The following is a 576,716-nucleotide window of genomic DNA, read 5'->3' as shown; positions in this document are numbered from 1 at the left end:
GAATATTTCTAACAACTGATTCTGTGGAAACTGGAGAGACTGATTATCAAATGGAGATACCAACTTGGTGACTCAGGTGCTGGGCCTGAGCCAAAGATCTGCTGAGTACTCACCACTCCTTGCCAATGCAGTTGGTGCTTGTAGGATTAGGCCCATTTGTGGAGTGATGCATTGTAATGCTTGCAATTAAATGAGAAAGAAGGGTTTGGCAAATGCTTGTCTATATGAGATGTTGGGATTCAATCCACCCAGTATGAGGCTGCAGCCGTCTCTGGATAAAACATGGCATCCGAATAAGAAAGGGCAGAAAATTACACAACAGTTTGAAGACAGTGTGGGACTTGTTGCCCAAAGTCAGGTACCCAGTGCCAGCCGTGATGCTTGAGAGGATCCCTCTTGGTCTCCCAGAGGTCCCATGTTATATCTGCTGGCTCTGTGCAGCTGCTTCAACTGCTCTGAACGTGTATGTATAGTCAGCATACACTGAGCAAAGCTAGATGCCAGTGGTCATTTTTTGGTCAAATATCTTCCCATTGCACCCACAGTCCTGCTGGTTTGCATGCAGTCACTCCTTTGGCCTTGCGTGTCAGGCTCCTTCAGCTCTCAGGTGCTCACTGCAGGTCTGAACGGTGGCTGACATTGCTCCATCATTATCACTCTGGTAGCTCGGAGAGCCCCAGGAGAAACCTGTGTGCTCAAGCTCTGTACAGGAGTAAGAGACTGCTCCACCTTAACTGGCAGCAGTGCAGATGGCAGGAACGTATCTCAACTCTCAGAGCTGCCTTTGCCTGCCTTTCATCTACAGCCACATCACGCACCCTTTGCAGCTGCCACTGTGACCCATGGTTTGTGGCTGCTTTTCTAAACACAAGGTCCCTTTTCCTTCAAGGCTGGATTTGTCATGGGAATGCCTCCCCGAGGTTGGTTTTCTTCTGTGTTTTTGTCCCTCTTCTTCAGCTGGAGTGAGCTGGCCGCAACGGGAGCAGCGCTCCCTCCTTCACCCGGTGCCAGTCCCCACCATGACACAAAGCCCCAGGTCTGCCCATCTCCAGCCCACCAGCTCCATCTCCCCAGGCAAGGAGGCAGGAGGGCTGAAATGCTAGCCCGTGATGAAAAGTGAAGGACAGCCTGATAACATGGAGGTCACCGATTGAGACATTTGGGCAGCACAAATGATAACTGGCAGCACCGGCTGATAGCTTCTACCTGAGGAGGAGGAGGAAAAAAGCTCATGTTATTGCATTTAAACACGAGCCAAATGCTCATCCACGGTCATTTTCAGGCAGAAAATTTAGATGTGGTCTTCAGTCTTTTCTATTTGTACCACAGATGGTGAATACATCACCGAGCTTGTCCCATTTTTTAGCTATGTTTTCTACACGTATTCCTCCCTTTGCAGAGGCTTCCAGTGCAGGTGTTATTCTCCCCAAAACCTGAGCTGATCGGGAGTTACACACACTTAGTGGTGGAAAAAGTGAGGCATGTTAGAAAGTGGGAAGGTCACAGTTTCAAAAACAACTCCCTGTCCCTCCTGCTTCTTATAAGCCCTCTTTTTAAAATCTTCTTTCTCTCCAGGGGCTGATTATACTTTGTTATTTGTACAGCATCTGGTATTATCAAATACAGGTGTGGAACCCTTGGCATTACCATTGTATAAATGCTTTTAAAAATGTTCTTGATTTAGGAGAAATTAGATTATTTCTCTCTGTTTATACCCTAAGATCATCTCTCTGACATTTTGGATAGTCAAGACATATATAGCAGAAACAATGATTAATTAGAAAAAAAATTACATTTTTATACATTTCTGTATAAAACATGAAAAAATGCGCAAAGAGCAAAGATGTTTCACAGTTCCAGAAATACTTAAAATTACATATTCTTTCTTAATCTTCAAGTCAATCTGGAGCACTAATATGCTCAGTCAGAAAGTTCTGTTGATCAAAGCAAACCTTAGCTCCCAGCTTAACAGTAAAACCTAAAAACCAGTATGTTGATTTAAAATAAGCAGGCACACCCTAGAGGTAAATATGAAACGCCACAGTTTCATACAGGACTGAATTTAATATGATAATAACATGAAATACAATGCAGAAAAACATTAATAATAAAAAAAAATCAAAATCCTTTTCTAAAAAGTGCTGCCTGTTCCATGTTTATACATATTTTAGAGAGGGATTTATTGTTCACAAAAGAAAAGCTGTGAAAATATATTCAGGCTTTTATCTGTTAAAAGCCCCGTGGAGAATTCAAGGGAGACAAATACATGCTTTTTTTGTTGGCGGGGGGGGGGGGTGGGGTGGCTTTTCTAATGTATGATTTGGGAGCCTCGGAGAACTGTTTATTTTAGGACAAGTCATGGACTGCGTTACGGAGAGTCACTTTTTATTTTATTTTACTTCACTTCTCTCTGGACAGATGCCAGGACCTGCAGGACTCCCGTTTTCTGGCTGGTGCTGCTGACTGCTTGTTTCCCCTCGTTGCATAACCCACAGTATAAGGTATCACCCGCCGTAGCAGTCGGTGGAGAACAGCCTGTTTCATTGGACCGCCTAAATAATTCATGGTGCTTAAATGCCACAAGTCCTCGTTTCCAGACACCAGCCATTTCAAGCGAGTCCTCTGGGCATCTTGCGGCGGCAGTGTTGACGCGGGCTGCGGCCCTGCACGTGTCCCTCTGCCCTCCCTGCAAAGTGAGGAGGTGAGGAGCCGGCGCTCACTGCAACGCTCTCCATCTCTCCTCATCCCTCCCTCCTGCAACCACCCTTCTGCCCTTTGCAAAACCTCTGACACCCCACGTGCACCCATCTCTGCTGTCTTGCAGCTACTGCTAAGCACCCGTGCTGGCCTGGGGAGGGGTAGCAGCTTCTCACCTGCAGCGCTGTGGGCAGCATAAGAAACTCCTCTTGCGTCCAGATCCGTACAGCCTTTCCTGGTGAAATCAAACAATGCCCTTTGACCTCAAGTTTCCTACAGACCCAGGGCTTCTGGCTCAGGTGGGCCTTGCATTTTTGGTGCGCATGGTCCCAAACTGGGCTTTGGACTCTGGGAACAGCTCGGAGAGAATTGTCTGTATTTGGATTTCCACTTCTCTGGTGGAGATGCAGCATTTAAGCATTTATTTGTTCTGCATGAATTTGCACAGGAGGCAAACACAGAGGTCAGACTCTGCCACATTGAATCAGGAGGGCCTCTTAGTTCTGCCTGCCTGCCTGCCTGCCTGCTGATCAAGGTTAATAAGAGCTGGCAACCTCCAGAGGCCCAGTTACACCGATTGCTTTAAAATCTTTCAAAGGCTACATTGACTATCATGAGTAGAATCAACTGTGCTGGTCTCACTGGAGTTATGTTTGCTTGCCCCAGTTGTCAGTTTATCTATTAAATAGATAAACCTGCTGCTGAAATAAACCACCTTTCTTAGGTCAATATTGATTTAAGCTGAAACTGCATTGAAATGGGCATTGAAAACATTTAAATAAATGGACCGATAGAACGTCTACTTACATTGCAGCTTCTATATCGCACCTTCAACATCTGCAGTGCAAAGAAAGTTTTAGAATTGAATGAAATCTCATTCTTCTGTGGCTGACACCAGACATTCCCATGACACGAGGACTGAAGAGATTAGTCTTCCTTTCACACTAGGGATGTTGCAAAAAAATCTATCATTAAACGGAATTCTTGCTCCATCAAATAAGTCTACGGAGCACCTTCAGTTTGGCTCAGAGAGGCAACCCCATGCTTCACACCCAGACTGAACTTCTTGAGTCTGCATTGCTGAGCTACAGCTCGAGGCCCATATTCTCGCAAGAATGAAGGCAGCATTCAAGTTCAAGAGCACAGCCCCACAACCACTGCCTATGCCCTACACACTCAAAAGTCACAAGCCCCTAAGCTCTTGCTACTAAAGTTCTCGGTATTCTGCTACTGCCCATGCCTGAAATAGCTTCCTTATTGCATGGCTGGATGGCTCCACGCTTATCTCACATCTTCACTTTGATTAGAAATCAGAATCTCTTCAGCTTAATCCTCCACGCACTATGCAAGCATAGTTTGGCACAGATAGCACAGATAACTGCTGCCCTGAGTTCAGGATAAAATTTAAATGTGATTTCATTTCAAACCAGTAACAGTGTTGCTGAGGGAAGAATGGGGAGAGATCATCCACTTTTTCTAGAGACTGTAAAGATGAATGTAGTGTTGTCTGTGCTTTAAAAGTGCAAGTCCGCTGCCTGTTCTGAAAAATATGGCTCAGATGTTTAAGTCCAAAGTGGGTACTGAGCTTCGAATACCGGGCTTACATAGGCACCAATCTCAGGTTACAGAGAAATGCCTGCATTCAGGGGTGAAAACAGGATTTCTGACACCTCTTCTCAACATTTCTGCCTTAGAGGACTCCTTCCTTAGCCTGCTGTCTGGCAGGAATCCTGTTTGGAGGTAGTTCACAGCCCCAGCTCACCTCAGCAGAGCCCATCTACGTAAAGCCAGTCAGGTCCTGCATTCAGAGGATGGAGAAGATGGCAGCAAAAATACCATGTGGGAATTCCCAACAGAGTGCCTAAGGGCCAGCCACCCTCATCCTGACACCAAGGCACGGCAGGAGGATAATCCTCTGTGCTACATGAGGCTACGAGGTGTATTTTCACCTGCTGGGCAGAAGTAGCAGCACCAAGTGACTGCAGAGCGGCGATGCTCTGGAGGAGAGGATTCATGCAGCTGGATTAGCTGCTCAGCATTAACCTGTCCTCTCAGCCTGGACACTGGGCTGCCTTTTGGCTATCAAACACTGATGTAAAAGAAGACATATGTAACCCAAACTATTTCATGGCCAAGCATTCGCAGATGCTGCCATCACAGCAAAAGCTTTGTGGCAATGTTACGTTAACAAGAGTCTGTGTGGGAGGGAACAGGGTACCGCTTTGCACTCGGTGCTAATGCTTTTGGTTAAGCATAATCCGGCTGAAGGTCTTTTCAGTACAGCAGAGTTCAGTGGAGGACTAGCTGAGTGTGCTGGTTCAGAGGGCACTAATGCAATTGTGTGATTAATTTCATCTGTGCTTTTGTTTGCTTTGAAGGCTGCATTCGGTGGCGATGGACAGCGTAATACAGTCAGTCACTCCTACAGTGCTCGCTGTCCTCTGACAGAGATGACTGCTGGCCTCCGAGAGCCGTCTCCTTCAGAGCAAGGATGAGTCACTGCCCCTGGGTAAACAGTGAATGCTATGATGACACTCACGACTGAAAGACAGTGAGGTGGAACAAACAAGGTAATTTCTTAATAAATATTTATTTCAAGGAAACATATTGGGCTTAATCCTTCTTCCACTGATGTTAATGAAAGTTTTGTATTGACAAAAGACACTGCAGCATTTGTAATGCATTTTGACATCTGTGGATGAAAGGTTCTAAATAATAGCTAAGGATTATGTATTCCTCAGTGGGAACATGATCTAGCCCGCTGGATAAATTAATAAACACATTGTTATGTTAAGTATGGTAAAATGCTTCTGATGCTTCATGCTTAAACTTGACGTGTTGACAAAAGGAAGCTGAGGATTTGGTTTATTTTATTTTATTAAAATTTCATACTGGTAAGGCTTGCTTGAAAAATCTCCAAGTACTTTCAGTTTTAAGACATTAAATCTCCAAACAGAGACAAATATTTTAGTTCTGTTTCACAGGTAGAGAAATCGAGGTATGCAAAAAGATCACTGAGACGTTAATGTCATGGGATCTGTGAACTAAAGGCTGCACCTCTGGTCATTACAAAGATACAGGAAGAGATATTTAATCATTCTCATCACGCAAAAACCTCAAAACGGTCTCATGAAAAGAAAGGCACCTTCCTGGTGTAAAAATGTCAGAAAGCAGATGTTCTTTGGGTTTAGATATTTAATAATGGCCAAGAAAATTTACCATGCACTCATTGTGGTATATCTTATATTCTACCCTAAGTCCCACCATGAATGCTACAAGCATGGAAGACCCCAGATGGCTTTCTCTGCTGTGTGGGATACACATTCCTGTCTCTGGGGGTTTCACCATTAATTTCTCAAAGCTTCTTAAAAAGGTCTTCTCATCTCTCCTCTCAGCTGAGTTTGCCATTGGAAACACTGTGCAGCATTGCCGGTGAGGGCTAAAGCCTGTTCTTCCACTCCAGCCCCAATGCTGCAGGTCTAAGTGCCACCGTAATTAAGCCAAAGACCTTTCTTTCTCTCTTCTTTCATCTAGATCCCTGGACTTATTTTAAGCATTTGTACAATGGTCCTCACTGTGGTACTAGAGAATCATTTAAATACCAAACTTGATCTCAAAACTGAAATATCTAGCACCTAAAAGTGATATCTAGTGATAACGCAAATTGAAATCTGTTTTCAAGCATTAGACTACGTGGTACATAAGTGATTGGTGTTTGCTACTAAATGCTAGACAGCCTAGTATGGAGTATTTAAAACAAGTTACAAAATATATCATGGAAGTGGTTCTGTTTTCCAGGTGCAGCCTACATCCTTCCTACAAAGGAAGCCCATAGAAATGACCAAGCATGCGATTAGTTATCACCAGCCAACTTCCAGTGCTTCTGGCTTAGTCTGGTATTGTATTTTCTGCACCTCCAGCAACTCCACAATTATTCTTCTGGACTTGGACAAAGTAAAGATTAAAAGATCACTTTCCAGTGGATGATAGTTTCCTTCAGAGCTGAAAAGGGTTCTGTTTTGTTGTTTGTTTTTTTTCATTTTTCCTTCAAATTTAGTGATTTGCACCTGGAAGAGTTTAGTACCCTGCCTTCTGTTTCTGGAGCCCTGATCTGCAAAGACTACTTTGATATCTATGCAATAAGGTGTCAGGCTTTTTAAAGGCTTTTTTCATAATGACATTATACAGATTGGATGTCCTGCCTTTCAGATGTTTGACTGGCAGCTTCTACTAAGAGAAAAACAAGCGATGCAACATCAAGTCACAGAAGGATGTAAGTAAGAAAACAAACAGGCAAGCAAAAGAAAAAAAAAATCAAGGAAACTTTGTGAGATTTCCTGATATCCTGTCTTCTGTTCTACCTGAAATTTGTTACTGTTTTCCTATGGGAATGAGGTTTGGCGTGATTGTGCTGTCTATCTGTATGTCTCTCGGTATGCCTTCCAATTTTAGTGACATCTGGCAGAGGGGTGATGGTCTGAAGGAGATGATGTTTTCACAACTCTCATAAACAGAGGTGGTTCTGTGCAGGAGGCCAACTCTAAGTGCATTGACTGGGAAGGAGCTGGGGTGGGAATCTCACGCAGTACTAGATAGCAGAGGATTCAAGTGACAAAGTCTTTTTATATATGCCAATCATAGATAAAATTCAAGAATTTATACCTTCTTCTATACAAAAACAGTCACCTCAGAATAAATATTCTTGGGAAATCAGGTATGCCTAGTCCTGGTGCTCAGAGAACTGCTTGTTCCCTGCCTTTTCGAAATGTTTTATCCACTTAGATGACTCACGGGGACAAGGACTGTCTCTTAATAGACGTCAGTACCTAGCACAGTGAGTACCAGTCTCAGCTGAGTCAAGGGCTCTTCCACAGCGAAGGCAATTATGCACTGATGGAGCCTGCTTGCTATGAAACAATAATACTCAGATCAATCAGGTCTATCACTAATCTTTCTTTTCTTCTCTTAGATACAGATAATGGAGATTCTGCCTTCCATTACTGCTCTGGTATTAGTAAGAAGAGTTATTTGTTACCACAGGAAATGAAAAAGCCAAAGATGAGACTGAAACTCATTCCGACGTAGTGGAGACTTTGATTCTTCTTTAAGTCTCTCATACTGGAGACTTAATGCACAAAGAAAGGGTGAAGTCAGCCTCATGGGCTGGCGGTTCTAGTTTCTACTGCATTTGCTTGCAGGTAAGGGAATATAAAAACCAAGGGTGGAAGAAAACCGGGCATTTCTCTGTTCTCTCTTTGCAGGAGAGGGGCTTGCATTCCCAAATGCATCTTGTCTTTATCCCACCATCGCAGTCATTGGTGTCAAAAGCTTTTGTTGTCAAGTTTTTATGTGCAAAGAGAGTGCCTGGCTGTTGGAGCAGCATCGGCAGCCGCCGTTGCAGGCAGCACAGCTGGGGATGCCTCCTGGAGGTCACAGCCTGTGGGTTGCTGCAGACAGCCTCGGCCCAGCTGCTGGGTTTTTTTCTTAGCTTTTAAACAGATACTCTGTTTGGTGTGGGGTGTTTCTCTCTGGACACAAATGCAGCAGAGAGCAGTGCTTCCCTCCACATGGCACAGCAGCTAGCGTGCAGCTTGCTTCCCTGCATCACAATCTCTTTCTTCCTTTCCAAAATAACTGCAGACAGAAAGCAATTACTTAAGCAATATTGTTGGTAGGATGATCTCTGTGCTACTGACCTTTCCCCAGTCCTGGGAGACCAAACAGGCCTTTTGTCTCATGCTCAGACCTGCCAAACGCAACATCTGCCTGTGTGAGACCAGTCTCTTGTCACCCCAGACTGTGGTGCTCCTCTGCCAGTATTACCTCCCTTTCTCTCCATTTCCCTCCTCCGCCCCCTCTGCCCCTCTCTCACTGTCTCCTTTCCCCACACAAGCCCCGGCTGGTCTCTCCGCACGCCATGCTCCAGCTCTCCCCTTCCCAGCACAGCTCCCGCTCAGCTCCTTTTCCACCCCGACTGGCGCTCAGCCTGCCAGCTGCAGTGAGCTTTCAAGCGCATGTAGTGCCGTGTGTGCTGCAAAAACATGCTCCCCTCTACATGTCGGCACAGCCACAGCCTCTCATAAACTTTTGACCCTTGCTTAGCCCTCTACCATACCCTGGCAGAAACCACGGCAGCGTTATACGCCTGGGTTTAGTTACCAGGGGCTGGAGACTGGCAGGGAACACAGTGTTGCAGCTCTGATTACACTTACATGGGAGAAAAATACTCTTAAGGCAGCAGCTGCCATTTTCTCCTTGTTTGCATTTGTTTTCTAGGCTGTTTTTCCTCTTCTTTGATGTGTGTTTTCTTTTTTTTTTAAATTATTTGTCTTTAGGTTGCTGCTCAGGAGCCAGCTGTGAAAAGCTACATCCCTTATAGTAATACAGCGTAGTACTCCCTGAGCTGCATAAGAAGTCCCTGTTGTGGGTGAAGGCAAGGAAGAGCATAGAAACAGAGAGGGGTGGCTGCAGTCCTTTTGGGAGAGTGGGGAGGAGGCAGAAGCAGCAAGTCCATGTGTCTAAACCGGAGACTTACTGAAAGAAATGACACCTTCCCTGTTTCCAGACAGCAGAAGAAAAATCCCTCCCCAATCGAAAGCTGCACAGGATACTGTCCATTGTTTTTTTCCTACTAGTAAATAAATAAAAGTGACTTTCCAATGAGCTCCAGTGCAACCTTCAGTGCTCTAATCAGTGCTTTGCTTTTCTTATTTTCAGCACATCATTCTCCTGCTGCAGTTGTGCTCTAAACAATTTATAAACTTCAAAGCCTTACTTAGAAAGCATTTTCAAAAGCGTTATCATTTCACATAATTTATTTGTAATACAATAGTTTTCTTTTCAGCTCCTGCCACCTTATTATATCAGCCTCAACTTCCCTTCTCAATTCCAGCTCTTAACTGTATGTTCAACCATTTCTTCCACCCTTTTACAAGGTCCATGTTATTTAAGAGAAAAATAGTTAAGGAATGGATGGTGTGCTCTAAAAGGTGTTGCATTAGGCGTAGTCATACTGCAGAAGGGTTGGTTAAATGGCAAAAAGGCAACAGCATCATCCTTCCAAGGGAAATTAGCTAGTGAAGGTATGTTTAGATGCATAAGATAATTGGTAATCTGCAGGACTTCTTTGAGACCATTCAGAAGCTGGGTTTCACTGGATGGTTCTTTAGAAGGAGATAAATCCGTCAGTCTGAGAGGTACCTTCTGTATAGAAATGTCATGTCTCACATCTTTGGCATAAGCTTTGCTCCTTTGGCCCCAGTCTGTGCTGTCCGTGTGGCTGGCCTCATGCATGCTGCAGTGAGGTCTCCATCACTGCGCGAGCTCGCGTGCCCGATTTGCCTCTTCCCCGGTCGGACCAGCTGTGCTGGTGGGCAACATCTTGGAGTGGGAGACAAGCTGCAGCATTGCCTGGCCGGCAGCCTGGCTTGGAGGGCCCTGGTCTCAGTATGAGCTAATGTTAGGATCTGGAAAAGATGGGAGATCTCTCTCTGTCACTGATGTTGTCCAAGTGATTAATCTGAGCAGGTGACAAATGAGCATTCGAAAAATAAGGGGGCAGTCTGCTCTCTAACAGAAGGTATTTTGCTGGTTACTTATACCACAGTGCCCAATTACATGGTCTCTGTTAACAAGAGCTCACCAATCCACTGGCTATGTGTCCTAGGAGTCGTGGGAACCTGGGAACGGCTCCTGAGACAGAGCTTGTGGTTTCTTCCTCTCCAACATATATCCTTCCTGCAAGCATCAGTTTGAATACATGTCTTCCAATAACAGAAACCTTTTTTAGTTGCTTCTTTCTTGGACTCTGGCACTGCTTCCCTTAAAACCCATTGCTTCTTAGCTGTTGTAGACGCTGCCAGGCAAAAGCCACAGAGAGACAAACAGGCCCCTTGCACATTGCCTCCCTCTCATTACCCTTGCAGTCACCCGGCACCCCTGGGGCTGCACCAGGCTGCAGAGCTGGGGTGAGTTTGCCACCCCCTTCAGGTGGTGCCGAGGGTTGATGCCTTGATACCCCTTTTTGCTATCTGTACCCACAGCATTGCTGAGGAAGAAGAGCTGGCCTCATTGCTCCGTCGAAATAGAAGTGAAAAGACTCATCGACTCTTGAGGTTGTCTAAGTTGCCTCTGTCTGAGTGGCCTGGATGGAGAAAGGGTAATAGCAACAAGCATGCTGCAACATTTGTTCCAGGAATTCCCTTAGTGAGTGCATCTTTGTGAGGAAGATTAAACCCAAGGAAGGACACACATGCTTCTCCTTACCCGGCTTTAAAGCTCGGGTGGCCATCAGCCTCTCTTATTCTTGTGCCAGGCACAACAAGCCTGAGTGCCCACAAGCCCAATGGTATCTTGGTTTTCCCCCAGGGCTGCCATTTGCCCTCAATGGGAGAACAAGCTCAGATTTCGTTTGAAACCAAATCCACAGGGTGTTTCTTGCTGTTACAGAAAAGACAGAAAGCTCCAGAATATCTAGAATAACATAGATCCAAACTGCTTTATATTTACAGTTGCTTGATTTTGGAGGTGAGGCTGACTCAGGACTTTCTGTGCTTGACTTGGCAAAGTCCACCAGCTTTTACCAGCTGGGCTGTGCCTCATGCCTCAGCCTATGAATATTTGTCTGCTTCACTCCAGACATGTATCCCTGCAATGCAGATTATAGGTAGGACACCTTGTTGTTTGTTTCTTTTCTGCCTGGAAAAATATTTTCTTTTTGTATAGTTCAATGTCATCTAAATAAACAGTTACTGTCTTTTTGTGTCATTTTGAAACACAAGTAGATTCTGCAGACAGTGCAGCACGCAGCATTCAATGTTTAAACTGTCTATTTAGCTCCATCCAGACACCATGGCCTTGAAATGAACGTGTTACACCACAGCATACACTCACTGCGGAGCAATAAGACTCATTCTAGTTACTGGATTTAACAGATTATGTTTACAAAGTAGCTGTTTGATTCTTTTCATGTCATATCCTATTCCATTTATACTTGATACCCTATTTTTTAACTGAACAGGTGCCACAATTTTAATCACTGAGACACAGTATCTCATTATCCTAAAAAAAAAAGAAGTTTGCAGCTTATTGTCAACTTTCATGAGAGAACTTGCAGACAGAGCAGGAAAGTGCAGTCAGGTTCAGGAACCTGATGAGGAATACAGGGAAATGTTAAATAAATTATTACTTATGCATTATTAAAAATAAGTCACACTTCTATAGCTCCTCTCAGATAATGAACTCAAAGCCATTTATAATTAATTTCACAACTCCATGTAGGTGAAGGAACTATGCCACATTGGTTTTATGAGCAAAGAGCTGAAACATTGAGAAGTGAAGTGTTTACAGTCATGTAGACCCCCCTTCAACAGCACCAGGGAGTTTTTCCCAAGGGCATTCCACCAGGTAAGTAAGGTGGGCAGGCATCCCGGCTGGTTTTCCAGGTTTTAAGCTCCTGGAGCTGGGACCGTCTGTCTGTCCTGGATTTGGCTGGAGTCTGGCCCAATGGGGTCTTCAGATTTGCCCACTGAGGCACTGACCCAGCATCCCTGACCCCGTGGGATACAGGCTGTTCAACTCATCATCCCGAAACCCAGAGTTGCCAAAAATACGTCTCACAGTGCAACGCTGTGACAGGGCGCCGAGGGCTCCCGTCACTGTTGTTGAAGCCTGAAAAATTGTAATGCTGCACAGAAAAGGAAAAAAAAGGCCACAACACACAAATGCTGATTTAACTCATGGATTGGGGGAGCTGCAACTGCCGAGACTGGAAGCTGTCGTGCCACATGCTGGCAGGAGGCAGCAGGGCAGTACTTGTCCGAGCTGCTGACATGCAGCAAGGAAAGCGTTCATCTGCTGCTGAACCCAATGAGAAAATTAAAATCCTACCCCAAATGATTTTCTAACATGGTATATTAAAAAAAAAAAGCAATGACATTTACTGGCATACTGACAATAACATGAATGTTACACATAAAAGAAGCCCTTAGGGAGTGCTAGCGACCAGAATCACCATGACCAGGGTGGGCAAACAGGGCGTGGCGCATCAGCAAGGGCGTGGCACGGCAGTTTGTGTGGCAGTTCACATGGAAGGGCATGCAGGAAGGGCACTGAAGCTCTGCCAGCTCAACCAGGGAGCAATGGTATCCACCCGGCAGAAAGCCATGGCCTGTCTAAGCTCTGCACCCACCACGACTGACGCAGCTTCCCAGACAGAGCTCCGGTGGGAACACGCTGCCAGCCAGGTGTCAGGCTGCAGGGTGTGCCCTGCTCTTACGCCAGTGTCGGGCAGCAGCAGTGAGCACACCTGTGGGAGGTGCGCCCGGGTAGAGGAACTCCTCCGCCTAGTGACAGAGCTCCGGGAGGAGGGGAGTAGGTTGAGGAGTATCAGGGAGTGCGAGAGAGAGAGAGAGACTACTGGAATCACACCCTACCTTCCCTGTGACAGGCCCGACAGGCAGACCGGACACATGATAGGGAGGATTCCCTACCCTCTCTGCGCCTGGCTGAACGCAGTGACGTAAGGGATAGGGGACAATGGCGACAAGTTCCTGCCCGGCGCAGCATGCGCGTCTCCTCTGTGACTACCCCACCTTCCCAGGTGCCCTTGCATAATAGGTATGAGACTCTGCAAGTGGAACCGAACAATGAAGTCCCCACTGCCTGGAAAAGGGGAAAGATAACCCCCATTTTTAAAAAGGGAAAAAAGGAAGACCCGGGGAACTACAGGCCAGTCAGTCTCACCTCTGTGCCTGGGAAGATCATGGAACAGATCCTCCTGGAAGCTATGCTAAGGCCCATGGAGGACAGGGAGGTGAGTCGAGACAGCCAGCGTGGCTTCACCAAGGGCAAGTCCTGCCTGACTAACCTAGTGGCCTTCTAGGATGGAGTGACTACATCAGTGGACATGGGAAGGGCTACAGATGTCGTCTATCTGGACCTCTGTAAGGCCTTTGACACGGTCCCCCACAACATCCTTCTCTCTAAACTGGAGAGGTATGGATTGGATGGGTGGACTGTCCGGTGGGTGAGGAATTGGTTAGATGGTCGCATCCAGAGGGTAGTGGTCAACGGCTCAATGTCCAGATGGAGACTGGTGATGAGTGGTGTCCCGCAAGGGGTCCATATTGGGACCGGTACTGTTTAATATCTTCATCAATGACATAGACAGTGGGATCGAGTGCACCCTCAGCAAGTTTGCAGGTGACACCAAGCTGAGTGGTGCAGTTGACACAGCAGAGGGATGGGATGCCATCCAGAGGGACCTGGACAAGCTGGAGAAGCGGGCCCCTGTGAACCTCATGAGGTTTAACAAGGCCAAGTGCAAGGTCCTGCACCTGGGTCGGGGCAACCCCTGGTATCAATACAGGCTGGGGGATGAAGGGATTGAGAGCAGCCCTGCCGAGAAGGACTTGGGGGTACTGGGGGATGAAAAGCTGGACATGAGCCACCAATGTGCGCTCGCAGCCCAGAAGGCCAATCGTATCCTGGGCTGCATCCAAAGAAGCGTGGCCAGCAGGTCGAGGGAGGTGATTCTGCCCCTCTGCTCTGCTCTGCTCTGGTGAGACCCCACCTGGAGTACTGCGTCCAGCTCTGGAGCCCTCAGCATAAGAAAGACACGGACCTCTTGGAGCGGGTCCAGAAGAGGGTCACAACAATGATCAGGGGGATGGAACACCTCTGCTATGAAGAAAGGCTGAGAGAGTTGGGGTTGTTCAGCCTGGAGAAGAGAAGGCTTTGGGGAGACCTTCTTGTAGCCTATCAGTCCTTAAAGGGGGCTTATAAAAAAGGTGGTGGCAAACTTTTTAGCAGGGCCTGTTGCGACAGGACAAGGGGGAATGGCTTTAAACTAAAGGGGGGAAGATATAGACTAGATATAAGGAAGAAATGTTTTACGCTGAGGGTGGTGAAGCACTGGCAGAGGTTGCCCAGAGAGGTGGTGGATGCCCCATCCCTGGAAACATTCAAGGTCAGGTTGGATGGGGCTCTGAGCAACCTGATCTAGTTGAAGATGTAGGGGGTAGGGGGGTTGGACTAGATGACCTTTAGAGCTCCTTCCAACCCAAACGATTCTATGATTCTATGATAATAACGAGGATGATGGTTCATGTAGCTTGGAGGTGTCACCGAGGTGAAGTCGGCCTACGCCCTTCGTCAAAACTGCTTCCATAAAGAAAAAAAGACGGGTCATTGTCACAGGAGAGTCCATTCTGAAGGGAACAGAAGGCCCAATATGCAGACCAGACCCATTCTTAGGAAAGTCTGCTGCCTCCCTGGGGCCCGGGCTAAAGATGTGAAGAGAAAGCTTCCTACCCTGGTATGGGCCTCAGATTACTATCCATTACTGATTTTTCAGGTAGGCAGCGATGAAGTTGCAACAAGAAGTCCGAGGGCAATCAAGAGAGACTTCAGGGCCTTAGGACGACTGGTTAAGGGATCAGGAGCACAAGTAGTGTTCTCTACCCTTCCAGTTGCAGGGAATGATGAGGGAAGAAACAGGAAGAGCCAGCAGACCAATACCTGGCTCCCAGCCTGGTGTCACCCACAGAATTTTGGTTTTTTTGATCATGGGTCAGTCTACACAACACCAGGCCTGCTGGCAACAGACGGGGTACACCTGCCTCGAAGGGGGAAAAGGATCTTTGCACAGGAGTTAGCAGGGCTCCTTGAAAGAGCTTTAAAGTAGACTTGAAGGCAGAAAGGGATAAAACCAGGCTCTCTAGAGATAAGCCTGGGGGCGGCATGCCAATGTTTGAGGGATAGTGTGCTAGCTTCCTTCAGTCTGCCATCTCAGTGGAGGTAGGGGATGGAGATCCATGAAGCAGCAAAGATGCAAGCATTATGGATGTGTTAGAAACCATGGAAGCACCTGAGAATGGTCACTTAGGAATTAGGGTTTCTCCCCACAAAAAGGTGGCGGGATCAACAGCCCAACTGAAGTGCACCTACACCAATGCACGCAACATGGGCAACAAACAGGAGGAGCGGGAAGCCATTGTGCAGCAGGAAAACTATGATGTAGTTGCCATCACAGAAACACGGTGGGATGACTCGCACAACTGGAGTGCTGCAATGGATGGCTGTAAACTCTTCAGAAAGGATAGGCAAGGAAGGAGAGGTGGTGGGGTAGCCCTGTATGTTAGGGGGTGTTTTGACTGTCTAGAGCTTGATGATGGTGACGATAGGGTTGAGTGTTAATGGGTAAGAATCAGGGAGAAGGCCAACAAGGCAAATATCATGGTGGGAGTCTGTTACAGACCACACAATCAGGATGAAGAAGCAGATGAAATATAGAATAAGCAGCTGCGAGAAGTCTCACAATCACTAGCCCTTGTTCTCGTGGGGGACTTCAACTTACCAGATGTCTGCTGGAAATACAATACAGCAGAGAAGAAACAGTTCCTGGAGTGTGTGGAAGACAACTTCCTGACACAGCTGGTGAGGGAGCCAGCTTGGGAAGGCACCCCACTGGACCTGTTGTTTGTGAACAGAGAAGGACTTGTGGGTGATGTGACAGTTGGAGGCCGTCTTGGGCACAGCAATCACAAAATGATAGGGTTTTCAATTCTTGGAGAAGTAAGGAGGGGGGTCAGCAGAACTGCTACCTTGGGCTTCCGGAGGGCAGACTTTGGCCTGTTTAGGAGACTGGTTGATGGAGTCCCTTGGGAGGCAGTCCTGAAGGGCAACGGAGTCCAGGAAGGCTGGACGTTCTTCAAGAAGGAAATCTTAAAGGCGCAGGAGCAGGCTGTCCCCATGTGCTGAAAGACGAGCCGTCGGGGAAGAAGACCAGCCTGGCTGAACAGAGAGCTTTGGCTGGAACTCAGGAAAAAAAGGAGTGTTTATGACCTTTGGAAGAAGGGGCAGGCAGCTTAGGAGGACTACAGGGATGTCGTGAGGTTATGCAGGGAGAAAATTAGAAGGGCCAAAGCCCGGCTAGAACTTAATCTGGCTACTGCCATAAAGGACAATAAAAAATGTTTCTATAAATACATTACCAACAAAAGGAGGCCTAAGGAGAATCTCCATCCTTTATTGGATGCAGGGGAAAACATAATGACAAAGGATGGGGAAAAGGCCGAGGTACTTATTGCCTTCTTTGCCTCAATCTTCAATAGTAAGACCAGTTGTTCTCTGGGTTCCCAGCCCCCTGAGCTGGAAGATGGGGACAGGGAGCAAAATGAAGCCCCCATAATCCAAGGGGAAATGGTTAGCGACCTGTACACCACTTAGACACACACAAGTCTATGGGTCCGGATGGGATCCAGCCAAAGGTACTGAGGGAGCTGGCAGAAGTGCTCACCAAGCCACTTTCAATCCTTTATCAGCAGTCCTGGCTAACCAGGGAGGTCCCAGTTGACTGGAGGTTGGTAAATGTGACGCCCATCTACAAGAAGGGCCGGAAGGAGGATCCAGGGAGCTACAGGCCTGTCAGTCTGACCTTGGTGCCAGGGAAGGTTATGGAGCAGATCATCCTGAGTGCCATCACGCGGCATGTACAGGACAACCAGGTGATCAGGCCCAGTCAGCATGGGTTTATGAAAGGCAGGTCCTATTTGACTAACCTGATTTCCTTCTATGACAAGGTGACACACTTAGTGGATGAGGGAAAGGCTGTGGATGTGGTCTACCTAGACGTTAGTAAAGCCTTTGACACCATTTCCCACATCATTCTCCTGGAGAAACTGGCTGCTCATGGCTTGGACGGGTGTACTCTTTGCTGGGTAAAAAACTGGCTGGACAGCCGGGCCCAGAGAGTTGTGGTGAATGGAGTTAAATCCAGTTGGCAGCCGGTCACAAGTGGTGTTCCCACTTGTGGGGGCCAGTTCTGTTCAATATCTTTATCAATGATCTGGATGAGGGGATCGAGTGCACCTTCAGTAAGTTTGCAGATGACACCAAGTTGGGCGGGAGTGTTGATCTGCTCGAGGGTAGGAAGGCTCTGCAGAGGGACCTGGACAGGCTGGATCGATGGGCCGAGGCCAATTGTATGAGGTTCAACAAGGCCAAGTGCCGGGTCCTGCCCTTTGGCCACAACAACCCCATGCAGCGCTACAGGCTTGGGGAAGAGTGGCTGGAAAGCTGCCTGGCGGAAAAGGACCTGGGGGTGTTGGTCGACAGCCGGCTGAACATGAGCTGTCAGTGTGCCCAGGTGGCCAAGAAGGCCAATGGCATCCTGGCCTGTATCAGAAATAGTGTGGCCAGCAGGAGTAGGGAAGTGATCATGCCCCTGTACTTGGCACTGGTGAGGCCGCACCTCAAATACTGTGTTCAGTTTTGGGCCCCTCACTACAAGAAGGACGTCGAGGTGCTGGAGCGTGTCCAGAGAAGGGCAACGAAGCTGGTGAAGGGTCTAGAGCACAAGTCTTCTGAGGAGCGGCTGAGGGAACTGGGGTTGTTTAGCCTGGAGGAAAGGAGGCTGAGGGGAGACCTTATCGTGCTCTACAACTACCTGAGAGGAGGTTGTAGTGAGGTGGGTGTCGGTCTCTTCTCCCAAGTAACAAGCGATAGGACGAGAGGAAATGGCCTCAAGTTGCGGCAGGGGAGGTTTAGATTGGATATTAGGCAAAATTTCTTCACCGAAAGGATTGTCAAGCATTGGAACAGGCTGCCCAGGGAAGTGGTGGAGTCCCCATCCCTGGAGGTATTTAAAAGACATGTAGATGTGGTGCTTAGGAACATGGTTTAGTGGTGGACTTGGCAGTGCTAGGTTAACGGTTGGACTTGATCATCTTAAAGGTCTTTTCCAACCTAAACAATTCTATAATTCTATGATTCTATAACACAACTGAGTATTTTATTAGAGCTGAAGTCAACTGTGCAGCCCAGATTACTTCCACTTTTGTAGACTGCATTGCAGAGAGTGCTGTGAGAAGCAGTATTTTGGCAAATGGCATGATTAGAGAATCTGAGCCCTGTGAACCCAGGAGAGCATGACTTGCCCTCGTTTCCCCTGTGCTGCTTGGGTTTGCAAATGGCAGATGTTTCTTTTTGCCAGCTTTCAGCTTTATTTTATTTCTCATTGGCGATTGAGTCAAATTGCACTGTACATGTGGTATCCTATGACTGTGTTCCTTCTCGGGCAATGGCAATCTTTCTGTAAAACAATACATCTAAATATTTCCTTACATTATCATCCTTGCCCAGATGAAGGTATGCTGCGGTCGGTACCTTCTGCACCTGCTCACTGCATTGTGCAGGGAGCAGCAGTGAGGTCCTGGAGGCAGAAAATGCTATTTTTGGCACTGTACTTTAAATGTGTATCTTTTTTCCCTCCTCCTAAAATTGTGTTTATGATCTAGTCATGTTTCAAAGAGGCAATGAATTTCTGCATTTAAAACACTTCCGAGAAAGTGGTGGGCTTTTTTGATAAAGAGGCAGGTAGGAAGAACCTGTTCCATTTCAAATCCCTGAAAATAAAGATCCTGGCAAATTATCCTTGCTTCCTTCTCGCTTTGCTTTTATTTAAGTTGTTCCACAGGCTTGTTGTGCCTGTATCGGGCAAGAGATGCATGGAATTTACCTCCAGCATTGGGCTGCAAAGGGCCCAGGGAATGTCAAGGAAGAGGAGGATCATGACGAACGCCCACCTTCTCCTGGGGCCAGTGGGCTTCCTCCAGGAGGTGAGTTCCAGACGGTGAAAACAAGTGATTTGCTATTCAGATAGCGGTAGAAAGGCTGTCAGGACTCCAGCTGCTGATGGATGAAGTCTGGTTCTCATGAGGGTTTGTGTATTTTGTGACCGTGAGTTTTAGCTGCACTAAATACACAGTTTCCTTCCTCAAAGCACCATCCTTTTCATAGGAAATATTTTGTTAGCTCTTGTCCTGCAGCCTTCTACTGACTTAGGGGTTAAACATGCTACAAAAACTGTCCATAAAATGGACTATGTGAAGATTTAATGAATATTGTGATATTCTTAATTACCTGGTGAATAGTTGACTCTTATCTCTGTGTGTATGTGGAAGAGCATGAAGAGAGGAAATCTGTGACGAGTAATGGCCATATGAATAATTTATTTGACACAAAACTATTTTGTATCTTGACAAAAATCTTGTATCCCTATGAAAGCAGAAGTTCCTGAGGCAGCGCAGTTTGCCTCTAGGGCAATAAGATTTTTTCTTATCTTCATTTCTCATTTTCTAGCAACAATCTTATTTACTCTATCAGAATTCATCATTAATAATCACTTGTCAGGAGTTTTCTGACTCTACCAGCAATTACTTTGCCATTCTGCATTACACATTTCCAGAGTGAACAATAGACTATATATTCCATATTTTGTAATAAAGATATGGCAAGAAAACATTTATGTTTTTGTGAATAAACAGAATGGATGTAAGATCTGAACAACAGAATGATGTACAGGTGGGATTTGATTGCATTTTTACCAAGTGAAAAATGATATTAGGATTAGAAGGGAAATATTTGCGGAAAATAAGAAAAGGTTACCTCAACTTTTTTGTAGTTACAAAATGGTATTCAAAAGAGGTATTTTTATACCCATCAGGGAGCCATCCAGGGTTTATGCAAATTTGACATTTTCTTCTTTCTTCTCTATTTGTATCTGGAGCCCAGGGTGAACAGCCTCCTTTTTGTTTGCTCTCTCTAAATATCTTTGTCTGGGCAGCTGTTGATTCAGACCCTGTGAATAAATAAAATGAAGAGGACCTCCTGCATGACTTAAAAAGAAATGCTATTTTCTGAATCCTGACTTGCCATTTGTGGTGTTAGCATTATCATACTTAGACAAACAAACGGCCTCTTCTCCCTTCTCATGAACATATTAGCTTTTCACTTACAAAAGCTGCAGCAAGTGAACTTTCCTGACATTAATGGGAGGTGACAGCGGGCGAGGGAAGGTGCTGCCTTTGTTCAAGAGGAGGAGAAGCACCGTGAGCCCAGCGCGCCCGCAGCGCTCCGGCTTCCTGCACAGCTTTTATTCTCCCAGTGCTTGTGAGTGTTACTGAGGGAAATCAAAGACAAAACCCTTTAAGAGTTCAGTCCTGTCACCCTCCCGCACACTGCCTCTCATCATTGCTTAAGGAGGACTATTCACGCAAAAACCCCGGTGCTCACCGGGTCCAAGCATTGGGAAAGGGGGTCAGCTGACAGAAAATGCATTAATTTATAATAATAATAGCAGCAACAATCCTGTTAGCCTTATTTTACACGTATGGAAATGGAGGCACGGAAAAGCACAAGGTGCTGAAGCTGGGAGCACCAGCTGGGTCCGGGATGCAGGTGCTCCCCTTTCCAGGTCTCTCTTCTAACGACTAAACCAAATTGCATGAACCCAACATGTGATTGCTACCCAATATTCTTTATTAAGCATGACTATAACCTGTCAGGAGATCCTCACACAGGTCTTTGAGGTCCTCACTGACCCTCAGTCATATTTGCGCTGCCTCTTGAGGAGCACCAGGCAGTTTGGATGAACGTTCCTCAACTGGCAGGTCAGTGGCTGTGTGGTATGATCTAGCTCACCTGAGCCCTGTTTTGCATCCCATTAACATGTTTGAAGGCTGCCATGCTAACAGCACCTTGTACCGATATTTTAGCTCCTGTTCCTTTTGGACAGTCCAAGCCTGGGGGGGGAGGGGGGCAGGAAAGGACAAAATCATAGGAACACTACGCTACGCTGCTGTGCGATGATAGGAAATGTTGGATACTAAAAGTTGCTAGTTATTTTAAGGTTGAAGGTGCTAAGAGTATCAGAAAAAGTGTTGAGCATCTTCAGCATCTGTTGCCCTCAGTGGGAGCAGAGACACTCAGCTTCTCTCAGACGGCGCTAAGCACTCACCAGGATCACCCTGATAAGGAGCTCAGACAAATCCACGCTCCTTGGCTGGCACAATGTAAGGAGACATGAAGAGAGCTGTCGAACACAAAGTGGAATGGACACTGTGGCTTCATCAGACATGGAAGAAGCCTGGGAAACCCTATGTTTTCATTTAAATCATACATAGGAATATGCTCTGTGAAAAACACTACCCATGGCTGTAAAAGCGGAACAACAAATAGAAGCTCCGATCTCCAGGGCTCATGCGGGTTGTGGGGGCTCCCAGGGCAGGTGCCTGCTCTGTCGGTCCTCCCTCCTGCACCAGTAGTGAGATGGCATGCGTGTGCAGTGAGACAGCAAACAGTTGAATTGGGAATCTTCACCATGACAATTTGTTTTCAATAATCTCTTCAGGGCTTCCCATTCCCCCTTGCTTTTTGCCAGCTAAGAAGGATGTGCAGGTGACGGGGAGGTGAGGCTGCTGATTTTTAGGTAGATGTGGAAGGACTCTTGTGTTTACTGTGTCCTCATTAATGCTCTTGAGGAGCACACTTCTGGCAGATCAAAGTACTTAAATAAGCATCACTTCAGTGTTATTTAGCACATATTCTTCAATATTTGAAATCAGAAAGAAACTTTCAGGTCCTCTCTCAGATCCAGGAGATATTTGGTGGAGTAATGTTGTTATCAGCTGACTTCTGTTCAGATCTGCCTGCTATTTTACCTTCCTCCAACATTATCTGGGAGTTTAGTCACCACAGTTTCTTCTCATCCGCCCTGTGCTGACCCTATGCTGAGAACATGGCCCATCTGTAACTGCTCACAGCATGCTCCATCCTTTTCATGATCCATCCTGATCCCTCCTGCCAGAGGGAACTCATTGCCATGTGGCCTCCAGCAAGTCTTATTGCTCCAGCAGGAGACCATCGTGGGGATGACACCTAACATGGCTATCAACACACTAGCTGTGAACTTAGCAGTCCCACCTCCTATTTTCAGTACAATCCTTTCCTTCCTTTATTCTCTCAGTCCCTTCTGATAGTTTGTGATCTTTGTCCCGCAGCACCTCTGCAGCATGGTGCCACGTAAAATCCCTTCTCCCCAGCATCGCTTCTTCCATGGTTCTTAGCCGCTTGTTGGTGTGATGCACTTCCTGGTTGCGAGCTGGCTTGTGTTCGACTGTCTGCTGTCACACAGGGCTACATAAGCAAAGTTCTTGCGACTAGTGCAGTCCTTTCCCCTCATCTGGGTCCCTTCATGCCGGGTCCAGCACAGCAGGGCCCACAATGGTGTGTTAGCTCATGCAATAGGAGCACAGGATACCCTTGGGCAACATTAGCTCCCCTGTAGGGTACAGATAGAATCATAGAATCATAGAATCATTGAGGTTGGAAAAGACCTCTAAGATCATCGAGTCCAACCGTCAACCCAACACCACCAGGCCCTCTAAACCATGTCCCTAAGCGCCTCATCTACACGTCTTTTAAAAACCTCCAGGGATGGGGACTCCACCACTTCCCTGGGCAGCCTGTTCCAATGTTTCACCACTCTTTCAGTAAAGAAATTTTTCCTTACATCCAATCTAAACCTCCCCTGCCGCAACTTGAGGCCATTTCCTCTCGTCCTATCGCTTGTTACTTCGGAGAAAAGACCAACACCCACCTCGCTACAACTTCCTTTCAGGGAGTTGTAGAGAGCGATGAGGTCTCCCCTCAGCCTCCTTTTCTCCAGGCTAAACAACCCCAGTTCCCTCAGCCGCTCCTCAGAAGACTTGTTCTCCAGACCCCTCACCAGCCTCGTTGCCCTTCTCTGGACACGCTCCAGCACCTCAACGTCCTGCTCGTCCAGGGACCTCCCGTGCCATCCAAAGCTGGCGGGGTGGCCGCCGGCAGGTCCAGCTTTCTGTTTGTGACATGTAGGGTCACAAAGTGGAAAGCTATGGTATAGTGCTGTAAATGCCCAGTGAACATGCACTGCAAAGGAGATGGGCCTGGAAGGTGTCCAAATAGTATGTCTCATGCTTAGCAGGCGCGATTTGACAGGGCTGCTGTGGACATCTCAGGGAAGATTATTCTAAGCAATCTAACCATACATTTTAGAAATTGCAGAGATTTAAAATGTTCTGGAATTTCAAGTGTGTTAGAGCAGGAGGCAGTGGAGATAGATAAAAGTAAATACTGCTCATGTCTACTGTTGCGGTCTTCTCCTAAACCTCCAGAACACAGGAAAGGGACATCAGATTAAATACAGGTTGTCAGGCTGGAAAAGGATGAAATTCCTGTTAGTCAGCATGATCAATTAAATGAAATTTAATTTGCTTTCCAAATGTGTGCACAGGACAAACCCAAAGCATTCAGCTGACAAGCCCAACCAAAATGGAGTGTTCTGTGTTTCTCATCAAGCAAATGGCAAATTTGAACCACTTCCAGAGTTATTGGTGGCTGTGTGGAAAAGCTGGCCTGACATGGTGACAGCTCGAGTGGATGGAGCTGAAGCTTATCTGAGGAATGCATTTCTTTGGGAAATGCCAGGCTTATGCAGTCAGCAGCTGGAGGAGGAAAGGAATGCTTTTGGGGTCATCTAGACCAAACTGCCTGGAAACAGAACATGAAGTCATGGAGAGTGCAAGTGCAGCATGGCAGGATGGTGACATCCTGAGAGAAAAGATGAAACTAGGTCATAAAAACTGAGAAAAGAGGAGAAACCACACTTATTATTTGTTAGTGATTCCTAGGTTGCTCAGATCAAGCGTCTAATCCAGAGATGGATTTCACAGTGATCAGAATGATTCCTGTTTTCAGCTCACTTTCAAGAAAAAAACCTTAAATTTTGCAAGTCTTTCTTATTCCAGAAACTAAAGGTATTTCTTACATCAGCTGTCATGTGCCAGCCCTCTCCAGCCACACAGCTGGGTTGTAACTCCCAGGAAAGGGTTACAGCTCCCTTTCCTTATCTCACTGGTAGCAGGGTGCCAGGCGAGGGAAGTGTCAAGCAGCCTCCTGAGCCTTTGGGAGCTATGCAAAGCCCTGGGGCACCCACGTCTTCTCTACAACTTTCTTTTAAAGGTAAGACAAGCCTTAAAACAACGTCCTGAGATGTCTGTTGAGATTTTTATCATGTATCTTTAGCTGCTTAACGCTTAATCAAAACCTGACTGGAGATGCTATATTCATACTGAAGCTTATCCACGTAAGAGAGCAGCCCTTCTGTGGTTGGGAGCACCACAGGGTGGTTGGTTTCTTCTTGCCCAGTGAGATGTACTCAGCCTGAGAGCACTCTCATTTCTCAGCAGCTATGAGGGGCTATCATATCTACTGTTTCTCTGCTGTAAGCAGTTTCATCACCTAAGTAGAGATGAAAACATTGGTACAAAACCCTGAAATCAGGATTGATGAAAAAAAGTTGTTCTACTACAAGTATAATCAACTGATGGGAAGCACACCACTGACTACCTGCTGTGGGTATGTGTGGAAAAAAGAATGTGAAAGAAGCACTCATCTTTCTTGTATCTAGCTCCCTTGCTATTGTTAAAACAAAATTGATATACTCAGCATGTCTGGTGATATTGCTCCCAGGAGTGTGGCAGCATGATGTTCCTCCATGCTCTGTGGACCCCTTAAAGACCAATAGATTTATGGTAAACCACAAACTATTCAAGGCCTGTTAAACTACCTGCTGTGCTGTTTTAAACCTGAGCTAAAGTGGGACTTTCAGAAGGGGAAGGAGAATTTATTTATAGCATGTACATCTTAAAGTCCCATGTAACAAGAGCATTTATTTTTCCTCAGGATGCTTGAATAGACTTGTATGGGTACAGTTTGTCTGTTTGCACGTGGTTATAAATGTTATTGTGCTGCCACAGAACTTAATCTTGGAGAAGTCAGCTATGTTGCTAGATGAAAATCTCCAAGAGACCCAGAGGTGCCTCTTACTATAACATGAGAATATTGTTTCCAATCCAAATAACACTTTGCAGGTTTTCTCTTACTCTTCCTCGTTCAAGAGATTTGTGCCTGAATTACCTTGTTTGCCCAGAAATGACAGGTATTTAGCCAGAAATAGAATTTGCTTACAATGTATGTTACTTTACATCATGTCATCGGCTTATGTTGCAGCACCGTAGGGTCCAGCAAGATAATATGATATGAAGTTACAGGTGATGATGTGACATGAGTCATGGGCTACCCCAAAAAACAACTCTCCCCTTCAAACTCAAACATTTATCATTACTCAGGCTTTGTTTCAAGTTTTTTTAAGTTTTGATCTAATAGGAAAGGCATCTGTTTCTGGTGGTGGTGTTTTTTTGTTTTTAAAGGCATTGGAGCATCTGAAGCTTCAGCTGAATTAGAATGACTTTCCGAGATTGCTGAGTATGTCTAACTTTTTCTTTAAAGATGATGTTGCATTCAGGTAGACAGTATGAGACTTGTCACATAATGCCAGGGCTTTGAAACGTTTCTGAGTTTTGCTTGTAATAGCTTAAAAATGAATCTGTTTGTTTGATAAATATATACACATCTGCTAATAAAGATAATAAAGACTATGATAGGTGTGGCTGCAAAGTATAAATGACCTCAGTCATTTATAAATAGCCACATTATGTTTATTTACCATTAATCTTCTATATTTTGCAAATACATGTATACCCCTGCAAAATAGGATTTCCCATTCCGCCCACCTTTCCCAGTGTTCAGTTAGACCCGGGTCTGAGGAAGTCTTGGAGAGTTATTTCCTTCACTCTCTATAGCTACTGCCTGATTTGCAGATATAGGCTATTTGTGGATGTCTTGCACATATGTAGTAATGATATCCCTGTATTATACTGCAGAGATTTTTGGTATGTGACCTTGGCATGGCTTGTGGTCCTCTGCTTATTAGCCTGCCTTCCTAGGATTTATGTCGAATTTCAAATCTTGCATTCATCCAAGTAGCTACCATTTAATACCACAATAAATAAATGCTTGGTAATGACACAGCATTTTAAGCCTATCCCTTAGACATTGCAGGATTGCAGGCAGAAGTCAGAAGCTTTTAAAGTTTTTCTGCTTTTCTGTGGGCCTCCTGCATCCCTGTCTCTGGAAGAACCAACAACTACATCCTTAAAAGCTAGGACAGATACATGCATCTGTTTTTGTTCTACCAATTAAAAAAAAAAATCAGTGACCATATATTTTAGAAGATTGTGGTTTTATCTGAACCCTGAACTGTTGGCTTATGGTAATCCACAGGAATAAAAATAGTCTAGGGTTATGTTCCTAAATTAGCTTTTGTGTGGTAACTCATATACAAATAGACCAGAGTCTCTTGATTGAAGGTTTTATGACCCTTGGTTAGGATGATCTAAATTTATTGTATGTAAGGATTAATTAGTTAACATGTGTAATAGCTTTAAAGGTGCTTGGCATTATTACAGGGTATAGACTTGGCAAAATACGGAACTGATAGTAGTATAAAATAATGCCAAAGCTAAAATGTAAAATCTTGGCAATTACTTTATGGCTACGTAAACAGAATAAGCTGAAAATGAGATTAAACTGCTGGGATGGTCTACTTGCTTGAACCAAGTGTCCTGGCTCTTAATGAGTTTGCCCTTTCCATAGTGCTGAGCAAGGTTTGCATCCTGCTGTTTCTTCTTGCGTCTCATTTCTAATGGCTTCAAGACTTTTTATCTCTGAAGCAATATAATCGGTTTCACTGGCAATACCTGTCAAAAAGCAAACAGGAAATGGGGAAAAAAACCCCACATTTGTGGTGGTGATATGTGCTGACATATTCACATACAAAATTAAACATAATGCATTATGTGTTGGGAAGAGAGCTTTTTTACTATAAACTCATTGATTTGATCTCTTTTTTTTTTTTTTACATACTCTATACAGATCTAGTATCTAACTAGGAAGTCTTTTTCAGCTAAACCTTTATGACCCTTTTGTAAACCAAACATACAGCCAGGGAGAAGGCTGTGCAGTAACCAATTGCTGTCACTAACCAACAGAAAGGAGAAGGTAAATACAGTACTTGTACAGATCATTCAGTTATTCAGGTAATTCAGGGTATGTTTACTTGATAGTTTTGCAATAAAAACTGCTTTCTCTGGTCATGTGTTGCCCAGATTTAATCTGCTTACAGATGCTTCTGAGCATTTGCAGCTCCTGAGACCTCCTAAACTCTGAAAATGTGAATGGGGAAATTAGTAACATGACTATCTTACCAGCACAGGAATTCAAATGTGATTGGAGAGTGACTGGAGATACAAGTCTGTCTATGACTTGAATAGCAGAGTGTCTTGGCTTTTGCTTCATTCACCTTCTAAGGCACAAAGAGAAACTTAGTTCTGTTTTTATTTATAGAGAAAGGGGCATTTTGCATTCTACATCCACCATCTGCTCACTTGTTCCCAGTGATAGCTGGGATATCTGTAAAATACTACTCTGTGGCCCGCAGAGCTTGGTGGTGCACAATTACGATGTGTGTACACACAGGCATCTGCCGGGAACTGGAAGTTTGCAGCAGCCCTAGACCTTAAATAAATTCCAACAAGCAGAGAAAATTGTGTGAGCTGCCTCTTGTCCTGGCCCTCTGATGAAAGCTCACCCTTTCTTTGAGCCTGATTCCGCAGTGGCTTTGTGCCCCACCTTTTATACTGCTGTGTACAATATAAAATGTTTCTCATCTGGAAACATGCTAAAATGGCAATTCTGAGATTTCCTCTGGAATAGGCAAGGAACAGGGTGGGATCTCACAAAGCCTTTTACTCAGCTTATTTAGTTTCCTGGTAGGCAGCTGCTTTCCCCCTGCACTTATCTTGAGCTGATTTTTGACCTGCATTTCAGACTGCCCAGTTCTGTCCTTGCTGAGGGGACATAGCTGATACCTGCCAGTAAGTTTTCACAGCAATTTTTTCTTGCTGCTTGGAGTAAAATGGCATGTCCTCGTTTAGTCAAGTGGGTTGGTGCAAAGGGTTCTTCTAGGCTCTCTATTTCATGCTCTCTATGGTAGGGAAACAGTGTATTTGGTCAAAAATAACCATCACAGATGCCAGTGACAGCTCTGGTGACAGAGGCAAAGTAGGTATTGCCTAAAGGAGGCAAAATGGCCATGGTCCTACGCAGCTGTGGCAGATCCTAATGATGGATGATACACCAGCTGCTGGTGCTGGGGTATAATGAGTGCCCACTGGTTGGGGGGCAGGTGAAGGGGGGGGACATGAATGAGCTTGAAATCATCCATCAGAAAGAAGACAAACATATGGTAGTGAGAGTGACTAAATACAAAATCTTTCATGGCAGATGCTGTAGGTTTTTTGTACCAAAACTTGCTGCTGCTCTGGCAGGTAATCAACAGTCAAGCACAAACTGGATTCATTAGAAAGAGCTCCTGGCTTAAAATGTTTGGCCTATGTCATATCAGAGATCAGACTGAATGACCCAAAAATCTCTCCCTCTAGACTACAGCAGTAGGAATAGATAGGAAGCAGTCAAGGAAAAAACCACCACCAGCAGCAACAACAAAAAAATGGGATCATTACCCAAAGTCTTACAGTGACTGAACTGGCGCCTAATGGCAAACTGTTCCTGTCCTGCCCAACGACCTCCGAGGATGCTTTTTGCAGCCAAAATGATCCACAACCCTTAACTGTGAATTCTGATTCGCTTCAGCCACAGTTTTGTGGCTGGTGCTGTGGCTATAACATCTTGCAAAACAATCAAAATCCATTAATAATCTAACCCTTCATTATCAACTTTTAAATGGATTCATCCATCAGAATGAATGACCAGCAAGAGGGCTGGTCAGAAGGCTGACTGGAATTGGTGGTACAGCCATAAACTGTACAGACCTTTCCTGTGGGGACATAGAAACTTCAAGACCTCCCAGCAATCTGCTTTGAGCTTCCTTCCAGGCAGCATTGCTGTGGACACCATCTCCCCTGAAGATTAAAAAAATGACTTTTCATTGTGTTTTATTTTCTACTCCCAAGAGGCTTTATAAATGCCGGCTGGACATAGCTGAAGCTGTGCTACAGGTTAGTGGAAAAATGATTTCCATGTTACAGAAATGCTGCTTGCGATATTAAGGTCACACTGTCCTAATATGATCCTACCACAGAGATGAATACAGATTTTGATGCATTGTGGTGTGCTATGTCGTCCTCAACTAACTGAAGGCGGTTTGCCCCAGGGCCTGCCGATTCATCTGTTCGTTGGAGCTCGCACCAAATTAACATACAACAAAATCGAAAGATTCTTCCATGACAAACAGCCTGCTCATTCATCTGTTGTTTCATTGTGATGCCGTTCTCATTACCACATTTGATTTAATTTGTATGTGAGCTAGTCGTGAAAAAAATACTGTCGTACCCTTGCTTTGGGGCATGAAAAGTCAACAAAGCAAATAGCTGCTGCCTTTTGGGGCAATCAAAATACACCACGTAAGATGACTTTGGAATGGCTTGCAGATGCTGCACATTGGGGAGCTAAAAAGGTTTTAATAATTATTTAGAACTTTGTGTGTGGGATGGGGTTTTTTTTATAATTAATTTGCACAAGCATCTTGTGTAAAGGATTCCTTACCATACATGAGCCTTTTCCCTTTCAATCTCCACACACCCCCCAGTATTAAAAGAATAATCATGACAGATCTGTGTTCTAAGGAGTACTGTTTGCTAAAAAGAAGAGTTATTCAGATCATTAACTTGAGCAGTGATCACAGTAAGTGGGATCTTATACATACCTATGAGGAACTATTGAGCTGCCGCACTGGATTCAAAACTGAAGTTGTATTACTAGTTTCTGTCCCAGTTCATGTAGAAATAATCCTATTTACTATGCAATTTTAAAAATACTTTGAGTTAATAATATGACATTCAAAAATTCTCAACAGTTGTGTTCAAACTGCTAAGACAAACATTTTCTTTTCTGGTAGCTTCCTAAGTTTAGCACCGTCAACTGGGAAGACATAAGTACAGTAGATCAAAGGATGGAACTTTCCTATGAATTCTTCCTTTTTAGCAGAAAGTAAAATCTTATTTAGCTAATGAAAATTGCTGGTAACTAAGGTTCTCTCTTAGTTAGTTTGTGACAAATTTCCGGCAATACAAAGATCAATGTGGAAAAAATAAAATTGCCATTAAAGATGCTGCATCTATTCAGCCAATAATGCTTTTGCATTTCGCAAGATGATGTGACACCGGTTAATGACAGTGTTTCTAACTGTCACCTACAGACTGCTCTTTGGGGAGCCTGTGGGTACACTTCTCTAAGCTCCCCAGCATCTGCCTTCACCCACTACAACAGCCATACGAAGATGAGGGTGGGGAAGTAACAAATAGTAAAAAGGAAGACATTATATTCATAAGCATGTTTAGGGTTGCTCCCTAAGCCAAGATAATCCTTTAATATATCAGAGAAACATGAAAAGATGTTAAAGGCCTGCTTCAGGATGTGCCATTCCAGAATGCCTTAACATCCCACATTTCTTAAAGGTCTTTTAAAAAGGTCAAGTTGGGAAATCATGCAAATTTATCCTTTCTAGTTAGAACGCAAAGACACGTGACAGAGAGAAAGTCTTCGCTTGTTGCTATTAGTAGTATTCTTGTAGTTAGGACAATCCAAATATTTATTTAGCAACAGTGTTTATGTGGTAGCACAGGCAACCACCCAATCAAAGCCTTCTGCAAGCTTCTAAATATCCCTCTTCCTCACTGAGATCAGGAATGAACTCTCTCCTGGGTAGAAAGGAACACACGTATTTATGCTATTTTGTACCAGTTCTGCAGAGTCTTCAAAATATGTTAAGGTCACTGACTCCAATTTTCATGGTAATAAGGATGTAATTTTAACTTACACAAACAAACGAGACAAACCATACAAACTGGAATTTATTTAATTCATACAGTACAACAAGGAATATAAGAACTTTTGCTTTACATATGTATTTTAAATTCTTTTTAGGTATTTTAGTTTTAAAACATAACATTCAGTAAGAAAGCATACTATCGAAAGCTAAGTTTGAAGACCAATTAGGAAGTACTCTTACTCTGTGTTACTTGACAGACTGTCACACAGAAATATTTAAAAACACCTTTTTCTGCAGAAAAGTCAGAAAAAAATCCTTTAAAATGTTCATTAATATTAAACAGAGACATACTTGCTCATATACCAGCCAACTATTTCAAAGTTGCCATACTGGCAGTATCCTGCTGTGGTGGGTTGACCCTGGCTGGACGCCAGGTGCCCACCAAGCCGCTCTATCACTCCCCTCCTCAGCTGGACAGGGGAGAGAATATACAACAAAAGGCTCGTGGGTCAAGATAAGGACAGGTAGATCACTCAGCAATTACTGTCATGGGCAAAACAGACTCGACTCGGGGAAATTAGTTTAATTTATTACCAATCAAATCAGAGTAGGATAATGAGAAAATAAAACGGAATTTTAAAACACCTTCCCCCCACCCCTCCCTTCTTCCCAGGCTCAACTTCACTCCCGATTTTCTCTACCTCCTCCCCCCAGTGGCACGGGGGGACGGGGAACGGGGTTGCGGTCAGTTCATCACACGTTGTCTCTGCCGTTCCTTCCTCCTTAGGGGGAGGACTCCTCACACTCTTCCCCTGCTCCAGCGTGGGGTCCCTCCCATGGGAAACAGTCCTCCATGAACTTCTCCAACATGGGTCCTTCCCACAGGCTGCAGTTCTTCATGAACTGCTCCAGCGTGGTCCTTTCCACAGAGTGCAGTCCTTCAGGAACAGACTGCTCCAGCATGGGTACCCCATGGGGTCACAAGTCCTGCCAGCAAACCTGCTCCAGTGTGGGCTCCTCTCCATAGGTCCCAGGTCCTGCCAGGAGCCTGCTCTAGCGTGGGCTTCCCCCAGGGTCACAGCCTCCTTCGGGCATCCACCTGCTCTGGTGTGGGGTCCTCCACGGGCTGCAGGTGGATATCTGCTCCACCATTAACCTCCATGGCCTGCAGGGGGACAGCCTGCCTCACCATGGTCTTCACCACGGGCTGCAGGGGAATCTCTGCTCCGGTGCCTGGAGCACCTCCTCCCCTCCTTCTCCACTGACCTTGGTGTCTGCAGAGTTGTTGCCTTCACACATTCTCGCTCCTCTCTCCAGCAGCAATTGCTGTTGCACAGTAAGTTTTCCCCCTTCTTAAATATGTTATCCCAGAGGCGCTACCACCGTCGCTGATGGGCTCGGCCTTGGCCAGCGGCGGGTCCATCTTGGAGCCGGCTGGCATTGGCTCTATTGGACATAGGGGAAGCTTCTAGCAGCTTCTCACAGAAGCCACCCCTGTAACCGCCCCCACTAACAAAACCCTGCCACACAAACCCAATACACCTGCCATTCCTGTAATCTCTCATGTATGTAGTTGCAACATGTGTTCTAGCTGCATTTTAATAAGTGATATGTTTTAAGATGACAGAAACTAATTAGGACTCTTAAACCATTCCTGCTACTCAAAATAACACAGGCTTTGCCACAGGAAGTAGTTTATCTACTTTGAGCTAGTATTTTCAAAAAGATATATGGGACATTCGCTCTGGCTAACTGTTTTTATATAATAAAAAATATGCTCATCAGAGCATAGCAAAGTGCTGTTTTAACTGTTTGATGAGCTGTTGTGTATCAACATGGCCTGGAAATGCTTCTTCTGACTTCTGAGCAGCTGTGTAACTCCTCTGAAGATCTCCAACCTGTAAGAAACACACAAACTAATTTCGTAAATCCAAGCACTGCAGTATTTGCATCATATATTCTGTGCAGTACATTTCTGATGCTCACAAGTGTTTAAACATAGCTGGTCCTGAGAGTGAACAAATAAAAGAATCGGTATGGAGGCTTTTGAACTCAGGGTTATGTCCCCCTTACATCAAGGGATGAGAAGAAAAAGACAGAAATGTGATTTTAATGGGAGGGATGCTTCAAGACAGTAACTTTATATCCCATTCCACCTGACTTCTTGGAGAATGAACAACAAAGTACACCATGCCCAGTGCTTGAAGTGAGGAGGAATAAGAAATGGAAGATTTGTTCTTAAACTCCATAGAAGTTCTGTTGTATACGCAGGCAAAACACAACCGATCAGGCCTCTGTAAAAGCTGCAACTCCATGTGATCTCCTGCTTCCTCACAGAGAGGCACAACAGTGCTGGAGAGCTGATGTTGCTCCTCTGCTGCTTTTATAAGTGTGGTTTCACATTGTTCCCCACTTAGGGAACTTTATTTTTTCCTAAATAGCCATCATTTTTTGGAAGGAGGAAGTGTACATAAGGAGAGCATCTCAGAAAGCAGGTTCAGCAAAAAAAACTCCAAATGTTTGGGAACACATCTAGTAAAAGTGACAGCTCCTGGGTGGAAAGGGAGAAGCTATGGAAAGTGTCAGTAGGAGGCCTCTGTTGCCTGTGCATCAGTCAACACGGAGCTTCAGTGCAGCAAGAATTCTCTGAAGGGAAAGAAACCAGGGTCCTGGCCAGAGAAGTTATGTTTTGTGAACCATGGCCTTACACTGAATCTAAAGATTGCATTACCACACTGCATCAACAGCTAGCTGAGCTGGCCATCCATCTTCTCCCACAACCTATGCAGGTTCTTTGTGCAAAAGCTACGTAACAAGACATTTGCAGACTAGGATTTACTCCTTAATCAGTAAGTACAGAATGCAATTATTCAAAATCATCTTATGTTTCACAATGGAGAGGATACGCTTACAAATTAATGGGTTGTTCTCTCCTTGACGCATATACTTTAGTATCTGTAGGAGTTGGGCTGCCCACACAACACAGACTCCTAACAGAATCTTGAAGGTGTAGGCACAAGCAAAGGAGCAATTTTTTCTTGTGAAAAATATAAGGACTTGTACAAGTTTTTCCTTATTAACAGGAATGTTGGACACACTATTAATTCAGTGTCTGAGACACTCTGTATGAAACAAATTATTAACACACAAAATTCAAAGGTTGTAAAGCTGAAGAACAGACTTTCCTTTTGAGATCAGTAAGATCATGGGATAAATAAATGATATTCTTTTCTATAATTACTGATAAATCACATGATACTATTTCACTTCACGTTCTGAAAAAGCCAACGACTGTAAAGACTGTACATGGAATTGTTAACAGATTGTTCATCTTCTGGGCATTTGGAAAATTACAAAGTTACTTTATAGCTAGTTGGCCTCACTTATTCTCAAAAGCAAACATTTGAATGACTAATTTTACACACAAAGCTTCTGGGTATTAAAATGAAAAAGTAACTTTAGTTTTCCTTGAGTTTATGCACTCTCTATTCTTTTGTCTTACCTATTTGGAATTCTCAGTAATAACAATAAAAACCCAACTTCCCCACCAAGGCTCAATTTTTAGATTACAAGAATAGGATAGCGCATTACCTTCTCTGAGAGTATTGCAAAATTGAAGTGGGGCTCATACATATGAGGTGCTAAAGATGAAGCAGTCTGCAGCAAAGCTCTTGCCTATGTAGAGAAAGAAAGAAAAAATACAGTGAAATCTGTGAGGGAGGGAGGGTAACAAGAATCTAATGCAATTTTCATCATTCTTAAAAGAAATCATCCTGTGTTTTCTTTACTAGGCCTTTACTAAGAAAGCCATCTTCAACTATGTATGAGTTACACCAATAGTACATTTAGGCATAATGCAGTTTAATAGCATTGAAATGAATAAGACTCTTGGTTGAGTCAGAAAAAACATGTTGGGACTTATTCAATTAAGCAATTCAGTTCTAAACACTGAACAGACTATATTAATTGAAAAAAAAAGTATTTAAAGTCCCACCCCGCTGTATTTATCTGTTGTCTCTGACAGCGCTGTCTTAAGCATCCCTGGAAAGCCTAAATTTTATCATAAAAATGACAGTCTTCACACTCAAAAATTTCAATAAAATTAACTCTTTTTTTCTGACTAGCAAAATAGTAGCATTAAAAACTAATGAAAAATTAAGTATCAGAATGTGCATTTTCATGCTGTAAATCCAATACAAAATTAAGGTCAACTTGTGAATGCTTTTACTAAAAAATTGAGAACTTCAGGGGAAAAAAACCCTGATCTTTTAAAAGCAAAAGTATCTGTAAACTGTTCGGGAAGGCAGAGTTAAGAACTTATTAAAACTCCCTAAATCTGACAACTCTGAGTACATACAACAGTACTTATGGAAGAATATTGTGAAATAAAATAAAATCCAAGATAAGCAAAATATCTTCACATTTTTTATTCTTCTGTGCATAATTTTATTGCCATGATGATCCTGATTTTTCATTATCCATGTGATACAATAAGAAAATAGAAAATTTTAAGCTAAAACCTAAAATAGACAGGAAACGATTATAATGGAAAGGCTCTGCAGTGCTAATTATTAGTAATCACAACCTCCACAACTGGACATAAGTTCCACCTAGGAATTAAATGTCTGTAAATTTACTGATTATGAAACTGAAACTAAACCCAAAGTTTATTTGTCACTGGAAACATTCAGTGCTGGGTTCATTTCAGTGTTTCCATGGCAATTGCTAGGTTATCTGAATACAGTGAACTTTGAGAACTTGCTCTTAAAAAAGGTATTTACAAGTCTTTATATTGTATTGTAGCTCTCTGATGTATATATGAATCCATCAAAATAGGCTTGCTCCCGTAAGGAATAAAACAAACCCACAGTAATTCGAACTGTCCAACAAACGCGTATTAATTTTCCCTGTGTGTGTATAAAAAATGAATGCCTTTAATCCACTGTGCATGTCAATTATACATCTAAGCGCAATACAACTTAGTATACTCACATTAGGTAAGACGAACCACCAAGCTTACTGACGCAAAAGTATTTATCAAGAACCTGCTGCTTTGGGACAAAACTCTAAAGCAATCTCCTTGTTGAAAAAAATCTTCTAAGAGCTGATCTGATTGCTGTCTTCTGCCACCCAACAAAAGTGTATTACCTACATTTATAAGCTGAATATATAATCAAAGTTGTAATTTAAGTGATGATTACAGAGTGATAGGATTTGTTTTGGGTATCAACTTAGAAAAAAGATCTCAAAAACTGCAAAGCCACTGTAAACCTTGTTTGTCTTTGATGAACCATTCGGATATGCCTAAGAATGAGCAGTTTAATGGGAGATGGCATGGCAACGTGGAGGTTACACTGAAACACACATAAAAGTTATCCGTATCTTCTGCCTGTAATAGTAAGTTAGACATTCATATGATGCCTCCACCTCAGGAAAGTGACACATTTCTTAAGTACAAAAGGGCCAAAGCAAGCATTCTGCTTAGGCTGAGATTCAACACCAACCTGTTCAATGTGACCTTTTTGCATTTCCAGCACAGCCAAGTTGTTGTAAGCTTCCGCATAATCGTTATTGTTGACTAATGTTAGCTTGAAACACTGGTAAGCCAGATTCAGGTCTCCTATCCCCTAAAAGTAAGATTGTATTTTAATTTGTGAAAAGACTGGAAACAACATGCATCTGTTTTGTTGTCTGGAGTATCTTTTCACCCACAGGTACTACCATGGAATACAAATTACAATAAAAACACGCTGATCAGAACCACACGTGCTTTCTTCCCAGACCCTCTCATTTGCTTCTTATTCTTCCTCCAGACAGAGTTGTTTCTCCCCAGCACAGAATTCCATGCTCCAAGTGATACTCACTTCATCTAATTTAACTTTTAGATGACTAAAGTGTCATCTAAAGACTACACTATCTGCTACTGTCTATAGTAGGGTAAGAAAAACAGAGATGTCTCCAGAGGGGAAGTCATCTTGCCTCTCTGTCTCTACACAGATTAAAAAAAATCACATATAAGCCTAGTTTTTAGAAGATAAAAATTAAGGGAGATTAATTTCTTTGTATGGAGCAGCTGACTACTCTTTAATGCTCTAGTGTTATGACCAACGCTGATACAGCATCGGGTTAAACGTTAAAAGTGACAAATGCTGAAAAATATAGGCACAACAAATTTCAGTGTTTTAGGCAGTGTAAATTAACGTGTTTATCCTAGTTGCAGTGCAATCAAGATGAACAGTTGAGTTTCTCTCTGACTTAAGTTAAAGCATAATCAGCATTTGAAGGCAACTCATACTAGAATGCTGCCAAAAACTTTATTCAGTAACCTTATTCTAGGCACGCAGCTACACAGAATCTAACACAACTTCTGGAAGAGCATCTGCAAAAATGGGCAATGAATGCAAATTAGTGTAGAAATTTAACAAACTTTATCACACAATTACACAATATTTCTACAGCTGCCTGTAAGACAGAGGAACATGCCTTCTCAACTATAACATACATAGTGCTTTAGTGTCTGCTACGTGCTGCTGAATATGTATTTTTGTGACAACAGAATTGGTCTAATGCTTCATGTAACACAAATAACAGCTCAGAGAAAAATATCTTGAACTCAATTTTTTTGCCAGATTAGCTTGTATTGCAGCAAAGGCCTTCAAGGGCTGCACGTGTTGAAATTTTTTTAGACAGAAGGGACGGTGGGGAGGGGGCATCTTTCAGCAGGAGTAAGCCACATTCTGTGAAGAGGTACAGGACTTTTTTCTTTCGCCTCTTCTCCTCTACTTAAGTGCAAATAAACCTTTGACCTGTACCACACTTTATCCTGTACACTATTGGGTTTCATATTTCAAAGTAGGGCAATGACTCCTTCCTAGTTATTCTTTTTCCAGTTTTTGTAAAATTATATTTATTCAGAAAGGTTGTTAATGTTCTTCATACCACAGCCACGTGTCCCAAGTTGTACCACACATCTGCTGTCTCCTCCTCATTTTCAGCCAAAAACAGTGCACGTTCAAATGAAGATAGTGTCATATCATATTGCTGGGCATAGAAGCAACAGAGGCCCAGATTGTTAAAAAGTTGGCAGTTATAAACACCCATCTGCAGGAGCCGTCTAGATTGAAAGAACACATTTAATTTATTTTTTTAGATTAATTTCAAGTAAGAGTTCTATTCGAAATGACAAAGTTCTCTCCTCCTTTCTCCCTATTCTGAGAGGGTGTAATAATCAAGTGTCATAGTCTTACACTTGGTAAAAGTTTCATGAATGGCAGCGCGGGGCATTTCTGATTAGTAGAATCAAAGCTGTGCAAAAGTCTTCGTGTAAATTAGATAACATGTCTTTTTGACTGTGCCACATGATCTGACTTTACTGTAAGACAGGGCTGTACACAGACTTTCTCCATTTCCTCTTTCCAATTCCTCAACCTCAATCAAGCTGTAATTTGTTGCAGTTACTTTTTATAACTCTTCAGACTGCATTTTTTTGCTTGATTCCTGTCCTTCAGCACTGATCTAACCAGTACTAGTACATCTACTATGTGAATCTACATTAATCTTAACATTTGAAACATAACTCAGATTTTGATTCAAATTTATGTTGTTTAATGTGTTTTTTAGAATGGAGATGTTTTATAAAAATTCTGTTTATTAATATTCATAGGAAAAACAGATATGCTAAGAGGGCCAGGGAAAACGAGGGCTGCTGTCTGTAGCATGACTGAGAGTTTCTGAATCTAAAGCATAAAAGAGCTCAGGTCCAACAGAAATGAGATGGTAGGGCTTATATTGATTTAATCTGCTCTTAGACTTAAGAACACAAGTCAGGCTCCTTTGCACTCTGACTGTATTGAAATAAAAAGCAAGCAGCATCGTTTAACACTATCTTTTTATTGCTTTCAGCAAAACATGGGGGAACCCCAGCCCACATTCAAGTAAGGGATTTTCTGATCACAACTGCTCGTGACTTCAGGTGGAGTTTTTCAAAGACTACTCTTTTTCAAAGTGCTAAATAGGAAGTCCACGTGCCTTCTGAATGCAACTGAAGTTGAGACTAAGGTCCAGTGTTCTCAAACTGCCTCATGCTGTGAAAGATCATTTCTTGTTTATTAATCAAATAATAACTGTTTTGATAATATTTGTTGATACTTCTACATATGCCACATGTAATGATGATGAGTTTTTAAGAGAGAGATGTAATTATCACTGGCCGAGAAGATATGGTATGCTGATTTTATGGTGATATTTGTCCAAATGCTCAATCATCCTCGCATGACAATCTCCTAATATTCTTTTCTTTCGCTATCAACATTACAAAAATCAACCCTTTATATTACCCTCCCACGTGTTCAGTTCCCTCTCCCTCCCCACAAGTGTAGATACCTATAAAAGCGCAGAGCTATCTCGGGCTGGTCTGAATAAAAATGGTTGCTGCCAATGCATGCAATGGCTTCCACGTGAGTATTGTCTTGTTTTAAGACGTCTTTATAGTACTCTGCAGCCAAGGAGATATTGTTCATTTCCTATACAATTAGAAAAAATTCAGATTACTTCTACATTTTATCACCGATTTTTATCATAAAACTTATTAAAATGTCAATCTACTGAGTGCTTTATCTATGCCCTGTACAGTACTTAACTGAGGTTAATTATGTATGCTCTTGCAGTTCTCTGATCATACAATGCAACACCACCAACTGGCATCTTCACAAGTGACACACACATCCACAAGAACGCATATTAATTTATCAGTGGTAGCTGTACCTGTCATTAACTCTATGCCATAGCTACAAAAAGAGATTTATTTCATAGAATCATAGAATAGTTTGGGTTGGAAGGGAGCTCTAAAGGCCATCTAGTCCAACCCCCCTGCCATGGGCAGGGACAGCTTCAACTAGATCAGGTTGCTCACAGCCCCGTCCAACCTGACCTTGAATGTTTCCAGGGATGGGGCATCCACCACCTCTCTGGGCAACCTCTGCCAGTGCTTCACCACCCTCAGCGTAAAAAATTTCTTCCTTATATCTAGTCTATATCTAATCCCCTTTCGTTTAAAGCCATTCCCCCTTGTCCTGTCGCAACAGGCCCTGCTAAAAAGTTTGCCACCACCTTTTTTATAAGCCCCCTTTAAGTACTGATAGGCTGCAAGAAGGTCTCCCCAAAGCCTTCTCTTCTCCAGGCTGAACAACCCCAACTCTCTCAGCCTTTCTTCATAGCAGAGGTGTTCCATCCCCCTGATCATTTTCGTGACCCTCTTCTGGACCCGCTCCAACAGGTCCGTGTCTTTCTTATGCTGAGGGCTCCAGAGCTGGACGCAGTACTCCAGGTGGGGTCTCACCAGAGCAGAGCAGAGCAGAGGGGCAGAATCACCTCCCTCGACCTGCTGGCCACGCTTCTTTGGATGCAGCCCAGGATACGATTGGCCTTCTGGGCTGCGAGCGCACATTGGTGGCTCATGTCCAGCTTTTCATCCCCCAGTACCCCCAAGTCCTTCTCGGCAGGGCTGCTCTCAAACCCCCAGCCTGTATTGATACCAGGGGTTGCCCCGACCCAGGTGCAGGACCTTGCACTTGGCCTTGTTAAACCTCATGAGGTTCACAGGGGCCCACTTCTCCAGCTTGTCCAGGTCCCTCTGGATGGCATCCCATCCCTTGGGCACGTCAACTGCACCACTCAGCTTGGTGTCACCTGCAAACTTGCTGAGGGTGCACTCGATCCCACTGTCTATGTCATTGATGAAGATATTAAACAGTACCGGTCCCAATACAGACCCCTTGTGGGACGCCACTCATCACCAGTCTCCATCTGGACATTGAGCTGTTGACCACTACCCTCTGGATGCGACCATCTAACCAATTCCTCACCCACCGGACAGTCCACCCATCCAATCCATACCTCTCCAGTTTAGAGAGAAGGATGTTGTGGGGGACCGTGTCAAAGGCCTTACAGAGGTCCAGATAGACGACATCTGTAGCCCTTCCCGTGTCCACTGATGTAGTCACTCCATCCTAGAAGGCCACTAGGTTAGTCAGGCAGGACTTGCCCTTGGTGAAGCCACGCTGGCTGTCTCGACTCACCTCCCTGTCCTCCATGGGCCTTAGCATAGCTTCCAGGAGGATCTGTTCCATGATCTTCCCAGGCACAGAGGTGAGGCTGACTGGCCTGTAGTTCCCCGGGTCTTCCTTTTTTCCCTTTTTAAAAATAGGCGTTATGTTTCCCCTTTTCCAGGCAGTGGGAACTTCGCCGGACTGCCACGACTTCTCAAATACGATAGATTGTGGCTTAGCAACTTCATCCGCCAGTTCCTTCAGGACCTGCGGATGGATGTCATCGGGTCCCATGGACTTGTGCACCTTCAGGTGCCTTAGATGGTCTCGAACCTGATGTTCTGCCACAGTGGGCGGCTCTTCATTCTCTCAGTCCCTGCCTTTGCCTTCTGCGGCTTGGGCGGTGAGGCTTGAGCACTTGCCGGTGAAGACCGAGGCAAAAAAGTCATTGAGTACCTCTGCCTTCTCTGTGTCCCGCGTAACCAGGTCTCCCATTTTGTTCCAGAGAGGGCCCACATTTTCCCTCATCTTCCTTTTATCCCCAACGTACCTACAGAATCTTTTCTTGTTGCCCTTGATGTCCCTGGCCAGATTTAATTCTATCAGGGCTTTAGCTTTCCCAACCTGATCCCTGGCTGCTCGGACAATTTCTCTGTATTCCTCCCAGGCTACCTGTCCTTGCTTCCACCCTCTATAGGCTTCCTTTTTGTGTCTGAGTTTGTCCAGGAGCTCCTTGTTCACCCACGCAGGCCTCCTGGCGTTTTTGCCTGACTTCCTCTTTGTTGGGATGCATCGCTCCTGAGCTTGGAGGAGGTGATCCTTGAATATTAGCCAGCTTTCTTGGGCCCCTCTTCCCTCCAGGGCTTTGTCCCATGGCACTCTACCAAGCAGATCCCTGAAGAGGCCAAAGTCTGCTCTCCTGAAGCCCAGGGTAGTGAGCTTGCTGTGCGCCCTCCTCGGTGCCCTAACGATCTTGAACTCCACCATTTCGTGGTCACTGCAGCCCAGGCTGCCCTTGAGCTTCACATTCCCCACCAGCCCCTCCTTGTTGGTGAGAACAAGGTCCAGCATAGCACCTCTCCTCATTGGCTCCTCTACCACTTGGAGAAGGAAGTTATCATTGACGCATTCCAGGAATCTCCCGGATTGCTTATGCCCTGCCGTGTTGTCCCTCCAACAGATATCGGGGTGGTTGAAGTCCCCCATGAGGACCAGAGCTTGTGAGCGTGAGGCTGTTCCTATCTGTCTATAGAGGGCCTCATCCGCTCAGTCTTCCTGGTCAGGTGGCCTGTAGCAGACCCCCACCGTAATGTCACCTGTCCCTGCCTTCCCTTTAATCCTGACCCACAAGCTCTCGGTTGGCTCCTCATCCATCCCAGGCAGAGCTCCCTGCACTCCAGCTGGTCATTGACATAGAGGGCGACACCCCCTCCTCATCTCCCCTGCCTGTCCTTCCTAAAGAGCCTGTATCCCTCCATCCCAACACTCCAGTCATAGGAGCCATCCCACCACATCTCCGTGATGCCAATAAGGTCGTAGCCCTGCAGGCGTGCGCACGTCTCTAACTCCTCTTGTTTATTCCCCATGCTACATGCGTTTGCATAGAGGCATTTAAGTTGGGCCCCCGATGAAGCTGTCTTCCTGGCTGGAGTTCCTTTGTGCTGCTCTTCAGGCGCTCTCCTGCTGACCTGTGTTCCTTCTCCGGGCTCTGGGCACCTACTGCTGGCCCTGGCATCAAACTGGTAGGAGTGGGATGGACTGAGGTTCCCCTCCCCCGGCACGTCTAGTTTAAAGCCCTCTTCTCCAGCTTGGCAAGCCTATGACTGAAGATGCTCTTCCCCTTCTCTGACAGATCGACCCCGTCAGCCCCCAGTAGACCAGGTTTCTCAAAGCAAGTCCCATGGTCCAAGTAGCCGAACCCCTGGCTGTGGCACCAGTCCTGTAACCATTTGTTGACTCGCCAGATTCGACTGGCCCTTTCAAACCCCTTCCCTTTGACCGGCAGGATTGATGAAAAAACTACCTGCACTCCTGAGTCCCTTACCGCCGCTCCCAGGGCTCTGTAGTCCTTCTTGATAGTCCTCAGACTGCTCCTGGCTGTGTCACTGGTGCCCACGTGAAGCAGCAGCAGCGGATAATAGTCAGTGGACTGTACGAGGCTTGGTAGCCTCTTGGTGACATCCCTGATGCGAGCCCCTGGTAAGCAGCACACCTCTCTAGAGAGTGCGTCCGGTTGGCAAATGGGTGCCTCCGTACCTCTCAGAAGAGAGTCGCCTACTACTATCACCCGTCGCCTTTTCTTAGTTGTGCTGGTTGTTATACGGGGGGCAGATCAGGCTGCATCACTCAGCTCCAGTGCTTCTCCTGGTGTGACAGTACTTTCCTCTTCAGCCTGCAGAGTGGTGAAGCGGTTCTGCAAGGGCACCTCAGGCTTCGGGGGGAGTCTCTTCCTCCTGCTGGTCCTTGCCTTTGCAACCGTCCATTCTTCTGCATTATTGGCCCACTTGCTCCCTTCTGCATGTGCCGGTGGGGGAGTGTTTGGCCGTGGGCTGGAGGTCCGCTGCAGACTGCGCTTGGAACCAGCTATCTAGCTCCTTCTCTGCCTCCCTGATGTTACGCAGCCTTCTCACTGCCTCCTGCAGCTCAGCCACCTGCTGCAGGAGGCCCTCGACCTGGTCACACCTTTTGCAGGCAGGTCTGCCGCCTGTCCCTACCCCAGGAGAGAGGTCTGGGCACTTCCTGCAGCCGGAGGTCTGCACTGCAGCCTCTCCCTTCAGCAGTTCCATCTGCGTGGAGGCATCGGCCGCCACTGGGGTAGGTGGTGCAGACCCCCCAGCTGGAGCCGCGGCCTTTACCCTCAGACGAGTGCCCACCATTCTGCCTTGAGGGTCAGGTAGGATGAGTGCCCTTGACCTGTGCCCAGTTGCTGGGTTATGTGCACGCTAAGTCCCCCACTCGGCCCGTGGAATGCCTCTCCTTCGAAGAGGCGCCCTCCCTGCGCGCCCTCCCTCGCTAACTGCCACGCAAACTGCTGCGCCACGCCCTGTTTGTCCATCCTGGTCACAGCGCTCCTGGTGGCTGCCTTGAGTGGGAGTGGGGGGTGGCAGCCATTACTCCTGGCCCCGCCCATGCCTCATCAGCCACCCCCGTGAGAGCTGCCGGCTCCCGGCGGGTCCCTGCACTCCCCTGTGGGTTCCCCGGCTCAGGACACCCCCCTGTACGCTGCGATCCACCGCTCCGCGGCAGGACGCACCTGCACTCGGCTCTGCGAGTTGCTTTTTACTTTTTAGAAAAAGAGGTTGGTCAGAAGCGTAGCATGTGCAATAGGCATTTGCTACCTTTTGCACAATGCCTTGTGATACACAGCGCTGTGCAGTCGTTTTCCCAGTATGGTAACGTACAGTATACTTATTTCCCCAGCCAATGTCTCAATTATTTTCAATGCTTGTAAGTCAACTCATGAATTGCTCTGAGCACAAATGAGAATATAATTGCATATGAAGAATTATTACGTGCCTCTGAAAACAGGAATCATGGATTTATTACCAAAATTTGTACTAGCTAGGATATGCCAGTTAAGAGAACTATATGGTATAAAAATATATGCTTGGATGTATGCTACTTGGAAGATGAATTAGGGTGACCTCATTGCTGTAAACAATGTCACACTGTTTCTGAGGAGCGCAAGTCAGCAGAGGACTCTGTCCCACATCAGAAGAAATAAATTAAAAGACCAAAACACACTTCTGTGTTTAGAGAGGATTAATTTCTACCTGTGTGCTGTAAATACACTGTACTTTCAACATGACTAAAGAATGCTTTTATTTAACCTCAGCAGCATATTTAGCTATGAAAAAATGTATTTCCTTTGATTAAAAGAAATAGTACTAAGGCAGTCCCTTTAAAAATAATGGGTTTTTTAAAACCAAACCAAAAAAGGTCTACAACTCTTCCTACTGTCAAAAGGTAGTGACAGAGAAGAAAATCTCTGAGTAAGATGCCTGATGCATATATTCCACTTGTGAGTCTATGTAATGAGAACAGGCCTGTGCTGCAGTACAAATCTTTGCTAATGAAGCTATAATCCTGCACTCAGGTACCAGTGCAAAACTAGATCCTGTCAACTATATGCTGCCCTTTAATAATTCCTTACAGGGTTATGCAATGTTATGTATGGTTCTGCAAAATAACATCCATATTAAAAACTGTTCAACAATTCAGAAAGAAAAGCCTCCAAAAATTATGCAGCTGTTTTCTTCCTTGCTGAAGGACAAAAAGGATTTAATATGAAAATGGATTAATGCTTAGGGGTTAGATGAGAATGATGAGAACAGGAAAGAATGCCAAGTATGAATGTAGACAAAAAAAAAAAAATTGTGACTTTGTTTAAAATGTTTGTTCTGGAATAGCATCATTACCAACTTTCAGTGAAAAACAATATTAAGTCCACTGTTTGACATGAAATACACACTTTTAAAATACAAAATACATGGTTACCAAGCTAAAATGAAACTACTTTAAAACTAATCCTACTTAAAATAACATCTATTTCCTAAACTAGGAAACATTCACACTCCAACTGTTCTCACTGGCTTAAGAAACTAACAATAACACATAGCGCTAGTAAAGACAACATTGACGAGAAGGCTATTTTGCTATTGAATCCTGCTAGCAGGCTGTTGGTGACTTGAGCAGTTTTAGTACCATAAAACATAGATAAACTAGACCTAGCTACATGGACAACATCTGGACCACTTGACTTAACATGGACTTGCTTCTGTGTGTCAAGGGTAAATAGGGTCTCACTAGTGTGATTAACCATTTAAACAAATAAGTCTGCAAGGCTCCCCTGACATTACTTTGGTATCTTTGTGTGTAATGTTACCTGTTTTGCATTAGTGATACCGAAAATCAACGTAGTTAATTTTTGATGACCTTACAGTTATATTCAACTATTGGCTCTTTTTTCTTGCTCAGGCAGCTAACCTTGGCCATAATAAGGATTGTATAGTGGGTGCATACCTCGTAGATTCTGGCAATTCCACAAGTAAGAGTCACTTCTCCAGGAAATCGATCTAACCCTTGCTTGAAAAGGTTCAAAGCTGTTACAGGCTGATCCAAGCGCACATACACCTAAGCAAATAAAAAGTGTATATAAATGTCAAATGTCTGACTTTTATACTTCTACTGCTGTTTGACAAGGGAGATAAATAAAAGGGATGACACCTCCCTTTATGCAGTAAACCGTTAGCTGAGACAGTGAATAATACTGGGAAAATAATGGAGTGAATACGGAATAAATCTCTGTAATGAAGATAAAATAGGCTAATTAAGATAATTAAATTTGCATGCATATCATCTAGACATTATTAATTCATCTGGGCATTACTAATAAACCAAAAAAGTATCTTGTCATTTATTATCATATCAAAATAATATACTTTGACACTGAGGTGAAGGTACCACCTTGAATATTTTCCTTTTTAATATATTTTTAAAAACTCATGATTAGGCTTGAAAGAACCGGATTTTCAGGTTGATAGTGCTGGAATACCAAAATATTTTACTTAGTCAAATAAGACTGCACTGCACAGAGCAGTGACACTTTCAAATTTCCTTACTGCTCTGCCATCCTCCCCTGTCACAAACAATAAAATCCCATAACAGAAAGAGGGCAGTTTGGTCTCTGTGATTTTGGCTTCTGTGTTGATTATGAACAATGTGTGATGTGGATAACGTTGTGTGAGAATTGGATAGGGGACATCAATGTGTTGATAGAGACCACCTCTGCAGCTGTCTGAGAGTACAGCTCTAAAGTCCTCCTGTTGTGGGGTATGGTAAACAGAGCTACAGCAAAGGAAAAAACCCCACACACCTACTTTGGGAAACTAGGTGGCTAGAGCGATTAATCTGTCTCCCACTGAGTGGAAAAGTGTTTTGAGTGCTCCTGTAGGATAAATATTACATTAAATAGTGTTAATACTTGATATGACTAAAAAAGGGAAAGCATCTGTGACTGGTATCCTGACACAAACATTTTGTGATGCAATGTAAGAAAAATATCAACATTAATGGAACACCTGAGAAACCTCCAAACACATTTTCTGCTTCTGCCCTTGAGCTTCATGGACTTTTGAGTGCCAACAATCAAAATACTAGTTAAAGTTCTTTATTTGCATCCCTATAGATATATACTGCTGTAGACATTTGCAAAGAATTCTTTCCTATGACCACTCAAGTGACATTCTTAATTGTCAAAGAGCTGTCGGCTGTGAGTGCCTCCTTAGTAAAGGGACTGCCATTTCAAGTGGATCACTGACAAAAAGAAAAAAACTACAGGCAATTTTTCCCAGTCATTTTGCCAATGTCACTTGCATTTCCTGTATTAAGCTAGAAAACTAATTCCTTCTTGTGAAAAGCAATAACAGAGCAAGGGGTTTGGCTTTTTTGGGGGGCATGGTACTTGGTAGACTAGGACTGCACTAATGACACCACCAATTAATATGCTTTAAATCAATTTACTCCTAATGCACTCTATCTGGGCATGTTGCTGTATCTAAAAGAGACTTCAAGTCATTTGCTACAGTTTTTCATTTATAAACCATGCAGCCATTTCTGATGAATTTTATGTCTGCATTAAATTTTAAACTTTAAGTAATTGTCTCTGTTGTGACTGTCATGCTCCTTATTTTCTTCTAGCAACAGTTTTCTACAACTAAATTACTCTGTAAAGAGTTTCAGTGGAAAGTACACAGATGAAAGAATACATGACAGCTGGGTATGACTTCTTAATTAAGAAGAACTTTGGCTGGTTGTTTCACTCCTAAGTACCACCTATGTGACTGACTTGTACAATTTATCCTAAATATGTGTAGTAAGCCAGTGCACACTGCCATACCTACAAATAATTTCGTATTTTCTTTGTTTGAACTGAGAGAAAATTTTAATTAGCTGTTTTTTTGTTTTGTTTGCTTGCTTGTTTTTTGACCTGATCTAGCTATGAAGCACAGCTATCTTCATGATCTTAGGAAAAAAATGTAAAAAATGGAGGACAGGAAACTCCACCAGATCGGCTCCTTTTTTATCTTTTTATGTTTGTTAATGAAGTATGTTTTCTGAGCATTATGACTCAAGTCTGCTCAGTTGCTTCATCTGGAGGTTCACTCCAAAGATGCACTCATTACAGATCCTCTGTGCAAATATTACGCTAAGGCAACACAGCCACAGTACTCTACTACGTAATTCCCATATCCAGTGGCATATCACACTGTCCATCTCTGCAGACTGTAGAGCTGCTGTCCAGATGACTGGCAAAAGAAATTAAAAGATAGGTGGGACAACTTCCACCTACTTGCAGCTGCTTTGGGGAGACCTGCTCTTTAAGAGTACTGTAGCTATAGTCATTAAGTTTTAGATGTTAAACGCAGAATGGCTCCATTTTCTTTTTGTATCTCTCTTATCTCTGCTAAAAATATCCCATTACCAGCTCTTCTGGATCATGAAATACTTTGTAACTTCTCAGCAGCCCCAACTTCTTTAAAGAAGTTTTCTTTTGGTCTTTTATCTTTTCATAAATTGCATTTCAAGGAAGAATTAGCTTTCAGGAAAAGATTTTTAAAAACCCAGATAGCTGTTGTAATAATGAATATAAACAGAAAACTAATTGGTACTGTAGTATCCGTCTGTTTGCACAGAACTTGATGCAATCCTATTATTTTTTTAATGGCTGCTTAACTCCAGTCTTATCTTTTCAGTACTGTCAGATTGAGCTATATCTCAGTGCCCTACTCTATTGCTTGTCCACCCACAGTCACTAAATCATGTTGTGAGATGCTTTATACTTGAGCAAGCTGGTCTATGCAGTGGGAGTTCAAATGCAGCTCCTACCCGAGCTAGTAATGATGTGGGGGGATGCATATCTCCCATAACTAACCACTGTTTGTTAATCCAATTACTCTGCCAATTTAATCACTCTGTAGCTCCGGTGTTTTGCAGAACGACTGGTAGTGACAGAAATCCAAAATTACTAAGCTCAGTTGAGTAAACTAACTCCAACTGCTGTACTGAAGACAAGTCTCCAGGTAGCAATGATGATCATTTAAATGCAAAACGTAAATTGCTCAAGAAATGTAAAGGTAAAGCAAGTATCATAGTATGACTATCTGAATTATCCACTAGTAGTGATGACTTTTGGATAGGCCTGTGACAGCTGGCTTAAAGGGAGCTGATAAAGAGCAACTGATTTCATCTCTTTCTAGGACAAGAGGAAGAAAAATGCAGTTTTAGTTTCTCACAGGCCACCTTTTCTTGAATGTCTTGGAAAATGTTTAGAGTCTGATGTGTACCCTGGTAAACAAGTAATTGTGAGGCTTAGCTGTGCCACTTTTTCTTTTAAAGCTTTTAATGCCTTTATTTTGACAGAACATTCTCTGTTTCAAGGTCTCTGCTTCCTTTAAGCTCACTTTGTTTTGATTTTGCTTGTGAAACTAGGATTTTGAGCTTCACTCTTCACTTACTGATTTATTGCATTAGTTTCCTAGGAGACCATATATAGCTACGTTGTTCTTCATACTGGAACTCCAATAATTCTTTAGCTATATAATCCTCATTGGAGTTTAGAGCAAAGAATACAGTAACGTAGGAGTTGTTTGGGTTTGTTTTTTTTTTAAAATGAAATCTGGAAGCTCCAAAATCTTTTTGTAAACTATAGTCTCAATTTCAACTGTTAGCATGTATTGTCTCAGGTCTATATGGAGATCACAGACTATTAAATTTAATGGCGTATCAAGCTCAATACTCAGCTATTCTGATGTATGGACTTCTCAGGGATAGTCTGGAATTTCACTTCATTCTTAAACAAGCAAATCTATGACTTACTTTTGCCAAATACAAGATTGTATCAACCATGTCCTGTTGCTTGAGAGCTGACTTAAATTGTTTTTCGGCTTCACGATATAATCCTAACCTAAAGAGACAACAGATAGATATAGAAGGTATTTGTTTGGTTGGGTTTTTTTAAAGAAAAACTTACTAAATAACGAAGCAGTGCACAATAAATCAAACATGAACTGCCCAAAAGCATACTTTAAGGTCATATATTTGTGCGCATGTTAACAAAACCCATGCTGTTAAATATATTAAAGTTACAAAGACAACCATTCAAAACTATGAAAAAGGCAAATTAATGAAATTTGGCCCCCTTTTGTACGTGCAGCCTTCTGGTACTAATTGAATAACGATGTACTCATTTTCATAGGACTCCTTCCTGTTCTTTGTACAGAATGGACAGTAGAAAATGAGCAATTAAAGTCACACCTCAACCTCTACCCACATGGTTTTGGAGCAGAATTTCCTCTCTCGTGACAAAGATCATGTAGATACTCTCCACTGTAAAGTTTAGGGAACGGTTAATCATCTCTAAACCACTTTCACCTAGCCTCGTATGGGAAATGGTGAAACTTCTGCTGCTGATATTAAAAATCTTTCACTGTGTGTTGGAAACATGCTGTATTGTAAATGGCACCACAGCTTAAGACCTTCCAAGCAGATCACTTGGGAGGGGGCAGTATATAGCACATGAACCTCACAGAAGTCTGCTTCATCTCAAAAGCATTTGTTTTGCGGTATTACTGTAGAACATTTTGCAGTAATCTATAAATGCTATATAGACCACAAAATTAAGAGGATTGTACCATTTCAACAACAGCAAAAAGGTACACTTTCTCATACGCAAATTGCCTTTTCTTTCCTTCAGCCAAAGATCACATATACTTGGTGAAGAAACACAAAACACAGCCAGAACAAGTCAGCCAAAACAAAGAAACACGGTCAATGGGGTCATAAGGTCATTTTGGATCCTGGAAGTACATGTGCCTGCTTGGATGCTTTAGTCTCTAAAACGCTATTCATAAAAATCCTGAAAGTGATGAATGACCTCTAAGCTAAAAAAAAAAAAAAAGAAAAAAAATCAGTCTAATCTTCTAAAGAATGGCAAATAAAAGTTAAGGATAGTGAAGAATTTCATTAGTTTGGGCATCTAAAAAGAAGCAATAGTTTCAAGCCAAGATACAACATGGAATTTTAAAGGGTTAACTGCTTTGTATTATCAGCCTGTTCATACAAGAACTGCTTATAGAATTGTAAAGACTGCAGATGATGCTTCAGTTTTTTAACAACCAATATGGTTCCATATGTTTTACATTCATGGGACAAACACATTGTAAAGAATGAAAGGGGGAGCTGCCTCAGTACTTGTTTGAATTATGGGAAGCAGGTTGTATCAGGAGGAGTTTCACCTGATTTGGTAGAACTGGCTGCTACAAGCTTAGCTAGATCCTCAGCAACCACTCTAAACTGCTTGCAACAAGCTCTTCTCCCCACTGTTGCCACTCTTTCCTTGGAAAGGCATATCGCTGCACAGTGTCGGGGTACTCCCAAGTCACTTGTATCAGCTGCTCGGGTATGGGGTGCCAGCCCTGAGGCCTTGGCATCTTTGGAACTGGTACTTCTTGCAAAATGTACCTCTGGCAGACAGTGTCTAATGTGAATATTTCATTTTTTTATTATTTCATCAATCTGAAGCCCTCATTGACAGTTAATTTCTCAAGATAATATTGTAATATTCATTTTGTGTGGTCTGTTTTAACAATAGTTCTTTGCATTTATTTACTGACTTTTGAAATAATGACTTTGAAACATATTAACAAAGGTGAAGATGCAACTAATTCAGTTACTTAAAGGTACTCTATGTTGATGCCTTTACCTCAAGCAGTTAAACATAATCTCCTTGTGGAGATTTAAAAGGAGATTTAACTGTAAGCACAGCGCTCTCCAACTAAATACCTACTCAACTATTTCTCGGTGTTCAGCATTGCGCAATACACCCAGCAGTTCAAGTCCTGCACTCATACTCACTGATCACAGAAGAAATGAACAACGGCTTACCTATAGTAGCACTTCCCAATTTGGACTTTCCACCACCAGTCCTTGAATTGTGCATGCTCAGTGGCAATGGCTGCCAAATCTAGAGCCTTCCAAAACAAACCCATCATCTTAACATTAATACCTTCAGTGTTTACACAAAGAAAAAGAACACGCAGTGAACAATGTAAAGATTTTTGTAAAGAGAAAATTTTGAACAAAAAGTCCTGGTAAACCTGAGGTGGGGGCACTGCTTTATGTTTACTATTTTTATAGCTTAGTGCATAAAGTAGCTGAAAGGATAATTTGTCCCTGTAAGAACATGTAATCCAAATAGCTTCTAGTAATTCAAAGAGAAAATATAAAATTAATTTGATCAGACTCCTGAAGTGCTGCCTCAGAATATATAGAATATTTGTGTAAGCCTTTTTTTTTTCACCAAGCTTCCCATCCTTGTTCACTAAAAGTTGCCAAAACCAAGTAAAAATATACTAAAATAAAGAAATCAGTTCAGCCAGTTTGAAATACTGTAGAAATTGTCATGTCATTGCTAATATCAGGCTGCCTCCACTTCTAGGAACTCTCAAATGTGTAGAGTAAGAAATACTTCTTCCTCTAAAAAGTCTATGATGTAAATAACTATTTTATGACAGGTAGGAAAAATAGATAAATATTCTAAGAAATAGATAGCTATTGAAGAGGGTGGAGGTCTAAAATCTCTTTTATGTGGTGTATTGGAAAAGTAGGTATGCTAATCAATGTGCTACCATCAGCCACGACAGACAGAATCTATGGCTTTTCATGGTTTAGCTGTAATTTCAACAATTCTGTTAAAACAAATAGATGTGTGTTCTGTACCAAAACCTACCAAAGAAGCAATTGTTAGTGTTCCTTTTTGTTAAATTCCTTTTTGTCTCAGAATGTATCAAAGCCATGCTATGTTTGTTACTTATATTTTAGGGATATCATCAGAAATAGTCTAAAAAGCTTTAACGCAGTATTTTTATAACAAAGAACTGACCCTTTTTTTGTTTTCATAAACGTTTTCCAGACCACAGAAATCAGAAACTAGCTATCTATTAGGAACAATATGGAAAAGTTCTGTGCACTGGCCACTCAGTAGCAGAGGAACCAGTAATTTCCAGGAAAAAAAATAATCTGAATAACTGAAATACTAGAAAGAGCCTAATTTAGTGACATCTACCTCTGGGTTTGATTCCTGTTCTTCCTGCTAGCAAAATGAGGCTGCAAGTAATCAACAGGTGTAGATTTGACACAGCGCAGCAAAGTCAGTGGAGCTATGACAACTCAGACAAGTTGCTCTCTTTTAGCTCTGTGAGAAAGAATAATTTGTTTTCTGTAGCAATTCAGGCTAAGGAGTTGCATTGATGCTGTCCTCAAAGAGAAAGAGACAGGTGTCATTCCCTGCCTCTGTGACAGGAGAGAGAACGCTGAGGAAAGCTTACAACTCTGAAGTCACTATTTCTTCCAGTTAGGTGGAATCCTTGAAGACCTCAGATGGCAGCTCTTATCTTGGTTGCCCTTTTTTTCTTAATGGCTTTGCAAATTGCACAACAGGGCCTCTGGACACTACAACTATAATGGGGAAGAAGTTTGCTTCAAGACAGAAATTACCGGTTTCCCTTCCAGACAAATACTTTCTTTCATCTGAAGGTATATAAGCAATTTTGTCCCAGTACTGGCAAAATTTGGGAAGGTAGTTGATGTTAACACATCAGTTACTTCTGTTGTGTTTACAAATGTAGAAGCAATGCGTGTGTCTGTCAAATATCACACCTGCTTCTAATGCAGCATGAGCAGCCACTTAAAATGAGTAAGGATCATACTGCAAATAATGTTCTTCAAAGAGCTTTCCTTAGAGTGCTCTGATGACAAGCATTCAAGGAGAAGGACTGAATTTCAAAAAACGATCCCTCCTGTAGCTACACATTCAGCTTTCTTTCTGGTACCCTAATTATTTCTGATAACTATTTTATGCAAGGCTAACAATTCTGGCTGCTATCGGAAAGTGGGAGCTAAGACTGCTTCAGGCTTAGCAGACACTAACATCAGCAGTTTATCTGTCGGTGCAGATCCTGAACTCTTACTGGGATCTTATTACTAACATCAAGAAACAAAGCATGACTTCATTTTGAAGTTAGTTTCTGAAATTAAGTCCTGTTTTTATACTTTCCCATTAAGGAAGTAGGAAAGGAGTAGGAAAATCCTGTTTCTGACACTTTACAAGTGATCACAAAAACTTTAATCCAAAAATATTACAAATGTCACCAACATTTCTAAAAAGTGTTTGCCTGAAAAGGCTTTGCGCATATCAATGTCAGCTTTTTGCATGCTAGTAGTTAGACTTTCTGCTGGTACTACAACAAAATCTTTTGACAATGTGGCCTTTGAAATGTTAGTAAATTGATTAAAATAGACTTTTAAAAGTCAAAACCTTCACCTTGCCATGTCAATACCAACTGCTAGCATATTTCAATTTCAGCTTGCTGCAAACTTTTTTTTTAATTGCACAGTTTAGGTAAAAATCAATGTTCAATCTGCACACCATGTTAATTTAAAACCAATCTACAATAGCAGTAGTAACTGTTATGCCTATCCTGCACTCCTGTGCATTGCTGAATGTTGGTGCAGTCGTATTAATAACTAGAAGGGAAAAACAGCATGGACTGTGGATTGGCAGATACTGGTATGTCCTTTTAAGGATTTTTGCTTCTAATGTACTTATCAGAAAAAAACCCACACTGATTGTCCCAAAAGTTTTAATAAGCATTAGGATATAACTCATCATCTGGAAATGCTGGTCAGCTGAAATTTTTACTTTATAGAGCACTTCACATAGTTACTCATGTATGCAGAAGTCCATTTCAATAACAGCCTTAGCCCTGGGAAGCCTTTCAGAACAAATTTATTTTACTCTCCGTTCTTATATTTGTGCAAATAAAAATAATAAAACCCCCCTAACACTTAGTGGGTTTTCTGTTTAAAAAAAAAAGTTTTTCTTAAAGAACGAATCAGAGCCATTACTTTCCTTAGCTGAACTTATAACTAAGACTTCCAAATTGTCTACCAGCTGTAACTCAGTATAAAACAGCTTGCAGGGTTGTGGTAATTTACTGTTGTATTGCAAAATTAAATTGATAAATGTACATTTGTTTGAAACTTAGTAATTTCATACATAGTACTGTATGCACCAAGAAATTAGATAGATGGAAACGATAGCAAGTGTCTGCAAAGTTCTTGACTAAAGTCTTATTTGTAGACAAATCAACACAGGATATATAAGATAGCTGACTAAATGACATTAGCCATAGTCAATTTAACACAATTTCTTTTGGTGAGCGTCTTCCAGATTTCTAGTTTGTAAATCTAACATAATTCCATTATAAATAGATTTCTATCAGAGAGTATAAACTTCAGAGTATTAGGAAGAACTAAGGACATATCAGAGGTCATGACTTATAGCTCCAAGTATATATTGTACACTTATTGTTCTTCCTCAGGACAAAGTGTCTTGTCATCATTACCCACCTGTGAATAATGGCAGAATATGATGTCACAGTCTACTGCTGAAAAAAGTAGCAGCTGAACTATTTCTGGACAGGTCTTTTAAACTGCCCTGCTCTTACAGCATTTAGCCCATAAAACGGCTTTTAGAAATAGCTCAAGGGGTACAGAAAGTCAGTTATTAAGTATATGTGTTCAAAAGGAAACAAGTCAAGAACAATAATGGATAGGGTAATGGTCATTTCTTCAGAGATGTGTTTAATTTTTCATTAAATAAGATGAAAGACTTCTGAATACATTTTCAAGTGCTGAAAAAGCTCAGCGCTTCTCTCTTCTTCTTGCATCCCCACATTTCTGATAATTGATAGATTACAGATGTATTTACTTTTAATTTGAACCGAGTTACTAGCATTATTTGTCCAGTTGAATGCACACTGATTAATGATATTTTTCAACTGAAATTGCCGAGGCTTTTTTTTTTCTTTCTATATACTGGCTGAATATGAAACAGAAGATAAATAATAAACCTGCCTTTGCTTCTTAAATAATAATGCAGTTGAGAACAGTACAGACTGTTCCAGATCAGCACAGTGACAAAGGAAGGATATCGTCACTACTACTTTTGTGTTTCATTTGCAGAACTGCAGGAGCTGGTCCTCCAATTCTACCCATGCAGAAAGTCCACTAGTAGAGGCTTTTCAGTCTATACAGTCACAAGCTTAAGCCAATTTCTCAAGCTTCCAAGCCTTCCAAACTCTTTCATCTCATCTCGTGCAGAAAAGTGGTTTGGTTTTTTTTTTCAAGAATGTGCAACATCACACAGTAGCAGGTAATACAAAGATGCAAGAGATGTCAGTGAACGTTCTAATGGGTGATCAAGCAAGATCCAGATCAACTTTTAAATAGTTAACATATGTGCTGTTTCTCTGCTGAATCCTAAGCGACTAAACTCTTTTCAGGGAGAAGCAAGAAAATGAATTAGTGAAATGCTATTGGTAGGAGAGGTGAATAAACAGTGATGCAGCCAAGTATAAGCAGAAGTATTTATTTTTTTGTTTAAGAAAAATTAATGCAGATGAGGTTCAAAAAGAAGGGGGGACAGTTTGGAGAATAGAATTATATTGAAAATGGTGTAGAAAGCGCAGAAAAAAGTGGAATGAAAGCAAACGAGAGAAAGCAAACGGAACAGTTAAAAAAAAATCTCTTCAGAGATACCCATTACATTATAAAGGCATCTCGTACTGTGAAGTGTGACGCAATTTCTTTTCATACAAGATGCTATCATTAACCTAACATGTTGATCTCCCTCTCCTTACACAATAAACAGTGGTGACTAAGCTGACACTTCTTTGCTTACAGATATTTATTCAAATGGCCTAGGCTGCATAAAAATCCATAGGCAAAACTTTTCCAGCAAGACAGTGGTTCAGGATTCTCAGCAAGGATTTCAAAAATATATGCAGTACAGTGTAAAAACATCTTACAATTTTTTTCTGGAGTGCTTGGAAAATTCCTTGCTTTATATGAAATTATCTGTCTAGCCTAGAGATCCTGCATGTCCTTAAAGTGTAGGTCACAGGCACATGTGGCATCTTATCAAGTGACCCTTTTATTCTTAGTTAACTGAGTTCTCAGTAACATACAACATAAATTTTAATTATTAGTGGCATAAAACCCAGGCACTTTCTTCATATTCAGTATCAGAACATGTAAATGTTACTTGCTATTTCTCTCTGACATTTCTGACACTTGCACTTATTGTTTCAACCATATTTTGGATTAATAGTGCATTGCAATTCAATCCTCTTAAAAGAATGCTATGCAATAAATTGACAGTGTACAACTGTAATCATTTGATACTAGATTAAAAAGCTTCACATAGCAGTACATTTGGAAATGGTTCTGATCTATGTCAACAACAACAAAATATTTTCTTGTGTGTTATTGATTAACTGGAGAGTTTAACTTCAGATCTAATCACACACCAGTTAGTAGTATTGCAGAAAATCCAGTAACTGTTTAGTCAGCTATGCATTATTGACACAAACAGTTCTTTCAAACAAACTTCAAGCAGAAATTTTGATTCCATTTCAAATGGGTGCATATATCTAACACAGTAATGAAATATTTTGACACTTTATTCATTGAATAAATTAATTATTTCCCTGCGTGAACTGCCAAAAAAGTTCTGCAACCTTTAGCTATTTCTGAAAGTTTAAACAATACGTACCCAAACTTGATCTTACCCATTCAGCGCAGTAACATATGAAGAACCACAGAAGAAAAATTTTGGATAGGGTAAGAGGGAAACTGTATAATTAGGAAAACTTTTGGAGAATAAACGTTATAGACAATCGTATGGACAATATAATCTTTCTGTTGAGGCCACAAAACACCTCAGCACTACGGAATTAAATTTCTAGAAAAAGTGTCCAAAGTCCTATTGATATTTTATTTTTCCACAGTTTCACCAAATATCTTTCTTTTCTATTCACCCAAATGCCTAAACAATCATCTCAGTAGTTTAAAATGTCAAATGATGTTCAGCTCAATCACTGACTATTTTGTCACATATTTCACCTTCTTCTGTTAAGGGACAGTCTTCCATAACTTACTGCTTACTCTCAAGCCTCAGGAACTCTGAACTTTCTAGGCAGTTCAGCTACCTGACATGTAGTTTCACAGCTACTGCTCAGGCTCCAGTAAATTCTGTTAACATGAAATCATTAGATACAGGGATCTTATACTGATAGATGAGGGACCTAGTTTTAAGCATTAGAATGTTTTGCTTCTCAAAAAAGAGAGCAATCTGTATCTTGGTATTTGCAAATTATCATCCCTGATTATCATCCCTGTAAGAAAGGATTTCTCTCTCTTAAACAACTTTTAATGCTTCACTTCTGTACTCAGATGTGACGTACTACCTGGATCCTTAGTTTAGCAGAATACTGACAGAAATAACTGAATGATACTTAATAAAAACTGAAAATGGAACATATGAATTACTCACATTTTTTACGTCATTTTCATGGTGAAAAATATATTCGAACAATGCCTGTCAGAAGAATATTTAAAACATTATCATATTTGAAGATAAAAATTGATATTTAGAGGAATACAGAATCTTGATTATGTTAGGCAGAAATTAATTCTTTGTGAAAGCAATCACATTCACACATCACAATTGCTGACATTTACATTTAAAACTTGAATAGACAAAAACTGTAGATGTGCTACATTGTTATTACAGGAAAGCATTTTAATTCTTAATTTGTTGCAAGAGATTAGTGGAATTGTCTCTTGTCTTTGTTCCTTAAAGTCACTTTAAAAAAAAAAAAAAAAGAGGCAGCTATAATTTGAAAGTGAATATAGATTTGAAAACCCGGTACCATTTTCATTACTTTTCAACTGTAAAATCAACAAGTGATCTAAAAAAGACTTTTTGCAATGTATAGTTAGGTGTTTATATAGTGCAAAATCTACTTGAATTAAACATAGGTTTATTAAGGATGTAAGCTGAACAAATTTTGCATTAGGGAAAAAAAAAATTCTAAACCCTACAGAACTTTGGGATCTGTAAAGGAAAAAATTATTTTTTATTTGTAAATGATAAATGCTAACAATATCGTGCTTCTGAAACTCAAGCACACCATAACAATACCAAAGCTTAAAGAAGTTACATGCATCGGCTGTGCTGTAGTAACTGCTCATAAGCCCACAACAATTGCATGGCAATATAACTGCATCTTTACTGCTGTATAAAGCTAAGCAAGTCACGCTACCTTGTAGCCGTTCTGCACTAAAATATAGAAGAGTATATAACAAGTAATGGGGGTGGCATTTTAAGTGAATAAAATGATGCTGAAAGATACTAGATAACTAAATGGAGACTGGAAGCCTCTATTCCCAGAAATGTAGTATGGGTGCTAGTAACGCAAGGTTCAACTGAGTTGAACCTTGATCTTTTTCTGCATCCAAATCCTAGGTCTTAATTGTTCCAAAAGAACAGAATGTTTTTCTAAATTCTTATTATTCATTATAAAAAGCTATAAGAAAATATTGCCCCATGAGGAAGGAAATAAAGAACGAGACAGCAGTCTTCTAAGGGCTTCCATGACTCTTCTGCCAGCTTTTCTTAGACAAAATTCTTAAAAGATTTACCTTAAGGGAACTAGAGAATTACTAATGAATTGTCATGTCTGGTGAGGAAAGTAAACCACAACCTACTTTTCTTCTGCTTTTGGTCAGAAAAGACTCTGAACAGATGATTAAAAGACATTAAAGAATTATAAATAAAAACACATTTATAGGGAGATTAGAATAGGTGGATAACAAAAGAATAGAAAATAAAGAAGTAGCAGAACATTTCCTGCTCTAGTTTAGTAACAGTGAAGCATTCAGTAAAAGTGAGTAAATCTAAAGTGGTAAAAGAAATGTGTTCTTGCATGGCTGGCACGAGGAATTTACTGCTGTTATCTATAGGCCCTGACCTTCAGAAGGATTTAAATGACTGAACATTCACTTGGATAAAAATATCTAGAGTTATCTTAACAACTCTATTAAAAATCCACAAGCTAAAAAAGATAAAACTTCCTGTTTCATGCCATAAACCAGTTGCTAACTGAGATTCACCAGAGGCTCTCTCTGGCGACAGGTGATACCTCATATATCTACTATGGGGTTTCCTGTGATAGTCCTTAACACGGCTGATGCTAGTCAGAGAGAAGCCACATTCCTGTATACTTCAAAATGTCAGAAGACCTAGTCATGCAATGAAAAGATAGATAATCTAACTTAAAAAAAAAGATGCGATGAGTATACTTTGCAAACACATAAGGAATAAGTATGTAGGAGGAGTATATACCAACATGAATACACAGGCTAATTATATGAATTTAATAGTTGCAAGATTTATCATCTTTTTGCACCTGGGAGAGGTGACAGCTCGAAGAGTTTTAAAACCTTCATCAATGATTCTTCACACAGAGTGCAGTCTGCAGTCTCCCCTCCTGCTTTGGCTTTAGCCTTAATGCTGTCTTGTTTAAAAAAAGTCATAAATCCACATAGCTCCAAATTTAAACTTAGATCTTACATTCTGTGTGAAATGTTAATGTCATAATGTATTAGCTCCATAATACTGACAAGTACACTCGCTGCCTATGGATGTTTCTATGACTGTTGCTTTACATTTTTTGGCTTAAGCCTCTTTTCATACAAAACGGAAGGAAGACAGAGCTACCCCATTGTCCCAGAAAATGCTAATAAAAAAAAAATTGTTAAACACATATATGTTTCTCATTCCTGAGAGCTGTGGCTGAGAATAAGTATTTCATCTGAACGCTAACCTACCTACTTAAATAGTATATAGAGTTACCAAACACAATTAAAAGCTAGCTGTCTTCAAGCAGAAGAACTAAGCTTAGTTTCTTATGGCTGTGTCTTGTGTTTCTTAATCTTTCCCAGGTTTCTTACATTCTCCCTATTTTACAGACTGATGGATTTAGAATAACGTGTGTGCTGGCTGATTGCTGGCAAGGACATAATTGGACAAAAGGCCTGCAGTTTTTTCAGAACTGATAAAGAACTGACTCGAAACTGCCCTCAGATGATAGTTTGGAAATCTTTCATTAACTCGCCAGACTAGAACTTACTATATTTGGTATCTATTCTTCTGCCTAGTTTGGTTAAGAGGCCAAGGGACAGAGATGTAAGGAGCGGGTGAAGAACACAGTGCAATCACACAAAATTTATTTCCTTTGAAAACCACGTTGAAAAGCAATGTCCTACAACAGTCTAGATCAGGTTTTAAAAAGCAAAGGAATTTGCTAATCGTTTACGAAAAATTAACTAAAGTTTTGGACTGGAGGAGCTAATGTCCACCAGCAGATTATTAGGTACTGCTAGTCTTCTAACAGTGTTCACCACTACATTTCTCAAAATAGACTGAATACATACAGGTTCTTTCAACTCCAGGTTGCTAGCCAAATATAGCTCCTGAGAGTGTGTGTGATACCTTGTGCAAAATGAGTTGTTGGTCTCAGCCCAACAGTTGTTTTTTGTGAACAAAGTATGCACAGAAAACATCTTCATCTATACAACTAATTGATTGTGTTGGGGAAAGATTCAACTGAAAGGCCACAGAGTGATAAATCACTACACAACCTTCAGGTCCCTTCCACTCAGAGCTGAAACCCGTAAGTTGGGCAGGTAACCTGGATAAATCTGTTCTACTGGCGGATAGTCTCAGTTTCAATGGCTGTCAATCATAAGATCTTAACTGAAAATGTAGAAGAATTCTGAACAAAAAGATGAAGTCTTTTTACATAGAAAGTGTTAACTCATGCCATAAAATGAAAAGGAAAAATCCAAACCATTTGAATATTTTTAGGCCAGGATTGCCATCTATTTGTACACAGAACTGCATTTCCAGACACTAATGCTGTTTTTTTTCCTCCTGACTTTTTTTTTTAGTTCATCACTCCTGTCTGCATAGTTCAAAGTTATTTACCAGTGGAATATTTTATTGTGCACAAATGTTCTTCCTAGGTTATACTTTCAACATAACCTCTTCAGACGTATTTTCAATTTCAAGTCTGGTAACCACTGTCAAAAGATAAGTAACACACTATTTTTCTGAACTTTACATCTACAACACAGTTCATCATTGTTTGTATCCCCCATCCCGTGTACAGTTACATGAGCATGATGCCAGAAAATAAGAAAAAGGTATCAAAACATTAATCAAAATAGTTACATACCTTTGCCAGTTTGGGTTTTTGAGCATATTTTGCTAAATTCAGTCGAGACAGATTTATGAAAGGGCCATCTGGATTTGTTAGCATTGAAGCCTGAAGGGGAGAAAGAAGTTTTTAAGTGGGAAGATCCCCTACACTTTTCCTGAAAATTTTCAAAATATTAGCAGTATACAAAAAAACAAAAAACCCAAACAAAGCATTTGTAGATGCATTGCTCTACTGTGCAGTACAGACTCTTCTTACTGAATTTCATCTTTTCTGAAAGCCAGGAATTTGTCCTACTCCCATACAGTCCCTGAAAGAGGCTGCATGAATTACCTTCCGGAACTACCTTTTTCTTCCCTCTCTCCACTATTTCCATAATGTGCCTAAGCATGTAGCTTGGACTAACTGCTAGGTGGACTGAAGGTAGTTGGGATACATAACAAAAAAATCTTCAAGAAAGATTTAGGAAGATCAGTTCAAACCTGAGATAGTGAGAAGATACCACATTTTGCCATTATTGTGATGTCAATCTCTATTACATATTTGTGCTAGTTGCAGTTTATTCATTTTGCCAATAGAACAGGATAAAACTAGTATAGTTTATTTTCCTTCTGAAGTGACAGACACTGAGAGATTAGTAATTGTTTTGTAGTAAACAGCAAAACTTGGAGAAAGTTTCAACATACTTATGGTGAAATCATGTCATAGTCTTTTCATGGCCTTCAGTGAATGAGACTCACAGAACTTGTGAATTTGGAATTTATGTGAATTTTTATGAACTTGTCAATTTATGTATATTTTTTATATAAACAGATTAGCAAACTAACAAGAAGTAACATTTTCAAACTCTACTTTGAAAACAATTTCAGCAAAAAATTAAAAATGCTCACCTCCTCCAAACTTGAGTTTAGATGCAGCTTTTAAGTCAACTACAATGTCATTGTACCAGATACTATGACCAAGAAAGCCATCATTCCGAAAACAAACAACTCACCGTTCCTAGCCTGACATATCTCCCAGAAGCACTAGTAATTGGACGAGCCGTGAGAGCTGTTCGAGGTGTTTTTATAGCCTGTTCCATAGTACTTGGCCGTCCACTTTGCGTGCTGGGTCTCACAAATCCTGTAATAGGTCTTCCTGATTGGGTTACTGGCCTGAAGATGTTAAGCACGTTATCCTTATGTTGATGGTATTTATCGATAGAGAATTTAAACACTTATATCTGAAGCATTTCATTTTCAGAAGTTAAATTTAGGATTTGCTCATTTGTAACTAGTCACATTTTTAAAAAATAAACAATCACATACCTAACGGCTGGGCTGGGGCCTCCACCTTGGCTAGTTCCAGGGAGTTTCAAAGATGTTCCTGGTCCTAAAAAGTAAGAGCATTTCTCACTTCACATTGAGATACTACATGCTTGTCTAGGGGACTTTAAAAAAATGATTGTGTCTTACAATAAACTGGAAATTTCTTTGTTCAAACTAAGGGGACATAGCACTAGACAAAGAAGACAAAAAACAAATATTGCACTGTGCTACCGATAAATTGTCAGACTATTGCAAGAAACCTGCCGCTATGAACATGGTTTTCTCACTTTGATCATTCCCATTCTCTCCCCCATCCCACTTGGGGGGATCGAGTGAGCAGCTGTGTGGGGCTTAGCTGCCTACCAGGGTTAACCCACAACAATTCCCAAGAACATCTTAGGAGCAACAGATAGCACTGAAGTATGAAAGGTTACTGGAACAACGAGATCATGCTTATTTGAAACGTTATATTTTCTATCTGGGACTAAAATAGCACCCAGACTTGAGTAAGTAAACCAAAACCTTCAGCTACAGGGCAGACGGAGAATGGTATCTCATGTCATTAGACCCACCAACAATTTAGGACACAGTAAAGTTCAAACTCGTCCATATCCAAAGGTCATCAATGAAAATAGTGAATTGGCTTGAGCCCAGGTGAACAGATGAAGGGTCCCCCTTTTCACATATTTCTGTTTTGGCAGTGGATCATTAAGAATTACTAGTTTCTGCATGTAGATTTTCCATCACCTTCACTGATATTTGATTATAGTCAGTTTTTCTAACCTCCTAAGTGAACGTCTAAGAGAAGGTTTTAAAAACTTGGTTAAAAGCAAGATATGACATCTATACCTTCTGGTCTGTTCACTACTTGTTACCATGTACAGAAAGAAGTGAGATTTAAGTTGACACAGCCAGTCCTTGACAAATCACTGTTACTCATCTACTTACTTCCTAGATACTTGTGAACTGCTTTTATTCCAAATGTCTCCAAGAACTGAAGTTAAAAAAATAGGTAGTTTCCTTCCTTCTTTTTTTCCCCAAGATAAACCCCAAGTTTGCCCTTTTTCAGTCTTCTCTCTCTCCCGCCCTCAAGTTGTAATTACCTCTGAGATACTACCAGTCCATTGTTTAAGCAAGTTTAGTAGACATGTCCAAATTGATAACTTCTAACTCAATCTAAATACCTTCTAACTTTTTTAATCCATGCTGATACCAAGCACCCCTGACTCCAATATTATAGTAGCCACTTGGCTACAGCTGTATTTAAAGTTAAATAATACAAAAAAGATATTAACCATGATCTCCTTGGTAAAACCAACTAACGATGTAAGTGATGTTAAAATATGGATCAAAACTCAGGATTCTCTCTCTTGTGGCTGGCCGCACTTAGCATCTCTGTTGCCTACTTGCTCTTTATAGTCCTGCGAATCTTGAATTTTTTACTCCACAACAGAAAGGGTGGACAGTCCACCCGGCAGAGTTTCTAACATGATAGCTAGGGCACTCTTCTGAGAAATGGAGAAAGTGGCTTTCAACTTTTCAGGCTAGCAGACAATGAACTAGTCTTCCACTTGCTGAGCCTTTTTTTTTAACTATCGCAATAATATAAAAAATGTAGGGCATTAAAATCCCTTTTCCAGACATGTTTTTTAATAACTACGATTGTTTTCTGCTTTTGGTAGGCAACAGACTGGGAGAATGCTTACAGGATTTAGTTCCCTTCATCTCACCTAGGCAACTCAGTCCTTACTTTGAGAATCCCAACTGAACTAGCTATGAATAGGCATCAAGACGCCACAGCAGTGCATGTGGCCACTAACAGCGACAGAATTTAAGAGCGTAACTTCAGCAGTTAGTGATGACTGCAGATGACTCCTTTAACTCCCTAGTTAATAAAATAGCTGTGATTATCCACAATGCCAATTAGTATGAGTTTCTGAAAACTATGTTGTCAAGGTAACACTTTTAAACAAGATTACAACCTTAGCTGATACAATTGATGGTGTTAAGAGTCCAAAGGTAACATACTGGGAATTTTCTGTAAAATGATGCTATAGGACATCTTTATTAATAAACAAGACAGATGGAAAATTAACACAGCAAAATTATAAAAATTTAAAAACTGGTGGAAGACAGATTTCATTATATATGTGTGAAGAGGAACCATAGAAAAGTAGTTGTTTCCAGTGGACCCTATACAATTTAGTAATTTTTAATAACGCAAGACTGAGAGCAAAATCATTATTAGGATAGTTTAATCTGGAAAATAAGATAAGGACAGATGCAAAATTGAAATGGACATGTAACTGATGCAAAAGGATTTGAACTGCTTAGTAAGTGAAGTACAGACAAAAGCAGTTGTAATATGGGAGGTATGACTACGCATTTTTAAGTTTGTAAGCTATAATTATAGTGGGGGAGGATATCCTGGAAGATTTGCCGCAGTAGAAGACCCTGAGTCAAGACCAACTATGGCTAACACACTTTAACAGCAAAAGAAAAAGCCCACAGTCAGCAAGCACCCATTTTTATTAAATCATGTGTAAAAGTGGAAGTGATCACAAAATCACAGAATGGTTGAGGTTGGAAAGGACCTCTGGAGGTCATCTGGTCCAACCAGGCTCAAGCAGGGCCACCTAAAGCCAGCTGTCCAGGACCCTGTCTAGACGGTTTCTGAATATCTCTAAGGAGGGAGACTCTACAACCTCCCTGGGCAACCCATGCCAGTGCTCAGTCACCCTCATAGTAAAAAAAGTGTTTCCTGATGTTCAGACAGAACCTTCTGTGTTTCAGTTTGTGCCCATTGCCTCTGGTCCTGTCAATGGGCACCATTGCAAAGACTGGCTCTGTCCTCTTTGCACCCTCCCTAGTGATATCTGTGCTTACCTTTTTTATAAAAGTGTAACAGAAAAACACTTCAGATGTATAAATAAAGTAAAATCAAGCTGTAGAAGAGAAATGTATTTTCTATGTGTCAGTGGACTGTTGTCTGGTTTGGTGATTACAACTGAAAAAGCATGCAGATTAATTGGAAAGAGTGAAGAAGAGAGTTTTAAGACTCAACTCAAAAATTAAAAGATATACGTCAGAATGAGAAGATTGTTTAGCTTATCAAAGAAAAGATCACTGGATGACTTAATGATTGTTTTAACTATTTACTTTAGAAATATACCTGTGAAAATAAAGACTTCTTATCAGGCTTAAAATGTACACAAAGAAGCAACAGCTGGAGCTATAGTTGATAATTCCCACTAAAGATATGGCATACACTGATAAAAGCTAGCAAATTTAATAATTTACTAAAGACTGCAGGGGGTTCTTGCTCTGTGGAAAGTTCTTATACTTTCTGAAAAACTACATACTAGCTCAGGCACATCTAGTGGATTTGAAGCACAAATAGCAAAGTCTTATCTCAATGATTCAGGAGTGCAGGCTACAGTACCATAGTGATTTTCTTTGGCTTTGACATCTGTGACACACTATCCAGAAAGTCACCTTTTTTCAGTTTAAATATAGTATGAATGTATTTTTCCAGAACGCCTTATTTCTCAATAATACTCATCAAATGATTTTTCTTGGCAGATGGTCTCTACCACAAGGGGCATAAAATCAAAGTCTAAATTATATTATTATGCTGTTTTAAGAGAGATACATGTAATTAGATTATCATAATGTATAAACACAACTTGAGTACTGCTTGACTGTTTATATGTGACCAAGCATGTAATGACAATTTTAAAAATGTAATCAGATAGATATGCAATTGCCTACTTCTATCCAAATGAGAAAAGCTTTTAATGCTTCAAATGTTAGTTCTGGCCTACATCCAGTTCTTCCCTTGAATTCCTTGACATGGTAGGTGGTTGAGAGCCACATCTAATAAGATGCATAAAAATTCCCATGTGGACTGTACTAAAGAAACAGAGAAAAATACAAATAATGCCAAAAAGTAGTGGAAGACTACTAATTACTGCCCACTTAAAAGGGAACTGACGAAGGTGAAAAGAGCTGCATACAAGAAACAACGACAGGGCTGAAGAACTGCCCTGGGAAAGAAGAGACGAAAAAGTAGAGAAAAGCCGAAGAGAGAAAATCAGTTCAGAAAATGTTTGCGGGAAATATTACAAAAAGGTGATGTCAGATTTGGCCAGACTGTTGCCTACAGTACAGGCATATGGACAAGATTCACAGTCCATCAAGGGCATATATTTTTCTCTAGTTTCCCACAGTGCCTAAAGAAGCCAGAAAGGAGTAAAAGAAATCATTGCACTGATGGAAAAGAGCTAGTGAGTACAGAGATGTAGAGGGAAAGCTGACAAAACACTACTTGTCTGAACCCCCGTCTGACAGGGGGGGTACTACATCAAGATCATGCGGGGTATCTCAACGTTGCCAGGCAACCATAAAACAATCTAAAACTCTTCTTGTAGCAATAGCTAAAAGACATATCAGGTCACCTCAGTATGTACTATTTTACGCTAGATGACAATCCTGACCAAAAGAGCTCTTGTTGCTTCAATGTATTTAAGTGAAAATCGTTCTTACGTGCAACTTGAGCAATGGCGTTTTCATCTAGCATCATCTCTGCGATTCCTTCTTGATCCATATCAATTTCATCCACGTATACCATTTCTGTCAAAGCTCGTGTTTTCAAGCTCCAGGCAGCCTGAATAAGGACAAAGTAAAAAGTAAAATATCTTCAAGACACCAAGTAAATAATCTAATCAGCAATTTTGCCATTTTTTTATTATTCTTCCCTTCACAGTTTTAATAGGCTTGAATAAGGTATTGACTTAAACAGCTGGGTATATCCATCAGTTGCCTGATGGAGGTGGAAAGGGGACCAAGACTTTAGACAACTCTTTTGGAGTGGAATAGTTATGGTCACTGAGTTTGGAGGACAGAATTTCATGCCTCATGAAAAGTTATGACTAATTTAGGTCACAGGCAACTCTCTGAGACCTTGTGCTTTTGAAGAAATCCCCAGCCACCAGAGCCATTCAAAACCCACCACTGACAGACACCTTATTTAAATTGGGATAGGAGAGGAAGGTAAGTAAACTGCTGTAATGCAAAGTAATGCCCTTCCCAGGCATCTGTAGAGAAACAAGGAAAACCTTTTAACCAGCAGTTAAAGGTACAGTACATTACTATCCACAAGGGACAGTCTTTAGAAAGATAATCTAAAATCCCTTTGTTCAAAGCATCAGCTGTAGAAAATGTGTAAATGTATAGATTAAGCATCTCAGATTGAGAGATTATTGGAGTACATGTTAGTGAAATGAACTGACAAATTACTACATTAAATGTCTTGGAGGATTGTATGAGCAGTGTGGAAACGCAAGCATAATTCTAGCCTATGTGACAAGCTTTGTGTAGACCACAGAGACACCAAATCAATGGGGAAAAGAAAAACCAGTGACAGCCATACAGAAGTACCAACAAAGTAAGTGCAGATCCAACCACTCTGGTAACTTAATATGCCTGTAATGTACTCATAGATCTGGCATGATAAAGGGAGCCACAAGACCAATCCCGACCTTCCTTCAGATATTGAACAGATCATCATAAATTTTCCAGAGTAAAAATCACTGCCAGAACAATTAGATTTGTTTCTCTCCTGACACAGGGTACAGCAATTTGGTGGAAAAGCATGTTTAATATTTGCTAAGGAGACATTTCAAAATAGAAACAGACTGATGCTACCTTAATAGAACTAAAGGTCAAACAAATGGAAACATTTGTTCTTTAAATAAGAGGTAGGAGAAGATCTGGACCTCAGGCTTATTTAATAATTTAAGTAATCATTTAATGGGACACTTCTCATTCATCATGTCTCAGACCATCCCTTCCCTCTACGCTTCCCTCATATTTCTATGCAACTTTATAGCTGTCTATCAAAAAGAAAGTATATCTAAAAACGTTGAGATATTTAATTCTCCTTTTTAAAAGTGCTTTCTTCCAAGCAGAAGTAAAGGAGGGATTTAGCCAGCCAGTTCAACCACAATTAGAAACCTTTGTTCAAGTATGAAAAGAAAGGAACAGGGCAGGATGATTTGAATCTAGGCCAGACAGACATAATCCAGATCTGCTTTATTATCTTTTAGTTTCTTCTTATGTAGTAGGGTGACAACCTTTAATTAGCATTGAGATTTGCAGTTAGATGTTCAACACCCTTAACTGTTTTTCATTATTCTATAGAAGTATTTAGCTTGTTGAATTTTTAACACCTTGACGGTACTCTGCTTTTTTCAAAGACATATGTCTGAAGACAAACATGTCTATATTGGGAATATGCTGAAATTAGAGCTCTCAGTATAGCCAAACACAGGCTAATTTCCTAGTAAAGAGAAGAGAAGAGAAGCTGCCCACAGTAACGATCTTTTCCTGGGAATTGAAAGTAGCAACTTCTCTACACTAATTGCTAAAACTGGGGCCAGTTCTTAACATAGACGTAAGTATATCATTGTGATTTTTCCAATAACAAACATGAAATAATGTGTTTTTAAAAGCAACATGTCTCTTTGTCATTACTGGACAAATATCTGTCATAAAAAATAGATCCCTTAGACTGTTGTTCCAGCCTTAAGCTCCTAGTCTGAGGCTTCACAGCCAACAAAAAATTCAAATATTGCATATTATTCCTTAATTAAACATCAGTCTGTAGACTAGAGTATTGCCTGCAGCAATGTTTGTTACAGGACTCCTGATCAAAACAGCAAGAGAGAGAAAAATGTCGAATTCATTACTTAAACTATAGAAAGATGACCTTTACCTTGGGAGACAAGACGACAATCAAAATTCCTAACTACTAGTTACAAGACCCATATGAAACAGAAGTATCATTTCTATGCATGCACACAGTTATTCTGAATATCTGAAAAATGAAGGTGTGGGAAAAGGAATTAGAAATGTATTCTGACACACAAATACAAAGGGAGATGTAGGAAAAAGATCTTTTTTTCCAAAGAATTAAATGAAAGTTCTGACACCCTTTTCATTCATTAAAAATTTGCTACTTATTCATTAGAACTACGGCATATGGCTATTGACTTACTTTTTAAAAGAAAACCTGAGAGATGTACACTTCTCTGTTTACACAGACCCTCCCCAACAAATTTTCATTTTTTTTTCGTTCATAAAGTAAAGGTGTCTTTTATCACATGAGACTTAAAACTCATGCAAGGTTCAAGGATTTTCTTAACAGCTCAGTAATTTCAACTTTTGCTGACTTTCTATAAAGAATTTGTACCAGTAGTCCTGGTATTACCTATAGCTACTTTATCCTTGTATGAAGCCTACTTTCTGTGTTGCAGTTTTTAGTTATCAAGAAAAATTTTAACAATTCTGTTCATAAGGAAGTACACAGTTTTAGTAATTTACTATAGTACAATGCACAGATTTTTCACTCAGTGAAAACCTGTAAGGTTTTAATCTGAAACTAATGCAGAAGAACTTCAGCTGAAAAACTTCAATTAAAATGAGTAACAGCAGCACAAAACTGGAAGAACCACACTGCCAACAGTGAGAGGAAGGCTCATTTATAATCACAAAAAGCCATAAAAATAAATGCACACATTTCTGAGTAACCACATGACTATTATTTACACCTCAACTTAGCACAAGTTTGTCCACTCAAACTGTTGCCTCAGATTCCATTTATATTATCTGCTCTCTCTTTGCTGGATTGATAATTTTGTTTTGTGACAAGCAACATGTCTGGCATTTATGAAGACAACTTGCATTTTTATGAAATGGGCACTTAAAGAGTAGGAACAAGAAAGGGACAGCTCATTTCAGACAACCCACATATTCACAACATAATAACAGATTTAGCTTGCTTAACTCAATCGAACAGAACTTTACAATAACAAATAGTAATTAAAGAGGGAAGCAATATCTTAAGTACCCTAGAGTACAGAAATGTGATATAGTATTTACTAAGTCTAGACTCCAGAAAGAAAAGTGACAGTGTTTTTCACTTAGTTCCTGAGAACTGGTTTGTCATCAAATCAAGTATCTTCCTTTTGTTCCTGAAAAGTCCAAGAACCAAATTAAAAAAAAAAGATAAGCTTAAAATCTAAAGCTAAATGTATTTTCTGAATCTGGTAACGCACATTTCTAAGAGGTTTCATTCTCCAGTAATCCTTTCCATTATCATAAATTTTATTCCATACACAATGAAAACCCCAGAATGCAACAACTACCTTGTGAAGTATAATCTTTAAAGTCAAGAAGGTATCTGGCAGTATTTCACTGAAACCATTTTGTATGCAAACAACTTGCATGACTTCATTGGAATGTAATCGGAGACTTGTAAAATATGTTATTGAGCTGTATTTAAAGATGCAATTTCACATTACATTTAATCTCTTCTGACTGTGGGCTGGAGCAAAAAGATGCCACCACCTGCACATTACTATTCTTCCCATTGCAGTAATCTAGTGCTAATGTGGACAGAGTGAAAACTAATCAATTACTCTCAGTCTTCCATCACTTATGCAAAGCATCATCATGCAGCTTCAAGACTACCAGACTCTACACAAGGTAAGCAGTGAGAATGAGCTGTAGGAGCAGGAAGGGCATGGGTAGCAGCCCACCATTACGCTGCATTAAATGAAACATGAAAGTGAGCCGTAAGAGCGTAAACATTGTCCTGTCTATGAAATACACATTGACTTTTTCCTAATCTTGTCAGCAGATGAAGGTCATTCAGTTCAAGACAGATTCAATTTAACTTTTAGAAGGCACTAAGCTACTGAACTGCTGAATAAACCTATAGGAAATATATGAGAGAAATAAACTTCTATCAAATATAAAACCTGCCTATTTAAAATACCCCTTATCAAATGTACTGCCTTACCAATGATGAAAAACAAATTTAAGCCATTAAGGATTTAACAACAAAACAAGTATTATTCAGTGTATCAGAAATTCTTCCTAATGACTGTATCTAATAATTGTATTTATGAAAAGAATTTTACCTGAAACACGGTGTATTCAGAATCAGGCTCCTGAAAAGAGAGGAAATAGAATTTGAGGAATGTAAATGCCACACAATAAAAAGAACAACAAAAAATGGAATTATACTCTGTGACCACCTCATTTTGCACAAACATTTTCTCTGTGACACATATATCCAAATTTCCATTTTATTATATTATCTCAACTTACACACATTATGGAGCAAATCAATGTTTTACACAATGAAAGCAGATTTGCAGTAACTACATTTTAGTTAAGTACTTAATAATTACAGTCTCTTGAACCAATAACTGATTTCAGTTGAAGATGCTTTTTCAAATCAAGTTCCATGTACATAAACATATCCGTGATAACTTTATTATGACCTTACAAAAACCAGTACACAAGTAATAGTAGCTGAAAGTTCACTGTGGGAGAAGAAAGGACGAATGAACAAAAGCAAATCCTCATAGTAAACCATTAATCAAGTTAAAGGCAGGACATCCACTGTATGTCTATTAATTACATTAGGCATTTTTTTTTTTATTGTTGAACTACAGCAGACCTCATACATTGGTGCTGGTTATTGCCTTGAATCTGACATATGGAACACAAAGAGTAATCAGATTAGGTAACTAATCAGGATGATCAACAGAGACAGCCCTGGATTGTATTTCCTCTAGGTCACGCTATTACTACAAACATAGAAGACAATGCCTGTTTGCTTACAATAGGAAATAATTATACTGAACATCAGTGCTTTATGTGTTTGTATGCCCAAATGCTAGTCATAGAAAATATAGCTTTTATCTATCCTGAGATAAGATTGTCAGCATAGAAGTAAATTCCATAAATAAATTTTATTTCCCTAATTCTTAAATGAAGAAATGCACAGGACGCTTTCTAGAAAAAAATATTTCAGGCTTCCATAAAATCTAACTCAGTAGCAGCTAATTATTCTTCTATCAAAATGTTCAGGACATTTTATTCATTAAGAACTCTTCAGGAAAATGTAATTGATTTTAAAATGTTTTGATTTCATTGATGTGTTCTTTAAGAATTCAAGTTTATAATGGCATAGCATTTGATACTGCTACATAAAAAAATTCCTGATCCATGCCCAGTTGGCTAAAAGGTCAACACCATACCTTAAAAACCTCCTAGCGCTTACTGCATCTGGCGACAATGTTCAAAGAGAGTTCTACACCAATTAAGATAACTTCTAAATGCATGTACATGTAACTATTGATTGGATCATCAGTAAACTTATTTTTGAGACCTTCAAATCATCTTTTACCATGTTCTTAAAGGAGAACTTCTTAAACATCATTATACTTGTGATGAAAACATATTCTGAATATTAAGCTATATGTACAGGGAGCGGTAAATTAAGAGATATGTCAAGATGTACTGGTCAAGAAAATTTCTTATTACATTTATAAGTGTGACTGGCAAAAATGCCTACTTCTAAGGCTATTGTAGAAAGCTGATTTCAGCTGCCCATAGTTTTGTGACAGTGTTACGGATACAGTGGAGCAGGAGTGGTGCTACCATATAGCAGTCCAGCTGACAGCTGGGAAAAACGGACAAGCTTTCAGACAAGCAAGGTCATCTCTTTCAGGCATAAAAACACTCTCAGAGTATGCACTGTTGGTCTCTTCCTTTACTTACTTATTGTTACATTACATGTCTTAGAAGGGAGAAGGCTAAGTGTCTGAGCATGAAAAAGTTTTGACCTGTAACAGTCACAGTTTAACTCAACCATTCTTGAGCACCCCTTTAAAGGATACCATCTCCTGTGGCTTGGTTTGTATCATATCCTAATGCATGCTGTTCAAAGAAGTGACTCCCTGAACAGTGACCGAGGCTCCTGTTCTTGTAAGATCATTCTTTCCCTGGTTGCAGAGGTTGGGAAGCATACGCTTAGCAGAATATGGGACAAGAGAATGAGAACAGATGGCACGGTGATTACAGCAGTTGAGTATTCCCTTGTGCTGCACAGCAGCTCCCTTAATCCAAACTTTCCCTAAGTGTTGTCATTTGTCTGTCTGCCTTCCTAGTGTCCAACATGACATATCTTGGGCCTGATTTGCAGAAGTGCTCCCATTAAGGGTTTGACCATTAAATGTTTTAGAATTGCGATGTGTTTTTTAAGCATAATAAACCACACATATTGGGTTAGGCACCAAAAATGATACATACTTAATTTTAGATATTCCTCCAGGTTATACTAAAATACTACTAATGTAATTCACACAGATGGAAGACAGCATCATTTTCTGGTAGGTGGCTGAAGACGACAGAAATGAAGTTCGATCAAAATATTTAGGAGCTACTGATTTCATTAACATGCCACCTTCAAAAGTAACACGGACTTCAGGAATCAACAGCCAATCTGCCTGAGAATGGTTTTGGATTCTTAATTAACTTAAAAAAAAAAGTCATCTTAGATCACTTTTCTAGTATTCACAACTACAGCAACTTAACTGATATGCTACCATCAGAATAAATACAGAATAATGTAAAATAGTATTAGACTAGGCAAGCCAGGAGAATTAAGTAACATATGTCACTTATTTGAGTTCTAATTACCTCAGTGTTCACCTTTGGAGTTTAGTACCTTTCAAAGGTTTTATAAAAATAACTGTTCTCTTAAATGCAAAGTATACATGCTGCAATACATAAACATTATCTGCTTTTTCATTCTGTTGTATTAAGTAGGTTCAAAATAGTTTGTAAGGTTTCAACTACATATAAAACACATTCTTGAGGCACGTTACTATTCCTTTACTCTATGCCTGAAGTCTAGGAGGGCAAACATGCTGGATTGGTACCTGAAAGCAGCAAGTGTTAGAAAGTAATGAGCTGAAAGTGCAACAACATAGCTAAGGAAAAGACCTGCAAGGCTTTACAAATGAGAAGCAGAATAATAAAATACAGGCTTACTTGGACAGATAACCAGTAAATACTAAGATTTTGTGTTGATTACAATAAAAAGTGTAAAATCTAAAACATCATGAGCACAGTTGACTGAAGAAGAGAAATGCCATTCCATGTAAAGTCTGCCATGAATGTTAAAGCTGTATTTTAACTAGATAATTAGAAAATGTTCTACTTGAAGAGATTTCAAGTGTAAGATTTTGTATGTTGAGGTGGTTTAAGTTTCGTTCAAGTTGCACTCTTGAAAGTTATTTAACCGATATTCTGGTTTCTCCAACCTGCTGTACCGAAATAAACAGGTAGTATAAATAATGCTACATCTTCTCCTGTTGGGAGCTGTGCTCTTTGGACTTACAGAGAGGAATGATGGAAGGAAGCTGTGTAGCCATCACATCATACACCATGAAGTACTGTATACTCCATGATCCTTCTTGAAGAAACATGCTGAATTGCCACTTAATAACCACCTCTCCATTTATTTTATTTTTTAAAAAGTCTCTGGACTGTTACTCTACTTACATGAAGTACTTATACAGAGTAAAATCCACTTGCTGGTGTCTGCAAACTTGCGATGTGCTTTACTCGAACATTGCTCTATGAAATCTCTTTTCAGAGAAAGACTGAAACATCATTCCATGCACTTTTAAAATGTTAAAGAGGAAGACTGATGTCTTCCAAGCTAAAGTAGATATATTTTTGAATATTTTTAGAAGTCATTCATTCCTGCTTAAAAAGAGCTCTTAATAATGATTCCTCAAGAAGATTATATGGGGCAAGAGCCAAACTAACCGTATTTCAAGTTTGCCTCTACAGAAAGCAAAGACATTTCTCTTCCATCTAAACTTTCAGGTAGGTTTGAAATATGCTGCTGCTGAAGGTACCTTTTTCACATAAAACTGTGAACAGGAATATAGTTCTGAAACGAACATACTGAAGTTATAAAGTTCAGTCCTTTGCAGGCAACCATGACCCGGAAGTCTTTTCAAAACACTGATGAAACTTGATCTTAAAATTCAGAGACTTCGTATAGGACCTCTTCTAAGAGCTTGCGATTTGATGTAGTATAGACACCATTCGTATCCCTATCCTCCACTGTTTCTCAAAGCATAATTATCTTAAATGTTTTCACTCTTCCATTCTTACAGAAGATGAAGCTTACAGGCTGGTGTAATCATTTCAAAGATTAAATTAAGTGATTAACTGTTTGTCCCAACTTTATATAGTATTTGGAAAAACTCTCATATTGCTGGTATGTAAGGTCCTGGTTCTCTAAGGAGAATGTGTAGCTTTGTCTAAGAAAACAATTTAATTTATATACTTAAATGTTTGCAGCATGTGTAATCAATATTTGGAAGAAAGAAGGAAAACCAAATGGGATATACATCCTCTCATTGCTGTTTTGTTACTTTCCTTCTAAACATTTTTCCCAGCCTTGTACACCTTCTATTCCTTACCCCACTTCTGTCAGTTGCAGATGTGTTCAACAAGTTCCCCACTGCTACTGGAAACAGCCCAGCAAAAGTCTGGAGTTGCCAGGTGTAACAAAACAATTTTATACTTGAGCTTCAGCACACAGTAGAAATGCAGTTGTCTTTATATTTCTATGTTGAGATCATAGATTGGAAAATGTTTTACTAATTTAAAAATTTATAAATGAATAGCAACAGAAGCACTACGATCTTTATGACTCTTATTTACTGTTATTATCTGTACTGCCTCAAGAGTTTCTATCACGAATCAAGTGCTGTACTTCCATATACAAAGAATATATGTATCAAGACCTAATAATGTAAATACACATAAATGATATGGGACTTGCACAGAACTAATACTCAATCCCATTGAGTGTTCAGGACCAATTTTCTTGGAATGTCTTCGCTAAAAATTTTTCTGCTGATGGCTCCCTGTTGGTGCCTTACAGTATTTAACATAAATAAAAGCATCTTTTAAATATCTATCCTAAACCAGTTTAAACAATTACTGTGCTTTACATTTACACAATTGTGTGACTGTGCAGCTTTCCTTAAAGACATTTCCTTTGTGATAAAAAGAACTGTCTTCAAGATTCTTAAAATATGTAGCTATAGGATGCTTTAAGAGGCTTATTAATTTACTGTAAAGTATTTATGATGAAGTCCATTCAATTACTGTTTTCCAAATATGGCAGTAAAAATGTTTACATGCATACAAATATTAATCCAGAAACAACATTCTGAGATCCTTCCTTCTTACAGAAGGGTGACAAAATATGTAGGTATTGAACAACACATGCCCAACATTTCCAGAGACTTTGCAGATGGAGAAAGAGCAAAGAGAGGAATGGAAACGCCTTCTGTCCCATGATAATGCTCGTACGTAAGCTGAGCTAAAATGGGTGTCTCTTAACCTTATGAGGTTTAGTCCATACAGCAACTATGATATCTGAACATCTGTGTAAAATCAACAGTAACGTCCTTTAGCAGACCTGATTTTCAGTCTTGGCTTTTCTTCCTTTAACTCCGGCAAAATCTTGAGTAAAAATTCTTGTTGTGGGGAGTCCTGGGACCGCACTACTGTCACGGTTTCATTCCCAGCGGTACACGGTACCTGTTGCACTACTCCCCTCTCCTTACTTGGCTGGGGCTGGGGCGGGAGGGCTACTACCAGGGCGTGTCTGAGGAGGAGCCGGCAGCCCCGCACTCACCGCCTCCAGTTTCAGGGGAAATTTAGGGAGCTTAGTGAGAAGGCGCTGCCCGGCCCTCCTCCTCGCGGAGCACGGCGCGGCCCAGCCCTCCCCGGCCCGCTAACGGGGGGGTCACACCGGGCCTCTCCGGCGGCTGTAACAGGTAGAGAGAGAGTCCTGTGGTGCTCGCCCTGTCGGGCGGCCAAGCCGCTGAGGAAGCGGGGATGCGGCCCGCTGTCGACCGACACCACCGCCTCCCGCCCCGGCCAGCCGGCGCGCCCGGCCTCCCGGCCCAGCCCCTGCTACCTGCTCGCCAGGCGGTCTCTCCAGCAGCTGCGAGCAGAGATCTGAGCACTGCCGGAACTTCCTCCGCCTGAAGTAGCTCCAGGCCTGGAACAGCGGCTCCAGCCCCATCCCTCCGGCGAGACCGCCGCAGCGACTTCGGCTGGACCCCGGCGCCTCCCGGCCCGCTGCCTGCCGAGCGGGGCTCGGGGCGGAGCGCGGGCGGCCGAGCTGCTGCCGTGGAAGCGGCAGGCCCCGCCTCGGCCTGACTGGGCCTGCGCGCCGCACTGCGAGGCCTCGGGGAGGCGGGCGGGCGGCCGGGAGCTCTGGGCGCGCTCTGCGGGGTCCTGCGCCGGTCCCGGCGAGCTTCTGCGCGCCTCTCGGCAGGGAGCTGCGGCCTCGCTCTTGGGCCGAGCCCCTCCCTGCAAGAGCCTCTCGTAGACTGATACGTTGATGACTGAAAGCAGAGTTTGATCTGTAATATTGAGAACAGTAGATTCCAAATAGCTCTGCTATTTTTAACTGTGTCCTATTATTTGCTGTCCTATTATCAAGAGCCATTTTGAATTGGAATATACACCTAAACAAGAAGAATACAGTCCTTTAATCCTTATTGGAATAAAATGTCCTTTAAAGCCATGGGAGTCCTGGTTGAGAAAAGTACAGATTGCTGCGAACAGCACTGTTTCAGTCTTGCAGACTCCGTTAGTTTCTTTAGTTCATTAGTTCTTGCAGAGAAATGATAAGACTGAGATATTTAGAGATGAAAAAAGCTGGAATACAACTACTCTTACTTTGTATGTATTGTAAGATGCTGATTGCAACCATCAGCCCAAGTAAAAGGAAGAAGAATCTCTAGGGATGCTTGGAGAAATAAGTGAGTTGGTGATGTGAAAATCTCTGGTGAATGCTAACATGATAGCTAAAATCATGTCCTTGGCGTTTTAACAGATCATTCTGGTTTTATTGTTTCTGTCTCACCTAAACTATCGGTTTGTCCAAAATCCATGAAATGGATATCCAAGCTAGCAAGATCAACATCAGGTGGAAAGATGGAGAAACAGAAGTGCCAGTCCCAGGACTATGGCTTATTCTAATATGGGAGTAAGTGGCTTGAACTGAAGTAGCAGCTATAGACAGCTGGGTTTTAGTTGTCCCATGGAGAGTGCACAGGTGTATTGGGTTTGTATGGCAAGGTTTTGGTAGCAGGGGAGCTACAGGGGTGGCTTCTGTGAGAAGCTGCTAGAAGCTTCCCCTGTGTCCGATAGAGCCAATGCCAGCCGGCTCCAGGAAGGACCTGCCGCTGGCCAAGGCCGAGCCCATCAGCGACGGTGGTAGCACCTCTGGGATAACATATTTAAGAAGGGGAAAAAACCTGCTGCGGAACAGCAGCCAGAGAGAGGATTGAGAATATGTGAGAGCAACAACTCTGCAGACACCAAGGTCAGTGGAGAAGGAGGGGGAGGAGGTGCTCCAGGCACCGGAGCAGAGATTCCCCTGCAGCCGATAGTGAGGCAGGCTGTCCCCTTGCAGCCCATGGAAGTTAATGGTGGAGCAGATATCCACCTGCAGCCCGGGGAGGACCCCACGCTGATGCAGGCTCCTGGCAGGACCTGTGGACCCGTGAAGAGAGGAGCCCAGCTGGAGCAGGTTTGCCGGCAGGACTTGTGATCCTGTGGGGGACGCATGCTGGAGCAGTCTGTTCCTGAAGGACTGCACTCCGTGGAAAGGACCCATGCTGGAGCAGTTTGTGAAGAACTGCAGCCCGTGGGAAAGACTCATGTTGGAGAAGTTTGTGGAGGACTGTCTCCCGTGGGAGGGACCCCACTCTGGAGCAGGGGAAGAGTGTGAGGAGTCCTTCCCCTGAGGAGGAAGGAGCAGCAGAGACAATGTGTGATGAACTGACCGCAACCGCCGTTCCCCATCCCCCTGTGCCGCTGGGGGGAGGAGGTAGGGAAAATCAGGAGTGAAGTTGCTAAGCCACTATCCATTGTATTTGAGAAGTCGTGGCAGTCCGGTGAAGTTCCCACTGCCTGGAAAAGGGGAAAGATAACCCCCATTTTTAAAAAGGGAAAAAAGGAAGACCCGGGGAACTACAGGCCAGTCAGTCTCACCTCTGTGCCTGGGAAGATCATGGAACAGATCCTCCTGGAAGCTATGCTAAGGCCCATGGAGGACAGGGAGGTGAGTCGAGACAGCCAGCGTGGCTTCACCAAGGGCAAGTCCTGCCTGACTAACCTAGTGGCCTTCTAGGATGGAGTGACTACATCAGTGGACACGGGAAGGGCTACAGATGTCGTCTATCTGGACCTCTGTAAGGCCTTTGACACGGTCCCCCACAACATCCTTCTCTCTAAACTGGAGAGGTATGGATTGGATGGGTGGACTGTCCGGTGGGTGAGGAATTGGTTAGATGGTCGCATCCAGAGGGTAGTGGTCAACAGCTCAATGTCCAGATGGAGACTGGTGATGAGTGGTGTCCCGCAAGGGGTCCATATTGGGACCGGTACTGTTTAATATCTTCATCAATGACATAGACAGTGGGATCGAGTGCACCCTCAGCAAGTTTGCAGACGACACCAAGCTGAGTGGTGCGGTTGACACAGCAGAGGGACGGGATGCCATCCAGAGGGACCTGGACAAGCTGGAGAAGTGGGCCCCTGTGAACCTCATGAGGTTTAACAAGGCCAAGTGCAAGGTCCTGCACCTGGGTCAGGGCAACCCCCTGTATCAATACAGGCTGGGGGATGAAGGGATTGAGAGCAGCCCTGCTGAGAAGGACTTGGGAGTACTGGGGGATGAAAAGCTGGACAGGAGCCACCAATGTGCGCTCGCAGCCCAGAAGGCCAGTCGTATCCTGGGCTGCATCCAAAGAAGCGTGGCCAGCAGGTCGAGGGAGGTGATTCTGCCCCTCTACTCTGCTCTGCTCTGGTGAGACCCCACCTGGAGTACTGCGTCCAGCTCTGGAGCCCTCAGCATAAGAAAGACACGGACCTGTTGGAGCAGGTCCAGAAGAGGGTCACGAAAATGATCAGGGGGATGGAACACCTCTGCTATGAAGAAAGGCTGAGAGAGTTGGGGTTGTTCAGCCTAGAGAAGAGAAGGCTTTGGGGAGACCTTCTTGCAGCCTGTCAGTCCTTAAAGGGGGCTTATAAAAAAGATGGTGGCAAACTTTTTAGCAGGGCCTGTTGCGACAGAACAAGGGGGAATGGCTTTAAACTAAAGAGGCATTCATTTAGACGAGGTATAAGAAAGAAATTTTTTATGCTGAGGGTGGTGAAGCACTTGGAAGAGGTTGCCCAGCGAGGTGATGGGCATTGTGCCCACCGATGCCCCATCCCTGGCAACATTCAAGGTCAGGTTGGACAGGGCTCTGAGCGACCTGATCTAGTTGAAGATGTCCCTGCCCATGGCAGGGGGGTTGGACTAGATGGCCTTTAGAGCTCCCTTCCAACCCAAACTATTCTATGATTGTATAAGTTGAGCCCAGGAAGAAGGGAGGGGTGGGGGGAAGGTGTATTAAGATTTGTTTTTTATTTCTCATTGTCCTACTCTGATTTTCATTGGTAAGAAATTAAACTAATTTCCCCAGGTTGAGTGTGTTTTGCCCATGATGGTAATTGGTGAATGATCTCTCCTTGTCTTTATCTCGACTCACGAGCTTTTCATTAGATTTTTCTCTCCCCTGTCCAGCTGAGGAGGGGAGTGATAGAGCGGCTTTGATGGGCACCTGGCATCCAGCCAGGGTAAACCCACCACAACAGGGAAACAGTGATCCGAGTGAAGTCTTTTCTGGGACCCATGCCTTCCCCAGTTAAGGGTGGAAAGGAAATAGTTTCTGCCCCTTCTCTGTTTTTAAGTCGTTGTGGGAGTCCATATGTGCTGCATTCCCACAAAACATGTAGGAGACTTGCACAAGGAGACTCACTGTACACCTCAGGTTGGTCGGAAGAGTGAACAGTATTTCTTGTTGCTCTGTCAGACCATTTGCTGTGATACTGCTATGCAGTTGTACTACTGTGGCTGAGTATTGAGCTGTACGATATCGCATGCTGAGAATGTTTGATTATAACAGTCTTTAATGATTTCCATTTTCAGATAGTGAATCAAAATGAAACACAATGAAGTGGTGATTGCGGGCAGACACTACGGATTAAGGTTTCTAAGGACTCTGTCAACCTGGGAGCTGTGCATTCAGGTGAGCAAGTAGTGGATTAGTCATAGATATCAACTACTCCGTGCTCTGGCTCACCTGATGGTGTTTGGCTTGATGAGGAAACAGTGTTTTCTGTTTCCTAGAGAAAAGAATGGATCTTCAAGGTGACTTGGCTTTCCAGCAAAAAGCAGTGGAGACCCAGAAAGAGGCATGAAGCTGTATGCTTTATATGGGGGATGAACTTGGAGTTCCTGTGATGAAAGCTGATAACTTTTCAGAAGAAAAAAATGAGATTAGGCTGTGTGACTAGAAACCAATGGGAATAAATTGTGAGTCATGTGAGCTGCCAGTATTCGGTCCCTGATCATGGGAGGATGCTCCTGAAAGCAAGAAAAACAGTAAACATTTCAAATAGCTCTCTTGGGAGGAGAGGTGGAAAATGAATGCTTTTCACATAAAAGAATTGCTGTATATTTAATCAGTAATACACATATTACTGGACTCCAGCCATAGTTTTATAGCACCAAGATTCTATCTATAACAAGAAAGGTCACGGTCTTCCAAAGTTAGCCTGTTAGATACTGCCATATGGCTTCTAAGCAGAAGAAAGGGGAAGATGGTTCTGGAGAAATTTTTATTTATTGGGAAAGGTATTCATTGCACTTAGTGATCAAGATGAAGTAATGTTGTCCTATAGTAGCAATTAGATCAAGATGGATCTTCAGCTTTTTTACAATGAGGAGATTTTACAGTGTTGAGAATGACAGGAAAATTCTTTTTCCTTCTTTTCAAGGATGCATGTAATCTTTGAAGTCTTTTCCACTGATAATGCTGGCTTTTACTTCCTGCATCGGGGAGTGCTCTGAGCTTTTCAGTCTGGGGACTCTCATTTATCTTGATTGTCAAAATCTCCAAATTTGAACCTTTTAACCAGTCTAGTACTTCCTCCAAATAATAATCTCTGTGGGTAGCCACATGCCACTTCTCTAACTTACTAAAATCCTGGAATAAGACACAAAAAGTCCTTGTGTCTTTCTTTGTGTGCTTTGTGGAGCCCTGTGTGGCAGTCCCCCTCCAGTGTAACTGCATGGAAGGTAAACAGCCAGGAATTAGATTCAGGGCCTATGACCAGACTACCTTCAGGGAAAGAAAAGACATAATCCATTGCAGCTGAAGTTAGGTGACATACAAAATTGGGAAAAATTTCATACCTGTTCAATTGAGCAACTCACCCTATCCATCTGCCTATGATATTTATTTCCAAATAAATCTGCATCTGAATACTTATTTCTGGCATGTGTAGAGGCACTCTTGCACACTTGTGTAATTCTCAAACACAGCATCGAAGCCAGATGGGTAGTCCAGTGAGTATTTCTAATACTTGCTACCCACTTTCTGGGACACTGATAACAACATTTTGGAAGCCAGTACATGGCAACTGGTGCATTAAGGAATATGTCAAATAAGACTACATAGGAAAACTTTACTTGCAGGAATACAGAAGTCCTTGAAGGCATGTGTAAACTCCCTGGCTGACTTGGGATATAAACAAATCCTGATCATGGTTTAGGACTAACTGTAGGGCTGGTTGGTAGTGCTGATTAATTATCCTATGGCATATGAGAAAAAGAGGAGGAATTGGATTGACAGAGGAAGTAAAACAGGAGCTGATGGACAGAGCCACTATAGTTCTGGCTGTCTTTTCCTGGACTAGGTTGCAGTCCTCCCAGACTAATACCGAGAGGAGTAATGGGAAGAGACTATGGAGGAATTTTCATATCCTTTTTTCTATGTTTCTCCTAGTTAAGAGCAACATTAACTTACAATAGGCCATCAGCATGGGCAGCCACGCACTTTAGTTAGCCTGAGGTCATTTTGCACAGTTGGAGCACAGGCTTGTAAATAGTCTTTTCCATGTCACCTGCTGAGCAGCATAGATTAATTTAGAATATTTCATGTCCAGCTACATAATTAGGGTGTTTTAGAGCCCTGCTGTAAGGCCTATACAGTAGAGGAAAACAAAATGTAGGTTATTTTTTTGCTCGGTTTCCTTGAGGGTCTGTTGCTGGCCTCCTGGCCTTTAAAGACCCCTGCTCTTTTTAGCTTCCTTGAAGTCAGCTGAGCAGTATTCCTTTTGCACATGTATGCCTGGTTCAGAGCGGCTGTGTTTGCTCTGGTGATGTGGCCTTTGTAGATGCTAATGAGTCCAACCTGTCTGCTGAGGTATCTGGTACCAGCCTCTATTGCAAATGCTGACGCTTATCCCAAAAAAGTGTACTGTATGCATTTGGCTAATGCCAACAGTAAAAGGAAAAAGCCCAGCAATTGCCTTTCTGCAGAGTTGAGGTGTATATAAAAGAGCAAGTACAGAAGGCTGGTAACAAAGGTGATCAGATGCTGGCTTAGAACGTAATCTCCTGCTCCTGCCACCACCTCTGGGCAGTTGCCACTACTGATCCATGTGAACATGGAAAAGGAACTTGCTCTTCTCATTTCCCAGAAAGACAAATTCCTGTCTAATGCATAGTTGTGCAGTGTACCACATACCCCATTTTTCTAAAGCCATTCTCTGTCTCGAAGTTGGACTGGGTGAGTCTGAGCCAAAGGTCAGTGGAAACTTGACTCTGTGAAAGTTTTCTGCATCAAAGCTTTTTGCTCTCAGGGCTTCATGTGGTTGCAACTCTGTACGCTAGTCCGTTGTACATATGCCTTTCTATGCATGAAGTGAGCCACTGGTGACTTGCGAGTTAGTCATAGTCATTTAAGCTGTATATGCTAGATCTAAAAAGAATTCAACCAACTGAGCAGCAAATGAGTGTCCTGTGTCCCCTGTACGTAGCCACACAACACAACTAGCCCGTAAATAACTCTGCCATCGAATTGTATTTGTCATTATGCTGACAGAAGCCTGGAACGCCTGTTTGGTTTCTCAGGAGTTTTCTCACACAGGCTGCAGTGCATGAAATAACTCTGTTGCACTCAAATGGATGACATTTGTTTTTGTTGGGGATGCACAGTCACAGCTTGGGAGACTGAACATGCTGGCCCTCTCCACAACAGCAAGAACATGGTATCTTTCAGGCTCTGGCATTAATATCTGCAAGGTATTAAGGAGTGGTTTTCAGCTCTGGAGCATTTCCTTTGTGATGTCATTTAGTCCAATATATATCTGACACCCAATTTGAGAGCTGGAAGTATTATCTATCACAAAATAGCTATTTAGTGCAATATAGGCTTGTCTGTGTTCTTTTTTCAAAAGTTTTGTACTCTAGTGGTTAGTCCCTTCCATTACTTTAAGTAGAAGTGCTTAATTTGGTCATAATACTCAAATGTCCTCCAACTATAATGAATCCCTCCATGTTCATTGTGTCAATGCTATCTTGGGACAATGATAAGTATGTGATATAACTAGAAATCACCGGGGTTTATTAAAGAAAAGTCATGTGCTTGTCTTGTATAACTATGCACGTTTGTTGTATTGGAAGTGACCTGACCTTAGCTAGCATGTTTTGAGAGACTATTCTCATCTTCTGAGAAAGGACAGGAAATTCAGTGGTGCTGCTTTATTTACAGCTGGAGTATTGCAATTATATCACTGTCTCATGGGTAATTTGAACCTTGCCTTCATTTATTCGAACCAAGAACAGAAAATTCAGGAATCAGAAGTAAGGGACAGCTTAATTCCTCTTCTGCCTATGGTTTATTCTTCATTTGAAAACTAGATGTCCCTGAGACAGGCTACAATAAGAACACTTATTATAATTATTTCTTAATGAAAATATCAGGGAGCTCTACTGAATATCAGGAATCCATTATTATTTATCTTTATTCATAAAACACATGGGTTTGTATAATTGCTTTTTATAAAACATAAGTTTTATTGACATCTACATCTGTGTACAGATGTACTGATTTCAATTTTGTTTCAATTAATTGTTCAATTACTTGTCAAGATTAAATGTTGCTTAGAGATTTAAATCTGCTTTGCATTTTCACCTTTTATTTTAATACAGTTTTTTTCTTCCTACTGACAAGCGTGCTTTAAATTGATACTGAATAGTGGCTCTGAAAGGATAGATGTATTTAATGTTTTTCTCCTTTACATACTCCTCCAGAATATACTATTGGTGTGCCTAAAATGCTTTGCATTTTCCAAATGTTCTTATGACTCTTCTGCGTCAGTCTCTTAACATCTAAACTATGAGATAATGAATTAGCTTCTTACAAGGTGTGTATGGAAGAGGAGAGTAGGACAGGACCCACCAGTATCTAAGATGCCTTTCATTTTAAAAACATAGACGCTATAGGCTGACTTTGCCTTTCTCTGTAAGTCTCCCATGGGGGTCTTATGTACACCAAGCAATCATACTTATTTCTTGAACTAGGAATGCTAGTTCTCAGGCCTTATCTCTCATCATGAACTCACATTATTATGATAAAACCAGGAATAGAACCTAAAAATAGTTCCTAAAATTTTGTTGGTATCTTAAAATTTCTTATGCAACTCTGTGGAGAAACATCCTGTATCCTTCAGTAGCTAAGCCATTCAGATGCAGGCTACTGCTTCTGTCAGTTACTCATCTCTCTCAAGATGTAAGAATACGGAAGAAAGATGTAATTTGCTGCTCAATACAATGAACAAGGGCTTGAAAATGAACACTGATGTTACCACACGTCTACCTGCAGATTGCCTCAGCTAGAGACGTCTGGTTTGCCTTTGAACAAGAGTTGGCATCATGAAAGATGACATGCAAAAAGGGTTCATTCTAATGATTCAGATACATTTGATGTTGGGAGAATTGAGAGCAACAGAGCGTAGAGCGAGTTTTGTTTTGTGTGCTTTGAATGAACCCGAACAGGACTACAGATCAGGTCATGCCAAGTGCCTGCTTTTTGGGAAGGCACGTAGTTGTGGCAGAAGAGCACAAAGAGGAAGTTCCCTCTTTACATGCTATTTTCAGCAAGGACCCTGCCATCTGAAGTTGAGTTCACATAATATTTGCTTGTAGAACCCACTTCTTACTGACTGTAGAAAATTAGGAGAGGTCATGCAAATGAAATTGCATTAAGAGCAGAGTTTTGTGCTGAGGCTTAGATGCAGCGTGAGGGAAAGGAATTTGTAGTTACAGCTGCAGGTTTCATTCTGTGACCAGCCAAGACAACAATATGCATCAATAGCAACTATTGCTATCATAAATGAGAATACTGCTGCTTCTTGCTGATCATACATGATATCCTAACCATGGTTACCGTGGCCTAGCTGAAAAGGGATCATCCAGCAGTTGATAACAGAACTTAGGTGGCAATACTGTTCAGGTCCCAAGCCATTAACCTTCATATGACTTTAGGTCTGCCCTGTTCTATTTACGCATGGACTGAATACAATCTTTGTGATCAGATCCACACCTCCTTCAGTGTACAGGATGAACAGGATGTTTTTCAAGTGAGATTGTTACCTTCCTTTTTATCTTTAGTGTTTCATATGAGGCACTATTTCTTGTTTGATGCAGATGCTCTGTATGCTGCACTGAATATAGATGGTGTTCATCACACTAGCAGGAATCAATGCAGCTATAAAAAAGTGGCCTATGAAAAAGGCTGGTATGTTATTTCCATTTCAAGATGGGTTGCAAAAAATTGCAAAGGATCCACTGATGACTGGATGCTCAGCTTAAAAAAACTGGGCTTGACTCTTTTTCTTTCTTTTCAAGTTTAGAGCAGCTAGAGTAGCACACTTATTTGCAGTGGATCCTAAATATTGAAGTAGAAACTCTGGTAATAATACTAAGTTAACAGTCATAGCTGAAAAGCTTGATGTAAATGGGTTTGCTCATATATATACATATATACACAAACACACATATATATGAAAACGATGGAGAGAGAATATGGACCTCCTAGTACTTAGTCTATTGTATTAATTACAAAGCCATTCCAGCATCATCATTTGTTATATACCTGTTAGTTTCCACAAAAAATGATGTAGGTGCCCTACAAATCTACTCTCTTCCTTTTAGGAGTATTAATCTGTTTTGTTACTAATTTATCATTTTTAGAGCAAAAATGCGGGAAAAAGATCTATTTTCCTGCTGTGAGGAGTGGCTATTTTATAGAGGATTGTGCACAGTAAGTTACACTAAAAAGTTATATCATGCAGCAGTCTCTTGCCCATATTTTCTTTGACAATTGGAATCACTTGAGATGAAGTATTTGCTGTCCTTAAAGTAGGCTTACTTTACTTCAGTCGGTAGACTGACTTAAGCACAGTGTGACTGTAGGGAACCAGTGTACAAAACTGAGTATCTAAATCAGAGAGCGATTTAAGTCTGAAGGGATCTTTGGAGGCTGTCTAATTCAACCTCCCACTCAAAACAGAGTTAACTTCAAAGTTGGATGAGGTTGCTCAGGGCCTTGTCCAGCTAAGGTTAGAGAATCTCTGAGGATGGGGAATCCACAGCCTCTTCGGGCCACCTGTTCCAGTCCTTAACCAATCTGTTCCAGTGCTTAGTCAAGTCTGATAGTATGGAGTCATACAATGAAATGAATTAATTCAAGGTTTGCTTTCCACTGCTGGATTAATAGTGCTATGCTATTTTTTAAGTTTCTCAGCATTATGAGTTAATACTGTTACTTTTTTTAATGTTTCAATATTTTATTTCCTTCAGTTCTTCTGAATATTTATATTATCACTGGTAAATGATGTCATATTTGATAAACCTGCATTATTGTATGTTGATTCTATGTAGTGACTTATGGCTAAGCTCTTTCATGATTCCTTTTGATAGCTAAGCTTTTTAAGAGCTTTTGCGAAGTCAGTACTGTGCATTATATTTTGAAAAGCTTGTCAACCACTGTGTAAAGATGTCATCTTGACCTCTCAATTTTTAATCTAATAATTAGCATCAGCCAGCTGAAATATTAATTTATCCCCCCAAAAATATTAACAACATGCTTTAGGGTTGATCACCCTACACTATCCTAGTTGTAAAGAAAAAATTGAAAACAGGTAGAAAAATTACCACTGCATGCAAACAAGGTGTTGCTTCACGTTGTTTTTGATCATATCATAAGATGGAGCCAGAGATAGCTGTCACATAAGTAGAATTTAAAATAAATTGCATTCTATATTTAGTTTAGTCAACAGTTGAAATCAATTGATTTTGAGAGTGCAGAATCAGATTTTCATCATGCCTATTGGTAGAAAATGTATTGGGATTTAATCAGCCTCTCTTTATGCACCTCATTTAAGCCTGTTTAGGTTGTCATATGTTATATCAAGTGCTGGTGCTTGATACAAGTTCTTCAAATCACCTAGATGAATTACTTCGGTACACGTATAATTGTGCATAAAATGCATAAAATGCAAGCTGAAAAAAAGCTGTTTCGATCCAAGTGTGTGGTGGTGACTAGAGCCATGTTATGTAAACACAATGGCATTGCTGAAAGAAACTGAGTGCTCCACTGACTGGCTTCAGAATGCATTCTGGTGTCAGATTGTTGGCAGTCTGAAACACAGTAGTTTTTTCACTGTTTATAGACTAAAAATATTTTTTTTTTTTTTTTTTTTAGTGAACTGTTCCCATGTGCTAACACAGATTTTAGGGCCAATTTTTAAAGTTTGTGATAGACATTTTAAGAAAGAATACAAGTGTTAGTGCCTAACTTCTGAGACTAATACTAAACATCATTTTACTACAGCAACTTCAAATCTGAAACTAAATGTAGAAGTTCTTTTGCATTTATTTGGAAAAAAATACATGCTGTGATGGAAATTCTTAGACTGAGATTTTTGCCATTGAAGTCATGGTAGAAACCCTTCTCTTAGTTTCAAAAGCGAGAGGATTTGAACTTTGGATTACAGGAGAGATCTTTTGGTAAAAATGTCACAGCTAAGGAAGCCAGTATATGGTTTGCAGTAATTGTGTTCCCTCTGCAGTTTCAGCTGGTGGTGTTTACTGATGTACTTACATCGCTTCCTGTCCTAAACAGATTTATTTCTGCTTTAGAATGTCTAGAAGAAGTTGTTGCTTTCTATACTAATGATGGATGAATTTAATTTCAATAATGTTTGTATCTTGTCCATCCCTTTACCAGCCCTATGTTAGGAAACCATTATGTGAAGACATTTCTAAATCAAATTTCCATGAATAAATGTATTGCAGCCCCAGTTGCTGTCTGCATTGTGAAAATTACATGTTCATTGTCTTTTCAATAGGGTGCCTATTTCTTCCAGTGCCCAGAATGAATGTTTACCAGATGAATACAATTCCTATGGTTATCAAGGTGTAATTTATCTTGCAGAAGCAGGACAAATTAATGTCTGTAATATTTAATTTCATACACATATAATTGTTTTATTTTCATTTCAACCATTGTATCTAGTTTATCAGTCAGTACCAAAACAAGATATATGGATTTGTACTTACCAAGTTTATAATAGAACTTGCTTTTAAAATGGTTACAGTATTGGATGATGCTTCAACATAGGACGTGATTTTAAAGAGCAATTGCATTTTTCTCTTCAGAGCATGTCAACTACAATATTTTGAAATTGTCAGAATTTTTGGAGGTACAGTATAATGTACTTGTGGCTTGTTGCTTTTTAGCTCATAATTTTCCAGCATCTTGTTATAAAGATATCTCCTTCTGTGACCATACCCTGTACGTGCTCCCATCCTGTATTTCCCAGACTGTTCTGTGTTGAGGAGAGATGTGAAGAAATCAGTAACTATTTTTCTGTGCTATTTTCTTAACCTTAATTTTTTCCTTTGCTTCTTGATGCAGTAGACCTACTGATTATTTTCAAGGCTTCCTACTTCTAATGTTACTTGAAAAAAAAAATCTCTATTGTTAATTTAATAATGTATCTCAGTCCTTTAAAATTGCTTAATAACTTGCATCTTATGTGTTGGCTGATATGGTATAAAATCTCATTAAATTTTCCATTTTCTGAAGGAGAATTAACTGAAATAGTGTTTGAGTTGGTGATGCTGTCTTTTTTCCTTGACTTCTTACTTTTATCGAGTAGTAAACAGGCCTTTGTGATCCTTAGTGTTTGCCTCAGTGCTATTAAATGGTAGCAGGTAATTCTCATTAGTTTCTCTCTTAAATAGGTTTCTTAGTTTTGCAAAATATTATTTTCAGACATTGTGTTCCCATAATAGACCGAGACCTTTTTATCCCCAAGGATGTTGAAATTAATGTTGTTACTGTTGCTCATCTGTTTCATATTATATAATTACTACTTGAACCAGCTACTCTGTATTACTTAGGACTTAACAGAGAATAATCCCTCATCTTGTGTGCTCTGGAATTAGCTGTTCCAAGAGCATTTGTTTAAGAAATCACTTCTTTAAGCCTTGTTCCATTTAGCAGAACATGAGGTACATTGTAAATATATTTACAATATGCTAGGAAGTACATCTTCTTATAAGTACGTATTGTGAGACACTAAAATGCCGCTTATTTGATTTTATTTAGAGAAGTGATGTACTTGTGTCACTGTATACTAGCGAAACATAATTTGCAGTGATGCATCTGACATCATAGGAAAGATATAAACCCCATCATGGGCAGCTGAGGCAAAACAGCTAAACACCATGTTTCACTTGTAAGATACCTTACCGGAAGCACATAAAATGCTTTTTTTTTTTTTTGGCTAAAAGCTCGTTTATTTCCCACTATAACCATAGGTCTAATAGAACATCGCTTTCCTCTCCCTGCGAACACCGCCTGGCCTCACGGATCCTGCCTACCGAGATCAGCACCGCGGACAGCGCCGGCCCCGCCAGCAGGCGGGACTGCTCGGCCGCGCCGCGCCCGTCCCGCCCTGCTCGGCCTCGCCGTCCTCGGCCCGCGCGGGCTGCCGAGGTGGCGGCAGGGCTAGGAGGGGAGTCACGGGCTTTGAGAAGGGCTTGGAAAGGACAGGCCACGCTCGGTTGGTATATCTACCAAGAAAAAGAACGGAGAGGGACTGGTGTCAGAGTCCCAGTGAACGTGTGCAACGTACACAAGAACGTAACGCTGACAGGGGGATGTCATGGGTCCCGGTGGTTCCTGAAGCGATGACCGCCCGGTACCAGCGGTGCTGCGTGGAGACGTCCAGGCTGGTAGAGGCCAAAGGAATTATGTGTGTCAGAGCTGAGGGGGAACGCTAGACAGAGTAAGGGTAGAGGAAGAGGTATTGATACTACACTGCTTCCTATTCCTGGCAAAAATAGATGCCAAGTGTGTAAAATTTCACGTGCACCCCTTATGCGTAGGCACAAGGTTAGCAAACTACGACAATGAATAGTTTTGCTCTTGGAATTTTCTCTCAGACATTTCCTCATCTTACAGATGGCAGTCAACTCCGGAACAATCAAAAGGAAATACAGGCTGTTTGTGTGGTGTGTGACATGCAGCTGTTCCCATCCTCCTTGCATTGCCTATACATAGTTTTTCTGACTAGTTTTGGGTTCTCCTGTTCATTACAGGAAATATGATCTGCAACTTCCAGTTAGAGCCAATGTCATTACATATTAAAGTTTCTTCCTGATTGCTGTTTTCTCTTTTCAGTTTTAGTAACAGTGGTTTTGGAATGTGTGGCTGAAAACAGCCTATTCACTTTCACTAAACAAATACTCTCTTGTTCTAATTTCTGAGTTGCGAATAAGACCACAAGATTAAAATTTTAGCTCCACTGAAGTTAATACCATACATTAGTATTGATCTCAAGAGGTCCAGAATTTCACTTTAAGTAATAACCCAACAAAAGTATATATTTATATAGAGTAGAAGAAAGTAGAGACACCATAATTATGTATTTTTGTACATTCGTGTTTATGCAATAAATGTGCAGTAAAGAGAAAATTAATATATTCTTAATTTATACCACAAAAATACTCCCACTTTCAAATGAGCTTTTACAACAGCAGAAGTCAAATATGTGTCAAATGCCTATGCCTGCTGATAATCAATCCAATTAACATTTAAAAGCTTGAAGCAAGTTATTTCAGTCATCATGTACATTCGGTATTTTTCAAACCTACTTTCTCATAAGCTTCGGCTTATGAAGGGAACAGTCTTGCAGTTGTAATCTTATTTTTAGCCTCAATATATTTGTAACTTTATGGAACTGCACAAAATCTTACTAGCAGTTTGATTAAATGTATATTGACATTCAAAACATTCTGTGGAATTCAAGGGGAAGCAGTGCAGAAATGCAAATTTTTTGGGGTTTTGTTTTTCAAAAGGAAGCCAGTGTTCAGTTCTTTTCCATATTATTTCAAGAATGAGACTAAGCATCATTGTTATAGACCTTTTCTGTAACCACCTTTCCCATGAAAAGAGCTGGGATAGCAACATGGAACAGCCATGCGGAGTTAACATCAGATTAGAAGGAACAATACCTTTTGTACTTCCAAGACGAGCTAGTTGGGAATTTTCCAGTCTGTTTCCCTGGCTACTTTCCCGTCTTGGGGACCCCTGAGAAACTGCGGCTACCCAAGTTCCAAGGTGCTCTGGCTGTTTAGGAAGCAAATAGAAGGGAAAAAGACTGCTTATGATTTTTGTGGAAGTAACATTTGCTTTATCTGTTGGTGAATATATATGACTTTTTGTCCTGATTAGGGATAAAAGCCCTTTTCTTCCTTTCTTTCAAAAAATTTAAATTTTTCGTGGAAGGGGAAGTTTCCTTGGCTGTATATTTGAGGCAAGTTTCAGGCTGCATGAATCTCTCTGGAGACTTCCGTTATGTGCCTTGTGTTGTTTTCAATAAATGTGTGGGACTGAAAGTTGCATCTGATCCTGGTGTCGTGAAAATCCTTATTGTCAGAGCTTGAGAAAAATACCGTCTCTCAGTGTTCTAGACTGTGAAAATACGTTAATGTAAAGCTAATTGACTAGAATGCTTAAATGCATGTTTTTACAAAAGAATTCTTATTCTAAAACAATGAAAGGAATAATATAATATTAAGCTTACTCAAGATTTAAGAGGAAAAACTCCCACTAATTAAAACGTAAATAGAGTAGCACTGAAAAATGTCTCCAACATGAAGTAACTAGTTAGAAGTAGATGTTTTGTGGAAGAAATGTCAATATGACTAATGAAATAGTAGAAGAGAAATAGAAGGTAAAGAAATGGAGATATAAAAATAAATCCTGACAAAATACATACACTTGGAAAGCCAAATGTATGCTTAAAGTAATAGGAAAATGATTGGGTTTATTTTCAATTGTCAAACCAGGCTAGTTATCCAGGAGCTTTTAGAACAAGTATTCAAGTTTATAGTGCAAAACTGTTTGCATGATCGTGTAATGTACATTTATTTAGCCAGCTAGATACTCTATAGTGTGACAAAACTGGGAAGGAGCATGTTCTCCTGACCAACGTTTTGGATGTGGCGGGGGGGTCCCCTGCACTGCTGCCTCATGCAGCACAGAGAAGCTGCTTCCCCACCTGTGAGATCAGAAAACGGTGACTTTCCCATATAAAATGCTTTGAGAACTAAGGGTGAAAAGTTGTGTCATGGCGACATTAAAGCATGGATGGGGAAGTGACTTCTGTGCGGTGTGTGAGGCAGGCGGAGGGGTTAAAGGGTTAAATATTAGTCATTAAAAATTACAGTTGACATTTTCTTCTTGGATGAAATGGAGCTGGCATGCCGCTGGGTCCTCAGTGCGAGCGGGGTGGGGGGTAGTTTCCACACACGGCTGAGGAGGGACTCATCCAGCCCCAGCGACTACCGAGAGCCGGGCGGCAGTGGGTCGACGGAAAGGCAAGGAACCAGTATATTGCCCGAAGGGGCAGTAAAAATATAAACTAAACTTGGGGAAGGGGGAGAAGACATAGCCTCGCTTAAAAAGAAAAAAAAACCGGAAAAAACCCCTGTAAATAAAAAAGCCCCCCAAAACCCAAGAAGGCGCGATGGTGAAGCCCGTTATCTCCTGCTCCCTACTCGCGGCTACTCGGCGTCGGTCCGCCCCTCCCCGCGCCACCATCTCCTCACCGCGGCGTCTCAGCCCGCGCGCCGCTCAGCGGCAGCCGCCGCGCGCGCCCTTCCCGCCGCCGGCCGCGCAGGCTCGCCTCGCCGCCTGACGGCGCTGCCCTCGGCGCAGGCGCAGGCCGGGGCGCGGGGGGGGCCGGAGCGGCGCTGCGCCGCGCCCTCGCTCCGCGTCCCGGGCGGTGTCTCAGTGCAGCCATGTCTGGCGGCGCGAGTCGGCGAGGCGGGCTCGGTCGGCGGCGCCCTCTGTGAGGCGGCGGCGGCGGACGAGCGGCAGCGGCGGGCATTCATGTCGGCGGCCAGGGATTAGCGCGGCGGACACCGAGCCGAGCGGAGGGGGCGGCCGACTCGTCGCCCCCTTCCCTCGGGGTCGCCGGCGGGAGAGAGCCGTACCCGGCTAGCGGGGGCGGGGGGACATGGCTGACCGGAGCGCGCCGAGCTGCCACCTGCGGCTGGAGTGGGTCTACGGTTACCGGGGTCACCAGTGCCGCAACAACCTCTACTACACGGCGGCCAAGGAGATCGTCTACTTCGTGGCGGGGGTCGGCGTGGTCTACAGCCCCCGGGAGCACCGGCAGAAATTCTACCTGGGGCACCAGGACGACATCATCAGGTACCGCCGCGGGCCGCCGGGCCGCATCCCGCCGCCGGCCGCATCCCGCCGCGGGCCCCGGCCCCCTCCGGGCGCCCTGGCCCCACAGCCCGGTTCGTCCCCCGCCCGCTCCTTCCGCCCCTCTGGAGCGGGGCGCGAGTATCCCCCCGCCGCCGCCTGCCCCAGGTGCCGTACCGGGCTGCGCCGGCAGTCCGCCTCCCGCGTCCAGTCAGCTGTGTGGGGATCCGGGGAGCGTGTTGAAATACATCAAGGACAGTCAGCGCTTCCTCACCCCCTCCGCCCCCCCCCCCCCCCGCGCTTCGCCGTGGGTAGAAACAGCCTGGAAATGGCTTCTGGCTGCCGGGTTTAACGGGCCGTGTCGTGTTTCCCCCCTCCCGCGCCACCGGTGCGCTGTGCCGAAACTTGTACGGGCGCTTGTGCGCCGGGGGGCACGGCACGGCACGGCAGCCTGAGGGTCGCTGCTCGGTCCCCGGCCACCCCTGAATACTCCTTCTCCTCCCGCCGGCCCTTTGATAATCTCGTGTGTGCCCTGAAGTACTTGGGTTGCGGAGGAGGTTAATCTGTAGCAGGTAGACCTTTGGCTCACGTTTAAAAGGCGATGATTACGTGGGGATTTAGTGGCCTGCCTGTAACTCACGCAACTTTTAGGGTAATCTTAAAAGATCAGCCTTTCTGGAAAAATTGAGGCTTCTCCTGTAGCTCAGTAGTTCACTTGGCAGTGAATGTTATCAGGTGCTGAAGTTCATAAAAAAATTACAGACTGATGTTGCAGAAGAAATGTGCTGGTGTTATTTATTAAATGTATTTTCACTCTAAAGGATGCCTAGTGGTGGTGTGAGATCAATGAGAGAATTTGAGGGGTATGAAGGGCAGATGTGAGCCTGAGTCATCAATCCTTTCCCTTCCAGTAGGTGTCATTGCGGATGGATTTTAAATTCTGATTTCCTTTGCTCTTCCTGTTGGGGTAAGAGCTAGCAGTAGACAATTTTGTAGGTACAGCACAAAATTTGTTTTTATGATGCTTAGTGCTCCAAGGCATGCCTTCTGTATGCGTTAACTCATATGAGTAACAGGTATTGCCTGCGGAGAGCAGAATAGATGCTATGTCTTTCATTTAAGCTTTTAGACACACTAGAAAACTTGGTCATAATAGCCACTTTTTTTTCTTTGTTTGAATCTTCTTCTTGAAGAAATTTAAGTAGTTTTGAAGTATGGCTGTGAATGTCCCTTAGAAGGGTGTCACGTCTATAGTGTATTTCTCCTTGGTGCTAAAATGTGAAGAAAAAAATAGGCAGACAATGTACCATTATAGACCACTGTACTAGGGGTGTTGAATCAGAAGTTTGAATCACTGTTTTTTGCATCATTTAATGCTTTAACTTTCTCATTTTAATCCAGGAAAAAGTGTTTCTTAAGAACTGCTAGCCATCTCTGATGTCAGGTGTTGTGGGAAATCCAGATCCATAACTTCCCATTGCGCTAAGGAAGCGGTGGCTCATTGCTTGTTCTAATCTAAGGTCCAAGGTTGCTGTAGTGTAAGATTACACATTTAATGCCATGTATTCATGAGTGCTTCCAAATGACACTGTTCGTTTCAGTAGGAGTTCTTATAGTATAAGAATTATGTGGTTTGAGCTACAACTGGGGAAGTTGTTTATGTTTTCCTGTGGTAACAGTTTTTTGCTCACACTCTCTCAGTTTTGGTACAGTGTGCTTCATTTGGCCAAAATGTGACAGAACTCATTATTCAGAATAGTACTAGAACAAAAAAATCTGTCAAAAGTCAGCAAACCAGAGAGAAAGAATATGAGTTTATCTGATTTGTATGGGGATGTACTTTGATTTGTATGGTACCATGATCCGGCATACTGAGGTTTCTCCTGCTTTGAGTTGTACTGATGTTGAGAGAATATAATAATTCTAAATATGTTAAAGCATTACAGTTTTATGCAGTTAGAATTTTGCATGCTTCTTAAATGCAAAAGCTATGCAGAAAGGTTAGTATGCTTGAGGAAGAATGCTCAATTTAAAAGCAGCATGGCTATTTCTAATAGTAAGATTAGATTTGCAGTGATCAGTGTTTCACTTGCTGCTTTTTCTAAAAGCAACATGGTACCATTGAAATGTCATCATCCCATACTTTTCCTGACTAAACTTGGGAACCTAGACATGTTAGTTCTCAATATTTAAAGTAGTCATATTAGGAAGGTCAAGTATTAAAAAAATGGATTTTTAAAATACCAGAAAACAGGTGCAAAAATGGGGTTATATAATACAGTAATTGGTGTTGCTAAATTTTCTCTCTGAAGATAGCAAACTCAACTGTTGTATTGCAAAAAATTCGTATGTTTTGTGTTTTGATAGGCTCGCCAAGTACCATCCAAATGCTGAGACATTTGTGATGTTTTAGCGAAAGCAATGGGAGGATTGAGTGTCTTTTTACAAGTATGGGATCTCATTTGTGAAAGCAGGTCTGGTGTCTGAAAATCTTACATGTTTAAAGAATCAAACTTCGATAGCACAGCTCCATAGCTACAAAGACTAAGCAGTATATATTGCATGCTACATGGTGTTATTATTAGTACTCTTCATTATGAGAACTTTTCTATCATTAGCATGCTTTGGATGACATTCTAATTTTAAGCATCAGTCAGGAAGAGAGGAATTGCAGTTCTTAAGTCAGAGACCAGTTCTTTAATAATAGAAGATAGTATTAGATTAATGGACAACTAAAGGATATTTTCCTTTGGAAAATTTCTTTCTAGCATTAGCAGTTAGTTTGTCTTCTGCTGTGAAGTTTTACCTCCTTTTATTAAACAAAAACCTATAAACCTGCTGTAAGATTTTTGATATGATTAGATGTTTTAACATAATTTATTTCCAGTGTAAATGATCACAATTTTAATCACAGTGTCCAACCTCCACCCCCCAGCCTCAGTTAACTGTGTACTGAAAATATGAGAGCTTTCTTTCACTGTTTTGTCCCTCAGTTCTGTCAAACAGTCTTTTGGAATAGAAGAGGGTAATTAGGATCACTTGAGGCCTCTCTTATTAGTCTGGTTTTTGATTTGAACAATCTCAGTCATTCAGCTCCAATCTATCTCTAAAAAGGACTTCTCATGCTTTCTGGTGAGCTTTTGTTTTTTATCTTTTGTTTTTTATCTCTTCTGAGAATTACTTTCCCGAAATCAGTCCGCTATTCTGGAGGATACGGAGTATCATGTTTTTGATCTTATTTATCTCCCATTTCTTATGCATCTGCACATTTTTATTGTTGAGGTCCTGGGTGTGTGCAGACACTTGTGGAACTTATCACTTAGATGCAGAAATGCTTTGGAAATTTCTATCTTTTGGGAGTGCTGATAACTGAGTTTTTTCCTTGCGTTTTTAGGAGTAAATAAGCAGGAAAATCTTGTCACCTGAAATCTCAGGTGACTTGCTTTGATAGTGCTATCCATTGCCAGCAGCATAACTTGTTTGTCTGCTGTGTTTGCAGAAGATGAGATCCCCCATCCAGCCTGGGCAGTGTGTATGTAGGAGATAATAATTTTGAATGAACGTGTGAATTATTCCTGCAAAGTTACTGATTTAAACTGTGTTCTGTAGGATTTCATAAATCACCAAACTAGCTTGTGAGGTGTAGATTGGTTTGCTTTATGGTAGAGGAGGAAGAAACAATGTCTTGGTGCGTTCAGGTTAGTGATTTAGTGATTTAGAGGAGCATGGGTTATTTAATGTAGGCTGTCCTTCCCCTGTCTGAGACACCTTAGGGGGATCATATTTAATCCTGATCTGTATAAAGATTTCAGAAGATGCCCCCTCAGAGCATTAACTTGTTGTACTGGAAACGGATGCTCATGTTGCGGCTCCGTATTTGTCTGGGCTAGCTAAAGCATGTTGATGTACTTTACTTTCTCTGATGGAAGGTGAGAAAATTGGAAACCCTGAACTCATCCACCTTTTTAAATGGCTGTCTGCTGGCAAAAGCCTTTGATGTTACCAGGACTATTCTCTATGCTGACAAGCTCCAAGGAGACTTTTAGCATCATATTTCCTTTTGATGTATTTTTCCCCTTTTTCTTTCCCCTTAATGCGAGCCCTGCGACTGTCTTTTTTTGTGAGCTTCAGAGTATTGGAATTTTACTGGGAATTAACTTTTCACCTGGCGTTGATGATGCTATTGAAAAGCAAATGCAAAACCTAAGATCAACGCAGTGCATCTTTTTGAGATCTTCAGTAGACTTGGCAAAAATGCATATTTTGCTTTCCATGATGTCTGTTCTTTAGTTCAAACTTTAGCACTTGTTCATAAGTCTGTCCTTGTGCACCATTATCTCTATGCTGGCGCAAAACTGCACAACCATGCAGGTCAAAGAAAGAAGAGGAACTACGTTTCTCTGTTGAAGGGAGGCAAATTAGGAAGAGTTGCTATCCCTCTCCTACTTTTTTAATATCCATCATGTGAGTTAGCTGGCAAATAATAGTGCTGTTGTATATTCTTCCTAGAACTTTATCACCAGTAAATTGTGACTACTTGATTAAGATGTCTGTGATACATTTAGATTTTGCTGCTAAAGGTAGTAGCTGGCGCATCTTATGCTAGAAAAAACGCTTGAATTTCTGCTGATAATGCCATCTCTAGCTCTGCTGTAGAGCAACCATAGGCTGTGTCTAGTAAGTTTATTTCCCTGTTTGTCTAGAAATCTGTGTATTTTTCCTTGTCTTGGACTAAGTTGGGGGAAAGAAATCATGCATTGTCTGCCCTAGGACTCATGCGGAGTTCTGTTTTTAGGGGAGACATAACTTAAAAAATCACTCAGAAAACATTAAAATTCTTTACTATTAGGAGTTCTAGTACCAGGAACTAACAGATCCCCTGCTACAAAGACAGCGGAGAAAGAAATTGGTACTACCTCCAGTTTGGTTAAAAACCATCTGGTTCTTTCCGCCTTTGTGCCCCTCTGTATCCAAGACTGTAATGATGTAAATTGCGTGCTTACAGAAAGCAGAGTTATATGCAAGACGGGTAGAAGGAATGACAAAGCATTTCTCTATATTCTGACAGAGATAGGCTTTGGCTGTTTTCAGCAAAATAGTTTACTTGTCTAAATCAACACCTTTGGTTAAGACAGTTTTTCTTATTTGTTGCTGTGAACTCTGTAGGAATCATCTTGAACTTTTTTTCACAAGGAACAAAAAGCAGCAGCCAAAACTCTGGCCATTCTGAACTGTGGTCTTTCTGGGCACTTTATTTCAGACTGTCATCTTCTTATATTTCAGAATTTGGCTCAATCTACAAGAGATTGTCCTGCCTGAGATTCTGTGATCTTGTTCCTGTATTCCAAGGCAAAATAAACCATTTCATTCTAGTGTCAACATTTCTGAGGTTCTAGTGAAAAATCAAAATCACTAAAATCATGTCTGCTTCCTGGTGTTAGTGCTGTCCACTAACTCCGTTTGAAGGAGATTCTTCTACCTATTGCTGCACCCTCAATGTTAGTCTAACCGTCAGCATCCAAGAAATTGTTGGACTCTGTCAGCTGCTTTCTAAGACTGCTACTAGATATTGCTCTCCAGGAGGCAGGTCCAGGCTTCCTCTGTGTGACTGTCAGCTGTGGTTTGCAAACAGAAATTCAAGCATGCAGTGATTAGTCACATCCTAGTTTTGAACGATGACTCTGGTCTTTTCCTCATTCTCTCTTTTTGTTAACTGTGCATTGTTACGACTTTGGATGACTAGCTGTTGGACTTTTTCTGTAAAGATGCTGTGTATTTCTACCACCTCATTGTATCATTCTGCCTCTCTTTGTTCCCTTTTCATCAGATCCGTGTCATGAGAAAACCTTACGAACGAAGAGAATATATTCTGTCAGAAAAAGAGCCAAACAGAAAGTTTCACAAGAACGTAGAGGGAAATTATTTTATTTCCATCTTTTCTATTCCTCTAGTAGACTGACACCCTAAGATCCATCTGAGTTCTCAAAAACGTCAACATATAATTCAAGTAATTGAAAGTTAGGGTGTCTGCTGTCAGGTTTATTGTCTTGTTCTTGTCTGGAATAAATGGTGTATGTCTCTGACCTAACTCCAGATGACAGTCAAGCACAAATGTTAAGCAACAGATATTATGTACAGCTACAAAATTTCATCAGATGGAATTCTGTCAGTTGGTTTGGCAGCAGATCTATGAATTTTCACCAGGAATTTCATGATTAGTTATGTATTTCAGATTCCAGGGAATGTAACTGAATGAATACCACAGTTGCCACATGAGGAGAAACTTCTTCATTATCCATTACATGTACAACCTCTTCCATCTTTTGAATTACTGGTGTGATAGAGGAAAAACAAGCTTCAGCATGTTCTGGTGAGAAATTCTTTGTATGCCGTTGAATTCTATGCAGTCCAGATCCTTCTTTCTAGAAGAGAACTCTGTTCTTTATTTATTTGCAGAAATGTAATCTCCCAAATTATTTTAACAGTCATAGCCTTTGAAGAAGGCCAGTTGTCCCCCTTTGGATCCTCTAATAACTTTACTAGAGGAAAACAGGAGTAAAATCTATCTTACAGTTATGCCCCAAATGTGAAACGGGTCATGCATAGAAATACCTCAAAATGTTGCTTGTATAATACTTAGGAAACCTACAAGGTGCATACATTCTGCATTATTAGGGGTAGTCCTCGGAAACCAGTCTTTGTTCTTAAGTCCCAAAGAAAGTCTTTGGTAGGAATCCTTCCCCTCTACTCAGCACTGGTGAGGCCACACCTAGAGTACTGTGTCCAGTTCTGGGCTCCCCAGTACAAGAGAGATATGGTGCTACTAGAGAGAGTCCAATGAAGGGCCACGAAGATGATTCAGGAACCGGACCATCTCTCCTGAGGAAAGGCTGAGAGAGCTGGGACCATTTAGCCTAGAGAAGAGAAGGCTCAGAGGGGATCTTATCAATGTATATAAATACCTGGAGAGAAAGTGTAAACAAGATGGAGCCAGGCTCTTTTCAGTGGTGCCCAGTGACAGCTCAAGTGACTTTCCAAACAAAAATCAAAATTGAAGCCCCAAGCTGAACAGTGGGGGCTTCCAGAATTGGAAGTTCAGTTCCAAAGCATCAGGATTTTGACTACAAACATCCATTTATGGTCTTCTTCCCACATGCAAATTCAAATAAAAATCATTTCATGTAAGTCTATAGTTAAGGAAATTATTTTTTCTTGAAGAAAATTAGACATTGAGAATAGATTGTGGTTTTTTGATATGCAATGGAATGTTTACTGTGAAACCTAATAGTTTTAATAGTTTTTCTGCAAAGAGCAGCAGGCTTTGGAGTATGTGCTGGTGAGTCCCTGCTCAAACGTGGCAGCTGGGGTTCATTCTCCGTTTGCATTTGATGAGGAAACCACGTTCTTGCTTCAAAGGATGAAAACAATGTAGTGCTGAAATCATGTAATGTGTGACATTCCGAGAGGTTGTTTACAGCAACTCAAATCACTTGAGTAGATTAATTCACCAAGCTAATGTACTTTGTGAATAAGGCATTTACCTTTTCTGAATACAGTATTTTGAGGGACTGATTGTTTTTTTTCCCCAGAAAGTTCAGATTCGCAACTTAAAAATCAAGTCTTCTCCTTAGCTTATTCTTAGGCTTATATGGTGCCATGTTTGTTTTGTTTATACTAAAGATAAATACATCTACTCTCACTTTGTCATCTCCAGATGTTCTTTAAGGGCATAATCAGTTTATTTCCCTCCATTAAAGAACTCATGTCTAAATGGGACCTAAATTATGTCATAATTAAACTAATCAGTCCTCCTATGAGCCTCTAGCTTAAGTATCTTTTGACTGTCAGTCAAAATGGCATTTCTTACAGCAGAAGTAATTGCTAGGACAAGGAGTGAGATAATTACTCTGCTGACCACTTCATTTTATGCCATGGTTCACAAGGACAAAGTCCCAGTTAAGCTCTGTCCAGCTTCTCATGTTAAGTGATCTCAGATTGTCAAATGTGTAAAACTCTGGAGGGAAGATTTGTGTTCATATCTTAAACAGATCAGAGGGAGAGAGGAGAGAGAATTATCTGCTTTTTCCTTGAGGAAAACCAAGTTTTCTGGGTAGTTCTAGAGCTGTTCTGGCACACGTATTGTACCAGGCTGGAAGGTGTTCTTTGAGGGATGTATTGTTGAATCTTCATTACAAGTTTTTTTTACCGAGAGCTTTGTGTGTCATCTTTTTAAAATATCTTTTGCTTGGATTTGGTTTGATAAAATGAAAATATTTTAGGAATACAGAACAAAATATTTCCTGGATTCAGTTTTGAAATGGGACTAGAGTGTGCCTGTTGTTTAATATGCCTGCATACCATTGAAAACTTCATTTTTCCTAATTAAAACTACATGAATAGAAATACCAAAAATATCCAACCAGAATTGAAGATCTAAAACATACTAAAGTTGATTAAAGTAGATCGACACAGCAAGGAGCTACAGGCTTACGAGCTTGCCATCATGCATCGTGCTTTTCATCGCCAGCAGTCACATCACCTTCTGATCTGATTCTGTCAGCACTCACAGGCAGGGTCAGATCAGGTCAATACTTAAATAAGAAAACATCTTGGTGCTGTAGAAGATGCTTTTCTTGATTTGGTAGTTGGCTCTTTTTCTCAGAACTAATGTGACAACATGAGGCTCTAGGACAACGTTGGAGAAGAAAACAGGAAATATAACCAAAGGCTTAATAATGTTTGATCATTAAAAATTTTAAAGGATTTTCTGCAGAAATTTTGAGGTCTGCCCTAATCTTTCAGCTTTTCCAAATTGCAGTCAAAGCAATTATGTTTCTGCTTACCTGTGTTTTCAGTGTTTTAATTTGTTAGTCATCCTTTTGATATAGGTAGGAGAGTAGATTACGTTCCTGGCTGATTTTTTTAACAGCATTATGAAGGTAACGTATTACTGTGTTCACAACGTTATTATGATAGTGATAGGCAGTAGCTTAGCATATTTGAATAAAATAATTCTTTTGAAGGGTTTGTCTGAAGTCAAATATTTGGGTTTTTTTAATGCAAAATTTAAAGTTTCAGTTAAGACATAAAATAAACTTCAGGTTTAAAATATAATTATTTAAGTTGATTTATTTTTTGCCCCCCCTAAGTGTTTTAGATTGAAAAATATAGTATACTAGTTCTGTCTGACATATCAAAAAATGAGTTTAGATTTTACTGTAATTATTAACACAAGCACTGTTGGCTTTTTAAAAAACATACGTAGCTTGAAACAAAACCTAAAATAATTATAAAACCTCCCCCAAACAACAAAAATTATAAAAAGTTATTTCTAGTTTTATGTCATCTACAATTTTGGGTTTTTAAAGTTTAAGCTGACATTGACATAAAGCTAAAAAAGCTGGAGAATTTAGTTTTACATTTTATAATATCTCAAGGGGTGTTTTTACTTCAAAATGTAGTTTACCCAGTTTTTCAAAATATTATAGTATTACTTACAGAGTTACATTTGTGATTTAGGACAGCACTTTTGTCTAGCATCAAGGACTTTAAAAGAAAAATAATTTATTACTCATAAAAGTGGCAAAGCTGTCTAATCTGTACTGGTAAAGATCAGTCATATGCTCAATTTAAAATTTAGATTTCTTAAGATACACTTAGAATTGTAATGCTGTTATAGTATTATAAAGGAAATTGGTTTACTCACAGTATATTTATTTGACTTGGAGTAATCTGTTGCTTTTGGTACTTTCATATGATAGACAAAGTTACTGAGTACTTGAAAAAGAAAATAAACTTATAATATTCCCTGAACTTCTGTGGCAGAGTGTGAAAGTTCCCCTGGCCGTCTTAATTTGGTCAAATGTTTAACCTAGATGCTATTGAATATTCTCTTCAAAATACATATAGTCAAGATTGTCTACACGGTGAGATTCCGGTGTGAGTGCCATCTGGTGTAGTATGAATTTCCCCTGGTGCATCAGTGAAGCACCTCACAGAACGTTATAGATACGTATAAATTATTGCATTAGGGCGCAGTTGCTCTGATTACTCCAGTGGCTACAAAAGACTTTCATTTCTACAAGAAAGAACCAATATCATTGTTTGTATTGCTGTTGTAGCTATTACAATAGTAATAGACTTTCAAAATGCAGTGCTTGATTGGCACAAAAAAGGTCAGAATCAGCCAAGATTGCCTTAACTCTTGGTAGCAAAAGATATGATTGAATTTTTAAGCTGGGCTTATGACACCTATCAGTTATATATTGCAAAAGATAGCAACCACAAAGAATTCCAGTGTGTGCACCATCTGATAACAAATCCCTGGAACATTTTTGGTGTTGACCAGCTTTACTTTCATTTCAAGTTTTTGTCTTTCTGCTTCAATTTTGGTCATGAAAATGGCAAAAGTGATGTCAGCATTACTAAGAAAGAGGACAAACTTTGATATTCATTAGTAGCTGATACCCGAGTTGAGCGAAGTCACTCTTGGAGACATCTTCATCAGCCTCTGAATGTGAAGAAAATCTGTCCTTTGAAGGCCCCATCCTGACATACCTATTATTTTGGCGATAGGTGAGATATTCCACTTCTGTGCTGCATTTAAAGCAAGATATGTTTGTGTGACCATTTCTGTTAGAAAAGCAGTTTTTCCTGTTGTTTTACCTAGCTGCTAGAGGATACCCATATTATTAAATCTCTAGAGAAATATTATATCTCTTCTTCAGAATAATTTTCATCGGCCTAGTTGAAAAAGACTTTCCTTTAACTGGGAATCCTCATTACCGTTGAGAGGCTTGCTGGTAGACTCCTTTTGTTTTTAATAGGATCTGTAAGATGGTGCCTGATGCTTCTCCTTCTGTGAAAGCCCCGGGTATTCAGATATTACTTCAGAAGATACAGTGGACAATCCTTCCAGCTGTTTTTCACAGTTTTATAATTTCATGTCACTGCTTGATCTTCCAAGCTTTTTCAGGGGAGTTTTCTTTATAGTGCCTATTGCTTTGGCCTAGAGACAGGATGGATCAAGACCTGTATCTGTATGCCCAGATCAGTCTGACTGTTCTGCTTTAAAAACATGTGTTACTGCCTCTCATTTTAGCCAAAAAAAAATCCCTTATTTTAACTCCCATCTTAAGACTGATGTGCAACTTCTTATTACTTAAATATTCATGGGGTCATCCTTGACAAATATTTTTGGGGGCTCACTTTTTTGGAGGTATCTTGGTATTGTTTGTCTGTGGATTAGCGTTGTTTTGCATCAGAATGATGTTCCTATGCTGAAAAGCAGTGGGATTCATACAATGGCAGTAATAACTCCTCTTGAGCTGTGAATTAAAATGCCTCTTTTTCTGTGCTGAGGTATGCCAGTTTGTTCACAGGAATTCTTTTACTTCAGACCATCCAAATATAAAGAGAATTACTAGGTTTTAAGATACATATGTGGAAATAAAAGAATCTTAAACGTATGCTTTAGATTAGTTCCAAGAGATTTCTCTGCGTTTGATTCAGCTAACAAACTGCTGGGATGCACATCCAGTCTCAGAACCAGGACCCCATCTTCAGAAAATCCTCACCTACGCATCCTTTTAGAACGACCTGTGCCTAATCAGTGGATAGTGGGTAGGATTTGTGGCTGGCACACGAAGACACCTGAGCAGACCCTGGCATTCTGTTCAGATTTGAACTTTCCTCTTCACAAGGATTGCTGTGACTTGGAGTAGAGATGACTCTTGAATTCAAACCCCCAAGAAACAAGAGAAATGTGTCCAAAGAGTTCATGCCGTAACTTTGGAGAGAATAATGTCATTTTGAACAAAGTGATCAGCTTTATAGGTACCACAAGTGGTACTTCCACTGATGGTTTAGCCAGATCTGTGAAAGATGACATGCAGGGAAATTTTTCATTTGCCTTTTACATTGTGTTGACTATAGGATGTATTACAATTTAGACTTCCTTTGGCTTCATACAAGATACATTGATTAGACATTTGACATAAAATTATATGTAAATAAAATGCTTGATGCAGGTGAAGAATTCAACTGAACAGAAGAGAAGCGAAACTGAGGCAAAGGACCAGGCCTAATAATAAAGCAAATGTGTCCAAGCTGAAAATCATGTTTGCAAAGTGCTCATAGTAAAATCATTGTGTTCTCACCTCTAGCTCACACTTTTCACTCCTGATTACATGTTGTATTTTTTTCTTTACCAGAATTGGAGAATGAAATTTGTAGGTATGACACAGTTTTATAACAATGTTCTAAAAGACTAGATGGAAAAGAATTATTTTACTGCTTTGCTTCTTTCTATTTATGTGGCACATTTCTTGTGACTAAATCTAGTTGGATATAATGTTAAAAATAACAGTAACCCTTCAATTTTCTGAATTATAGGGTGACTTATTTTAATAATAAAGCTCCTGAAAATGTCAGACTGTGAGGTAGGTGCATGCAAACATTATCCATACATACAATTGGGAAAAAAAACCAAAACATACTTAAGGGTAGAAGTCACTTAAAAACATTTATGCATTTTAGTCATTTAAGGTGAGTAGTGGTGAGATGTCTCCATTTTATCAAGACAGCATGCATGCAGAATGAGTGGATTAATTCTATGTTTTAGTTAGCTGACAACTGTATAAACCTTCTCCTGGCTTTTAGAACTGTGTTAATCCTCGTTCCCTGCTTATAATCCCTCTACAAGAGCAAGCAAGGTGAACAATGCTTTATCTTAGATCAAGACAAGGCATCTGACAGTATTTGGAAATTGCCTGAAGATGTATTGTGGTGAGTGTGACATTTTAAGCTAAATAGTCTTCCAGAGTACTTGGGGAAATAACAGGAAAATTTGAAGAACTGGGAAATGTTTGGTTTGGTGTTTTTTAGATCGAGGTTACACTTCAGATGATATTTGCATTTTTAGTTACAGGTTCCTCTTTTACTTATTGCTTTATCAGTTGCTGTTTCTTCTACCATAGAAATTAATACCATAAAAATGAATAGCCTTTGGAACATTATTCAGTAATAAATTAATTTATAAATAATCATGATTTTATCTTTTGCAGGTTACAGTATACATGACATTACCTCATTGGGAATAGTCAACTGGATCAGTATTCTTGAGATAAACATAATTTTAGAGCAGAAGAGTTGTATTTTCTTGAAAGTGTTGCTCATGAATGCTCTTTATCCATCTTCTCCATTTTAGTGGCTTTTAGTAATTAAGTTTGTGAGCCCACATGTGCAACAGCTTTCATTGCCTACCAAATACACATTGACCTTGGAGCCCCTTCAGTATTCTTGCATTTTCCCATGCTTCTTTCCTGTTTTGTTTATGCTTCTGGTACATGTGGGGTTTTTGTTTGTTTTAGCAGACAGTCTTTCATGTAAATACTTCTGCTCTGCACTGTCCTGGTTTCGGCTGGGATAGAGTTAATTTTCTTCCTAGTAGCTGATACAGTGCTGTGTTTTGGATTTAGTATGAGAATAATGTTGATAACACAACGATGTTTTAGCTGTTGCTCAGTAGTGCTTACACTAGTCAAGGACTTCTCAGCTTCCCATGCTCTACTGACTGAGAAGGCTGGAGGTGCACAAGAAGCTGGGAGGGGGCACAGCCAGGACAGCTGACCCAAACTGGCCAAAGGGGCATTCCATACCATGTGACGTCATGCTCAGTACATAAACTGGGGGAAAGCTGGCCAGGGGGGCCGCTGCTTGGGGACTGGCTGGGCATCGGTTGGCGGGTGGTGAGCGGTTGTTTTTCATTTGCATCACTTGTCTTTCTTGGGTTTTATTTCTCTCTCTCTTTTCGTTATTTTCCTTTTCATTACAATTTATTGCTGTTGTTGTTATTATTATTATAATATTTTATTTCAGTTATTAAACTGTTCTTACCTCAACCCATGAGTTTTCTCACTTCCGATTCTCTCCCCCATCCCACAGTGGGGGTGGGGAGCGAGTGAGCAGCTGTGGGGTGCTCAGTTGCCGGCTGGTGTTAAACCGCAACATGTGGCCTCCATCACATTTTTATAGTTTTTCTAAATAATGGTTCAGATGTTGACCCAACTTCAAGTGGTATCTTGGCTCATTTCACCTTTCTGGGCATGAAGTTAGATGCTGGGATGGTGAATTTGAGACAAGTGTTATAGATGTCCTTGGCTTTCATTTTCTGTAGGAAAACACCTCTGACTAACACCTGCAGAACACCTGTAGGCCTGGTGTTCTCAAGAGCTCGGGAGGAAATCTATTGTATCTGCAGTCTCCAGGGTTGGCAAGATAAAGATCGTCTTAGTGCTCTCTTCTGCTCTAAACCTTCTTTGGTTGGTAATGAAATACAGTCCATTGAAGCACAGAATATTGTGCTTATCTCAGCTTATTTCCCTAGCAGCTCTGCCAGTGCCTTCTTCCCACCATTCCTTATTTTAAACCAACTGCTAATTTTATCAGGGTGACCTTTCTGTATAAAAGAAAAACTTTTCAAAAGTTGTTACTAATTATTTTGTGACACCACTCTTGAATCTTATTCAGATTATAAGTTCTCACATATTCAGATAAGTTTTTCATAATATATCCCATAGGAGAGAAGACTGAATTGCTGTTTAATCTACTTGTTCAGAAATATGAAAGAAAATTGTACAATCTGCGATTCCCCCCCCCCCCATGTAATACTAGAAGATCTAGTATAAATTTTAAAAATAATAGAAGGAAGATTAATCTAGCAGTTAAAAACTGTTGTAAATCTCTTATGGAGAAGAAGCAAACAGTAATGACTGGATGAAGGGTTGTTTGAAGGGTTTTACCATGATAGTGAAAGATTTAGAAACAATAAAAGTTTGTACCTCAAGGAAGTTTATTTAGTTAACTTGTGAGGTCAGAAGCATCCAAAATAACCTTTTTCTGGAAATAATTTTTTGAAATTTCCCTGGTTAAAAGATTTGAAGTAAACGCCTCTTTGACCTTAAATCATTTATTCTGTATATTTCTAATTCAGCAAACAGTGCAATGAGTTTTCGTGCACTGAAAAATGAGAGTGATTATAACTGTGATAAGAATTTTTGTCATTCAGTTTCCCTTTCTAGCCTGTATTTCATTGCAAACTTTATTTGAAATTAAATCTGTTCTGATTTTATAGCCATACTTGTCCCACATACTTGTCCACATAATTAAGTGGCTACAGCATGATAATCTCTACTTAAGCTAATTAAGTAGTTTCTTAGCTTGTAAACTGGTTAGAATGGGAAGTCAGTATTTCCACTTTAATTTTAGGCTGCCTCAGTTTTTTAATCTATGATCATTTTGTAGGCTTGTATACTTTTCACCACTTGTATTCAGGAGTGAAGAACTGGTTTCTAACTTTGTGACTGACAGATCTGAACCAAATCATTTAATAGTGCTTGCTGATTTGTTAAGGGATCTCTTTCGGGTCATCAAATGTAGTGACCTAAAGGAGCTGAATAGCTGGACTGCCTCCCTCTTAAGTTATTGACAGCTGATTGCAGTACCTCTTCTTTCTGGAGATCTTGCTCTTCTGTATTTTTTTTCCTTTTTTTCTCTTTTTTGTTGCTGGTACTGGGGGGGTTATGTTTGACAGTTTATATCTAATAATGGTTTAAAGAATGAGTCTTAAGTCCTTGCATTGTCTCAGGAGGAAAGAAAGAAGCTGGATATTTTTTTAGGTGGGATTCCATTCCTTGGTTACTTTCAGGCTTTAGTATGTCACATTATTGTACCATCAGTTATTATAATCAGAATTGCTTCTTCCATATGAATAGCTAGTAAAAGACAATAGGACATTGTCTTAGCAAATTTATTTGCAAATCATTTTGGAGTATATGATATTTCTGCCTTTTCTGCGAGAAGAGTTTTTTGCTAGGAAAATTAAAGTAATTTTGCTGCCTTCTTTTTCAAGGAACGTGTTAGAAAAGAAACTTTCCTCAGATAGTGAAAACCTGGTGATGAAAGTGTCAAGATCATGTAGAATTTGGAAAAAACCAGCACCCCGTACTCAGTCAAAATATGAGTTCTCCTATTGGCACTGGCACTGGCAAAATCATATTTGAAAAGAAGGGGAATATCTTTATTTTTAATCTCTTCTCTAGAGATGGTAACTCTTTTACTAGAAAGCTTAAGCCAATCCTTTCCTCAGCAGTGGAGGATGAGACTATGCAAGGCAAAAATGGGCATCTGTGTGAAGTGGCATATAGTTCCCAGAATCTTTTTCCTCAATTTTCATATTTGATGAGTTGGGAACTTTGCATCAGTGTTACTGTACTCACTCTCTAACTCTTCCCTTTTCTTTGAAGTTCATCTGGTCCTTCCCCCCCCCCCCCAGCTTCTGCTGAGTTTTGGAACAGATAGGAGCCCAAAGCGATTTTTAGGATTCTCCAGGTTGATTATAAATGTTTCTTGTTAATCTAAAAACATTCAGATCCGAGAGGGGGGAATATGGAATGGTAATGAGATAAACTGCAGCTGGGAATAATCAATGTACAGTTTTAGTCCACCCTCCCTGTCTCTAGTTCAGACTCTCTTACTTTGAAGTTGCATGCTTGTACAATTTAAGGAATCTTCAGAAAGCTATATTTGACATTATTGGTGCTATGACAATAACTATATGGAAGACCCAGTAGTGATGCTCCATGATGAGTACTGCTTTGTTTCGTCTACGGAAAGTAAGTGTGCTCTGACTTGATCTATTTACATTTTGAGGAGAGGTGTTTGCTGATTACAGCTCTTTCTGTTTTAACAACTTAAATAGTATGACAGAAATGGTTTGTAGCTTCTCCTGTCATTCTTTCTGGGGAAATATGGATAAATGGCAGCAAATAAGAAAATATCCACAACTATATGTAAAATGTCTGTAAACATACAATGACAATATTTTTCTGTATTTACTCATAGAAATAATTTCACACTTTAATAGATATCTGAGATGCTCTTATTTTACTGCAGTGTTCTTTTGTGCATTTTTACTGGTGCCCTAGTTTTATGAAGCTCAGGAGTAGTCACATGAATATATTCTTGGATTTTCATCCAATATTGTTGCTAAGGAAACATCATCTTTAATACTGTATCCTTGTCTGCAGCTTGTCTGTATTAATCAATGCCTGTTAATGCTCAGCACAAACCAAGTAAAGATGGAAAAATCTTAATTTCTTTTATAATAAAGTAGTTTATTACAGACTGTTCTCCTTCAGGATCCCCTGCCACTACAAACCTCACACAAATTGGAGGGTCATGTCCATGTCTCTGGTCTCGTCCCAAACAGACACAGTATGGACAGTTTTTATACTTTTTTTTATATGCTGCCATTAATATTTAATATCATTAATCTAACATAGGTATTGTACAGTGCATGGATCTGGTCAAAATGGTGGGAATGCTTACATACTGCTCCAAAAGGGAGAAAGAACCTTTTCTGTATGAAGTATAAAAGAGGAGCTTGAATGCACTAAATTGAGAAACATACCCCTTTTCAGTATACTGTTAAAATTGTAATACTGTATTTCAGCCTGCTTTGAATATCTATCTAGGGAAAGACCTGTCAGTCAGAGGTATCAGTGGAAATCTCAGTTCTCTACAGATCCAGCTATTTGGTTTGTTGCAATAGTGACAGGCAGATTTTTCAAATTTTCTACTTCTGAACTCTTCTGAGAAGTATCGAATTTTATAGCCAATTTCAAAATTAATTTGACTTAGCAGTTTGTTAGCCTAATTCCTGCTTTGTTTCATGGTCACATTTGCCTTTTGGACATTTTCCTTCATATCTGCCTCTTCAGAGATGCTATGTTAGATCTAACATCTGTTCTTGAAAAGCCCAGGTCTTCTGACCAGAGGCCAGAGGCAAGCAAGAAGGCCTGAAGAACTTGTCTCATTAGGAATATTTGTTTCCTTTTTTGGACAAGCAGCGATATCTCATTCATCAGCTTAGTCATCCTTCAAGGAAGAGGGAAGAAATCAGGCACAAGTTTACAGTCTAGCTGTGTGGGCTAGATGCAAGCACAGTTTCAGCAGTCTAACCTGGATAGGTCATCCCAGCTTTCATCACCACAGCAGTAAATGGAACATGAGTTCTCTCCTTCTGAGTGCAGAGCTTCTCATTCCACTAAGCAATCTCCTCCTTCTCCCTAGGAGAGAAAATGCAAGAAAATCTGTGTGAGAGGGTCAGTGTACTTAAGTCCACAGAGCCCACACGAACAGATTTGGAAGCTGTCTTAAGACCTGAGCCACACTCACGCTTTTCTGCCTATCCTCAGGGACTGACTGGATGGATAGTAAGCAACTACTTTAAATACCATCCCAATAGTTGTACGCTATTAACACCTCTGTAGAGGTGACTTGGAGATCTTACCTGGGGTATCCAGAGACAACTTGCACTCATTGTTTGAGCCTGTTTACTGCATCACACCCATGAGTCAACGTAGTCCCTCTATAGCAAATGTTTATGGTTATCCATTTCCGGGCACCCATTCTAGTTATATCTTTTTCTTTCTGCACCTAAGAAGCTATTTAAGGTGCATTGCTCAGGGCTGTTTTAATAATGAAAGTTCCTGAATATGTGAGTTGTATCAATGCTTTTACTCTAGAGGTTAGACCAAGATACTATATTTTTGTATTAATTGCTATGCCTGTAAGGATTGCTTAATCACTCATGATCCAATGAAAGAACTGAAAAGGGTCTCCATATTGCTTAAAACTGGAGTCTAATCCTCGAGTTTTGATCAGGACTCAAAATTTCAGACCTGGAATTCTGCATGGTGCCCTATGGGTGTAATAATAGCCAAGACTTGAATATTGAGGAAAAGCACCTTCTTACCATTCACGGTTCATATGAAAATCATGTAAATAAGTGTGGCAGGTTTTTTTGTTAGTGTTGGTAATAGAAATAGCAGTCCCTTGACTCTTTCCATGCTTCCCTTTTCTGTCTGTCCTGATAGCCAGTGAGATAAAATACTTGCAAGTAGTACTTCAACCTATCCTTTACTCCTTGGTCTGGAAGAAATGGTGAGGGAATGTGCTTTCTTCAGCCACTGCCAACAGCTCTGCTGTTCACTTTCCCTGAAATCCCTGCATATTGGCATTTTTTAAAAAAGCTTGCTGTTTTAAAAGATTTATTGTATATTTATTTTCTTCTGCTTTCAGTGACTGTCTAGAAAGGTTGTTAGCGATTTACTATAGAGACTGAAGTGATAGGGGAAGGACATTGATAATTCTGCAGTGTTTTCTGTTGTGATTAAAATACAGGCTTTGGATCTTAATTTGTGCTGCATTATTCCATATCAAGGCAGAATTTGGGCTCAGTTGTTTAAGCCAGTATTTTATACCATGATATAGAAAGAACTAATACTGTGATATTGCTATTAGTTAACATTTGCCATTTATTAATTAGAGAGGAAACATTCTCTATATTCACCTAGTATGCTTCAAGTGGAATTAGTTGGCACACTTGAGCTAGGATGACATTTTTCTGGCTCTTGGTAGTGCCTTTACTGTTGTCCCTTCCATCTCTGATGCGTTGCGTTTGTTGCTTCTGGTCTTTAGTTAGAAACATGCTAAGCTAATTTTTGGTTGCTGGAAAGTGTTTTGTAAGGTGTGGTGTGGGGGTGCTTTTGCATGTGTGCGTGTCCAGGGTGGTGCCTGAGCGTTTTTCAAAGTTGCAGTTGTGGGGTGGTTTTCACTTGCCTGAAACTGCACAATGCTCTAATAGCAGAGTTAAGTACACTATTGCAGTGGTCGTGAATCAGTCATAAGACTGCTGTGTTTTTACTTTTTCTCCTAGTTTCCGTCTCTTTTTTTTTTTCCTTACCTATTCTTTTCAATTCCTTTCTCTTCTTGAATTTCTTTATTGTCCATGTGGTCTTATCTCTCCCTCTCTGTGGTGTCATTGTAAAAATTAGATCATTTTGAATGCAGCATTTTCTCCCCCTCCAGATGTTTTTCCTTTTTTCCCCATGCATACACCATCTGCTTGTGTGTGCTCTGGGAGATGTGCAGGTGTTGGTCAGGATTAGGTGACAGAACTGAAGTGAAATGTGGTAAGTTTTGCCTGCCAGCTGCTTTCTGCATTGTTTTTTAATTATGAAGTTGCTCTGTCAAATAAAGAAGGAAGGGAAGAACCAGAGAAATAACTCTGGAATTGAAGAGAAGCAAAGTGGGGAAATGTTGGTTGCTTGATCCTGGTGCTGAGGATAATATGGAGTAGCATTATCTTTCCCATAGAAAAGTTGAAAGGTCCAGAGGCTTTTTACGTTTTGGAGAAATTTTGCAGTTAAAGGTTCCTCTCAGAGTTGTGGAATTTGTCAAGCAATATCAACCAACTGAAATGCTATATGAAAATAGAAAAAATATAAAAGCGTGTTGCATAGTGTAGTATGAATTCATGAAATATTAAGCAACTTCTAACATGGTTTTCTCTTGCTCTTTTTGTATTTAACAAATGTATACATCTTTTGAGTTAGATCTTTTTTCTGGTCATTTCCTGATTAGCTTTATCCTGGCTATTTCTTCTATGTTTATAGACTCCCCTTGTCTCCACCCTTTGAACTTCATTTATGAAAATCTGCGTTCAGGTATAAGATCATCTTACCATTGGAAAGTGATCAACCTTTCTCCTGTCCAAGTAATGTTGAGAAGATAAATACATTTAGTATATGTTGTTAGTGGTTCTGTCCAGCAGTCTCTCGAGATCATTACTCTATGATTAGTTAGGGGAGGAAATTTTTTAGCCAAATGAAAGAGCCAACTTTTGAAATTTTATCTTCCTGACTCACATGTGGTATTTCTCATGTAATTTTGGACAGCTGTACCTAGTCTGTGTAGAATGTCATCAAGTAGCTTGTTTGGGTTTCTATTAGAACATATTCTTACTTACTTTTCTGTATTATGAAATATGAATCTTCAGACCTCATGTCCTCCCTTGCAGCTTGCTTGCATAAACAAAACAAAAAGCTGTCTTGCTGACTAGCGTGCTTTCTAGCTTGGTCCCAGAGTTGACAAAACACTTGTGATGATCCTCTGTGGACTTTGAAAGACTCTGAAATACAAACTATAAGAACATTCTCTGCAATGTTAGAAATCTGAAAAGTTAATAATTATTCAAAATCAACTATTCCCAATTGTTCTGTATTAAAATTAAGACATTTAAGATAAAATTCATTTCACTTCAGTTTAGTCATCTGAAGTCTAGTCATAACATCTAGTCTAAGCTAGTCATGCTTTGGCTTGCTGTATGATCAGTGGAGTGATAGCTTCAGAAGGCTATTCAATCCTCTCATAAAAAGGATGTCAAGTAGTATGTGGAGTGAAGTACTTCTGGAGATGCATATCTCTCTCCATTGATGATAGATGTGTAGATAGCTAAACACTAACTTTTGTTGTCCATCCTTTGTGTTTTTAAATGTTTAAGAAATAGAAAGGGAAAATAGGTATTTCTATAGTGCATGAAAATCTGACGTAATTTAATAAACTCTGTGTTTTGGAACAGAGGATTAATGACTTATGCAATTAGTTTAATTGGAGAAGGCTTGAAGGTTCAAATTCAAGAAAGGTGGTGGCACGTACTGTATTAAGGGAATTTTACAGCTCTTGTGGAATCTGTGATACAAAATGATTTGTTAGTATCTACTATCAATGGGAAAATATTGTAAAATCATTTTAAAGGAAAAATATTAATGCAACCAACTTGGCAAATGTAAAAGTTTCATGCAAAAATATTTTATATCTTTTTCTTCGGCAGCCTTGCTTTGCATCCTGAACGTGTGTTGGTGGCAACAGGTCAAGTTGGAAAAGAACCATACATCTGCGTGTGGGACTCGTACACTGTGCAAACTGTATCTGTTCTGAAAGATGTTCACACACATGGTATAGCTTGCTTGGCTTTTGATTTAGATGGTCAGGTATGTAATTAATATTCTTTTTTCAAACACTTAAATTGTTTATCTGTCAGAAATCTTGTTATGTAGCTTTTTCTTTTTTTTAGGAAGTGTATTGACTCACAAATATGTGGCAAGAAAAGTATAACTTCAAAAGAGTTTTGAATGAGATGAGGTGGTAGGGAGATTCTTGTGGTCTGTGGGCCACAGTTCAGGGTTACACCAAATGGTTGGAGATAGTGGCCCTCCCCTGTGCAGGGGCATGTCTTGTGCACAATGTGATGGCAATCCTGTTGTGTTACTCATCTTGGACTCCAAATGTCTTCAGGCAGTATCCCCTTCACTGTCATGCATTTTGCATGCGTTGATGGCTCTCCACATTTTGATTGTTTGTTCAGACTCATGTATCCTGGATCTAAGAGTCAAGAAAAAGGTTTTACTGGATTCTCATTTTGTTACTTTAAAACATTCTCTGAGAGTAAATTGGTTCTCAGAGCTGCTACTTACAAGGGAGATCATTTTTACCAGACACTTGCTCCTATGAATAAAGAGGCTTTCTTGATTGACGTATTAGAAATGGAAAATACACATTAGATAGCAGCTGAAGAGGTATTAGCCGTGCGAGTCCTTTCTGCAGTTGTGCTCTCCTCGTCTTATGCAGCATTTCTTCCCCTCCCCCTTAGCCTTGCAATGTGATGTTCAGATTTAGCTATATTCTCAGTTCCATTTGCTTGCTAAAAAGGTCAATATCTGTTACTTACTACTGCTTTCTCAAGTGAGGATGTATTTGTAGAGACCAGTTGCTGTCCTTATTAAGACAATATCAAATGGAGCTCTATTGAACACAAATAGAGGAAAGCCTAGCCGTAACTTGTTTCTGTTAAAACGTGTTGTAATTGTTGTAGGGAGGTTTTGAGTTTGTTGGAATGATCTACAAATTTTATCATTTAGGTTTCTCATTGTTTAGAGAGTCAACTTCTAGAGTCAGCTTCTTTCTAGAACATCATTTCTACTTGACAGCGATATCTTTTCTCTACGTTGTTCTTGTCTGTGTAAACTCATGTCACTTCCTCACTTGAACAGCCTTAATAATTTAAAGTCAAAATGTATCTAATTAGGATTGAAGTCCCCTAACTCATTTTTAGAATGCAGTTACTCATCCTCTGTGTGTGTTGGAGAGATTTGAATGTAGATCTGTGATTTGTTCTAGGAGTACCCAGTACTGATTCTTATAAAGCCATAAATGGTCAGAATTTAGGCAGTCCACTTTTCTCAGCTTTTCCATATGATCACCTTTTTTGTGGCATTTGTTAGAATTTTGTAGTCTCAAAGGAAAGCTGGATACAGGTTTTTCAAGATCTGTGTCTCCAGAATACAGCAAAACACAAATCCAGTTCAGAAAGATCCACAAAATATGTTTGTGTACATCTTGCTTATCCTTTTAAATCCAAGTTTGTCAGAGTCCCTGACCAGGTTCTTTTAGAGGGTTGATATTAAACATACTTATTTGATATATTTGGCGTTATATGGGATTTTGATTTAGTAGAGTGATACAGCAGTATACTGAAATCACAACACCAGCAATTGCAATATACAGATGAATCACAAGAAAAAGTGGTTCCTATTCCTGGTCTCTGTATGATCACTGTCACAATGCTGGGCATCTCCAGTCACCAGGAAGGAATATGTGGATTGAAGTGAGGTCAAGCCCATTGCCCTCTTCAAAGTTTATTAGTTGTTCAGTTTTTATACTTCATGTTGGGCTGTGCCACATACACACTCTCCTCCCCACCCCCAACTGATCTGTCTAGCTCAGGAAGACATTATTTATTATTTATTTATTATCTTCTCTTAATTGTCTTGGGGAACCTGATGATTTACTGGTGCAGCTGCCTTACCCAAAACCAAGGTTACCCTCCAGTCTCCCTGGTGTTGAGAGAAGTTCAGCTTGCTTTATGGTGCATTCTTCCCTGAGCTCACTGGGTTTTTTTGTGCTTCTCTGAGCTCTACTCCACTGTGGGGGTGTGCTGGTTGGTAAGAAGATTTTCTAGTTCTTAGGAGAACCAAGAACATCATTTAATCTCCCTTTTTGCGAAGTCGTGTATTGGCTTATGGAAAGGCATCACCCAAATATTTTGTGATGGGTATGCAGTAATTGTAAAACTAGTCTGCATTTACACCTCTCATTCTGCAGTAGGACTGGAATTGAACTGGTTGGAAGTGTAGCTGGAATTGAAACTGATGTTCCTTCCGAGAATGTTTTCAAGGATGGAATAGGAAGGTTGGACTTTGCAGTATTGGAAAAATTGAAGTTGGCATTAATAAATAGGGAGCATGGATAGCAATTGTATTGTTTCTTTTTCTTCTCAGAATCTTGGAACTTTTCAGGCAGTAAAGAAATGATGTTATTGGGAATAGATTTCTGTCTTTGGGAAAAAATTTACTTAAGTTTGGGGTTTGGTTTGGCTTTTGCAAACTCACTTTGATAATCTACATAGGAATTGAACCTAAATTTTGCTTTAATGTGTGTAGGTATTAACTGCTGAACAGTGAAAAAAACTTTGTCCTAAAGATTTGCAAAGCTTTTGTTTATCAAAACTAAGATGTCACAATTCATGCATAAACTGATCAAAAAGACTTAATTTTCTTTCAAAACAAAACTCAAAATCACTCAGTTTCTTTTTATCTGATCTTTAATGCTGTTAGTCTTTCTGTTGAGAATTTCTTTAGGGAAAAATAACATTTTGACTGGTTAACATATAGTAAAAGTGGACTGTTCGTCAATGTGGTCAATGATTTGTGTCAAGAAATCTGTGCAAAATATCTTCACAGTTGAAGACAAGACAGGCTGGAGAGCATAGGAGGATCTCAAACTTTTGTTTTTCTGTATTTTCTTGGAACAATCTTTTTGTCCTTCCTCATTTTACAGTTTAACTGGCTTCAGACTCCTCCTGAGTATTAAAGACTTCATAAAATTTGTATATTTGGGGTCTTGTTGGATTCCGGTTTGAGAAAGGATTCAGAAAGGATTCAGAAAGGAATAGTTACTCATACATGTTTTGAAGAATCAGGCAAAAGACTCTTAAAGCTTTTACCTGTTTTTAATCTTTTTCTGATTCCAGGAAGATTGAAGAAAATACTTTTTCTTTGTATCTCCTGAACTTGTAAAATAAAAACTTAAATTCTTCAAGGTATATGTAATTAAAGGTAAACACATGTAGCTTCATTAACGTCAGTGAGATTATTCCTTTTTGCAAATGTCTCCTGGCTGCTGCTTGCCATGTGTGCTATATGTAATTATATATATTAAACATTATAAGTCAGAAATCTATTGTTATCCGAGAAGATCTTACTTCTTTACGATCACGGTGTCATAACTGAAGAAACGCATCTATGGAAACTTTGGCATAAGATGATGTATCTTTAGTTTTCTTATATATCGAAAGGTAGCTATTGCTTCTAACTCAAATATGTTATGAATTTGTTATCATTCAAAATTATGACTCTAGCTTTCATTAATATACTGAGTTATTTTTCTTATTTTATTTGGACATTTTTAGCGTTTGGTCTCAGTTGGTTTGGATTCGAAAAACACAGTTTGTGTATGGGACTGGAGAAAAGGAAAATTGTTATCAATGGCTCCTGGTCATACAGACAGAGTAAGTATAACTAAGGAATTTGACTGTCAATGTAATTTTAGTTTGTTAAACCATGTCTGTATATATATACTAGAGCTATGTCTGAACAAAAAACATTTTATGTTTTAGAAATTGAATTTGCATAAAGCTTGGATATGTATTAAGATATGTGAAGATATTTAAGATATGTACATTTATTTCTAAAATAAAATGTGTAACTCACTGTTTATTTGTGTATGGTTTATTGAGACTGTAAGCATGTAGGGGAAGTGCAAAATTAATGCACTTCCTAGACCCTAATCCCCATATGGGAAATTGAAATGCAAATAATTTCTTAAATTTTTCTAGTCCGTAAACAAACCTTTACGTTGTTTTATCATGTGTTGTAATTAACTCTAGGAAAAAAACCACAAACAGAACTAATATGAGCTATACATTGCAATCCAGTAGTTCCATTTAAAGCATTTCTAGCTGTCTGTTAATTTGCTACAAGTTTTTACTGTTTTAACTGTGCCATGCTAGAAAGGCCATCTCTGCTGACATCCTTGGGGTTTTTTTTTTGTGCAGATATTTGATATTTCTTGGGATTTGTACCAACCAAACAAGCTCGTCAGCTGTGGCGTAAAACACATCAAGGTAATGAAATAAATGTCAATTCATAAAATATTTAAGCTGCAGTAGTTCATACTCTCTAAAATATATAAAAATAGAATCTAAAAGGAATATATAATTATAATATGAAAGGTCCTCTGTAAGAATAATGTTACTTCTTAGGAACTGCAATCACGGATCACACCTGACTACATTAGGCATTTTACAAGATATATCTAGTGGAAAACAGACCATCTCTGCTCAAAGGAGTTCATGCCCCGACAGAAGGAGTGCAGAAGGAATGAAGCAGTTGTCAGTAGCATTGTATGTAATGTTCGTAATATAATTTAAAATTTAGGTTGTCTAAAACATGCTGTTTGAAATCCCAAGTAGCATAAGACAGGATGCACACATTTAAGGTGAGTCCAGGTACTCAAGTTTCTGATTCTTGAACAATTAATGAATTGTTACACTGCAGAGGTGAAATGAGTTGAAAAACGATTTCTTACATTTTGAGAGAGCATGGGGATACAGTGGAAAGAGAAAGGAAAATGCTTGATCTTTCTTTTAATTCTTTTCTTTTCCCTGCTGTTATTCCTACCTTTGTCATTTTGAACATTTGAACATTTTGAACATTTGAACATTTGAACTCTGTACCTGTTACAGGATTCATAATTTGGACAGTTCATGTCTTTTTCAAGCAGAGAGTTTCTATAAAACACTCTGCTTTGATCCATGTACCAACTGCCGAGCAGAAACAGCTTCTTTTTCAGGTTTAACTCTGTCAGCAGGATTATCGATGCTTGACTGCCATCAAATATGTTTCCTAAAGCCACAGCGTTCTCCCATGCACTGTCTTCTGTGTTACCACATAACAGCAGTAGATGGCAGCTTGAAAGTTCTGTATTGCTCGTATGTGTAGGTTCCTATGGTGGGAAAAATGTGTTGCTTTTTATCCAGTGAACTTTTAGATTAGTATTTATTAATGGTTTATTGGAAAAAGTGTTCAATGTGTTGGCTAGATTGCATACATCTCTAATTTAGCATAGTGTTTAGCGTGTCATTTACAGATTTCCATGAGCTTGATTAATAATGATCCTTTTTTCTACTTCAAGATCTAAAAGGACCGTTATGCCAGGAGTGAGCTAGTATTTGCCAGCAGTGATTTAGTATATTTAAGGTGGCTTTATGATGTCAAAACATAACTATTTAGATAAGCAAAAGTTTATTTGAGCAACTTTTAAGGCTCTACGAAGCCTTTTTAAATAACAATAGCATTTTAAAAATAATTGGTGTTTCCTTTGAGAAAACATTAACTAAAAATCTGAATCCTAGAGACTTATAGGCGTTTGGATCAGGCAAGAGATTTTTGTTGATGTGTATTTTTCTTAAATCATCCCTCCTTTTTGTTCTTTTAGATATCAATAATTACTTACATGTTTGTAATACTATCATTTTTTTTCCTCACATGATATTTTATGCAAATTGTAATACTACTTAATCAAGTTATGTAGATAATTCCAAGTGAACTGGTACTGAGGAATTACTTCTCTTAGGTATGTTACCTACTTCCATATTGGAGCTAGGTGTTTAATTTATGCAGTGATTGTGCAGTTATTTCTTGAGCAACAACATAATCTATAACCTGTGTACTTTGGTTAAAGAAATACTAGTTAAGATACAGGGATTTGTCTAATCAGTATACGGTTATTTCTTAATTACAGTATTGCCGGTACAAAAATCAGTTCATTGAAACTGCTTACATTATCCTGTATTAACTGGAGTCTCTGCTAAGAATTTTGAATAGATTATTGGTAACAGAGAGACTTGCTGTGAAATACAGTTTCGTAAACATGTATACAGGGAACACGCTGAGACAATATAAGAGTGACCTGTCAGCAGTGATGAAATAAATGCTTTCACATTTTGCACTGGATTACTCCAGCAGCTTGTTGACTTTACAGTGCACATTTACATGTTTGGACAGGAGGGTTTGAAGGGAATTTGCAAGTGCTGCTTGTCTGCAGAGATCTCAGAAACTAGAGTGTAGCTGGAGATTTGGTTGGCAAGTATTGTGCTCTGACAAGAGACTTTGCATGTGTCTTTAGGAGACATTAGTACGTGTTGGAGATCACCTAGGAGAAATTCACTCTCATGTGATTGCTGTAATCACATGCTAATGGTTTATTAGAAACTTGTCAAAAATGTCCGCCTTAGATGGCTGCTTTGCATGATCAGTGGTTCTGATGAGAAGTGGTAAGTCTATAATAAAACCAGCTGCTTTCAAACAGAGCAAATGGCAACCTTATCAGAAATGTACATGCTTAGATTGAATCTTTAAATGCCTAAAGTAACGTGAAGTACAAATACAGCATTTGCAAAGTGGAAGTCTTACATCAAAGAAAGATCAGATAATTCTATTATGAAATGCTTTTCAAAAATGACTGAAAATACAACTGACTCATAAAATACAATTTGAAAGAATATCAGTTTGATTTAATACTGATACCCTGAAACTCCTTCCCACCTAGTCTACAATGCTGATTTTATGGAAAGATAAAGTTGGCTAATAAGATAAAAAGTTGTTAACCAACTGGAGAATTAAAGCAGGGGAAAGGGTATGAAAAATGATGTCTTTTGGAGGTAAGTTACTTCTTTCACATGTACGTATTAAATTACAGGATATTAGCAAAATATCCATCTTTCTGAATCACTTTACTTTGCAGTTCTGGAGCTTGTGTGGCAATTCATTGACACCAAAACGTGGTGTTTTTGGCAAAACTGGTGATCTCCAAACTATATTGTGCCTAGCCTGTGCAAGGGATGAAGTGACATATTCTGGTGCACTGAATGGAGATATATATGTATGGAAAGGAATCAATCTTGTACGGACAATACAGGGAGCACATGCTGTAAGTATATCTCTTTAAATTAATACGAAATGTTAAATAGATTTCTGGAGAACTGGAAAGGGCAGTGTAAGGTCACCTGGTCAGTGTTCCTAAACAATTTCAATGATAGAATCATAGAATAGTTTGGGTTGGAAAGGACCTCTAAAGGTCATCTAGTCCAACCCCCCTGCCGTGGGCAGGGACATCTTCAACTAGATCAGGTTGCTCACAGCCCCGTCCAACCTGACCGTGAATGTTTCCAGGGATGAGGCATCCACCACCTCTCTGGGCAACCTGTGCCAGAGAGCTTCACCACCCTCAGCGTGAAAAATTTCTTCCTTATATCTAAAGGAAGTCTAAATCCACGCCCCTTTAGTTTAAAGCCATTCCCCCTTGTCCTGTCGCAACAGGCCCTGCTAAAAGGTTTGCCGCCCTCTTTTTTATAAGCCCCCTTTAAGTACTGATAGGCTGCAAGAAGGTCTCCCCAAAGCCTTCTCTTCTCCAGGCTGAACAACCCCAACTCTCTCAGCCTTTCTTCATAGCAGAGGTGTTCCATCCCCCTGATAATTTTTGTGACCCTCTTCTGGACCCGCTCCAAGAGGTCCGTGTCTTTCTTATGCTGAGGGCTCCAGAGCTGGATGCAGTACTCCAGATGGGGTCTCACCAGAGCAGAGCAGAGTAGAGGGGCAGAATCCCCTCCCTCAACCTGCTGGCCACGCTTCTTTGGATGCAGCCCAGGATACGACTGGCCTTCTGGGCTGCAAGCGCACATTGCTGGCTCCTGTCCAGCTTTTCATCCCCCAGTACCCCCAAGTCCTTCTCGGCAGGGCTGCTCTCAATCCCTTCATCCCCCAGCCTGTACTGATACAGGGGGTTGCCCCGACCCATGTGCAGGACCTTGCACTTGGCCTTGTTAAACCTCATGAGGTTCACAGGGGCCCACTTCTCCAGCTTGTCCAGGTCCCTCTGGATGGCAATCCTGTCCCTCTGGCATGTTGACCGCACCACTCAGCTTGGTGTCACCTGCAAACTTGCTGAGGGTGCACTCGATCCCACTGTCTATGTCATTGATGAAGATAAACAGTACCGGTCCCAATACAGACCCCTTGTGGGACGCCACTCATCACCAATCTCCATCTGGACATTGAGCCGTTGACCACTACCCTCTGGATGCGACCATCTAACCAATTCCTCACCCACCGGACAGTCCACCCATCCAATCCATACCTCTCCAGTTTAGAGAGAAGGATGTTGTGGGGGACCGTGTCAAAGGCCTTACAGAGGTCCAGATAGACGACATCTGTAGCCCTTCCCGTGTCCACTGATGTAGTCACTCCATCCTAGAAGGCCACTAGGTTAGTCAGGCAGGACTTGCCCTTGGTGAAGCCACGCTGGCTGTCTCGACTCACCTCCCTGTCCTCCATGGGCCTTAGCATAGCTTCCAGGAGGATCTGTTCCATGATCTTCCCAGGCACAGAGGTGAGACTGACTGGCCTGTAGTTCCCCGGGTCTTCCTTTTTTCCCTTTTTAAAAATGGGGGTTATGTTTCCCCTTTTCCAGGCAGTGGGAACTTTGCCGGACTGCCACGACTTCTCAAATACGATAGATTGTGGCTTAGCAACTTCATCCGCCAGTTCCTTCAGGACCCGCAGATGGATCTCATCGGGTCCCATGGACTTGTGCACCTTCAGGTGCCTTAGATGGTCTGAAACCTGATGTTTTCCCACAGTGGGCGGCTCTTCACTCTCCCAGTCCCTGCCTTTGCCTTCTGTGGCTTGGGCGGTGAGGCTTGAGCACTTGCCGGTGAAGACCGAGGCAAAAAAGTCATTGAGTACCTCTGCCTTCCCTGTGTCCCGGGTAACCAGGTCTCCCGTTTCGTTCTGGAGAGAGCCCACATTTTCCCTCATCTTCCCTTTATCCCCAATGTACCTATAGAATCTTTTCTTGTTGCCCTTGATGTCCCTGGCCAGATTTAATTCTATCAGGGCTTTAGCTTTCCTAACCTCAGGAAGATAGAGACTCAGTATGTCTAATTTGAATATTCCCCCCCCCCCCCCTCCTTTCTTTCTGTTGCTTAAGATCGCTATTGTGGTAGAAAGTGAATGCTAGATTGAGAAATACATTTAGGTGTTTATTTATGTACTGTCTCCCTTTATCATTGATGGACTTAGTAGAGCCTGGAATGCGTTTAAGTTTAGCCTTAAGTAGACATGTATTACTCTGTTCAATTGCCCACGTGTCGGTATATATAGTGACATTTTATATACCAGAGTTGAGTATATAGCTGCCTCCCCCAAAGAATATGGATCTACTTTATCTGACTTTCTTTTGTGGATGTCTGATTAATCCAAAAGCATCTCAGAAGGCCTGGACTCCTATATTTAGGCAATTGGTGTTGAAACAAAGATGCAGGCCCCCAGAGAGGCTGTGGAGTCTCCATCCGCATCTCTGTCCATTTGGAGATACTCACAACATGGCTGGACACAGCCCTGAGCAACCTGCTGTTATCTGACCCTGCTTTGAGCAGAGGTTTGGACTAGAAGCTCTCCAGAGTTCTTCCCCAACATCAGCTATTCTGTCATTCCGTGAATTGAGTCCTACTGTCTGGTTGTCTGATAGCTCTCTAGAGTCCATTGATTCTATGAACGGTAATATAAGCCCAAACACCTGGCTCATTTGTAGACACGTATGTTTAGTCATTTTAGCTTGACTCAATCACTCTTCCTTGTCCTATGTTGCTGCCTTTTACTGTATTCATTCAGCTTTTTAGAACAGTATACAGCTTTGAAAAGTGAAGATATATCAGTGAAAGTTTAATAAAATTTTTCAAAATGCTTGGTAAGATTTTCTTTTAATCAAAATGTTTTATGCAACTATGAAGTTATTGTATTTTTGCTACGTAAGTTTTCATTATATTTTTCCATATTCATTCAAAGCATATGGTTTTGTGATTAAAGTAGGCAGCAAAAAAACACTTAGTGGTTTGCAATCTAATTTGTGCATGCCAAACTGAGAGAGTCATTTCCTCTCATGGTAGTAAGTCATATACAGTAATATAATGCAAGATTCAACTTCTAACTTGTCCAAGTATCACTTCAAAAACAAAGCAAATCAATTTCTGGTTGTTTTAACCTACGAGGCATGAAACTGCTAAGGTAGCTTCATGAAGCTGTATTATTTGCTGGTTGAAGGTTGATTTTCGTTTCAGAAAGCATTGTACTTTCTAGATAATATTTGAAGTTCCCTTATTAATGATTTTAAATAGCGTGAAAATACAAGCATATGAGTTCCTAGATTGCAGCTTTGAAATTCTAGGTAAAAATCAATAACAGTTAATTATTCTTTCTTATAAGGATGCGTTTGTTTTAACTGGCAGTATTGGACTGGATGGGATGATGTATGTAACTGAAGTATTAAAATCACTGTTTATGATTTGATCAGGTAGAATGGAGGTGACAAAGTGATGAATGGTATGTATGTGTGAGAGGTTGCAGTCAGTCTGTAGTAAGGAGACTCTTGGTTTACTGATGATTTAGAAATGTACATTCAGGATGGTTGCAGCTTGTTGAATTAACTAATTGAAAAGCGATTGGACTGCTTATTCAGACAGCTGTATAATGACAGTGTGATTATGAATAAAAATGAAGTTATGAAGAACGTGTGAAAAACATTCTAGACTATATGTTGAGATGTCTTTATATGCATATAAGTGTATGTATATTTAAAAAAAATAAAATATATACACGCACGGATACCCTCCTGTGTGCATCTATAGAAATACTAAATGTATTCAAGAAGGCGCAAATTATAAACCAAGAAGTATGAGGGGATATTTTAGTTTTCGAATATTCCCTGGTTCTTACTCTGTATCTTCAGATCTGGTTTTAGTGTTCAACAGTGTTCTGTTCTATTCTATATTTTCCTACGGTGACATGGACATTTACTTTTTGATGTTGAAGTTAGTGAAATGAAATTTTTAAAATGCTTATATTGCATATGCAGAACTGGATTCCCAGAGAAAAGAGCGTGCTTTGTCTCCTATCCAAAACTGATCAGGAAAATACCCTCCCATGCTGTTCGATGCTGTAGGAGACACCTGTCCTGTATATTCACTTATTTGTTACTTGGAGTATTTAGAATTGCAACAGTTTATTTCTCAGAATAATGCAGTGCTTTTCAGCTGTTTCAGTGTGAAATGACCCAACTGATACAAACGTAGGATGATGAGAGCTTGCTGCTCCATTACTTTACGTGCTGTGTCAGTTCTTTGTTGACCACAAGATCAAATTTGAAGTGTTCTGCTCCTTATCTTCAGTAGTGTCGGTGGATGGAGCTCAGGTGACCTTGGAGCAGGTCTCATCTAGCCTTCTATTTTTGTCTCTGTCCTTTAGGCTCAATGGAATTGTACTTTGCAGTACTGAAAATTAAGTAGGGGCACTAGTCCATGGCTTTGGAATTCATTTTCACAAGAGATTAGAGTCACTACAAATCTCACCAATTTCAGGGGGAGAAAAAACCCCAATAAAATCTCTTCTGGAAGCTTACTTTCCAACAAAATGAAACCTTGTTTTTCAATAAAATATTACTTTAAAGGATAATATTGTCAGACTATTGTAAGCACAAAATAGAGCAGCTTGGAATAAGAGTGCCTCTTCAGCCATACTAAACCATTACCATAATATTTTACAGTTAGTTTGTACTTAATTTTATAAATCATGTCCTTCTTGTCCATTCTTTTAAAAGAAAACGCAAGTGTAAATGATAACTTTTGTGATGTGCATATGTTGTTAAAAGCACAGTGTGCGCATAGTAGGGAATTGATACAAATTTCCGTTCAGTATGCTAGTGTTGGAATTGTCATCCCTGCCTGCCTGTTTATCATCCCGCATCATTACTCCTCAACAGGCTTGAATTAAACTGAAAATTTATTCAAGGAAAACGTCTCATTGTTTGCATAAAGTACCATGTATCCCTTTCTTGCAGCATAAACAGCAGGTATCCGAGATGCAGGAAAACATTTTCTAAAGCGCGTTAGTGATGTGGGGATATAGTCCATCCAGCTGGCAGTGGTCTGCATTAATATAGAAAACAGGTCCTTTTCAAAGGTTGGCTACCTTTGTTACAGTTACCCTAGCTGAAAAGACATTTTTTATTTTAAGAGTAATTCAATGTGAAAAATAAACCATGCTGTCCCAGTATAAGCAACCAAGGAAACAGCAACTTTAGCAAGCAAAATAAGAATTCACAGCTAAGCCAGATTATCAGTCTTCTGTCACAGCAATACCAAGAACTGTAGACAGAGTTTACAGTGGTGAGCCACTACTGTGAAATATAATCTTCCTATCTAACAAATCACCTGTAAAAGAGTTAAAAACCGGGCATATTACTATGAAAAAAATTTAAAATAGTTGCCTATACGCCTCTCATTGGCTGAAATAAGTAGATGTGTGAAACATTCCTATCTGAGCTTGAGTAGAAACAAAAAGTTGAAAGCAAATCGGTTGGGATGACTGGAGAGTTGGTTGGAAGAGGACTGGAGAGTTGGTTGGAAGAGGACTGGAGAGTTGGTTGGAAGAGGACTGGAGAGTTCACTTAATGTAGAAGTAGGAATGAAAAATAGGAAAAGATGGAAACGAGCAGGGGTTAAGAGTAAAGGCACAGAATTCATGTGCAAGGAACACTGGATGGCAATGGGAAACTCAAATTCTAGTTCTGCTGATCTCTCCTAAATAATAACAACTAATAATGAAAGTTTTAAAAGGGAGAAAGAAAACAGCAACATGAAAGCATATGTAAGTTCATTGGCACTGGTAGTACTTCAGGAGGTTATTTGTAGGCAGTGCATCTGATTCTGGAAAGTTAATATATACCTTGACTAAAAAAAAATAAAATATTTTATTAGATGTCTCATTTTTGTACCAGTGCAAAGAACAGACTATAGATTCTTCTATTTTATCATCTGACGTGTTCTAAATTCAAGGTAGTCCATGAGTATTAAGATATATATACAAGATGTTACTCAGGTATTAAAACAAAATAGTATGCTTATTTAAAAACACTGTACATTTTAAAGAATCTTGTGTGCTATGCCTTTGCCTTGCATGGTAAACGTACATAAGATGCTTTCTCAGCAGCTGAATAATTTATTTTGAGATAGTCTTTCAGAGGTGCACATTAAAGTTGTGTGGATTGATGTCAGAAACAGGTTAAATAACAGGCTCGAGGTTAAATAACAGGCACTCTGTTAAAACCATTGCATGCCTATGTCAGTTGGCTGAATACTAATTAAATATAGATGGAAACAATATAATGAACTTAAATGGATGGTTTTAAGCTGGTATCATGTACTAACACATTAAGTTGTGCAGTATTTTTCTCCTACTGCATAGATTAGTCGTAGATTTGAAAGGTAACTGTCCACTTATTTCAGCCAATGAGAGGCGTATAGGCAACTATTTTAAATTTTTTTCATAGTAATATGCCCGTTTTTTAACTCCTTTACGGGTGATTTGTTAGATAGGAAGATTAAATTTCACAGTAGTGGCTCTCCACTGTAAACTTACTGACACCAGCCTTAAATGTTGGCATTCCATTTCCTTGCTATGCAGTATGTATTGGGAGAGAATATCTTAGAATAAGTGCCCAACATACATGTTGCTTTACATGTTAGCATCTATGTCCTGGATTGTTTCTAGAAGTAAAAAGGTGGCACTGGAGTTCTTATTGAACTGGTATAATGTCTCTGTTCTTCCTATTGCTCAGTAGTAGTCAGTTGCTTCTGAAGTTTCCATATGATCTTTCAAGCTTGGTCCTAATTATAGCTAACTGCAGTCATGCGTTTCAGGAATTGCATAGTCAGAGTTAGTGTAGTGGATTTTATATAAATGACTGCATTTAGATAAATTAACACTTGATTTTTGTCCATTGGAAGCAAGATAGGTCCAGCAGCAATAGAAAACCTGAGACTACCTCACTATTGGAAGCTTCTTGGATACAAGCAGTGGCAAAATGTTCATGCAGTAGAGACCATCTTTTTCAAATTCTTCTTGTACTTTTCCAGCTTTCAACTATCATTTCTGGTAGATCTGAGCATTTATTTTTGTTTGCTCTCATTCAACTGTTTTTTTTTTTTTAATTTGAGGGAACACAGATGTGATACCAGCTGGTTATATTGGAAAAATAGGAAATACTCTGCATTCTGAGAAAACCGCTGATCAATTTGAGATGTTATTTCCAGAATTCTTCCGTTCATTAGGAAGCGTAATGAAAAATTTGTAACAGAAGAATGCAGTCTGTATATCAAACTTCGTAACTTTTAAGATGGAAGACTTTGAGCCACACCTTTTTTTTGATTCAGGAGCACAATCAATCTTTGTTGCTCGCATTATTCAAGTGGATCAAACAAAGTCAATGCAATTGTTTGCTTCTCATTACTGCTAGAAGGCTATTGACCATCAAGAATCAAATTATGTTAATGACAATTTCAGGCTGAAGTATTAAGAGAAGCATGAAGACTCCAAAGTTGATTTGCATTAACAATCTTGACAGTTTCTGAAAGGAAAGATTTAGTGGAAGACTTATGACTGGCCAAGCTACCAGAGTAAAGAATCTGTCTTTTCCCCGTTAAGTGTGGGCCTAATAATTAAATGAAGAGTAGTGAAGCTCAGCTTCTTCCATTAGGTATTTACAGTCCCCATTAATAAGGGACCTTTTTTCTAGTTTTCATCTAACTCTTCTATTCCAGTGGCGCATAGAGTGAAATGAGAATGTCCTATTGCATTTCAAGAGATTGAGCAAGCACATCTGCCAAATCTCCTTGACAACCAGTATGTCCTTTTCAAGATAAGGATATTCTGTGAAATGGAAAACAGATTAATCCTGGATCCACTTGATCTTATCTTCAGAACATTCAGCCAGCTTCCCACTTCGCCAAATGTCTGATTCTTTTTTTAGAACTGACTAATTAAATAATGGATTTTGGAAGGAGTTAATTAGAGAAAAGAGAATAGTTCTATTATCAAGGTTGCATTCCAAAAAGAGCTTTAAAAGATGTAAATATGCCAGAACTCGGGCAGAATTCAGTATATGGTACAAAATGAGCCAAAATTCCTCTAGCGTTTTATTTGCTCAATGACGCTAAAAGGTTAATGCAGTAAAACAGACAGGCAGACACACACAGAGAAACAAATACAGTTTGGGTTGTATTTTCAAAAATCTCTAGGCTCCTAAAGAAACAGGATTTTCAGGACATTAGAGATAATGGGAGTTAGCCTTCTAATCTGCTTATGACTTAAAAATTCCACTACACTTCTGTTTAGGCATGTACTACTCCTGAAAATATGGCTTGTCTTAAAAGTCTGTATCCTGAGGATGGACATGACACATCAAAAAACTTGAGTTCTGTCACCTTAGTCTTTCAGTTTTGATTGTCATTTGACATTCTAGTAATAATACGCTTTTTTTGTGAAAGCTGAGAGATTTCTTTTTTCTCAACTTGAAAAATGATATCCTTGTTACCTGATGCTAGAGAAGCAAACACAGTCCATATTTCATTATGATCAGTCCATTATGGTATTTTCCTTAGCTAAAATTTAAGAAGAAAAAACAGTTTGGTAGGAGAGGATAGTCATGAGTAACATGGGAATTCTCACAAGCCACAACACTGGATGCTAATTTGTTCTGTAAGTGTACAGCTTTATTTTCCCCCAAAAGCCAATCTCTCCCTTGCAAACTTTTGGGATTAATGTGCTTCAATACTGTAAAATCCAGACCCCCAACCAAAGAAACTATTGGAACATTACATTTACTTCTTTACAAAACTGAAATTTCAGAACAATATTGTAGAAGATATATGTCTGTTATTGGCTGTTCTACCTTCTTTTGGACAGGAGTTACAGAGACAGGATTTTTCCTTCCATCGTTTTTAATGCTCTTCTGTTTTGGCATAGCTGAATATTAAATATTTTCAAAAAATATAGAACTTTTTTTTTTTAACTTCTCATAGGCTTATTAACTAAAGTTGCCCTTTCAGTAGCTTTGCTTACTGAAATGCGTGAGCTACTTCAGAAAATAAGACTAGTGAGCTGTGTAGGCACTTTAAAAAAAAAAAGTGTTTATGCTATTTAGATAATGTATCATGTTTACATCAAATATAGTGGCTATGTGGATACAGTATCTTTGTTTTAATAAAAGATATATCATCCTTGCCTCCTTGTTATCCTGAAGAAAATGTATCAAGTGAGTTAAAGAAAATGTGTTAGGTTTTGTTTCCTGATGTCCACCTTTAAAATAAGAGCTTATATTAAGTATTTTTAAATGGTGTAGTGATCACTGTTTTTTTTAATATTTTGCTTCTAAACTTAAATTCTAAATCAATCTTCCTGGGCTTAAAAAGTAAAAAAATCCCAGGTGTTTTTTGCCTGGTTGCATAGAAGCTGAGTAATAGCAACAAAGGCCCTGAACCAAGTGTAATGGAGATCCGTGGAAATCCTCCTGCTGACATTTGTGAGACTTGGACCAGGGCCTAAGGCAAGAGGATAGGAAACTAAACTCTTTCTGGGGATAAGAAGCAGCATCACTACGATCACCATCAGGATGAAAGCAGTATTGCAACAATTCTCTTATCTTACTGTTTGTCACTGAATGTGGATTCTGCTTGTTTTGAGTTTGTTGCCATTTCTGGCTCATTCATATTTAAAACTTGTATTAGTTGCATATGTTCATGCTATTTTCAACAGTGTAACAGGTAGGAAGACAATCAATACCGGCATGGGCAAGAGTTCCACTTTCCATACCTGTGTATATTGTTAAAAATAACTTTCTTCTCTCTTTAGGCAGGAATTTTCAGCATGAATGCATGCGAAGAGGGGTTTGCCACTGGTGGCAGGGATGGCTGCGTTCGCTTGTGGGACTTAAACTTTAAACCAATTACTGTGATTGATCTCAGGGAAACAGACCAGGGATATAAAGGTAAAAAGAAGTTTGTCACTTTTGATATACCAGTAAGGTAGGAAACTTACCGGTGTTTTGAACAAGAAGACTTTAAAAAAACAAAAAGGTTGTTTCATGTAGATTACTGTGAACCGTTTGCTAGAAAAGAAATTTGATCATGCCCACTAGTATGAAGGTCATGTAGTCCTTCAGAGTTACTGTAAAACATACTATGAAGTTGTAGACACAGAAATTCAATTTTTTTGTTCTTTTAAACCAATAAAACACACATCTTTTCTATAGCATAGCAGTTTTTAACAAGGAACAGTAGTGCTTTAAGAGAACTTGGAAGAGACAGTGAGATCCACAATGTAAAACAGTGGAGTACAGAAATTGCATTTGCTAGTTACCCAAATTTTCATAAAAACTATTTGGAAGTAATCTATAGTTTCATAGTACTTAGAACGCTGCTTACATGTACCTATTACTTCAATTACAGTTTATGTTGTGCTAAAATTTTATATCTAGCAGTCTATAGCATGATTTGTCAGTATTCTAGATATTGTTGCTGTAGTGATTCAGGAAAAGAATACAAACGTATACTGAAGCACTAATGTCACTTACAATATTGCTTTTGTTGGCATTTGGTTTTCTTTGCCACCAGCCACTTTGTTATTTTTCTAATATCTTGCCAAGAATTTGACAATGTGGTAGAATGTCTGTGATGGCAATCAGATATTCAGGGTCAATAAATAATTGATTGCAAGTTAAATCTTTGTATTCTGTAATTGATTTGGCATTCCCACCAAGATTGTGAAATATTGCAACAAGATAATACATTCGATTTTAAATGCCCTGCAGTACAGTGACTCTGTTTTAAATTTAAACGTACTCAGCTGCTGTTTCTCAGCTCTCTTGCATGTAGTTGAAAGCTGTGTTTCATTCCCCGTTTCATTCTTTCAAACTTGTTCTCCACTCCAGATTGTCTCCTTTACTTTTGATGGAACAGACTCTTGCCATTAACTGTTTTGGTTCTTCTTGATCACTTATGTGAACTCCATCCTCGTCTTTTTGACTTGTCAAATGCCCATGATAGAGCTAATAGATTTTTAAAAATCCTATCTTTAATAAGTTCAGTTTCTTGAATCTTTTCCCTTTGATCTTTTTTTTCTTATTGTATCCTTTTGAGGATTGCCTTTATGACCTGTCCTTCTACTCGTTTTCTTAATTGTATTTTTTGCTACTCCTATACCTCAACTCTTGGTAGTTTTATCCGTGAACAGGAACTCAAGTTCTGTATCCCTGTGAATGGCTCACAGAGCAATTAGTTGACTCTAGATATATCTCCAAGTAGTCAAATTATTTTTCAAAATATCTCCCTCCACCACAAGAAGTTCCAAATTACTAAACCAGTTGTCTTAATCATACTTCATCAAAGACTCTGGTTGTTTGTTTCTTTATTTTTTAATTACTGTAGACAGTATAGCCATATAATGTCTAGATTATAGGGCTGAATGGTAAGGTGGTTATATTCACCAGTGCAGCACAATAGGAACAAATCTGTAAAGCAAAACAGTTGGTGTGGAGGGTTAGAGTAGCACAATATACATGCATTTTGAGGGGCGTTAGCTCTAGTCTGGTTCAGTGGACTGAACATTGTATTGCAATTGGAGTGCACTGAGTGCACTCCTGGAGCACATCTTTCAGTTCTGTTTCATATGGAGGGAGTCTTATTTGTGCATTTGAAGGCTATCTTGTAATGCAAGGCATGGTAAGTAGGCACGATGAGAAGCTTTGCTTTGAAAGCCAGCTTTGTCAGAATTAAACATCAGTGCAGATGCACCAGACTGGCCTGCTAACCCACCCATTCACAGTTTCTGAGACTTGCAATTTTTTTCCAATGTAAATTTAATAACATAAGGATCTTCTTTTTCCTCTAAATAGTTAAAAATATTTTTCAGAAGCACATCAACTCATTCCATTACAATATGCCTTTCTCTCATCTGATAGATATAATTTTGTCTCGCATATTAATCCAGAGTAGTTTTTCAAAGATCACTCTTGAGCTACTCTCCACGAAAGTCAGTGTTTAGGCAAAGTCAATTAAGTTAGGCATTGCTACCATCTGGTTATCTACACCTGAAATTGGCAAAATTGAGTTGCGCTATCAGAATGTAATAAATACAGCCTGTTTTAAAAGGTGCATGTTCCTAAAATTGGGCACCTGAGACTGGGTTCTCAGTGTACAACTGTCCTAACTTCCATTTTATTATTCCCAACCTTATCTACAAACAAGTGCAGCCTGTGAGTGCTCACCTCCACTGTAAGCCTGGAAACTAATTCCGTTGTTAGAAATGCATGTTAAATTCCATCATAAACCCTTTTCATCTCTTTATATGTTGTTTCAGTTTGACCTATTTTTATTTTCTATTTAGTGGGAAAAATAATTCCAGACACTATTAAGATGTTACAAAGATTTGCTTTAGGGGAAGCATCTTGGAAACAAGCTGGGGAGAATTGGGCTCTTTGACTGTCTTGCATATAATGCATGTTCCACTGATGCTTCTGGCACCTATATAATTTAGGTTCATCTACCTAGTACTAAGGTCCATGGTTTGATCAGAAATTGTAATTTATATTGTCTGCTACCTTTGTTGAAATTTAAAGACATTAAATGTGTAATTTCCGATGCAAATGTCAGTATTACCTTTCTCTATCAGAGATTGGCTACATGTCCTTTATTAAAATAAGGCTCCCATTTTATTTTAGAATTTTTGTAATACTGAGCTTGAAAAGTTAATGTTCCAAGGGCAGTATGTGTTACATGGAATAGATAAAAGGAGTAAATGGCGGAGTAAGAGAAGGTATATGAATGCTTCTTGACATTTTCTTGCTTTTATGTTTTGTCATGTGCTATGTTACCTTTGTTTCACAAATTCTCAGGATGTATCTCTCAGTAACAATCTCTTCTACAGGTCTGTCTGTAAGAAGTGTTTGCTGGAGAGGAGACCATATACTCGTCGGGACACAAGATAGTGAAATTTTTGAAATTGTGGTGCATGAGCGTAATAAGCCTTTCCTGATAATGCAGGGGCACTGTGAAGGAGAGCTGTGGGCTTTGGCTGTCCATCCTACAAAACCGCTGGCAATGACTGGAAGTGATGATCGATCAGTCAGGTTAAATCTTGTTTGTTTGTTTAACTGAATATAGTTTTATACAAACAGCTCATTTTGTAGATAACCTAATTGAAATGTATACATTTTAAAGGTATTAAAGTGTGGCATTGAAGTGTTTCTGATCTAGTTCAGTTACGCGTGAAATTAGTGCTCTCCAGTAATAAAATATAGTGAAAATGTGTATTTCACAAAAATGAAATGTACAAAATTTGAACAAATTTCATTTAACCTAACATTAAGCACTCATACACAAGTATCCTGTAAGTGTTTCCTTTTCAGGAGTTATGTTAGGCATTCACAGGTTACAATGAAAAAAATTGTAATAAAAACTTACAATTTTTACTCTACCATAGTCATTTTTCACATGCTGCGAATTAACTTTTAGCTTGGGATTTTCATCAAATTTAACACATGCATAGGAAATAAAATCTATATTCTGAGAAAACCCAGTAAATTACTCCCTTTTACAAGTTCATCTTTTTTTGTCAAAAACACCTTTTCTTTTCTTTCTTAGAAATTAAATGTGTTGGCATTTTTGTTAACTATCTTAAGTGTAACGTGGTTAAGCAAAACAGTAGTTGAATTATGAATATTGAAATAATGCTCTAGAATTCCAGATATACCTTGTAAATGGTAGATGTTATAATGTATCTTGTAGTAAAAACTTCCATGTTATAATATTATCTAGTTATATGTAAGGACTTATGAATAATGACTTGTTAATAGGAAAGGATATGTTTACTGAGCAAAGTCTTTAATTGTTCTTTAATGTTCTTCTTGGCTAAAATGGTTAACAAAATAGTGGAATTTTCACAGAGTGGTCTAAAAGTATATATTGTCACATGTTGTCATTCTTTTTATATTCAGAAAGTCAAACAAAATTAATCTGCCCTTGCATTTTCTCATTAGATATTTTCTCGCTATGTTAAATATAAGAATATTCTTTGCTGTGTGCAAAATTCACACTTTTGTCTTAGATTTTCCTTGTGGAAAATTATTTTAAAATAGGACACTACCATGTGCAGCGTTCTGCAGAAATTGCAGGCTTCATGCTGTCTATGACACAGCTACAAACCACTCCTTACATTTGTACTTTATTTTAGAATTTGGAGTTTAATAGACCATGCTCTGATTGCCCGATGCAATATGGAGGAACCCATTCGCTGTGCTGCAGTTAGTACTGATGGAATCCATCTCGCTCTTGGAATGAAGGATGGCTCTTTCACTGTGCTTCGAGTCAGGTATGTTACAAAAATTAAAGATAGATACGTTATTATCTCTTTCAAGCATGTTCTCTAATTGCTTTTATAAACTGTATGTATATTGACACATATATAGTGACCATACATGAGGAGATCACTTACGTTTCTGTTTTAAATTACTCATCTTGAGGGTGCTCAGATTTTTTAAATGTGCGCTACATGTGTTCATGTTGTTCCATAACAACACATTTGAAAAAGTATGTTGGTCTATTTGCAAAGAGTGGCAGTGTTCTAAGAAGTGTTTACTTTAGGTTTTAGCTTTATTAATTATTCTTGAATTATTAAGAAATAAATTTTCATTACTTGCTAAATTGCTTCCATGTGTTGGAATGCTGCTGTCAGCACATCACGCATACAAAAACAGTGCTGCCTTGTTGCTGTGATCCCACAGTTTTAAAGGGAAAATGAGATCTATGTCTCATGTCAGTGAAGTTTTCTTCCCTGAGTGAATAAAGATCTGGTCATCTACCTGATTACTTTTTTTTTTGTGGACCCAGCTTGAACAGTTCCTTTTGTTCGCTCTCCCTCAGCCCAGTGCAGCACCTTCTTGTGTCACTGTTCCCTTCTCTTTTTTTGGCTGTGAAGCCCTACCCAACTCTAAAAATAGCAGTGTTGTGTTTGCACATATGCTAGTAAAGTTTACTTCATCATTTCACAATTTTGTCCATTTTTTTAAAACTGGGAACTTGACAGTATGATAAGGCTCTTCTATACTTATGACATGCTTTCTTTCATACTACAGAGATATGACTGAGGTTGTTCATATCAAAGACAGGAAAGAAGCTATTCATGAACTGAAATACTCACCAGATGGGAATTTCCTAGCTGTTGGTTCCAATGACAGCTCTGTGGATATATATGGTGTTGTTCAGCGATACAAGAAAGTTGGGGAATGTATTGGATCTTTAAGTTTCATTACCCATATGGATTGGTCTTTGGACAGTAAATACTTACAGACCAATGATGGCAACGGGAAGAGACTTTTTTACAGGATGCCAAGTAAGATTCTGAGTTGCCTTTATGATATTTGTTACTTATTACAGAAAGAATGTATAGTAGTTTTGTAAAAACAGACAAATATAGATCCTGGTTCAAAGCACTGGGTTATAGAGAATTTTTTTTCTAAGTTCATATAAATATTTGCTATATTTGAATAAGTACAGCATTTTCTGGCAAAGTTACTTAACTATTTTTATCCTTATATGTTTACTCTTCTTTATAATGCATCTTTTCATGGTAGAGATGCTGGCTTATAATTTATTTTATTTCTCAAAACTAAATCTTCACTCCCACTTTTTTAGAAAAAGAAAAATATTGCATTCAAATTCAGTTTTTGCAGTAGCTTAATAACTTTGTGCTTACTGAGCTTGGATGTTAAATGGATTATCATTTGCTTGCACTGTATGTTTTTTAAAATGTGTGGAAAAATCCATATGTTGCATCTCGGAAGAGTTATCTGGTTTTCTAGAACTATGTTTGCAGCAGAACTGAGGAATTTAACTTAAAAGAGCTTTTACAGTGAGAAATTTGTAATAGATAGAAACAATCGGAATGCAAATGAATTTGGAAGTATAGTGAGATTGGCTAACTGTAGAGAAAATAAGAGTAACTGATATAAGTATGCCAGAATATTAGGAATTACTCACTGGAAACAAAAGAAATATTGAAGCTGTGATACATACATGATTCAATCATGCTACCTTCAAAATGAACAAAAATATCAAAATGAAATTTAGCTGGGCAGTCTACTGATAATGCAAGTTCAAATGTGTCTTTTTTATGGCAGGGGACTATTAAAGAAAATTAGTACATTACATAGTATTAAAATATAGTTTTCAGATTCAAAGTTTGTGACAAAACCATTATTGTAAATATTTTCAAGACAACGCTGTCTTGAAAACTTGACTGAACTCTTGAACCATGCTCTTGAAAGAGTTTTCATCAAGACAATTCCCCCTGCAAGAGGACATATGCACATAGTACATATATCTTAAAGCTTCAAATTTAAGTAGTCCTGATTACAATATGTCAAGGGCAGTATTTGTCACAAGGTTTGACTTGTTTCTTCTGGGTGTATACACTCTTTACATAATATCATTCTATATTTTTCCCACTCATCATATTTGTAGTAAGTATTTATTATCATCACCACTTACTATATTGTCCCTTCATTTGTTATACAATATTTACGCTTTGCATTGTACATTATTTATAGTTCCATGGAGCTTTTTGTGACTCTTTGCTGAAGCATCTAATTCATTCTGTTCACAAGTTTGATTTTGTGCACTGAAGGAGACAGAAGTTATGTAAGAAAAGATAGTAAATGAGAACTTAATTGGACTGTAACAAATACATACACACAGGAGGAGCAATTTCAGGTTACATAGGCAGCTTTCAGCCTGGAGTTTCTTGATGTATTAGAATGTGGGATTGTGAAAGCTTGTTTATGAAAAAGTGTAGCACGGTCAGTGAAGTTAGAGGTATCTCCTAAATATTTTAAAGTAATGACCAGAATCATGTAACACTTGAAAGTCCACTATAAATGAGTAAGGAACTTACAGTTGCCTAATACAAGATCTGTAGGACTTAGCCACGGATATAACCAGTATTAGTAGTCATCGTTTACATGGATTAGTGATTGAAAGAGATTACAAGGTAAACCTTGTCAAAGGGTGCAGTTATTTCATCAGAGCTGAAGGATCTTCAAACAGGGCACTTGAGTTCCTTTCCAGTTTTTGGAGGGGTATATAGTAGTTAAACTTTTCCTTGAGTGTGGGGTGTGTGTTTGTTTGTCTGTTTGTTTTTTCCTTTGTGATTTATTTGCCATTTTGCTTTATCTTCTCTATGGCTGTTCTTTACTCTGTTTCGGTCCACTTGAGTTCTCCCTTGCCCTATCCCTCTGTTGAAAACTTACCTCCTTACAGTACCTGAGGCTGCTCTCCCCTCCCCTCCCCTCCCCTCCCCTCCCCTCCCCTCCCCTCCCCTCCCCTCCCCTCCCCTCCCCCTAGTCAGAATCCTATTAACAATAAGAAAACAGGAAAAAAACCAGCCCAGTTGCCTTCAGTTTTGTTACCACTGGAGACAGAGGTGAATTGTTGGCAGTGTCCTGCTCAGGTTGTGCAGTTGCGCACTCAGTCCGACTCACAACTTTTACATTTGCTTGCATTGTTCTTGTGTTGCTCCTGCAGTCTGCTTCTGGCCGTTCCTGAAGACAGTATTTATTAAATGGGCCTTTGGTCTGACTCAGTACTGAGCTCTTACATGAAACTTTGTGGGATTGGAACAATCTTATTACAGATAGAGCTGATATGAAATAACGTAACAAGGATCTAAGCATAAAACTGGTACTTTCAGTAATATACAGTGGCCAGATCTAAATGAGTTCTTCAGTTTTTGCTCTAAACAATCCAGGTTTCTAGAAGAGTTCAGCAACAGAATTTTTCCAAACTTTATCTTAGAATGGCTACATGTATTTTTTGATAAATATTTAAAAATAACACAGCCTCAAGCAGATATCAAGAAATAATAAAAACTTCAAAGTACCAAACCCATGATCTTCTGTTAAGTAGTCTTGAGAAGCCTTACTACTGATACTGTTGGTCATGATAGGGAATATTCGATCAGGACAGTTTTAGAAGTCAATTTTTAATTCTTCCTCAGTTGGATTTGATTTCTGGAGAATTTCAAAAATTTTACATTCTTTAAAATTGCATAAGTGAATATTGAAAAATAGCTCTTTATTTTTGTTCTTAGGTGGAAAAGAAGTAACAAACAAGGAGGAATTAAAAGGCGTTCAGTGGGCATCATGGACCTGTGTTTCTGGCCTTGAAGTTAATGGAATCTGGCCCAAATATTCAGATATAAATGATATAAATTCTGTGGATGCAAATTTTATTGGGCAAGTTATGGTTACAGCTGATGATTATGGAATAGTAAAGCTCTTCCGATACCCGTGTCTAAGAAAAGGTAGTACCTTTAAGTTCCATTATAAATGTGTATTTCTGAATTTTGGTTATTCAAGAAAAAGGTTTTAGAAACTGGGTTTTTGAAAATTATATAAATGGCCAATATTTATTCTTAGAAGTTTAGTTTGAGCTCAAAGGTGGAAAACAATAATAGGCTGGTGTTATTGACAGCTGTAATAGTAACAGTATTTTATTTGCATTTTGAATAGGATAGCCAAAAGTTTTACATGTATTTTATTTTGTAAAATAGGTTTGTTTGTTTGTTTTTTAATAAAATTTCACGAGGTGATAAAATATCTACCCTTTTATGAGATACATATCTTGAAGACGAAGATGAAATACTTAAAGTAGTTTTCTTCCTTCCTCTGGATCTGTGATGGAGATTTGGGCTAGGAAGTAGAAAAAATAACTTTACTAAATGATTAGAGGCAATAAATAAGTGAACAGCAAGTTGGTCCTGTAACTAGAGTATGCCACTGTATGTTATTTGAAGTTTAAAAACTTTTCCCTCACATTTTTCCTCAAAGTTTTACTAGCAGTAAGGACAAACCTCACGTGACATTTTTAAAACTGAAGCCTAAAGGAAGGTGTATAATTCAAGTTTACTGTTTAGGACTGAGTGAACAGGGGAGAGATGTATATCTTTTTAGACAAGAAAGGCTTCATTTTTTCAGAGCTGTTTGAAGAACTCCATTCTGGACACCATTCAAGTTGAACTGTAACAAATTATCAATAGCAGAGATCTCTGTCTTCAAGATGATAACATGATGATGATCAGAGAAAGCCTGTGAAATGTTCGCTAGCTTTTAAGAAGAGTCCTCTTTGCCTAAAAAGTTTGCCTGGGGACTCGATCAAATCTTTAAGTTTTGAAAGGGGAAACAAAAAGTTGCACTGTTGCATCATTGCAATTTGCAGCATTGCATGTTTAATGGTGGCTACAACTCCATGATCTTTGTGATGGGTCTTAACATATGTCTTCAAGCACTATGTGTGTAAAGAAATGATTTTTTTTTTTTTTTTAAATGACTGATATTCCCCTGTAGTTTTTTCAACTCGTTTTGTAAAAGGTGATATTAAAAAACATTTCATTTCAATCTTTCCCATTTTATTTTTAAAGTGACAAGGCTTTTATTGGTACCTGAGGTAATCCAAAAATATGTTCTTGAAAACAGTCTTCTGTCCATTTGAAGGAGACTGAATTTGTTCCCTTTTAATCCCCTATTTTGCAGTAGAATTATAAAATCAAAGGAACAAGAATCTGTATAACGGAGTGCTGTTAGGAACTTCTTTTTAGTAACTGATCCAATGATTGTGTTGTAATTATGTAGTAGTCAGTGAAAAAGTTAACTTGATGTAGTTATACTACTACTAAAGGTGTGAGGATATGAATTGCTAGAAGTGCTTAGCACTCAGATTGCACAAACAGTGGGAACTGGTGCTACGAGCACACATGGTGGTGTTTTCACAGAGCTAAATATACATCATTTAACATTTAAATAACTGCATCTTTTCAATGTAGAAATAATAATTGGCAAAATATTGGTTTGTAAAAAAATAAAATTAATACAATAACACTTTTAAAAAAATCTTCCTTTAGTACACCTCGTATAACGCTATCATATGTCTTCCCTCTTTGTGTTTGACTTGTTCAAGATATTATATCCTGAAATGCAAATTTAAAAATTTATCTTAAAGACAGATTAAAATTTGGGAATACTGCAAAAAGTTACTGCTATTAATTAAAATATCACTAGTAATTAGAATATCTTCATTAAATGATTACTTTTTGTAAGGGTTCCTTGATATATTTTCCTAAGGTGCTTCTGAAACATTTATTCTGCATATATTGAAGAGATTTTTATTCTTGTTCTAGGAGCAAAGTTTAAAAAATACCTCGGTCATTCTGCTCACGTGACAAATGTCAGATGGTCTCACGATCACCAGTGGGTTGTTTCCATTGGGGGAGCTGATCATTCTGTCTTTCAGTGGAAATTTGTCCCTGACCGGAAGTTGAAGGATTCTCTTCATATAGCACTCCAAGGTAAGTGACTTTTTAAAAAAAAAATGGGTGGGAGGAGGGGAGGCTAAAGGAGAAGTAAAATTCCTTGGTGCAAGTGTAGAAATAAATATTCAGTATTGTCGGTCTGCACAAAATTGTTGTTCTTTAAACTTTGCAGCTGCCTGAAGTACCTGATAGCGTTGCCTAATACGTGCCTGTACCCTGTATGCTCAGTCTAGGAAGATTGTGAAAAAAAATCACCACTGTGTTCCCTGTGCAAAGGGAAAATTTAAAAGTTCGGATCATAGATATGAATGTATGAATTCTGTACATATCATCCTCTACTAAATTTTCAACTGGATGCCCAGATGTCACTGGAAAAAAAAGATGTATATACTCATTTGATTAAAGTTTTGAGGTATTTAGATGATAATTTAAGCATTATAATTGGGGTTGGGGGGGGGGGTGTGTTTGTTTGTTTTAAAGCAGACTGTAGGTGTTTAATATTTGGAAAAAAAACACAGATCAAGTTTCCACTAGTGACTAATACAGCAATTAATCTCATGATTGAGTTTCCCAAAATCAAACAATTAACTGAGTGCCTCACTTGGAAATTCCTAAAGGAATTTAAAGAGTCCTTTGGGGAAATAAGTATATAGAGTTACAATGAAATAGGCTGTTTCACCCTTTAATTGCTAAGATCAGATGAAGATGTATCAGTGTGGACCCAGCTAATAGGTAAATGAATGCTGATTCAGTGCTGGCCTTGTCAGTGCCAAATGCAGAAAGAAGCAATAGTTCTCTTCATCTCCTTGATGAAGCCTCCAAAAAGCCTTTAACTGGTTTGATCCTTCATGATATGGATTCATTTTCAACTAATTATTTCCCATAACCCAAATTTCTCATTAGTTACTGCTTCCCAAGATAAAATTTCTATATATTAAGTGTTATTAGTTACTCATTAGTTACTGCTTCCCAAGATAAAATTTCTATATATTAAGCGTTGTTTAGATTCCTTGTTCCTGGATATTATAATCTTACTTCTGGCTATCTGACAGTATGTGCAACATACATCTGTTTTGTCATACTACTGATAATTGTCCTGTTAATGGCTTTTCTAACTCTGAAATCTGCTACCTTTATCAGTAGCAATATTGGTTTTCTCTAGATGACTGATAAAAATATTAAGTAGTATAGCTCCAAAGATTGCTCGTTATTGCATATTTCTAGAAACATTTCTTACTGAGTGGTGATTCTCTCTTTGCAATTACATTTTGAGATCTTTTAAAATCCATTTGTGTTCTAGACTGATTTTGTGTCTGGTTTCTTAACCAAAAAATGTGCAACATTCAATCAAAGGTTGCAGAAAGGTCCAAATATGTTATCATTTATCAGGCAGGACGTTCTTTCCAGTTTCTGTTGGAATGAAACTGTGCTACAACATTATCTGGCTTTCCCCAGATGTAGAACAGAAACATTAAATGACTACTCTCTTTCTCCACAGTCACCGAGAATTTTACCACTTCCTTCCCATGTATGATTCCACCGCCCCCACCCCCCACTCCCCCCAACCTACCTGAAGAATTAACACTTACATCAATGGCTCTCCTAACCATAAGTTTCTCCTTGGAGCCCTTTACTTCACTTGTTAGTTTTCTGCAAGTCTTAGTTTCTGCTTTCATTCCTTCATTTTCTCCTTTCTTCCTTTCCCTCTAACATTAATGTTGATGAAATAATTTTAATAAATGAAAATTAACTCGCTCTAAAAAACAAACAAAAATTATCATACTTACAAGTTGGTTTATTTCTACTGTATCAGCAGAATTGATCCTGTCAGCCTGTCAATTATTAGCAGTTTATGTTGTAGTTAATATAAGCATTGATTATCAAACCAGAAACATTAAGCAGTTACTTTAAACACTTTCTGGTTTGTAATTTAGGTTGCTTCATTTTCTGTTTTTGTTTTCTTGGTGGCAGAGAGTCTGGTTGATTCTAATAGTGATGAATCGGATTCAGATCAGTCTGATGTTCCAGAGCTGGACTCTGAAATTGAACAAGAGACACAGATCACGTATCGTCGACAGGTAAAGATTTTATATTTAATGGCGATTGGAATGCTTCCCAGGGTTTAAGTTGGTCTTTTATGAAGACCTGTTGAAATCTGAAAACTGGGGAGACTGAGAGCTGAGCAGGAATTGACCAAAACCTTTAGAATTGTTATTATCTCATGCATTCAAAATATTAAGATACAATAGAGAAAGAAGAAGTGATTACAGGTATTCCTAGCATGTTCTATTAGAGTTTTGGTTGTAATTTAAAAAGGAGTTACACTATACAATAACCAGCTACAGTTACTGGAGGTTTTTTTCAGTGAAGTCAGTATGACATTTTTGTGGGTGATAACTGTGTCTGAATTCTCAGAAACATGCTTTTCTTATGAATCTCTTAATTTATAAGTGTGCTCTTTCTTAAAGGTTTACAAAGAAGATCTACCTCAACTTAAAGAGCAATGCAAAGAAAAAAGAAAAAGTGCAGCTTCTAAGAGACGAGAGCGGGCTCCAGGGAACAGTATAAGATTACATTTTGTTCATGGGTATGAAAACTAGGATTCTTTAAAATATACAAGCAGACTGTGTTTTGCAGATTGGTGTTTATAATTTAATAATCTGGTGAAAGACTTTTAGGTCAGTTGCTTTGTGATTTACTGTTTTTATTTATTTCTGTAAAAATAAATTTACACTAAATTAATAGAAAGCTTTGATGCCAAGCTAGACTAATTCTGAAGTGAATTTGCACTGAAACTTAAGCTGAAACTTTCTATTTGAATAGAGGTGACTAAATACAATATTTGGCTATTACCCATATTTTTCAGTATCTGGAAAGGAATAGTTCTCTTTGGTGTATTATTTTGGAAGCTACGACAGAAACTTGGTGTAGTTGAAGGTGACTGGATTCTGTACTAAGTGGTGTTTCTATCAGTGTTTCATTAAAAAAAAAAAGTATAAACTATTTGTACCTAATCTGAAACAATTTACATGTTCCTCTGTTAGTTTAGGAATTAAATTTAATTCTTAATAGGTCCTGTTATGTGTGTTAAAATTCAGTTTCATTCTCTTTTTGGTGCTAATTTGAGTAACAAAATGACTTCCAGATACATCCTCGAAATCTTACGATTTTGTCTTTAGGATTGGTAGTCTCCCATAACTCTTCATAAGTGAAGACTTTTTCATCGGGACAAAGATGTGGTGTTTTAAAGCAAACTGGCAGTAGATGTTACTACATTAGAATAATGATCAGAAATACAAAATCCCTTGATACAAAGCAAAACCAAAGCCTTTATTAAATTAAGGCATTGGAAATCAGGTAATGCTGTGTTTTTCTTTCAAAAGATACTTCTTTGCAGGAATACAACTTCTTTTTGGAGATAACTAAATGCACAGATAAGTTACTGACACTGTCTGTCTTTATAATGACACAAACAATTTTAGAATTCCACGTGAAATGCTTAATAAATTAATTGGCTAAGAATGGTTAATCATTCAACTCATCAATTTTGTCTGTAGAAGACATGGAGTCTGAGGAATAGCTTTGGAAATAATGACAACTGGGAAGCTTGGTACAGAGTTGGTTTTCTTATTTCTATTTTTGACTCTCCAGAATTCTCAGTTGAAGATTTTTATATCTGTATAGAAAATGCATTAAGGTAGGTAGCTGTATGTAGTCTTTAAAATTTAGTCTAAGAATCAAACCAAATGATCCTGAGGAAGATGTAGCACAAGCAAGGGCCCTGGATCTTTGGGATTATTGTTATTTCCTTCACAACAGAAGTGAAGCTTGACCAGAATATCCAGGAATGACCAGAAGTAGAATGTCCAGTTGAGTTCTGTCTGATTACCCAATGGGCATCAAGGAAACTAATGAAGAATCCATGCTGATCAACAGATTTTTCTCAATGTCCAGGCTGTTAACTTTAAAGTGACCCACATCCAAGTGAGTAATAGGCATATTCTCTGATTCAGGAAGTCTGCTTTGCTTCATCTTTCTTTAGCTGCGATGGAAATGTCTTGGATGTTCCTTGAAAGTGTAAAAAGTGGTGCTTTTATGAACTAGGGGAATAGGAAGCTCTTTTTCCTTTCTTTGTTTTTGAGCACATTGGTTTTGTGTTTTGAATTTGTCAACTGCCTTGAAAGATGAACTTCTAAAAATCTCTTCATATCCTGTAAGAGATCTTTTAAACCTCTGGTTACTTCCTGTTTTGGAAGGGGATAGAAACAATAATGCTGAGTATGTGAGGCAGCCACTGACTAATATGGATGAGAAAGCAACTTCTATTAACAGGTTAATCTTTAAGTGCATCTTTCTCCAAGAGACCTGATGCAGTCATGATCAGAAACATGTTATTTAAGTGGTGTACTAGTTTGACCTCTTTTTGACTACTCCTGTATTTTATTTCTGCCGTGTCTTTGACAGTGGTGGTGGTTCAGAAACATAAAAAGGATACATCTTTCGAGATATTGAGAGGAACTCCTTTCTCAGACTCAATGCTTATAATACTTTCTTTTTGCTGGCAGGGAATAAGGATGCAAATATAATACTTCTGTCCTGTATTATCTCAAAGCTATGCTGCTGATCTCACAAGAACGATTTTTTTTTTTTTTTTGATATTCAAAGAATTTAAGCAAAATCTAGTTTGAGTTTCAAGATATTCATTGAACTGACCTTATCATAAGATGAAATTTGGTTACGGTTTGAAGATGACATGGGATTTATCATGCTCGAAAATGAGAGTCTTATGACACCTTGCATGGATTCCTACCAGAGGGCTACTAATACCTACAAATAGCATCTGAAGGGAGTAGGCTATGAGTGGGTCCTGTTGAGAAAACACTATTGCCATGCGAAAGTATATTTAAAAAAAAAAAAAACAAACAACAAACCTCTACCTTTGCGCTAAAGAGGCTGACCTCAACCATGTTTATTTTGACATTTGGTTCTTCTGGAGATTTTTGGGGGAGGGTTGCACTACGTTCGGAAATTTCCCATATATATTTTGAAGAGTAACGTACAAATTTTGAAACACTTACAGCATCAGACAAACTATGGACATTGACTCTTTTCCCTGAGAGGACACTGCTTGTGAAGTTGCCCCTTAGTTGGCTATAGATGTGTAACTTGCAACTGTGGGCAGGATCCAGCTTTAGGTTAAAGAATTTACAATTGTGGGCCTAAAAGTAGGTGGTTTTATGTGTGCATCTAAACTTCAGTCACAGTCAATGGAGATCCAGTCAGTAGTCAGTGGAGCATAAGGAGTGATTTGGCTCAAGTAAAATTAAATGCTGACTGGTTGGTCAGCTGAGTAGCCCTGCAGGTTCCATTGACTGTATTGACTAGAACGCTGTTGAATAAAATATGTATTAATATATCTAACACACATCTTAAACTGAATTCCGTCCCTGCTCTTCGTGACCGTGCTAATGGCAAAATTTTTCTTCTACATAGCATTGAGATAGCTATCTTTTCTTCTTAAAGTTACTGTCATATTAACTTGAATCAGTCCTGGATTGATGGTTTGATTAGCTCTTGCTGAAGACCACTTGAAAACATCAACTACTGCAGAATGCGGTGTTACGTTTATTGTGCCTTGTTACATGTTATCCGGTAACTATGATGCAGAGCTTGCTTTCCTTATTATTTAGTTTGTAGTTGCTAACCAAGATGCCTTGTAAATTACTTCTGTGGTTTGTTTTCTGCATGCAAAGAAATTGTTTCTCTTTGTGCTTTTTCTGAGATTAGCTAATAATCTCAGTTCTAAATTGGTTTAATAATATGGAGATGTAAGCATTTTGGAACTGTGTAGCATATTCTCAGGGAATGATCATCTACACTGAAAAATGCTTCTTTTCATCTCTGCTTGGACTGTTTAAGCCCATCACTTTATCCTTCTGGTGAAAAGTACCGATATAGTCAGGGAGTTAGTAAACTGACATGTGGGAAAGACCAGATGTGTTTAACTGGGTTACAAAATGTCTTTGTTTGCACTGCTTGATATTTTGGCAGAATAGGTTTTATTTTAATTGTAAACAACTGATTGTACACCTATTTTTTTTTTTTATAACTGGAGGAAGTGAACTTCTGATGATAAAAAGTTATAGGTATGAGTAATAAGAATTATTTTCCTGCATCCTAGATATATTTTGGATGTTTTGGGTAGTCCTGTGGTATATGGCATTAACATACTCAGTTTCACTATGCTTAACTTAGGGTATATAGGCAATTGTTATGACAAGATCTGGGAAAAATCTGAATTTCTGGGTTGCACATAGAAGGATCTGAGACACTTTTGCTGTCTTAATGCTTTTTGCTTTTATAGGTGACTGCTAAGCTTGTAAGAAGTTGCTCAATGTCCAGTATTTCTAGAGCTTTATTTCTTTCAGCATACATATTTTCATAGCTGCTTTTTAAAATATTCTCATTTAGGGTGCATATTCAGCATTTTTTTTTAATCATTCTGCACTTGCAAAGGAAATCCAGTGTTTTTAACAGAGCACAGTGCAGAGTGAAGCACAGGAAAACGACGTCTGAGCAATGATGGGTCCAGATATCTTCTTTGGCACTGTGCCTGCCTTTTTAATTCCTACCCCTCACTCAATGTTGTCATGTCCTTAAACTGTTAATGTTGCATACTGTGATAGGTTATTTTTGTTTTCTTTCTTCATAGTTACTGTAGGTTATTGTATATTATGTCCCTTTAAAAACTAGTGGCTGGACATCAAAGAAGGGTGTAGCCAGGCAGGGCAAGCAGGCAGCACTTTGGATCAGGCAGAAATCAGCTTCAAAGCATCTGCACATGTTGCTGCTGGGGGAAGTTGTTAGTGAACGATATGGGTGGAGGGGAGATCAAAGCATGACTGAAGAGTCTCCACCTGTATGGTGAGTCTAAATTGTTGGTCACTTTGAGAAGAGCAAGGAGCAGACATAGAGTTGAGCCTCAGACCTAATGGAAAGAGGGAGAGTTTTTTAGAGACCTTTAAGGGACAGTAACTCAGGAGACACTGAAAAGTTGCTGGATTGGGACCAAACCTGAAGTTAAGAACCTGCCTGTGAGTACCAATCTAAACAGTGGGTTGGTGGGAAACTATTTTAAAAGCTTTTACTTCTGTGCTATCACAGTTTTTGCTGGTTTAAGAAGTTCACTTTGCTTGTTCGTGACCTAATGAGACCCAGCTTTGGACTTCACAGTATCGCAGACAATACAAAACTTGGAGGAGTGGCTGGTACACCAGATGGATGTGCTGCCATCGAGAGGGACCTGGACAGACTAGAGAACTGGGCAGGGAGGAATCTCATGAACTTCAGAAAGGGGAAATGCAACATTCCGCATCTGGGGAGGAATGGACCTGGACCATCTACTGGTCTGTTTAAAAAGTTTGTGAGATGATTTTAGCAATTTTTCTCTAATCACATATGATCTGACATAAGTACCATTGCGTGCAGTTTACATGAGCCGACAGAAATACAGCATGTTCAAACTTGCTCCAGGTATGTGCTGTGGTGTTTTCCAGTAATGCATATGTCTAGTATTTGTGAACATGGATCCATGGCTGGAGTTTTCAGAATAGTATTCATTAAGCTAAAGTTGGTCAAGTGCCTTAAAGATTCATTACTTGACCAGTGCATATGGTTGCACCGTGTACACAAGGAAAGCTATATATAATTTTATGAAAGACTTTTCTACCTGGACTGCATAAGTTCTGTGTCATTTAAACCTTTTCAGTGTCTCATGTGCAGTAATTGTCTCAATGCTATCCCATTCATTTTGTGTATTACACTTACTGGTATGTGTACAGGTGCACCTTTGTCTTATGTGGTAATTTAAAGACTGCACTGTTGCAAAAAGATCTTGCATTTATTTTCTTCTTAAAAACAACGTAATTTGTTCTGATGATACATGCTTTTAATTAAGCAATTAATGTCATGAGAAGTATAACACAGACATTAGAGATTTCTGTTAGTTTGTAGTTGCTGATGGTGAAAGTTTAGTTACTTTGTTTGCTAAGAATGACTTGCTGATCATCTTCAGGGCTTTTTTTCAACTAGTTCAATTAGAAGTTGGGTGCAAAAATACTTACATAGAGCCTTATGATCCCTGAATAAAGATAATCCATAGCCAATTCAAACACAATCAAGTGTCATTCCCTTCCTGTAAATTTAACTATATATTTAGAAATGTAACCAGATTTTGCCTGTATCTTTGTAAAATAATTAAAAAGTTGGTTTAGTGAAGATCTGTAAGAACAGAAGAAGGAACAGAAGGAGGTTAGCTGGGGAGTTAATACCATAGAAACAGGATGTGTCAGGAGTATATGGAGTATTGTTTATATCAGAAGAAAGGAAGGAATGAATTTAAGTTACGCATTTTTAAATGTTATCTCCATTGACTGCCAAGGATAGCATTATTAAAAACACGAATTTAAGACTTGCTTATTTGTTTAATGTTTTTTAGGTTTCTGAGCCTCTTAAATTACTTCTGAAAGTAGGACCCTAGCCTTTTTGAAAATGCCACCTTTGGTTTTTCTGGGGTACTGAATCAATCACACCTATGAAGAAATGTGTATACTGTGATAGTGCATACAGACCTCAGTTGGGAATTGGCCTAGTCATGCCAGTTGCTGCATCAGTACAGAAAGGAAACAGGTTTTTCTTCAAAAAAGAAACTGATCTGGAAGAGAATTTATGCATTTGTTTTCTGTTAGCAAGTTTCCAGAAACTTTCAGTTTTATGATACCTGTGTTGTCCACATTCTTGTGGAAACTTTTGTTGCCTGCTTTTTGAGCAGTAAGAGATAGAAAATGTCCAAAGTATTAGTTTTGACTATTTCATTTAATTACATGTTGCATGCCTGAATTCTCCATGTGGTCTGGAAAAATTACTAGCTATTACTTCCTCTTCTAAAATAGTTGTGGAGAGTAACTATTAAATAGCAGCCACTTTCAAACTAATGCTAGTAGTACTGATGTCTGAATAGTAAATTAAATTGATAAATTGGTGTTCCTTTGGGAAAATGTTAATAATCTTAAAACACCAAAACAGTAATTGGTAAGTAATCTGAGTTTTCACATGTGCAAAATGCATCTTGCATAATTTTATCTCAAAGTTTCAGTATATATAGTTATGACCTTGATGAACAAACTTTTTTTCTTTAATTAGTTACAGAGGTTACGACTGTCGAAGCAATTTATTTTACACTCAGACGGGTGAAATTGTATACCATGTTGCAGCGGTGGGAGTGGTGTACAATCGACAGCAGAACACACAGCGCTTTTATCTAGGTCATGATGATGACATTCTTTGCCTTGCTATTCATCCCTTAAAGGACTATGTGGCAACAGGCCAGGTAGGGTTCGTGTTTATCTGCAATAAGAATCTGAAGTTGTTACTACTGAATTTAGAAAAGCCTATTTTGGAGGAAGGAAGTCCAGTCTACATTTATTCAGGTGAAGGATCATGTTAAAAAAACTGCAACATAAGTGTTTTTTCCAGTTTATTATATTAATTCTGATAAGAGTCTTTAGTTGATAGGGTTTTTCAACCTGTTTTTTATTTAAGAATAGATTCATATTTTTTATTCAGCATTATGTTGCTTCTTTATGATAACAAGTGGAGGAAAAGTGCAATTAAAATATATTTTTTTAGTATCTTAGTTGCGAAGTTAGCTATGTTGTTATTACATTCATGTATTACAACATGAAGTTAGCAGTTGTTATTACATTCTGGCATTTCGGTTTCATGCATTATGTTTTTGGTTATCACCTATAGCCAAACTATTTATTGTTTGTACATGCAACACAGGTATGTATGTTGCTAAAGTATTTATAATAGTTCATTTTATCTTTTGCCAGACGGTAATTTTAGGTAAGTTTTTTTCACTCATGTTTTCTGACAAACATCTCTTCCCATAAATGTTTATACAATGGGACTTGAAGGTTTGATTTGATGTTTCAGGGTTTTTTAATTATTATTATCATTATTATCGTTGTTGTTGTTGTTGTTGTTGTTATATAATAAATTGGAGAACATGTGAACTGAAATTTTTAATAGAAATAAACTTTTGCTTATTATCCCCTTAATTTGTGTAAAAATGTTTGAGATTAACACAAATTTGCAGGTCAGTTTAGAGATTAAAGCCCTAAATGTGAGAATTGATTCTGTTTAATTTAGGAGTAGTAAAGACTATGAATAAAAATGTGCCTGGATTTACTACATTTTAAAATCCCTTATGCTATCAATAGAAAGATACACTCCATTACATACTGTTTCATATATACATACTATATACTGTTGTATATTACCTGCAGAAATTAGGTAATGCAGTAATCAAATTCCCCGTACAACACTGGTTCAGATTTTCCTGATAGTGAACCTTACAAAAAGCTTAACATCACATGTTAAGTTTGTGGCAAAAACAGAAATAGATCCTAGTTTTCTTAAGTCCTGCCCCTGGTCTTAAACACAGGAGACTGTTCTGGTTTTGCAGCCCTTTTTTGTGTACTGAGGTGTAAAACCTTTGGAATAGCGAATAATCTTGTAGATACTGTCTAATAATGCTTGTACGTAGTTGAAAAGAATAAGATATGTTCCATTTCTTACCAAGTTCTAGTTACCTGCATTAGTACCATTCTAGCGGAGATTACTCCACAGGTATCAATGCATTAGAATCTGACTTGTAGGCACTTGTAATGACACCAGAAAGCAACAGAAATCACCTTGATTTCTCAAACATAGAGTAGCTTACATACTAGCAATAAAAATAACCTTTTGTTTTTAGACAGGGAATGATTGATAGAGAATTGATGGAATAAATATGCCACAGTGTGATCAATGAAGGGCTGCTTCCCCCCCCCTGCCTCCAAGAGGACTCAATTGTGATTAATGTGCCTAAATTCTTTGGAGGGAAGAAAGAGCCAGCTGGGGAGTGGTATTTGTACAGCAGGAAAAGGAATAATATACTGCTAGCCAGACAGAAGTAATACTAAGAAAATTTTATCACTGTAAATTTTTTCAAATACTTTTTAAAGTATTTGTCAATATTATACTTTTAAACAACTGTGTGAAGTAACTGAGAAATGAAAAAAAAATTGTTATAAATATGTATACTTTCAGGTTGGTCGAGATTCCTCAATACACATTTGGGATACAGAAACAATAAAACCACTCTCAGTATTAAAGGGCTATCACCAGTATGGTGTTTGTGCTGTTGATTTTTCAGGTAATAAGTATTTATTTATTTATTTACAATTTTCCTTTTCTGTATGAAAATACAAGCTAATCAGTTCTAATGAGCAATTGGGAATTCCTTTACGCTGAAGATTTTGTATTAAAAATATTCTCCAGTGATCAATATCAAATGAGAGAGTCTGTCTTAAAATGATCATTTATTATAAAGAGCTCCTGTGGAGTCTTGCACATCAGGAAATGCAAGAACAGGTTCTGTGCCATTTAATAGCTGAGCTGATCACTTCAGAATTTCTTTTGGTTGTATGAGGCAGGCACACAGATCTTGATGTTGTGTCTGCATTACGACTGTGTAAGCACATTTTTAAGCAAATTGATCAGGTGTGCACTTTTTTTAATTAAATCCTGCAAGCCAATTGGGTAGCACACTGATAAATTCAGAAAGTCCAGTTACGGAGTTCTTCTAGGCAGAAACCCAGCCTCTGTCTCCACCTTATACTAACATAAGAGACCGTCAGTTAAATCTTTTGAGATTTTTGCACCCCATACATTGAATTCCTGTACCAATGTTAAATTTCCCGTTCTCCCCTGGCTTCTATTCATTCTTTAATGGTTTGGATTTACTAGATAGGATCTCTAACCTCACAGTGAAGATGTGTGATCACAAAGATGAGTAGTTTGGGGTCTTTGATGCTTCTTACCTTTCTTTGGTTCTCCTTTTTCAAGACGTGAATCTCATTTCCCAAATTCTGGCATGGATGCATAGCAATTTCAAAGATGGATACATGTCAGAAAGTCGTTGATCATGAGTAAGCACAAATAACTGCTTTCTTGGAGGTTAATGTGGGATACGTGTCAGAGCTTCTCAAAGACTTCACACTATTACTAAGTTTAAGGATATTTCATGAACTTCATGGTATTGCTTCAATGCTTTCCTGTTTAGAAATGAACAGGGATTTTCAGAGTAAACAGAAAATTCTCACAGTACAACCTGCGATGAAGGTTTTTGTGCAGCTGTGTCAGCAACTAGCTGAACAAAGGATTTGATACAAACACAGAGGATCCAAGTGCAATTTTTAGACAGGGTAACTTAAAGTCCTAAACTCCATCCAACTGACCACTCAAGTTTAAAAGCAAACAGACCACAGACGTGCCTCTAAGCACACGTCGTAAGATTATTTACCTCTTTGTACATTCTTTGTATAATATTTGTGAAGTTACAGTATTCTTTAATATGTTTTCTTATTATTGCAACATAATGTTATCTATCTACTCTCTTAATCATAAATTTATTTTTCTAGCGGATGGCAAACGATTGGCTTCTGTTGGAATAGATGACAGTCACACTATTGTACTCTGGGATTGGAAGAAAGGAGAAAAGCTTTCAGCAGTAAGGTAGGAATTTAACGTTCTTGTAAAATTTGTACCTAGATTTACTTTCAAATGACAGTAAGCAAAATACATTCATTAAAGAATAATAGTTCTCTAATGAATTAGCAGTTTCTATCACTTAAGTGATACAGGCGATAACATTTAGCACAGCCTTAAAACTTTCTTTGGAAGAAAAAACTGAAGCTCTGATAGAGTCAACAAGAATTATTACAGTGACAGCTCAATTGGTGAAGAAAGAAGACATAGAAGACAAAGTTTATTTACGTTTATTTGATGTGTTCTCAAATAATTTCTTTAAAACTCAGTCCATGCACTTCTGTTGGCCCTCACAGAAATGGTGATGTATGCCCTACTTTTCAGATCTTTTTCATCAGAGGTCATGTCTGTCTTGGGATAGTAGTCTGCAGTTGTTTTGCTCAGTTCGTTCTTCAAGGTTCTTTCCTTTTCCTTTCTGAGTCCTGAGCAGCCTGATCTAACTTTGAAGTTAGCTCCGCTTTGAACAGGAAGTTGGACTATATAACCTCCAAAGGTTGAATATTTCGGAAGTTTCTTTGACTCTGCACAGATTATTTCATACACGTTTATTAAATAGAGTTTTAATCTACAAGATAGAATCTTATTTCTAATGCTGAGTAATGTTTTCGAAACCTTTGACTCTGTTGTTTCTAAGGATCTATTGTTTTAAGTAGAGCAGTAATGTGAGTGGGTTTTTCCCCACTCTGTCTGGATTCAGTATGTATACTCTAAATATTGTTCTAGGTAGGTTTGAAAGGGATTAATTATTCTCTTCAGATACAATTTAAAAAGTATCAAATTCCTTTTTATCCATTAAGTTCATTATTGCTCTTCAATGACATTTACTTTCATTTTCTTTTTAAAGGCACTTTGAGGTTTTTTTATCCATTGAGGAATGAAAATCCTGAATAGATGATGTAGATGAAGAGTACTCCCTTCCCAGTTATTTGTCAGAAGCCCAGTTAGCTTGGCTTCTCTGAAGATACTGGTTTGGGCCTTTCATTTGTCTGCCTTTAGCATTTTCTGTTACTTAAAATATAAATATTGCATCTCTTATCATATGTTTCATGCATTAAAGGCAAATGTTTTCTCTGTGTATCTCTCAAAGTTAGCTTTGCCCTTGTAGAAATAACGTTAACCCCCCACCCCCTCCAGCTTTTTTTTCTTTTTTTAAATTCCCCTACTCTCTGAACCCACCAATCTCATTTAATTCTTTTTTTAATCAAACTTTAACCAGTTTATACTGGATTTAGTTTCTGGAGTGTTTTTCCTACTACCTACTCAGAGGAATTGAATAGAATTTTTGGGAGCAGCATCTATACTTTGAAGATTACAGTGTGAGTTTTGGAAAGAAACTGGTTCACGCTTTTTGCTACTGGTTTGTTTAGTGGTCTGAAAACGACAGAGGGTAAAAGATTTCCACTCTGAAACGGGGAGCAAAAATTAGGGATTAGAGGCTTTTCTGCGTTTTGAAGAAAAACAACCTGCTAGTAAGCGTTTCTTTCCGTGTATAGATAGCAAACATAGATGAAAGCTGTTTTTCAAACTATAGGACTAAGGCAAGGCATTGGTTTTATAGAAGCATAGTAAGAAATCTAAAACACACAACAGGTTTTAATGTTTTTAGAAACAACTGAAAATTCCATTTAAAATTGATATAGCAGCATATGTTTTATTCTAACAAGAAAAATAGAAAAATCAATTAAAAGGTGGATGAGAATGGCAATTTATTTTCAAAGTGAGAGACTTTTTAATGAGATTTACAACTTTACACCTTTCAAGTTTCATTATGAGCTGTTAGAGGTCTAAATACCATATACCTAAAATAAATACATATTCTTTTGCAAAGAAAATGCCACCTAGTGGATTTCTGAGCTAACATAAGTACTCACCTGCTTTGGAAACTGAAGGGTAATGAAAATAGAACAGGACTCAGTATGTTAGTTCTTTGGCTTTCTTACTCCTCATGATAAATTATTGTTAATGATTTGGAAGTAAATGTTAGCAAAATAGAGAAGTTATACATTAGTAAACAAACCCCAAACCAAAACCTATTTAAAAATATTAATAGTTATATTTTTATTTAAAATATTTTGCTTTGCATTTCAGGGGAAGCAAAGATAAGATTTTTGTTGTTAAGATTAATCCTTATATGCCTGATAAATTGATTACAGTTGGAATTAAACACATGAAATTCTGGCGTAGAGCAGGTAAGGAAACTTTTCAGAATTACAGCATTTTCTGTTACTTAAAATATAAATATTGCATCTCTTATCATATGTTTCATGCATTAAAGGCAAATGTTTTCTCTGTATATCTCTCGAAGTTAGCTTTGCCCTTGTAGAAATAACGTTAATTGGCATTATGTCAGTAGTGGGAATTCTTTTTAAGATCAATTTGTCACGGAGCTAGAGCTACATAAATAAAAAGGACTCTGGATTTCCTACTGTCTTTTTTTATATCTAATAATAATATAGCACATCTGAAAATGTTACAGAGCTGCTGTACATCATAGAACAGCTTTTGGAAGAAGGACCTATAGAACATGTATGTTATGAAGAGGCACAAATATAAATAAATTTAAAGTTGAGACCTGTTTGTTTAGATACCTGTGTTGAACTTGACAATTAAAAACCAAGATAAAGCAGTTTGCTTTATCTGCTTGAAAAATTTTGAAGAGTGAAGAATCCATTCCCTGATATCAGTGTGAACTTCATTGTTTCAAACCTCAAAACGTTTATAAAGACATATGTGCTACAGAAGACGAGCTTATCTGCTAAGAATGTTCTAATTATTCATGCAGAATTTATGCACGTCAGCTCACTTGAGTCCCTGATAAAGATTAATTATGGAGAGAAAAGTCTGTGATGAAAAAAATGACACTAGTTTTCTCAGTTCTGGCTCCAACAGAAATTAATCAAGATTGCCTGAGAGCAAGCTGTTGAAGTCTATATAAATTATTAATTTTAAAAATTGCGCTTGCTATCTATAGAAAGAAAAAAGTGTGTCAGAATATTTACTGAATGAATTACTATAAATTCTTTAGAAAGAAATCTTTACTATGATAAAAGCCTGGAAATGGTGATTTTGAATAAAGAAATGAAATTGTTTAAAATGCCTCTTTTCTCTCTGGCATTGCTTAGTCAGCAGGAATCACATTTCTCTAATGCTGCAGCCCATCTGTGTGAAACTGCAGTGGCACACTGGCAAGGCAGTCACCGTGAAACACACTTAGTATTAATGTGAGGAGTAGAGTATCAGTACACCTTAACCAACGCCAAGTCTCTGAAATCTGCACTAGAGCAGGTGCACTTGATGTGAGAAGTGACACCAAAGTATATGCTTTGGACTAAATTTTCATCAGTGCCAAGTGATGACAGAGAGGTTCAAACGCCTTGCCTCTGTAAGTATGAGAACAGTATGAAGTGTCAGATCCTGAGGGGCTTCTGTGTTATACCATGTGAAGTTTCTCTGAGGATTGTGAAAGTATAAATCTGACTTTCTAGCCAGAAGTTACTATGTGTTATAACTGTCAAATGATTTTAGATACGGTATTTTAAAGAATTTTAAAATTTATATAGCTGTAACGTTTCTATTATCCAGAGGCCAATACAGCAAACCTCTAAAATAAAATTAGGAATCCTCTCACTGAAAACGTATCGTGAAAAGGATGGGATGTCAAGATTTAAACTTTTTCTTTTTTTTCCTTTCAGGTTGATTTAATTAGGAATATCTATGAACTGTGTGGTAGATCTTAAGTTTTTTGTTTAGATGCGAGTTTACAATTGCACTTTCTCTTTGCATGTCTGTGTGGGTATATGTACATGTTCAAATCGAGATTCGAGTAGTAAGTTAAAAGTAAGTTTGTTTTTTTTTCTTGAAAGATGCCAAATAGTACAAAAATTTTATTTTGTGAGAACTCTTCTCAGGCTCAATTTTTTGGGGAGCGTGGGTGAACCAGAAGAAAAGGACTTGTTGCTCTGGGTAGGGTTGTATAGTTTTTGGAAAATAATTGAAGAAAATAATTCTGATGACTTGTTTTTGGTTTGAACCAGGCGGAGGACTAATTGGGAGAAAGGGCTGCATAGGTGCATTGGGAAGAACCGATACAATGATGTGTGCAGTATACGGCTGGACTGAAGAGATGGCATTCTCTGGAACTTCCACGGGGGATGTGTGTATTTGGAGAGATGTGTTTCTCATAAAAACTGTCAAAGCACATGATGGTCCTGTGTTCAGCATGCACGCATTGGAAAAAGTAAATAAACTGCTCATTGTTTTTTGGTGTCTGGACAAAAAAGTCTATGAAGTTAGGCCTTTCTCAAACTCAGGAATCCATGGCTTTATTTCCATTACAGAAAAGCCTTGTGAGGTCCAGATTCAAAATAGTGTTTTATGCATGTCTCTAGTTCTTGTTATGTAGCATGCTGTTTCTCAAACCCTTGTGGTCCAGTGACATCTTATTCAGTAATTTTCATAACCTCTTACTAAAGAAATGAGTAACATGATAAGTAAAAGTACTTTTTGATTTAAGCATCCATAAGTTTAATGGAATAAGTGAGCTTGTGGGAGAGGAAGAAGGTCATACTATTTTGTGCTGTAATTACTGTCTACTAGTAGAAGCATTCAGTCTGTAGATCACTAAGTACTCTCTGCTGATTCTCAACTTCTTTTGACTCAGGAAAGCCTTTAAGCATGTGCTTAAATGTGAATGGGTGTTCCAGTTAGATTACTTGTATATTTGAAGTTATGTATAAGTTTGTGTTTTGCTAGGTTAGACCAAGTTACTCCACCCTCTAATATTTGAGTTTCAGTATAGTAGCTTTGGACAAAGCGTGTTTTATTCATATTGCAAGAACTAAATTCTCCAAAGGAAATTACTAATGATCTCAGTATTAAGTATAGTTGTTGCTTCATTAAACAGCTGTAAATAATTTTTGAAGACAGAAGGGCACAAATATGCATGTATTTGAACAATTTAAGCACTTTTTGTCAGTGGTACTAAGTTTGGCTTGGAGTAATGAGATGAAATGCCAAAGGGGTATTGAGGCTAAATATCAAGAAAAACATTTCAGTGTGTCAGTTAAATTATTTTTCTAGTGTAGTAGAAGCTTATTGGTTAGAACTCTTAAATCCAGCCTGTGTACATGGATTGTACAGAACTGTGCTGCCTTCCTCAGGAGAAGAATTCAGTCATTTTGTTGCTCCTGATCTTTTCGTCTCTACCATCTGTAGTTCAGTGCATTACAGTGTTGTATATAATCCATTTTCAGTATTGGCAGAAATCACTGAAAAATTAAGGAAAGATAAAAATCACAAGTTATAATCTTTTTTTTTTTACTATTATTATTTTTTGCACACCAGGGATTTGTCACTGGAGGAAAGGATGGGGTAGTAGCTCTCTGGGACGATACCTTTGAACGTTGTCTCAAAACCTATGCCATCAAAAGGGCTGCTTTGGCCCCTGGGTCTAAAGGTAACACAGACTTTATCCTATTTTTTTATTCTGTATAAAATACTTTCTGTAGAAAACTCTTTCTGTGGAATTGTGTTCCCCAGTAGGAGGAAATCCACATTTGACGTAATGAATACTAAAAATTATTTTTTTTTTTTTAAAGCTTTTTTGATTCTAAATAAGTAATATTTCTGTTGGGAGGGGAATGGTACATTGCAGTGTCTGTTTGCACATTTGGTGGATGCAGATCATAATATTTACCTTATTATCGGCCTGAATTAATTGATTTAACCTTGACTCTCTTACCACCCAGGTGATTTTTTTTTTTTTTAAAGTGGCAGCCAAAAAGCCTATTATATTTCTAATCATGAAGTATCTTGTCTGATCTTTTTTGTTTTGGAGGAGGAATGAAATTCAGAATTGTGGTTAGTTTTGTAAGTTACTAGTAAGTTTTATGACAATTTTCTGTAAATGCATGTGTCTCTTGAAATGGTTTAAGAACCTGTCATTCCTGTTATTCCTGTTTCTTTCATTTATTCTTGATCATAGTGGTGATTTACAGTTTTCCCTATTTGACATTCTGGATAGACTTTTTTCTCCGCACCCCCCTCCTCCCCCACCTTAAAATTACATTTGCTGTGTTCTAATGTATATGGTTTGATTTTCAAAAATCGTGAATGGAACACCCATTAACTGAAGCATTCTACTACAGAGTATCTCATTCTCATATCTGTTTAATAAAAAGCTAGATTTGAAGGTACCATAAATGCTAGCAATATAGTAGTATAGTTGATACTTCACATGCACATTTTTTCACTAAGATTGCCAATGAGTCAGGATGATTAAACTTAAGAGATACTCGGTTGACAAGAAAGATTAGTGTCAGCTGGGTAATTGCTAAATACTCCCAAATTAATCCAAAGATGTAAGTTCTTCCATGCAGGAATGTTTTTACTTGGTTACTACTGAGTATCCTTTTCTACAGTGAGAATGTAATGTGCATATGTGTGAAAAATCCTCTTTAAGGCATACTTGAGAATCTTCTGTCTTCTAACATTTTAACGTTCTAGGCCTCCTCTTAGAAGATAATCCTTCTATACGTGCCATATCTTTAGGACATGGTCATATTTTAGTGGGCACAAAGAATGGTGAAATACTGGAGGTGGATAAAAGTGGACCAATAACTCTGCTGGTTCAGGTACATGTTAAATATCAATCAAATATTCCATACCACAAACACTATTTTATTTTTCAAGTAAAGCCTGTTGTGAAATAACGAGCACTTTAATTACTAGTGAAGTTAGTGAGTTACTATCACTTCATAGATTTTTAATGCTAGGCTGGACCATTATGACTCTTTAATGAGCAAAACAGATCACAGAATTTCATGTACTAAATTGTTCAACAAATTCATCCTTTCAAACAGACCAAGATCATATTTATGTTTAAAAAAAAAAAAAAGAAAAAAGTGTGTGAAACAGTGCATCCTCTACCAAGTTCCTTATTAACTTTTTCTGAGTACTGATTACTCTTATTGTTTTTAAAAGTTGTCTCCTTGAGGTTTATTTTTAGATTTTCTTTGTAATTATATAAAACACATTTCAGTTTTCTTTGCCATACCAAACAGACTGCATTTCTTAAGCTTGACTGCAAAACAGATTTTTTACATCATATCATCATATGATTTTCTTTCATACTTAAATAAAAATCTGTGGATCTTTAATTCACACTGCTGAATGGCCAATGCAATATGTAAAGAACTGGATTTTTTAAAGAATATACTAGAACCTAGGGTAAAGAAAAAAATCTAGATCATAGAATCATAGAATAGTTTGGGTTGGAAGGGACCTCTAAAGGTCATCTAGTCCAACCCCCCTACCGTGGGCAGGGACATCTTCAGCTAGATCAGGTTGCTCACAGCCCCGTCCAGCCTGACCTTGAATGTTTCCAGGGATGGGGCATCCACCACCTCTCTGGGCAACCTGTTCCAGTGCTTCACCACCCTCAGCATAAAAAATTTCTGCCTTATATCTAGTCTATATCTACCCCCCTTTAGTTTAAAGCCATTCCCCCTTGTCCTGTCGCAACAGGCCCTGCTAAAAAGTTTGCCGCCATCTTTTTTATAAGCCCCCTTTAAGGACTGATAGGCTGAACAACCCCAACTCTCCTAACCTTTCTTCATAGCAGAGGTGTTCCATCCCCCTGATCATTGTTGTGACCCTCCTCTGGACCTGCTCCAAGAGGTCCGTGTCTTTCTTATGCTGAGGGCTCCAGAGCTGGACGCAGCACTCCAGGTGGGGTCTCACCAGAGCAGAGCAGAGCAGAGGGGCAGAATCCCCTCCCTCGACCTGCTGGCCACACTTCTTTGGATGCAGCCCAGGACACAACTGGCCTTCTGGGCTGCGAGCGCACATTGGTGGCTCATGTCCAGCTTTTCATCCCCCAGTACCCCCAAGTCCTTCTGGGCAGGGCTGCTCTCAATCCCTTCATCCCCCAGCCTGTATTGATACCAGGGGTTGCCCCGACCCAGGTGCGGGACCTTGCACTTGGCCTTGTTAAACCTCATGAGGTTCACAGGGGCCCACTTCTCCAGCTTGTCCAGGTCCCTCTGGACGGCATCCCGTCCCTCTGCTGTGTCAACCGCACCACTCAGCTTGGTGTCATCTGCAAACTTGCTGAGGGTGCAGTCAACCCCACTGTCTATGTCATTGACATAGATGTGTGTCAATGACACACATTATTTCTAAGGGAAAAGTTTTCCCTAGTACGAATTACTGTAATTTGTACTTTTACTGTAAGTAGCAGGGTGAGGGTTTTTTCAGGTGTTCTATGTTTCTATTCAGATACTTCGTTATGATACTCTGAAGATATGCATGTTCTTTCTCTGTTGGTTTTTTTTAAACTGCCTTAAATGTATTATTTCATATTTCAGTTTAAAATACAAAGTCATCTGATTCATTGTGTTTTTTCAGGGTCACATGGAGGGGGAAGTTTGGGGTCTAGCTACTCATCCTCATTTACCTATTTGTGCCACTGTAAGTGATGACAAAACCTTAAGAATATGGGATTTATCTCCTAGCCATTGTATGTTAGCTGTTCGCAAATTGAAGAAGGGTAAGATGCTTAGTATGAAAAAATATTCCACTGAATTCAGTTGACATTTACTAACATTATGAATCTTTCAAAAGCAAGACTGAATAAATTCCTTTCTTTGCTCAAATTATTTTATCAATGCTATGTTCACGAGTTATGTAGCCCTTAAGCTAATGAATCTGTACAAAAGATTTCTATGTAATACTGTTCCTAAGATTATTTGCAATTGTAACATATTTAAGTCAGTGAATTTACAATAAAAGTTGAGCCAATTACACAAACCTGCCATGTTGCTTGCCATTGCAAGCTTTTTTGAACAGTGGAGGACTTCAAATCTAGAAGTTTTTGGAAGAAATCTTAGAATTAATGTTGAATTTCTCTTCTTTGTGAACATTACAAGAATTGGGAATGTCAAGCAAAGAGAAAAGTTATAAAATTCTTACTCGTATACTATATAACTAAATTATATTTTGACAGATGGAAGATCTGTTGTAAGTGACATCATAAGGAGACTTTTTTTAGGATTAGACCAGACTGGCCTTAACAAGCTTTTAATGATATATATGCTTTGCTAGACAAAGGAATACAATAGGCTTTATCTGTTTGGCATTCAGTAAAGCATTTTGATCCAAACCTTATAGGAAGCTTAGCTGAAGATAATTTGGATTGATAAAGTAAACGTAAGAAGAGTCACGAGCTGGCACAAGCAGGGATTAAACAAGAAAGTTTCAAGTTGGTGAAATCTGCTCAAGTCTTAAAGCTGATATTTCTTAATATTTTTAAGAGTAGTTTTGGCAGAAAAATAAGGACTGAGATGACTTAATTTCCTGATGAGACACATTTTGAGATGCTTTGGCGATCTTAAAAAGCACCTGTGTACTGTAGAGAAAGAGCTGGATACTTCTGCAGACTGCAGTAATGGAAATGAGATAATATTTGGTAATTAAAACAAGCAAGACTCGATGACTGTAAGAAAAATGTCTGTGTAGCTGAGGAGTAACTGAGGAGCAGAAGGCTCAGGATGTTCTAGCTGATCGCAGGATGACAGTTACGTGTGATAGTGAGGTATTTTTCTCAGGACATGTTGAAGTATTAATATAATTTACAAGAGACTAATCAGAATATTTTTGGTGTACACTTCTCATCTGTGTTCAGCTGAATGAAATTAAATTGAAAGTTGAGTATGGAGAAAGAGGAGCTACAGGATAATGAATGAGAAGCTTTGTGGTGGAGTCAGCTAAATAAAGAATTACCATCTACAGGTTAATCAGAGGAACAAATAGTAGGGAAAAATACTTATGCTAATGGAAAATTCTGGCATGGAAACGAATCTATGTAAGCTAACCATAAATTTAGATTGGAAATTAAACTGTTTTTCAAATTAAACTTGACATGTTTATTAAAAGGATTATATGACACAGTGACCGTGATAGCAAACGACTGGATTCTGTGAGTCCAGGTCTTTTCCAGCTGTGTTCTCCTTACCAGAGCAAATGGTAACAAATAACTGGCACCAGATACTAAGAAGGAGAGCAAATTAAAAATATATAGACAATAGTGATTAAGCTATATTACTAATGTAGAACATATGTCAATTAATATGCAAATAAATGTAATCTAAGATTCTGGGCTTGTGTACTTGTCCATTTGCCGATAGCTTCTCTGTACTATCACAGATGTAGAGCTTGGAAATGATCTTGGCAACATCTAAAAAATTTCATTAGACTATATACTATAAGAATAGCTTTCCTTTACTACTGGAAAAATAAATCTAAAAGAGGGATTATGCACTGTAAATGTACCTGAATGCCACTTCTGTATTCCTCATAGGAGGTAGATGTTGCTGCTTTTCTCCTGATGGAAAAGCATTAGCTGTTGGTCTCAACGATGGAAGTTTTTTGATAGTTAATGCAGATACCCTGGAGGATCTAGTCTCTTTCCAGCACAGGAAAGATGTTATTTCAGAGATCCGATTTTCTCCTGGTAAGTGATTTAAAATGAAGTTTTTTATATCAAGGTTGTTCAAGCAAGCTTTATAACCTTTAAAAGATAGAAGTAGTAGAGATTTGTAGTACTCTTTTACATGTAACAAATAAGTCAGCAAGACTAATATTAACATTTTGAAAAATACTGGGTGCGAAATCCAATGTTGCTCATTTAAGGATGAGATTATTGGAATAGGTTTGCTGATAGTAACCACCTGAATGCAACAGTCAATTTTGAATCATGAACATCCAGCAGCCTCCCTAGGTCCCTAGGGTTGCACTTTATGAGCTGCATAAGTTTGGCTCTTCACCGAGGTTACTGTTAGCTAATGAGAATGCTTGAAACTTATGTGTCAGAAAGTTCTGGCGTCGTCTTTTTTCTTCTTTTTCCCCCTAGGGTGCTTAGCACTCCCAGTGAGGCTAGGTTTTTTTCAAACAGTACAGCTCTTATTTAGGAACTCAAATGTATGGCCTAAACTAATAATACTACTTCAGTGAAAATACTCTTCTGTAGGACAAATTTGATGCAAATTACTGATACCAATTCTCATGCAACATTACCTTCTGGTTACCTAAGCTTTACCACCCTCTGAGTGCAATAAATGTTTAAAATGTCATCAAATGGTTTTTATTGTTTGAAGATGTAATGGTGTAATGGTTGTATATTTCATACTGATTTTGATTATGTGATACGAACATTAGTCTGTCGGGGACTATGTATGAATTAGCAAGCTCATTTCAAAGATATCCGAGTTGCATATAGCTAAATTCCAGAACGTACTTGTGTTTAAAATACAGAGCACTACAGTTTTTGAAAATGTCTTGTGTTTCTACTGATGTGTTTTAGGGGCTGGAAAGTACTTAGCTGTGGCATCCTGTGACAACTTTGTCGATATTTACAATGTAATGAGCAGTAAACGAGTAGGAATCTGCAAGGGAGCCTCCAGCTATATCACACACATGGACTGGGACGTAAGAGGTAAGTAGCATTCCTTCTAAAAATCTACTGGAAGATTGATTACATTATAGACTAAATACAGTACATCTACAGTATGAATTTATGGTATCACTGACAGATTTGTTTCTTCAGTTTATGAATATGCTCACAGCATCTGAATAAATATAAAAATATTATTTTTACTACTATTTATATATTTAGAAGTTGTGCAATTTGAAGTAAAATAGATTGTCTCTATAGATCGGTTTGTTTGGGTTTTTTTTTACATCTTCTGTGTTTATTGTTTGACTTCTACTTCTTGAACAATGTACTGCATAATGCAGTTGCATCTGTAGCTCAGGAATATGTATCCTTATTGTCAAAAATAGCAGAAAGACTGGATTTCCTGTCTTCCTGGGTCTTACTATGTGATTAATTTAAATACTAACTTCAGTCCTGTTTCATACAAAAACAAGGCAGTGCAATTGTGCAATCTGTTAGTTCCTGCTCTTATTCCTCTACCTAATCATTTTTGAAACAGTCCGGTTTAATTTGAAAGTGTGTTATAAGTTAGCTTCCTCTGAGAATTTTGAAAACAGGAAGAGAATAAAAACATTAATGAGAATTTCCCTCAGAAGTAGTATAAAGGCAAGCAGAAGTCAGCTGCTTGGAAGCAGCCATTGGCCAGGCAGAATATGTGTTTCTCAATCCCAAGAGCACATGTATGCTGGTCAGCCAGTTGTCACAAACAAGCTCTGAATTAGACCCAGTACATTTTGTCTACCGTCTGATGGGACAACCATGAACAGGAGAGAAAAGTCATGCATTATTACAGTTTTCAAAGAGAGGAAGAAGGACTGTGAATTTAAGGGGTAAAAGGACTCAGATCTTCAGAAGCCCATACTTCCAGATCCGCTGTTTATGTATGCAACGTTTTCCAATGGAAACAAATATTTTGTGTAATGCTGTTAGCAACAAAAATTTCAAAATAACTTTTTGGTAAAATGGAATCTTCTGTTTAATGTTAATATACAATATGTAATATGTTTTATAGGGAAGCTCTTGCAAGTCAACACTGGTGCTAAAGAGCAGTTGTTCTTTGAAGCTCCTCGTGGGAAAAAACAGACAATTCCTAGTTTGGAGGTGAGGAAATAGACTGCCTTCTTAACTTGTTTGCAAATTAGAGTTATGATACAACCATCTATACCACATAAGCAGGAATGATGTATAAAACTATAATTTTAACTGGCCTGTTGAAAAAGCTTCAGTTTAGGCATTTGCTGTCCTTTATCCTTTTCTGCAGCCTGTTCAATTAGATAACGTCAGAATGATAAAATACATAGGGGATATCACATTTGTCTCTTAAGAAAAAGACGTTTGGCTGACTTAAGTGCTCATGAAAATCTCACTGGACTTCTGTATGCCTCTTCTGGTACCTAAACACCTTTGAAAACCTATTGCAGATTACTAGCCCTAACCTTGCTGTGGAAGACCTCATGCCTATCTTTACATAACAATGCAATATAGTATACATAATGTACATAGGCAAATGTAATATATTGTAGCTATAGTATTGATTCGTTTTCCCAGGCATAGAGCATTGTCATAGCGCAGAGAGTGAAAATGGATAATTTTCAAATAATATTTTCTATGACATTGAAAGGCAGTGTTGAAAAATGTGATTTGTTTTCTCTAGCCTGGAAGGGCAGGTAAGGTCAAAATTTTTTAAATACTTCTAGAGGTTTTGGAACTGGAAGTTAACAGAGGTAAAATTAAGGGTCTCGAATGAAATCCTGAATAGTCAGAAAATAAGTGGTTAATATGTTAAAATACTATCTTTTAGATGTGACGTATCTTTCAGTGCAAGGACTTTCTTGAAATCAGATATGGAAGAAAACTGCCTGGGAAGAAGCATGCTCTGTCTCAAACAGGTTGTTTTTGTAGGTAGAAAAGATTGGCTGGGCATCATGGACAAGTGTTTTGGGCTCTTGCTGTGAAGGAATCTGGCCAATAATTGGTGAAGTCACAGATGTAACTGCTTCATGCCTCACTAGTGATAGTAAAATATTAGCCACAGGAGATGATTTTGGATTTGTGAAACTGTTTCGATACCCTGCTAAAGTAAGTAATTTTCAGATATTCGTGGAGAAGATTGATTAATAAAACTGCCTTTTCAAAACTGTAAAAATTCATCACTCAGAACGAAATAGTGCTTTTATACTTTTGTCCTTATGATCAAAGAAGGCATTCAATATTACACTGCAATTTGCAATGCATTAAACTTTCAGTTAGTAAGAATGACCATTCCAGGTCAGACTAAAGAGCCATCTCGTGTAGTGTCCTATCACTGACAGTGGCAAATGCATAGGAAAAACTGTAAGAATGGGAATGGGACAGGCACTGTCTAATAATATCTTAGGCATTAATATCCTCTGTGTGATTTTTCAGTGTCGTTTTTAGACCCTTAAGCTCTTGTTTTGGAAGACAGAGAACATTTCACTCACCTTCATTTTCACCTCACCTTCATTTCACTCGTGATTTTATACACCTTCATTCTGTCCAACCTCAGTCATTTTTCTCTAAGATGAAGCACTTTAATATTATTTAATCATGCATCATAGAAAAGCCATTCCAGAAGCACATTATATTTTTACTGCTCTTCTAAAGCCTTTCTAGTTTTCCTGTGTATTTGTCAGTAAACATGTCTTCAATTTTAAATATTTTGCCATGCTAAGAATGGTAACAATGCACAAGTATTGACTCAAAATATTCTATGTGCATTTCATTCTTAATCTGTCGATTATTTTCTCTCTTAGGAAGAACGATCCAGTGTTTATTGCTGGAATCTGTTTATAAACAAATTCTTGCATGCTTGGTATGGAAATATGGTTAACATTTCATGAAGTTGCTGTAGGAGAGGAACTTGGCAAATCATGTGATACATACAAATGCAAAACAGCTGAAGCATAAACTGTAAAGAAGTTAAGAACATGTTGTTGTGCGCTGGCAACTCATTTCAGTTTTATCTAGCAGACTCATTAAACTTGATCTGTGCCTTTTCTTCTCCCTTCTTAGGGAAAGTTTGGAAAATTTAAGAGGTATGTTGCTCACAGTACACATGTAACAAACGTCCGTTGGACCTATGACGACAGTTTGTTGGTCACTGTTGGAGGAGCAGACACCTCTTTAATGCTGTGGACTTACGAGATGGAAGGACATCGGGATAGCAGGCAGTGTGACAGTGAAGAGTCTGATCTAGATTCTGAAGAAGATGGAGGTCAGTAATAATTTATAAAACTAGCTGGGTTATGCTATCTCAAGAAGACTTCATTAATGGAAAACTGCTAATTTAGAAATAATTTTTATATATGATTTTTAATCTTAAATAGTGAAGACGTGTCAAAAATTTAAATAAAATTTCTTTTTGGGGAAAGGACTGATAAACTGTTGTGAAGAAAATGATAAGGAAGTGTTTGACTTACTGCTTTGAGTCAGAGTATATAAAAAGACTCTTGACATCTTTTAAATGAAAAAATATTAAGTGCCAACTATAGGTAACTTCCAAAAATCTATATAGAAAAATACATTAATCACAGTTTAGATTCTAATGGAATTATGTTGAAATCTGTATAATGTGAGATCATTGTTATCTTGATGTTACAGCATCTGTTTCCATAACGTGAAAGCATAGTAGACTGAGGTAGACTGATGTTTATATATGGAACAATCTATTGCAAGATCATAATATCAGTAGTTATAAAGTGTTAATTACCTTTTGTAGAATTAACTTCTGTTGGTTACACATACTTAATGTGTTCCTCTTCATGTTATAATTCCAAGGGTTCAGGAGCCTCCAAACTTGTTCTTTCTGCTCCCAAGTGCAATTTTTCCTCTTTGTCAATTCTTCAGTCTTCAAGCATTTTTAAACTATCACTGCTACTCTTTAAATAGTTCTGTGGAATAAATTAACTTCACTTTTCACTAAAAACTGTTGAATGACCAAAGAGACACTTTAAATATTAGAGGCATATTAAACATTCATTGGAGAAGAATTTTTATGCACTGTCTTTCTGCTTAAAAATATTGAAGATTACATCCGCAAATAATTCAATTGCCTACAGGAGCACTTGGTCAACTTTAGCTTTCTGAATAAAAAATTGCAATCTTCAGAGTTTTTGTTCAGCTTCTGCCTGTGACCTGTTAGCACATCTTTGCCCAATAACCTTCCCTAGGCTCTGGTGCTTTACACAGAACCCTTTTTAAGCTATGTGTTCAAAAATACTCTAAAAGAGAGGTCTGTTAAGCTTTACAAGAAAAGACATTGACATCTTTTTCCACAAAAGTTTCTCTTCATCAGGTGCTATTAATTTCAGTTAGAGTTAAGAGCTATTCATAAAATTGGCATTAGTAGTCTTGATCTTTGAAAAAAATGGAGACTAAGTAACAACACTGTCGCTATTTAGCCTTTTTGCCATGTTTACTATAGTAAACATCATCTTGATATGCCTGACAGTCCCTAAGCATTATGTAGGAACCCTGTGCAGACCTATAGATTCCATCCTAATGGATGGATCCTGAAACTGAGAACAACCTGGTGCTAAATCTTCCAGAACTTAACAGCAGGTGTCATGTAGCAAGGTCCTTTGTTAACAGTGACCCTGAGTTAAGGCCAACCAAGCAGAAATGAGGTAGCTTTGAATGTCCCTTGAATCTTTGTTAATCATTTTTTCCACAAAGATACTGTAGAGAATTTTTTTCTTAGAATGTCTTTTATTAACAAAGTTCATTATTCCCAGCTGCTTTCTTTCTGTTATGTATTTATGTTACTAATAATACATGGTATAATTGTTCTTGTAGTCCAGTACTTTGTTGAAAGCTGCACAAATTATGATTTAATTTTCTTTGTCTGGTCTCTTATTTTGGTTTTATACTGTTCACTCTGATTTTGTTAGGTTATGACAGTGATGTGACAAGGGAAAATGAAATTAATTACACCATCAAAGCCTTATCAACAAACATTAGACCAATGTTTGGAATTAAGCCTCATCTGCAACAAAAGGAGCCAACCTTAGATGAAAGGTAATTGCTAAATTACAGTTCTAGCCAAGAAAGCAATCTGAAAAGATGATTAATAGGCAAACATAATTATATTGGAAAATATATGCAACTTAAAAGGGTATGTATAAAAAGAGTGGAAATATTTCTTTGGAGGGAAAAAAAAAACCCTTAAGAAAATTCTTGCCTAACGACTAGGCTGTAACTTTTTCAGAGAGCACGAAAGACTGTAAATGATATATATATATATTATTATGTTTGGGGAGTTTCTTGAGCCACTTGACTTGTTTGGTGGTGTTTGATAATATGTTCTTTTTGAAACTTAAATACCGAGTGGTATCTATTGATGGCATTATAGGCATGAACCTGTACAATTGTTTTATTGAAAGACAGCTTTCAGTTGTTTGTTTTTGCCAACAAACTAATCTGACTAATTCAGCTGTAATTTCTGCTTGCATTGTTTCTGTCTCCAGATAACTTCTACCTTTCTTTGAAAAATTCTGTCCACAGTGGTTCTGCAGTTTCTATTAATGAATCTTGGAAAATGATTGCTTTGTGGTGTTAGTTGATTGCTTGGTTCACTATCGTATGCTTTAGAAGAGAAGGGGGTGGGGAGCAAAGTAGAATAAGACCAGCAAGTAAAGTAGATGTGAAATAAGAAAAAGAATTTATAACCACTAGAACGTAATCTGTTGTAGAATCTGCAGCTGAGTACAGGACCCTGAAAGTTGTTGTTTGTTGTCAGCAAAATCGGTGTGGACAGTGTATGTGAGGAAAAAGGAAAGAGGGATTCCTAACACGATACAGTGGCGATTGAGGAACGCTAATATTAGAGGGAAGTGAGGAAAACACAACACAGTATAATTAGGAGTGAGGATGTAGAGAAATAGCAGATTGGAAACTTCCTGCAGGAATGTGAAGAGTTCTGTTATGATACACATGCCTCTTTCTGCAGTGAAGCTGACAGATCTGTGATGCCCTTGTTGAGAAATGGAGCTGATGTTTGTGGGAGTTTTGGTGTCATCATTTGTTTTCAAGTTGTGTTGCTGAAGGAGAGAATGGATGCCTGCATATAAAGCTGGGGCTCCCCATCTTGCATTTAAAATGAAAAATGGTCTTTCTGTTTATTAATTAGATGTATTTGATGTGGAAATCAAAAAGAAATAATGTGCATGGTATTGACATTTTGGATTTATATTTACTCTTGTTAATGAAAGCTGTGATTAAAGATTTTTTTTTTAAATGAAATTGTAAACCTCTTGTATTTCTTTCAATAATTGCTTCTGGAAGCTGAGAGAGTTGTGTTTTCCGGTTTTAAATAAAATATTAAATAAAATTAATTCTGTAGTGAGGTAACTAGGTTCTGGTTCACAATGCATGAAAGTTCATGAAAGGATTCCATTGTGTCCATTGTTTAAAAGTTTGTGGCCCTAAAACTTCAAAGACAAGTTTTTGTGAAGAACAAAACCAGAATGTGGTTACTGTATGCATTTTAACTTCTGCTGAAGTTAATATTGTGTAAAATGGGTAAATGTTTTAGTAAGTCTACTTTCATAGATAGATACTAATTTTTATTTTATTTTTATTTCCCTTTTCCTTTTGCTTCCTATGAAGGCAGGGGGTAGTGAGGTAAGTTCATTCACACAAAGTCCAGGATCAAATGCATTTTAATAACTTAAGCTGCTTGGGAAGGTAGTTATACTTTGAAATAGAAGTGAAGGCTTTAACTCTGTTATTAAATAGTAGCTTGTCAATGGGTAGAAAAGGGATAAGGGACAAAGAATAAGCCCGGTTCTCAGTCTGAGTAGACATGAGTGGGTGCTAAATAGAGTATTTGGGAGGAGGTGATCAAATCTCATCCTCTTTTCCTCAATACTTTGGATTGGCTAAGGAACAGCTTGACTTAAGTAGCTATAGTCAGAGAGCTCGCCTAACTACTTGTGGACTTCTGTAAGACTGTATCACAGTGTTGGTGCAGAGGTCCAACATGGAATAAAAAGTGCAGGGAGCACGTTGCAGAGGTGTCTGAAGTGGCTATACAAGCAGTATCACCACGTCTGCACCACCGTGTTGGAGCTAATCATAGAATCATTAAGGTTGGAAAAGACCTCTAAGATCATCGAGTCCAACCGTCAACCCAACACCACCATGCCCACTAAACCATGTCCCTAAGTTGCTGCATCTACACGTCTTTTAAATACTTCCAGGGATGGTGACTCAACCACTTCCCTGGGCAGCCTGTTCCAATGTTTAACCACTCTTTCAGTAAAGAAATTTTTCCTCACGTCCAATCTAAACCTCCCCTGGCGCAACTTGAGGCCATTTCCTCTCGTCCTATCACTAGTTACTTGGGAGAAGAGACCGACACCCACCTCGCTACAACCTCCTTTCAGGTAGTTGTAGAGAGCGATGAGGTCTCCCCTCAGCCTCCTTTTCTCCAGGCTAAACAACCCTGGTTCCCTCAGCTGCTCCTCATAGGACTTGTTCTCCAGACCCCTCACCAGCCTCGTTGCCCTTCTCTGGACACGCTCCAGCACCTCAACGTCCTTCTTGTAGTGAGGGGCCCAAAACTGAACACAGTATTTGAGGTGCGGCCTCACCAGTGCCAAGTACAGGGGCATGATCACTTCCCTACTCCTACTGGCCACACTATTTCTGATACAGGCCAGGATGCCATTGGCCTTCTTGGCCACCTGGGCACACTGCCGGCTCATATTCAGCCGGCTGTCAACCAGCACCCCCAGGTCCTTTTCCTTTGGGCAGCTTTCCAGCCACTCTTCCCCAAGCCTGTAGCATTGCATGGGGTTGTTGTGGCCAAAGTGCAGGACCTGGAGCTTCAGGGACGAGGGAAGCTTTCTTGACTCGGCTGCAGCATTTTAACATTGCACCTATCCTATACTACTTAAGGATCTGAGCTGCTAGGTCCACATAGCATTAGTATGATACGCAGAGTCGCTAGCTTAGGTGTCTGCATTAGATAATGGATTTTTGCACATACTCTCTTTAGAATATACGCATACTCAAAAACACACGTTGTAGCACAATGAATCCTTAGGCTGTAGGCCCCCCTTCAGACTTGTAGACTGAGCTGCCAGGACACTTGGACCTACACTGGTTAAGAAAGGAGAACCCCTGTCGTACCTACCTGGACCCTGTTTCCACAATGAAATCACATCCCTGTGGTGACAGATGATAGAATTTTGTTAATCTCTGTGTATGCTTCTGCAGACAACTTGATGTAATCAAGAAAGCCACTGTCTTCATCTAAATTTTAGATCATACCACTAACAACCTTTATCAAATTAATTCTGGTTTTAGGCTTTTAAAAAAATGTGTATCTGTAAAGTCAGTGTTTCTGTATAAGTTATATAGAGCTTGTATAACTTACGCAGACTTTTCTTCTGTGTTTGTTCATTTACAGGGTATTTGGGTGTACTGCTCAGAGTGTGGGTAGTACATCTGTGGCATTCAATGTTATGCGTAGGCTTATTATATTGACTGCCAAACATTAGAAGAGATACATTTCTTGTAGTAACACTTTATTGGAATCCGTGTATTCTCAGGATCACAGGTACACACCAGTGTAATGTGCTTCTGAGAATGTCTTTCAAGTAATTTTGACTTTGTGTATAAAGGAGATTCCTTATCAGAAAGTATCTGCACCTCTTTTACTGTTGAGTGTAGGAAGAGTTTAATTCGCTGTGAGAGAAGATGGAGATAAACACTACCAGATAATTGAACTCTAATGTTATGTATAAAGACTTCAAAGACCATACCAAAAATGTAGTTACTACTTAAGATTGTTGTACCTGACAGCTGAAGTGGTGGAATTCATAAACCCTAGCTGAGTAGTGAAGTTACCTCTATATAGAAGGAATATGATTTTTAGTATCCAGAGTATTAAATGAGATAAACAATAGGAGAACACTAAAGGAAGAAGCATACCTGAAATCTCATCTCTTTCCTACTTCTCACAAAAGCACATCTGCGAGGCCAGGAGTTGTATTCCGAGACCGTGGCCTGAATATAGAGTCAGAAATTACTCAACTGGGTACCAAAAATTGATTCACTAGAATTATTCTGATTCTAATACTATTAGAAGGGTTAAGTTGATCTCACCTTTTATGTTGTAAGTAGTAGGATGATGTAGGAAATCACAGGTTTAGGCCATTTAGTCTGTCAAAAATTCAAATACACATGACCAGGTGGGTCGAAACAGTGTCCCTCCTTTTTGCTAAAGCTCTGCAGAAAGGAATGGAAGAATCCCTAGGGTCAGAAAGGGAGAATAAGCAAAAGAGGCTGCAAAACACTGCAGTCTGGTGGGTAGGTAGCTTCTCTGTGAAGTATGGAACGTGGGATTCTGCTTTTGGTATAGCATAATCGTTTTCTTCCGGTGACCCTTAATTGAAAATATAAATGCAATTCCCAGAACATGAATCTGAACAAAGAATTATTTTTGTTCTCCAACAGAGGTAGTGTCCTGTTCTCAATTTTCTGGTTTTGCTCATAAATTACTTTTTTTTTTTTTTTTAACTTGCAATAGCAGAATTTAAAAAAAAAATTGTTTTCCCCTTTGCAACAGCACAGTTTTACTAGGAGCAGTGGACATTTCTGTGTCTTAATCATTTTTATGGCTAACACATTAACTTGAGATGTGAGTTGCATCAACTCATATTTCTAGGCAGCACTGCCTTTATTTTTTTCCTTCAGGACAAACATGATTTTCTCCACTTTTTCTGGGACTTTTTTTTTTTAACAATCTTATCTAAGCAATTCAGTATTCAAAAGAAAATAATAAGGTAAATATTTTTGAAGCTTTAAATGGTCTGTTTTATCTACTGCTTGAGACAGTTGAAGAAGAAAACAATACATGTTTAAAAGAAGGATTTAGAGATGAATGGAAGAAATAGTTTGCTGCACACAAAGCCCCAACTTTCAGGCTTAACCATTTGCAGTTTTATTGTATAGTTCCCATAATTAAAAAGCAACTTGATTGGTGGGCTCTAGTACTAGACAGCACACATGACCAGAAGATGCAAGCTATAAAAGAATACAGCTGGCAGTAAGTCATTCTAATATGGCCCACTGATGCTGAGAATGAAGGGAAAAGGGTAGCATGGCAGTGGTACTGTTCAGTCTTTGTTTTGGGACAGTGAGGAAAAATGTAAATGGGAGACCTACAAGACTGCGTTAGCTTCAAAGCTATTTCAGCTTGCTTTTGATTGTGTATTTAAAAACAATTATTTTTATTGCTCTTGGAGGTTCCCATACAGGAATTCTCATTTTATTGGAAGTTTTGAAATTAAAAAAGATTGCTTTAGAGACTTTCTTTCCAAGTCTTAAATCAGCATTACTTCATTACATGATATAATGATTTGAAAAAAATCAGCAGACAGTTGGCTAGAGTTAATAAGTCTGACTGTTACTTTTAGCTTTCTTTTAGAAGTTAGTGGGACAGGTATTTTTTGAAAATAAGAGATGCTAGTGCTGTAAAAGTTGATATGCTGAATAGAATTATGTTGAAGCCTTAAATTTCAGGCACGTTTTTTGCAAAACTTATGGATGCTAGAACTCAAGATTTCATTCAGATTCAATCAGTTTAAGGTCTGCTTGCAGTGTAGTTTAAGGCCACCTCTACTAATACTATGCTATTCTCTAGTAGTAAAATTACCATAATGTATCATTGACATTGGAATGCTTATTTTAACTTCTGTTGAAAACACAAAGTGACATTGGCTGTGAGGCAGCACTTATGTCTACAGTTTGAATTATTTATGATTTCTGAATAATAATATTTAAAAAATATTTTTATGTGAAAAGATGTCTACTGTGTGTCTAATGTGATTGTGTAATAGCTTTATGGATATTCAGCAGCACAAAATAAATTGGAAAACTGTTTCTATCCTTTACTAAAAGTTCTTTCCTAGTATGTTTTTGTGGTAGGTAAATTGCTCGGAAGAAAAATCCATCATGGATGGATAATTTTGAAAACACTTCTGGCTCAGCTACTCCCTGAACTGCAAATAACTGGAGGTTGGGAGAAGAATCTGGAGAATATCACTGCATTCTTATTCTGTTCTTATACTCCCTGAAGTGTTCACTATTTGTCACTGTCAAAGGGAGGATGCTGTCATTAATGTACCTTAGATAAGAATGGCTGTACCAAGAGTTCTCAAAACTAAACAACCAGGAATTCTGGTTTGATTTTTCACCATAAATTTACCATACTAAAGATTTGCAAGCAACTAAAACCTCTGAAAGAGTGTCTCTCTTAGTCATCACTATCCTGTTTTCTTAGTACATATCATTACTCAGTCCACGTGCTCAGATCTCTTGTATGAGAAGATCACAGTGTTTTATATCTTTTGAAAATTCTTTAGATGCTCTGCATTCACTCCCAGATGCAATTAAAAAACAGGCAGTCGGGCAGAATTGCTTCCGTTTGTTTTTTGTTTGGTTTGGTTTGGTTTTTTTGTCTTGAGGATTTTTTTGTGTGTGGAAGGACATATGCAAAAATACATAACCTATTTTAGATCCTTGTGTATTCATAATGGGAAGGGAACTAACAAACTATTTACAAACTAGTCCTTTACTGATCCAGAAGTGAAGAATTTTTTTTTACCTGATACAGACAGTGAATAAACCTAAATTGTACTTCCAAGAGGGTGAGAGAGGGAGGAAGCTACTCAAATGTGTCTTCCTGTATCTGAACCTCACAATTATCACCTTGTAATTGCCACTGAAAGTCAGAGATTTTATACAAACATCTTCCATATGTTTCGGATAAATGGACGGAATGCAATTAGATTTTTCTGCTTGCCAGTCTGGTGACTTGTGATATGAACGTAAATAGCACAAATTCCAAAGTTCTTTTTGTAAAAAATCAGCTTTATCCTCTCGTTTCGCTCTGTCAGCTTGTGTGATTTGGGAGGGGGGAGAAACCAGGAATCAAAATGAAAAACTATAGCAAGGGACTTTCTATTAGCAGCTTCTTCCCTCTCTCTGTTCACCCTGTTTGCAGAATAAAGTAGATTACAGGAAAGTTTACATTTAAATTTAACTTCTTTTTTTTAGCAGTTTTAGAAAGAAAGCAGGGCTTTTTGAAGCTAACCTTTCTGTGAATCGGTTTCTGAACATTGGAATGTACATTAGTGCAGGGCATTAACCTTGAGATTGAAAACCCTGAGATTTCTGGAGATTTCATTCTTCAAAAGCAAGATTATCATTAGTTACTTGTATTACTGTGTCTCTGAGCACTAGTGATAGACTAGAACGACATTATGGAAAGGAATGGTCTCCCTTTACCAGTTTGAGGTAATGATTTTTTTCTCCCAAAGCTGAGTTAACTTACATCTTTGAGGAAATCAAAAAGCCAATTACCAAAGTATCAAGGTTTACCAAATCATCTCCAGTTTTGAATGCAAGGAAAAAAAACCTATTCATTTTGCAACTAAAATAATCAGATATGACCAGGAAAGACATGTCTAGAGGAATGATTGCATGGCCCAGTGATGAGGGTTGCAAGATTTGTAGTTGGGTTATGATCTGTGTAAACGGACTTTATCAACAGAACCTAAGTAGTTATGTGGACAAAATATGCATTTATCGAAGACCTCAAGAAAAGGGTAACTGAAACACAGGCATATTGCTAGATAGGTTGAATACAGCTGCAAATAAGTCTTGCATATTTCAGTGATGAAGACAGCACAAAAGCCTTTGATACAAGGCAGATTTCATAAATTAGGCATCCTATCATGTCTCCATATATGTAAATATTTACCAGCTAATAATTAGATCTGTCACATGTGGTCCATGTGGAAAATCTTGTTCCATACTTAAATCATGAGATTGAAAAAGTAGAATTGGAGATTAAAGAATTGAAACTGCCAAATGAAAGCTAAACATTTTCCTCTGACTATATGAACGTTTGGTTCAGTGTACTCTGGAAAATTGTAAGAGAAAACTGTGCTCCATTCTTGGAGAAACTCTCCTTTCCCCTGCGTGGTGCTTATTCTGAAAAATATCTGAAGATATTTGAATTCTGTAGTCCTTGAAGAATTGCATGTAATTGACTGTAAAACCTGTTTAAGATGCATTTGAATTTTATTGGGAGAAAAGGTTTAGCTGTTTCCTGTATGAAGAAATAGTGCATCAGTCCTGCATTGCAGAATAAAGTTGGAACTACTTAGAAGGGATTCAGTAAAACAGATTATTTTCATTGGGTGAAAAAAAAACCAAAACATTTGTAAGTTGGTAACACTGTTTTCTTAATTTTCTGGAAAGTTTTCCCTAACAGGTGAGAGAAAAATTATTTTTGCTTCACCTATAAGTGAAAAGGACTGATAACTAGTGTCTTTGCTGCAGTGGAATTGGTTGGTAGTTCTTAAAAGAAAAGCAAATCAAAACAAAGAAAGTCTACCTGCTAATCAGACTAATGAAAGGTGCTCATGCATAGTACCAATATTAGAAAATAATCTGTACATGCCCATATATTCTGATGGTTAATAATGATTTTTTGCTAGTCAAAGTATAGGAGTATGCATCATACGTGACGGGGAAAACCCTTTCAGTGCAACAAATTTGTGAAACAGATGCCCAAATATCTTCAGTCAACATAAACTGAATTAAATAATCATGAAAAAACAGTATATAGCAGCAGTGCTCAGTATCCCACACATTTTGACTAGCTGAGATGATTGTATTTTAGTATAACTGAAAGTATTTTTATGAGTGAACTTGAACATCTGTCTTTAATAGTGAGTTGACTGTTCTATCCATCAGCTCATTTTGGGAAGTTAAACCTGCAAAACCTTTCTTTGAGTAATTCCAGTGTTGTGTTTGCCAACTCTTTAAACACTTGATGTACTTCAGAGGTTTTTGGGTCTGCTTCTGCTTTCTTTCTCTGTTTACAGTAGGAATCATTCCAAAGAATTATATTCTCATGCCAACACATGTTCATAATTCCCATTTAAGTGAATGGGAGTTTTCTGTACAAATGATAGATTTACATAATCTATGAAGTTGTGAATAATTCCCTTGTTGTAAAAAGAAATAAACAAACCAGAAAGTCAATAATAATTATTTCTATGAATAATTCACTGACACCTAGCTTTCAGCAAAACTTGTATAAGTAATCCTTTTCTCTTTCCCACCTGCTGCTGAAAAGAGGTTCCAGGTAATGCTTTTATTTTGCTATCTAGTCCGTATTTTACTGTCGTCTCCCACTTTCCTTGAAAAGCCATCTGTCATGTTGGGTGCTATACCATGCACCCATCACTCTTCAGAATATTGCTATATTACAAATTTTAAATTTATATGTATTCATTGTAGTTCTGTTCCATACAATAAGCTAGATATTTATTTACCTACCAATATAAAATTAACAACATGGACCATTAAACTTGCCTACATTTTACAAATAGTATTTTTCAGTAATATTTATTAAAATACAGAGATTAGCACTCTCTCCAGTCCCTAGTGGACAGCTGTCCACCTCAAAGGTGGATTGTTTTACATTTGATGAGACAATCTCACCTGAGATGTCAAGCTGTACATGTTGCTAAATTATTAGTATTAGATTACGTATATCCACATTAGTGCGTACAAAATGGCACTTACTACTCATAGGACACATGAAAATAATTATGACTAATCATTGTCAAGAAGCAGTATTTAAAAACTACCAGGTTTCATTGTCTTCTAATGGAAATCGGACCTCTAAAGTTTCACAAGTGACTTTGAAAATCTTACCAAGAGTGAATGGAAAAAACTCCTCCTTACTTTTAAAATTAATTCTCTACTTCATGCTTGCCAATACCTTTTGAGCAGGGCAGTGGAAGTTGCTGCATGCTGAAGGCTAGTGCAAAGTCAACGGCTAAGTTCTCTGCAAGTCCCCCAAGGTACGAGGTGCAGCTATGGTGACCCTCCCAGGAAGGGATTTTTTCTTTTGTACCAACAGCTATAATTTGCTCTATGAAATCAGGACCAAAATAACACTTGGATTTTTAAAAGAGAAATAAATATTGTAATTGACACTGTCATAAGTTACCATGGAACTCAAAGATTTGATGGCAGTTTATATTGACCACAGACGACCATCCCTTGTTCTGTTAATAAGTTTACAAACTCAGTATCAATAATAAAAATAGGGAGTGAAATACAGCATCATACAAGACAACATGGGTAGCAGTATCAATAATATTGAAACTATGTCTAAAACTATGAAAAAGGGATTTCTTTGTCTCACAAACTACTTCAAAATGCTTGTATTCCATTTTTATGGTCTCATAACAAATATTAAAATATATATACCGATTCTATTTTCACGTTGAAAAAGTGCCAATATTGTTATTTATTTCCCCTATGATAGATGGCTGGAACTCTCCTTCCACATGTTCAAACTGACCCCATCCATATGTGCATTCACCCCAAAATGTTATTCATGCTCTCCTTCCCATCTTTGGCACACAGTTTTTGAGCATGCAGCTAGTTATACATGCAGGTATATGACCACTGTGTGTTGTATATGCCATTAGTTGCTTTCCTGCACATTAAATACCAAATGAAAAATATCTTCAGCTTTCGCACCTTTAAAAAAAGCACTTGGAAAATGTATTCTGGTGTCCTTCAACATTCCTACTTTTAAATGCACCAGTTTTCATCTTGAAACTTAATGGGGAAAAAATACATACGTGCTTGTAATTTGCATTCCAGTTCCACTGCTCTGAATCAATATAGAGTTAGTCTTTCATAGATAAGTACTTGTATAAATTGTTCAGGTGACCAGTGAGATAATACAGCTAACTGTAAATTGTCAAGTCCAGTTTTATTGACCAATATACAATCACTTTATTCTTTTGTGTGGTAATGTACGAATATAAATGTACTTTAATGAATGGCTAAGGATGGATATCAACCTATATTTGTATCTGTTTACCTGTACAGCCTTTAAGTATATAGATGGTCTTTTCAAGTGGTTGTATAACGTGAGATTGTTCTACCTCTTCTCCCATTCTATAACAAGGGATTAGCAGATGGCAAATGTTACAAAAATGCCACATTCTAGATCCAAGCAGCAGAGAAATCTTCACTTCCAGTCAGTTCAGTTCCAGTAACATACACCTGTGCTGGCACCATGTCCTTTCAGTTTTTACTGCTTTCATGAAACTTTAGATATGCTCTCCTGCTCTATTTAATTGTTCTGCCTTTTTTCTCTAACTCACTTTTTCCTCTCTCTTTCAGGTACATAAATGAAAGGGGGGGGCGGGGGGGGGAGGAGAAATGAGTTTGAGTGCTCTGTGTCAAATGCAAGGGTGATGAGTGGAAGAAGGGCTCTTTATGCTGTGTTTTATCAACTTCCAGAGCAACAGTAATAAGACTGTTGCTGGATTGTCCATGACAAATCAGAAATTAAAAATATAACGTATTTGGAAGCATGCAGGACTGGGCAAGAGGTGGATTGGGCAGTTTTGCTCCATCTTCCCCTACCCCATCTGTAAAGCAGGACTGACCACCAGTGATGGAGCCTACAGCACTTGGCATGCTGCCTGCCTGCTCAGCACCAGCATAGTCACTCACTTCTACTCCAGAGCTGTCTGGATGACCTATGGTCATCAAGTTTCCTACTGCTATTAAGCTTAGTTTTGGTGGTTTGGTGTTGTGTTTTGGTTTTTTTTTCAGGGAAAAACCTGTTGAACCCACTTTTCATTTTCTTTACCTCAAATATGTAATTACAGGGATTTCTTCTGCTGTTTTAGATGTATCCTTTTTATTTCCTTGAATCTCCCCTGGCCTATGCAGTCCTCCTTCAGTCTCTGATTTTGATGTATCTTTGCAACAGCAGTCAAACAGCACTAGCCTCTGACAACTGATAAACGTGCACTGTTCCTCCTAAATAATAGCCTTTCTGGGAATGCCTTTTTTCTTCTTAGAAACTCTAAATCGAGATGGGCATAAAAATACTTTTATGGATAGATTGTTAGGAATTGTCCTAAGAGAATTGGACTCAGTTCCCTACAGTTTGGACTTCTTGCTTCAGATCAGGTGGGTTTTTTTGACGGTAATGCATAGTAATCTCCTCTCTTTGATCTGAAATCTTCATTTGCTCTTGTGCTACTTTTCATAGATTTTTTTTTTTTTTTTTTAAGAGTGGCATTAGTTACTGATAGGCTTCTTAGTCTGCTGTTCAAAGTAGTAGAGAAATTTATGCAAGATTACTAGATCTAGAATCTGACATTCTTGTTCTGTGTGCTGGCTGCAGTGTAATCTAAAGGAAACTACATTTAAAGATTTCCTTTCTGTCTGAAAAGCATCAGAAATTATGCTTCTCTCTCAGCTAGGAAGGCTCTCTGGAACTGTAAGAGGAGAGTGTCTTTTTCTACTTTCCTTTCTTCAAGAAGGTTTGCGTTTTTTTCTACTGGTGTGTGTGTAGGCTGGCAATCATATCTTGGGTGTTGATGTTTCACAGCTGAGTAAGGTGGCATTGTGATTTTATTTTTTTTTTCCTTAATATAGAATCATAGAATCGTTTAGGTTGGAAAAGACCCTTAAGATCATTGAGTCCAACTCTTAACCTAGTACTGCCAAGTCCACCACTAAACCATGTCCCTAAGCACCACATCTACATGTCTTTTAAATACCTCCAGGGATGGTGACTCCACCATTTCCCTGGGCAGCCTGTTCCAATGCTTGACAATCCTTTTGGTGAAGAAATTTTTCCTCACGTCCAATCTAAACCTCCCCTGGCGCAACTTGAGGCCATTCCTCTTGTCCTATCGCTTGTTACTTGGGAGAAGAGACTAACACCTACCTCGCTACAACCTCCTTTCAGGTAGTTGTAGAGAGCTGTAAGGTCTCCCCTGAGCCTCCTTTCCTCCAGGCTAAACAACCCCAGATCCCTCAGCTGTTCCTCATAAGACTTGTGCTCTAGACCCTTCACCAGCTTTGTTGCCCTTTTGGACATGTCATTGACAGCTGGATTTCTTTTTCTTCAGAAGCCTTTTTGAGTTCTACAACATGCCAGTAGAAGCAGCATGCACAACAGACAGCATGCCAGTCTCACATTTCTGCAATACTCCCTACTGTACTTGCTGTTTGATTTTATAGCTGTGGCATGGGATGAGAGAAGAGGTAATACGACAGTGGAAAACTAGTGAACATTGATACTATTTATTATAGGTTTCTCTTTTTTCCCCCTCTCTGATTCTTGGGGAAACTAATGATTATGACCAACAGAATCACTGGTGTACAGTCTTTCAATTTTCAGCACTTCAGCATTGTTCCTGATTTCCATGTTTAAAAAGAGAAAGGTGCATGTTGTGTTTGCTTAATTTAAAAAAGGATTTAAAGTCAACATTATGTAAGTGGTTTTTAAGGAACCGCTTTTGTATAAGTTTTTTTTAAGGAACTTCTTGCATTTATAAATGTGTTCCTAGTTATCTAATAAATAAGTAGCAATTATGGAGGTATCAAAGGAATTAAGGAACTCTAATTATAATTTAAAGTAATAAACTGTAGGTAGGAAAAAAATTGGTTAGCAACTCTTAATATCATTAACTTGTTACACAAATCAGGTATTAGATATATTTCAATAACTATAATTCTTAGCCATAAAATAACAGGATATGTATAATCATGGGTATGTGCAATTCATTTAACTTGTTAACCCTGTTCTTTCTTCAAAGACTTTTGATTGCACAGGCAGAGAACTGGTTATTATTTTGCCATTTAACTTCAGAGATTGTAAGCACTAGAATTTGTTCAGTTTTAAGCAGTACTTATACGCAAAAACAAACAAAAAAACCCCACTCCAAAACCCAAACAGAGCTTTATTTGTTAATATTTTGGGAGGTCAGTGTGGCCATTTCAAAAAACATACTGGAAAAAAAAAGTTGTTCTTTACGGGAGAAGAGATTAATGTAAATTTACCTCGAATGTTTGATGAAGCTGTCTGATTTCCACCCCCCACCCCCAGCAACTTTTAGTTGCACCTGGGCTGTATTAGTTTCTCTCTGTCTCCTCATTTACTTGAATGAATAAAGGCAGGTTTTTATTCTCTGTATCACTGATGTGCTTTCAGAAAGCCTATTCCCAATACCAAATCTATGCCTTTCAATTTTTGTTCATGCATATCAGTAGTTTTACTTGATTGGATTGGATTTGATTCAATTTGAGTAGCATACAGTGATAAGAAGGCTTCTATGGCACTGGGAGATACCTGTTATCTCTTGATCAATGTATTTGTAACTGAAATTGCTCACCTACTGTGAAGGTGGAGAACAAATATGGTGAAAGATTTTTTCCTCTGCAAAACTTTAGATGACCTCTCCGTATATACTTAATATGATAAACATTGAGACCTACTGGGAGTGTTTTCTGTTGATAATTTAGAAACTTCTAAATAAAAGTGTAGTTTCTTTATTTTTTTAAATTAAAAAGTGAGAATTTTAATTGTACTTAACGATACTATTGTTGTAATGTGACAGGCTAGATGAGAGGATGCTAGGAGTCACTGGTGACAGGACAGAAGAGAAGAAAGGACCTAGAAAATAGCTGGGGAGGCTAGGAATTTTGCATCAAGTCTAAGACCTTGAGACTTAGAGGTTGAGAGACAGTAGTGATTCAAGAGTGGTCATGAAATTGGATGTTGGGATTGATGACAGAAATCAGATGTATTCCTTGCTTCCTGTACGGGCCAACATGCTTGTGTAGATAATAAGTGCAGCCCAGACCATGCTTGATTTGCTTTTCCTCCTCTTTTCCAAAAGTTAGGAGAATCCTTTTTCACCTTCACAGACTAAGGGACAGCATGCTGTGGCTGTGAGCTAGGTCTAGGCTGTAACTGAGAAAGAAATTCAAATGCCTTGCTTTTCTATCTCGAGGTGTATGTGAATTCCTTCTAACTGAAGATCTCAGAGAGGAAAAAAAGATCTGTAACTGAGAACCTTCAAGAATGAAGTCTGGGAGTACATTCCCACCAGATGCATTTCAAGCAGGACTGAAAGAGTGTATTTAAATGCTGCTATCTTTTAATATTTTGTCTCTGAGTGAGGAGACCTTTAGCGCATGTCCACATTGGACTCCTTTTCTGACCTGCATTGCTGTATATGGTAGATGTCCCCAGATTTTGCCTTTACTGCCAGTTTATTAGAAGTCTGTTTTCCAAGAGTAAGAATTTTGGAGTAGCAAAAAGCAAGTGTTAGACTGCCATTCTTTGTGAAATTATAAAAGTCTTTCTCCATACTTCAATTAGCGTTCTTTGTTTTAATTTGCACTTATTTATGAATGAATATGAAATATGAGCCTTAGTTATTTTCCTTGATGCCCTGAATTTTCTTTTTAACTTTAAATTATTATTTCATACTTAGCTCTGATAAGAATTTGTTTAATGCAGCCCATATTCCCTCCCTGTGAAAAGACTCATTATGTTAACTATCCAGTGTAAAGTAGCAATATTTCTTTTTAGATCTGGATTTGGATTTCCTATTGTGAAGACTTTACATTTCATAAAATCTAGATTTATGATGCTGAATTAAATATTTCAAGTACCTCCCTCTGGCCCTATCTAACACAATAGCCAGTTTTAATAAACTTGATCATGTTTGGGTGATCCAGGCATCTGACAGACTTCTTTACCAGACAGAAATTTTCCGTCATCTGTTTTTCTTTTGTAAATTTTTTTTCCATAGGTACTTTACAGGCTTCTAAGCGTAGAGGAAGTAACTGAAGTATCTCAGAACACAGTTTATAGTTGCAGTATAATTTGCATTATAATATGTACAAATCTTTTGATTGGTGATACGACATCAATCTGTAAATTGTACTAAAATTAGGCAGGGAAAATGGAGGAATAAAGCTCAGAAAATGGTATTTTATTTGAATAACTGAAAAAATACTTTCCGATTGTAGTTCAAAATATACAGTGTACAAACAAATCATAGTCTGTTGTTCTTAGAAAAGACAGTGATTATTTTGCATCAAAGTCATCATTCAAGAGCATGGATGGAATTAGAAATACTTCATACTAAAAAGGGAGTATGAAAGAAAGCTGACCTGTTGCGTTATGTGTGATATTAGTTTGTCACACCGCCTACTGGATCAAATCATCTGGATTTAATTGAATCTATACGTAGAATTTATTTTTAAATGAATTGTTCCTCTTAAGGGTCAAACTTACTGGTTTCTTTTCATGGCCACATATGCAGTAAATATAGAATCAGTAACCAATGCTCCTGCAAATTACTAGAAATAATTGCATAATTTTGGTAAATAAAATGTATTTGTTTGTATGTTTCTTTGTATATGAACAGTTGAACATAATCTGAAAGATAAGTTACAGATATTTATCAAACATATGTAGTTGAGATTCTTAATTAAATCTGGACTATTCAGAACAGTGGAACATATGTCATGGCTAATATTCACGCATTTGCATGGTGATGGTTTACTTCCAGCTAAGCATTGATTAATAATTTGTTTCGGTTGATGTAAGAGTGGATGGGCAGGTGTACCTGGGGTTCTTTACAAACTATTACAAAAATAAGAAAAGTTAGGGCCTCCTGAAGGCATGTGGGAACAGGAATTATCCTCTCAAGTATTGAGATTAATCAGGTAAGCCTTTAAAGTTTATCCAATAAAAATTGCTACAGAGAAGATGGAAGTACCTTAAAAATATAGCATGAAAAAGCTAAGAATATTGTATCAGTGGTCATTCATTGTAAAACAAGCTTTTGCATTAACCTCGTGGATTGTTGAAGAATTGTTGGAAAACCTAGCATGTTAAACAAAGGTGGGTTTTTTTTTTCCCTTTGACGGAGGTATTTCTTTTAAAGATGTATAGAAATACCAGTTAAGCAGGATAGGGCTGTAAGTTTTCCTTATGCAGTAGCAGGTTGGAAGGTACTGTGTTAGTATGGAATGGGTGACGGACAGCCTTCTCTTATTCACAGTTCTTTATTTCAGACCACCAGTTAGTAGGGCATTGCCACAGCCTGAGAAACTTCAGACAAATAATGTTGGGAAAAAAAAGAGACCTATAGAGGTAAGAAAAACACTGATCTCCTCTTCCTCTCCTTTTAGGATTTTTTTTTTTGCCAGAAATTGACACATTTGTGTACACACTAAATGATTGTTTCATTTTAAATGTATCAAAGATGGAAATATTTAATAGTGAGTAAATAGCAAAAAAAGTGGGAGAATCTTTTTTTTAAACTCCAAAAAGCCTAATACTACTTTTTCCTGCAAACAAAATGGAGCACAACTTAATTCTTAGTAATAATAAAACCTTTTAAGTGCAGTATGTAGAAAGCAGTATGTCCTGTTTAGATAACTGGATTGTTAATGTGTGTATTATCACTAATAAAACTAAGCATCTTTTACTGCAAAATATTTTAAAATTTATTTTAAAACTTTGTCTAAAATTCATCATTGTTAACAGTTTTAAAAAGATAATAATTTTTAAAAATCTATTAATGATGCCTTTAGCTCCGGCACCTGTTTTTTTTTCAGTACATGGCCAAAGCAAATAAATATACTCACTTTTGATTAATCTGAAGTGGAAATTTCATCTGACCTTGAAAAATGCAGTTCTTCATGTCAGCTGAAATATTTTTCTATGATATGAAACAAAATGTTTGGTGTAGCTTAATAAATGGCCTTTTGCCATCAGTGTTCTAGAAGTTTTAGGCTGTAATTCAGCTTGCTTAATTGCCAGCTGGAATTAAATTGTGGACCAATGTTTGTCATTCTTTGTTTCTTAGTATCTTCTGCATCAGAAGAGCTGTGTTCTTCTTGGCTCACTGTAATTTATTTATTTATATGCATGTGTATGAGTATCTTTCTGTGTATATGTATTTGTGTGTATACACATAAATATTCTACAGCATCCACCAAACAGAGATGATAGGATGACATGACTGTGTATGGCAAGAATAAGCAGCAATGTAAGCTGACAGGGAAGGCAGGATCTCAGTTTCTGTTGGTTTGAGACCGTTAAACTCCTTTTCTTTTACTGCATAAGGACATACTTGAAAAATAAAATCCTGGAAAAGATGGTAAAGTTCATAATTGCTTTAAGGTTTTGATTATCTAATAGATGTAAATATCTTTTTTTAGGACCTAATTTTGGAGCTGGTATTTGGGTACCGAGGCAGGGACTGCAGAAACAATGTGCACTATTTGAATGATGGTGCTGATGTAATATATCATACTGCATCTGTTGGGATCTTGTATAATGTGGCAACAGGTAGGAGAAAACCCACTTGAGGAAAAATGTTTCTTCACACACATGGAGTTACAGTTTATGAAGTGACTGGTATGCTTTAAATCTTACAGAAGTATGTGGGAAAATTATTATTTGTTGCTGAAAATTCAGTCTGTAGAGATGATTCATAATAGCTGCATAAGCAAACTAAATATATTGAAATGTTCCTGGTGACTGAATTTTGAAGGAAGTAAAGATTTGGTTATTTTGGTATTAGTTTTCTGAAATTTGCTTTTTAAAATGATCACAGACTAAAACAGCTGAACAATGGGGTCGTTATAGTTGTTTAATGTTTTTTCTAAGACTAAGTTAATTATTTTTTATTTGGCTTACTTTTCAGTCCTCCGTATCACATACATTCATTCCCAATAACCAATTTAGTTTAGATAACTTAGACCTTTTAAGGTTAACTTACTCCTTTTAAGGAGTAACATAATGCCATTTGTTTCTGTGATATTAAGCAACTTGATGTAGAAAACTTGAGGGGAAAGTTCAGAGTTATTGAGTGTTATATGTTAAAATCGAGATAAAAAACCAGGAGTTTCTGTTTCCTGGTTTTAAGCTCCAAACTGCAACATCACCATAATGCTGTTTTCTAACAAATATTATAAATGTTTGAAACATTAGCCATGTCTGTGTGTGTATAAATGTTTTAATTAAAGTTGGACTTTTTTTTTTTAGGCTCTCAGTCTTTTTACCAGGAACACAATGATGATATTTTGTGCCTCACTGTAAATCAGCACCCCAAGTTTACCAATATAGTGGCAACTGGCCAAGTAGGTATGTTTGTATTTTTGTAAAAAGAAATTAACATAAGAGCATGCAATTAGGGCCTTGTGAGTTCACGATAAATCACAAAAATAGTTGATTACGCTATCTTTGTTTGTATGAGTGTTACTCAGTTACCTGTCCTCTTTATATGTTTCTTTGAGTGTAATATAATAGAGTTGAACAAAAAACATTGAGGCATGAAAGAAGATTAACTTTATCTTTTGTTTGGAGTGTTATAAAAAATATTTTTTTAGAAATCTTAAGCCCCATGAAATCAATCTGGTTTTATTTAACTATCAGCTTGTGTTAGGCCTTCCAAAGAGTCATAGCCCTTCCAAAGAAGCTTAATTGAGCTGTCCTTCACTTCTATATGGACTAACCCCAGAATTCTTAAAATAGATGTCACTTTATGTAGGTTTTATCTCATCAGGCAGATTTATAATACCTACTTGGTGTTTTGATAATACATAGTTGTAATATTCTAGGCAGAACCAAAACCCTAATAGTGTTTCCCTACAGATGAATTCAGATTTAGGGGGGAAATATACATGTTTCATTGTAACATTAAAATTGATCTATGAACTAACCAGGTTTAAAAAAAAAAAAAAGAAAAAGGAAAAAACCCACTGTGCATCTGCATAGTTGAACTAATACTGCTGTTTCTAAATTTTGCAGAATAGTGTAACTTTTGTAGTCCTACAACCCAATTGCAGTTTTCATACCTTCAATTGTTTCTCAGCAGATTCAAAAACACATTGTTTTCCTTAGTGCATAGAATACAAAAAAACCCTTAGTTAATTTTAGCCAGAATGGCTTTTTTTTCTGTAGGTTTGTTTTAGATGTTTCATCTAAATATGGTCAGTTTGTCAGCTTATTACCTGCTTCCCTCTGTCTTTTGAATTTTTATGTGCATGTCTCATTAAAATTGACTCATTGATAGTAGTAACTGCTTAGCTAAAATAGCTTCATTTCTTTGTGAGTTTCTTGCCTCACATCAATTTAAAGAAATCATTAAAGGAAATTATTTAAATGGAAAAAATTACCAGCAGATTTTTGCCTATGGTTTGATTGCAAAAAACGTTTGCAGGAATTACAGGCCTTCTATTGTCTTCAGGAATTTGCTTTTTCAGCGTATTTCTTATTCTGGCCCTGTGTGCCTTTCCATATGATAGAATATATGGGAAGAATGTAGGCATAATGTGAAAATTTGTTCTTTGCATGGATTTTCTTAAGTGTTCGTCTTACCCAAGAAGAAACACAGGACCTTTAATGCTTTTTTGTTTCATAATCATTTCTACATCAACTAGCAGTAGAACAATTTTAACTGTTTTGTAGTGTGGATTAAGGCATACAAATCAGGAGCAGATGACACTTAAAAATTAAAGTACAAAAGAAACTTTTTAAGGAGAGAAATCGGAAAAATGAGCTGGAAGCAAAATATCTTTAAACAAAAGTTATTTTTAGATTCTGAACAGATGTTAATGAGTACATACTCCATAAAGAACATACTTAAATGCTGCTACTTTTCCTACTGATATGACTGACACAAACATAGCTTCACCATCATGATTTAAATCTTCAAAAGATTTACAGAAGCATTATTTTCAATATTTTTAAACTGTAATGCGGTTATGTAGTGTCTCGGTAATATTTCCCAGTACCTGAACCTTTATAATCCTGATTTCTTAATGCTTCTATAGAAGAACATTGGGGGTATTTGCCACTTGTCAAGATCAGACTCAAACATTACTTCTTAGCAGAATAGCAATCAGCATTTTTTTTCCACTTAATTTGTTAAAATATGAGTAACATGTAAAATACGTTTTTTATTTAGTTTGGCAGAGACCTAACATACACCAAAACTAGATTTTTGTGTTGTAACTCAAAATGAAAATCAAAATATATTCATTCTACTAATTTTTATTTCTGATGTGACCGCCTTTTATCAGTAATTGTTCATCTTTAACACTAAAAGCAGTATTGGTGCTGCTGCAATGCAAAGAGATGACATCAAGGTGTGTGTTAAGAAATTACACTAAATGTGGCATATATTTTCTTTAGCACTTATTTTATTTCTGGTCTAATTATTTTTCTGCTGCTTTTCCATTACAGGAGACTCAGCAGATATGTCAGGTAAGGGAAATAAAATTTTAACATCTTCAGGCGTAGTTAGCCTATCTAGTAGCCATCTACAGCTTTATAGAGCAATAAGTGACGTGAATTCATTTTTAGTTTATTAAAACCCTGTATCAGTCATATTACTGTCAGCACTGAATATAAACCACAACAGCTCAGCAAATTGTAAATATAGAAACAATTAAAATGTTAGAACACTCTTAAAAACTACTTTTGTTGTAACATACTCCCTTTTTGCTGCCCAGTGATTAGTGAGTTCCAATACATACTGCTACTGTAGCACTCCTATGTACGCTTGCAGGTTTCATAGACATGTTGGGGCTGACAATTAACATTTGTTTTAGACGCTCAATTGAGTATAATTTTAAATATGCATTTCTAAAGTAAATCCCATTGAGGAGGCCTAGGTGACTGAGTGAAAAAAACAATCACCTTTCACGTTTATGTATGATTGTCATGCAGTTATTACCACTGATCCAAAATGCTTGTTATGATGTCAGTTTAATTTTTTCTGTATCATTTTGGGTCTTTGACAGTTTGACAGTCTTGACTGAGCTATTTTTTATTAATATGTTGTTTTTTCAACTATAATCATAAAAATTCATCACCATCATGTGTGAGTGAGTTCATTGTGGAGCAGCCACAATTGTCTTGTGACACATCTTCAGAGATGCATAAATGTGTGTTCGTGTGTATCTAGAAAGTATAATAATCCTCATGTGGATCTAAAGCTTGTTCTGTGAAGGACAAATGTACAATGGCACTTTTAATGTGTGTTGACTTCTTTTAAATATGCCAAATTGTGCTTGCTCTAAGGATGGGAGGAAGAATATAGGTACCTTTTCCCACACTTTTAAACTGTATCAAAGAAGCAGTGATGATATGGTTGTTTCTATGAAAGAACATCTCTAGTCCTGCATATAATGCCTGGAGACTTTCCCTCTCTCACTTGCCTTCTTCCTACTGCAACTTTAGTTTGAGCTTGTGTATATTACTAAATTCTGTTGTCACTGCCTGAAACCAGCACTCTTATTTTTTTCTTCTTTGCGGCACCATTAGTCTGGAATCCAAGCTGCTGCCTGCCTTCATTAGAAAGTTGCGTAGTTTCACTTAAAATTTATCAATGGCTATTTGGCACCTTTCTTACTGATAACTTCTGCTTTTCTAGTTCCATTTTTCTGTTGTCTACAGTGATGCAGGGGTTCTTGAAGCAGTAATGTTTGTAATAGGCTGGAATGGCAAATTAAGTTTCATAATGGCTTGGTATAGATTTGCTTCATCTTACTGAAGATATTTTTTGTCCTGCCATCCCATGGTAGCTTTATGTAACTTCTCCCAGAAGGAGATGACACCTTACAAAATCTCTCTTGTGAGAGCAGATGTTGAGCAGCTGGAGTACTCCACAAGCAGGATGCAAGGTCAGGACAGAGTCTTTCAGAAGAACACTGTCAAGTAGGAGGACTCAAGAGTCCATGTTCTCTGTCCTGTAAATCTTGCTCTGAAAGATTTTGTCAGTTCTTATTCATGAAATCTAGGTGAAGGTTTCCGTTTGCCACCCAAAAGAAAAATTTTGGCCAAGGTTACAGGGGAGGTGCACAGGCCAAGGGCAATACAGAGTTTTCCAAGGGGAGTGCTGAAAAGGAAAAAACAGTTCAGAGCCATAATAAAGCTTTCCCTTCCCTCAGCTTTCTATAAGGACAGCAAGGAGTTTGCTGAAAATGTTGAGACATGCCAGTTGTTGCCAACCCCTGCCCTTTCTGTTTTAATGGCATGTCTATACTATGCTGTAGGTACCTCTCAAAAGGTGATGATAATGGCATGTTGGTGCCATGGGAGGAAAGTCCAAAGGGAAACAGAAGAAATTAGGAAGATTGTTCTAAAGACTGCTTTGGAACAGCTGTGGAATTGTGCTCAAAAACTTAGTGTCATGTGGCTAAAATTTTACCTAGGTCCCTGTGCCTACTGTTTCCCATCATATGTGTGCCTTTGAGGGACTAGATTTAGCTGATTAGAAACACAAAGCAAGGAGCTGAAATAGAATTTAGTTTATGTGAAGCTGGGTCTACGACAATAACTGGTAACCCCCACACTGCAGAGATCAGAGTAAAGAAGTTTGAGAGATAATCTTACTGTCCTGGAAATGCCCTAGATGCTATTCAGAGATTGCAAACTATACATGGATTGCAAAATCTTTGGAGAAGGCATTGCGTTCGGAAAAAAACTAGTTGTCATCATAATAGAAATAATCATGTACATTAGTAGCATGGAAAGATGGTTCTTACTGCAAAGAGCTTGCAGTCTAAACAATGCAAACTAAATTAAATACCCTAGTTCTTCTACATCAGTAAGCAAGCTGATTATTCAGCTGACGTTCTCCTAAGAGAGCATGCATTTCAGACAGATGGCCATTTTGTAGAAAAGGAGATTTTGGCCTTGCACTGTAAACTAATTTCTCTGTAGCTATCAGTTGTCCAAAAGCCCCACGTAGAAATTACATTCTTGATGATCTACTCAATATTTATGAAGATTTTTGAGTTAGCATGCTAAGCTAAGTTTTACTAGGAGAAAAACAGGAGAAGATGGCTTGGTTTCAGAGCTTCTGCTGTGCTTCAGAAGTCCAGTAACAGGTTAAGCAAAGTTTTCATCTCCAGTAGTGTAATGCGGCCAACTCCTTAGCCCTACTTAATGATCCTGTTTGCTGTAAATTGGTTTCCAAAGGGAGGCCAAAATCTCCTTTCTTTTCTTTATTTTCTTTTTTCCGTCTGACCAGAACAATTTTATTTGTCTTATTAAAAAATATTAACTGCTTCAATAAGCAAATCATTAGACATTTTCAAAACGTATACTAATTACATGTTTTATATTTGTGTAGCTACAGCTCCTTCTATTCATGTGTGGGATGCAATGAACAAGCAGACACTGTCGGTACTGCGGTGCTACCATTCAAAGGGCGTTTGCTCAGTCAGTTTCAGTGCCACTGGCAAACTGCTGCTCTCCGTGGGGCTGGATCCCGAACATACAATTACCATTTGGAAGTGGCAGGAAGGTAGGAAAGTGATTGTTTTTGTAGAATGTGTTTATATTGTTAGAGGTATGTTGGCTTGAGTCAAGAGCAATTATAACATAAAAATATCAGCAGATCAAAAATCGTTACAATAAATGCTATGCACTATGCACTGTAAAGAAGAGGTAAGATAAATGTACTTACCAATTCTAATAACTGCTAAATATATCTCCTTTGGAACTGTTGTGTAAAGATCAAGATAGTTCACTGATTTCCAGTTAGAATAATTAAAGAAAATGGTAGCCTTCATTCTCCCCCCCCCCCCCCCCCAGTCATTTCTTTGCTGCTTGGTAAAAACTCTTTATAAAAATCTTTTTTGCTCCCAGAAGAAATTTGCTGTTCTTTTCTGTTCTTATTCTTCTCTAAAGACTGATTACTGACTAGGTTGTTGTACTCCTAAAATTATCCCCCCAAAACTGCAAATTGCAGGAATGTGATGCCAGTACAGCTCCTCTATGCAGCTGTGTAATTGGTGTCTTAAGCTATACTACATGTTTTCAGATTGGCTTTGATCCGAGTTCAGGATTTAGGCTAAAGCAATTTGGTCAGCTCCTTTCCTCATCTCCTTTCTGTCTGGCAAAGCCATGCCCAGATTATGAAACTGATTCTCTAGTCTTAGGGGTTTATTTCCTCTCTCTTTGGAGATTTCCGTTGATCAGCTAGTATCTCTCAGAAGTTTAAAGATCAGCTATCAAGTTAATAAAAAGTGATCCTTCACAGTTTGTCTGCTAGATCCTGTGGAGCTGGACACAATGTCAAATTGCGTATTTATACAATCTTAGGTAGTATGAATGATGTGTGGTAAAAGCCCATGCAGCAGTTCACTGCCGTTTCAGTCAGAACGTGCCTGTGCTCATTCTTAAGAGTTGATACAGATTCAGCATGGCAGCTAAGGATCCAGATCAAGGAATCTTCATATGGGTCAAAATGTCTGATTTTTAACACCTCTGAAGAGACTGGAAAAGCATTACCAAAGTCAGTTTTTGCATTTTCTGCAGGAAGAAGAAAGTTTTCTAACTTTGGACAAAATTTGCAGAGAAGTCATTCATTAGTCTCTTGTAATTTGTCCAGAGTTTGGGATTTTCAGAGCAGTTGTAGGAATTTAAGAGGAGATGGAAATTTACTTGGATCCGAGCTCCTAATTCTTTTATAACATGAGGAAATTGAAAATTATAAGTAGATGGCACCTTCATTAGGTGCTACACTTTGCTACTGGGTCTTATTAAATGATTTTTTTTTTTTCCCTGCATCTTAATTTAGTTTTAATTTAGGAGCAGTTTGTGCTTTTCTTCACGACCTGTGTGGTCTTGGATGACTCATCGTTCTCCATAATTTTTTTTTTTTTTAACCATAAATGTATATTTTTCTCAGGGAATTCAAAATGTCCATTTTCTTCTTGCCAGGTGCCAAAATTGCCAGCCGTGCTGGTCATAACCAGCGTATATTTGTAGCAGAATTCAGACCAGATTCAGATACCCAGTTTGTTTCTGTGGGAGTAAAACACGTGAGGTTCTGGACATTGGCTGGAAGAGCTCTTCTCAGTAAAAAAGGGATGCTGAGCTCCATAGAAGATGCCCGAATGCAAACTATGCTATCTGTAGCTTTTGGAGCGGTACGTACCTTAACAAACTATTTCAAAATGCATACAAACAAAAAATTTTTTACTCTTCTGCCTTTATTCAGTTCAATGAGACTTTCATAACTTGCTAATGAGTATGTCAGTTGTTTTATTAAACTCAGTTTAGCGTTTCTAATACTTGCCTGCTAGTTAGAACTAATACCAGCTTTCTTTAGAACAGAAAAGAAAAAAGATTATGGATTTGTATGTTTTGAAAAGAAACAAACATAGGTTCTTTGGACTGGTAATACGCTGCTTGGTATTTAATTCAGGTAAAACAAAGCTGACTCTAGACTGCAGGAACCAAACAGTATAAATGAGGCTAATTTTATGCCCACCTAGGGGTGATTATATTATAATCTGTATGTGTTACTACTTATGGGTGATCTGAGAGCAGCATTGTCCTGGGGCGTTCGTTAACATCTATGACTCTTAGACGACTGCAGTAGGGTCTTGTTTTGCTTTGGGTTTTTTTTGGTTTTTTTTTTTGACAGATGTGGGCCTTGTTGCTAAGTTCCATGTCTTTGCCATTTCAGGAGTTGCTCTGTATGAGCAGCATTCATCTCTTCAGCTGGGCAGATAGCCACAGATTTCCTTTGTGAAGTGGTGCTTCTCTTTTATTGCGTTACTGTGTTACTGTCCTGCTTGCTGATCTGCCTGTTGGGTCCAGACTGAATTTATACTATTGATTTTGATTTTTTGAAATTGTAACTGGCCTGTGGTTTCATTTTACATGAGACTATCTCTCTTCCAGAGTGGTGTCTCTCTCTCTCAGGTACCTCTGATTTAAGAGAGGGTCCTACAAAGCAATAAGGTATCTTCCAAACGATAACTGTTAGAGATGCATAGCCCAGGCATTAGTCTGGGGTTTGAAAAAACCCTGTGAACTTTTTTATGGAGGGACAGATTCTTAGCATGAAAATCAGGCCGTATGCTGAATGTCCTGGAGTATGGTATGAGGTTGTTGGAGGATGCAAAGCTTGCAGGGGTTTTGTAAAAAGCTGAGCAAACTGAATAAAACCAAACCTGGTGTGTTCTCCATAATTCCTGTAGGGAGCAGTTCTGTGAGTGCTTTTCTTCCTTGATTTTGTGTCAGAAGGAGCTAGTTCAGGTGCTCCTAAAGAGGGGTTGGAAACAGCCCAACAGTTATGCTGTAAGGACGATCAGAGGGAGGATCTGCTCCCAAGTTCATTTCCAGTCCTCTTTAATTTACTCATTTATTAGGGCACCCACACACACACCCCTTTAAAAAAAGGATGTAGAACATCAACCCACCTCAGTCAAGGAAAGTGTTCCTGCCAAATCTATAAATGCGTCCTGGTACTCTAAAATATTACACATCATACTGAATTTGAGGATTGTTCACGTAAGTTACTAAAACAGTTTTGCTCAGTAACCAGTTCCTGTTGGTTTTAAGTGTATCCTAATAAATTGCCTTTAAATTTCAGAGGTAATTAAATTTATTTTATTACCTTTCAAAAACAGAAAGCAGAAGTAAAGAGGAGGCAGCTTTTAGTTCTGGGTTAAGTCAGACTTTTCTTCGTAAACTAATGGTTACTATAATCCAGTGAGTACCTTCACCCAACAACAAAAATGAATGCAAGCATAATGTACATAGCATGGGGGTGCAAATTGCCTGTTTGTGTGAAATGTCAAAACTGTTCTTGGTTTTCTACTTTTTTACCACAGTTTCCACACCTGATGGGCTGGAAACATAGATATCCCTATGGCTGAAGTTTAAGTCATTGCCTTTCTTCTTGCAGTGCAGAGCCTATTAGCTACAAGAAAGCATCTTTCAGACTTCAAGAAATAATATAGTAGCTCATTGTATTGTCCCTACAGGTTCTTATTACCCCTTCCACAATTTGCTCTTCTACAGCAGCAAATAAAAGCAATCTAGCCTAAAAGCAAAGGGTGATGATCTTTATTTCTGAATGTTCTTCTTCCTGCCTTACTCGGGATCAGATGATGAGTATATTTTTCCCCTTTTCAGAATAACTTGACATTTACAGGTACTATCAGTGGAGATGTTTGTGTTTGGAAAGATCACGTGTTGATACGAATTGTGGCCAAAGCTCACAATGGACCTGTTTTCACAATGTATACCACATTAAGAGATGGATTGATCGTTACAGGAGGCAAAGAAAGGCCGTGAGTCGTCTTCTTTCTTTTTTCTGCATGCACATGTGTTCTTTAAAAATGGTTTGGCTTCATCCCATCTAACACTAGGTAGTTGAGACATCAAAGCTAGAAGAGTAATCACTTTCGGATCCCTGAATAGTTGGTAGGAAAAAAAGTAGCCACCACCTCCAAAGTGCAGGTAAGCCCACATGAACTTCAAGTACCTATTTTTTTCCATTGATTGTAAGAGAAAGCCTAGAGTGGGTAGGATCCTGACCTGGGTGCCTTGCTTAAGTACCTAAAGTCAAGGGGGATGAATCAGAATCTAAATGCTATACAAGTAGTTCTTCATAATTTTAACGTCTAGATAACAGTCATCTTTCTATAGCACACGTGCAAGCTTCTTCAGGGATTTTATGACGACTTTACATTATTTTGGTTAAAAATAATAGGCAAGTGTAAAATAAATTATGTGAATGGATTATCAATTACACTGTATTATGAATTCTACTGCATTACATCAGTCAGGTACAAATACATGAATTATCAAAGAGATGATACAGTTCTCCCTCCTTAAGCTGAAAAGGGCTGAACTAGTATAATCAAAAGTAGCCTTGAAATCACCTTGTAATTTTACTAAATGGTTCAGTGGTATTTATCACAACAGTATTATTTTTGAGAGAAGGCAAAAACCTTTAGTTTGAAATATAGCTTTAAGCATTAAAAAGTTACCTAGTCCTTGGTGGGTTACTTCTTTTTTTGAAGTTGAACTGAGGTTGTTAACCCAAGTAATTTGCACAACTGTGATTAAATAAATGAATGATAAATATTATAACAGTGTAATGCACAGCTTCTTTTAAAGGAAGGATCTGTTTAGTTATGAAGGCAGAGGCAAACTGTCTTCTCTCAAATCTAAGGTACAGCAGCATCCTTTGTTTCTGGGGTTGTAAGCAAAATATCTCTTCAAGCATTTTAATTTTTTTCTTAGCACCTTGCTAATGATAGAAGGAAAAAAAAATGCTTCGGCTGTAATACAGTCCATCTGATGGCATGATAGTGCCCCATTTTGCAGGACACAGGTCACTTACTACCTTTTCCTTAAATAGTCCTTAAAGATCCTGCCTGATATTCAGACCCAGCTGAAAACTTATTTATTCCTGTGCTTGAAATATTTTCTTCTAGTTTTTATAAAACATCACCGTGATTTTATTTGGAGAATGTTCTCTCTCCCACCTTAGCTTCAAAGCCTCTTAATAATTAGTATTTGACCTGAAAGAAACAGTAATGAATAACAGTAAGAAACAATAATTCGTCTCCTGTGGGAAAATGGAGTATTGAAAGTATACAAAACAAATTCTACATTTAGGAAAATGGCATGTTTGTTTCTGCCTTGGCTTTCTTAATTGCAGTTCACCAGCCTCTTTTGATAAAAACTTTTTGCTGAGTATGACGACCAATCATATGTCAAAACAGTGCTATGGGGAAGCAAAGAATATTGCGTTGCAAGGGCTAACGATTTACAATTCATTTCACTTCTTTTAGTAATAATAATACAAAAGCAGTAATTGTGATTAAACTTTATGGAGTTCTTTGTCAGGGTTCGTTCAGTAATCAAAGTTGTAACACTGGCAGCTCAATATTGTGGAACATTGTATTTTCTGTTGGGGGAGATTCTTTTCTCTCTGAAGACATATCAACTGGAAATGCCAGATTTATAACTGTTTCATTAAACATTATCTCCCTTTTAGAAACTTTTTTTATTTTAATGTGTTCTTTACTGAAATACCAGTTCTCTTGAAAGTGGGTGGAAAATACTTAGTGCTTTCGTGATTAACACTTATTAGTTGGGTATCTTCTGCAATTAACATTGTGTGATTTTTCTCCTGTATCTTTGTCATTTATTTCACAGCAGTGAAAATAATGAAATTTTCACAAAAGTGAAAATCTTTTGTCATTTATTTCACAGTAGTAAAATACATCTCTTTCCTGTTTCCCTCAACTATATTTTGATAATCTCTGCCTGTCTTATTATTAAGATGGCAGTTTGTTCACACACTTAACTGTTCCTTTGACTAGACAAATTCCCCAAGAGCTGCTAATTCAGACTAAGCTTAGCAGTGACCATCTTTCAACTTTGTCTGTAAAGTAGTACGACAAGGACTTTGAATCAGTATTTCTTGCTTAGCTAGGAGGCTCAGCATACTAACATCACCTGTTCAGTAAAAACAAATGGAATCTTTAATGATTTAAAACATACTTAAATGCCTCGTTTACAATACATTACATTAAATAATATAGTTCTTTCACACATTGTCTTTTTTGTGCCAGCCATTATACTCATGGTTGTTCCTGATTTGATAGATCAAAGGAAGGAGGAGCGGTTAAGCTATGGGATCAAGAGCTGAAACGATGTCGTGCCTTCAGACTAGAGACAGGACAAATGACGGACTGCGTTCGCTCTGTTTGTAGAGGCAAGGTAAAGCAAGCATCATGTCTTTAAAATAAAGCTTATAATTTGTGGATTGATCTATAGCATTAAATATGTGATAAATTGTTTGCTTCCTCTTTCTCTTATCATTAGTATTTGAAATTAAAGGCTGAGCTAGAAGGTGTCTACAACTGATTTAACAGCAGAAAAAAAAATCTACTTTGGGAGATCTTAGCCTTACTTAAGATAATATTCTGTATGTATTTTTATTAAAGACTAACTAAAGATTTCTTTTCTATTCTTTTCACACTTCAAATATCTGACTTACAAGCAATAACTCAACTAGCTTCATGATTTATATACAGCTTTGTACCTCAATAAATCATAGATGAGTTTAAAAAATAAATTATCTTTGATTATTTGATTACTTGATTTCAGCAAACCTTCTTGACAGAACTATAGCTTTGGATTATATCTTTATTACTGTTCATCATGAGTAGTTAATGTATTATATGAGAGAGAATTCTTTCCCTGTTGTTCAAGGGGAAGATTCTCGTTGGGACAAGAAATGCCGAAATAATCGAAGTTGGAGAGAAAAATGCTGCATGTAACATTCTAATTAATGGTCACATGGATGGACCAATCTGGGGCCTAGCAACGCATCCGTCCAGAGATTTTTTCCTTTCTGCTGCAGAAGATGGCACAGTAAGACTCTGGGATATCGCTGAAAAGGTAGGTGTTGGAGAATAGTTGTTGTTTAGGAAAAAAAAAAATCCTAGACTTGTGGTGGTGTTGAGGACTTGAAACTTGTTTTTTAATGTATTCTGAGAATAATCCATCTGATAGTGGCAAACTGTTAGCATAAGGTATTTTTTAAATATGAACAAATAGAAACATTTACTCTTCTGGGTTTTTATTTCTTCACAGAAGATGCTGAACAAAGTCAGCTTAGGACACGCAGCTCGTACTGTTTGTTACAGCCCAGAAGGCGATATGGTAGCTATTGGCATGAAAAATGGAGAATTTATTATCTTGCTTGTGACTTCTCTAAAAATTTGGGGGAAAAAAAGGGACAGAAGATCAGCTATTCAAGATATCAGGTCAGAAAATAGAATGCCTTTGTCTATTGTAGTATTCTAGAAATCTGTATTATTTTTAAAAAATAAAATTTTATGTTCTGAGGAGCATTGCAGTGATATTTCAGAGATCTGGAATCGATGAGGGAATTGTGGAGTTTGTGTGATTACTCTGATACCAGGACTAAAAAGGAAGGAGGAGGTACATGAAGATAAGAGCTAGCAATCAGTCAAAAAACAGGCAGTACCATAGGGGGAGTGTCAGATGATATTGCCAAGGGTTAGTTAAAATGAAGGGTGAATCGGGAAGTAAGTGGACAATAGGAACAGACCATCCTAATTAGGGGGGCGGGGGGGGCAGATGAGAAGGTGTGAAAAGGAGCAGGGTGAGATGATGTGTAGGCGGTAAAATGAGATCAGAAGTTCACAGATGAAGACTGGATTGTGAGTGAGGATGGAAATGTCTGTCTGTCAGTTTGCTCTTTAATGTTTTTTGTTAGAAAGGAGTTAGCAGAAGTAAAATTTTGCTTCTGTTTCCTGAATGGAGGACAAGACTGTTCCTTCTGTGAGATAAATTGATTGTCATCAGCTCAGGGAAGCTTCTGGAGAGCAAAGCAGGGTGAGTGGGAGAAATACGAGCAAACAGGGATGTTGCTGCAAGAAGGCAGGAGAACCCCACTTGGAGTTAGGGGCTTGCTGGAATTAAAAAGCTGTCCCAACGTATGTCTCAGAGATAATAGAAATAAACAAACTTCCCTAGTAATACAAAAGGGGCTGTAAGGAATTTGTTCCGCTCAGGAAGCTACTGAGTTTCAAGACTAGAAAGGAAAAGTGGAGGAAATAAACCACTGTGCAAAGATACATTGGGCAGATGAAAGATTTTATTTCACACCTTTTTATTCAGTACATTTTATCTAGAAGGTCTGGCTTTTCTTCATTTACAGCATTTCATTTTTCTAGTTTGTAGCTTGTAAGTATAGCATTAGAGAGTCAAAGTCATCAGGGGCATGTCACAAAGTTGTGAGAGTAATGAGATCAAATAATGAACAGAGTTATTCCAGAGATGTTTCCAGTTCACTTATATGTGACAGCTGTACCAAAATTATTGCCACCTTCTACTGCATTTATGTTCCCTGAAAATTTTATTTGTTTCAAAAGTTATTTTCCTTAGCAGACAAAATACTCTACCTCCCTCTTCAGATCTGGATAGCAGATACTTGAAATGCAAATTTGCCTGTGCTTCTCCAATATTAGAATCTGTTGTTAGTGCCGATCTGTGTTCATAAAACCCTTCTATCTGTTCAGGTTTAGCCCAGATTCTCGTTACTTAGCAGTCGGTTCCAGTGAGAATGCAGTGGATTTTTATGATCTAACTTTGGGTCCCACACTGAATCGAGTCAGCTATTGCAAAGACATCCCAAGTTTTGTGATCCAGATGGACTTCTCTGCAGACAGCTCTTATCTCCAGGTATCAGTCATTAATTGTTCAAGATACTAAATGGAAGACATACTCAAGATAGATACTCTGCAAGTATTCTGCTTTGACAGCTGCTAAATTTTGTAATGAAATGTAGTAGGTTACTGTCACTAGACTATTACTTTGTTGTAGTGATAAGTGGATGATGAAAATAGTTATCCTGGATATTAAATGCAAGAAATAAGCATAGAAAAGAGAAACAGATTTCAAAATCACTGTAACGTGTCTCCCTGCCTTTTTATCTCTGTGATGCTGATGGGCTATCTTAAAAGAGAAAAGAGTACAGTCTATCATTCTGGAAGCCCCAGAGACCTGTGAATTCTTCATATCCCTGGCCAGAACGGTAGCATTACACATCATTTCAGTGCTGGCCTTTGTGCAGCAGCACCAAAATCATGGTGTTACAACTCCCAGCCACAGGGCTCAGGACATTTCTTAAAATCAAAATAAAGTAGGCATACTTTGCTTTCTACACTTTGTTCGCATCTGAGAGGAGGAATAAGCTTCTCTCACTTTCAGACCAACATCTGCAGGCTGAGAGGAATACCTTTGTGTCTGTTTTAAAGATACGAGTTTATTTTGCCTTACTTATACACACATACATACTAACACGCAATATATAGAGACGGTTAATATTATCTGCAGAATGCAAGATGTTTCAATTTTTTTTTCTTAATTAGGCATTTCAAAATTGATGATTTCTTATGCTTTTTCACTGTTGCTTTATGCTTGTATAAATTTTTGAGAATTTTCAATTAATTGAGCAAATTTTATTAATATAGATAAGTTACTTACAGAGTAAAAGATAACTATCAAGAAAATGCTTTTCAAAGCGCTTTAGAATTGTTTCTTCATCTTTTCAAACAAGTTCATGTATTCTAAATTCTCTGTGGTCATCTCAAAGGTCTCTACTGGGTCTTACAAAAGGCAAGTCTATGAAGTGCCTTCAGGAAAACAGCTTGTGGACCAGGCTGTGATTGACAGAATAACGTGGGCTACTTGGACAAGGTAAATGATTCACACATTTACACCTGTTAAAACACTTGTAACTTCCAGGAGAAGCACCTATTGTTTAAAAGCATATTTCATCCCTTCGTTTAGTCAGATATTTTCTTCTAATGCACCCATCTGCTCTTGGCAACAGGATCAGGTAAGTACAGTACAGCAGAAGAAAGTACATAGCAGATTCCCTCAGTAGAACATGAGGTGTTTGACCGGTGAGGATATCTGATAAAAACTGCTCTCTCTAATGTGTGCCTTTCTGTTCATTGTGTATCTGTAGCTTCCTTTTATGTATCTCCAGGAGCCTCAGTAGTTTTTCACTGCACTGTGCAGATTACCTGGAATACTGCACTATTTACTTCAAAATAGCGATTTGGGGATAAGAGTACAGGGAAAATTAAAACATATCAAAACATGAAAAGACAATACAAGACTGATAATTCAAGTTTTATTTACAGTATTACACTAATGGTATTTGTATATTAAAGTTGCTATTAACATTTGCATATTAAAAGGTATACAAAAGTACTTTTAAATGCCTTGAAGTTACTATATTTCATTCAAAACAGACTTAGAAATTACATGAAGAATGATAACATATTTTATTTTTATTTCACATTTAAATAATTTATTTCATGTTCTGTGCAAATCTGATTTCCTGTGCCTTATTTTGATATGAAAACAAGAAACCTGTGTTTACTGACCCAATTCAGTATGTCTGAAGTAATCATTCCTTTTTGAATGTAGTGTACTGTGCTCTGATTTGGGGGGAAAGAATCACAGAAAAATTCCCAAATCACTCACCTATTAACAAATGATAAAGTGCTTGTTTCTGTGCAGTCCTGTAAGTATGCATATATATTGTAAGCACAGATTAATAAAAAGCAACTTTTCACAAGGCTTTGCAAAGGAATTTTTCTATAAATGTCTGTTTTGGAGTCTTAAGATAATTACATTTTCTGTTTAGGACAATTTCTCTCTCTTCCCCCCCCGATTTTAATGAAGAATCTTCACTGGAATCAAGGAAACTTTTCATCTAATCGATATGAAAATGTTACAGAATCAACAAAACGTAGTTATAATGAGAATATACATTTTTTTTTTTTTTCCCAACAGCTGAAACTTAATTCATCTAATGCTTATGCAGTGACATTCTATTTTTAATTGCCCTTTCTTTATTCATTTTCTTGGCAAATGCCTCACTGGACAGTATTAATACTGTTGATTCACCTCTGCTTTTTAGTGTTGTCATGGGCCACATTATTTTGGGAATTATATCACTGAATATCAATATCAATTTCAGAAGCAATTATGGAATAATGTAAAAAGTAATTACAGAGTAAAACCTATATGAGATGTGTATGTTTAAGAATAAAATGTGAAAATTACATTTTTATAAAACCAGTTACAATATGGGAGCTGCTTACTATTTCCTTACTCTGTTGATTTTGCTATGGTTTTCAAAAGAATCTCTTGCTCTTCTGTTTCAGTGTTCTAGGGGATGAAGTAATTGGAATCTGGTCCAGGCATGCTGAAAAAGCTGATGTAAACTGTGCCTGTGTCTCTCACTCGGGAATCAATCTTGTAACAGGCGATGATTTTGGCATGGTCAAACTGTTTGACTTTCCATGTCCTGAAAAATTTGTAAGAACTTGTTTTTGCATCGTTACAACAAAAAGTACTGTTGCTATTATGGTCTTGTATTGTTTCTCTAGAAGACATATGATGGAAATATCTCCTACTCTAAATTTGTAGCTTTTTAACACATCTATGTAACTTTAGCTCTATAGTCTCATAAACATGCTTCACCTCAAAGTTTTCCTAACACTTTGTGCAGTAGCTCTTGCTATAAGCTCTTGTGGGTGTTATATTGTCTGCCAGTCTGTATTAGCGTAGTGCCTTCATACTGAAAATCTCAAAGCCCTTAGTTTTATTTATCCACATTTCCAATCGCCATTTGACAGATGAGGAAGACAGCTAGTAATTTTAGTCCCATCTGTGTATTTCCATGGATGAAGAGTTTACAGATTTTTTGCTAATACTAGCACTGTTAATTTTCAGGATTTGAGACTGCACAGTGTAAGCTGCTTGCACACTTATAATGAAAATATTTTTTTCAGGGTTAGGAATTCTACACAAAATTTAGAGGTTAATCATGTGACAAGATATATTTCATTTTATTCTGTTAGCTTGAGCATTGTTGTCAATTTTCAGGTGCTGCCTCATTTGGTGACAATTTAATCTGCGTTGAGCTCGATAGTAGTTCTCCTTCAGGAGATCTTTCACATTTGAAAACCTATATAACATTCTGGATGATATAAATATGTGATGCAATAAAAAGGTGGATAAAAACATGCATACCTCGTTTGATCTCGGAGGGGACAGAGTATTTAGACTCTCTCATTTTATTGGTTTTTTTTCAGGCAAAACACAAACGATTTTTAGGTCACTCTGCCCACTTGACTAATATTCGATTTACAAGTGGAGATAGATACGTGGTCAGTGCTGGAGGGGATGACTGCAGGTATGTATCCTTTCCATTATTGTCAAAAAGTACACAGCAGTGGACATGGACAGTCCATAACAGTATAAAGCTCAAGTTCAGAGTCTTCATCTTTTTATCTGTGTACTTTCTTTTCTGTTTGTATATAAAGAAATGGATATTTGCAACAAAATAAATAGCCCAGATGTTAATATGAACAGTTAAGATTTAATAAATTAAAATATGTTTACATCTGTATTCAGACCATCATATTTTTAACTGTAATTTTTCTTTTGACTGTTATTAGCCATTTCTTTTAACAATACTGTAGTCTTTTATACCTCATATTTAATATCTTTTTGAAAATGCAGCTTATTTGTTTGGAAATGTGTGCATATGCCTCATTGAGAGAGACATGGAGACTTGCAAAGAGGACGCTGCATGAAGTACCAGACATGAAATACCCAGGACTGCAATGTGACATTCTGCTGTGCCCTGCATGTGTTGGAAATGGTGCTGATCCGAGACACAGAGCAATCTGTCTCTGGAAGACAAGTATCTAGAGTCTGTCAGAAGGATGGACTGTAACAAATAACACTGAGGCTGTTAGATTTGCTTCAGTATCGGATAATCCGGGTTGGTATTTCACTCACTGCCAGATGTTGAAAATGAAATACGTGCATAAAAGGAAAAAGTGAATTGTTAATCAATGTACAGTTTCACAGTAAGATCCTGGGGTTTTAATCAAGAGGTGTTATTTCTGACCTAGTGCTGTACATTGATCTATTTTCAGCATGAATGTTTCTCCTTTAAGTTTTGGGGGCTGAATATCATTGAAAAACAGAGTATTCCATATTTTATTACTGAAAGAAACCATATATTAACTCTTAAATATATAGTATTTTAATAAATGTTTAATTATTCTAATGGAAATGATATTTCTATGACTAGTCAAAAGGAAACATCATCTGGTGAAGCAGAAAAAAAGAGAGCTGATTCCTTAGGACTTTTCTGTATTTAGAGGCCTGGGTCACAGTCATGTCTGGTCAAAGCTGTTGGATATGCATGATCTTCATGGCTAATTTAGTGTTTTTGTTGCACTTAAACATTAAATTAGTTCTGTGAGCAAAAATAGATTTGCTCACTTTGCGAGTGCCTTGCCCACAACCTAAAAGTCTAACTCCAATTTTTGCCTTGTGAATAAAAGTATTCTCAGTGGAAGAGAGATTATTGCTGTGTTACTTGACTGGGCTTTTAGCCTCTACTCTGGAAATGTGGACTAGGGTGAGGATTTTATAGTCTTCATAATCGATAAAGCTTGGGATGTCACCAGTTGCAAAAATAGAATTTCATAGCAATATGAATTGATTTTATTTTCTCAGCATCACAGGGGGGATTCAGAGAGAATATTAACTTTCCAAACATTGTATTTTGTACATTTGAACTTTTTAACAAAGTTAGGACTACCTGGGAGAGGTCTCTACTCAGATTTCTCTCCCAATTGTAAAAAACGTCCAATCATACACTTCTTTAAATGGACCTGCTGTCACTTCTAGCATAAGTGCATTTATTCTATCCTGCAACATAACTGAGACTCTAAGTTGAAAAAAACATTCCAGTGATAACAAAAACCTGAACAAAGCTATGTTTTGGGTACAAGCGAGGAAGATCTCATCAGCTGTTTGTCTAAATGATGTCATAGAGATGCATTACAGGCTGAACCTGGTTTTTAATCAGTGCAGTTAATTTTCCTGCAACACGAAGGGAACAGAAGTAACTAATTATCAGCGCTACTCTCATAATGACATTCTGCTGGAACGTAAAGCTCTTTTCCTCTGCGTAAGCCAGCATTGCTTTAACAATGGCATTTGTTTAGGTCAGTCAGTAGGCTTTGGTATTATTCACCTCTTGCATTCTCTTATGCCAGATAAAAGTAAAAAAGAAATAAACCTCATCTCTTCTTCTAAGCATCTTGTGTGCATGGTGGTTATAGAGGGAATGGGAGGGCTTGCATATAGAAGAAAAGGGGGAGAAAAGTTAATGAGCCAGACTTCCGTGCTCTCTTAGGTCCAAAAATGCTTGTTATGTGCTATACAAAGCTAGTTACCCAACGGTCTTAGATAATATATTTTATATATCAAGCTATAACAAATACTTATTTTAAAGAAGTTGATGAACTAAACTATTATCAGGTTTCTTGGCATGATGGTTCTTTGCAAAGTCTTGCCAGTCATGCAGCTGCTATTCTACAGGAGCAAAAACTCTGTGGATTTGGTCATGAGTGTACAGGGAGATCTTGCCAGTAACATTTTTTACTTTAGGGGAATTGCATATGAGAATTGAGATTTGACCTGATCTGTCTCATAACCTTGTTGCCTGCCTGCCTGTTTTATATGAAAATTAGTATCTGGCATTTAAATCTTATCTGTGCCAGAAAAATTAGTTGCAGTATGCTATAGCTGTGATTCTATCCCTTATTAAACACATCTGTGCAGGACCTCTTGACTTGAAGTAAGATTTGTCCTGTCTCTATTTTAAAGTTGCCTTTCATCGGTTCAAGTTGGATAGCTGTTAAGAGCTCCCTTGTAGCCTGTCCCACTCAGACTGCCAGATCAAAGTCCAAATTTTTCTGCCTCTGAGTCTTCCCCTCAAAATCCTAGGCTCAGTATCTCCCAGCCCCATGATCTTCTGTAGGCCTCCACCCAATGAGAGAGGTACGGGGACTATCAAGAGGTTTGTTCCTTGGATCCCTGTCACTCCTCTCCTCCCTCCCCCCACCCCCTTCGTTAATGCTGTGCCTCTCCACTGGTAATTTGCCTGTTAGTGCTTTTGCCCTGAGGAATCTCAAATGCCACGCCAGCGGTGGGGTACCAGTGAGAAGCTGACAGGCTAACTGCAGCAGGCCTGCCCTCAGCGGTGCAAGGCTGATAGCTGCAGTGCAGAAGTCTGAGCCTCCAGATCTCCCTGCTTCTTCACCCTCTTCCAAACCTCACCGCTACTGTAAAGGGCTGGGGTGGGAGCTGGAAGCTGAGGAGCTCTTTAAAAACAAAACTACCAGCCTTGCTCCTCCTATTGCAGCCAGTATTGGTAGCTAGTATTTTCCCTGGCAAACTGCTCAGGGGTTTGCTGGGTAAAATGGGGTCGGCCAGCTGGGAACGGTCATGAACGTTGAGGAGTGAGTAGAGCCTCAGTTGCAGCTTTCTTCCTGAGGACCATTTGGAGCGTATTTTGTAGGATAAGCTGTGATTCTCTGCTGAAGAGAACAGCTGGCTGTAAGCATGGTTAAAGATGGCAGCTTTGCAGTTTTTTTGGTCTTTTGTCTGTGATGGTGCTTGTTACTGTGCCTCATTTGCTGTTTACATGAAATGCTGCTGTGGAACTTGATAATTGTTGCCACTCGTGCTTGAAGCACGTGTATACGGGAACAGACTGCCTGTTTCTGTAGGCAGTGGGAGCTTGTGACTGGTTGCTCAGCAGGAAAGTCAGAGGATGAGATAACCCCGTAGGATAGGTCAGGGAAGAAGCTGGAATGTGGAGGGACTAGTGACAGCCTTCCCTTTGGAAGCATCAGAGAGAAGAAATGTGGGCAGGAGGGCTCTGTCTGAAGCTGGAGGAAGCCTTTTCTGTGATTATACAGCACCAAGAAGGGGAGGCAAAAGTTCTTTGTATAATTTGCTCACTCATAGTGGATGATTTCATTCTCTAGCTTAATTGTCTTTCTAACACCTTTTCTGGCTAGCAGCAAACATACATCTGTGGGATCTTTAAAGTCAGCAATATTTTTTGTAATAAAAGAAATAAACTAGAGAACTGATGCAATAAAAGCAAAATGACATTTCACTTAAAAAAATAAATGTGCCCTTGAAAGCTATTTAAGTGTGCTTGGAAAAAAGAGAGTAAGAGGAGGAAAATCAAGCTCCTAGGAGCAAACAAAAATTAAAAATAAACACATTTAGAACTGAAAATTGCCATAGCACAGGAACTGAGGAACACAGTTGAGATTAGGACAGAGAGAACAAATTAGCCAAATGTATTGAATCATTTAGACTTGAAATCTTAAATTTTTTATTCTTACGGAGACAGTTGTCATACATGACTTCCTGATTTTGATAGGGAAGGCAAGAGATGGTGTAAAACTAAAGATAAAGAAAGCATTTCAGAAAATTAAGGCTACTTTATCACTTGTCGTTGGCAGTTGAAGGAAAGCACTCATTCAGAGTAACTTCTGACTTTGCTTGATATCAGGGTTTCAATATTAGCAAGATTCATTTCAGAATAACTCTGAACTTCATACAAGTCAGGTTAATGCTGACCTGGAGTTGTGCCATCAGAAAACAGACACACTGCAGACAAGTTATCTCCTGGATCTGGAAATCAGATCAAAATAAAGAACTTCAATACCAAGAGCAGGACTTCGATAGCATTCAGGGGTGGCTTAGTTTAAAACCATGATCCTCTTCTCTCAGCTGCTGCCTAAACCCCGCTATTTGGCTTGCAAGTTTGCCAGGGCAAACAGTGCCCTTCTTTCAACAAGCCCTGAGCGTCTGCCTGTGCAGACCTCACCTGCGTTCTGGATTGCACCCAACAGTGCTGAAGTCTCCACGTGCACATGGATTTCACTCTAGGCCTGTGCATTGGAATCCCTTATTGGACTTGGTGCGCCTGGCGCGGTGGTGTGACAAGCTAAGGATCTTGGTTTCAAATACAGTCCTTACATGGGCAAGGTGACATGTTTCCCTATTTCATTATCAGTGTCACGGATGTGACACGCCTTAATCTTTAATTTTTTTTTTTAAATTCTATTAGCATAAGCTATAGACAAATGTTGTCTGGTCAGTGTTTTGGACAAAGTGAATCATCCTCTAGTCTCTACAGAAAGGGAAGTAAGATTGCAAGTCACAAAATAAATTGCCGCGACAGTGGTTGTGACATCACTAGCTGTATTGCATTTGCATACTCTTTTGTTCTCATGGTTTTCTTATGCTTCCTTATAGTCTGCTCTGTTTTCCTACAGTTTATAGCACCATTCGATTTTTGCTCATGTGGATGGATAGATAGGTGAGCTTGCCAAAGCCTACTGCGCATTCCATACACCAGTCACTGTGGTGTGGTTAGACCAAGCCTGTCTCTTTGGTTGTCTGCAGCTTCTGCGCTTCAGTTAACTTTGACTTCAGACTTAAACTCTGCATATCTCATTTCAGAAAAAGAGAATAGTTTTAGATGTATAATATGCATAAAAGCCACAATAGGTTTCCTTGCCAAAATCATTCATAAGTAACTAAAAATTGGTGGGTGGGTTTGGTGGGGGGTTTTCTTCAGTTTACTTGATGCTAGAACAGGTAACCACTCACCATTGCCTTCTCAGATTACCAACAGCATACCAGTCATAACCTTGATCTATTTTTTTGTTAACTGTTAAATCAGCAATCCAACCAATTCACTTTTTCTTGGGGGGGGGGGGGGGGGAGAAAAAGAGGCATGGAACATGTGTTCTCTTTTCCCCCCTAGTGTAAAACAAAACAACAAAAAAAAGTGTAAGGTCTGAGCACGATGACATTAGGCAATTCTCATAATTTCCACTTCTTTTTGAAGTTATGGAACATAGGGTGGAGGAAACAGTAACAGGAAACCAGTAAATATAAACACGGAGAAAAGGAGAGAGAAAGGAAAGCGGAGGAAGGAAGGCGCATGAATAGGCAAAGGCAGGACCAAAGAACCAACGTGGGGGGTGGTGGCCGGGGAGTCGTGCCACTCTCTGGCAAACACCTTATTTCAAATGGGAAGTGTTCAGCGGCTGGTGGTGGAGTTTAAGGACTGGAAAGGCGGCAGGCAACTTTGCTCTGTTTTTGGGAAGATGCAGCTGCGCCCATTCATTGCTCTTTCCACTCCCATACCTATGGGGCCACTGTTCAGTGCTGAGGTACAGCAGCTAACACACATTAACCGCTGTGGCAGTGTGCGCGTGTTGGCAACAAAGATACTGTAAATATAAAAATGCTACGTAGTACCGAGAGCTCAGGTAAAAGAGTTTAATGATGTATTTTAAAATGCTACTCATCTTTCCCACAAAAACCAAGCATGGGTTGTTTTAATAGGCCTCTTCTGATTTATCTGTATCTTAGCTTCCTGTGCAGCTGGGCTTAAATGCATTCTGTAAACAAAAAATACTAAACCAAAGAAACCCTGTACTTTAGACAACCCTTCATAACCAACCTGTATCAATTCCTGCCTCTTTCATTTCTCTCCTATTGAAAAGTTATTCACCAGTTCTTGGTTCTGTTCCCAGACGTGCACAACATTTAACATGACAGACGTTAAAGCTACGGCCTGTATTTGTCCCGTTTAACTCGAGGTGTGATGGAGACGGGTATCTGCAGACAGCAGTTCAAATCATCCATGAGCTGAATTTTCCTTTGGTGGTTCCTTGCCTTAGGCCTCCAAATGTAGGTATAGTAAGTCAGGGAAGGTGAATGTAATGTGGGCCTGTGAATACATATGAGTAGAAATAAATTAGTAAAGTTCTTGATTTTATCCCAGAATAAACAATTACAAAATAAGGACATCATTGACTGAAGGTAAACTTTATGTAAAAAAAATCCAAACTCATTACGGGTGCCGCTTAGACAACTGAACTGGACTTTCACCTGTAGCAACTCCTGGTAAGAAACAGAAAATCTGTGCGCAGATAGCTGAACTGATGCTTCCCCACCTGCGAGAGGACAGTTGAGTCTGGGACATGAGAGGCAGTACGTTCCTATCGCTCGGTGTGTTTGGATTTCTCTTCCAAAGCCAAAATACGAGTTTCCTGAGGTTCTGTTGCTTGTTGTGGGATGACTTCAAGACCCTACAAAGTGATTTTGCCCTTGCTAGCACGTACCTTGCTCAGTTTGGGCACAGATGTCGTGTGAGAGCTTTTTTTTCTTAAAGTTACCCCCAAGATTATTGGGGTCATGTTCATTCCAGTGATGTAAAGATGTGTCTGATTCACACCATTCTACATTCTTAAAAGAAAGCTAGTTGTACCCACTTAACTATTAAGTGGCCCCAACATAACAAGTGTTTTAAACTAGAGGATTAACGTCGTTCATGCTTCGCCACTTTTTCGTCAGATGGATTCTTCTTTCGCGGGGGACAGATGCTGCTGTCCCATCATTGTGTGTAACTGCAGCTTGCGTAAAGCTAGTGCCATCTTCGGCTGGTCTCAGTGGGGCTGAGTCAGGAGACAAGTGCTTAAGGAAAAACCATGTAGATCAGTGAAACAAGTACTGCATTGGTGGGTTCTGAAAAAGGGAGGTAGCAGGGGTATTTTAGTATCAGTCCTCTGTAGGACTTTGGGGGGGGAGTTTTCCATGTAGTATCTGTCCTCCGATTATTCATTCATTAGCTTTTGCCATTACTCTCCTTTTCTTTTTCTTTTTTTTCTCTTTCCACAGGAGCCCTTAACCCAACTCCCCCTCTCCCAACCCCCAAATAAATACCTTTACGTGGTGGCTGTGAGAGGTCAGCCAACCTTAACCACAGCTTTACTGTGACTATGGTGACCTACAATACAAAGCACTACGTTGCCGAAAGTGAATTTTCTATTTACTTAGTTGCAAATTCTTGAGACTGGGGAGGAGGGGGGGATCTTTCCATGCCCAGCAGGTAAAAACCAGGGTATTTATTCTTCCCAAGAAGCAAAGCAGTTAAATACTTTTTTCCAACACATTACTCAAAATCTGAATGTGTCATGTTCAGCTATGGAGCTGTAAATGTTCGGTAACTGCATGATTTTTCAAACAGCAGTCACACCTAGGGCGTGCTCTGTACTGTACTCTTTGGGAATTTAATAAATACACTTTCTAAAGAAACTCCAAGCATGAACACGGGCACAAATTGCATGGAAAAAAAAATGGTTTTCTGTACTTCTGTGAAATGTTGGTGCTGTTGGGTAGTACTTTCCACAGTTCTGCTCTATTCTTCCTTCACTTGCTACTACTTATCATTGTGCTGTGTTTTTAGGTGCGAAATAGCTCTTTTTTTTTTTAAAAAAAAAAGCGGTATCTGGTAATGATAAGCTTCATATATGCTTTTTAGTTCAGTTATGGGTATACAGCATATTATATTAAGTAATGGAAAAGCTGCATTACTAACTTGCGAAGAAAGTTAATGCATTTTTAATGTAAAATTTCACATAAGAATACACTCAAGACCACAATGATCACTTAACATAACAGTCTAAGTAAATGCATTAGAACCATTATTCCCTTTCGAAATGCACACACTTTTAGCGCTGTGGCTTGGTTTATTCACTTTTTCTTTCTAGCAGAGAAAAACGGGCAGCTTGCCTTACGCGAACCATTGTGCAGTAGGTTACACAACATCAAAGCTGTTGAAACTCAGCAACGGCGGCAGTACTAGTTTTCTGCTGCCCTTACAAATTGTTCTCTCCTCATCCCACACCGAAAAGGAAAATAGCTTCGTGGCGGCAGCTATTTCTGAAAGGGACAGCTAATGAAGGTATTGGAAAATTCTATAAAAGAATAATGCAATTTGCAGTTTTTCATCTGGAAATCCATTTCAGCATTGCTCCGTACAATGCAAGAGCCCATCCTCTCCTCCTCCACTCCCCGGTCAGGTCACCTTAGGAAAATATTTTACTCTAGTTCTTTAAGCTTAAAATCCAGTTGTCTGTTCAGATTTGTTGTGTTTCATTATGGAGTGTGTCAGATAATCCCTCTTGCTTTAACAACAATAAAAAAAAAAAAAAAGGTATTTAAAGGTATTTTAAACTAGTCCAAAGGTATGGTCATGTATTACTGTAATAAGGATCATGGTTTTAAGTGTACTCCATTTTGGTTTCCACCATGAACATCTAATCCCTGTAACAATGTTGTATGTTTATTTAAAGTGTGTATATATATATATATAAAAAAAATTAAATGTCAGATTTTTGCATTAATTAAGATTTTTTAAAATTTGAATATGAACTTTGAGTACTTTATTTCACAAAAAAAAAATTAAAAAATACCTTCCTGGAGTGTTAAGTTTCAGAATTCAAAACTATATTTGTCAAATTTAAGTTTAAAATATGTAGCTAACGTTGTTTTCTGATATTGAATGTAAATATTTGTAAAAAGAAATTCTTTTGTATATTTTTGTGAAAATGTAGTTCCCCAAAAGATACAAAAGATTTAATAAAAAAGTGCATTTATGTTACTGCTCAACACTTTTCATCATTGTAACACCGCTTGAACATAGTTACGGTCACCTCCTGGGATTATTTTTTGCAATGTAAGTCACGGGCACTGTCTCAGATGACATCATTACAGTGTATGCCCAGTAGTCAGGTGTAGTGGAAGAAAACCAGATTCTTCAGAAGGAGAGTCAGAGGGTACTTTCTGTCTTCCTGGTGTAAAGGGAGACATCTGAAACTATTTATTTTCAAGTGAAGTGGTATTTAATTTTGTAGGCTCTTTAAATGGAGCACAATACCATTAGTTGTTTAATTGTTCTTGCTTAACGAAGCATTTTTGTTCCCTTGTCTTTGTTTTTTCCCCGTTTGAGAAAGTATCGGGGGTACGATGACTATTACTTGGAAGAAATGCCCAAAAGACAAATCATTGACACTCCTTCCCTGTGAGCGGGTGAAGAGTTCAGTCACCATTTGCTAGGACATCAGTTCAGGGGTATGCACCGTACCAAACATCTGCGGAACAAAAAATACTTCCGGTATGATCCGAACACAGGAATAAGCTTTCTACGACCTTCTGACGATACACTTGGTTCTTCAACACACCTCATCTTAAGCAAGAAATGTTCCCAAATCGAACACAAAATGTGCTTTGAAAGTTTTTAATGGAATTTAAAGTAAAACTTTTCTTACGCAGACATTTTCTTCTTACAGTGTAAAAAAAATGTAAAATTGCTCAAACTTACTTACAAACTTGGAAAATTAGAGACATTTCAAGTATGCAATCAACCTCATTTTATGAAAACAATGTATATTAAAAGTTCAAAATGCATGAATTTTTCTAACATCCTGTGCCCCAGTGGTTACTCTTCCTTTCCGCTACCGTCCAAAGGAGGCAAAGTTCAGTCCCAAGTTGTACCATAATCATTCACTGAGGGGAAAGAGAAAAACAATTCACGTAAGTAACAATCCTACCAGCCTGTAAAGATGATTTGAGAACTGATTTGCATCCTACCCCTGTAACGATTAAGACCTTTGCAGATGAGATTAGTTGGAGTGAAAGGCTCAAGTGATCTAACTCCCTTTGAGACAGCTTTGGGAGGTCTGCACCCAGATTATGAAAGCGGGGATAGATGACAGATAGAGCTGTTCTGCCCGAAACGCTCTGAGAAACATCTGAACATTTTGTGGAAAAGACAGTTGGACACAAGATAAAACAACAGTAAAGAAGAGCGGATGTTGGATTTTCAGCTTTATTCAGGTAAAACGCAGAAAACACGACATGTCCAGGTCAGGGTTCCAGTGACTCTGCTATCTCCTAGCTTGCAGGGCACTTGTTTTTCAGTGTTGCATCACATCGTTAGTTAATGTTTACGCTACTACAAACAAACAGTACAGAGTTCTCTTTAAAAGAAAGATGCCTATAACAGGTATCTCTCTTCACACAATCTTCATTGTTCATCACACGCACATTACTCCTGCGAGTAAAATTACATTTGTGACGTAAGTCACAACATACATTTTTTTAAATTTTATTTTTCTTGGTTAGCTTTAGAGTGTGTCATCTCACCTGGTTTGAGTTCGAGTCCATTTCAAGGCATGGCGTGGAGGTACAGCAATAGCTGGATGGTAAAAAGTGCAGTCTGGTCTTGTACACTGGGTATTAAATCTACAATGCTAAAAATGAAAGCATTTCAGAAAAGGCTACTCAAAGCTGGCTGGCTGAACTCCTGAACAAGCTAACCTAGAATCTGTTGCATGCAAATTTCTATTACTGTGTCATATCTGATAGATAATTGAATCAACAGCTACACAGACTAGTGCAATCAGTTCAACCCAGTGGCAGAAGGAAATCCTTTCGAAAAAGCGTTAAGAGTTAGATGGTCCAAACGGCCACTGCACTGACAGGTGGAAGTTCCTTTGCTTGTAGGGGTTTACAGAGTTTAGTTTCAATTGATCTGTGCATACAAGTTAGGAGCATGACACAGCGTTATCTGAAAGGCAGAGGAAAAGCCCGAGTATCTGGCTAATAATATCTGGGAACGGAGTCCTGGGGACCCAATGCATTTCAGCACTGTTAGGGCTTGAAAAAGCTCTGAACTTACTGGCATAAGAATATGCAGGGACACAATTCTATAGAATAGAAGTATTCGAGTTACAAACTCTCGTACTATATAAATTACGTTAATAAACTCCAGGGTAACTGGGCAATCTTTAAAGTTCTTGTGTATTGCAGCACAGCTGAAGAAGAGTCAAGAGTCTGAAACATATTCCTTCTGTATAGGCTACAAGATGTCCTCCTCCTCTGCCCCCAGCATCCTGGCCGGGCAGATTTTTGACAGGTGCTATGGCTGTCTGCCTGTTTCAAACTCCCCAGAAGCATCCGGTGGAAAGATTATTTAAAAATAAGTTTTCCAAGTTCTTTAAGTCACTGCTTTTGCATATTCTGTTTCTGAGCTAAAGTTAAAATGCGAAAAGTAAAAGCAGAAAGTATGAAATGCTAGTGATGTTTCCTGACCCAAAGGAATGTATTTCAAGTATCTTTCTAGAAAGGAAGGGAAGAGATAGGAGAGAATTCTTACTTTCGGGTGGTAAAACGGACATTCCATTTTCTTACAAGCAGGAAAAAACTTGCACAACGGACTGCTGGTGGATATAGATGGTGTGGGTAGCGGTGCTAAGCGTAGAAAAAAAAGAAAAGGAAGTGAGCCTGGATCAGAATAAACTGCTTTTTTAATATAGTTCCACACAAACTTAAATATATCAATCATTCTGCAAGAAATTATGTTTTACAATACACCAAAGTTCCACAAGAAATAAGGGAAGCATATCACAATGCACTAAGCGGATATCATCCTGGGGTAGAACAAGACTATCAGGTAATCATTAGTCTCGGTTCTTCACCATGTCAGGACAGAAAGTACCATCGTCATGGCAATGCTTCCAACAAATTAAGCAGAGATTCTGGTAGGCAGAGACATTCAAACGTTAAATTTAGACAGCAGCAAGCCTGTCAGAGTTTAAGCTAACCGGACTGAAAAGCGCAGGCAGTGCACTTTCCAGGAATACACAGGAGCTGCTGGAAATGACAGAGGAGATGAGATAAGCACATTGTACTCTGCCTTCTGGCAAAGCAACAACACTGCACCGTACTATGACTAAGGGCTAAACCACTTCCTGAAGAGCATGACTCCAGCGGAGTAAAGGCCCTCCACCTTGGCACTGTTCAAAGGCTCAGGCATACCAGCCCGTAATCCAGACGCAGCTATTGCCTTCACTGGGTAACCTCATCCCTGCAAGTCATCTCATCGTTACATAAAGTTAACTCCTACAGTGTCATTAAAGAAAAAAAAGCGTTCATACAAAGACAGAAACCTCTGTTTTCAATTTGTGTCACAAGCTGTTGGTGCAACATGTATCCAATTTAAGAAACAAATTTGAGTTGCAGTCTTATCCCTCCAGAAGAAGGGACTGCTTGTGCAAGTCACCACTTTGGCCTTGCACAGATTTCGTATGGGCTCTTGCGTAAGAGCGTTCAGGGATTTTTCTGCTAACAGTTTGTGCAGTAACACTGGATTATTATTCTTCATCTAGCACTAAGAGTTGAAATAAAATTAAGTCAAATCAAGCAAAACTTTTTTCACCTCTGTCAGTTTCTGCTTCCAAATACACTGTTTTCCCTTCAGCACTTTCATTTAAAGCTCAGAAAAACAAGAGGTGCTCACCTGGTTTAGGAGGTGGATGGGGGGTTCGTCGACTGGCGTGAGTGTAAGGACAGTCTGGCTTAGTGCACTTCGCATCGTATTTACAGTTTGGATGGATGAACAAGCATTTATCAGCAAATTTGCAGTTAGGAAAAACTCTGAGGGAAAAGAAATTAAGTCATAAGCCCATGCTCGGAGCAAAATCCCCAAGCAGCTGTTGCGCATGAAAGCCAGAATATCACAGAAAGCCACAACCGCAACAGGGTTTGCACACGTGTGTCAGTTACTTCCAAAGCAGGGCATGCGGCTGTAGGGCACTAGCTGTACACGAGCAGATCCGTATTCATTTTCCCTGTGGACACTCTTTACATGCAGTAAGTAACTGCACTACCTCACACCCGGGGGAGTTTGTCAGCAAGCTACCTGTTGTAAGCTAAGATGCATTATTCTTAGTGTGCAGGGCAGAGCAGGAAAGGCACTGCGAATTCAGACCTTTGCACAGAGGGGCACAGAACTCACAAAGTAATATGGTTCATTTACTGAAGAGAAAGTGTTATTTTGCATTTGGTTATGTCAGATTTTAAAAGAACTCAAATGTCTGAGTAAATGAAGCAACCCAATCTGGTAACATTTATCTCGAAACAGAAATGATTTTTCTAGACTGTTGCTGCTCGTGGAAGAGAAGGCAAAGGTACAGCACACATGCAAGAGTTAGTCTTTGCTCTCAAATAAAAAATTACTGCATTACCACGTAATGGTACCCTAATGCGTTCAAAAGCATTTTGACAGCTAGCAGTACAGTGCCTCTTGTTTTAAGACACCAATTCCCACATCTCAAGGCAACACAAAACCACCAGCCTTATGCTAAACTAAGCTTTCTTCTGCATGAGCACAGCTGTGACTCTACTTACTGGAAACATCACTGTATTCTGACACATGGTAGATGGGAGGAAAACAGAAGAAATTACAGTGTGATAATCTAGCTGCGATCCCTACCCTACGAGACTTACACTGCCTTGGAATATTGACTAACACAGAAGGGAAATTTATAGCACCGAAATGAAAATAACAGGTCAAGTGGATGAGCTTTGCACTACTCACTTGCAAGGCAGTGTGGGGTGATGGTACACACACTCATCTCCATTTTTACAGGCAGGCCAGTACTTGCAGCGCTCAAGCACCTTCTCCTGTTTTTGCAGCACATTTAACTGTTCCATATCCACTAGGAAAAAAAAAAGGAAAAAACCCACCAAGCTGGGACCTTTATGATTCTATATGCAATTTGGCATACACAATATAGCATAATTGAAATTCACAGTATTTCCTATTCTCTCTCTCCTTTTAACCCAATTCTTGATAAGCCTCTACTAATCAAAAAAGTCATGACAGTAAAAATTTATGTACCACCATATTATCTGAAGAAAATTTCCAAAACTACAAAGTGAAAGAAGTCATAATATTGGACTGAGAGCTGCCTTTTGGTGATAAAAGATCAAACTCGCACTGTTTATAAGCAAAATAAATTAATTTTCTTCATAAATCTAAACTGAGGTGTGAAGTCAAACAGACCAGATCTCGATCAGACAAGACAAAGATTCTTCAAGTGAACCTTAGTTACGACTGTTCTGCTGAGCCACGTGTTAATAATAGCTATGCTTCCTTTCTCCAAGATATTTTTTGCTCTAGAAAATTATTTCAAGAGATAAAGTAAAAAATCAGTTTTTACACTAATCAGATACGATTTATTAGTACAGGGACACACACCAAAAAAGAACCACTTTCATGTAATTCGCTCGGACAGATAGCACATCCACTTCAGTTACCTGAACCCAGACTCCAATCCAAAAAGTATTTTAAGAAATTCCAAGCGGAAATATTCAATACCTTCACTACTCTTACGGGAACCCGGGACTTTGACTTTCTCCTATTTAACATTATTTCTAAAACCTCATTCTGCAAATTCAGGCAATTAAGCATATACCTTCACTGTTGCTTATTTTCCCAAATCCGCCTAAACCTTTGACTTTTCAAAGCTTTCCAGGACTGCTAGTTACCTCTCTAACCTTACCAGTGACACGCTTGCTCCAGCTTCGTTCTGTCCTCAGCCTCATTTATGCCTTCTCCTTGCAACGCACCGAAGCCAAATAATGCTATCCTATTGTAAAACCACATCGCTTGTACAAATCACTTCTACACTGACCTGATTCTGTGCAAACTTCAGTCACACCCGTGCTACTTCTGGCTAACGTAGCTAATCAAATAAGAATCCCTAACAGAGATGTGACTGTATCAGCAACACTCTCCTGCACCAAAGAGCTTTAGTAAGGAGTATGAAAGGGACTATACTAGTAAAAGCACAGATTTGCAAGGGTAGTACTCTAATACATCTTTCATTGTACTAGTAAAAATGTGCCAATGGATATATAACATTCCTTTCTTCTTCAAGACTGCCTGATATGAGTAGCGCTTCTGAAGCCAGTGGGACTGAAAGGACATGGACTTAAAAGATCTTTTGTTTTTCCCCCATGGTTCTCTCATAATTGCATTACGCATTTACAGCTGGATGCATGAAATTTAAGTTCTCTGTATAGCATCAAATACTGTTCTTTATTTAATTTAGAAAATTTGGATGCACTACTACTATGGAAAATAAAGGTCTTCTTGTAAGAAAACTAAAAAAATGAATCCAAGCACGACCTTAAGGCAAGTATTCAACAGGTCTATGACAAAACAACGTCCTTTATATTTTTCATCACCGTTTCAGCATTCTAAACAATTAAAACATAGGCTTCAGCAAGCAATTTCCCACGTTAGTCAAAAGGTATCCTGAATACATAATGTTCAAGTAAAAATCATACACTGTTTAAGTTCTACTTTCAGAGATTCTAGCAACTTGACTCTACCGACACCTTATACTTAACAGGCTCCTTTTGACATCACAAATCTCGACAGAAATATTAATACCAAATGATTTCTTTTTTAAAGTTCAAGGCACGGCAGAACATTCATCATAAAACCTCCTGTCCATCAGCATGGGGACAAATGATAATGGGTCAACAAGAAGTGCAGATTTCTGGCAATGAAGACAAACTACATTTTCAAAAGAAAAAAAAACAATTTCACCAACACTGAGATGTGTGGAGAATTACCTACGTGCCGTATGGCTCTAGTTTATCAAGATAAAGGCTTCTACAGATGTGGCCCCACTGAACTACCACGTTTCATTTGCCTAGAGAATGTTCTAATTTGAAGAATAAACACCATCGCTTTGATTTCTTAAGAATGATATATTCAAGAGTTCTGTCCACAATCGAACCAGCACATTAATGTTAGAACCTGTCGGTAAGCTTAATTACCATCACAGCTCTCTAGCTGCCTGGTTACAATTTGCATCTGCTGTGCTCGAAGGCCTTTTAATCCTTTGCCGGCACACATATTTTGGGTAACTGGCTTTAATCCTTCAGTTATACACATATCTTCCTCTTCTTGATCAGAAAGGTATCCCGGTGGACTGGGCACGCCATCCAGTGTCACGATGAACTTGGGACTAGCAGGTTTCTCTGGCTGTGCAAGCTGGTCTCTATCAAACAAAGAAATGTAGTAACAATAGATTTTCTGACACCAGACGTTTGAGTAAAAGCAAGCTGCACTAGTAGCAAAAGTAGTACAAGCTAATCTATGGAGAGTCACGCAGTAATAAACCTTCTTTTAATACTACTACTAATATACCCCAATTAACAGTTTGCCTTCTAGTCTCTCTGAAGCGCTAATAAGAAATACAGCTTTCAACGGCATACAACAGAGAATCTGGCGGGTACATTTCAGTTTGTTGCATTCTGCTCAACAGACAGATCCGAAAGCTCATTTACAGACACAGTTAAATAAAGGAAAGCGATTAATCTTTTGAGGAATCTAGTTTTGAGACAAAAAAAGTGAGGGTAAATACCATTCTTGAAATCATGAACCTTTAACACACAAAACAGGTGTCTCCTCAAAAATAGTGAGCAGCGCATTATGAAACAGTGGGTGTAAAAGTTTTAGGGCTAGGAAGAGATAATTGAAATACTGACACTAAAAACTTTGATGCTCAGCCTGATCGAAAGATCAGTCTAGCCTAGTATCCTGCATCTGATAGTAGCCAACACAGATAAAAGAGGGAGTATAAAAGCAGGGGATGCATACGTTTTCTCCACTCTTCCACCCATTTCACCCAAGGGATTTCCTGAGTGGCATGTGATTCTAAATATTTGGAAATGCACTATGGAGTTCTCACTTTGACAAACGGTGATAGTATAAACTTTGCTTCTCTGTGAAATTAGGCTAAAAGCAACTACGGTGTAGAATGCCTTTAAGAAGAGAGAAAAACAACACATTAAAAACATCACTAGCCAGAACTTTCAAGTTCAAGCAGCCAGAAATTGATCTATTCACATGCAAAAATTTACCACCCTCCTGTAGCACAGTCACAGTTTTCAACTGTGACATTGTGAAGTTATCCCTTTGGGTTTGTTTGTTCATTGTTTGTTTTGTTTTTAATTAACACAGGCTGTTTAAAGCCATTCATGAAAAGGAAACATTACAGTTTCTCAAACACAGCAGCCCACAGTGATGAAGTACATCACATTGTTCTGAGTGGTTTTTAACTCTAACAGGTAAGATACATAAAACTCTTTGGTAGCAGGAACTATCAAGGCCTTTAACAAGTGAAGAAAATGACTGTGCACTGGCCATCATTCCTCTGGGGAAATGCAAAAACATCCACAACACATCATTTGAAGCTGACATGAACTTTAAACTCTTCTTGGCCAAACTCACCACTAAGGAGCCTTAAATCACTTGTCCCACGTGCCACTTAACTGTTTGTTGGCATACGGGTACTGAGCTACCTGCATGCAGAACGTGCTGTTTTCGCTCCAGCACCGAGAGCTCAGGGTCCACCACACTCAATATTGCGTTAAATGACATTTCTTAAGAAACGTCACCTCAGGGTGAAACAGATGTAAAACTAAAGGCAATTTCAGCAAAATTATTACTTAACTAAGATTTCAGAAATCAGAACAGCTATGACAAAAGAGAGCAGTATTTTTCAGTTCCTTCTTCTTTCTTGCAAATCAAAGACATGCTCAAGCTACAGTTGACCCTGGGAATTATTTTCCATTTACAAGGATTTCTGGGAGTTTTTTTGCCCCTGCTTTTTTTCCTCTGCTATTTAATGTCAGTCCATCTTCCATGATGTCAGAGATCCTGACTGGACTGACAAAGCACAACTGTGACTGAACGATTCCATCTAAACCACAAAAAAGCATTCTAACTAATAACAGTCCTAAAAGTAATAACTTTTTACCGTGTCTGTATTAGACGTCCTGAGAGTACTCGTATTGCCTCTGTAGCCCTCTTTGCCAATTGCTGATTCTGCGGCACTATTTCCTCAGATAACTTGGGCTTCTTCAGGATAAATGACCTAGTATCTGTATGGACCATAGATTCTGCATCATAGTAATCTGAATTGGGAGAGAAATTACACAGAAAAGAGAAAAATAAGGTTGTAGTTGTACTCTTAACTTACAGCGTATTTTTAAATATCAATTTACATGGCCAATAAGCTAATTTTATTTTGTTTTATTTTCTTACTAGTAGCTTCCAGAAAACATTTTAATTCCTTGCTTATTCCACAGAAGTGGATCAACAGGAGCCATAGGCCACATCAGGCCAGACCAGGAAACTTTGTTACTGGAATGGCTGTGCTGAAACAGCACTGAAGGGCGTCTGCACCCCCCCAAAATCTCTTAGCCTTTGAACACCTACTGATGTAACGCTTTTATTCCTTAGAGATGTAGAAAGTAGAAAATACTAGAAATCAGTATAATTAATTGAAAAGGAAGTTGTATTTTAACATTCACTGACCAGTAGTGTTCAATCTGAAAACTAGCAATTTTTGTTTAGGAATAAAAGATCACAAGACTTAACCTTGAGTGACTTGCAAGGTATCTTCAATCACAGGATCAGTCTGGAGCCGAGAAGAGAGCTCCTTTTGTTCAGCTCCTAAAAAAACCCCGTAATTAGAAGCATATTTTACTGCATGTCAGAATGAAACTATAGATTAAAGACCTGAAGCATACTCTTCTAATTCTTTTGATAAAAAAACCCCAAACCCTCCACACTTCTAACAAAAAGAAGCCATTCTCATTGTTATGAACCCCTTTCTCTTTGTTTCAGAAACAGTAACAAGTTTTCTCCAGCCAGATGGCATGGCAAAATCTAAATACTGAAAGACTCTAGTCTCTCCCGTAATCATTGCTCAGGACAAACTAGGTCTGTGGGTATGGCAACTTAAAGACCGAGTTATTCCTCCTTATTTGTAGAGGTGTTGACTATTCAGAGAACACACACATGGAAAAGCAGGTAACTACAAGGGACTACTTTAAGGTCTTCTTAAAAGAGGTGAAACAAATCAGAGTAGCACTGTTCTACGTTTGACTTATGATTTGAAAAAGTTTATTTTCCTTTCTGTAGATTTCCTAAGCAAGCTGTCATTTCCATTTCAATGGCAAAAGAGCAAAAATATTTAGCATAAATATTTTCTGTACATTAATTCAAGGACTGATAAAGCTTCTTCTTACGTCCTTTACAGATACAATTTCATCTATTATATGTTGGCAGAAAGATTCCAAATACATCTATATGAGAAATAAGAGACTGAAAAAATACATTTTTTTTTTAATAACAAATGTTTACCATTCCTTAACAATGACTGTGAGCTGATGTAACAAAGATTTTACTCAAACGAAATTTTACTCAACAATCTAAGTATCTAAATACTTAGCAAGAGTAAACTAACTTCTTCTTACAGAAGTGTTTTTCCACTGTCTTATTTCTATGCTTCCTTGTAACTAACACAGACACACACACACACACACACTTCTTTCTTTGTAACAAAATCATGCTGAAAGATACTTTGATTGCCTTTAAATGTTATGCCATTTTCGTTCAGGAGTTTCATAACAGAAGTAAAAACGAAGCTTACTGTTCACACAGTTATCCTGGCATCAGCTGTCCTGTAACAGCAAATATAGTACTCCAATATTTATACAAAAAAATAAAACATTAGAACTATTTGTGTGGTAACAATATGTTGGAAAGAATCTTTAATACTTCATATGCTGCAGAATTATTCCAAATGTAGAGTATCTTAACTCTCTCACATAAGCTTCGTGACAGAATTACTCCTACAAGATAGTAAGGAAAAAAATGCAAAGGATGGGGAAAAGAGAAGTTATCCCAACATAAATGGATGCATTTGCTTATGCAAAATTATTCTTCAGTTATATGCCAGAATGCTATACCAGCCTTTGCTTACTGATTAATTCCTCTGAGGTTATCTATGTGTGTGTGTATATGTATCTACCTTACAGCCATGCTTTAGAAAGCTGCTTGGTTTTCAGGGCATTTCCACATGCAACTTTTGATACTGACTTAAAAATTAAAAGCGTTTCTTTTCTCTGCTCAGCCTGTTGTAAAATGACATTCCCTGGTATAAATTTTTAAAGAACATTATCAGATTACCTTGAATTCCTTCAACTGTCTGCTCCTTTGGCTCTTCTGCTTGAAGCTGAGAACTCAGAGTGGGCAGTCTGTTTTGCACATGGATTACTTCTAACTGAGATTCTTCTGGGCTAATTCGAGTTCTTGGTGCAACTGGAACAGTCTGTTTCTGTGGAACTTTAAATAAAGAGACAATGGTAAATCATTTACATACAACCCAATCACGCAACAGTATTATTTTTACATATGGTGCTAGAATAACTCTAATAAATTCCTACACACACAAAAAAAATCCCAAGCATCTATGTCTACAAAAATCATCTTTGGCTACCTGTAAAATTCTTAGTGTGAAAGCACATTCGTGCACATGCATAGAGCACTCTATGAGTGGCACCTCGGAACATCTACTTGTAATACAAAACAGCATGAGAAGGATTAGAGTGACATCAGTGAAGTATTCATCCACTTCTACACATAATTAATTTGGTACTTTCTTACAGTATTGAAATCACTTTCATTCCACCTTTCATATAAACAATCACGGATTATCAATGTGTACTTTTCATACAGTGTCAGCTACCCTATGCTAAGGTGCTTGCAAATAGAATATAAAACTCGATGACAGTAGAATCATAGAATCGTTTCGGTTGGAAAAGACCCTTAAGATCATCGAATCCAACTGTTAACCTAGCACTGCCAAGTCCACCACTAAACCATGTCCCTAAGCACCACATCTACACGTCTTTTAAATACCTCCAGGGATGGGGACTCCACCACTTCCCCAGGCAGCCTGTTCCAATGCTTGACAACCCTTTCCGTGAATAAATTTTGCCTAATATCCAATCTAAACCTCCCCTGGTGCAACCTGAGGCCATTTCCTCTTGTCCTATTGCTTGTTACTTGGGAGAAGAGACCGACACCCACCTCGCTACAACCTTCTTTCAGATAGCTGTAGGTCTCCTTTCAGGTATTTGTAGCATGGAATTTGGGGGTAGCAGGATGGCAGGTTGACTTCTTTACTTGGCTTCTGCTAAGACCGTCAGAACCGGTTGTGAAAGGCTAAGCATATTCTTCCCTTGGCTGAATATCACATCAGCACTCAACTTCTGACACATACAACTAAAAGGTACTGCTCAGTACTGGATTTATCATTTACGATCTTACCATTTTGTTTTACCTATGTATTTCAAATTAGCTTATTTCCATATTCCATTCAAAATACTTAAAAAAAACCCCATGAGATATTACCTCTGAAGTGGAAGAACCTGTACGATACTTCAGATAAAATTCACAAATCACCTCTGTATTAAACCACAAAGTGGTGCTTTTTGGTCTCTCCACTGAAATTTTCTCATGTTGATAAGCCAAACTACAAGAGCTTCCTGCATCACCCTAAAGTACTGTTCCCTGTGTGGCTGCTTTTTCCACCATAAACACTCCTTGCTGGGTAACTGGCATCAGAACATAGGAGTATCAGTGCTCCTACCTCTTTTCTTAACAAACTGCTCATTCTGCTTACCATCTAGAATGAAGACAAGCTCTTAATGCTTGGGAGGCACTTACATTATTTGCTATTAATGAGGAAGCACAATTTTCTTTGAGAAGTTCATTTACTGTATGAAATATATTTTGTAAGTAGTCAAGCAATTCAATAGTTTACTAGAACTATTCTTAGTTAGTTTTTCTTCAATTCTAAGTTTGGCAATGATCTTTATTAGTCATCCATACAATTTATTCTGTTTTAAAACCAGCTCACTCTATATCCCACTTCTAACATGCACAGACATCTCCTCCAATTCAAGAGCCTTTGAACACAGAAAACTCCATACACGTCTCATGCCTTTAGATCTACTTATCAGCACCTCTGCAGCCTTGAAAATACAAGTAACGAGAAGAAAACAGGGAAGAAGTTCACAATGACCATTTTGTTTAGTATGTTAATGTAGAAGGAAGATACGTGTTTCTTACAGTTAGTTTGCAGGTTTTGAGAGAAGGCAGGCAAGAGATTTTGGATAGCTTTCAGTCTTGCTCCAGATGGCATAAAAGTCATGGTTTAAGTAAACGATCCTTCCCTGGCAATGTGTAATGCTTCCTGCTGACAACACTAGATTTATTACTACCCAATGAAATGAAAGCACATGAGGTAACAGTTGGATTTGCCCTTCTTCAGCAGAAGTCTCTCCTAGCTAGGAGAACTGAATGCCTACACACAGGCAACTGCTCAGTTGCTGTATCAACTGCCACTCAATACCTAAAACCACTGAACTAAAATTGCAGCCTCACTGTCTGAAGACAATATACGCTGATGTATCAATCGGTATGTTGCTTGTTATTTTGCACTTCTATTACCTATATTCAGTGCATTTTGATTTTTTGCTGTTTGGCTTTTTTCTCCTCCTCTCTCAGAAGGAAGGAAGAGAGTGCAGAAAGGGAAAAAAGAGCAACCGATTAGATCAAACAACCTGCCTAATACTGAACACTTTCTCCTTGGCAACTATTAACTTCAGAAAACTTCTGGCACTTCCATTTTGTCTCTATACACTTTACAGACTTACTGTCTTGATTAATATATTTTAAACAACTCTTTTCTCTCTTGTTAATGTTTTCATAATTCATCACTGAAGATTAATGTAACGTTCACAGGACATGGAAAATCCCTTATGTGTGTCACTGACATGAGCTATTTAACATTCTGTTTTATCTCTAAGTGCTATCTTTAGCTTGGATTTATAAAACAGGGCTTGGAAACATTATAGCTTAGCACAAACAAAAATAATGCTAATTACCAGTGGAATAATTGGTTGTTTTTGTAACCGATTCCTGTGCTTCAGAGATGGCTTTCAGTATTAAATTCTTATTGGCCTGTTTTGAAGGTGGCAATGAAGGTCTAAGGGAGATAAAAAAAATAATTAATTGTACACAAATTGCAAGAGCAACTGTATCCATGTTAAACACAGATATTTCGACAGGTTAACAGTTATGCATAATACTGATAGAAAAAAATCATCATCTAAAATCACTTTATCTATATTAGTTTTCAGCTTGTTAATCTATTCTCTGAGTGGATGAGGATCCACAAAATGCTCTCAAAAATGGAAGTCCAGAGGCGTGATTTCACCTCTCAGCTTAAGTTGCTGTAAAACCATGCTGCATCTGAAAGGCACAAACTCTGCCATTCATTTCCTCCCACCTCTGCTCCTCATATGCCTGTTGCTATGTTTGTGTTGGCACTAGTTATTATGCAGCTGCCCTCGGCAGCAAGATCCAACTGAAAACTGACTCTATCAAAAACATATTAGTTGTAAAAAAAGCTTTGTTTGTCTTTGAACATCAACAACAAGGAAGCTTAAATCAGACAGATGTGCTGTGGCGCTGAAGATAAATTCAATAAAGTGTATTAGCTTAAAACAAATCTTATACAAGCTAGCACTGTAGATCAGTAGAACCATGTCTTCCATAGTTTAAATGTTCTTCCTCTTACTACTGAAAATCAGATACAAACCATTGATGTACTTTGACTGACACCTGACATTCAGACAGAATTAGGGAGCAGGAAAAAAAGGAAAAACCTCAAGTCTTTTGAAAAGTTAAAATCACCTTAAAGAACAAGTGACAATTGGTTTGAAAACTATTCCTGAAATAAAAACAAAGCAATTAAAACTCCTGGAAAATTATTTTACCACATTAAATACCTGGTGTGAAACATGCCAACATTAATTTCTTTTGCCAGTAAACTTTTCCCAAATAGTGTAAAATATCACATTCCGTTGCAGCTTATGCACAATAAAAACAGGTTACAAAATCAGAGGAAAAAAGGTGGTATAAACAAACATCTCGCCCACAAAGTTGTGAGATAGCACAAAAAATATAAAAATGGCTTACTGAATTTTGTCTGTCAATTTTCAAAACTGCAATCAGTTTTCCCCAACTTCCACTTTCAAAGTTTTTGTTCATTAAATTCATTCTGGAAACCACACAGAATCACTGAGATCTTAAGTACCTTCTTTCTGGCTTTGCAGGTACAGACACACTGCTGGAGATGCTTCCCGTGCGCAATCCATAGTCTTCCTCATCATCATCATCTTCCCCATCATTACAGAACTTTTTCACTTTGACTACTGAGCTTACAACAGGCAACCGTCTCTTCCTGGAGCTTTCTTCCTACAACAAACAGAGCAGCCAAAGCAATTAATTTAGCATAAAACATGTATTAATAAGCCAGCAAAGAAAATACTGCAATTCTATCTATAGCCAGAAGATGGAGAACTTCCATTCAAGTTGCATGAGTCTAGGACTACTGTACTGTCTGCAGAAACAAGTGACAGCACTAGAGAATATGAAAATCAGACATATTTACACTGAAACATCTAATTAAAAATGTAGCTGTAAATAACATTTAGAAAAGGAAAAGAAAAAAGTCTAAAGTACGGACAATTTATCCAACACCTAAAGAAAAAGCAGGTTTTCCAAAGAAATTCATACTACCCTTCAAAATGCACCTGTTGAAAGTCTGACAGAGAAAAGTGAAATCAGTATGAATGACTTTCTCCTCTGTATCAACTCTCATTTCAGATTAGTGTAAGGATTAATTTCTAGCAAGCTGACATATTCCAGAGGATGCTAATAGCTATGTAGAGCCAGAATGGTCCAGTGTAGGCAGTGCAAAGTCCCTGTTCTGACACAGCCACTCACCACCACCACAGCGCATGTGGTAGTGACAAATTTAAATGCTAGGCTGCGTGAAAGCATAGGAGAAAGCACACGTCAATAATTCCTGTAGGAACCATCACTCAGCACTGAACTACACAGGAGCACAATGAGGCATCTGGATGCCAGGTTTGTACACACTACCCTTTAAATGATCCTATATCCTATCCTCCAAGGAGAAAGAAATATGCTAAGGGATGGACCTGAACTACACCAAGACAGAAGATTCATACAGTAAAAAAGCCAATACCTACAGAAATGACCTTTTTAAAGGTAAAACTTCTCAAAGCACGAGAAGTTGTCTAAGAGAAGGCAGAATACAGCAAAGGTCCACAGTTCTAAGAAACACTCCTGAAATAGCCCTCTTCTGGACTTTATTAATGAAATAGTAATAGAAGAAAATTATCACAAGATCATTTTCTAACTTTTCCAAGGAGAGATGTGACTGTCATTCATCAATGACTTATGTACAGCCTTAAACAAATCACTATATTCTCACTATATTCTCATTCTCACTTCCCCATCTTAAAAAACAAACATCAGCCCCTATCTTTGTAAAGTATTCTAGATTTCCAGACAAAATTTGTTGTCCTTTACACAGAACTAAGTAAGTAGTAGCAGAGAACTATATAAGCAGTAACAAACACAGATGCACTTGGAATACAAGGTGTGTAAAATTCCTGCTTCATTACAACATTAGCAGCCATAACAATCTTCATTCCTCTCACAAAGAGCTCTTAACTGATTCATACGGATAGTCTTAAAGCTATCAGCTAGGACTATCACCCTGCCTGGCTTAGTCTGGCCTCCAAAGTATGTAGGGCAGCAATCACCTTTTAGTTTGTCCTTGTACAACACCCATCCCAAAGAGTTCTTAAAGGCCATGGTTCTAAATAGTATAATAATAATCCTAATAAGCAACATATCTGGGCTTTAGAGACTAATGTATATCTAGCATAGGTATGAATAAACAGCATCCAAAAAATACAGATTTACAGAACTGTGTAAAGCTGGAGATTTACATAGCACTTAGGGAACATCATGCTGTTCCAATGTTCTAGAGATCAAAATTATTATTTCTGACTCATCACATGCATCACAACAACGTGCTAACCCATTAGTCCAACTCAATATGGCATGAAGATGTACAAGCTAATTAACTCTGAGATGCAGCAACCTGTCAGGTGATGATGTTAAACTATGCAATCTCTTTTTATCAGTGGACCCAAAGAATGAAATCCCAAACCAACTGGTATCAGTGACAGAAGTCCTTCGATTTCTCCGAGGTCAAGATTTTACTGGAAGTGTACATAGCAATTTAGTTTCCTAGCAAGTGTAAAATATTGCAATAGTTTAGATCGTACTAACCTCACTGCCTACTTTATCGGCACTCAGTTTGGAGGTGGGTCTGTAACTCTCTGCTAAGCTGCCAAATGCTTCTGGATTGCACAGCTGGCCTGTTTCCAAAGACCTGCAGCTTTGCGTGTCTAACTGCCGGCTCCCCTGTAAGTTGCCCTGCTGTGACAATCTGTGCACATGTATATTGCCATCTGCACTCCTGCTAGCTGGTGGTCGGTAGATTTCAGCGGAAGGACGAGAAGAACCATAAGTTAGAGTTACAATGGGTTTCTTCCGTGACAAAGGATTCTCCTGCACGAAGTTTAGGTCTTCATCAATTAGATCATCTGGTTCAGGTTTAATGTCAATTACAGCTTCAGAAGGTGACAATTCCCTCAAAGGCTTGACTGTAGATGTTAAGCGGGATGCAGAACCATCTTCACAAGACTGCCTGATAAAATGAGAAATTGCCAACTATTAACTCAACGGCAAATAAAGTTCTGGAAAATGAGAACTGTCTTTTCAAGAAAGCCAGCAGGGAAGAATCATTAAGGTATTATTGTTTATACAGGTCTAACACACTGATTGCTATTTTTAGTTTGGTTAATTAATCTAAGCCCATCTGTTGCTTAAAGAAATGGAACTGAATTCCTGATTTAATGTTTTTTATGCAACAATTTGTAGCAATGTTTTACTCTTCAAAACTACTTTGATCTTTCCAAGTATCTGTGCTCTTCAGAATGACTACTACAGTCGCACAACTACTACTGTCTGAATATGTGTTAGTAAATAACCACAAGCTTTACCGTGAAGCAGTGTTCCTTTGTTCCTGCGAACTAGTTGAAACTCTTGAGTCATTTCTTTCAGTCCGAGTGCTGGAAACTGCAAGAGGTGGCAAGATATCCTCACGCCTCCTCTCATCACTCACACATGAACTGCTTTTGCTGGAAGGAAGGCTGCTCTCAAAGATATTAGGTTCTGAAGATTTTACACTAGTTGGTTCTGTGGGGACAGGTACCTTTCATTTTTACATCAAAGCACAGCAATACAGATTTTGCAGCAAATATAGCTAAGAAACTGCAAACAAGACATTGTGCAGATCTGAAAACACAACAGGCTGAAAGCTGTTTCAGCGGAAAACATCAGCAAGAAACACCGAGAAATAAATTCTGGACTCAGAAATAAATTCTTTATCTCAAAATATAAAGCAATTTTCTAAAGAATCAGGACCCAAAAGACCATATAAACAGAAAATTAACAAAACAGTCAGCTAAGATCTTTTTTGAAACTCATTAGACACGCAACACTACACAGAAAAGATAAACCTACTTTCACTCAAAATTAATTTTCTTACTTACCAGTAGTCACAGATCGCAGCTTATCCAAAACACCGTGGAGCCTGAAACAGACGGGGGACAGGGAAGGAAGCAAAAGAGAAAAAGGAGAAATAAAAGAAATTTAACTTACATTCAGAACAATAATCTTTCAGAAACCAACTGCCTTTCCCCTCCTATAACAAGCATCTCATTTATCTAAGACTTCACTTTCCATCAACTGATGGATGTTTAACCTCAAAAGGAAGGCTTGAAGTATCTTGCCTCCAGTGAGTCCTCATACATACAGGTAGAGTATTCATCACATCATCTACTTTTAGCATTTCATTGGTTTACATAATTAAAGCCAGTACTTTCCACTGTTTCACTACAATCAATGGTGTGAGTTAAGTGTCTTCAAAAGGAATGATTCGAAAAACCTAAGTTAGAAGCCTAAAGTATAGCTGAAAATTTTACTTCATATATGAAACTTTAATTACACAGCAAAGTTAATCATAATTGTAAATACAAATATAAACAATATACAACTCACAGCACTTAACATACTCAGGATTCTTCCAGCATGCTTTGTGTATATCAACAATATTCTCTGAGACATGCTGGTGAGCAAAAACATTTCAGCGAGGTACCAAATTTGCCGTTTGCCTGTGAAAAAGGCACCAAGCTGAAGCAATACAGAAAATCAAAAGGCTATAAAATAATGCTGTTTAAAAATAAACACACATTACAGTGAAAAGAAAGAAAAAAAAAGAAGCAAAAAAATCGCAACACATAAATGCATATCCTACTTAGAATTCAAACCTGACCATGGGCATCTCCATAATTTAGACTGAGTATTAGAAAGGACTTAAGGAACAAAAACATTGAAAACTGGGAAAACTGAGACTGCATGTGAGTATAAGGAAGGCTTCTCAAACCTCCTTGTGAGTTTTCACTAGAACACTCTTAAAAGTTTCGTCAACTGAACTCTGCTGATGCCTATCAGTTTTCACACTGACCTCCGGATAACTGTGACCTGACACTTGGTTCAGAGTAAGAAGTGTTGGCCAACCAGCAGGACTGCCAGGTCTGCCACAGAATTGCTGTGAAACTTTTGCTAGCTGACCCCGAATTACCAGCTACAGAGGAATCTACCAAGGAAGGCAGACCTTGTTGAGCACTGTATTTAGCCAGAGACCGAACGCTTAAGAATGTAAACATTCTGGGTCACCTTTAAAAGAAATAAAAGCATATAAAACTCCCAACTACAATGCTGTTTAACTTTTTTCCACCAGTCCTCTTACAGCTTATTGCATAGGTTTCATCTTGTCTTCTTTTCCATCATTCTTTTAACCAACACCTACCTCATCACCTGATAAAGCACTCTGAAATTGAATTTGTATTTATAAGCAAATGTGGATACTGAATTGAGAATAAAAGACTCATTACATTTGGAATTTAAGCAGGTGTCAAAACCAGCAGGAGGTATAATATCTACATAGAGTTGATAACCAGTTCTAAATATATATATATATATATATATATATAAAAAAATCTTGATTTCTCTTCCCTGCTGAAAGTTGCTTTCTCTACATCTTTATTATTTTTTTCAATAAAGTTTTAGTTTCATTTACAAAGCCATAAAAGTGTTTTCTGCTACGTGTTATTGTATTATTTCTTAGTGTATATCAGGATTCAATCAAAACCCTAGTACTGGAGTTACCCTCATTAACTTGTAAACCTCGCTAATTTGTCTAACTGATTCCCAAAACTACTATGAGAAAGACAACTGCATGACTTACTGATACAGTGAAACCCAAAAACTTTGCCTAGCCAAGCCACAAGAGGGAACAAAGAACATAAATGCCTGTGTACTTATAAAAAAAAGGGGTGCATGCCTAATTGCACTCCTTTCTTATATTTTTGACAAATGCCGGGAAAAATTGAAAAATTTGAAAGCAAACTCAAATTATATCCATACAAGTAACACTGTCACATGGAAACCCCTCAGTTTAAATAGTTAATACAGTGAATTGTAATAGCTGGAACTAATTTTCACTTTTTGCCAATGTTTATGGTTTCATAACATACCCAACTTCTAAAATGTTTCTCTCTGCTATTTAATAGCATAAAAACTCCTAACCAAATAAAGAGGAACTTGACTAATCATGTAGAAGAAATACTGGAAGCGAATGTAACCAGTCAATATGAAAATTTCAAAGGAAGCAAACTGAAAAAGCAGAAAAAATGTAGTATTTCTCTAATCTATACAAAACAAAATAATGTTCCTTAAAACTACATTAGGTTAGAGACTCAGAAATAAGATTAACTTGAAAAAAATACACAACTCCGAAAGCAAGAAAAATCTCTGGAGTGAAATATCTGTTTGGATACTCTGAAACATGGAGTTAATTAAAGGTTTATACTGTAAGCCAAATTTCGTATTAGAAAATGCATGAGAAATATTATAATGGCTAAGGCTGTCATAAATTAATATTAATTAATATTAAGCATAAATTAATCCACACTGTCAGGAGTTTAGAAAAGAGTTCATCTGTTGCTAATTTGTCCTGCTCACAATAATTCTCGGGTTCTACTTTTGTTTTGTAGAGCTCCGTGGTGGTAATAAATAAACAGCCTGAGAGGTGGGAATACCTAAGCATTTGGTGCTAAGCCTTGTCAAAGACGGTATACAGAATTAGATCCACTGCTCATCTGTCCTGATATAGTAATTCCCATGCACAACAGCAATCTGAAGCACTATTAGCATAAAAGCAAAGAAGTTTGTCTTTGAAGAACTATTTTACATCTAACTCCAGTGAATAATACTCTCATGCTCACAGTGGGTTTTGCAGGAATAATTTTTTGAAGTCAACATAGGGCTCTCACTTACCTGAGCATTTCACACTTCATTCAAAAATCTGACTGGACTTATGACCAAACAAAGAATATAAGCCCTCCAGTCCTTTGCCACTCAATTATCACTGCAATAGCCTAACTGTTGATGGACTAAAAATAATTTACTTATTAGAGCTGCAAAGTAAAAGTTTTGATTAGTGTAAATTACACAATGGGAAGATTACTGGCAAGAAGTGTGACAAGTAGCTTACAAACATACCAGACAGTAAACCTGACAGTATTGTTTCCAAGGAAAAGGGAAAGGTCTTCTGTCATCTGCTCCTGACTCTTCTTATTGGCCACCATAACCATAATATAATCAGGGAGCTCTTCATCTAATAGAAAGAGAAATATGTTGTTTTAAAGTATAATAAATCATAAAAGATATAGCAAACATCTTTAAACATGTCACCAGATTTTTTTTTCCAGTTTTACTATAAACACTCTGCAGGCAGAGGATTAGGTAAGCAAATTAACAAGACTTCCATTTCCTCTGAGGTTCAATACAAGTTTCAGCTATGAGTGAGGAATAAAAGATCATCAACTTCACAAGAGCATAAGCTGAAGACAACAGTATTTAAAAAGTGAGTAAATAAAACACAAAAAGGACAAGATAAAAGAAAGCCACTCTACTGCCTATATCCTTTTACTTGAACACTAACAAGCATCTACAATTTTCATCACTTCAAATATTGCCAAATATAGCGCCCTATCCTTGTCAAATTTCCTTTAGTTACAAAGACCAAACAGAGAAATATCCCTTTCTGATTTGTGCATTAAACAAATCAAAACTGTATTAACTTCCAGATTTTTCATCTACAAAAACAATGAATATCAGGCCTTTAAAAAAAAAAAAACAAACCAAAAAAACCCCCTGCAACCCCAAGAGTCTGATTATCTAACTCCCTAACGTATGTATGCAATTTCATACACAGTGAGAAATCCATTCCCCTGCTGGACTGTTCACACAGGGTACGCCTACTCATCAGAATGGATAGGGATGTGCTCAGAATCTGACATTAATACATTAAGGGTTTGGGGAGTTTGTTATTTGGCTTTTTACTTTGGCCTAGCTCTGATCTACTCTGAAGGACTGAATGGCGCATTTGTTGCTCAAGGGCATTAGGTATGCTTCTTGAGCCCATATTTCAATTTAGTTTAATCAAACACCTCATGCTCTCCAATACCACTCCATCACATGAACATAACAACAGTAAGTGAAGATAGTTGGGAAATCCACTTCAAATTGTGAATTTGAACCAAGGCACTAATATAGCTGTACTCATTTCATCAAGTTAAGTCTGTACACAACATTAAAAAGACCTAAAAAATGAAAAATCTTAAATAGAAATCAAAATACAAATCAAAGGAATTGCCTTTCTTCTGTGTCTCTCTATGTACCTTGTAAATAATTCATCTGTACCCTAGACTACAGAAATAACATACATACATTGCACCTGCACTCCACTACCACTATTCAAGTGTTCCAACATAACACATTCCTAGCCCCAACCCTAACTTTTTTTTGGCGTTTTTTTTAAAATGTAAACTACAAGTTGCACAAGATGGATGGATACCCAGATCTAGGAACTTAGAATTAATTTTATTTTTTGGCCAAACTACTTTTAAACCTGATCAGCTCCTCAGGTTGTTCAACATATGATAAAGTAAAGAAGAAGATACTTTAAGTATAGATCAAAACATAAGTTAGCACAATTACCTGTAACAGTATGATAGAGGAGAGGAGGGGAGAGGAGGAGAGGGGAGGGGAGGACTAGCAGTTACAGAAAGAAACAAAAGCATGGTTCTTGCTCACAGAGGCTACAATGAAGGAGAACCAATTTTTACCAGTTACCTAAAAAGAAGAAATAAGAGCGGTTTTGAAAAACATTACTTGGAAAGTTGTCCAAAATACTCTAGTCAAGAAAAGAAACCTGAAAAATGACAGAAATTTGGAAACAGTGGTTTAAAAACAAAAAAAGAGGCCAAGGGAAGTCAGACTTGGCAATAAAGAATACAAAGTTATTTAAACAAGTTCAGAAGCTGACTGAGAAGAAAGTGCAGATATTGTACACTGATCTTGGGAACTGCCTTCTGAATAAAAGAAACAGAAAGAAAAGAAAAACAGAGAAAGAATAATCAGCCATAGCTGGAATCAAAGATTACTAGTATTCTACCAGCATCTTGGTATTAGAGATAAGAAAGATTTTTTCAGAAATGCAGGAAAAAGCAGACTCAAGGACTCAGAAACTGAAACCTGGCATGGCAGTAAAAAAAACAAAAATGAGTTACCAAAAAAGACAACTTTTGAGGTGGTGAAAAAAGACGACCTTACAATGAAAAAATTCTAAACATGGTTCCTTGGCACCTGCTGAGTTCAGAATGTCACCTCATAGGTCATTCCCTTCTACGGAGTCAATACATTTTGATTCCATAAAAACAATGGCCCCCTTTAAATAGGAAATAAGATGAATTCAAGATCAAACTACAAACTTTGAACTTGGTCCTGCAACTCATGGGATCTCTGAACTATGCTCTCAATTCCTTTCCTTTACCTGAAATCCAAGAAGCATCACAGACAGCAACAAGGAAGTTGCAGGACTGAGGTATTCTGCTTCCAACAGAACACTGTGTTAAGTTACCAACTTTTACTGCTGTAAAAACAGCTGCTCTTAAATGCAATATCCATTTAATCCTGGATTCAGGGGAAAAAAACCCAAAAAACCACAGACATTCACACTGCTCATATCTCTCTTCTCACAATCCAAAATAAAATCTCACCCTGCCTCTAAGATTGTTACGTATGTTTCATCAACATAATAGCTTAACATAGCTCTTAGTTTTCCCCTTAACAGTCAAGCTCTTACATTTTGCAGATTTGTCCTACATAATGTTTCTGACATGGCCTTTCCACCTCCTAAAACAGTCAGCCTATCTCTGTCTTACAGTAATATCCTTTCTCCTAATTTTGACAAATGTCCTACCCTGAATTCAAAAGGCTGTTGAAAAGATGCCTAAGAAAGACTGACTGCATCGCAGAGTGGTCACAGGAAACTGCTGTTATATTTGCAAGGATCTTGCTTTATATAATGTTTCTCCTTGTGCTTCAAAGAAACTTCCTTAAATATTCACAGACACATCATTGTTTGTTTGTTTTTCTTTCAAATCCCTTGCCACCATTCCTCCTTGAAAGGGGAGACTGTTAGCCTTGTAGTTCTTCACACATGCATGTCCATGTACTGCCTCCTCTTACGCTTAGACTATACGTATTTTGTGAAGTAAGTCTTTTTCTTTCATACTAGTCCAGCACTTCAGATAATTCATCTCATGCTTAAGGCCTCTGTATGCAGTAACACGAGTAATAAGTAAATACGCTGTTCCATTAACTAGCTGGCTGTTTCCTATCTAACAACAATGAACCTAAAGAAGATTGCTGAACACATGATAAAACTTACCAACATAAGCCCCCAGCTCCTGCAACTTTCCTTTTATAGCACCCTAAAAAATAATGAAATAGCATTTAAGGGATGGAGCAACAAAGTATTTCTAACTGCAAAACGGTGGGAGGCTTAGCAAAGGTTTTCTCATTAACTGTTTGAACACTTTGGTTTAACATGTTACTTTTCCTATTCTCCACTGCTCGTGATATAAATGTTGTAACAGTGAAGGACTGACAGCAGAATAGCGAGAACTACCAGGAATCTCACACTCTACCATATTTCCTATATACCAGTTCCTGGTGCTACCAGACAGCCTCCAAGTCCCAGCTGTCCTTTTTTAAGCGGAGACCATCCGGGCTCATGAGGTGCAAAGAAAACGAACCCCGGATGGTTTGATAAAAGGCCATTCCCGGCTCAGCAAGAAAAAAAAAAACAACCTGCCAGGATTTTCAAACTGTAATTGCTGAGCGGGAGCCGCTGACAAGCCCTGACGGTAACGGGGGCTTACACCAAGGCCCGGCTACGGCTGCTCCCTCTCCCGGGCAGGTTCCGGGCCTGCGTCCCAGGAGGGCCGCTGCAGGGCGAAAACTCCAGCTCCGGGGGAGAGATGGCAGCTGCCCTCCGGGGTACGGTAGGACCCCGACTCCGCTTCCCAAAACAATGACTCTCCTGTTCGTACCCCTCTCCGGGGAGCCCCGAGGCCGAAGGCCGCACGCCGCGGGGAGCTCCCGGTAACCCCGGCCCGGCCGAGGGTTCACCCCGCCGCTTCCTTCCGCCGGGGGAAGGAGGCTCGGCGGTGCAGGGCCCGCTGCGCCCCCGCCACCCCCGCGTCTGAGGGGAGGCCGGAGAGAGCCCGGCGCCTCAGCCATCGGCCGGGCCTGCCCCCAACAAGCGGGGTCAAGCCCCTGCCGCGGATGCAGAAGGAGCGATCCGGCTTATTTTCTCTCACCCGGATCTTGCGGCTGATCTCGGTGCCGATCTCCATGGTCGCGCCGTGCCGTGCCCGCTCCCCTCCCACCGCGGCCTCCCGGCTCCGCTCCCGCCGCAGGCCGCGCCGGCTGTAGAGCGCCGCGCCGGAGAGTGCGCGGCCTCCGCCTGCGGCGCCCCCTGCCGGGCCGCGGCGGGGCCTCCGCGCCGCCCGCATCCCGGCCGCCTCGCCCCGCCTGCCCTGCGGCAGGGGTCCCCACAGCGGGGCGGCGAGAGCGAGCCGGGGGGCGCGGTGAGATACGCCCTGGCAGACGACCAGGCACTAACGTAGAGGTGAGAGGCGCCTCAGCTCACTCTGACGCCCCTCAGCAACTCCGTCTTCTCCCCGCGTCCTTCCTTGCCCTTTTTCCAGCGGCTGCCCCAGCCGGCTCCTTCGCGTTCAAGGCGCGCACCACACTCTGCCTCTTCAACGTAAAGCTCCGTATGCCCTGTGAGCACTCGGGCTCCGCAGCTTGCACAGGCCCGAGGGTGGCCTGGTGGGTCGGCGTACCCCTGAAGCGATGACCGCGGGGAGAAGGGGGACGCGTAGCCCCAGCTGGGAGGCCGGCAGGCAGGGATGCTCGGCTGCCCTGGGCCGTCCATCACCGCAAACCGCTTCCAAGCCCGTGGCTGTGGCCTGTCTTGCTCTGCAAGCACCAGGCAGCCACGACACGCTCTGGAGTCTGGCCCTAGAGTAAAGAAAATAAATGTATCTTTTAGCATATTTCTAAATAGTTGCGTGTCAGAGGGTCTACTCTGAATTACTCAAGTGTCACATTCAGCTTTTCTTAAGTTGCCTCTTTCTTCATTCATGGTTCTTATAAAAGTGGTTTATAAAGTCCTGCCACATGGCTTAGGATAAGTATGAATACCGTAAGATTAACTACAAGGTTATTTTAATATTAATGCTCTTTCTTAAAAAGTACAAAAATCGAAGATTTAAATATGTTTGTTAAAAAACAAATATATTGTGGTATGGTAGTACACAAAGTATCAAAGCAACTTTTAATCCCATACTACAGCTATACTAGAAAAGTATTTTACTATTGAATTTGAGTTTGTGACCCCGTGTTAGACTGATAAGCCTTAAAACAACACGCTTTTTTTTTTTTCTTTCTTAGAAAGAGGTTGCAGCATCTGCTAGTCTTATTGCTACAAGGGATCAGTTGCCGAGGGAGGAAGAACTATGTGGAAGTCATGTTTGAGCCATACCATTTATGTTTTGCACCAATGTCCCAGCTTCACTTCAGCTGATTTAGTGAGTGGTAACATTATAGAATGCCCAGCCTACAGATAAAGGGTCTTTTACAAGTAATGCCACTGGGTAAAATAAACTCCAGGCATTGTAGTTAACAGCTGTATTAATCTCTTTCTGCATCACTGCTCCTAATATAAACCAAACATGGTTCAACATTTTACAGTGCCTTATAAGTAAAAATGAACCTTGCAAACATGAAATTTCAGGCTTCAAGCATGTAATAGACATATTGTATGCTCATTTTTCTAGCACCTTCCATTCTCTCCACTACCATCAAGAAATATGTAATGATGCATAAAGACCCAGCTATCTCTTGCTTTTTCACAAATAAGAAATGGAATGATGGAGAAACAGGGAGGCTTCAGACACAGAGCCAAAATATGGAAGTGATGAATACAGTGAATTTGTTCAGAGAACAGCTTTAGGAGTCACATGTAGAATCAGAGGTATTCTGACTTTTCAGTTCATGAAATCACTATTTTGCATGGCTAGTGAGCAAATCAAGATATTTTTCCACATGACTTCTTCATTGTTTCAGCATCCTGGGAATGCCCCTTTAACTCATAGTTTCTGGATTATCCTGCCTGTGTTTTTTTATCACAGACGGTTAACTCTCCACTTGGCTGAGGAGTATATACATGCATACCGCTTTTCTGCCTGGAGGGTCACTGATTTTGCTCCCTATTTGGCTCACTTCCAACTTTCTGCCTTACATTAGTCAATGCAAAGACTTAATGCTGGACAGAGTTCCCAGAATCGGAACAAGGTGAATACTTGCATCAACCTTCACCCTGTTGGCTGATATACTCAACTGCAATCATGCATTTGGACAGGGATGGGAAAAAAACCAAAACTGTTCCAGAAGGGAAGATGTCAATAAGAACAAAGCAGGTTTATCCCTGTTCCACTATGGGCAGGCAGTATCCAACCCAAGGGGCAGAAACTTTTCTCTGTACTTACAGAACAAGGGCTGCAACATTCGGCTGTAGGGTATTAGTCTTTTCCTCCCATAATCTTCAACTAGAGAGTAAAGTACAGCAAAAGATGCAGGTATTTCTGCCCATGCGTGTCATGAGTGTTGACCAGGGGTTACAGGGGAGAAGCAGAAGCACTGCGTAGCGCCCTGAGGCAATCACTCTATGTCTTACTGATGTGTCTTCATCAGAGTTCCTCACGTGTTCATGGACGCCTTTGTCTCTTTGTCGTATTTATTAGAGTTGATAGTTGGAGCAAAGCAGGTAATGGAGAGCTGATGAGGCAAAAAATGATAGGGCAAAATGGAGAAAGCGCAGAAAAACACAAAGTTAGGATAGAAACTGGGATTATAGGAAGCAGAAGAAAAAATTTAATTCAGGAATAGGTTTGATGAGCTTCAAAAAAAGAAATGTAAGGTGCAGAGGAGCATATTGACAGTGTCCTGCTTGTCTCTTTTAAGATGATGTGTTGTCTTTAACGTAAATGCAAAGAAAGAAAATATGGTAAGGAGTAACTATGGAAAGTAAGAAAACTCTTAATAAATGCAACTTCTAGGCAGGGAATTAGGCAGGAAATGGGTGTGATCAAGATTTAGAATAGGAAATGTGACAGATAAGAGAATTGAGACCTTGTTTCCGGTATGAATTGTCTAGAAATAGGAAGGGTTGCCTCTTACCCTGAATTTTCATGGCTTGGATTTGTCATGCATTGTATTGGTCAGTTTTCTCCAGTGAGTAACCACAGTTCTGGCCTGTCGCAGATACCATTAGAAAAGGGTATCCGCTTAGTTTAGTTCAAAGTTAGTTTATTTTACTCAATATAAAATTTCCCTGAATGAGTTCTTTCCTTGGCTTATGGACTGCTCATCATAACTATGGCTGACGTATGGGGGGGGGAAGAGGTATTCCCCTGATTAGAGGAAAGCCGGTTGTGTCTAAGAGAAATAACTCAGAAGAATTCATCATAGTACAAAATTGCCTACGTATTTCAGCTGAGATTAGTGTCCCCCTGAGTAACATGCTATTTGCATAGCAGATCTGCAGGTCAGACCTGCTCAGACAGTAGCATGTTTGTACACTTTACATTACCAAAACACTTTCTAAGTTTTACAGTCATGAGTCAGTGTTCACATACTCACTTTATCTTTTTCCTCATCCCTGACCTCTTTCAAGTTTGTATATACTTCTGCCTGGCTCACACAATGTGAAGAGCCATAAAATTCCAAATTGCATACAATTGCTGATTTTACATGCGCACATGCACACACACAGAGGTCTCCATATATTTGTGGGACTGGAGTGCAGCCCCTTATATGATGTTTGCATTGGTTAAACATTATTAATATTACTTAATTGATACACATTTAATGCTTGTTAAGACAGTTGTTATTAAGGGCATAATTTCTACTGACACCTTTGGGAGTTTTAATCCAAGCAAGGGCTGAAAGATCAGTCTTTAATCTGCATTTTCTTGCTGTGTATATTACCAACAGCCGAAGCTTTTCAAGGACTTTTGCTTTTAGCTGCAGACACAAATGTATGTGCATAGATCATTTGGTATGGCACATATGGATTAAACCTTGAGAATATTTCCAAGCTGGGTGAAAATAAGACCAACAAATTTTTTGGTAAGAGATTTGCCTTAATTGGAAAGGCTTAAAATAAATGATCATATGATTAAAAAAAGCAAGGATTGCCTGCTATTTGTTGTAACCCCTATTTCTGTAACGCCCCTGTAGCCAGAGAAGCAGCTGTTCATTGCTGACATTCTCCCTGCCAGGCATTCCAACTCTCTGAGGTAATGGGCTACAAGCATACGGGCCTTCGCTTTAATTCTTTCAGCGTATCCTTCCGCATGGATAGAGCGAGGGGAACGCCTCCAGGAAAAGAAATTAAATGCACACACACAGAGGCACGCAGAGACAGGCGATTTGAAAATATTCCCGAGAATGCAATTTGCGCTCATGCAGCGCAGCGTCACATGAAAGAGGCTGCCTGAAGAGCTGGCTGGCACAGGTTTATTTTGTTGTAATATTTTCTTCCACCCCCAGCTCTTTACCCAGTGGAATGATATCCAGAGCAAGTTTTTTGAGACAGGAAGTGAGGAATGTTTTCACTATGAGTGATCTGCGAAGAAGGTGGGTTAGCCGGGATAGCAGCTGTTTCGGACAAGAGGAACACAGTAAGTCAGTTCCCGAGGAATACAGATGAGATGGCTCCGGGAGAAAAAGTCTTGGAGCGCTGTGGGGTTTTTCCGGCTACACGTATGTGAAAGGAGACTCGGTGTCTTTGGATCGCTGGACAAGGTAAGGGGAAAACAGCAGGCACAGTAAAAAAATAGCGGGTGATCTTCTCTGCTGTGTACCGTAAGACTGAGGAGTTTCAAGCATTTACTTTTTGAAAAGTAAAGGCTGTAGGACTGTGCTTCTGGAGGTGGGGGAGGTTTGAGATGTGCACTTACTGCTGCTCTTTCAGTCCAAGAGTCATGTCAAAGATTAACTGGTAAAACAAGGGGAGGGTGGAGTATTCTGATTTTTTTGGCTCCCCAAATATTTCTGAAATAAATGTATGTATTTTAAGCATTTGAAATAACAGGAACCCTTTTTCACCATCATATATTGCAGTTTTATTTCGCATGCTGTCATTCACACAGGCTGTTTAAAAAAAAACTTTGTAAAGTAAAATGCTAATTATTGAGGGGGAGTGGAAGGTGTAGGTAAAGGAGAAAGATACCACAGTGCTCAGTAATCGTGCGTCAGTCATGGCCATGTTGCTGAAATTCTAAGATAATATTTTTGAAACTACGTTTGTGTTGAAATATAAATGTACAAAGTTTGGCTACTAAAGGCGTTTGTAGCTGTTGCGTGAAAATTCCAGGCTTGCTAAATAAAGGCTTGTTATTGTAGAGGTTGTCAGTTAGATTTGTAACTCCTGGCAGTATGTAGTTCCTTTTTGCTAAAGTAGCTTTATAACAATGCAGATGTGTCCGAATTTAAAGTAATGCAGAAGGCATGAGGGCACCTAGCATTGCAGTATGCACAGCTGCTGAATAAAACCAGCACAGCTGTGTTTGCAAGAAGTACACATGGCTAGCAGTAGAAGTTACTGAATGATACCTCAGTGTTACTCATCGAACTTGCCTTTATTCTGCAATGTTTATTATATGTCAGAAATTTTCTTTTTTAGTTGGTCTTTTGTGACATGGACTGGAAGTTAGTTACTTAAGTTTTCCTTGTTATAAACGTGCTTCAGAAGTAATGAAGATTATGTCAGACATGTACCGAGTTAAAATGAAACCATTTAGGGCAAACGCTCCGTAGAGCAATAAATGCAAACAACAGATCATAACCTGAAGAGCGCTTCTGGCATGTTCTGAGAATTCTGCTCTAAACTTCCTTCCTATGCTTGCATTGCTACCTGCCTGCATAGCGAAATAACTGAAAGTCTGAGATTGCCTAATGTCAGCATTAGATGGTTTGGAAATTTCACCTGTCAGGTCAGCCTCTGGTTAGTGATTTTTTTAAATTTTTTTCCCCATGCCCTTAGAATACTTTTCTAAGGGCCTGATGGGGGCACAAAAGTTTGAAAGTCTTTCATATTCAGTGGTACTACATAAAAACTGAGATTAAAACAGCACTGCACTTCTGACTGCAGCTTTCAGAAAGATGAGTAAGTTGGTTTCTCTCACAGCTGTAGCATCGAAGAAAGTGCGTAACTGTGCAAAGAATGTATTGGAAAACGGGCCCCGGGGACGTGAGCTGAGGTCAGTCAGCCAAGTTACTCTGCCAGGAATAAACCCAGTGTGAGATTCTGCTGGCAGTGGGCAGGAAACTAAAAGCTTCTGTCTGTGGAGCATTCCCTGCATGCTGCTCCAGGGGGGCAGGATTTGGAGGATCAAAGTGCAGAGTGAGTAATAAAGCAAGGAGTCCCCGTGTATCCTAAATTTTTCAGGGCAACCTGTTGCTATCAGTTGTTACTTATGCTGCAGCTGCACCCAAAAATAAATTGGTGTTTGGGGCAGGGTTTTTTTGATTCAATTAAGATTTTAGGTGGTATCTGTTGAGGACGGGGATTGTGTAGCATGGTAGAACTGCTTCCAGATTATTAGAAACATGCTCATGAATTATGCTTATGGTCATTCTTTGGAGTACGGTTGCAAAGATGTCATTGAGGAAAAATGCCATGCTGCCTCCTCTTTCTCCCCATTTTAAGCCTTTAGCATCTTTCGGCCTGCCATTCTTCTTTGCCGTGCTGCTTACAAGGGAGTAGGGAGTCTGATACGCGGTTTCCAATCTAAAGAGTTTGTGGTTGTGTTGAATAACATTGAATTTCTAGGTATGTGTATAAATCTACAAGTAGTATGTGGCTATCTATTTGTTTACAGCTATACCTTTGAGTTTAAAAACAGGTGCGCTAGGAAGACTACTTCTTCCGATTCCCCCACTCCAAATAAAATGATGTCTTCGTGTTCTTCCTGTCTGGTAGTTCTAAGAGTCTTCAGAAATCCAATTGCGCCTTTTAAAATGTGCTACTAATACACACCAGCCTGAAAAAACCGTAGGTGGTGTCTTTTTCCGTTCAGGCGGTGCGGCGCTGCCGCTAGAGGTCCCCCGGCAGAGCTCCCCCGGCAGAGCTCCCCGCGCCAACAGCGGCGAACAATGAGAGGAAGAAGCGTAGCTTTCCCCCGGCCCGGCCCTCGGCCGCGGCGCGGCGCGGCCCGGCCCGGCCCGCGGGCTGTGGGCAGCGCGGGCTCGGCGCGGCGCGGGCAGGGCGGCGGCCGCCAGGCGCACGGCGCTTGCTCCGGCCCGGGGTGTTGCGTGGGGCCGGGAGGCACATCGCCCCCAGCCCTGCGGCGCGTCGCTGTGAGGGAGGCGGTGCAAACCGCCCCCCCCCCCCCCCAGGCGACGGTGGCTTTATGTCGCGTGTGTGAAGCGCTCCCACTTTAGTGGTAGCCCCAGCGCCCAGTTGCGCTGTAGCGGCTGCCCTCAACACACGTACTTCTGCAGAAAAAAACCCTGTATTTAGAGAATGCTTTTATTTTGCATGTCCTACTGAAACCCAGCACTAGCAAGAGTGATAAATTTCTCAGGCTAGGGTGCGTGCGGTGAGAAAACACTTGAAAGAGGAGAAAGGCGAAGCTTGCACGTTAGGGAGTTGACCAGAGGGGAGACGTGAAGGTGTTTGCAAAAGGTGGGGAAATGGGTGGCTACCTTTAGACTGAGAATACGTATGTTTTTCAAGGAAAAACTGGAAAATAAAGGGTTCTCAGAATTCATGTACTCTCTTGGTGAGGCAAAGCGTAAGCTGAAACATCGTACAGCAGTTTAGTATAAGAAATAATGGTACAACTAGCTGCAATTCAGGGAAAATTAGAGGAATTGGATTTTAATTATCTGGTAGGCAATGGCTAAGGTGTGAGCTTTAATGCCCCTCTTCCTGCCTTTCTTTTTTTTTTCCTTAATCGTTTATGGGGCTTGGTTTTGTGTTTAATCCAACAGATAGCAGCTGAGGCTGCATGCTGCTCTGAAAAACAAGCCAGATTGCTGGTTTTGCTCTTAAAGAAAATGCCTTTGTTCAGTATTAGAAATACCTTGGGCAACTCAGACTTCTTAGAGGTGTTTCATTTAAATACTGATTCAGTTTAGAAATACTTATTTTAACACATTGCAGCCGCATTTGATTAAGAATCATTATTCACTTGCGAGTTTAAAAAAAAAAAATCAACTTGCCAAAGACCGGTGTTGTCTGTGGAAAAACCAGAAACACTGGTGCTTATTTCATTATTTGAATGTGTAACAGCTCTGCATTTTGGAAAAGTAGACTGATTATTTAGATTTAGAAAAAATATACGTTATTTTTCCCATGTTACCATTCCCCCTTCAGTCAAAGTATTTCCGATTCTCGTATTTATTCTCTTTCTCTTTTGCTCCTTACTAGGATTCCAGTGGATGCCCCTTCTACTTGTCTCTTGGTGGAAAACTTGCTTGTCTTTAATGGATACTGCTGCTGCTGGTTGATCTCTGGAGATTTTACAACTCCTTACCTTTTGAGAGAAGAGAGCTGCTTGTCCCCTCCCAAGGTCCCAGTCGTACTAGCTTTTTACCAGTGGGGGGAAAAGAAGATGCCTCTACCTTTTGGGTTAAAATTGAAACGAACTCGACGTTACACAGTATCCAGCAAGAGTTGCTTGGTGGCTCGTATCCAGCTGCTCAATAATGAATTTGTGGAGTTCACGCTGTCGGTGGAAAGCACAGGCCAGGAAAGCCTGGAAGCAGTGGCTCAGAGGCTTGAATTGCGGGAGGTAAGCGAACTGTCCAGCGAAGGCATGATTTTTGTCTCTGGTGCTAGGTGACCTATGTGGTGAATCCTTACCATTTGGGGCAATCAGTTTATTTACTGGAGCAGCAATCCTGTGTTCCCCTTGTTTCTTCACGTTCTGATCTTGATGAGGACTTGGATTGCTCCAAAACAGTTGCAAAAGTTACATTACAGAGCTAGGGAATGCCCAAGGGGAGGACATGTGAGAAGTGGCAGTGAATAGAAGCTTAGAGCGATAAACAAAGCAACTGTTTTTTAAACCTGACAATGCTGAAAATGCTGTTTAAAAAACCCCACAAAGCAACAAAAAAAAATTTCTGCCTAAGCAACGTGGTTAAGAATTACTGCAAGACTTGAGACAACTTTTAGCTAAGGATATGAAAGAGGGTGTTATTTATATGCATGTATTTCTTTCTGATGGATTAGTGATGTGAAAAGAACCTAAAGCACAAAATGTGATAAGTGTACCACTGGCCAACTATTTGTATTGCTTGTTCAAATACCACAAACATGTTTGCAGACACTGTCTTGGAGCAAGCATATAGTCATTTAGACTGAGCGCTGGCCTCGTGGGGAAACACGGTTTGCACTAGTTGAATCTGTATATATATCTGTGTAATCTGCCTTTTTCCTCAAAAATTCTTTACTTGATACTTTGAAGGATCCTTTTGCAACTGAAACTTACTCCTCTCCCACACATTTGGTGGTTATTCATACATCTCCTGTATCGAGTGAATTACTTCTGAAATGCTGAGCTGCGAAATGTTGTTTATAGAAATCTACATAGTCTACCAAAATATGAACCAATGTCCTTGTTTTATAATTTTGTTGAACACAGGTAGATTTGATTGCAGTAGTTGAATGCTCTCAATCCTGTGTAAACTGATGTTTCCCACGAGAGTCTCAAAAGGTTTAGTTCATTTTGTAGTCATAAAACTGTGACAGCATGTGTGCTTTTGGGGGGAAGGAGAGAGAAAACTTGTCATAAAAGTTTAGTGTTACTAACATTTTTCTGAAAAAAGATGCTTTTGCTCTGTTACGTGGCCTGCCATATAATGGTGTTTTGAATATGGGATTCAAATACAGGATGAAAACCGTAGACATAGGTAACCAAGAGTAATCGTAAAAATAATTGTTGTCTAATAACTATGACTTTTTTGAAATGTTACCTTTTCTTTGTCAAGCAATCGCAACTGCTTATAACTTTGCTCAAATATTGAGCAAATAAATTCAGGACTCAATCCTGCAAACATTTGTAACTGTACACAGCATGCATTACTGTAGGATTTCTCAGTAGGAAATGCTATATACAGTCAGGGTTTTTTTCAGAAATATTTTTTTTTCTGTTTGGAGAATAATAAATAAATGAAATAGATGTGACTCCATTAATCTCTAAGTGTTTGTTTACTGTTGTTGTTTTCAATCCCAATATGCATTCCTGTAGATTCTCCAAATATTTTTTTTTAGTGTACAGTTATTTTGGAAAAATGCAATTCTGTGCAACAGTATGACTTCCTTTTTTTTTTTTTTATCTTGCTCCTTCTAGCAAAGGGAGACTACTCTCGTAGCCTTAGTGTTTACTTAGAACACATCAGATATCATATATTTAGAATTCAGTTATTGTTGTGTGAATGGAGTTTGTCAATTTTATCTCTCCACTTTCAGATGTCACTGCTAAGTCAACAGAAGGTGAAGAATTTTAACTGTATTTGGTTTGCAAAACGCAAAGGCTTTGTCTTCCTGAATGATGACTGCTAGCTTTTATTGAACTAGTCACAGAGTGTTGGAGATGCAGGGTTTTTTTAGCTATTCTTCATTACCTTTTTCTTCGGAGCTACTCCTAAAAAATCTGTTTTTTAAAAAAAAAAAAAGAGAAAGATGGCAATTCCCTCAATTAGGAGTCATATATCAGACTAAGGGAGTTGACAGTACACTATTGAACTCTGAGCGGATTCCTTCAGTCATGCATTCTTGCATGGATTATTTTGGCAGGAAAATGTGTTGCAATAAAAGGGAATGGAAAGTAGGGCTATAAATTACTTTCCAGAGCTTGCATTCAAAAAATGTTGTTCTGCCTTTAAATAGTCAGATTTGCCAAGCAGATACTGGATCATTCCTGACTGCTTGCTTAGTAGAAAGTTTCAGAAAGAAAAATTTGCTCAGCACTTCGCTTAAATCTGCAAAAACAACATTAATCCTTGATACTGTAAAATACTAAGTACTTTCTATAAGATGTTGCATATTGTTAATACACTAAGCCTCCTTAAAGCTTGAGTGTGAATTCGGAGTGTTAAACATGAAAGTATGACTGTTTATTTGAATACTGAGACTTAACGCAGTTATGAAAACCGAGGCATCAGTTTCAGATTACTGTATATGGGCTACGCAGTTATGACATGCCATTCCCATGCACCTTCAAAACAGTTTATTGCAGGAGGTATGAGGGGAATCTCTACCTTTTTACACATTGAATGGTAAAATTTGTAAATGTCTCTTTCTCTCTGGTGTAGTCTGCAATTACTGAATTTGGGCAGTAAATTGAACGGCTTATTTGTAATGTTGTGCCATCTTTTAAGATATTTGTTTTAACAGATCTTTATGTAAATGAGAAAACACTGGTTTTCTTTTGATTTTCCCGTTAGTACTTCTCAATTTCCAAGTTGTATACTAGTATGGGCACATAGTTAGGGTTTAGGAAGTCTTAAGAATGTTGACAATTTTATTTTTTTATTGAATGGTAGACTTTACAGAAAAGTGAAATGAATGCATTAAACTAAGAAGAATATCTTCTGGTATTCCCAGAATGTGACTCATCAGCAATGGGTATGTAATCCAGCTCTCTCAAACTGAGGAACTGGGGAAAGAAGCCAAAGGGAAAAGGGAACATAAGTTACTTACCCTTTGTAGCACAGCCTGTCTTTTATCCTGTGAGAGAACTATAACCAAACTTGATTTATGCAAAAAGCTGTATTTGTTGCCGAAAACTCTTCTGGAATTACAAGTTTTGAAAAACTGCTGAGAGCTCCGATTGTTAACTACCTTAAAAAGCATGTGCAGCGCTGCTCATCTTGCATCTAGGGCATGCGTATACAAATTAAATACTTGAAAATATATAAATTTTTTTTTAAATGTTAATACAGCTAGATATCTATAGGATGTTTGGCAGGAAATGTTACAACCGATTTACCTCTCTTGCTGGATCTTTTATTTCTGTTTTCTAGTAACACTTATAAACCAGAAGGAAGGGGCAAATTCTGTGTACAAGCAGAGTCTGACTTAACTGCAGTTATGTAGTAGAGGTTTGGGGACAAGTACAAGAACTAATTGTAGGGAACTTCTGTGGAAAGTATGTGTAGTGCATATGCAAGTTCCTGTGTTTGTTTTGGACATGAATAGGAAAGAAGGAATCAAGGTCATCCGCATCCTGAATAACTTCAAAGTTCTGAAACAGTGCTTCAGAAATGCTTGAACTATGCTGTAAAACTTTGCTCTAAATTCTAAAGTATCAGCTCTTGTTTGGAGAAAACACATAAAAATACCTTTAATTCAGTGTGGTGGTTTCTTAAGTGTGTGTTTTGCATACGTAAAGAGTGTTTTTAAAATAAGACCAAGTATAACTGTAAATATTCTTACAGGTGTTTGAATCAGTAAACATATTGACTGGCAAAATACAGTTGGGCCAAGTCATGACAGAACGGTTATTAACATAATTATGTTTATGCCTTGTATCAAAGTCTGACAAAATTTTAGCTAATGCTTGGAGAAATAAGAGGAGAAGCAGCACTCATAGTTGAACTGCTATGCTTGCCTCTCTGAATCAAATTTTTCTTAAAATTAGGAAAGGAGAAATTGTCATGGAGGAATGTATATAAAAATACAGACCTTCAGTGTGTAATCTAATTAATTTAAAAGATGCTACTTTATTGAAAAACAAACTTGACTCCATCTAAAACATATTAAGTGTGCTGTAATTGTAATTTAGGAGCCAGGATAAGTTGAAGGATAGAGCATTCAGCCAAAAATCAGTAATTGCCTCAGTGCAATTGTTGTAGGTCTTCCTTTTTTGGAAGGAAAAAAGCTATATATTCAGGTATAGGATTTGCACTCAGTCATATTACACCGAGCAGCACAAAATTAAGGTTTTTCCATGCAAGCAGTTGTGGCAATTAGGAAGCCTTGCCCCTGATTTCTTTAGCTTTTTTATAAAGTTAGGTCAGAATTTGAATATACCTCTTAATTGTATTTTTTCACTGTCACAATGTCTGCTAATTGCTGTATAGTTTTATACGAATTCTGACAGAAGAGGTTTTCTTTACTTCTGAAGCAAAGACATTAGTTTATTGTTTAGTATTTCTAGACTATGAAATTTTGCTTTTACCCACTGTAAAGCAATCAGAATGTAAGGCTCTGATGAATGGGAACATGATACTTCTTTTAATGTCAGTGCTGTGCAAGGTGTGAGTCAAAAGCAGGTATGCGAGTCCATCCTTCTCGGAGCCTCGGACAGTGGTGGGAAAAAGTAACATGATTTAAAAAAAAAAAGTATGTGTCAACATTTCTTGGTCATGTTGATTGATAACTGACCTGTTTCTGCAAGAAGTTAAAATATGTCGATGGGATATAATGTCTTCTATGCACTATGAAGGTATTGCTCTTTAGCTTGTAAATTAGCCAGCTTACCTTTGTCTGATGTACTGATGAGTAGAATCTGCCTTGCCTGTCAGAAGACTGTTTATTCAAGATATCTGAAGGGTGTAAAACACAGTGTATTGTGATTTGTGCAATGTTTTAATTTGAATAAATTAGAATATGTCAGATTACCTTGCTAAGTATTGATTTTTGTTTGTTTATTTCTTATCCCTGCTGTTTTGCTTTAAGTTATAGATGGCAATTGCTTTGTTTATTTAGCATTTGTGAAACCTGTATTGGAGTAGTTGGGGGGGGAGGGGGAGAGAGAGAGTGTGTTGGAAAAAAGGTTTCCTTTATGAAAGAACTAAGACTTAAGACTGACTTCTCTCTGTATTCGTATAGCTATCCTGCTAAATCCTCCCTCCTGCAGCTACAGTTGAAGATCTTCTCAGTACTAGAACAACAAAAATAGTATAAGCGAAAGTACCCTAAAGTGAGTTGTTTCAAGATGGGGAAAAGGGAGGGGGTTTTATGAGGCTAGCCAGTGGTCCTCCTTTTTCTGGAAGAAGAATTGGTCGTAGAGGAGTGCAAATTTCCACTCGATGGCTGGTACATGGCAAGACTCAGGTTTCTTTCTCCACCACTTCCAGGAAGTCTTGGATCTTGTACACTGTCCAGTCCAGGCTGCTCCAAATCCTTTCTCCCCTAGAGATTGGGAAGATTTGTGGAGGAGGTGGTCTGCTGTGATAAGAGTGGAGTTTCTGGAGAATTTTCAAAGCCTCTTGTCTCCTTCCGTAGTTCTTAACATTGGACGTAGGGTAAAACTTTCTTTCACATGGTATCTGGCAGTCGTGCACAGTACGAGATTATTGACCCAGTTCTCCTGCATGCAGTTTAAATAAACTGTGATACCCTGGTGGCAGGAGCTGTTTTGTATCCAAGCATATAATAAAGCTAGACGCAGTGGAGCCCTTGGGCTAACTGGGATTTTATAAGTCTGACTGCAGTGCTTATCCTTCAATAATGAGAAGGTGTTTTCAGCACTCTGTTCAGGAAAGTCTTATGGCTTGTTTTATTTGTATGTACCAGTGTAAAAGAGGAAAAGCCTGAAAATATATTTTGATTGCATTCTTCTGTAAATGCTGTTACTGTTTTTTTTTTTTTAATATCTTGCCTCACATCTTGGATGGTGATTCCTCAGGTCACTGTGGAATCCTTGGGGCAGGTAGCAGATTGCATTAATTAGAAGGCACTGTATTAACAATTAGAAAACAATTCTCTTTTCCAGTCTATTTGTAACCTGTGAGATATTCTGGAAGATTTGTAATATAGGATTATGGAAATTAGCTGGGAAATATATAATTAAATATATAAGTTTGAAGTAAACTTTGAACACTGCTATGCCTCAGGGGAATGTGTGGTAAAGTCTGTTTGTCCTCCCTGCTTCCATCCGCAAAAAACGGTTGTTTTTTTTTCCTTTAGTCTGAGGTTTTATAGAGAATGATATTTTTTTCTTTTTTTCTTTTTTTTTTTTAAAGATGGCAGTAATAGTGTTGTCTCAAAATCCTAGGGAACATAACTTTTTCTTTATATTTAATTGCCAAAAAATGGAAGGCACAGTTGAGTTTGGGGATCATAATAGGTGCTGTTAAGCTCAAGTGAGAAGATTACACACATTTTATATCTGGCATATACATTTGTAATTTTTATTTCTTTTCTAGATAGTGTAAACTGTGACCAAAATAGACCCTGAGATTCTATATTAAAACTTCTTTTTAATACTGCTAATCAGAATAACTGATATATACAAATGATGTTTAGATTAGAGCCAAAGTGGAACTATATTAGGGATGAGGCTGATCCATATTGAGGAAAATAGAACTAAACGCTGCATTTAATTTTAGCTAACTAATATCAGGCAGTTGGTTCAGGGAAGAAGGACTATCTCATTGATTCCATTTCAAATTATAAACCAGATGACGAACAGCAAAGTATGCTCAATAGATGTGGAAACTGATGAGAATTTTAAGATTTAAAGCTCAGTTTTTAATGGGTTTGTAATAGATAACATTTTTTTTTTTTTTAAAAAAAAAGGTGTTATTTAATTTACAACCAAGAATTTCTCAGTAAGCTGTTTCTCTTTGTCAGCACCAATTCTATAATGACATAAAATCACATAATAGTTTGAGTTGGAAGGGCCCGCTGAGGGTTGCATGATCCCACCCTCTGCTCAGGAAGGCCAGCTTGGATCAGGTGTCTCAGGGATTGCCTGGGTGAGTTTTGAGGGCCTCCAAGGACAGAGCTTTGACGCCTTTTGGGCTACCTGTTCCAGTGTTTGGCTAGTCTTGTTGTGAAATTTTTTTCCTGATCTAACTGCAATTTCCCACATTGCAGCTTGTGCCCAGTGCTTCTCAAACTTGCAGTGAGCACTTCCAAAAAGAGTCTGGCTCCGTCTTCTCTATACCCCGCTTTTAGGCAATTGAAGTCCACAGCACGATTTTACTTTAGTCTCTTCTTAAGATTGATCAGCCCCACTTCTCTGACTCTCATCATACATCATGCCAAAAGATATAATATAGTCACCTACAGTAATGTAGTTTTGTGGCACTCATACCTGACGAAGCTCCTCTGCTTAGCTTAGGAAGTCTGGCTGACTTCATAGATGAAGTCACTCCACTCCCACCAACTTGTGAGCTGTAATACTGTGTTGGGCTTTTGGTACCTTAGCGTTCTTGATAAGTCTTGAACTTTTATGCAAAAATGCTTACTATTCCTGTCCGTAGTGACAGAAAGCGGCTAGGTAGAAAGTAACTGTGCATAAGTTGTATGTTCTTTTTATTTCTATTTGATTTTCTTCAAAAGGGTTGGGTTGTGAATAAGTCACTAAAATAAATGAATCTCAAAGTAGTGTTAATCTTAACAGCTTAACATATTTTAAGAATTATGCCATGACATTCTTTTTAGAATTGGGTGTTGTCCTGAGCTGCTAATAATAAAATGTTTTAGCAATGAATAAAAATGGATTCTATTTTAATCAGTGCGAATATTCCAGGGTGCATTAAGCTCCTCTGAAAACTCACCGGATCAAATTCTGCCCTTGAAGTGAAAGGTTTGCATACAAGTCAGAAGACAGGCTTTGGTCCATAGTATTTTGCTTGGCTTTCATTTTATTTTTGATAGTCCAAGATTGGAGGAATTTGTAAGGGAAAATACCGTGGCAGAAAAATCTTGTTTAAAGATATGCTGGATTCCAGAGAATATTTTAAAACGCGGAAACATTTTTCTTAGTCTGTTGTGCCAGTAACTACTCGGTTCTGTGGATAGGCATGAAAAAGTGGACAGTGCTTTAAAGAAACAGACCCGTGCAAGTGATCATCATGCCTTAAAAAGAGGCTATACATTCAGTTTAAGACATCAGGCTGTAGAACCAGGAGTATCTTACATCAGAGAGTTTGAAGCAGTGGTGGTGTTACCAGAAGTTTGTGCTCTTTCTCTCCTTACCTTTCTGTTACACATCTGTGCTTCTTTGAGGCTTAAATACACCATGGCTGCAGATGAAAGTTATTCAAACAGTTGCTTAGAAATTTTTGCATACATTTTTAGTTGGTTTCCAAAAGTGTTTGTGCGGTATCTTTTATAGAAGTCTTTCAACTTTGTTGGTGTGCTTTTGTGGTTCTGTAGCTGTTACCCTCAGGTTTCAGTCTCTGCCTTGGCCTCTGCTCTCACCCAGAAGGTTGTGCTTCGACGTTTCAGATCGCACTCAGCCGCGGGGCCAATGCAGTTGACCTGTTGGGCAGGTGGGCTGGGCCAGCGCAGTAGGCTTTCTTTTTTGAGCTCTTCGTAGCAAGTGAGATCAAGTAGCTCATGGCATATAGTGCAACTTTAACTGTTGTTTTTATTTTTTGGTCCTCTAGTTTACTTACCATCTTGCATTATATATACGTTACATTTATAACACTCGGAAGTTACAGGGTGTCAGCATCACAGTCTGACTTTGGCTCCTGTGACTGTGCGCATGGTGTTAACAGTCTTGTAATGAAAGAGGAATAGACTTTTTACATGCATTCCTTTCCTCATTCAGTCTGCAGGAAAGATTGAGGAGTAGTCATTCGGTACATTTTATCCTTTTCAGTATGTGATGTTGCAGTGAACAGAGTATTTCTTTCTTAATGGAGTTTGTGTGGTACTACTGTTACAATTCCTAACATCTTACGGAATCTTAAGATACTGTCTTCTCAATATCCTTGTGGGGTGGCGGAGGTTACCACACACTATATCTTATGGTTGGGGGATTGAAGCACAGAAATAAAAGCAAATGTTGTCTAAGGTATTGGCAAACTTTGTGCACCTGGACTGAGAAATTTAGAAAACAGTGTTGTTTATAGTATTTGTATTCAGAGCCATATTCCTTTTGTCCTCTTGAAACTGGAAGTATTTATGACTTCTTAAATTTGACTCTTGGTTTTCAGAATTCAGAAGTGAAGAGCACACAGTGTCCACCTGTGAAAAATTTGGTTTGTAGGATTTGCTTTGCAAGAGAACTGTTTCTGATGTGGGAATACAGTCTGTTTCTCTGTGGTGATTTTTAAACTTTCCCAACCATGAAACTATTTTGTAGAAATCAGCATTCTGCCTTTTCTCCAGATATCTTCCACTATACTGAAAAACTGCTTTTTTGTTCTATGAACAGTTCTAATTAAATTTAATTTTTGTATTACAGCCTGCCTTTTTATCAAATAGGACCAGAGTTGTCTTAGAGTTTGCAGAAGGGATCTTAGTTAAGGTTAAATGGGCAGACTTCACCCTAACATTTTTTTTTATCTTCTGAATACTGATTTTGCAATTACATAGAATCATAGAATAGTTTGGGTTGGAAGGGACCTCTAAAGGTCATCTAGTCCAACCCCCAAACATGGTAACAGTAATTTTAATTTAGGGGATTTTTTTTTTAAACATTGGGGAAAAAAAACCCACCAAAACCCACCAACAATCACTTAAAACTGTGATGATGCTAATTTGGAGAGGGGTGAAGAAGTGCATTTTGCCAGTATGCAATGTCAAAGGAACATTATGCCTTAGAATTGGCTCTAATTTCCCAGTTTTGCTAGTTTCCCAGAGAAAATGCTTTTAGGGAATAGATGGTTTTATTAATCTAATGCTACACCTTGACTTTTGTGCCCAGAATTACTTAATGATCTGTGCTGATACGGAGCATTGACTTCACTGCTGTCCTTGAAGTTTGGGATGTAGCGTACCTGCCCATGCTCTGGTGGTTAAATGCATAGTCAGCCTGTCAGAGCTGTAAGGGATAGCCAGAGTCTCATGAGGGTAGACTCTTCATCCTGTTTTGACTATAAACTAAGAAGATGTATGTATATGAATTTTAAGATGTGTATATAAGCGAGTTTTCACAGGAAAGTACTAAAGTGACCTTTGTCTACTACCAGCTGTCGCTCCCCCATGAATTTCAAATCTGTGCTCCAAAGCATCAAAATGCTAGAGCTTCTGAGAAAACAACAGTAGATACTTTGTTTGCTAGGTAGACAACTTTTCCAAGTCTAATTCACAGAAATTATTGATGTAAAAAAATCATTATGATGAATGGTCCTTTGTTTTATAAAACTTCCTCCTTAATAGCTTTATTTTATATAAGTTAAAAGATCTGAAAATATATAAAGAAAAGTATTGGATTAAAGGTGTTGGAATTTCTACCATTTCTACATATAATAATGTGTATGTAGCAAGGACTTGGAGAATTTCCATGTAAATGCCTACAGACGTAATTAGTAGCATTCCCTTATCTCCCTCCCTCAGTTAAAAAACCTGTAATTATGATTTCTAGTTTTGCTATGATAATGACATGAATATTTCCCAGTCCATATCTGTTTGCTGATCCAGAACTGAGTAAAATAAGTACTGCAGAAGCAGATTTTAATCAGTTTAAACATAGTGGAGAAATTTAAATTTGAATGAGTGGCTCTGCAGTGTGGATTTAGAACGATATTGTGGAGTGATAGAAAAATATTCTGGTCCAAACTCCTTCTCAGAAGAGATCTAATCAAAGTTAGATTGTGTTGCTCAAGATGTTGTCCAGTGGGATTTTGACATTCCAGGGATGGACAGCCATCAGCCTCTCGGGGCAATCTGTTCCAGTGCATACTGTATTTTGTGTTTTGGCTTGGTCAAGAGTTGCCTGCTCAGGCAAGGTAGCTTGCTGCTGTACCTGGTCGTTTTTTTGCTCGTGGGATGAGCCATACATGTGCTTTAATGAGCTTGTCTTTGACTGACCAGCTGTCCTGTGCTCTTTTGTCCTTCAGCATCCCATGTGAGCCTGCCTGCCAGTTCCCCAGAGAAGCCATACTTTGCTTTCCTGCTGTCCAGTGTCATTTTCTATTTGCCTTCCTCACTTCTCTTAGTTTCCTGTCACACGTAAATGCTTACTACTAACATCTGTGGGTTGCCACAACAGGGTCAGGGACTGTTTGCAATTAAAGAGTAGGTGCGGTAATGTTTTAGGTGGGGGACCTTATGTACATGGATTGCTTATCTGACATGGAAGTAATGTCTGCTTTTGATATTAAATCTCTCTCCAGTTCTCTAAGTTTTCAATAACCCATAGCCTTAATCAGTGTTTTAAAACCTTTATTTCTAAGTAGCAAGACTTTCATACAATGTATTTTATCAAATATCACAATAGTAACTTTTTTCATCATTTAAATGCCTCTTTTTCAGATTACATATTTCAGTCTGTGGTATTATAATAAGCAGAATCAGCGCAGATGGGTAGATTTGGACAAGCCTCTGAAAAAGCAGCTGGACAAATATGCCTTGGAGCCAACTGTGTATTTTGGAGTAGTGTTCTATGTGCCTACTGTTTCTCAGCTTCAGCAGGAGATTACCAGGTAAACTTCATACATGTGTCTATAATTTTGCTTTCAGCATTCTGAAGTGTATGGTTTATTTAAAAATTGTCTGCTTTCCCTCCCCAACCTCTATAGAAATGGAAGTCATTACTTTAGGCAGAATTTATGTTCAAACTGTGTATTTATTTCCCTTTCAAATATTTAAAATATGTGATGAACTAAGCAAACAACTAAATTTTTCGTGATCTTAGGAATCTATTCAAACCTGGTTTTAGTAATAGGCATACTTGCACGGTTAGACTTTTAATTGTTTTAGTCCCTTCATGTTTGTCTCTCTTTTTTTGTTTTGAAGAGCCATATGTTGCTTTTGGGGACGTCCATCCTGCACAAAGCACATGCAGATTTTATTGAGCTATGCTTTCCTTTATTTTGCTTTCAGTACTTTCTGTACTTTCGGTACAATACATTGGCAAACTACAGGCTAAGCTTTGGCTTGTGATTTTTTTTGTGTATCACTGGGCAATGAAGGTGGATGTTAGCTTTGATATCATAGATCCCTTTCTACTTTGAATCTGGGGAACATCACATAAGTGGGTGCTGGCTGCAGCGGAAAAGTAAAAATGAGTATATATACTGGCCAGTTATTCCTATGGGCCTAGTGTAGAAGCCTACATTGGCTTCTAGAGTCTTAATGTGTGTAGTTGTTCTGATTTAATTATTATTTTCAACAGGCAAATGAGTACAAAACCAGTAACTGGATTACAAACATATATTTGTTATTTCAGAAATATGTGCTTGCATTAATTAACCCATTTAAGCTGGTAACTCCAAGTTGGCCCTGCTTTGAGTGGGGAGCTGAACCAGATGATCACTTAGAGGTCCTTTCCAACTTAATTTATTGTGTGGTTACATGAAACTCTCTTTATATACCCTGGTGCTAGAATACCTTGCCAGCGACCTTTCCCACTAATTGTGGTGTGAAAGCTTTTCAGGGAGATAAGCCTCTTGGTGCAGACACTGGTGCTGTAATATATTGCTCAATGCCTGGCAGCTTTAGTTTCTGTTTTATGTGTAATTTCTGTAAGATTATTTTCTTTCTGAAAACTCTGAAGTTTTGGGCTTTTTCTCAGCAATTTTACTGGCTTAAAAAGTCATTCTAGTGGTCTTTCTTTTTTCTTTTTTTTTTTTTTTAATAAATCTTTGGTTCAGATTCTGTTGGTGTACTAGGATGCATTAGGGTAAGATATATGTAAGATATATTCAAAAATATATGTCATGGTGTTGCATTGAATAGCTGAATCGCCTGAAAAACTTTGAATATTCTTTTCTGGCATTTATTTAAAGAATATGATGTTTATGCTGAAGCTTTAACAGCAATTTTGCAGTGTGCTGCCACGTAGAAAGCAGGAATTTATGTGCCAACCTTACACTCATGTCCTAGGGGATGGTACTTGCTTTGATGTACGATAGTGAGAGTCTGGATTAGTTTCAGAAATCTGTGGATTTTTTTCATGCCTTTTCAATATAAGTGAGATTGAGCATGTTTAAGCAAATGATACGTTTAATGTATACCAGGAAATGGAAATGTTGTAGACAAAAGAGATGGTATTTGTACTAGCATGAGGTAGTGTCAAGATTCTTCGTCTGTATGTTTAGTTTTAATAGCAGTTCTATGGAAAGAGCTAATGTTCTATGGAAAGAGCTACTGCTTGACTGGGATGATTTATTTCCCCAAATGCCTTGATATGCGGTGGCTTTTTCCTTTCCTCTTTTTTTAAGGCCTGGGTTTAGCCCCAGCTGCTCTTGTGTGTGTTGTATAAGGATGTTATCTACTGTCACATGGCATACTGCTTTTCTGTAGTAGGATCCAGAAGAGTCTAAACAATATTTATAAAATGTCACTGTATTTAACACGCTGTTAAATAGTGAGGGAAGAGAGCCGTCTTTCTTAGCCTGATGAAAATTTGTGTGGAGTTTACCTGATCTTTCTAATCACTGAATGAATTGCAGCACATGCTTCCATGTTCTGAGTATTAAAGCCTTACTTCACAAGAGTTAACATACAATATGAGGAAGTTAAGAAGCTTTTAAAACTAGACTTACACAAGACAAATGTCCTTCTTGGCAAAGTCTAAGTAGCTATAATGGCATTTTTTAGTTTTGAAGTGTTTTGGGCTCAAGATAGGGTGTTCCATGGATGGCTGAAAGGGGCAGAAGAATTCAAGAAAATAGTTGTTCAGACTGTGGACAAATGGTACAACTAGTAGTGGTTGCATGTACAAGAGATGACCCAGGAAAAGGTCAGATTAAAGGAAAAAAAATGGTGCCTTGAAAGTGAGAACAAAATGTACTCAGAAGTTGTAATGCAGAAATAAAAGTCATTATTGTGAATGAAGGGATGTGCAATGTTAGATCTATTGGAAGAGAATGCAGCAATACAGCAGCAGTGTACTGAACATTGTAAAGAGAAGATAATAAGAATATTAAGGAAGGAAGAGGTAAAAATAAAAAAAATTATAAGGGTATGGCAGTAGATAGAAATTTTGGGGATCCTTTGTTTTAAGAGGCAGCAGTATTTGATTCTGCAGTGATATGTGAAAGTTAAGGGAAGAGTTAACAAAGACCATGAAATAGTGGGTCCAAATGATGAGGAAGACTACCCTCCACACAAACTGGGGAATGTAGAGAGGAATAGGAAATGCAGGCATATTCATCTGCACTCTCTTTAAATTAAGAAACCCTTATTAGCTTTTTCTTTTTTTCCCATGTAGGTATCAGTATTATTTGCAATTAAAGAAAGACATTTTGGAGGGGAACATTCCTTGCACACTGGAACAAGCAATACATCTGGCTGGTTTAGCTGTTCAGGGTAAGTAAGGCAATTGTGCCAATTAGCTAATGTTGCATTAGAAACTTTGGTGATATATTTTCTATTGCATGTTTTGTATTTAGCACTCAAAGACCCAATTCGGTAAGTTATGAAAGGCTTGCTCCTTAGAAACTTTGTCATATGGGCTGAGGAAGGGGAACAGCAGGATCGGTGGCCCTGAACTTGCTGGTATTTCTGTGCAGTCCTCAGAGGTGTACCTGGATATCTAACATGTATTTTCAGCAGTTGGGTTTGAATTAGACATTGGAGTTTCTTTGGGGGCAAAGGCTTTAGTTGTCTGCTTACATCGACAGACCTTTCATCTGTTTCTGTTAATGAAGACTCTTTATCCTGACATGGTAACGAGAGAAAGAGACATGTTTTAATAAATAAGCAAATTTGAATGTACAGTAGTACTTGTACCTCCGCTTTTTCTCCCAAATATCCTAGCACCTAAGATTATTTTAAATTAGTATGCGAGACTGTTAACAATTCCTATGTTTAAATCACTCCTGCAGACCCATTTCTGTGACACCTACATGAAAATGGCTGCTTTATTTTTCCTAACTGGGGTCAGATGGGATCGAGAACCGCCAGCCTTAAGTCTGTTTGCACTGATCATGTCTCGGCTTCCCTGCTAACATGCTTGTTCAATCTTAAATCTCTCAAAAGAAAAGTTTTTAATGGCAACAGCTTTGTTCAGTGTGTTTGTATATTGCTTCACAGTGAATGCCGCTCCAGTACATCTAACAGAAATTGTAAATCTGCCAAAATTGAAAGGGACTTAAAATCATTGCAGTACATACAACTTAAGTTTTTTTGTCTTTTTTTAGTTATATGTGTTGGTAGTATCATATTAAAGACGATGATTATGTTTTTTGAAAATGTGATTACCAGTGGAGTAGGGTGAATTGTATTAGTGCCTTGTTTATATAACAGTGAATCTGTTTAATCCAAGCCAGGATTTAATGGTCTTCAACTGACAAAATCTTGCTTTGTTATTTTCATATCTTTGGACACTGTAATGTCTCTCTGCTCAGTGAGTTGTTTTTAGAAATCTTTCAATATAATCCTCTTTCCAGATGGAAAATATTTATCCTTTTAGCTTTCACATTCCTTTTTCAGTCTTGTATAAGAGAGAAACTGTATGTGTTCATAACACAGTGAAAAAATAACTCAGAAAAAACACAGGTTCTAAATTATTGTGCTCTGATGACTGAAGTAGCTTATACCAGGTAGGTTAGTTAATTTTAGCTGGTGAACGAACAGAAGCAGTTGTTTGCTGTTTCGAGTGAACTGGTTTCAAGAATGATTTGTATTTGAAATAATTACAATAGGCTAATTCTAAACAGTGCTTTATCTCAAGTGCTGTGTTGGTGTAGCGTGTCACAAGTTCTCCCCTTTCATCATAAATAACTTGCAATTTAATTGTTAATGCTTAATACAAATTTGGTTCCTAAATGTCTCTAACATTATACTATTACGGATGAGAATCTGTGGTAATGTAAATAGGATCTGTATACTTGGGGACCGTGTTTATATTTTTGGGAGCAGCCATTCTGCACAGACTGCTGTTCCACAGTCTCTCCTGTGAGACTGGTACATAACTTTTCCAATTTAGACTGTTTATTTCTCTTCTTTGAAACATTGGCTAGTTTTTTCCTAGAAACAGAAAAAGAGGCAAATTCCTTGGGATGCCCTTTGGCATGATGTAAAATCAAAACTGTTATTAGGATCAGAACTGCATGCCCCTGAGTCTGGGAAGGCTTCTAGGTCCCACTTTCTGCGTGTCCGGGGGCAGGGAGCTGTAGAAGGCTTGAGAGCGGAAGGCTGCTCCAGCTGCTCTGTGCAGTGTTTGAGTCCAGCTGCAAGTTAGAGCAGTCTGCCAGCGCTATACTGCAAGTAATTAGCTATCTGACAGGAGGGAGTAAAGATGGAGCCAGACTCTTCTCAGGCAGTGGGCACACATTGAAATACAGGAAATTTTGTCTGAACATGATAAAAGTTTTCTGTTGTGAGAGTGCTGAGACACTGGAACAGGTTGCCCAGAGAAGTTGTAAAATCTCCATCCTCTGTATTCAAAACTTGACCGGAGAAGGCTCTGAGACAATCTGCTGTAGCTGACACTGCTTAGGGCTAGATCTCCAGAGGCCCCTTCTAACCTCAACCATTCTGTGATTAAAAAAACAAACAAATAAAAATCCAAGAAACTAAGGAACTTGGAGCAACACTCTGATTGTTTTATCATTTCTTCTCCTTTCCTGTCCACACGGAGCGTTATCAATTTTTCTGAACAAGGTAAAAAGATGGGGTGTGTCTTTACTTTTCCTCTTCATAAACATTACTGGTTAGTTTGTTCCGTTGTTTTACTTTCAGATCGTAGTTCAATAGGATGGAGATTTGCTACTTGGAGATCCTGCTGCAATTAATTGGGTATTGAATCGTTTTGTTACAAATGTTTGAATCCAAGAAATTTTTTATTTTTTAGCTGATTTTGGAGACTATGATCAATATGAATCTCAGGAGTTTCTGCAAAGATTTGCTTTGTTTCCAGTGGTAAGTACTTACTTTAAATTGATAAATTTAAATTCAAATCTTTCTTTAGATTGGTAAATGCAAATCATTGTTAAAGACTCCATGATCCATCTAGCTTACTACTCCCTAGATTGTCAAATTCAGTAAAGGTTTTCTTTGAGACTGGAGTGAGATATGGTACCTTGTATTGCACAGAAGCAAAGATGTTGCAAGATCTTTTCAATTTTATTGTATATGACACTGAAAAGAAGGTTGGGGTAGACAAGGGAAAGTGAGTAAAACCGCTTCAAAACAGTGTTTGTTTTGTGCTTTTTGTTTTTATTTGTGTGCATATTACAGCTTCTAAGCTCCAAGACTAGAGTGGAGGGTTAATTCGCCTGTGTAAAGAAACTATAACCATTTAATTTTGTAGGATTTTTTGTATTTCATTCTATAAATGCTATCTCACCTTAAGGGCTGGCTACAAGAAGAAAAAATATTGGAAGAAGCAACACAGAAAGTTGCCTTGCTACATCAGAAGTACAGGTAACATTTCTAAAACTCTTTATTGCTTAATTTTGATGTGATTGCTTCAGTAGCTCAGGAAGTTGGGAATCTCAGGCAGTTGGACTAATTTCACCTCCCACTTAAATGAGTTTTTCACTGATACATCTGCATTAAAATTACAAAAATTTTTGCTGAATGAAAGTGAAAAGAGAACAGAATGACCATTAAAATAAATGAGAGGATTCTGCTTGAAAATTAAGAATACAGGACACAATTAAATAGCGTGATTTCACCTGCATAATGTTTCTGAAACCTGTTTATATTAAGTTGTGACCCCAGTAAGGATGTTTCTTGATAAATAACATTGGCAGATACTGAGGGCAGTAGAAATGTAGAGACAGTCACTGTGCCAGAATGCTTATGATCTTAAGTAAAAGGTAGCTAAGATGCAGTAGTCCAAGACAAAGGAAAGTTAAGATTTCTGTTGTTAGTTCATCAGTGAAAAATGTTTGTGACTATGTGAGTAATACTGATTACTTTTTCCTGTATTGTTTTAAAACAACCGTTTGAAAATTTCAAATCCATTTATCTTTGAAATGCTTTCGTAACAAGATTGCATGGTTAAGGTTCAGCAAAGAAAACTTAATCTGCCTGACATCAGGAAAAAGTGAAGAAACAGAGAGATTGATGATTGAAAAAGTATTGAGAGACATAAGAATGAGCATGACAGGATTTTGCAGGTAGAGATAATGTCTTTTATGAGATCAACTGAGGTAGGTAGGGAAACACAAGCTTTTAATCCCTGTGACACTACCGTAAGTCTGTGAGAAAACTGTCTTTGCCAGTTGGTCTAATTAAAAAAAAATATTATCTTTACCTACAGATCTTGTCCTTCTCATGTTTTCAAACCATTACAGTTAAAACTCTGTCTGCATTTAGAAAATGAGACTCTTTCCTGAAATGTGAAACATCAAACTTCATATTGGTCCTAAACATATATACTGCAATAGGAGAAATTCAGGTCTTGAACACGTGTGCCAGAATAATCATTCTGATAAAGTGAGAAAATATGGTGACAGTGAGGGATTTGAAGAAGAATGTGATAATTGTCTGCCGTTAGCAGAGATGATAATTTTAACTGGTCTTTGTTGCCATTTACCCCTAGAGATGCCTGAAAGAAAGAAGTTACTAGAATCAAAATGTAAAGGCTGAGACAAATATATCAGCCATCGGTACAGATGAAAACAGCATGATTTGATGGTTGCCTGGATGTCTTGGGGATACTTTTCAAGCTTTGACAGCGTCAGTCAGAGTAAAACAAAGATGATTTTTTCTTATTGACAGTACTAGCTGATTGTTTTCATTTGTAGAGGCCTTACTCCTCCTGACGCGGAAATGTTATATATGCAAGAAGTAGAGAGAATGGAGGGCTATGGCGAAGAGACCTATCCTGCAAAGGTAAACAGGGCTTTGATCTTTGTCTCAGTTACTTTTTCCCCCCTATGTAAAAAGGGTTACTTCCTGCCATAACTAAATAAAACCCAAAAACCACACCACCCCTTTTCTGCCCCAAAATTGTAAAAGTAGTTGCTTCTCATGTAACTTTGCTTTCAAAGACTTTTTTTCTGTATTTGCATAACTTTTTGTAACTTCTTACAGGACAGCCAAGGAAGTGACATATTCATTGGAGCATGTCTTGATGGTATCTTTGTGAAACACAAAAATGGTCGTCCTCCTGTTGTATTTAGGTTAGTATTGTTCTTTCTTAAAATATCTTTGTGCACTTCACATTTTATGTGTGTTCCTCACTAGCATGAATGACTCTTAGGTACGATGTGTATTTATTCATTTGATAAACCTGAACATAGTCTTGTAGTTGTCACGCTACAGTGCATACTGAAGTCCATGGGAATTTTTCAACATACTGACTGCAGGATGAATCTCTTTAAGCTGGATTAATTCTAATGTGCATTCCATTGCAAAACATTTATTGAGACAAAAAGGAGCAATTCTCGGCACATAGAACATCTTAAGTCCTGAGATGGGCACGTCAATTTACTTAGAAATGCTCAATTGTAAAATTATCCAGGAGTTCCTTTCATATATTATATATAAAAGAAATAGAGGAGAGTCCCATGATAACATTTGTTTCATTATTTTGGATTCATACATTGTTTTAGTTTATTATTTAATGTTCTGATAGTTAAATTGTAGACATAGGTGTGTCTGCAACTTACCTAGCAGTTAAAATTCAGTCTTCATGTGAAATGGCCTGCTTCCCACTGACTTCAAGAGGGGTTGCTTGGGCATCTTTGGACAGAATTTGGAATAAATTTTAAAAAATACAGATTGATTTTTTTTAAATGACTCTTAGTTATCTGTAGTTATTGTTAGAGCAAGAAAGGCTTTATTCTTAGTGAACTTTAATCTTCTAGAATTGAATTTTTGGCTGCATATGAACAGAATCTTGAAATCCTGTGGTCCAACAGTTACTGGAACTCATGGTGAATTTCTGGCATTAGAGAAAGTAGCAACTGTGCTTCTTTCTGTTAGTGGTTTTGTTTAATAGAATTTATAAATAGAGTACTGTTAACTGTCCTTCACAAAAATCTCTATCTCTGCTGCTGATAGGAAAGCTGATGCCAAATTCTTTTTAATTCTGTAGGGTGGTAGAAGTGCCCTACTCTGCTTTCTTGCAGAATGAAGCAGTAACAGCTCTGCTGCCTGACTTTCCAAGCACACGGGGGAGAGGAATAAAGCTTTGTCCATGCATTTTGCACAATTTCCCAAAGAATTGTGGATGCAGTGTCTGTGTAAACATAAGAAAAAAGTTGCACATTGGAGACCATCAGAAAGTATTCATGTTCCAATTTCAGGATCCAGTTTTCTGCTCTATTGCTTCTTTGTTGTATGACTATAGGCAGTTCTACTGGGGATAGGTATATCATGGTATTTGGGTGGCAAAAAAGCATAGACAAATGACCTGCTAGTACAATTTACAAAGGCTGGGTTATGCTTCAGATTGGTTCAAGTAATTTCATGATTGCGTCCATAAATGGCCTTAAATTTGAGGGATCTTTGTTCTGCATCAAAATGGGGACATTAATGTTTCTCTACCTCATACATATGATGGTGAGTAGCTATAGAAAATGCTATCAGCCACATCTATATAATGAAAATGGAAGTCGTATAAATACCTTTAGAGAGAGTCCTGTATATAGATCGTGCTTTTTCCCTGTGTTTGTGCACTGCAGAATATTCTTTTAATAAATCAGTGATATAGGCTTTGTTTACACTAACATAACACTAATGGATCAAACTACATTTATATTTAACAAGAAGTTGAATAAATATATGGTATTATATTTCTTGCAATCTAACTTTTTCTCATCTGTCAATATGCAAGAGAGTTCTAGAAAATATGTATAATAATGCCTTAATGGCTTTGTTTAGTGTAGATTTTTTTTTTTCCTAGAATGTATGGTTTGCTTTCAAGCAGTTGGGACATTATAACTTACTGATAACTAAATTTGTCTAAATTTGATTTTTTTTTTTTTAAGAAAAAGAACACTTGAAAGAATTTCAAGTGGAAGACAAGTAATAAATTTATTACTGTACATGTGCATCTTCAAAAGAGTTAGTCACATACGTATTTTCCTTTCAGCTGTCATTTAATGGATATGGAAGTGATGGTCTGCAACTTGTTCAGATAGATTGATGAACTTTTTATTTATCCATATTCTTGGTGGTGGTTCTGGTCTTCAGTTGCATTTTCTGTGGTTTGAAAATCAGAGCTTGCCAGTCATGTTCTGTCCCTTTTGTCTACAGGTGGCATGATATTGCCAACATGTCCCACAACAAATCCTTTTTCGCATTAGAGCTGGCAAACAAAGAAGAGACAATCCAATTCCAAACTGTGAGTAGATTTTTACTTTATTTTTTCGCTAAGGCATCAGGAAATAAAAAGACAAATTAAGACTGCTAATTTAACTCAAAGGATAAAAACTACTTGATATATATTTAGCAACTTTGAACTGTACGAGTGAGTCAAAAGTAATACTGTCTCTGGCTAGCTTTCTACAGGAAGGCGTTAAAAATTTGACCTTTTATGTTGAGTACATTGACAAAGTTGGTTCAGGTGGTCATAAACATTTTCATCCATTCCAGTAAAATTTCTAGCATGTTTTTTTGACTTTCAAATCAGTGGCATTTAAAGATAAACATGGTCTTAGAGCTTTGCTGGAATGGGCCGCGGCATTCCTTGCAGAATTAATTTTAGGAGCATCTGCCAGTTGCCTTTGTCAAGAAAGCAGCTGTTGACAATCTTACGGCATGATATATATATATACTGTAAATTGTGTTAGTGTTATAGCTGATAAGAGTGTCTTCAACAAAAGGCTGCTACTTTCAACTTGCATAAATCTAATACAATTGTTAGGCTAGAATGCATGTTCAGGCCCGCAAAGTACAGTTTTAGGGAAAACCTGGTGACAGTAATGAAGTTACATTAAAACGAAATCGGTCAATGCTAATTTACTCTTAAAAATTTCAGTGGCTTGTCTGAAAGCAAGTGAAGGGTATGCGTATTTGGCCTAATATGCAAATTTTGTTTTTGTTTTTTGGCAGGAAGATATGGAAACAGCAAAATATGTGTGGAGGATGTGTGTGGCTAGACACAAATTTTACAGACTAAATAAATGCAGCCTGTAAGTAGAATACATTAGCAGAACTCTTGATGCCCTTGAAGCTTCCATTGGGAAGTGAAATCTTTTATAACCTCTGTAATGTCTTTATAGAGGTCCTTTTTAGATGGTACTAATTAATGACTTGGGGTTTTTTTCTTAATCTTTTTTGAGAAAATACTTATCAATGGTTTCTCAAACATGTTCTGCTTTATAACAGAGGACAATATTAAACACTGAAATCTTACCAAAAGTAATAGTGTTTGGCCCCAGCTGCTGGATCTCAGTGCTGTGACAGACTAGTTGCTTTGGGGGCTACTACTGCTAGAATGTTTGTGAGCTACTGGGATTTTGGCCTGGGTTTGGGTGAACTGCTCTGAAAGGACACTCTAGAGGCCTTTAAAAGGGCGGGAAGTGTATGTGAAGCACTCCTGAAATGTGCTGGATTGACAGCTGAGAGGTATGTGGTCCTTTGGATATCCATGGAATCCGTATAGCTCAAGTAGCACCAATGCAAAGTAAATTTAATACAAATCATCAAATTAAATTTAAATGGGCTGGTCTCCAACTTGTAAATCAAGGGCTGGAATTTGAGCTACTCCACTGGTACAGCTTTCCTTCAGTTAAGTTACTTCAGTCAAAGAATAGAGAATTAGACCCAGTGAATAGTCTGTCATGAAAAAAGCATGATTCCCGAATGTTCTATTCCTCTTCTTTGTACACGAGAAGATAGCTATGGAGGGGTTGGTCCAAAATTTGCTGAGGCCAGTGGAAAGATAATGGAATATTTTGTACCGCAGATGACTCGCTAGTGTTTAATGCTAATTTATTTTAGAAGAGTAAGATTAGTTTGGAACAGAGTAGACCTCATACCTCTAAGCTTGTAAAGCTGGCTGCCTTCTGAGAGAGATAAGAAATATTGGTAGAAGCAGTGCATTTGTGGGACTTGTGCATTGCTATCTGAATAATGTCAGTTCTATAGTTCTGTATTGAATGTCAGTCTCTAGGTTTACTTATGTTAACCCTTTCACCACAACATGGTTTTATTAATAGGTAAAGTCCTCAGGAAAACTTTTCTGGTTATCTCTACTCTAAGATGACCTGTCATCTGGTCCTGCTGCTGAAAACTGTCTTACGCATGCCTGTATTAAGTTCAGGGGTTTTTTTTCTTTATCTGTACGTACCTTGTCTTTAGAGACTCCCTGGACTCTCCACCTGAGGAGGGCTCTCAGAAATCTTCCCTCATTCTTTCCCTTCCACGCTTTCCAATCCTTTCTCGTCCTTCACTTCCCAAAGGGTGAGCTGAAAAAATCATCTTTCTTTCTGAAATCTGGCAATTCCTGCATTTGTATTATTCTGCTGTCTTTTGACCTCTGTCTTGCTTTAAGATGCAGAGTACAGGTGCAGTGTAGGGTGGGGAAAAAGGAGCTTAAGGTTTCTGAACCTTACATCCTGGAGACAGTCCAACAAATTATGAAAATTTATTACCGTTAGCTTGAATGTTAGAACACACAAATGCTCATGCAGTATAGTCACGCTTTCCAGTTCCTGTAACATCTGTAATGTTACGTTCTGTAAACAATTTTATGTCTGGTCTTGTAGAACAGGTAACTTACAGTATGAGATTTTTATATGGGGTTCAAATTTGGAACTAGTGCCCAGTTACTCCACTGCTTTTTCTGCCCTGCTGCGGTGCTTCAGGGACGTCTCCTTTTTATGCTTCGTAGAAAAGAGGCAAAGATATAAGTGAGGTATTTTGGTCCTGGTTTTGTGATTCTGTTCATACTGTCTGCAATGGTGCTTTATGCACAGAGCTGTTTTGTTTTGAGACTGTTGGGGAGGACTATTTAACACCGGGCCTGGCTCCAAGAAATGTAGAGTGATTTTTAACTGAACTTGGGAGCACTTTCCGAGGTTTGAAATAGGTCTTGGTGTTGTTAAGAATCATTTCTCACCATAAAATTTCTTCTGTAGACAAACCCAGCCCGTTACAGTGAATCCTGTTAGAAGGCGGTCTTCGTCCAGGATGTCTATGGTAAGGAGAGCAAATAGTTTTGTATTTGCATTTTTATGGATTTCAATTGACTTTTAATTAGGCATTAATTTCTTTCAGTGAAATAAAATGACCAGTGAAAAAGATGAGTCTAGTATGTGAGGAACTGTTTCTGACTTGTAGAAAAAGCTGCTATGTAGTATCTGAATAATGGAATTAAAATAATTGCAATGAAAAATATTTTAAATACTTCTATTTTTAGTTTGATTGCTCTGTCTCTAGGAGACTCATCTAGGAGACTCTCCTAGATGTCAGATGGCAAGATACAGTCTTGGGTTGGTTTTGTTTTGGGTTTTTTTTTATTATTTCTTGTATAACCTCACAGGAGAAACTTACATGGCAGATTTAGAGAAATGGTTTAAGACTAAGGCTTTCTGTGTGTATTATACATTATATATTATATATATAATATTATACATTATGTATAAAAAAAATCTTCAAGACTAATTTTTAAAATAAATCATGAGTTTTTAACTAACAATAAAATGCTTGCTTTCTTAGCCCAAGCCTCAGCCTTATATGATGCCTCCACCACCTCAGCTGCATTACAACGGTCATTATACTGAACCATATGCATCCTCCCAAGGTAAATTCATTAAATCCAAGGCCATACTACACAACTTCAGAAGGTAAAAGCTATAATTTGCGTTTATAGCTACTTTAGCTAGATCTGAATGAATTCATAGGGTGAACATGGGATAGATTTGTACTACAACACTCATTGAAGTGCTTGCTGTTACTCTAGGCATATAGGCTAATATGAAATAGAATCATAGAATCGTTTAGGTTGGAAAAGACCTTTAAGATCATCAAGTCCAACCGTTAACCTAGCACTGCCAAGTCCACCACTGAACCATGTCCCTAAGCACCACATCTACATGTCTTTTAAATACCTCCAGGGATGGTGACTCCACCACTTCCCTGGGCAGCCTATTCCAATGCTTGACAACCCTTTCAATGAAGAAATTTTGCCTAATATCCAATCTAAACCTCCCCTGGTGCAGCTTGAGGCCGTTTCCTCTTGTCCTATCGCTTGTTACTTGGGAGAAGAGACCAACACCCACCTCGCTACAACCTCCTTTCAGGTAGTTGTAGAGAGTGATAAGGTCTCCCCCGAGTCTCCTTTTCTCCAGGCTGAACAACCCCAGTTCCCTCAGCCGCTCCTCCTCCGTGTTCTCTCCTATGGGATATGAGCAAAGTTAGTTATGATAGCATATACAGCAACTATAGAGTCCCTTGTGTGAGTTTTATCTGACCGTCAGTTTTTTGGTTCGTGTACCAAACTGGTACGTTATGGCATTGTGAGATCCTTGTCAATATTGATCTTAATAGCTGCAAAGAGTAACTGAGCCCCCAGAGAATTCAGACAATTAAAAAAAAAAAAATTATTAAACCCAGGATGCAGGAAGAAAGAAGTTTCTCTTAGAATTCGCTAGACTACAAGGTGGTGGGGAATTCAAAGGCTGAGGAAGTCTGCAAGTTATGGAATTGGTATACATTTGATTGAAAAAAGGAAAGAAGAAAACCCAAGCAAACCCTAATTAGAATTCTCAAGGGATACACACTCCTAATCTAAGCTGTTTACAGTGCAGTCATGGCTTCTTTCTCTCCTTTTTTTTTGATTGTACACATTGTGTCTTTAATTAACAAAGTTGCTGCCCTGAAGGGCTTAATGTAATCTTTTGCAAAGTTGCCTCAGTTTTGATAGGGACCTTCCAGTCCCACAAGTCAGCTGGATAAAAGTCTTGTGGTACTTTATCTACTTATGGCCTGGGGGCGGAGAAGAAGAGTGAGGGGTTTTTTGTTTGGTTGTTGTGGGGATGTTTTTAGGTTTTTGGTGCTTTTTTTGTTTGCTTTTTTTTTTCTTGCTGTTTAAACCAATCTCATTAGATTAGTGCAAACCCTGGTGTAGACGTTCTTTCTTTCAATTACTGTGGTTTAAGATTGATATGGATTTTGTTTAACTTGGACTGAAACTTAGCAAACCTATCCTAAACAGAAGAAAGCCATTCTTAAACTGAGACAACGCTTTCCAACAGGAATTTGCATCATCTAAATGAACATAACGGGTTATTCTGGTATACATACCTTAGGTATCAACAACAACAAAAAAGCTGGGGTTGGGTTTTTTTTCCTTCCCATTTTCAATACATGTTTGAGATTTTGAAAATCTCAAACATTGGTTAGCTACATCTTAATAGAGGATATTTTTGTTTAATGTCTTGGACATAAAGATTGTTCTTAAACTTTACTTTCAGATAACCTCTTTGTGAGCAATCAGAATGGATACTACTGTCACTCTCAGACTAGCTTGGATAGAGCCCCTCATGACTACAGTGGTCGGATCCGCAATGGTAGTGTCTATAGCGCACATAGCACAAACTCCTTGAACAATCCACAACATTACTTGCAGCCGTCCCCCATGTCCTCTAACCCAAGCATTACTGGAAGCGATGTCCTCAGAACTGATTATGTCCCATCACATAGACACAGTGCACTAATACCACCTTCTTATCGTCCCACGCCAGACTATGAAACTGTGATGAGACAGCTCAACAGGGGAATGGTGCACACAGATAGGCAGAGTCATTCAATGAGAAATCTTAACATCAGCAATTCATATGCTTACAGCAGGCCTGATGCCTTAGTTTACAGCCAACCTGAAATACGAGAACATGCTCACATCGCTTCCCCACAATCTAACCATTATCCATTTAACCTGAACTACAGTTTTCATAGCCAGTCCCCCTATCCGTATCCTGCTGAAAAGCGCCCGGTTGTTGGGGCAGTCAGTGTGCCCGAGTTGACAAATGTGCAGCTACAAGCTCAGGACTATCCAGCACCAAATATAATGAAGACCCAAGTCTATCGACCACCTCCCCCATACCCGTACCCAAGACCTGCAAATAGTACTCCAGACCTTTCACGACATATCTACATTAGCAACAGCAATCCAGATCTTATCACAAGGCGAGTGCACCATTCTGTCCAGACATTTCAGGAAGACAGCCTACCGGTGGCACATTCTCTGCAGGAAGTCAGTGAACCTCTAACATCGGCACGCCATGCTCAGCTGCAGAAAAGGAACAGTATTGAAATAGCAGGCTTGACTCCCAGCTTTGAAGGAATAAGAATTAAAGAGAGGACCATGTCAGCTTCTGCAGCAGATGTGGCTCTTCCAAGAGTTATCTCAGAAGGGTCACAGTCCAACATTCTGATGGAGAGAACAAAGCAAAAAGAAAGTGAGCAAGAAGAAAGTGTGAACTGTGATCATAAGAAAACCCTTTCAGATGCCACTATGCTGATTCACAGTAGTGAGGAAGAAGAATTTGAAGAAGAAAACAAAGCTAGTACAAGTCTTTCTCCTCTCCCTGAAGGTCAAACCCAACTTCCATCTGTTATGGGGGGTTATTCTCATGATTCAGTACTGAACTACCCTTACAGCTCTGTTGCTTCATCTGCTGGCCCTTTGCATATTCTTGAACCTAAATTACATATAACAGAGACAGAAAAGAGAATGAAAGATATGAGCCCCGTTCATTTACTAGTAGAAAGCCAGGTACAGAGAAGAGGGGAAGGACTGCTTACTCCATCTATGTCGGAATCTGATCTTACAACATCAGGGAGATACAGAATAAGGAAAGATTCAGTGAAGAAGAGACCTGTGTCCGATCTTTTGTCTGGGAAGAAGAATATTGTGGAAGGCCTTCCCCCGCTAGGCGTAAGTAGATACTATTCCTCTTGTTTCGGGTTGTTCTGTAGCGGGAGTTGTGTGGGGTTTTTGTTTGAGGTTTGGGTTTTTTTTTAAATCAACCTGAGATGCTTTTAAAACATGTGAATTAAAAGCTACCTTAAGCTTGACCTTTATTTTTCTGTTTTTCCCTGATTAACTTTGCTTAGCTATCTTTTATCCCCTTCTCTGCCATGTCTGAATTCTGTTTGATAGTCCTCCCACACAAATCCAGCTGTGCAGCCTCCATTGATCTGATACACCTAACCTGGCTAGCAACTGTAGAATGAGCTAATTTAAAGTCAGTTCTAGATCCTAAATTCTGCCCTACCTATCCTTACCTGGAACAGAAGCAACTCTTTCCATTCCACTACCAGCTTTCTAATCTTCCTCTCACTGAAAAATCGGATGTAGCTGAATGTGTACTTTCTTTGATTCATTTGCTTTCTTCTTCTGACCTAAGAGGGGGACCTGACGCATTAGGCAATTAAATTCTTTCCTTGTGTTCTCTTCTTTCCTCCATCCCTTCCCCTTTTCATATCCTTTCCCTTTTGCCTTCCCTTCAAGCTGTTTTTATCCCACTAAAGATATTTCTTCCTTGGCATGTCTCTTTCCCCTACTCCACTCTTATGAAGCCATAAATAGTGAACAACTGCAAGTTTCACCTTCCCTCTAATTCCGACCTCACAGAAACATCAAGGTCTGTGTGGGACTGTACAATTTTACTGGCAGTCCTTACCACTCATTTTGTTTTAAACTTTTGTTCAGTTTTATGTAGTCTGTGGCATATTTCAGGTACTAATGGAGGAAGACCATTTTTATTATTATTTTGCCTTTTAAAATAGATTGTTGTTAACTTTGCCTGCCTGAGTTAGTGTCAGATAGTTTTCTGCACAAATTGGACTGCAGTGGAACTACCATATAACTTCTACTGCTGTAGTAACTGTTACAGCTGATGCTGCAAAAGCTAACCTATGCAAAAGCTATGTATTTAAATAGTTACTGCTCTCACAATTTTTTATCTGTCAGATCTGCTATACATGGAGCTGAACACAATGAAATGAACCTTAATGAGCTTCAATTAATTTTATAATTGTGTATGTTTTTCTAAATCTCTTTCTTCCTGTTTGTTATGTGGATATAGGAAAAAAAGGTGATACCTTTCTCCTTGTGTTCACATTTAGATAGTCACTTAGTATTTTGTTCTCCAAAAGATACATTTTCAGACACCGATGTGTCTACCAAAATCATACCCTGCCTTTTCCTTCTGATAGCTATGTAAATGTTCAAGTCAACCTTTGAAATGAAATTGATATTAAAACTTTTTCACTGGAAGTGTTCAGTAAAATGCTTTCTAGTTCAGTAACATTTAAGAGTACCATTGCATAATAGAGAATATTACCTTTCTGTATTCAATATTGAGATGAATATCCTGGTAACAAAGCTGGCCCCTACCAATGTTTGCACATTTTGCTTTTCAATGAACTCTTACCGTTGTGTTTGTGATCACTTCACTTTTAAATGTGGTGTCATCCTCTTGGCTTTGTCTTCCTATTCCTTACTACCATTTAGCTTTTGAAAGCATTGATTATCATTCAAGCAGCATATACACTCACATTTTCAGTGTATTTTTGTCAACAACGAAACTTAGCAACTGCAGGAATGATGAAGTTTTCTCTTACACTTTTTAAAAGAATCATTTGAATTTATTCTTTTGTAAAAATCCCCCTTTGGTATTTTTCTCAGATAACGAATGGTAACTTTGATAATTTAGATGCATGGCCTGGTTCAGGGCTCAGATCTATCTGCAGTTCTGTGTTCATGTTTTGTATGTGCAGTTTGTTGCAAACTTAGTCAAACATTTAACTGTATCCAAATACCTTAAAGGTATACATGCTCATTGTTATGCCTGCTTGTAGGGAAGAAAAGTGCCTGCAAACTGCATAAGTCTAGTAAGGAATCATTTTTATGTATTTTTGGGGTTGGAAAGTGATTTCAATTCTGTCCAAGAATGTTAATTATCCAGAGTTGTCACCTCACACCCTTGGTTGTGAGCTTTGTAGGGAACAATATTTGTTATTCTCATGCAGTTTCATTAACCTGTCTGGAATGAAGACAGACTTGTGTTGTGTCCTTGCAGGAATGTAGTCCCACCACCCTAATCTCTCACTGCAGTGCTTATCAAAAAAAAAAAAAGGTCAGAGCTGTTTGCAGAAGGGGTCAAAGAAGTATCCTTTGCTTAATTGAACTCATCTGGTTTCTGCTTTATAAATTCATCAGATATTTAAGAATATTGACAAGTTTTAGCTTTTCTTTTGCAGGGTATGAAAAAGAATAAAAATGATGCAAAAAAAATAGGGCCTCTAAAGCTAGCTGCCCTAAATGGACTAGCTTTGACTAGAATGCCTCTGCCAGATGAGGGGAAGGAAGAATCAACAAGAGCAACAAATGATGAACGGGTATGTTGGAGTTTTTTAATGCTTGATTTCTCTTTTATACTAGTGATTTTTCAAAATGAAATGCGTATGAATGGTGCTTTGTGTTGACTTTAAAATGCTTCAGATTCAAAGCAACTCAAATACTGAGAATAGAAACAAAATGAAGAATGAGACTTCTGATTGTTAAGTCATTGCTAGAAGTATTGGGTGTAACTCAGATTTTTCTTTAAGATGACAGTGATTCAGATTATAGTTTTCCCTTTAAACATATAGGAAGCAAATCAAATTAACTAGTATCTACCGATACATTTTTGTGCCAAATCTTTCTGTTTTCTCTCTTAGTTTTTGGGTTTTCCAGACTGAAAAAATATGAAAATTAAAATTCTGAGTGTGAGATTGAATGTCGTTGTAATTATTAGTAATTCATACAATTTTTACAGTAAATTTTGTAGTTAAATTGCATCCCCAGGGTACAGCTTGTGCAGATTGTATTTATCTGTTTTTCTCAGGTGGATCCCTAAAAATATAGATGGAACTTGTGTGATCTGCAGAAATTTTAAATTCAGTAAAAAATCTCAGATCACTGAGAGGATATCAGGTTCTAGAATTTGAGGATCATTCTTTGAGAAATATAAGACTCCATCTGCTTGTGTCAGGGTAAACAACGTCAGTAAATATACTTCACTTTGCCTCGTATATCATAAAATAAGTGCAGGAAAGTAAAATACAGTCAGTATCCAGCCTGTGAAGGGCTATGTACAACAGTGCTGTCATCACACATCTGACCAGGGAGCAACTAGATACACCAAGGTCTACAGTGATTATTGTACATTCTGCGACCAGTGGTCTCCTTAGAATCCATTTCTGAGCATGGTTGGGCATCCTCAGCTGCAGACCCCCTCTAGCTCAATTTGTTTGGTAGTCACTGGGCAGGGATTAGAACCTATAGGAACAGTCCTGCTCTCAGCTGCAGTTTTAAGGAACAGGCCAAGAAAATTTAATTGCAAGTCACACAGTAGAAGTTCAGTCTTGGAGTTTGAAGGCGTGGAGTGAGATCCATAGGAGGGAGATTTGACTGTTCCATTTCAACACAGTTGAAGTTCTTTTTGAACTATATAGACACTCCTTAAAGATGCTAAAGGACAAAAATTAATATTGTGTTATTGAGATACAGTTCTACATTTGTTGGTTATTTACTCTTGCTTACAGCCATCATCTCTTCCTGGATTGACCTTTATTGAATTCAGCCATATTATTATTCAGCTAGCTCTGCCCAAAGTGTTGAGGTAAAAGAAGAATCCATAAAGTCAAGTTCTGAAAAAGACATGTCATTACACTTTCTCTTCAGGCAGTCATGTAGAGGCAGAATAGATACTGTGAAATGGAAGTAATTCCTAAAACAGTTGAGACAAGGCAATGCAAAGCAGACATGTGACATGAAAAGAAGTCCAGACTGCAGATATTTTAGAAGACGACTTTAAAGTTGATTCAGTGCCTGTTTCATTGCTCAGCTTCATGTTATTATCAGTTTAAATGAGGGAATTGAGCCTAAAGATGATAAAGGAGTTTGTACAGTTGATGTATTGATGTGCAGACTGCATATGATTGAGGTTTTACACCTTCCTCTGCAACATTTGGTATTATGGTTATTTGATACAAGGCACTTTTCTGACCTGATACTGTGGAGCAGTTGCTGTGAGAGGCTGGGGACATGTGACATAGATGAAATTTTCTGGCTGAAAACTTACATATTATTCCTCTAATTATTGTTGGCAAAGAGATGCTGAAATTCCAGGAGTGTCTTATGATTTAGAAAGAACTTGGTTTCGAAAGAATAAATCGGGGGGGGGGGGGGCAGCAGAGCGGAGGGAGGGAGGGAGGGAGCAGCTTATTAAATAAAACAGATTGAATTCTACTAGTAGAAAAAATCATGGGTTTATACCTCAGCTGCAACAAGAGGTTCTAAGAAGGCTTTGCTGCTGTATGCAAAGTTTAATATCTTCAGCCTAAGAAAATGTGGAATATTGGTAGTGAATTATTAGCTTGTTGACTGAGGCAAGTGGTTTGTTTTACATTTTTAGAGTTCTTCTCCATCCAAATGACAAAGTTGACTTAATTTTTTTTGGATTACAAGATTAAAGGAGACCTTTTCAAATGATGTAATCTAACATGCTATATTGAGCAGGAGGATTAATGAGTATTTCTTGTTCAAAGGTATTTGCGGCGATTTGTAGTATAGCATAGCTATCTGGTTTGGCCAAATATTTCTTTGGCCGACTGGGTTGTCTTTATAGAAACGATGAAGTAATTTTTCTTTCACCAGCGGTATCCAGTCTTTGTGACCTAATGAAGTGTAACAGGCTTCTTAGTTTTCACTTGAACAAAATTCCTGCTGGTTAGGGTTACTTCTAGTTTATTCTGGTATGTTTTTGAACATTAATAGCTGGAAAAGCATTGAAAAAGTATGTAGGAGAGGAAAATACATACATTTTATCCTTCATGAATTCTCTGTTAAAATAGACTCGCCTTAGAACGTGACTTTGTATGGTTATCTGTGTTCTGTCTTTCAGTGTAAAGTTCTGGAACAACGGTTAGAGCAGGGGATGGTGTTTACTGAATATGAGCGCATTCAGAAAAAAAGACTTATAGATGGCGAGTGCTCAATAGCTCGGCTTCCTGAAAATGCTGAAAGAAACCGGTTCCAGGACGTCCTTCCTTATGATGATACCAGAGTAGAGCTAGTCCCAACCAAAGAAAATAACACGGGTTACATCAATGCATCTCATATCAAGGTGAGAGAAATACTGTTGGAGAAATATTTTTCCAGTTCATCCATTCCATAAAAATGGATTTGGCTATCAGTTTTGGTTTGGTCAGATGAGTGAGAATCCCTCCATCTCTCTCTCTTTCCCTCCTTCTGCAGAGGTTTCTTTGGGGAAAGGAGGAAACTGTTTTTCCTCATTATCTAGAATAATGGAGGGTTAATTATTGGAGAGGTCTTCTGCATTTTGCTTCTGTATTGATCTACTGTTTCCTTTCTCTCTCTGTCTCGTCTCTCTGTGGATTGGTGCTAACAGAAGGCATGTCCATTCTTGCCAGAGTTAAGAAGGCAAATAGCTTTATAACAAACTGGGATCCTTTGCAATGATTATGATATTTTTGAACTGCAGTGACAATCCTTATTATTTCTTACTCTTCTGTACTCTCAGACTAGATCCACAACAGGCAGTAAGCTGGCTCCCAGCTTAAGCTTTTTTGGATGGTTAGAGGAACAGATGGAGCCGGGAGAAATCTGCTCTTTCATAATCTTCAGTTGCCCCCTTTCCCCAGCCTTAGCTCTTCAAACTCTGTTTAAAAAAGTGAAGAAGTTGCAGGGCAACCTAAAGAACCTTCAAGGCAGTTCATTCATTTTCAATGCATTTACTTACTTAAAGTGCAACTACAATTGGCTTCATGCTTTCCCTGAAAAGAGTTGAGATCGTCAAAGCAGCAGTTGTAGTTGTGTTGCTGTCTTTTTTAATAAATCTGTTTGTACACTGACATGGTACCGTAGTTTCTATACTTCAACTCATTCACAAATGTTGAGTAACTCTTATGACCCTTCTCAAACAAGATAATATTTTTTGAGGAAACATCAGCTAATTCTGAATTTTTAGTGCATGTAATAGCATTTGCAGCACCAAGGTATGAAAGCTTCTCTAAACCCAAATTGGCTAGAATACCATAAATTCACAAAAGAGAAATACAACTTTATTTACTCACCTTTACGTTATGCTTATGATGTAAAATACATTTATTTAGCTATGTGCCTATACAGTTTTAAATATTGTGTCTCTTCTGCATCTAATGTGACAAGATGCAGCTAAAAAATGGGAGGAGATATAACTCACAATGGGCTTCTACTCCTGCAGTGTTGCTGTCTTTTTTTCAGTTTGTGCCTCTTCAAATGGCTGACTTAAGAATTGGGGAAAGGGAGTTTTCAATAATTACTAATCTAATGTCTGTCTTTTTACAGATCTCTGTTAGTGGCATAGAGTGGGATTACATTGCTACACAGGGCCCTTTGCAGAATACATGTCAGGATTTCTGGCAGATGATCTGGGAACAAGGGATTGCCATCATAGCTATGGTGACGGCAGAGGAAGTGAGTATAAACTGAGTCAGGTTTCTCCCAGAAATTCTGCAATGATTTTGTTATGATCTGTTAGAGGAAGGGGATCTTTGCTCCAACAAGAAGACCAATCAAAGATAAATGTCTAGTTACCCCTTTGCCATTCTGTCTTGCTTTCCTTGGCAGAAAGATGTAAATTTGCAAACTCTTTCCGCTGGAAAGTTGGTTTACTCAGTGAGAAACCATAACACTGTCGTAGTACTTGATAGAGGAGAGATACAGTTGTTACAGGAGCATTAGTTGTATGAGTGTTCTTAATGTTTCTTAATGTTTCTTGTTAAGCAAGTGTTTTACTTTTAAGGAAAGCGGGCGAGAAAAAAGCTTCAGATACTGGCCACGTCTTGGTTCAAGACACAACACTGTAACATATGGAAGATTTAAGATTACTACACGATTCCGTACTGACTCAGGCTGCTATGCAACTACGGGTTTGAAGATTAAACATCTTCTCACAGGACAGGAGAGAACAGTTTGGCATCTGCAGTATACTGACTGGCCAGAGCATGGCTGTCCAGAGGATTTAAAGGGATTTCTCTGTAAGTTGTATTTAATAGCTTTGTTTTCGGGTTGGTTTGTTGGTTTTTTTTTTAATACCTCCTAAAATGGCTGCTATATGTGAATTAGCTTTTGATAAGTATGCCAAGCATTCTGCTGTAAAAGGTTTCTTCACACCAGCAAGAGATACTGAATTCTATTTTTGCAGGAATATACCTGCCAGTTTGTTAAAGTGACTGTTTATGTCTAAAGCCAAATATATAATTTACTAAAAGTTCATATAGATTAAAACATAACTGCATCACATACTACGCATTAGAATATGTTCCAGCAGTAGCAAGATGGCCACGAGCCACCTTTGGTGGGGAATAGGGGAACAAGGCAAGGAAAGCCTTACAAAAGTTAGATGATCTTTATAGATCTGTATTGCTTTGGTTGGGATATGACTTGTGATTTATACAGTGCATCATTTTTCTGTGGGATGTCATTTGTTAAATTACTACTTTTCTGGTGGTCATACAGCGTAATGGCATGGCTTATGGGGCTTCATCTCCTAAATTTATTATTCTTATCTTGTTGAACTTAATAGCATACTTGGAAGAGATACAGTCAGTGCGGCGCCATACGAACAGCACTGTGGATCCTAAAAACTCTAATCCTCCTGTACTGGTACATTGCAGTGCAGGTGTAGGACGAACAGGAGTGGTCATACTGTCAGAGATCATGATCGCTTGCTTGGAACACAATGAGGTGATCTCTTTTTCTTTCTCGTGCTTTAAATAATGTTAGGTAGTGGAAGAGTAAATAACCTGCCTTATATATATTTTATGGCTGTTCATCTGAGTGTTCCCAAGATGTGGCCTTTGGAAGAGCCCTTACAACTATGGTTGAAAGAGCTCATGGGAATTCAACAGAAGTTAATAGTCTTCTAGAGTTGCCCACTTACACACTGGGTACCGGAATGCTCTTTTGGATTCTTGACTCCATAAGATGTTGAGTCACTGAGCAGAACAAGGTATGCCCTAGGCCACTAAGCATATTTCAGGATTTCGCCCTGCCTTTACCACTTTCACTTCATGCCTTAGTTTTAATGGATAATATTCAAGAACATGCTCTGTAGCCAGTGTCTCTGCTTGTTATTAAATATTTTGTTCCTAAGTGTAGTGTATTTGCCATATCAGTTTCAGCAGAGGACAAAGCGGTAGTTTAATAGAATAAAACCTGGTCCTATCAGCTTTTAGCCAGAAGTGAACAGCTGTAAAGTGTTTATTAATAATATAGTATGCCAGCTGAGACTCAGCAAACTGATTGTTTCTTTGTGCATCCCTGTCCTAACACTGTGACAGACTTTGCAGCCATTAGATTTGTGAAGACCCGTACCCCATGAGATAGGCAAGTTTAACATTATGCATGTTTCACAGATGAGGAGGTAGGCATGGTCAGTGGTGTAGTGCAGTCCATACTGCAGGCATGGACAATGAATTGTCGGAGCTGAAATTAGAGCAGCTGATTCTGCCCTTAGATCACTGGTACTGCTCTGAACCTCCTGCTCAGAAAGTGCAAGCCAGTCTTCTTGCTCACCAGTCACTTGTAATGGTTTGTTCTCTTCCTCCAGATGCTGGACATCCCACGAGTGCTGGACATGTTGAGGCAGCAGAGAATGATGATGGTGCAGACTCTTTCGCAGTACACTTTCGTCTATGGAGTTCTCATACAGTTTCTCAAAAGTTCTAGACTTATATAATCCCTGCCACTTCCTAAGGCACACTGCAAGAGTTTACAGAAAGAAAATTATAGTTGTCCAGGCAGACCTGCTCTCACTGGTGTTTTCTTCGTGTGATGAATCACACAGTTACCTTTTAGGGCTGGTGTGTGGCTGTGAAATGCAAGTCAGTGTAACAGTCCCCGCAAAGCAGGATCTTCGCTGGACTAAATTCTTCCATGTTCAGCTGCAGTCACATTAGGGGATGATTTTACTTGTACTGGTCTGTAATACTTGCATACGTTCTTTAGAGTGGTGTTACTCTGGGCAAAATAAGTATCTTACGGAATGGAAGTATATGGCACAATTTTGCTAACATTATGTTTTAAAACATAATTGTTAACTGTGCGAAAGCTGAAATCTGTAGATGCACGTGGGGTGAGAAACCTGCTCCTTGGGAATGTCAAGGTCTTATGCAGTTTCATTCTGCTTTCAATTTTATATTTAGAACAATACATCTATATTTTTTAAAATGAACTTTTGGTTTCCTCTGGTTTACTCAGCAAAATTAGCAGCTCTTAGATATTTTAAGCTGTTGCTTTAAGGACGGTTATTTTTATATTCAGCATTTTTTAATTAAAAAACAAAACAAAACACCACAACCCAAAACTTTTTAAACAGCATAATATTTTCAGAGGAGAAGACTGACAACGTTTGAACTAACTTTTCAAAAATCATGCAGAAAGTAGAAGGGGAAGCTATTGGTAGTTAGTTGTAGTGCCATGTAATAGAACTGACAAGTGAAAGATGATGTTAGCTGTTGATAAGTTCCATTTGAGCGGAGGCGTGTTTATCTGCAACAAGCAGGGGAAAAATATTCTAATTATCTACAAGGTTATTGGAAACAAATGGACGAGAGAAAGTACATATTCAGTATTATTCATATATTTAGAGGACAGTTTGATTTTACTGGCTGAAATCAAAGTGGATGCAAATGTTTTAAGCACTTTTTTTGCTCTGTTATTTATGTAGTTAAACATAGAAACTATAATCATGCATTGTTTCATATGGTAATATACCATTACTAACCTGTTATTTTAGGAAGAGCCTTTTAAGTCAATGAAGTGAGAGAACCAAAATTGGAGTAAGAAGGTGCATAGTGGCGGAGCGGAAATGATTGTATGAAACATAATGGAGGAGGTGTGGCAGCTAGGATTGCTGGTTTACACAGTGCAAAGATGACCATTAAAAATGTTTATGTTCCCAGTCAAGAAAGCCTTTAAAGCACTGGAAGTTTCTGTAGAATACTCCAGATTATTTTGTCAGTACTAGAACAGATTTTGCTAATGCTGTGCAGCGTTGCAATGAAGAATATCCACAGAAGCTGTTTGAGAACACCTGCAGAATGTAAGAGCTCTTAGAGGTGACACTGGAGATTTGGGTATTTTAGTAGCTGTGTAGGTGGCTGAGTCAATGGCTGTGGCATGGACCTGAAGGTGAGTCGCACCTTTGGTAGTTTCCATTTTGTCCCATGGGTCTGGTCTAATGACGGTATCCCTAAATAATCCTCTGTGGTTTTCAAATGGGGACAGTGTGGTTTTACCTGCCTTTTCAAGTGTTTTGAGATGCTGAGTTGAAAATCTCCATTAAAAAGTGAGCTATTAGTTTGTAGGTATCTGGTTTAATTTCAAAAAAAACCTGTGGTAGATCAGTCTGCAGGCATGTTTAATGTCCATTTCCCTTGATACCTGCTTAGTGAAATGAAATGAGACTGAAAGTCATTTTTATCACTGGTGAAATTATGTTACTTTTCTGAGCTACAACAAAGGTTTGAAAACTATTATGAATAATTAAAACCCTTTCAAAACAATAATTGTCTCCCAAAATATTAATTAAGAATAATAAATAGGTTGCCTCAGTTTCCTCTGTAATAAGCTACTTCAACAAAAAAACCCACACGGTCCAAAGGACATCGTGCTAATATGTCATTCTATGCAAAATGTATTACTTTAAAGTACACTGTATTAATCTAGTGCACTTGGTCTGCTTTCAGGCAGTCTGAATTGTTCTACTCTCAGTAAAAGTAAGATTGAATATTTCAGATGGGGGGAAAAAATGTTCTTTTTGTAACCATAAGATGCCTAGGAAGTATTAACTGCCAAATGTGAAACTGGAAGTCCGGAGGAAACCAGTTACTGAAGACTGATTCTTTTATATATAAATCTTGCAAACAAACCAATTTGACATATCTGTGTTAACAGAAGTATTGAAAGAAACAAACATACTTAGCTATTTGTATCATGCTGTGTTTTAAAAACATTGCTACTTTTTGCCACAGTTGACTTCTATCTTCAGAAATATTTTTGAATGCGAAGGTATGCTCTAAAACGTAGCTTGTACCATTTCCATTTCTAGACTGTGATCTTCATAACCTGATACATGCAGCTTTTAATGAAATTATATACAACCACAACTTCAAGCAACAATTTTTAGCTGGTCAGCAGTTACTGGGACAGAACATCAGCTGTGAGGCATTAAAAGGAGCAGTTAAAACAAGCAATTTAATCCAAAACTTAGGCGATTGTCTGAGGTGGGTGAGGAAATGTGTGTCTCTGGGCTTTCTTTTCTGTTTTGCTGAAAGAAGTTGTGTTCACTTTTAGAGGTGGTTGCTCTCCAATCTGGTAGTCACAGGCTTGATTTGTTTTTTTAAGCATAACACTGCTACCTCCTCCACTTCAGCTTTCAGTTCTGTCCATCACGAGTCCGTTTTTGCATTAATAGACTTGACCTTAGTAGACTTGACTTTATGTGAGTTTTCCTACTGAAGATAGCAGGATTGCTTTTGTATGTGAGCATATGGCTCCAAGTGAGCATTGAAAATGAGCAGTTTGTCTTCTAAAGATACCAAACGAAAATAAACCTCGCAACCACCTGTAACAAAATTAATTTTAAAACCATTGTTTAGATTTTCAGTTAACTTTTAAAAGAAAATTCGGTTTTTAGCACTTTGTTCTGAGCCTTGAAAAGGGATGCTTTTTTTACATGTAGTTGCGCTGAGTGCTTCATGAAGTGTTGGACATTATAAGAACATCCACTGTCCAAATCCAGTCACAGCGTGAGCCGGAAGTGGATTTATTTGTCAAAAGCTTAAAATTCCACTATAAGTCTGTCCATTTTGCCAACTGTGCTTCTGTTTTTATGGGGATGAAACCAGATTATTATGCAAGATTTGAGCTGACTCTTTTTAATAAGAAAAGTTGTATGAAGACATTCTTGCGGTAAATGGCAAAGATGATGTTGATTTCTAGGGATGTCAGAGCTCTCAGGGATAAATAAAGGTGCTATATACTGTCAAGAGACAGATTTGACTGTCTTTTGTGGGCTAGGTGGAAAATGCTTTTTAGGATCAAATTCTATGAAGAGTCAGGAGAAGAACCCACAAATTGTAGTAAGGGCTTCTGCACGTTTGATTTCTTTCTTGGTTGCTCTGATGAGAGATTTTTTGGCCAGTGAATCGTAGTCTTGGGCTAGGAGCTCTTCTCTAAGAACGTAAGTCAGAGCCCTGTTCGTTGCAAAGATGTCACTGACTTAGCAGGCTCAGCTGTAGGCTGCAAATCGCTCCTCGCCCCGTTCTGTGAGGGAGAAGCTCCATGGTACGCAGGGGAGTTTTGCACAGCTTTTCTGCAGCCTGCACAGCAGTGCTCTCCTTTTTCTGCTGTCCCCCATGAAGAGCAGGAAAAGTTTTATGCCTTAGTATTGCTCTCATTGTGATACCTTTTGCACAAGTGAACGGTAAAAACGAGTGGAGGGTGCTATAGTTTATATCTAGAAATACACTTCATTCAAAGCAGGAGAGCAAGGCAGAGTTCCTACAATTTCTGTGGATGAAAAGCTGCTCTAAGTTATCATCAACATTTAGAAAAAAAAGTAAAATAAAGTAATAAAAAATAAAAGTAAAATAAATGTGTACTAAAATGGAAAAAATTCTTGGCGTTTTCAGAAATGTATTTTGGGCTCCTCTGTGTATCTTTTTTTGAAGTGGATGACATTTGGAGCAATTTTATACAAAAATAGCTTCTTAAATTTAATAAGTAAAACTACCTGAGGCTGCTGCTACATTTTTCTTGTTGGAGCAGCTGTTAAAGTTGAGTGGCTCATAGATTTCAGTGGCCTCTGGACCAAACTTGGGAACTGCAGGGTCGTTTATCATACAAGCTAGCTGTGTGATGAGACCTCAGTTTTAATACCGGTAGCGTTACTAAAACCCTGGACTTAAAAAATAGCGAACTCATTACTATATTTCAATAGTTAGTTCAAATTATCAATTTAAAAGAAACAACACTTCAATTGCTAAGAACTCTGCACTTCAGAGTTTAGTGTTTGGGTTTTTTTTCTTTTCAATACTGCAAAGTCATGCAAAGCCAGAGTCCAGTCCTGCAAGATGCAAAATTCCTGCAGTTCTTCCTGATACTGTAGGAATTAAAATGGGCTTATTGCCAATGAAAGCTTGAGCCCTTAAAGCATGAATACTCACTTTAAATTGCTTTAAATTTAAATACAGATTAAAAGAATTAACCAAAAGAATGCAGCAGGAATGTGCATACATGGAGCTATGGCATTCAAAGGAAAAGTAGCTGAGATAGTTCGGAAGAAATTCTCTTGTGAAAGCACAAAATGCTGGAAGTAGAGAGTGAGGATTTGAGGAATGGCTGAAGGCATTTGGAGGAGGATTTGGAACGTTTTGTATCCCCAGTAGAGCTGCTAGAAGGGTTTGATTCATATGGTATGTTTTTCATGCTGTGCTAGGGTAACTGAGTATGTAGTCATAGGTGTTATTTTTACTGGCTTTTTAAAATGTGATTTTTGAAACTCCAAATATTTTTTTCAGAGGCTGTGTTATTTTTACATATCTTCCTTTCCAAATGTATTTAATGCAATCTGTCAGATCAGTTTCTGTTTACTTACTAAAGATCAGATTTTTCAAAGCATGGTCTCTGGTTTTACACATGCAAAATGCAGGGGGAATAGGCATACATGCAATTTTGCAGTGATAATTTCTAATGGATGCAGGTTAGATGATTTGAAAGTCTAAATACTTTATGAATGTAGCCAGGTGTTTACAGTAGGTGTGAATTGCACCAGGTTAAGGCTGGGCTGAAAATCAGGCCCTTGAAATGTGGAGTTTAACATGTGCTTAGAAATTATGTTGCAGTGCAGCATTTGCAATACAGTGATATTAAAACAATGTAATACTGTGCTAAGGTAAGGGAAAAAATCTTAAACTTTTAACAGCTGTTGCAAACATGTCTGTAAAAAAAAAAAAAAAAAAAAAAATCTTAGTAAGATCCTGTTGGGGACCAGCTACCTTGGTGTATTCTGTTGGCATCACACGTGTAACTTTAAGGTCTACAGGAGCTGAAAAAAAAAGGATTTAACTTCAATGAGCATTTAAAAAAACAGTTGCTAAATGGCCTTTGGTTCTATTCTTTGCTATTTTCCACACGATGCTGCATTCAGTGGTGAAGAATAACCTCCAGTGTATTTGTTCTTTAGAAGTCCATTCTTCAGCTCTAATTAGGGAACGAAGACAGAAATCAAATGCAAAGAATCTTATGAATAGAGTTTACAACAGATCCAGCCTGTGGCAAGTTAGAGAGCAAGTCCGTAGATACCGTAACGTTATTTTGGTTCAGATATGCGGCAATCAAAACTACCAAATTATTAATTTTATGAGCACAGTTTCAGAAGGTGCCTAACTTTTATAAAGGGAATTTAAATGCTGTTTTTTCCATTTGGAAATATTTAGGTAAAATTAGGAGACTTTTAAAATACTTTAAAGACTTTGCAAATGCCATTAATTTTTAGAACGGTAGGAAACTTGATGGGGAAAACCCATGTAAAATCCTCCAGTCTGTCACCGTGCTAATCCTGGATAATTCTGACAGACAAGGTGTATGTGCTCTTTACAAAGATACTTTCTTAAATTGCTTTGAAATACCCAACATACCTGTCCTCTTTATGGCTGATCTGGGGGGACTTGGATGGAAATTTTAGAGGCTTGACCTGGCGAATCAGTCAGTCTGCACACTCCTGCACATTGCTGAAATCTCTTCATTCCGTTAAAGCAAATGGGTGTTTGAAGTCCTTTCAGCAGTTTTGTAGGATTGAGTCCTTAATGTCAGAGGAATGCAGGATCTGGCTCCATTTTCTTTTATTTTCATTTGAGCCAGTATGCAAGGATTTAAATGGGACTTCGTTTAAACAGTAGCAAACACAAAGTATTATTTTCTAGTACTAAGCTAGTGGTAACATGTCTGTTTTTGCTGTCTTGCCACCAATACTGTAAAAATGTATAATCAAAACAGCTTTAATTCTTGTAAAACTGAAATTGGTTTGTAAAACAATGTACAAATTGTGTTTCATAGACAGAAAAGCTTGTATTACTGAATGTAATATATGTGAAATGAATATATTATAGTCTATTTTTGCCATGGAAATAAATATTTGAAGCAACTATGAGTTTTTATTGTTCCATTATTAAAAGAAAAATTAGAGAACTTAGTTTTCATATGTAGTCCTAGGTTGGGACTGTACCTTCTGTACACAAAGGTGCTATCCCTTTTCTAAAGCGCTGCAAGTACTGTCCTGCAGCTCGGTACTAATATAAAACTTGTACTGTCAAATACTAATAGCTGTCATCTTTGTGGCAAGAAAGTCTTGTGCCTGCTGCCCTGTCATTGTTGTTTATAATGTTTTGCCTTTTCGAAAGCTATTTTTAGTATTGAACACTCAATTTCCCTGTAACCTTTAAGTGGAGGAAGGATAAAAAGGTTTGGAAACTTGAAAAACCCTTGTGAGAGAGGAAACAGTTGATTGTATACTTACTATCGTTGGAGCTGCCACCAATAACTAACACTGAAGTTTTTCTTCATTTTCTAACTGACATTTAGTCAAAAAGGGAGGTGGCACAAAAGGCTTGCTGTGTAACACCTGGTGCAGCACAAGATCTCATAACGTCATGATAAATGAATTGCATGCTGGATATCGCAATTTCACACTGGACAATTGTCTTTGCTAAACGCCTAGTGTGCTGCCCACTTAACTATACCTGAAACGACCAGGCTTTTAACTAAAATTTGTCTTCCAGGTACGCTCAATTTGGTGGCATTAATCAACTTAAGGTAAGACAGTAACATACCAGCTATCTATGTACTTGTCTGATCAATTCCCAAGTCCTGGGGAATGTCCTGTGCGATGTTCAGTGTGGGCAAAGCTCTGTTACTTGACATGGATTCAAAATCAGAAGAGGGAAATGTGACTTCTTGGGGTCCTAAGCATGGTAAAAACACCCAGCAGTTCTGATCAGGCTTATTATTTATACTGGTTTTAGACCTGAGCCAAAGGTCTCTTCAGAAACCTAAATTTCCCCTAAATCCAAATTGCTGTAAACCGTAGCTGTTTTTTTCCAGCCACTGTAAAATCCCCATTAGAGCCTTCCGGTGGCCAGAGCTGGGAAGCGGCTTGATTTTTGGATTTGACACAGCTGGCCAGCAGCCTTCTTGAGCAAGAGCTCCAGGACTTGGTACAAGAGAAACCTAGGGGAGTTGATGAGAGAGGTTCCTAGCCTAGTGCCTTGACTAGGGGAGCTGAAGTAAGTAGCTCTCATTCAGCTGTTAGGGTTGTTTAAATCTGGAATGGCTGTGGATAGTTGAAGGTTACGTGAAACTCCGCAATGCTAGGTACCTAGCTGGAAGTTTTACATGTGACAGTTGGCCTGTTTAGGATCTGATAGGTTTTTTTTTACACCCGTTCCTCTTCCCTGAGGGGTCAATGACAGCATATAAACGTGTGTGCTCTCTCTCCGTTATTTTTATGAGCATCCCCTGGAAGGCTGGACTCTGCATGAAGACAGAAGCTGCCCAGTGCCACTGAAATGTTGCCAGTTTACCTCCTGCAGCTTGAGAACTACTTGTGGATGACCCCAGTTCGTGAGTATGATAGGAATGTCACTTACACAGGTACTGACAGGAGAATGGTGTTGCAGGAGAGTTGGAGGTGAGTGAGGACTGGGTGATAGGTGAATGCTCATCAGCTGTGAACTAAGCAAGTTATTTCGTATCGCTGTGTATCCCATTGGCTCAGTCTGGCTCTTGGGCAAGTTGAACCTTCTGCCATCAGCACTTGAGTTTGAGTGATGGCAGTTCTGTGGCTCCAGTGGAACATAACGCTTAGGGAAATGGTGGTTCTGATATTTAAAAGCCATTTCTGTTGTTATTACAATTGCTTTAAACTAGCCTCATTAATTCAAAGAAAAAACAAGCGTGAGTAGGATATGGGTGAGCCTGGGACTATTTTACCACAAAACTTCTTTATCTTTCAGAGGTGCACAGGGTTGAAGATATGTTGTAACATTGACTTCGTGGCATTCCTTGGGAGCTTTTCTGAAGCAAGGACTTCAGGGCACATGCGTGTTCTTGGGCTCTCCCCTTGCAAAATGGCACAACATAGATGTGGGAGCTAGAAGGGGTAGATCTTAGAAAAATTCTGTCCCATTTCTAATCAATCACCACGTCTCCCAAACTGATCTGCACGACAATCTTTCAGATGGACACCTGAGTTTAAACCAAACATCTGCCATCTCCAACATACCAAACCAGTATTATTTGCTGCCCTGCTTATTCTATGGATTTTAAATATCTGCTGTAATAAACAAAACAACTGGAAAAGACTTGGAGGGCTTGCAGATGAGGTTCAGATTATTATTATTATTATTATTAGCCATTTCTAAAATGACAATCATGTGCCCTATGTAAATCTAGAAGGACATCAAATCCTTCCACGAACAGACCCCGAATTATCATACCCAGAGGCGAATGAAGAATTTTCACTGGTGTTAAGTACCTATGAAGAAAACCCCTGTCAAGCCTGGCTAACACTGATAATCAGTGATTTGAAGGAACTGCATACTTTGTGTGTGCATGTGTGTATCTGATTTCTTCTGTCTGCATGCTGTGCTATTCGCGACTGATTGAAGCTGAAAATATCTTTCCATTGACAAAATCTTTAGCAAAAGATTTCAGGAAATTAAAAGATAGGCTGGTTTTAGTTTGATAATGTGGAAGATATTATTTTAGCAGTTTTATCAGGTTTTATTGAGTTTTCTGCACCATAACAGTATAGAAATAAATTCATTTTGTTCTGAAGTGACTGTCTCTGAACCTCCAGAAATAGCAAGTGCTCACTCTGTATTTCAAAAATTTGAGTTGTCTCCTGAAGACCAGGAGATGTAGGTCTCCATCACTTTAAATTCCATTAGTTGCCAAATGTTTACTTCTTTCCCTGCATTAGGAGAAGCAATTTAATTTGAAACTATAAATCGTAGGAAATTGTACTGCCTCAGTTTTCCTGTTTAAGCCATCCTTTCACTGAGACACTAAAACTATGACATTATTTTTATTTCCTGATCCTTGTGGTCCTGGAAGCTATTTTGCAGAGGTAGGCCAGCTATGATAATCAGTGAATGTGATTGGATTTTCTTTGGGGGGTGACTTCTGGCTTGAAAAAGAGAAGCATATAGACAAGAAGCAAGTCTATCAAAACTCGGGGTTCAATTCAGTTCCTGACAGCAGCTCCAGAAGGATTAAGGAGAAAAATCACATGCAACACAGTGGCTCAGCCAGTCTGAGGCAGCTGGCCTGCTGATCCCACTTGTTATGGTGAAATATCCTCCTGGGATGCTGGGCCCAAGGACTTGTTCCTTCCAGGGTGCTGGTAGGTGATTCTTTCTTCCTCTGTCCTGCTGGATGGCTCTTTCGGTCTTACCTGAAAATGATCCCTACCACCTTCTGTAGATGCACTGTGACCCTTGCTAGGGCGTGTGGGTTCCTGTAGCAATGCCCTGTCCAAATGAGGACATCTGTTTTCTCCTTCATAAGGAGGGGGGGAAACACTGCGTTATGTTAGTAGTCAGGATCAAAATGTAATTAGGAAAGAGGACGAAAGCGCAAATGTTCACCAAAAATAGAAACAAACGTAGATGGTTGATGAAGGATTTGTCTTCTTCCCAAGTTCCTCTGAGGTTTTAAAGGGCAGAAGGAGCTGTTCCACAAGCTACCTCAATCAGAAGAGCGATAGGAATCCAAACGAGAGGTATTAGATGCAGTAGCTTTGATGCACTGCAAGAAAAAACAATCTACCTAAAATAAGGAGTGTTGCTGAGTGTACGCACTCCCTGCAGTCAGAGCAAAATTTACCCTTAGTGCCATGGTGTTAGTTAGGAGGGCTGCCAAGGTGAGTTTAGCATTTTCAGTGCATTTATGCCATCAAGCTGGAAATAAAATGCTCCATTTGAGCCTGTTTTCAGGACAAAGGGTCAGCCTTATCCCTCTGCACAATGCTGGTGGTTAAATAATGACAAATAAGCAGAACTGAGGTTAATTTACATTCTCTGTTGAAAGAAACTGGAAATACTCCACTAATACTACAAACTGAATTGTCCTGGTACCTGTGAAGCTAACTTTGGCCATGAGCTGGCCCGTCCCATTGCTCACCTGCCCCGTAGCTTTGTTACTGAGCGTGCCTGAGACTGCGTCATGGGTGCTTTATGGCAGGGGTGTGCTCTCACCTGTCAGTTGCTGCTTTGGGTAAAGGAATGGACAACAAGGAGCTGGTTGTGGAGACGTGCCCAAGAACCCTTTGGGGAGATCTGGTTGCACCATGAAGTGAACAGAACAGAGGCTCTGAGAAGTTCAAATATTGAGGAAGAGCCATGGAGAAAACACATGCTATGGAAAGCTACAGCGAGGGCCTTTGAAAGACCTACATTTAAGCTGAAAGCCCCTGTGTAAGGCTTAAGACTCTCAAGGTGGGAGGGGGAGGACCCATCATACAAGCTGGTTTCTGGGGAAAGGGAAACTGAGATGATAGCTCGAGGAGCTCTTCTATCTTTCTCTTACAATCCCACTGTTATCTGAGATGGCTGTGCCCAGCTTTTGGGAAGCCTAATAGCCAGCTCCCAAACCTATGCTATCTGTATCGTATCTGGTCTTGCTTGTGTCAAACGTCGGGAAAAAGCAGGGTGCCAAATGCCTCTGAGCTGAATTTCTGGTTGGAGAGGCTACACCTCTGAGGTCCTGCAAGGAATTCTCAGGCTGACAGGAGGGCTGATGGCCTTTGACATGTTGCTTCACTTCTTATTTGGCACGTGAACATGCTTGTGCATGAGAGAAACAGATAGCTGGGAAGAGCTGGGGTCACCTCATAGTTCTGTTACTCATCATCTGGAATCGGGCTCTGGCTGCTGTGAGATGTAAGGTATGCTGCAGCCCTCGCACAGATACTGTAAGGGGAGTCCTACGGGCTTGCTGAATTCTTGGGATAACTGCGGAGAGCTCTGCACCTCATGCTACAGATCACGCTGCCTGTCCTCTATGAAAATGGGACAGCATAGCTCTGTGGGCCTGCCAGGCTGAGGCTGTGTTCGAGTTTCTTTCTCTCTCAAGTTTCATATGCCTCCCTATTCCATTTATGTAGCCTTTACTTGCCCTTCTCAAGGTCTAATTTCATTCCCCCGATGCGGTAGGGCTGGAGGGATTGCAGGGGAGGCTGTGTGCCGAAGCCTGTGATCTACAGGAGCAGCGAGGGCACAGCAGCAGCCCATGCCTGTGCCCAGTGGGGATGGGTGTTCGGCGCTTCCGGCATCCCTCCAGCCCGAAACGTGGCGCTGGGTTGAGAGCCCACACCTTTTGCAGGCTAGTCTCACAGTTTAAAAGATGAATGCAAATGTAACTTTCACGTGCTCTCACCTGGGTGTCAGGCACACCTCCTGCCCTTTGCTGTCGGCTGGAGTTAGCTTAGCGGGTGAGCTAAAAGGATCAGTCCCTTTAGGAGGCTTGAAGCGAGAGCTCAGCTGCTTTGGAGGCTTTCTACAGAGAACAGAAAGTCCCGTGCACAGGAGACACAACATTCTTAATTTTGGATCCCTTAACTTGAATTAACTCTTCTTGTTGCTATTCGTGGCCTGCTTGACACCCTGGAGTCCTCCCAGGTTTTCTTTAAGGTGGTGGAGAGGGAGATGAGCTACAGGTGCTCTACAGCTCAACTGATGATTTGTCATGCCAGTGATAACTGCTGATTCTTCTTTCCCTTCCCAGCGATGCTTTATCCCTGTGACATGCTCAGCTTCCGCTGGCCCACGACCCGCTACAGGCTTTGAAACTGGATCTCTTGACTGGTTGTGACCCATGCTGGTGCAATGGCTGGTGAGGCAGATTAATTTACCGCTCACCTGTTTGCGTATCACTTGCTTTGCTACTTGGAATAGAAACTGAAGATGGTTGTTTCTGAATGAAGCAGATTTCACTATTGATAAAGGAAACTGGAAGACTGGACTGCTTGTGAGTATCTGGTTTGTTGTTTTGGAGAGTGACAAACTGGTTTTATTAAAATCACCGGTTGCTGTTCTGTTCCTTGTAATCTATGTACATACCAGGTGTTAGCTCCTGAGAACAGCAGGTTAAGTGCCTGGGAAGTGCCGGAGAGAAAGGTTTGGTGGCTCTAGAGACATCGCGTAGCTGCAATGCCCTGCACTTGCTTATCAGCATATGCTCCTGCCTTGGGTGATCAAAACTAAAGTGGGATGCTGGAGTTTCCTATAGCTCCCTGAAGTACGCCTCGAGTTACAATTTTGTGTTTTTTCCCTTTTTCATTAATTTTTAGGTCTCAAATACTCAAATACAAATGCTACGATACAGAGGTGGAAAAACTGAGGGAGCTCTAAAATATGTTTGAAGACCAATGTTAACAAGTGGCATCTAAATTTCTAGTCTGCACCTGTGTTCTACCTGGTAATAGGTCTCACCATTTTTTAAAAGATGGAATAAATAACAATTTCCCTTTCCCCTTTCCTTTCTTCCTACATTCCCTTTAACATTTGTTTTCTGTTGCTATTTCTCCTTCCCCCAGGCTGTGGCCTGGGATTGCTACCTTTCACTGGTGCTCAGGCACAGAGGAACAGTAGCGGTGCACTGAAGGGTGTTATTGGGATGTCTTGTTGGTTAGAAGCAGTGCTGGCACTGCATTGAAACAGCCTGCATTAGGTGCTACAAATGGAACTCCTGGACCTAATTTTTATTTATGCTGATGCTCCAGTACTCTTCTTCATGCTCCTTGCACAGATCATTGCTGAGAAAAAAGTAACCCTTTTTTCCCCACTGTCTGATGGAGCCATTTGTACTTGAATTACAAAACGTTATCAGTTGAGCTGCATCATTCTACAACTACTGTTGCATAGCTATAAATGATGTAAATATATAGAGAAATGCAGAGAAACAGGACCCCGGAGTCATTCTGCAGCTAAGCCTAAATGAAAAATGTGTAGGTGTCTTAGACATGGGGTTGATCAGGGATAAAATGATAGCTTGGGTTCTGCTTGCAGGTTTATGTTTTCTAGTCAACCCTAAGACATCTAAGCACCTTTTTCTTTCATCACATTAATCTTTACTTCAAATGACAAAAAGCCCCACTTTGCTTTGTAAATAAACAGAATCCTACCTTTGAAAACAAGAGCAGTGATGACAAAACTGTAGGCTTTAAAGATAAGAGACCGGTTTGTTACAGAGCAAAGTAACAATAGTGGGCTTTTGTCCATTGGAAATAAACACTGATGATGTTATGCATGTGCTCATCGCCCACATAAATCTGGGCAGAAATAAGTCTTTACATTGCAGATCACAGCTGCTGACTGCTCCTAAGTTGGTTACTTCTGAAGCATTCAGATTTGTAATGGTGTCGTGACTACCTTGTTCTGCTGTTGCTTGTGCCAAGACCCGAGTATATCACCAAGTAAAAGGTGATGAGACCAAAAGAAACCCAAAAAAACCACCCTCAGAAAAACCCAAAGCTTGCACTATTGATTAATCTTATCAGTCATGAGGGTCAGGCTTGCATATCAAGCTGCTTAACTTATGTTTGAAGCACCACCTTAAAGTAAATGTGAACAAAAGGTAGAAAGTTTTAAGCCCTAGATAGCCTGAATTTGCTTTTGGATCTGTAGATAAACGAGTGGATTTTATATAGATAACATTTGTCTTGAATGTTTTTTCCCCACTATCTGGTGGGAGTGGCTGTACAATGAGAAACCAGTTCCTTGGACTGGGCTGACTGCTCCAGCTGCTGGGATGCTGCAGTGCGCGACCTTCTGGTTCTTTACCAGAAATTTCACTCTGGATCCAAGAAATGTTCACAGTTATGGTTTAGGCAGACAGATGCTTTCTTTGTGAAACGTCTGTTTTAATCAATTTATTTACTCTTTTAAGTTCCATCTACCCAGAAAAAAATGTCATTGATGTTCAGACAGCTTGTCAACAGGAAATATGGTCAAGGAACTTTTTGCTTATTTTCGTGTTACTCATACTACAGGAAATGAGTGTGTCATTATTTGCACCTTTCTGTGAGATGATGTCATGACCACTTGCACCGCTGTGGTGTTTAGTTTTTTTTATTTGAAGAATTTAAATGTGAAATTGTTACTAATCTTTAATCAGACTCATGTTGACCACAAGCCAAAGTTTGCTGAGTGATCTTTTTCATGACGTGCAAGTTATACAGCGTAGTGATAGGTAGGGAAAAAACCCTAAACTCCATTATTGGCCAAGATTGGAGGACTCAGAATGGAGGGCCCCAAGAGTGGGTGAAGTCCTGGCTGAGTAGCAAAGAGGGTTTATACTTGGATACATCTAACCACGCTCTTTAGTTTTATAACCAGTCCCTCTGTGTTAAAATTGTTCATACAATAGAAACAATAGTTCCCTAGGTGCATCCTGCCCTCCAGCTCTGTGGGGTAAGGAATAGAGGGGGAGTTTCCTTGGGGATGGGAGAAGGGCTTTGATCACTTGTGATCGAGGACAAACCATCCCCGCACTGTACTGAATCAGCCCTTTGGGTGTGTCTTTTCAACAAGACAGGCCCTGATGGAGGGATGCAAAATCCTCACATTATCTTACCTACTTTTCAGTGAGCCAGAGCACTCAAGCTGCAGGCCAGATTTACAAGCCAGCCAGCTGAGTGCGGCAGATGAAAGGCTAGGGCCCATCTGCACAGGCGCATGTACATGGCTAAAATAAACCCTAGTCTGCCATCATTGTCAACAAGTGTAATTTATTATTGTGGCCAAGGCAGCCAGGAAAGTGCCTTTTGCTTTTTTGGGGACTTACGTTCTGCACTGCAATGCTGATGACTCTGCCAGAAATGTTGCTTTTGTTTGGTTAGCTTTCTCTAGAGTTTTTTTGAGATTTCTTCCCCCCCTCCCTCCCAAAAAAAAGTTTATGCTTCACAAGTGAAGCAGTGGTCTATGTCTGTTGGAGCTACTTAGAGCTGCAATCGGTCATCTAGCTTACAGAACCAATAGTCTTTGGTAGACACTCATGAGCCACGAGGGAGGCAGGTGGTAGCAGTTGCATGTATGAACTGTAACCACTTGGGTTTGTCCTTAGAGGAAGCAGATTAAGACCAACCCTAAGAGGTTATTTGGGGACAGGCTTTATCCAGTTCCTAAGGCTTCTTATGGTTCCTCACCTACAGCAAGACAATATAACTTCCTGGCATTCCTCAGAACCTGTTGAGCTCATTCTGCAGTACCGTGAATGCCAGGTAATAGCTGTACTCTGATTAGACAAAGAAATCTGGGCTGATTTTGTGCAATGCATGTGCTAACTTCAATTTAAACTTTAAGCATACAATAGACCACCTTTTCTCCATTTGCTGTAGAAGATGCCTGATGGGTCTTCTACTAGATAGTCCTAGTCATCAATCAGTCTTTTTTCAAAACCAAAGCTTGATGCAGAATGCTGTGCCAAGGTTGTCATTAATGCAAGAAATTGAACCGTGTATTTTAGCGTTGTGCAGTTTGAAAATTGTTTCAGTCCTCACTTTCCAGAAATATCAGCTGAATCATGGACAACTAGGATTAAACAGCTCAAGAGCTGCGTATAAAACAAACAAACAAAAGAGCTGCGTATTAAACAGCTCAAGAGCTGCCATATGCAGTAGCTAGAGATAAATGTCCTTTTCAGGCCAGAAAGCTGACAGGAGGTTAGGCAAAGACTGAGAGCAGCTAATACTGCAAAATGGCTCTTTATACCTGTCGCTACAAGGAATAAGACAATTGAGTTCATGGTTGAGGGCTGAAGAAGGAATGATCATCTACCAGCACCAAAAGAAATTCTTATGTTCGGAAAGTTGCCTGTCCACACTCATTCCTTATTTCACCCCAGGTAATGCAAGAAAAAGGTTTGTTTCTTATGTTCTACAGTTACTGTAAAAGGAAAAAAGGTGATTATAAGAACTTTGTTAACATCAAACAATGCCCTCTTCCAGGATGGACAAACAGATCCATCTCTGCTCTGCAGGTATGTAGTATACCAGGTTTTGATGTGGGTAAGTTGAATTCTTGCAGACTACAAAATCTTGGATCTTTATAGCAGGACCACAACTGAACTAGCAATGAATTTTATTTATAAGAAATAAAAGCAATAAATATTTCATAACTTACTATTACAGCTTTCTAAAAATATACATCTAATTTTAATATTCTCAAAAGTTAGTTCTGAGTTATACAATTATAGACAAAATTTACAAAATTTTTTTGATATGTGACACTTTACCCTTTAGAGTCTACATTAATAGAGATTAATTAATGCCCAATTAATAATATCCTGCTAGAGAGATTTTAGCAGTATTTAAACAAACTGAAAATAAATAATTTACTACTATTTAACAAATGGCAGTTCTCCACAGAACTAGCTCTATCCCAATTTAACAGCTAAGTTTTCACTACTATTCTGAATAGTCACGTGAGATCTGAAGGGCCTCTGCAAAGCTTTCCTCAAGATCATCAAGTTCCTTGTTGGCTTCCAAATCACTGTCACAAGTAATCAAGTTTAAAGTTGCCTCACGTGAGGGTGAAGTGTCTGGGTCTTCTTCAGATTTCGCACAAGGATCATACTCTGTCCCAGCATCCATCATTTCAGCGACATCTTCTGAAAAGTCATCCTTGCTCTGTGGCTCCTTTGAACTTTCCCTGCATACTGGTGATTCACATTTGTTTGGTTCCTTTACCGGTAAGTCCATGTTCCCAAAGAATTCTTCACTTTTTGTAGCTTCTCTTTGCCTCTGACTTTTGCTGGTAAACTCAAGCTCTTCCATCGTATCAAACTCTTGCAGATCCAGCGAGTCAAAGGCTTCCCAGCCTGCGTGGATTTGCTCCGCACTGCTGTCCGGGCTGCAGCCGAGGTCTGCTTTCAGTACATCCAACAAGTGGCGCATTTTGCTCTAGGGGGTGAAGGAAGACAGGGTTGATACTTCTCCAGCCCCACCGCGCTTATCTGCCCAGAACTCAGGGCTTAATTCTGACATAAGGGAAGGGAGGCTGCTTGCAATCAAGTGACTAAATTATACAGCAAGTGTCACCAAACTGAGTTGACTATTGTCCCTTTTTTGTGACTCCTGATCTACCGTGATCCATGAGTCTGCAAATCTCATTTAGGGAGAGAGATGCTCCCCACTCAGCATTCTGGTTACCTTTACCCGCAAAAATACTAGTGCATTTCCACTGTACTTTGGAAACATGGCTGAAGTCATATGCAGAGAGGGAGAATATTATAGAGGCAGAACCTACCTCATCCAAATGGTTCTTATTTTCTTGTATATGACACTCAAACAGTTGTTCCAGAACTCTACAAATGAACAATTAAATGATTTCACAGGAAGAAAACCAACTTTTAACAGATCTACATAAATTAATGACCTTAGATTTTTATTTTCATTTCTTAGCTGAATGGGACCACTAAAGACTGTTTCAATTATGCTGTCACAAAGAGGGCTACCCGGAGTCAGTATCCCACTGGACACGTGCTCAGCAGGCAGACCCAGCTTTGGGCAGCAGATGGTAACCATGGGGTGATTTGTAGCACGACTCTGGGTGTGTTTGGTCTGTTGGATCTATGCGCTGGGAGAAACCAACAATCCAGCGGTGGTTCTACTGGCATGCTGAAGTATCCAAAATCTCTTAGGTGCACCATAGTGGCTGATACACACAAGTGTAAATAAAGGGAAGGAATAAAATCCAGCTTCAGAAAAAAATCCAGAGAAAAGTCCTCAGTCCCGAGAGCTCTCTTCCGTTGCTTAAGCAAGACGAGAAAAAAACTCAGCATAGAGGAAGTGTTCTGTGACAACTAAGGTAGACAGTCACAGGTACAGATTTCCAGAAGGTCAAGTGAATTTAATCTAGCTTACATAAGAAAGTATTAAGAAAAAAAAAATAGTGCAAGAAGGATTTTAAGGGAAGTCAACATTACTGTAAAAAAGAACCAAAGGAGACTGCTCTTGAAATTTCTCAAAAATTAATTTTCTGATTCAGTGTATTTAACATTCTCACTGATAGCCTTGATGTGAGGGAAAAAAAAAAAAGAGTGTGCACAGAATAGTAAAACAGCTGGGAACATTACCAACCCAGAGGAAGATCAGAATATTATGCTGAAATTAAACTGCCTTGAAAATGGAATTACAAAAATGGGTTAAAATTCTGTATCGGAAATACTGCAGGGTTTTTTTGCTATAAACTGAGAGTTCTTTATCAGAAAGAACGGATACGGAAAAGAATTTGGGAGTACTACTCAAATACATGAATTGTATCATAACTTACTGTTTAATTTTTGAAAAAAATCTGATTTAGCAACTAGTGAACCCTTATCTGAAACGCTATGTAATCCTGACAACCCATGTGGAAGATTGAATTGATACTGGAACAGGAACAAGGACAGAAGGGATACAGAGGATCTGTTGTGTGAGAGATTAGTAACTTGGTTTATTTAGCAAAACAGATGTTGCAGAGTAAAATTATTTCTTCTTAGCATTACTCCACCTAGGGTTCCAGGTCTAACAGAGGCTTTATCTCATGGTACATAGCAGCAGATTGAAGTAGATGACCCACAGGTCTTTCCTAGTTCCCCTTTCTTACATAAAGCAAAAAAGAAAAGGAAACAAAACAAAAGCAAGGGGTAACTGTGTATCTAAATAGTCTTAAATGCAAAGAAATGATTACTAAACACTACTTCCCCTTCTTACCGAGTCATGTGTTTCTGACACAGCATTACAAATTTGAAAACAACCGTAACCTACCTGTTAGAAAACAGCCCAAGGCTAAGAATTTCATTTGTTACACCTTCAATGAAAGATAAATACAAAAGCTCCTCTTCTCTGCAGGGAGAACAGAAACCCCAATGTTAAATGTTTTAAAATAGAGACACATATTACACAGTGCAGTAGGTCCAATCACCTTTATGCGAAATGCCATTAAGAAGATTGTATAGTTCTTGGCACCAGCTGCTATTTTTCAAAAAGGTAATTCTATCAGGACAAACTAAGCCTTTCATTCAATTGGAATAACAATAAAAAACCCTCTGTAAAATACCAGACTGTTAGAAAGGTCGCTATGGTGCTTTGTGTTTATGCTAACTTTCTGTTGTGGTATAAATTAGCACAGAGATCCCGAGTGAGGAAATCGGCAAATCTTGGAAAGCGTTCGGAACCTGCTTTGCACTCAAGAAGAAAGGGGTGCTAACGGGGAAGAAAGTGTAAAATCGCAATTTGATGCTCTGAGTAAAAGCTTCCAAAGGAGCTTCTAGAGAATCTGACTGCAGCTGAAAATTGCTAATCCTCAATGGAAGCTCAGAAAAATGTAAGTGTGTATTTGACAGTCTCCATTCCTTTCAAAGAACAACTCTTTGATGTACAAAATCCCTGTTAGCGTGAGATGTGGCTTTCACCTCTTTGATCAAATTGCTCTCTATTTTAATACCTCTTAAAGCCTTGTTGATGCCAATTGCTCTAAATGGGAGACTCTCCAAAAGTCTGGAGTTCTGTTTGGAAAACAACAAGAAAGAAAACCCCAAAAGAAAGGATTTCAGTGCTGTTTCTCTTTCATAGCATCTTTCTAAATATCCCAAAGTATCCACTCAAACTCTATTGAATCATCTTCCAGTCTTAATAAACAGAAAATAAAAAAATGGGATACATCTTGCATGACTTTCATTATGTAAAATTTGTCATCCAGCCTGAAGAATGTCATTTTGGTTCCCTCTATAGTCAAGAAAGATATCTATAGCTGATCTTTGATACCTATATTACATCCTTAAAGTTAGGCAAGAACAAGCCTGTCCTAAAGCACAAAGAATTAAATAACTTTCCCAAGGTCACACGGTAAAGCATTGGCAGTGTTTCTGAATATAACTCAAACCTCTTCTAATTCTCATCAAACTTCGGAGCAGAAGCGTGGTAAGAATGCCCTTCAACTTGATATTTTGTTTTGCCAACATTTGCTTCAGAGATTACAGACCGAAAAAGAACTGGAAACGTTTAAAGTATAGCCACTGGACAAGAAGAGAAGTCTATCTTTCTTCCGAAGTTATAATGAATTTTCTTCATTTTTAGAGTCACATGGAAATTTGTAAGTATTACGTAACAATTCATAGTCATGTCAATTCTACTGTAAATTGTGAACTGCAGTTTATTCTGAGTCCTCATTTACTGTTTCACATTCATCAGTTTTGAGGAAGAGCTTCTAGTTTAATGTTGCAAGCTAGCAGAAAAATGGTTTAAGCATACTTACTCAGCCTCGATAGTCCTCCTTGCTGAAGACTGCTGAGAATACAACGATGTCTCTCTAATCAGAAAATCAGAGGGTAAGAAAGAGAGCAACATTCTAAAAACCCTTTATACTACCTTGCATCTCACTTTCTTCTGGAGCCATGCTGCGCCATTATCCCGCTTTCTCTTGGAAAAAAGCCCACCAGAACACCCCCAAACCCTGCTCCAGCAGCAAAATCCACTGCTTACATTGAAGCCTGAAAGACTATGGTTCAAGAGTATTATAACACCTCACTAGATGCAGTGCTCTAATACTTCAAAGGACCTCAGTGCTACTTCAGATGCTATACAGACCTCCACTATCCACAAGAGTGCTTTTTTTACTCAGAGTACAATTTTTTCCTCAGGTAAAAATGCCTTTCTATGAAAAGGCCAGAAAGCAAATCAGTGAGTCATGCATGATACTTAGGTCAGCAACGAGGAGAATCAGCTGGGAGCCCTTGGGTTCTGGTCTGATTTCCAACACTGTTCTTGTATTGTAGACAATATTCTAGATCTCAGTGTTACGTTTTCAGAAAAAGATGTGGGAAATGTCTCTGGTCTGCAATTCTTGCAGATCATAGATTCAAAAGGCTGGACATCTAGAGATCCTTTTTCCTGAAAGGAAATACCAATTGGAATACCAATCCAGCATTTAGTTGTAGTACTGTGTAAGAAATATATAGTCTGTAAGCCCAGATGTATGCTTGGATGTACAGAACTAACGGCTGTATTAGCGTGTCATCGCTCTCACTCCCAACAAAAACACTCATCTATTTCAGAGCTCTCTTTCTTACTTGGCTTCCCAGTGGAACTGTATCATAAGAAAATCATGAATTTTGAAGTTGGGAAAGGCCATTGATCTAAAAAAACCCAACGAAACAAAAGTCCTGTGAGAAGAGACTTATAAAGAGAAATGGTAGTGAAGGCTTATGGCCTAAGAAGCAGCTGTATAGTAAGCAGGAAGGAATGCTTCAAACGTTCCTTCCTGCTGTAAATCGGGCACCTTAGGAAGGAGTATGGAAAAGCAGCTATTCCTCTCTCAGGCACATCCACAGTATATCTTCTATTTTCAGCCTACAACAGAGATAAAATCTTTATTATCAGTGCAAATACACAGCAACTTTCACCATTAAAATGAACCTAATAACTATTTGTGATTAAGCAGCCCTACAAATTTTATGTCTTTTCTGAGAAACTTTGGGTAAACTGAGACACGCGGCAGCAAAGCGTCATCAGCTTTGACATCCAAAATTTTAGTCAGGGGCAACAGGAGATGTGGAACATTTCTCCCCTGACAAGTATGTCAAAGATGAATTCTATAAAAGCCAGAGGGGGTCGATGTCACCAACAGGAGTAAAATTTGGTATGCAAAAACAGGAACCAGCACTCTAAATCACATCTCTTGACTGCTTGCACAAAACTGATGGAAAGTAAAGTTGCTGACTGCCTGCATTTTAAATGATAATACTCTGAAAGGGCCACTGTAAAGCTACGTGACTTACTGTTGTCACTTTTACAACAGCGAAAGAAGTAGTCAGATATGACACTTCTGAAATGAAATCAGAAGTTCTTCATGGAACTGGAGTGAAGCCTTCTGAATAATCATTTAAGCTTTCCTTAATGAGGTCAGCTGCAGATGCAGATCAATTCAGATGGTCTCTCTCCTATTTTCAGTAAAGCTATAAATACATACCCTCTCCCACCCCTCTCCTCCAATGAATAAAGCATAATTATTTGCCTTACTAAGCTAGAGACATGAAGAGTCTGACCCTGTAGCCTTTATTCAGGAAGAAAGTCCACAGTTATTCAAGTACATCTCTTATGTTTGACAGTGCCATTTAAGGACTTGTCTGGATAGTGTCTACAAGATAAAGCACAAAGTAAGATCTGATCAAACTGATCAGTAAGTTTCTGATCAAACTCTTCCATCCAAATATTAGTACAAATTAAGACAAAATAACTTCAGATTTGAAGTCTTAAGAAATACTCAGGTCTTTTGCCTGCTTCCCTCTGCCTCCCAAAGATGCTGGTATTCCATTTCATCTTTAAAATTTAATAATCTTAAGCCACCACAGACTAAGGCAATTTCTGAAAGACCAAATAACCAAAAAACTAAATTCGACTGTCACAAACACTTAGCAATTCAAATCAAAATAATGGGTGCAAACATTCTGTGACTACGACAAAAAAAATACTAGGACCTGGTAGAATTTGAAGTAGTGTGATTTTTCATTAAAGCATTCCAGATGCATTCAGCAAGACAGAAAGCAAACAGTATCAAGGAAAACTTCACCACCCGCTGGTTTGGGTGCTTCCTCAGAGGAAGGGACTCCTTGGTTCCAATTCTTCCTGTTGAGGGCTTTATGGAATATGTTATCCAATGTAAAAATGAAGAAAAAAAAAATCCTTGAAAAAGAGGTACCTTCTTCTGCTGAAAAATAATGTACCAATTATCTATGTCCTTAACAGATATTTAAGTGATAGTGCACTTGTAAAAAGTGTTGAAAAAAAATAATTTAAAAGTTTTGTAATATCCTAAGATCTCTTCACATGCCTCAATATTTTTTCTTATTTTTTCTACTTGTTCTTCTGAAACTCTCTCCCCCCTACAGAACTAATTCATCTCATGACAATAAAGAAAATGAAACTTAAATCAGTTGTATACTGCTGTGGCAGAGATGAAGGATATACTCCAAAATGATGGTGAAGGGTGCGGTAAGAGTACCCAGATGACTGATAGATGTATTACCTTCAATGTGATCTTCTGCTGTTCAGTCATAACTTTTCTCTCAGACGCTTTGTCTGCAGATGGAAAGCTACAAAATTTAGAGATGTATTAGATTTCCAAGAAGGCTACTTTCAAAATATGCAGGATGAGAATACCAGTGCCACTGTGGAAGTTTCCCATCAATCTGAACAGGACCTAGTACGAAAATGTCTCAAGACAGTTTAGAAAATTTCTGCCAGACTTCCATTCACATAATAAAACTAAGTTATAGGTCATTTTGAAGGATGCCAATAGTCATACATAGGTGATCCAAATCCATTATTTGGCTGCATATTTACAGGGGATAGCTAAATTATGCAAAATAATTGTTCAGAATTGAGAATGGAGATGATCCTATACATTAAAAGTGCACCAGGAAAATATATGAGAGACAGCCAATAAATCAATAGTTGCAATATGGAGCCAAAGCCATCATAATTCTAGTCTTATGAAATTCCTACTTTGTTCTAGGACAAAAACAGAGTTAGACATGCAGGCACTGAGGACACAAAAGAGAAAAGATTTCTCTTTATGAGGTAGTATCAGTAAAAAACAAAACTAAATCAAAACTGTTTAATTTGCTAAGAAGGAGTTCAATGCAAGAGAAGGACATTAATTTTATATAAAATATTTCATATAGGATACATCTGAAGGCATTTAAATTAAAATGATAAAAAGACAGTGAAGAGCTGTATTCCAGAGTTAAAAAAAAAAAGAAGGATCTTTGCATGATGTATTAATTAACGAACTGGAAAGTATAAGACTACAGGGGCAACAGTGGGGAACTACTTGCATGCTTATAGTGGTTAATTCTTTGGAAGACAGAAAGTACAACTATACACCAGAGAGAGCCAGGAAAAGAAAGAGGGAACGACTATCCCCAGCAGATGTGAGATCCCACAGTTTGAATTTAGTGGCACTTTGTATCCAATTTGTATAGATGAAACCAGTTGCTCCAGAGAGAAGGCAACAAAATATGGCAGTGAAAAAAGGAAAATCATATTCTGTTCTAGCTTTTGTTAAGGCATATCTCGAATAATTTCAGAATAATTATTCTGGTTTTATACAAATGTAAATGAGAGCAAAACATGGTGCTTTTATGAAGATACTGTTCTGTATGATCTGTACCTGATCATATCGGTCTGTGTTTGAGCTTCCACATGCTGCTTGCAGTGATTTTTCCTTTTCCTTTGAGCAGGAGTGTAATACCTGTACTCTGACAGGAAAGATTTAGCATCTGATATTAAGGTGCGTGGAGTAAAAGGTTTTCGGCTATCAGTAAAGAATTCAGAGTGCCTGTCTAGAAGATCCCCACTGCATACTTTGGAGTTGCTTCCTTGACACCTCTGGGAACGACTAATGCTCACAAAACTATCAGTGGAGCAACTGCATGAAAGTCCAGAGCGTTTTCTTGGTGTACTTGATGTACTGACACTTGAGTTTGAGTTAGATGCATTAAATGTATTCCGACAATCTTTTCTGGCATATTTTCCTGGACTGGAGTGAACCAAGCCATGCTCGCCGTAAGGAGACAGCGCTCTTGATAGGTACTGTGCCTGCCGAGCACCGGGGAAGAGACCGTCTTTGTCTTCTGCTTCCAAGAAACTCTAGAAAAAATTAAAACAAGATTGGATTGCTTTGCAAGTTACCAGCTTTGCTCAAGTTGGTACTCCCAGCTATTACTGTTACCAACTTGGAGGTATTTTCTATGTAAAAACTTCCCATTTTTGTAAGATCAAACTGGTTTCAGAGCAGCACCAGTGCTAACATTTTAAAACCTAGTCATTGGAAATAAGAGAGTAATACGAAAATGGTTTGCTTCAGTAGCAAAACATTGGTGCTTTGTTACAGAATATCGAGGGCTACATCAAACCAAGAGTTTTAATCATTTTAGTCCAAAGGCTCAATACATTTTTAAAAGTCAAGGAATCACTGCATTGAGGCAAATTATGTTATCTGGGTATGTTCTGTTCATACCACCCGGACATACTACCAATAAGGTAGACATTATCCATAATTATCTTACTGACTAGTTCATAGTATGTATTCTCTTCAAGTGTGGAGTTGTTGCCTCTCTCTCCAAATCCTATTAGCTTCAAAGCGTATCACACACCGGCTATCGTTATAAAATGTGTATTCTGTACGGGGCACCGCTCACTGATTCAACTCAGACCAACATGGAAAATACTGTAATGTGGTTTAAGACACAGAATAAGAAAACTATAACTAACTGTTTATTCCATGTGTGACCCTTTTCTTCCTGTAGGTGGGAGATGCACATCTGTGGTAGGGCTGTACAAACACAGGATGTTACCTTTGTAATGGCATCCTGCTCCGTGAGAAATATCCTGATTGCTATAAATACAAACAATCATAATGTCCTCCAGCAGACACAGTCAAGTTTCTATCCTGTTCTCCTTTGGGTTTCTCAACCCAGCAGGTACATAGACAGCTGTGAAACTTTCCCTCTAAGGCTACAGAAAACCAACAGTGCAAGTAGTTAGCTTACTACAGTTAAATGGGACAGATAACAACGTGCTGAGTTTATGAATAGATATACTCTATTTCAGGTGATGGTAGAGAAATGGTATTACTGCTCCTGCTTCTTAACTGTTCAACAAATTAGAGTTTAAAAATGTACTTCAATTCTCAGAAGCAAACTCATATTCAATGTTACTTTAAAAGGATACAGTTAAAAGGCTACTAGTTAGACAACAAACTAATAGAAACAAATCAGTAGTACTAAGGTAAGATGTAGGCAGTGTGTGGTTCAGACTAATATTATGGTCAGCTAACTCACTCCTCACCAAAAGAAGCACAATATAAGTCTATTTCATATGCAGGTTGAAGTCCAGGTGTCAACTTTAGTCAGTAAGAACGCCTAATTGCAGTTTTCAGTAACCATCTATTTTGTATAGAATCTAGCCAAACAAATCTCGATGTGGAGGACAACCAAAACAAAATGGGAAACCTTACAGCAAAAGCTCATCTATGCATCTCTTCTTTTTCTCTTTGAGATCTGTAAGGTTATTTTTAAGTCCTGAGTAAGTTAAAAAGTTAGTGAAGTGAAGCGCCACAACAAATATTAAGAGTAGTTAATAAGGAGGAAGCCAAGTACACCAGAGACTAGCGATGACCATGAACATAAATCTGTCCTATGGAAGGTGATGGGGAATTTTCCAACACATTCAATTTTAGAAGGGCTGAGTATTATCAGAAATATCATTTTAATGCCAGGGATAAGAAAACAGTTGATAACCTAAAATCAAAACTTGAAAACTAAGTCTATCATTGAGAAAGGTTAAAGAATGAGGTATTTGGAAAGACCATGCTATTTTTTCTGCTTTCTGAAAAAAAAATCTTAATGCTTAAAAATTCAAAGTTATTCCTGAATAGTAGTATGACACTGTGGCAAAAACAAGACAGAAACACAACTAAATCTAAGTGAAATCTTAAGCTTTTTTTTTTTTGGTCAAATGAGAATGAACAATTCAATAGAAATTTTATTTCTGTCATAGAGTTTTGAAAAATTTGCAACTCCAAAGCATAAATACCTGGACAGGGTATGTGCACTAGTAAATGTGCTTTACAATGTGTCTGAAAAGTTAGGAAACATCTTAGCAAAACAGCTGTTGTATATTCTTTCCCTACCTAGGATACAGCCACCCACTGAATATTCTGTCAGTCAGTGAAAAGTATGTATGACATTTTACAATCTCCAAGGACAGCCATATTGCAGAATTAGAATATTAAATCAGAAGCCTAACAGCAAACAAAATTTTGTATAAACTAACTTATTTCATCCACACGTATAACTATTTATGCAATTCAAGTTCTGTTACACACAACTGTATGATGGAGAAGAGATGACTCACACTGTGTGTACTCAGACTACCTAGCAGTACAACTCCCAGCGACAGTGCTTGCATGTAGGTCCTGCAACACTGAGGGAGATAAGCTGAGGATAGTATTATTCTGGAAAATCTCATTGCCATACCGTGCAATCAGAATAATACAAGGCAAAATAACAGCTAAAATAAAACGACATCTGAGAAAACCCAATTAAAAACCAACAGCTAACAAACCCAAATTAATTCAGTTTTAACTAACTAGCCAGACTTTTTAAAATAATTATTTTACTTTCCTTACAGTCAGGCAGTTCATATAGCTCCACATCAACAGCAACTAAGTGCTGCATGATTTAAGAGAATGTATACAAGATGGACATTTCCTAAGAAGAAAATTCAATTTCTAAGGCCAATTAAGGACCAGAGTTCTAACAAACCTGAAGTTTAGGTTCAGATAGGCTAACACAGAGATTAACTTGTTGGTGTACCTCCACCATCTGAACAAAGAACAGGAATATAAGGAGACACCTGTACAGGCCACAAAGCTCTGCAGTGAAAAAAGGGAGGAGGGGAAGTTGATTTCCATATGTGTTCCATTCATCTCTATTATGCTTCTATCGAACAAGTAAAAACTATTAAGTAGAAGCATCCCATTACTGAAGTCACTGAAGGAATAGCTGCCCTATAGAAAGCCTGAGAAAGAGTGGATCCAGTATGATATGACTTAAACATATGCTGTGATATGCATTTATTTATGACATACAACCCTAACTGCCAGTTGAGAAGATTCACCCAGCAGCCCATCCTGATCTTATAATTAATCCATGTAGAAATTATTTTGAGAAACTAACACTGAAGCGTGGATTTCCAGTGGTGCTTCATTGCCTGAGCACAATATAAACCTGGAGAAAATCCTCAAGAACGCTTCTTTTTGAAAATAATCAGGTGATTAAGATGTGGATTGAAGGTTGGACATGTGATTTTCCCCACCAGTAAGTGACAATGGACTGAATGCCAACAAAAGCGGCAAAATCAACTGTAAAAGAAAGCACCTGTGGGAATTCTGCAATATAATCAATACTTGTGAGACTTTTGAAGTCTCCTACTGGAGGAGGTAGGGAGGGGAAAAAATCCAAACAACCAAACTTGGAAATCCTTATACATTTGTTGAAAATTCATGACATTGTAACCTACTTATATAGTATAGGATAGTAATATATTACTAGTGAACTAGTAGTATATAGTATAAAATATTAACCTATGTAATTCGTAGTATAGTTTGTAAATATACATAGGTTTTCTAGTCTATCATTCAAATCCTAAAAAAGGTGTTCTTAAAAGTCCTAAGCAATATGACTCTTACTGTACAAATGCTGCATTTTCTCATAACACTGCTAGTGTTATTGCTTTGAATCTACACTATTCCATTTTTTCCCTTTCAGAGCCACTTAATATTTTAAATTAAAACTCAAGATGATGAATATACATTTTGTGGCATGTAGTAAATGCTATTTAGAGGAATATTAAAAAATGCAGATAGTTTACCATCAAAATTAAGTCACAGATCACACTGCTCTGATACCATATATTTCCTTCACAACAATTCCACACAATTTTCTCCCACATCAGTAAGACTTATCTATTCTATTCCAGTACCCCAAAATGTCCGTAGTTGCTGATGCTTAATGCAAAGAGGTATTTTTTCTTAGTTAGCTGAGCCAAAATAAGCCCTTCTTGACGGTGTCTCATGTGAGCCAACTTTATTTTACTACTACAGCATAATTAAATGCTGAACTGATAACATGCAGTAACAATGCCAAACAAATGCCTGTGTTAGCAAGCAGTATAATAAGGCTTACCAGTGTGATTGTTTGCATATAAAGTACTTGCAGTGGTAGCTCAGCACTATAGAAAACAGATAAGACTGGAAAGTTTCAGAATCCACCTATATAGATGTTTTGAAAAGCCAATTCCATACCCTTCAGTATGTATTATAAACAGCTTAATTTTTCTTGTATACTTTTTACTCTCAGTGATTAAAACAGTTCATGAAGCTGCAATATAAATCAGATTGTAGAAGCATTTGTGAACATATGATGACTGATGCCCTGCAATATAGAAAATAATAATTAAAAAAGATATTAAGTGATATTAGCCAATTACAGAACTACACCTCCTGAAAGCCACATGTTCTATTCCTTGGAAGCAGTTGAGCTGATCCTAAAACAAGACAAAGGTACAGGGTAAACATGGCAATATCCTAAATTTAAGCATTCCTTATTTATGAGGAAGCTTAGGGCAGTTCTTTTCTCCTCCTCCTCAAATGTATCCTAAGTAGAACAGACCAAGTAGCTAAGGTAGTGACTAGACAGAACTGCAAACCCAAGCCACATTTGTGGCTTGAATGATGTAGTCATTCAAGTACTGAGAAAGAAGAATGTCTTTTGAAGCCCTTATCCTAGGGTAAAGCTTTACTGCCCAAACAGGTAGGCAATTCAGCCTTCGGATACACAAAGAAACAATATCAGGAACAAGGAACTGTGTTGGAGACTTCAAAAAGATTTTAAGGAGTGTCAGAGAATGCTGTTTGTCTGCAATTTGTCACCGAGCTTTCAGAAAATTCTTTGTACACCTGTGTTGGTATAGGCAAGTTAACCGTAAGCAAGTATGTTAATATTCTTCTCTAATCTGTATCTATAAAAACATCAGATGCTTAGCTGGGGAAAAAAAAAAGATGACAAAAACATGCCTACAAATACGCAGTAACACACCGATTGAAAGATATTTAGCTCTATTCTTCACATACAATTAAAAAAAAAATATTACTCCATGGAACTATCATAGCTTTGGACATTAGCACTATCAAGAACTGTAACTAATGTAATCTGGAGTCAAGAATCTTGACATCTATCTTGCTTACCAATATATGTTCCTATTCTATTGATTCAACCAACTGTGACTTGTTTTGAAAGACACAAATTTACTCAATGATACATTTCAGCAGTAATAACCCCCTTAAAAAGGTTTCATAAATTACATATTTATGCTTCAATTTTGTTAGTCACAAAACTGGGGTAAACAGAATATTACTTGCAGCAAGCTTGTATAGAGAGGACCCCTGAATCTTCATGGACTCTGTGGAAGACGAAGTTCAGTAAAAACTGATCAAAGCATACCGCTGTCATCTGATGGGCAAGAGAAGTAACACAGAGAAAGAGTCCAGATTTCTCTCTAAGTTATTTTTACTTTCTAAAAGAAGTTTAGTTTCTCAACTCAAAAGCCACCGAGATATCAGCTGCCTTATAAAAAACAAACTTTGAAAGAAAGCTTGCTAAATCTGTTTTCACATAAAAGGTCCAAAGGCACCTCTCACTGCGGTCACTGAAGTCACACCAAGATGAATTTAGTCTTGCAATTAACTGGTTCTTGTATGAAAAGGTCTTCCAATAGAATAGTTCATCTACCATCATAAAATGAGATCAGAGAGACACTTTATGAACTGCACTGTCAAGATACAGAAGCTGCAATTTTGTAATAAATGAGCGTCTGATTCTTTTAACTGGAGACAGCTCCATTTATAAGCCACTTTAATATTGCTCTAAGTGGGCCGAGCGCCTGCTCTCCACTGCCTGGACAGAGCAAAGGTCTCCTGTAGTAAGCGACAAGCTGCTTTAACAGTTGCCGCTCTCATAACCCCCTTGTATGTCATCTGTTCATTTCATTACACACTTCGATAATTAGTTAAGACTTGAGAAAGGCAAGAGAGAAAATGCACACAAATATGTGAACAAATAAGACCTGTATGAATATAATCAGTTTGCACACTGGCATCAACAATAACCATTTTTCTCATTCAAAACTATGTTCCTGTTACATTCTTTCCTTTTTTGTGTGTGCGTGTGTGGTATTCAATTGTATAATGTGGTCTGTTCCTACTTTCATCAAATACTGTGATGTTATTAATAAGGGGTATTACTGAATATGCATATGGAATGTATTAATTCAAACAACCAGCGTGAGAGGTGATTGTCACTAAGAAGCCTGAAAGGAAATCTGTACTGAACGTTCCTGATGAAAACATCTTTCTTTGAGGCTCAGAGGGTTCTCCTGCTTTCTTTAGTCACTTACATCTCTCATTCTGACAGAACTAATTCAAGCACAATACATCTTCAGACTGTTAATATCATAACAGTATAATAAATCTTTAAATATAAAGCATTTGAGTAGGCAATTCACATAGCCATGCATGTGTGCTGCATACAAAATTAACAAGAGAGATTAGAAACAGTTAATGGTGTTTCCTAATCTGTATTTCATACACACAAGCAGATGGTCATAACTGTCATTCTTAAGAAATCAAAAAAGTCTCAAAAAACAGGCTGAAGGTGATAAAGTCAAGGCAATGGCAACCATACTTCAAATGGTTAAAAGAAAGTTTACCCTCCTATGGAGCAGCCTTCCTCCAACTTTGGCATGGATTAATTTCTTTAAAAAAATTTCACTACCAGCCAGAAATGCCTATTAATAGGATTATCTGAACATGGGATATGAAATATCAAGTCTTGCTCAAATCAGAGATTTTACTCATGGTCAGCTCAATTCAGGTTTTCTTGCTTCAGAGATAAGTCATATTGAGCTTCATGCAGTTTGACCCACTGAATCACTCAGATGAATGTTTAAAAACCCAAATCAGCTTTGTACAGAAAAATAAAAATTAAAAATCTAGGGATTTCACTAGGATATAGCTTCCCATCCCTGGCAGCAGTTGGAAAGACTACATGGTAGTGGCATTCTATGCATAGATATCATGGTATTTTCCAGGCTGTGTCAAACAGCCTTTTCTATTGTGAGAAAACTTAGAGTAATTCATTAAAGAAGGAGTATATACAAGTAATTTGCTGACAGATTGCTGTGGTTTAACCTCAGTCGGCAACTAAGCACCACACAGCCGCTCGCTCGCTCACTCCCTCCCCCCCCCCCCCCCCCCCCCCCCCCCGGTGGGATCGGGGAGAGAATTGGAAGAGTAGAAGTGAGAAAAACTCGTGGGTTGAGATAAAAACAGTTTAATAATTGAAATAAAATAATAATAGCAATAATAACAATAATAATAATAATAATAATAATACACAAAGCAAGTGATGCACAGTGCAACTGCTCACCACCCGCCGACCGATGCCCAGCCAGTCCCCGAGCAGCGGCCCCCCCGGCCAGCTTTCCCCAGTTGATGTACTGAGCATGACGTCACATGGTATGGAATGTCCCTTTGGCCAGTTTGGCTGTGCCCCCTCCCAGCTTCTTGTGCACCTCCAGCCTTCTCAGTCGGTAGAGCATAGGAAACTGAAAAGTCCTTGGCTAGTGTAAGCATTACCTAGCAACAACTAAAACATCAGTGCGTTATCAACTTTGAGAACTTTGTTCTCATCCTAAATCCAAAACACAGAACTGTACCAGCTACTAAGAAGGAAATTAACTCCATCCCTGCCGAAACCAGGACACAGATAAATGAGTGGCCACCCACAAATGTGCTGCTTATCTATCCTCAAGCTTTTAGTCTAAGTAAGTCTCTAAATACTTGCTTAAAAATTACATATTCACAAAGACACACAAAGTTAGCAGCCCTTTCAGCATCCATATCTGTAGTTTATCATCCTATTTTGATTAACTTTCACACATAGAATCATAGAATCATTAAGATTGGAAAAGACCTCTAAGATCATCGAGTCCAACCATCAACCCAACACCACCATGCCCACTAAACCATGTCCCTAAGTGCCTCATCTACACGTCTTTTAAATACCTCCAGGGATGGGGACTCCACCACTTCCCTGGGCAGCCTGTTCCAATGTTTCACCACTCTTTCAGTAAAGACATTTTTCCTCACGTCCAATCTAAACCTCCCCTGGCGCAACTTGAGGCCATTTCCTCTCGTCCTATCGCTAATTACTTGGGAGAAGAGACCAACACCCACCTCGCTACAACCTCCTTTCAGGTAGTTGTAGAGAGCGATGAGGTCTCCCCTCAGCCTCCTTTTCTCCAGGCTAAACAACCCCAGTTCCCTCAGCCGCTCCTCAGAAGACTTGTTCTCCAGACCCTTCACCAGCCTCGTTGCCCTTCTCTGGACACGCTCCAGCACCTCAACGTCCTTCTTGTAGTGAGGGGCCCAAAACTGAACGCAGTGTTCGAGGTGTGGCCTCACCAGTGCCAAGTACAGGGGCACGATCACTTCCCTACTTCTGCTGGCCACACTAGTTCTGATACAGGCCAGGATGCCATTGGCCTTCTTGGCCACCTGGGCACACTGCCGGCTCATGTTCAGCCGGCTGTCAACCAGCACCCCCAGGTCCTTTTCCGTTGGGCAGCTTTCCAGCCACTCTTCCCCAAGCCTGTAGTGCTGCATGGGGTTGTTGTGACCCAAGTGCAGGACCCGGCACTTGGCCTTGTTGAATCTCATACAGTTGGCCTTGGCCCATCAATCCAGCCTCTCCAGGTCCCTCTGTAGAGCCTTCCTACCCTCGAGCAGATCAACACTCCCGCCCAACTTGGTGTTGTCTGCAAACTTACTGAGGGTGAACCCACCACGATACATGGTGTCAACCATCATTATTACGCTACATGGAAAGAGAGGAGCAGAAGAGAAGTACAGCTGTCCCCAGGACATCTTATGCTTTCCCTGCTCCTCTACTTGACTGTGAGATGAACTACTGTCCTTGAAGTAATTTAGTTGCTAGCAATCCCATCCAAAGACTGCTCCATTGTGCCATTTGAAAATGAGCCTACTCCTTAGCTTCTCACTTAGGTCTTCTGCTAAAAGTAGAGAAATGCATGACGCACTGTAAACATCCATAACATCTTAACCCACAGCTCTAGATGGAGTATGTTTATCTTTGTGATCAAAATACTCTTTGATTAAAATAACTGATTATTTCAAAAAGTCAGTAATGAAATCTAGGTAACCACAACAGAAGTAACTTTCTCAGTTCATTACATACCATAGCAGATTCTCACATTACAGTAACTTTGCATTTATAACTAGATATAACAGATAAAGAATTCACTGTTCTTGTGCATTTAAACCCTTGTACAAAACAGGCAAAGAGCAGGCCAGTCAGCTTCAAGACACATTATAGCTATTCAGTTTCATAGCTGGCTCAGTGTGTAATAAAATACACTGACTAAATCACAAAGGTTTTAAGAAATGTGTAACGTATTATATAATTTAGAGGAATTATTTTTACTTCTTTTTGGTTTTACCATGCACAAAGCAGTCTCAATTGAAAACAGTTTCTGTGCTCTATTGCAGCGTTAAATAATAATAAATGCAGCTACATGAAAAATGAAAGTGATGAAATAAAGGCACCAGACTTACCAGAATGCATAGAAAGTAAATGCTAATGAATGAAGCCTTTTGAAAACAGAAAGTCAGGTGCATACATCAAAGCCGGTTAGCATGTATTTAGCCTATAATCTAGTCAGACATTGACTTTGCCAGAGTTACAAAGGTTATTATATTTTTATATACATATATATGTATGTATGTTACTCTTAAATTGATATACATTTTACAGGAGCCACATTTTATTAAGCAAGAAATTATGCATTATGAAAGTCATTTTTTTAACTTTTGTATTCTTACATTTAAATGTAACAGTGGCAAAGCCAGGAGAATTCTACTTGTCTCTTTTTCTTACATTCCTCCTATAATGTTGTAAGATGCTTATTAAGCACAGGACCACATTCCACTCTTGCCATTACCTCCCTGGAAACCTGGAGTATTCCAAGGTTGACTGCTTCAAATTTGTGCTGAATCTCATCCCAACCCAGGAATATCCTGATTCAACACAACAATTTTTGGAGCAGTTCCACAAATAGAGGATGTATAATCAGCTTTTTCCTAATGGCAACAGTGACAGCAATAATATGATTACTGTGTGGCAAAAATCCTCTACATTATCATATGCTTTAATAGGCATCCTCAGAATTTGTTTTCCAACTGTCACCTATTGTTATATCCTGATGGCTAGAGAAATACAATTAGAATGGCTAACATCCTCACAATGCATTAGAGGACATCTAATCATTGAAGTAGAAGAATCCTCCCTTGGTGTATAAACAAGCATAGGAAATCAATGTATATTGTGGCAAATGAAGTAAAGTTTAAATAGGGCTTCATTTTTAGCACAAAAATACGACAGCCCAATTACAGCCTACCCTTCCACCAAAAGGCTCACATACAGATTTTCACTTCTTACTGACTCACTGGTGTTCTTGTTTATACTACAGTGAAACACATTTTGTAAGTCCAGCAATCAATGATTTGATTAACAGAGTGGCAAATAGTATTTTAGTGAAGATTACTCTTTGCATTTGTAAAGTTAAAAAAGAAACCTAGAGGCAAAAAAAGTATTATATCCAAAAATTACTTTTTATGTGTGGTTAAACATTAATTTGGCAAGTCTCCCAACATCACTTTCTAAAATATACTTTTCAGTTGATAACTTGAAATTCAAACTCAGACAGTTTGTTGAATTATACCCTGAGTCTAGCAAACATAAGGAAAGCTGCAGTTTCTGTTGGCATGATACAGACTCCACTTTCAAGACAAAAGTTGGTGGGAAGGCACCTGTAAGTAATTAGAAGAACTGGGACAGATATTATTTTAGAAAGACCTTGTTTTGCAAAAGATTAAAACAAAGGAAAAAAGTGACAGTCTGTTATAATACTATATTAAAGACCACAAGTGTATCTTTTCATTTTAAAATTGAGAATTTATGCAGTAATTATTTTAAGCACAGTGAACATTTTAAGCACACTTTACTTGGTTTCACGATGAAATAATTTAAGGAACTTTCTCCTGCCTCCAGTTTGCAGAAAATAATATGGAAAGACAGAAATGGTATTAATAAATAAAATGTGGATTTTAAATATGACATTTCCTCACTTTTCTTATGCACACCTGTGCTTTCATCCATAACTAAGAGCCACGTACTGAATTTCAAAGCATTATTTCTCTGCACTGCAATAAGGTCACACTCAGACTGCCTGCTGCAAAAACCAGTCACACAAGAAGGAAACTAATAGTGAGTTTTCTGTACCACTTGGAAATGTTCTCTACCTCTACAGATATTTAAAAAACATATGAAGCATCTGCTGTTAAAATCAGAGTTAAAACATCATTCTGTTTTAACTTGCAATTGCTCCTTTACAGTGATGAACAAGAGAATGTAATTTATTAGGCTATTTATTTATTTATTATTTGGAAATATACACCACATATCTGGATGAAATGCCAGCCAAAATAAGTGAACCTATGTATATAGACAGAAAAGCACATATTTTGATGGCTTAAGTACTATTTTCACTTTCAATAACTGCAATTTGAGCATGTAGTATACTGTTAGATATTAAACGTATTTCCAAAGTAGGACTTTGGGTACAGGAAAAAAAAAAAAAAAAAAAATAGAAGAGTTTCAATTCTTCTGCTAGGAAGGTTAGTGGTAACTAGAGTTCTGCCTTAGGAAACGGTAGAAAGCTCTGGAGTGACAGAGAGGACTGGGAATTTCAGCTGAGATGAAAGCAAGAGAATTCAAGGGTAACTAGAGCTTGAATTTACCACAAGCACTATTCATCCAGATACCTGCCATCTTTATCAGAAGGCCGAGACGTGCATTTGGTGTTGGGCAGAGGCCAGGAAGACCCTTGTCTATTTTCTGCTGCTTGAAATATGCCAGCCCTCCCTCTAGAGCTGCTGCACAGCAGTGATCAGCTGTTATTATGGGAGGCAAGTAGACTATGATATCTGCTAAACAAAGTTAAAATACCTACCTTTCCAAAAAAGGATGGCAGCAGCCTTCCACTCTCTCTTGAGCTGGATCGGGAGGCAGCTTTACCCACACTCAGTTCCTTTTCACACCTGGCTACCTTCTTTTTCAGTCTCTCTCTTCTTTGCTGGTCAGCAACTTAGGAAAGAGACAAAGTTTGTCAGACACAAACTGAAATATTATTCTTTTCTTCTCCTAAGCGATTTGAAAACGTCATAGGGGTTTCCAATTGCTCAGCGAAGTCAGACTATTGAGATACATTCCACTTCCAACACACAGCAATTATAAAAAATTACCTCTATTCTTAGAAGAAAAATATTAAGAGTAAGCCGGTAGCCAAAGCTGTATCTTAGCTGAAGCTGTACCTTAGCTTCCCTGAAGTATTCTCATCTCACAACTAATCCACCACTATGCAGGAATTCCAAGATCAGTACTGCTAACAGAGCACTCTGCTCAAAAACTCACAAGTTTGCTCTCAATTTTTTACAGATAGAACTCCTTTGACTGTACGCTCATCCAGTATTTCAGGAAAAAAACACATTTACTGTTAGTAAATTTGACATGTAAAAAATCCATGCTCACACCATGGAAAAATAGCGAATAGTCTCCCAAGTACAGAAATCCATGGCAAAACAAGGATGTTCATGTCAAGAACAAAAAAAGAAGGCAAACACTGAAAGGCCCACTGTCAGATCAGGAGGGGAAGTTGTTATCAGTCTACATTGGTCTGCAGTCCAAGACCTCGTCCACAGTGTCCATGCAGCACAGAAGATGAGTTAGGTATCTATGCCATCAGATAAAGAGAGGAACCCAAAAAATGGGAAAGTTTTCTGTGTTCGAGTTTGCTGTCAGTCACCTACATCTGATACCTTACATGATACAGTCCAAAGTTTTTGTGTATTGTGAGCACCCAGGTGCCACAGATGAAGTTCACAAAGTTGAAAAATCCAAATGAGGCTGATGAAAAACATTCATAATTTCATTTCCAAATGGGAAAGAAGAGGGTTTATAGAAGCAAGCACACTTTTGAAGTCTGTACACACAATGAAACCTGGTTTAACTCTTGACTGCATTTCTCATTCACTTAACACAGATGCAAGTGTATGAATGGTTTGTTTGACAGACAGAAAGGCCTTTGTGGATTTCTTCTTCAGTTTCATAATGTATTTATATCATACTCCAGTAGACCCCAATCTTCACACACACTACTATACTTAACGCACGGAATGGATTCGTGGATTGGTATGGTACATTCTTCTAGACAGCTGAGAACTACAGCAATCTGAGGACATTTAATCAACCTTTGAAATACATTAATCTGTGTACGTTAACGCTACAGACATGTTAATCTCTAGCAATTATTTAACTATGTGTATTCACTTTATTAAACCTTTTAGTCCCCTTTTAAACTAGAAATGATTCTTTCAGATGTAAAATCCTTGTTCTCATTCCTCAGGGAAATCCCTCTTTCGCCTTCTTTCAGTTCTTACAATTGATATGTAAAATACATAGTAATTTCTTTTATGGCTGCTGATTTTTTCAGCATATTCCATTAGAGTACTTACAATATGAAGTTGCTTTTATTACTGGAAAAACATTAGCTGAAGTTAAGATATGCTAAATTCTACAACTCTGAATTAAAAATATGCCTTGTAACAGAAGGAAAAAATATACTGTACCATTAAATAATTAAAACTCAGTATTTTTCTTCCTACTCTAAATTATTCTCATGTGGCTACTCTAAATTACTATTATTTCTAAATGTGTTTGTCTTAAAAGTTATAGACAAGCACTCAAAAATTAGCTACGGGTCAGAAGTTTTATATGTTTGAGATTAATTACTCACGTTGGGCCAACAGAGTGTGTCTGTGTGTGCACATACATGGAAGCTGTAAAAACTCCAGTCTTGCCTACTGCTCACGTAAAATGGTGATGGCCGAAATGAGTGTGGAATAAATATCTAAGGAAACAATGAATGAACGAGAGCTCTACAAAGCAAAAATGCAAATCATATGGAAGCATGGGTGTCTCATTTTGTAAGTGCAAGTAGATGCCTGAAACAGAAATTTCCTTATGTTCAAGTGCTTAGGTGGAAAGTGGGTTTGTCTAAGACAAGACAGGCTTAATCACTTTACTGCATGTTCTACCTGCATACCATGACTTAACATGAGTTTCTGGGCAAAGCGCAAAGCAGCGTGACTATTGTTTCAAAATTGAGTTCTCATGTTGTCCTTATTCTGCTCTTTACAGGATAAAGTCTGAGATTTGACATACATGGACAGACTCTGCCTTTACTGGTGGCATTCAAAGCTATAAAAGCCAACTACTACAAACCTCCAGGACTGTGTGCTACAACTCTTATCAGCCAAAGCAAGGCTTCTGCCCATGAGTAAAGAAAGAAAGAACAGTACGTATGCCAGCTAAGGCTATCGTTGGATGTCAGAATGACCCATTGGGACTACTGTCACCTGCATGGGAAATACAAGGTCTTTGCCTTGCATCCGTCATATAGTGAGCTTAGCTCAGCTAATCCATTAAGTGTGTTCCAAAAGCTATGAAGTCACTCATGCGTACTGAAAGGCAGAGTAGACATACAGAATGGCAGAAGATCCCAGCAGTGTACCCATCTTGTTGCCAAATTAGGGAATTTTCAAGCTAGATTGGCTGTAAAAGCTAGGAACTGTGTAACCAGCAAAGCAAGAGATAAAGAAATTCTTTCTGAAAAGAGTTAATGTAGGTGTAAACAGACAGCTAGATGTAAGTTAGGATAGCCCTGAGGCAGTCAGCAAGTAACACAGACAAGGCTACGGGTAGAGACACAAAAACATACATGCTGCCTACCTCCCCGTACTTCACATGTCCCCTCCCCAAGCAGGGACTGGAGAATCCAGTCTTTCCATTTGACTTTAGCCAGACACAAAATGGTATCATACAAATGGCCTGAACCTTTGAGGCACTAATTACAATATTACGACTTATGGGAGCTGAAGATACTTAAGGCTGCCATACACAACCACTTGTCGTGCAGCTGTGAATATATTAAACGCAGAAAGAATGAGACCAACATTCAGGAAGAAACATGCAATTTTAAAAGGGAGATTTATCTGTTAATTGGAAAGGTTACTCACTGTTGAGGATATCTGCTGCTTCAAATCAATCACAAATATAGCTTCTTTAGTTTTCAGTGAGGTTAATAAACTAAATTTGACAAGAATGCCCGTGGCATACTGTCATAGACTAGCGGGAACTAAACATCAACCGCATTTGTTAACAGATACTTAATAATTTCACTGCAAGTAGCTTTTACTGTACATTGGCTCCAGAAACACATCACATTTGTAGAGTTAAATTCGGGAAAAGTTCAAGACAATAAGTATCTTGTGACAAATAAAAGAAAAAAGAAAACCACTGGTTTTTTTCCCATCTCTTTAAAAAGGGAAAACTAAATGTTTAGGAATAAAAAAAAAAATACAGTCTATAGATCCAAATAACATGAGTTCCTTTTAAAGTCTTATTAGAGACTTTGAGATTAATTATATCTCATTAACTGCTGTGCTCAAAACCACCACAAAGATTTATAGTATAGTAAAGAGAAAATGTATTAGAATATAAAGTAGTGACTTTTTTTTATATCAGATAAATTCAGAGTCTGTGAAACTACATTCCATAACTTACTGCACCCACTCCATGAATCTGTTCTCTTAATTCTGTTGTCAATGAGAGGAAGCACAAGAAAGACCATGAATTTTACAAGTTAAACTGTAGCATTCTCCATAAAGAGCTACCTATAAAACGCTGATCAGTCTGTCATAGAAGTAACCCCTTTGCCTAGGCAAATACCCTTTCACAGAGTACACCACACTTCCAAAGCAGAGATCGCATCGTTGTATTTCCCTGTTAGAATCCTCCCTCTATAAGCTTGATTCTTTTTTCCTTAAGCCTAGGCTGCAGCAGTATTTCTAGACACATGCTTAGACTTATAAAACAAATGTCATAAACCTGGAAGAAACAAAATAATCATACATACCACACTCCTAAGCAGCTTGAAAGCTCTGCGCTTGTAAGGACAGTATGATTTGGAATGCCAGTGGTTGTCCTTTGCTCTGAACTTCCAAGCTCTAAATTTATCATGTCACATCACAGTACAATTAGCAGTTAACCTTCAAGTTATTTAATTTTTGATGTAAACAATAGATGGCAGACAATGAAATATTAAGTTAGATTTAAATTGAGTTCAGCTTGCAGAACAATGTATCTCAAAAGAATTGTCCAACACTGAGCATTTCTCCATTGTGTTTTTATATCACCTATTTTTGCAGTAACACACTTCTGGTTATTATTTCCCTTATGAATTCTCTTAGATAAACAATGCAAACATCAACTTAATTTCTGCTGAGCTTGAAGTGCCTGCAGTGACCATAATTAAAGCGTTCAACATATCAGCTGGTGATATTACTTCTGCAAGCAAGCTCTTCCTTCTGTAAGAATTTTTACTACCAGCTTCCTAGCTCTACACAAATCCCCAATACACCATCATTTTAGCACCTGGGGTGAGATCTCATCAAATGCAAATTGAATTTTGCCATTGGGTGTGAAGTTTGGGTTTCTCATAAGTCTGAATCTAAATTTCTTAACACAGAAATTTTAATTTTCTTAACTCTAAGAGACGATTCTGCAGTCCTTCTTCACATCCATTATCAGTAGCACTGTTTCATCAAATAAGGGAGGAATCACCACAAAAAAAGGTGACAGACGATTTATTAAGGGCTTGATACTACAGCCTTTCTTGTATCAAAGAGAAAGTAATGTTTGTATCAGGGTATGTACTTCAGAAATGTGGTACTGCTTGGCAAAGCTACTAATGGCAAAATTTGGCCATTGCTAAAGCTTGGAAATAAAGCCTAACAGTGAGACACGAATCCTTCAGAGGAATTTCGGGAGAGGATAGAAGTACAGGATTATCCCAAATCCATCCACCTCAGATCCCCGTATGTGGTCCTCATCCGAGAGACATCTCGTAGATAGTTCTGTCAGCCATATGAAGAATACAGCAGCCTGTGCACAGCCTACTACATGGAAATTGTGAAACACTGCACCAACGCTGCAGAAAACTTCTGAGCCTGCTCAGTTAAACCTCCATTCGTGTACCCCAGAGAGAAGTCCATCTGGCTTCTAGGCGGGCTTGGAGAGTGGGTTTTGTCTCAGCGTACCACTGGGGCAGCCCCCAAGGACAATTCAGACATGTTGTACTGAGCTAATGTTGAGAATAAGTGGAAAGTATAATTTTATTCTGGTTCTCTGGTATGCTACAGCTATTTTGTGATCCTCAGTAATAGTGGAAAATGGTATAAAAACAACCCCGCCAGCAGACAGATGGTAAACCTGGGTAAATTCAATTAAAAATCAGGGACACATTTTCAATAATAATGATGATGATTAATTACTGAAACAACTACAAAAGGAAATTATGTTTTCTCTATTTCTTGACCTTTACAGGTCAAGACTACAGGTCTTTCTTATTTCTGTGCTTTACTTACCATATTCAGTGTGGCTGTTGAGATCCATATTAACACAACTGGATGAAATTTTTGGTCTGCTTAACTCATGATGTCAGACTAGATGTTCTAATGTCTATTCGCAACTACAAACTCTGTGAAAAATGTATTTTTGATGTACTGAATACATACCTAAAATGCATTACCTTTCATAAAAAAAGAAAGAAAACCTTTCTGTAGAAGAAATTTTAAAGTAAATAACTTCTGCAAAAAGAAAGTAAAATTACTACAGTTAGAAGTACAGGTTCATAAAGGGGTTTTTTGTTTGTTTGTGGTTTTTTTTTTTTTTTTTAATACACACACAGTGGGTTTTCCTGCTCTCCAAAAATTCAGACTTGATAAATATACCAGAACATCTGGTATATCTGGTATGACCAAAGACATACTTGAACTCTGAAAACATATATGTTAGAATTAGCTGAGTTTTGACCTTTAAAGAACTTATATTAGCTGCTTTTAACTTTCATTTTCAGAAATGCGTATGTAAGGACAAGACTCAGACAAGTTAAGAATCAAAGATGAGGAGATTTTGTGAAAGCTTCCTGTAAAACAGCAGCAACAACAAAATAGGTAAAACAGTTTTTCATAGATTTCTGCTTTTCATGGCATAAAAGATGGACATATAATGTAAAATATGTGATCACATGAAAAATTAAAATTTAAATACAGAATTATATAAGAATATCTATTTCTTGACATTTCTACTTGAACCTAACCCCCCCCAAAGTAGAAAAACAACATTACTAATCAGTCTCAATTGTTGTCTCTCCCCATCTCTCAATCCCAGCCCTCCCCAAGTATTCAAGTTCCACCAGGCTAAAACAGATTTTTGGTGGGTAACTTCTCAGAATACTTCTTTTGTTTTCTTCTTATTCTCCCCCCAGCCCCGGTATCAGAGAGACCTGCATTCCCAAGCACACTAATCACTGGGTTCAGGCTGTACTATCAATATGCCCTGTGGAAAAACCTCTAAACATATGGGTTGAAAAGTTAGTACTGTTAGAAACCAGGCATGTGTAGCAGCAGCTGTCTTACTTGGCATAGCTTTTGTCAAGTTTTCTGGCACAAATTCCACAACCACAGACTTCTAATGGCCACTGGTATCAATCAACATGCTTGGACTAATACTGAACATAGAAGTTTCACATTTCAAGAAGTTTCACATTTTAACAACTATTTTAAGTCAATAAGGCTGATCTAATACACAAGAACATGCTCACTCCTAGCCCAGTGGCATGGCAGCTTGCCTACTTTGCTGCCAGCTAAGATACCAGGAAAAGAACAGTGGAAACTAAATCCACTTTAAGGACAGAACACATTCAGTTGGCCAGGGAGAATGCCAACTACAGTATCATGTTTAATTCTTAAACACTAATGATTGATTCGTGGCAAAAACCCCAAAGGGAAATACTCACTTGCTATTTTAGCAGTACATGAAGCACATTTTCAGGGGATGTTTTTTTAACACTATCTGCAGGAATTCTGTTTTGTAACTCTATGCTATTAATAAATCTTAGCATTTCAAACTGAAAATTTACCCCCCTTCCCAAATCTCTTTTGAAATAGAGGGGGAATGGAAACCTTATTTGGGATGCAATAAGTAATAAGACAAGGAATACAAAAAGAAAAAAGTTATAATATGCTTCAGTTGAGGCAATAACAGGCACAGAACTACTGGAAGAATAAAGCTGTAAACCCCTCGACTATAGAGATTCCCCTGATATTTAGTCATATTGATGTTGCAACTGTGCCTGGACAAATTGTGTCCCCCATGTCCAGCAAGAAAAAAGAAATTGGTTTGAAAATATTCTAAAAATCCTTTTCCCTTACTTTCTTCATTAGCACATTTTCAGTACTCTTACTGCCTGAGCTATTGGCTGTCATATCCACATAATCTGTTTCATAAAAGTCAGAGGAAGAAGAATTATTCTCTGGTGGATTGCCAGAGACACTACAAATGATACCTTGCACTAAGCTTAACACCTGAACACGTAACATTTGGTTGCGCTATTATTACAGTACAGAAATCTGTAGTTCTTGATGAACAATGCATAGAACAGTAGGAAAAAACCCCAACCACTCTAAGTTTAGGTATGAAATAAATTGAAATAATTTTCAATTTCACTCTAAACATCTAGAGTTTATAAGAATAGCGCAGATACTGGACAAGGGATGTCTGAGTAGTCTTAACCTTAAATACCTTGAAGGCAGTGACACCAATAATGAAGAATTTGAAAGTAGATGTGCCCCATGGAATTATCCCTTTGCTAACTCTGCACAAATTTCAGCCTGTGTCTCAGAGTTTCTTATCTGTTTATAAAGTGATCTCAGTCAGGTGACAAAACATATGAAGAAAGCAGGTCAGAAAAAAAATATCAGTTACATGCACACATTGAGTATAGATATTAATCCTCAAAGATTTTTATTAAGAAAGGATAATCTTAAGTATCTGATACAAACGCATACATGAAAATCCTGAACCTATTGTAGTTGAGACACTTTTGCCATTGACCATCACGAAACCACAATTTCAATTATGGCATCTAAACCCCTTATATTCCACCATCCAAAATTTGCCTTTTAAAACCGGAATTACCAGGACAAATGCTTTCAAGTAAATTCAGTTCTAATCCTCACATCTGGAAAAAATCTTTTAGCTACGTAGGTATTGCAACCTTGGAACAGGTTACTCAGGTTGCAGAATCTCCATCCCTGGAGGCTTCCAAGACTTGGCTGACTGATCTAGTGTTGGCAGAAGTCCTATCTTGAGCAGGACGCTCAAGGAGGACTAATGACCTCTGAAGGTCCCTTACAACCAACATTTCTGTGATTCCATGAAGGCAGGTACATGACAGAAGTTGAGCTTCCAAAACATTAGGAGAAATGACAATGCATACAGACTGAGCTGTTGAAGAGAAATCACTGGACGGGAAATCTATGAACCAGTGTCTCTCATCTCTATCGGGTAGAAAGACCCTCTTCAGAAATGGTAAACAGAACCAGCAAGCAAGCTATATAACTTCTAGCTTTGTGTCTGGGGGAAGTGCTGAACTCCAGTGAAATCAGACGTTGAGACATTTCTCTTGCTCTTGCAGGAAAAAAAATGGGAATCTTCTACTGCAAGAAAACTAAGTGTTTGTAGCATTTTATGCAGACAATTTAAGATGAAAATGTAATTGGGAACATTTTTCAGCATTGCAAAGTAAAACACTACGTTGAGGAATATTCTAATAAAAAGATACTGTTTACATAAGTTTGCTTTATTACTTTGCTTTCTATCTTTCGCTCGGCACTCTCATTTTTATTAGAGAACATGAAGCACCTCACAAAATAAAACCTGAAATCTGGGGCAGAGACATAATACTGTCTTGAGAAGCCACTTTTAGGGAAAAAAATACAACATTATTTATTGCTTTGTTAAACAGATTTTTAAAAATGGCAAATTCATTGTCACTTTATAATTGCACAATTCCTCTCAGTGCAGAACATCAAGCAATCAAACTATATTTTAGAACTTAGCTAAATCTAAGGATAAAAAGCTCTAACCACACTGGATACTCAGTTCTGGGAGACCGAGAAGTACGTCCAACATTTCTTCCAAATGAATCCTGTGCTACTGACTAGGATCCTGGTCCTTGAACTATGACGCTCAGCTTCACCTTATGAGCTAGCTCTATTTTGGGAATATAATAAATTTCAACTAAGTAACAATGAGCACTCCCAAGTCTTAGGCTAGAATAACAGTAGGTAAATTAAAGAATTTTTTTTGTAATCAAAGGCTTTATTTTTTTTTTCCTTAGCTTCAAGTTTTTTACCTTTGTGAACAGGAAGCATCTTCTAGGGCTGTGTTGGTTGTATGCACGTTCTAATAAGATAAAACACAGCAGCAGCTTTTTCCAGCCCAGTTTGAAAATACATGAAAGAGCAATTTAGCGAGGATTTAGTGTACCAATTTTACCAAACAGATGGGTAAGAACAAAAGCAGCAACAAAGGTGAAATGTTTCCGTCACACCCTGTATAGGAGATTAATGCTCTGTCTGTGACCAGGACAGTGTTACATAGTCAGACACTGGTCTGAGTAAGATGAACTGAAAGAGAAACATATTGCACAAAGCCTTGCTATCTGAAATGGAAATTTCCTCACTACAGAGCACACCTGCTAGTGTCATGACAATTATCTGTTAAGGTTAAGGCACTGTCACTGTCTCCCAAAATGAACTCATTATTCAGGGAAACTCATTCTGGCTTGAAACACACAAGCTATCAGCTCAGAAGCATTTTATCTGTAAAGACAGCAGACTCTAAAATAAATGGGCATTTGTTGGTGTTGAGAAAGACCCAAGACCTGAAAAGGTATGGAAGAATAATTGTTAATTAGGGAATCTAAGAAAGGTTCTAGCAGATGCAGAAAGAAAAGCTACATGAGAGTTTTATTACACAAACACGTAGGTGTAAATCTTCTTCTTACACCAACCCTGTATTTCATGCTTGTTTCAAAGCAAATCTTGGTAGAGCTGGGGCATGAGAAGGAAGACTTTTTTCAGATGACTCTGCAGAACAGGTGATCTGAAATTCCTACTGCAATCTGCAGACTCTAGATATCACTGCCATACTATTGCTGCTTGTGCTGCACCTTTTGAAAGCAGGAAAAGGCAAGCCCACATACAGCATCTTTGACCCTGGTGCAGCTTGTTGCTTAATTCAGTCTCAACCCATTATGCAGAAGTACTGAAAAAACTTCTAATGAAACTGAGTCTTTCTGCCAAAAGGATGGCTGATTTCCTGCATCAGCTCTAGTTACTCTGATCATTTTACAAGGCAGTATCACTCTGGTTTGACTGGATTTGAGACTAACCACAAAGTATTCTGTCCTCAGAAGATTTATCTTTCCATCCTAAAAGAATACTTTAATTTTTTCTAGTACCTCAGCAGTTGTAACTAAATATTGAATTGGAGAAAAAAAGAACTTTCTCTAATTGCATTAGTGAAAAAGACAGATAACAGAAATACACGTTTGTTATTTTAATAAACAGTTGCTATTTGTCCCCTTTGACTAATACACTTCATTTAGTATTCCAGAAATCAATGATTTGAAAGCTAACACTATGAAGTAAGGCTACAGTACTGATATCTTTAAACAGCGTTAAGAAATGAGACAACTCCCAGAAAAAGTAACTGCAGTTTAATCCAGACTGTGGGGCTGCGTGCTTGTAACTGGCTCTGTTTTCTGCGAAATGGAATGAAAAGTTTCAGGCCCAGTCCCCAGGTGCCCACATTCCCAAAATTCCTCTTGACCTTGCACTAGTAAGCTCTCTTCTTGAAAGTTCAAGCTCACATCATATCAGAAGAAAGGAGAGAGAAAATGCTGAAATTCTCCTGACGTGCTCCATTAACTGTGTGGATGAAAAGAATCCTAAGCAAAATTGTGATCCTAAGCACAACTAATCACTAACAGACTAGGTCCATCTTACTAGCATTACATTCCCTGCAGATTCTTACAAATAGCTGGAGCAGTATGCGAAAAGCTGAAGAAACAAGCAGGTACATGAACGCTTTATTAAGGGTTATATTCTATCATTACTCTTCTATTCCTCTGGCTCTTTTGTTTTGTTAAGTTAGTTTTACAGACGCTTTTGCAGAATTAACATATCACAGATACTTACGTTTGATGCTGGTCAACCTACTTTTGGGCACGGAACAGTCTACAGCTGCTGAAAATAAGAAAAAAAATAAATGTGAGTGATTCAATATCTACTTAGTATTTGTGGTGGCTAGAAAAATGTAGCAATAAAACAACACAGAACAAAGACTAATTTAATTAGAACACAGCAATTTTTCTCTATCTTAAAATATGCTAGTTACTGTGTATTTAAAGTATTAGATTGATATTAATACAGTCAGAGAATTTTTGAGATAAAGATGTTAAAGTAAAATATATATTTGAAGGAAGAATCATCATTTAAATGAAGATTCCTTACAAAAGGTTTCTATAGACTTTGTGCTGATGGCATTTCACTGCACAACTGAGGATACCGAGTATGTTACATGATAGAGAGATGACAGCATATTTGTGAGCATGGACTCTGGCAGAATCTGAAGCCCCAGTGTACCTCTCTTTAAAGCAGACATTAAGAAAAGGAGGGATGATGAAGAGAATCAGCAGAACCAACTCCAAAATCCTATTTCTGAAAATACCTAGAAAAACAGTGTACAATGTTTTCGGAAGCATTCAAAAAACATTTCTCTTGCAACTCATATCCTGCAAACTTTTATGCATTTAATTTAAATACTCAGGACATCCTGCCAAGCCCTAGCATTAATATCTTTAGGACTGAGATCCCCAAGACAAGTTTATGCTATGAAGAATGAAAATAGGCTGTAAACTGTAAACAACATTAACAACTATCTACAGACTTTTCTTAGCTCTGTGCATGATATTAACTTTTTAAACACAGTACTTCATACTCCTTATATAGCCTTAAAAAATAACTTTGGCTGTAATACAGTTTGTTTTCAATTATAGCACGGACAACGGGGTATTGTCAGCTCATAGTGGAGTAAACACACATTTCTAAATCTGAAAGATTTTTGATCAGGATCTCACCATAATTAAGAAACATACAAACATGTATGAGTTCAATAAGCTTTTAAGTTCCAGATTTCATAATATTTGTCTTTTGATAAATATAAGTACCTTCTAACATTAAAATATGTGAAAAAAATCATATACATATTTAGTGCTCAATAATACAGATTAGTAACAGGATTTTCTCATTTGCAAACACATGGGGCAATTTTCAAAGTCCTTAAAACTACCTAGTGCCATTGACTGAAATATGAACAGAAGATAATGAACATTTTTAAATAAAAGAAAAAAAAGAAAAAAAGACAAGACACAGTGGTCTGAGTTTAACTGAAGATGTTCTGCACTCATTCCTAAAATAAATTCTGTATGCTTGCTATTGTGACTATCTCTGTGATTTTAAGTTCAGCATATTATTTCATAATTCATTATTTCATCAAAAGCAGAATGAAGAGAATACAGCACAAAGTACCCTAAAATTAAAGTAGTATCTTTGGTAGCACTTAAGGAAAATGTTTTCATCCAAAACTTCCCATTCCAATAATACAAAAGTAGTATTAAGTAGCGGCCATATCTCCTTGCTGACATCAGTCTGAGTACGAAACAGGAAGAAAACTACAATTCCTACAGTCCAATTCATTCCCTCTTGATATGAGCCTATTCTGAAAGAATGAGCTAAATCTGGGGGTAAAAAGTTCATTCACATATGGACATTTTTACCTTTGGCTGAAAGGATTTTGTTATAATGAAACACCATGTGATCTCTGATCAGGTACTGGTTAGTTAGACTTCGGGAGGAGTCAATGCAGAAAGCTGTAAGATTAAAATATATTTAAACATTATAAAGGCAGGCAGAAGAATACTAAAATTTTGAACAGTTATTAACTGCAACTCAAAGCCACAAACTTTAAATTACTGTGTGCTTAACTTCTTTGCTCAATGGCAGTAATTTTTCTTTAGCAGCTACTATCACATGAAATCAGCCTGTCTCCTTTGTTTTTTTTTTCCCCCACTGAGCCATTAACTCAATAAATAGCTACATAAGTACTTGGCTGAAGTTGAACTATGAAAACATCAGCATGGAAACTTCCTGTTTCTCCATTCCATGCTCTTTTGAAAAAAGTGTCTGAGGTGGCAGTATGGCACAGAAGTGTATATTAGCTCATGTAAACTACTGACTGTAAAGGAATATGTTTAACCTCAAGGGTTCTTTAAAGCAGTAACCATATCTATACTCCAGTTAATATAGATGTGATATCTATATATATATATTTGGATATCTTGCTGTTTCTAGCTAGCAGTAGTGTCAAGGCAAAACTCTCTCCTCAAAAGTATTTTCAGTAATGCATACTAAATGTAAGTACTATTAAACTTCACCAATTGAGCTCAATGCAAAGGTTTTAATTATAAAAACTTTTTAATCATAAAATAAATGAATTCACATAAAAGGAACCATGTCAACCTTCTGATGAAAGCACATATGTTACTTACCATTACTCTTAGTACTCAAGTGTCCTTTAAACGGACTTGCTGGACCACATCTGGGAATGCCAACAGCTGGGTATTCACTCACTTTAATAAAGTGTCAAACAAAACAAAACAAATGTTAGAAAAAAGAAAACACGTATTTTGACAGACAAGATAAAGCAGAAAATCTTTCCCCAAAGAACTCACGAATGACTGTAGCGACCTTTTTCATAAAGGAAAAAAATCATTTTTAAATGTTATACTATTACTGAAGTACAACAGTGTAGTTAAGTAACTTAATCTAAACACCAGGATAAGATGGTAGTACTTTCACTGGTTCAGGGAGCTAAACAGTGGAAGAAACCATTAGATCAGTCTGAACTTTACATTGGTCATTAAACTGCACAGAGATATGGCCACAGTTTTGTACCTATGCTAACCTCCCATTTGTTTTAAAGTTTTATTGATCGAATTTTATCATGACATCAAATGACTAATGTGAAAAATACTCTGTACGTAGACAATGATTGTGGTTAGTAGTATACTAAAATGCAAGTTTAATAGATTGAAGGAATTATGCTTGTGTGAAAATCATCCTGTCAATGAGAACACACTATTTCAAAAATCTATTGTTAATGCAAGAGGAATTTGGTTTGCCATTCAATCTTCCGGCAGTTTGATAGACCGGGAACTCTACAGACAAGTGTAGATGCTGACAAAACTTAATCAACCAGTTGTTCCAAAAAATGAAGGAATGTGAATTAAAAGCTCTACATCTCCTCCTTGAAAACAAATACTGTACTGTCAGGCTCACAACCACTGTCTCTTACACAACCTACAATTTAAAAATCTGCACCTGAATGAAGAATCTGCACCATTTTTAGAGCAAGTTTTAACAGGAGGTATCCTATTACTACAAATACTAGTGTATACAAAGCATTCCTTTAAGGTTTCCAAGACCCTGCTTAAAATGTAAAGCAAAACAAACAAGATTTCTTTAGCAGAGTAAATATACCATGCTTACTTAACATCAATTATAAAACCGTGCAGCCAATTTCTACAAATTTATTATTGCTATCAAGGTCCATATGGTCCTCCCATTCCCATCCTACTTCTCATCTGTCAATTCAAGAGTCTGCAACTGCCACGTAAGCGTCTCCTAGCAATTGGAGGCACTACAGCTCTGGGGCAGTAACTCTACTGCTCTACACTTACTGGCTGCCTCCAGCTTTCCACCCTTCACCGAAAGCAGCAGCAAGCTGGACCTACGCAAGATGAGTGGGAATCTCTTCTCAGTGGCCTTCAGCCGGGTCGACAAAGGCAGACATAATTACAAACTGACTGGGGGGTGCAAGAAGCCATGCCACACATGTTAAAAGCCCCTTAATTCTACCTCTCATGGCTTCTTACCTCCTGCATGCCCAGCACCTGGCTTTCCACGTTTTTTCTTTGGGTTTTTTTTTTATTTCCCACTGTCATATAATGACTGTTAGAGTACTATTGCAATTACATACGTAACTACCACATTCTGTAGCTCTACTTTAAGTGCAACAGCATGTTGCACAAGATGGTTAACACAGTGTCTGACTATTAATTAGTAGAGATTGCAGCAAAACAAATCATTCCTTTAATAATGTTTTAATATCATTTCCCCAAAGGCCTTATGAAAAGACCTTATAAATTTCAAGTGACTAGGATTAGTTGGGGAAGCAACAAAATGTGTCTTGAGAAAATAAATAAAATGAAAATCATTAGCATATGTGGAAATTTGCAGAGTACTTTCTTGGGACCCTGTTGTGAAATGACACTAAATCTGGATCAATAAACTCAATCCCCACTCTTACGAAGCCCAACAAATATCAAGGCAATTTTGAATTAGCGTGGTGATTTCACACTTAGAAAAGCCAGCCTTCATACAGCATGGGCCTCTGCGGCTTTACAGTATTAGAGGCGGTGTCTGCAATAATAGTGCTCCCACTACTCTTTGCTGTGAAGTTTCCAGACCAGCAGAAGGAAAGGAACAAGAAAGGAAAAAAAAAAAAAAAAAGAAAAATGCTACTGTAGATTTTTTCAACCCTGTCCTGCAATTGTTATATCTTTATACTGTTTTCTTTAAAGCCAAAGGACAACATTCCTGCTCATCTGTATCAATTTCAAATGGCTCATTTTAAATTCCCCTCATGGTACAATTCTTCCTAATCTCTATTGTGATTTAAACATACATAGGGACAGACAACACTAAATTATTTTAAAAATATTAAAATTCCAAACATACAGAAACAATTTATTAAATTTAGAATGACTGTCTCCGCAATGGTTTCAAACCTTTGTCAGTAACAGCCTTCTTTCTTGTTTAAGTATATTCCTCTACCATACACTATTACATATGAGTAGTATTCAGTGTCTAGCTGGATACCCACCCTGAAACTCATGGCTTCCTGAAGCTACAATGCTCACATGTTTAAAAAATGCAAGTCTTTGGGAGGACTTGAATTTTAGATTATAATATTTTAGTAGATAAAAGTTTGTCCCAATGATTAAAAAAAAAGTATACACCAGAAATCTAGATTATAGCAGACACCTGAGAATCAGAAGGGTTTCATTCAGTTGCTCAAAATAACCTAAATATTCTGTATTTTAGATCTAAGTTATAATTCTAGAAGCAGACACATACTGTTAGATAAACACTTACAAGACCACCTCTTACTCATTTTTATGTGACAGAATCATAGAGGTAAGCATGAGCATCTCAAAAACGCAGAGACATTGTTATAACTACAGTTGATTCTCTTCAGGTAAGCTAGATGCCTTTGCCCTGAGTTAAAGATGATCAGAGACGCTCAGAAACCTGTTGCTTTTACTGTCTTCATCTGGAGATGCATCTGTTCAGCACTACAGGAAAACCAGACTATTTTGAAATGTTCACTTGCTTTGCATCACCAGCAGATGGCACACGCATAAACTCTAACGAAAGAACTACTGTGTCCTTTACAATTAATCTGTATCAGGCTTGGGGGGGGGGGGGGGGGGGGGGGAAGTCAGCGCCCCTCCCATATCCTGCATCACTATTTCATAGGTGAGAAGAACTGTCAGAAAGGGTCAGGAGGGAGAAATATTTTACAGTTTCCTCTGCCTATTTTGATTACGGACACGTGGACAGCGCAGAGATCACCCCCAATCCACGCAGAAACCCCCAATTTGCAGAAGTCCCAAAGGCACTGGAAACACAACACCATTTGTCAGGAGGCCACGGTCTTTGCGCAGGCGCTCACATCCCCTGTGCTATCTCCCCAGACCTCAGTTCCTCCTGCATGCCGTAACTCCTGTGTCGCTGAGGAAAGGTTTCAGGTCCCCGATCCAACCAAATGGATTTCCAACCCAACTCCTGCTAATTGCAGGGTAACAACAATACTTAGTCTTTTCACAGGTATCTCTGAACCCCCCTAGGAAATACCTAGGCTGTTACAATATTGAACCCTTTTCCGGGAAGTGGAGGACCTTGAATAAAAGTCTTCCTGACTGCTCAGATTTTAGGATACCCTTGAAAATGTCAGGGTTGCAGCCCCACTAGCACCTGGACCTGTTGAAAGCTTTCATGATGTTAACAAATGACATTTTCTTGTCTTTTAGAACATTTCCTTGCTGGGCAAAAGTTTATGCTGAACAACTTTTTTTTAATATCTAGTTGGATTCTGGGGGCTCTATCCTGGCAAATCGTGTATTTTATTATAGCTTCAATTAAAAAATAGAACAGTCTTTAACTTAAAAATATTTCCATAAACAGCAGAACTTGTGATGAAGGCTTCCTATGGTCCTGCCATGGTATTCCATGGTGCTTGCTGCTACATCTCTGAGTCGTGCCAAATAAAGGGACAGATATTTTTGTAACCTGTTCATCAGTGAGAGCACTTGAGGCTTGCTCTCTGTGAACCACCTGTTTTCACAAAACATGTAGAAAATTTATCACAGAAAAAGGGTCAAAGACACTAATTTGGCTGAAATAATGCTTAGCACTATTGAAAACAGAAGAGGCCAAGAATAATAACGAGTAAACCTTTGTTTTCTGAGGATCCCAGGCTGTTTCACACAGACATTCCATCAAATGTATCGTTTCTACACTGAATTCAACTTCTAATACCCTCCCTGTATCTTCAGTCTGAAACTCAAAACTGCTTTTCATAGTGTCAAATATTTACAATGAAGACGTACGTTGCTAATGTCAGAGGAGAAACTGGAGGATAGCTGATGTATTTTACCGTTTCTACAAAACAACTGAAGTGAGGTAAAATGTTAATGTTCAAATGTTTCACAAGTATAATTTCAGGTTGTCTACTGACTTCAACAGGTATTTGTTTAGATTCAGTCTCTATTTTCAAAGTTATTTGCACAATAGCAGAAACTAAAACTTATATTGAAGGCTTAGATATGTGAAGAGAATTTTAAAGGAGAAGGGGATTTTCAGCAAATTAGATAGTAACCAAATATAAACCCGACAAAAGGACGACAACTACAAAGCATAGTAATTAGAGCACCTGGATAACTATGGGAGTGACGGCAGTTGTACTGGTTTAGGACTGTGAGCAGAGTGAAAGTAGTACGCATTTTGGCTACTTCGCCTCTTTTTTTCAAAAGCCATGCATGCGAGCAAGAATTTTTTCAGTGAAAAATTTTCTACTGATTTTGATGGTTCTTAAATAATAAATTATTTGGGAATAGGAGCACTTGTCTGAACTGGACTTAGCAGAACTGATTCCAGTACTTGCAGTACTATAGCAGCTTTTGCAATAATTAAGTTTCCTGACTAAAATGCACACTTTCTACTTCTCTACAATAAAACACTTCCAGTCACAAATTTAAGGTCTATGTAAATATATTTTCAGAACTGGACTGGAAACTCCTCAAGATAATTTCATTTCATTTAAGAAATTGTTTTCTGAGATTTAAACCTCAGAAACTGAGATGTATAATGGACTCCTATCTTTGATATACTATACATATAAACTATGTGATCTAAACACACATTTCCTCATAGATGTAAGTGGACTATCCACAGTGAATATAAAAATCAGGATTCTCATGCTGTGTGTTCTCCTAAAGTACAGAGAGCAAACAAATTAAATATTTCTAAAAATTAATTGGATCTTTTAGTTCCTTATTAATGCTTCTATTTGCTTGTTGTAGGCTTTCCCTGCAAGTGTGTGCCACTACACAACAAAGAAGAGAAAAAATTTTAAAAACCCTTTTTCTATAATTCCTTCCAGCTGGTATCTAAGGTAAGTAGTAATTATATTATTCCAAAGAGATTTTTAGGATATTGTGTTTAAATTATCTTTTAATTTTCATTTAAAATGCATCCTATCTTTATTTCTAATTTTATAGTCTTAAAAATGATGGAAATTGGTGGTTTCTATTTGTTACTTTGTTTCCTAGTTGTTAGTAGATATGCAGAATTTATGGAAATTATTTTTCTACAAAGCCATTTCAGATTTGGAACGTGAATATGTACTGGAAAGAAGCCCAGTCTTTCATTATAACGTTCTCATAGGACGGATTTTAAACACAAGTGTTAGACTTGCTATTTTTACAACAAACCTGCACTTCAGACATTGCAAATCAAAAGTACTGAAAAAAAAAAAAAATCATTCAGGTTACCCTTACCCACCAAGACTTGTTATTTAAAAGATAATCCGTAAAAAAATGCAGAGACCTTAGGTGGCATATTGGATATAGGCAACTAAATCCAGCACCATAAGCCACAAAACCTCCACTTCACTGTGTAGAGATGTATGAACACTGTATTCTCCTAAGAGCAGCTCCTAGACCTTAGCTTGGGGCCAAACAACCCTCAGCCCCAGGTGGATGAAGGCCTCAGGTCTCGCCAGCTGTCCCAGAGGAATGTGCTCATCACTCAGCCAAGGCACCAACCCTTTTGTCCACTGTTTTGTTGGTGGCTCCAGGACTCTTGCGTTCTCAGCTGCACAGTGGCCACCTCTCAGCTGGAAATGTAGGAAGCACCTCTGCCTATAATGGACTTGAACTGCAGCATTTCCATGAGATGCAGGGATTTCATCTCCCCGAGGCTGGTAAGGACACTCAACCCAAGCTGACAAACGATTTGCAAACACTCTATCCACTGCACTAATTTATGAAGGTTTGGTGCTGTTGCCTCTTCCACCTTCCACCGCCAGCTCCTTTTCTTCTTCTCTTCTTCCCTAATCCCTCAGTGCTCTAAACCAAAAACAGTTAGTGAAACACCTTTCAGTGGTGTAATTCAGGCAACTACATGCAGAAGGGGGTTTGTGCTGTGAATTTAATGAAGTCAAGGATGCTCTATCACTACCACCCTTGTTCTACTGACTAGTTTAGCGATTTTTTCAGTGGGCTTCCTGCTATAAATTCATTCTTCTAACTCTGTACACACTAACAGTACACTACAGCACTAATGTTGTACACATGCTGAGGAGGGAACAGAAGTGGTTTAAATATCATCTGTGAAATCCTAAATGACTTAGGAGTAGTGATAGAAACTCCTTCAAGCATCTAATCTAAAACTTCTGAAAAAGTCGTAATTAAAGGAATGAAATTAGGACCTGAAATATAGGTTCCTCCCTTTTTGATACTATGAGAATTTTTAAATCCAAGTATCCATTAACTCTTTATGCTACAGAAATAATTGTGCATATGAATACAACACAGAAATATACAGAGTAAACACTGCTATCTCAAAGCAAATTAAGAGATTATGTAAGAAATAATTACTATCTTTCTTTTATATTTGCATGATGATATACTTTCATTATTAAAAAAAAGAATAGTAGTACTACTAATAGAGCATCCTATTAATAAGGCTTGCTTTCCTACTGATGTGGCTTACATCTTCCTACCATACTCCCTAAACTCCTTTCAATTTCCCCAATTTGCTTCCTTTTCCTTACCTGCAGTCCTTGCCCCTCACTCTAACATCTGCTACTTGCTCAGCTGTGGCTGATGAAGTGCTACAAGTGTTATAATTGGTCATCTAGTTTAAGCTTCTCTGGCTGCTTATCCTTGGCTGACTAGCTGCTCATCCTCTAGTTGCATATTTGGGAATGGACAAAGAACAGAATTACTTTCTCTAAAAAAATGTATGTTAATTTGTTGGGGTTTCTCCTACCCAGCCACCAACATTTGTACCACCAAGACTCCTACTTCTTACTCACAGCTGGGTGAAGTTGGCTAATAGATGCAGAACTGGAAAGAGGAAAAAGCTGGCAGAGAGCAGTGACCCACCCACAGACTCCTTCTTTAGGAGAAGAGGTTAAAACACGGCACATCTCCACTGCTTTTCTGCAGCATCTATACAAACACGAGAGTACTTCAAACATGACTTTAGAGTTAGTTGGTTACTGAATGCACTGATAGTGTTCCATTTTATTTGAAAGTTACAGTGGGGCAAAACTGAGCACTTCATAATCACAGCTGTATTTTTTTCCTGTTCATGCATGCGAAACAGAAGCCTCTTGGACCCATTTCTGGTTTCAGTGATAACAAAACTCCCATCAATTCTGTGAGTACAAAGTCTTAGATGTGAAGCTGGCTTTAACAGAATCACATTTAAGATTTATGAAGAAATGGCAGAATCCACCAGAGAACAAAGTATAGTTGTTATTTTCTATATTTTCTGAAGCAAAACTTTATGAATAAAGACCAAAGAAGCTAGAATATCCCAATTTTTAAATAAAGTCCTAAATGTTCCACTTGAATTTTGTATGGGATTGTTTGTGTCCGAGGCAAAATATGATGAAAGTGATACAATGTATCACTCCCTGACATATGCACCATACATAATCTTCTAAGCCATTAATTAGATGGGTGCTATTTATACGCTTACTATGCTGGATTACAAAAAAGCTCTTCTTTATACCTACTCCTAATGCCTAAGAGTTAGGTCTCTCAGTCCTTTACAACTAATCATCTAATAATATTCTGCATAAATGCAAAACGTTCAATGAAAATTGTATTTCAGTTTCAAGATCCAAAAACTCCTCTGATAAATTTAAGAAATCTAATAAAATAGTTGCATACAGTAGCCTTAAAATATGCTAATTGAGTCATATTTGATGAAGTAATTCTTGAAAAATGTTTGTTACAATTTTTCTAGCTACAGGCTTCACATAACCAGTAAGGGAAGTTTTGGATGCAGGTTATTGCTCTATTCATACTCCGAAGGCAGAAACAAATCGCTGTGTCTGTCAGCAGCACATTTTGTGATACAAATTGCAGGCAGAAGCAAATGAACTTAAGTCAGTCCCATCATCATTTGCTTGGGCAGCACCTCTATAGAGTTAGCAGTGGCACCAGCAGTTTCCAAATTTCTAGAAGGGTGTGTGAGGGATGGTGTTCCAGAAGTGTCTGTATGCTACTCTTAAGTGATATGTGTACAACTATCAATACTCATATCACAGTTTAGAAACTTCTGGCTTAAAAGGATACTGACCTGAGTTCACTGGATAGTTGTGCCTGTGCAAGATGGCACAGAGTAATCCAGGAGCATACGCTACCATGTGCTGTAACAATTCTCCTGTGGGAATGGTGCTATTATTCAAGGGTGCTAGAACACTAGCTCACGAGCACGTCCTACACGACAAATGTTATGTGCTGGCTTCTACTGCTACAAGAAACTCAACATTATGTCATCCCATGAACATGCATTTTGAAGGTGTTTCAATATCTAGTGTCAAACCAACCAACAGATAAAATATATGTATATGCCTAAATGTGTAGACACAGTGTATTTAGATTCTTCTACATGTATTGGAAAAAAATCTCTTTTGTTAGTATAATCTGTGCCTACAAGGAAGCCCCCCCCCCCCGCCAAGTGTTACTAACTTCTACCCTCTCATATTTTTAAGTGAAAATACATTAGCAAAACTCTAATGCACAGCCGGCCTCACCCAGAATCAAGAGCAGAGAAACCTTGATCCACTGTGCTTCAGAGAAAGTTGCAGGGTATGATCTGGAGCAAAATAGCTAGTAGAGTTAATGATTTGAACCCTGTTTACTTTAGCACATATTTCATTTGAAGCATGCAAGAAATCTTCAGTGAAATGGGACCAATCAGGTACTTAAGTCCTATTACAAATTTAAATTATTTGCTGAATGAAGATGGGATTAGTCACATTAAGTGACTAAAACTCACTTAATAGACTATTTGACTAATGGTCAAATTAAGGATAGGTTTAAGTGATTTGCTGAGCCAAGGTTTTAATTTGGTAAAAAGTTAAGGATGGTGATTAACATTTCCCAATTTCAGTTAAAATGTACTATTGTATTTCAAACATAATTTCTAAACACACTTCCTTCCTTGAAGATACAAATAGATTCTTTCTCAACTTCCCCGCTGGTAAAAGGCAACTTCAGCATCTGAAAAATTGGTATTACCAAACTAATGCTTGAGTTTAAAAACTCATTTGTTCAAGTGGCAAATGAAGGAATACAGAGGAAAAAGAAAGAAGCTCTTAAGTCACAGATGTGTTATAACACCCTTCCAGCTCCAGTCAGATTAGCACAAGGATTTCCTGCAATGCAGGAAAAATCTAAACAGGACGGTGTTCTCTGTAAATATGCAAAGCGTTTTCATTTTATTTTAGAATCCTTGAAGCCTGTGCAAACTGCCTAAACCTAACAGCAGCCTCCACGCAGCAATGATGATGACTTCCCTATCGTTGTAACGTAACAGTGACACAAACACTTGTCATTGATTAACAATAAGCATATGATTTCATTGCTGTTCAGGTATGCGCCAATCACTGCCTGTGGGAATTAAACAGCCCAATGCAGAAGACTGTATTTAAACAACAAAGCTGCTTTAGAATTACAGGATTCAGATTATTTGAGGTCGTACTATAAATCTGTGACTGTATTAACCGACTGCTGAAATTACTACAGTAAATAACTTGGAGATTTATATCTGGAATTAGGCAAAAACATAAAGGATTAATTCTTCAATATTTTTATGGGGGAGAAATCTCAGCCTTATTTGAACTTTGAAAAGACCTACATGCAAATCCTATATAGTCCAATATATATATAAAAAAAAAAAAATCAATTTTTTCTTTTTGCTCAGCATCCTCACTAGACAAAACAGAAACCCTGATACAAAACAAGTATAAAATTTTCGTTCTTTCTTTACAATGATGTGGCCAGGTCTGAACAAGAAATTTTGCACAGAGTACACTATGACATGAAGTCGGGTATCCCACCTCTTCTGTATTAATGTTCTAGATAGACAGTGCGTGGATACAACTGTCTTATAGAGAAACCACAAATATGATGTGTTCTGCCTCTTTCATAAACTGTCCACAAGCAATCCAATGGCTGTTCTGCCAAGTTTGCTCAGGCACACAGATTTCTAGGTTAGCTCACCATAAGGAATTAGTATCTCTGCCTGTGCTAATCCCCCTTGTCTGTAAGGATTCTTCCTGTGTGTCTGTGAAACTAGACATCGGGCTGTCCACTCACATACTACTGACTCTGTGATAACCTCCTATGCAGACAAGCATTAGCTTCCCATGTAAACAGACACACATTCATTCTTCTCTACTTTTGAACTATTTTTTTTTTCTTAAACAGAGTCATTCACACAAAGCTTGCTGCAACATGAATGAAATTTAGATCTTGCATCCTATTTATTCTCATTTTATGGTCAACAGACAATCAGCATGCTTTCTGATTGTCTATAAAAATATTTTGAGAATAAAAAGTAAGAATAGTTAGAAAAAGGATAAATCTGTAATAAAATTGCCTTCACGCTACATAAGAGAGCATAAAAATTAGATGCACAAGATACTAGTTTATGCTCTGAATTTCATATCCCCATGCAGTATTAGAATTCATGTTCAAACTCTACTTTGATATCAGATGTCTTCTGGAGTGACATCCATCACTATCTCCAAAGACTGGAACTGACACCAAGATGCAACATGAAAGCATAACGCTATCTTAGAGGATCTGACCTTATGCAGCTATGTGTGATTTTGACATTACAGTGCAGCACTGAATAATTCCTACCATTGTTTTATATTATGCGTATCATCCAGTTCAGATCTAAAAATATTTTAGGTATTTTCCAAGAGCCAGAGTTGGCTCGTGCGAACATTTTTGCATGTTTATGCCTGTTTTTATCATGAATGACAAAACGCCCCTAAGATTATTTACAGGAATGGAGCATAAGAGCAGCCCATGGCTGGTTAAATCTGTGTAAGGAATCACTTTGCAAGAGCTTCAAAAGCTTTTGAGTCTTTTATTTTTCAACTACACACTTGCATTAAAATTCCACCAAACCAAAAAACTTGGATCCACATCCAAACACCATGTAAGTGATGTTCTACACACAGGGTGAAATCCACTGCAATCCATGAACACCAGCTTTGGAGAAGAAAAAAGTTGACTCCAAACGGCACAGAAACTTAGGCCTTGAAAATGAAGCGGCTGATACTGGCAGCCTGAAACATTCACCACTGCAGCACTAAATGCTGTTAAAATACGTATTCACACTTGTGATGATGGATGTAAGCTGGACAATTTAAGGCCACGTTTCTAGGAGGATTATAACCTTTCAGGGGTTATATGTGTAATCTTTCATAGCCCTAGCTGTCAAGCCTCTCTCACTGAGCACAAGCGCCTTTACTCGGCTATGTTCACCGCCGCACGGGTGGCACAGCAGCGCTGCCCCACAGCCCGGCCCCGGGCCCAGCTCCCCACGCGTGACAAACAGGGTGGCACAGCTAAGGGCAGCCGAGTATGAAAGGAGCAAGCCCTGAGCCCCCCTCAGCGCCGGCTGAAAGAGCCACGGCGCCTCGAGCGGACCCCCGCAGCCCCGGGGCAGGCTCCGTGCCCGACCCCCCGCGCAGCGGCACCGCCACCGCCATGCCCGCCGTCATACACCGGCGGGGAAGGGGGAAGCGCCGCCTGCCCCCAGCCCCGGGCGGGAGACGGCCCGCGCCCGGCACCCCCACGGCCGGCAGGGACGGGGGAGGCCGGGCGGCAGCGCGTCCCGCCGGCAGGCAGGCAGCCCCCGCCCCACCGCCTCCCGCGCCCCCCGCTCGGCCTCGGAGCCGCCACCGAGCCCCCCGCACCTTGGCTCCGCCTGCTGCCGCTCTCCATCCTCAGCCCCATGCTCCCGGCCGGGCCCGGAGGGGCGGCGCAGGCCGGCGCTCGGCTCGGCGGCAACGGCCGTTCGTCCCTCGCTGCGGGCGGGAGGGGCGGGGCGCTGGGCCTGGCCCGCCGCGGCCTGGCTCGGCCGCCTCCGCCGTTGCCATGGCCACGGCAGCGCGGCGCCGGGCGGGGCGGCCTGCGCCCCGCGGCCTCAGCCCGCGGCCTCCGGCCTCGCCGTGAGGGGTGCCCGCCCTCGCAGCCCCAGCGCCGGGTTGGCGGGGTGGAGGAGGCACAGGGCGCTGCGGGTGCCCCCTCACCCCTCGGACTCGGCCCCAAGATGTCTCTTCAAGCGGTGCATTGCAGCCAAGCGAAAGTTTTGCCTCGTCAGTGAAAGGTGCCCTAATTATTTAGGCCTTTTTCTTGTAACTTGACAGGAAGTCGAAGAATAATGGATGCCACGGAGTGATTTAAGGCAAATTGCTCGTGTTTCAGAGGAGTGAATGACAAATCGAGAGCCTAGAGCATTCCCAGTGCATTACACTGAAGAAATTCATTCTCAGTATCTTTCAAAATAAACAGCACCTTAGAAATGAACCACAAAAGTAAACTTTTGAAAAGCAGCATTTGATCCCGTCACTGATGAATATATTCATGCTGATGTGTTGGATTTTATCGTTTTGAAGAAGCGATAGGCTGGTATTTACTTTTTGTCAGGCAGGTTGCTATTTTCCTTAATGTGAAACCTCCGAGGATTTTTGCAATAAAACCCTTTGTGTGTACATTTTGTCTGAAGTTTTTCTCACTGATCGGCCAGGGGTACTGCAGTCACCTCCGTAGCCAGACACCTCAAAAAAGGCTATGTGTCATCCCAGCTGGAGAGTTATTCCCCTTCACCATCTAGAAATGATTATTAATTATAGGCTAAATACGGGGGGGGGGGTTGTGTGATTTGCTACCCTTCCTTACATGCTAGGAAAAACAGTTTGAATGTAGTTCAAAATCATAGCAAAATCAAGGGGATGGTATTTTAAAACAATTTTTCTTCCTTATTTCTGCCTCATCCAAAGCTCCCAGTAAGTCACACAAGTATTCATGCTAGATGAAACCTGTAGTTTATCTACCCCAGTACTTTGTGTAGATTCTACCAAATACTTCAGAAAACTTTTCAGTAGTCGATACTGAATGTTAGCTGAAATGTCTTGCTAACCCCTAGCTGTTGGTGGTCAGCCTGTGATTTCCCTTATAATTTTAGATACTCCCTTTATATGAAGTACTCTTTGGATATGGCCTTAGTTCTTGTGCTTCACATTGTAGTAATCATTTTGGCAGTCTAATTCTGTTTTCTGTAAAAACATCTATAAATGTAGTTCGTCTTAAATTTGTCTGGGAGAGGTCAGGAGAGGGAATATATGCCTTGTAAACCCGTCAGTCCTCAGTCCTCTGGTGGTCGTCTGTCTTTCTGGGTTTTTTTATAAAGTGTCTATTCCTATGGCATTTCAACTACCATCAACCATGATGCCACAAACATCTTACCTTTTTGTCAAAACAAAATAATTTGATAGCATTTTGTCATTTTCTCTTATGTCTCTTGGATGTGAGGGCAATGTCATGGAGAGTATCTGTTCTCACTCCTCCATGCAAAACCTACAAATCCAGAAAGCCCCAAATCCAACAGGTTGTGTTTTGTTTTGTTTTGTTTTGTTTTTCTCTGAAGCAGATTTTTGACTGCATGTAAAATTAGAGATTTGGGGAAAAGGCTTCAGGAAATTAGTTGCCATAGTTCTTGTGTTTCAGGGTCTCTGGTTTAGACTTTGATATAATCCAAATAGTTAAATCTGTAGATTGTATAGGTAGAGATAGTCTTAAAACATTTTCCATTTCAGATACCTGAAGATACCAGAGAGAATATAAGTGCACGAGATTCTCGCCTCTACGTGGTATCCTAACCATTAGCTGTAATACTCTCTATTGGCTGCAGAGATCATGCTACCCAAAACACTCCTCTGTTTTCTTTTTTTTTTTTAAATGAACTGCTCATAGAAATATTTTTATACTTTTTAAATACTTTTTTTGTTTCATTATCTGAATTCTGATTTTCAGGTTCCCGAATTCTCAGTGTGTGGTACCCAACATGAAGTTAAGTAGGCTGTTCTGTCCGACCCAAATGGCAGATTTCTCATAGTCTCCTCCCTATTGTTCCTATACTTTTTTCCACCATGTAGATAATTAAAACACCCAAATGTAAGTGAGCATTTTTAGAAACATATCACAACTATTCCCCTGGTTTCTAGGCAACGCTGAGGGAATGTAGCGATTTCCACTACTTCCCTCTCAATCAGCAGCCACAGCATCCTAGAGATGTCCTGGCTCTGAAATTTTTGACCTCCAATGGCAACACATACCAAAGCTTTATGTATTTCTAATTGGTCTGACTTATGGTCCTTTGGACTTTGGCTCCCTTTGGTCTGTGAGAGTATATATATTTTAAGTGTAATTAAAAAGTAACCCAGATGTATAGCGATGTGCTAACACATTAAGTACTGTAACATGTACTAAATAAAAATAAGCCTTAACAAAAACTGAATCTGTCCTGAACTTTGATCCATCCAAACAAGTACAGAAATAAATAACACAGATCACTGCAGAGAGCCTGCCATTGTCGAAGAAGCAATAACACTACAAAACCTGTAAGATCTGTCCTTTTCCAATTATAAAAGAGGAAACACAGCACTGAATGTTGTTGGCTGTCTTTTTCAGCAGGGCATTTTCCCCTTTTCCTTGGAATGCATTACAACAGAACATGGTTTCAAAATGCATCTACACTGGGAGGGAATGAAAGCATATATTACGAGAATCACACTTGCAAGTGTAGATGGGCATCTGTCCCTACCCTGACACGCACTTACAGAACTGTCGCCTTCTTGTCTACTACCTCTGCCCTGTGTATCATCCAGTGTAGACACCTAACTGCTGTGAAAATATACAGTTAATTGTATTCAGCAACAAAACAGCATTTTTAAGCTCAGGGTAGTGTTTATTTTTGTGGAAGAAATAAAGTCGTTAGAGAAAAAGATTTCAAAAAAAGGAAATACCCATATGATGCCCACTTTCTTTTGCATGCTTAACCCAGAGACAGGATGAGTTTCCTCTGAAAAAGACTGTGCGTCTGGCAGGACCTCAAACAGTTACCTGCTCGCTTGGGACAGAGATCTGTTCATAATGTCAGAACTCTGCATTTGTGTGATTTGGCTTTCTTGGAAAAAATAGTTTGTATGTACATTGGAAAATTCAGATCTGCAGTTTTTTTGAGTCTTTGCTTACTTCAAGCCATTGATTTTCTTTCATGCTTGCTTTTCCTTACAGCTGTCTATCAAAGTAAGCCTACGTATGCAGGCAGAAAACATCCCAACAACCAGATCTGCACACCATATTCACAGAGTGTTCTGGAAAAGCCCTAAATTCATCACACTGTGTACTTTATGATGGAAATAAATCTCCTGGGTTTAATTGAATTTTTATTTGGCAACAGTGCCCTTTCTCAGTGCGGGTTTGTCACCCACCTGTGGCTTGGGGTGTCAGTGTTCCAAGCCCCTCGCTGCTGATCGCAGCAGGCTGCCACTGACTTGCAGCAGTCCTCAGCCAGCACATTCAGACCGCTGACCTTGCAATCCATTCCTCTACAGCTAACTGGAAAGAAAAATATTTCCCTGAAAGATCAGAGGAGGCAATGCTTTCTAAATGCATTTAAACAGGCTGTCTGAGCAGGTTTTTTTGCTACCTACTTAGGAAATTCTTGAGTCGAACAATTGGAGTAGCTGTCATGCAGCTGGTGTGAGGGGGAAAAAAGACAATAACTAGTGAAATAGTTGTTTTTTTTTTTTTAAAAAAAGCATACTTTTCCAGGAGGAATGGTAGGTTCTTTTCTGCCTCATGTTTGCTGCATGTTCTTTGGTCATATGGTTCTTCGAGTTATTTAAAATCATGTACAGTCTTGAAATATCATTGCAACTTTCTAAATGATAGACAGTTATGTGTTCTGGCAGGGCTGGAGACTCTTTCCCTTTCTTCGTGGCAATGCATTTAGTTGTTTTGTTATTGTCTGTATGGCAGCAGTAGTCAAAGATTTTTGTAAAGCTAGGGCTCCAGTGGGAAAGATGATGCAGAAACCATTCAGGGGAAATGGTCCATGTCTTAAAACCTGCAGTTTTTAATACCCTGTAATTTAGAATGCAATAAGGGAGCTAACTTAAAGTAAGAGGGAATGTGATAAGGAAGATGAGGAGAACTATAAGAATATATAAAGACATAAGGTTTCTATGAACACAGTGTTAAACCGCCATACTAGTTATCAGCTTAGAAGAGAAAGTCTCCCTTGCAGTGTGAGTAACTACTACCAAAACCCCGTCAGGAAGCTGCTGTGCAGACCTACTCTGTACAACTATTCTTTCTCTTCAGATCTATACAGAGTGTTATAATGCATCCATCCCCGTGATAGAAGAGTATTTTTAAATGTGGCAAGGAAGAAAACTCTATAAATTATATAAGAAGTTATTGTCAGCTGTAATGTAAAACCTAGTAGCTGGGGTGACTCAAGATCTGCTTATATTTATTCTTACACTGTGTCATTTTCTGTTTATCTACTGTTCCCATGAAAGTTTGCAGACAGGAGGCTTGTACGTGAAAAACTGTCCTTTATTAGGGCTGACTGCTGAGGGCTGTTCTTTTCTTATTATTTTACTTGAACTATTAGGTATTAAAGAAAGCAGACTGCAGTAGCTAATGGAGTAATTGGAATTTTAAAGGGAAAAAAGCCTATGTAAATGTCATAACTCAGTTGTCTAGACCATAAGAAATGCTTTATTTTCTAATAGATTTACCTATTGTGCCACGTGAAAATGCTTACTCATAGTAATTAATGAGAAAAAGGATGAAAACATTTTTAATATTTTAGTCAATATCAGAAAATTAGGACTCAGATTAGACATATATAAATGATACAACTCCATTAAATCCAGTGATGCTATTCCTGCTTAGGCTGAGATGGATCGTCTGTGTCTACCCAGCAGGCAGACCGAAGAATGTCAGCGTGGCATTTTGTGTGGCCCATCCACCTTCTACAAAGCTCCTACAGCATGCTCAGGCTTGCCTAGCAGTGTATTAGTCCATGCACATGCTTGAAGAAATGGGATCCTATGTGCTGAAGAGAGTTCCTTCAGCTTTGCTAAGGTCAAGAAGAGGAATTCTCAAGGGCAGCTTTAGAATTACCTACAAAAGACGATACAGATATACTATGATTTTCCACAGCACTTTGATACGTTTTCAGTATCTGTGTGAATGTGAAATACAGCTTTACTAGAAATAGGCTGAAATTCCCAACTGGAAGAGTTTGGGGGTTTCATTTCACTTTAAAAAGGTACTGTAATGACATTGCCTGTGTGTTTATGCATACTGGAAGATAAAGAAGACAGACAGAAAATCTCTTGCATGCCGTGTTTCATAAGTAATAGCAATTTTGGTCACGTTAACGACTTGTAACTGTGTGTGAAAGAAAGCAATGGGCAAGAAAATGGCAGGAATCAAAATGGAGTGTGTGAAGTTTAACTGTTACAATGAAATCCTCTAAGAATAATTTTTCTGTGGAATCATTTCATTAATACTAAAAAAAAAATCTTAGGAAGAATTGCCATAAGTACTTTCTGTTACATTGTTTAGGACTTCCCTTCAGCTAAAAGTTATATTCCAAGGAAAACATCTGCTATTTACTGAATTTGTATGTTGTTACTGACATCATAAGACTTCAGGAATATCCATGTTCAGATTTAGACAGAACCTGAATTTTACTGTTTTAAAATTTGGTATAAAACCTTTTTTTTTTTCCTTCCCATTAACACATTACATGCATCAGAAAAGAAAGGGACTTCAGTTTGATGGATGTTTCACAGGCCCAAGAGTCAGGATGCTCAGGGTCTGTTTATAGCTTTACCAGTGACTTGTGTGACCTTGCATACACCACTTTGAGTGCCTGAGTAGGTTGCAGTCTAAATCACCTTAATGTGATTCATAGTTGGTAGTAAAAATGGAGACAGTTAGAGTTAGTGCACTTCTCTGTATTTTTGTGATGAGTATTTTTGCACTGTGCTTATCGCCAATAGAAACAGAAATGACACCTCTCCTTTGAATAATAAATATAAAACCTGCAGATTACATGATATGGATGAGACCTAAACATAGAATAATATTTATCCCTAATCTAATGTCACAGAAGCCAGTAGGGCCAGTGATTTTTAATGTTAAACATGAATATCTGTAACAGAGTATAGCAATTCCACACAAGACTAGAAGGGGTTGAATTTACTCTGAGTAAGCAAATCAGTTATACAATGTAGAAATAAAGGAAAATAGGACTAGGGTAGGGAGAAGTCTTATGCGTTATAATTGTTTCTTTAATGACAGACAACATCATCATATAAATCTCTTCCATAAGCTCTTCAATCTCTGTCTTAAAAGTTGTATGCTTTTATTCTTGCAGCCCTCTTTAAAAGTTTGCTCAAAAATTCAGTTCCTTAGATGGCTAGAAACCTTTAAATTAATGATCAGTGTATACTCAGTTAATGTTGTACCAGTATTAGTCTCATGCTCTTCTATTCACTTTTCAGAATTTAGGATTCCCATTCCCCCAGTTCATGTTTTTCTTCATATGTTCTGGTAAGATCCGTGCTAGAAGTATTTACCTGATTCATATGAATTTTATTTTCCAAGACTTCCCATGTTCAGTTAATATTCCCATGTGTCTTCCCCCCTGTGTCATCTACTCTTCATAATAACAATTCTTTTTTGTCCTCCAATGCATGCCTTTGCACTTGGTGCTACTAACGCTAATTGTGTTCTAATCTGTACCACACAAATTTGCAGTATTAATAAATACTTTCCAAATTATAATCTGTTCCTTCTCAGTATTGACAATACCTTCCAATTTCTGTCATTCCCACATCCCATACATTATAAATATGCACAATTAGCTATTTTACAAAATCTACTGTGAAAGTATCAAAAGTCTTCCAAGATTGGTCTTCCAGGATCATCACCAGTAACCTCTCTCCAATCCTTGTAGTTAACCTATCAAGAAAACCTGTTTTGTCTCCCTCTTAGCTAAGTGCATCTCAAGAACCTCTCAGGTTCTATTTGGTTAATAAAACCTATTCGGTTTTATTGCACTTACTAATTGCTTCTACATGCCCTTGGTTTCTGCTTTCTTTAAAATACATCCTTGAAGAGTGTTGAGGTCAAACTATCAGGCCTGTCACCACTTGGATCATTTTCCTCCTTTCTAGATTACAGATACTATGTTCACAGTTTTCCAGTTATTTGGTATCACCTTCAGCTTGGTAGCTTGGTTATGGTTAGTCATGTTCCTCTCCCCCATACAATTCTCTTTTCCTTTTTTCAGTTTTCTCAGAACTATGGAAGGATTTCTGGAGAAACTTCACTATGTTGTGAAACTTCATAAGCTCACTCTGTCTGATAGATAAGGACCAGTGTCCTCACCTTCATCCATGAAGGGCTAAGACATCTGATAACCACAAGGCAACATGCTCTTCAGTAAGTACCTACTAAACTATACATGAATACCATGAGTTAGAAAATATTAGCAGGTTCTTTCCACCTCAGCGGAAGTTATGGGGAAGGAATTTCTATTCACTTACTGGAGGTATAGTAATTTCATTCTTAATGGTGTTCGTTAATCATATCTCTAAGTCTAGGGATTGAGGAGATAGCAATTTAAGACACAAGTTACTTGACTGATTAAGGCTTAATGCAAGTTTTAAATAGCCTCAGTTGTTCTTGGCCTTAACAACATTAACAATATTTAGGTGGAATAAAATATCTCAGAAGGAAGATGACACATATAAAACAAAGCAGTCATGATCAAAACAAAATGGAGGTGAATGCAAGGCTCCCTCTAAGACCGTTGTCTTAGATTTGCAGATATAGAGATATATTTTCCTTGTTGCTTTGGAAATGACTGAAGAAAAATTGGTTCTTTTAGTAAAAGTTGAGACAGTAGCAAAAATCTTTGATTTACAAAGTACAAATGGGGATGGAGGTAGTTCAGCCATGTCAATTCTACTGTTTTTTCTTTGTGTGTAAGAAAAAATGATTGTTGTTTCATTTGCTGAAAGTAGAGCTAGACTGCCTTTTTTTTTTTGCTACTGATAATTTCCCTTTCATTTGAAGATTTCAATGGCCATTTCTTTTGGATTTCAGTAGGTTTTGAGGATGACATTGCTGGTAACTAGCCCATGTTTGCTGTGTTGTGACTGCTGCAGTGTTACTGATCTGAAAACTTGTTTCTCCAAAATAATGAAATATATAGCTATATTGGTTTACTTTTGTCAGTTCCCATGGCAGCCTTTCCAGCTCTAAAGATGCTATGGGCTGTCAGACTGTTGTGTAACCAATGTTTGCAACAGCTGGATTTCCTCCTACCACTATGTGTGAATCAGAAACAACTACTAACATAAGGAAGTTGACTGCCTTTTATTAGTAACCCCTGATTAATGAATAATGAATGTCACGGTAGAGGATAAAGTAGGCCAAAAATAGATGTTTATTTTAATGACATCATTCCTAAGGCCAAAACTGAAATATTATTGATTTTGGAAAATTTTGTGACAAACAGCCACAATCTTAGGGAATTTTCATGCACAAAGCACCTATTCACTGTATCTCAAAACTTGTTGTTTTGTGCTCGTTGCATAAACAAAGAAAAAAACCCACTTGTTTAAATATCCATCCCAAATCAGAGTGAAGCAGAACCAAACCAAGTCCTATCTGCCATGAAGATGCCGCACCTCTGAAGCAGAAAAAACCTGTTGAAGAGTCAAATACCAAGTATCACCTCGTTTGTTTTAGAGTTTGTCACAGCTTAAGTGAGTACTGATTTCAGTGCTTCAGTGAATTTCCTACAAGAAATGAGGAAACAGTAGGGTCCCAGCTTTTCTGTAGTTTGCCTTGAGTGTATGTCTTTACCCAGTTATGAGAGAAACAAAATGCATTATGATGTTGAAAAGCATGGAAGATAATGCAAAAAAAGTTTGCTCTGTAATTAAATAAAGTTGCAATAGAACTTTACTGAACATATCTGTGTTTCATTCAGTTTTGGCCACTGCTTCTCAAGACAGTGGAATGAAGATCAAAAAAGACAAAAAGAATTATGGGAGTGAGAAAAAGGAAGTTGACATATAAGTATAAATTGGCAGGTATAGATTTCTGTGATTACACAAAATGAAAAATTAAAGGGCCTTTGTGATTTATTCTTTTCGGACTGTTACAAAATCAAGAATTAGATATTTATTATAATTAAAGGATAATGTTATATTGCCAGAAAGTAATATGAAATGCTGATTTATAACCCAAATAACCAGCATGTATAATTTATAGATGTTTGTGGTAATGGAGAGGGAGGGTGGTTTTATGCAAAGATTTTGTATGGAATAAACTGCTGGAATAAGAGGTATATTCTCACCAAGCAAAATGATAGTGACAGATATGTATATGTCTTGATTCTTATATTATTTCTTTAACAACAATATTTTTCAGTATACCAGTCTGGGTTCTTATGTCATAAAATTACCCTTTTTTTCTGATTAAGTGGTTGGGCTTTGGAAAACCTCATTTTCATTTTTCACTGTGTTCAGGATTCTCATGAAATTAGATGAGATGCTAGACCATTCTATATACCAATTACTTCATCTGTAAATGGCCATAATAATATTTATTCTAAAAGGTTTCCATGATTCACTTTTGCTAGTAGAATGTTTTCAGATACTCAGCTGGAAGATGCTAAAGAAAATAGAATTAGCTGTATTATGTTTCTCCTTGAAATATCAAGTACAGGCATTGGCAAAGGCAAGTTATTGATCTATCTAGCAAGGACCTGTAATAGCAGACTTCCATGCCTGTTTATATATTTAGCGGCATCTAATGTTAGTAGAGTCAAATTTCTGTCAACATTTTTATAACCATAGCTGCTCTGAGTTCCAACTTGGCATTCAGAAAACTTGCACCATAAATGTACACTTTTGCACTACTTCTGAACTCTACAGTGGAGTCCGTTTTTACCACTGTCTGTGCAGATAGCTAATTATGGTGGTGACAGAGCCTTCATTCATTCCATTGCCTTCCTTTACCCAAAATGCTTGCCAACATAGTTCTGTGCTAAATTCTTTTCTTCTTTAATTCCATTAGCATGGTTACAGTACTGATGGATTTGGTGGTGTGTGCTTAAAATGAGATCCACAAGATATTTAGGTGCCTAACTGCCATTGACTCAATCAGACTTCCTTGCCTAAATACCTTTGGGAACTTGTGCTATAGTCATTTACAACTATGGATCAGGGCTAATTGGTTTGGATTCCTGAATTCTTGAATGGTCAACTGGAGATGTTTTAAAGGGGCATCTTTTTCTCAGAGTGAATACTCAGCGCTGTCTGAAAACTGTTTTTTTCAAGGTGTCTTCAGCTGGGGATGGAAATTACTTGTCACTTTTGAAAGCTTTGGTTGACAGCTGCTGTAATAAAACAGTCACCAATCCCCACTACTCTTTAGTATTTCAAAGAAGTGTTCTAAATGAGGGGGAGGTCTTTCCCTTAATAGACAGCCTTGTGAAGCTATTTCTTTGTGACAATAAAAAAGAAAAAAAAGAAAAAAAACCCAGAGTGCTTATCTGAGTTGTACATGCATTTTGTAATACAAGTAATTTTGATCTGACTGTTCAACAACCATGTTAAGTCTCTGGGAACTAGAGATTACCTGCATTGCATTATTCTGTATAGTAAGGAAGCAGATTAGAACTACTAAACGGGATCTTTACAGACAAATACAATGTAAAGAAGTAAAAGATATATAGTGGTTTATATTGTTCCTTTTAAACGGAAGTTCCCAAGACTTTTCTATGTATGTATTACATACAGAAGTAACTGCAGTTGTTTTAGAGCTGTAAGGATGCATTCCTGAATTACTCCATAAAAGGCTTAAAGAATGTGTGCATTCAAAATGTAAATGGATAAAGGAGGCTGCTTGTAGACACCCTGCAACCGTTAGCTTAGGAAGTTAATGTACATTACATTTTTCCATTCTTCAACATAAAGATGTGTTATCTCAGTACAATTCCCAACTCACATAATCTCTTCATTGCCTTTATATTCCCAGACTACACATAGTCCAGAAGCTTACTATAATTATATATGGTGACACATTTCTTTTCACGGGTAGCAGAATGAAATGCATGTCACCTGTTGGTCTGTAGGCTGTAGCGGATCTGCTAACTGTGAGAAGCCACTGCCTATGGGTTGATTCACAGTGAGCTTCTCACTTTGCTGACAGTATGCCATGTGTGAATAACACTGCAGTCTCTTGCCATGTTACATCTAAACTGCTGTAATTCCACTATAAAATACTATGAAACAGTTAATGAAATGGAGAATATCTTCATCAGGGTAGTTGTTGTAGAAGGTGATGTTATATACTAGGATGAATCTAGTCTTTTAATTGCTCTCTTTTTTACCAAGTCCACTAGATTCCACTCACGGGTTTGTATTTGCGTTTCTTGTTCATGACTATATATGTGTGTGTGTGTGTACAATTTGTGTAGAAACTCAAATTGGGATGCACCTACTGTTAGACTACGCATCTTCAGAAATGCAGGAATAGCTTTTTCCTTGCTAGTATGTGAAGACATGCAGTCATGAGCTGTTTTCCTGATTGTTATTATAGTGCCTGACACACTGTTTCTATAATTAATATTAATGTTTTCTAATTTACACTCAGAATATAGCCCCCACTCTTCCTACAACAGAATAATAATTTATTGATTCAATTTTGCTTGAAGTATCATCCTATTTCAAAGTCATTTTCCCCCAAGACATCCAGCATTGAAGGTGCCAGAGGTGTGCAGATACAAAGACCCAGGCAATTCAGAGTGTTAGCCTTTCAAACGATGGCTAAACTACTGGTTGCAAAAGTTCTACATCTGTGTGGCTGAAAAGATGCATGTCCTGGGCTACAAAGTTGAGGGAAGGTGGGGGAGAGTGCTGGGAGTGAAACTGAATAGGAAGCCTCCTCTCATTTCTTATTCCACAGCTCCATACTAAATACCATGGCTTTCATATTTTGGGAACAGCTTCTTACTACACGAGCCATGTGAGAAATACGTTACCTAATTTAGAAAGTAGTAAAGCTCTTCTAAGTACTGTAAAAGTGATGATGATTAATGCAAGAGTTGTAGTTAGCCCTTTAAATGCTCAGTATAGCTTCTTTCTTCCCCTGCTGTTCAGAGTAGAAAAGAAATAGGCACGACTGAAAGCTATAGGAGGACTGGTCACAGTGAATGGTGTCTGTGCAGATTGTTCCTCCTTACTTTAACTATTCTATAGCTGCATTAATCCCTGCATTTAATAGGCTGCTGAGATGATATACTGCATTGAAAAACACTGAAAGGAACAGCTGCAATTAGTGGCATACTTGATTCTAAGAAATGATGGAAGTTTTCAGTAAAATGGGAGGTAAGACAATGCTTCTGAGACCAGCATTAATGTCTTTGGTGTGTTTGGCCCCTGGCCCTGCCCTACTGGCTGATAAGGCTGCTGTCATGTCTGCGGGAAGTAAGGTCAGAGTACAGGATAAGCATTCTTCCATCTAGCTGAATTAGTTCTACTAGTCCTGCAGATTAAAAAGGAAATAGGCTATGCAGCAATACAGAAAATAATCTGAAGTCTTGCCCAAGATCCCTGCGTGTTCTAAGTACAATGCTTTGTAAGTGTATTTCTTAGGCCTGGAGGCATTAAACAAAAAAGCATTAGAGCAACAAGCCTATACATAAAACCATGTTATTTGGCTCTATTTTCTTTGATCTACTCAAGTAGTGCAATTTTATACTACTCCTTGGAAGCGTCCTATATATGCAGATGTGATTTAATATATTTCTGTTGTGCATTAAACACTTCCACTCATTTATCCCCCATTCTGCCTTCAAGCTAAAGAGTCTGTGTCCCACCCGTTTATCCTTACCCTTTTCACGTCAAGGCCATCTATTCTCCAATCCTTCATTCGTATCACAGGCTTTGGGGTTTTCCCGTTCCCTTTTTACCTCGTCACTAGCATGGTTGCCCATACTTCTGTCAGTGTGTATGTACTTCCTGATGTCGTCTGCCCTTCATCCGCTGCCCCTTATTTTCCCTCTCCGGATACGTTGTGTGCTACTCTTCCCCTGTGCCTGCTGCTACGCTCTTTTACAAAGTCTGCACTGTCACTGCATTGACACTGCATTGCCTTGGCAGGCCAAACTCTCACGTGGGGCCAGGAAGCTCATGCACCAGGGAGGCTCATATCCACGTTTTCTTGCATCGCTTGTTTCTGCCGTACAATCGGCCCCAGGGGTCCGCCCAGAGCCCTGGCGCCAGCGGGACCGGTGGGTAAATGGACGGCCGGGTGGCAGAGGGCTGCCCGCCAGCTCGTAACTGTCCAGGGTCCTGAAGGCCGTCAGCAGGCGGGGCTGACTTCTGCGTGCACCCTTCCTTTCGTTAGTGGTGTGAATGTCAAAGAAACGTAGGTATCTCCGAAAGCTAACCCCCAAATTTCCTGTTTAATATAGAGGAAAGTTATCAACCTGCTAAGGTAAAGCATCATCTATCTATCTAGTAAGAAATCGTGAAAAAATGACGTGAGGGAACAGAATAGAACTGCTATAAAATGAATTTGGTGGCTTGTTTTTATTAATCAGGCTTGCTATTTTTGTCAGATATCAGCCTTTGATCTTATGAAGATTCTTCAGGGACATCATGGAAAAACTAAGAGCCAGATTGTAATTCTCTCATGACTATGATTCAGGAGTAATTGTACTGAAGTCAAATTAAACTAATGTGAAACAGATGTAAGTGGGTTCAGACAGAGACTCAATACTATGCAGCTTGAGTTCATACTTTTTTACATGGCAGATCTTTTACTGAAAAAAATTTGCTACATTATACTATTACACTAATAATGTTCATGTACTGTACTTTTTCAGATAGAATAAAAATGTGAAGTAACTACTCCACTGTAGTCCTTGCTGGCCATACAAAGGGATTGATATAACAGGTGTCTGAAAGCTGGAGTCTGGCTAATGAGGAATGGTTACCAGAAAAGAACTGAGGATGAAGAAGGTGATTGCAAACTGTGAACCAGGTACCACCTCTCCTGTTCTGGCATTTAGAGGGTGGATGCTTAAAGTGGGTCTGAGGATATGAATGATATGTTAGAATATGAAAGGCAGGATCCATAGTGTATTCTGTTTAGTGTCACTGGCCAAAGGAACCTGCAGACTGGTTGTGGTAACTCAAACAGGTCAGATCTGAGAAGATACCATCCTGGCAAAGGTGTAGCTGCCTCAGGTAGACTTACTGATTTCATTGAAACCATTTCTGCCCATAAGTAAATTTTCTGTTCTGTGGATTCATCCCGGAATGAATGAAGACACAGCACTGCATGCTATGACTTAAAAAGTGCTAAGAAACTGCATGCAGTAGAAGACAATAAAAATAGTAAGTTGCTTTTCCTTGCACAGTACATAGTAGTCCTGATTCTTAGTTAACTTCTTGATTCCTAACTACACTAAAGCTTCTGAAAACCATCTGAAAAAAAGATCTTCAGGTTATCCTAGAGAGAAGGTTTTAAATGTCCTCCTAGACAGAAGGCTTCCTAGAGAATAAAGAAGTTATAAAAGGATTCTGCACTGGATCCTGTCCAAATTCATCCTACTGAAGGATGGGCCAATAGTATATAAAGAACAGGATGCACTTCACTTGGGTTATTCTCTGACTGTCTTGGTCTGAGTGTAAATAACAGCAGTCCTGTAGTGATTAACTGAATGAAGAATGATCTTCACAATCAGAAATACCAGATTTCAAACAACCATATAGTTAACCATAAACTGAATAGTTATATACACAAATGAGCATATTCCAAAATGATGACACAAAGACTGTCTAGACTTCCATCTAACCATGTCTCATCTCTTCAGTGCATCCAAGAAAAGGAACATACAAGTTACAGATGATTTCTATCTACTATTGATGCATTTTTCTGTTCCTGTTTCTGTTTTAAGTGGGTATAAGAACTATTTATTCATCTGTTCTGCTATGGCTTTCTTTGAGTTACATCAGAACAGCTTCTAAATCACTCATGCCATATTACTAATGAGCAGTAAAAGGGCACTTAACATTTTATTTTTCTTTCAGTGAGACTGCTTGTAATAGAAAGCCTCTTGTCTATTGTGTTGTGACTGTCACAGGCCCAGTCCTGTAAGGCGCTGATTCTCAACTAACACCGACTCTGAGGATATTAAGTCTGAACAATGAGCCCTAAATGAAAAGGCAGACCGGTTTGATAAACTACTGATATAAAGTCGAGTCCTGAAAATTCTTATGCAGGTACTGAAGTAGATTGTTCATGTTATACTTAGTTTTTTGTCTTGGTGGTCTTTCATTTAAATATCAAACATTACTGAATCCACTTAGCTTATAAAAGTTGACAGAGTAACAGCTTGAAACACTATAGCTTCAAGGCACCAGTTCTCCCTATCATGAGAATTCGACATCACTGAGGGGTGAAAGGGCTTTTATTTGCATAAGATAATAGTTACGTTTCTATGCAACAGCTGTGCTGTCAGTGAAAGATGCGCTCATTGTGCCAAATCCATCTCTGGAGTAACCCTATTGATTTTAAATGAGTTACTTTGGGAATAAATCGGCCCACTAGACAAAACTGCAGGTCTGAAGCATCGAAATAATTGAGCAAGATTTCCATGATCATAACATGGTAAAAAATTGCAAAACAATTACATGATGTCATGCATTTATGTACCTGACAGATCACAATTGATTTGCCACAAGGTTTTTAAACCATATAGCTAGAGCAAACATTTATGTAGAGCTTACAGACACTTTTTGGTAATATGGGAACATTAAGAGGATACAAGAAACAGGAATATGGTATTGTGTCATTATTAGCTACTTAGTGTTACTGTAAGTCAAACAAATATGAGATGTGATGTCTCTCTAAGGTCAGTTTAATAATAAAGGATTCATATGGCCACATGAAAATTTCTCTTCTTTAGACAGTAACAATCAGGATCTGTTTCTGGTAATGAACTACCTGAAGATTTCACCTCTAGACTATAGACTTCCTGCATATGTTAGCAGGAATTTAATGCTGTTGGCTTTTCAGCAGTCTGTTTGAGTTTGGTAATCTTAGGAGAGTTCTCAGTGGACAGATGTTTACGGCACAATATCCACCTCATCAGTTAACTGCTGCTAGTTATGGCACAAAGACAAAGTAGTGCTTGGGTTAGCGTGGCTGAACTCCAAATCACAACTGAGTAGTATATGTCTATATGTTAGTTTTTCCCAGTAATGTACAAGGAAGATGCCAGTAAACTGGAAACTGTTTTGAATGCTGAGGAAAAGTTGTATACATGCATATATAGATGATATATTTGTGTGTATAAATATATAAGTAGTTCTTTATTGATACATATTTGATAAGTGATCTTTTGGAGGGTTCAGAAGCCTTCTTTGAAGCCTTTTTAGTTATTAGAATAATGAAAAGATTTCCCAATCATGATTCAAGTGATCACACAGCACAATTAGCAAAGCCTACCCTCCCTTTTGTTTCCATTCAGTTTGCAGAAGTAACGTCAACAGGAATCCCGAAGCCTGTTCAGAATGCATCGTGGTTTGCTTGCAAAGGAAATACCTTGTGCTCCTGATGTCATCATTGCAATCATCTCAAATTCAAGTCTGACTGAGCAGGCTCATTATAATTCTCACCATGTCCTCCCTTAGAGCAGCCTCTCCCGCCTCCTCCTGTACAGCACAAAACAAGAGCCACAGGGGTGCTTGGATTAGGGAAAGGAGCGACACCCAGCACCTCCCCCCAAGAAAACTTGCTGCACTACTTCCATCTAGTTCCTTCAAACTACATACTGCTTTACAGGACTTTGCACACCACCACCAGATGAAGGTGTGGATTCACAAATATTGATTTCCCCTTCCTGTTTAGGGTTGAACAAAGACTGGGGACAAGCATGGTTGTGTGTATTTATTTAGCTTCTGAATGCGGATATGAAAAGAGTGTGCCAGCCTCCACAGTAAGAGTTTCCTGAGGAGAGCTGAACATTTCAGACTGCTTTTTTTTTTTCACCAGGGCAAATTTCTCCCTTTCATCTTACAAGGTTAACTAACATCTGAGCAACAGATAGGAAGGCAAGACAGAGAGGGCGGTTGAGCAAAAAGAAGTACAGGGCAAAAAGCAGGGGACAAATTGTCTCAGGCACCAAGTTTAGATCACAAACACGTTTCCTGAAAATTCAGAAGGTCCTGGCTATGGACCTCAGGACTGATTCTGTCTCTGACCCATGGCCCACGTGAATTTGTGGATCTCTCCCCCAAACCATCCCCAGCCAATGATCCCCTTCACACAAGGAGTTGATTTCCACTGTGGAAGAGAGGAGGCAGGACAGGGTTAACCTCGCACAGTCTTCCTTCAGGCCCCCAGAGGGGCTGGGGTTTTGTTTTCCTGGCTAAGGGAGGGGAGCTGGGGCATGTATTGTGACTGGAACTAGAGACCTTTCTGGTGTTACCAGCCTGTTTTGGGTTTGAGGGAAAGCCTGGAGCAGGAGGGAGAGGAGGGAGAAGGCAGACTTGGAAAGCAGCGAGTGTCTGGTAATTGCACAAGGTAAAGCCAAGTGTCCTCCATTTCCCCGAAGCCCCCTGAGAGCTTAGGGGGGCTCCGAGAGGCCTCCAGCCTCCCTCCCAGCCCTCCTGTCCCCTCCCCGCAGCCTGGCCACATCTTCCAGCTCTGCCGTGCCAGCCTTTCCCTTGACGCCAGGTGTCTGTCCCTGTCCACAGCGCGGAGCGGAGCGGGGACAGAAAGGGGAGCAGAAGTCCCCTGGCTTTCGGGGTGCCCGGTCCTGATTCCCCAGAGCCTGCGGGGGCTCGGACGACCCCCTGCCTTTCCCCTCCCCCTGCGCTGCAGAGGCTCTGGATGCTGCCGTACTCCTGCCATGTGCTGCCGCCGCCGCTACTGCTGCTCGTAGCTTAGTCGAGCGTGTCTCCGGCTGCAAACTCCGCCAAACAAGCCTGCATCCTCCTCCAGGGAAGGATACCCAGTAAGTACCAGCCAGAGCCTGCCCCCTCCCTAGGGCACCCCGCCACCGCCTCTTACAAAGGGACTCGCAGCCTCTTCCCCTCGCTTCCTCTCCCCACCCCCTTTTTAAGCCAGTGCAGAGAGGGGCTCCGTGAATTCCCTCCAAAGCTATAGGGTGGCTCCCTCCTCCTCCTCCTCCTCCTTCTTCTCTTCCTGCTCCGGCTCTCCTCGGCGAGCCAGCCTGCTGCTGCATTCAGCCGGGGTGGTCCCCAGCCTCGCCCCAGCCATGCCGCTGCGGCTCGCCCCCCATGGCTGACTTTTGTTACCCCTCTAGTGCCCGGGGCTGAACTGAGGTGGGCTCATTTTTGCGGGTGGCTAGGGCTAGAGATTGTGTGTGAGTGTGGGAGGTGTCCCTAGGGGTATGGGGGGGGCTGGCTGACTCCCCGATCCTTGCAAGCCTGCGGGTTCGCCAGCCCGGGTGCCCCCTCAGGTGGGCGCAGTAGAGGGGCCGAGCTGCAGCGGGGACCCCGCCACGCTGACATCTGCAGGTGGACTGGGCGAGCCAGCTGCGGGAGCCTCCCCAGGAGCCAGCAGCACCCTGGACCCGCTGCCCATCTCAGCCTGCTTCGTTCCCGCTCCCCCCCAGACCCTCTCCGGTCCTCACTCCATCCCTTCTCCCGCTCTCTCTGCTGGGGTGCCTGCACCCTCCTCACCTCGCCGCCGGTACAAACCCCTCCACTCCCCTCCCCTCCCCGCCCCTCCCCACCTTCTTTGATTTATTTGTGTATTTCTTTCCTTGGCAACCACCAGTTCCCCTCAGTCAAACAGCGCAGGCTCCCTATAATTTGAAATTAATTTGTTTGACTGCAGCATTGAGACAGGAAGGTTGGGAATTTATTTAATTCTTTTTCCTCCCTGTGCAAAAAGGAAGCGATGAAATTTCCAATCGAGACTCCAAGAAAACAGGTCAACTGGGATCCTCAAGGTTGGTGATTCTCTATTACTATCATGGCTATAAGAATAACAGTTATTATTATTCCTTGTGTCTAGTGACTCGTAGGAGACTATTTGACTCCAAATGGGAGGAGGCGTTGGATGCTTGTCTGCTTCCCATGTGCACTGCTCAATCTTTCTTGCTTGATCCTAGCAGTGTGTTAGAAAATGCTCCTCAGATGTGGGGTTGGGTGGGTGCATGGGTAAAACCTCTTCTAGGTGTAAGTTTTATAGTTCTATATTTGATATCTCTTTTCCCTCCCCTCCCTTTTTCTTGAGTATTTCCATGGCAAACTTGCCTGGGATGGCAGTGATCTCTGGCTCACAGCATTGTTTGTTTTATCTGTGGCTCCTTTGTTGTTTCTAGTGATCATTGTCTCTGCTAAATGGGTGGTACAGGAGTGGACACAGATGTGACTGCTTGCTCAGGGCTCCTTGATGGCAAATGTTTGTTGGCAAGCAACTGGAGCAAAATGCTGCAGCAACGTAGCCCGTAGTGTGGACGATATAAAAAGACACATTAAATAATGGACCTCAAAGGGACCTTTAGACTCTTTACTCTGTCCTGTTAAGAACTGATCGGCCCGAGTGGATAGTTTGATTAACTCTATAGTTAGGTTTGGAGTCTGTCTTGGGGAGTGTGTTTGTGTGATGGTGGATGGAGATTTACGCCAGTGCAGTGGTTTTCAATAAAATGATCCAAGTGGTGTTTTAAAATAAACCATAATGAAATGCTCTCCTTTCCTGGCATAGGGAGGAGGTTCATATGCAACCTACAGAAGAAGTGACTGAAAAAAACCCTACTGGTAATTTGTGTACTGGTGTGTCATATTTCTGTGCATCAGTACAGGAGCCCAGCAACTTGAAGCCATATGCTCAGGTTTGCAGCAGAACTGCTGGCAGCCAGTTGCTGTACGGCAGTGCTTGCAGGAAGTATGAAGTGATAGCACAGGCTTTGATTATTCATCTGTATTCCGCAGGTTTGGTTTTAGTGGTCAATTTGTCTGTCATCTTCCGTGCCCTCACATCTACAAAATGAAACGTTAGAAACAGTTTCTTCTGGTGTAGAAGGAATACGGCAGAACAGACATCTTTCTGCTGAGCAGATCTGCTGTGCTGTTTGAATAGTATACACAATTAAGCTTTAGTTTAAGCCTTACTACATCTTTAATTAGGTGAAGGCTGAAACTGACAGATCAGCCTCCTCCGCCCTCAGCTTCACAACGAACACATGGATAGTAGTGCTAACAGAGACTTGATTATTTTAATAACAGTATATGCCTTATCCTAGGGTCAAAATTCTGTGTGGCGAAAACTTGCTCTTGCCAGGTGCTTTTCTGAATGTGTGTTTGCCATTGCTTCATTCTAATTCATTTTATGTATTGCAAAATGCCTTTTAATGCAAAAAGCCCTCTCCTCCCTTCCCCTGACAAGGCACACAGGAGGCTGTACTGATGGCATTCTGTATGCAGCTCCTTTGCTTGGCAATCAGCTTTAAAGCATATGGATTCAACAGGTGGTTGGTCACAATTTACTAATGTGCCCAAAACCATAGAGTACTGTAACAGGTAAAAGACCTCAAACCCAGCAGGTTTCCTCTCTGCCAAGCTGAATCCCTGCTAAGGACTGCAGAATCCTACCTGTTATTTCCCCTCAGTGTATTGACTTCGTTAGCCAGGCAGCAAGGATGCTAATGTATAGCCAGGAAGGAAGCAAAAAATGTTAATTTCTAATTCTCCAAGGGACTCAGGAAATAGATAAAATTTGGTGGAATGGAAAAAGGCAAATTGGTAAGGAAAAGTTGTCTAAGGCCCAATCCTTTAACCAATAGAGGAACAGTGCAATGACATTGTACTCACATAGTCCCACTGACGAATTAGTGGTGTGGGTAGAAGACAAGGTAGGTCAGAGTTCCATTCTTTTTGAAATGAAAATATATTTACGTAGATATAAATGTTAGCAAAGATCTACACAAAATCACTTAGAGCCCTAAAATGAATTTGATTTACAGTCACATATGTAGTCTGTTCTGTGCATGTACCTGTGAAGAATGATGTTATGTTTTGCATCCTGTGTGATATCCCTGGAGTTAAGAAATGAAGTAGCTTTTCTCAGATACAAGGATCAACATGTAGAAAGCTGGTGGTGCAAGGATACAAAGAGTCCCAGGTATTAAAAGCAGAGCTCATGTCCGGTTAATGTTTACACACAAATACCAGGCTCATTTCAGTGCGTATTGTATGATTGTGCCCTGTTCTGGTCGTCAGACAGAGAACGTGCAGTTTCCACAGTTTTGTCTAGTAGGAATTGTGCTAACTTGTGCTAACAGTACTTGAACTATATCAACTGATGTTCCTGGCAGGCAAGCTAGCAGTCCAACGATGTAAATGGGAGCAATGGTATCTCAAAGATTGCTTAGATCTTATTATTCCAGGCAATGTTTTCTAGAAACTATACACATTTCTAAAGGCCAGGGCCCTTGTTGTGGAGATATGTCTGGCTTGGGACCGATTATGTTGCTGGTTTGAACCCAGGTCAGAATGATAGTCATTGAAATGAGTTAATGCTCAAACTCCATAATGCTGACTGAACTATAAATATTAACATAGATAAATAGATTAGAGTCTGCTGGTAGCTTTCATCTGGCATAAACCTGGTATTCTCAGTTCACGTCAGCAAAGATCAATATACCATAGAAAGACTTTGTGGAGAGAGCAGGTTTAAAAGAATAGAATTGACATGAGGGATGGTGTCTGACAGACAGCTAATGAGAGGCTGATTTCTCAGCCATTAAACTGGAATGAACAGGGCATGGAGACTAAACTGTGCTTTTATCCTGTTGTGTAGTATCTTCACTTGTCTTTGGTATAGGGTATATCTGTGTGTTCCCTGTAAATGCTGAGTGTGTTTTCTAGATAAACCAAATATTTCATAAACCTGGAGGTATATAGGGTCCAGATTCCTCCAGTGAAGTCCCCTACTATCCCAAGAAATCAAGCTATATAATCCCATTAACAAACAGATCAAACTCCATGGCAAAAGTCACTGGGACTTGTCCCTAACAATCCAATGTGAAATATGTCCTAGAACCTCATATATATTGATTAAATACCATACTATTCATATACAGTGAGTGAATGGGGTAAGAAATGAGTAAAAGACCCAAGCAGGCACCTCAAGAATGTTTTAGGGGGAGTTGGATACATCGAGTAGGGGTACAGGATCTCACACTACCTGGCCTTACATTTTAAAAAACAAGCCTGCCATTTGCCTTACTGGTGGAATCAGCCTGGATATACACAATCATAAAACATTTGACCTGCCTATCACTGATTTTTGCTTCTCCCATTTGATGCAATTCAGGTAAAGCAATAATAACTGAAATCAGTGAAAGACCAGATTTTTAGTTTCATACCTCATACAATCCCATCTATACTTTTCAGAATATAAGATTGGGTTTATAGCAGCATATGAAGACATTAATTCTTGTAATTATTGTTCTCATCTCCCCTCTTTCCTGCATTCCTCCTGCTGTTTGTTACACCCACCTGTTGTCCATGCTTAAAATGGCTTATAATCTCTTTGCACATATATTCTTATACAGTACCTAAACCACTGTGGGTCCCTCATCCTAACTGAGACATCTGGATGTAACAGCAATATCAATTTTTTTTCCTCATGAATTATCTGCTTAAAATTGTTGTTTCTTTGTAGAAAAGAAGGGTAGATGAGACTGTTTCCAATATGCTCAGAAATTATCCCCAAGCATGACTGTCTTGCAGGGTGATGATGAGATGTCTTCTCCAAGGGAAGGATGTCTATCTTGGTGATGCTCTTAGTAGGCAGAAAATGGAGTTCAGCCTTGTTCCATCCTTTGTGCCTGCAGTTTTTTGCTGTCATTGCAGTGATATGAATGTCAAAGCCTTTTGAATTTCCAGGTAGATGTTTATCTCGACACTGACCTTTTGGAACTCTGAGGTTTTGATACATGTTCCCGCGTCCTTTCACAAAGACATCGTTTGTGTAGGATGGCTTTCTGCAGTTTGGAACCCTAAAACCATGCATTTATTATCATCCTTACATTTAACGTGGGATTTAGTGGTCTGTGGGGAATTCAATTCTGTGGTTGAGAGTCTGGAATTTCACTTCAGATTTTGCCACTGACTTACTGTTTAACCTTCAGTAAGCCACTTACCCTTTCTTTTCCTTCCTTTTTCCTTGACGGCAAAACGGGAATATTAATACTTCCCTAATGCACAAGGGTGTTGTGAAATATAATTAACTTGTTTAGAGCAATCTAAGATCTGCTATTGAAAGAAGAGCATATGTATTGCAATCAAATGCTAAAACAATTAGGAGGGAGCAAAACAGCCTGTCATCATACACAGATCACATCAATTAAGAAATAAGGTTATCTCTGCACTTTACAACTAGAGAAAACTAGTATTACTTGTGTTTCTTTACAGACACTGAAGACTCAATTGAGTTTCCCATTAGAGGTATCTAGAGACCTTTGATATTCCCCAGCTGCTGCTCCAGAGGGGCTCAAGTATTCCATAGGTCCTGTGTCACCTGCCATGGGATTTCTCACTTCACCTGAGACACCTCTAGCAGCACTGGACACCTATACGTGGGACAACTGAGCTGAGTCTCAGATGCCTTCATGCAGGTATCAGGATTGGATCATCCCTTGATGACTGTTTCTTGGAAAAATCTTCAGCATCAGCTACTCAGTATAAATTAAACTGACGCTGCCTGCAGAGTGTTACAAACTGCTGCAGTTCTTGCTTTTTCTGTCCTTTCATTCAAAGAGACCAATGCAGAAGGCAAACTTGATTATAAAGGCATAGATGAGTAGAAGGAGGGTGTTCATTTCTGTCCTCTGTTTCCAAGAAGATATATGAAAAGAAGTGGAGTGCAAATGTGAGCTAGACAATATCTTTCTGCACTAGTAAGTCAGTTCTTAGTAGCTCAGTGTAAGAAGACTGCTATGGAAAGCTATAATGTGTAAAAAAGTAGCTCTGATCCCAGCAAATGACCCATGGTCAGCAGGGTACTGACCATATACTACTTGTATCACAAAATCATATTGGCTACTGACCCATCTGATAGACCAGGACTCTGCTGTGTCTAATAAGCATGGGTTGCAGAACAACTGTAAGGAGTTTATTTTAAAGAGAGATTTGAAGGAGAACAGAATTTGGATAAACAGGAGGACACTCCTGGCATTGCACGGTGTAGGCACAACAGTGGCAAATACAGTAAGGTGGAAAATTTGAAGAGTTTGGAAAACAAATAAAAGAGAATGAAGAAATCAGAACTTTATTAAAGGTTACGTGGAGCCTGCAGGGGAGGCAGATGAATACTGTGGACCCTAATGTGGTAAGAGATAGGAAGATATGACTGAATTAGCAGGAGAGGAAGAAAGACAGCAGAGAGCTATTAGTTTAATCATTGTCATCTTTAGGATGCCCTGGAAATGGAAAACCTAAGGATTCAGAAAAGTAAAATTAGTAATAAGAAAGTGGCAGAGTGAAAGACTGGACAGCAGCTTTCTTAGCAATAGTGAGGAAAGACTGAACTCTAGTCAAGGTAAAAAAGATGAAGGGTAGGGTGTCATTAAGATGTCATCTGTACTGTGAGAAAAAGGGAATGAAAAGAATCAAAGGCAATATGAAGCTGTAAGTCTAAGACAGGGAGAGCAGTAGAATTGTCAGCAGTGGGAGAGGTTAAGACAGAATTATTATTTCAGTGAAGAATACCAATGCTATTTTTTGCCACATATGTACAAGAATAATCCATTAATAGGCTTTTGGCCTGAAAAGTCCCTTGGGCAACTCTTGAAAACTGGTGCTACCTGAAGTGATGGAGTTTGCTTTTGGGAGAAAGTTGTATGATATCAGTTGTAATTGGGTAGGTTTTGGTTCAGCTTTTGGTGTTTATGCGGATTTATGTAGCTAGCGTGTGGACTATATCAGCTTCAGACAGAAGAGTGCATATATATGGTGATACAGTTTAATTCTTACTCTCTTGATATGATCTGAAGCTAGGAATTTTACCACTCACTTCAGGCGAGCAACATGAGATTCTTCATTTTAAAAGTATCAGAACTGTGTTGTCCCCGCAGGCTTTACTGAGTTAAAAGTAAAGGAGTGCCTGGAATCACTGGGAGAACAGGGGCCCTAGATGTTGTGTTGTAAATAGGGTAAGTACCTGGAGTGAAATGGGGAGGGAACAATGAGGAGGTCAAAATACAAAAGGGGTAACAAACATACTAGTATTCAACAGGTAGAGTATGACAGAATTCAGTGTGATAGGAATGCCTAACCTTTATTTTGTAATAATCTCAGTGTAATAGCCAAAGCCAAAGCAGAGAATATAAATGCTGAACAGTTGTCTGTTTTTTATAGAATTTTTATATAAAAGAAGTGACATTCAGCAAAAGGCTAAATACTACCTTTTTTAATACCTTTTTTATAGGAATGACTCTGTTTTTTGTTTTCTGTGAGAAATTGAAAACAACCTGGGACCTGGCCTTTGTCAGACAGAGGCTGCTCATATTCTAGTTCCTGAGACATTGGTTATACTTCTATTGTTTGTATATAAAGCATGTATATGAAAAACATTTTAACTATAATGGAAAATGTGCTCTAAGATGAACCCGCTCATTTTCATAAATAACGTGCCATGCAGTTCTCACTGGTTACCCCAATGAAATAAAACAAGAAGTGAGAACTGCACATATCATATACCCTTGTACTTCAGGGTGGTGGTACCAATCCTTTTTAGTCCATGGACTATTATTATTCTCCCGACATACTTTCTGGGCTGCTTTTCACAGTTACAATCAGAGAGTAACTCAGATTATTTAAACAAAATGATATTTCAAAAGTGAACTATGAATCTCTTACCATGTTAACAAACCACAGAATTTAGGGGATATTTTCTTGGTCTGGGAATGCTGAGACCAAGAATTCAGATTTCATCTTTTTCTTTAACTGCTAATACAATTCTTATGCTATTACAAATCTTACTATTGGCAAGGTGTCCCAAATGCATGTATTATTATGTGTTATTCAGATGTCCCAAAATACAAGCATAGGAAATCACTTGTAAGATTTTGAGGTTAGAGTGGAAATTTCAGTGTGGGTATACCTCAGTGTTGGAAGTGGAAATGAAAGTCAGTAAGGTGATAGAATCTGTTATCAAAACCTGTATAGAGGGAAAAAAAAGGTGGAAGAGAATACACAAGCCTGGCTTCATTTTATTTTTCTGTTTTTAAAATGGAAGGGGAACATCCTGCAGAAAGCTGGAGCTGTCACAAGAGGCATGACATAAAATATATGAAAGGGATTGAAACTTGTTGCACTTAGGATCTGGAGTCCTGAATAGGGGTAGTGATCAGCTGCAAAGTCTGGGTGTGGGTCCAATTTTTTTTAAAAGTCCAGACATAGTTCGGTCTAGCATTTTGTCTGAGTTTGCTATTTGAAATTTTAGAAGACATTTGAAAAGAAATAAAGACTTAACAAGGAGAGACAAAGGAAAGCTGCTTCAGGTAATGTAGATTACAAAAGAATGGACCCAAAGTGTGACAGGGTCAGATCTGCTGCCAGAGGTGCAGAAAATGCAGAATGAAAAGAGTGTACCTGTGGTAAGACTGAAAACGCTCTGAAAAAAAAATGGGTGGACACGAAGACAAGTTTGGCTGCCTCCAACTAGAATTCACTGTTTTCAAGCACATGATGTTCTTTCTACCTTTTAGAAGTAAGCACGTAACCTAGGACATATTTAAAAAAAAATAATGAAGTATCTTTATGTTCTCTATCAGGTATGTATCAGGCTCCTCCTCTGTAAGCAAAACTAAAGCACAGTATATATAATCTTATGGACATATTACAAAATATCTTTATCTCATGAGGTAAGTATCTTTAATAGATGATGATCTGTTTATTGGGCTAGTCCTTCATTGGAGAAACATGCTTATGTTGCTTCTGTTTGTTCCTCAATTCTGCCCCCAAAGAGATGCATTCAATAGGTCTTTAAATTGCTTCAGTTCTCTGTATTTCTGATAACCCATGGATTGGATTACGCATGACTGTGTGACCTTTGTTTGCTGAAGACAACAGACTGTTTAACTAGTAGGGGGTAACAAAAGTTAACACCCTAAAAACCATCTTCTTACAAAGCAATACAAGTTATTTTGGTATCACTATCCTACAGGATCATCACAGTGCTTTAAGGATCAGGCTTTGAGTACCTAGATTTGTTAGAGCCATATGTTCATATCTCAGCAGGACTGACTCATCTTTTCTTCCCTAGGAAGAAAAAACAACATGTTACTGACTTTACTGGATGAGGATTTTGGATTTTGGCACCTTAAACTTGTGCCACTGAGGTTCTTAAGATTCAGTGATATGCTGTTAAAGGGTGCATGGGTTATTTCTCTCTTACTCGATACTGTAATATAATAGTACTGGCATGATTTGAAAACAGCGAATACATACTGACAGCTTGTCCAGGGCTTTTATCCTCTCAAATTTCAGCTTTTTATTTTAAAGAAACAAAAGGCAGTCACTAGCTACTATGTGTGAAAAACCTCAGTGATGGAAGAATTGTAAAAGAAATGGTACCGCAGAAACTCCCAGCTGAAATGAAGGAAGCAGCACACACATCTCAAAGACACTCCTCTAGGTTAACTCAGATCCGTCACTGATTACTTAAATGTTAAGACTGCTAAGTTTGGATTGCACAAGAAAGGGTCGTGCAGAGAGGCCTTGGGTAGCAGCAATCATGAGAGCTACAGAACCACCACCAAAGCCACCTCTTCATGATGCTACGGCCACCATACTAATTTGCCTTCATGAGAAGCAGAGTTCATTACTGGGTTACAATGATATACTGACATGTAACCTTGTGACCTGAATTTCTCATTGCTACCAGACGTTATTTGTTGATTCAGTTTTCTAAGAATACGCATCTGCTGCCATTTAAGGGACTCTAAGGCAGCTGAGATGTTTGCATAGGCCTGGTATATATGATAATGGAGCTAAGGGAGACCTCTGCCCTTCTGGAGCAACAGCTTAAGGCCAATTAGGATATCCTAGGACCTCTCACTTGGTGCTATATGATATGGATGGGCAACTGAATTACGCCATTTGAGTGTGACTTAGTTGGAGAATAAAACAGCTAAATATAGGTAGGTATCTGAAATACAGAGGTATTCTAAGTTTCTAAGGACCCACTACGGTTAGGGGAGATATAGTCAAATATGGTTTGTGGAACCTGGAGAACTTTCAGTAGGTGTCTGGTTTAGGGTCAGCAGAATCACTCTCCAGGCTGCACTGACCAATTTGGCCACATCTGTATTGACTCTAATGGGATGTATTCCAAGTTACAGCAAAGGAAAGAAATAAGGCAAGGGTTGTTCCTGCTCGTATTTTGAACTTAAGCTCAAATGGCTTTGGGTAGCTTCTCACTAGGAGGATTTAGGGCAGGTATACACCACTTTTTCCTGGTGGATTCATTCTCAATTTGCGCGTGCTTTGGGGTTACAAGAAATTACACCGTCATGGTTAGTGTAGCTCTGCTGAAAGTAATAAAATACTACTTTGAGTTTGCCATTATTAGCAGCGATTTCATTTGTTTTCACCAGCTCTGAGCACAGGAGAATGAGTTCATGTCCACCTGCTATACACTGTGCAGGCATACGTTGCTTAGGTGAAGCTTAATTATGGGCAAAACTGATTAGAGGGCCACAGCTGTCTCTTTCTTAAGCCTGATCTGTGAATGCATGTAGCTACATGTCAGTGATGCAGTATAGCAACACTGTGAAGTACTGCGAGATGTTAGAGGCTATACCATATCATCAGATGCCATCCTTGTGTAGCTATAAAGTTTTATCATAGTTCAAATTACAACTGTATTTCTACAGTTTTATCTGAATAGAAGCTGAGCATGAGATAAGAAAAGTATTGTGTAATTCAGTTGTTGTACCAGACTCCTTATCATCTAAGATACCCTACATTATATACTATATAGCAAACTCCAAGCCAGCTTTGCACAGCCAGAATCAGCCTGGCATTGATCTGGAGCTCTGTGTGCCCGCCCAGCCACCCAGTGACACTGTTCATCTGTTCTGTTTATTATATACTGCCGTGAGCAGCATAACGGGTCTGGTCTCTTTAACCTAATTCCTTTTGCTTACCTGAGCTCTCTTTGACTCTCAGTCACTTTCTAATAATTGTCTTACATGCAGACTGGACAGGTAAATCATTCTGACTGTGGCAACTTTATTGGTGCAACTTACATGCCAAAAGTGTGAAAGAAAAATATGTATGTTATAAAGAATTTAGAATAAGAGAAAATAAAAATGGCTATGCTGAACAAATGCATTTCAAACAGCAACTTTCTCTTCCTTGTGAAAGACCTGTCCTGCAGAGTAATTTTGTAATAGCTATCTTATATGTATTCTTCGTCTTGTTCCAGAATAGGTTTTCAAAGTACTGAAAAGCCTTTGTTCACTTTAACTGACTGTTACTGTGTATAGGAACTTAAGACTGCTAAATAGACTGGATCCTCAGGATATGCAAATAGTATAGCTCCAGTGAACTAAAAAATAGCCCAACTGATGTGCTTCTTACAAGATTTCTGACCATTACCACATGATGAAAGATCCACTTTTATTGCTGTTGCCCAGAAAATTTGAGAAATTATCACTTAATTGAAGTGGTGGATCATTATGAGATTTGCTTGAATTCAAAGTATTTTTCTGTAGATTCCAATCATTAGCCAGATTGGGGAAAACACCACTAGATTGATGCAGAAATTCTTACTTCTTGTTTTTACTGAGGAGCATCAGTATGAGCTCTTTAGGTATGGTCAGTAATGTGCGGATACATCCGTAAGGATGCCTCAAGAAATCTTTGAAGGGGAACATTTAGTGCTGACACTATTTTTATTCTGGGGTTAGAGGTTATATTGCATGTGTTTTTCTGGCCTTACTCATATGTAAAAGATCTGTTCCTTGGCTATTAACCTAAGAGAGTCCTGCAGGAGATATTGTACTGCCCCAGCTGAGCAATGTATTGGTGTCTCACAGTTCCAGTCTATACTATAGTCAGTGGTGCTGCTAAAGTCCCCTTCGCCTGACTGAGGTAATCAAGAGATTCCTTCACTCCACTGTTAGGCTGTACCCCTGGCGGACAGCCAGCATCAATCACATTTCAAATGTAGATTAGATAGCTTCCTGCTAGGAAGGCTAGCATGAATCTTTGCTTTGTTGTTTGTCTCCTCCACTTGCTTTGTCTTACCACTAGGTTTCTGTCAATAGGAATGTTTTTCCCTTCATACACAGGCCTTCTTATGCTAAGTTGCAAGACTCTTTTTTTTTTGTGAATCCTTGAGATAGGATATTTGGAAGATCCCAGTCCAGCTGCTTTAGCAGAAGGACACCAGCTAAAACCCTGACCCTACATCATCCTGTGAGCACTTTCATAGAATCATAGAATAGTTTGGGTTGGAAGGGACCTCTAAAGGTCATCTAGTCCAACCCCCCTGCCGTGGGCAGGGACAGCTTCAACTAGATCAGGTCGCTCAGAGCCCTGTCCAACCTGACCTTGAATGTTTCCAGGGATGGGGCATCCACCACCTCTCTGGGCAACCTCTGCCAGTGCTTCACCACCCTCAGCGTAAAAAATTTCTTCCTTATATCTAGTCTATATCTAATCCCCTTTCGTTTAAAGCCATTCCCCCTTGTCCTGTCGCAACAGGCCCTGCTAAAAAGTTTGCCACCACCTTTTTTATAAGCCCCCTTTAAGTACTGATAGGCTGCAAGAAGGTCTTCCCAAAGCCTTCTCTTCTCTAGGCTGAACAACCCCAACTCTCTCAGCCTTTCTTCATAGCAGAGGTGTTCCATCCCCCTGATCATTTTCGTGGCCCTCCTCTGGACCCGCTCCAACAGGTCCGTGTCTTTCTTATGCTGAGGGCTCCAGAGCTGGATGCAGTACTCCAGGTGGGGTCTCACCAGAGCAGAGCAGAGTAGAGGGGCAGAATACCCTCCCTCGACCTGCTGGCCACGCTTCTTTGGATGCAGCCCAGGATACGATTGGCCTTCTGGGCTGCGAGCGCACATTGGTGGCTCATGTCCAGCTTTTCATCCCCCAGTACCCCCAAGTCCTTCTCGGCAGGGCTGCTCTCAATCCCTTCATCCCCCAGCCTGGATTGATACCAGGGGTTGCCCCGACCCAGGTGCGGGACTTTGCACTTGGCCTTGTTAAACCTCATGAGGTTCACAGGGGCCCACTTCTCCAGCTTGTCCAGGTCCCTCTGGATGGCATCCCATCCCTCTGGCGTGTTGACCGCACCACTCAGCTTGGTGTCATCTGCAAACTTGCTGAGGGTGCACTCGATCCCACTGTCTATGTCATTGATGAAGATATTAAAGCTTTGAAGCAGAACACCTTGAACTCCTGTGGTGGGAGATTCAGACTCTTCCTAAATGTTACTGGAATCCTGGGGCACTTCCTGGTGAGAAAAAGTAATCAACTCATTTCATCCAATGGCATGTCATGGTGCAATGGAATTTTTTTATTAGTCTTTAAAAACAAGATTATGGATAAGCAGCAGCATCACTGCTTCAGCCTGTCTGTTGTTCATTGAAGGGTGAAGTCTGCAGAGAACCAGAGAGCAGCTATTTATTCCTTGGTGTTTGTACTCAAGGCTTGTGACATACTGACAAGAAAGCAGTTTTTCTATATATTACCTAATAAGGAAAAACAATGGTATGTTCACCTCTTCTGACAGGAACTCTTTTTCACAAAGTCATCTCTATACTCCAAGATCTTGAGCCAAAAGCACTTGCTTCCTATTTGGCTCTTGACAGAGCAGAGACCTGCATGAACTAGAACTCCCAATTTTAGCAAGAGCAAGAAATACTGATCTAATGCTAGGGAAACAGGTTTCAGCAGTGATCTATCGGTTTTAGTCTTATTTCAGAAAGGGAAAGGGAGAATTTTTCTTCGGTTTCTCTGTATTCAGTTTCTCTATAAATAGCTTCATAAACCTGATGATAGCACTGCTGCCAGAGAGTGTGTTGGAACAAACACAGTCACCAATCTTGAAGCAGGAGGGCTCCCTATTTGGGACTTGCCCCTGTCAATCACTTCTAATCTCCCTTCAACTCTTCCTGCTCCTCACTGTAATGCTCTTCCACTCTATTTTCCATTTTCCAATACCTGAAGTTCATTGATGAGTCCCGTCACATGTGAACATGTGCTTGGCTCTTTGCTCTGGGCTCAAGTGTCAGAGGCAACAGGGAGGGCAGCTGAGTGCCGAGTGCCGAGAAGAGGAACTGAGCAGGGAGTTACGGGTATGCTGCCTCCCACGCTGCCAGCAGGGTTGGAGAGAAGTGAGGGACAAGAGCAGATGGGTGGATTTGGAGGAGGGCAGGGTGGAAGAGAGGTCACGAGAGAGAGAAGGCAAAGCAAGGGAAACAAAATTCGAACTGCCCTCCAGCAGTGTACAATCTCACTCCAGCACAAGACAAATCTCCCTCAAGTATTCGTCTGGACTTGGCAGCTCTGTAAGTAGTGCTACAAGTGGTGTCAGTAGCAGTGCATCTTCATGTTAATGCCAATAAGTGTTAGCTAGGAACCCCCGGAGGACTGCTGTCCTGAAGCCAAACCAGAAAGAAAAAAAGGAAGATGCTTTCAGCTGTTCCTGGAGTTCACGTTCACGTCCTGCCTTAGCACATCCATTCTTTTGACCAGTGAGCTGTCACGTATGCCTTAGAAAAGTGCAGTGCCTGGGAGAGGGAGGAGGGAGGGGAAAGTATCCCAGCATCCCATGACTGTGACTTTTGCAGAGATTTTTTTAATGTCAGTGGATAAGTTCTGGCTGATACCTGCACAAGCCAGCCTTGGGCTTCCTCTTGTTTCCCTGCCATTTGCATAGCCTCAGTAGTCAGGAGCTCTAAGGCTGTGTTTGCAAGAGAGTAGCTCTTGGGCAGTCCATTTTAGGTTTGTGGGCAGGCTCTGACTGCGGTTCTGACAGCAGAGAGGCTGTGTCAGAATCTGGAAGTTCTTGTAAATAATCAGCAAGAGCAGCTTACACATGGGTATCACATTTTTCCTTTATAACCAACAAAAGAAAGAAGTCTGATTTATGACTGTCTATTAATCTTGTAACAGACAGACCAGCATTTTGTCATGTATAGTGGAAAAGAGCATGTCCCCTAAAAGAACTTGAAGATTTGCTAATACATTGATGACAAATCATTGTAGCTGCTTGGTGGACGTATGACAAAGACCTTGTTTTAATCAACTTTCAAAATTACTCTTGAATTTAATTAATTTGCTAACACCTCTGTGGCAGTGTTTACATGAGACAAACTGTGAACACACACACACAGAGTATTGTTTTTCCTCAGTGTCACAGGGGTTTATCTATTATTTGTGAATCGCTTTGAGATATTTAGATAAACATGAAAGATTATTACAGACTTGGCACAACTGATGCAAAGAGGAATGTTGAGATGTGTTTGACTGTCTTACACAAAAGGGGAGGGAAAGGATTTCAAGAGCATTTTCCTGCTGTGAGTTGGGACTAGAATATCAAGATGAATGATTTTGAATTATTTTTTTTTTATACCCTTAACATTTCACCAGTTTGTTTACAGATCCTGGATGATGAATACAAGCCTACAACATTAGGCTGTTTTTCTTTGTTACCCTTCACCGATAGCTTTTCTTCTTGGGTCCATAGGAGTATGCAGGGCACAGATTGAAAACACTGACCTAAATGATTTCTGGCAGATGATTTTATGCCCTGTTCTTAGACACTTCCAATGAAGGAGATTTCAATATCTCGATGGCTGTTCCCATGCTTAGCTATCCTTGTAACTAAACTTTTTCCTAATATATAACCCCCCTACTTCCTTGGTACAGATTAATCAGTCATTTTTTGCCCTATTCTTAAGAAATCTGGGGAAGAATTATTCACTGTCTTCAGTTAGTCAGTGTCTTATTTTCATTTGTGAGACTACAGTTCACATTTTTACACTTAGTCCAAACATTTTCATTTATATTGAGATAATACTTTGGAAAGTTGCAATGAAAATCGAAGCGGGATGTTGAAAAGATGACTGCGTTGATAATCATTTTGTGTCACAGACAAATGACATTTGAATATGTGATGGAGTTTGATTTACTGTGGTTCAAACCAAGATAAGAGATCAGTCAAAACTGATTGAAGGAAGAGACTGATATTTCCCGTATTTTTTAAATACAGATCCAGTGTTTGCCTCCTGTAGTTTGCTAACTCATTCTCTCTTTCTATATTCCTGTACTCTTAACACTCAGTTACAATGAAGCAGGTCAGTATTTAGTCACCATTCAATATTTTGGTGACAAGTGAAGTGGAGAAAGATGTTGAATAGAGCAGCCTTTTCTGTGCCATTCAGAGTTTGCTTCCCTTTTCTATTAGCCTGAAGAAAGAAAAAACATATCTTCATCTTCACTGGTTGCTAACTATATGCAGTCATATGAAAGGTTGTGCGGAAGCCAAAAATGGACATAAAGTTAAAGAAATAAAGCACAGATGTCCAAAATAGGAGTGGCTCTTTTTGGATAGGTCTTAAAACACACAAGTCTGGGAGCAGGAGAGTGGATTTCTACTCCAGCCTTGTCATTTGTTGTGTGATCTTGGTTAAGCAATTTCTTTTTTGTCTAGGCTATATCTACACAGTTGTATTCAGTGAGAGTTGAATGCTGCTGTCTGAGCTAGCCCAGCCCAAGGAAACTGTGGACTTGAACCTATCTGGTACAGCACTGTTTTGAACCAAATATGTCCTGCTAAGTGGCTAGGCCTATAAACAGAAGCTCAGCACTATGCTAACAAAGCTACCCAGCTTTTCTTGGCTTGAACCTGGTTTCTGTGCAAATCTTAATGAAAGTTGGATCAGTCTGCAAGAAGGAGCCTAAAAATACTTTTGAATTCCTCACATGAAAGATTAAGGAAAATTATTGTTGTCCAGCATCAGCCTGATGATGTGATAAATGGTAATTATTGCTATTTGTAATATATTCAAGGCCGTGACACTCCTATTCTAAACAGTGCTGATGTTAGGGCCCCTGTTCTGAGGAGTTTATTCTCTATGAAGTAAATAATTATAATAAGTAACTATTAATAAGGACAGATAAAAAAACTGATTTAGGATTGAATTTGTTGGCATAGTGAGATTTTCTGGTTTTTATATGGTTAAGGGCACTGAGATTTTAGTCCTGCAGACTTTTTACTTTCCTGAGCAGCTATTGCGAGTTTTTCCGTTCCCTGCTTTGAAAGCTCCTTGTGAGGTGGATGCTTGAACTGCCATTCTTCTGTGCTTTAAAGAATTTACAATTAGAAATGGCAGTGCCTTTCAGAAATACAATAACTATAAAAATGGTATTCAGACCCTTCTCTCTCCTCGCTATACTTTCTTGACTAAAATTAAATTATCTTATACATACTTCTTTTCTACCTCTTTAGGGAGACTAGGTTCAGAATTGCTAAAGTGAAATGATAGAATACCAGAGTCTTTCAACAGCCTCACAAAATCTGTTGAAAACAAAGAAAAGGGACATGGCATAGCTCAGGGGAATGGTAATTGCATAGACCTTTTAATCTTTTACACACTTGTTAAACTAATCACAACTAGATTAATAAGTAATCCAACCAGTCAAGTTTACCCAGCACCCAATTTTGACATCTGCAAGCAGATTGCAATTTTCTTATATTTTTTAAAATTGTCAGTCAGAGATAACACATTGTGTTGCCGCTTTTCCTTGATTGGTTAAGAGTGTATGCACTTCCTGCCAGCATGAAATATTTAATGAATTTGACATTTAGCTTTATGTGAAAATGTATGCTGCTAACATCAATTTTCTTAAATGTGTATAGAAAATGAGTGAAATAAAATGCTTATGTGTGGGAAGGAAAAATGAGAATGAAAGATGGTAAAAAGTGAAAAAATCAAATCTACTCAACAAGACAAATGATATTCTTAGGGCATGATTGTAATGGACTGATGACTTTTTCACCAAAATCCATATGCACTCCATGACTGGTGAGACTCAGAGGAAAAACAGTGCTGAACAATACAGTCTGAGTTGTGTCCTCACCTTTATTGCCCTTGTGCAAAGTGCCTGTGGTGGGTTGACCTTGGCTGGCTGCCAGATGCCCACCCAGCTGCTCTCTCACTCCTCCTCCTCAACAGGAGAGGGGGAGAAAATAAGATGGAAAAGTTTGTGGGTCAAGATAAAGACAGGGAGATCACTTAGTAATTACCATCACGGGCAAACCAGACTCAACTTGGGGAAAATTAAGTTAATTTATTGCCAATTAAAATAGATTTGAATGGTGAGAAACAAAGACAAAGGTTAAAATACCTTCCCTTTCCTTTATTTTTTTCCTAGGCCCAACTTCACTCCTTCATTCCTGACTCCTCTTCCTCCTCCCCACTCCACATGGGGTGGGAAGATGGGGGATGGGGGGTTGTGGTGAGTTCATAACAGTTCCTCTAGGCTGCACCTTCCTCCTCACACTTTTCCCTTGCTCTAGCATGGGTCCTTTCTACGGGCTACAGTCCTTTAGGATAAACCTGCTCCAGCATGGTCTCTCCATGGGCAACAGTCCTTCAGGAAATATCAACCCGCTCTAGTCTGGGGTCCTCCACATGCTGCAGTGTGGATATCTGCTCTGGTGTGGTCATCTCCATGGGCTGCAGGGAAATACCTGCTCCACCGTGGTCTGTTCCAAAACTCGCACAGGCTGCAGGAGAATATCTCCTACAGCTCCTGGAGCACCTCTTTCTCCTTCACTGACCTTGGTGTCTTCAGGATTGTTTCTCACACTTTTTTCCCTCATTCCTCACTGCCTGCACAACATTTTTCCCTTTCTTAACTATGCTTTCACAGAAGTGCTGCCAGCTTCACTGATGGGCTCAGCTGTGTCCTGCTGTGGGTCCGTTGGAGTCAGCAGGAACTGGCTGTGTCTGGCATGGGGCAGCCCCTGGCCTGATCCCACAGGGACCACCATTGTAGCCACCCCACTACCAACATCTTGCCACCTAAACCAAATACACTGTCATGGAGACCAGATAGGCAGGTACTTGGTTTCAGTCAGGCACTTGCTGTACAACTAAATGGAAACAGCGGTGCTCTGGTAGTATGGACAGTAGAAATTGGAGAAGATTCCCACAAGATTTGTCCTTTGGAAGAAACTGCTATCAAATAGGAGTGACAGTGTCCTTCAGTGGAAGGCAAGATTCATTCTGATGACTTACTGCATAGCTAAGTTTCTTGTCTGCCACTAAAGAAGCTCCCTAGGAACAGAGAAAAGGCTTAAGTTCCCCTTAGTTCTTCTGATCTGCAGTGCACCAGCATCACCACTCTGTGAAGACTCTCATAGTTGGGAAGCCCTTTCTGCAGAAAGAGAGGCCTTAACTCAGACCACACTGGTTTCTTAATTTCTACCATGTTCCAATTTAGGTTGTTTAAGATTTTTTATTTTTGCCTGAACTGTAGTTTTCTAATGAAGAACGAAAGCCATGTTATAAAACAGTGGTGTTTTTTTGTTTTCTTGTAACAACTGCGTTCCAAATCAATTAAGCAGTTGGGGCATTCCAAGAGCTATTAATTAGTATGTTTCAATTATAACTGATGAAGCAGAATCATGTAGATTTTTTTTGAAACTTACCAAGAATCATAATTTTGAGCACGAGCTGGGAATATATAACAAATGATACAAAAATTGCAGAAGCCTTTTTATATGACATTTTCCCCAAAGCTGCTGCCAGGGATGGCAAAGCAATGGTTGGACATAATTCCCTCCGGTACATATTACTGACATTTCTCTCCCCACCAACAGAGAGAACTCAATATATGAACTTTTACTCTATTTCACCAGCATTATCCTGTAATAGGAAGCAAACAGTGACTTTATTCCTTATGCAGTTTTGTAACCTAACAAACCCCTCCCTTCTCCCCGCCCCACTCTGGGAAAGGAGAAATTGGGAGCAATCAGTGCTACTTTCTTTCTAACAGCATATTCAATCTTTTTGTTTAATGTATGTTGCCTTTTCTGCTTTTACTTGTCTCTCTTTCCGTACTTCGTTGAATGCCTTGCCACTGATGACTGCATTTGCAGCAGACTGCTGAGATGTTGCTGAAGTCAGCAGCGCTAATACTGCATTAGAGAATTCACTTCAGGGAAAACGTTAGATTTAACCAGTGGGGTACTGCTGCAGTGAAAAGCTATATGCTCGGAGGCACTCTGTGCATTTTCCAAACAAACAATATGTCAAGCTTTGCTTTCACGAACAGTGAACATAATAGTAATGCTTCTCACTTCAATGGCAGTTTGCAGCAAAATGCTGTACAAACAGTAGGGTGAAATTCCCCTTGTGTGGCAGGTTCACGATGACTTTCACTGCTCAAGTCGTGTGATTGAACACCTTGGGGATATGCAGAAGGACCAGGGCCAAACTGGTGTAAAACATGTCAGTGCTGAGAGCAGTTTTCTTGATCCATGGCTGTATGGATCCCGTGGTCCCCAGACAGCAGTGCTTATTATTATGCCTCAATCCAGAACAACAGCTACAGGGATACTAGTGTTCTGTCCCATGTGTAATCGTAGCCTGCAGGCAGGATGTTGTCTCCCATTTCTTGATCACAGCTGAAATGTCACCTGTTAATTAGCCCACATCATGCAAAGATGCTGAACAAACACAAAGGCAGACACAATCATTGTCTACTGGGATTTTTGCTCTAAAAGTCAGACTTTCTAAACCAGCGTCAGATTTTTGAGAGCCCAGCGTGTAAAAATCCAACATTCATTGTGTTGGTTAAATGGATGCTCTCTGCAAAACCTGTTAAAAAACCACAACAGACAGAGATGAAGAATGGGAGTGGGGAGGGGGCTGGAATAGCAAGCAAAGCAGGTGGTGGAAATGATTAGCCATGTCCTCATAATGCAAAATTTTAATGGCTTAATGATTTTTTGGTTACACATGGACAGAAACTTCCACGTTTCATTACTTCCGTCATGCATATAGCAACCACCCGCTTCCTGTTGGACATACGAATTCCCTTCATCCATAAACCCGCAGGCATTTTCTGTTTGTGACATATTAATGAGAAGTTCATATAGCTGATAGCTTAATACACTGAATGCCTCAGCTCTTCCTCTAACATACCTCTTATCCTAGCTCTGGCTTCCAGACACAGCCCTGCTATCTTAAACCAAGCAGCCAGTAGCTGAAATCACTTTGAGGTGTCTGTGGGAAAGTTGTGAGGTTGGAAGCAAATGCTAGATACCCATATCCCCCAGGAACTTCTATTTGGAGATGAGCCAGAGCCTTGGAGTGCAAGATCATGTTATCCACTGGTGGGCTGCTCATTTTCCTGCCTTCCCACACTGTTCAGTCAGGAATCCTTTTGATGTTAACTTCAGTGTGTGGCCATTTCAGAAGCGGGGGGGGGAACCCAAAAAACTAGAATACTCTGTCCAGTGTAAACAAAATAATTGAGGCTCCTGCTAGGATGCTAAACCAGCTATGGCCAGTGGAGTCCCTTCATCCCCCAGTCCTTTATGATCCATTTTAGAGAAGGTATCTCCACCTACTTTTAATGGCTGGTTCAGGGAAGCTGTAGTGGACTTGGCTAGCACCTCACAGACATTTCCGAGCCTTGGTGCTCCAGGTCTCTGTTCTGCAACTTCAAACACTTGACAAAATATCGTATTTCTGAATTACTTCAGGAGACAATGCTGCGTTATTAAGTAGTGCTACAGGAAGGATGTACAAGGGCTGATAACCCAATGTAGGATCTTGTGAAAGCTGTAGGGACGATGATTTACTCATGAATTTTCTCAGTGAAACTGGATTGCATGATAAGATTACTTTATAATTCAAGCTAAACTTCTAGTTTTAAGACAAAGATAAGGAAGACTCTACAGGAAATTTTGAGTGCTCGACTATGTAAATTTTTGAAGAAAGCATAATTTCCTTTCTTTAAAAAAACCTCCCATCATATTATGAGGATTTTGGGGAAACATACTGGTACTTACCTTCAGATGCACATCAAAGAACCTTTTTACCTGAGCTGAAAGTACTTTGTTGTCTTCCTTGGATGGACCCACTAAAATGGAAGATGAAATGTCCAGTTTCACTTTTGATCAACTCATGTATTAAACTTAAAGCCAGCTGCTGGGTTTATGAATGCATAAGTATATACGGCCTCAGTCTAATTCTGTGCTGAATCCTGTGAAACCAACACTTGCATCAGATGTGTCAAGAATACTCTATTATACTCTCATTAAAATGTACGTACATTCCTGTGTGCTCATGTAACACACGAACATGGAAGAAAATCAAGTACTAAATAAGACACTCCATTAAACCTGACTTACATTTTTTCACAGATAAAAATTGCGACAGCAATACCACAGAGGAAGGTATGTTGATTTAAAAAAAATTATATTTGGTTTAAACCAGTTGAGAAACTCTCCTTTAAAACCAGGTTTCTTTGGTATGTCCTTTGTTCTTGGCATACTGGGTAAGATAGTTGCCAGGATATGGGTCAGTGTGGCAAAGCCAAGCTTAACATTTTTATAGTCAAAAGCTAGTCGAACATCCTCTCAGCATTTTGGCTTTTATTTGAAGCTGTCCTTCTGAGGTGGCTGTACTTCGAACCTTTCTGTCTGGAGATTTTCCCTTTAAATTAGAACTATTTTCACAGAGTCATAACAGGTTATCTAGCTCACCCTGCTGCTGTAAAGCAGGGCCAACTATACCTAAATATTTCTGGCAGAAATTAGTCTAACTTGTTCTTAGAAACATCAGTCTCCTAAAGCAAAGCATACCTGCAGTAATAAAGGACAATTTTTAACCTGAAGCAATGTCTTATGGTGCATCGTTTCAATAGCTCCAATGTTTTACATTACAGCATTTTGCTTTAGAATAGAATATTTCAGTTGGAAGGAACCTACAACGGTCATCCAGTCCAACTGCCAACTGCTTACCTTGGGTTAAGCTTTGCCACAGTCTTCTTGATGGTCAATGAGTGAGAGTTTTGATCCTTAATTCTCATCAATATAGCAGAAATCTCAGGTATTTAAGCTCCTCACATATCAATGGGAGGCCTGGCTGTACTGTTTGTCAGTACGTCAAGTGCAGGTAGTGCAGTACTGTTGGAGGTGAACAACTGTACAGATCCTAACATTTTAGTTTGACTTGTAACATCAATATCTTCAGTTGCTTTATTTTGAAGCTTATCCAAACAAACAGGAACCCACCTTTCTTTCCCCACTGGCATCCTCTTACTGGGGTAAGGCCTGTGTCGAAACACTGGTGTGTTCCTTTGAGGGTAGCTGTTCCTTTGAGGTTACCTGTCTATTAATTTAGTGCATGCATGTGAATGGAGATTCACCATTGCTTTCAGTGAGGCAGATTAAGTCTTCTTCGATATGATTTAACAAACACACATGGATGAGACTCTGTTTTGGGAAAAGCCTGTTCTGACAGCAGCTTGTTTTGAAAAAAACATGGATAAATAACGCAGGGATTGTTCTGCATTTATTGTAAACATATCCTCTTCTCTTTTGCTCTACATTTGTCCTAAACTATAGTCTAAACTATCTCTACAAATTCAAGAATTTATGTAGTCCTTAATTTTCTTAAACTGTTTGTATACCTCTGCACATTGTTGAATTGCTACTATAGTCCATCCTTTGATTTTAGTAAAACTACTTGTTAAACTTCTGGAAGTTTATATCACTTTTACGTTCATATGTTTGTTCAAAAATTGTACAGGCGTGGATTCTTGCAGGACACTCATGTTAGAAAAGTAAGCACTATTTTATCTTTTTCTAGTTGGTGGAACCATGGTTTAAAGGCAAATGGTAGCACTTTTCTGAAAGCACAGGTTTGTGGAGGCAGGGTTCCAATTAGAAACCGGGACTTCTGACTTCTTACCATGTGGTCAAGTCACTAATCCCACTCTCTTGTCGTAAAGAGTGAGATAGCTGCTAGGCGGAGTATCTACACTAGTTTTCCAATATCTAACTGCTGCTTAAAATCTACCCTGAAACATCTCTGGGGTCTTGACTGCAGTTGTGCCTTCTGCATCAGCTTTGTAAGAAAACAGTCTCTTTTACACATCAGTTGCTCAACTAGCTGCTTCAGTAGAGTCTTCCCATGTATTAATTTATATAATATAAAATACTTTAGGATCAACATTTCTACATACACTTAGGGTAGCTATTGCTAATAGCAGAAAATGAAACACAGTTCTTCTTAGGAAAAGAGTTATCTTTTATTTTAGAGATAAGCAAGCCGAGCATAGTAATCCATTGAGGTCTTTAAGTGACACAATATTTATAAGAACATTTTACGTTCCCTACCATGAACTTCCCATCTTGTTCTTAAATCAGTACAACACATTTTCCTTTGAAGACAGAATCAAACAGGCCATGCTTTTACTGTAAAGCTGTTATTAACACTCTGCCAGAAATAGGATTTGAATAAGAAACAACATTTGTACTAGCAGAGAGGAAAAGAAAACTAACAGAAGCTGTTTTAACTCTACCAGCTCTTGACTTCCTTCCTCTTGACTTATCATTTGTGAGATATCAAAGTCAGGCATCTCGCTCCACTGAAAGGCTCACCCAGCCTACACTGGACTATGCCAGCCATGGTAAGGTGAAGAGCTGTTTCAAAAAATTGTAGCATGCTGTTTCTGTCATTTGAATTCTGCTCTCTTCTTACCATTTGAGCCTCGGATCCTGAGACTATTTTGCTGAGTAATCTCAAGTGTGCAAAATCAGCCCTCAGGCTTGCAGATTTTGTGTTGATTCACAATATACACAGTAGTTAGGGGCTCTAACTAATGTAAATTGATTGAATTCCATGGAATCCATGGAAGTTATGTTACACTGATTTACATCAGCTGAGCCACTTCTGGGAATACTCAAATTTATTTAGTTCAGTAAGGAGATGTTGTGACTCAGATTTAAGATATTTGTTTATAGAGGAAGGGAGGTTCTAACGGCTTCACACAACCTCTCTATTTTACGTTTCTTCTGAATACTTTTCTGATATTTCCTGCTGAAACTGACTGTATCTATTACAATAATCCTTTCCTTTCAGGAGATTTAGAGAATGAAATAATTGATCTCTTTTACAAAAAATGTGACTTCTTTCTAATACTGTCACTCTTCTCCCTATTGTCACTTCAAGTTCTTAGAACTTACGTGAAATATATGTGGAGGTACGAGAAAGTATCCTTTTAAGTTTGATGTCACTCCATCCTGGCTGGTAAGTGTTGGGAACCACAATGAACATTTGATGGTCAAACTGAGCAGGTGTGCCGCAGGGTGTTGCAAAACTGAGATACGCATAAAGGGGATCAACCACAGAGGCTTTTCCTCTGATCCTGGATCCTTTCTAATCTATTTAGTATCTGGAGCCTCCAAGTCACATATGAAAAGAAATATTAACTGTAAGTGTAAAGCAACTACAGATTTCTGTAGTTTATTGATTAGCAAGTAAGCTGGAAACTCTATCCTCAAGGCAATGCTTCAGAGACGTATCACTTCTAGGAAAATGTGACTGTAGTAAACAGCTGAGTTCTTAAATTATTCAATGTCATAAAATGGTTTCTATTGGGAAAGAGTTGTAGCCCACTTCAAACTCAAGGTGTAATCACGTTGTATCTTTAAATTGTATAGAATCAGTTTACGGTGCCACTCTGATCAGATGTTGTAAATCCTTCTGCTTTAATTTTTGAGCAAAACAGCAAAGACACTTTGGGAATAAGTTCAGAGAATGCAGCTAAAGTGACTGTATTTTAACTGTGATCTGATTTAGGTCTGATATGAAATAAATCAATCCGGTTTCAAAGAAATTACAGGCCAGTGACAGCTGCACCGTGGTAAGATTACAGCAGGGATTTGGTTTAAAATGAATCCAGCATCTTTAAAGCCTGCATGTGGTACCATTATACCGGTGGATGCTGAGGAACCCGGCCTCATCCTGCCATTGCTAACACTGGCAACAGAGAGTGGGGAAGTGGTCTGGCTGAAAGTCAGGGCTTATTAGCTCTGATGTACTGCTAAGGTCACATGGGCTGTACAGCGTCTCAGTCCCAAGCTGGGAGGTCCATCGTTGTGCTTGGCGTGTGAGTGACTTTGACCTCAGATATCTAGTATGCTTTGGCTGAAGAACAATTTATGCTAAAATTTGGGAAGCTTCCAGGCTTTAAGAACATTTTCAGAAGTAACGATTTTGTGAATCCGTGTAAACAATATGGACCTGCTTATGTTGGTGAGCCAAACAGCATAGTGGTTTGCAAAGCATTTTCTGTTTCTGTCAATACCAGGCCAGGTAGCGATCACTGATCATTAACAGTTCAATTTCCTAGCACTATTAATACTATTAGTATTATGATTTAAGGACATAAATCACTGCCAGAGTCCCTCACCAAACACCACTTTGTGTAATTTATACCTTAACTAGTCAAAATTTTCATGTTCTTTTTGGATAAATGGTTTTCTGCATCCTTCTGAAGTTTTTGCATATGCAGCTGGCCTGTCCAGTTCTAGAAGTAATGGGTGAAGCAAACCCTTGAGGTGGCTTGTGTATGGATGGACAAACACACATGGAGCCTTCCAGGTGAGAAGAATCGCATCTATGTGAATAACATGGTTTATGCGAGAGTCTTGAAAATGGTATTTAGGAAAGTTGTATATGAAGATCAAGGTCATACCCTTAGGGATTTGATTTTGAATAAGATTTTTTTACTTTGTGTTTCAGTGGCTGTACCCTCACCAGTGCCAGCTTGTGAACCAGAGCCCAAAACTAACGGGCATTACCCAGCTCCACGGCTCTCCATTTCCTCCCGAGCCACTGTCGTTGCTACCATGGAAACCCCTTCTCAAGGCCTGCAGACAGTCATGAAGTGGAAAACAGTGGTGGCCATCTTTGTCGTGGTGGTAGTTTACCTGGTGACAGGAGGACTTGTCTTCCGTGCCCTGGAGCAGCCCTTCGAAAGCAGGCAGAAGAACACAATTGCGCTAGAGAAGGCTGACTTTCTTCGGGAGCATGTTTGTGTAACCCAGCTAGAGCTGGAGACGCTGATTCAGGTAGGCCATGTGAAGAAGACAGTACTTCTTGGAAGTTAGGGTAAACAGCTTGATGGCCCGTTGATCAGCTGAGTCGGTGGGGAACGAAATTGTTCACAAAGCCCTTGCAATAGGCAGTGTGAAAAGCAGGCTCTTTCCCAGTCATTTTAAAGTCCGGGAAACAGAAACTATGTCTCCAAAACATTGTAAACAGAGGTTAAATGTATTGACTAGAATAATGAAAAATGTGTGCAAAGAAAATCAGAACTTAATATCTGGAAGAAATTTTTGTGAGAGGTGACAGATTTGCAAGACATTTGCCCATCAACTCTGTAAATTTTCAAATGATATTAAGTTCTTAATTCTTCCTCCAAAATTAAACACAGCAACTAGGAGAGTAAACAGAAAATGATAAGTGGGAATTTTGAAATAAATATTCAGCCAAGAATTCTAAACTTACTGATGTATTAATTTACAGGTTTACTATTGCAAATTTTAGGTAAATGAATGATGATGAAGTATACAATTAAAAATAGAAAATAATTGGCATTTAAGAACTACAGAATTTTTAGTCTGGTCTAGTATGCAAAGCTGTAGAATCAATTTTGAAGGAAATAAATATCAAGTATGTAGGGAAAAGCGGAAAATGGAATAACATGCAAGAAAGGTCTATCAAGGATAGAGTTATCTTTCATTGGTTAAAACTCTAGACAAGGAAAGTATTATGGATCTTACAAGACTTCAGTAGAGTATCTTCTAGGATCCCATGTAGAAACCTGTCAGCCTGGAGAAAATAGAGATTAGGTAAGAAATGTGAGATACCTAAGGAATATATTCCAAAGTTGAACTTCAGCCTCATATTTCAGACCTGAATTTGTGTCTTAGCCTTCCAAGAGCACAATGTGTTTCCCTCTGGGGTGTCACACCAGAGCTCTGTTGTGATTTCAGGTGGTTTGAAAGAACAAAGAGCTATCCCCTGGATTCTTGTGTCTGTCCACCCAACTGTGTTATAAAACCCTTTCTATAAGTGAATCAAATTTATAAGATTAGCATTTCTTTTAAGAAGCTGTTCCAGTATCTCCTTGCTGTGATGGAAAAAGCATTCTCCTATTTTTCAGCCTAAACTTGTTCAGTTTCCTTGTAGTTGGTCTACCACAGACAACATCCCATTGCTTAATTGATTCCTCTCCCTTGCCTACATGTGTAGACAGCAATGCTCTTCTGTCTCTCTTAAGCAAAACAAATTCTTTCTGTTTCTTTGCAGATAGATGTGGGCTGTCCCTGCTTGTGCTCTGTGTTCACAGAAGACAGGTCAGTTCTGAGTCAGAAGCTGTGTACCTGTACCTTTGGGCAGCCTGGTACTGTAGCTAAGAAGCCAAACCTGCTTCAGCAGGAAGCGGTATTGTGCTGATGTGACTATACAGCTTTTGGATCAGGGCTGGCTTGGATCACATCCTTCATCTGTCTGTAAAAGACAGGTGAACATGTTTGGCTGGCAGGGTGAATTCTGTTCAGGGATATTGGTTCAGAAGTCTTTCTCATGGCAGTGTTGCAGAGATCTGTATTTCCCTCAACTCCATAGGTATAATGTGTACTGGCTGATTAAAGGATTTCTAAAAAATACTAAAAGCAAGAAGTTTGTATTCCCTTGATGCCACTATTAAAAGATATGCAAAATGCTTTCTTTTCTAGCAGAAAGCAGGACATAGGTGCAACAAGCAAAGCACCTCAACAGGATGGTAGACTTCTGCATACCGACTGCAGTACAAAGATTTCTACATAGCCTCTCTTCTCTAGCCTAAGCTATGTACCAGTTTTAATTCTTTATTTTACACAATATTTTTCCTTCTTTCACCTCAAAAGTGGTGACACTAAAATAAAAAACAAGCATACTGTGTCATTAGAAGGCAGATATTCTGAACGAATCTTATCTCCTGAGATTTCAGTATGTCCTCGGGCATTACACTGGGTAACTGGAAATCATTTTGCAAAGGTAAATTAAATGGGTTTAGCAGCTTAGCATGTGAATGTCTTAAGGCCAAGTGATGTGAAATATTGAAACAGATTTGTCAATAAAGAACAAGTTCCTTTGGATTCTTCTGTATGTCTGGGGGTGAAACTGGCTCCAGGGATGTAGTTGGGTATGCTGGTACAGAAAACTCTGATTGTTACTGACTTGCATAGAAGAACAGTGAACTACTGCTTGAAGATAATGTCAGGGGGTTAACATTGTGCTTTCATGCCTTCATGTCGATGATCTCAAAAGTGACATCTCCCTGGCTGGCACAATGCATTTCTGCATTGCACCAAATGCTGCATCTGCCTTTACAACTGTGATTTCAGACTGATGTGGCAGCCTCCATGGGTCCTGGCTGCTGTGCTGTGTGCAGTCAGCACCTGGCTACCGCTAAGGGAGCTATTTATAATTAATGTTAGTTGACTACCTGAAAACCTTTAGATGACTACAGATCATACTCTCCAGAATGACTGTGTTGATTCACCTCTGTGCTTTGGAGAATATGGAAAAAATACAAAAAGAGAGACCTTAGAACTGGCTTGTATCCTTTTACTGTGGGGGTGGCTCTGGAACAATCCTTTAAGGAGAAGAGGAAAGGAGTGTCATGGTCTTTATAAGGCTAATGATGGAAAAATTTATCCCTTTGCCTAAATTTTAATCTTTCAAAGGATCTTCCTTTGGAAAAACTGTAAGGAATATGTACGGCACTGCATGAAGAAGCTGTTAAAATTTAGTGTGGATGAGACATCCTTTCCAACTTCATCTCTAATAACTCATTGCAAATATTAGCACTGGTAGCACAAATGTGAATTGCTGAGTCCAGACTGTGAAGTTCATTCATAGACTTCAGAAGTAATATAGTGATGAAAACTGCAAATCCCTAGGAAGATTCAAAGTATGTTAAATTTGTATTTATCTCTTGGGTTTTGGTTCAGGTCTGTCTAATACTAACACAATGACAGATAATTATTTCTTAACAATAGCAGGTATTTCACAGTGCAGTCTATATTGTCCAAAGTCACCTGAAGTGGAAGTTCTTAACTGTAAATATTTAAAGCCCATTTCTGCTTCTGAAGACATTTGTTGCAGTGAAGCAAGTTCATTATTTAATGCCTTATGTGATCTACGATTTGGCACAATGGTGAATACCAGAATAAGAAAATGGCAAGATTGTGTACTCTATCTCAATACTTTTGAATTTTCAGAGTTAGAGGGAAGTGAAATCTAGAATATGCTAAAAGACAATGACACTTCAGGTGCTTCAAGTACATTTAGCTGTATTGTACCCATTTGAACAAATAGCAGAAGGCAGCAGGACTCAAGTGGCTGGACGTACAGTTGAAAAGAAAAATAACATTGGTAGTTACACCTGCTAACATATTAAAAAACTTTTTTTTTGTTCTTATATGTTATAGCATAAGCTTATTTGTAGCTGGGGTCAAAAACAAGTCTTCTTGCCTTTGTAATAACATACACTTAGAGTGTATATGAGGCTATGCCTCTCAGAAAGATCAGATGTTATCTATCATCAGGAGAGGCAGGCAGGAAGACCATCACTGTGTTTTGGCAAAGTAATTCCTATGGACCTGGTAAGAATATTCATATTCTGTTTCTACGTAGCCTGTGCACCGTGTATGAGTAAAAACTTTTGTAATGAGCCCTGCTTTCATAATGAGCCCTGTACAATGATGTAAGATAGAGTGGCTTGCTACTGTGAGAAGTTACTTAGGTTATTGGCAGGCTGCTTTCTTCTTCCTTTTCCTTCAGGGTTTAATTTAGGAGTGTGAGTGATTATAGTATAAAAAAAAAAAATTACCCACCTGGGAACTAAGTCATATTATCAATGTCCACTAATGACTACAGCAACTCGATAGAGTTAGCCTGTACGCTGAAAAGGAAGCAGAGCTGGAAATAAGCTAGTCAGGCTTTACTGGCTAATTATGTTAGTAAGAGTTCATATTTTGGATAGGCACTTTTGATTAGTGTTCTGAACTACTTTTGCCCTGAAGGTAAGCAAGAAAGGGAACATCCTGTAAAGATGTTTCAGTTTTCAGCTGCTTGGCAGGTTCACTAGTGGCATAAGCCAGCTTGTCTTTTCAGGGTGTTTCCTTGTAAAATGAAGATAACTTGGATGGCTTTCATGTGCTAGAAGAAAGCTCTAGATGGAGCAGAAAAAAAAAGTATTTTGAGTTAACTATGACTTGCCTGTTGCTGAATACAGGAAAGGACTATTTGAACTGTTAAGAAAAACAATGGTAAATGTCTGATTATTGAACCTTCTGCCTGTGCCTCTGGAGGTTGTCTTCTATATGTCTCAACTTCCCTTCTGCCCCTGATCTTTATTTTACCTTATTCCCCCTAAAAGGATGTGAAAAAAGAATTCAGATCTCTTGGGGTCTGTCTAAGTTGGTGCAGCACCCTAGTTTGTAACTTCAGTCCAGAGATACTCCAGTTGTATAGGAGACAGACTGAGCCTAGGATGCTGCAGAAGTCTGCAGCTGTACTGTAGCTACATTGCTTCCAGAACTTAACTAAGAAGTTTGCAGGGAGCTAAGCCCTTTGGACTTAGATCTCTGTGCATGTCCCTTGTTGAATGCTGTAGGTCTGCCCTCAGACACAATGCATGCACGACAATCGAATCACTGCAAGTGTAGGTAGATCACTATCTCGCTGACTGTCACCTAAAGACCTTTATGGGATAGGCAGAAATATTTAAGAGATGGGCTTTCAAAGCTTATTATTTTTGATTATACCTGAACAAAAATTGCTGGCCTTGGTCCTTCAAAAATGCTGTTGTGGAAAAGTGAATAAATAGGAATTTATAATGAGGATCCCTTAATCACTGTATGAGGAGTGGTGAGAATAAGTAGAGAGGTAGGGAGTATAGAGAAAAGTTATTAAGGAATTAGTCTTTAAAAGCTGCTTGCTAATGAGAAGCATCCTAATAATCGTAATAGAGAAACATCAGAGTATGAAAGGCAATTGAAACAACTTTTTGTATGCTTGATAGGTATCTGCTTGGAAAATAATTGTAGAGGGAGATAATCATTATTGGATTAGCATGATCTGTGGAGAGGAATTAATGGAACTGGAAAAAAGATGACAAGAATTTTCTTTTCTTATCAAATTCCTATCCTTGGTTACACATAGGGTACATCCTTTGAGTAGCTCAGCACTCAAGAAGGGTATTATGCTTGTCCTTGGAAAAGATTTGTCTTCTTTATGCTTGGGATCTTACTGGAGAAATTAAAGAAACATGAACAAGTGAACCAGATAAAAGCCTTTCTTCCCAGAGAAACCAGAAACAGTCTGTTTGGTTCCTGTCTCCTCATCAGCTGCACCAGCTCCCAGCTGTCTTGTTGCCTATGAGCATAACTCTAGACTTTTTCTTGATATAATTGTCTTAATTAGTGATCAAAGTACATAATACATCAGTGAAGGCTGGCATGTACTCACTCACGCACCAAGGAGGATCAGATATGTGAGTATCCGGGCACAGTGAGGACCACCTGCACCCCAGGGGACAGGGAGCTGGCAGCTGTGGACCCCACCACTGCCAGCCAGGGAGCATGGCTGGCCGGAGGCAGCCAGGGGCATCCCCCAGCCCAGACTATCAGGCACCTCCCTGGGGACGGGGACGAGCTGAGGCTGGGCCGGGACATCAGCCCACACGTCAGGCTCCAGCTCGGCGGAGCCTGTGGCTGGGCAGGGCAGGGCTGCGGGGAACAGGAGCCCGACGCTTATACGGCGTCGCTGGGGCAGGGACTGGGACGGTGAAACCCCAGTAGTTTCTATTTGGTATAAGGAGATTATCACTGATTTTATCAATAGAGAAGAGATACTGTTTCGATCTTATGTTGTAGGGGGGAACTCTTGACATCTAGTGAGACAAGTTAGAGTTCACTATACCTTTCTTTGGCCTTTGAGTCCTGTATGTGAATGACTAGGCAGTCCAGGGTGAGCCCATGCCTCATAGCCTTTAAATATTGCTGCCTGAATATCAACAGGTGGAATTGATAAAGCCTATTCCAGATTGAGATGGAGTCTGGATTGCACTCTCTTTGGGAATACAGGATTCAGTCGTCCCAGTATCACCACATATGCTGGGCTTTTGCTGTGGGGTTTGCCTTCAGTCCCATGCATATTCACCAGATCATGTCTTTTTGGTTAGAGGGACTATAGTGTGCTGACACCAAAGGGGCCGAGAGTAAAATACACATCTATACAATGATAGGGAACCAAACTGAAAATTGTGATCAGAAATATATGTTTAAAAAAAAAATATTGAGTACTTTGATTTACTTTGGTAGTTTTGTCATTACCCTCACTCCTATCTGCCTATCGGCTCTAGGACACATCCATTACTTGAACAGCAAGAAAGACAATTTCAGCCCTTTGAGGTATTCCAAGTTATTGCCTTCCCTGAATGGGTGGCATTTCAAAGATAAATTACCATAGATTAATAATCATTAATTAAAGAAGAATGCTTTTTGAATTCATAAAAAATATTGAAAAAATGTTGTGCACTGTGCATGTAACTCCTCTTGAGAAGGAAGAAGGGATCAGGAAAGGAGTAAGTGTCAAACAGCTATGGGTACTTTGATGACCTGTTACTTTTGATGATACTTCAACTATAAAAATACCTGAAACTACTAGTTTAAAAATGTCTTAAATGCAGAAGGTTTGCCAGCAGAGTGGTTAGCACTCTGGAAATTGGTTCTTTCCCTACTCCAAGATAACCTGAGGATGCAGCTCTTCAGGTCATGCTGCAAACCCTATCTGAAGTTTCACAGATGGGAAACTGTTGTAAAATTTCATGGTCTGTGTGAACCGGGAGAGTCTTGCCAGTGAAAGTGTCCTTGTTTGAGTTTTGTGTCGGTCTTCATCCAGCAGGATACTTCTGTGTAGGTGGACTTGTGGTGGTGGTAGTAAGGCACCCTTTACTCATCGCATGACCTGAAATTGCATATTTAAGTGCTGCTAACTGCAGGGCTGCTCTCCTCTTACTGATCCCTTTCTGTCCTCCATTGCTGTATGCAAAATACTATGTATTAAGAGATAGCATTGGAATAGTTGGATATTTATAAATGAATGATGTCAGTCAAGCTTTAAAGAAAAAATGAATTTGTTCTGGATCAGAAGGGAACTCAAAGCTACCTAAGGCAACGGGACACTCCTTCACTTCAGGGGTTAGTGCTTGGCCCTAATAGACTTGCTAAACTGTGTAAACCAAATGTGATTAAAGTGTTGTAATTAGCTCGCTGACATTCACACACTCAAGGGGAAGGCAAGCAGCATTCCTTGGCAGAAGTAACATGCCAGGGTAGCTGACAGTGTGTCATGGCCTATTTAAACAGGCAACCTTGTCTGTTATGCTGATTTACGCTCTTCCGGGTAAACAAACAAATGATCTCTGCTTTCACACCACCCGCAATATGCCAGCAACTGGGACAGAAGCCCTTTCAAAGGGTTTGGTCCTAAACACTTCCTTTCTCTATATCCCTGTTTCTTGAGGTATGGACAGGTGCTGAGGAACCCTGGCTTTCTGCCCACATGAAATGCAACCAGTTCAGTCTGGTGCTTGCTCATGCTGTAACTTCACAATCAGCTTAGCCTGGCATATAGCAGCTCTACGGTTAAAAAAGGCTGTCCCGTACTGATGTCTTTAGATATACCTAGCCTCTGTTCTTGCCCATGCACCTCTTCTCCCACTCCTTTCCCTTTTTGTGGGGCAATGTGATGAATAAGTAAAAACTGGAGAGCATATTAGCTGAAACTAGCCCAAGGAAAAAAATGTGGTAGAGGAACATTTGTGATGGTGAAGTCAGTTGGAAATACAGGCAAAAAATGAGTGAAGAACAGTGCAAAATGGAAGGGGAAGAAAAGAAAAAATGTGATAAATGAACCATCAGAGGGAAGAGGTGAATGAGGAGGAAAGTGTATCATGAAAGCTAGGGATAGAAGAGGTGTTAAATAGATGCATTTAAAAGTCAGTGCTAAAAGCACAGGAGAACATGAGGTTATAGAGAAGATCAGGAGAGAAATCATAGACATGAACAGATGAGAAGTGGGGCAATGGTAAAATAGAATGGTTAACCTTGCTTTGCACATGGACTGTATAGAAAAAGGTGAAATAAAAAGTCACAGTGACAATTCATAGATCATAAGTCAGAGGGAAAAGAGAAGTGGTTAAAGAAATGAAATAAGAAAAGTCAAAACAACTTGTATTGATAGGTGGGAATTCTGTGTTGAAAAAAGTCAAAGAAAGAGAGGATGTAAGAGGCAGCACTTTGCCTCTCCTGTTGAGCCTGGCAATAAGTTCACTGAAATAACCAAGGCTAAAGGCTGGTGACAATATTTAGGAGGAGGAGCAAATATCAGAGTGAGAGAGAAGGGGTAATGTTAGTAGCATGATAACAGCAACATGAAGTGAGGTTGGAACAGAATGGGAGAAAGGCAAAGAGCTGAAAATGGTAAGAGGCAGAAAGAGAGAAACTTGATTCCTTTGCATTGGTTTTACGGAAATTAATCTCAGTTGGGAACATTTGGGAAGGAGAGATTTACTTTGAAAGGCAGTCATTTTAGCTGCTGTTCCAGAGTGAGGACTGAATTTCTCTACAATGGGCAATAGATTGCATGAGATCTACAATCAACTAGAGAATATGTACCAAAGGGCATCTCAAAATTGAACTCAGAGCAATTCAGCTGAATGTGCCAGGTGCTGATGAGAGATTTATTTCTCTACTTTGGAGACTGTCGTGGTTTAACCCCAGCTGGCAACTAAGCACCACACAGCTGCTCGCTCACTCCCCCCCCAGTGGGATGGTGGAGAGAATTGGAAGAGTAAAAGTGAGAAAACTCGTGGGCTGAGATAAAGGCAGCTTAATAGGTAAAGCAAAAGCCGCATGCACAAGCAAAGCAAACCGAACCAAGGAATTCATTCACTACTTCCCATCGGCAGGCAGGTGTTCAGCCATCTCCAGGAAAGCAGGGCTCCATCATGCATAACGGTTACTTGGGAAGACAAACGCCATCACTCCGAACTTCCTTCTTCTTCCCCCAGCTTTATATGCTGAGCATGACGTCATATGGTATGGAATATCCCTTTGGTCAGTTGGGGTCAGCTGTCCCAGCTGTGTCCCCTCCCAACTTCTTGTGCACCTCCAGCCTGCTCGCTGGTGGGGTGGGGTGAGAAGCAGAAGAGGCCTTGACTCTATGTAAGCACTGCTCAGCAGTAACTAAAACGTTCCTGTGTTATCAACACGGTTTTCAGCACAAATCCAAAACATAGCCTCATACTAGCTACTAAGAAGAAAATTAACTCTATCCCAGCCAAAACCAGCACAGAGGCTGATGTATTTAGCTCTACCTTACTTTGGACTGTGAAGCTGCAATGAAAGGCAAATGTGTATGTCTCCATGATACAGTATAGTGCATTTTTAGAAATTCCCAAGCAAACATTCAGCAGGCTGATACGTCTGCCTGGTTTGATTTAGTGCTGTGTGAGACATAGGACAGTGACCTGGAAGCAGTACAGCTACTTCAGCTTCTGTTCTGGATTTAGTTCATTCAAGCACTAGCTGGGAGTCTCTGTACCATGCTATACTTGTGGACACGTGATCATGTCCAGTGTGGCAACTGGGAAGTCCTAGCTGATCACAAAGATGTTTCATGATGTTTCCATAGCTATCCTATTTGTTCATTTCAAATGGGATATATATATCCTGTTTTTTCTTTAGTTAGCATAAAATATAAGTAACAATCAATTATTAATTGTCTGGGAATTAAAATCCTTGGCTGACTAGCTTCAGTTGACTTCACGAACATCATTTGTGTTTACCACCCTTCTTGCTGCTTCTAACATCAGCTGTTCCCATTGGGGAATTTTTCCTTTGGCAATTATTGCTACAAGAACGATATTTATGGATCTCTTTGTGGTGTTGGTCCTCTACTTCTCAATTGCTTTGTATCTTTTGTCATTTGTCTGTGCATCTTATCTTTCTTCCACCTTAATAGCTATTTAGTTCAGTCATATATTCAGCTCTTGTGTACAGAGGATGCTACTATACTTTGAGCAGGTATTAAAAAGTTTAACTCTAAGCTATTCCCATGGTCCTAGAAATTTCCCTTTGGAGCCTATACCGACTTGCATAGGATATGATAAGGCATGCATAAGGCTGATTTGTCGTCTCTTTCTTTGCAGCATGCTATTGATGCTGATAATGCAGGAGTCAGTCCCATAGGAAATTCCTCTAACAACAGCAGTCATTGGGACCTCGGAAGTGCCTTTTTCTTTGCTGGAACAGTCATCACAACAATAGGTATGTTTATCGTTCATCTTTTAAAATACATAGTCACATTGAGACCTGGATAATGAAATAAATTTGAGGAAGGTAGATCACAAAGAAATAAAGTGGCTGAACTGTATTTCTCTCAGTTCTCAGAAGGCATGCCTCTGGTATGTGTCAAGGGCATTGAGCCTCTGGGTAAATATCAGAAGCTGTTTACACAATTAGGGTAGAGTAGCAATGCTGAACTGAAAACAAGTAGCACTGATGTAGCTAAGGCTTTATAACCCTGCTCTTGATGTCGATGCAAGTGGTCTTAATTTTCACTAAAAAGATCAAGACTAATACCCAATGAAATAACTATTCTATGGTTGTTGGGAATTTGGATTTTAATATTATAGATGAATTTACCCATAAGAGTAACTTTCTTCCTCAGTACATCAATTAATTTTGGCTTATGCTCTGAAGTTTGATATAAGTAATTCTTCTCATACCCTACTCCTTGCAACTGGAAATGTATTCACAAAGGTATCACATCCTTTTTAAAATCTTTTCTCGCTTTCATACTAATAATTGGAAGGAATTCTGTGAATTGTACATTGTGTAAAAAACCCCTTTTTTTTTTCCATTCTAGAATTTGTGGCCTTGAAATATTGACATATTTCTCTGTATTAGATGAAGGGTATACTGAACTGCTCTATTCACTTTTCTTGAACCACTAATTTTAGTAAGTTCATTATTCAGGCCCTTATCATCTGTCCCCCCTATACATTGTGTTCAATGTATTTAGTCTCTTGATCTCTGAATGCTGGCCTTAGATATGCTAGGGTTTTTATCCTGTCCTCTGTGAGCCAGTTCCTCTCTTGAAGACTGTTCAAGCAGCTGGGATTTCAGAAGATGGTCTGAAGGAAAAAAAATGATAAACTGATAACATTGATGAGAAAGTTAATCTGCCGATAATTATACAGTGGTTTTAGAATTTTAAGCTTGATTTCAGTGCTGTCATGGTTAGAGGTCAAGATGATGATTATTTGGAGATCACTGGCAAATTGTTGCTTTTTATTTGCATTGCCTTTGTGTATTCTTCTGATTTAAATACTGTATAGAGTGCTTCTCCATATTACAACTGTGATGCACACACTGGTGACTGTATAGACAAATAATCTGACAACCACATAACCCTTCATTAAAGTGTGAGAATCTGACTGAATTCTGCAAGTTCTTTATGCAGGTAATACAACAAAAAAAATCCTGTGGCGGTTACAAGACTTGCTGTGGTGATCATCTCAAACAGTGGAGTCTGTGCCTTTAGCTCTGCCTTTTCTTTGTTGTCAGAGTGAGGGTGAAAGAGTGATTGTACAGAGCGCACTCCTCCCTGTGTTCCTCTATATACTAAGCTACATTACCATGTATTTTTAATGGTAGCATAAAACCAGCGGGCGTCGAGAAAGAAAACACTTCTGAATCAAATATAAGAAAACCCTCCCTTAACATTTGTTTACTCAATAGACCCAAGTGACAAGCTTCTAAATTACTCATTAAAATGAATGCCACTATGTAGGCATAGTTTATGTAGGCATATTCATTGACATCTGCTATTTAAATAACTTATTGAAAAGAGCTTGGATTTTTGCCCATATTTGCTTTAAATTCTCCATGAATGAGATTTTTATAGGCTGCATGAAGTCTACATATTGTGTCTGGGCATGAAAATGATTTAATTTAATCCACCAGAGCCCTGTTAAGGCTTCTCTTAGGCAGACACTCAGCAGACTACCTAGTCAACCTCAGTCCACTGGCCTGTGGAGCCTGGATTTTCTTCGACTTCTAGGAGAAATCTGGGATCATTGATGCAGCCATGAAAAGGACTGTGGGTTGGGGGGAGGCAGTGTTGTGTGTCAGCATAGTCCTTTCACCATCCCATGACAGAGAGATATACCCAGTGCCATTGTCACAAACCTAACAGGATTAGGACCTGGGAGCCTAGCCTTAATTCCCAACGATCAGGAGGAATTGCTGTAGATGAAGCAGATGATACTCTCTTAGATCTCCATCTCTGTGGGTGCTCTGTGTTTCCACTTTATTTCATCAGTGATTTGTGATTGTGTGATCATTTTTAATATTCAAATAATTATGAATAGTCAGAATACAAATCTCTCTAACATTTCAATAAAGATACCTGATCTTAAATAAGAAGATGCAAATATTACTGCCACAATTCCTGTTTTTTCTCTTTAACATTAAAATTTTAACAGAAATACCATGGCTACTGGACTCATAATCCTCTATGTAGATTCCTAAAGTTAAATTCACATGGGTGGTGTGGGGAAGGGAAGAAGTGCCTGAACAAACCGTGGTGACTACATGTAGTTTACTGCATAGGACAGGTGGAGAGCTGCCTTTCTGCCAGTATCAGATGTTCCCGATATTTTATCTGAAGTTACAAGGCTGGGAATTGAAACAAAACGTGCCCAAACATGCTTAGGCAAAAATGAGTGTTTTCACTCAGGATATGCAGCTGGATAATTATGTCTTGGTCAGAATCTGTCATCTTTTCAACAGCCCCAGGTTACCCTAACAGAGGATGGAAGGAAGGCATGTATGCACCTTGATTACAGCATCAATAATGATTTTTAAATATAAATGAAGTAGGGTCTTCAGAGGGAAGGCTTAAAAACTTCCTTGTTAAAAGCTACTAAAAAACCTCATGAAATGCAAATGTTAGGCTCTTTATTGTCAAATTGAAAGGGGAACTGAATAAAGAGTTCAAGGACAGATTTGCATAGTGTGGGTACAGTTTGGAGGCTGCAGTGTAACTAGTCAGTGTGATGAGGGGCTGAGGAAATTATGAACTAGCCACTGAAAATGAGCCTTGTCAGGTGAATCACACTCCCATCAGGAAGTCATTGGCACAGCCCAAGAGGAGGAGCAGCAGCGCGCAGGCACCAGGCCAGCATGGAGGGATTTTTGTGCCATGATAAGTCAAGCTAGATTAATTAATCAAACATCAACTTTAGATAGGACCTGAATCTATAGAAAATATGGGTAACTGAGGCTACAAGAAGAACTAAATCACAGGGAGTATCTTGCCTGGGAAATGACATCATGCCATGGAAAGTCTGTAAATAGGAATTACATGTGGAACAAAGGTATGCCTGCAGGAACAGCAGTTTTTCTAAACCCGTTGTGTTTTTTAAAAAGCCATGTATAAGTTCTGAGAGTCTGACAATTGTTTTTCTCCTCAGGATATGGGAACATTGCCCCAAGCACTGTTGGAGGCAAGGTTTTCTGCATCTTGTATGCCATCTTTGGCATTCCACTGTTTGGCTTCTTGCTGGCTGGGATTGGAGACCAACTTGGAACCATCTTTGGGAAGGGTATCGCAAGGGTGGAAAAAGTTTTCAGAGTAAGTTCACTGTCAGTTTTTTGCTTGTCTTGTATAACTTGCTTTTAATTCTGTTGCTATTACCTGCAGGGTTTTTTACATGTTGGGCACCATGAAATATTTACATGACTAGTTGAGATGATGCTTAACATCCTTAGGGGCCTCTGTAATCAGTGGAGAGAAATAGACTTCTCTAGATGGTGATGCAGGGGTTGTGGATCAGGCTCTGAGTTTCCTTCTTGAGGCTCTCTCTGGGGAATGTATCTCCTAAGCTAGGTTCCTTACAAGGACTGGTGGTAAAACAGCCTTCAAAACACCACAGGTTGCTTCAGATACGTACACACGTTCACTGAAAACAGGGAGAATGTAGTGTAACTTCTGGAGGAACAGGGATGCAGAGTAGGTCCTGACTGTATTACTAATAAAGCTTAAAAGACTTGGAAAGCAGGGTTACTGGAGTGAATGTGAACTTGGGAAGAGAGATGACTGAGTGATATGCTTTCACTGCAAGCGGACAGATGCGTTGGAGTAGATCTGCAGCTGCAAAAACTGGCATAATGCCACTGACTGGAATCATCTTCATGGTATTTACCTGCCCTGCCTACCATGGATACATCCTACACTAGATTTCTGTATAGACTTTCTCATATGTAATTTCCCTTCATGTTGCCAGTACCCTCTATTTTTGAGTCTGTATCACGGTAAGCAATTCTTTCGCAAGCAGAGCCGCAGACTTGGCAAACAGTGTTTTGCTAATTTGCTGATGGTTCACTTCAGGGATTCTCTCTTTGAAGCAGAACTTCTAGAAGTGACCTGTGTGATGCCTCCCTTGGAGGCAGTGTAACTGGAGGTAAGTCTTTCTAGGGATGGAGTGGATGAGAAGCTGTCCAAGCTGGTTAGTTTAATAGGCATCTATTTCTAAAACATTCCCACAGATGAGACCAAATTACTTGTAACTGTTTTTGAAAGGAAGTAATTGAGTATTAGACTGGAGTATGAGCAATTTCCCTTTTGATTAAATTACTGTGAAGTGTCCCAAACCAGCCATAAGGAGTATTTCTCAGGCTAAATGTGGAAAAAGGTGACTAGTGATTATGGGTGAGTAAGCATGTACATGCCTGACTGGAGAGCACTTGAAAGTGGCCTACATTTTCATGAAATGAAAATAAGGTTATTGAAAGGTGGCTCAGGTTGGGCCTGCAAAAATAGAAGTAGCCAAGATCCCTAATTTCTTTTTTACCTAGCTTCTTATTATACCTGCTTCACTTCAAAGGAATCTCTGAACCTTCCATCCTGCTTCTGCCCAAGAAAAACTACAATCTCGAAGTGATTTTCTGACTTGAGAGTCAGAAAATCTTTGATTAATTGTCAGCTGTAGTATTGGCTTTCTGGGTGACGTGGACAAGACCATTAAACTGTCAGCATGATAGTTTATGAATAAAATAATACATGCTCTACTTGAAGTATTTTAAGATTCACAGATGAATGCTGATACTAATGTTTCATACAGAATATAGCCCTTTGGCACATAATGGGAGTTCTTTTGTTATTCAAAGTACTCCTTCCTTTTCTTGAGTTAATGCAGTTGCTTGTTGTTTATAACCATCTAAACTATTTCTTTTCCTCCTTGGTGTTTTGTCAGCTTCCAAAGCAATTTAGAGATCTGTGGTCCCCTTGTTTAGTCAAGATGTATGTTTATTTCTTTTATTTTGATTCTCCTAAATCCATTATATCTGTTCTTTTGTGATTTGGTGGATGAGGTTATACATAATTTCCTTCAATATTCCTAGTAATGAGGTTCAGCTATTTGAACTATTCCTGACAGAGTTTACAATTTACATGCATCTTAGTAACTAGTCTTAATATCAGTGGTTTCACTCTATATGATTATTTACATAACATTTGATATATTATATATGATCATTAATATACATGCTATATACTTTATATTGTTAGCTAATGCAGGATATAATGATCATTATAATTTATAATTTAAATTACATTATAATGTAATTTATTATCACATTGTGTTTACATTGTTAGGCTCCATAAATGTTTGGACCTAATCAGATGAATCCACAAGTGGAGTAACAGTTCTTGATTTAATCCTGAGCAGTGAACAAAATTTAGTTCAATGTGTAACTCTTGTTTCTTTCTTTGTAAGTGTCTCCATAATGAACTCAAATTCAGCATGTTTGTGGGTGTAAAGCAAGCTGCTACAACCTTTAAAGAGAGGACATAAAAATTAGGAGAATAGTTAATATAACATTATAATATATCAAGTTTCCATGTGCATATGCCTCAACACTCTGCTTCTGTCTGTCTCCAGTTGCCTCTGTTTATCCCGTTCACCCTTAGGGATCTTATGCGGCTGGTGTCAGGGCAGCCAAGAGTTCCTGAAATCCTTGCAACTTTGCCGTCGTCTGTACAGGTGGATGGGATATGAAGGCAACTTGATCTTGCATTGTGGTTAGGATCATTTTTGAAGCTAGGTAAGAGGCAGTATGTGGGAAAGAGAGGAAGGTTTCTCTGTTGGCACAGCAGTCTTTTCACCCAACGCATTTCCTTAACAGGCCTCTTGCTCCATCCGACAGTGTAACTGTGAGCATGGAGCCCATGCCATGCAAGGGACAGCCTGCCCCTGGCATCCCCTGGCATAGCTGGAAAGATGAAAGGAGGATTCCTCCCAGAGGAATTGTGCTAGTGCACTTCTGCTGCCTCTGACATGACTTGTGTGGAGCCCCACCAAACCTACATTAATTAGCAGCACGAATTAGAGAATGCCACATTTAGCTATTGCAGTGATCAGCCCACGCACTCTGTGGGAATTTTAAGAACAATTTGAACTCCATAAAGGGGGAGAAAGATCTGCTCTTATCAAGTACACACTACCTCCAGAGTATTGACAGAATATTTCAGCAGAGGAGCTGGACACATGGCACTGCTCATCTTGTAATCCAAAATATTGCCACTATTTCGGTGTGTAGATAACCAGGAAAACAACTATTAATTTGTGACTAGGTAGGGCTGGAAGTATTTCACTGCAAAATAATGCTTTGTCAAAACAGGAACTTTTTATGTACCATTTCAAGAACGGGAGGCACTGGCAGAGTGACGCTGCCTCGGATACGAGGAGGTATCCCAAACACCATGACTTGGCTAGTCTATGCCATCTGTCCTACTGGAGTAATCATGTTTGGTACAAGTAAATAAACATCAACCAGGTCAGAGAGGTAAACCAAAGTGTCCCCCACGCAAGCCCTACCTACTCAGCTACTGATTATTCCTGTATGTCCCATCTTCAGTAATCTGGGGCAGAGCCTGGCTACTAGTCTGTTCTCACATGCATACAGGTATGATTTCCCAGAAAATGGATATGTACAGGGTCACCAGATTCACTATATGCACTTGTCACAAGCATTGAATATCTGGGTTCAGTGATGAATCAGTTCTCCCAGCCCATCTGAGAAAACCATGTACACACTCAAAATCTAATTAAAAAGTTGATAACTTTCACCTGGCAAAGTTTTCCAGACACTACAGAAATGAAATATGCATTCCAAGGTGACATAAAACCGTAAAAGTATTATTGTTATCTTACATACATGAGGGATCTGATGAATGACCTGAGACCATTTCTATAATAAACAGCCGTACAAACCCCATTCTTTTGGCTCGGTCTGTACACACAGAGGCTGCAAGCATCTAAAGATAGAAAGGAAAGCACTCCATAAGCAGAGTGCACAGTTACAGAACGCAGCAGCTGTCATTATCATGAGTTAAATATAGGCTAAATTCAGATAGTCTTTATTCAAACTTTGTAATGAGTGTTTAGATTCTCACTGGAAGTAGATGGGATGAGCATAACCTGACAGATCTTCCCTCATCTTGCAGTTCAGTACAGATCCAGGCATTCAGCCTGGGCACAACATGCTTCTGAGAGCACTCCAGGATTTTCTGGCTTCTAAGGTGAAGCCACTGTGAGCAGTTCCTGGACTTGGTTACTGCTTTCACTCCTCTGGCTTACAGCATGATGCTGAGGACATGTCTGGCAACACAGCTGGTAGGGTGTGAATTGCAGTACAGGAATGTGTGCGAGCAGCCAGAGACATGGATGGTGGCAACGCTGCACCCCTGAAGCTCACGTCTCAAGAAAATACACTACTTTGTGCAGAAACGCATTGCCTCTGTAAACAACTCACACTTCACCGAACCAGGGACTTGTCAGAACAGACCCATCTGCTACCTGTCTTTCAGGTTTTCAGCTTAGAGAACCTGTTTGTCCATTGATCTCTTGAGAAATGGTTTGTTCTAGATTTGAGACATGTAGGTGTTATGAAAATGATATACACCTTTTTTTCTTTTTTCTGAAAGACAGCAGTAGGCGTTACCTTAAACTTGAAACAGTCCTAGGAAAAGTAGTTCTTAGTTGGAAGGTGGGGCTGGGGCTAGGGCAGGAGTAAGAGAAGTCCCACTGAGCTGGTGGAAAGCTTTCTTTTAGTAACTGCCAAAGCTCCACCTTTCCTAAACTTTGTTGTTTGTCTTTCTGAATACATCAGATCTACCCTAGCAACTCTTTCTCTTAGAGATTCAACTTCTTTTTAGAGATTTTTGGCTTCTCTGATCTCTTTTGTTACTGTACAAGTGACAGGAATTGTCTTGACAAATTCCTTATCTGAAATTGAATGCAAAACAGATCCTGGGAAATAAACTTTGTACAGGAGAGTAACTGTGCAGAGGAGGAACACTTAAAAATACAGTCTTTTTTCTTTGTCTCCCCTCTGTCTGTCCATTTGCTCTATTATCTTTCTCGCTCTCCTCCTCTTCTTTCCCTTGGCTCACATCAAACTTGTAGCGTTATACCTGACACCAGTGCGGGACTGGTGAGTGAGTTCTCAGCAAAGTTTGCTGTTCAAAGAAGTTGTTTGAGGTTTCCTTGAAGTACCACCTTTACCTCTTCTTCCCTAGGGTGATGCCATAGCCCAGGGACCCTGTCTGCTTCCTGCCAGGCAGCCCCCACCCTGCACTTTCTCTTCCAGTCCCATATCAGCATCGATTCTTCTCATTTTTGGCAGCTGAATCAGATGAGATTGTTCCCAAAGCCAGAAATTCAAATCCAGATCACTGCTTAGGCAAACCAGTGAAGTCATTCTGGATTTGCACTCTTGTTACTGAATTCAAAATCTGGGACATGGTTAACAGATAAATGTATTATAACCTAAGTGATACGTTAGCTAGTAAGATCCTATTTGTAGTTCTGAATATATGGCCTGGCACCTGCATTTCAGAGCAGATTAAGTTAATGGAAGACTGATGGAAAAGTTTCCTCTCCACTTCCTGACATCTAATCAAAATATACCAAAAATCAACACAATCTCTTTTATTTTGTTTTATTGCATTTCATTACTAGCCAGCATCAGTGTGTTATTACATCAGCTGCTAAAAAACCACTGAGGATATTAACACCGTATCTTTTATTTTTTAATATAGTGTTATTCATTGTAATTTTCAGTAAGGAAAAAAGCTACAATTTTTTTTAAAAAATTCACTCAAGAACTTCCACAGGGGAGTGGTCCAGGACAATGATCAATCTGCCATCTGCTGGCATCCTGTCTCTGGACAGAGCTGTCAGGACGGGGTGTGAAATTCAACCTACTGGTGCACATACACAGTATTATTCCAAAATGATACAAGATTTATGAGTGGAAATTTCAGTGTTCAGAGCTTAGCCTAACAATTTCCTGGGTCATTTCCACCAAAACAAAATGGCTGAGAAATACAAAAAATCAGTCACCAGAAAGGAATCCTACATTTACATAATCTAGTAAGAATTTCTTATTGTTGCAGTAAAGACAGTAGATTGAATTATATTCTGTTACTGGTTATTAGCACTTTGATACCATAGAAGCCAACAAGGATCAGTATTTACAAATACTGATTTGTAAACAGTGTTTTTAAATGGACAGGAAAATATATAGGCAGAGAAAAGGATGTGATAGTAGTAAATGGCAAGTTCATTGTGAAGCAGAAAGTTTTGAAGGAAGGAAGCCAGATGGAAATTAAAGATGAAGTGAGGCTGAGAGGTTGGAAGAAGTAGTTAGGGATGAAAGAAATTAAGTGAAGCTGATGTGAAGATACTGCTAGAAGATGGGAAAGTAGGAGCAAACAGCCACTTGATCAGGAGGACTACAAGGATGTTGTGAGCTTATGCACGGAGAAAATTAGAAGAGCCAAAGCCCAACTAGAACTTAATCTGGCTACTGCTGTAGAAGACAATAAAAAATGTTTCTATAAATACATTAGCAACAAAAGGAGGGCTAAGGAGAATCTCCATCCTTTATTGGATGCGGGGGGAAACGTAGTGACAAAAGATGAGGAAAAGGCTGAGGTACTTCATGCCTTCTTTGCCTCAATCTTTAATAGTAAGACTGGTTGTTCTCCAGGTACCCAGCCCCCTGAGCTGGAAGACGGGGATGGGGGGCAAAATGAAGCCCCCATAATCCAAGGGGAAATGGTTAGCGACCTGTACACCACTTAGACACACACAGGTCTATGGGGCCGGATGGGATCCAGCCAAAGGTACTGAGGGAGCTGGCAGAAGTGCTCACCAAGCCACTTTCAATCCTTTATCAGCAGTCCTGGCTAACCAGGGAGGTCCCAGTTGACTGGAGGTTGGTAAATGTGACACCCATCTACAAGAAGGGCCGGAAGGAGGATCCAGGGAGCTACAGGCCTGTCAGTCTGACGTCGGTGCCAGGGAAGGTTATGGAGCAGATCATCTTGGGTGCCATCACGCGGCACGTACAGGACAACCAGGTGATCAGGCCCAGTCAGCATGGGTTTATGAAAGGCAGGTCCTATTTGATTAACCTGATCTCCTACAACAAGGTGACATGCTTAGTGGATGAGGGAAAGGCTGTGGATGTTGCCTACCTAGACTTTAGTAAAGCCTTTGACACTGTTTCCCACAGCATTCTCCTGGAGAAACTGGCTGCTCATGGCTTGGACGGGTGTACTCTTTGCTGGGTAAAAAACTGGCTGGACAGCCGGGCCCAGAGAATTGTGGTGAATGGAGTTAAATCCAGTTGGTGGCCGGTCACAAGCGGTGTTCCCCAGGGCTCAGTACTGGGGCCGGTCTTGTTCAATATCTTAATTGATGATCTGGATGAGGGGATTGACTGCACCCTCAGTAAGTTTGCAGATGACACCAAGTTGGGCGGGAGTGTTGATCTGCTCAAGGGTAGGAAGGCTCTGCAGAGGGATCTGGACAGGCTGGATCGATGGGCCGAGGCCAATTGTATGAGGTTCAACAAGGCCAAGTGCCGGGTCCTGCACTTCGGCCACAACAACCCCATGCAGCGCTACAGGCTTGGGGAAGAGTGGCTGGAAAGCTGCCCAAAGGAAAAGGACCTGGGGGTGCTGGTTGACAGCCGGCTGAACATGAGCCGGCAGTGTGCCCAGGCGGCCAAGAAGGCCAATGGCATCCTGGCCTGTATCAGAAATAGTGTGGCCAGCAGAAGTAGGGAAGTGATCGTGCCCCTGTACTTGGCACTGGTGAGGCCACACCTCGAATACTGTGTTCAGTTTTAGGCCCCTCACTACAAGAAAGACATTGAGGCGAGTCCAAAGAAGGGCAACGAGGCTGGTGAGGGGTCTGGAGAACAAGCCTTCTGAGGAGCAGCTGAGGGAACTGGGGTTGTTTAGCCTGGAGAAAAGGAGGCTGAGGGGAGACCTCATCGCTCTCTACAACTACCTGAAAGGAGGTTGTAGCGAGGTGGGTGTTGGTCTCTTCTCCCAAGTAACAAGTGATAGGACAAGAGGAAATGGCCTTCAGTTGTGCCAGGGGCAGTTCAGTTTGGATATTAGAAAAAATTTCTTCATTGAAAGGGTTGTCAAGCATTGGAACAGACTGCCCAGGGAAGTGGTGGAGTCCCCATCCCTGGAGGTATTTAAAAGACGTGTAGATGTGGTGCTTAGGGACATGGTTTAGTGGTGGACTTGGCAGTGCTAGGTTAACGGTTGGACTCGATGATCTTAAAGGTCTTTTCCAACCTAAATGATTCTATGATTCTATGGCAGAGGAAATTTTCCCTCATAATTCCCAGAATTCCCTTTCACCAGCAAAAGTAATGTTTCATATAAACTTGGTAAGTTACCTGCAGGAAAACTTTGAGGAAGAAATGATGCAAATGCTTTCCTCATAGACAAGATCACCTTGTTACGGAAAGACCAAAGGTGATGTAGCCTTGGAGAGAAACATTATGCAGATCATAGAGTATGCTGACTTGAAACATTTTTTATTTGATTCCTGTGATTCTGTGCCCTCTCACTAGTTGGGAATTTGGTTTGTTGAAGCTGCTTCTGTTTTGTTCCCCACACAGCAGAATTACTTGCTCAGGAAAAAAATAATCTGTGTGGTGAGAGCTTGTACGGATAAAAAGAAGTGTTTTAGAGCACTGATTTACAAACCCAGAACAAATGGATGTAAACTATCTCAGCTCAGTATCTCTTCTTTTGCCTGTAACACCTTAAAGGTCCGTCTGAGAGTCAGAGTTCCCTAGGCAAGGTTAAAAAAGGGGTGCTTGCAGGTCAACAAAGGATTGGTTTACATATGTAGGTACTTATGTGGTGTTTATTTCAAGTAGGTATGCACCTGAATGTACATTTCATATCTGAGCATCCTGAAATTTAGGGGTGATTTAAAACAAAACCTAGACCCAGATCTGAATTTTGCAGTTAGTTAACACTAAGCTTAGGGATACATGCATGGCCAAATACTAACAGAAGAGATCTGCAGGCAATGTGTTATCCTTCATAATCCTCATAAAGCATATGTGGCTAAAAATGGACTTTACAACATAAGGACAATAGAAAACCTAGATACACTCTAGTGCTTGCCAGCAATACATCCATAATGACTTACCAATTTGGTGAGTATTTTAATTTCATTTTCAGTTCCTCTGTTTTAAATCTGAAGACATGCTTTTTGTAAATTAGCTGATGATAAAAGTGAAATTAAAGAATGCAGGTACTGTAAGAATCCAGAAATTGCAGCAACTGCATAGGGTCTATACAAGTCCTGTCACACCAGGAGAAGTGCTGGAGCTGAGTAATGCAGCCTGATCTGCCCCCCGTATAACAACCAGTGCAACTAAGAAAAGGCGACAGACGATAGTAGTAGGCGACTCTCTTCTGAGAGGTACGGAGGCACCCATTTGCCAACCGGACGCACTCTCTAGAGAGGTGTGCTGCTTACCGGGGGCTCGCATCAGGGATGTCACCGAGAGGCCCTCAAGCCTCGTACAGTCCACTGACTATTATCCGCTGCTGCTGCTTCACGTGGGCACCAGTGACACAGCCAGGAGCAGTCTGAGGACTATCAAGAAGGACTACAGAGCCCTGGGAGCGGCGGTAAGGGACTCAGGAGTGCAGGTAGTTTTTTCATCAATCCTGCCGGTCAAAGGGAAGGGGTTTGAAAGGGCCAGTCGAATCTGGCGAGTCAACAAATGGTTACGGGACTGGTGCCACAGCCAGGGGTTTGGCTACTTAGACCACGGGACTCGCTTTGAGAAACCTGGTCTACTGGGGGCTGACGGGGTCGATCTGTCAGAGAAGGGGAAGAGCATCTTCAGTCATAGGCTTGCCAAGCTGGAGAAGAGGGCTTTAAACTAGACGTGCCGGGGGAGGGGAACCTCAGTCCATCCCACTCCTACCAGTTTGATGCCAGGGCCAGCAATAGGTGCCCAGAGCCTGGAGAAGGAACACAGGTCAGCAGGAGAGCGCCTGAAGAGCAGCACAAAGGAACTCCAGCCAGGAAGACAGCTTCATCGGGGGCCCAACTTAAATGCCTCTATGCAAACGCAAGTAGCATGGGGAATAAACAAGAGGAGTTAGAGACATGCGCACGCCTGCAGGGCTACGACCTTATTGGCATCACAGAGACATGGTGGGATGGCTCCTATGACTGGAGTGTTGGGATGGAGGGATGCAGGCTCTTTAGGAAGGACAGGCAGGGGAGACGAGGAGGGGGTGTCGCCCTCTACGTCAATGACCAGCTGGAGTGCAGGGAGCTCTGCCTGGGATGGATGAGGAGCCAACCGAGAGCTTGTGGGTCAGGATTAAAGGGAAGGCAGGGACAGGTGACATTACGGTGGGGGTCTGCTACAGGCCACCTGACCAGGAAGACTGAGCGGATGAGGCCCTCTATAGACAGATAGGAACAGCCTCACACTCACAAGCCCTGGTCCTCATGGGGGACTTCAACCACCCCGACATCTGTTGGAGGGACAACACGGCAGGGCATAAGCAATCTGGGAGATTCCTGGAATGCGTCGATGATAACTTCCTTCTCCAAGTGGTAGAGGAGCCAACGAGGAGAGGTGCTATGCTGGACCTTGTTCTCACCAACAAGGAAGGGCTGGTGGGGAATGTGAAGCTCAAGGGCGGCCTGGGCTGCACTGACCAGTAAATGGTGGAGTTCAAGATCCTGAGGGCACCGAGGAGGGCGCACAGCAAGCTCACTGCCCTGGGCTTCAGGAGAGCAGACTTTGGCCTCTTCAGGGATCTGCTTGGTAGAGTGCCATGGGACAAAGCCCTGGAGGGAAGAGGGGCCCAAGAAAGCTGGCTAATATTCAAGGATCACCTCCTTCAAGCTCAGGAGCGGTGCATCCCAACAAAGAGGAAGTCAGGCAAAAACGCCAGGAGGCCTGCGTGGGTGAACAAGGAGCTCCTGGACAAACTCAAACACAAAAAGGGAGCTACGGAGGGTGGAAGCAAGGACAGGTAGCCTGGGAGGAATACAGAGAAATTGTCCGAGCAGCCAGGGATCAGGTTAGGAAAGCTAAAGCCCTGATAGAATTAAATCTGGCCAGGGATGTCAAGGGCAACAAGAAAAGATTCTATAGGTATGTTGGGGATAAAAGGAAGACGAGGGAAAATGTGGGCCCTCTGAGGAACAAAACGGGAGACCTGGTTACGCGGGACACGGAGAAGGCAGAGGTACTCAATGACTTTTTTGCCTCGGTCTTCACCGGCAAGTGCTCGAGCCTCACCACCCAAGCCGCAGAAGGCAAAGGCGGGGACTGAGAGAATGAGGAGCCGCCCACTGTGGGAGAACATCAGGTTTCAGACCATCTAAGGCACCTGAAGGTGCACAAGTCCATGGGACCCGATGAGATCCATCCGTGGGTCCTGAAGGAACTGGCGGATGAAGTTGCTAAGCCACTATCCATTGTATTTGAGAAGTCGTGGCAGTCTGGGGAAGTTCCCACTGCCTGGAAAAGGGGAAACATAACCCCCATTCTTAAAAAGGGAAAAAAGGAAGACCCAGGGAACTACAGGCCAATCAGTCTCAGCTCTGTGCCTGGGAAGATCATGGAACAGATCCTCCTGGAAGCTATGCGTGCTCCTGGTTGGAAAACTCTGGGTGCATTCTCCTCTAGCTCATCAGTAACATATCTGTTACAGAGGACTGTTAATATCTCTGTACTCAGACATACAAATGTATTCCTCTCTCTGCTCCTTCCTGCCTGGACTCCTTCAATGCCCTTCTCAACAAGAGTTGTTCTAATTGCTTTTCTTGGATGTAAAGCAGTCCAGACCCAGGGCCATGTGGACACTTCCCTGTAGTATGTCTAGCAATGGCAGAAGTGTGACTGTAGACTCTTACAAAGTTGAACTGGAGGATGAAAGGCAGGAATGGTAAATTCACAATGCCTGTCTCTGAAATACTTTTCTCCTTGAGATACTGCAGGCCACATTTTTTTAATGTTTCTAATCAGTGCTTTAATTATGGTGATGGAAAGATAGCAGGAAGTTTTATTTTTGCTTTTGATCATCACCTGCTTTAGTGCCAATAGAAGATACAGGCAAACGATATTCGTATGGGTGAACTAAACAACTAATGGTGCAGGCTGTGACTTCATTACATGCTGTGACTCTTCATCCACCAGAGCCAAATTTGTCTCTGAATTCTATTTTAGGTTCAGCCACTGGCTTGTGGTATGGTCTTGAATATCTTGGTTTTACTCTTTGGATCACTTTCCCCCTCCATTATATTTGAGCTGCAGGAAAGTCTCTTTTTCTGCACAGTGCTGAGATAGTATGCTAGTACTAAAAAATTCATGACAAAATCTATGGATCCCAGCTTTTGGCATTTTATTTCCTCTAACTAGGTATTTAATTCAGTTAGTAATGCTTACAGCTAATCTGCTTCAGGGAAAGTAACTTCAGTGCAGCAAACCTTTCGCTGATTTGTTCTTATCCACTGATCTTTGTTGCTGAGTGTAAGTTTAGAGTCTAAAGCTTACGTGGGCTGGCTGTGGAGCACATCTTTCTTTAATCCTGGAAGTCAATAACCTCTTGCAAATTGGCATATAATTTAAGGGTTAATATTAACCTGAACAGTTAAATTCAGATCTTGACATCTCTGAAAGTTCTTTTAAACATTTTGGTTTTATCAACAATGTCTGTTAGGCCTGTAAGGGCTTGCAAGAAGTATGGGCATCAGCCTGAGGCAACTTCAGAGAGAGGATCATGAAGGTCTTGAAGTGAGTCTACCTCTAAAGAGAGACCCGGGAGGTGTTGAGCCTGGAGGTAGTTGAAAGGGCATTCCTGGGATTGCTAGAAAGAGAAGGCAGCAGCTCTAAGAAGGGAGAACATGTCAACACCAGGAAGAGATAATAATTACTACAATTTTAGAATCAAATCAGTCTCACTAAAAAGATGACAGTATAAACAGAGGAGGAAAGACTATTCTAAAACCAGGCTTTAAAACTAGCTTAAATCCAGAGTATAGCGTTATCTGGAAATCTCAAGTCAGCTCCAGTGCACCAAAACTGAAACCCAATATGCATTGAAGTCCATCCCCAAAAGTAATTATTGCTGGTATCACTGTAACACCTCTTTCTGTGAGTGTTAGGCACTGCACAGTGTAGCTGTTGACTACAGGGCACTTCAGAGGAAATCTTGTACTGTTTTGCCTGCTTATGATGTGAGGCCTTTTAATATCTTTCCATTATTTTTTTCTTAATTATTTAAAATTATTAAAGGTTCAAACCTTCAATTATTCTTCTTACTGGAGTCATACTCTTGTCACTGAACTGCAGTGCTCATAATATTTTACAGCTCTTAAAAACAGAATATTGTACAAAATCTAGTCAGGAATCTATGATTAATTCAAAGGCTTTATTTATCACTGTTCAGGTATCTACATGTATTACAGTAAATTGTAATAGTTCATTTTTCATTTGGGAAGCAATTTTCATTACATTGCTTTCTGATTGTGGATAGACTGCAGCTATTGTATATGAACCCAAGATCCTCTGTTATCTTCAGGGTTTTTTCTTCATCTACTTTAGCATTTTTTTGTAGGTTGCCTAATATTTTAGCACCTGTTTGAATGTTTACACAGAATTAATTAATAAACCAAAGACAGATGTAGTAGGCAATCAGTGGCTACAAACCTCATTTAAGTGCAAGGTAAGAGAGTATTTGACAATTGACACTGAGTAGAAGGGTTTCCAAACCCTTCTATGGATGATGGATTGATCTATGGATGATGACATCATCCTTAAAGAAGAACATAAAAACAATAGAGTAATGATGAACGAAGTTTTCAGGAAGGGTTTTTCTTCCACTGTTAATTGGAATGTACTCAGGCTATTTTTTATGTACATCAGGGATTATCTCTGGAATATGATCTCTGTCCTTTTGCCAGCTATTGTTCCATCTACCTGTTTCTTTTCTGTTTTCTATGGTGAAAAAAAATGAGCACTATTTGTTTCTCTATATCAAAGCCCAATCTTTGCCACCTCTCATTTGGTTTGAAACCAAGTTAGTATTCAGAATGATCTCAGTATAAGCAGTGGCAAGGAGTTGCATTTCCGTGCAGAGCCTGGATCCCAATTTTCTTATTAAGGAAGTAAGTTAAACGGTCCTTCTTTATGGTTTGAAATGTTCAGGAACCACTATTCTAAAGGGTAAAACTATATACTGCCTGCCTCCTGCTAAAATTAGTATTAGTCACATAACTTTTAATTGCAGTGAAGTGCACAGGAAATAAACCCCATGAGTCTCAAGCAATTATCTCTCATGAAACACAAGACAAACAGGAACTGAAAGTATGATTAAGAGTTTACTGAGCAGTTAGAGTTTCTTAGATACTCTGTATGAAACTTAAAAAATAAGATACTTCAGTGGAAGCTGCTGATTAATGCCAAAGAAACTGTGAACTTTTCAACCATCAGCCTGAAAGTTAAACCCTTTCCTAAGCGCTTGTCCTCATTTTGGAACTGAATATAGTGAATATATAGAAAATATCCTTTTGATATTGCGTTAAGTTTTGGTCATAATGCTGTGGAACTTCTCTGTGTTCCTGGCAGTGCAGTGCTGAAATACCAAATCCTATGTGCCAAGGTTTTGATGAAGGTGTTGCCACCTCTGAAGACCTGATTTATATCCTAAAGAAAATCCTAACCTCAAGATTGTTTAAGTTTGCAATATAGGGAGTAAAGGAAAAGCAAGATAGAAATGCAACTGCAACACAAAATCACTCATAATACAGTGATTGTTGATCCCCCCTCTCCCCCAACAAATATGTAGAGCCATTCTAGTTAGCGTTTTTCAGAATATCCTCCAAAACTCCTGTGGGCAACCTTGGGGGAAGCATCAGAGACTGAATGTGAAGTGGGTGATAGAACTTGAAAGGCAATAGATAGAAATTACTTCATGAGGGTACCTGTACATGGTGCCTCATCCCAGGCATGAGGATTGTGCTACTTTTTCACTTAAGAGATGCTACTTCAAGGTTACGAACAGGCTGGATGAAGGTGGTGAATTTAATGTTATGTTGCTTTATGTATTCAACCTTCACCTTTCAGGACTGTCAAGCTATCGTATTAACCACTCTAATGTAATTTACATGTTCCTGTTTTCTCTCAGCACATACATGTGTCATTGTGGCAATAAGAACTGTTTTGAGCCATGGGACAAAGTATTTGATGCACCCTTCACTCCATGCCAGACTTTTTCTTTTGAAGGTGCTCCCTGCCCTCCTTTTACCTTTGCAGGTAAGCAGCGGCTGCTCCTGCAAAATGGAGAAGGCTGGGAGGAGCAGGGGGAGAGTTGTGGCATGGAGGGACACTTCTAGGGGTGAGACATTTTCCACTATTTCCACGTTTTTGCCCAGGAGGAGCTGTTCTGTCTTCCTCCTTTTACTTTCCTTCCACTCTTCTGGGATCTGTATCCCACCTAGAGGAAAAATCACTCCCTGTGGGCTAGTTACCTGAGAGAACGCTCTTTGGTTAGTTGCCTAGTCACAAATAATGCTTTTCTCTAGAAATTCTGCAATATTGCGGTCTTCATAGTGTTAATATCTATAAGAAATCTCATGGTAAATACAGAATATGCTTTGGAGGCTTCTGCAAGAGTTTCTTGCAGAGAATGATGTATGCTATTGTACCCGAGAAGGGTAAGGGAAGGCTGCTTAGCCAGTTATTCCAAACTAAGCAGAAACTGAAAACTGCAGTTTAGAAACAGATAGAAGTCATCTAGCCTGAAGATCTGCTCCCTGTTTCAAAAGGTCACTATTTAACCTTTCAATATACAGTCCAACGAAGTATCCACTCTAGTCTTATGAATGCTGATGTTGTTACATTCCTAATCACTAGGGAAATGTTCTGAAAACTCAGCAGTATGAAGGAATCTGGAAGCTTTATTCCACTGTAGAAGAAGAAAACAAAACAAAACAAAATAACAGAACGAAAAATGAGCACCAAAACAGAGCTAAAAAAAGGAATGTTGAGTTTTTCCACCCTGCTAAGAGGAGATATTTCTAACATGAAGTTCAATTTTCTTTTTCTTGCTAAGTCTTTGAAAGTGGCCATGTCATGCGATAGATAACCTGATCTCTCATTGATCTAGCTACACTAATTGCCTTTCTCTGTCTCAGTGCATTTCTTAATTAGATGCTGAGCATATACTCATAAATCTAGCCTTGCTGCTATGTGGCACTTTGCACCATCAGAACTGCATTTTATTTTTTCCCCTGAATTGCACTGATGAACAAGATGAAAGCATTGACTCAACACTGATCAAAATCAGGGTTACCAGGAATAGCAAGGTAAAATCCATTCAGGTACAGGGATTTGATGTGGAACAACCATTATTAACCCATTCTTGCACTCCCTGGGAGAGGGGTATATAGATGTAACTCAGAAGGGAGTTGAAGGAAGGAAGGAGCAATACATTCCAAATTCAGCCTCTGCGAGCATCCTTTGAAACTGCTTAAGTCTGTGCCGTGAACCTCTGTTGTCCTTTGTCTGCTCCAATGTCTGAGAAAAGCATATATATACATGGATCCCTCTTATTCAACATTTATTTTTTCTTGGGCTGAATACAGCTCAGCCAGAACAGAGGTTTGGGCTCATTATTGTTATTTTTGTTTCTTCAGTAGCATAATAAGCAACGTGTAAAAATTAGTTGGTGCATATCAGAAAGCCCTAAGTGTGCATTCTATAGAGAGGAAGAAGATTGGAAAGGGGTGTATCAAGCCTAGAAAATTTCTGAGCCAGTGTTTCTGTATTTTCATAACACAGTATAAGTACTCACATTACGACTGCAGCAAGATCCATGCGTAGAGATTTACAAAAATAACATTAGAGAAAGCTGCTGCTCTGTGAGAAGCTTGCTGCATATTCCATCTGGGTCTAGACAAACACCCCGCAGAAGTGTGGTTTTATGGGGAAAAACAGCAATGTAAAAAAATCCTTTTTTACTCTGACCTGTGCCCTGTATGTGTTCAGGATTGTCTCTCCCAAGCTTAGTAACAAATGTGAGTGCCTACAGCTTTTTGTATCTGTCTCCCCTATGGTACTTACTGCAGTTAAGAAACAGGGGATGGATTTTGCATCTTCTTGTGCAGCAATAGCAGCGTTCTTTATAAAACATAAGAATTAAAATAGCACTGAGGCACCAAGAGAGCTGGTCACACAGTAGGGGAAGCCTGTCTCTAGTGGAATGATTCAAACCTCTGTTCTTAACACGTGGAGGTGTCTGAAATGTTGTATATATTTTAAAATATATTATTTAGAATTCTGCTGCTATGCTTTCAAGGGCTGTTGCCGCCTTCATTGATGTGGTGAGTAGGCCCTGGCTGGCAGCAAGCACCCACACAGCTGCTTGCTCACTCCCCTCCCCACAGTGGGATGGGGAGAGAATAGGAAGAACAAGAGTGAGAAAACTTGTGGGGCAAAATAAATCCAGCGAAATCACTTACTAAGTACTGTCACAGGCAAAACAGACTTGACTTGTGGAATTTAACTTAATTTATTGCCAATTAGCATAAATACTTAATTACTGAGTTGGGTGTTTGGAAACAAAAAAAGACAAACATTCAAAATGCCTTTCCTCCCCCTTTTCCAGACTCAGCTTCACTCCCAGGCTCGCTTCACTCCAGACACCTCTCTGCCCATGTTATCGCTGCAGGTCACCCTCAGTCTCTCCAGTGCAGCAGTGAGTGGCACAGGGGTTGTGGTCAGGACACAGTGGTTTCTCTCTGCTCCTCCTTCTTTCTCAACCCTTTTCCTCTGGTCCTTCACTGGTACTCCATGGGCTGCAGTCCCTCCAGGGAAGTACCTGCTCTGCCATGGAGCACCTCCCACTCCCCAGACCTTCTTATTCCCTCATTCCCTCCTCTATTCCCTCCTCCTCTGCCTGTCCAGCATTTCTGACCTTTCTTAAATACACTTTCCCAGAGATGCCACCATCTTATCTGAGGGTCTCAGCAGTGTCCTGTGGTCGGTCCGTTGGAGCCAACTGGAAGCGGCTGTACTCAGAGAACACTGAAGAACAAAACTGTTTGTTCTTAGATGTTATCTCTAAGCCAGTGATATTTAAAATACATTTAGTTTCAGTCTAGTTTTGAATGTGAAGGAGCTAGGACACATTAGAAAGAAATCCACAGTGACAGGTATAGGCAGCAGTGAGGTTGATGCGACCACACCGCTGATCACCAAGCAGCATTTTGAGCCCAGTGCTGTGTCAGCCTTTCCGTACAGCCTGTTGAGATGGGCATTACACCCTACTGAGGTATGTGCCAGGCTCTGGACCAGGGCTGGCTTGCATTTGACTGAGCTGAAAGGCAGGTGGTGTGAACCTATGACTATCTGCACTGTCTACACTAGCCTAGCAAAAATGTTTTGACTAAGGACATACCTAACGTTTGTGGCAGAGAAAAAAATAGAACTGATATATGTGATATTCTGTTTTATGCTTTGAGTACAAAGACTGGCTTTCCTCTTGTTAAAGTATTTTGATCTGGAGAAAGTGATTTAGAAGACAAGCTGTTTAATTAGTACACGGGCAGAGACAATCTGTTCTAAGAATAGTTGTTAGCATGGGAGAGGGCATAAAGTTAAGAGTAGGTGAAGGGGACAAAAGAAACGTTAAAGAAATGTGTTTTCTTTGGAGGAGTACTCCAAAACACAGAGCCTTGTGGAGAGATGAGGACAACATGTACCATGCAGGCACATTATACTAGCACTAAAAATATGACATTGGTCATCTAGCCAAAAAGGTAAATGACTTGCTTGGAGTCTTGGGGATATTTGTCAGGAATTCAGAAAAGAAAATGTTTGGAAGACGGAGGAACCATCTGAGCTCACTGTGAAGCAGCAAATGTTCCAGTGCTATTTTTGGTTGAGTAGTACTGTATACTGGGGGAGTTTCTGTGAAATGGGAGGTGACACTACAAAATCTTGGAATAAGCGTATTTGAAATATGCTGATCATGGAAATATATATTTCATTTATTTAGCATTTAGTCTAGTCTGATATATGGCTGTAGCATCTTTTGATCCCGTATCTCCTACTCCCTTTTCGAAGGAATATGTGTCATCCCTGTGGTCTCAGCTTGGGAAATTAAGAACCTTGTTAGTCCTTTTGTTGGCAACAGTCAGGTCAGAACAATTGTGCCTGAGTTAATTCACCTGAAAAGCCGTAAAAGACTCCAGTTCATCAGCTTTGATATGTAGGACCAGAGAGAGAGAAAAGAAAAAAAAAAAAGGAAAGAAAAAAATAGAAAAAAAAAAGGATTTCTTTTAACTCCTGAAATTATTGGATAAGACCAGAACCAGTAAGACCCCCATGTATGTAATAGAAAATAAGGAAAAAGCAAGGTCACAATTACTGATGGAAAGGATGCATAAGTACTAAATTCCACTGTTAATGGTGTTTTCATGAGAGTGTCTGTCTTCACCCCTCTTGGCACTAGAGCAGGTTGACAGTAGGTTGAATTAATACAAACAAGATGAAGTCAGTGATGTTGCCTGTTTAGCGCTTAGCCACCTAAAGAGTAAAATCAGCACCTTCATTAGTAAATGGAAATGACCCCTCATAGGTGGTTATCACAGAAAACTCTCCATTCTTTTCTTCTGAGATTCCTCCTTTAATCTTTTCCAGATTACCTCTAGGTGGATTTAAATTGAAGTCTCTCTCATTAGCAGGCACTAATTTATTTGTATTTGTTGAATATCTTACAAATTATCTGCTTCATCAATGTGGAGAGAACTTGTTGGTAAAACAAAACTAAAAAAAAAAAAAGGAAGTAGAAAATATCTCTTTTAAAAGTGTTTTCATTTAACTTAAACCGCTATGAGATGAACTACTTTTCCTGGAGAAAGGCCTCTCTTATTGTTTCATTTTGACACCTATAGAAAATTCTGTATTTATGCCACAAAATGGGCTCAGATTGCAAATACTATTTAAAAGAGAAGTTTGTATGAACCTTTTCAGATTTCTCAACATGTTATATATATTTATTTCTTTTAATAATGAGTTGCTACAGTGTAATACTGCAGTGGTTTAGGCTAATCTAGTCTCGTCTTGATACAACTATGCCAAAACTGGAATGTAAAGATTGCGTTTCCTTATTCCTGAGAACCTGGGCAGCACAAAATGATGTTCTTTGTTGTAAAATAGCAAGGCCAACTCCATCTGCAAAAAACCCCATGCAAACCAACCTTTTTGTAATGTGGTTACTAAAATGTACATATTCCATAAATAATGACATTTATGCCTTAGCATTTTTTGGATCTGTAGCAGTTATACTCTACTGTGAATGTCCTCTGAATGCACGTCTAACTGTAAAAAGACCCCCCTTTTCACTTGTATTCTGAATTTCATGTGCTATTGTCCATTAAGTAATTCTACTTCTAAGTCTTGCTTTTGTGCTGTTTCAGTAGCTCTAAAAATGCTGCGCCTGATTCACCATTGCTTTCTGACTTCATTTGTACCAGTGGAAGAGTAAGGAAAAAATAGACCCTCAGCTGCTCCGCTTTTGTTCAAGTGACTGAGGTGCACAATAACCATAAGTCAGGCCTTTCTGCAGATCCTCTCATTAACGTTGTTATCATTTTTACTTAAAAAAACCAACCACCTTTGGCTGAATTTATCACTCATGAACAAGTGATGTCCTGAACATTTGGTACTGATTTGCAGGCCATTTTTTTCCACTCCTATTTGTACCACGAGACAAGACAATCCTGATACATATTGAAATGCATTTTAATGTTGCTATATGGGGACTGGAGGAAGGATTACTATGCATAACTTTGCTTTACTAGTAGTGCTTGGCAGCTCCAAAGTACTTTTTGTCCAAGGGTTCCCAGTACTGTACAGCACTGCACATGCCTCCTAACTTCCACTGTAGCAAGGTGTCTGCCATTTCATTTTTACGTATCAGGAAACTGAAGCATTTAGTAGAAGTGAACAAGTCACCTTGGCCAAACTAGTAAATAAACAACAACTCGGTTAAATCCTCATCCTCCATGACAAAAAGCAAGTGTGCCCATCTAAGACACCATGTAACATCCATGTGATCAGTTGCTTTCCCTTCACCACACATACAGTAAGTCTGAAATCCTGCCATTGTGAATGTGTCCATACCTCTTAAAGAAGCTAGATCATCCTTTAGTATTTTAGCAAATTGCTCAAAATGACTTTCCAGAAAAAGAGGAAATAAGAAGTCAAGTCAGGTTTTATATTCTTGTGTTGTTTTTCTCCTTGGTACTTCAGTGGCAGTTTTTTCCATGTCTTGTATTAGATTAATCTTATTTATGGCATTATATTACTAATCCTATTTAAGTATTTCTGTTCAGCCAGACACAGAAAACAATGCACACACACAAAAAGAAAAAAATTAAGTATGGGGATCATCTCAGTTTCAGAACTAAAAGTATTTATGAAACATGGCATACTTATGCTGCTACCTGGGTTCTAAATGCAGAGCATCCCAGATCAGCTGAGTGCCTAATGAGAGTCTGACATTGCACCTCTAAAAGAAATGTTCATGCTTTAGTGGAAGCAGTAGTACTGCTCACAAGCTGGTTAGATATTAACCAGTTTGGGCAATATCCCTTCTGAATATTATAACTTCTGAGACCTTATTTCCTGTCTAGGCAATGTCCTAATCTGAAATGAGATCTCGTTTCTGGGTTAAGGGAGATGCTTGATTTGGAAAACTAATTTGGAAATATGTGACTTACAGTGACCTCCCCATTCCTTTTCCAGGGTAAATACAGAATTTACACTGCCACTGTAATTAATCCACAGTAAGATTTCTAGTAATTTCCAGGTTTCTCGTGAAACTCTATTGAATTTTGAGTTTACTTACAGTAAGGAAACTCTGAAATAAGTCTGCCAGAGTCATTTGTGTTAATCCAGGCTTGCATCAATATCAGTGGAAACAAAATCTAAGTTTATATTAAATAAATTGAGAGTTTACATGATCTAGGAGTGTAAAATGTTGCAATTACACTGCTCATATTTGTATTCAGTTTATAGCAGACAGTAACACACATACTCTTTGTTCAAGAGCTCTCCAGTGTGGATTTACGTAGGTAATTTTATCTTAGGTTGTTTGCTATTTGACATAAATCCTTTATTTCTGGAGTAAACCGATAATATAGCTAATCTATTTTTGAAAAGGAGATTTAACCTTCATATTTGTGAAGGAAAGCTGGAAACCCTGAGGCTAGAAAACCCAAAGCATGAATTATTTCTACATAAAATCTCAGGTTTTTATGGGGAAAAAAGGGTTTATTTTCATTTTAGTCTTGGTCTTTCTTGTTGAATGCTTGGTGCTGGTGAGGCAATGTGGGTGTACATATACACACATGGAGGTGTGAATGTGCACTTTTTCTTACACATTGAACCTGAACTGGAGTGTACTGGAGCCTTTCTGAAACTCAGGACAGTTTTTCCAGGCTGTGTTTCTGGTAGGTTAGTAACTGGTGCATGGAAAATGGGAATCACAATTTTCTGGGGCCAGACATAGAGGTTCACTATTACCTGGGCAGGGCTCTCACTAACGGGGAGAGAGGGTTGTATTCCACCTAATAAGCTCACAAAAGGCAGAAAGAGACATACCAGGTGATACCAGCATGATCAGTCTGCCATTCACAAGGTATACAGTCCCAGAAATCCACCCAAAATATTGTTTTTGCTTTTGTTATTTCCTTTTTCTAGAAAAAGCAAGTGAGTCAAACAAAGATCCGGGTGATCTCTACCATCCTCTTCATCCTGGCAGGCTGCATTGTCTTTGTGACGATTCCTGCAGTTATCTTCAAACACATCGAGGGATGGACAGCCTTGGAGTCCATCTACTTTGTGGTTGTCACTCTGACTACTGTTGGCTTCGGTGACTTTGTAGCAGGTGAGCAGCTTCGAGCCTAGGTGCTGTGCACGAGGGCCTTGGCTCTTAGAATTTGTTTTCTGGTATAGAGAGGAGGCTTTTCTCAGTGTATGATATTCCAGTGAAATGATGCCAGGTGTTTCTGTTGGGGTTACCGTGCAATAGGACACCATGTTGATTTAAGATCCAGATGCCTTGCCATCTGCAGATTGCAAGCTTTCAGCAGTGTAGGTAACGGAAGCCTGGGAAGTCCAGATTATCCTTCATCGTGCAATGAATTATGCACAAGTCAAATGACTTTCCCATTGAATTCAAGATCTGTATTAGTCCATTAGGGCTCAATCTGAGGCTGACTGCAGAAGCAAGTAGCCAAAATGATGAATGAATGAAGCTTTTACAAAGTAGGGCTGAGCCATAGGTCTGGAGAAATATCTGGTCAGATGCAGTAGTGGGCTGCTACTACAGGAGCTGCGGCATTTCAGAAACTGCATTTTGTTCTCTAACCTTGGCAGAAATTTTGACATTGCAGTTGCCCTGTTAAGGAAAACTCATGCAGGAAGAGAAGGGCTAATGGGGTATGCATCTCGGTGCTAGAAGGATACTCTCCAGGATTAATACAGTACTAGCAGGAACTATAAATATCCATCCTTATCAATTTTCAAAGAGAGAGTCAAGATTATTGGCTGGAGAGATGAGAGATTTTTTTTTTCACACAACTGCTTTGCTGACGAAAAGGTGGTGAAAATAAGTGGAATTTTTTTTCCTATTAGTGCATGACCTCTGCTCCTCATTCCTGTTAGTGGTCCTAATTAAAGGCATTAAGATGCCTGTGTTTCAAACAGCCATATTATGCTACTGTTTTGTTACTTCCTATAAATCAGTGTAATATGAATGAGTTAAAAACATCAAATGAAACTACAGGGATATATAAAGTTTTCTTTGCTGATGAGCTGCAGACAAGTCTTTTTGTAGAGAAGACTCTAATCCTCCTTTTTTATGACATAGTGGTATAGAAAGCATGAATTACTGAGGAAAAAAAGGCAGTGAACAAAGAGAGCCCCAGATATGAAAAAGAAGTGTTTTACGAGCATTCAGATACAGAAGTGATTGTATGAGCTTGGTCCATTTTAACCACTTAGATGTGAAGAGAAGCTCACTGGTATTCTGTCTTTGTGGTATCACAGTGTGAAATAAAAATAATACACAATATTTTTCTTAAGCATATCACACTTCAGTATTGTTTTCTTTAATAATATAATAGTAAAAAAGCTCTGAATATTAAATTAAATTATACTATATCCAACATGATTAGGAGAATATAATCCACAGTTGGGTGGCTACTAACAACCGGGATTTTTCAAAAATCAAATGGAGGACCCTAAATGAGAAAACTTCAGAGGCGATCTCATGATAAGAATATAAGGCAGGTGATCACCAGGAGATTTCAGTTTTATTGCTGGTTTTGAGACAGATTTTCTGTCACTTTTATTTTCTGTCACTTTAATCTCTCAGTATCTGTCCCTTCAACATCAAGGTAAAAATACTCATCGTATTGGGTAAAACAGCATCGTAGAATCATAGAATCATAGAATAGTTTGGGTTGGAAGGGAGCTCTAAAGGTCATCTAGTCCAACCCCCCTGCCGTGGGCAGGGACATCTTCAACTAGATCAGGTTGCTCACAGCCCCATCCAACCTGACCTTGAATGTTGCCAGGGATGGGGCATCCACCACCTCTCTGGGCAACCTCTGCCAGTGCTTTACCACCCTCAGCGTAAAAAATTTCTTCCTTATATCTAGTCTAAATCTAACCCCCTTTAATTTAAAGCCATTCCCCCTTGTCCTGTCGCAACAGGCCCTGCTAAAGAGTTTGCCGGCATCTTTTTTATAAACCCCCTTGAAGTACTGATAGGCTGCAAGGTGGTCTCCCCAAAGCCTTCTCTTCTCTAGGCTGAACAACCCCAACTCTCTCAGCCTTTCTTCACAGGAGAGGTGTTCCATCCCTCTGATGTATTTTGTGACCATCTTCTGGACCTGCTCCAAGAGGTCCGTGTCTTTCTTATGCTGAGGGCTCCAGAGCTGGACGCAGTACTGCAGGTGGGGTCTCACCAGAGCAGAGTAGAGGGGCAGAATCCCCTCCCTCGACCTGCTGGCCACGCTGCTTTGGATGCAGCCCAGGATACGATTGGCCTTCTGGGCTGCGAGCGCACATTGGTGGCTCATGTCCAGCTTTTCATCCCCCAGTACCCCCAAGTCCTTCTCGGCAGGGCTGCTCTCAATCCCTTCATCCCCCAGCCTGTACTGATACAGGGGGTTGTCCTAACCCAGGTGCGGGACCTTGCACTTGGCCTTGTTAAACCTCATGAGGTTCACAGGGGCCCACTTCTCCAGCTTGTCCAGGTCCCTCTGGATGGCATCCCGTCCCTCTGCTGTGTCAACCGCACCACTCAGCTTGGTGTCATCTGCAAACTTGCTGAGGGTGCACTCAATCCCACTGTCTATGTCATTGATGAAGATATTAAACAGTACCGGTCCCAATATGGACCCCTGCGGGACACCACTCATCACCGATCTCCATCTGGACATTGAGCCATTGACCACTACCCTCTGGATGCGACCATCTAACCAATTCCTCACCCACCAGACAGTCCACCCATCCAATCCATACCTCTCCAGTTTAGAGAGAAGGATGTTGTGGGGGACCGTGTCAAAGGCCTTACAGAGGTCCAGATAGACGACATCTGTAGCCCTTCCCGTGTCCACTGATGTAGTCACTCCATCCTAGAAGGCCACTAGGTTAGTCAGGCAGGACTTGCCCTTGGTGAAGCCACGCTGGCTGTCTCGACTCACCTCCCTGTCCTCCACGTGCCTTAGCATAGCTTCCAGGAGGATCTGTTCCATGATCTTCCCAGGCACAGAGCTGAGACTGATTGGCCTGTAGTTCCCTGGGTCTTCCTTTTTTCCCTTTTTAAAAATGGGCGTTATGTTTCCCCTTTTCCAGGCAGTGGGAACTTCCCCAGACTGCCACGACTTCTCAAATACGATGGATAGTGGCTTAGCAACTTCATCCGCCAGTTCCTTCAGGACCCACGGATGGATCTCATCGGGTCCCATGGACTTGTGCACCTTCAGGTGCCTTAGATGGTCTGAAACCTGATGTTCTCCCACAGTGGGCAGCTCCTTCATCCTCCTAGTCCTCGCCTTTGCCTTCTGCAGCTTGGGCGGTGAGGCTCGAGCACTTGCCGGTGAAGACTGAGGCAAAAAAGTCATTGAGTACCTCTGCCTTCTTCGTGTCCCGCGTAACCAGGTCTCCCGTTTTGTTCCTCAGAGGGCCCACATTTTCCCTCGTCTTCCTTTTATCCCCAACATACCTATAGAATCTTTTCTTGTTGCCCTTGACGTCCCTGGCCAGATTTAATTCTATCAGGGCTTTAGCTTTCCCAACCTGATCCCTGGCTGCTCGGACAATTTCTCTGTATTCCTCCCAGGCTACCTGTCCTTGCGTCCACCCTCTGTAGGCTTCCTTTCTGTGTTTGAGTTTGTCCAGGAGCTCCTTGTTCACCCACGCAGGCCTCCTGGCGTTTTTGCCTGACTTCCTCTTTGTTGGGATGCACCGCTCCTGAGCTTGAAGGAGGTGATCCTTGAATATTAGCCAGCTTTCTTGGGCCCCTCTTCCCTCCAGGGCTTTGTCCCATGGCACTCTACCAAGCAGATCCCTGAAGAGGCCAAAGTCTGCTCTCCTGAAGCCCAGGGCAGTGAGCTTGCTGTGCGCCCTCCTCGGTGCCCTCAGGATCTTGAACTCCACCATTTACTGGTCAGTGCAGCCCAGGCCGCCCTTGAGCTTCACATTCCCCACCAGCCCTTCCTTGTTGGTGAGAACAAGGTCCAGCATAGCACCTCTCCTCGTTGGCTCCTCTACCACTTGGAGAAGGAAGTTATCATCGACGCATTCCAGGAATCTCCCAGATTGCTTATGCCCTGCTGTGTTGTCCCTCCAACAGATGTCGGGGTGGTTGAAGTCCCCCATGAGGACCAGAGCTTGTGAGTGTGAGGCTGTTCCTATCTGTCTATAGAGGGCCTCATCTGCTCGGTCTTCCTGGTCAGGTGGCCTGTAGCAGACCCCCACCGTAATGTCACCTGTCCCTGCCTTCCCTTTAATCCTGACCCACAAGCTCTCGGTTGGCTCCTCATCCATCCCAGGCAGAGCTCCCTGCACTCCAGCTGGTCATTGACGTAGAGGGCGACACCCCCTCCTCGTCTCCCCTGCCTGTCCTTCCTAAAGAGCCTGCATCCCTCCATCCCAACACTCCAGTCATAGGAGCCATCCCACCATGTCTCTGTGATGCCAATAAGGTCGTAGCCCTGCAGGCGTGCGCACGTCTCTAACTCCTCTTGTTTATTCCCCATGCTACTTGCGTTTGCATAGAGGCATTTAAGTTGGGCCCCCGATGAAGCTGTCTTCCTGGCTGGAGTTCCTTTGTGCTGCTCTTCAGGCGCTCTCCTGCTGACCTGTGTTCCTTCTCCAGGCTCTGGGCACCTATTGCTGGCCCTGGCATCAAACTGGTAGGAGTGGGATGGACTGAGGTTCCCCTCCCCCGGCACGTCTAGTTTAAAGCCCTCTTCTCCAGCTTGGCAAGCCTATGACTGAAGATGCTCTTCCCCTTCTCTGACAGATCGACCCCGTCAGCCCCCAGTAGACCAGGTTTCTCAAAGCGAGTCCCGTGGTCTAAGTAGCCAAACCCCTGGCTGTGGCACCAGTCCCGTAACCATTTGTTGACTCGCCAGATTCGACTGGCCCTTTCAAACCCCTTCCCTTTGACTGGCAGGATTGATGAAAAAACTACCTGCACTCCTGAGTCCCTTACCGCCGCTCCCAGGGCTCTGTAGTCCTTCTTGATAGTCCTCAGACTGCTCCTGGCTGTGTCACTGGTGCCCACGTGAAGCAGCAGCAGCAGATAATAGTCAGTGGACTGTACGAGGCTTGAGGGCCTCTCGGTGACATAATGGAGCTGTGCTGATTTATTTCACCTAGAACGTGTCCCAACTCTCGGCAAACTGGGAAAGTTTTTGTACTACTGTTGGAGATACAATTGTGGATGGAGCCTGAAAAAACAGCATATCTGATAGGCTGAAAAAAGTGGTCTCATACTTTCTCAGTCACCTGATTACTCCGTAAGATAGACCTGGACAATCTGTTTCATAGCAAGCTTCCTCAGGGACACGTATGATAAGAAGAGCCTCATTGTACCATAGCAACAGCAGCCCCCACCTCACATTGTTTCACACTCTTAAAGACTGGAAAAAACAGAGTGATTCATGTCGTCTATGGGGAGAGTTTAATATCAAAACCAATATGTGGGTCCCTTCCAATTCTCAAATGTCTGACCTTCTATGGGGATGTTTGAACACTGTACATACAGTCATACTGAGTCTGGATAAAATTAAAGAGTCACAGGAATGTCTCAGATTGCAAAAAGCTCAGGGGGAAATGCTGAACTGTGTTGTCTGGTGATTTTAATGGGGGAAAATCCTAAAATCTCTCTGTAGTCATACAGAGGTACAGGTTGGTGTCTAGCTCTTGACTAACCAAGGCTGGAGTCCAGAAAATATGCAATCCTCTGCCTGAGTCCCCCGGTAAGCTTGCTCTTCAAGCAGCGATTTACACAGGTACCACCAAGGTGGTGTTTGTTCACCTGCACTGAGGGATATGGCTGTGCCCATGGGGCTGTGCAGACTCTTTGCCACTGCTGTCTTCAGCTCAGGGCTGTGCCTACCTCTCACTGGCTTTCATTCTTGCAGTGCACATAGCGCTGTGATAGAACTGGGAGTCTCCAAAGTGAGGTGGTGGCTGCTTTCTTTTGGAAAAGTTTATTCTATTCTGTGGTAGGCAGCAGCCTGGCTGCTACTGCACTTACTTTAGGCTCTTCGTAGTCCATTAGATTTCCCAAATGTCTCATATACTTGTTTTACCAGATCATCCTGAGAGTTGCATGAAGACCATATAGGATATTTGTTGCTTCGTTTGATCCATATCTCCTCTCAAGCCACTGGCCAGAGAATGCACCCCTATAACTAATACCCAAGCAGACAGTATTTCCTTATTATCAGGGCTGATACACGGTTGGCTTCCTGTCAGATATCCTGATTTGGAGGGGAAGACATAGGTCCTCCTGCACATAGGTCTCTCAATCCTGTAGATAAAACCAAAAAAATCCGGAAACTCTGTAACCTGAGGGGGTTGAACTGTAAAGTTTCTCAACTACCAGGCTGCAGGCAGTTCAGAGTAAGGAAGATTACCTGTATTAAACTTTTTTCTTGGAAATACGTTCATGCTGTTGCAAGTACTATCAAAGCAGGAATTTCAGACTTGCTTCAGAGTATGAGCAATATAAAGAAAAGTGTTTACTAGGTGCTCTGGCAGGTCACATAGCAGCAGAACAATAGGTAATTTTGAAGAGACTTAAATTAAGAACACACTGTGTTCCTCCCATCTGACAGGCCTCTCATCTATTATTAGAACTACAGTGGTGTTGGCAAGAGTCAAGAAATACTTTCTCAGAATTGCAGATATTTTGTCATAATTTTGGCATCTCATGATTCCTAAGCATAAGTATGCTTATTTCAGGAGGAAATGCTGACATCCATTACCGGGAGTGGTATAAACCCTTAGTGTGGTTCTGGATCCTTGTTGGCCTTGCTTATTTTGCTGCTGTCCTGAGTATGATTGGAGACTGGTTAAGAGTCCTGTCCAAGAAGACAAAAGAAGAGGTATGACTAGTAATTTCTCAGTGGTTTGTCATTTTATGAGAGAGCTTTAAGTGCCTGATTTCTGCTTATCTAAAGAAGGATGCTCCTCTGCATGACCAATGCTCAATATTCCCCATGGTTTACTCCACTGGCTGCCTTTGGTATCAAGTTAGCTCTGATCTTTATCTCCTTCACAAAGGGAAGAAAAAAAGCAACTGAAGTAACCTAGGTTGTTACACCTCTATCAGTACTACCAAATACACAGGACACATCAGTAGGATTGCAGTTATGGAATAAGAGAGGCCAGCCTTCACTCTGAAACTAGCTACAAAATTGTGATAAAAATTTCAGTGTTCTCTCTTTAAAAATTGGAGATGCATGGGTTTTGAAGACATTAGTTGGCTATCTTCATTATGAAACAAGAATCTGCCTTTAAACCAGTTTTATATTGAGTTTTCCCACCTTTCCCTATGCCAGAGAATATGGTTCTGAATAAAGGTTTAGATTCAGGCTCCTTACTGAGTACCATATTATTAAAAATTGAAGAAACTGAGTAGTCAGCATCAGGGAGAACATGATTAAATTCACTCAGAACATGCCCTGTGTGATACAAAGACAGTATTGCTAATGCTTCACTCAAATAAGGGTGGAAAATAGAAGACAATTGCCATGACTCTAGAGCTGAAGCCTATTGTGGAGGATGTTAATAATGTAATTTCAGTTTTTAAGGCTATCATCTCCTCCTGCATTACTAGCAAAGCTAACCTGGCAGGGTTAGCCAAAAAGCAGCCACAGACAAAGTTTGGCAGAGGGGTAGTGCTGTTTATCATATATGAAGGCATCTGCGCTATCTGAGGCCCGGTGCATCCCCTGTGCACCTCCATTAATAAAGAGGGCTTCACAGAGAGTTTGGCTGTCAGGTTGATCATCAGCAGGCACCTATAGGTGGGAATCTGATCTCTCATGGTGGATGTTAGATTCCTGCTGCCACAAGTAATACAGTTCTAAATGGACACCTGCTCATCTGGCCTGAGGAACCAAAGATGACTTCCTTGTGGATCACTGAATGCAGAAACTGAGTTCTGGCTACAGCAGCCCAAGCAAACCATTGACATTGGTGGGCTCCTGCGGACATCATACTCCTGAATCTGTTCTCCTTTAGCTGAACTTTGGAAAAGGCCTGTGTTGACTGAGATATTGCTTGGTCATTTATCTTCTTTTTTCTCACTTCGGAAGAAATATTTATTCAATACAGCAGCCAGGTAGGTGCTTTGTTTTTAGCCATTATTCTGCTCTCAGGTGCAAAGGAGTAAAACAGAGCAAAACAGTGAGGCATTTAAGGACATGCTCATGGTGCCCACACAGAATATTTGTTGAAAACTCCTCCAGCTGGCTTGAGAGGGTGGTATTCAGACAGTTATGCAATGGAAACTTCCGTTAAAGACAGCTATATTTGTCCCTGAGAATGAACCCTAGACTGGATTAGTCAGAGGTCCACTTGAAATTATCTAATCAGTATTTCCAACGTTAATTGCTCTGTGGCTCTGTGGCACTGAACAGAACCCTCAGTGGGACTGAACAGCTCCATCCATGGACAATACAGGAAAATACATTACTGTATTGCTACATTGGTTGTTGTGCTGTTCTGAAGCATATTGGTATAACTATATGTGATTAATTTTGCCCACTCCTGACCATCTACTGCTGACATGTCAGGAATTTTGTTCTTAACCAAGGAGGGATTAGCATGAACACCACCCATCATGTAACACAGCTATAAAATGTGTGGGGTGCCAAATGTGAAACAGGCAGACAAGTTATATGCCACATAAACTATTAGCTAGTCACTAGTTGGGGTGTTTAGAGCTTGCCCAATATAACCACTTTGTTGCTGAAGTTTGGGTCCAGATGGATGCACTGGAGCTGGGACTGGTCTCCGATTTTATGCCAGAGAAGAAAGTGCTTGTGCTGCTGTTCTATAGGAAAGACTGTCGCTTCATTTTGCTTTTCCTTTTTTTTTTTTTATTTATTTCTCTTTCTTGTTGTGGTAAAGGTTGGAGAAATAAAAGCCCACGCAGCGGAGTGGAAAGCGAATGTGACAGCTGAGTTCAGAGAGACACGGAGGCGGCTCAGCGTGGAGATCCACGACAAACTTCAGCGGGCAGCCACCATCCGGAGCATGGAGCGCAGGCGCCTGGGCCTGGACCAGCGAGCCCACTCCTTAGACATGCTCTCTCCAGAGAAGCGTTCTGTCTTTACTGCCTTGGAAACAGGACGCTTCAAGGCCTCATCTCAGGAAAGCATCAACAACAGGCCTAACAACCTGCGCCTTAAAGGATCAGATCAGCTCAACAAACATGGGCAGGGGGCATCTGAGGACAACATCATTAACAAGTTTGGGTCGTCTGCTAAGATGACCAAAAGGAAAAACAAAGACCTCAAAAAGACCATCCCTGAGGATGTGCGTAAAATTTACGAGACCTTCCGAAACTACTCCTTGGATGAAGAAAAAAAGGAAGAGGAGACGGAGAAGATGTGTAATTCTGAGAACTCTTCTAGCACTGCAGTCCTGACCAACTGCATCCAGCAGCACTCAGACCTGGAGAATGGAATGATCCCCAATGAAACCAAAGAAAGGGAACATGAAAACAAAGCGTTACTTGAAGACAGAAATTAAACGTAAAAGATGCTTGACTTGAATTAACAATGTTAGTGTTTTTATATACATATATATATTGAGACACGTGCCTTATACAGACTCCTTATTCAGTCTGAATTATATAGCATCGAAGAATATTTCACTGTGCCATAAAGACTCAAGCTTGCTCTGCCAAAACAAACCAGGAACACAGCACTGCAGAATGGCAACAGAAAGCTACACACATGGAAATTTCAGCCTGTATAAGATTACCAGGGCAAGACACAAAGGAAGAGATTGAACCATGGCAATATCACCAGAGTGCTCCTACCATGGCATAATATTAGACAAAGGGCAGCTATTTAAGAAGAGCCTTTGAAAGGGATGAAAAGGGATCTTTGTAATGGAGTATGCATCCATAAAGCCTTCCCCTGGTGACTAAAAAGAGGAGAAATGATTGGAGTGAACTAGAAACTTTCAGTAAGGCTTAGTTTATGTTTTGGCACGTGATCCAAGCTAGATTTTTTTTTTTTTTCATTTTTGAATCAGATGCATTATCTTTCTAAACTCCAAAAGAATGTCCATAGACAGCCACCAGCTGGGTGCTGGTTTGAAAAATCAACACGGACATATTTAAGGGTCGGATTGCTCTTTTCATTAAAAAATAAAACAACAAAAAACTCCGTGGGTATTTATCTTAACCAGTGACAAAAAAAAAAGGAAAAGAAACAAATGGATTTTTTTTCTCGTGTAGGAAATATTCAATGTAAAGTCACAGCAAGAAAGTGCATATGAAGAAAATGCAACATCTCGTGCTATGTTGTTTAAAAGAAGAGAAACATTAATTTAATGATATTTGGCTAGGTGTATAAAACAGTGGGCCAACTGGTTTTTTTAAAAGAATTTCTCATTCACACTTTCTACCACTGGAAAAAACCCTTCAATTTTAATGCTGTAAGACTATGAAGACAGAAGGAAAGCTATAGCTTTTGCATGTCAGCAAACTGCTGTTCTCTGTAGCTGAATCTGAATTTTTAAAAATAGACATAAGAGCATATACACTATTCAAATGAGGGCCAGGGCAACCATAGAATCTCAGGGCTCTCTGCCCCTTTTGCTGGGTTTGGGTTTAGACATAAGCTGCAGTCATAATCTCAGAAGAAAAAAGAAAAAAGAAATTTAGGAAAAGAGGTTGAGAAAAAATTGGTGGTAATCTTTTAAGTGCTTATAGCTTTAAGTGCCATTAATGCTGTCATATTTTGTAACTTTTTAAACAAGTATTTTGAATTATTTGTTTTATTTCTTTTCAGGTCCTATTTTTGTTTGACATTTGCTACCTTCTTTCTTGATAAAATCTAAACATGAGTTCTCTGCATTTCTAGACTAAAGTGAAATGTAACCAAACTGTGGGCGATTTTTAGAAATTTTTTGTGGTGTCTGGACATACGGATATAAGAAATACAAATGTCCCTAGACTTTACAGTAAATATTCAAAGAAATGGCTGCAAAATAATTAATGGGAATTGCAAAACACACTAAATTTTTGTAGCCTCAGCCTGTGGGCTACTGTGTTTGCCATTGCAGATAGAAGATTTTGCATGCTGGAAATGAGATACACATGATTGCACCAGCGATGCTTTCCCTGCGCATTCACAAAATCCTAAATATTCCTGCAATTCAAACTGCACCCTTATAGGTAAAGTAAGCATGGATGTAGATGGCAGAGACATACCGAGTCTTACGAGCTAGTCAAACATACAGACACTCGCAGGTCATACAGACACAGACTTTTGGAATTGCCTGCCCATGTCTACATACACAAAAATGCACGCTTCATTTTCTGTGATAGTTTCTGAGATTTTACGCACAATGACCCAACTCAAAATCTAACTGGTCACCAGAATATATGATTGCCATGGCTATGAATCAAAGCATGGCAATGCAAATGCAAATTTTGAGTATGCATATTTGCATATCTAATTGACTCGGCATGATTTGCAGGAGTGAGCCAAATTTCACTAGTGCAGAGGAGGAAAGAAGTTCTCGGTATGTTCTGTTTGCTGGTTTACTTCACTTGAAAAAATATATCATCTTTCTAATTTCATTATCTGTCTGAAAATTAAGGATGAAAAAACAATGTTTGAAAAATTTCAGGTCATTTGGGATTGCTTTAACTCGATAAGATCCAACAGAAATTGAATTCTGCTTAGTTCACCAATGAATCTCTTAAGGTGCGGGGCTGCACTCCGACTTTAGCTTACTGGAGGCAGGGCGGTAAGCCCAGTCCCCAGGGAAGGTTTCATCTGTCTCAGGAGCTGCCGTGGCTCCTGGAGGCTTTTGTGTCACGCAGCCCTCTGCTCGGCTTCACAATGACGCAGACGGCAGCTTGTGGCCATCCTCAGATCCCGTCCTCCTCAAGCCACAGGCAGACACCAGCAAGATGCAGGTCTGTTCAAGCATCGGAGTCCTTTAGCCCTCTTGTTGCTCCTGGTTTTGGGCAGGCCTGGGATGAAGTTCAGCCTCAAGTGCCACATGTGAGCAAATCTTCTGAAGTCTCACTCAGAAGTACAGTGAATCATGTTGTGCTAATTCTGTAGTGCCAGGATGGATGAAGCATACCTGGATGTACTAAGGTTTTCTGTTGTTGAGATCTGGGGTTTTACTGTGGCCTGGTGGGAAGTTGGGAGTGAAAGCTACAACTTAGATTTGCATTTGAATTCCAGAAAAGGTTCAGAAGTGCTCAGACACGCGATTTGGGTCCTGGGAATTAAAGTACTGCCTGGTTACACCATCCTGCGCTTTGCTTGTATGAGGGATCAGGCACACAAAAGCATCTCATCTGACTCTGAAAGCATGTAATACATACAAAGTGTGCTAACAATTCTCCTTGGTTATGAAATGCCAAAACCAGCATCATGCATGCAGTGTTATTTGTTCCTCAACTGAGTTCTTCTCACAAGAAATGCTTGCCTGTAATGGAAAAGTCCTGCAGAGATGCACAGGCAGCTGTAAGGATATGGGAGATGCATTTCCTGTATGTGAAATGTAAGGCTTACTCATCGCCAGAGCATTTCTGCTGATTAGGGTCAGGGAAAGCAAAAGTCTGTCTTGTACGACTTGTCTGTGTGAGCAGGGAGTTGGACGACGAGCAAATCATGGAAAATAGGTCAACATGGACAAAGTGACTGAGGAGACAAAGCTTGGTGGTCAAATTCAGAACTGTTTGCTCTGATGGGATAGAAGGACAATGAAATCTTGCCATATTTTTAATCTCTCACTTTCTGAGTTCTCAGTATGTCCCCTGTCCAGATGCTAGCTGATGGTGTGTGTGTCACACTCTAGTTTCTACCTGGCCATGCCATGCAGGAGTCCCTGGCTGACATTTTATCAGATGTGTCTTCAGCAACTCCTGGTTTGGGATATGATAGTTTCAGGGACAAAGGGTGATGCTGAATAAACTCCCAGTGAGATACTGAACAGAGCATTTGATGACCTTTTACATGAAAGCAAAATGCTCTCTCATTGCTTTTCATTTCTGTGTCTGTGAAACTTGCTGAGAAAGCTGCCAGTCTGCTACTGGAGTAAATATTTTCTCCTACATGATTGCCTATTGAATACCTCACTATACATAATTTTTATTATAATATGGGAAGTGCAAATGGTGTATTGCATAGGGGGCCAGACAGAATTGTCTGACAACTAAAATGACATTTTAATGTCTTAAATTGCTTCTCCCCTTGTAAAAGCCATCCGTTGGTTTTAGTTGTATGCAACAGCTTGGGAGAGAATCTCAGTTCAAACATCAAGTGTTTTTACAGCTAAAATTCTCATCCTTTGGCATTTAATAATACTTATAAAAAACTTCTGATGATATTTCTAGTGAGGCTGTTCCACTGTTATTGAAGGTTTTAGCAAAAGGTAGTCTGAACCACATCCAGAACTCCTTGCTCTAAATTACATCCTTTCACAGCAGCCTGAAAATAAAAAGTCAAACAAAAGGGTGACTTATTGACTTTAACTCTCAGATCCTGCCCTGAGCACAACATGACTTGACACGGGAATTGGGACCTGAAAGAACAAAGGAAACATGGATTTTCTGTAGCCTCAGCCCTCACACGCAGAGGACGACTCAGCTTCTGTTTTCCCACAACTTTCGGCTCTGCAGTCCCATTTTCTACCGTCTTGTGCAGGAGAATTCTGGCATGCTCCTTTGGGGATCCTCCTGATCCATTAACCATCACTGAACTTGTGCAGATTTTGCATGAGTGGTTTTTGAAAAGATTTCTAACTTCATCCATGTGGCAGTCTGTGAATTTCATTATCCTTTAATAGGGACCATTATTTCTAATAAATGTTATTAGAAATAATAGTAAATAAAACCCCCAGTGTTTTATATTCATGAAATCTGATTTTGGTTGTTGCTGTGAAATTGGAAATCATCTGAGCTTCTGCTGTCTGGCTTTATGATGTCTCTAGTACAAGTTTGCTTCTTCCAAAGCCGTTAATGGGCTATGCCAGAGACTTTCTGCAAAATTCTCTAACCCACAATAAATGAAAGTATGTATGTGAGTTCAGGGTGTTAAAAACCCTGTCCTTAAAACCCTTGCATTTTCCTGAAGAATTTGTGTTTATGCTGTACATGGGCTGTTTGTTTGCCAGCTTTCGTTTTCTCAGGGGCTTATTTGTGTTGTCAGGTTGCATGATGTCTGCTAGTCTCACTTTTCCCATCATCCACTAAAAATAAATAACAGGCAAAGACCAAGCTTTATGTTATGTTGCATACTAACCTAGAACAAGAAATCTTCTACTAAACAGATACGAATTTGAAAGGTGACCGGGAACTGCTTCAGTCCTTCCTGTACATTTATTTGTTCTGAGCTATGTTTTGTCTAATCTAAGGCCAAAATCTGCCCCCATCAAGTCACTGCAGTAAAGTGGAGCTAGCTTGTTATTTTTAAGCTTTTTAGAGCAAAGACCTGCTGTTTTAACTCATCTCCACAGTGCCATTTACACTTACTGCGATGGCATTATATTAATACTAAATACAAGTAAGCCCAGCTTCAGAAACTGTTCCCTAGACAATTAAATATCAATGAAAACACAAAGCAAATCAACACAAATCTATGAAACTCAAATACAGACTTGTAGATTAATGTATGAAAACAGTTGCCTGAAATATATCAGCAAAAAAATGCAGATGTGAAAATTCCTTTAGGTTGCCTAATTCTTCCCGAGGTCCCCATCTCCTTTACTACCAGTAGCAGTTACTCTCCTTAATACCATTGCTGAGCCGGACCATATTTTTTTCCTCCTGCCAGTGCCACTGAAGTACATAATGATGTTAGACTCTGTTGACTCATGCTGTTGAAATCAAACACTGAGGAAGCAGTTGCGAAAGCTAATTTGGGGGTGTCCTGATGTAGCCAGTACATGCTCTGTGAGCTGGATCATGCTGGGTTGAGAAGGTCACTCTAAAGGCAGGTCTTACCCACAACACTGGTGAGTTCTCAGGAACCGGTTGAAAAAAGGCCCTATGCGAACGCGTGCACATGCCCACCCTCCACACGGCACATGTAATCGGTTCTTGCACACAGATTTAGTGGTGATGCCTCCCCCCTCCATGCAGGTAGATGTGAACTTCTGTGCTCTCTCATCTCTGGTTACAGGTCACGTCTGAGCTGAGTCTTATCACCAGGAAATAGCAGTGCTGCTGCTTTCGGGGGAAAGTGGACATTTCTCTAGCAAGTGGCCTTTTGAGGCAAATAGGATCTGCTTTCCTTGGCTGAACTCCTTGAGAGCAAATCACAGGCAGGTGGTATTTGGCATGTGAGAGAGAACACTTTAGTCTCCCAAATATATTTCACCCACATACTCTTTTTTTCCTTGTGAGAGCTGGGTGCTTAAAGTGGAAAACTTATGGTGCCTATTGTGAGATGTAAGCCAAACATACCAGCTTTCAGCCTACCATTTAGCAGTTTCTCAGATCCTGGAGTCATGTAGTAGCTATAATTAGAAAAAGGCAGGATTTGTATCTGCATCACACCTTCCCAACAATTTAAATTTATTCAGGCCAGTGTTTCAATGTAGTTTTAGACTTAATTTTTTCCAAATTCTAATAGAATTTGATCTGGACCTTGTGGACATGGCTGAGAAACCATTATTATTCATTTTCAGCCTTGCGTTTGAAAAAGAACTTTCTTAAAATTTGGAAAAACATTTCAGTGGGATGCTGATCTACTATTTTTCCTGATCAACTTCAAATTATAGTATAAGCAATCAGTAAATCCACTTGCAGGGCTGTTCTATCTACTCTCTTGTCTCTGTCCCTCTTTCTCTCTCTCTGTAAGATTTTATGGTGCTTTAGAAAGGCATTTTCAGAAAAGGGACAATTTCATAAATGTCATTACCAGGGTACAGAGCAGAATGTGCTTGTACCATCTTGATAAGTTTTGCTGCTATTGTCTTTATTTTATGATGTAATGTTTTACAAAGATGGAAAAAAAAATTGCAACAAAGACCTTCTGGATGACGAAAACGCTTTTCCTGTTGTTTTTTTCTCTCTCTGTTGTCCTGTCATCCAGCAAGGGCAGAGGAGCTGTAACTAATCTTCCCTTTTGCGTATCCCTGTGAAAACAGTGTACTGCCGGTAATCTCACTGTTGCCAGATCTTTGTGCTTGTTTTTGCTCCTCCTACCTTTTCTCTTTGGTTGACAATCCAGATTGCAGTGTTTTCTGGGTCTGTAATTTGGAAAGCAGTGGTGCTGGGCTGGTTTCAAAAGAGAGGCACAAACTTCCAGCCATACTTCTACTCGTACTGAGCCATGTTTCTGCATCTGGTGACCAGTCAGTAGGGAAGCAAGAAGCAGAGCTTCGAGGAGGCTCCGTCTCTCTTTCCTAGAATCTCTCCATAGAAATTATTTGCCAGGATGTCTGGAAGAAGTTACTAACGCAGAGAGGAGGGAGGAGGTGAAGCTTTTTGACCTTGGGAAGCACAGACAAGATTGGGATTGTATTTTACTGTGAATTCTTTTGTCCTTTTGCAGTTTTTTTGGTGTCTTCATGTTGACTACCTTCTATGCGAGGCCTCAGTTTCCCCTGCTGCCTTGTTTTTTCATCAACTTGGGAAACTGCAACACAGGCCAGTCATAGTGCACTCACAGAGGGTGCGAACCCTTAAACTACGGTTCCTTTGTCAGCAAATGGGAGTGACAAAAATTCCTGCAAGCATGGTTGGTACTTCTGTATAGTGTATATAGAGACCCCTCAAGGCTGAGCCTTCTCTTGACTTTGAGAGAAAAAAAAGAAAAAAGCCTTCTCTGGACGGAGCAAAAAAATCTCCCATGTTTTTGTGCTACTCTTTATATGCTGTTTATGCTACACAGTCCATACTGGTTCTTGCTACTTGTTATTTATTAATTGTGTAAGTCAAGACATATTTCTCCAAAGCCCACCCCCTATTTCCAAATTATCTCTCTTCCCCTATGAGCATGTGTCTCTTAATCGGACCTGCTTTAGCTACTCTGTATCACTCTTGTTTTTCTTGCAAAAATGGTTATTTGCATTTTCTAGTTTATGCACATTCTCATTCTGCTTGTTCACTTGATTTCCATTTCCAGGTCATGACCTTATCAAGCTACAGCTGTTTGCTCTGACTTTGTGACCTATTGCTTGGGATAAGCAGAAGGCTACTTTGTTTTTAGAGTCCTCCAGCAAGCTGATTTATCTAGCCAGCTGACCCAAGTAATTGTTTCTAGAGGTGATTGAGAAAGACAATGAACAAAAAAAGCAAGAGGGTGGATGTGTGACAAGTTGTGAAATACTTTTTTTCCACTCCAAAATCTGTATGCAGGATGCTAAGGGTGGCACTAAGATTCTTGCTGAAACATGATTTTCTCAGTACAGTCTGCTGTTTTGCATAACACCAACTATTTTTGAAACAAATTGTTACATGGTAGGAAAAAGATTAAAGTTGCATTAAAAAGTAATAAATTTAGAACTAACATACTAAAACTGAATAGCGCAGGAAGGAGGATCCCACACAGATTTCACAGCACATTGCTTGGGCCGGCAGGTGTCAAGCTGCTTTCCGGCAAAGCTTTAGATCATTTCCATGGAGGACACTGGAGGCTTTCTTCACTGCAGGAGACTGCCTCTGGGTCATCCCTTCCTTCCCTTCTGGCACAAGGTGCTGATGTTTTTCTTGGTGGTGCTCTCTTGACGGTGCCATTTCTTGGGCAGAGCCCCCTGCTCTCTTTTGGGAAAATGTCATTACTGAACCAAATTTAAACACGATGGATAGACACCATAGGTTTGACTTGAAGCAGTTAGCTAAATGGACCTGTGCCACTATTTCCTTTTAAGTATTATTATATGACTAGGAAGAATAAAGCAGTAAAATAAGGTTGTATTATGTTCCAGAGCATGTTGGGACTGTGAGTCTTGGTTGTGCACGTGAAGAACTTGTTTATCCTATCCACTCTATTAAACTGAACCGCAATGTGCCAAATAGGTTAATTGGTGGGGGTCCAAAACTTCAGTCCTTCTCTCTCATTTAGAACCATGAGAATCACTTTTAAAAAAGAAGAGTGTAAAATGAGCAACATAGTCCTACTTTTTAGCAGAAATCTGAATATTTCTTGAGGTGGACAACTGACTTTCGTGTTCAACCAAAAGCAGGAAAAACATGAATATTGTAATTCCTGGGAAAAAAAAGAAAAACAAACAAACAAACAAACAACAAAAAACCCCAGACCAAAACCTTTTCCCTAAGCCACTATCTTACTGAACATATCTGGACTTCTGTGCATTTTATGCTTTTGCAGGTGGCATCAATGAAAATAAAGACATGCACGCTGCGTTTTGCTCTTGTTAACCTTTCAGAGCTAATCCAGCAAGGAGAAAGTCAGCTGGCTATTAATCCCTTGTATGCATTATGTACAGATCTAACAATTGCAAGTTAATTGCTTCCCCTTGCATGAATATCTGGGCAGAAAAAGAGACACAGAAAATTCCACAAAGGATAGAGTTTGGCCTGCAAACCTCTTCTTCCTATGAGGGTTTGTGGGAAAGAAAGTACCCAGCATGTTCCAGAGTACAAGCTGGGAATGCAAGGATTGAAAAAGAAACAAAACAGCACGTAAACTGAGGCTGTTTTGCAAAGAGTCATTAAAGACAGACAGGAACCTCATGAGGTCATTTTTATGATGTCACATTACAGACCTGGGGGTGACTTTAAGATGTTGCAGCAGGAAAAACAAGAGCTCTAGCAATCATTGTCACATCTGTTAAAGTGTCTTGAGAGGTTGGAGCCAGGCTAAGGGATACTCCTCCACAGTGTGAATACAGCAGCAGGCTTTTGAGGGATTAAGCACAAACAAATGATGACTGTGTGTTTTGTTACAAGTGAAATAAGCACTATCTGAGTAACAAGAAGATTTCCAGTGAGCCTTAGGTGCAGAAGGATACAAGTTGTGCTGTCAGATTTACACTGAAGTGTTTAATCCTCCAACTGGGGGGCGGGTCTCAAAAACAACAGCCTGCTCAACGGTTCAGCCCAGACTCCTTCCTAGAGCAGGTCCATCTTGAGGGGAATGTATGCTGTGCTGTGAAGCCAATTATATTGTTTTATTTCCATTTCTCATTCTGATGTAGCTCGATTTGATAAACTAGACATAGTTCGTCAGGTTAAAAAACCTAAACAAAATAACAACAAAAAACCCCTTATAGGCTGCAATTGTCACCTTTTTCCCTTGAATCCCTTCTCTACAGTTGCCTGCTGAGAATGATTTATAACAAACAGCACAGTCTTGCTGTTTGAGGGAAGGTGTATGACTGGATTTTTCATGGGAAGGAAAAGAGGAGGAATCCCCCTGAAGCCTAGGCTTGTCTTAAAATAAACTGGAAAATAAAATTTTTACTATGTCACCCTGCAAATATGAACTCCTTTTTAACAGGAAGTTATTTTATCTTTTACAGCTTAACAAGAGCTTTAAATGAATAATTTCATTTCTGCTTTTCATCACTTAAGTTTCCTGCCTTGCTAAGTCTGCTCTGATCTATTAAAATAGGTGGTGTCCTCTCTGTAGACTGGACCTCCCTCACTCAGGCTGGGCACTAACAAATTAGCCATACCCACTTGCAATCCTGCATGAAGCAATCTGATCTCATTAACTTTTATCTGGCAGTTCCCAAACAAGCCAATTTAATGCAACAGCAAAACAGGTTCAGGTTGTGCTTGGCAATTTCTCTTGCCCATCACTGGTGACACAACCCTCCCTGGGTTTCCTATTCCTGGTTGTCTGCTCCTCATTAACACCCCTAGCAAGGGGCCCACCTGCAGTAAGTTTAATCTAAGCTCTCTGCAAGGTAGCTGCTGATGTATGTGTGAGGGGAAGCTGTGAAGGCCAAGAAAACTGAGGTACTTTCTATAAATACGATGGTGACTATCATATTTGTGGTCCTGAGGCTGTTTGTTTTAAGCAATGACCATCTCAGCCACTGCATGGATCTCTGCATATGGGTCTAGACAGACTTATCTGTTATTAACATGTATAGTAAATTCCCACCGAGCATCCAGATTATGGGAAAATGAGTACACTGGGGATGCCCTCAGGTGCTGAAAAAAGTTTCAGAAAAATATAGCATTATATGTCAAAAAATGTAGCTCAATAAGAGGAAATAGTTAGGTCTTTTCCTCTCTGTGTGCGCTAGTATTGCTTAGTTATTTAGTCAGTTTGTACTAAGAATTAAAAAGAGACATACAGGTGCTTATGGACCCAGAAAAAGAGCTTTGTTTACCAGCCCTGCCAGCTTTGGAAAGGAAAACAGGCTTGTAGAGAGAACCTGCAGCCTCTTTGGAGGAGGTTTTCATGTCCATTAATGTGACCATTAATAGCTTGTCTCGCAATCAATACGTATCCGGAGTGCAGAAGGTCAGAAAACATTGGTTGAAATGTCAACCTGTTAAGCAGTAAACTCGGATACGTAAGTGTCCCTTGGCTAGGCAAAGATTTGAACCTGTTATCGGCTATGAAACAGGCAGATGTTAGGACACAGCAGTGCCAACATTAAATGAGAAATAGTGCAGAGTAGACGGATGTGGGGTTTCTTCTTCTACTGTGTTGAGGGGCCTTCTTTGGCATCTCTGGTCCATTTAGAGAGCAGAAATACTCACTTTGTTTCTGAGTATTTTAATGACCATTACAACCAAAGTCTTACCCTTTTTTTTTATTGTCACAAAAGTTCTATTATACTTTGAGAGGTACTGGGAATAGTTTTCCAGAGAGGCAAACTCTGCTAAAGAATAAGTTGTTTTGGTTTGGTTTGGTTTGGTTTTTTTCCAATTTTAGGAAAGGAAAATGGGACTGGATTGGGTTAAGGGATACTATGTTTGGATCAGACTTTAAACAGGGGTTTGATCAAGGATTAGGTGCAAAATTGCAAAAGGTTTGCAAAATACTATGGAAAAACCTCAGTCCCTGGGTTAAGAACAGACTGGAAAAGAGATGAAATCTTGGTAAAACTGGAGCTCAGAATTACTGATCTTTCAGTTCAAAGGTAAACTCTGGAAGACAAAATAATTTGGGGGTCAAACCAAAATGAAGTATTATCTTCTCAGTGAAATACAAAAGCAGTAAAAAACCTCCAGCCAAATTCAATCAGCATTTTCAACCTGAACCAAAATGTCACATTTCCATTTAAAATGAACTTTTCCCTGAAAGTTAAAGGAATCATCTATTACTTCAAATGAAAAAAATTTGGCTTACAAAGTGAAAAAACACTTTGTCTTTTTTCTTTTTTCTTTTTTTTTTTCTTTCCCTTCCAGATGAAATAGATCAATGTATTCTTCAACTGAATTTGGTTTGTCAACCCAAATGAGAAGAGTCAGTTTAGCCAGCAGGAGGCATATATGGTTCAAGTAGGAGAAGGCTGCTTCTTTCCTGTTGTACACCAAATCTCTGAGCAGCTCTGAAGCCTGCTCTCACCAGTATACATTTAACAAAATCACTAGAAAAGACAAGCTAGTGTTTGGGAAACGTAGTCTTTTCCCCATAGGAGTTTAATGTAATGATCCATTCTTCATGTGAGCAGCCAATGCTAAGGTAAGGGCACATATGAAATCTTAATAATTTAAATTATTTTGGTAGCATAGTAAATTCTACCTGATTATTAACTTCAGCTCTGGGCAGACAATGTTTTCTTCCTTGAGGTACTTGTTTCAGCTTCATATTTAATGTACTGCATTGTATTTTAATAGTCACAGAATTTCCATGAAGCACTAAGAAGACAGGAAAATAGAAAGTGTAGGGCAAATTGTAGTGTTGTTAGTGACATGATGATTAATATTTATTTACATTTTGGTTTTTTAAATATTTTTTTCAATGGAACACTTCCTTGCCATATCTCACGTGCCAGGAAGCAAAAATTAATTATTGTCACAAATACCTAGGAAATATCGTTATTCCTACATTATAGCATAGGAAATGAACTATCTGAGGTTACACAGAAACCTGCATCTGAGCCAGGGTTTTAACTCCGACTCGCTACTATGTGCTCCAGTAGCAGGCCAGCGTTCCTCTCTTGTTTATACCATGACTTTCTCACAGGCACAACTTTCCCTATAAATAAGCTGCTAGATTAAACTTTGATAGTATTCCATGTACTATTCTTGTTTTTTTTAATTAATTGTTAAATTTGTAGTCAGGCACTCACAAAACTAGGAAATGCCAGAATTAAGATTGTCCATGCACCTTAATTTGTCTTATGTCTGCTTTATGAGACAATCTTCAATTTATGTCATCACATACTTGTCATGGGGTTTCTGTCTCATGCCGTGTGTTCTGCGCTGTGCTCAGTTATCAAGTATTTTACCTTTTTCTTCTTGTTTGCTGTATAAACCCTGGCCTTATTTACTGCTAACTGTTCCACCCATGCTCTGTAGATTGATATTTTCTCATGGGCTTCTTGGTAGCATTAATCACTAGTGTATCTGGAATGATTCACAAGTATTAACTGCTCTTTTATGGTGCTACAGGGAGGTAAGGCAGTGGTATCACTCCACTCTACCAGAGGGGAGGATGAAGCACAAAGAGTGTCTCTCCATTAATGCTATGGGTTCAGTCTGAGGAGCTGGGATCCTGAGATTTTACTCTAGTATTATGCAGCACTTCAGACTTTGGGATATAAGGATCCATCTGTTTAGCAAATCAGCCCCAGAGGTAAGTGTCCAGAAAATGAGGATGAAACAGATTCTGATCACCTTAGAAAATCCTGATTATGTGACTTGTTCAGCATTTCCAAGCAGAGATAAAAGAAAGAATCCAGTTTTCTATCATGGCATTTAATTTCCTAAACTAAGAGACCTCTTGTAGCTTCTGCATCAGAGATTTTGAAGACAAGAGTCCTCTTTACTGCATGGTGCTGATTCATCCCTAGGACTATCATGTGGCCCAAATAAGATGTATCTCTCTTGAAACTTTGGAGAAGATTGTGCCACGTCCCTTTCTCTTCCATTTCTAATTTTCTCAAGTCCTCTATCCCCTTATAGTGGTTCCTTCTCCTCCTTAAGGGTGAGGAACAATACTTCCAATACAATCTTTTCCTGCTTTTAAGAGTAAGCTTTCTTCTATTCCTTAAATCAGGGCATTTTTCATATGGAAGGAAGGAGAAAGGTCTCCATATCATATTCTGAAAGGACACAAGTGTTTTCATGAAACTCTGAGCAAAATGCTTGAGGAATGAGATTTGAGACTTACCCTTTCCTTCATTCTACATAGCAGCTAGTTTTAGGTTAGGCATCAAAAATATTAGGTACTATAGCACCAACGTTTTAGATGCCAGAGAGAGTTACTGGATTTGTCCTGAAGTTCTTTCCAAGTTCCAAGAAGAACTTCAGATAAAAAGGCCTGAGCATCTTGACCCATGTCAGAGCAATGGGACAAGATGAATATCAGTGCCTGAAGATACTAATCCATCTGTAAGAAGGAAATACAGCATAGGGAGTTTACAAAAAATTGCTTTGCTCTCTCACTTGAAAAACAGTAGCACAATGCAAATATTTCCCTGGAATGAGAGTCAACTTTTGGTGATGTATTATGAGTATCCAGCCTTTTTGTGCCCTGGCTGTATTGCATACTGCTGCTTTGTTTTCAAGCTGGGAGGAAAAGTGACACATACTTAGATAAGACCATGGATGTCTCAGAAAATGCTTTGTGCATGCAGTTCAATTTAAATCTTTGTATAATATCTTAAATTTGCAGTACATAGTGCATTATTAATGGAATGCAAAAAGCTCCACAAACCCATCATGTTTGCTAGTTAATCAAAAGCTCAATAAAAAAAAGGTCAAATTTCCAGTTGAAGTATGCAGGAAGTCATGGGGTTTCAGATTTCTAAAAGGACATTAAAGTGAGCATCTACGTGCAGCCATGAAGATCAGCTTCAGAAATGGCACAGTTTGCGCTCCTCTCTCTTCAAGCAGAACTTTCTTTTTGGTTTTGCAACTGGAAAGCAGCAAGATTTTTTTTTTTTTCCCAAAAATGTTTCACAAGTTGCTCATGGATTTTGAGTTACTCTTTGATTGAAGGTGGAAACGATGGCTCAGTTTTGGAACTGCCTGTTGAACTCCCTTCCACATGGTCAATGCACTGAGCCCTCACATTTCTTAACGTTCTGTCTCCACCTCTGTTACCACTTCCGTCTTTTCATGACTACCCCTTTGTATCCTGCAAAGGCTAGTAGAACTGATGAAGTAACTGAGAAGCAAGCGAGTAGTTAGCAAGAGAGATCCTGAAATAGGACCCTTCTCCAGAAAGTTCTACTACAGAAGTGTCCAGTCTCTTTTTTGCCAACACTTTTTCTCTTTTGTCCTGCCAAATGCGCTATTTTTTGCAGTACTCTTTCTTTTTCTTCCCTCCCCCCCCCACAAGTCTTTGCAAATATCAGAAGTTAGCAACGCAGAGTGAAAGTACACCTTTTAACTTGTGCCATCTGGTGAACCTGACACTTAGAAGCTGAGGGACTTACTGGTTTTGATATAGGACCTCGATTTCTCATGGTCACTTGCCCTGTCAAGTGGGAAAGAACATGAGCTTCTGGCAGAAGAAAGGTACGTGAAGTGCCCTCCCAAGTCAATCTGGCCAGTCACTCTGAAGCTAGGGAGTGGGCTTTTTCAGTACACACCAGTATATCTCCTGCTGCTGCTCTCCTGCCCTGAGCAAATGCTTATGGAACAATCCTGCAGGAAGTGGGGACCCTCATGTTTGTCTCCCCTGCTGTCCTTTTACACACAGTTTAGAGCTTTCTGGGCAGTACACCTCCTTCTAAGCTTGATATTCAAAGCTCTCCTGAAAGCGCCTCCTATCAACTAGACCTATCCATCTTCATCCTTCCCAGAGAAGTCTTTTATGACCATACACCTTTCTGGCAACAGCTTTACTTTGAGCAGCAGTCCCCTTTTCTTTTTCTCCCTTTATTGTAGTTATTTGATAAGCTCAGATGGACTTAACCCAATAGCTTTTCTGCTGTTTCATTCTACAAAGGAAGAAAAAATTGCATTGAGGTCCTGTGGAAGGTATCTTTCTCTTCCAGATCAATTCCAATCACAGATCTCAGTGAGAAATTGATTTGGTTTGCACTTCTGTAATCTGCAGTAAAAACTTTTAAGTAGTACAGCAACATTTTGCCTTGAAACTGGAAATCTACTGCTTGGCCACACTTGTTTATACTTCAGTGTATAAACTGTTCATTCGTTCAGTTCCTTCTCTTTGTACATAATTCTTTCTAAATATAGTGACAATCTGTGTTTTTTCTTTTGTGCATCTCTTCTTTTATGAGCTGTGATTAGTTCTGCTTTTGTTGTGTTTTGTTTTCTTTTTTCTTTTTTTTTTAATTACCATAAAAATGCCCCAGTTCATCTTCTGGTGACCCTGTAGAAAATACTGCATTTTACATGGTTGTTGCAGACTGGGATCTCGAAGTCTTTGATCTGGAGCATCACACAGTCATTTCTTTACTTCAATAGCCATAGTGAAGGTCTGTTTTTTTTAAAGCTCTATCAGCCTTAAGAGGCTGTTACCTCTTCCAGACGAAACTCCTGTGATGGCTGAGCCACTCCATTGATCTCAGTGAGGTTCAAGTAAAATAGAGAGAAAAACAGAGTCCAGTTCCCTCTCACTTGGCCCCATTAATTGTGCTGGGCTAACAGGAATAAGAAGCAGAAGGTATTTTGTTTTGGCACTGCTTTGCTATGGCTTTGAATACACACCACAAAGAGGTCAAGTTCAACTACCAGTTTTATACAGCAACTTGTCAGAGTAGAACCACACTATCAGCCTAATGTTTATCGGCTACTTTTGAGATTGAGTCACTTATGCATTGATTTAGTCCTTTCTAGGTGCAAAAATCTCGTTCTCTAAAATGAAGAAGGTAGAACACATCACACATCACCTATAAAATTGCAAGGAGAAAAATTTAAGGCTCATCCTCTAACTTTTCAGGGTCTATTACAGGTATTGTAACTTAAAGGATTTGAAATGAAAAAAAGAATTGCATTTTTGCCCAGCTCCAACAGATTGTGTTTTGAAAACCTTTATTTCTGAATCCAGTAGACTATTAATCATGGAACAAAAAGAAGGCTTTGCCAAAGAGTTCTGATTTATGTTTCAGTTAGAAATTTCTATACAGTAAATGTTGGGTTCAATTTCAAACTGGGGAAATGGCTTGGGCATAGTATTATCAAAGGACATTTCAATCATTTATGAACAACATGGAGGAAGCAGGGGAGTAAATCTCTTTGGAATTTTACTTCTTCTATAAGTTGCTTAAGTTAATGTAGGGATTTGTGGACCTTTGTGAGCAAAGAGAAATGGAGGAATGGAAATTCACCTTTCAGTCCCATCAGGAAATATTCTGATTTACAGCCATAAATTGCAAAGGCATCGAAGCAGCATTTTCAAAGACCTCTTTATGTGCTGCATTTTCATGTTTAGCTGACAACTGAGCATGGCAGAGCCAGCGTGATGCTTGTCAGGACCTGGGACTGGTCAGGAGTTGGGACCTCTATCTCCTTGCTGCCTCATGTGGGCCTTATCCTTAGATCAAAGAGTTATGCTTCCATTTGCTGACCCAGACAATATTTAATTTATACTATTCAAATACAGCAATTGAAAGAGCCCCATTCTAGAAAACTGAGTGGCCAGGATATTTCTTTTCTGGAGAATGGGGGGGATGAGGGATAAAATTCCTTCCAGGTATATCCCATAGCTGAGATTAGCTCTGTAAGCAGTGAAGCCCTGAATATACATCCATCCTCCTTGTGTTTTGTGGGGAAAAAAAATTGTCAGAGACATCTACTTCCAGATGAATCTTCATCCCTACTTTTCCCCCTAGAGCAGTGAGGTCTCTCTGGGACCCGAAGCAGGATATCTAAACATCTGAAGAGACAGGATTTTTCAGATGCTTCCTTGTCCTTGGTGTGACTAATGATTCACCAAATCTTCAGGGATTTGGCAATGAAGTTGGGACCACTAGTACCTGTGCATTTTCTCTTTGCTTTTGACACGACTCCAGATGCAGTGTCTTTTGACTCAACACCTTTTACTGCCAATGAACTGAAACATGCAGAGATGAAGACAGATATTAAGGCCAAAGGAGAACCACAGCAGCTTTGCTTACCTGCAGGGTTATGTCAGGAGTCAGATTAATTTAAATTGGGAAGAGGGCACATTCTTGCATAGCATGGGCTAGAACAGGTCCTGCAGTCACTGGGGAAAAATCCTACCAACTAGGTAGCTCTTTCCAAGCCCAGCGTTCACAGGTCTTTCTTATTCCTTCTGCTGACAGAACTGTACTCATTTCACTAAAGAGTTTAGAAGTAGGAATGGCGACAGGAAAACACATATTTCAAAATGAGAAATTTAAATATGGATTTTTAATTAAGTTTCAGAAAATATTCCTGTGGGGTTAATGGATAAGGACTGGGGGAAAAGCAAAACAGTTGATAGCCTTTGCTACATCTAGAATAAAATATTTGAAAGAAATTTTCTTCTTTTCAAGAAGTGAGGTCCTGGAGTAAAGACTAGCTCCTGTACTCTTAGGTGTGTAAATCCAAAATTACACTGCTGGATTTACATACCAGTTTAAGTATACAGTGTTGTGTCTTGGATAAGGATGGGGACTTCATTTCAGTACGACAATATGTCTCTGAGGACCCTTGCTAATGGTACTAGATAAATAAAATAGGTCTGCGCATGTCCGTTATCATCAATACATGTTATCATGCCGTGCCACTTCAATGAGATTATCTGTTTATATATGCATCAAAGGGGAGCAAAAAATGTTTAAATTGCTTCAGTAAGCTGTAAGCAGAAAGAGAATAGATGATAGATGAGGGTTTGGGGCACACTGCATCATATACTATCTCATTCAGGAAATCTTCTGAATTATTGATTATGTTTTTCTTTTCTTTTTTCATTTTGCGAGTCACTCACCACATTTGTGTTAGCCAGCCATAGTCTTCTGAGGTTATCTGCATTAATTTACAAGTGGCTTCTAACTGTCATGCTAGTTCAAAGTGGGATGTGCCCTTTTTTTCTGAGATCGTCAGCAGCCAGTATGGAGTGATTAATGTGGATTCCTGCCTGCTGCAGAATGGCTTGACAACAATACCTCCTTTCTGTTGTCTCCTAAGCAGGTATAAAGGCAACAAAGGCCTTTGGTTAATGAAAGAAGACAAATTCAAATATGTCATTTAGAGGTGTTCATGTCTTCCTCTTTCAACCAGACGCACGAGGCTGCCTCTCTCCCTCCCCCTTTTGGGACTTCATACATTTTTTCTGAAGATCAACTTCAAAAAGGGCTTGTGCTGTTTCATCCAGAGGGATGTACTGTCACTGTGCCTGGCAGGTGCTGACTGTCTTGTCATGGGGACCAAAGTATCCAGAAAGTGAGGTCTGAAGGTAGTAAGAAGTCAGGAGGGAGGGGATGAGCTCTCCCATTTGAACGTGGACTCCAGCATACCACCTGGGACCAGCTGTCCTTTGTGGCAATGCTATTGTGCATGCCGGATGCTTTGTGATAAAATGGTTTTAGGCAAACAGGGAGATGACAAACCTGCTCTGCGCTCCATTGCTCCTGTGGCTGCCTGGTACTCCCTCTGCTCCGCAGTGGTGATTAGCTGTGGCTCTGAACCGTGAGATTCCCCAGTGCTGAAGAAATAAATGCTGTCTTCCTTCTAAGCTCAAGGGACCCACAGGAAAGGGAGAGATGGAATTGTCTCTGCAGAAGTGTCACTGGCTCCTTGAGGTCCCAGCTAGATGGTTGAGTGATTCCTGATGAGCCTGCAGATAATTCAAAGGGCTATTGGAAACCATATGGCTTGGTCTTTTGCTTACTTATTCTAATACATTTCAGTCTTCACTGTACAGTAAATACACAACTAGTAGATGGTAGGAAAGCAGAATCTACTCACCAAGATGAGATGATCATTTTTGCATGAATATGCCCTTGCTTGTGCTGGGGTGGTTCTGGGCTTTATTGCCAACCCCTGGCAAGAGTGGTCCTGAGTGGCTGCTGTGCCATGCCATGCCACGTGGTGCCTGCTGGTGTTCCTCCTCTGCCCCTTTTTGGAGGGGCAGCTCCTCCCCACCGCAGGCCATCCCCACCTTCCCTTTCCATGCTATGTCCTCATGACTCCCACGATGAGGAGGGAGAGAATATCGGATGCTCTTCTAGTGGATGAAGAACACCTCTTTTTTCAGTGTGGGGAAAACTGCAGCCATTGTCTGGACTTGTCAGAAGCACAGCAATGAAGCCATTATTGCTCAGGTCTTACCTTTTAGAGTACTTATCTCCTTTTAATACAGCTTTTCCACTATCCTGTTATCAGAGGAAAGTCTCTAGTCAACATGTGTCAGATTGTGTGGATTTTTATACACAAGCTTTGATGTTATTTTGTGTTGTTCATGATATACTTCTTTTAAAAGAAGCCACTGGGAACTTATTATTATCTCCCTCTACTGTTTGTTTTCTCAGATGAGACAGAGATGAAGTTCCTTCTCTGATGATCTGAAACCTTGCTAGACCTCAGCATCACTTTATTTAAGGATTTCTAAATTACTTAGCCCACCAGCTGATGGACAAAAGCCTTTTGCCTCAGGCTCCCAAACCATCTCCATGAAGTATGTTCTGCTTCTCACTCCTAATTACATCACAGCTAATTGCAGTGCCTGGTGCTGCATAAAGTGCAGCTGAGGAGAGCTGCCACCTGCTCCCAGGGAAGGTCACTGATCACCAGACTCATGTGTGGGCAGAGACCCCGCTGGGGTTAGAAGGGGCGGGAGTACTGCCAGGACATGCTTGTGGGCATCCTTGTGGTTAAAACCTGTTGTGCTACTGACAGTCATCACCCCTTTAATTCACAAGTCCATGGGAGAGCCTAAGTATCACAAGGCAATATTGACAAGGATTTCTACTCCAAGAGAGCAGAGGAGTGGAAGTCCTTCTCAGGCATTTAGTAGAGTCCTTCAGAGAGCAGACTGACTTGCAAGTGATGAGCATCTATCAAGTATTTGCCTTACAGTCAAAGGGACTGGTGCAATTTAAGCTGTCCCATCAAAGAAGGTAACTAATACGGGGGGACCAGGGTTAGCACTTCAAATCAAGTTACATGCTTTGCCTGCTAAAAACTATGAAGACTGAATTAATAAAAACTCTCATCTGGGAAATCCGACCCACAACATTCAGCTGAGGACATCCAACTACTACCAAGTGTCTCAGACCTGCTGCAGCAGCACAGAGCATCCATGCCAGCTGTGGGTGTGCTGTTATATTTGCTCTCCCTGAAGTCACTGTGCCTGGGTCAGCTTGGATGATCGATCTGATACACTCCAGCCTAATCGGGGTGCTCCTCATTCAGTTTGGAGAGGAAGGGGAGAGTGGCCATGAAGCAGCTCTCCCCATCCTCTGGGTTAGGAAGAGCTGTGCTTTAGGGAAGCAGACGAGCCAGGGGAAGGAACCGAGCACGTGAGATGGCTCTAGCTGTGGGTGGTAAGAGGCTCAAGTGTCCTGGACTAAACTGTTTCCAGAAGAACTATTTACATCAGCGATGTCACTGGTAGCAACAAAACCAACGCATCTCAACAGGAGAAGAGAGATTTTTCACACTTCAGTAAAAAAACTAATTAACCTCTTTACTGTATTGCACCCAGTACACTGCTAGTCTGGCACCTAAATTTTGTACCAGAAGTCTTTGGAGATAGGTTGAAAATCCCAGTGGTCTCGCGTTGCTCTGTGTTTGAGCTTCCAGGGCTCCATGCACAGGGAAACAAAGCTGTGCCTTCACCTTACTGCTCAGGGCGAGTGCATGGAGCTCATCCAAGCCACTCCTGCTCCAGCCAGCACTCAGGACTTCATCCACTGAGTGATAACACTACAGCGATGTTTCCACTTGAGAAAATCAGCATTAATCACTGTGATAGCCCCTGGGGAAACCACGTGGCTGAAGTTGACTGAGGACTGGAGAGCAACCGGATGGTAAATGACAAAGTTCTCCAGGGAGCTGAGCAGCTTCTCTGCCTGAGCAGCCTGCCATAATGGGCTCTTATTTTGCTAATCTTCACTCTCTGGTGATTTTCAGGCTGTTCCCTGACTGAGATTAAGACAGAGCTACAGCATTCACCCCCAAAGTGGAGTGAATGTAGGTGGATATGGGAGGGAAACCTGCTGTTCTCTCCTCTGCACTAGCTCCCCCACCTGCCACTCAGCATGGAGTTTGCAATCAAAAGAAGAAAAGAGGGAGTGCTGCACATTGCACAAACTAAGGCCGTCGTCCCCAGGGGCAGAAGATCGCTTACCTATTCAGGCCCTTGCCTGAGCATCGTGATAAATCCAAACACTTTAAATAAGCTTGGCAAGACCCAAGTGGTTAGTAATGGTGTGTGCTCCTCAGAGGTTCAATCCAAGGAAAATAAATACTGCAGAACACTACTGGGAAACTAGTTGTCTATTTGAGGATCATACAGCATTTTAGAAATGTGCTTTACCTCTCCATATCAAGTAAGAATATTGTTGTGCTGGGCCAGACCAGGTGTCTATCTTGGCTTTATGTCTCACTAAAGTCCCCGTTACATTTTACATGACAGTACCATGAGATACAGAGGTAGGAGTGGAATATGCACCAAATCTTCCTCCTCCTGCTTGCTGCTTCTCCTCCACCTCCCTGTTCAAACTACCAGACAATATAGCTCTACATTTCCCCTTTCCCACCGAGACCTCCTGGCTGATTATTACTGTTAGCAAAGCAGCCTGACTATACTTTTCTCCTCCTTGCTGCATTTTAGCAAAAGTCACCAGTGTTAATAATTGAAGCAATCATTTATATTACTACTTATCATCCAGATGGCTTGAGGGCAGTAGTGTAAAATACAATAGAAAACAATTTAAAATAAATTAGTTCCTTTCTAGATTTAACAAAGAAACATTTTGACTCTGATGCCACAAATAGCAGGAGCTGGAACTTTGGAAGGTAGCACAGTGATGGTGAATCTTTTAGTGCTAAAACAATCCAGCAGAAGCAATTTTGGGACAGCTAGGCATCCCTGTAGCAGCTTCATAATAGCTAGCACAGGTAAATAGGAGCAGACCTAGAAAGTGGGGGTGAGCGGGCTGTTACAGATCCAGAAGACTAAGTATATACACCAGCTGATTGGTGCTAAGAAGGCGAACAACTCCAACCCTGGAAATGTGCACTCTGCTTGGCTTGCGAAGCTGTGTGGGAGTGCATGTGGCTGCATTGTCCCTGCTCGTTACCTGTGCTACAAGGTGAGAGCAGCAGGATACATATCCCTGCTGCCGTGCGCCTGCAGCCGTGCGTGCAGACATGCTCAGGCAGGCCTAAATTTCCATGCATCTTGCACAAGCTTGTTATGAAGATACGTTCCCTTATTCTCTATTATAATGACCTGTGCGATCAATTTTAGTACATATATTTCTTTCTCCTCAGCCAAAATTTTATCAGGGTTAGATACAGCTTGTTCCTTGAGAAGTGAAACAAATGATGAGAGCAGATAAATATGCTGCTCTGTGGAAATTGTCTTCCCCGTGGGAAGCCTTCTCTGCTTGTGACCCCATCTGAAGCCAGATAATACCAAAAACATAAAATGCACTTGAAATCTCAGCCTCCATCACTCTGGACTGTCATAAATATCTAACACTTCTGGTTTTATTGTTTATGTTAGGTCTTGCCCGAACTCTGAAGGAGCCGTCTGCTCTGAAAAGAGTCCAGCCTGGAAAGCCTGCAGTGGCCGAATGACAATCCTCAGAGCCGTGCATTAACCGTGGCACCGGGTAAATTTGGGTGCAATTCTTTGTCTTGCCACAACTTTCTTTGCTTTACTTTTTCATGCCCCTGACCTCCATCGGGGTGTTATGAATAGCAAGATACTACAATGAGAGGGACGGTATAAGAGCATAAGATGGCTGAAAGGCAGAGAAGTGAAGTGGGGGATTCATTTTGAGTTCGGAACATCTGTGATTAGAAGCCTTCATCAGGTGAGAGTTTAGGCACCCAGCTCATGTTCCACACTTCGGGGAGTACTGAGGTGAGAAGTCAGTAGGTGCCTACTTAGGTCTTGGTGATATGAATTGCTCTGTTGCTTGTGCTTGCTGGGTATCCAATGGCCATAACGTGTTTATTGCTCCAGTAGACACCTAAAGGTAGGTGTCCTGATCAGGACCCACTGCCTGAGATGTCGCATCCTATCAAGGCTGGCTCGGCAGGCTGCCCCTCGCCAGCTATGGTGAAGTTTCACACCAGGCAGCTCCCCCACGTGCTCTCCAAAACCAGCGTGTGCAGCCAGGCCCTTGCTCACCAAGGGATGGCCGCAGTAGGCCTGAGCACATCTTTCCAGCCCCACTATGTTGCTCCCACATGCAAACGGAGGAGGCTGGGCAGGGCTGCCTGACCTCAGGGAGCTGGGCTCGCTGCACTTATGCAGGGCTGGGAGGGGCAGGGCTGTAGCCACGCTTCCTCTGCAGCCCACGCACCTCCCGGCTCGGCTGCAAGCGCACCGTGCTGGCGCTTCCTCTGGGGCAGGCAGGAGGAGACCTTTGTTTGCTTACACAGAATTTAGCTCTGACAGCACTAGCTGCCCTCCTTTCCTCCCCTGCAAAGGTGCACAGGGCTGCCTGCCGGTCCAGGGGAAGGAAAGAAGTCAAGGGCAGGATCAGCTCGTTGCTTCTTTGCTCCCCTTGTTTGAATTAAAGACATTTCTTTCCCTGCTCTCTTTTCACTGTTTTTTTCCTCCTCAAAACATTCAGGGGCTCTTTTATCACAGCCCTCAAGTGTTTCCTGTGTATGGGTGGTGTGGAGTAGAAAGGGCATGTGGGTATGGGAAAATCAGATAGACCTATGAGCTGGCAGTGGTGGCAGGAAGGAGAGAAGGGTGCCCGTATGTGGGTTAGCATGCCTCCTGAGATAAGTGGGGAGAGACAAAGCTGGTAAGGCTGCAAGACAGTTATACTTTGTCTGATTGAAAAGGTGACACCTGAGAAGATATTACAATACAAAGGACTCATACTGTAGGGTGTGGGTGGTTTTAGTTGAGTGTTTTTCCAGAGGGGATGGTGATTTCATAACTGTGTTCTGCAATGACCCGGGCACAAGAGATTAGAAGTTATGAGGGATTCGAGTTCTAGTGCTGTAAGCAGAGATAAAAGGCTGGTCTCTTTGAAATGGTAAATACTGGAATGTTCATCCTCCCTGGATGTGGAGGTGATGGAGGAAAGTCATAAGCACCTATTTTGAAAACGGAGATGTTACAACTGGAGTCTAGACAGATCTGATGGCTGGAATGCAAAAACTCCCAATATATAGAAAACTCCCATCATACTTTTTAAGTTTCAAAATACAATTGCGAATGTAGATGCCTTGAAGGAAAACAGTTAATCTTGTGATTGCTAAACACTGTTTATCTCCACCTTTTTCATGCAAGTGAGATTTTTGTATAAACAGAAAATAAGATTTCATTTTTTATGAAATATAAAAACTAATTGTAAACAGTAATTATTTTAGATAGACCTATTTGAGACTTCTCCCAGGAGAGCCAATGACACAATTTGGGGAAACTCATGTAACTCTAGTGTAGCTAGAGTTTAGCTGTTTTGCAAGTTATTAGAAGTAGGTACAGCTGTATTATAAAAGAAAAAAAACCCTCCAAACTCCTCCCAAGAGAACTGGGGAAATGTAATAAACTCTTGCTTTATTGGCAGAGAGAGCCATTATGGAGGAAATCTGTGTACTGAAACAATCTTTCTTAAAAATTCAGTCAAGGGCAGATGAATTCTGCATGAATATGATCATCACAGCCAAGGAAATGCTATTTGTATTTGGTTTTAGTTTAAACCAATTAAGAAAGAAACTTTTATGCTTCAAGTTACCTACATATCACCCATTTTCTTCGGATAACCTGCCCAAAGGAATTTATGGGCCTATAGTTTCAGATTCATGTTCGTAGCTGTGACATTCAAGGGTTTTTTTGTCTCATGACTGCTAAGCAGCTTCTTTAAAGATCTTGACTTCTTTTTCCTAGTCCCCAGGCAGTTATTAACCCACTTCCAAGCATTGTCTGTTTGTCAAAGTTGAAATACTGTGCTGATCCCAGATATGAGCTGGGGACTAAAACAAAAGGAATCCATGTCCCTTTTCCTCTCAAGTATCCCATAGAACTGATTTTATGAGAAATTTATGGACAATGTTAATCATGTAAAATGGCAAATTGAAATACTGTAAAGCTAATATTGCATTAAAGAAATGCTCACAGTAGTATTACGTACACAACACATGAAGATAAGCATCTTCATGCTGGAATCCGTATAAGCTTTACAACATTGAGAAATGCTAATATGTGTCCAGGCCACTAGTGCTGAACCTCACCCAAGCTGTTGGGCTTGCTAAGTTGAGAGGTAACAAGGGCAGGAGCCTCAGCATGACCAACCGTGAGTCCAGGGCCACAGGAATGCTGTGCCTGGGTACGGCCCATCTTTATTACCTGACCACTAATGGAGAGCTTCATCATTACAGGTATAAGTGGGTGTAACTAAATTATCAAAGTATTGATAAGCAAACTAGTTCTAGCCTTCAGGCTTATTTTTGTATCTGTGGTTACCTAAGCTAGTCAGATCTCATTCTGGGATCCTCTCTAACGTGCAGGTGAAAAGTTCACTTCTAGTGCTTCCTCTTGCTTGTGAACATTTCCCTTCCTCTCAGGTCAAAAGGAGATGTTAAAGCTTAAACTAAGAGTCTTATTAAGCCTTAGTTTATAAAGCAGCCTAAAAAAAGAGACTTTAAAAAGTCTGTCAGTGCTACATACCCTGTAGCATTTCCTACTTATTTTTTGTATTAGGAGCAGCACTCTGTTAGATAAGTGCTGCACAAAGCACTAGCCTGTGACCTGGGCTCCTAGTTTCTGCTAAAAGCGTAGAGCAGGTGCAGAATAAGTGCAGACCCCAGAGCTTTTTTTTCTGCTAATACTGTTCAGGGCATCTTTTCACATTACAGGCATACTCTGTTTAGGCAAGAAGGTATCTGATCTATACCAAGCTGGGTCTATGCTGGGAAACATAAATTTCATAGGTTGTGAGAACTGTAAATCTATGTCATGATGCAGGAAAATCAAACAGACCAACACAAGTCTTCCCATAACAATTTGTTCATAATAGCCCTGAAGTCTTCTTCAGTTACTGGAAGGCAGATGGGACAATTTAGCTGTTTCTTCTCCATGTTTTGACGTTGAGTCCTTCCAATGCAAGGATATCTTCTTTTTGCCTCTGTCACCTAAAAATTACCAAACTGAGATTTGGTAATTAAACTAAAAAATTTACTGAGATCTACCAAATATCTTTTGGGTTTCCCAAGTCTGAACATTACCTTGGAGAGTTTGCAGAATGAGAGGCCATTCTATGTTTTATTAATCTGCAAAGTCTATCCATATTTGCCCATCCCTTGCTTTTCATTTCTTCTCCCACCATCAAGGGTCCTTCAGTTGGAAGGTGGAGGTGAAGCAAATAACACCCCTTCCACACTACTCTCAAACCTTAATAGGTTAAAAAAGCAAGAAGCAGGAAGCTAAGACCCTCCCAGGCTCACTGCTATGGAATCACTTCTAATTTACACTGTCGTTTGTTGCATTCACCGGAGAGCCTTTCTGTGGCAAGTTCAGCCTCATTATTCTCTGGATTGGATAACTAATAGGGTAGAAGTGCAGATGAAATTTATCCAGCTTCAGTCTCAACTATGGAGCATCAAATACTATTTCATAGTAACACATGCAAACTGCCAGCCTACTGAAACCAAAGCACAAGAAAAATTGCACTAAACTCACAGTAAAAACATGTGACTAACCACTACAGTGGTTAGCCAAAGCAGAAGGATTGACTCATGCTAGGCTTTCTTGTAATGCTTCTTGAGGGGAAGAACACAGCTAGGACAAGTTGCCCCCAGTGCTTCCTCTTTGGAGGGAATACTGAACTTTCTGAAATCCATTACATATCACTTTTCCCTGGGAAGCCTTGAACTTGAGTCTGTCTCCCCAGAATGAAAGACTACATCCCAATAGTCTTTGGCTTTCCAGAGCCAAATGGACAAAGTTCTTACAAAAGAGATTCTTAGACTTACAGAATGATTTCTTTAAAAAAAAAAAAAAAAGGTGGACCAAGAATGATAAATTTTGATAGGTATATGATTTGTCTAGAATCATGCTGGTCAACAGAAGAAAGAAACAAAGTAGGGAGGTTTTGGTCTCAAAAGAAGGACCAAGTTCCTGTATAAGCAGAATTAGATGGAGTTCTAACTGGAGCTCACCTGCATAAAATGCCAGATCGTGCACTTAGTACATGAAGAAGAACAATTTTTGCTCTAAACTGTGGACTTGCCAATTTAAAGAATAGGAAAAAAGTCTGGGTGGATGGCTTGACTGGATGATGATTAAGAAATGTTCAGCTGGTTCATCTCTGAAAAGAAATTTTAGCTGATGTGAACCTGCTTTTACCATTCAGTAAGCTTTGATTTGGAATACTGTATATTGTTGTCAAAAAAGGGATTTAAATTAGAATAGATGCAGATAAGTCCACTAGGATGATTTGGGAAACCTGATATTTGAAGCAAACCCTGGTTTGTTTAGCCTAATTAGCCAGAGAGAGGGTTAGAATGAGTTGTTTTAAGTATATTTCAGGGACAAGATAGGGTGATGGAAGGAGAATAATGTTTAAAGAAGGAAGACCATTTAAGTTGTGCCATAGATGATGAATCTGACTGATGGGGAAAAAAATACGTGATGGAAGTTATTGTTATTTTCCAGAGTCCATTCCTTTGTGTGAACTTCTCCCAGAGCACTAACCTTTCTGCCCTAAGAACCACGTGTGTGCTTTGTGTCTCTTGGTGCTTGGGGACTCCAAGATACAGCTTGATTTATAATAGCTACAACTTAATTAGAGACCTGTGGCATCAGCTGTGGCATTGATGTCTCCTTATCATTTCTGTGGCACATCATAGCTGTGATTTTTTTGGTCTTTACCACGGATCTTAATTTTGTTGAAGTTGTTGGGAAGTGGCTTGTGCTGTTTGGTGGAATATGTTGTAGAGTTCCCCTTGATGCCTCTCAAGTAGATTTGTATGTAGCACATGGTAGCCTAAGAGGGCATCAGTCTGGGTGTGATTCCTAGTCCTGTGCTCTCGGTAAAACTTCTCACGTACAAACCAGATCTGAGGAGCCCTTGGGGAAGTGGGCAGAAATATATTTCCTTGATGGAAGCAGCCTACTCCTGCCCGTCCTTTTTCCAAGCTATTCCTCAGACCCAAATAGGGAATGGGCTGCCAACAGGAACAGATATATGCAGAACTAATATTTCTTATGTATGTAATAAATTACATTAAAACCAATTTATGATATTTTTGTGGATTAATGTGTATGTAGAAGTCAGGCCTTGGTATCATTCCCCTCAATTTCATCAAGTGGTTGCATAGATGAGCATTACATTTCACAACTAACAACAATTTTGACCAAATTCTTATGAAACAAGTGTTTGAAAGACCACAGTCAAAAAACAAACAAAAAAACCCACTCCCCAAGGCTTTCCTGAATGGTGATTCATTTCTATACTTACTTTGATGAGCATGTATTCTGCTTTTAATAATGTTCAAGAAAAGGAGATTTTGGGAGGAATTTATTTTGTGGAGATAATGATTCGTCTGTTCATCCAAGCTGGTAGTTAATTCCCAGGAAGTGGATCCATAATACTTAAACTGTAGTCATATAAAATTTAAATTAAAATGACTTTGGGAAACTTAATTCAACATGAGTGACTGTGGGAATATGCTACCCTTAGCTCAAGTCCAGCTGAACTGCATTCTAAAGATTCATTCTTGTTATGAGCATGTGTTCCTGGCATACTCGCAAAGCCACAGATTTGTTATTGTGGCTGACATTTTAATAAATTTACAAGGGTAAACAGGTACAGCCAGTTTTGGTGTGATGTAAGAGCTCAAATACAGGTTATTCATGTTTAACTCAAGCAACAGGAACTGCATTGTATAGACAGTCCTGCAATGACCTTGCTAAGACTCCTCTGTGTCATGTATGGCTTTTTAACTGTATCAAAAGCACCACATTAAATTTATATTTTGAGATGATATGGTAAAGGAGTGTCTGTCTTAAGTTGTGGATGTTACATAGCAGTTCTTGAAAACTGCCTCTGAAGTTTCTGTAGTTTTTATGGATACATGTCTTTTTTTTCCCATGAAGCCTATTTTGCTCACCTTTGAAAGGAAAGTTTCTAGAAGTAGGATGCTGATTCTTTCTCCCGTCTTCAAAAAGTTTGTTCTTTGTTGCCTGTACAGTTTATTTTTTTCCCCAATAAAAAGAAGTGGAGATCATACCCCATTGCTCTTTACATAGCTCCTTTCTTCTCCACTTCTCATACGTTACATTGTTCACAACCCAGAAAAAATGACTTGTGTGTCCCCCCCAGTGGAACAGAGGGATATCATTGCAGAACAGAGAAGAAAGATTGATCGCAGCTCAGTTCCAGCTCTGGACCACCAGTGTGCTGACACAAGGTTGATTTAGAAGGGCACTACAGCAACTATAGATATGTTTGTCTGAACAGAAAGCAGAGAAGGAGACAGCCAAAAACTACCACAGAGAGTAGTGAAATCCCCTCTAGTATTGACCTGCTTAGGTCACAAATCGCTTTGTTTCTGAGAACAGGGTCTGTTGCTTCCTGTCCTAAGACTTTTTGCAGCTAGTTGCAGCGAAAGACAGACTGTCCAGCGCAATCACTTCACTGGTAAAGGAGCAGGTTACTTATCTTCTTTCTCCACTCACCATTACTTGCTGGCTTTCTGTCATCAAGGTCCCAAACTGAGCACAAGTGTAGCAGGGAAGTCTGAGTCATGGAGACTGTTTAACGAGCCCTGCTAATTTTTATCCTTTAGAAACTTTTTCAGATGCATCTAAGTCAACATCTAAAGACACTAAAAAATCCCCCTTAAGATCGATAAGGAATGCTACCGTCTTATGGCAAATATTTCAAAACCCCATGAAATTAAAAGGTAAATACAGGGCAAACATGCTGCATTTTCCCAAAGCTCAGGTTTTCTGCCAAACAATTCAGATGGCCAAATTTTCAACAGCCTTCTGTGACCTGCCTTTTTCATCTGGATTGGAAGCAGAAACTGAGAATTCTCACTCTCCATAAGACTGGAAATAAAGGATCTTCTGCTCTCCAAAGTGCAGTACCCACTGGGTTGTGTGTTTATTTGTGCCCATAGATATCAATCCTAAAATGGGAGTGTGTCTTATAATTTGCATGCATACGATAAGATATGAATTTATTTAGAACTACATTGTCATCTGATGTCGCTCACATATGTAGTCAGCAGTTTTCAACTCAGAGCTCTAGCTGAGAAGGAGCATCTCACTACAACTAAAAAAATATGAAGAAAAAGGAGTGGAACAATGTCAGAAATGTAGAAAGCATTAGAGATAAATGTCAGTATAATAGGCTTGAATATCTGTTGGCAGGTAACAGTGACTTTAATGGAAGTTTGATATAAAGGAAGGTTATGATGTTTCTTGCCTGATTTTTCTGTTCTCCTAGCCAGAAGCGGCAGATGAAAAATGAAGTTGCTCAGCGCTATTAACCATTGATCTTTGTGGATTGTGGAGACATGTTTTACCAGGCTGTTTCAGCTGCAATCCTAAACCAACAGTTTGTTCTGTTGATAAAAACAATTCGAGAATTAGGTAAAACTAACAGTTTAAAAAAATGCACAGTATTTATTTCAAGGTTCCTTTTTGCCCTAATTTCTTTTTGAAAAATAATTCATCTGTCTGGTAAAAGAAGCAAGTAGTTGTCTATGGCAATAGCTAGCTCTTTGACAGCTTCTTGAGCTGCATTGCCCATCCATCACTGAACAGTGACAGTCTGGCCACTGTTGTTCCCTCAGTAACCCCATTTCTCTGCAGTACTTTATAATAGAGCTCCATGTTTCAGATGGATGGTTTGATAATAAATACTGCAGTGATGCTTAGATTGTTCCTAAATTTTCTCTTTCTCTGAAGAAAGGATTCCAGATTTGCAGCCAACAGCTTTTTCTGAAAACAGATACTGCAATCTCTTCCCCCTGCTTTTTTTTCATGGTTGTAACTTTAGCTGAGACTGTACAGGAAAGGAGAAAAGAAAATGTATCTTAAAATCTTTTTTTGATGACTGCTTCCATGTAACAGCTTTCTTCTGCTATGACCACTTATTCCAAGATGCTTTCTGGTTTCTTCAGATCGACCCAATCTGCTGCGTGAGCAATAAAATTTGCAGCAATGGCAGGAAACACAAGAGAAGCTGTGTTTCAAAGTGAGATGGACCTGAGCCATGTATTTTGTAGCACAGCAGTTATTGCAAATGTCCTCTGAAGCTGAACATATTTGAATCTTGTTTTTTATTAATGCCATTTTTACATGGTCTTGTCTGCGTTTAGCTTTTCAATGAAGGCTTCTGACATTTTCTCCCACGTTTCACCTTTTCTAGCTTGTTCTAACTCCATCAAAAGACGGCTATTTCAGCAGGCCACAGTATTGATGTGGCAGATGTGTACAGCATGGTTATTCACTACCTCACCCTTCAGAGCTCTGCCTGGAGAGCACTGGGCAAGCCTGATTTGATAGGTTTGCTGTTGGTTTGAACGTATGCAAATACTTCTGCAAGGGCCAAGTTGCAGAGAATTTGGATACACTGACAGCAAGTTTAGAGATACTTAGGTTCCTGTCTTTCTACAGTGATGTTCAAACCTCAAAAGCTCCCCTTTTACCCATCAAAGAATGGATACATACTGTGGGAGGGGACAATTTTCTTGTGAATAATAATCATTGTTTTACAAGTCATGCTGTTTTTGTTTGAAGGATTTAATTTTGTGACAACCAGAAGGAAATGAAGGAAAGACAGGAGAAGATTCCTAAATATCTATAGCTAGCAGAAAAAGATAAAAGATCGAGGAGATTCCAGTGACATTTCATGTTGAAATAGCTTATGAAATCCAATACATTGCTTATTGTTGTTTATAATTCTTTCTAAATACCTGCCTCTAATCAGTAACTTACTGCTCTTGTCTGTTACAAGCTTGTAAGATACTTTGCAGTTAATCCTTACGAATGGAACTGTGTTAGAAAACTTCATTAAGATTTAGAAATACCAGCTGAGATGGGCAGATTCTTAAACATAGACTGAACACGGGAAAAATATATTAGTAAGATTTTTATTTAAATTGCAGGTGTTTCCATGATACGTAAATATGGGAAACAGGAAGTGCCCACAATCTCACTCTTATCATTTTTGGGTGAAAGATCATTGAGAAATGATCAGTGTTTCTGGTGTCAGTGGCTATCTCAGGTACATCATGCTGTTCCGCTCTGGCTGGCTGTGAATTACAGCAATACTCAGCCATGATTTTAATGAGTATTCTGCATTTGTAGCAGGAAATAATGTTTAATTTTGGTTGTCCGTTGAGGACTTTCCTCTTCAGTATCAAAACTGGTTTGTATTGACAGGGTGTATTTGCTCTTTCAGTAAGGTGGGGCCTGGCTTACTGCTGGAGAACACACATAGTCTTCAAAGTAGGAAAGCAACTATGTGTATGAAACTCTTTCAACAGTACTTAAGGATCAGTACATTGCTGAACAGAGGGGTTTTTGCATATTTATGAAGTTTAAATGTAAGCATAAGTTCTTAATATTTTGCAGAATTAAATACTACAGCAGCTTTTTCCAGCTATACAGAATATAAAAATATGCTTACCTACATCATAAGCTCCTCTGCCCTTACAGTATCTGACAGCAGCTCCTTTAGGTGTAGTGAAGAACAAACAGTGAAGAAAGAAAAACAGTGAAGAAAGCTGTAGTGAGGGAGCTGGCGGAGGTGCTCGCCAAGCCGCTCTCCATCATTTATCAGCAGTCCTGGTTAACGGGGGAGGTCCCGGATGACTGGAGGCTTGCCAATGTGACGCCCATCCACAAGAAGGGCCGGAAGGAGGATCCGGGGAACTACAGGCCTGTCAGCCTGACCTCGGTGCCGGGGAAGATTATGGAGCGGTTCATCTTGAGGGTGCTCACAAGGCATGAGCGGGACAACCAGGGGATCCGGCCCAGCCAGCACGGATTCATGAGAGGCAGGTCCTGCTTGACCAACCTGATCTCCTTCTATGACCAGGTGACCCGCCTAGTGGACGAGGGAAAGGCTGTGGATGTGGTCTACCTGGACTTCAGCAAGGCCTTTGACACTGTCTCCCACAGCATTCTCCTCGAGAAGCTGGCGGCTCACGGCTTAGACAGGTGGACTCTGCGCTGGGTCAAAAACTGGCTGGACGGCCGGGCCCAGAGAGTTGTGGTGAATGGAGTTACATCCAGTTGGCGGCCGGTCACGAACGGTGTTCCCCAGGGCTCAGTACTGGGGCCGGTCTTGTTTAATATCTTTATTGATGATCTGGATGAGGGGATTGAGTGCACCCTCAGTAAGTTTGCAGACGACACCAAGTTGGGCGGGAGTGTTGATCTGCTCGAGGGTAGGAAGGCTCTGCAGAGGGACCTGGACAGGCTGGATCGATGGGCCCAGGCCAACTGTATGAGATTCAACAAGGCCAAGTGCCGGGTCCTGCACTTCGGCCACAACAACCCCATGCAGCGCTACAGGCTTGGGGAAGAGTGGCTGGAAAGCTGCCTGGCGGAAAAGGACCTGGGGGTGTTGGTTGACAGCCGACTGAACATGAGACGGCAGTGTGCCCAGGTGGCCAAGAAGGCCAATGGCATCCTGGCCTGTATCAGAAATAGTGTGGCCAGCAGGAGTAGGGAAGGGATCATGCCCCTGTACTCGGCACTGGTGAGGCCGCACCTTGAATACTGTGTTCAGTTTTGGGCCCCTCACTACAAGAAGGACGTCGAGGTGCTGGAGCGTGTCCAGAGAAGGGCAACGAGGCTGGTGAGGGGTCTGGAGCACAAGTCTTATGAGGAGCAGCTGAGGGAACTGGGACTGTTTAGCCTGGAGAAAAGGAGGCTGAGGGGAGACCTCATCGCTCTCTACAACTCCCTGAAAGGAGGTTGTAGCGAGGTGGGTGTTGGTCTCTTCTCCCAAGTAATTAGCGATAGGACGAGAGGAAATGGCCTCAAGTTGCACCAGGGGAGGTTTAGATTGGATGTAAGGAAAAATGTCTTTACTGAAAGAGTGGTGAAACATTGGAACAGGCTGCCCAGGGAAGCGGTGGAGTCCCCATCCCTGGAGGTATTTAAAAGACGTGTAGATGAGGCGCTTAGGGACATGGTTTAGTGGGCATGGTGGTGTTGGGTCGATGGTTGGACTCGATGATCTTAGAGGTCTTTTCCAACCTCAATGATTCTATGATTCTATGATTCTATGAAATATCTGAGGGTAAATGCTGACTTTCTAGTGGAAAACACTGCAAATGGAATAGCTATTTCCGTGAAGTTATTCCTCAGTGTAAAAAAATTAATGAATGATCTTCATTTCTCTGCTCAGAATAAATTGGTTGATTTCATTATAGCATTGATTCCCATGCCTCCCCCCAACCCCTAATAATCATATTCAAAGTCTCCCAACAGAAACCATATGAGAGGGAATACGGTTTTGTCTTGCCAGCTTGCACTGCAGACAGAACTTTAAGAAATGTGTGGTTAAGTTCATCATTTAATTGGTCAGGAATTTATATTCTGAAGTCCTCCTTAATGCCATTTGATTGCAGTCGTGTGCCAGGTAAATTAAAACAAACAAAAAACCCTAAAGGTATCTCATTATGGCAAATCATAGTTCCCTCTGGATCACGTAAATGAGCTAATACACTACTGTATGCTTCCAAATGTATTTATTAGCAGTTTACTTTCAACATGTTCTTCAGTGAGTTGTTTCTTTTACTAGCCAGCTGTTTAATTATATATTCTCTGTATGTCAGCAAATGTTATCTTCTGTTAACTTAAAATGTTAATGGGTAGCACAGGGTTGATACATCTGTTTGAATTGGCATGAATGTAGGAAAAATCCCATACTGTGCTGGTAGGTTCCTTCACACGACTGTTCCCACTTCTATCGTGCAAACAAACTGTACTAATTTAAAACATTTGCTATTATAACATTCAATCTAGATGAATCATAAAATTGCAGCCTTGAAAAACTGTAATGCCAATGTAGAATGAAATTGATGTAGAATAAAAATAACTTGGGTTGGGTACTCTGTGAACTCTAGATGGTGTTGGAAGCTGTATCTACACTGCTTTAGCAAATGCTGCCTGTGCCTGGACTTGAGTTTGCAAGCCATGCACAAGTGTTGTATCCACCATCCATTCTAGTGCTGCTTGTTCCACTCAACTTTGCATTTCTAATTGTGTGCCCTTCTTGGGACTTGGTCATGCCTCATTTGCCTGCTTTGAATGAAGCTGGTTGCTGTCTGTCTCTCTCCAACAGACCTGATAAAATGGGCTATCAACCGTGTCCACTCTGAGGTTGTCTCCCTGCTGCACTGCAGCCACCGCTGGCAGATGGGTACAACCTCTCACAGGGATGGAGGGGCCCATCTCAGGGGCCTGTGTGAACCAGGAAGTCCCATGGTGAGCGACTTCTCAACTTCTACCCCACCTTTCCTTCTAGGAGGTATGGCAGATATCTTCCTGGGAAGCAATTTCTTTCATTCACCAGTAGCTGCCTCAACTTTGACTGAGTCCAGTCTCTCTTCTAGAAAGTTTTGGTTTTGGAGACAGTCCATCAGCATCCACTGAAAGGACCCTCTTTTCCACTCTAGCATGCAATGACACAGAAAGGAAACTTCTGGATGAGGTAGGTCATGCTCAATGTCAGGTACCTGCCCTGCAGGTACAGCATTTTGCATGTCTGTCACAGTTACCTCAATTGTAGGTTTCCCACAAAAAGCATGAATCCAAAACAATTGGTAGGATGGGCAACCAAATTCCAAAACCCCCACTTTACTATTTTAAGCACTCTTTGCACAGCTGGATTCAGTCTGAAAATGGTGGTGGAGCTGGGGGGCGAGGGGCATGAAGTCTGTAGTTTGTTGACATTTGCTGACTGGCTTGAGTTTGAAAGGTCCTCTTTTCTCAAAATCAACTGACTGTATATCTTGTCTGCAGACTTCACTGTCAATTATGTATTGTATCGACACTTTGTTATTAAATCAAGCTACCTCTTAATTTACTAGGTAGCTATTTTAGTACTTTATTCTGGTCTGAAGGCTATGTGATGCCTGAAGTCATCATCATTAATGCCTTTTTAATAAAATCAAACACTCCCTCCATGAACCATTCCCACAAAGTGCTTGGTTTTTGTTTTGAATAATTTAGTTTTGCAATATCCAGCCTTATACTGAGACACTTACTCACCTACTTTCAATGAATAATATAAGACCAAAGCTTTTCTCTTCTTTTTCTTTTTTCTTCTCTTCCTTTCCCTTCCTTCCCTTCCCTTCACTTCACTTCCCTTCTCTAAAATCCTGACATAAAAGTAAGTTTTGTCCTGAAATTCTCTACTTGCATTATCGTAATTCTTCTACACATTAGGGCAAATATGATCACAGTTAACTTGTTTCTGCTTTTCAACATCATGCAGTGGTGGCATCTTTGACTTAGTGGAACGCTTGTCCGGCTTCCATTGCCCATCCAAACCAGTTTCTTGCTTGTAGTCTCAAAGAGAGAATTGGAATCATGTTGATGACTTCCTAAGTGCAAAAATACATGGCAGACAATGGACAGTTATTTAACTTGGACAGAGGAAAAGAACTACTAGTGGTAATGATGCTGGTCAATAGGGATTTTAGCAGATGAGGATTCCTGTAACATAAGAGGACCTATAACCAACCTTGTACCACCTAATTCCCTGTCAAGTGTAAATGTAACAATGATTTGAAGGGGACACACACAAAAAGTACTCAACACCTGATGAATCGCAGCAGTTCTTGGGCTTTCCTGACAAAGGAAACTATAGAGGCAGTGAGAGGAGAAGGGTGTCTTTGGGGCTATATACCTTCTTTACATTGCTGTCAAATGAAAACAAAATGAGCAACAGAAGTCATGAATCTAAACTTGCTGCATGACTAAAGCAGTTGAGTCATGACTAAAGCTGTTATGAGACTCCACGTACCAAACTGCCAACATTTAGTAGAAGGCTGAACTGTGTTCCTAACAAATAGCAAAAGCACAAACGTATAGTTGCCAAATATGTCTGGCTTGCAAAGTTCATTCTGTTTTATTCTGGCTGTTTTGTCCCCATCCTGCCCACTCACATCCCCTGTCATCAGTAATCCGTCTGGTGTCTCGAATGATGACAATTCTTTATGACTTCTGAGATAATGAACTCTTCATTAATAGGAAGCTTATTGTGAGAATTTCTTTTATAGAAGACCACTGTGGAAACAACCTGTACATGCCTGCTTCTGCCAGCTTGAACGTAGTCACTTGAGAACCTCCTGGGTGATGGGCAAATGGTGAACTCAAGAATCTATCCAAGGGAAACTGAGATACTTTTTGATCTACAAATGGGTATATTGAAAAAGCAGTTTTTCCCTTGCTCCCTTCATCAAACCTGAGTTCTGGCTTCCATTTCATTTTTTCCTCAATGAGAGTGTGAGATGCTTTTGTCTTTCTCCATTTTTGTATGATACTTTGCAGATTTGGTGCTCTCTTGGTGTTCAGACTGAATTGTGGACAGAATGGTTGAGATGAACAGTCCTAATGGCATGGTCCATGAGGCAGGACAGTATTCTGATGGAAATTAATTCTAAGAGAATTAAAGGTCATTAAAGAACAGTAAGCATGCAGGAAATCCCTTTACTGGCTGCTACTGAACAACTGGATATAGACAGGCATTCCATGGAGAGCAAAATCAAAACCAATGTCTTGAATCCATGAAGTCCAGTATCTTTAAATCATGAAGGGTACTTGCCTGAAGTCAGAAGGCAGTGAACTGAAAGCTAGCTTTATTTTAAGGCAGAAGTGCAAGGTGAGTTTGGCAAACCAAAGAGGAGTTTCACCTTCAGTTCTAAATGGAAGTGTCACACAACATTTATGTTTAGACAAGATGTACCAGATTCAGGTAATGAAAGACCCAGAGGAAAGTCCACATGAATGCGTGGACTTTATGAATGAACCGTGCAGTATGTTTCAAAGGTACATTAAACAAAAATGGTCTGTGACAAGCACATTAAACTGTTCATGTGTGTTCTCACCACAGAAAACAAAGCACAGCCAGTGGCTGGGTGATCCTGTAAAAGCTTTTCTTTTGGTTATAGGTCTTTTTATTAAACCTCTTTTCTTGATAGAAGAGACTGGTAGAAAAAGAATTACTTTGGATAATTTCTATTTACAAAGATTAGGCACTTTTACATATTTTTTTTCTGTGCTGCTTTTTCTGTTTTAGCTCTGATCTACCCCTCTCACTGTCACCTCCAAATTAATTTTGTGCAGTCTTACAGCAAAAACATTGATATTGAAGAAACATTTTCCCTGCAGCCATTTTGAGACTGGCTTACAGAGATACCTCGTGAAAGAGTGCATGAGAAGAGTCTGTGTAAGGGGACCAGGAGTAAAAATGGCTACTGCTCCATACAAGCTGTGTGACGCTAAAAAGTTCCTGCATGCAATGGAGGGAACAGGATTTTCACTGAATAATAATTTGAGGAGTTCCACTTTTCCTGAATTGTTGACTGACAGATTGCAAAGTCTTGGACCTGTTAATTATTAGATTTGTGACTTTCCTTACTGGATAATTCTCAGGCTGTAATTTATGTGTAATGCAATAAATAAGCAGCTGAGTGTGTGAGGTTAGTTATGGGAGTCATGTTCTGTCCTTACGTACATAACATGAGATTTATAGTGTAGCTTGCCACAGAATGCGAGGAAAAGCAGCCATATATGAAATAATTCATTGGAGAATACTTGGGCTAATAGTGATCTTTTCACATGCTACAAACACTACTAGAGGTCAAGACTGCAGCCTGTCCAAAGGAGTGTTCGTCACCAAAAAGTCTCTAGCTAATAGTAGGTATACGTAAACCACCAAATCAAAACAGAGCTGGATTATTTGATGCAAACACTTAAATGTCATCTTTTCTCTTCCTTTCTCTCATCCTACCTACAGCAGAGTGGGGAAATGTTCTGCCTCAGTGATCACAAAAAAATCATTAGAGTAAACACAGCTGCAGCGTGCATGCTATGTGAGCAGAAACACGTGAAGGATGGGGCCCAGATCCTCCTAGACCCTCAGTGTCAAAGATCCTTGAAATCAGGGCCTCCATTTCTCTCAGATGGATGAATATTATTTCTTGACACCCTCACTTTTGGAGTCTATGAAGGTCATGACAGAAATCAAGCTGGGTGGTTCTTCCACATCTGTAATAGCAGGGGATGCTGCGAAATGTGGTCTCTCAAAACCCTGCAACTGAGTTTCATGCTGGACCCATTTTTAGATGGTTTGGAGTTAGGATGAACAGCCACACGGCCCAACACCAGGCAGGCTGTGAGCAAGGAGACAACTGTTTGAGACTGAAAGGGGGAATCTGAGGAATAACATAGTCATTAGAGTGGGAGCTTGCTCTAGGCATTGAGCTTGTTATTCCTGCTTATGCAGGGGACAGGCACGTCTGTGGGTGCACCCATGTTTGTGTGAAAAAATGCAAGAGATATTAGGCGAAACAATCTTTGGTCAAAAAAAAGCCCCTCATACCTCAGTATCACCTTATACCTTGGGAATGGCGGGCCCACCACCACCAGAGCTTCATAAACCTCAAGCTTAAAATCCTGAAGTCTTGTTTCCCTCCCGTGCTATGTGGTGACGACACACAGGCTAGTACCTAACCACGTCACACCAAGACACCAAGCACATTGTGCCTGCAAATACCCCTGGCGAGGATCCCCATTCGCCAAAAGGCTTTAGAGTCATCACTAGCTAGAAGTAACCTCTTACTGAGCCAAATGCGATGTAACAGCTTACAGAACAGGCAGGTTATAACCTCAGGCTGCAATGGCTATAACAGCTATATGATCTGAAATGATCTAGCTCAAGATTTAACTTAATTTTTCATCCATCACTCTTGCACCATACTAAGGCGTTTGTTTTGTGGTGTTTTAGAGGGGAAGCTGCTGATGTCTGACTCACCATTTCCTGCAGCATGTAGGTGTTTCTTGGAGCTCCATCAAACAGTGACCCACCCCGATGCTGCTCACCATGCGATCTGCCTCTGAATCACAGCCACGGCACCAGAGTACTGCTTAAAGCTGGAGCATAAAGGCTATTCATATAGAATAACAAAAGAGGTATCTAGTAACTAAATGCACTTACTGTATGTCTCCTACTTTGTAATATTTTTGCTTTGTTTTTGCACATTGAAAACAAAGGATGGAATTTAATTTCTAGTAGAACCAGGGTTGTTGCAGTGGAGTTGGACTAAAATGAAAATGACCCCAAACATTTGAGTCACTGACTGCAAAACTGAATAGCAGAAAGATTAAATAAATTGTAGAAGGCAAACGAAGCTTTCCCTGCCCATCACTAAAAGTTAAAAGCATTACAATAAGTAATATGGTTGTCATGGTGACTGAGTGTTTGTTTATGGTGAAATACATCAGGCAAAGCTGAAATGTTTTTAATTTAAAGCTCAGATGACAGGGAACCGAGTAGTGTAAGCAAGAGCAGAAATATATTTTTGGTAGATACATGCAAGTAATTATTTTTTCCTATAAAAATTCCTGTCACTGCTCAGTGTTTTTCCTGCCCCCTTCTTATCTTCATTCAAGTTCTGAATATGTTTGTCTTTTGCCAGTGCAAGGAGCCAGCAAGACAGGTTTAAAGGAAGATGGAAATGGGCGCTACTCATAGGCAGACTCCTGGTAGTAAACAGACAATAGGCTCTCTTATAGCAATGTTTTAAAGAGAAGAATAATCCTTTAGTCTGAATGCTGCACTATACATTCTGTGGTCCTGGCACCTGCAAATACATAAGCACTCAGCTGAATAATCTGCAGCGTAGCATTAGTTCAGCATTTTTTTCTCCTGAAATTGTCAGATGACTCAATTGTCTGGGCTCCATAGAGTAAAATTAAGTTTTCTTTGCCTAAAAATAGCAGTCATTAAAAAAAAAAGTTAATGAAATATTCAATTCGCCTGTATTTAAATCGAGAGGAAAATCCTGTTAAGGGAGGAAGTGTCTGATAAACTAGAAGATAGTTTGCCACATGATTACAAATTACTTGCATGTAAGTTACTCTTGTTAAGCTGTAATAGGCCCTACTTCTGCAAGGAGCTTTATGAAACCATCGGGCCGAAGCTGCCCACTTGAATCTGACAGCAAATTTCCCAGTGACTTCAGCGCCTCTGGGCTCAGTGGAAGACTAATGAACAACAGCATCCTCACCTACAGCTGTGTAGCTCCAGATAGTATTTCACGTCCATGGCAAAATATCCAATGGACTTTAACAGGAGATTTTCACGAGGTCTGGGACACAGAGCTCAATTATTTACGTGTTGGAAGCAGGGAATTTGAGAAAGCCTAAAGATGATCATAGACATCACCTTGTCTCTCCTTCTCTCTGTTTCTGTTTAAGGGCAATGAATGTGATAAATGGAGATGAATATCTGAATGATTTGTGTGTAATGACTGCTAGTTTACAGGGGGCTTTTTGGTGATGCTAGTAGTGGGGAAATCAAGTTTATTTTGCATTTAATGATATTTTTAGCAACATACCACTTTATGCTTTATGATTTTAAATGAACTGGTAAAAAATTAGCTAGTAACAATCTTTATAGATTAATAGTCAGGGTAAATCTCATTGAAATCAGTAGTAAGACATGTATTAACTTTAACAGGCATGAGATCAAGACTTTAATGGTACTGACATGAGGTAGGTACCTTTTGAAGATGTCACTTCAAAAGAGGAAAAATGTTTAAAGTTCTCTTTCTGTAAGAGAGGAAAAGATGTGGTTTTAGGTTAAAGCTGAAAAACCTATCAGATGACTTTGCTAAATAATTTCATTTGTTAGATAATCAGATTTGCAGATTCCTATATAGGTTACCAAACTAGTAATTGTTTTCATGGCATTATTAGTAACCACAGCATTATTATTTACAAATTGCATAAAATGAAAATAGATATAAGGGATATGGGAAGTCACTTAATCCACTGGGTTAAGAAGCAGTAAGAATGCTTCTGTCAAAAATGCTTGAATGCAGAAGTATCAACATTTTATAGAGGGTTTTCTTCCTCCATTTTTAAGAGGAATAAAATCCACCACTTTCCTGGGTCCCTGTAGACACCCTTTTAGGAATGCATTGGTTTTCTGAAAGGAGAGCTGGGTGAAACATTTACCATGAAAGTAGCTTTTGGCTGAAATTTCCATCTCCCCACTTCATAATGCTTCTGCAAAATAGTATCAGTTTCACATTTATTGAATTTTCACGAAAACAGTCCTTAGGTATGGGTGAAACTGAAGAGTGACTTTTATTGTTTGGCCTAAGCAGATATGTTAAATCAATGTAGCTCAAATTATTTAAATAGTTCTGTATTTCTTACAACCCAAAGCATGTGCCTTTTAAAACAGTTGAAAGTTCCTCAAGATCTCCATTTTGCAAAGTGCAACATCTTTGAGATGCAAAACTGGGAAGTCATATGCAATTAGATTAAGGCTAAAATTCATCCAAATAGAAATACTTGATGTGAAGGCTTGGTTTCAGTGAGAGCTGCAAGTATTCAGCCCTTGGGATGGGAGCAAGGAGACCTGTGTGAGCATTTGTATCTGGAAAACTTTTGAGATGGCTTTCTTGGGAGGTGACTTGGAAGTCAACAGACCTGAGACCTAATACTAGTTCTACTACTGGCTACCTGTAGTACAGGCAGCACAGATACAGGTAAACATGGTAAACAGCACAGACATCTGCTTTCTTCCACTGGCCTTACTCTTGAAGCAGAAGAAATACTTGCAGTAATGAAAAGTTCGTTCTCTCTTCTTGGTCCTAATAGTTCTCAATGATGTCATGGGCTCTGTCATGAGGATATTTGGTCTCCTAGAAGGTGGACTAAGATCCTCTCACACATCTCTCATAGTCCATAAACCCCCCTATTGCACTGGGCAGGAGTTGCATGCACATTTTTGGGAGCACTACGGTTCATTTTTTCCATCCTTTATAGGTTTCACCTCGTGTTCATCACTGTAATATTTCAGCATATTATGCATCTCCCAATCAGGTGCCACTGTGGAGAAAAGAAATGGTCACATAAATATAGTTTTCTTTGTGTTTTGCTGCATTTAAAGCTGCTATTTTGTTCTTACCATTTAATTTCATTATATAATTCAGATCTGAAACACTAGCTTGCAAGTTTCCACTGGCGTGTGTTAAAAGGGTATCTGATTTCCCATCTGTTTCACCCGCCTGCTTTATAACTGTTCAACAGAAACAGAAAATTAAGGATACAGATTTTCAGCCCAATGGCAGGGAGAAAGCTAAAACACTAAATGTGCCAAGGCTTCTTTGCTTATGTGAAATCAGGCATGTCCTGCCTGTCGGCATGGGCTGGGGTCTGGAGCAGCTGCGAGTCACCTGCTCAGCCTCCAGCCCCGCACAATTACTTACCCTGCACAGCCGGCGCTAACAAGTTGTGACGGAAGGGTCACAGGTGAAACAGGAGACCTTTTTTTCCTAATCCAGGGTAAATTACCTTTCCAATAACATATGGGCGCAACCTTCAGGGCATCAGGGTTTAACCACGAAAGTTAGGTTATTCAGAATGCAGAAATTACAGAAGCGATGACACACAATTCATTCAAATAAGCGCTTGTTTTCTAAGAAGGATGAATACTGCACCTCTGTTGGAGCCCAGCTGGAGTTCTGGACACTTGTGAAAATCAGACTTTTTATGCCTAAAGATCAACCACAAACCAAAGCCAGGCATATTAAGCTCAAATGCCTCTTTGTAAAGAAATGAAAAAAATAGTCTGGAATTTCAACAACTCATGAATGAGATTTTTCTTTTGATGGAATCCTTCAGTAATTTTTGTTGGTGGTTTTCTGCCTCAGACCTAAATTAAGGATGATTGTAGTTAAGCTTGACTAGATGTCATCTGGCTACTCTCTAAAAGGCAAATAAGACCCATAAAAATTGTTAGCACATGTACAAAACACAATTCTAAATGCTAAAAAGGCTCCTACTAGCACCAGATAGCCTTTGTTCAAACACTGTTTTTTTCTTGATGAGTTTTTGCTGTGTTAAGGAATGATCCCTTAGCCTTTTTATTCTGAAGAATACTGGTGCAGAAAGGCATAGTATTTCTCAGTAATTTCAGAATGTTTGAGCTCTTCAATATCTTTAACGTATTCTTTTGGCAGCAGTTAATGCTTAGGCGAGGCCTGTTTTCTTATTTATTGAATATTCCTTTCATAATACTAAATGTTACAGCACAGGGAGTTTCATAATCTTGTGTGGTGTTTATCTGTACCTAGACAATCCCAGACCATCTGCCAGGATTGCTTTTCCTTGATTATGGATCAGAACAATTATAGTGACAATGAATAATTATTTTCCATGATAAACCAGGAGGTGGATGACTCAAAAGATTAGTAATGTCTAGAAAACAAGCCTTTGATTTGCAGTTCACTGGTTCAAATGCAGCTTGAGCCATGATGGACCAGAAATCAGGCCCAACTAATTCTTGGGGTACCATATGGAATAAGCTTGGTCATATTATTTTGGCTGTTGTGGCACTTTATGAGAAAGTGTGGAAGAATGAGAAAAGAGCCAACAACCTCAGGACAGATTCAAAATCAAGTTAAGACAGATAAAACAATTTGAGGAAGAATTATGTATACCTATCTCTGTTCATCATTTGCTCTCTCCTGTTCTTTAATTGAATGTATTAACTTGCTGGGGCATGGGTGATATGCAACTCACCATCAGACAAATATGTACCAAGACCTCCCCCCACCCTGCAAATTATGATGTTTTACTGAGTAAGAATAGATTTAGGGGTTTTTATTAGCTGTCTTAGCAGAAAGGTTGTGAAAATAGCAGGACATGGAGAGTGGACTCTCCGTTATAGTGAGTTAAAGCTGCCCTGAGCCTGCACTTGTCCTGGGAGATGGGCAGACTAGAATACAGTCCTAACGTGGGCACCCAAAAATGCCTTTACCCTGAGCTCTCCACACCTATGAGAGCTGCAGAAAGAAAAGAACTGTGAATATAGCCGGCTGGAGTTGCAGTGTTGCTGCAGGGGGAAAGCACTGGGCTGGGCAAATGCCTGCCTTGGCAGGAAGGGTTGCCTGATATTGTTGTACTTCAGGAATTAGATGTCGTGCATTGCTCTCTTTATCTCCTTTATTTTTTTTTTCTTTCCTCCCTTTAGGATAATATTGTTAAGCCAATTGATTCGCTTGCCTAAGAGAAAGTCAAGGCAGAAAATTGAGTTTTGTTTTCCCTGGGTTTCTGAACAGATTCTCCAGCTGGCATTTTATTAGTGATCCCTTTAAATTTGAACCCAACCCTTGTTGCTGTCAATCAGTGGTTGGCAGAAAGATTGCAATAATAACATTAAACATCTAGCTCCATGGCAGTAATATGATGCATTAAGGAGAGGACTGCTCCTAGTGGCCATGGAAAAATGTCCAGTATTTAAGTGTCTCTCCTGGCACACATGGGAACCAGGCAACCAGGCCGAGACTGCATCTGCTGAGGACCATTAGCAAAGCAGCTGAAATACAAGCGTAATAGAAGAGGCAGTGGGAAATCAGTCCTTGCAAATGGTTATGGAAATAATAACTATTTATACACTTAATGTATAAGCTTTCATCTGCATGTCTCAAATGCTTTTATAAACACCGATGAATTAAGTTTCAGTGCACCCTTGTGAGATGTTTTGCTCCCATTTTGCTCCCATAATTAATGTGTAAATAAATGCACAGGGAGCTGAAGAGATCTGGCAATAGGAGCGCTGTAGGTTTATGTGATATAGTATAAAAATAAGTCCTAATGGTCCCAGCTCCCTGCACCACAGCCTTGGGCTTCCAAGGGCATCAGTTAATACACTCAGGGCTTGTCAGATTGTTCAGCTGCCCTTCTCATAAAGGATGGAAAGAAACAAGGGAAATTATTAGAATTTCTGTGCAACAATTACAGATTATATTCCCATCGATTAACTGCTGGCTAGCTAGGTGCATTTGTTTTCCTGGTTACTTAAAGAGATGTTTCCCCATGCACGATGATCTGTCTCCCCTATTAAAAATACAGGCAGAGATACCCCTCTGAAATTGTTTGAAAACTATGCAAAGGTTAGAGAGAATTATTATATATAATGACCAGCAATATCAACAGGGAGTATGGAAAGAAAAGACTCAGAGCTTTATACTGAACTCCTTTCTTCTTGAATTCTCACTGGGTCCAATGGATTTCAGGTTTTGAATAGCTACAGAAAAGATGTATTATAGGATGTCTCTTTTTTGATCTAGCAAACAGGACAAGTTCTTATTCTTTGAAAAAATTAACTCTGAGTAAAACCAAAATCAGCTGTCTTCCTGTAATCAAACTCTCTTTTCCCTTTAATGATTGCTGTATATGTAAGGAAACTGTTATATCTTCTGGTTTTGATTTTTGGTTCAAAGCTCTGGTTCACTAACAGGTGCTTTCCCCATCCTTTTGAATCGTTTTGTAGAGGAGACTTTGAAACAAGCTAAAATCCAGTTGGAGCAAATAACTGGCTTTGGTAAAAGCAAAAAATGTTGCTACCTTTTTCATTTTTTTTTTTAAAGTCAAACTTCAAAAGATCTTTTTCATATAAAAGCAAGTTTAAAAAGTTGGTAATTTTACAGAGAGAGAAATGTACTTCGTATGTGGTTTCCTTTGTTCCCTCTACTGTTGTTGAAGGTTTTGTACTTTATCACCTTACCTGCTGCAGTTCAGGGTTGCTGTCGCTCCAGAACAGCTCTTTGAAAGACAGGTCTGATTCCCCATGCCCTTACTCTAGCCTTAACTCGCCTGCTGTTTCCCTGATTTCGGGAGACTATTCCTGATTTACATCAATGGGGAAGGAGGAGTGCCTGGAAATGACAGCAGGGGGTTGGAGGTATGGCAGGCAGCTCGGGAGCCCTTAAAAACAGCTCTGCATCTCACTGACAGCCTTCACTTTCTGTTGATTCTGGGCTTCAGTCCTAATCACGTAGAGCCTATCTTTAGTGTGTAGATAATTAACAACAATAAGCACCGACTTCTGTATGAGAGGTGAAGCCCAGCCTTCCGCACAAGTAGCTTTGGTTACAGTACATGGGGAGAGAGAAATTCCAACATGCACAGTTTGCATTGCACTGGCTTTCTCTCTTCTTCCTTCTAGAAAGGCAGGGATGATGTTAATAATTTTATTTTTAATTTTATTTTTCTTCAGTTCCACTTTCAAAATATTAGCTGCTCCTACACCCTTAAAAGCTTTATCAAACCTACAGACATACATAAATCTGCTTCTAGAAATTTGAAATGTCTTTTGGGGGAGATTGTCAAAAGCATATAAAGGATTTAGGAGCACAAATTATTGGACTTTTGAAATGTTTGTCTCCTGTTTTAACCCTTTTTACCTATACATCTGATGGTTTTATACATGGCAGTACTTTTGTTTCTGTTTCTTCATAGCTTGGCAGACTGGCCACTGAGAGCGCTGTCAGTCAGCTCAGACGAAGGCACGTATGACAGACTTGTTAGTGTGTTTGAAACTTTGACCCATCCCAAATCTTTCATATTTTAATCTTTTTCCACTCCTTTACTCACTCATGCCACTGAATACTTTCCTTGACTCTCTCTTCTTCAGCTGTGAGAGCCACTGTCACGGGTACAAGGTTTAAAAAATAAGCTCTTAGCTTGCTGTGTTAAGTGATGTATTAGTAAGCAGGATTTACTTGATAAGATATACGCTCATTACATGTTTAACTGGAGAGAATGGTTGGACTGGCCTCACGTCATTCTTCTTTGAATACCCCCAGCGCAGATCCCTCAGTTACCATGTCTCCGTATTTCTATCTGCTTCTCCATGCTGAAATATTCTCTCATAGCCAGTTGTGTCACTTGGATGAAAAGCTGTCATTCAGGGAGAAACTGGGGGATGGACAGTGAAGGACTTCAACCATTCAAAGTCAGCTTACCTTCATCATTTCTGTAAACTGAACTAGTTCTGAATGAAAGTAGCCTTGTGAAGTTGGCATCGTAGGTAAGTAGCGCTGCGGCACTGCTTGAACACACTCCTTCAGTCAAGTAAACTATCCTGAATACAGAGCACTTCCCAACATGGGTCACAGGTTTTCCAGACATAGGCCAAGAGATTAAAGTTTAATCCAGGGGAGGCTCCCATTTAACTGTATGTTAATAAAATACACCCTCAGCACTGACAGGGATAAACAACGCCCAGCACTGCCTGCAGGGTAATTAGGCTTTATATGATACCATGCATAAGCTGAAGAAGTTTCCTAATTAGTACATTTCATACACACAATTAGAAATATAATGTGAACCTGAAAAAGAAACTGATTGAAAAATCCTTCTCGTGGCTGGAGCTTGGTGGGAAGTTTTCTCCAGCTCAGAGTGGCAGTAGCTGGTCAGTCTATGTTTCATGTCTTCACGGTTTCCTCCATGGCTGTGTAGGATGGGGTCACAGCCTTGGATCTCTTTTGTCTTACAGTTTCCCTGCTAGGGAAAGGACCTAGAGCATTAACAATGTCCTTGAGTTCACCTGCTTTCTCCATCTTTTTTTTGGAGTTCTGCCTGTGGGTATTTTATTAAAGGTTTAAGGTTGTTAGAGGGGTTTGGTGACATGTCTTATGGTGTGTGGGAGTAAGGGGGAATAGGTACTCCATGGATGTTTCTGCGCCTCCCGCTGTGCAGTCAAGTTTTTGGAGCTCATATGTTCTCTTCTGGTCTTACATTTCTACTGTCCCAGTATCTTTTTAATTGACATGGAAAGGTTTTCACATGTTCATGTGTCACAGAAAGCTGTTTTTGAAAGTAGAATTTTTAAAGGGGTTTCAGGAGTCTGAAAGGGAGAAAACAAACAGAAAAGGGGATGTGAATGGCAAAATGTACAGCTAAGGCAATTTTAGATAGCAGGCACAAGCCTTTCTGAGATGCCACGATACAGGGGAAGCTTGTGTTAAAATAAAGTGCCCAGGGTAATAAAGAAAACAACAATTTCTCAATTCATTGTAGGAACTGGACTTCCAAGGAAGTAAAGTAATTGAAATCAGACACTATTAGCCAGAAGGGAAAGCATAAATCACTAGCTGGAGGAAAACGAAATGACAAATGGATGGGAGTGCTGGGGAATAGACACTAGTACAGCTAAAATGACAACAAAAGATAAAATCTATAGTTGTTCTACAGAGCCAGGTTTTATGGGTGGAGAGAAATAAGATATCCTGGTTTACTTATTTTTAATAATTTGGACAGTTGATTTCTGACTACACACTTGCTACTTTTATTTTGCTAGTGGTTACTCACAATTGTGGACAGATCATGGAGAACATATTTGGAAAGCCTCTTCTGATGTCAATGGAGTTTCCTGGATTTGATAAGCAATGTGTATACCTGCATAACCACCAGTATTTTCTATACATATAATAATTTCATTCTGTTGAAGATAGTGGACAGTTTGCAGTAGATTCAATTGTTGTGTGCTCCAGACTTACATCTATACTTCAAGCTGGGACTCTTTTTCATGGAAACTGGACTCCAGACTTTTTAACTGCTTTTAATCTGACATGATTTCAGTTTAGATTGCAAAAAGCCTTTTATGATAAGGAAACATGAAGTAACAGAAGGCAAACTTCTTCCCAAAGGTAATTCTTACCTACAGACTGCAGTATTTGTACGTAAATCTGTAAATCTGACACGCTGTAGTTGTTTCACCAAAAAACACCCAAATCCCAAACCCAACAATATCCATACGTTTAAAGGGCTTTATTTAGATACGGAAAGGCTGACCTGACACAGCACAGCACTTTCTACTAAAAGTTTTTTTCTCTAACATGTTTTAAACACAATTTCACATAAAAGTAAATACTTAACCTTTTGTTTCCTTCACAGGAGCCTGCATAAAGCATTTAGCATATACTTCAGAATCCTTCACTGTGCATATTCTCCTGAATCTCAGGTGAATATCTCATTTAATCCACAGCCAGGAATCTTACTGGGGTGTGGTGGGTTGACCTTGGCTGGATGCCAGGTGCCCACCAAGCCGCTCTATCATTCCCCTCCCCAGCTGGGCAGGGGAGAGAAAATATAATGAAATACTTGTGGGTCGAGATAAGGGCAAGGAGAGATCGCTCAGCAATTATCATCACGGGCAAAACAGACTCTACTTGGGGAAATTAGTTTAATTTATTACCAATCAAAATCAGAGTAGGATCATGAGAAAATAAAAACTAAATCTTAAAACACCTTCCCCCCACCCCTCCCTTCTTCCTGGGCTCAACTTCACTCCTGATTTCTCTACCTCTTCCCCGCAGCATCGCAGGAGGACGGGGTACGGGGGTTGCGGTCAGTTCATCACACGTTGTCTTTGCCGCTCCTTCCTCTTCAGGGGGAGGACTCCTCACACTCTTCCCCTGCTCCAGAGTGGGGTCCCTCCCACGGGAGACAGTTCTCCACGAACATGGGTCCTTCCCACAGGCTGCAGTTCTTCATGAACTGCTCCAGCATGGGTCCCTTCCACGGGGTGCAGTCCTTCAGGAACAGACTGCTCCAGCTTGGGTCCCCCATGGGGTCACAAGTCCTGCCAGCAAACCTGCTCCAGCGTGGGCTCCTCTTTCCACAGGTCCACAGGTCCTGCCAGGAGCCTGCTCCAGCGTGGGCTCTCCACAGCCTCCTTCAGGTGCATCCACCTCCTCCGGCATGGGGTCCTCCATGGGCTGCAGGTGGATATCTGCTCCACTGTGGATCTCCATGGGCTGCAGGGGGACAGCCTGCCTCACCATGGTCTTCACCACGGGCTGCAGGGGAATCTCTGCTCCGGTGCCTGGAGCACCTCCTGCCCCTCCTTCTCCACTGACCTTGGTGTCTGCAGAGTTGTTGCTCTCACATATTCTCACTCCTCTCCTCCGGCTGCTGTTCCGCAGCATTTTTTTTTTTCCCTTCTTAAATACGTTATCCCAGAGGCGCTACCACCCTCGCTGATGGGCTCGGCCTTGCCCAGCGGCGGGTCTGTCTTGGAGCCGGCTGGCATTGGCTCTGTCGGACATAGGGGAAGCTTCTAGCAGCTTCTCACAGAAACCACCCCTGTAGCCCCCCTGCCACTACCAAAACCTTGCCATGCAAACCCAATACATGGGGAAACCAGCTCATCTATGCTTTGGACCTCTGACTTCTGCTGTAACTATTCAATCTGTCTTTCTGTTTCTGTGTGTGACATTTTCTGCCCTTTCATTCATTCCAAATAGGTTTTCCCTTTAACCTTGTGGTACCAAAACATTTCATTGTATTTGAAAGTAATGGCATCTGGTAATTGGCGATGCACCAAGTGGTAAAGGGCACCTCAGTAATTTACTTGAATGCTGTCTGCATGAAAGCTGAAATAATTTGATTCTTCAGCAAATTTGTATGAGCATACTAACAGTATCTTCCAAGCCATTAGTGTAAAGAGGCTGATCGCAGGCTGCCTTGGCTCTGCACTTTTCCTTTAACTCTTTTAGTTAAAAATAATAATCAACACCTATTGATAAGGAGGAGAAGTAGTAACGGTTTAAAGGGGTTTGGAAGGATTTTTCATAGTTGTTTTTGTTGGCTAGGTTATACAGTAACATTACTGTAACTCTACATTTCAATATTTAATTAAAAATAGTCAGGAGCTTTTAGGGTTATGAATAATTTTCTGTCTATACATTTGAAGGTTCAAAATGTTTCACATGATGAAATTGTAGTTTTCTGGCCAATCCTAAGTATTACCTGTATGCACACGTGGCAGAGGAAGAAAATGAAGTATAAATATACATTTGTGTGTGGATATGAGTGGATACAAAAGGGAGTGTGTACAAGCATCATTGTGGATTAAAAGGCAATGTAAGCCATGGGGCTGTGTACAGGGCTGAGAGTTAGAAATTAAAAAGTATATGATGCTTGAACAAAATTATTCAAATATATGATTGACCGTATGACTTTACATGAATTGTCTAGTGTGTCTTAATTTTCCCCTTCTTCAAAATGGAAATGATGAATTCATTCTGTGGAGCATTTTGAGGTCTTTAAATATTTGTTCCAGGCAAGGAGGGACAGGCAGAACAGGGAGTCTTGCTAGCTGCTACTATTTTCTTCTGTTGATATAAAAATGTAAAGACTCATTTTGACCAAGTCTATCATTTTCAAATTAGTCTTGTTTACCTTAGTAGGCATTACTATCTAATCATTATCAAAACATAATCTAAGTATATGTATTTTGTTAAGTTACAGGTGAGAATTATTTGCCTAAACAGAAAAAGAAGGGAGTAAGGAGAGAGGCACAGGTACATGAACATGAAGTGACTTGCATAATGATCTGGCTGAGAACCCCCACCAGAAATAGAAGAGCTTTCTAGATATATATTTTGATATGTAGTGCTTTTTTTTTGTCTACTATTTCTCATTCAGAACAATTCTTACTCATTTGCATGTCATTATACAATGCTGATGGGCTTCTTAGTGACAAGAATTGCATAAGTCTACAGGTTCAGCGATAGTTCAGCTACACAGATAGATGTTCATCCATTCTTAATGGCATTAGTTTGGGTGACATTTGGCTTTCAGTGCACATTATTCATGCTCAGTTATGGTGGAATAGATAAAGAATTGGAAGACACAGTCACATCCGTGTTCCTGAATTAGGAGTCATTGTGTCATACTTATAGAGACTGAAGTGTCATCCAAGTGAATTAATTATAACAATCTGTTTTCCAATTCAATCTGGCAATTATTCCCTTTTCAGAATAGTCAGCTTTGATTTTGTTTACAGATTTTGTACAAAATTTGCAACAGACCCATAACCATGTCACCAATTCACTGCCTCTTCGAGGGTATAGGGAGACAGCTGTGCAACTGTGGAGGTTACAGCAGCATTGAGCCTGGAGAGGGGGTCTCCATTGTCTGCCATTGCCTGAGAGCATCAGGGCAAGTCTACCTAAGTCACGGCTCAAATTTCTGAATATGGATAACGAATGAGGTACCCCAAATGACTCTGGTTCTCAGTCTTTCCAGTTCTGAAACCTTAATCTGTCTGTCTATAGTGCGTAAGATCTACTTTGTGGAAGAGATAGTTTAATTGTTTTTCATAAAGCATTTTGATCCATTCATGTTGGAATCTATAGGGCAAAAAAAGCTGAACGTGGCTCGTGTCTGTCAATGTGGATGTATGGAAATAGTAACATCATTTGTTAGACTGAAGTTCCTTTTTAAACTCATAACAGTGTCTTGTAATGTTTGTTGCTATGAGACTTGTCTTCAGACTGCAGCTGAATTTCACACATGCTGCTGGGGTGCCTTTATCCTCAGCTCCCTTAGAATTACATACTTCTGTGCTAATACTTTTTTGGCCTCCACATCACAACTTTAAAACAACTCTGACCCTTTGGACATTTTAAGGTTAATATCAGCTATATTTTTTCCTTCTATAAACCTAAATATAGTAAGATATAACAATCATTAACACACTTTTCCATTAGTGGGTTATCTCCAAATTAATCCTACAAATAACTAGTACTAAACCTTGATGTACTTGAGTACATCAGAGCATGAATAAACAGGATCTGGATTTACATCTCATTACAGCAAGTCTGAAACTGGCTCTTATACTTCTTTAATGTCCAGCATAGTTTAACTAATGGCGGTCTCGAATCAAATGTTGGATGGATGTGTGCATACGGGTGCACGTGTATGAAACTACATTACTTCTATCAAAAGATATTTCACTGGATTTTTCAAGAGGAGTGAAGAGCTGCAGGTTGAGGGAGGAATTTTTTTTAATTGAAACATGTTAGTGTCTCATGGTTGTTCAATGAATGAATCCATCATGATAGTGCTGTCTCCAGGGAAACTTTGAAAGCTATTACCTAGAAACTCAATGAAGATCAATTATCTCCTACCACCTGCACATGTGCAATACGTTTAAAGAATGGCAACTGCATGTAATGGAAATAGTGGCAAAGACAGTTTTTTTTCTCCTTCAGTATATCAGTCATAGTAATCAGCTGCTTCTTTCTGTGTCCTAATAGATGAATTATGAGGAGAAAGCGCTTTGAATACAAGGAGAGATGTCTTGGCAGCATACGTCCCTTTGCCATATGATGTTGAAGTATCTTTACAAAAGGTAGGTCTTTCTCTGTGCCAGTGTGCCATCAAGAGCAATCTCAAGGCGAAGAAGGTCCCTTACTAGCTAGGTTCCTACCACAGAGCAAACTTTCTCTGATGGCTCAGCTGAAAGCTGTATCTTGGGTTTGCTTAATCAGCAAGCGCTGCTAATTGCCAGCAATGGCAAAGCACGGAGAGATTCAGAGCCCTCCCTTCAGCACTGTAAGAGAAGAAAAGATTTTTACAGGTGAAGGAACAGCATAAACTGCTGCAGAAGTGATTCCTTTAATGACTCATGGATCTAATTATTATTGTTATTAATGATGATACAGTGCTTAGAGCCATTAGTACAAATCTTAAATAAATGCAGTGCAAGCACTTTTTTAAAGCCTGGAATTACACAGTCTGAGGGATATTCATAACTAGAAAGCTGCATTATAAAACTGTGCACTATGATTGTTATATCAGTTAATTCTGCTGAATTTGCCTCATTTCTGGATTTGCTTATAAATCTTAATTAGCCACTGTGGAATTGAAAGCAAGTAAGAGATTACAGAAAACACAACAAAAGGTTTAGATAAAATCTGCTAAATTGTGAGAATGAATTCTGTCACTTATCAAGAATAATAAATGAATTGACTTTAGGTCTTACCACAGCCATAGTACAAAAGCATGTTTTAGTCTTGGTTTTTAATATTCAGAGCAAGTTGGCTTTGTATTTGAATGGAAGCAAGGACCTAAGAATGTAGATTCTTATGGAGATATATTTCAATATATATAAGGCAAGGAAGCTGTGCGTTTGGCAATGATGTCCTACGTCCTCTGAAGTTAGATGCAAAAGTGTCTTCAAAAATCATTTGCTTATTTAAAATGCAGACGGCTTTGCCACTTTCAGCACTGAAGTGTTATATACACTACCAAGTAAATATATAGTAACTAGTTCCTTTGAAAGTTTTGGGGTGTTGATAAGAAAAAACCCATCACCAATGAAGAGATCAGCAAAGTAACTGAAGAAATGCTCATCCTCAACAGAACTGGAAACCATTCGCTATATTCAGGGCAGCTATCTGGATACCAGCACACACCCCACTCCTCACATCCAGTGGAAACAAGCAGTCTAAGAGAAAACCTGATAGCCCAAGGGGAACCAGCAGCTGCCAGTACCACCAGGCAAATGGAAAGTCAGAGAATGAGTGAGAGGCCTGGAAACCCCCCGTGCTCTTTGATTCTGAAATGCCTCAGCCCCCCTGGATGTTAGCTTATAATGTATTATAAAAAATACCTCATAGCTCTAAAATAATCTGTTTCTCCTGCTATCTCCTATTATAAATAGTCATAGTTATAGATCACCCATTGCACATAATAAGCCTCATGATCTTTTTTCTTTCCTGTCCTTGGTATTGAGTTACGGAATTTCAGCAGTAGTGGCTGTAGCTGCAATACTGAGGGAGCAGCAGGAATGAAACCTCTCCAAGGCACAGCCTGTTCTCCCCTTCATGTTGCAAAGAGCAGATAAAACACACTCCCATGCTAGCTGTGCAGGAGAAGGGACAGCTTTAGCTCCTACAGCTACCCTAGAAAATCTTTGCTTGTATTCAGGATAAATGGTGAGGATTCACCGACTCAAGGGCCAGCACAGCCTGTCCTGCTTATCTAGTTTGCAGCCTTGTACGCAGAATATTTACTGGAAAAAATGGATTATAGATTTTTTGAAACCATCTTGCATCACTTTAGAGACTCCAAGTGACAGTGCTGCTGCCTAGGGAACTTACTGATGTATAAACACCTCTGTCACAAGGAAACTTGGCCTTTTTCATATATGACTGTCAAACCGCATCTTCTAAGCCACTTGGTCCTGCGATGCCTTTCTGGCTAGCCAGGCAGAGAAGCTGCCTCCTGTCTGTCGTGGTTTCGGCTGGGATTGAGTTAATTTCCTTCCTAGTAGCTGGTACAGTGCTGTGTTTTGGATTTAGGATGAGAACAAAGTTGATAACGCACCGATGTTTTAGTTGTTGCTAGGTAATGCTCACACTAGCCAAGGACTTTTCAGTTTCCCATGCTCTACCGACTGAGAAGGCTGGAGGTGCACAAGAAGCTGGGAGGGGGCACAGCCAAACTGGCCAAAGGGACATTCCATACCATGTGACGTCATGCTCAGTACGTAAACTGGGGAAAACTGGCCGGGGGGGCCGCTGCTCGGGGACTGGCTGGGCATCGGTCGGCGGGTGGTGAGCAATTGCATCATGCATCACTTGCTTTGTATATTCTTTTATTGTTGTTGTTATTATTTTATTTTATTTCAATTATTGAAATGTTCTTATCTCAACCCACGAGTTTTCTCACTTTTCTGATTCTCTCCCCCATCCCACCGGGGGGGGGACTGAGCAAGTGGCTGTGTGGTGCTCAGTCACCGGCTGGGGTTAAACCATGACACTGTCACACACATGTTTTCAATGTCTAAATGCGTAAGGAAGTGATCAAATTACTCCTCAGCCTTCTTTTTGGGTAATCAAATATATTGAATCCTTGCAACATGCAATATGGTTTTCTAGCCCCTGGATAATTTTTGTGAAATTTAGACTGTATAGCAGAAAGCAATTCACATCTTTTAAAACCTGACACGCACGTAAGATTTTATTATACAAAACAAGCAGCAGAGATGGGCTCATCTGTGCTTCGCTACCAATAAATTAAAATCTCTCTGTTCACTGGTGTATTGCCAAAATGTCATAGCTGTTGAACATACCATTTATTTAACCTTAGTGTTGCTCATTAGACTTGCTCTCTCTAGGAATTACTCTGCCATAGTTAGTGGTACTAACAAAGATTTGGATTATACCTCACGTATCAATTTCCAGTCAAACCAAGAGGAACTGGATTATTTCACAGGTATGCCTTCTCTTGTGTTACTAATGCAGACTTAGACTTTAGCCTTTTTTACCTGAAAGGTCAGTAATTTAGTAATGATGTCAACTCTTTTGGCTCTTTTCTTATTAACTCATTAATATAACAAAGGGCATCTTTATCCAGAATGGTTATTATGGAATATATGTTATGCCCATCTGTTACAGTAGGATATCGAGAGCCTAGAGAGGATGATTCATAATTCTGAGGCAAAGTCCTACGGATAGTATAGAGCATGGTGGCAGATGGAAAAAGATGGATCCGAGCAGATGGATCTGGGTGTGGTTCATGTCGCACATACTGGTTTACGCTGGGGCAGAGCACCGGGGCTAATTTCTTGCCAGCAGGAACAGCCTGCAATGTGGCACTTGGAGCAATCACCAGCGATTACCAAAATAACTCCGCTGAGAAGGCAGGCGTGCTCACAGCGCTGCATATCCTGGCCCGAGTACTGGCAGCACAGCTGCACAGGAATAGCCAAGGGCAGTATTTTACTTCCAGAACAGTATGCCAGAGTGACAAACTACATATAACGTGTTCAGGTATGACTGCTGATGGTGTCTAGGTTTATTTTGGATTGACTGATAGGGCTTCCCAGACGCCCACAGTTGCTAGTCAAAAAAGTCATTCTGCAGTGACAGTGAGGTGACAAGCACATTGACGGCAGAACGTACTGTACCGTATCATCTGCTGAAATGGTGATTAGTACAGGAATGCCAGAATTTGCATGAAGAAGGCAGCTCTTGCTAATGCTAAAAATTACGGTTAGATTTGCAATACAGTAATTTCAAAACAATGTAGTAATACTTGAGATGCTCCAAAAAAGCAGCCTAACCAAATGAAACCTTTAGCAATGACACTGTCTTGGAAAAGTGAATCACACATAAATACTATTTTCTATTTAAAATCTGAACTTGTCGTTACTAATATCACAAGTGCTACTCATTCTATGAAATAGGATGTAGCCCAGATCTCACCAAAGTCACTAGGAATCTTTCCTCACAGTCTGACGGGAGCTAGCTTATGCCTTTCGCATTGATACTGATTTCGGGAAGGAAGTTGCTCCATGAAAAAAGCATTTACAAGCTGAGCCAAGATGATGAGAAAGAGAAATAAGTACTATACCTTACTACAGTTATCATTAATCACTTCTCTAACCTGATTTCTGTTCAATTCACAAATTGCACTAAGTCTGGGTTTGAGAAGGAAATACTCCCGATGTACCCTCTGCAGGGGGTTTCAGGCAAATTCAGTTCTGGGTAACGGTGTAAGTTTCCAGCAAGCCCACTTAATTGAGTCTTTTCACTTAGAACTACATTTTCTTGCTTTCCTTTGATCTGCAGGTGGGAACTATCGAAATTCATCAAGTATATTTTAATCAATAGTGGGGTTTGGCAGTACAAATATGTGAATGGTCATTTCGACAGCCTTCTGGAGCCCTGTGAGGTTATTTCTTCACCACCATATCTACCTGCAAAGAGACAGCTTGAGGGAAGAGAGAAATATATTTGAAATATGCCAAAAAGATAGCTGCACCCAAAGGATGTCTGCAGAAGCCTGTGTTGGGGCCCAAGGGTACGCTATCTTTTAAGAGGCATAAATTTGGCACGGGGCTTGTGCATGTTTGACAGCTCTCTCCTTAATGTGCGCAGAAAGAGCTCACATGTTGTGCTTTCCTCAGGTAGCAAGAGCCCGCTTCTCCGGGGTCTCAAGTGTCTGTTGGGAGCTCAGCAGCCTCCGTTCCCATTAGCATCATGTTGTCTTGGATCCTGCTCTTTCAAGCTTCTGGATAAGCTATAATTAATGACTTAACACGATTCTGAGGACCTCTCAGGATCTTGGCAAACAGACTTCAGCTGGAGTCTCAGATGCTCAGAACCACTCCGAATCGGCTTGTAATGAAAAACAGCATTGTAAAATAGGCTATATTTAATAACTTTGCACACTGCCAACAGTACTATAAGGTTCAAGAGAAGCTCTGAAAGCAGGAGGCAGATGCATGTTGGTTGTATAGTCACGTTTTGTACCCTCCTCCCTCTCTTTTCCCTTCAAGAGGATTTTTATAGCTACATTTCCCATTCTGTACCTTCTTCCTTTATGCTTATATTATAATCCCCATCGCCCCGAGCTGAAGAGATCAGCTGTCTAGCAGCCTTGTCTATTTTAGGAAATCTAATGATTTACCTATAAACAGAAAGGCACATGTCTACAAGGTTCATCATAGTAAGCATTGTGCTTCTAATAAAATATTGATTTCCTCTCATCCAATAATTTATGTCTTCAATTGGCTTGATCGGGCGCCCTGCTATTTTTTCACAAGATACAGCAATCACCAAGGGAGTTAAGGTCTTTTTAGAATAAGAATGTGCTGTCGTTTTTTTTTTAAAAGATAGTATATCCATATGCAGCTTTGAACAGAGTGTTATTACAGATAGATGAATGCCTGCAGTGCAAGCACTGTTGCCATACCCAAGGGAAACACAATTTTATTTTTACACTTAGCTGAATTAATTTATTGAATTGGTGCACGCTACAGTTAAAGGTCACTATGTACACATAATCTCTAATAGCTGCAACTTTTTATGTGAATTCTCAAGTGCCACAGATAGAAAAATGAAAGCCAGGTTGAAGACAATGGGGTTCTCCCATTCTGTGCTGAGATGAAGATTTCTTCAATACCCCCTTTATAAGAATCTTCGTGGTTTAGCACCTCATACTAAACTTAATACTTTTCCACAAATGGCTGATAGCAAGGAAGAAATACAATTATCTCAGGACAAAGAGGTTATTTTCAGAGCTCTGTATTGTCTGCTTGGCATCAGTTTTCTATAATACTTGATATTAGCATGACATATATAACACATATATAATTGGACTACTCGCTGCACTGTATTCAGACTCTGATCTTATTTATATCTTTGCTGTAGGAGGTTTATATCCACATGCGGTGACTGACCAGCACAGCCATAGCCTTTTTTTTACCGTCTGGTGCCATCGCTGGTAATGCAAATGCTATTGGCAGCAGCAGTTTGCTGACAATGAATATAGAAGAAAAACGGGTATTTGGGAAAGAATGGCCATTAAAATCTATGTTTTTGTATTCATTAGAAAATAGAGACTGTGCTGGTGACCTGTGTTTAAGATGACATAGTACTGGTTAGGTAGGGGTGCCACGAGATACAGGATCTATCTTGTCATGGTTTCCCATAATTCAGGAAAGGGAATTTTCTTGGCTACGGTGATTCTCTGCAAAGCCATTTTCCAGCAGTCTTAGGTGTCTGTGACTGCACATGTATACCTGCACGCATGCTGCTCCCCTGCTGACTGTGTGCAGCGCATCCTCAAGGAGAAGTGATGCCCAACACAAGAAAAGAGCAAAGGAACATCCCAGAATGACAGCATGACAGGAGAGGGGAGAGTGTGGGCAAAGTGACTCTGGCCCAGCCAATAAGCCTCTACCTTAATCAAAAGTCCTGTATGTGGCTTAGTATGAATGGCAAGTACAGCTATTGCTAATGCTAATTACATAAACAGACAACTCTGCACAGGATCAGGCCTGTACGTTCCTTTAGTATCTGTTTCATTTGATCATGTTCCCACAAGACCAGAAGTTTCAGATACCTTCCTTAGTGACAAAACTTTACAGCACATATTTTCTCATTCTGTCTTGAATGGCATAGAATGAAAATGATTGGGATGTCTGTTTTTCTTTTGGTGAATTACACAACTATTTGTTCTTAAAAAAAGATTGTGTTAGTGGGAAATGATAATGATAATAACAACAACAAGAATAGTAATTGTGCTGGTGGGAGCTATTGAGAACACTACCAAAATATATTCTGAGATTAAAAACTAAACCTGGTTCCAACACTTCAAAGAGTCTTGCAGTTACAGAGTCTGAAGCTGAAATCGTGTTTTCTTACCAAGGACTTATATTCCCAGAAGCTGAACGTACCACTGGTCCTCCTGACCCATTATTATTTAGTTCTACTTTTGTTGCTGATAAGTGTTGTTGGCATTGATTACAACTACAGACTATGATAGAGTCAATACTAATTGAGGCGAAAGCATGCATCCTTGCTGCATTCAGCTCTGGCACAAATTACTATTCCTAGATTGCAAAAGGGAAGGATGAAGGATATTTTTCAAGGTTCTTGAAAGGGAAGTATAAATAGAAGAACTCAAAAAGCCTCCATTTCCTTGTTTTAATTCCTGATTTCCTTACTTTGTCTGTTAATGTGAAAATGGGTTTAGTCTGTGGGTAGGAATGACAAAACAACAAAATAGTGTGTGCATTTTTAAAACAATGGCATGTTTTATGGAAAACAGAAATACCCACAAGGAGCAGATGCATTAAAACAATCTGAGGACACACAAATGTGTGGGGTACTGAACTAGGGGTTATAACTGGATGATTGCCTCCTCTTTCTCGTTTATTGTACTGGCTAGGGGGAATACTGAGTTTAAAGTTCTTTTATTCTCAGATGACTTTGGTAACTTTAATTAAAGGAAGCTTTAGGTAAGAGTGGTAACAGACTATATGCATACAAACCAATTCCGGAAATTTCTGTGTGTTTCTGGTGGTGCTCTGAGACCCTCTGACAAAAACTGTAGGCTGAGTAGAAATGGGATCTAGAGCTAGAGCCAACACATCTTTCATCTTTGCTACCTACATCCTCTCCTGTCATCAAAGGCCAAGTTCTGTCATGGCTCAGACAAGTGCTGTCACGATTCGATATCTGAAGTCACAGCGTGGAAGCAGAACAGGTTAGTGGCAGACGTCACTGATGTGTCAACAGATGAAGCACCCTCAGAAATGGCAGCTACTAAGCCTTTCCAAAGCTTCCTGTGAATGTCCTCAGTACTCACCCTAGGACACTTTTCAGCTGTGTGTGCAGTGCTGTCCACGTGTCCATCCCACAGCAGCCTGGCTATCCTTGTAACTGTGCTTCCTTGGCAAGCTGTAGTTAGAGGAAAAGCAAGCAATGACGTGCTGACTCCTGAGGGAGCTGGAAAGGCTTTTTGTGGATCTCGCATCAAGCTCCATGGTCAACAGCTCAGAGAACTTTTAATTAGGTATAGCTCATCTAATCCTTTGAGCACCTCATTGCAATGCTTGCATATCTATGAAAACATTTCAAAGCAAATAAATACATTTAATACCTTCCTCGTTGCTACTCATATCCGAGAATATGAAGAAAGTTTCTCAACAATGAAAGCTGATTATAGATTAGCCAACTTAATGATAGAAATTTCTTCACGTAGGACTTTTGAAATGAGACTAATGAAAAGACAGTGGGGAACAATCCTGTAGGAGAAGGGGATGATGGAGTCATGTCATTATTAATTAGTGCTATTGTAACCCAAGTTCTGAAATGTGGATATTTACTTTTATTTTTAAGAGTCTAGATGTAGATTTCATACTTATGTGTTAGAAAAGCATTATTGACTCCTTAATTAGGTTTTCAATGGATGAATGGTTTTTTTGCTGGTGAATTTAACTCATGCATAATTAACTTATACTGGTATCCCCACAGCCTGATTCATGGCTGAATTTCTAAAACATGGTTTCATTTGGTACCCTAGATTTTATTAAATGTCTTTTACCTTAACTGTCACTGCAATGATGGATTTCCTAAAAATGGTTTGTGAACTATATATCAGCCTTTGCTGAGTCAACAAGACTAGTGGAAGACTCTCAGCGCAAGAAAATTACACCCAGAGATGGTGCAAGAAATTTATTTTTTTTATTTTAACTAACACAAACCCATCTCATTCTCTGGCAATTCTTTTTTTTCTGCCTTTCATTGCACAGAGGAAAAAGCATCCTGTTTTAAATAGGTAGTTGTTATTCCTGCCCAACATAGCACCCTACAGTTACTCATACTGTGTTTATTCCCATATAATTATTAATATGATGTAAGAGCTCAGCAAGATTCTTCTCATTATCCTTCCCAAATGAGAGCAAAATGAACTAGCAGTGAGCAACCAAGAGCTAAAGCAGTGTGTGGGAGAACAGTACGATGCTAAAAGGTTAAGGATCTGTCCTGCTGGCCTTCTGAGGATGCATATGACAATTTTCCAGTGAGTGTGCACCAAGCGGAGTGCTGAGTGACACCTAGCATTTACAAGTGGGAAGCTTTCCTGAAATAAAAGCCTGACGTGAGCTGAAGGAAAGAGCCAGAGCTCCTCATAGCAGCAACAGGAGGCTTTACTATCCAAAGGCTAGCTTCGTAATAGATGTAAAGCTGCCTGGCTCCACTGAAAATATCTTCTCCTTATGCCCAAGATTCTTCATTTTCATTTAAATATGAAAGCAGATTGAGAGCTTTAGGTGGGTTTCCTGGCAGACCACAAAATCAATTGAATAATCTTTTTTCTAGTTAAACAGAAAAGCAAAAAATTGACCTTTATGTTTTGTCTCAAATGGGAATGTTTCATTGTGGCTTTGAGTTTTAAAATAGTAACATCTCCAAAATATTAGCAAATTTTATAAAGAGAACGCTCTTTCAAATAATCTGGCATGCTTGTTTTAGAAAATGCCAAAAGAAAGCAGTACTGTTTTTACAAATATTGTCTTCTAAATTATTTGGCTTAAACTGATATGAATTCATAAATGTGTTCCAGTTATCTTTTTTTTAATAAATATTGTTTTTCTTTTGCCTATCTCCAAAAAAGGAAATATGTAAGAAACACCAACAGTTACACTGCTCAAAAAAAAAAAAGCTACACAAATAGGAATTTATGTATGTGTAGACAGCACATCTCAAGGAACTTTAAACAGCTATAAATGATTTTTTCTTTTGTTTTTGTGCATATGTGCATTTATGCTATAAGCTATTCTGCATAATACTTCTCTTTTACCTGGATGTTGGAGACTTCAAGCCAATGGTGAATTTAAGACTGGTCCATCATTTGAAACATTCTATTATCCCAGAGACATCTAAGTATGAGGCTAAGGTACATGCAGGGAAATAGAGGTAAGACCTGTATGTAAAGGACATGCATCTACAGCCCATCATGGCCTCATGGTCTCTGCATCATAAAAGTCTTAGTCCTAAGCATATCCACCTGGGGCAAGAGTTGGGAACTGCATGGGTCGTAGATCTTGGCACTATGATTCTGATCTGAAGGCTGATAAAAGGGCATTTTACAGGGCAAATGACCTTAGTCAGCCAGGGCAAACCAGCACTGTAACACCAGCGAGGCTGTCTTTCCTTGGTATGCAGGTTCTGGGTGCCGGCAGTGTGGTGGGATGTCACCAGTGGCACTGCTGATAGCGGTGACTGTGGTTACAGAGACAATAACCAAGCTGATCAGAAGTACAAAGTGCTCTTGCCAGGTTTTGGGGAAAGGCAGCTGGGCCAAATTGGAATCCTTGTAACCAAACTGCTACTAACGGGAACTGCCTAAATTCAGAGATGGACCCACTGACTTTCTGAAAAAGTGCCTCTGAAGATAAGTAGAGGTAGGTAAATGTGGGTCCAGGACCTAGGGACATCCCAAACATGAGAGGATCACAGGTTTCTCAGAAACCACTCAATCAAGTCAGTATAATGTCTAAACTTGTACTTTTCTGAGCAAAGCTGATTTATCTGGCTATAGTAATTTCTTGACATTCAGTGTGAATTTAGATCATAGTCATAGTATTCTAAGGTAAGGTAAAGATGTGACGTTTATTCTAATAAACAACTTTTAATGTTAAAACCACATTTTCTAAGTTGCTTCAGTTGCATATTAAGAAGTTCTTCAGAGAAGTAACTAACAGGGACAAAAATAACCCAAATAAAAGGAAAAACAAAAAAGGGGAAAAACGTAGAAGGTTGCAGTAAAAAGGAACCTGGGCTACATGACATCAGTTTATTTTGACATCGCAAGCTCTGAGAAAATTCTGAATCCTGCTTGTAGCTGTTGTGGTAAATGTGTCCTTTCCGACCCAGCCAAAATACTGATGCTCAGTGAGCTTTTTTTTTTCCTTCCCCCGCAACATGACACTTCCCTGTATTGTGCAGTGGCTCAGGGTTGCTTAAGTTAGTAAAAAAGATGTGAGGAGCTGAGCAGAGATTATTTTATAAATATTCTTCTGGACATAAAAGGGAGCAAGGTGGAGCAACATAGAAGAATGAACTTGGGAAAAAGACAAAAGAAAAGAAGGGAATGGATGTCAAGGACTAGTGAAATGAAGGCAGAAGGAAAAGGGCGAAGAGGAGCCTAATGCTTCGTATTGGATGAACTTGTACAACCTAACATTTAATTTTTTTCTTTGTCAAATTTAGTATTTAAATACATATGATTGAACCAGCAAAATGAGAGTTGATGGTGTACTACAGGACATTATTTGCATTTTAGTGGCCAAGTATGTCCTGATGGCAAAAAGAGAAGCACATATAGTTCAATGCAAGGTTTATTAGCTTTAATTCCTTGTTTTGGTTGCAGACACTTGGAATCATCTGAGAGTATCACATTATTGAAATGTCATTTTTTCATGTGAATAATATAGCTTAAAATAAAAACTGAGCACACAGGAACAAAGTTAATAAATGCTGAGAATTTAATTCATTCCATACTGCTTTCTGAAACACCTAAATCACTTTGAAATGAAGACCAAAACTGTTCAAAAAGCTAGCTAATTAACGAATATTTTGACTTCTACGGTTGAGAAGATTCATAGGTGTCACTGAAGTAATGAAATAAGCTTGTGTAGATGTTCCTTCTGGTCTTAATACACAGAAAGAAGAAAACCATGAATATAGCAAAGGATAAAGCAATATTGATTGTAGTTACAGGGGGGAGAAGAAAATAGTAGCATCATCTAAAACTGTAACTGGCCTGGTGTACTGGCTTGGGCTGGGCTGGAGTTCATTTTCTTCTTAGTAGCTAGTATGAGGCTATGTTTTGGATTTGTGCTGAAAACACTGTTGATAATACAGGGATGTTTTCGTTACTGCTGAGCAGTGCTGACACAGAGTCAAGGCCTCTTCTGCTTCTCACCCCACCCCACCAGCGAGCAGGCTGGGGGTGCAAAAGAAGTTGGGAGGGGACACAGCTGGGACAGCTGATCCCAACTGACCAAAGGGATATTCCATACCATGTGATGTCACGCTCAGCATATAAAGCTGGGGGAAGAAGAAGGAAGGGGGGGACGTTTGGAGTGATGGTGTTTTGTCTTCCCAAGTAACTGTTACGCGTGATGGAGCCCTGCTTTCCTGGAGATGGCTGAACACCTGCCTGCCAACGGGAAGTAGTGAATTAATTCCTTGGTTTGCTTTGCTTGTGTGTGGCTTTTGCTTTCCCTATTAAGCTGTCTTTAACTCAACCCATGAGTTTTCTCACTGTTACCCTTCCAATTGTCTCCACCATCCCACCGGGGGAGAGTAAGCGAGCGGTTGTGTGGTGCTTAGTTGCTGGCTGGGGTTAAACCACGACAGCTGGTAATAGAGTTAACTTCTGGGAAGCAGATATGGTGAGTGTAAAGCACCTGAAAAGCTTTACTCTAATGTGAGCTCCTGGGAGAAAACAGGGAAGAACCAGTACTGCTCAGGACATGAAGCTGGATACTGCAGAGATTAAAGAAGTGATGTGGAAGAACATGACTCTAGTGCAGCAACTGAAAGGTCTGATCATTGAGAAAACATGCAGATGAAATTGATTTATTGTACTTCAGGGAAGTTAATGCCTGCAAAGAAATAAAAAGGTAAAGCATGAATCTCTTTGGGGGGTTGTTCAGCAGTACAAAGCGTATTCTGATGTAAGTACATCAGAATGTAGAGGCTGACAATAAGAGAGCTGTATGTAGCCTTGGGAACTCATCTGCTATAAATGTCCGAGGAGAGGAGCTGACCGATCGCAGGATGAGTTTGAACTGCTGGTGAAATGTGTCATACATGTGCTGGTGTGATATATCAAATATGGTGTTTTGGGAGACATAGGGGAGCATCACAGCAGCTCTGAGTGAGCACTGGTGGTACCCTGGAACTCATGCCAGTCCCAAGAACAAAGCTCGGCTAGGACATGAGAAGAAAAAGGCTAGTGGGATGAGTTTGGGAATGAGGGGCTCATCAGGCTAGAGGCTGGAAGAGCCTGCTTTGTTTAGCAATATAGATGCCTGTTGCTTGTATTTATATGTACATATTTACACTGGAATAAATACTGGGAAGAAAGGAGACACAATTAAACAAAAAAGTTGTTACAAAGAAAGGTAAGCATAAACCAGCTATTAATAAATCCAGGCTGGAAGAAAGCTCACAAGGCTCAGTGTTAGGCCTTTTGTTTTGAGCTCCCGGGTCTGACGATTCACAGCCTGACAGCTTGCAGCAGCTCAAGGCAGAGGCTGAAAGGATCATGATGGCTCACCCCAGCTTCGCGGGAGCTTGGGGCGCAGTGGCCAGCTCTGTTCGCAGACTCCCTTTTCTTCTGTATAAGAAGCATATCTTTAAACTAGGATTTTTTTCTGCTTTTCTATAGAGCCTGGCTAAACAGACCAAAATCGCCACCTAGTGAGGACAGTCTCTCAGCTCACTCATTTCACACAGTTTGTTGTAAATACAATTGAGACAATCGTCTCTATTTAATATTTTGCTGCATTTCTTCGAGTGAAAATGCTACATAATACTTTGCAAGAACAAATCAAGCATTAAGGAAAAATGAATTTGCTGAGGTGACAGGAAAGCAGGCATTTTCCAGAAAATAATATGTATTCAAGCATAAGGATTCCTACCACCTCTTGCTGCAGTCATTAAGGTGCTTACTTTAATATCTTTGGAGTGTATTTAGAGGGGTCTTGAGTGAAGGGCCAGACTTAATGTCTGCACTGGGTATCTTATGCCTCCTGCACAGGTAGTGCTTCAAAGGGTCTCTGAGTTCTTGGTCCTGGTTTCTCTGAATGAATTGCTAAAAATAAATAAACTGTATAATTGGCTAAAACCCAAAGAAGTATCCAGAAGTGGTTTCACTTGTAATATGTCTGTAATGAATTAAAACGAATGCACAACAAAGAAAAGATAAACCTACACGTACCAAGTTAGCAATTTTTTGCAAAAGCTTCCAGTGAAATCCATTTTGCAGGTTCCTTCGGCTTGACCTGAGTGATTGAACAGGAATTTGTAGTCTGCAAAACTTTTCTTAGCTACCAAATCATTTTTGAAGTTTACGCTTTTCTATTATTTCTACCCTGACACCCTTTGTGGGTTGCTTCCTGTTACAGTGAAGAAATAAACTGTATGTTAGGCTTTAAAAAAAATGTATAGCAAATCACTGTTAAGATTTTACTAAAAAATAATGACATTTAAAACATACTATATTTTGTATCCTTTTTTTCCCCTCCTATGTTTAGGCATTTAAAATTCACATTGTCAAGACTCTTTGTGCAGTGATGAACATAAAACACAAGAAAAGGTAAAGGAAAATACACAAGAACCTCCAGATACAAGAGCTGTGACTTTCAGATAACCATGAAATCATGAGTATAAATAACAGTGAAACTGGGAGAATCAGGTTTTTTTTCTCAAATAAAGTTATTTCCCTTCACTTGCCTTAGTAGAGATGGAGTTGTGGTGCTTACTGCTGATAAATATTTCTAGATCTTTTTTGAAACTGCATATGCCAGGCTTATCTAAAGTCAAATTTTGAATCTACTAGTGATGTAATAGGGATCCAAAAAAACTTCAGGACTGAATTTTTCCTTTCCAAAAGGAGCTAATTTTAAACTGCTAAATGCTATTGCCTAAATTTATTTCCTGCTTTCCACAAAAATAAATCATCCTCTAAGTGTGAACACTAGACTTAGTCATGAAATGTGCTACTCAAACAGAACATGGGGAATTACAACGGTTGCAAATTTCAATGCGAGGTTAAATGTTGAGTCACTGGCAATGCCTTCAGAATACACTGCAGTATCTTACTACTTCTGTTATATTATGAGGTCCCATGGCGATATGTGGACTGGATTGAGACACTGCATTGTGCACCAAGAGCCATACAGATGGGGAAGGAAGACTGGCACTGATCATGTCAAAACAGGTGTCCAAGAAATTATATCCAGTATTTCACACATTTCTGGCACTAACTCTGTAACAAATGTGAATGCAGTATTGTTTCCCTGTACAACATCTCAGTATGAAGCTTTTTCTTAGGTTGGTTATGCTACACAGAACCTGTAGTAGGTTCATGTATGCTGACTGAGCTGCCAGACAGTGACATGTGCTCATTCTCTGCATGTTAGGAAGGAGAACTCACTTCTGCCTGCATGGGGTTACCATGAATATATCAGCAGTCATTGATAGTTGGACCTTTTCTGGGTTTTTCTGCTGCGCTGCATTCTGAGAAGGAGCAGAAACTTTAGTTTACTGAGGATTATTCACGGTGTTGCACTCCATGAGGATAAGCAAAGAAGATGGGTGAAACCGCATGTTTATTCCCTCATTCTGAGAATACAATGACTTTCAGGAATTGCTTCATAGATATTTGGCACAGTTAGAGTTCCTGTTGCCCTCTAAGAATTAGGGCTTTTCACCTTCCTTCCCATTCAGGAGTCCTTGGGTCTCCTAAGGTGAAAAGATACCTCAGAAGATGAGTTGCCATAAGCCAGCCCATTTTGTGAGACCCTGGAGATGTCATATGTGAGACCTGGTGCCTCAAACTAGGATACTAGTAGAAACAGTGGGGTGTCAAGGGAAGGAGAGGAAAACAGTGGGGAAGAGCTGTGTCCTGAGGCCATTGGCTGACCACTCTCACACCCAGTAATCATCTGCTGTGTGTCTGGATGGGCTGCGGGAAGCTGAAGTGGAAGAGACTGTAAGAGCTGTGGAGCCAGAAGGGTGACCTGATGTGGGTGCTGTACTGCTTTGGCTCAGTTTTCCATCTGGCATCTAGAAGTAGTCTGTTCAAGGGGATATGAGGGGAGGATGCATTTTCACTGGAGTTCTCTTTTCCAACCCTACCTTCTTTCTTTGCATCCATTGCAGTGGAGCTGCTAATCTCTGCAACTTCCCCAGAAGAGACAATCTCATCAGTCGTGCCTCCTCGGTCTCATCAGTTCATTTTATTTAAGGATGTGAGCCTAAGGGATTTTGCCGATGCTGCGTTTACAGGATGAACTGCATTTTCCTCACAGTACCTCCTCACACATATAATTAAGTATGTGAAACAGAAGACAATGTACGGATGTCTCCTTCAGACTGTAGTTTTCTGGATTTAGCACTTGCTGTGACATCTGCTAAGGTACCAGCTATCGGATGAAGGAAACTGAGGTGACAATTTTTCCAATAGCTCAATATATCCCTGAGATAGGGCTGAGATCGGAGACACAGATAAACTGTGCTAAAATGTTAGAAATTTGAAACAAGGTTGTTCCTGGGTGTAGTTCTTCATGCAGGGTTAGAAAAACAGCTGTTACTTTGCACATCTGTTGTTAAAAGGGAGGAAGCTTGTAAACAGTGAGAAATGACAGGTAAGGTCAAGGTTCTACAAGAAATCAAAATAAAGCTTCAGCTGGGATGGAATATAGCACAAATTTGTGGATATTAGGACCAGCTCTTGGGAGAAGCTTGTTAAAGTCATTGCTTGTGATAAATGAACTTCAGTATCTCATCTGAAAGGCAATGTGCCACATCTAGATGATCTGAAGAGCCATAGAGAAAACCATGAGAAGGCATGAGCTGCACTCCTATCTTGTTTACTTTACCTTCATATGTAATGAAGATAAAACTAAATGTGATGTTTCTATATATACTTATAGGTGATTGGACACTAGTACAGTATCTGGGCATGATTTTACCCAATCTCAATTGTTCATCCAGCAACAGACCTTGACTTTATCAGGAAAACAAAACAATGGAAAAGAAAAGAATCTTTTGTCCCTGGTATTGAATCTTTAACCAAGTAGTTGCTATAGCAATAACATTTCTCAAAATACTAAATTTAAAGTAACGGCTCTTGAGAGCTACCTCAGCTCTTGTGAGACATCATCTTTTTTTTTTTTTTTTTTTTCCCCCAATTTCTCTCACACTCCATTTAAAGAAGCTGGGAATCTGTAGTCCCATCACCAAAATACTCAAAGTTAATTTTAAAAACAGAACAAAAAAGGGATTGTCCTATTTTCCCACATTTTTTCTTTGCAGGTGTTTCACACCTCCCACTGTTTTAGCATTCCCATTCCACATTAGTATTGTGATTAGCGTATATGTGTGCACTCTGATGTTCAGAGAGATGCTATGGGACACGTGTTCTAGCTCTGCTGTACACAGGCTGGATAGAGGCTGCAGGTGATACACTCTGCTGACAGTGCCTCTGGGTTGGCACAGATGAGGTTCTGACTGTGTCTTGGGCAGTGTCTTTGTAATTCACCTAGATCAGGCTTTTTACATGTCATTTGTTACAGCCTTTTCTTTACTGTTTTCTGTTTGATTTTTGGTGTTGTTGTTTTGTTTGTTTTTTTCCCAAAGCCCCAGTCCAGAACAGACTTTATGTCTTTCTAGGATATTACAAGATTTAGGTGAAACAGCTTGGTTACTTTTCATTCACAGCTGAGCAGCCAAAACCTCCCTGTGTCAGCTTAGGCTAGCAATTTATCAGTAACACAGCCATTGTGGTGCAGCGATAACAGAAAAAACTTTACAATAGGCACAAGGTATTTTGGTCTCTTTCCCCTTACCAGCGCCGGAGCATCACTTATCAGATGCTGCCTTGGATCAGTACCGTTGGGGACCCTGCAGGTGCAGCGCAGCAGGCAGCCTTGGGCAGGAGCAAGCTGCCATCTTACAGGGCTCTGGGACCACGAGGAGCTGCCGTCTCACACAGAAGTGAAACCCTGGCAATTGGCAGCACTGGCCTGTGGGTGCAGCCGCTGCCCCTGGCTTCTGCTGAGCTCAGAGCCACGCTTTGCTTTCCTTCCCTGCAGCCTTGTTTTGCGCAAGCAGATCTTCTGCCATTGTGGTCGTGCTGGTCCCAAGCGCCCTAATACTCTCACCCATGTTCTCTCTCTATGTTGTGTGGAGGCGGGGAGCAAATGAACAGTTTGCTCCTTTACCACCTTAGGAAATAAAGAACTAGACCAATGATGACACTGATGAAGCTGGAAAGTAATATGGAAAGTGGCACATGGCTAAACTATGGCCCAATGCTCCCTTCTTTACTGGCATTAAATTAAGAGTGACATTGCTGAAGATTGTCACCAGACTAATCAGAACTATTTTAGTAGCGTCATACTCCATGAATGGAAACAGGAAGTGGAATATCTTAATCTTGTAACTCAAATTCACACTTTGCTTCATCTTTCTCAGTGGCTTTGAAGTTAGACGTGTTAGAGACTCAAAAAAAAAAGAAAAAAAAAGACTAGGCAAGAGTCTCTGTTAGCCTACAACCATGTGAGTCAGGACTGACCCTACTGACATTAATAAAGCAAAGCTGATGTGTAGCTACATCAGAAAAGAATAATGATCTGCATCATGAATGCAGCGATGCAGGTTGTGACTAAGATTCTAGGAAAAACATTAAATGAAGTCTGAAATACCACCAACTAGATCACCACAGTTCACTGAAAAGCTCCCAACTTACCAAGCTGAGCTATATCTTTGCTGGACTTTTGGCAGATGGATTCTGCTTTAAGTGAATTATTGACATATAAATTCACCTCTGCTGTTATTATGCTGACAACAATATCATTTGGCACTGACATTTCATACCCTGTGGATATTAACTAAATTACCATCGCATCCCTTTTAATTATCCATATTCTTATTGTATAGATTGGGAAGTGAGGTAGGAACTACAGTGCCTCACTGAGGCCATACATTAATGCTTTTAGGCATTGTCTGTGAGGAAAATGGAATTTGAATGCATGCATTTCTTCTTGCCATTAAATAGATATTTGGTTTTTGTAAACTCTTTTCTGTAAGGCATGTCCTTACATGGGAACAGTTTCTGTGAATTTGCACTTGTTTTTTGCCTGCAGAGCCACCAGGAATTTAAGTGGAATATTCAATAACAATACACAGCGTGGATTGGAGCCTGGATGAAGAAATTTACTTTTCACTATGCCATTTTTGCATAGTGAAAAGTACCTCTCCTGTAACACTGCAATTTAAAAAAACCCATAGATATTCACTTTCATACAGTAAATTTTGTCCAGCTGGGACAAACAAATTTGGAGAGAGAATGAAAAAAGTGTAAATTTTTAACTATGTAAGAATAATGAGGTAAATACACAAATGATTGAAGTACAGGACATTGTAGTCTCTACATCTAAAAATTTCCTCATTTCTCCAGAGGGTTGTGGTTTGAACACATATACTGAGCATTTCAGAACAATCTAAGGGATTAGGTACCTACATTTTATTATCATAAAGTGATAGGACCCTGAACGTATCTGAACTTTTTCATGAAGCCCAGCCTATAGGCCAGCCATCGTCATTGTTTTCCTTTATCCTGAAGTGGATCTTCAGCAATGCAGGGACATACTATAGAAAATGATGCTATGAAAACCATCCACACATACCAATGTAAGCTGATCCAAGCTATGGCTATCATGAGCATTGGTGGAATATTAAAAAGTATAAAATCTCAGAGCCAAATTTTGTGCAAACTAGGCTCTTTGTGCAGGGTCAGGGCCCTAAGCTTACCAACAGTCTGTGGTCTCTTCTCCTGCCTCCTTGGGGCTGGCTGCCTGTGCGGAGGCCAGTGCTGACATGGTGCGGCCGTGCCCAGCCTCGTACCTTGCTGATCCCAACCCTGCCTTCCTGGCTTGACCTCAGACCTGCCTCGTCACTACGGATTTGTCTGATGACCACTGAGCTGTTGGCCAACGCTGGTTACCATCACCAGACCTGCTCTGTGTGCCTCGCTGGGGTGCCGTGGGACTGCATGGCCTCCTGGTGAGGATGCTGCCCAGCCTGCCTGGCTGTCTCCCTCAGGCCCTGGCTCCCCGTCCCTTGCAGAGCAGCCAGCTCTCACTACTCCCTGATGCAGAAGTTAAATTTGACTCACTTTTGTTGCTTAGTTTTAGTTTTCATTATTCTTTATTCACAATAAATTAAAAAACCCAACAGAATTAACTTTCCAACCTTTCTGGCATGTGAAAGGTCTAGAAATGAACCACTGAGTTCTTTTTTCCATGAAGTTACAGTGAAGCTCGGTTCTGCTTTTATTTCAGTGCTGCAGTGAAATTTCACATTCTGTTGCAAAATACATAGGTCAACACAGGAACAAATCTGTGGTGAAGTCATCTGTGCACTGCTGCTTGCATACTTTTTCCTTCATAATATATAAGAAGGTATTACAGAAAAAAAACCCACATCAAAACAAAATAAAATCCAGCAAATGGAAAAAAGCAAGGGAAGGGAACTTACATTTTAGAGAGGAAGGCAACAGCCAGAATAGTGACATACACAGTTCATAGGATCACAGGACAATTCTGGTTGGAAGGGACCTCAGGAATTCTCTAGTCCCACCTTCTGCTCAAAGCAAGGTCAGGTATGAGGCCAGACCAGGTTGCTCAGCGCTTTGTTCAGTTGGGTCTTGAAAACCTGTCAGGATGGAGCATGCAGAACGTCTTTGCTCCACTGCTTGGCAGTCCTCATAGTTCAAAAGTTTTTCTTTACACCAACTCTGACCCTTCTTGCTTCAAGTTATGTACATGATTTCTTGTCCTCTTGCTATGCACTCCTGTGAAGAGCTTGGCTCAATCTTCTCAATACCCTCCTTGCAGGTACTGCAAGACTGCCATTAGGTCCCCCAAATCCTTCTCTTCTTCAGGCTGAACAAGCCCAGCCTCCTCAGCTTCTCAAGTTGCCCTCTCGGAATGTGAAATTAATTGAAAGTGTAGACACAAACAGGAACTCATAAAACAATGAAAGTGGCTCTTTGTAATGGAGAAATTTGTAATTACACACAGAGGGATCTTCTCCTAAGAATTTCCATACTGTTTGTGACCACTGTATGCTCATCCTCCAAGTATAATGTCAGACCTAGAAGTGTGCTGAAAAAGTGCTGGTCAAAATCTTTCCACTACACAGACTTGCTAGAGGGGGATTTTTTTTGATGGAAAGAATTTTTTTTCCCTATGAAACTGGATGACCACTACAACCAAACATTCTTCCTGGCAACTGAACAAAAGTGAAAAGGTTGTGAGAGGAGAAATAAAAGACTTTCCATGGTGTTTTAACTCTTTTCAGAGGGTCGAGTGCCTGCCGCTACCAGGGAACCACACAGCCATTGCAGGGGTCTGCGCAGGAACAGGTCCCTGAATTAACAGCTATGCTTTTGATTTGTGCTAACTTCAACCCTTTCAAAATGTGGGTTCTTTTGCTGCCATTATTATTGTTTGTTGGTAAATTCATGTTCTTTGCTGGTTTGTCAGTATTGCTTGTTGGTTTGTTGTTTGATTTTTTTAAAACTGGCAGACTGAGAGCCCTGGAACTGCTCGCTGAGGCCTCCAGGTGCAGTTAAGTAAATGGATATAAACCTTCTTGCTCTATTGACTCTGCAAATGTAACCACACTCCAGATTTCAGTCATAATAAGCGAGGCTAAAGGCTGGTCCTTTACGTTGTGGAGATGTGAAACCTCACCTTTCAATCCTTCCCTTTCCTCCTTGCATGTATCAGGAAAAATTTCATCCGAGTTAAACCACTGGTGGCTAGAATTTGTTTCTTTATAGGCACTTGAAGTAATGAATCTTCAACTATCTGAAACCCAATATTGATATTGTAATGAAACTGCATGACATATGGTTATACGTTAGAACATATATTTTCCAAAGAAAACAAAAGCTGAAAAGCTTAGGAGCAGGTAAGCACCCGTCCACATGAGGTAAACAAGATTAAGAAGTGGCTCATCTCAGGGGTATGCTGAAGAACTTGAGTCATTACTGAAACACAGGAACCATCATAGCAGCATAAATTACACCATGAAATTAGAGAGATTTACCACCCTCCCTCTGTCTGCCCCTTTGTCAATCACTTGATTGATCTCCATGCCTGTGCATGCTTTATTCACTTCTATCACAGTACTGATTTAAAAAAAAAAAAATATCCCTTTTGGGGGTCCTTCCCAGGTAAGCTTTAGGTTTCTACTAAAACTGGAAAACAAATGACTAGGTTAAGAGGACTTCAGCCTTCCTCCAGCTGAGTACGTGTATGCCCAGCACGTGGGCTCGTTAGCAAGCTGTGACAGGAGGCAGTTCTGTGCGGGATCCTCAGTAATTTTGTCAGTGTGTCATGGTCATCTTTCTTGACTGTGCATTTGTTTGTTGACATTGATTTATGTACCACGCCTGACTTAAAGTTATGTGTTGATGCTCCATTGATTTCATTTACCCTGTAATAAGTTTTTATTAGGTCCAGCTACTAGTTTCACTTAGATTAGTATCTGTGACTTTTGGGGTATTTCCTAGGTACAGACTGGGGAAGAATTTTTCTTTCTTTCCCCTTAGGTTATCCAATTTGGCTTTGAATGTGCTCACTCAGGCATTTCTGACAGTCTCCATTTCACAGGAAGTTCTGTAGGTGATCAGCGCACTGCTCTTCGTAGCAGAACTGCACAGAGCATGGTCTTTCGCTCAGTCTCCCTCACGCTTTCGTGGGCACAAGCAACACCTGAGCAAATTCAGTATGTCTGTTCGTGCAGTTTCACTCACAAAGCAGTAAAGAATGGGATCAGCAATGCAATTCAAACTTGTTAAGGCCTGTGTGATTCTGTAAACCTTATACATCAACTGAAAAAGCTGTGGGTCAGGGGTGGAAGGTTCTTTGATGCTGCGAATAAGCAATATAATGTGATAAGGAGTGAAGCAAACAATGAAAGTAATTGTGATATTCAGAATAAGTTTCTTCACTTTTTTCTTTTCTTCATCTACTGTGGCTTGATTACACCTCACTACTTTGTAGATTTTATGGTAGCAAAACACGATGATTATCAAAGGGACCAGGTACCCTGAGCATATCCGGAATAAATTTATCCATGCCTGCCACGTTTCCAGGGGGTATTTATCATAGCATAATGTATGATTAGTGAAATTGCAAGGATCATTGAATACTTCTTTGGTCATCAATATGACTGAATTCAAGATGCTTTCCAGAAGCCAAACAACTATGCTGATAATCAGCGAAATTCTTCTTGTGCGCAAGTGCTGGAGCTTCAAGGGATGAACTAATGCCAGGTACCTGTCAACAGAGATGCAAGCAAGGAACGCAGTGCTGGTGTAGAAATTCATATACATAAGGAAGGCAGAAATCTGACAAAGCAAGGCAGAGAGCCTCCAGTTATCTCCATTCCAGGCATAATCAATCCACAGAGGCAGAATCAGAGAGTACAAAAGGTCAGCCAGGGATAGGCTGAAGAGGTAGACTGCTAACTCATTCTTTTTCCTCACCTGAATGCAAGATACATAGAGAGATATGCAGTTGGTGGGAATACTGATTATCATCACAATGCCATACACAAATGGAAACAAATACTTATCCAGGGTGTGATCATCATGGCACTTAGCAGTGTTGTTCATTGTCCACCCCGAGTAGTATCTTTGGGCTAATTCCAGCCTGAATGCAATAAAAATCCTCTGTAGTCTGATAGGTGGTAATCTGTTAGTTCTTCAGGACCTGGTTGGTAAGATTCCAGCCTTCTGTTACCAAAAAGGAAAAATGTCAGCTGTAACAACATTTTTGTTTGTTTTTTTATGGGCTTCTTGGTGTTTTTTTTTTTTTAGAAGAAAGAAACTGTGTTTGTAGGAGATCAAAGGTTTTAAACACTCCTGGAGTTAGGAGTACATAGGAAGAGGAACCTAAATGTCTAAGGTGGTCAAGGTCAGTCAGATACAAGTTTCTACAGCACAAGCAGGATGAGTAGTTAAGACACTTCCAGAGGGATAGGGTCCTGAAGTCCCAGGTCTCTCTTGTGGGAGACTTGAAAGAGATCAGAATGCGCCACAAATAACAGAAGTGCACTTTCTATTATTCTGGTGAGCAGAATAGGGTTTTGGCCACACGAATATGGCAGATTTCTTATCCCCAATAACCTTCTCCCCTCTCAGTCAATGGAGAGACAAGGATAGAAAGACAGGGATTCAGGTACTGCTAGATGTTGGGATCTGCTCAGAAGAGGAGAATGTGTGGCTGGTTTTCTCCCTATTGCGAATCACTCTCTTGTCTTGTTGCATCCTCACACTTCCCCGCTTCCCCTCCCCTCCTTTGTATGTGATCCCCCAAGAACTTGCCATCAACTCTGCTATTTCAGCAAAGCTTACTGCAAGTCCCAGGAACCCTCATGTGAAACCTGGCAGGCTATTGGGTTCCTGCATGCACAGGAGAATCTGCCAGGGTGTCACTTAGACTCATGTGAGGTGGAGACTCTGAGTACAATTTTTCATTTACGCTTCTTTCCTCTAAGAATCACAGTTGCCATGCATGAGTTTATAAAACCATTAGCAATTAAGCTTATCTTAGGCATGACCAGGGCTGTGGGTGTCAGCAGCTTCAACATGAAAATACCAGTAAAACGGCAGCCCTGACTAAAGCAGTGGGACTGGAGGAGTCGTGTGCGTGAGCCTCAGAAGCACTTAGACGAGCTGACCTTTAAGTAGGAAAGGTGTACAACCATAGCTATGAGACAGCTGGTACTCACTGATTATATCACAGCTCTGACACTCAGTAATTCTCTTCTCCAAAGATCAAATTGTTAAGTTCAGGAAATACGAGAATGGGGAGTATTTGTTGTGGTCCAGTTCTACTGCCAAATATACGCACCATCTACAACTGTTCCCACACAGGAAACAGCTCAAACTTAAGACAACTTGGGTGCAGGGATTTTCCCATGTGGTAGGCAAATTCATTCTGCCTTTTATGGGTTCGATGTGTGTGTGTGTGTAGGTTTGTGGGTTTACCAGAGAAACCCAAGTAGGTTTATTGCCTCTGTTGAGAGGTTATTATATGGATCTCTTTTCTATAAAAAAAAACTTTCATGCATATTCAGGAAAAAAAGGAGCGATGACAAAACTAGTCAGAAAGCACATATTTGATTTTACCAGCCACTGCTTTATTTGATCAAGTTGGCTAACTTTTCACGGTTAGAGCTAAATTCATTCACAGACTTGAAAGACAAGGAAAATTGTTGAGAAGGACTTGCCAATTTGGTCCACTGAGCAGCTTTACTTACATGATGACTAATTAAAAAAACCGCAGTGTCTATATTTAAGACAAACATAAGATGTCTGCTTTTCAGTGAGGTTTAATAAAACCACACGGTAAATAGGGCATTGTAAGCTTACCGGTATAGATAAGTATCGTGAATTAAAAATGTAGCTCTAGAAATTGGATCCCAGGGTTTTGCTGACCCACTTCTCACCAAAAGCAAAGCAAACATATGCAAACTGACCAGATGCGTAAAAGATAAAATACCTACCTCTTCTTCTAGTCACATTTTAGCATCTCTTTTTCTATGACAGGTCTCTTAATGTCTAACAGGGAAACGTGCCCTTTGAGAAGCATGTGTGTAATGTAGCAAGTGTATGAGGCAGTGTTTACTAGTCGCGTGACAGAGAAACTGGAATTCCTTCTCCCTCCCCCACAAACTCTTTCTCCATTGTTAGTCGACTTGTTATATTACAAACTCATCATCCTTACAAGCTCCTGACTTGTCTCCATGTTACTCACAACAGCTCCTCTCACAGTTACCTTTATCAGCTCTTTCATATCTACTCACAGACCAACGTGCCAATTTCTTTATGCCACGCACCTTTTTTTTCTTCAGCTTTCTCTTTTTAGCTCATTGTTTCTAAAACTTTTGTTCTGTTAATCTCACTGATCATAAGGTAAAACACTTGTCCTTATACTGCACTTGTCTGAATAAACCACAAGTTCTTTGGGGCAAGACCTTCCTTTGCTCTTCTGCCATCTGCCTTAAGGAACTAATATCTTAAGATATAACTGGCTAATGGCAGGCTGGGACACTGAAGATGGGATTCAAAGAAGAGGGTTGAGATCACGTGAAATTTGCCACCTTGGCAATTTTTTTCTGTCCTTCATGTTCACAGGTCACTGTACCCCATGGTTTTCTTTTATTTTTAACCAGTATCATCAATAGTTTCTATGAACAAAGCCCTGGAGGCTGTCTAAAATTCCCCAGGTAATCCATGTCCTAGCTTTGATGACACATTGATGCTACTTACACGAGGACATGCTTTCAATGAGAATAACAAGAAGTGTGTCATTCTGGCATGTATTGATGACCTATACTGAAGTGTGTCAAAGAGCCAGCAAGTGAAGTATACCACAATGTATGCTGCAGTTTCTTGCACTGAAACATAAAAGCAGAAAGTGCTGTTTTGCCCTAATTACAACACATTTCATTATAGTTACTTGGGGCCTTATCTTAGGGGAAGTGGTCCATATCATACTTCCTTGCTTAGGTTTTTCCTGATAATTAGGACTATGTAATGCAAAATGATTTGTCTTACCTGAACACATGATCTGAAGCATTTCCAGGTTTTCTCTCAGCTACTGAGCGTACCTGCTGGTTTTGGCCAGGAGGATGTATTGACTTACAGCTATCCTAAAACACAATGTTTGATAAGTTTTCCCACTGATATTTTTTTTTTTTCTAAAAACCTATCGAGGAATTTCTGTTTAACGATATAGTCTAATGGTTTGACTTTCATGGTCCAAACCCACTGTGACTAATTCTATAGACTTGCGACTTATTTTACAGACTTGTTTTGGTATCAGATGTGTTTCAAATGAAAAAAAAAATTCTCAACAGTATTTTTTTCTTTTAGCCACATTATTCAATGATTATCATTGTCCCTGTCTCTGTCATTTTGCTACAGAAAACCTGCTGTACAAGAACTCTGAAAAAAGTCAGTCAGACATAAAATTTAGAGAAATGGACTAGCAAATGCTATGCAAATAATGTATGCAAACAAGCCTATAAAGGAACCTTGTGAAAGTTTCTGGAGAAAAGTACTCATTACATACTGTATTTGTATTGATGCATTCCTACAGTAACCTTTTCGGATTCAAAGAGAGCTTTATGTGGTCTCTCCATTTAAGACATTTTGAAAGTAACAAAGTAAGTATAAAGTTATACTTTCATAAGCACAAATACAAAATGATATTCCATACTTTTACCCATAACTTTCTAAGGGAAGAATGGAAGAGTCTTTTTTATTTTTCAGATAAATGAATTCTACTATAGTTTGGGAAATTAAGGAAGATGAAGAAGACCGTAAGGATTTTGTGTTATTAACAGAAAAGTTTAGTCACTAATTAAAAACAAAATCTTCTATTAGCTGATGAACACCAGTTTAGTTTTGGAAATATCTGCAACCGATACATTTCACCCTTTATTTCAAATTCAAGTTCATAAAAGGGCAGGTTGCTGTAAGCACTGTTCATTATAATGTGGTAAGTTTTTTCAAGTACTTTGCTTTTAGATAAGGTTCAGGGGAAGAAAACAACGTTGTGTGAGCTAGTGCAGTCGCTGCTGTACTGGTGCTATTCTATATCAGCCATAAGATGGAAGGACAGATGGTTTTCTTGATTTCTTTTTTCTCTCAAAGCAATTTCAATAAATTAGATTACTTTGCGTTCTCAAAATAAGTTACAGTGCCAAGCTGATTTCCTCAAGTACAAGGACCTTCCATAGCTGGATCTTTTTTGCTAATGAGCAGATCTCAAAACTTAATTCTGAAAAACTTCACAGTTTAGGAGAGTTGAAATATGCCTTCCAGTAACATGGACATTTTTGCTTAAAATGAACAGCATTTTTCCTCATGCAACACTAAATTTCACTCACAGGTCTCCCTAAGATTCTGTAAAGACTTAAACAGGTCTAAAAGAGCTCAGTCTTTTTAACTTTGAGATACACTTTATGGACTGTTTTATAGAGCATAAAAATTCTGTTAACATGAGCAAATAGAAAAAAAATCTATGTTTTTTAGGCTGTAGGCCATGCAGGTGAGTATTATTTTGCTATCTTCACGTGCATCGTGTTTTCCCCTATGCATACAGACAGATGCTGTACAAAATATTTTCATGTACATGATACTTGGTATTCTAAGAAGCTACTTTTAGCACAGCTTATTTTTCTTCTAAGTTTTAAGCATTGTGTATATTCATATAAATAGCACTGAGTACCTTGTTAGTGCCATAAGATATGAGAGAACAATAACAGAAGAGCTACTGGAACCCCCTGTGAGGCCTGAGGGATTTTTTGCAGTGAAGACAGGACAGCACAGAATCCTGAAAACGCACCCCCAAATACCGTTCTTCTCCATCTTTCCCCCCCTCTCCTAAGCAACAGATATTTTGATCATGGCAATACCATTACAACAATCAAGCTGGCATGTCTTTCCTAATTCAGTCTTTTGATATCATTTGCCCTTTTATCTCATGTTTCACTTGTGCTGGGAGTGAAATACTCCTTCTCTCAAAGCAACCTTTTCCAGCCCCTTTTGCATCCCTTCTTTTTGTTGTATGATGTCAGCATCACACTAAGGGAGAGCGAGGCTGAAATCTGTACCAGAGCATAAGCTGTGTATCTGACTTCTTGGATTTTGAACACTTACCTAGGCAGCCATGTGTCCCCGTGTAGCAGTTTCACTGTAACGCCATCGGTAGTGTAACCCGTGTCCGCTTCTGAGAAGCAAAACTGCTTCATCAGATAAAGCAACAGGAAGCTGCTTTTGGATACACCAATGAGGCAATAGCTCACACGTCTCTCAAATTTTTTTTTTGCCTTATTTTTTTTATCATCTTTTATAATCTAAACTTATCCATGGAAAAAAAGGCAACAGTTACGTAGAAGTATGCACAAAGGATGGTACCAACCTTGGTAAAACTAGGAACGCTTTTAGTAAGTTTATAACAGTTTTATTGAAAATATTGCCTAATTACATGAGTGGAGTATATTACAAACCTCTTATCTAGGACACAATATATTCTGCAGCGAAACCACTCCACAGAAATAAAATACTGTGGAGTGTATATGTATTTATTTGTGTTTACTTGTATATGTTCAAAACATCGGGTCTTTTTTCAACTAAAGGACTTGTCACTTGCCTTTCCCAATAAATTTATCACAGAATCAAGTAAGAATCCACCTAAGAAGAGCCCATAAAAATATATGACAATGACCTTAGGAGTTTGTGCAAAAAGAATTAATTATTTTCAGAATTTGCATTACTGTTTTTTTCCATTTGCCTACTGATGGAAGTTTGTGAACAGTTCTAGTTAACAAAGGATAACAGAATTTTATGCACTGCAACAGGCTGCATATTTATATATTTTTATATAAACTGAATCTAAGGTTGGATGTGGCTTTCACAGGAGTGATTCTTTTAACAAATAATTCTATTCCATTAGACAGGTGGAAAGTTGTTACATGAGCACAGTTTCTCTTTTCCCTCTGTGATCAGAATAAATTATTGTGTGCTCCGATTTTTTTCTTAAATTCTGTTTGGAACAATTCAATTCTGCTTCTAAGAAACTGGGTACAATTTCACTTTAAATACATCTATTGGGTAACACAAAAACTGGCCTGTTTGATGATTCACATGCTAAGGAGAAATGAAACAGATGAGCAAATTTAAAAGCTCTAAAATAGCACATACTGACTTCCTTGAGAACAATACCAGGCAGCTCTGTAATATTTAACCACTGGATGCGGAGATTTGGTTCCTTCTTTTTTCCAGTCAGAGCATGACTTTTTCATCCAGTGTTTCTACTGATGCACTTGTTATATGAAGCCTAAATTATCAAATCATTCTATACTTGTGGTCATTCCTGAATTGGTATCAGAGCCCCCTCCAGTTTGGTGAAAGGGAGGCTTTCTAGCCACTTGATGATTATATTAGTTTCTAAAATAAATTTCAGTCAAACCTTTATTTTCACTGAGAGAAAAGTCATTAGACAAAGACCTGTTTTATTACTTTGCACCTGCCTTTTCCTAACATAGTACCTACTAAGAACAATGTCTGGTGAGCTGGTTCTGCTGTTCTGTTGAGGGTTTCTATACTTCAATGAAGAAAAAGCAGTTCTTATCATTATTAGAAATAGTGAAACATAGTTGATGATACATTTCTACAGTTCTTCACTGTAAGAATTGATAGTGGGACTGAAAGATCAAAGGAAGCAAGAGGGGATATGATGTATTTTATACATTCTGGAAGTAAAGCTATATGCAAAAAGCAACTCTTGACTGTGTTCATGTGGAACAATTTAATTTCTGATGCAAGCAGCACAGTTTTCCAGGTTTTTTTGGAGATCTGGACATACATGGTATCTCAAATCAGTCATCTCGGAACCACAGATGTTCTTTGGGTTGGCTGAGATTAAAGTACTATTAAGAAAGAACAACTGAAATAGAACAGCATTAACAGTGGAAAATTATCTACAAAAGAAGCAATGAGTAAGTCCTCAATAATTTTATTGGTTATATTTGGGCTTACAAAGGGTCCAGATCTCATGTCCTTGGGACATGGACAAAGATGTAAAGAAAAAAAACAGGTAAAAAGCAAGGCTGAGATTCCTAATGCAGAATAAAAGTCCTCAGAGTCCCACCAAAATATCCTCTTCTTTCCACCAAAAGAGATTCTAAGAATGTTTTTCTATACCAACTGAAAAGGGGAGGCACTCAGCACATCATAGGATGGAAATATGAGTTTTGAAAGCTGACACTTTTAGGCTCCTCTCAGTGAATAAGAGACTGAATTCCACAGCTGAAGCCTTCTACCTGGAATAAACTGATGCATTAATTTAAGAAATTATCAAAATTAACCAATTAATAATTCATGATGGTTTTGCAAACCTTCCGGGTGCGCAAAGCTGTACAGTCTGCTGGAACGAATGCGAATCAGGACCATGAGCATAATTCTACCTCTGCCAGTGACTCACTGTAGCCTTGAGCAAGTCACTCTGTCCTTCTGCATGTAATAATGACATCGTATAGCTCATTTGGGTGTGAGCAGGTTCATTAGTTAATGCTTGATATTGCTGTAAAGTGCAAAATGTTTTGTGTTTGGTATTGTTATTAAAAACGTAATAAACAGGAAACGTCAGTCAGGTAATGTCATCACTGAGACATTGGATCCCTCAATGACATGGACAAGAGAGGCAATGGCTCGAATGACAGCATTCTTTATGGACAGAAACATGCAAACCTGGACTTTTCCACAGCTCTAACACACTGCCCGCATGACGTCAGTGCCACTGCACCTCCCGGTGCCTCATTCCTCCTTTAAGCACCCGGAGCACTGCCTCTGTAAAACACTGAAGTCAGCAGACAGACAGTTCCCCTTTAAGGATTTTCATAGGACAATCAAGCTGATCGCCAGTCTCCCGATTACTTTTCCTCTGAGGCGAATGTTTCCACGCGCTGGAGTCTGAGGGAGCACCCTGGCTATCCTAAGGGAAGCTTCCAACGCCTGGCACAGCACCACCTCAGCTGGGCCCGTTTGTTACGCAGCTGCCCGGCGGCGTGCCCCACGAAGGCTGCAGAACAGAAAGGCTTGTTCAGCCACGCTAGCGGCGCAAGTCACAGCCCACTTCCAGGATCCCCCTCTGGGGTCCTGCTGACGCAGCTGCGGATCTAACCGGGGCCAACTGGGATTCCCAGGGAAGCCCCTGAGGCTGCCAGCACCCCTCTGCGGGGCAGGGCCTCTGCGGGCCTGGCCCTGTGCCCCAGGGCCGCCCCCTGCCCGTTCCTGTGCAAGCGAGGAAAGGTCTTTCTCACAGCGCGCTGGCGTTTCCTCCTTCAAAGTGCCGATTATCGCCTACCGTACCAGGGATTTGGTGGCAGCCCGAGAGCGGGGCAAAACCAGGAACTGGCTGCTGGCGAGCGCCTGGGAGTGAGAGGTTCCCCAGGAAACACTATTCCTCTCCCAGGAAAACGGCCGTGCCTCGCCAGGGGCCCCCCCAAAAAGGTCAGTCTGGCGTGAGTCTCGCACCCAGGCTGCTCATGCTGCAGTAACCGCAATGCGCCGTGTGTTCCCAGAGAAACCCCGTCCAGCCGTGACGCCCACGCCCCGCCTCGCCGCACAGCCAGCCAGCTTTCCCACTCCCGAGATGGCTCCACAATAGCTTCACTCGCTATTCAGTGCCCAATTCCAGCACGGCGGTACACGTCCCACCAGCCGGGACTTGCCTCGCCCTTTCTCAAAATAGCAACGACTAACTTCAACCCGCGAGGGGGTTGCCCGTAAGGGCTGCAAGCCTTCCCCTCCCTTCGCCTTTCCCTTTAGCAAAATGGCGGCGAAGGGTGCTCACGCCCCGCCCTCCGGTGATTGCCAGGTTGTGCGGTCACGTGACGCGCGGAGCCGGGTAGTGGCGAGTTGCTGTAGGGACGGGGTGGTGCGTCCGGGACGCCGTTGGCGGCGCGGAGCGGAGCGGAGCGGGATGGGGTGCGCGGTTCTGCTGTGGTGCTGGCTCCTGCTTGGCTGCAGCTGGGGCCCGAGGCCCCCCGGGGTCTGTGCCGCTGCGCTCTCGACGGCCGCCTACGTGCTGGACGATGCCGGCGGGCTGGGCAGGCAGTTCGACGGGATCGGGGCTGTCAGCGGCGGCGGGGTGAGCGGCGCCGACGGGCGTGGGGGCTCCTCCGGTGCTGTGCTGCTAATCCTCTCCTCGGGGCGGCGGTTGCAACGGGCGCTTGGGCGGGGGATTACAGTGGGAGTCTTTGGGGGCTTCGGTGCAGGCCCTCGAGGCTTCGGCGGGGCCTGGGCCGGGGGGTGTCGCTGAGGGGAGCCGTGAGAAGTGGGGGTGGGGAGAACTCTGAGGGGAGCCGGGAGGGCGGGGGGGTGAGGGGGTCTCTGAGGGGGAGTCCTGGAGGCCCCGGTGCGTCCACTGCTGTGCGGGCAGTGGTCCTGGCCGCGAAGTGAGCTGGAGCCGGGCCCAGCTTTGTGCCTGTCCTCCGGTCAGCTGCGCAGTGGCTCTTTCTCGTCAGGCTTCTCGGGGTGCCGAGGGCCAGCCACATCCTCGGTGCTGTTGAAGGAGAACTAAGCCAGGGTAGGTTTTTTCTGTAGAGGGTCTTCCTAGCTACTTGTCTCTATGAGTTTTAAAACGCTGGAGGAGCCAACGGCCAGTTGTATGCTTTCCTGTGGTCCAGCGAGCAGAGCCATGAGATCCTGTGAGTTCTTACCACTCTTGGACCTGCTGAGTTGCTTTTCTTGCCCTTCTGCCTGTGTGCCCCGTGAGCTCCTGTTGCCTTTGGTATATGGTGAGCCAAAGCAGGGAGATTCCAGTAGAGCGGGAGAAATGGTGCTGGGAGGGAGCTGCGTTTTGCTTGTGATGTGTGTGAGATCTCTTTGTTTCTCTATTCTCTGGACTCTCTTTGCAGTAAATTGCAGGTAACCGGAGTACAAGGCAATTGCAATCTACGAAACCAGAAATGCACAACTGAAGGGTTAGAAAAGAGTTTTTGTAGGGGCTTCGCTGAATTCCTGGTGCTATGATTATTTTTGTAGGCTTATTAGCTATGTGAAAGTCCTAGACTGACAAACTGGGATTTACTTATATGTTTGAAAGTTAGGTTTTCATATTTTCATGTTTTCTTTCCATTTTAGGCCACATCTAGACTCCTGGTGAACTACCAAGAACCTTATCGCTCCCAGATTTTAGATTATCTGTTCAAGGTAAAGTCGTTTTCACTGCTACGATAATGTCTGATTTCATGCAGAATTTCTTATTGTGCGACGTTGGAACTGCTATAGTATATGCAGTACTACTTGAAATTAGACAAAATTCCATCTTGTAAAGCATCTACTTTAATGTTGATTTAAGGTCAGAACCTTAAATTTTAGCTGTTGTTTTTGACAACCAGCATGTTGTTCAGGAGCCTGTTTCTTCAAATTATTATGAAAATTCCTTTTATGTTTTCACAATATGTTTTAAAAAATATGTTTTCAACATACTTTGATCATCCATGTGGACTTAATGAGCATTAAATCGTTCTTGAGGTTAAAATGAGGGGTTTAGCTGTTCATAGCGATTGCAGGAAGTGGGTCTTTGAGACAGTTTTGATTTTTTTGCAGTACAGATAGATTCACATAATGTGAAAACGACTGTGCAGACTGCATCATTTCAGTAGTATATCTATTCCAAACTAGTCTCAAGTATAAGTGCAGTTACTCTAGAAGGTGTGTGAACATTACTGGTTTGTAAGCTGCATTAGTTAGCAAGTGTAACCTGTGGAGTTTCCCAGCTTAATATATGGTAAGATTATTGTACTGGACAGTAATAACTTGTTTTGCTTTTGGCACTGTAAATTACTCTGCTGGAAGAGGATGTCATGTCACTTTCAAGTAGTGTAATCCAGATGGCTGGAGGGGAAAAATTTACTTTGTAGTTTAAAGAATTGGTTTTAAAGGGTAGAGTAGGGCATAATGCGTGACTGGGGGATCAAAACCTATGTTTTTGGAGACCGAAGCTGTGTGTTACAAATATGAGTTTTCTGAAGGAATCGATAGGCATGTGGTAAAAGAAAATCTAGCTGGGAGATCATGATTTTCAAAGAATATTTGACATGTTCTTTCACCAAAACCTCTTAAGCTGTCATGAGATACGTGGGAGGGGTATACCTTGCCTCATTCTCCTTGTCTTTTAATGTCAGTCAACTTTCATGATGGGGATAGGAGAGCAAATGTGTTAGAAGTTTAAAATCAGAAATGTCAGGAAGAGAAATGGTAAATTGGGAATATTTGTTTCTTATTTAAAAACAAATAAAAAAATCCAAAACTTGTAAGCCAAGCAAACTATCGTCTATGCAGCATATTTTTTTAATCAAACTGCATTCTCACATCTTAAAACTTTTTTTAGATGCCAAAATTATACTTGGGTAATTCCATGGAGGAGGCCAGCTCATCAGTGGTTATTAAAATAATGATTAGTTGTAACTTCTGGCTTGAGCAACTCTTAAGCCACTAATGGCTGGAAGAACATACTAGGAGTAGGATCACCTGTACGAGCTTGAATTTTATATTCTGCTTCCACTAGTCAGATGCCAGGGGAAGAAGATAGTGGACTAGGTGGCTGTTTGTTTTCCAGTGTGGTGTTTTTTTTCTCTCTTGCCTTTCTGCCTGTAGTTAGCAGGTTATTTCTGACCCGTTTGTATGCTCTTTCACATAAGTCGTGTAACCCTTTACAGCAAAGAATAAATTATTTTCAGAAATATTAACTTCAATAATTTGATTTAAAAAAAACAAACTTGACTTCTAATAACATTAAAAATACTGTTGTGTTCCTCGTATAGCCCATGTTCTACTTCAAGAGTGCTTCAGTATTTTCTTGAGCATAAGCAATTTAAAATCTGCACAGCTGATTAACACAAGTTAATGGTGCAAGAGTCAGTTAAACTGACTAAAGATAAGTGTACTATTTATCTTGCTCAATTTCCTTTTGAAGCAGAATTTTGTAGAATCTCTCATTGCATCTATAAAGGGTGTTTAAAAAAAAAAAAGTATTGAGTTTTTAGCATCCTCAAAATTGTACATTTATTTATTGCATTCTTCTTGTTATCAGCAGGTTTCTGTTTGTTTTTCTGTCTCTCTTTTTTTCTAGCCAAATTTCGGTGCTTCTTTACATATCCTCAAAGTGGAGATTGGAGGTGATGGACAATCAACAGGTACGGATTTTGCGTGAGCAGGGTTTAACTTCTTGTTGCAGTGATACTGTAAGTAACGTGTCCTGCACGTGTCACTTTAGCTGAAGCATGGAGATGCATTCTGTAGCTGTACTGAAGTTGCAGAAAAATGTAAACAATGTCTGCTAATTTGTAGAAGAGGAAATTTACACTAACATTCTGGAGACGGTTCTCACTATCATACGGTTAATAGGTTGCATTCTAGAGCAAAGGAGTTCTTTTTTTCCCCCCCAAGATTAAGGAAACTCTAGTAGCTTTCTGAATTGCAGAGCGTTTCTCAAACAGCAGTTTTGCAATACAAACTGTAAAAATTGTGTAGGACTAGGTAGTTTATGTATTAAAAGCATGAAAATGTGAAGGCAGCTGGTCAGAAGCAATTATGTTTCTTTGGTTTAAAGAGCTGCTACATTTCACTGCAGTGGTGGTGTCTGACAGTAGGCACTATTTTTTTTTTTTTTTGCCTGGCCACAACTGCAAATGGAAATGTCTTGGTGTAATTTGCCTAGCCTACTATATTTACATATAGGAGAAACTGCTTAGTAACTGCTTGTGATTGGAGGCTGAGAAGCAGCAACTAGACTACAGTTTGTATCTTTTTTTTTTTTTTCTTCTTTCCCTCAGAATTGTATCTTGGCCACGTCAAGAATAGACTTAAAGCAGACTCAGTTAATAAATACAAAGCATGGCATCTGTCTTTGTAGCATTTTATATGTATTTTTTTAAATGTCTGTGTTTGGAATTAGATATTGTTTTTCATTCTTTGGTTTACTTTCCTTAAGAAAAATTAACATGGTGAAAAGTATTATACTGGGTTTAAGAGCTCGGTATTTGGTCAATAAATTGCTGGTTAGAGGAGAATGGAGTCGTCTTCATGTATGCGCAGACCTTCTCTTCAAACACTCTTCCTGCTGGCTAAGGAGAATGTTACATACTTGTGTGATGGCTTTCCAGATTTTAGAAGGAGAACAATAAGATGCATATGTCTTAACACACTAGGCTGCAGCTCTTATTCTGACCTCAGAGGTGTGATCAGGAGTCTGTTTGAAGTGTGATTAGGAGTCTAAGTTTGGAATCTAATTGTTGTTCTATGTCTCTGACAAATAGAACTTCCAAATAGTCAAGTGTTAGTAAGGTAAAAAAAATCAATCCTATTTTCTGTAATGAAATGTGCTGTTTCAGCAGGCTTCATTTTAAAAAAAAAAAAAAAAGTCTCATCGGAAGAGATCTCTGGAACAATTAGGCATATAGTTTAGCATAAGTAATTGCTGCAGTTGCGTGCACAAGTTATTAATTGACTTTTGTGTGTAATGACTTCCCGTGCAACACTGATTCTTTTGTACCTTTCTAGTTTGTTTACCTTTTGCCTGAGGGAATTCAGTGCATAGCCTTCAATTCCAAAAACTCTTCCTGCAGTCACGGAACACCATGGAGATTATAAACTAGATCTTTTACTATAAAAATAAAAAAATCTCTTCCTGTCACTGAAAAACTTCATGGCAGTTCCTTTCTTTTCTCTCCCTGGACTTGCCTTGCACAGAAGAAACAAACTATAACCTTCTTTTGTTTGCTTTTTAGTTTAGGTTCTACAAATGTTTTTTTTTTTTTTTTCTTCCTTCCTGATCTTAATGCTGTAACTTTCCTAGTGGTTGTTGGGACCAAAATAATCATGAATATAGATTTAGTATTATCATAGCTAGCGATAGAAAATGCCCAACAGTTAATCACATTCTGATGTTAAAAGCAAGTGTAGTCCCTTGAAAATGAAATATATTAAAATTATGCTAAGTTAATACACTAAGAATGAAGGGTGGCAAGTTTTGCATGTTCCCTCCCACTACTCATTTTGCTTTGAAATACATACCAAAGGATGTGTGAACCATGTTGGAGATACGTGCTTGGATACTGTGGCAATGAGCAATACGGAAAACTTTATAATGTGTAACAGCTTATGACACAGAAGATAATTGTGAGCTACCTGTCTCTTTCCTTCCTAGATGGCACTGAGCCCTCCCATATGCACTATGAAAATGATGAGAACTACTTCCGGGGCTATGAATGGTGGCTGATGAAAGAAGCTAAAACGAGGAACCCCAAAATTAAACTGATTGGTAAATTGCTTCAAGCTTTAGGATTTAAATGCTTTTTTCCACCTAACTAAATTACATATCTGACCCTTAATTAGCATATTAATTTTAATGGGCGGATGTTTTGATGTTGCAGTAGACAAAGTAGAGTCTCTAATATTTAGTAAGCTTGCCTTGATGCTTCACTTAAACTTACTGTGTTTTACTTTGTTACTGTAACTACTGTAACAAGTAGCATAACAAGAACGTACGTAACAAGTAGCATAGGATAAGAAATGACTAATCATTTGCTTGTATCAAGTAACATTAATGCTTAGACTGTATCACAGCAATGAACATAAATGATCTATCACGAGAGCTGAATTTCTGAATAATAGAGTAAAAAAACCTGGGAGGGATAAAGTAAACTTACAGGAAGTATAAATCTGTAAATCTTATATGCAATAAATTCAATTATATATTCTTGTTACAAACCCATCACCCCCTTCCCACTACAGTGGTTCTTGTCTTCTGATTTGTCTTATGTATGTAGTTGAGTTGTAAGAGGACTTTCCTCCCTCCCTGTTTTGATTGTGGGTTGTGTGTGTGCTGTATGCTCTAACAGTACAAATATGGAACCCTAGATTTTAATTGAAACACTTCACAAAATGTATTTCACATGAAACAAAGTAAGAAATCTATCAATTAAAAAGTATCTAATCCCCCCTCTTCCAGGGATCAGGCTTTGTCATATCCATTCACAAGGCATGACTTGGTGCAGGATTTGCTAGTCAGGTTCTGTTAGACAGGCACTGTGGCAAGCGGTAAGCTTACCTTCTATGACTAATTGTGATTATTAATAATCTCCCTCTTCCCTCAGATCAGTCTCTCAACAAAGGAAGGAGGGTTTGCCTTTGAATTAGCCTATGGTGTCTTATACAAAGTCAGCTGAAAACTTAGCAGGATCTGCTTAGGTTAATTTGTTGTTCTTATTTACTACAAAATCCAGTAAACAGCTGAGACTCGGAAATGCTTTTTCATGATCCTAATCTTTCTTCCTCTATTATGATCAGATCATCACTTCTTCTGAAATTCATATTCAGGAGATTAACAATTTTTGGTGTTCAGTATAGATCCTTAATCTATAACTTTGTAAATTTTTATCCTAAAATCTTTGGAATTTTAAACCTGTTGGAGCTAATACCACACAATTGAAAGATTGTATGTAGTCAGTTGTTCTCTAGTAATGAAGATTTTCTAGCTCAGGGGAAAAAAATAAGCAGCTATTAATATCTTTGATCACAATTTATATTAGAGCATACTCTCCAGTTAAATAAGTTATGTTTCATTCTCTTCACTGGAACTATGTGAATTTTGAAGTGCGTATCTGCTCCTTCATTTTAGGTAGAACAAATTACACCTTGCTATTGAAGCTTACTGAGTAATGTAGACCGACCACTTATCTTATTCATTTGTTTTTCTTCTCTCTTTCTAGGATTACCTTGGACATTTCCGGCATGGATAGGGAAGGGTGAAAACTGGCCCTATGACTACCCAGATGTCACTGCTTACTATGTTGTTTCTTGGATATTAGGAGCTAAACGGTATCATGATTTGGACATTGATTATATTGGGGTCAGTAAAACAAAATCTCCTTTATATTTTATCTATCTTCATTCCTAAGATCTTGGTCTCGTCTCTCTTTGTTGATTACTGGAGGAGGGGGATGGGAGGAGAAATTGTTCTGTAATTGCAGTTTTTGCTTTTTCTGTTGCAAGGGGAAAGGCAGAAGTTATGTTAGTTTACTGTCTTTCTGCAATAACGGCCATTAAAGCAGAACCAGTGTAAAATGGCTAGTCTCCTGCCTTCCCAGTTCTAGAACAAAGTTACCAGAGAATTTGAGAATTCTGAAATCTGTTTGAGTCTTGGGCTTGTCATTTTCTGCCTTGCTTGTTCTGCTTGGGTTTCAGCAGTTACCAGCTAACAAAAAGCATTAGTTAAGACAGAGTTTGTGAAAGTCAGCTAACATGACTTCTTGGCATAAAATATGGTCACTGTTTTGCGGAAGGACAATCCTTTACAACTTCTTCCATTTTTATCTGCATTATTTATAGTAGATAAAGGTGCATGTGTTACAGTACATTATAACTACTGTATTGTGTTACAGTGCAATACATGGAAGTAGTGAACGAATGTCTGAGGAAAAATATCATAATTTGGAGATGAGAGAGAAGCAGACAATCTGGAAAAACACTTTTCGAGTTCATTATTTGACTGAGATTCAACTTGTTATTTTTTCTTCTGATTAAGAAAATCTGTGGCTAGGATTCCTCTAAAATCAGTCCTATACTTACTGAAACACTTATTTTGGACTTTTAAGTGTTTTGATATGAGACAGTTGTTTAACTGCAGAAAAGCTGAAAATCACTTCAGCAGTCCAGAGTAAAGCTTCTGAAACTATGCTTCGCATCCCTCAGAGGAAGTCTGACCTTTCTGCTGTAATGTGGGAAGGTATATCTGATGTGTATCTCCTCTGGAATGCGTCCCCCTTGATGTTGCTGACTTACTTCAGCTATGTCAGTCTTGCACTTTGGGTAAGACAGTGATGCTTCAGCAAATCAGTTGGGGGGACAGGGATAACAATTGTTAAATTTTCTCCTTGCTATGCTCTTAGAGTAGAAGGTAAGTTCTGTACTTTATGTATTTGAGTAATATCTGGCTTCTGTGTTGTTACTTCACAGTGATTGGCCTTCTGAATTCTATACTTCTAAGAAAAGGGAATTTCTGCTTCTACAGGCAGTGTGGTGACATTGCGTATTGTCTGATTTCTTTGTGGGTATAATCTGAAATACAGTAAAGCAGTGAGGTCTGTGAAGGCTCAGAAACCGTCAAAACAATTTTAATGCTGTTCTGATTCTACATTGTTAGCCTTTACTGCTCTTTTGGTTTATAGCATGTGTTATATATCATTATTTGCTTTATGATGAAATGAGCCTTTCAGTAAGTAACTGTTTGATTGGCTCATTTCTCAAGACACATATTAACACTTATGGAAAGATCTAGAAATATCAAAATCAAATGGACTTATCCCACCTGCAAGAAACTGTCTGCTTGTACATGGTTGGGTAATCTATACCTGCGGGGGATACTTTCACCTTTGCTGGTGAATGTGAGTCACAGCATTCACGTTGTGGTTAGAAAAAAAGAAAGTTAGAAGGTTTCTGACTATGCATTTTATCGGCCAGGGTATTTGGTAGAAAGGAAGACCAGCGTTCCCGCTTTTGAATTTTGAGCTGTGTTTGGCTTAAACACTCTTTCTATAAAAGATGGAAAATCCAGAGCAACAGAGATGAGATAATTTTGTGTCTGTTTACTTAAACTATGCTGGATCTCTCATGTGTTCCAAATATGGATATAGTCCTGTGTAAATTAGAAAGAACTGTAAGTGTCATTGAATAACCCCCTGAAACTGTAGGCAATTGTTTGATATGTAACTAATTCTATCTCTCCTATGTCAGTGTATGGCAACAGGGCCCATTTGTTAGGACCACACCTTGAAGCCACAATGTGTTTCTCAATGGTTTCTAACAAACTGTAGACCCATTGGTAATAATGTCACGTGTAACACTGCTACCATTGTAGAGCTCAAGCAGCTCTAGAATTCAGCAAGAAGGCAGTCAGTAGACCTTAGAGACAGATAAACAAGCAACTATTTTGAACTTCCATACAGAGTTTTCCCCTGAAGAGCTGGTAACAAAACCAACCAGAGCACTTTCCTCTAGCAAACTGAAACCATGGCGTTCATTAATGGATTGTATAATCTTGCATATACATAAATAAAATCTTTCATTATGCATTGACATATCCTGATTTTTCTAAATGGCTTTTTACTTTTCCTTTATAGATATGGAATGAAAGGGCATTTAGTAGCAAATATATTAAGGTACGTATTTTTTTTCTTATTTCTCTAAAGTAAAACGTTTGTCTTTGTTATCATATGTAAACAGTTAGCGTTTCTGAATTTGCCTAGGAAAGGGACCTTGATCCTGCAACTACTTCACTTACTGAACTCTGTTTCTTGTAGTTGCAGGCATGGAATACTAAGGATCAGATCTCTAGATTTTTTTTTTTTATTGTGTGTCTGAAACTGTTATTTTGAACTTTAAGTGTGTCAGTGTACGCTAAATATTTAGGACCTCTACATTTTAATGGAAGCACCAGTTGATGCTACTGAAATCATACAAATTCGTCATCTTTGTACTGGCTTGGATATAGTTATAAGTCCATGATCTAGAATTACTTAAAATTCTGTAGCAAAGTTCTAGTGGATATAATATCCTTAGATTATTGCTATAAAACTCCAGGTTCTTATTTTATGGAAAACATAATAAAGGCTCTGTGTTTTTAGCTGTGCAAAATTCAGTACCTCTGTCCGAAAAGAGTTGGAGGAACACGGTATTTCACATAACCAACCTCGAGATATCTCTAATATCTCTCACTGCTGCCTGCTCCTGCTGCCCTCCTGCCCTTCTTTGAAAACTCACTTCCGTTTGTTTTGTTATGTTGAAGTGGAATCTTAAGTACAAGCTTCTGCTTTGTTCATTTCCTTGTTGCCGCTTCAAGGCTAAGAAGCAATAGCATTACCTATTCTTAAGAGCAAATAAGAGTTAAATTGAGTGTGTAGAAAAACTGCTGATTTTTTTTTTTTTCAGAACTCAGCAGGGATTGGATCCCATCTGCTTACAATTAGTCAAGTAGTGGCTATTAGGAAAGTTTCAGTTCTTACAGTTTGTGTACACTGGATGAGGTTAGTCACATCATTTGTCCTTGGCAACTTCTGTACTTATTTTGTTCAATGATTAGTTTTAGTAGAATGGTACAGGAAATGGCGTACAGTAGTTAAACTTGACATTGCAATAAGAGCAAAAAAGTATCTTTAAGTATCTTTCATGAGGCTGGCATATAAAAAATTCTGCCTACTCCTGAAAACTGAGAATGCTCGCCTACAAAACATTTCTTTTTAAAATTATATTTCCTAGAATGTAGATTTAGATGAATACACTTATAGCTGTTTCCTATGATTTGTGCAGTGCTTTGACTGAGGAAGGGCAGGAAGCACTGGCAGAAAGCTCTGTTCTGGTCATATACCTTGTGCAGAGAAAGAGGAATACCTTATATCCGGCTTTATGGGTTTCTTGTTAACAAATATGTTAATCAACCATGTATTTTAAACTGATTTACCAGGTCCACTGCCACCACAGTAACTTAGTTTCCAAGTCTTATCATGCCTTACACCAAATTCTGTTACATATACTTTGCTCCACAACTAATTTCATTAAAGGTTTCATTTTCTAGACGCTCACTTTTGTAGGCTGCTAGGCCATTAGTTCCTTTTGGACACAGAGGTTTGGCACTAGAGGTTTCAAGTGACTTACAAAATCCCTTCCAGAGAAAACACAAATACACTGAAGTGTGACACAGCAGGATATCTTGACATCTATGTCAAGGTGTCTTGTTTCTTTGCGCGTGTTAAGTAACAAAACTCTGGTGGATGTGTAGAGGCTTCAGATTTTGCTAGTGAAGCTACTTAAATCCCTGTCTAAACTTGTTCAGTGGGTGTGCTTAGAATCCTCTTAAAAGAGCCTATCGCAATGTGTGTTCAGCACAAACCATAGCCTAACTTTTTTAAAGCTAGGAAATGAGTTCATAGGGTACTCTCTTTATTACAAAAAACCCTTGGGAACTAGAAGTTTTCTGTTATATTTAGCCTCAGGCAATGTAGGTTCCAGACTTTTCTTTTTCAAAACGAGAAGTGGTTCACTAGTCAGGTATAGGCTAATGGAGAAATCACTAAGGATACTAGTAGTCTCCTAAAGGATAATCCTAATCATAGGTAAGTTATACTGGTAGGGGAGGAGGGGGAAATGTATGTGTGTGTGGACTTCAAGTAGAAATCTCTAGTTGTTCGGTATATGTATGTTATAGAAGCAAAACCAAACAGAACTGAAAACACTTGTTTGCAGGCTGGAATAAAACAATGCAAGTAAGATGGAAGATAAATAGTGAGAACTTTTTTTTTTGAGCTGCATGTTTTATTTCTTCACTGACTGCATGTTGCTTGGAATGCTTATGAGACTGAACCCTTTGTAGAAAGAATCATCAGAGAGAGAAGGCAGATCTTACTATAGATAAAATACTAATTTTATTTCCCTATATCACTGATCGGCTCTTTTTTTAAAACTGGTTTTCTGGCTTTCTGTATGTCTTGTAAGAAGTAGAAATGTTCTATTTTGCTCAGTCCTATGTCATGTCACCTGGAGGCTTTCTCATCTGTTTGTCTTGGCTTCCTAATGTGGGGAGAATGAATGTGGAGAACAAACTGTCGAGTGTAGGTGCGGCATTCTACTTGTTAGCTTTTTAAATGCTGTTGAATTGGGAATAAGCTTTTGGTTTCTAGAGCTAAATGTTTAGTTTAAAATTTCATCTTAAAATCACCCAAATATTTGCTGAAAAGTGCCAGCCTTCCCTCCGCTGTATGTTAGTTGATAGAAGGCTTTTTATTTAACACCTGTTTTACCATTCATTCTCTTACACTCTGGAGTGTTGCGTGGCATCTCTTCTCTAATCAGCATGATAGCTCTGTTTGCAGTCCGCCGTTTCGAAAAAGGTCTGTTTACTGAGGTGTGCTGTTGTACACCAAAGATTTTCTGTAATGTCTGACAAATACATGACATAGATAAATGCTTAGTTATCTTGCTAAATTTTCATTTGTAAGGAGTTATTTTAGTTACTTCATCCGCTAAGGCGCTAGCTTATGTTTCTTATTAAGTAGAAAAAATAAAAAAAGAAATGATGATTCTATTGCTTATAAATTCTTATTCAAGAAGATCCTGTTCTTCCAATTATATTTTAAAATACTGTCATCTTAAACTAACCCTAAAATTTAAGGAGTATTTGTATATAAACATGAATACTGGGTGTGGGGGAACCATTCTACATATGTTATTATGGAGTGCATTTTGAGTGTCTACAGTTCTGTGTCCTTGGTACTTATCTTTCAACATGGAAGTTCTGCAACCTTTCTAGTCATTTTGTTCTTCTGAACTATCTCTATGCTTAGGCAGTTTTTCCGAATGTCTAGCTAGCTAGAAAGCTTTAAATTGCAAGGACTGTACTCTAAGTATTTCTACCATTATGAATTTTTCTTCTGGTAAACTTTATGCTTCAAAGCCTTCAAGCAGCTGAACAGAACTTCATTGCTACTTTTCTTCTTCTTAATAAGTTTTATGTCCTTTAGATCTAGGCTTTCATTGTCACCAACACTTGGACTTTGCTTTGTGTCCTTATTTGACTACATGTCAAAATAGAAATGCTCCCTATTCTCCTTCACATTGCTGCAGGGCTATTACAAGAAATTATTTAAGGATTCATGCCTACTGATCTTCAAATGGTTGGAAAAATCTTTCTTATGCATGCATATATATACAGCCCGTAGTACATAATTCTTTTATATCCAAGATTCAAAAAAGGATTTTAGACTGTGGACTGATGTCCTTTTTCAGATGCAACTGTATGTGGAAGCTGCTGAAAATACTTTTCTAAAATTTTTTTTTTGAGTGTTCAGATAAAACATCCTTGTATAATACCAGCCCTGTGTAAGCCTGTTCATTCTTAACTGTTAGAGCTGGGTATATTTTGCCTGGGTATATTTTATCTAAGAAGTTCCACAGGCAGATGTGAGAGGTTTATCATCTTTGACAGTGAAATAGTAAGGAGAAGCTGGAAAGACGGAATAGGAATTCTCTTCTGCTGGCATGTTTAAATTCAAAGTTGACTGCCCTCAGTTTTGTTGTAAATATGCAATTTGCATTCCATGCATTATGTTCCTGAAAATTAGTGAGACATATGTGAGAGCCAAGTAGTGGGTAATCTTAAATATCAGACACTTGCAACATGAAGGATTTTTTTTGTTCAATAAAATCGCTTGTGAAAGAATGCTTAGGTGCTCTTCACTTGAAAAGGACAAATGTTTGGCAAAGATTTATGTTCTTGTAGAGAACTGCATGATTACAAGGTCTTTTCTATTTTAAAACGTCAATCCCTGTTTTCTCAATATACTTTTTTAGGGATCAGGTTAACTTTCACTTCTGATCACTTGTGGAGGTATGTCCACTTCCACAGTCCAGCCAGTCATCATTTTTAGACCAGCTTAACATGACTGACTTTATGATAAATCCATTACTCATATGTAATGAATTACATGCATGCAATGGATAGAGTCAGTATGTTGAGAGTGTCCGAGTGGAGTACACGTATGCACATAGGGTGTCAAAAGTAATCCAACTGATGAGAAGCCCATTTTTGTGTAATGGCTATCTAATGTCATAGATAACCCTTCGGTGTTAAAAATACTTATCGTTAACTTTGTCTTAGTTGTCATTATGGCTCTCCTTTGAGAAGTGAGAACTTTTCTTATCCATCTTGGTCTGAAGACAAATGCTTCCACCAACTCCTCCTACAGTTCTTAAGTTGTTTTCAGTCTTAAATTTTTGTGTTGTCTGGTTGATGAAGGCTGTACTTTAAGTGGTGTTATCTGTTACTAAGGTACTTCGACAATCTTTGGACAGACTGGGTCTAAGGAACATTGGCATCATCGCTGCAGATGGAGATTGGAACGTTTCAAAGGAGATGATAGTTGATCCCTATCTTAATGATGCTGTTGAGGTAGTCGGGTAAGTGTGGGAGAAGGGCGGAGTTTTACACATTCCTTATTGCTTCCTTTCTGTAAGTAAGTCTTCATCTCCATTTTGAGAAGTCATATGTTCTTATTCCGTACTTCCTAGCCATTCCCAGTTTTGTCATCATCATGTACAGTGGTGACTGATTACTCTTTCCTGTCTTCCACTCTTCTTTCAGCTTAGTACATGTGTAAGGTAACCTTACCACTCTTCCATCATTTCTTTGAAGTGTTCAGTTAGGAGCTATGTTTTAGGCTTCTTATCTTAGCAGTAGTGAATGACAGGAGACTTCTAGCTAATCTGCACATGCATCTTCAAAGTCAGAAAAACCTTAGGACTGAATTCTTGGTCTGCAGTCAGTTTTAATATCAGGTGAACTTGAACTTTCACACTGGAACTTACTACCCTGGGACTTTCCATGCTTGCAGCATACATGTTCTTTGCTTGAGATTTTTCTGGTCATGTCCTAAAGCTAGGAGTTCCTGTTCATTGCTTATATCTGATAACAGATAGTATTAGAAGCGCACACACAGACATTAAAGTAGAAGTAAAAACAAGCATTCAAAGTTTGTTTTTAAACTAATACAACCATCTCACTTTTAGCAGCTAGGAATACCCACTGTTGTAGTTCTAGCAAATGGCAACTTGACCGTTTGCCTGCACTCTTGCTCCATAATGCACTTTCTTACTACCTTGCTTCTGTCAACTGGCTTGATACTTGTTCTGCCGCTCTTGCTTTCTTGGTAATCTCTGATTTCTCAAAACTATAAATAGGTTTTTAAAAATTATAGCATGTTCCCAATGGAAATGACCTATATGCGTATAAATTGTTCACTTGTGTTACATTTGGTAACTTCCTTACCTCTGTTGTTAACCTTACTGTGATAAGAACATGCCTGTGGTCACTAGTGTACCATTTATCCTTATCTATACGTAAGGGGGTGTGATATGCTCATAATTGTTTAAACTAATGCATGGTTCAAAGGTTATAGCAAGTCAGTTAAGCAGGGATTTTATAAAGAAACTGCTTTCATATGTGTTGAGCTTGTAAACACTGATCACCTGGAAGCAGCTGCCTGAGAAATGCCAATTATAAAGCCAGCATTGAGTAACTCATTTGGTTTAAAAACTTATAACTTTCTTAGGTTAGGCAAGACTTGCACCTCAGCAAGTTATAGTGCATTAGGAAATGTTTTAGTTATGATTTCCATGCCAATGAAACTTGCAGGATGACTGCACTGAGTATGTATGGTTCTTACTACTTTAAGAGCTTGACAGAATCAAGGCTAGGAGTACCTGTTTTTGTCTGTAGCCTTTAGGACCATGGACATGTTTTAGTTGTTCTTTAAGATGAAAGTTCTTTTTGTCAGAGGTTTTTCTTGAATGTCATATGGATTTTTCCCCAACTCCCCTACCCCCGCTGATCACAAAAAATGAAGAGTTTGGAGAATATTTCCTGTGCAGTAGTGTTGTTACCTATCAAGAAATTAAGGTTAGTACAAAATGAGAACACCATGTTTCTCAGCCAATGCTGACTTTAAGGCACCAACTACCAAACAGAGTTCTTGCTGACCTAGAAAAAGATTTAGGTGTCCGTTCTTCAAATGCTCAGGTTCAGAAAGTTGCTAGAAGTACACTGTATCTGTGTGTCTCTTAGATAACCGTGTCTAGTTTGTAAAATCTGCTAGTCAGTTTTTCTAAATAGTCTTAAATTCTTTTATCTGAAATCCTTTCTGGTACATTGTTCTGTAATCTCTTCAAGTATAACCCTCTCTGTGACTTTTTCTTAGTTCTTCTATTTTGGAATGGAAACCTGGGATTAAAGTTATATTGTTTTATTTAGAAATTATCAAGATAATTGAAATGATTGCTTTGGCATCCATCCACAAAAAGTAACTGACCTTTCCCTTTCTTTGTGTTTCCTTTAATTTTCTTTTTTCCTTTCCTTTCTTTTTTGCATCACATAATTTTTACCTTGATACCATTGCTCCCCGTGGAGCTTTATCGCTGCTTAAAATACCGTTTGCAATCTGAGGCATATCTAGGGTAGAGTTAAGGTAAAGTTTCTATGTCTGGTTTTTCTCCTCCTTATTTGCTGTCTGCTGGCTTGTGATTTGAAAGATGGAGGACTTCATATTTTCTCATTAGAACGAAGGCCACCAAGCTGTTATCATTCAGTGTGTTTCATCTTCATTGGTTGAAGGAGTGGTCTTCCTGAACATGTTGCTTGCCATCGTTTCATACCAATGAGTTGCAGCACTTGCCATTGAAAACACAAATTTTGTTAGAAGAAGTAACAAAAAAAGCCTTTATCTGCTACTAAATCAAATTACTTACCCAGTATTCATAAAGTGCTTGAAAATGAAAAAAAAACCAAACGTAATATAGTTAGCTCAAGTCAAACTGTGTTGTTATGTTTCCTTATTTTGTTTGCAAGACCATCTTCACTACTGTCTTCCTGTGTTATTTTGATGGGTGCTACTTCTGTGTTTGTGTAGTATATATTCATGTTACTTTTCTGCCAGGATGTATTATGGCTCAGTACTACATCTTCTGTGTTACACATGGATTTTTTCTGTTGTGTTTACAAAGGCTATAGAGTCCATATCTCTATTTGGCAAGTCCTTTCTTAAAGGACTATATGCCAATACACAATTAGACTTGAATATATTCCACAATTTTTTTTTTCTGATGTTTATCTAGAAGTAGACAAATTAAAAATGTTTTTCCGTAGTTCTCAATTATTTAAGTTATCTTTGACTTGTGAGTCATTATTAGTGGACAGTAATTGTATCTTGGGTGGTGAAAAAAAAATCTGCCTTCATCAGTTTTTATTTACTAGACAGAGCAAATCATATTTTATTTCTAGTTGATGTAGCATGAGTCTTTTTCAATGATCAAATAGCAGAAACGATTGCTGCCATTTCAATTTATCTTTTTTTTCCTGTCTCCTAGTGTCTGTCACTTTAAAAAAATCAAAAAATCATGGTAAGTCTTAATGAACAAAGATGATGGGTGACATATTTAAGAGCTATTTGTCAATGACTCTGGCTTTTATGTAAGGGCTCTTGTTCTGTTGATTTTCATAGTTAATATAGTTACAACTTTAGAGGAATCATTAGTCTTATGATCCAGGAATGCTTTCTCAGTTCAATAGGAAGAACAAGTTCAGTTCACTGTTACTTGCCCTCTCTGAGGTAGAAAACACTTGCTGTTAGAGAGAGAGATGAATTGACTTGTCCAAGACTATGCTAAACTGGTTGAGGAATAAAGATTAATTATAGAAAATACTGTCTTTTGGATTTATTTTATGATTTTTGGATGCTGCTGCTTTTGCTATTGTTTTAAACAGGATTTTTGTATTACATAGTTCAAAGCACAAGCGAGAAACTTAATTTTGAATTTATGTAACTGATCTTAAGACATAATGTTTGTCTCAATTTGAAACAATAGATTTTACTGATAGAACAGCCTTGTCTTTTTTTTTTAATGTCTTATCTCTGGGGATGTTATCTGTAATTACACAGGATTATTGACTAACTTGGTTTGCACAGGACCTCTGAAGGTGATCTGGTTGAACTCCCCTGTATCAAGCAGGTACCATTAGATCATGGTGCTGAGGCTTGTTCAGCTTTAGTATCTTCACAACCCCTTTGGGCAACTTGTTCCACGTGTTTGACCATACTCATGCTCTTTTTTTTTTTTTTTTTCTTTTATGTTCTTATACTTAACTGAATTTTTCATTAGTCCATAGCCTGTACTGTTGCAAGGGGTTATTCTGTCCAAGGTGCAGGACTTCGTGTTTGCATGTGTTGAACTTGATGAGGTTCCTGTCAGCCTGTTTTTTCCAGTCTGTTAGTTGCCTCTAAATAACAGCCCTCCTTTTCAGCATATAACTGTTGTTGTGGGTTAACCCCAGTAGGCAGCTCAGCCCCACACAGCCACTTGCTCACTTCCCCCCAATGGGGGGGAGGGAGAATCAGAAGGGTGAAAGTGAGAAAACTCGTGGGTTGAGATAAAGACAGCTTAATAGGGAAAGCAAAAGCTGTGTGTGCCAGCAAGGCAAAATGTGAACTTCCTGAGTTTTATTAAAGACATCAAACAGTATTGTCCCTAATATTAGCCTGTGGGGACATTGCTAGCAATCTGCATCCTGGTTGGACTTTTCTATCCACCTTGGTGGGAGACTTTGCTAAAGTCAAGGTATATGACATCCACTGATTTCACCTTGCCCACACAGGTAGTCATCTTGTTGTAGAAAACAATCGTGTTTGTCAGGCATGATTTGCCCTTGCTAAATCCATGCTGCTGTTCCCAATCATCCTCCTATCCTTCTTGTGCTTGGCAGTGGCTCCCAGGGAGACTTGCTCTGTAACCTTCCTGGGGACTGAGGCTAGATTGATGGGCCTGTAGTTTCTCAGATCCTCCTTCTTGAAGACAGGCATTAAAACTGTTTTTCTCTAGTCATCAGGAACCTCCCCTAATCGCTAAATACTTTAGCCTTTGTATGTATGTTAAGTCTGCAAACCAAATACTACCTTATTCTAGTGCAAGATGTAACAGGAAAATACAATGCAGAAGTAATACTAACATTGTGTTCAGATGAAGTTCTTAAGAATTTGGGGCAGGAAATCTTGACGTTTCAGGCTACTGTGAAACTGCACATAAGCTAGTTCAGATTCTGATCTGTGGGAAAAAAAATGTTGCAGCACTGTTTCCTGCAGGTAGTGTTCCCTGTTAGACAAGATTATACATGGTAGAAATATACAGAATGATTTGAAGGTAGTTAGGCATTTGGTGTTACCTGAATTTACAAGTACAGTAAGTGCTGTTTAGGGGACCTCTGGACTTCAAGAAACTACATCGTTAGACTCGGTCTTATGTGACATTTTAGATTTGTTTCACTGACTTTCAAGGCCTTAAAATGTCTCTAGGGAAGTGTACAGTGGTTGCAATTTTAAAACTTGAAATAAAATGCAGTTGAGTGATAAGGTGTGTATGTGTCTGGGTTTTTTCTCATTTCTTGTGTTGGTTGTGTTTAGGAAGAGCTGAGCTCACTTGTGTTGCTTCCCTGTTAAACTGAAGTAGTTGATTAGCAGGGAGAATAGGGGGAATCAACTCCTTTTCTTAATTAAATGTTTACTGTGCTTTCCCAAGGTTTATAAGTTATAATTCAGTTGTCCTTGCTCTGTATGTGGTCTGTGTAGCCTAACCCTCAGCATTGTAACATCCAAGTGGTTGATCTGCAAATAGAGTATCTTGCATGAGATGTGATATGCTTTGTCTTTAACTTTATCTGCAGTTTTGTGTGTGTAAGAAAATAAGAACCAAATGTTTTTAATTTTTCCTTTTGTCATGTACTTTGGGGTTTGGCACGGTAGAGGAAGAAGTCCTTCTTTGAAGGCACTTTGTGTTTGACAATCTATTACGTTTTGTTTGGTGTAACAGTTGTTGTCCAAGTTGTAAAAACAAAAATTGGAACATGATTTGTTTTTTAAATATGTTCAAATAGTGCTGAAGATGCTGCTGCTTTTTGCAATACAATTTTTTGACAATTTGAAAAACATTTTTTTATTTGTCCCTTCTCTCTGTTCTTTGCTCTCCTTTTTTTTTTTTTTTTTTTCCCAAAGCTGTTGAGGTACACATTGGATAAGCACGATCTGCAGCAGGTGAGGATCGTAGCCAGCGATAGACTGTGGGAGCCCATTTCCTTTGTCTTGCTGCTTGACTCTGAGCTCCATGGAGTGGTCGATGTGATTGGGTAGGGGGTTCTCTCTGTTTTTCTTTCTTGGTGGTTTGTTCATAGTTTGTCTTCATCTTGCTTATTTATGACTAGCACAGCCAAAGCTTTACCTCTCTATACTCTTACCTGCAATGAAAGGATTGATACTATAACCTTTCTTACTAACCCACATCAAATCACACGGGCTGTTGTCCTGGTGACAGCCTCAACCCTTTAATTGAATCATGAGTCTCCTATCATGTGGAAGATTCCTATTGGCTGTGGTTGCACTTTTGATGAATTGAAAGTTTTTTGGACAACCCTGTTTATTCTGAGGGTTGTTTTGGTTCCTGTATTTGGTATGCAAAAAGTGCTTTAGCTTTACAGCTTTGTATACAGCCTTGCATTACTGACTTCCACTGGTCTGTTACAGAAATGGGTGTGATCCAGAAATCAATTTGGGCTATGATTCTTTTTTTAGTTACGATAATGTCTTGATTCTTATTTCCCATTTTTTGTTTTGATGGGAAGGTTGTGTTTGGAAAGCATGCAACCAGCTGACTTGTTTTTCTCGTTCTGGGTTTCATCATATGATGGTAATATTTTGCAAAAGTAGTAGACTAAATTTGAGATTGATTACTGACTTGTCTGCTGAATGGAAATGTGTGTAAGACTTGCTCATCAACTTTTCTTTTTACAGTAGCTCTAAATTTTAATTATTAGCTTCCATAAACTTGCCTGACCCAATCACATGCTTCAAATGTGGCTGTTCCTTGCTTCAACTTGAGCCTTTTTCATTCGTCTTTATATGTCTGACACATAGGAGGTGTAGAAATGAAGGCTTTCCCTCCAAATACAGATAGGCAGTCAGTGCCCCCCCCCCCCCCCAGTCAATCTCTCCCCCCATTCTGAACAACAAAAAGTATCCTGACAGTTTTTTGCAAGTGGAGTCTTGGATCATGTGTGGATCAACAAGTGGAAGCAATTGTAAACTCACTCTGACCAGATGCAAATCCACTGTAATTACCATGATCCCAATGTAGTGAGCATGCTTCCCTTCTGTGTTTTGGCAGCTACAAGTATGCACCCAGAGTCAGTTCCTGAAGCTCAACTGTTTTTACACTGTCTCAGTAAGCTGTAGTTGCTTAACTCTTTGCAAGTCTAAGTTTTATGTCCCTACTCTGATTCAATCTTAACAGGGAGATGAAATACTCTTGTGTAATGGATAATCAGTTGGCTACTGGACATTTAGTGGTGCACATCTCATCATGGTATCTTTAAAAAAAAAAAAAAAAAAAGTTGGCTTGGTTTTTTTTTTTTTTTTGAAACTATAAAAAATATTTCCTGTAGCCAGTATGAAGGTACATAAAATCAGTTTTGGACTTGGTAACGTAATTTGTGATCTGTGAGGTCTCTCATCAGACAAGCTGGATGGGAGATTAGTTAAAGCTGCTGCTTTTGTTTTATTTTGCACTATTTGCATCCAGGCTTCATCTGCAAGATACTGTAGTGGCTAGAAATTACAGGGAGCCCTGAAGACACATTGTAAAACTATTAATAGATGTTCACCCACATAGGAATGACCCAGGTCACCAAAGCTCTTTATAATATGATATTTCCAAACAGCTTTTCAGAGCTATTATGGTTGCATCAATTTTACCAGTGAAATGAAATATAATGAATTATAAAGGAGTATTACTCCTACTTTGAACACATTTAAATTACATTGTAGCTCTTGAAAACAATGTTTTTCAAGGATGGGCTTGCAAATTCCACAGCTACTCATATGAGTACTTTAGATGTGCTACTTGTTTGTAACACAGTTAAACCAGTTACATTTTTACATGCTATAGAGGTAGAGACCAAGCTATTCTGACTCTACATGTTGAAAATTCCACCTCCCTCTCCCCCCACCGCCTTCCTGCTGTTAATTGAAAGTAAACAGGAAGTGTTTAGAAAGTGCCAGTGAGTTTAGGAGTAACAACTTTCATTTTCACCTAATGTCACTTTAGTATGCCATTAGGTCTTTTTGGTTAGAAGCACCAGTGTTCTTAACCAGATCTGTTCTGAACACACATTTTGCTGAATGTGTCGCAGAAAACCAAGCCTTTTAAAGAAATTTGTTAGAGCTAATTATGCCCAAGTTAACAACCTAAGGAAAACAAGATGATATTGTGACATTACTGCATGATGGAATCATGATGTGGTGCCTGTAGTAGTAGGAATTCAAACTGTCCTGAGTCCCTCCCAGGCCTGTGTGCTGATATGGCATGAGCAGTAGGAAAGACAGTGGTGTTAGCTGATGATTTCTGTTTTCTAGAGATGTTTTTGAGAACTAGATTTTAGGTTTTCGTAGGCAGTGTGTTTCTGCAAAGCTTCATTGTAGTGATGATATTATATAGGCTGATCTTTTAATTTAGTTTCTACAGCCTTGTACTGACGCGTGAGAGAAAAAATGGTGGAAACCCCTGCTATTTCTATCCTGATTTTTTTCCCCTTCCTCCCCTTTGGGCCATTGCTATATGCAAAACAAAAAATAACACAAAGTTTTTTTGTTTGTTTGTTTTTTTAACTAAGTTATCCAAATGAAGTCACTGTGGGCAATTGTGCGAAGCAGCATTTGCAATCCATAAGTAGAAGAGCTTTTCTTAAATAGTGTTACTTTCTTAATAGATCTGATTGGCTTCCCTACACAGGCAACTGTGGATTTTTTTTTTTTTTTCCCGTTGGAGTTATATTGCTTCATCATCTGCTGTGTAAAACACACTTAATCTCATAATAATTAATATTTTAAAAATACATTGTTACCACTCTAACAGCTAGAGGCCCTGATGATGAACCAACCATCTGCTGGTTCCAGAGAGATTGAAAGAAGGAGGGAACAATGAAAATACTTTTTTAGTAAATGACAGTGGTTTGAAGAATGCAAACACTGATAGTAAAGGCTGTTGGTAAAATCTTCTCTCGCAGTGATAAGAGGTTTAAACTTATGTGTCACTTCTGTTGTAATTCTGTTCCTACTATTCCTTTCGTTACCTTTTCTCCACCAAGATCCATTCTTTTTCCCCCCTTTCATCATATACATCACTTTTCTTCCTCTCTCTTTGCAATGGTCTTCTGTTACAGTGTGTCTGACTCTCTGCTCTTTTGAGCAAAGAATCCAAAATCCTGCTGCCTCTGCTGAAGCATCACATTTATAAGAATGATGCATAAACTCTACTCCAGTTCATCTTTTCAGGCAGCAAGAAGGGTAGGTGTTTAGGAGTCTGTGGTTTTTCCTGAAACATTAATCAGGATACTCAAGTCTTTCCAAATGGTAGTGGTCCTTGCGTGGACCAATTATTTCCTGAGAGTAATTGGAGTATAAGTCGCTCCTTTGTAGGCTTTTTCATTTCCATTGAAGTAAAAAGATTGTTTTCACAACTGAAGGAGCAGAACATGCTGTTTTGGACACAGCTAATCTCCTGTCCTTTGCTGCACACCTTGTGTTAGTTGTTGAGGCTGTAGAGTGGTGCAAGACATCTAAAAGAGGGCTGTAGCATTATCTAGTGTTTTCTTTAAATATAAATCACATAGAGTTCAACAAATCCAGCACATACTGGGTGTGAAAGCCTTCACTGTAATCTGACAGCAAATGTTTATTTTGTGCATTTGGGTGGGTCTTTTTAAAGTATACACTCTACAGTGCTATTAAAAGTTTAAAAAAGAAAGATTGGTGTACTTATTTTTTTTTTTTTAAAGTTAGTTTTTATATGGAATAGGAGTTACACACTCCTTAGTCATGTCCTACTTTTTAAGGACTAATTTAGTTAATGAAAGTAAACCAAAACCCCTTGGTTAACATCAGTGTAAGTGAAAAGCAAATACAGTGTAAATTGTGTTCATTAACAGTAACAGAAATTGCATCTAAGAGCAGAGAAAAATGATTCATTTCTCAACTGGTGGTGAAACTGTTTTACCCGATTGCATATCAGTGGGACAAAGTGAGGATGTTATAAGTGTGTGGGCTTTAAGTGGAGCAAAGCTGCCAGTAAAGATACACTGAAGGAGTCTGCCTCTAGAACCTGTTTGTTCTCCCTGTAGCTTTAATCCTGTTTATCATCCCGATTTTTTCCAATTTATTTCCATAGCTTTAGTGTCTTTGCATTGAATTATTTCTCTTCCCTCTTATGCAAATAAAGGCGACCCTCTGTCTTAGTGCAGGAAATCACAGCTCTATAGATTTTGTTCCTGTGTAATCTTATGTAAAGCTCTCTAACATGCCCCTGCCTTTTTTTTTTTTTTCTTTCTCTTTTTGTAAAGTACAGCTTGTATTTGGAAGGGATGTTGACTCTTAGTATCTAAGAAACAGCTTTTCAGGGTATGGAGTGTAGAAAGACAAATTATTCCTTCTTTGCCTTGTCTTTGCAAGCTACACACTTTATGCCATTACAAAAACCTTTGCTGGGTATTAAGGTAATACTTGTGTTTCCAAACCAAAGGGGAAATATACAGTAATCTGTACAGCAGAGAAGGATGTAGCTAAAATCTTTACTATCTGTTACGCTATCATTAGCGAAGCTATGTATGAAGGACTACAACACTGGGAAATGGCCCATTGTCCACTAGGGGGAAAATAATGAAAAGAACCCAACAGTCAGCCTAGAAAAACTGGTATTTCTTGTGTCCCTGTCACAAATGTATCAATTCGTCACGTTTCAGGCTAATAGTAAAGGAAATATTTATGCCTTCATTCCCAGTGCTGATAGTTTCATTTTAGTATATGTATTTAGTGTGTTCAATGAGTGTGCTAAATGAGGGCAAAATCATGACCCTGTTTTCTGCACGTGATTTGAAAGGTTTTATTTTGGTCAGACTAATTTGGCACAGTGAATCAATGTTGTGATTGAATATAATCAGTAGTCTTAATTTGGGAGAAAGCATTGCTCCTCATACTAAGGAAGATCTTGGAAAGAAAATTAGCTTCCATTACATGTTTCAACTATTTTCAGTTTACATCTCTGTAACTTTTATAATCCAACTAGCATGCCTTTTTGAAACCTGAGTTTATTAAAAAGGTGTGCAAAATTAGCCAAGTTCATGTTTAGGTCCTAAGACATTCATGCAGTTAAGTTCTTAGAATAGTGCCTAGTACTGTATCTTACTGTTGATTTTATAATTATTTACGGTTTTGTTTAAGATAGTACAAGGTAGCATGTATTTTCTCTATTTAGCGCATTACAGTTATGAAAATCTTCAAGCTCAATTTCAGGATAAAGCTTTGCTTTAGCAAGCTGCAGAAATTGCATGATATATTTAAAGCTAGGTTAACTTATATGCTGGCATGTATCAGAAGAAGTAATCTTCTACTGATGCAAAGATAATAAGCTAGGGAATATTATAGCTCTTTCTGGTTCCATTTTTTTCTATTCCATTAGTATTATTCCAAGAAAGTTTGTTTTTCAGTTTGGAGGAGGTGAATCATTGCTGCTGTATGTACTTCCAGGCTTTGATTTTTCTTTTTGTGCTAAGTGCTCTTTCTTTTTAAAATATTGTGTAGGGCTCACTATCCTGGAACAAAAACAGTGCCGAATGCCTTATTAACTAAGAAGAAACTGTGGTCTTCAGAAGATTACAGTACTTTCAATGATGAAGTAGGTGCAGGCTGCTGGGCTCGGATCCTGAACCAAAACTACGTGAATGGAAACATGACCTCGTAAGTGTTGTGCACTGTTGCTCGCTTTCACAACTTCATATGTAAGAATTGTTTAAAGTACTATGTAACACATCCATTTGCTATGGTAAGACAGTAGGTAAACTGAAACTCCACTGTCAGTCTGAATGCAAGTGTAGTAAGGTATGAAGTCTACTGTCCTTACCTCTTTCTGTGGTAGAAGTCCCACAAGTTTTAATGTATTCTTGAGTTACTGTTCCACAGTATCCAATGGCTTATGCAGCTGAGTTCAGATGCCTTTGAGACTCTGATGATATTTGTTAAAAAGAGAATGTTCTTAAGAAGGGCTACCAACATGAAAACCATTGGAGGAAAATAACAATAAAGCTAATTTATCTGTATTTTTCTTAAGGTCTTTATCAGGTGGTTTGTCTTCAGTTAAAAGTAGTAGGTACGGATGTAATTATCTAGTTTTTCCATACAACTTCTTTCTCAGAGTCCATTCTAAAACATGCTGTAGTCTTTTGATATGTTTCCTGTTTCCTGCACGTTTTCTTTCGAAACTGAAATCTGGAAGAAAGCTGTTCTATTTACTGGGAAATTACATAACTCGCAGTTTTAGAAGAGACTAGAAAACATACTTTGATGTTTCCAGTGCAACAACTACTAATCTGAGGGGGGCGGGGGTGAGAAGTCTGATTAAAGAAAATGTAGGCATCAAGATGTAAGCAAAATTGTTCAAAGCTTTTAGTTTTTATATAACTTCATTTTGGAATAATAAAGAGAAATCTTTTTGTCTGAAATGCTTGAAATGGAGCACAGCACAAAGCACTTAGATACCTGTAAAGGGAAGTTTCTTGGGTCACCTGGTTTCTATGAATCTTCTGTCTCCTTCTCTGCAAGCTGAAGTTTTCTAACAGATGAATGTTTCCTACGTGAATTCCTGACCATTCTGGTTGCCTCTTGACTCTCATATGCTTTAATATCTTACTTTGAGGTCTTTCTTTTGCCATTGTTTTTCTTTTTTACAGGCACTTTGTAATTATATATGCCCCATTTGTTTAGCAACCTGACAGCCAGACCTATGTATTGTGTTTAGAAATTATTGTAGGATAGTTCCAAGTCCATGTATCCAATATTGAAGTTATCTTGGTTTTTATATTGAAAACAGTGTCTTCCTGATGAAAGGCAGCTTGTCTTTCTGCTAAGGTCGTTTCCTTTGAACTTGAATTCCCTACATTCCTCTTCTAAGTTTGAAACTCTGCAGAACAAGTTTAATGTGAGCAAGTTGAGTTTATAACTCAGGAGTTGTTTATTTTATGAGCACCTTTTTGTAGGATTTCAGGATCTCTTCTGAAATGCATTTATAGTGTGATAAATCTATGGCAATGACTTTAGAATGAGGCCTTTGCACTCATCTATATGCAATAGCAGAACAGCATGCCAGCTTTTGCTTTCTACATAACTGCTTTATTAAGCTGTATTTCCATACTTACGGCACACAGGTCTTAAGTTTAAAGTCCTAGCAAAAGATTTTCAGTGAAGACCAAATCAAAAGACCTGAAGTAATTAACCTTGTCAGTATCCTGACAACTTCTTGAAATAGCGACAACTCCTGGAGGATGGCTGGTTAGAGTTGTTTTATCTGTTATTTATATGGATAAAGGAAGGATTATTTTTTTTAGTGGTACTAAATTGCTCCCCCAAACCCCTTCCCCCAAAAAAACCTACCATCATCACCAGCAGCAACCAACCACCCAAAAAACCCCAAAACAACACCCTAACAAAAAGCTGTAAAGCTTAATTTTTTCCCCTTCAAAACAGGAAAAAAAAATACAAATGGAGTCTTTAACCCTCAGTACACATTTCCTTTGATGTGCAACTTTTTATGGTGATATAGCCAGAGAATGTATCAGTTTTGTAAGAAGTTCTCAACACTGGAATTTAATTTGTTTTATTTTCCTCTCCTGTGTTTTTTCTCCTTTAGCTGGAATGATTTTTTTTTTTTTTTTTGCCTTAAACTTCTTTTCATTGTATGCTGGAGAAAAAAGAGGAATAAATTGTTGTACTAAATTAATCTAATACTATCCATATGAAAGGAGCAAACAAACCTGTTTTTATTCCAGAACCATTGCATGGAACTTGGTGGCTAGTTATTATGAAGAGTTGCCCTTTGGTCGATGTGGATTAATGACAGCGCAAGAGCCGTGGAGTGGCCACTACAAAGTAGAAGCTCCTATCTGGATTACAGGTAAAAAGTTTGCAGTTAAAAGTTTGGTAATCTAACACAGAGCATAACTGTATTTTCCGAAGCCTTTAGTTGTTTAGTGTTTTTTATATGTATTACTTTTTGTACCAAAATAAAGTAGTTTTGTGGAAAGCTTTGTGAATACTTTAAAAAAGAAGAAGGAAAAAAAAAAAGCTCCCTTCAATAGAAAGCAGAAAGATCTAATAGCACGGGAAATCTTAATACTTGACCGTTAGATACAGCGGAAATGAATAAACTACTGCCTTTTATAGCTGTTACTATTAAAATATTTTGATCTGAAATGCCCATAAAGATTAGTGTGCTTTCCTAGTTCCTTTCCCTCTTCTTTTTTTAATCCTTAAGAAGACATTTGATACCTCTCAATTTGAGAAAATGGAACAAAGAACCTTTGTATTCTTGTCCTGCTTGAGATTCTTGGCTTGTGTAAGTTAGCATTTCCTTGTGCTTGGGGAAAGGGGAGTATGTTCACATAGTGTCTATTGACACATGGATTCACTGGCTACTCTTGTAGTCCTTCTGTAATATTTTACCGTCTTTGCCACAGTTCAGTAGAGCAAGTAGCATATGCAATGCCATAAAGGAGGAACAAGGCAAATGCCTTCATTTTTATTCTTCTGCTAGTTACCTGTATATGTAAAAGCATTAAAAAAAAAAAATGGCCTTACTGTCATATGAACAGTTCAAAACAACTGAGCAATTGTTCCTGTTTCCATGTTGCTCAGGATTTTCGTGGTCTAGGTCATATTCTTCTTTGGTACTCTCTCTTATATACTGAAAAACTTACTTAGTTATTCCTCATGGAGATGCCCATCTATGCTTTCTCTGGCTCAACTGTTTATTTAAAAAAAGAAAAAAAAAAAAAAAGATTTGGCAAAATCTAAACTGTGATGAATGTTCATATTGCATATACATGATTGACTTATATAGTGGTACAATAATTTTTTCTTCCTGTCTAAATAATCGTTATCATTTTAACTGTTTCATCTGCCACAGAGCTGATGTTTTTAATTGTGCCTTAGTGTAATTCTTTAATTTTTCTTGTATAGGTAGAATTTGTTTTGGAAGTTCCATTACTTTCTTCCCAAATGAAGTTTTTGTTGTGTAAGCGTGTGTGAGAAATTTAATTCAGACTACAAATGGTGTTATTTTTTTATCAAGACTTAATTATTTTCTTCTGATTTTTGTTCTGTTTTGTCTCAGCACACACAACGCAGTTTACTCAGCCAGGCTGGTCATACTTGCAAGTAGATGGACAGTTAGAAGGAGGTGGTAGTTTTGTAGCTCTGACAGATGGCCTAGGAAACCTTACCATCATCATTGAAACTATGGTATGTGCATCAGCAATTCTAATGAACTAGAAAAGACAAAGGAAATGTTTTTTTATGAAGAACCTGGTTTTATTTATGTAGTTCAGTATCTATGAATATGTTATTTGATGCTTGTAGCTTTGTTAGTGAGACCACTAGAGGTCCTTTTTTCTATCTAAACTTTGAATAGCTAGTTGAATCTTCCTGGAGACCAATGTGTATGTCATCTTTATATCACAAATTAGCTTTAATTTGATGACACACTCTGGGAGGAAACTAAATCGTGCTTTTTTTTAAGCAGTATTCAAAATAAAATTATTAAGCTAGTATAATTGCAGTTATCGTTACGATGACAGTGAAATAAATAGTTGCAAATTGATCCTATGTTGCTTTTTTAATTTCAGTTTATACTGTATGTGTTTCATGAACATTGCCGTGCGATACATTCCAGTAATGCACGTTCCTTCTGTTACATTTATTTTTTTCTTCAGACTCATAATCACTCTCAATGTATCAGGCCTCTACTGCCTCATTTCAGTGTGACACCTCAGAAAGCAACTTTCTACCTCAAAGGGTCATTTGTAAGTAGATCTTGAATACATTTGATCAGTCTTGTAAAATGAATTGCTATCCATAATCAAATACATGCAAGACAATATCACAGGTTAGCAAGAAATTGGAGTTCTTTACCTCCAATACTAGAGGCTGTTGCACACCTGGCAAAGTTTTAAGCATTCTTGTTCTGCTTTTACCATGAGATGTAATGTCAGAACTGAATTAATAGAATTACTACCTCCCAGTCTAATCATCTGTATATTGAAGAAGAAATTCCCCAGAACAGAAATGCAATTGGATTTTTCTTTAGGATTTATTCCAAGGCTGGGTGCTCTGACATGCTGACATAGTTTGACTGGCCAGCATGGCCGTGACCTTTCTAGTTGTTATCAGCTCCTTTCCAGGGAAGTAACTGCAGTTGATTGTATACTGTAGGTTATGTTGCTCCATCCTGTGAAGAGATATTCTGAGAATCTCCCAATTGTGGTGGTGTGTGGTTGTGTGGTGGTTTTTTGTTGTGTTTTTTTTTTTTTTTTAAAAAAAACCTCGCTAAACTGAATTTCCCTCTGAAATGTGAACAATACTTTCACAGTGTAAACTGGAGTGAATCTTTATTAGTAGATTTGGATGATTGCTTCTCAGAAGCTGAAAGTGTTTACTTATTTGGAATTTGATTTTTTGGTGGCATTAGTTTCCTTTTATTTAGGAGGAGATAGTTTGGACAGTACTTTTGGTGATAAAATGCTTTGCTTAGGAAAAGTAGTTGAGCGTCACTTCTCATATACAGCTCCCTTTGGGGGAAGTATCAGACAGCTTATCCAAACCGGACTCTAGGTTGCTTCCTTTGTTGTTCATCTGGGTAACTAAAAAAAAAAAAAAAGTAGGGGTTGGATATGATTAAAATCTGTAACTAATGATATGCCATAGTATAGCAGTTTGGAGATCTGTAAGCGAAGTACTTTGCTCAGAAATGAACATCAAAGAACCAGCAACTAATCTGAAGATCTCATTAAAGCAAAATTAGCAGGAGATTGTTTCAGCCTGGTTGCTCCTAGGCAGAGAGCTTGTATCAAAGGGATACTGTTGTAGGTAATAGAGAAGCTAAAGATTGCATGTGTGGTTGCAATGCTTTCTGTCTTTATAAGCAACGTTACTGCATGTTAGGACAATGGCTTATTGACGTATAATCTATAAAAAGATAAGCCATATGTAATGGCTAGTTGAATAGAGTGGTGGCCTGTAATGTGATCAACAGCTCTAAAATAACAAAAATTAGACACACTTAGAGGACTGATATTTCTCAAGGTGAATATTCAAGGTTTCTTGTGGATTTCTTTTTTTTTTTTTTTTTAATTTTGTATTGTGTTTCATTGTAGTATATGGTGCAAACCCTTCAAGTGTGGCATTCTAGACTTGGGTTTGAATCGGGAAACTCTAGTCTTTTCCAGCAACTCCATCCTGTAAAGGTAAGTTGATCAGTTTTAATTACAGTCTGTCTGCAATTTCAGGTGTTTCTTCCCCCTTTGCTGGAACTCCTGGACTTTCATGCCTAAACTGCATAATTAGGGCATGTTTTATTAGCTCTGTTTGACTACAGTTTTACTAGCTATATACAAGCTTACCTGGAGGTAATAAAGAGTTAGGAGGAAAGGGGTTTTCAAAACAGCTTGGAGATATTAAATGCTGAGGCAAGAAGACAGGATTTTTGCCTTAAATCAGGACTTAAGAGGATCTCCTTTAATTCAGGAACTTGAGTATTTTGTTATTTAGTTGTTTGATTTTTGCAGCTTGAGCTTTCTTTAATTCCAGGTGTGGAAGGGAAGTTTTTCTTTATATCTAAATGTGGATGAAGTCTACACTTTAACCACACTCAAGACAGGGCAGAAATGTGGTTGCCCAGAGCCTCCACCACCTCAGCCCTTTCCTTCGAATTACAAAGATGATTTCAATATCCGTAAGTCAGAACTCTCTTATCCAAAAACTTAATTCACACACATATAGTCTTAATGTAGAAAGGCAATAACAATTATGTTGTTTGAGTCCTCTAATGTAAGCGATATGAATGTGTGTTTTATTTTTGTTTATTTATACCTGCTTCTCCAACAACTTACACTTGTATACTTCACTTGCAATGAGGTGTACTTAATTCTGTGTCTTCACTGGGTAATCGCTAACAGTTTTAAAATTCTTGATGCAAATGATATAGCTTATAACTATAGTGAACTAGTTTTTGGAAGGAAGATAGAGAAGAAGGTAATTTACTTTGTTCATGTGTCTGCAAAAACTGGCGTCTGCTTAAAAACAAAACCAAAACTAAAATCACCTTCCAACTCCCAAAACTTCAGTTTTGGAGACTGCGCTTTGATAAAGTAAGTAAAAATTCTGGAGAATATTTTCAGAGGAAATTTCTGAAAACACAAATACACAGAAGAAAAATAATGTTTTGGTGTTGATATGTATTTTATTTTCTGAACAGGTAATCCACCTTTCAGTGAAGCCCCAAATTTTGCAGATCAGACAGGTGTATTTGAATACTTCATAAATAGTTCTGACCCAGGAGATCATGTGTTCACACTCCGCCAGGTAGTGGTTCAGCGACCCATCACTTGGGCTTCTGATGCAGACCAGACCATCAGTCTCATAGGAAATTTTCAGTGGTATGTAAACACTATTTTCTAGTGACATCTGGGGAAACATCCTCCTTACCAGTGTGAGTTATGATCAGTTAATCTGTCTCAAGCCTCATTTCTCTTGGACAGAGGGCTTTTGCATTCAGACTCTCTGTAGACATGTAGAAATGATGACTTAAAGGGACTTCCAAAAGTCATTGAGCCCTGCTCAGGGCTATTGCCAAATCTAAGAGATCAACTGTGTCTTTGTCTAAATGAGTCTTAAAAACATTCAAGGATGGAGAGTCCACCACATCTCTTGGTAGCTTGGCCCACTGCTGCACTGTCCTGGAAATTTCTTTTCCTAATGTCCTGCTGGGCATATTTGTTCAAGCTCATTTTTCAGAATAAGGGATCTGAGTTGGCATATTAGAAAGACCAAGTCATAATCCTAATTCAAAGTGTGCACTGAGTTTCAATACGTTTTTAAACGGGACAAAAAAATCGATTCAGTTTAATTTATTTTGAGTTGTCTTGCTTGATTGTTAGCGATTTGATCAATCTCATATCAATGAAATAGTGTGGGAGTTAATTCAGTTATATTTGTTGCAGACTGCCATCTTCTGAGCAGTTCCTAGAATTGTGTGGATTTGATTCAACTGCTACTTAAAACAGTTTTATTTCTGGGTAAATGTAACTGAGCTTTACTGGTTTGATAAGAATATGGTTATGATTGCAATTCTTTCTAGGAGCTATAATGATGGTAATTTGGAATCAAGTAGCATATTTTAGCATAATGTTTATTTAAAATTAAAAAGCATTTGGGAAAGAGCCTGTTAACTAATTGGTTTAGTAATAGTGAGTAATAATAAACTTTACACTTAAAACTTTTTCTTCTATTTGGAAGTCTAGCTTAAATTTTTTTGATATGTTTTTTTAAAATAGCCATTCTGTCAGGTTTTTTTTCACTTTGATGGGATCATTGGTCCCTCAAATGCTTTTTTAGAACATGCTTCACACTTCTAATTTCTGGCCTGGACAACTGATTGAATCACTTTGCTCTGAAGCCTAGAAGAATATCACCATCTTGTAGCTGGAAGTTGTTCTTCAGTTATCTGATGTTTTCTTCCGCAGCCCTCTGTTAAGCAAAGTCTCATATTCCCCCTATAATCAACTTTCCCTCATTGAGTAGGTCATATTCAGTGACCCCTATAATAGCTACACAGGATGTGTATTCTTAAAGTCTTAAATTACTGTACTGAGATTCCTAAAAACTTCCTATTATTTCATATTTGTTCCATTTTTTTCTGAATTTTCATCTTGTCTTCAGAACCAAGCTTGCTTCCTGAATATTCAGCTGATTATTCAAGTTTTACTGATCTGTAACTTTTCATAATGTTAATCTTCAATTTCAGGCCCTCTGATTTGTTTGCTTCATCCTCAGTTTAAGGTTCATCTTGTCCTAGATAGATGTTTTCAACCATTAGTGCGTGCTGTTGAAATACTGAACCAATCTTGCAATGAATTTCTCTATGGAATGATATTTGACTTCAGTCATCAATGGCAATTTATTATGATTAAATTTTAGGATTATCTAGTTGGTTTTAGTTTGGATTTTAATCTTGTGCTTGTGAAAGCTTTTTGTTTCTACTCCTGAATGTTAGTGTTTTGCTCTGATGGTTTTATTGTACCTAGTTGTATACTGAAAATATTACTATTTAACTCATTCTACATTGCTTCCAATATCTTTATAATGGCTTCAGTGAGATGTGGGAGTCTCTTGTTTAATACATAAGGAGGCAAGAAAGAAATCTTGTTTGTGTAATGAATATGTATCCAAGAATCTGATACTTCTAATAGCATTACACTAGAATGAAATCTCAGGTCGTTCTTACTATTATGTAAAAGGTGGGGAGAAGAGTTGCTAAAATAAGTATTCTTTATGATTTAGTTATCAGCTTGAGCTGATGACAGAGAGTCTTTTCACATTCTGTAAATAATTATAGATAATTAGAAACTTCCTAAATATGCGACCTTGTGCCTGTATCCGTATTGCAAGTCCTTTCTGACATGGGATGTAGATTTTAAATTTGAATGTACATTAGTAGAATGCTTTTAATTTTTATTGTTAAGAGACTTGTAGCGCAACTTCAGAGTGGGGGAAGTTGTGTAAATTTTCTGGGTGCCATTGATTGTTCTGGTATTCCTTTGCTTTATTCTCCTTTATTCTCCTTTACAGCTGTCATTATATGTATAACATGGTCCTTTACTGTTGAGCTGAAGTATCACCTCCGAAAAATCACATAATTTCAACCTCTTTGAACATTTTGTTTAAAAAAAGTTTGTTTTGGCTTTTGGGCAAGAGGTATGGATTACTTAAGATTTGGCCTGTATTAAAAATCCTAGAGAAATGAAGATCAAATTTTAGCAGATGTGGTGCTATGACCTTGAATCTTGGATTTGTTTTAGTTATCTAAAAGCAACTTTTCGTTTTGCAGATCTGATAGTTTTTCTGTGTAGATGCAAACCTTCTGTTTGGTGGTTTTCAGGGTTTTTTTTAAAATAATTAATTGAAAGTTGCTGACAATACACTTTGTTTTGTTCTTGGTTTCTGGGAAGAATTACTCTTCCTAAGAAAATCTGTGGACTCACAGGTGGGAAACAACCACTCTAGACAAGTCCCGTGCATCTCACACCTGTAGGTCACAATTAGGATTGCTAAATCTTTCCTCAAAAAGGTTGCTGTACTATATAGGGAATATTCTTCTACCTATTGCCTGCTCAAAAAGATCGATTCCTTGCTTGTTAAAACACTAAACTTCTCTTATAGGGTAAACATGACGGTCACTTGTGACATCTACATAGAAAAACAACGTGATGGGGGCGTCTTTATTGCAGGAAGAGTTGACAATGGTGGGATATATGTTCGACGTACCAAAGGAGTTTTCTTCTGGGTTTTTGCAGATGGCACCTACAGAGTCACTGGTGATCTAGGTAAGCAGCTCTTCGCTAAAGTAGATGCTGACATATGGACACATGATTTTGATAGCCTTGATAAAAATGACTAACATTCAGATTTTGTAATTCAGTTGTCATCACTATGAATTTAACACATTGTGCTCTAATGATGGCCACATTTTCTATGTGAAGACAGCATCTGAAGGCTACTTGCTGGTGCGCTTCTCAGTCTCAGCTTTCTGGATTTTATTTTTTTCTGCTGACAAAACCTATTTTACACTAGCAAATGTAAATTATTTTGCTTTCCATAAATACTCTGATACAATATTAATTATAGAAAGGTTTGATCTGTATTCTTATACTACACCTAAAAAGAAAATTCTGCTTGAAATGCAGTGGCCTGTCTTGTAGAGCAGTGCAAGTCAATGTACATACATTTGGCTTAGGTGATGATGATTGGCCTACTGTTTCCACAAATTATGCATCCTACTGTTAGTCTAGCTCAGTGGAGTGAGAGCATATTCTACTTGTGATGCTAACATTCATATGTGTTCATCTATAGAGTATTTGACAGGCACGTAAAAGAGTGTATGTCATAATACTTCATCAATAGCTAAAAGTTCTTTTTAATTTGCTTTGAAATAGTGACAGGTTTTGTTGTTTAAATGCATTTCCTATCACTTCATGAGTATAAATTTAAATTTTCAATAGTTTCTGATGAGTCAAATGCAACTTCTAGATCTACAGTGTATCTGATATGAAGACAGCCTATAATGGCCCGTTTCACACTGTACTGGACCTTAAAAATAGTCTCGTCTTCTATTTGGTAGCTGTAGTTTCTCATTTCTCCTCATGTTGTTTTTTTGTGGTTTTTTTTTCCTTTCCTTTTTTACCATGGGTGGGTAGTGTGAAGAAGACTTTACATTAGCTTCTCTTAACATACTGGTGCTCCCTAGCGAAACTTTGCAATGTCTAACTCCATAACAACTTACGTTTCAGCTGTATGTAAAAACTTACTCATGTTTAGGATCGACTCCAGTATTTATTTTTAATAAGACATAACAACATTGCCCAATTAGGTTCTCAGGCTGTCAAAAATATTTTTTCCTAGATGAAATGAGAGGATTTTAATTTACCACCTCATTATTTCAGACTGAGACACTTGTTACACAATGTGATAATCTTTTTCTGTACAGCTATTTTTAGTGATCTTTATATTTTTCTAGAAGGGAGCCTGAATATTAAATTAACTTGCAGCTAAAACTATCTACTGAATAATTGAAGATTCTACTTGTAGCACTTAATTTTTTTCAGGTCTTCCATCCAGGTGTCAGTCACACCCCATTTTTGCTTAGCTTAAATTTTGATTAGAACTAAGTAAAAAGATGATGTGGCAACTCAAACCCTCTGATTTAAAAACGTACCGATACATAAACAAGGAGATCTATTGAACAAGCAGAGCAATAGCTACTGTCACACTTCATGAACCCATGCTCTCAATAGAGGGAATCCTTATCTCAGGGCAAATTCCCAAGAGCATTGGCGATTTTAGTGGGAAAACGGTCTTGGCAAAACAGGAGAATGCACTGATAATGTAGAGTCCAGGTTTGTGTGTTAAGCCTTCCATGCTGCAGTTGAAATTGGCAAGATGTCAGTCCTGAACATTCTGAAAAAATAGGTATTATTTTCCTTTTGCTGGCTTGGTATTTATCAGTCTCAGCAAAGGGGAGAAGTACTACTTTGCTAACCTTAAGCATGTTTTGCAGCCGGAGAAGAAATATTAATGAAGGGACTTTCTGGTGTACGGGACAATACGTGGCACACACTTACTCTTAACATTCAGGTAAGGACACAGGCAAAAAGCTAGAAAACCAGTTACGAAACTTCCAGTCATAAATGGTTTAGACAAAACTATGCTATACTGTTGACAGTCTGCTTGCATTAGTTTGCCCTATCTAAAACATAGTATCTCTGTTATTTTAAATCAATATTAAAATACGTTACCAAGTTCTGCTGCCTGTATTTTTAAAGAGATCTTGAGAAACTGGAGAGGGTATAGAAAATTACTGGAAAGATGAGCTGAAAGCTGGAGATAGGAGGGCTAGAGAGGCAAATCTTTTGTTTAATCTAATGAAAAGATCATGACCTGACTTCCTGTTCTGAAGACTGTCAGTAAACTACTAAACTAGCCTGTTTTACAAATCTGGCTCCCACCAATTCCCTTTGCATGCTAAGGCCTTGTATGTAGTGCTAGTTAAGGACTGGGGAAATCAGATGAGCTGCCATCCTTCTTTCCTATACTGACAAAGCATGGGCATAGTGTTGCTGTAAAAATGGGCCACAGTTAATGAAAAGCCTGTCTACATTTTTTTCCTTCCCTCTCACTCCCCACCCCTTTTGGCCATAGTCACTTGGTGAGCAAAGTAGCCTCAAGCTCTAGTTTAAATATACCTGGGCACTTAGCTGGGTGTGACATTGGTGCAAGTACTAAAAGGCTTTAAGTTCCTCTTCTGAATGCCTAATCCCTTTGCCTAATGTAACCTTTGCAACTGCAATGTGGCCTGAAATGTGGGGAAGCTTGAATCCTAGCTGGGGAGATCTTCTGCTGAAACAAACTCTCTTTTAAAATTATGCACTGAGTCTTTCCCTCATGCTAAAATGTCAGTGAGTATTAGAAGCTGTTTTTTGTCTTTTGTGCTTTCACACTGGGAGACAAAGGGACGTTTGTACCTAAGGCATTCACTGGAACGGACGTAGTTTAGTTTTGGCTTTTACCCACACTTACGACAGTGATTGCCATCTGTAAAATGGGCCAAGACCTGAATGGGGTGCTGAAGATGAACATAAATCGTGTAAAACACGAAACAGTGGTGGTAACTTTAAAATGATGATGCTACAAACTTTCATCTGTGCTGTTAAAGTATTTTGTACCAAATATGCCTTTGATGTAATGGCAGAAGTGCAGAGCCCTCTTTAAAGAATTCTCATGCTGACTCCTTGAAAGGCATTCTTTGCTTTTACTTGTGTCTGTAATGGTCTTTCAGATTAAGAAATACAAGTAAACTGAAGCACTTTTTTTCTAAATGCTGTTTAGTGGTACCCTGGCAAGATAAATTGTAACTGTTTCTGAAACTGTTTTTAATTCTAATGGCAACGTGGTACTTGAAAGTTCTGCTGTCCCCTCTTCCTCTCAGCTTAATGACTGAAATACACCTCTCTCTCTTTTTAACTTTTGCTTAATTCTGCAGAATCAGTGCCAGGTGTATCATATCCCCTTAAGACAAGTTGGGCTGTTTGAGGGAGCCTGACACAAGTGGAAGAGGAAAACTAGTTTACCCTTCAGATTCTACACTGAGTTTGCAAAGCTGTGAGTTAGTGGAAGATGAGCCTTTTACATATTCACTGTAAAGGCATTAGATCTGTTTCACAGAGCTGATAGGCACTGGAGGATTTTATGCAGTATTTAGAAGCGCCTCTGCATGGAAAATGTGTAAAATGTACTTGAAAGTTGACTTGACATCTTTCTGCCTTGTCTCTTCTCCCATGTGAGTAGGCTCAGTGTCAACACAATCACTGGATTTTACAAAGCTAACTTTTTCCTTTTTTTGACAGGGCACTTCTGCCTCAGGACTGTTAAATGGTTATCCACTTTGGGAGAATGTCACCGTTTCTAAACCAAGTAATGGCTGGGCTGCTATTGGAACACGCTCGTTTGAGTTTGCACAGTTTGACAACTTTCATGTTGAAGCTAGCTGAGGTGGCTTTTGCATTTGGAGAACCCAGTTCTCATATTGCTTTGAATAAGAGCCAGTTCAAACTTTGATGACAACTTAATGCTATGCTGAGATTGATCATTTGGCAAGGAATCTGGATTCTGTCCTTATTATTTGTTAAAGATTTACTTGAGTAGGTATCAACATGACTGTAACTTTATCCCCTGGTTGCTATAGGATTTTTGCCCTTCGATTTTTGGGGGTAAATTTTAGTTCAAGGTAATGATGAAAACAAAATCATGGATTTAAATCTCTTTTAATAACAACATCTTAACTTCCCAGCTCACTTTTAAGATAACTTTAGAAGTTAACAGAATACAGAGGCATCTCAAGCTGCATTTCTAACACTGAGATAATTGTGTCCATTCCTTTCACTCTGAAAGAAAGAATTAGATGGTGGTAAGCCTTATGAGCCAGTGGCCCCATACTTTTGTAGGGCTGTCATTCTCAAATTTCATTTGGATGAAGAATCTAGTTTTTCTGTAGTAAAAAAAAAAAAAAAAAAAAAAAAAAGATGTTTTGTCTGTTTTTCTGCTACAGTCTGAGGCTAGACATTACTCCAAATGCATTTGATGACTTCTTCCTGATTACTTTTTCCAACTTGCATTGCCAGCCTTAAAATAGATATTTTCAGTGGAATGGCAATGTGCCTTATGGCTGATCAGGCAGTGCAGGATGTGCCTTACTTCTAAACTACCTCCTCTTTCCAATGAAAGGGTTGAAATGGATGAAAGATACCATAACTTGCAGTTCATTAATTATAGCCTTGTGGTGTTTTTTTTTTTTTTTTTTTCATGGTGCAAAGAATAAAAACTTTGCATCATGGATGCTGGCAAGCAGAGTGCTTACTGTCGTGTCAGGTCACGTGGAAAAACTGGCCTTTTGTTCCTAGAAACTTGGGCAACCGTCTCTCGCTTTTGATGGATCTAAAGCTTAGAGCAGAAAATAAAGCATAACAATGTTATTTAGCTTATTATATTACTGTAGCACAGAGGAGATATGGATACTATCACATCCTGGTATAAAAGAAAATAAAAAAATAAATAGTCTTTGCCCTTAAGAGCTTGCAATCTATTCATACGGTAAGTGACAGCAGGTGGATGCAGACAGAATTGCTTAGTGTGCCAGTTAGTGGTATTGACACAATAGTGTCTGGTTTTAAACTTTTCCTAGGCATCACGTAGTACAGTTCAGAGAGAATTTCAGATCCTTGGTAGGGGAGGGATTTTGTTTTGCTGTTGCTTCATTGTTATTTTTCCAAGTTACTCTGCTACAAAAGGAAAATTCATTGAGAATATAACGAGGTACTGAATGGGATTTTCATTACACACATTCCAAATTCAGTTGGCTTCTGAATTTTTCTTGTTTGCTGTTGGTCCATTTGAATGAAGACGATGTCTATTGCCATAACGAAACATGCCTCCTGTGTCCGTCTACTTTTCACATTCACATCCTATTTAATTGACAAGCAAGTAGTTCCACAGACTTGATAGGGCACTAATAGCTGTATGAGGCTATCTGCAGCAGGCAACATCTTATCCTGAGAAACAGATTTGCAGTATACTTCGATTTATACAGATTATTATTCTGATCCACTTAATTTTGAAGGCTGAGTCCAGTGTTAACTTCAGTCTTCGAAGTTGTCATCTAATATAGAGTTAATGTAATACAAATCATTACTGGAAAATTTTTGTAAAGGTTATCTTCCAAATGAGCTTTTGGAGAGGAGATCTCAGAATTCCATCTCTAATAAGTAAAAACATTTTATCTTTTAGCTATTATACTGATACTGCTATTGATTGGTTATGAATCATTCATACATGCAACTTTCATATATGCCAGTAACCTTGAAATATGGTCCAAACCACTAAACTTTAAAACTCTCATAGAAGGCTTCCAAATATTAACTATTTACTTAACTGGGTGAAAAATGAAAGCCATTTTCCCACTTGAGTTTCGCTTGATGGTTGAAGTATGGATGCAAATCTGTTGATTACTTGCTTGATTTCAGAAGGGATGTCACTGGTGATTCCAGATGTGAAGGAATCTAATTTTAGGTCCTCATATTCAAGTAATATGAGTATAGGAGAAGTAGTTCTCAGAATAAACTTATTTTAGCTGTGATGGATTTTCCTAGTAGGATACTTCTTGGAGACTTCCTGGTAGCTTGTGTGGCTGCAAACAGTGTTTGTGTAAGAGAGAGATCAGCAATGATGCAGTTATTCCAAAGGAGCTGTCCAGTTATTTTACCTTTTATTGCACTAATGTAATAAACTGTACTGTTATGTTGTGTATTAAACACAATGTATTTTATCACTGGAAGTGTTGCTTTTTTTTTTTTTCTAATCTTAATTTATAATGTTAGAGGATTAAACTGTTATGAACAGAATAAGTGATTTAATGGTGATACAATGTTATTCATCTCTATATGTCTGTAATTCTTCACCCTTCAGCAGACTGTAATATGTTTGGCAATAACAAGCTGTCAGGTCTTTCACTGAGCGGTGGATTTATGTTGTTGATTATAAGTACTAATCATTCCAAATGGACAAATAAAACATTTAAAAACCATTTATTTGTGCAGAATGCTTCTGTAAATAGGTCTTGGTTTTCTTCAGTAAGAAAGCTGACAGTTTTTCCATTGTGATTCCTGATGAATATGCTTGGCATTAGCTTAATGGGGTTGGAAGAGTTTTTCTGACACTCTGAACAGCCGAACAGTCCTCACTAACAAATATCTCAAAATCCATATGCATTAGGACTTGTGCTGTTGATAAAACAATTTTTTTATAAGCGCTCAATGTACGTTTTGCTTCTTTCTGGTTTTTTTTGCATTTAGTTAAGGGAATTAAATTGTATTTGAGGGCCAGTCATGCAAAACTGCTGAGTACTAAGGTCTTGTGGGATTTAACTGAAAATCTGTTTCTAGGTGTGGAAACACAGTGCTGTACAGATGTACTTTTAAAGTTTAAATGAGGCTTCGCTACTTTGAATATCCTTTTGAATCTAGCTTCAAACATGCTTCCCCCCCGCCCTAAACTTAAGGGTTCAGCTTTAAAAGGTGTGTGGGGGAGAAATTCCATAGAGCTAGTCATGTTTTCCAGGCCGTCATGCCGGTAGATACGAATTACTCTGGAAATACTGTCTTCCAGTAGCCAGGTATGTGCTACCACCTACACAAACACTGCATCAAAATCAATTCTGTCTCTTCTCTGCCACCCCACCTTTGAGGTTAGACATGATGAGCAGTTCTTGGGATTTTCAAATTCCTGCAAAACACCAGGACTCCTTTGCTTTAAAATTACAGGAGACCCTATTACTTTAGGCTGCTGATGACAGTTCCTTTTGCAGCCACCTCCTGGTTTCACTGTATCAAAAGTAAATTTCTAGTTCAGGATTTGATTTGGAGTGGTAGTGGTTTGCTCTTTCCTTATTGAATCGGTTTTACTGCATGGTAACAGCAGGTTGGTTGTTTTCACTTAACAATTTTTCACTGGCTTACCTGAAGTTTCTATTCAGAGTCCATTTTCTGGAGGGGTGTGCATATTATGAAAATAGCCACCATAATTATTGCTGTCTTTGACGATTTCAGCAGCATGGCCAAAGAGGGACAGTGATAAGAGACTTTATCATCCTCACTTCGATGTTTTGTGGGGTTTTTTTTGTTTGTTTAACCCCCCTTGTAAGTACTGCATTCATACAAGTCTAGCACATGCTGGGAGGCGGGGGGGGGAGGGGAAGGTTGTTAAAAAAAAAAAAAAAAACCAAAACCAAAAAAACCCAAACCCCTAATTTTAAAAGACTTGCTAGGCTTGTAGCGGAATTGTCAGGTAGCTATTTTAAGTTTTTGAGCATATTATACTTTGATACATGATGAGAAGAAATATCGTGTGCCAATTAATGTCAGGGCTTGCTGAAACAGAGAAATAAAATGCAAATGATTACCTAAGATATCTTTGTTAAGGAGATGGATAAAGGTTAAGTGCTTTTTGTGTGTGGCTGGAACCTTAGCAATCATCCTGCCCATATTGGTAATGCATGAAAAGTTAGCATGAGCAAGTTCCTCTTGCCACTAGATATGTTCCTTCCATTTATGCTCAAGTGTCACTGAAACAATAAAGGTGGTGTTTCTAGAACCTGTGTTTTAAAAAAAAAACAACCCCAAAACACCTACTAGAATAGTAGGTGTTCCTCTAGGAGTAGAGGAAAACGTGTGTTGCAGCAGTGTTGCCAAGCTTTCACTGTGTGCCAAGGTACTTCTGTGTGGTTTTCATAGTGGCTAAGACAAGCAACTGTAAAACACTCTTTTTTTTCCCCTCAAGGAATTATATTTGGATAAGGTTAGAAACAGATACAGAACCCAAACATCAATTTTGTCAGGGGGCTCCAAGTAGCTTTGCAAATAGTGCAGTAAACCTGTCCTTTACTTTTGTACACCCCAGGCTAAACCTAGACATATCTCTGGAAAGCGGAGACGAAAGTAACCTAAAAGTGTTTGTTCGTGTTGATTTTTTTTTTTTTTTTAAATGCCTTTTCTGTTGGTATCAAGTGTACCTGACTGAGAGTTAAAACTTCACTTAAAGCAGGAAAACAGTAATTTTGGTTTTACTGTGCTCATGGATGCATTTCAAAACGCAAAACTGTAGTAGAGAATGGCTCAGTACAATACTAACTTGAAGGTTTGCAAGAGAAAACAGAACCTAGCACCCTAGGCTAATGTTGCGCAGGCATAGTCTGGGAACCCTTGATGGTCTAAGACAGAGAAGATAACACCAAAATGACTATCTAAAAAAAGCCCGAAACAACAACAACAAAACCCAAAACAAACTCTGTGCATGTGTACCCAAATAATACGGGGAAAAGCAAGAACAGTCCAGGTTTAGCTTGACTTCCTTTGTTCAGTTCCTGCTGGGAAATGCAGTCATCTTCCTTGCTGTTTTCCATGAACGATAATTTAATTAAAATGCCTATAGAGAATACAAAACTTCATTGTTACTAAAAAGCAAATGTTGTTTAGCTAATTATATACACTGCCATTTTCCAAGAACACTAGGATTAGAAAAGGTTAGAAAACGTGACAACAGGTTATGCAGCTGAATGGCATGCC

The 576,716-nt window shown here is 39.4% G+C and overlaps 8 protein-coding genes across 16 annotated transcripts; 4 read left to right on the top strand and 4 right to left on the bottom strand.

The window, feature by feature from the left end:
• Positions 1-31,334: 31,334 nt before the first annotated feature.
• TTC8 (tetratricopeptide repeat domain 8) lies at positions 31,335-78,844 on the bottom strand. 2 transcript variants are annotated; one of them, XM_076345252.1, is made up of 15 exons: positions 78,681-78,844; positions 72,793-72,822; positions 68,354-68,474; positions 63,809-63,872; positions 63,496-63,655; positions 62,520-62,609; positions 58,772-58,816; positions 52,261-52,346; positions 50,194-50,281; positions 46,339-46,449; positions 39,653-39,792; positions 38,210-38,384; positions 36,775-36,897; positions 34,862-34,945; positions 31,335-33,168 (listed from the first exon to the last, which is right to left on the bottom strand). In XM_076345252.1, exons 1-15 carry the CDS (start codon positions 78,786-78,788, stop codon positions 33,052-33,054), a joined length of 1,542 nt encoding a protein of 513 aa, XP_076201367.1. In that variant the 5' UTR covers positions 78,789-78,844; the 3' UTR covers positions 31,335-33,051. The 2 variants fall into 2 exon arrangements, with proteins under 2 accessions (XP_076201367.1, XP_076201368.1); XM_076345253.1 differs by lacking the exons at positions 52,261-52,346; positions 58,772-58,816; positions 63,809-63,872; ... (1 more) ...; positions 72,793-72,822; positions 78,681-78,844 and having other exon boundaries at positions 63,496-63,563.
• Positions 78,845-96,211: 17,367 nt separating this feature from the next.
• EML5 (EMAP like 5) lies at positions 96,212-212,642 on the top strand. The gene is made up of 43 exons (XM_076345251.1): positions 96,212-96,408; positions 118,142-118,301; positions 121,838-121,936; positions 122,483-122,551; positions 125,233-125,418; positions 135,231-135,366; positions 138,303-138,504; positions 139,608-139,745; positions 140,509-140,765; positions 143,520-143,732; positions 145,605-145,772; positions 147,708-147,814; positions 148,205-148,323; positions 154,938-155,124; positions 156,891-156,996; positions 158,264-158,357; positions 160,479-160,579; positions 162,425-162,627; positions 163,734-163,845; positions 164,895-165,022; positions 166,797-166,938; positions 168,748-168,900; positions 169,750-169,881; positions 170,894-170,982; positions 171,784-171,960; positions 172,915-173,116; positions 174,792-174,918; positions 176,509-176,523; positions 184,061-184,069; positions 191,854-191,932; positions 193,006-193,135; positions 193,835-193,933; positions 198,933-199,106; positions 200,528-200,736; positions 202,736-202,893; positions 205,225-205,339; positions 205,835-206,023; positions 206,219-206,391; positions 207,673-207,835; positions 208,749-208,852; positions 210,337-210,490; positions 211,270-211,370; positions 211,700-212,642. The coding sequence occupies exons 1-43, from the start codon at positions 96,212-96,214 to the stop codon at positions 211,734-211,736; spliced, it is 5,913 nt and encodes a 1,970-aa protein (XP_076201366.1). The 3' UTR covers positions 211,737-212,642.
• An 8,504-nt stretch (positions 212,643-221,146) lies between these two features.
• ZC3H14 (zinc finger CCCH-type containing 14) lies at positions 221,147-246,472 on the bottom strand. Of its 2 annotated transcripts, XM_076345249.1 has the most exons (17): positions 246,392-246,472; positions 245,458-245,500; positions 242,223-242,337; positions 239,150-239,190; positions 238,598-238,793; positions 237,822-238,242; positions 235,747-235,907; positions 234,533-234,633; positions 231,768-231,923; positions 230,172-230,246; positions 229,549-229,705; positions 227,561-227,784; positions 225,306-225,426; positions 224,226-224,362; positions 223,083-223,177; positions 222,071-222,177; positions 221,147-221,431 (listed from the first exon to the last, which is right to left on the bottom strand). In XM_076345249.1, the coding sequence occupies exons 1-17, from the start codon at positions 246,425-246,427 to the stop codon at positions 221,425-221,427; spliced, it is 2,193 nt and encodes a 730-aa protein (XP_076201364.1). In that variant the 5' UTR covers positions 246,428-246,472; the 3' UTR covers positions 221,147-221,424. The 2 variants fall into 2 exon arrangements, with proteins under 2 accessions (XP_076201364.1, XP_076201365.1); XM_076345250.1 differs by lacking the exon at positions 245,458-245,500 and having other exon boundaries at positions 246,392-246,413.
• Positions 246,473-250,548: 4,076 nt separating this feature from the next.
• Positions 250,549-298,125, top strand: PTPN21 (protein tyrosine phosphatase non-receptor type 21). Of its 2 annotated transcripts, XM_076345246.1 has the most exons (20): positions 250,549-250,946; positions 254,578-254,941; positions 266,320-266,489; positions 269,222-269,319; positions 271,808-271,875; positions 272,309-272,379; positions 273,711-273,798; positions 274,000-274,088; positions 276,169-276,256; positions 276,967-277,046; positions 278,218-278,319; positions 278,997-279,057; positions 279,577-279,661; positions 281,334-282,796; positions 285,127-285,264; positions 287,814-288,035; positions 289,259-289,387; positions 289,716-289,950; positions 290,499-290,659; positions 291,525-298,125. In XM_076345246.1, exons 2-20 carry the CDS (start codon positions 254,762-254,764, stop codon positions 291,651-291,653), a joined length of 3,657 nt encoding a protein of 1,218 aa, XP_076201361.1. In that variant the 5' UTR covers positions 250,549-250,946; positions 254,578-254,761; the 3' UTR covers positions 291,654-298,125. The 2 variants fall into 2 exon arrangements, with proteins under 2 accessions (XP_076201361.1, XP_076201362.1); XM_076345247.1 differs by lacking the exon at positions 278,218-278,319.
• A 9,976-nt stretch (positions 298,126-308,101) lies between these two features.
• Positions 308,102-354,543, bottom strand: SPATA7 (spermatogenesis associated 7). Of its 4 annotated transcripts, none has more exons than XM_076345242.1 (12): positions 354,452-354,543; positions 342,360-342,440; positions 341,589-341,681; positions 339,949-339,996; positions 328,734-328,867; positions 316,192-316,670; positions 315,046-315,112; positions 313,300-313,370; positions 312,277-312,330; positions 310,788-310,865; positions 309,286-309,343; positions 308,102-308,939 (listed from the first exon to the last, which is right to left on the bottom strand). In XM_076345242.1, the coding sequence occupies exons 1-12, from the start codon at positions 354,489-354,491 to the stop codon at positions 308,445-308,447; spliced, it is 1,698 nt and encodes a 565-aa protein (XP_076201357.1). In that variant the 5' UTR covers positions 354,492-354,543; the 3' UTR covers positions 308,102-308,444. The 4 variants fall into 4 exon arrangements, with proteins under 4 accessions (XP_076201357.1, XP_076201358.1, XP_076201359.1 ...); XM_076345243.1 differs by having other exon boundaries at positions 339,949-339,993; XM_076345244.1 differs by lacking the exons at positions 342,360-342,440; positions 354,452-354,543 and adding an exon at positions 340,396-340,480 and having other exon boundaries at positions 341,589-341,639.
• A 19,043-nt stretch (positions 354,544-373,586) lies between these two features.
• KCNK10 (potassium two pore domain channel subfamily K member 10) lies at positions 373,587-445,601 on the top strand. Its single transcript, XM_076343432.1, has 7 exons — positions 373,587-373,638; positions 399,493-399,821; positions 410,021-410,138; positions 413,351-413,511; positions 436,014-436,200; positions 442,803-442,945; positions 444,978-445,601. The coding sequence occupies exons 1-7, from the start codon at positions 373,587-373,589 to the stop codon at positions 445,599-445,601; spliced, it is 1,614 nt and encodes a 537-aa protein (XP_076199547.1).
• A 77,057-nt stretch (positions 445,602-522,658) lies between these two features.
• On the bottom strand, positions 522,659-528,938 carry GPR65 (G protein-coupled receptor 65). Its single transcript, XM_076343431.1, has 3 exons — positions 528,899-528,938; positions 526,790-526,884; positions 522,659-523,960 (listed from the first exon to the last, which is right to left on the bottom strand). The coding sequence occupies exon 3, from the start codon at positions 523,838-523,840 to the stop codon at positions 522,899-522,901; it is 942 nt and encodes a 313-aa protein (XP_076199546.1). The 5' UTR covers positions 523,841-523,960; positions 526,790-526,884; positions 528,899-528,938; the 3' UTR covers positions 522,659-522,898.
• A 3,755-nt stretch (positions 528,939-532,693) lies between these two features.
• On the top strand, positions 532,694-574,180 carry GALC (galactosylceramidase). Of its 3 annotated transcripts, none has more exons than XM_076345239.1 (17): positions 532,694-532,892; positions 533,888-533,956; positions 535,881-535,944; positions 537,957-538,070; positions 539,521-539,660; positions 541,930-541,968; positions 552,394-552,524; positions 558,025-558,180; positions 560,265-560,389; positions 561,608-561,735; positions 562,206-562,295; positions 563,646-563,735; positions 564,079-564,223; positions 564,746-564,926; positions 567,709-567,872; positions 569,603-569,679; positions 571,449-574,180. In XM_076345239.1, exons 1-17 carry the CDS (start codon positions 532,725-532,727, stop codon positions 571,590-571,592), a joined length of 2,025 nt encoding a protein of 674 aa, XP_076201354.1. In that variant the 5' UTR covers positions 532,694-532,724; the 3' UTR covers positions 571,593-574,180. The 3 variants fall into 3 exon arrangements, with proteins under 3 accessions (XP_076201354.1, XP_076201355.1, XP_076201356.1); XM_076345240.1 differs by lacking the exon at positions 552,394-552,524 and adding an exon at positions 546,630-546,757; XM_076345241.1 differs by lacking the exon at positions 552,394-552,524 and adding an exon at positions 542,738-542,832.
• Positions 574,181-576,716: the final 2,536 nt, after the last annotated feature.

The sequence above is a fragment of the Aptenodytes patagonicus genome, chromosome 7 (genome assembly GCF_965638725.1).
Source record: "Aptenodytes patagonicus chromosome 7, bAptPat1.pri.cur, whole genome shotgun sequence".
Classification (NCBI taxonomy): Eukaryota; Metazoa; Chordata; class Aves; order Sphenisciformes; family Spheniscidae; genus Aptenodytes; species Aptenodytes patagonicus.
The sequence above is the reverse complement of the archived record's forward strand: the minus strand, read 5'-3'. Positions and strand labels throughout refer to the sequence as shown.

Bases quoted from the DNA above. Each gene is read 5' to 3' on its own strand.
- SPATA7 (XM_076345242.1), bottom strand. From the start codon at position 354,491: ATGGGGCTGAGGATGGAGAGCGGCAGCAGGCGGAGCCAAG. The intron at 342,441-354,451 runs GTGCGGGGGGCT...ACTTTATTAAAG, and splicing joins CGGCAGCAGGCGGAGCCAAG to TGAGTGAATACCCAGCTGTT. The intron at 328,868-339,948 runs GTAAGTATCTGT...CTCTTTCCTAAG, and splicing joins TAGGTTGACCAGCATCAAAC to TTGCTGACCAGCAAAGAAGA.
- ZC3H14 (XM_076345249.1), bottom strand. From the start codon at position 246,427: ATGGAGATCGGCACCGAGATCAGCCGCAAGATCCGG. The intron at 223,178-224,225 runs GTGAGCACCTCT...TTCTACGCTTAG, and splicing joins CCATCCACCTCCTAAACCAG to CACCGCTACCCACACCATCT. The intron at 222,178-223,082 runs GTAAGAATTCTC...TTTCATTTTTAG, and splicing joins GTCCGTTTTACCACCCGAAA to CATTGTAGATTTAATACCCA.
- GALC (XM_076345239.1), top strand. From the start codon at position 532,725: ATGGGGTGCGCGGTTCTGCTGTGGTGCTGGCTCCTGCTTGGCTGCAGC. The intron at 539,661-541,929 runs GTCAGTAAAACA...TTTCCTTTATAG, and splicing joins TGGACATTGATTATATTGGG to ATATGGAATGAAAGGGCATT. The intron at 552,525-558,024 runs GTAGGGGGTTCT...AATATTGTGTAG, and splicing joins GGAGTGGTCGATGTGATTGG to GGCTCACTATCCTGGAACAA.
- TTC8 (XM_076345252.1), bottom strand. From the start codon at position 78,788: ATGGGGCTGGAGCCGCTGTTCCAGGCCTGGAGCTACTTCAGGCGGAGG. The intron at 50,282-52,260 runs GTAAGCCGTTGT...TTGTCTCTTTAG, and splicing joins ATTGGGAAGTGCTACTATAG to GTTAGGATTATATCGTGAAG. The intron at 46,450-50,193 runs GTAAGTCATAGA...TTATTTGCTTAG, and splicing joins CAATCTTGTATTTGGCAAAA to GTGTATGTGCGCTTGGATCA.
- PTPN21 (XM_076345246.1), top strand. From the start codon at position 254,762: ATGCCTCTACCTTTTGGGTTAAAATTGAAACGAACTCGACGTTACACA. The intron at 282,797-285,126 runs GTAAGTAGATAC...TTTCTTTTGCAG, and splicing joins AAGGCCTTCCCCCGCTAGGC to GGTATGAAAAAGAATAAAAA. The intron at 289,951-290,498 runs GTAAGTTGTATT...TGAACTTAATAG, and splicing joins GGATTTAAAGGGATTTCTCT to CATACTTGGAAGAGATACAG.
- GPR65 (XM_076343431.1), bottom strand. From the start codon at position 523,840: ATGAACAACACTGCTAAGTGCCATGATGATCACACCCTGGATAAGTAT.
- EML5 (XM_076345251.1), top strand. From the start codon at position 96,212: ATGGCTGACCGGAGCGCGCCGAGCTGCCACCTGCGGCTGGAGTGGGTC. The intron at 156,997-158,263 runs GTAATAAGTATT...TTATTTTTCTAG, and splicing joins TTGTGCTGTTGATTTTTCAG to CGGATGGCAAACGATTGGCT. The intron at 202,894-205,224 runs GTGAGTCGTCTT...CTGATTTGATAG, and splicing joins ACAGGAGGCAAAGAAAGGCC to ATCAAAGGAAGGAGGAGCGG.
- KCNK10 (XM_076343432.1), top strand. From the start codon at position 373,587: ATGAAATTTCCAATCGAGACTCCAAGAAAACAGGTCAACTGGGATCCT. The intron at 399,822-410,020 runs GTAGGCCATGTG...CTTTCTTTGCAG, and splicing joins AGCTGGAGACGCTGATTCAG to CATGCTATTGATGCTGATAA. The intron at 413,512-436,013 runs GTAAGTTCACTG...TCCTTTTTCTAG, and splicing joins GGGTGGAAAAAGTTTTCAGA to AAAAAGCAAGTGAGTCAAAC.